The sequence below is a fragment of the Leopardus geoffroyi genome, chromosome B3, assembly GCF_018350155.1.
Source record: "Leopardus geoffroyi isolate Oge1 chromosome B3, O.geoffroyi_Oge1_pat1.0, whole genome shotgun sequence".
Classification (NCBI taxonomy): Eukaryota; Metazoa; Chordata; class Mammalia; order Carnivora; family Felidae; genus Leopardus; species Leopardus geoffroyi.
This window is the reverse complement of record NC_059337.1, coordinates 59,824,230-60,398,627: the sequence shown is the minus strand read 5'-3', so window position 1 is coordinate 60,398,627 and position 574,398 is coordinate 59,824,230. Positions and strand designations below refer to the sequence as shown.

The 574,398-nt window shown below is 41.6% G+C and overlaps 18 protein-coding genes, 2 long non-coding RNA genes, 1 other non-coding gene and 2 pseudogenes across 95 annotated transcripts in view; 8 read left to right on the top strand and 15 right to left on the bottom strand.

Moving 5' to 3' along the window:
* The window catches only part of UBR1 (ubiquitin protein ligase E3 component n-recognin 1), a 137,346-nt gene extending 79,990 nt beyond the window's left edge, over window positions 1-57,356 (bottom strand). For both annotated transcript variants that reach the window (XR_006704079.1, XM_045448006.1), the window contains exons 1-10: window positions 57,131-57,356; window positions 37,036-37,292; window positions 34,119-34,197; window positions 21,179-21,289; window positions 6,512-6,642; window positions 3,462-3,600; window positions 2,444-2,506; window positions 2,073-2,196; window positions 1,197-1,304; window positions 457-545 (exon numbers count right to left, since the gene is read on the bottom strand). Coding sequence is in view for 1 of the 2 variants with exons in the window: in XM_045448006.1 (XP_045303962.1) it covers window positions 457-545; window positions 1,197-1,304; window positions 2,073-2,196; window positions 2,444-2,506; window positions 3,462-3,600; window positions 6,512-6,642; window positions 21,179-21,289; window positions 34,119-34,197; window positions 37,036-37,292; window positions 57,131-57,211 (1,182 nt within the window). In the remaining variant the exon portion in view is untranslated. The remainder of the gene's footprint in view (window positions 1-456; window positions 546-1,196; window positions 1,305-2,072; window positions 2,197-2,443; window positions 2,507-3,461; window positions 3,601-6,511; window positions 6,643-21,178; window positions 21,290-34,118; window positions 34,198-37,035; window positions 37,293-57,130) is intronic.
* On the bottom strand, window positions 26,462-34,111 carry LOC123581908. The gene is made up of 3 exons (XR_006704080.1): window positions 33,938-34,111; window positions 29,556-29,561; window positions 26,462-26,473 (listed from the first exon to the last, which is right to left on the bottom strand). It is a non-coding gene; the product is annotated as an uncharacterized LOC123581908 (long non-coding RNA).
* Window positions 57,357-70,815: 13,459 nt separating the features above from the next.
* TMEM62 (transmembrane protein 62) lies at window positions 70,816-104,807 on the top strand. Of its 4 annotated transcripts, XM_045447993.1 has the most exons (14): window positions 70,816-71,250; window positions 71,512-71,623; window positions 72,765-72,902; window positions 75,662-75,707; window positions 79,843-79,984; window positions 82,999-83,123; window positions 83,269-83,391; window positions 85,756-85,911; window positions 88,620-88,779; window positions 94,220-94,333; window positions 96,199-96,283; window positions 98,035-98,139; window positions 100,113-100,231; window positions 103,968-104,807. In XM_045447993.1, exons 1-14 carry the CDS (start codon window positions 71,071-71,073, stop codon window positions 104,292-104,294), a joined length of 1,932 nt encoding a protein of 643 aa, XP_045303949.1. In that variant the 5' UTR covers window positions 70,816-71,070; the 3' UTR covers window positions 104,295-104,807. The 4 variants fall into 4 exon arrangements, with proteins under 4 accessions (XP_045303949.1, XP_045303950.1, XP_045303952.1 ...); XM_045447994.1 differs by lacking the exon at window positions 88,620-88,779 and having other exon boundaries at window positions 70,823-71,250; window positions 96,258-96,283; XM_045447996.1 differs by lacking the exon at window positions 71,512-71,623 and having other exon boundaries at window positions 70,991-71,250.
* Window positions 104,808-104,981: 174 nt separating this feature from the next.
* CCNDBP1 (cyclin D1 binding protein 1) lies at window positions 104,982-144,068 on the top strand. 10 transcript variants are annotated; one of them, XM_045447997.1, is made up of 14 exons: window positions 104,982-105,180; window positions 105,357-105,416; window positions 105,709-105,788; window positions 108,403-108,484; window positions 109,209-109,305; window positions 109,485-109,558; window positions 110,356-110,432; window positions 110,752-111,032; window positions 112,086-112,146; window positions 113,370-113,416; window positions 113,673-113,783; window positions 114,227-114,313; window positions 120,779-120,936; window positions 126,248-129,110. In XM_045447997.1, exons 1-13 carry the CDS (start codon window positions 105,072-105,074, stop codon window positions 120,933-120,935), a joined length of 1,323 nt encoding a protein of 440 aa, XP_045303953.1. In that variant the 5' UTR covers window positions 104,982-105,071; the 3' UTR covers window position 120,936; window positions 126,248-129,110. The 10 variants fall into 10 exon arrangements, 9 of the variants coding, with proteins under 9 accessions (XP_045303953.1, XP_045303956.1, XP_045303955.1 ...); XM_045448000.1 differs by lacking the exon at window positions 120,779-120,936 and having other exon boundaries at window positions 104,983-105,180; XM_045447999.1 differs by lacking the exon at window positions 126,248-129,110 and having other exon boundaries at window positions 104,983-105,180; window positions 120,793-120,930.
* EPB42 (erythrocyte membrane protein band 4.2) lies at window positions 115,003-138,313 on the bottom strand. 2 transcript variants are annotated; one of them, XM_045447992.1, is made up of 13 exons: window positions 137,591-138,313; window positions 136,047-136,232; window positions 135,202-135,435; window positions 130,935-131,053; window positions 129,002-129,106; window positions 128,215-128,392; window positions 127,689-127,827; window positions 127,297-127,400; window positions 126,272-126,514; window positions 123,285-123,584; window positions 120,205-120,374; window positions 117,823-117,956; window positions 115,003-115,301 (listed from the first exon to the last, which is right to left on the bottom strand). In XM_045447992.1, exons 1-13 carry the CDS (start codon window positions 137,598-137,600, stop codon window positions 115,139-115,141), a joined length of 2,085 nt encoding a protein of 694 aa, XP_045303948.1. In that variant the 5' UTR covers window positions 137,601-138,313; the 3' UTR covers window positions 115,003-115,138. The 2 variants fall into 2 exon arrangements, with proteins under 2 accessions (XP_045303948.1, XP_045303947.1); XM_045447991.1 differs by having other exon boundaries at window positions 136,047-136,235; window positions 137,591-138,308.
* Window positions 144,069-147,374: 3,306 nt separating the features above from the next.
* Window positions 147,375-179,662, bottom strand: TGM5 (transglutaminase 5). 4 transcript variants are annotated; one of them, XM_045447987.1, is made up of 14 exons: window positions 179,044-179,662; window positions 177,999-178,224; window positions 171,969-172,148; window positions 171,603-171,848; window positions 167,928-168,046; window positions 164,843-164,971; window positions 164,082-164,259; window positions 155,119-155,257; window positions 154,370-154,473; window positions 154,025-154,264; window positions 150,371-150,736; window positions 149,658-149,818; window positions 148,075-148,208; window positions 147,375-147,882 (listed from the first exon to the last, which is right to left on the bottom strand). In XM_045447987.1, the coding sequence occupies exons 2-14, from the start codon at window positions 178,006-178,008 to the stop codon at window positions 147,729-147,731; spliced, it is 2,160 nt and encodes a 719-aa protein (XP_045303943.1). In that variant the 5' UTR covers window positions 178,009-178,224; window positions 179,044-179,662; the 3' UTR covers window positions 147,375-147,728. The 4 variants fall into 4 exon arrangements, with proteins under 4 accessions (XP_045303943.1, XP_045303944.1, XP_045303945.1 ...); XM_045447988.1 differs by lacking the exon at window positions 171,603-171,848 and having other exon boundaries at window positions 179,044-179,656; XM_045447989.1 differs by lacking the exons at window positions 177,999-178,224; window positions 179,044-179,662 and having other exon boundaries at window positions 171,736-171,848; window positions 171,969-172,084.
* A 4,299-nt stretch (window positions 179,663-183,961) lies between these two features.
* TGM7 (transglutaminase 7) lies at window positions 183,962-207,597 on the bottom strand. The gene is made up of 14 exons (XM_045450798.1): window positions 207,490-207,597; window positions 204,309-204,375; window positions 201,461-201,643; window positions 200,554-200,799; window positions 199,567-199,685; window positions 197,809-197,937; window positions 197,543-197,720; window positions 194,890-195,028; window positions 189,742-189,845; window positions 189,152-189,394; window positions 187,337-187,663; window positions 186,786-186,946; window positions 184,639-184,772; window positions 183,962-184,408 (listed from the first exon to the last, which is right to left on the bottom strand). The coding sequence occupies exons 1-14, from the start codon at window positions 207,595-207,597 to the stop codon at window positions 184,153-184,155; spliced, it is 2,394 nt and encodes a 797-aa protein (XP_045306754.1). The 3' UTR covers window positions 183,962-184,152.
* A 12,780-nt stretch (window positions 207,598-220,377) lies between these two features.
* LOC123581899 lies at window positions 220,378-223,117 on the top strand (annotated as a pseudogene).
* A 14,323-nt stretch (window positions 223,118-237,440) lies between these two features.
* Window positions 237,441-240,268, bottom strand: LCMT2 (leucine carboxyl methyltransferase 2). Its single transcript, XM_045447984.1, has one exon. It carries the CDS (start codon window positions 240,266-240,268, stop codon window positions 238,211-238,213), a length of 2,058 nt encoding a protein of 685 aa, XP_045303940.1. The 3' UTR covers window positions 237,441-238,210.
* LOC123581898 lies at window positions 237,441-255,900 on the bottom strand. The gene is made up of 3 exons (XR_006704075.1): window positions 255,889-255,900; window positions 250,051-250,056; window positions 237,441-238,070 (listed from the first exon to the last, which is right to left on the bottom strand). It is a non-coding gene; the product is annotated as an uncharacterized LOC123581898 (long non-coding RNA).
* On the bottom strand, window positions 237,699-237,807 carry LOC123584495 (annotated as a pseudogene).
* ADAL (adenosine deaminase like) lies at window positions 240,201-265,794 on the top strand. 2 transcript variants are annotated; one of them, XM_045447986.1, is made up of 11 exons: window positions 240,201-240,307; window positions 246,466-246,695; window positions 246,949-247,079; window positions 247,799-247,859; window positions 252,676-252,763; window positions 255,779-255,860; window positions 258,007-258,133; window positions 259,215-259,295; window positions 261,177-261,315; window positions 263,814-263,914; window positions 264,714-265,794. In XM_045447986.1, exons 2-11 carry the CDS (start codon window positions 246,630-246,632, stop codon window positions 264,906-264,908), a joined length of 1,071 nt encoding a protein of 356 aa, XP_045303942.1. In that variant the 5' UTR covers window positions 240,201-240,307; window positions 246,466-246,629; the 3' UTR covers window positions 264,909-265,794. The 2 variants fall into 2 exon arrangements, with proteins under 2 accessions (XP_045303942.1, XP_045303941.1); XM_045447985.1 differs by lacking the exon at window positions 240,201-240,307 and adding an exon at window positions 240,473-240,645.
* Window positions 265,795-267,937: 2,143 nt separating this feature from the next.
* On the bottom strand, window positions 267,938-280,905 carry ZSCAN29 (zinc finger and SCAN domain containing 29). Of its 8 annotated transcripts, none has more exons than XM_045447979.1 (6): window positions 280,824-280,905; window positions 279,435-279,866; window positions 278,745-278,949; window positions 276,225-276,920; window positions 273,036-273,506; window positions 267,938-270,561 (listed from the first exon to the last, which is right to left on the bottom strand). In XM_045447979.1, exons 2-6 carry the CDS (start codon window positions 279,750-279,752, stop codon window positions 269,693-269,695), a joined length of 2,559 nt encoding a protein of 852 aa, XP_045303935.1. In that variant the 5' UTR covers window positions 279,753-279,866; window positions 280,824-280,905; the 3' UTR covers window positions 267,938-269,692. The 8 variants fall into 8 exon arrangements, with proteins under 8 accessions (XP_045303935.1, XP_045303932.1, XP_045303933.1 ...); XM_045447976.1 differs by having other exon boundaries at window positions 280,179-280,875; XM_045447977.1 differs by having other exon boundaries at window positions 280,364-280,875.
* Window positions 280,906-280,912: 7 nt separating this feature from the next.
* On the top strand, window positions 280,913-318,162 carry TUBGCP4 (tubulin gamma complex associated protein 4). The gene is made up of 18 exons (XM_045447983.1): window positions 280,913-281,266; window positions 287,064-287,192; window positions 290,234-290,356; window positions 290,714-290,767; window positions 291,800-291,856; window positions 294,791-294,870; window positions 297,652-297,853; window positions 300,565-300,730; window positions 300,957-301,081; window positions 307,739-307,789; window positions 308,206-308,311; window positions 309,778-309,885; window positions 310,317-310,455; window positions 313,459-313,636; window positions 314,183-314,317; window positions 315,796-315,912; window positions 316,535-316,674; window positions 317,348-318,162. The coding sequence occupies exons 1-18, from the start codon at window positions 281,189-281,191 to the stop codon at window positions 317,358-317,360; spliced, it is 2,001 nt and encodes a 666-aa protein (XP_045303939.1). The 5' UTR covers window positions 280,913-281,188; the 3' UTR covers window positions 317,361-318,162.
* On the bottom strand, window positions 305,145-305,249 carry LOC123584519. Its single transcript, XR_006705487.1, has one exon. It is a non-coding gene; the product is annotated as a U6 spliceosomal RNA (small nuclear RNA).
* A 713-nt stretch (window positions 318,163-318,875) lies between the features above and the next one.
* Window positions 318,876-413,734, bottom strand: TP53BP1 (tumor protein p53 binding protein 1). Of its 11 annotated transcripts, none has more exons than XM_045447968.1 (29): window positions 413,567-413,662; window positions 387,977-388,166; window positions 387,216-387,400; window positions 386,917-387,010; window positions 386,390-386,474; window positions 378,606-378,739; window positions 377,874-378,032; window positions 377,367-377,496; window positions 375,421-375,587; window positions 373,730-373,856; window positions 372,724-372,818; window positions 369,607-369,815; window positions 358,923-360,246; window positions 352,751-352,870; window positions 351,538-351,741; window positions 348,280-348,337; window positions 347,202-347,294; window positions 341,964-342,447; window positions 338,140-338,292; window positions 332,125-332,396; window positions 331,294-331,443; window positions 330,571-331,001; window positions 327,560-327,751; window positions 326,938-327,156; window positions 325,080-325,295; window positions 321,127-321,221; window positions 320,194-320,393; window positions 319,578-319,723; window positions 318,876-319,229 (listed from the first exon to the last, which is right to left on the bottom strand). In XM_045447968.1, exons 2-29 carry the CDS (start codon window positions 387,981-387,983, stop codon window positions 319,042-319,044), a joined length of 5,937 nt encoding a protein of 1,978 aa, XP_045303924.1. In that variant the 5' UTR covers window positions 387,984-388,166; window positions 413,567-413,662; the 3' UTR covers window positions 318,876-319,041. The 11 variants fall into 11 exon arrangements, 9 of the variants coding, with proteins under 9 accessions (XP_045303924.1, XP_045303922.1, XP_045303923.1 ...); XM_045447966.1 differs by lacking the exon at window positions 413,567-413,662 and adding an exon at window positions 411,927-412,374; XM_045447967.1 differs by lacking the exon at window positions 413,567-413,662 and adding an exon at window positions 412,253-412,367.
* On the top strand, window positions 412,893-433,070 carry MAP1A (microtubule associated protein 1A). Of its 3 annotated transcripts, XM_045447963.1 has the most exons (7): window positions 412,893-413,207; window positions 414,163-414,264; window positions 422,065-422,147; window positions 422,413-422,553; window positions 422,788-430,951; window positions 431,093-431,313; window positions 431,509-433,070. In XM_045447963.1, exons 1-7 carry the CDS (start codon window positions 412,970-412,972, stop codon window positions 431,662-431,664), a joined length of 9,105 nt encoding a protein of 3,034 aa, XP_045303919.1. In that variant the 5' UTR covers window positions 412,893-412,969; the 3' UTR covers window positions 431,665-433,070. The 3 variants fall into 3 exon arrangements, with proteins under 3 accessions (XP_045303919.1, XP_045303920.1, XP_045303921.1); XM_045447964.1 differs by lacking the exon at window positions 431,093-431,313 and having other exon boundaries at window positions 431,509-431,690; XM_045447965.1 differs by lacking the exons at window positions 412,893-413,207; window positions 414,163-414,264 and adding an exon at window positions 418,960-419,066.
* Window positions 433,071-434,257: 1,187 nt separating this feature from the next.
* PPIP5K1 (diphosphoinositol pentakisphosphate kinase 1) lies at window positions 434,258-477,787 on the bottom strand. 25 transcript variants are annotated; one of them, XM_045449946.1, is made up of 33 exons: window positions 477,694-477,786; window positions 473,952-474,047; window positions 473,499-473,673; window positions 472,842-473,037; window positions 472,306-472,396; window positions 471,994-472,079; window positions 471,510-471,664; window positions 471,297-471,398; window positions 470,672-470,833; window positions 470,438-470,559; window positions 468,844-468,945; window positions 468,512-468,598; window positions 468,319-468,394; window positions 468,080-468,189; window positions 467,917-467,999; window positions 467,054-467,185; window positions 466,764-466,885; window positions 466,289-466,471; window positions 463,382-463,523; window positions 462,969-463,192; window positions 462,534-462,661; window positions 462,210-462,324; window positions 461,937-462,044; window positions 461,181-461,297; window positions 460,861-461,025; window positions 458,890-459,039; window positions 458,176-458,266; window positions 455,237-455,362; window positions 454,463-454,525; window positions 450,826-451,008; window positions 449,192-449,329; window positions 440,295-440,408; window positions 434,258-436,275 (listed from the first exon to the last, which is right to left on the bottom strand). In XM_045449946.1, the coding sequence occupies exons 3-33, from the start codon at window positions 473,643-473,645 to the stop codon at window positions 435,329-435,331; spliced, it is 4,767 nt and encodes a 1,588-aa protein (XP_045305902.1). In that variant the 5' UTR covers window positions 473,646-473,673; window positions 473,952-474,047; window positions 477,694-477,786; the 3' UTR covers window positions 434,258-435,328. The 25 variants fall into 25 exon arrangements, with proteins under 25 accessions (XP_045305902.1, XP_045305906.1, XP_045305904.1 ...); XM_045449950.1 differs by having other exon boundaries at window positions 462,558-462,661; XM_045449948.1 differs by lacking the exon at window positions 477,694-477,786 and adding an exon at window positions 477,415-477,605.
* A 2,351-nt stretch (window positions 477,788-480,138) lies between these two features.
* On the top strand, window positions 480,139-486,239 carry LOC123583119 (creatine kinase U-type, mitochondrial). 5 transcript variants are annotated; one of them, XM_045449945.1, is made up of 10 exons: window positions 480,139-480,315; window positions 481,284-481,469; window positions 482,121-482,319; window positions 482,522-482,617; window positions 483,022-483,243; window positions 483,379-483,464; window positions 483,584-483,707; window positions 485,331-485,465; window positions 485,658-485,783; window positions 485,996-486,239. In XM_045449945.1, the coding sequence occupies exons 2-10, from the start codon at window positions 481,321-481,323 to the stop codon at window positions 486,110-486,112; spliced, it is 1,254 nt and encodes a 417-aa protein (XP_045305901.1). In that variant the 5' UTR covers window positions 480,139-480,315; window positions 481,284-481,320; the 3' UTR covers window positions 486,113-486,239. The 5 variants fall into 5 exon arrangements, with proteins under 5 accessions (XP_045305901.1, XP_045305898.1, XP_045305900.1 ...); XM_045449942.1 differs by having other exon boundaries at window positions 481,185-481,469; XM_045449944.1 differs by having other exon boundaries at window positions 480,139-480,408.
* Window positions 486,240-486,430: 191 nt separating this feature from the next.
* Window positions 486,431-503,548, bottom strand: STRC (stereocilin). Of its 6 annotated transcripts, none has more exons than XM_045449935.1 (29): window positions 502,563-503,548; window positions 501,466-502,251; window positions 501,350-501,374; window positions 499,344-500,598; window positions 498,306-498,368; window positions 498,098-498,208; window positions 497,759-497,925; window positions 497,385-497,571; window positions 497,138-497,253; window positions 496,745-496,877; window positions 496,204-496,386; window positions 495,884-495,922; window positions 495,536-495,703; window positions 495,291-495,356; window positions 494,706-494,834; window positions 494,351-494,409; window positions 493,198-493,321; window positions 492,974-493,086; window positions 491,065-491,200; window positions 490,455-490,651; window positions 490,170-490,260; window positions 489,801-489,957; window positions 488,999-489,168; window positions 488,240-488,395; window positions 487,722-487,864; window positions 487,383-487,531; window positions 487,027-487,124; window positions 486,784-486,931; window positions 486,431-486,588 (listed from the first exon to the last, which is right to left on the bottom strand). In XM_045449935.1, the coding sequence occupies exons 1-29, from the start codon at window positions 502,606-502,608 to the stop codon at window positions 486,500-486,502; spliced, it is 5,304 nt and encodes a 1,767-aa protein (XP_045305891.1). In that variant the 5' UTR covers window positions 502,609-503,548; the 3' UTR covers window positions 486,431-486,499. The 6 variants fall into 6 exon arrangements, with proteins under 6 accessions (XP_045305891.1, XP_045305892.1, XP_045305893.1 ...); XM_045449936.1 differs by having other exon boundaries at window positions 494,706-494,831; XM_045449937.1 differs by lacking the exon at window positions 495,536-495,703.
* Window positions 503,549-519,270: 15,722 nt separating this feature from the next.
* On the bottom strand, window positions 519,271-533,928 carry CATSPER2 (cation channel sperm associated 2). 3 transcript variants are annotated; one of them, XM_045449913.1, is made up of 13 exons: window positions 533,815-533,928; window positions 533,196-533,342; window positions 532,517-532,690; window positions 532,257-532,325; window positions 526,956-527,128; window positions 526,292-526,447; window positions 525,890-526,014; window positions 524,228-524,406; window positions 523,914-524,013; window positions 523,538-523,594; window positions 521,086-521,330; window positions 520,559-520,726; window positions 519,271-519,408 (listed from the first exon to the last, which is right to left on the bottom strand). In XM_045449913.1, exons 2-13 carry the CDS (start codon window positions 533,338-533,340, stop codon window positions 519,377-519,379), a joined length of 1,623 nt encoding a protein of 540 aa, XP_045305869.1. In that variant the 5' UTR covers window positions 533,341-533,342; window positions 533,815-533,928; the 3' UTR covers window positions 519,271-519,376. The 3 variants fall into 3 exon arrangements, with proteins under 3 accessions (XP_045305869.1, XP_045305867.1, XP_045305868.1); XM_045449911.1 differs by lacking the exon at window positions 533,815-533,928 and adding an exon at window positions 533,541-533,808; XM_045449912.1 differs by lacking the exons at window positions 532,257-532,325; window positions 532,517-532,690; window positions 533,815-533,928 and adding an exon at window positions 533,541-533,808.
* A 72-nt stretch (window positions 533,929-534,000) lies between these two features.
* Window positions 534,001-559,502, top strand: PDIA3 (protein disulfide isomerase family A member 3). Its single transcript, XM_045449925.1, has 13 exons — window positions 534,001-534,511; window positions 540,296-540,374; window positions 541,846-541,963; window positions 549,755-549,862; window positions 551,300-551,429; window positions 554,858-554,974; window positions 555,265-555,390; window positions 556,000-556,182; window positions 556,969-557,077; window positions 557,900-558,028; window positions 558,569-558,648; window positions 558,966-559,023; window positions 559,233-559,502. The coding sequence occupies exons 1-13, from the start codon at window positions 534,345-534,347 to the stop codon at window positions 559,344-559,346; spliced, it is 1,518 nt and encodes a 505-aa protein (XP_045305881.1). The 5' UTR covers window positions 534,001-534,344; the 3' UTR covers window positions 559,347-559,502.
* A 512-nt stretch (window positions 559,503-560,014) lies between these two features.
* On the bottom strand, window positions 560,015-572,630 carry ELL3 (elongation factor for RNA polymerase II 3). Of its 3 annotated transcripts, XM_045449928.1 has the most exons (12): window positions 564,160-565,925; window positions 563,864-563,899; window positions 563,399-563,508; window positions 563,084-563,285; window positions 562,915-562,994; window positions 562,702-562,777; window positions 562,341-562,521; window positions 562,216-562,258; window positions 561,920-562,091; window positions 561,461-561,505; window positions 561,329-561,362; window positions 560,015-560,303 (listed from the first exon to the last, which is right to left on the bottom strand). In XM_045449928.1, coding segments are annotated over exons 1-12 (1,113 nt in total). In that variant the 5' UTR covers window positions 564,292-565,925; the 3' UTR covers window positions 560,015-560,301. The 3 variants fall into 3 exon arrangements, with proteins under 3 accessions (XP_045305884.1, XP_045305885.1, XP_045305883.1); XM_045449929.1 differs by lacking the exons at window positions 560,015-560,303; window positions 564,160-565,925 and adding an exon at window positions 572,591-572,630 and having other exon boundaries at window positions 560,760-561,362; XM_045449927.1 differs by lacking the exon at window positions 560,015-560,303 and having other exon boundaries at window positions 560,760-561,362.
* Window positions 572,631-574,398: the final 1,768 nt, after the last annotated feature.

Sequence of the window (574,398 nt, the reverse complement as noted above, 5' to 3'; positions counted from 1 at the left end):
CATAAATAAAACAATGTAAGCGATATACAACAGATTAATAAAACAAAAAGCTGTAAGTTTTATCTTTATGTTTTAGCCTCATTAAGTATAACTCTTGCCTGTTTAATTCCCTTTAGCATGCATATCTGTTCCTTTTCGATGCTGTGCCTTTCAGCTAGTCACTTCTTGTTATAATTTTATTTGTTATAAGACAGACAAATGATCAGGAAGAATGAATGCATGTGTAAATGTGGTAACCTCCAAATGCTCTGTCCAGGCAAATAACAGATCTTTTTCTACCTATCTCCTCTTCTAGACTACTGCTTCCATACTATCAAATGTGAAAAAAAAAAATGAGCCTTTGACAAATCACAAAATTAAATTCTAAATTCAAAATTATCCCCTTTGTTTCTACAACTCTCTTTACAAAATGTTTTTCTTTTTCTATTACTGATATGTATTTTAAAGACCAATTACCTTCACAAATTCCATAGCAAAGAATTTTTTGTATTCCATCTCCATAAAAAAACTGCTGAAGATCAATTCATGAAGTATCTTACGGGCACCTGCAGATAATTTTGGGGGGAAGTGTAAGAGAATCACCAAGGCAAAAAAAAAAAAAAAAAATGCCAGCTATACGAGGTGGCAGAATATTATAAAAAATTTAACATACTAATAGACCTAAAGGAATCAAATATGAGTAGTATTTATTACATTAACATTTAATTATATTAATACTTAATACTTAAAATACTTACATATGTGCGTTTTCCCTCTCATTCTGCCCCTCCACTTTACCTTACTTCATTCTATCTCATCCAAACTTTCTCTATTCCTTTTTATTCGATTTCACTCAAAATTACTCTTACTCTGTGTCTTCCCTTCTCTATCCCCTTTAGCCTTCTTTCTCACCTTTTACTTTTTGTTCTACATTTGTATTGTAAAAATAAAAATGAACATAGCGTTAATAATGGCACCACTACATGAATATATACTCTTAAGTCTTCTTTTTTGGCCCTGACTAAACAAAACGGCACTATAATTAAAAGGCAACATCCCCAGGTTTTAACACAGAAGAATACATACTGATTGGTTAACTTTCCTTTAAAATATAATATCTTATCAATCAAGATCACTGATTTAATAAACAAAAAAGATTATAGCTCTACTTTAAGGTCATGCTTCATGGCAAGCAGCATAAGCAAAGACCTACCTACCTTTATAAAGCTTTGCATCCCAAAGCATTAACCTGCTTATGAGACAGGGATTCTCAGAGCCAGGTTCTTCTCTAAGGCATGCTTGGCAAAAGATCTGTCTAAAGTCACCTATAAACGAAAGAAGTCAGGTAACTTTTATTCTCACAATATTTCTCCCACAAGTACATTTCCTACAATAACATGAAAAATATTAACATTACTTTTCCCACAGTCTGATATCAAGAATTCTATCAATATAAAAGAATCGAAAGCTTTACAAAGTATTAGCTATGGCACTTGAAAAGCAATTCTGGGGGCGCCTGGGTGGCTCAGTTGGTTGGGCATCCGACTTCGGCTCAGGTCATGATCTCACAGTTCGTGAGTTCGAGCCCCGTGTTGGGCTCTGTGCGGACAGCTCAGAGCCTGGAGCCTGCTTCCGATTCTGTGCCTCCCTCTCTCTCTGCCCCTCCCCTGCTCATGCTCTGTCTCTCTGTCTCAAAAATAAATAAAACACTTTAAAAAATTAAAAAAAAAAAAAAAAAAAGAAAAGCAATTCTGAAAATTAATCAAAATGTATAAGCCAAAAAAAAATTTTTATTTTATACTCAATGATATTTTTTTAAGCTTATTTATTTATTTTGAGAGAGAGAAAGTGGGAGAGGGGAAGTAGGAGAGAGCGATAGAGGATCCAAATCCATCAGGCTCTGTGCCAACAGCAAAGAGCACGATGCAGGGCTCAAACCCACAAATTGCAAGATGATGACCAGAGCCGAAGTCAGATGCCTAACTGACTGAGCCACCCAGGTGACCCGGTATACTCAAAGACATTTTAAACTTTGTGGCTATTTCAAAAACCAGTAGTTTATGAGAAATAAGAAAAACAGGTAATATGCTTACTTGAATAGCTCATAATTTTGTTCATCCAGGAGCCAAGACGCAAAGCAAATTTCTGGTGAGCCATAACCTCAGAGTGTAATACTTCTACGTGAAGTGGATGTTGAGAGACATTTTCTGAATGACTCTACAAATGAAAAAAGTATTTAAAACAAAACAAAAAACTAGTTTTAGAATTTTTATCTTGTTTTAACGAAGTAATCTATTTTTCAAAAAAAACATGACACTTATAGCTTCAAATCTCTGGGACTAAATGGCCCAATCCTATCTTTACTTAGGATGCCAAACCACTTCAACATTGTAATTGTTCTACTTTGGCTCTTGTAATATGAATTCCTCTTAAAATTCTCCTTCATCCTTATTCAGAAAATTACCTTTATATCTTCCTTTGCTTCCTGACAAGCAGCAAAAGCACCTGCTTTGACAGCCCGACGACCCTAATTATAAACAAACATGAGAATTCAGTAGTAGAATGATAATCCCAATCAATAAGTAATATATAGCCCAAAGGCCTAATGAGCTCTGAATTATTAATTATGTGCCAACTGCCTAAAAGTCGTAAGATGGACAATACTTGGATGATAAACCTAAATGTTTAACACATTTATGAAGCTTCAGAACTTTTGATACTGCTCGTAGAGAATATACTTTAGGATGCTGGATTTTCTCCTTGGCAATAGTATCAGTTCTTTACTTATTATAGTGTATTCCATTCCTATCCAAGAATAACTTAGGTTTTTACTGAACTCCTGCTATGTATTTTAAATACTTTTCATGAATGAACTTACAAGTTCCTTAACATGTGTTCCATAACACACTTATGATCCACTAGTGAGTTACAGGTGTGACCAGGATATTGATTCCTCAAGCCCTAGATCACTTACACTTACTAACGCCACACTGCTTCTTCCACTATATTACACTCCTCTCATGGACAGGGATTAGGTTAATAATACTTTTTTACTTGGAAAGACATTTTACTTTGGAAAGATATTTTTAAAAAGCAGAACCACAGAATCAGTATTACGCTATAAATAGTTGTAATAACATTAAAAAATGTCAAAATTCATACATTCATGCACTCCATAAATTATGGAATGCTATTTCAATAAATTATAGAAACAGACTAAAGCTGACAGTCTTAACTACTTTTTGCCAGAATATTCAATAACTTTCTAATTATTTAGAATGAAAGAGGAAAGGTAATAGTTATCTACAATTATGATACACAGAAAAATCAAGTTTTAACCAATTTACCTAGGACCTAAGAAATAAAGAAAGGGGATGACTGTTCCCAACACAATACTAAAGAGCACTCAGCAAGAGTTCAGTCAACACCTGATTCTCAGGAAGCTGACTTAAGAGAGCACAATTCAAATGAAGCTCACGAACCTCTTTGTCTATGGCAGTGGTGTGCAACTGGGCCTCTGCAAGCTCACAGTCGAGAGCCCTTTGTAGACTGTATATGACATGGTCATATGAATGGTGTTCATCATTGAAAAGGACACAATAGTATCTTTCATTTTTCTCCCTGTTTAAAAAAAAAAAGATATATTCAAAAAAAAAATTTTTTTTACATTTTATTTATTTTTGATAGAGAGAGACAGAGCAGAAGTGGGGGAGGGGCAGAGAGAGAGGGAGACATAGAATCCGAAGCAGGCTCCAGGCTCTGAGCTGTCAGCACAGAGCACAGAGCCCAATGTAGGGCTTGAACTCACAAACCGCGCTATCATGACCTGAGCTGAAGTCAGACGCTCAACCAACTGAGCCACCCAGGCACCCCCAAAAAAGATATGTTCAGATACTGAAACAAATAAAGGAAAATGTGAAAAATAGGCTAAGGTAATATACAACATCTGTAACAAAGCACCACCATGTAGTTTCTTATGTATGAGAAAGTACCACTTTAATAACTGATACAGGAGATTATTTCAAGTGGTACAGGGCCATGAAATTTTTAAAACCCTGATAAAAGCACTACTGTCTCCATTTTTAAAAATTATTTCCAGGTGTGAATGATTACTTTCAGTTTAGTGGGAATATGTCTTTAATACTACTTACTCTTAACTCTTGCTAATCTCCTACTGTGGCAAAGGGAGACAGCCTTGGGCTCAGGACCTTCAAGCAGGCAATGATAAATAGTAAATAACTAATACTTAGTTTTTATTGAATTTATTCTTACTTTTACCTTATATTTAATAAATTAATTCATTTTTTAAAGTTTATTTTTATTTGGCGGGGGGGGGGGTGCACAAAGTGAGGGAGAGAGAGAATCCCAAGCAGGCTCCCTGTTGTCAGCATGCTGACAAGGCCTGAGCTGAAACCAAGAGTCAGATGCTTAACTGACTGAGCCACCCAGGCGTCCCACCTTCTATTTAAGTGATACTGGTTTTATAGAACATTTAACAAAAATGTGAACAAAAAAAAGGTGTATAGATTTAAAGTGCTAGCACTACCATTTGACTGAGGGACCTTAGGTTGCTTAAGCTTTTAATATTGCTGAGATGACAAAGCCTCTTCTATCTTTAAAAGAATATTAACAGGGGAGCCTGGGTGGCTCAATCAGTTAAGTGTCACACTCTTGGTTTTGGCTCAGGTCATGATCTCACAGTTTCAGGAGTTCACGCCCCAAGTTTGGCTCTCCATTGGCAATGTGGGGCCTGCTTGGAATTCTCTCTCCCTCTCTCTCTGCCCCTCCCCTGCTCGTGCTGTCTCTGTCTCTCTCAAAATAAATAAATAAAATTTAAGAAAAGAATTTAAAAAGAGTATAATAACCCATTTACAACAACATGGAAGGAACCAGAATGTATTATGCTAAGCGAAATAAGTCAGAGAAAGACAAATATATGATTTCATTCATGAAATTTAGGAAACAAAACAGATGAAAATAGGGGAAGGGAAGGAAAAATAAGATAAAAACAGAGAGGCAAACCATAAGAAACTCTTAAATAGAACTGAGGGTCGCTGGAGGGGTGTGGGATAGGCTAAATGGGTGATGGGCATTAAGGAGGGCACTTGTTAGGATGACCACTGGGTGTAAGGGATGAATCTCTAAATTCTACTCCTGAAACCATTATTACACTGTATGTTAACTAACTTGGATTTAAATTTAAAAAATAAATTAATTTTAAAGAGACACACATTGCTACTCAAAAAAAAGAAAAATCAGCAACAACAAAAATAAAAATAAAAACAGTATAATATCTGTATTCAAGAATGGTGTAAGGATCTTATAAAAATGTGAAAACACAAATGTCAAATGTTATTATCAGTTTTAAACAGTTTATAATATGCTTTTACCATACACTCAATAGATTCCATAACTCTAAGAGGAAAATTTTCTCAGGCCTCTTAGAGCTCAGGAAACAAGTTCAAAAAGACTTCTCCAGGGGTGCCTGGCTGGATCAGTCAGTAGACTCTTGTCTCAGGGTCATGAGTTCAAGCCCTGAGTGTAGAGCTTACTTTAAAAATAAATAAATAAAAAACTTCTCTATGGTCACAATGCCAATAAAACCATGAGAAGGCCTCAAACTCAGGTCTATGAATCTAAAGTCTGGTGCTACACCATATACATACTAAAAGCTCATGCAACCCTCCCTTTTCAGGCAGGCAGAACACTAGTATTGTTTACCAACACAAAGTTTCTTAAAAGGTTTCACCGACATTATCACCTATCTGAAATTAAAGCCTTTGTGAATGCAATCTCTGATGACCTTTATTTCCCCAAGCATTTTATGGCCCAGCAAGAATCAAAACAATATATGTAATGTCTTTATAAATTAGAATTTTTAGTTCTCTCTCCTCCTAAAATAAAACAAACAAACCCCAATAAACTCAAAGAACAATGGTATTTAAATTTATAATGCAATTTTGTGAAATCCCAGTATTACACAGATAGAAAAATTCCCACAAGGCCCAAACCATATTTTCAATATCAGGTCTGGAATTCTCTTGTGGATTTGTAAGGTAAGAGCTAATATTACTGAGACTGAAAGACTCACCGCTGTTAGAAAGTGCTGGGTTTTAGTTTAAAAATCTTAAATCCTTCTAACTGAAATAATCCTAGGTATCAAAGCACATGGCAAAGAGCTATCTCCTCATTCCTACCACAAACCTCTAGGGAAATCTGGAGGTTGGCCTAGGGCAGGATCAAACTGGGCAATTTACTTCTCAGTTTAACTGGGATGAGAAGCTGCCAGATCATTTAGAATAAGACCCCCAAAATGCTTTTCCTTCTTTTGGTTTAACTTCTGTTTAGTGCTAAAACAGAACATCTCATATAAATGGAAATTTTGGAAGTATTCCCCATAAGATAATTTTCCACAAAATTTTCATAATGCTGATAAGCAGTAAATAACAGCAACAAAAACGTTTTTCTAACATTTATTTTGCAGTATCAATAATCATTGCTAAAACTTCTCCCTTTTGAAAAATGTCCCTACCTTCTCTGGAGTTCAGGAGGCAGTTCTTTCTCCTCTTCCCATATAGTCATTTCTACAATGTATTTTATCACGGAAGGGAATATTTTCCGGGCTTGGGCAATTACCTCTTCATTCAATGGGCAACGTAAACTCTGTAAGAAAGTATTAAAAACAAACAAACAAACAAACAAACAAAAAACCAGAATTACCAACACTGAGAAAATATTATTAATTTAGAAATATTTTAATGATTTCATTACACCATCCTTCAGGAATGAATTCAAGTTGAGCTCAAGAGGGTTGCTATTCACATCAGATTCACTTAATTCCTTGTGGCCAACTTAGTGCTACAGATAGAAAAGGAGGGGGGTGGGATCTTAAAAAAAGAAAAAGAAAAGGAGACAGAACCACAGAGTCCCCTTCTGAGGGATGCTCTCCCTTATGAATGTTCTCTGCCTTTCTGAGTAGCCCAATTATGGTAATATCAAAGAACATTTGGTTATCTCTTAAAGCTCACAAAAAACTTATTTATTTTAACTGAACCTCATAGCCACTCTGTAAGACAGGCAGAGATAGGCATTGAAAGGATAAGGTGGGGCAGGGGGCACCTGGGTGGCCCAGTCGCTTAAGCATCCGATTTCAGCGTAGGTCATGATCTCGTGGTTCGTAGGTTCGAGCCCCACACTGGGCTCTGTGCTGAGCTCTCAGAGCTTGGAGGCTGCTTCATGTGTGTCTCTCTCTCTGCCCCTTCCCCACTCATGCTCTGTCTCTCTGTCTCTCTCTCAAAAATAAACATTAAAAAAAATGTTTAATAAAGGATAAGGAACCCTTCCAAGGTAAAAGAGGCTATAAATAGCAGAAGACTAAAACCTGAGTCTTTGACTCCTAAAAAAAACAATGTTCTTTTTATTACAGACCACCATCTCCTTAACAAAACGCTTGTTGAAACGAATCAGCTAAAAAATGCATTCAGATGCTCTGTATCACAAGCCATCACAGAAATACAAATCAAAACCACAATGAGGGGTGCCTGGGTGGATCAGTTGGTTAAGCATGGACTCCTGATTTAGGCTCAGGTCATGAGGTCATGGTTCGTGAGACTGAGCCCACATCAGGCTCTGGGCTGACAGTGTGGTGCCTGCTTGGGATTCTCTTCTCTCTGTCTCTCTCTCTCAAAATAACTAAATAAACATGAAAAAAAACCCACAATGAGATACTTCTTCACACTGCTACAGTGACAATAATAAAAAAGACAGACAATAACAAGCACTGGCTAGGATGTAGAGGAATTTGAACCCTTACACACTCCTGGAGGGAATGTGAAATGGTACAGTCAATTTGGAAAACAGTCTGACAGATGCTCAAAATATTTAGCATAGTTATATGACCCAGCAATTACATTCTACCTATCTATCCAAGATAAACAAAAATATCTCTGGAATAAAAACGTATACACAAATATTCATAGCATCTTTATTCATAATAGCCAAAAAGTGGAAACAACCCCAATGTCCACCAACCGTTGAATGGATAAATAAAATGTGAATATTTATACAACATAATATAATTTGGCCATGAGAAGGAATGAAGTAAATGGTACAACATGGATGAACCTTTAAAACATTATGCTGGTGAAAAAAGCCAATCACAAAAGAACATATAGTGTATGATCACATTTATATAAAATGTCTACAATAGGCAAATCTATAGAGACAGAAAGTACAACAGTGGTTGCCTAAAGCTCATGAGTGTGGGGGCGCCTGGGTGGCGCAGTCGGTTGAGCGTCCGACTTCAGCCAGGTCACGATCTCGCGGTCCGTGAGTTCAAGCCCCGCGTCGGGCTCTGGGCTGATGGCTCAGAGCCTGGAGCCTGTTTCCGATTCTGTGTCTCCCTCTCTCTCTGCCCCTCCCTCGTTCATGCTCTGTCTCTCTCTGTCCCAAAAATAAATAAACGTTGAAAAAAAAAAATTTAAAAAAAAAAAAAATAAAATAAAGCTCATGAGTGTGGAAGAAATAGAGAGTGACTGCTGATGGGTACAGGGTTTCTTTTGGGGGTGATGAAAAGCTTCTATAATTGAGGTGATGGTTGAACCATCTGTAAATATACCAAAAAGTGCTGAATTGTACACTTTATTTTTATTTGTTGACTTGTACACTTTAAATGGGTGAATCTTTAAATATGGCATGCAATTTTTAAATATGGCAACTCAACAGGCTGTTTAAACAAAAGAGTAAACAGGAAAAAATACAGGAGCTCTTTAAGACTAAAAAAAAAAAATCCCGTAGAAATTCAGGATAAGATTTTAATATTAAATTTTAACCTATCTGCTGCTGACTGTTCTAATGAACTGTATTTTACTCTGTGTTCAGAATAAAATCTTAACCTATGCATTTTTACTCTTTTACACCAATTTTTTCTCACTCCCCAATGCTTTATAATTTCAATTTTTACCTTCTTTTCAATATGTCACCTTCTCTTAGGAGATTTTGCTCAGAATCATTTACCAGAGAGAGAAACAAAGAGAGTCAAAGTACTAAGACCAATATTGGTCCACTACACTCCTCTTTCTTATCTTTTTTTTAGCTCAATATATCCTTTTGAATTCTTAAAAAAAAAACAAAAAAAAAAAACCTAGTCTGAGGTGAACAGTTAAAAGAATCAACTCATGGGGTGCCTTGGTGGCTCGGTCAGTTAAGCGTCCTAGTCTTGATTTTGGCCCAGGTCATGATCTCACAGTTTGTGGATTTGGGCTCCATCTCTGTCAGGCTCTGCACTGATATCACGGAGCCTACCTGGGATTCTCTTGCTCTCCCTCTCTCTAACCCTTCCCTGCTTGCACATGTGCTCTCTCGCTCTCTCTCTCTTTCAAAATAAGCAAATAAATGATATATATTATATAATATATAATAATATGATAATATATTATTTAGTATAATATATAATAATATATTAATATTTTATATATGTATATATTTATATTATATATATGGTTACATATATATGTATAAACAACTCATTATTTCTATACCATATCATTCAGAGTTCTTTAGAAGAGGTCTGGTAAATATATAAGAAACTTTCAATCAAAGCATCTAAAGCTTAGAAAATAAGAAGGTCGGGGGGTGCCTGGGTGGCTCAGTCGGTTGAGCATCCAACTTCGGCTCAGGTCATGAACTCACAGTCTGTGAGTTCAAGCCGTGAGTCAGGCTCTGTGCTGACTACTCAGAGCATGGAGCCTGCTTCAGATTCTCTGTCTCCCTCTCTCCCTGCCCCTCCCTCACTCATGCTCTGTCTCTCTCTCTCTGCCAAAAATAAATAAACATTTTTTTTTTATTTAAAAAAAAAGAAAGAAAATAAGAAGGTCAATGAGAGGAAACAAAAGGGCTGTAATGTAAACAGAAAGAAAAAAAAAAACAACAAACCAACCTTAAGTGCAGGACTTGAGAGAAACTGCTTTCACATATACCAGAAAGCAGCTTCTCTTCAAAAGACATTGCCAAATGCTGGATGACTGACCGATTAGTATCAGCCAGATCTGATTACACTTGGTAAATCCCCACTATGGCTAGCACAATGCAACACACCTGGTAGAGTACGGATTCCGTTCACCAAAGCAGAGATGAAACAAAATGCTATGTACACAGGACTGTCTGGGTTGAGTGAATTGATTAGTTATGTGCTAGTCACAGGTACCTTTCTCTCACCTCCAGATAATGACTTAGTTCCAAAATAACCAAATTTACCTTCAGGATAAGCCTAAATGACCAATCACCTTTTCAATCAAATTCTAAATCCAGAGAAATCCAAGATCAGTTTAGTTCATAACTAAATTCAGTATTCTGAGGCAATACGATTCAAGAAAACCCCAACAGACTGGAAATCCATGAGGCAGAGGAAGGGAAGCTAGTTTTGTAAACTCAGTGAGTCAACTTAACTCCCAAGGATTCTTTGGTATTTAAAAAGCAAAGACAGGAGTGCCTGGGTGGCTCAGTCAGTTAAGCATCCAACTTCAGTTCAGGTCATGATCTGGCAGTTCGTGAGTTCGAGCCTCACATTGGGCTCTGTGCTGACAGCTCAGAGCCTGGAGTCTGCTTCAGATTCTGTGTCTCCTTCTCTCTGCACCTCCCCCACTCATGCTCTGTCTCTCTCTCAAAAATAAATAAAAACATTAAAACAAAACAAAACTTAAGGGGCACCTCTGTGGCTCAGTAAGTTAAGCGTCTGACTTGAGCTCAGGTCATGATCTTGCAGTTCGGGAATTCAAGCCCTGCGTCGGGCTCTGTGCTGACAGCTCAGAGCCTAAACCTGCTTCAGATTCTGTGTCTCCCTCTCTCTCTGTCCCTCCTCCACTCACACTCTGTCTCTTAAAAATAAACATTAGGGGCGCCTGGGTGGCGCAGTCGGTTAAGCGTCCGACTTCAGCCAGGTCACGATCTCGCGGTCCGTGAGTTCGAGCCCCGCGTCGGGCTCTGGGCTGATGGCTCAGAGCCTGGAGCCTGTTTCCGATTCTGTGTCTCCCTCTCTCTCTGCCCCTCCCCCGTTCGTGCTGTCTCTCTCTGTCCCAAAAATAAATAAACGTTGAAAAAAAAAAAATTAAAAAAAAAAAATAAAAATAAACATTAAAAAAATTTTTTTTTAATTTAAAATGCAAAGACAGTTTTTCCAGAATAAAATTACTTTCTGACTTTATTTCAAGACATTTCAGTATTCTTTCAAAAATATTAGAAGAGGAAAGTGAAATAATCAGAATTAAGAATATCTGTTAAGGGGCGCCTGGGTGGCGCAGTCGGTTAAGCGTCCGACTTCAGCCAGGTCACGATCTCGCGGTCTGTGAGCTCGAGCCCCGCGTCGGGCTCTGGGCTGATGGCTCAGAGCCTGGAGCCTGTTTCCGATTCTGTGTCTCCCTCTCTCTCTGCCCCTCCCCCGTTCATGCTCTGTCTCTCTCTGTCCCAAAAATAAATAAACGTTGAAAAAAAAATTTTTTTTAAAAAGAATATCTGTTAAAACAAAAATGAGAATAAATTTGAAAGAGTTAAATGGTATTTCAGGTAATAGACATTTGATAATATTTAATCAAGTAACAGGTACTTGATAAATATTTGTTAAATGAAGGAATGGCCATCTGAGATCAGGGCAAGTAAACGAGTAAGAGAGAAGAGGCGATCTAAACATCAAGTGCTGAATAAATAAAGTAAATGGGGGAAAGTGGTAACAATTGGTGAATGGATATGAATGTCCTTTGTACTCTTTTTATTTTTATAGCTTTTCATAAATTTGAAATTAAATTCAAGGTTTTAAAAACCGTGCTGGATCCCAGAATCTAAAGATCTGAATTTTATGTCCAACTTTGCCACTGGCCAGATCTGCAAACCTGAGCAAGCCACTTAACTTTACTGAGGGTGTGTTTCTCCTTCCATAAAATGGAGCTACTATATAAGTACCTCATAAAGTAGTAATGGAAGATAAAATGATAATAATGCCTGTGAAAGATCTCTGTTAAATCTAAAATATACAAATGTGAGGTATTATTAGTATCAGAAGTAAGAACAGGTAATGGGAAAAGTAGTCAGAGCTGTAATAACACTAATGATGATGATAGCTAACATTTACTGGGCCCTTACAATATGCCAGGCATATTCTAAGGCTAAGCACTTTACCTGTATTATCTCATTTAATCCTCATAACCCTGTGAGGCAGATGGTATTATTTCCCAGTTAGAGATAAACTGAAAGGTAGAAAGGTTGAATAACTCTGCCAAAGTCACAGAGCTAATTAGTCAGGTTATAAAGCAAACCAAGGATACCTGTTCTAGAGCCCTTCACATTGTGCTTTAATGCTTCTACTCAAGAGAAGAGAACACATTTTATTTCTCAAGATATAATTCCATTTCTTTACATTTTGGGTTTCGTAAAATAGGGTATACTACACACGTGAGTGGTCAGATAGCACAAATATACAGAATACCAGGGGTTTCTTACTGATAGATCATTATACTTTATGACATATTGCAGTGTTTTTTCCAGTATATCATTATTTCCTCCTAACAAGTTTATAATTTCTTTTCTAAAAAATATTTTAGGGGTGCCTGGGTGGCTCAACTGGTTAAGCATCTGACTCTTTTTTTAAATTTTTTTTTTTTCAACATTTATTTATTTTTGGGACAGAGAGAAACAGAGCATGAACGGGGGAGGGGCAGAGAGAGAGGGAGACACAGAATCGGAAACAGGCTCCAGGCTCTGAGCCATCAGCCCAGAGCCCGACGCGGGGCTCGAACTCACAGACCGCGAGATCGTGACCTGGCTGAAGTCGGACGCTTAACCGACTGCGCCACCCAGGCGCCCCAAAGCATCTGACTCTTGATTTCGGCTCAGGTCATGATCTCACGAATTGTGAGATCAAGTCCCACGTCAGGCTCTGCACTGGCAGCGCAGGGCCTGCTTGGGATTCTCTCTCCCTCCTGCTCTCTCTGCCCTTCCCCCATACACTTTCATGTGCTCTCTCTCTCGAAAATGAATTGACTTGAAAAAATAAAAATAAAAAATAAAAAAGCTTTTAAAAATCCTGGATAGTTTGGAATTTATCTGATCAAGTTTTTTCTATTTTTTTCCTCAAATGGGTCATCAGTTACGTAGCACCACCAACCAGAAATTCTGTCTATACTACCAATTTGGGTTTATATACTCTTTTCTATTCCATTATCTGCTGTCTGCTCCTATAGCAAGAGTCACATTGTTTGGATTACTAGAGCTCTTTAACACATTTTAAATCTGTTAGACCTATTCACACTCCTAACTCTTCATTTCAGCTTTTCCTGACAAATTTCACAAACTATTTTTCCAGAAGAACTTTTGACTACTTTGTCAAGTTCCAAAAGAGTATTTGGCTGGGGATATATTGACTTTGTGGATTAATTCTAGAAAAAGTTTTATCTTTGTAATATTGAATCTTCCAATCTAAGAATGAAGCTTGTCTTCTGATTTTTTTTTTTCTTTCATGCCTATCAGAGTACAGTTTTCAAGTTTTTTAAAAATACAGCTGGTAGAGGGGTACCTGAGTGGCTCAGTCAGCTGGATGTCTGACTTCAGTTCAGGTCATGACCTCACAGTTAATGGGCTCAAGCCCTGCATGGAGTTCTGTGCTGACAGCTCAGAGCCTGGAGCCTAATTCAGATTCTCTACCTCCATCTCTGTCCCTCCCCCGCTCATACTCTGTCTCTCAAAAATAAATAGACGTTAAAAAAAATACAGCTGGCAGATTTCTTACTTTTTTCCAAGGTATTTTATCTTTTCTCATGCTACAGTGAATGAGATCTTTTCTTCCATTACATTTTTTTTAAAGTGATCTCTATACCCAACGTGGGCTTGAACTCAAAACCCTGAGATGGAGAGTCAGATGCTCTACTGAATGAGCCAGCCAGGCACTCCTTTTCACTACATTTTCTAAAAGCTATTGCTTGTAAGGGCATTTAAGTAATATTTGTCAAATACATTAAATAGAAAAACTAATGGTTTGGTTTTTTTTTTTAACTTTTTTTTAACGTTTATTCACCCTTGAGGCAGAGAGAGACAGACCATGAATGGGAGAGGGTCAGAGAGAGAGGGAGACACAGAATCCGAAACAGGATCCAGGCTCTGAGCGGTCAGCACAGAGCCCGATGCAGGGCGCGAACCCACGGACTGCGAGATCATGACCCGAGCTGAAGTCGGACGCTCAACCGACTGAGCCACCCAGGCACCCCTGAAACTAATGGTTTTTAATATGAGTTCTGTAACCAATAACTTGATCAAGCTCTACTCTAGTTTCCATTTCTTTTCTAGTTAATATTCTTGGGTTTTCCAGGTATACACTCATGAGTATTTTGCCTCCTCTCCAATACTGATATATTTTAGTTCATCCTGTGAGTCTATTTGATTAACTTCCAGGAGGTGTTAAATAACAGTGGCAATAGATTTCCTTCTCTTGTCTCTATAATGGGAATACACTAATGTTTCATCATCAAACATGATTAATGACTTTTGATTTCAGGTCAATAATCCTGGAAGAAACTGAGAATGTTATCAAAGAGCTAAGTTTCCCAGAAAATGCCAGGTGAATTCCAAGAAGAGTTCATTCCAGGAACATAAGTGTGACAGTGTTACGTGATTGTTTTAAACTTGATTTCACCTGCTAATGTTTTATTTAGTATTTCAGCATAACAATTATTAATAAAACTGATCTGTAAATTCTATATTTTGTCAGATCTAAGATCAATATAATGTTAGCTTTATGTAACAAATTTGGAAACTTTCTCTTTTCCCCTTGCTATGCTTAAGAACAGTTTCTATGCTTTTGTTTATCTGGAGTTTACTTGATGATTTTTATTTATTTTTATCAATAAAAAATTTTAAATATAGAAAACGAAGATCAGTATAAGAAACACAACTTTTACCTAAGATTTAGGTAATTTAGGTTATTTTCCATACATGTATTTTTTTGTTCAAGTATTTTAAGGTTTACCCCCAAATACTTTGATATGTATCTATAAAAATTTTTTCCTACATGATCATACCATTATTATATCTAGTAACATTAACAATAATTTTTAAATATCATCTATGTCTTGAGCATATTCAATTTTCCTAATTATTCCCAAAATATCTATAGCATTTGATTATGTCTAAGTCATTTACATCTAAATGAATGTCCCTTCCACACCTCCAGCCTTTTGTTCTTCATGACAGAAACCAGGCCAGATTTCCTATAAAAACTCCTACATTCTAGATTTATCCTGAAATGTCCTACATTTCCCACTTACCTTCCTTGTGGTCTTCTTTATGTTTTTCATGTCTTCCCTGTATTTCCTATAAGCTACAAGTTAGACCTCAAGGTTTCATTAAGTTCAGCTTAAACATTTATTTATTTAATTTTTTTAATGTTTATTTATTTTTGAGCATGAGTGGGAAAGGGACAGACAGACAGGGAGACACAGAATCTGAAGCAGGCTCCATGCTCTGAGATGTCAGCACACAGACTGAGGTGGGGCTCAAATTCATGAACTGCGAGATAATGACCTGAACTGAAGTTGGATGTTTAACCAACTGAGCCACCCAGGCATCCCAGGTTAAACACTTTTATCAAGCATATTTCAGGGGTGCCTGGGTGCCCCAGTCGGTTAAGCAACTGATGTCAGCTCAGGTCATGATCTTGCAGTTCGTGATTTTGAGCCCCGTGTCAGGCTCTATACTGACAGCTCAGAGCCTTGAGCCTGCTTTGGATTCTGTGTCTCCCTCTCTCTGCCTCTCCCCGACTTGTGCTCACTCTCTCTCTTTCTCTCTCAAAAATAAATAAAATGTTAAAAAAAATTTAAAAAAAAGAATATTTCATAAGTGAGGCTCTAGGTACTTCAATTTTTTAACAGCATGAGATGTAATTCACCAACCATACAATGCACTCAAAATATACTATTTAATGGTTTTTAGTATATTTATAAATATTTGTAACTATCACATCACTATGAGATGTTTCATGACCTCAAAAAAACAAAAACAAAAAAACCCTTTAGTGATTTCTTCCTCGCTCACCACATGCCTCATCTCCCTAGACCTAAAAAACCACTAATCTATTTTCTGTCCCTATCAATGTACCTATTCCAGACATTCATTTAAATGTAATCGGCTGCTCTGGAAAACAGTGTGGAGGTTCCTCAAAAAATTAAAAATATATCTACCCTATGACCCAGCAATAGTACTGCTAGGAATTTACCCAAGGGATACAGGAGTGCTGATGCATAGGGGCACTTGTACCCTAATGTTTATAGCAGCACTTTCAACAATAGCCAAATTATGGAAAGAGCCTAAATGTCCATCAACTGATGAATGGATAAAGAAATTGTGGTTTATATATATATATATACACAATGGAATACTATGTGGCAATGAGAAAGAATGAAATATGGCCTTTTGTAGCAACGTGGATGGAACTGGAGAGTGTTACGCTAAGTGAAATAAGTCATGCAGAGAAAGACAGATACCATACATTTTCACTCTTATGTGGATCCTGAGAAACTTAACAGAAGACCATGGGGGAGGGGGGAAAAAAAGAGGTTAGAGAGGGAGGGAGCCAAAGCATAAGAGACTCTTAAAGACTGAGAATAAACTGAGGGTTGATGGGGGGTGGGAGGGAGGGGAGGGTGGGTGATGGGTATTGAGGAGGGCACCTGTTGGGATGAGCACTGGGTGTTGCATGGAAACCAATCTGACAATAAATTTCATATTAAAAATAATAAAATAAAATAAAATAAAATAAATGTAATCATATGTGATCTTTTGTAACTGGCTTCTTTCACTTAGCATAATACTTTTAAGGTTCCTTCAAATTGAAGCATGTTTCATTACCTCTCTTTTATAGCCAAATAATTATATCAATTTACCCATATTTGTTTATCCATTTATCAGCTGATGGGCAGTTGGGTTGTTTCTACCTTTTATTATGAATACTATATTTTATTATGAATACTATAATTTATTATGAATGCTATAATTTATTATAAATACTATATGAATATTACATTATCCTATAATAACACTATTTAATTACAATAATACTAATATATTATGTAAGTTCTAGATATAAGCTCCTTATCAGATAATATGATTTGCAAACATATTTCTCCCATTCTATAGGCTTTTCATTTTCTTGACAGTGTCCTTTGATGAAGTCCAATTATTGTCTGTTCTTTCTTTTATTACTCAGGCTTCTGCAGTCATATCTATCAATCCACTGCCAAATCTGAGGTCATGATGATTTACCCTCTGTTTTCTTCTAAGAGTTTTATAGTTTTAGCTCTCACATTTAGGTCTTTGACCCATTTGAATTAATTTTTGTGTACAGTGTGAGCTAGGGATCCAGACTCATTCTTTTGCATGGGGATATCCAGTTTTTCTGGTACCATTTGATAAAAAACAGTATTCCCTAGTGAATGGCCTTTGTATTCTAGTTGAAAAACAGCTGACCACAGACATGTGGGTTTACTTCCGAGCTCTCAAATCTATTCTCATGATCTCTATGCTTATCATTATGTCATACCACACTGTCTTGATTACTGTTGTTTTGTAGTAGGTTTTGAAATAGGGAAGTGTGAGTCTTCCAAGTCTGTTCTTTTCCAAGGTTGTTTTGGCTATTCTGGGTCTCTTAGAATTCAATATAAATTTTAGAGTAAACCTGTCAATTTAAAAAAAGAGAGAGAAAAAAAAATTCCCAGCTGTAATTCTGATAGCAATTGTGCTGAATCTGTACATCAACTTGGGGAGTATGGCCTTTGATGTGATTTATAGTAAGAAATATATTTGGTCTTCACTGTTTCTGGTTCAGAGCTCCTGAAACTCTTGGAATTTCCAAAGGGATGAGAGGAATTTTTAAAAGTCTTACATTGTGCTACTGAAGTGACTTTTAGAAAGCATCTAAGATGGGGGCTGGGTGACCATGATTTAGTCAACCATGCTCCTATGTAGTGAAACCCAAAAGGACAGAATATGGAGTACTTCTGGGTTGGTGAACACACAGAGATTTGGGAAAGGTGGTACACTCAGAGAGCTGAAAGATCTTAGCCTGTGGGATCTAATGCTTATTGCCAGGCAGACAGTGTCAGGGTTGAGCTAAATTTATGGGACCTAGGTCAGTGTCAACAGAGAACTGAGTTTGATGACTTGATGGTGGTGGGAAAAAAACACCCATTGTACTGCTACATTAACAATTTTAAGTCTTCTAAATACCATCTGATTTCACTCATGCAGAATTTAAGAAACAAAACAAACAAGCAAAGGGGAAAAAAAGAAAGAGAGAGGCAAACCAAGAAACACACTCTTAACTATACAGAACAAACTGATGGTTACCAGAGGGGAGGTGAGGAGGGGGTGGGGACGGGAGAAATAGGTGATGGAGATTAAGGAGTACACTTGTCATGATGAGCACTGGGTAAAGTATGGAAGTGTTGAACCACTATATTGTACACCTGAAACTAACATTATACTGTATGTTAACTAACTGGAATTAAAATAAAAACTTAAAAAAAAAAAACCTGTAAGTCTTCTAATCCAGAAACATAGGATGTTTTTCCATTTATTGAGATCTTTAACTTCTTTCAACAGTGTTCAACAGTTTTCAGAATATAAATTTTATACTGCTTTTGGTATTTCTAAATATTTTATTCTAGTAAATGTGGATTTTTTTCTCAATTTCTTCTTCCAATTTTTCAAAACTGATGTATAAAAATATAAGTAATTTCTGTATAATTATCTTGTATCCTACATTCTTGCTGAACTTATTAGTTCTAATAATTTTTTTGTGTGGATTCCTTAAGATTTTCCATATACAAAGTCATGTTAATCTGCAAAGAGAGCTAGTTTTATTTTTTCCTTTCCAATCTGGATGCCTTTTCTTTTTCTTGCATTACTAATTGCCCTAGCTAGAACCTCCAATAGAGTATTAAATAGATGTGGCAAGAGCAGAATCTTTGTCTTGTTCCTGATCTTAAGGGGAAAGTATCTAATAGCTGTGAGGTTTTCGATATATGTCCTCTATCAGGGTTGAGGAAGTTCCTTATAAGTTTAAGTCTTTTTTATGATGAAAGTGTGCCGGCTTTAGTAAAAGGCTTTTGCTACATCTAGTAAGATGATCTTGTGGTTTGGGTTTTTTTTTTTAATATGGTGTATTATATTAACTGATTTTTAGATGTTAACCTATGGACTTTATTTTATATGCTATGAAGAGACTCATTATGCCATATTGCCCTGCTATTAGTAATGATGCTAATATTGATGACTAGTTTCAGGAGATGACAGTATGATACCTCCATTATAAAGTTTCACTTTTTTCCTTTATGACTAGCAGGTAATCTAGGACATGACAATTTAGAACTATGTGAATACTGTTCCTTATCAACTGATGTCTTAATGGGTTTAGCATCTATTAATGATCCTTGTCTGAATCAAATATTTCCTTAGGGTTTGCAAAGTGTTAATTATTCTAGGGGCACTTGGGTGGCTCAGTTGGTTGAGTGTCCAACTTCGGTTCAGGTCATGATCTCACGGCTTGTGAGTTTGAGCCCCATGTCGGGCTCTATGCTGACGGCTCGGAGCCTGGGGCCTGCTTCAGATTCTGTGTCTCCCTCTCTCTGTGCCCTCCCTCACTCATGCTCTGTCTCTCTCTCTCTCTCAAAAATAAATAAACATTTAAAAAAAAATTTTAAATGATGGGGCGCCTCTGTGGCTCAGTCAGTTGAGCGTCTGACTTCGGCTCGGGTCATGATCTCTCATCTCAGGCTGTGAGTTCGAGCCCCGCATCGGGCTGTGTGCTCTCAGCTCGGAGCCTGAAGCCTGTTTCGGATTCTGTGTCTCCCTCTCTCTCTGCCCCTCCCCCACTCATGCTCTGTCTCTCTTTCTCTCTCTCTCAAAAATAAATAAACATTAAAAACAATTTTTAATAAAAAATGTTAATTATTCTAATTCTACTAAATCTTCTCTATTAGGGAGCTAGCATGCATCTAGAAAGAAGAGCTTTACCTCATATACTGGTAATACTTGTTTACAATGGAATACAATTCCTATCGAAAAAGTAGAATAAATGCTTAGTTCATTCCCTTTACCAATTTTTAGAGTGAAGAAATTATATAATAACCATCACCATAGCAATGAACCAGTGACTTGGCAAAATTATTTTTTTATTTAAGCTCTCTATAAGTTTTATTAGGAATTCATGAATTTTCATGTACTTTGATTCATTCAATTATAGTAGTTACTTATTAGTATTATTATGGTACTCCAATTGCCCAACTCAGATCAGTGACAGCTCTTTCAAGTTAGATCCTAGATTCTTTTGATACAAACCCATCCTCACAAGCTTACCTATTCCCTGATAATGTATTTTCACCTGGTCAGGTATTTTTATAAGCCCTGATTTCTTTTAGTGAGTAATGCTACTTAAAGACATCAAAATCTGGGCGCTAAGGGTCTTCACTGCTATAGGACTACATGGAACAGTTTAAAGACTACTAAAACTAGTTCCTGCAGTTTTGAAAAGGATTACTCTGTGAAACCATTTGAACACAGCATTTTTTAGGGAAGTACTTTCTTGTGACAGACTATATTCTGAATCTCTTCAATGGTTATTAACTGTTTATGTTTTCTCTTTGTTTGAATAAATTATAAAATTGTATATTTGATAAAATGATCCATCTTCAAATGTATTTGCACAGAGTCATATAAAGAGTCTTTTATAATCCTTTCAATTTCTTCTTTGTCTATGGGTCTATAGCTATTTTCCCATTCTCCTTCCTAATTGTCTGTATCTGGGCTTGCCCACTTTTTCTTGATTAGGATATATAATGGATAATCAATTTGTTGACTATTTTTTTCTTTAAGAAAAGCATTATTAAAGTTATGTGTCAATTCTACCATTCCATTTGCTCTTTTAGGCTTATATATTGTTCATTCTTACTTATCAAATTGACTGCTTAACAAATAGAACCAAGAAATTCACTCTTTCTTTAGACAAAGAACACAGAGTGGAATAAAACTCCTTACATTTAAATACTGGAACATAAAACTCAGGATTCTTAATGGAATTGAGTTTAATCCACACACATAACATTTATCTCCATCTAATTGTATCGAGCTTAAAATAATTAGCAATTTTTAAAAATAATATCCTTACCTCTTTTGTGGTACCTGCTCTTCCAGGTTCATGACTTATACAAAAAGGGCCTGTTTTCCATGCCTCTGTGTCTCCACAGTCACAAAATCCCCCTCCAGTAGAAGTATGCATCTGACAAATGAAAAATGAGTTTGTCTTGATTTCAAAACATCTTACAAAGCAAGAAAGGATAAAGATGACTCAATACTCCCCAATACTTAAACCTTACTTGCCTTTAATGAAATAGAAAATATATCCGAAACCATTTTAGTTAACAAGAAAATAATCTAAATACTTAATCATAACAAAAATGAGCCTCCAAAGTGATAAAATTTTGAAACATGCTTTGAAACATCTGATTTTTAAATAACAATTTTTAAAATTGTGTACTAATGGAGAACAGATTGTGAAGTATGAAAAAAAAAACCCACCATACAACACCTAAAATGTTCGAGTAATGAGATTTTTCTGCTTAAACACACTTCTAAAACTCATTATAATAATACCTGTATGTTGAAGAAATGTATACAATATTTACAATTATTTGATGTTCCATTGTACCTAAATTTTTTACAACCCTTTTCCTTTGAAGGTTCCTGCAAACAACAAAAAAATAATGCAGATATGTGAATCCAGATAGAGGATGATGACAATGGCCTAATTTTGAATCTCTCCCCAAATTCCCCCCTCCAAAACATACAATGAACAAGGAAAGCCCTAAAACCACATGAGTCATGTCTGCAGCATTACTGAGAGATGAAAAATAAATGCCACAATCTTCAAATGATTTGTTCCAATAAAGTTCCTGTTGCCTATTACTTCAAGCTTACAAATGCAGACGAGAAAGGAGCTTAAGAGATTCCATGAAAGAGAAGAGATGGGTACAGAGGACTTAGATGAAGCACAGACAAAATCATGCCCAAAATCATGCTGAGGAACAACTATTGAACACAGGTTGAGACTTGAGGGTTCACAGACAAAGAGATCAAAAGTGAGTAGGACCAGCAGTAGCAACCCCAGAGAAGCATTCTTTTGTAGGAAAATGAAATACAGAAAAAAAGATGATAAGCCCTTAAAGATTTGTCAGTAAATGAAAAAAGGAAACAAGAAGGAAAAATTAAGGATCCTACAGAAATGAGAGAAACAACACACGCCAAATGCTCTCATCCCACCTCTACTCTCAACATTATCTATAAAAGAAATTACACAGAAGAGGGCAGAACTGACAGAAAACAAAACTTGTAAACCCTGTCCATGAAATGAAAAAGAAGAAACAGACCATATTCATTCAAAACTATAACTAGGGTGCCTGGGTGGCTCAGTCAGTTAAGTGTCCACCTTCGGCTCAGGTCATGATCTTGTGGTTTGTGGGTTCAAGCCCCATGTTGGGCACTGTGCTGACAGCTGAGAGCCTAGAGCCTGGTTTGGATTCTGTGCCTCCCTCTGTCTCTGCCCCTCCCCCACTCTCTCTCTCTCTCTTTCTCTCTCTCTCTGAAATGCAAACATTAAAAAAAAAATTAAATATATATACAAAACTATTACCAAAAAGAAAGGCAAAAAATGCAATCAGAGCCAAAGTCCAACCACAAAACTGAAGAAAACTGTAATGTAATGCTCTAAACTTAATTACATGCCTCAAACATTTGCTGGATATGAAAGCCTTTAATCAGATTAAAGCACCTTTAATTAGAAATACAGAAACTAAGATCAGACATGGACACAAAAGGAATATGAGACTTGACTGAACTCGGGGAAAAAAATAGCAGAAAACTAGAAAATCCTACTTGAAGTGAATTCTAAATTACAAGGTATCCAAGACAAAAGACTCAAATGAAAAATAAACAGCATGGAAACAAAGCAGGAAAATAATCAACAAATGATAATACAATGAAGCAAAGACATACAGGGTCAGAGAGAAAGTGGTTGCAACAGAAGATAGACATAAAAGAGCCAACCTAAGTATAAATGGAGTCACCAAAGAAGAAAATCTAAACAATGGAATAGAGCTGTTATTTAAAACTATAATCTGGGGTGCCTGGGTGGCTCAGTTGGTTAGGCATCCCACTCTTGATTTCAGCTCAGGTCATTATCTCAGTTGTGAGATGGAGCCCCACATTGGGCTCCTCTGTGTTGGGTGTGGAGCCTGCTTAAGATTCTCTCTCTCCCTCAGCCCTTCCCCGGTTCATGCTCTCTCTCTCAAAACACAAAAACGGAAACCCCCATTGTAATCTAAGGAAACTTCCTGAAAATAAAAGACCTAAATCTAAACATTGAAAGCACTCATGAATAACTAAAACTCAACCCAGTATCATCAACTCTGAAGTATATCCTACTAAAATTGTTAGAATTTATTTATTTTTTAATGTTTATTTTTGAGAGAGAGAGAGAGAGAGAGAGAGAGAGAGAGATAGGGCATGAGCGGGAGAGGGGCAGAGAGAGAGAGAGAGAGACACAGAATCCAAAGCAGGCTCCAGGCTCTGAGCTGTCAGCACACAGCCCGACACGGGGCTTGAACCCACGAACTGCAAAATCATGACCTGAGATGAAGTTGGACAATTAATCAACTGAGTCACCCGGGCGCCCCTAAAATTGCTAGACTTTAAAGATAAATGTCCTGAGGCCTTCTGGCAAAAAGATGAAATAACATAATAGCAAGAAAACTAGACTGGTAACAGGCTTCTCAATAGCAACATGTAAAACAAGACAACAGCAAGGCTCTGTTTTCAAGCAAAGAAAATGCAAACCAAGGATACTGTCTCCAACCAAGCTATAAAAATAGAATTTTGAACATGTCATCACTTAGGGAATACTGTATATATGCACCCTTCCTGAGGAACCTACTTGAAGAGAGTTCGGGAGCTTTATGTATAAAGAAACAGACATGAATATGTGAATATGTTAGGCTTTGCAAGTCATACAGTCTCTGCTGAATTACTCAGTTCTACTGCTGTAGTGCAGAAGTGCCATAGACAACAAATAAATAAATAAGCATTGCTATGTTCCAATAAAACTTTATTTATGGGCACCAGAATTTTATATTTATATAATTTTTATGTACCATGAAATAGGACTTTTAATTTCACATAATTTTCATGTATCACAAAATATTATTTTTCTTATCTTTTTCCCAGCCATCTAGAGATATAAAAACATACTTAGCTTGTAGGCCATACAAAACTGGTAGCAAATCAGATTTAACCCACAAACTTTAGTTCAGCAAACCCTAGAGGATGGGCTTCATCTGACCAAGAGGTGACGAGGAAGACTTTAGAAAAAGGATAGAGTGTGAACATTTTACAAATTTAATTGCAGAGTTAAGAACAAGTCAAAAGTAAAGGCTCAAACTCATGAATAGTGAGATGACCTGCACTGAAACCAAGAGTCAGACGCTCAAATGACTGAGCCACCCAGGCGCCCCCACCCCCATTTATTTTTATAATTAATTGTTAGACATCAGGTCTATGGATCCTTAGTGTTAGTCCTTTGGATCCTAACATTTCAAGAAACATTTGTTGAAAGCATTTATGTCCCAGGTACTACGAAAGACACAAAGGTACAAAGTACATGAGACCTGGGCCTTGTCCTGGAGAGCTTATGGTCAGATGGGGATGAAGGGTACATAAATGTATCATTGCAATTTAGCAAATGAAGATAGAGACATACACAGGAAGGGGACACGGAAAAAGAAGACAGGTAGTGGGCTTTGTTTTCTTCTCCACATTTATTCTAATTGACTCTGGAATGTGTTCAATAAAATGATACTGGTTATAAGCTGGCCTGGTTTGTTATCAGCTTACAAGATACAAAAAGACCCTAGTTAGATGAACTCAGCCACTATTTTGGTTTTATTCGATCAAAGTTACATTATTGTGATCTTTGCTTCTTAGAATTTAATCTACTTATCAAACCAACGACCCTGTCCTTTCAGCAAGGATGGCGGCAAAATAAACAAAGACCTTGTTCCTATTATCCAGGAATATGGCAAAGTTAAGTAGCCACCATTCCAAAATAAACAAAGAGAAACATTAAATTTAAAAAAATACAGTTCAATAAAACTGGGAAAACATTTTTTTAAGCTGGGTTCACTTTGAAAATTTTCTGTTTAAAGGATTAAAGGTTTTTGCAGGTTCTGAAGGTTTCTGTACCACTACTTGTAACACATTCAGTAAAATTCTTTCCTGAAGCAATTAGGCAAAATATACTAAGAACCTTTTTTGTTTTTTACAACAGTTGTACGTCTAAAGAAACATTAAGCAATAAATACCGAGTTCCCATATATTCCTTCTCCCCTGACCACACAGTTTCCCCTACTATTGACAGCTTGCCTTAGAGTGGTACATTTGTTGCAACTGAGAAGTCAAAGTTGACACATTATTTTTTGATACATTATTATTAACTAGAGTCCATAATTCACATTAGGGTTCTCTGTGTTGTACACTTTTTTGGTTCTAACAAATTAATAATGACATGTATATACCACTACGGTATCACACAGAATAAACACCCCCTCTGTGCTCCACCTATTCATTCCTCCATCCCTTCCACCGTCATCTCCCAGGCCCTGGGAATAGCTAATCTTTTTACAGCCTCCACAGTGTTGCCTTTCCCAGAATGTGATACAGCTGGAATCACACAGTATATAGCCTTGCACAGTGGCTTCTTTCACTTTGTAATATGCATTTAAGGTCTTGCCCTCTCTTTTAGTAGCTCATTTCTTTTTATCACTGAAGGATATTCCATTGTATTGGTATACCAAAGTTGGTTTATCCATTCATCTATTATGGACATCTTGGATGCTTCCAAATTTTGGCAAATATGAATAAAGCTGCTATAATCATTCTTGTGCACTTTTTTGTATGGACGTAAGTTTTCAGTTTATTTGGGTAAATATCAAGAAACACAACTCCTGGATTGTATGGTTACAGTATGTTTGTTTATTTATTTATTTGTATTACTTTTTAATGTTTATTTATTTTTGGGAGAGACCAAGTGAGGGAGGGGCAGAGAGAGGGAGACAGAGAATCCGAGGCAGGCCCTGTGAGGTCAGCACAGAGCCCAATGTGGGATGTGAACTCATAAACCGTGAGATCGTGACCTGAGCTGAAATCGAGAGTTGGATGCTTAACTGACTGAGCCACCCAAGTGCTCCTTTTTTTTTTTTTTTTTTTTTAGCTTATCTATTTTGAGAGAGAGAAAGCACACATGTGAGATCAAGGCAGAAGCAGAGAGAGAGAGAGAGAGAGAGAGAGAGAGAGAGAGAATCCCAAGCATGTTCTGCGCTACCAGCACACAGCCCACTGGCAGCCCTACACGAGGCTTGATCCCATGAACCAGGATACAATGACCCAGCTGAAATCAAGAGCTGGATGCTCAACCAACTGAGTCACCCAGGCACCCCAGTATTCTTCTATAAGAAACTGCCAAACTGTCTTCCAAAGTACTATTCTGCATTTTCCTAGCAATGAATAAGAGTTTCTGTTGCTCCCATACTCATCAGCATTTGATGCTGGATTTGGGCCATTCTAATATGTGTGGAGCGGTACTTCATTTTTGTTTTAATTTAATAACATATGATGGTGAGCATTTTTCATGTACTCATTGGCCATTTATATATTTTCTTGGTAAAGTTTGTTTCAGATCTTTTGCCCATTTTTTAAATGTGTTGTTCACCTTCTTATTATTTAATTTTAAGAGTACTTTGTATGTTTTGGATACCACTCCTTTATCACATAAGTGTATTGCAAAGACTTTCATCTAGTCTGTGGCTTTTTTTTTTTTTTCTGAAATGTCTTTATTTTTTAATCCAATAATTCCACTTCTGAGAACTTATCCTAAGAAAATAATCCGACATACAGAAAAGTGATTCACACATAAAGATGTTTATAGCAACAATGCAATGCTTATCATTAAAAAAAGAAACTGAATCCTAATTACATTCCCCCAATAATAGATAAATAGTTCAAATGAATTATGGTTAAATATTATATACACAATATGTTTTAAAAGAAACACCAAAAATCGAATGCATAATTTTATATATTTTGCTTTTTCCATATAAAAGTATACCATGAGAGGGGCTCTTGGGTGTCTCAGTTGGTTGAGCAACCAACTATTGATTTCGGCACACATCATGATCACATGGTTCGTGAGTTCAAGCCCTGTATCAGGCTTCATGTGCACCGACAGTGTGGAGCCTGCTTGGGGTTCTCTCTCTCCCTTTCCCTCTTTCTATCCCTCTCCTACTCACACACATGCTCTCTCTCTCAAAATAAATAAACTTTATACTACACTGTAGTCTATTGTCTAAGTTTTTAAGTGTCATTATGTCTAAAATACGATATACATACCTTAATTTAAAAATACTTTATTGTTAAAAATGCTAACCATCATCTAAACTTTCAGTGAATTGTAATCTTTTTGCAGGTGGAGGGTCTTACCCTGATGTTGATGGCTGCTGACTGATCAGGGTGGTGTCTGCTGAAGAAGGAGTGGCTGTGTCAAGTTCTTAAAATAAGACAACAATGAAGTATGCCACACTGATAGACCCTTTCTTTCATGAACAATTCCTCTGTTCCATGCAATGCTGTTTGATGTTTTATCTACACCAGAACTTCTTTCAAAATTGAAGTCAATCCTCTCAAACCCTGCTACTAAGTTATCAACTAAGTTTATGGGATATTTTGTCATCATTTCAACAATCTTTACCAGGAATAGATTCCATCTCAAGAAACCACTTTCTCTGCTCATTTACCAAAAATCAACTCCTCATCCATTAATTACAGTTTGATCATGAGACTGCAGCAATTCAGTCACATCTTCAGCCTCCACTTCACAGACTAGTTCTCTTGTTATTTCCACATCTGCAGTTAACTTCCTCCACCACAGTCCTGAAATGCTCAAAGTCATCCATGATGGTTGGAATCAACTTTTTCCAAATTCCTGTTCATGTTTCTTGCTCTTCGCATGAAATCATGAATGTTCTTAATGGCATCTAAAGTGATGAATCCTTTGCATAAACTTTTCAATGTACTTTTCCCAGATCCATCAGAGGAATTACCATCTATAACAACAATAGCTTTAGGACTATAGTATTTCTTAAATAGTAAGACTTGCAAGTTGAAATGACTCCTTGATCTATGGGCTGCAGAATGGATGTTGTGTTAGCAGGCATGAAACAACACTCATCTCATTGTACATCTCCATCAGAGCTCTTCATTACCCAGGTGCATTGTCAATGAGCAGTCATATTTTGAAAAGAATCTTTTTCTGAGCAGTAGGTCTCAGCAGTTGGCTTAACATATTCAGTAAACCATTTTGTAAACAGATATACTGTCATCCAGGCTTTGTTGTTCCATTTATAGAGCATAGGCAAACTAGATTTGGTGTAATTCTTAAGGGCTCTAGGATTTTCAGAAGCGTAGGGGTGCCTGGCTGGCTCCATCAGAAGAGCATGTGACTCTTGATCTTGGGGTCATGAGTTTGAGCCCCATGTTGCATGTAGAGATTACTTAAAATAAATAAACAAAATTTTAAAAAATGTAAATGAGCACCGGGTTCAACTTTACGACATCAGTTGCATTAGCCCCTAACAAGAAAGTCAGTATGTCCTTTGAAGTCTTGAAGCCAGGCATTGACTTCTTTCTAGCTATGAAAGTTCTAGATGGCATCTTCTTCCAATACAAGACTATTCTGTCTACATTGCAAATCTGTTGTTGAGTGTAGCCACCTTCATTAATGATCTTAGCTAGATCTTCTGGATAATGTGCTGCAGCTTCTACATTAGCACTTGCTGCTTCACCTTGCACTTTATATTATCCTTTACAGAACTGAACAGAGTTAGGGCCTTGCTCTGGATTGGATTAAGCTTTGGCTTAAGGGAATGCTGTGGCTGATTTGATCTTCTATCCAGAACACTCAGATTTTCTCCATAACAGCAATAAGGCTGTTTGACTTTCTCGGGGCACCTGGATGCCTCAGTAGATTAAGCGCCTGATTTTGGCTCAGGTCATAATCTTGAGATCTGAGTTTGAGCCCCACATCAAGCTCGGTGCTAACAGCTCAGAGCCCGGAGCCTACTTCAGATTCTGTGTTTCCCTTTCTCTCTCCCTTACCCTCTTCTCCGCTCACCCTGTCTCTCTCTCACAAAATAAATAAACATTAAAAAAAAGGCGGGGGGGGGGGCCGCCTGGGTGGCTCAGTCGGTTAAGTGTCTGACTTCAGCTCAGGTCATGATCTCACAGTCCATGAGTTCGAGCCCCGGGTTGGGCTGTGCGCTGACAGCTCAGAGCCCGGAGCATGCTTCGGATTCTGTGTCTCCCTCTCTCTCTCTGCCCCTCTACTGCTCAGGCTCAGTCTCTGTCTCAAAAATAAATAAAAAGATTAAAAAAAAAAATAAAACCTCTTCCTTTGCCTTCATAACTTAGCAAACTAGCACACTTAGCAAATCGGCTTTCAGCTCAACTCAGCTTTAAACATACCTTCTCAACTAAGCTTAATCATTTCTAGCTTTTGATTTAACATGAGAAACATGTGATTATTCCTTTCACTTGAACACTTAGAGGTCATTGCAGGGTTATTAACTGGCATGATTTCAATACATTTGAATCTCAGGGAATAGGTAGGCCTGAGTAGAGTGAGGGAGATGGAGAAATGGCCAGTGAATGGCGCAGTCAGAACACACACACCTGTATCAGTTAAGTTTGCCATTTTACATGGGTGCAGTTCGTGACAGCACCAAACAATTACAACACCAAATATCACTGATCACCATAACAAGTATAATGATAGTGAAAAAGTCTGAAATACTGCAAGAATTACCAAAATGTGACACGGAGACACGGAGCGAGGAAATGCTGTTGGAAAAATGGTACCAATAGACTTATTTGACTCAGGGTTGCCACAAACCTTCAATTGTAAAAAACAGTCTGCAAAGCATAATTAGGTGAAATGCAATAAAATGAGGTATGCCTATATATTGTTTTTTGTAACTCACTTTCCTCATTTTAGATAAAGGAAACATTTATCTACGCTAAAAATAATCTTGGGGTGCCTGGGTGGCTCAGTCAGTTGAGCGTCCGACTTCGGCTCAGGTCATGATCTCACGGTTCGTGGGTTCGAGCCCTGCATTGGGCTCTGATGACAGCTCAGAGCCTGAAGCCTGCTTTGGATTCTGTGTCTCCCTCTCTCTGCCCCTCCCCCACTCACACTCTGTCTCTTTCTCAAAAATAAATACATATTTTAAAAAAAAAAAAAGAACATCTTGGAGGAGATTTAGACAATTGGTGCCAATTTGGAAGTGAATTAATACTGAAAATATTAAAAACTGAGCAAGTCACAAAAATCAGATCACTATTAACCCTTGGAAGGCTAAAAAATAATAATAATCATCTTTAGGGGTGCTCAGTTGGTTGAGCATCTGACTCTTGATTTCTGTGCAGGTCATGGTATCATGGGGCAATATTGAGCCCCATCTTAGGCTCTGTGCTGACAGCACCCAGACTGCTTTGGATTCTTTCTGCCCCTCCCTGGCGAAAGAAAGGAAAGAAAGGAAAGAAAGGAAAGAAAGAAAGAAAGGAAGGAAGGAAGGAAGGAAGGAAGGAAGGAAGGAAGAAAAAGAGAAGAAAAAAGATTTTAGATAATCTTTAACAGTGGGTGCTTTTTTATTTTGAGGAGAAAATGCAGAGATTAGCTTTTAGGTGTTTTTAAAAACCAGTAATGCAGTATGTTCTCTCTTTTTATACACACTTTTTTTGTGTGTGCACATTTAAACGCTACTCTTTTAGCAAATTTCAACTAAAAAATATGGTGTTATCAACTATAATCACCATGTTATATATTACATCCTAAGACCTTATTTATTTACTGTAGGTTTTCTGAAGAGGTAAACTGCAGAGAACCTAGAAATCATGAAGGGTCACATTACACACAGTAGAACAAATAGCTCAAATTTCAACTTTGTTATTTTCTTGTTTTCAGGTTGTTTGGGCTATTCTACCACTAAAGGTTTTTCTTGGTCCTGTCTTCATAGTGTTCAATCTTCAGTCTGTCCCGTCATTACTCTTCTTCCTCTTCTCTGAAGCAACACATATCCTTTCTTATTTCTTCTGATCTTTTTTTTTTAATGGCTTCATTTTTTTTCTTTTATGAAGTGTTTTATTATACAAAAAAGTATACACAGTGTATAGATAAGTTACAAAATATAACAATAAGATGAATACCCATGAACCCAGCACCCAACCCAAAAAAGTATTACTACTGTTGAAGCTGCCTGTGTATAATAATCCAGAGTCCCATCCTCTTACCTGCCCTGGAGGTTACTACTCGCCTGAATTATGTTTATTAGTCATTCCCTTGCTTTTCTTTAAAAATCTCACCAGCTTATTCTCTCATCAAAAGTGTTCTCTTCTCTTCACACTCACTTTTGATGGGTAATATTCTTTAAAGCTTACAGACATAATCTTATATTAGTCAGAAAATAGCCCATCCTTCTGATGACCCAAAGATTCATGAGTAAGCCATGTAAGCACCCTCTGTAAGAAGAGTTCTGAAAGACCTCAAGATAGTAAACCTAAATATACTCCATAAAAGAGTGCTTTGCAGTAGCAATATAAACTGGTTAGCTTTAAAAACTTGAAGGTAGCTTAGTGAAAGGTTCCCAAAATTTAACAAATAGGTTTTTACCAGTCCACAGAAAAACCAGTACAGGAAAAACTGTAATGAGCTCTTTCACAGAGCTACATGTACGCAGCCTTTTGTTTTTTTGTTTTAATTTTTATTTTTAGAGAGAGAGAGTGGCACAAGCAGGGGAGATGGTCAGACTGGGAGAGAGAGAATCCCAAGTAAGGTCAATGCTGTTAGCACAGAGCCCAACATGGGGCCCAATCCCATGACCATGGGGTCAAGACCCAAGCCAAAAGCAAGAGTCAGACACTCAACCAACTGAGCCACCCAGGTGCCCCTACATGTATGCAGTTTAAAGAACTAGTCTTTATACTGGGATTATCCTACTTTCTTGGAATTAAAATATCTTTTCCTTTATAAAATGATATAAGATGATAGATATATTTGGTTGCTGTTCATGTGTCTTTTTTAAAATTAAAATTGAACTTACTTGGCCAAAGAAAAATTTGAAAACCCTATGTCATATCCAATGTTTTTGGAAATTGTACTGACCCACAAACTCCCAAAGCTTAGAAAGCATAGGCTTAGAAGTCTTTAAATCTGAGGAACTGGAAAACTTTGGTCTTGAGCCTTTACTATCTCTCCCCATTAGTCTCCTACAGTAAAAATGGGAAGAAATTAACAACTTCCTCCTGTCTCTACTACTGGCATTCTTTCTTTGGTTCTCCAACATAAGAAATACTATAATTAATGAAGCTGACTAGAAAACACAGAATATAACCAATGCTTGGGGTGCCTGGGAGGCTCAGTCGGTTAAATGTCCAACATTGGCTCAGGTCATGATCTCATGGTTCATGGGTTCGAGCCCCGCATTGGGCTCTGTGCTGACCGCTCAGAGCCTTGAGCCTGCTTGAGATTCTGTGTCTCCCTCTCTTGCTGCTCCTCTCCTGCTCGTGTGTTCTGTCTCTCTCTCAAAAATAAATAAACATTTTTTTTTTAATTAAGAAAAAAAAAGAATTTAACCAATGCTTAACTTTAAAAATCTCATCAGTGATTAGCTTTCCAATCTTGGGAAAACATTTTAACCATACTATATCATAGGTTCCTCAATCCATTTTTTTTTGTGTGTACAATAATACCCATAATCTATGCCTATGGCCCATCACTTCCTGAAATAGAAGTAGTAATGTTAAGGCCAGTCTAATTACCTGAACAGCACTTTGAATTCCTGGAGGGCACAGACCTAACTTTGAGATATTATATACACTTACACAAGACTTTAGGCATGTTTAACAGGATGTTAAAGAAAAACATCAATAACATCAACAACATCTGTCTAAGCCCAGAATATACAACCAATACAATTATTTGAGAAATACATTTCAGCTCAGAATAACAAAGCTGTCTAATGATGTAAGAGGAAAGGAAAAAGTCCTCAACCTCGTTAGTGATTATGAAAATTAAGACCACTATTTGATACTATTATATACCCACTAGATTGGCTAAAATTAAAATGAGTGACAACACCAAATCTTGCAAGTATGTGCAGCAATGGGAACTCTCACATACTGCTGGAGAGCCCATAAATTGGTATGACTACTTTGGATAACAATGTGACGCTATTTATTACAACTAAAGAAGATTCACATACCCTAGAATTCAGCATTCTATTCCAGATATATATCTTAGAGAAACTACTGTACATGTGTACAAAATACACAAATAGGAATGTTCATAGCAAAATTGCTCATGATAGCCCCAAACTGGAAACAATCTACATATCCATATACAGTACAATGAGTAAGGACAACATGGATTATTGAACACCATAAAGGTCAGTGGACAAACTACAGCTATATACATAACACTGGGTGAAAGAAGTTATTCAATAAGAAAAAGATACAGCATGACTCCATCTACATAAAGTTCAAAAACAAAATTATTCAGTGTGATTTGGTGATAAGTTAAAAGAGAAAGATTATCACACAAGAGAGAAGAAAGGAGAAAGGTTATCACAAGGGGGGAGAGAAGGGACAAATGGGAGGCCTTTGAGAGCTGGCAACACCTTATTCTTGACCTAAGCAGTGGTTACGCAGGTGTTTGCTTCGCAGTTGTTTAAGGGGTTCATATGGTTTATACAATCATTTGTATAAAAATGACCGATCTCACAAAAAATTACAAAGGGCTGCATCTTGAGGTGATATTATGTGATATTTAACCAAAGCTAAAGGTTCAGTTATCAGAACTATTATAGCAGGAATTCAAGTACTGGTCAGGTATTTGGACCAGATGGCCACCAGGTTCCTGCTAATCTAGAGATTTTATGGATCTATTTTCATACCTTGTAACGATGATTTTTATGAACACTATTCTGGAAGCAGTCCATACAGAGTACACATGTTGGGTCAATTGCACAGTCCCTGAAAAAGATTGAGAATTAGATTCCAAAATTCAGAAGACGTCAATGATGCTTAAGATATGACTATAATATAATGTGAATGAGTTTCCCGTGTGGTACACGAACTGAATATGAAAATGTCTCAAAAACTGAATTCCAAATAACTTGAGCCATATTTGAATATGTAAGTTTGGATGTTTGGTTTTTGCCTCTTAAATCAACCTCATTATTTTGAGCTTTTAGCTGGTTTCAGACTGTTAAGTTGCAATTCAAGATTAGTTTTGTGAAAAATGATTAGCTTTTTTTCCCATTATCTGTCATCATCTTACCCTACTGCATTTAAAAACATATTTTTACAAACACTGATTGTTCACTGGTAAATGAGGCTTGAATAAAGACACAATTCATTAGAATGCAAGCAGCCTGGGGTGCCTGGATGGCTCTGTCGGTTAAGCATCCAACTTCGGCTCAGGTCATAATCTTGGGGTCTTTGAATTCAAGCCCCGCGTCAGGCTCTGTGCTGACAGCTCAGAGCCTGAAGCCTGCTAAGGATTCTGTGTCTCCCTCTCCATGTGTCCCTCCCCCGTTAGCACTCTCTCTCTCTCAAAAATAAACATTAAAAATTTTTTTAAAAAAAGAAGAAAAAAAATGGAATAGAAGCAGCCTAAGGGCAGGAATGTTTATGACTGTGTTTATGAATGATATGTGCTAAGCACCCAGAATAGTGCCAGGCACATGGTAGGTATTCAATTAATATTTACTGAATGAGTGAAAAAAAAATTCAATCTCTCTTAATCTCTTCCCTAATAACTCCTAAAATGCACATAAATCTTATTTAACATTTTTCAGGGAAACATTAGAAGCAACATAAATTGGTGAAAAGTGCAAAATTAATTTTTAAAATACTGATTTAGAAGAGTGGAAGAGATGGAATTGGAAAGTTTTAAAAATTATATATATATATGTATATATATATATATATATATATATATATATATATACATATATATTTTTTATGTTTATTTTTGAGAAAGAGACAGGGTGAGCAGGGGAGGGGCAGAGAAAGAGGGAGACACAGAATCTCTCAGCACAGAGCCTATGCAGGGCTTGAACTCATGAACCACGAGATCATGACCTGAGCTTCAGTCAGATGCTTAACCAACTGAGCCACGCAGGCACCCCTGTTTTAAAAATCATTTTAAAGGCTAATAGGAAATAAAGATAGCCTAATAATACTCTCGAAAGCATACATTAACTACTGTCCAATTTAGAGCAAATTTTCTCAAACTCAGCAGTACTGACATTCTGAACTGGATAATTATTTGCTGGGAATAGAGGAGACTATCCTGCACACTGCAGGATGCTTAAGTGTCAATCTTGGCCTCTACCCACTAGATGCCGTTACCATTTCCCCAGTTGTGACAATTAAAAATGTTTCCATGACACTTTTGGAGAAATGAGATCTACAAATGTCTACTGTGCTTTAGCTGAAACAGACTAGGCTTCAGCTAAAATTTATGTAAGAAGATAAACCTTACTACCTATGTAGCAAAATAGTACACAAAATATAAAAGCTGACTTTTGTCCTAATTAAAGAATAGGGTAATGATACTATGTTCTAAACAACTATTAACTACACATAAACCAGTCAAACCTAGAATTACAGGAAGTAAAAGCCAATTCTCTGAATTTATGAAGTCTAAAACCTCACTCCTAACCTAAACTACCTCTAGTAAAGGGAAAAAACTCACTAAAACTAAAGTGCAACTAAGATCTAAAAGATGAAAGCTTCAGGCAGGAGCAGGGAGTAAAACCGTTCTCTGTGCTACCATGATTTGTTGTTTTTTTTTTTGTTTGTTTTTTAACGTTTATTTATTTTTGAGACAGTGAGAGACAGAGCATGAACAGGGGAGGGTCAGAGAGAGGGAGACACAGAATCTGAAACAGGCTCCAGGCTCTGAGCTGTCAGCACAGAGCCCGACGCGGGGCTCGAACTCATGGACCATGAGATCATGACCTGAGCTGAAGTCGGACGCTTAACTGAGCCACCCAGGCGCCCCTGTGCTACCATGATTTGTAAGGCAACTGCTCTCACAAAGGGCAAAAACCCTAAGTCTGCTTTCAGTTTCCCTACCACTGGCCTTTTCTACTCAACTTAATTCCAACTGTTGCTATAGGTCCACAATCCCCTGATACCAAGTCTCACTTGGTAGAAAAAAATGACGTGAAATGATGTGAAGACTATACCAATTTGTTGTGAATATTCATAGATTTCTTACAGAAATGCTATGTTTGATGATAGGATCCTGCCCTAACTGCTGGAGAAGAGTTCAGAATTCAGTAATACACTGGCCCCAGGGTTTCATATTAAGAGTATGTGGACTACATTAAAAACAAGACAAAAATCTATCCGTTATATACTTTTAGAGAACAGGAAAGTGAGACAACTATTTAAGTCATACGTTCAAAAACAAGCTGTACAAGCAAAAACCGACCTATAAGTGCGTAATAAAAGGAAGTTAATTAAGTAGGATTAAGTATACTATAAATAGTAATAAATTTAAAAAAAAATTTTTTTTAATATTTATTTTTGAGACAGAGAGAGACAGAGCATGAGCGGGGGAGGGTCAGAGAGAGAGGGAGACACAGAATCCGAAGCAGGCTCCAGGCTCCGAGCTGTCAGCACAGAGCCCGACGCGGGGCTCAAACTCACAGACCGTGAGATCATGACCTGAGCTGAAGTCGGACGCTCAACTGACTGAGCCACCCAGGCACCCCAGTAATAAATTTTTAAAAATACATCATAAGTGCAAAATACCAAGACTGAATTTAACTAATCCTATAAATTTCTAATTCTTACCTACAAGAGTATGTTGTCTCTCCACTTTTGAAAACCTTCCCACAGAGTTGAAATGCTCCACTGTGCTTCAATTTCTCTAAGCAAATATCCGGATCTTCTCCAAATAAGTACCATTCCAGTGGAGTAAATATAGACATTTGTATACTCTCCTCCTGCTTTTCCAAGTCTGGGTCCATTTCAGCAGAATAAATTTCTGGCACCAACTGTGCCAAATGGTGCAAAAAAGTAGTATAAAAGTCAACTTGCTGATCCCACCACTGAAAGAAAACAAAAATTACACTTGGTTACAAGTTTCTTCTTAAAGATGTAGGGGTACAGATAATAGCACAATTCTGAAATTTCAGAGAGGCTGATTTACAATATATTCTTATTTTATCCCTTACCAATACAAAAGGAAAGTGGATTAAAAAAATAGCCTTGGAAATTAAGTGGCTGCTCACATACCACATATATCTGGGGGGAAAAAAAAAGAGCAGCTGCAGTGGATGAGAATTACCCTTCCCTTCTGGACTGGGCAATTCCTGATTTCTGAAGATAATTCTAATACTAGTCAGGGGCTGTACAGACAAAGCATTCCCCACATTCTTAGTTTAAATGTTGTAAGGAATTGTAACATTTACTGAGAGATCAAAATGAATGAGTAGAAAAGAGTTTTTAGAACGCCAAAAGTACTAAACATAAAAGGAAATGGATTAGACTCCTCAAAAGTAAACTTAAACCCTTCTGCTCTTCAAAAGAAACTACTACAGATGGCTTACTTGCCATGTTCATTTGTACATGAAAACATGCTCAACATCATTAGGGAAATGCAAATTAAAATGACAATGAGAAACCCCTACACAACTTATTTGGGCTTAGGTAAAAGAGAATATAAAAAACTGACAATACCAGGTATAAACAAGAATGCAGAAAAGGAAAATGCTAGTAGGAACTGAAACTGGTATAACCACTTTATGAAAGTTTGGCAGTTTTATAGTTAAACATGCACTTACCTTACAACACAGCAATCAAACTTCTAGCTATCTACCTAAGAATTGAAAACTTATGTTCATACAAAAACTTATACATGAATGTTACAAGAGTTTTAAGTTGCCAAAACCCAGAAATAACCCAATTGTCCTTCAACTGGTGAATTATAAACAAACTGTGGTATGGCCAAGCCATGGAATGAATACTGCTCAGGAATAAAAGGAATAAGTTATCAATAAATGCAAAATCAAAATGTATTCTTATAAAACCAGTAAAGTTCAAAAGGCTATGCATTGATTGCCTCTTAGCAGTTAGGGCCATGTTCATAGAGCATCTATGTGAACGGAGCAGAGCTCTCATCTCTGTGCCAAATTCCTGATTCCCGTAATAAGTGGGCTTCACAGACACTATATGCAGGTTTCAATAACACCATCATCTCATTCTTATCTTCAATCAAACAAGATAGCTTTCCAAGCACCAAGAAATTCCGTTAAGAAAGACATTCGGTGATTACTTGCTGGCAATTTGGGCTTAAATATGAGGTATGATTACCCTAAACCATCCAACCAACCCAGCCCAATCAGTTTTTAATGCCACTCAGTAATAGCAAGCTTAAATGAACAGAGGCAAGGGAAACAAAAAGTTGAGTGCACAGCTCTCTACTATCAACCCAATACTGACAATTTAGTTGCAGTTAACATCCTTCTAGTTAAATGAATGTTGCTCATTTGAAATGGGCTGGTTTTCTGGCTTTATTAGTATCTCATGTTTGTCTTACAATTATGTAAAAACTGGCATTTATACATATTTTACACATTTTATACATATTTGTACACACTTAAGCTATATTCTAAAAACTAATTTAAAAATTTCTAAAGGCTGGGGCGCCTGGGTGGCGCAGTCGGTTAAGCGTCCGACTTCAGCCAGGTCACGATCTCGAGGTCCGTGAGTTCGAGCCCCGCGTCGGGCTCTGGGCTGATGGCTCAGAGCCTGGAGCCTGTTTCCGATTCTGTGTCTCCCTCTCTCTCTGCTCCTCCCCCGTTCATGCTCTGTCTCTCTCTGTCCCAAAAATAAATAAACGTTGAAAAAAAAAAATTAAAAAAAAATTTCTAAAGGCTATGTACTTCAAAATCCTATTTATTTATTTATTTATTTATTTATGTATTTATTTATTTATATTTTAGAGAGAGTACAAGTGGGAGAAAGGGGCAAAGGGAGAGAGAGAGAGAAAATCTTAAGCCACCTCCATGCTCAAGGTGGAGCCCAACATAGGCCTCAATCCCACAACCCTGGGATCATGACCTGAGCTGAAATCAAGAGTCAGACGCTCAACTGACTGAGCCATCCAGGCGCCCTATATCACTCCACTTACATGACATTGTGGAAAAGGCAAAACTACTACCAAGGTGGAGGGCAGCACAGTGGTTTGCCAGGGGTTTATACTACAAAGTAGAAATGACAGAATTTTTGAGTGCGATGGGATTACCTGTCTTATGGTGATGGTTACACAAATGTTGGCAAATGTCAAAACTCACAGAACTGTACAATAAAAAGTTATTTATGTAAAATTTAAAAGTGAATTTTAAAGTACATATTTTATAAAACAAAAAGGAAAGCCACAGATTGAGAGAAAATATCTGCAATAATACACTGAACACTTTCTCCCAAAGATAAAGAATAGGCAAGGACATTCTCTCCTTTGTTCTCTCCTATTCAATATTGTTCTGACCGTCTTAGCTAGTGCAGTAAGGCAAGAAAAAGAAACAAATGGAATGATGATTGAAAGGGAAGAAGCACACTGTCTCAGGGTCATGAGTTCAAGCACTGTGTTGGGCTCCACACTGGGAGAGGAGCCTACTAAAAACAAAACAAAAAACAAAAAAAACCCCACCAACTGTACTTCTATATACTACCAACAATTTGAAAATGAAATTTTGAAAAATAGCATTCATAGTAGCATTAAAAATCTTAAAATATTTGGGCATCAATTTAATAAAAGATGTAAGACCTCTACACTACAAACTACAAAACATTGTTGAGCTAAATTTCTAAAGCACCCAAATAAATGAAGAACTATATTATGTTCACTGATTGTAAAATTCAATATTAAGATATCTACACTTGCCAAACTGATCTACAGATTCCACACAATCCCAGCAAACATTTTTGTAGAAATTGACAAGCTGATTCTAAAATGAATATAGAAATATAAAAAATTTAGAAGAGACTCATGCCACCTGATTTCAGGATTCACGTAAATCTATGCTAATTGAGACAGTGTAGCAGAGCCATGAAATAAGACATATTTATCAATGGAACAGAAGAGAGAGTCCAAAAATGAATCCACACATCATCAATTTTTTCATGAAAAGGAACCAACACCATTCAAAGAAGAAAAGATGGTCTTTTCAAAAAAATTACAGAGGCGATTAGATATCCTTATAAAAAAGTAAACTTCAATCTATACTCTATGCCAAACACAAAAATTAATTTGAAATGCATCATACACTTAAATATAAAAGTTAAAACCATAAAACTTTTTTTTTTTTTTTTTTTTTTGCAACTAGTGGCTTTTTTTTTTTTTCAATGTTTATTTATTTTTGGGACAGAGAGAGACAGAGCATGAACGGGGGAGGGGCAGAGAGAGAGGGAGACACAGAATCGGAAACAGGCTCCAGGCTCTGAGCCATCAGCCCAGAGCCCGACGCGGGGCTCGAACTCACGGACCTCGAGATCGTGACCTGGCTGAAGTCGGACGCTTAACCGACTGCGCCACCCAGGCGCCCCAAAACCATAAAACTTCTTAATGAAAACTCTTGCCATCTTGGAGCAGGTCAAGATTTCTGGAACGGGGCACAAAAAGCATTAAGCATTAAAAAAATGGATTTGATAAAAATTAAAACCTTCTGTTCTTCAAAATGAACATGAATAACTAATATCCAATTCTGCTACTCACTATGCATTTTTCAAATCTTTCACACAACCAAATAATTAAGATTAATTTTGGAATGGATATATGTTAAAATGAACATGCCTCTGCTTCTTGAGTCTATTTAGCTATACCTTCTGTGAAATTACACAGAAATAGGAAGCAACAAAGAAGTTTATTTATCACACACTAATCCAACTTGCCAGTAGGGCACAGGACATCCACCCATAAGCTATCTATATAGCTAAGGCCCTGGCCCTCTTGGCACAGGAACACCCTTGTCCCAAGCTGTGAGACTGACTGTTCAGTCCACTAGGAAATGTGATCTAGGCAAAAAAACTCATCAAGAGAATAAAGGAACTCTAGAAAAAGTAACAGGTATGGAAAATTACAACTCTTCAGTCTGTAAGAACAAAGGCTAGATAATGTTTATAAAATCATGAGGAGTTTTGACAAGGTGAACATATAATTGGTCACTATACCTTAAATTAACAGGTGCCCCCTTAAAAGTGTTAAAAACAATTTTCAGGGCAAAGTACAGAAATCAGCATTTTATTTAGCTATGATAAACTCATAAAATTGTCAAAAGAGTTTTATAAAGCTGAAATATACTTAGAATTAAGAATTTACATAAAGTTCTGTACAGGTAACAAAAAAAGTTACAGATATTTGACTATATATAAAGCTTTCTGAGTGTGCTTTCCTGAAGCTCAACATGCCATCCATAAGTAAATTCAACTCATTAAAACTTTATGTAAATTGGATTATTTGGTGTTGTTTTAGAAGTTCTTTATGTATTTTGGATACTAGCTCTTTATTAGATATATCATTTGCAAATATCTTCTCCCATTCTGTGGGTCGCCTTTTAGTTTTGTTGACTGTTTCCTTCACTGTGCAGAAGCTTTTTATTTTGATGTAGTCCCAATACTTTGTTTTTTTGTGTCCCTTGCCTCAGGAGGCCTATGTAGAAAAAAGTTACTGTTTGTGTTCTCTTCTAGGATTTTTATGGTTTAGGTCTTTATCCATTTCAAATTTATTTTTGTGTATGCCTTCATTCTTTTGCGTGCTGCTATCCATGCAAAAGTGTCTTTTTCCCACTGGATATTCTTCCCTGCTTTGTCAAAGATTACGTGGCCATATAAATGGGGGGTTATTTCTGGGTTTTCTATTCTGTCCCATTGATACATGTATCTATTTTTGTGCCAGTACCATACCGTTTTGATTACTACAGCTTTGGAATACAACTTGAAGTCTGGAACTGAAATGCCTCCAGCTTTTTCTTTTTCAAGGCTGCTTTGGCTATTCAGGATCTTTTGTCATTCCATACAAATTTTAGGACTGTTAGTTCTAGCTCTGTGAAAAATGCTGTTGGTATTTTGATAGAGACTGCATTAAATGTGTAGATTGATTTTGGTAGTACAGACATTTTAACAATATTTGTTCTTCCAATCCATGAGTTTGGAATGTCTTTCCATTTTCTTGTGTCATCTTCACTTTCTTTCATCAATGTTTTATAGTTTTCAGAGTACAGGTCTTTCACTTCTTTGGTTAAGGTTATTCCTATGTATCATGTTATTTTTGGTGCAGTTTTAAGTGGGAATGTTTTCTGAATTTCTCTTTCTGCTGCTTCATTGTTGATGTATAGAAATGCAACAGATTTCTGTACATCGATCTTGGATCCTGCGACTTCACTCAATTTGCTTATCAGTTATAGCACTTTTTTTGGTGGAATCTTTCAGGTTTTCTATATACAGTACTGTGTCATCTGCAAAGAGTAAAAATTTTACCTCTTCCTTACCAATTTGGATACCTTTTATTTCTTTTTGTTGTCTGATTGGTGTGGCTAGCACTTCCAATACCATGTTGAATAAAAGTGGTGACAGTGGACATCCTTGTCTTGTGCCTGACCTTAGGGGAAAAGCTCTCAGTTTTTCCCCACTTAAGGTAATGATAGCTGAGGGTTTTTCCTTACATGGCCTTTATTATGTTGAGATATGTTCCCTCTAAACCTACTCTGTGGAGGATTTTTATGAATGTATGTTGTATGCTGTCAAATGGCTTTTTCTGTGCCAATTGCAATGATCGTATAGTTCTTATCCTTTCTCTTATTGATGTGCTGTATCACACTGATAAGATTTGTGAATATTTGACCACTTTTGCAAATCAGGAATAAATCCCACTTAAATGTCGTGAATGATTTTTTTAATGTAACATATTTCTCCAAAGAAGACATACAAATGGCCATCAGAAATATCAAAAGATGCTCAACATCGGGGCATGTGGGTGGCTCAGTCAGTTGAGTGTCCAACTTTGGCTTAGGTCATGATCTCACAGTTTGTGGGTTCAAGGCCCGCAATGGGCTCTGTGCTGACAGCTCAGAGCCTGGAACCTGCTTCAGATTCTGTGTCTCCCTCTCTCTCTGTTCCTCCCCCACTCGTGCTCTGTCTCTGTTTCTCAAAAATAAACACTAAAAAAAAAAAAAAGATGCTCAACATCATTCATCATCAGGGAAGTGCAAATCAAAACTACAATGAGTTATCGTCTCTCACACCTGTCAGAATGACTAAAATCAACAACATAGAAACAACAGGTGTTGGCAAAGATGCGGAGAAAAAGGAACCCTTTCACACTGTTGGTAGGAATGCAAATGGTGCAGCCACTGTGGAAAACAGTATGGAGGTTCTTAAAAAAGCTAAAAATAGATCTACCTTATGATCCAGCAATCATACTACAGGGTATTTATACAAAGAACACAAGAACGTGAAGTTAAAGGGATACATATACCCATGTTTATAGCAGCATTATTTACAGTAGCCAAGATATGGAAGCAGCCCAAGTGTCCATCAATTGATGAATGGGTAAAGAAAATGTGATGTATATATATACAAGAGTATTATTCAGCCATAAAAAAGAATGAAATCTCGCCATTTGCAATGACATGGATGGAGCTAGTCAGTATAATGCTAAGCAAACTAAGTCAAAGACAAATACCATATAGTTTCCCTCATATGTGGGATTTAAGAAACAAACAAGCAAAAGAAAAAAGATGAGAGAGACAAAGAGACAAACCAAGAAACAAACTCTTAACTATAGAGAACGAACTGATGGTTACCAGAGGGGAGAGGAGTCGAGGGGATGGGTAAAATAGGTGATGGGGATTAAGGAGTGCACTTGTTGGGTGCCTGGGTGGCTCAGTAGGTTAAGTGGCCAACTTCAGCTCAGGTCTGATCTCACGTTTCATGAGTTCAAGCCCCACATAGCGCTGTGTGCTGACAACTCAAAGCCTGGAGCCTGCTTCAGACCCTGTATCTCCCTCTTTCTCTGCTCCTCCCCTGCTCGCTCTCTCTCTCTCTCTCTCTCTCTCAAAAATAAGTAAACATTAAAAAAAAAAAAAAAGGAGTGCACTTGTCATGATGAGCAGAGAGTGATGTACGGAAGTGTTGAATCACGATATTACACACCTGAAACTAACATAATGCTGTATGTTAACGGTAATTAAAATAAAAACTTTAAAAAAATTTATGTAAAATACATTATGTTAAAATTAGGTATTATCGTAGGAATTGAAGTAGCCCATCCTCTCTGAAGGGTAATTTTTAGATAATTATTAAATTTTTTTATTTAAAAAAAATGTTTAGGGGCGCCTGGATGGCTCAGTCGGTTAAGCATCTGACTCCGGCTCAGGTCATGATCTCACGGTTTGTGAGTTCGAGCCCCGTGTCAGGCTCTGTGCTGACAGCTAGGAGCCTGGAGCCTGCTTCGGATTCTGTCTCCTTCTCTCTCTGCCCCTCCCCCACTTGTGCTCTATCAAAAATAAATTAAATGTAATAAAAAAAATGTTTAATGTTTTTATTTTATTTAGAGAACGAGAGAGCGAGAGAGAGAGAGACAGAGAGAGTGAGAGCACGTGAGCAGGGGAGGGGCAGAGAGAGAGGTAGAGAGAGAATCTCAAGCAGGGTCCGCATATCAGAATAGAGCCCAACAGGGGGCTCAAACTCACAAACCACGAGATCATGACCTGAGCCAAAATCAAGAGTCAGATGCTTAACAAATAAGCCACCCAGGCACCCCTAAAAAATTTAAATTTAAAAATCCTTTGCCCCAGAATTCCCACTTTTAGAAATTTATTCCTTGGGTAAACTCAAATGTGCAAAAAGAACAAAAATATAAGAAATACAAGTATTTTATTTGCAGCATTATTTATAATAGTAAAAGGCAAGAAACAACCTAAATGTCTCCCAATACAAGTTGAATAGATCATGATATATAAATTCAATGCAGCCAGTATAAAAAGCAGGAGGGCACAGATCTGTATTTCCCGATATGGAACATTCTTCAAGTTACACTGTTAAATAAAAAACAAAAGATATGTAACTGTGCTACCACTTATAAAGGGAGATGGGGAAAAAAACAGAGGAGACATAGTTATGTATGCTTACATTTACACAGAAAATCTCTGAAAGGATTCAAAATAAATTACAGTAGGGAGAGCTCTGAAAAGGATTTATTTTTCCCTAGACAGCCTGTTTTACTATTTTATTTTTTTACTATTTTATTTTTTCAATCTACACATTTTATGTGTGGAAAGTTATTCATAAAAACAGTAAACTAAAAACTTTAACGTCCATTAATAGGGAAATAGCTTAAGAAATTGTACAATCTATCATTTAGCCATATTGCCCAACTGTGCAAAGATATATATACCAGGGTGTTCCTATAATGTCACTTGTGCCTGAAAAAATGAGGCCCACCTAAATGTCTATTTTGTACATCTAAACATACACTTTCCTAAACACAGATAAAGATCTGGAAGGAGAAACACCAAACTGTTAACGTCCGTTACATGGAAAGAAGGAACTAGGGAGACAATCCAGGGATTTTCACATTTTACTTGAAACAATGTTATACTGTTTGACCTTTTTTACACAAGTGTCAATACTTCTGCAATTAAGAAAAAAAAAAACTAAAAAATCTGTAAGATATAATACACCCATTTAAGGTGATGCCGAATAGTCTCAAAATATCTTCCTGAAGACAATAACTACAAAGAAAATATATAATAACTTTAAAGTAGAGAAACCTTGCAGATGCCAATTTGACCAAGTGATTAAGATAAATATCACTAGTAACAAGAATATTGATACCAAGAATCCCTTAATCTGATACACTGAGAAACTTATGGTACCACTTTTGTATTATTTTGCCAAAAATGCATAGCCTCAGGGCGCCTGGGTGGCTCAGCTGGTTAAGCATCCGACTTCGGCTCAGATCATGATCTCACAGTTCATGAGTTTGAGCCCCACGTCATGCTCTGTGCTGACAGCTCAGGGCCTAGAGCCTGCTTCAGATTCTCTGTCTCCCTCTCTCTCTGCCCCTACCCAGCTCACACTCTGTCTCTCTCTCTCAAAAATAAATAAACATTAAAAAAAATTTTTTTTTTTAATTGCACAGCCTCATTCTAATCATGAGAAAACATCAAATCCAAATTGAGGAACATTCTACAAACTAACTTCAATATTCTTAAAAAATGTCAAGGTCATGAAAAACAAGGCAAGATGCGGTGCCTGGGTTGGGTAAGCAGCTGAGTCTTGATCAGGCTCTGCACTCACAATAAGAAGCCTGCTTTGGTTCCTGTCTCCCTCTCTCTGCCCCTCCCCTACATGTGCGCAACGACCACACGCACGCGCTCTCTCCTTCTCTTGCTCTCTCTCTAAAACAAACAAATGTTTAAAAAAAAATTTTTTTTAAAGAAATATAAGGCAAGACCAAGACGCTGCTACAAACCTGAAAAGACTTTGGAGAAATTGAGACACAGTTACAGGCTAGAAGAGATCAAGGAGAAATAATAACTAAATGTAATGTGGGATCCTGGATAGGACCCTGGAACAGAAAATCAATGTTAGTGGGAAAAATAGTGTAATTCAAATAAAGTCTATAGTTTAGTTAGTGTCATTAGTTTCCTGTCCCTGATACATACTGTGGTTATGTAAGATGCCTAACATTAGGGAATGCATGAGTGAAGGATATAAAAGAACTGTGCTGTTTTTGCAAGTTTTCTGTAAGTCTAAAATGAGTTCAAAAGAAAAAGAACCAATACTGAAGATGTTTATTTCTTAATACAGAAAAGCATTAATAATGTATAGTTTAGTAGAGCAAATTACAAAGCAGTATATATAAAACCTTATTTTGGTTAAATATTATATCTATTTATATGAGGGAAAAAATCAAGAGGAATATACACCAAAATGTTAAGAGCAGTGGGTAGTGAGATTTTAACGTATTTTCATGGAATCTGTATGTTTGCTTACAGTATATGAACAATATTCTTAGTGATATTTTCCATACTTGGGGGGATTTTTTCAATTATAAAATTAAAAATATTTTACTAAAACCTTAAAAAAATAAAAAAAACGACACCTTCCATTCCAGTATTCTAACTCCAACTTTTCTAGGGTACTCAACAGACCAACAGCTTGTTTTCTCCAGAAATGTAGCAACAACTGTAACTGTGAAATAGAGAATATCTAATGTTCTATGGTATACCTAAGGTTATTTTCTCCAAACAGTACTCATGAAAAACAAAACAAAACAAAACAAAAAATCCTGAATATTTACTGCTATATACCAAACAAAAAACTTTTCTGTGTTACTTATATGATGGAAGTCATAGAATTAGTTCTTTTCAAGTTTTTGAAGAATTCTTAGAAGAACATGAGAAACTTTACAGTCACCAAAACCAAAGGGATCTTCTGGTTCAGGTCTCTCATTTTATATATGAAAAAACTGAATCACAGGGAGAATTAACTGGCTTTTCCAAGATCATATAGCCAATTAGTATCAGAGCCAGAACAGATCTTAGGCATCCTAACTCCTTCAGTGCTCATTCTACTCAACCAAATATAAGTACACAGTTCTTTTAAATTTACCCTCCAGACTAACAATTTCACTTTAGTAGTAAAACAAAACAAGTAACATAGTTTCACCTTTTTATTTTTTTTTTCTTCCAAGTGAAGTCTCTTCCCTAAAAACTGCCTATTGCATGTCTTAGTCATTGGATGTTTTAGTATGAAGAACTAATATTTTATGATGTTATCTTTATATTGTTGGCTGACTTGGGCAGAATGTCTGGGTGTTGATGCCTTAAATGTCCTCTCCAGTGATCTTACCACTAGCTGTCCACCGTTCCACCCCCATGGAGTGTTATTCCTTAAGGTCCATCTAGCTTAAGGCCCTCCTCTGTGAACGTTTCACTGATCAGCCTAAGAAAATTATTCTCCCCTGTAACTCCAATACAGCACTTGCTGAAGGAGGTACTCATTCAGTACCTATACCTCTGGCAAATAATATTAGTTATCATTGTATGTGTACACTTAGCCTCTTCACCAAAACTATAAATTCCCTGATGGGAGAACCATTGCCTTACAAATCCCTGTATCCCCACAGGCCTACACAAGTACTTAATAAAAGTTCTCAGTCATTGCTGAATCTTATGGACTTCTTGCTAGAGAGAACAAAGCAAATGATGACATTAAGCCTTCTAAAACTATAGAATTCTTATATGAGCTAAAGTATAATTTTACTTTTTCATGAAGACTTTTTCCTAGATGATTGCCACATCTATGGAAAATCTTTTTTGACTAAGATTGTCTTTTTTTCCAGATTAGAAAAACTACACAGGATGTATTTTACTAGGTGACATGTTCAGGGATTACTGGTGGCTGGAGTAGGCCTGATTTTCCTATTTATTTGTTTGGTTGTTTTTAGTGTTTTTACCCATTTGACATAAGAATAAAATTAAGAATTTTTAATTTCAAGGTCAGAAGGAAAAAAATTTTTTTCAACATTTGCAGTTAAGAGAAGGCTTTCCTAACTTGACTCTGCTAAAAACAAGTTCTCACAATATTTAAATTCCCAAACATTCCAAACATTTTCCTCATCCCCACGGAGATTAAAGATATGTTCTCAATTCTGACCCAGGGACTTGGATGCCTGCTTGGAAACATCATTCTGAAAAAGAAACTAACTTTTAATAGGTTACTTTTGTCCAAACCACAGCTTACCCTTCCTTAGACAACTGTTTGGTATCTACCAGGCTTTAAAGGCCCTGTAACTTTTTTTCTAATTCTTCTGTTTTAAAGGAGTAATAAAATCTGGAGGCTCTAGAATTGTTCATGGTAAGTACTGGATTAGTGTAACTGGAATATCCCCAGGCACCAAGAAATCTTTTGGTTACACTAAATTTTCTTGTAATACTCTTTGACAGATTCATAAAACTTAAGAACAAGTAAACAATAACAAAAACCCTAGTTCAACTGCTTACCCCATGAGGAAATTCTACAACACATCTGATAATCAGTTCCCTAAACTTGTCCAAACACTTCCTCTCGGCCAATGTCCATTCTTACAGTTCATAATCAACCCAAAATCTACCTTCCTATAACTTTTACCCTATGCAGTCTGAAATAATCCAATACAATTTTGGGCTCTTTTAACCAACAGCCTTTCAAATAAATGAAGAAAATAACTATTAAGTCTCTCATCAGTCTCTTCATTCTGGGGCTACACTAGAACATAGAAATTAAAGAAATCTGTCCATCCCTAGAAATGGCATTTGGCCATCCCTAATGACATGGTATTCAGACCACTCTCCGTGTTGATTACTTTTATGGAATGTAACCAACATGCCTCCATACAGAGAAGTGGAACTGTTTCTTACCTTCCTTATCCACGGCACTAAATTGCTCTAAAAGATCACGTTCTTTTTTTGGTAGCCATATCTCATTATGACTTACTGAGTTTGCAGACAACCAAAACCTTTAGACTGATCGCATATAAGAGACCTGGTCCTATACACAAATACCGAGTCCTAGGTATAAGGTTATATTTTCACCACAATTAACTTCCATTTTGTCAGTTTTGATGCAATATTCAGCCTAAGGAGATTTCTTTCTGTGTGTGTTCTATGATGTATTTCTTATCCCTGCCAGCTTTGTGTTGTGTGTAAATATGATAAGTAAGTATACTACGTCTTCATGGCCATTGATAAAATAAGCCAGGGTCAAATATAAAGTCATGTGACAAAAAGGCCCCTCTTTTTTCTTTTCTGTTAAGATAATATACAAGCACCCTGTCAGAATTTAGTTTTTGAAGGCATCCAGTCCCTTCTAAGCCATTCTCTCCCTTTTTCTTCTCTGATCACAGGTTCATGCTCCAATTTTCTAAGCTCCCCTTGAAGTCTTTGGATGAATGAAATCTGCTTTCCTAAACTGTGGCATACACATTCTCTTTCTACTCTATTGAATATATATCTGCAAATAAACTAAAATTCTTTCTTAGATGACAAGGTAGAGTATGTGTGTACATAAAAGTAAATGGGGCACCTGAGTGGCTCAGCTGGTTAAACACTGACTCTTGATTTTGGCTGAGGTCATGATTTCACGAGCCCTGCATCAGGCTCCATGCACAGAAGCCTGACTGGGATTCTCTCTCCTCCTCTCTCTGCCACTCCCCGCTCATGCTTTCCCTCTCTCTCAAAATAAATAAACTTAAATAGTGAAATTCTCAAGGCAGAAACTTAAAAAAGGAAGAAAATATGTTAAAAATAAATAAATGGATAAATTCATAGATTTTTCCTTGTGTTCTCAAGTCATTCTGGCTTACTCATAAATACCAAAAGTTCAAAGGCATTTTAAAAGGTAGTCCATAAAGACACAGCAAGTGGTTAAGCCCCACTCCTCCAAACAAGTCAAATAGACTTTGTTCTGAAGAATGGCATTAAATAAACTATTAGAAGGAGAATTATTACATTCAAGTGATTAACAGCAGACGCCATTCTCAACAGGGTCTATATCATTCCCAGACAGCAAGGAGGCACTTAAGGAAGCACAATAACTCTTCCAGAGTCATTCAGTAACATTTATTTAGTACAGCATATTTCCATAAGCACTTAACTTATTATAGGGTACAACTTACCATTTAAAAAACTGCTGCACCAGAGGCACCTGGGTGGCTCAGTTCATTAAGCGTCTGACTCTTGATTTCGGCTAAGGTCATGATCTCACAGTTTGTGAGATGGAGCCCTACATTGGGCTCTGCACTGACAGCATGAAGCCAGCTTGGGATTCTCTCTTCCTCTCTCTCAACCCCTCACACCCCTCAAAAATATATACATACACTTAAAAAAAAAGTATACAAATGCTTTAAAAAAAAAAGAACTCATCAAATAACAATTGTTTCTTCAACAGGAGGCATGTTAATTCAGAATACCTTAAAAGAACACATAGGAGTTCATAGTAAATTACCCAGGACTAAAGAGGTCTTAATATTTTGTCTTAAGTCATCTGAGGCAATGAGTTAAAAGCCTAAAGAAAACTTTCATAGAGCACAGTGTATAATTAACACTTGTAGAAAATGGGTAAAATGATGGCAAGGGAAATATGAAATAATCCCACATGAAGAGAGGATGGGCAGGATACTGCATTGCTTCATCATGCATTACTGATTATACATGTATCTACCCAGTCCTTCTCTGCAGTATTGAGGACAAAACCCTCTTTATTTTGCAGGATGATGTCTGTTATTAAACATAAGCAGTCAATCATCAGCACCAGCTTATCCACACTAAATCATTAGTCTTCTCTAAACTATTACAGGTAGTGGGCCTGTATCTATCACTCTGACCTGCAGTTTTAGGCCTCAGCTTCATGTCTGAGTTCACAGAGTCTGATACCGAAAATCAATTTTCTTTAGCTGCCTGCAATAAGAATTAGGAGATGGTGATAAAAAAAACAACAGGCACTATGCCCTGCTATGATTTGGTGACAAAGTCCTTCAGTCAGAACTCCAGAGACCTTGGTTTTCATCCTAGTTTTCTCCTTCTAAATGTGTCTTAACTACAGCAAGCTATGCTGTGGCCTAAAATGATATAGATATTCCAATTTCTAAGGAATATCGCCACCACTGAAAAGAACATATAACTTCTTATTCCTTCGTCTACTATCTCAGTATTTTATTTATTTTTTAAAGACTTTTCTTTTTTTAATTTTTTTAGTATTCATTTATTTATTTTGGGAAAGTGAGAGTGCAGGGGAAGGGAAGGGCAGAGAGAGGGAGAGAGAATCCCAAGCAGGGTCCATGCTCAGTACAGAGCCTGACTCAGGGCTCAGTCTCACAACTGCAAGATCACCACCTGAGCCGAAACTAAGAGTTGGACGCTTAACCAACTGAGCAACCCAGGCACCCCAAGGTTCTTATTTTCGTAAGTAATCTACCATCCAATCTGGGGCTCAAACTCACAATCCTGAGATCAAGAGTCACATGCTCTTCAGACTGAGCCAGCCAGGCACCCCATCTCAGTATTTTAAAGTCGACTATCAAAAAAAAAAAAAAAAAAAAAAAAAAAGTCATCAATTAAAGATTCAGCACACATTTGAGACTGTGGATAATTTTTTCCTTGATTTTCATACTGATTATTACACAAACATAACAATATTAGATGTAAAAAAAAAAAAAAAAACCAAAAAACTAAAATCCCCCCCATTTGGGGACACTATAATTTTGGGAGTAATGGAAATGTTCTATATCCCAATTTAGTAATAGTTACACATGTGTGTACATTTGTTAAGCCTCATCAACCTAAATGCTTACAATGGAAGCACTTTATTGTACATAAAGGATATCTCAATGTTAATTTAAAAAATTCCCCTTTCAAAAAAAAATTAAAATGAAATAAAAATTTCCCTTTCAATTTTAAACCTTTTAGCCTCATTATCTCTTAACCTCCTCAACTCTTATTATCTCTACCTCTGCTCCACCTCAGTTAATGTCTTCTCATTCATTCATTCATTCATTCATGCATTCATGCATCAATAAAAATTTTGAAGCAATGTGTTAGTACTGGAGATACAGATGTGAACAAGAAACAGTTCATGCTCTCAAGGAGTTTATGGTCTAGAGGGAAACACAGACACTGAACAGGCAATGCTGAGGATAGCCTGAGACATGCTGCATGCAACAGAAGTATGAAAAATGTGCCCTAGGAACACACAGAGGTTCAGCTAACCTGGCTCTACCATCACAAAACCTGATGTACCTCCATGTTCTCAAACTCCAAAACCCCTTACTGAGACAATGTTCAGTTCTTCCACTTATGTCAACATCTTTGTCAACAACTTTGTCAACAACTTTTAATACCTCAAATACCACCAATTCCCCCAGAATTCCTACTTTGGCATTTCTTACGCCCTCTTCTCCCTGCCACATTCAGCCTAAACTTTAACATTAGCTACCACCCCAATATGCCCCCTCATTTCTCTCCCCATCCTCCATTCACAACCTCCCTCCCCAATCACTACCAATCTTGTTAAAACAAATCACTGATGCTGATCCTCAGTTACTCATTAAGAATATGTAAACGTCTGCTATTTCGAGCACATACTGGGATATATCAGTGAACAAGTCAGACATAATCCTTGCCTTCATGGAGCTTACATTCAGATAGGAGTGATAGATATTTAAATAAGTAAATAAAGAAACATACTAATTGCAAATCATAGGAAGTTCAGTAAGGAAATAAACAGGGTGGTTTGAGAGACAAGGGTAAGAGGAACCTATCTTTTAGACTTGGTAAGTATCAAGAAGAAACAGAGGAAAAACACTCCAGGAAAAAAGAACAGTAAGCAACAAAAGCAAAGCACAGGCCCTGAAGCAAGATAGATCTTGTGCTTGATTTAGAAACTAAAAGGCCAGGGAGGCTAATAGTGAATGAGGAGAAATAACAGGAAATGAGGGGAAGATGTAGGGGCCAGATCATACATGATCCTGAAAAACTTGTAATGAGTTCACATTTTATTCCAAATAAAATGGGAAGCCATTGAAGGATTCAGGCAGAATAGTGACATGATTTGATTTAGTCCTAAAAAGATTACTCTGGCTGATCTGTGCAGAATAGACTGGAAGAGGGCAGAAATGGAAGCAAAGAGATCAGTTAAGAGGCCACTGCAGTTGCCTAGGCAACAGATGGTGATAGGACTAGAGAGGTGGAGTGGAGACAGAGAGAGTTGTTTGTGTTCAAGAGCTATTATGAAAGTGTCATGAGACAGGGAGAACAAAATTCTTGATTGGCCTCCCTCCTTTCCCCTCCCCAAACCTGGTCCTTTCTCTCAGAATATGACACAGCCACAGCCATGAATGCTTAAACCAAAAACTGAGGATCCAGACATCATTTGTTTCTTCCCTTTTATCCTCAGGCCTAATATCCATAAGCAAATATTTTTGCTTCTACCATACTTCTAAAGTCTCTCTCAAATCTATCTACTTCTCTTTATCTTCAGCGATCTCTCTCTCTAGTACATGCCACCATCAGCTAAGGCTTGGGTTACAGCAGTAGCTTCATAATTGCTCCCCCTGTCTGAAACACTTATCAGACATCCAAGTGGATATATCAAGTAGGCAGTTAGTTGGGTTTGTGATTCTGGAGCTCAGAAGTGAGATGACCTAGAGATATAAATTTGGGAACTGAACACATACCGATGGTATTTAAAGCCACAGAACTGGACGAAATCACATAGGCTGAGTGTGTAGACAGGGGAAAGAAAAGAGGGTAGTACCATGTTAGAAGACATCTGAGATGGACTTAAGAAAGAAAATCCAGTCAAAGACGACAGAAGGCACAAGTTCTGTCAGACCATCCCACCAACTCTCTGAATTCCCAGTTTTTCACAGTCCTTATCTTCTGAACCCAAAAACCACCCTCTCCTAGAAACTATACCCTATGACACCATGCTACTCTCACCTCCTACCTGCTTGGTTGTTCCCTTTTTACATCTTTCTCTGGTTCTTCCTCCATCTTCTATCCCTGAAATTCAATCATTCCTGTCCCCAGTCCTTTTCCCTCCTTTCCCTCTCTCCCTCCATGTCTGTCTCTGTGTATATGCACAAGTACACACAGACACACACAGACACTTTCCTCTTCAAAGATCTCCATTTCCCACAATCTCAACTGTCAACTCTATACTGACAATCTCCACATGTCTAGCTAAGTCTTACTCAAAGTGTGACTGGCCCACAGACCAGGATTTCAGAATCAGGAGGGTATGCTGTGAAAATTCCCCACCCCAGACCTAAAAAATCAATTCCTTTAATGATTCTTAAGCAATGGCTTTTATAAATGCCCCATAATTCATACCTATTATTTCATCTTAATTGCATGTTAGGTGATATTAGGAATTTGAGAGCTTCCATGCTTTTGATAGCAATAGGACAGAGAAATGATCTGGAGTTTAAGAAGAAAGTTTTGGGGTTTTTTATTGTTGTTTGTTGTTGTTGCTGTCTTTAAAGAAAACAAAGTATAACCAAGGACAAGACTAATGGAGTTGGTAAGATTTCTAAAACCTTATAATTGTCCCATACTTACTATTTTTGTTTTCCTTGCCTCCCAATGGTAGTTTATAATACAAAATGATTCAAATGTTAAAGAATTTCTGGGCTTCTTTCACTTAACAGCAAAGAAATAGTAAACTGGAAGACCAGTATCTCACTCTACTGTCAGAATAAAACGAGGACGGTAGCTTTAAAAAGAAAAGGAAAGGAAAAAGATATCTGGTCTTCATCCAGATATGATGACCCTCTTAGATCACCCTGTCTTGTATTAAAATTCTTTGAACACTTGTCTGATCTGTGTCACTAAACTGTGAGTTCCCTCAGGCTATTACACTTGTCTTGGCATCTCCCTACTCCTTTGCAAAACCCAAAGTCTTGCCCCCAAGAAATCTAGTATTTCTTCAAGTACAGAATTTGCAAAATAACTCTAGCTTGATTCCTGTACTAATCTCCAATTACAAGTAAGTGGAGTCTGGATTGAGGAGGTTTTACTATACCACTGGAAGAATTAGTGTATCAAAGCATTGGCAAAACATTTGGCAATACAAAATTACAGTAACACTTCTGGCCACAGTTTCTGTACTCCTTCTAAGAGGTAAAAAAGCACAAGCTACCATTAAGACCAGATGTTTCAGCTGCTTCTTGATTTTTCCTACCTTCTCATTTCTTATCATCTCAAAGAGATGCTTCCTCCTTCAACACCAGCAGTGAAGTGAGGTTGAACTGCTATTTGAGGTGGAGGATGGTTGCAAGCACTGCTCTAGTTGGTCGCCAAACTCTTATTCCAACTCCCTCCCTACCTGGTTTCTATCTCCCAGCCAGTCACTCCAGTCCTTCCGGTGGATTCTTATTTCTGGAGCTCACTTAATTCTCTCAAACAACAATGCTTAAGTGTCTGCATGATTAAAATAGTCCAAAAAATGTTTTTATTAAAACTACAAACCAAAGAACTTTTAAAGAGGTATATATCCTACACTTTTCTATGTGCAGCAATAAAGACAAAGTGATAAAACTCTTAACATCATGCAGCGATCAATATTTGGTTATTCCCTGTCTAGCTCCCCACTAGATGTTCGGGGACATCCAGAATATTCCCTAATAGTTACCTATCTCCTATCCTCCTCATCTGCTTTCTCCCTGTAGGCAGACTATTAACTCAAATTTGCTCAGAGACAGTGAGGGTAAAATACAAGGGCAAAATATGGATTCCGAAATTAATTAATGGTGTGCTCTGAATTGAAAAGTCTGGAAGTTTCTTCTTCACCTTTAGAAAGAACAGACACATGACGGGTTCCTCCACTGAGGGTTAGGCCTGGGGTTCTCAAGATACTAGAATGAGGGACTACAGTTCCTACACCCCGTACCTTGACATGAGTTGACAGCATTCCCTGCCATTACCAGGCCCCACCCAGCCAGCTGTGAAATATAACATTAGGTGCAGCGTCCTGCATTTCTGTCATCAAGAGAAGGTGGCACTGCGTCCATCGGCAAATGGCTTTTCCTCCAATCCCGTCTTAGCCCCCATACCAGAGCATCTAATAGCATCATCACCAGTTATTTCTACTTCAGGATAGAGACATGCTTGAACTCGTCACGACTAATAAATGACAAAGTCATAATACTCCGTAGACTTGGCCGGCAGGAATGTGGGTAATGACTAACTTTTATTCCATGGCTTCCTTCCAGATCAATCCATACGACTCCCCCTCCCCAGAGCCGCCATAAGGGGCGAAGCCCGACATCCTCCTGAGCGCGGTATGGAGGGACTGGGGGGGGGGGGGGGGGGGGGACAAAAGGAACTTGCCTACAAGGACTTACAGATGCCAGGAGCTGAGGGGTCTGGGGCAACTCCGTGCTGACTTCCATCCTCTCCGCACCCCCAGCCTCCTCGTCCGCCATCTTGAGGGAAACTGACACCCGCAGTTCCAGACCCCCGGCCGAAGACGAGCGGAAACCTGTGGCCGGTCCAAGAAACACGGGGCGAGCGACACTTTTACGACGGCCCCTGAAGTCAGGTTTGACGCAGAATCGAGGCGTGGCTTCCGGTCCGCTTCCCGGAAGCAAGCGTCACGGACCTTAGGGCTGGAGGTTTTTCTTCTCCTAATTTCTTAGTCGTAGTGCCTGGCCTCTGAGTAGTTTTGCATTTGGTTCCGATGCTGGGAACTGTTGCGTCTACGAGGTAAAAAATAAATTCAACGTCCATTTTGAAAGTAAGAAAACTGTGGGGGGGGCTGAGAACCTGTTCTATGTCTCTTTCTACCCAGGTTGTTGGTCTGAGTGTGTTTGTCTCCCTCCGTACCCGCAGTGGCTCCCCAGAACCCACAAAATGAGAAAGTACTCAAAGCTATTCCATGTTTAGGAATGTAGCCCATGGAAACTTGCACATGCGCACAAGAAAGCTAAAGGCGCATCCGCTTTGGGGAGAGGTGGGTGAAGAAATAACGAAAAATTGAAACCTTGTAGTCGTATAGCCATAGAGGGAAGGACAAAATAAACATGGTCATCCGCGTTAGGGAATATCATACGTTGGTGTTAAAAAGAACAAAGTAGATTTTTGTGGAAAGATAAAGATGAGTTAAGTGAAGTGGGGGGAAAAAAACCCAAGTTGCCGTAAACTATATATTTGTGCTTATGTGCGTTTAAATGCAAGGGGAAAAGCCTGAAAGGAAAGAACTAATAATAGCTCTGAGGATAGGAACTTAGTCAAGAGCTACTTTAACTTCATCTGTATTGTTTTAAATTGTTTACAAACTAACGATTTAATATACGGTTTTAACAAAGGGAAAAATAATGATAAAGCTAACATGCTGGAAGGAATTAAAAGCTAACTATTGGGGAAAAGGCTAAGTCATATCTTTACCTCAAATCATATATATCAAAATAATTCTTTTTTTTTTTTCAACGTTTATTTATTTTGGGGACAGAGAGAGACAGAGCATGAACGGGGGAGGGGCAGAGAGAGAGGGAGACACAGAATCAGAAACAGGCTCCAGGCTCTGAGCCATCAGCCCAGAGCCTGACGCGGGTCTCGAACTCCCAGACCGCGAGATAGTGACCTGGCTGAAGTCGGACGCTCAACCGACTGCGCCACCCAGGCGCCCCTCAAAATAATTCTTAATGAATTGAAGTTTACTAAAAAAAAAAAGTAAAAAACAAAACGTAAATATTTGTATATTAGGACAGAGGAGGCTTTTTAAAGCATGACACCAAAGGCAGAAAATATAAAAAGACTGATAGGTAATTTAATCAAAATTTAAAACTTACATATAAAAATAAATTACACAAAGTTAAAAAGTAAACAACAACTGGGAAGAAAAGCCTGCAACATTCATGACAGACGAACAGATAAAATCCCAAAGAAGACTATTTCAATACAAAAATAGGCAAAATACATAAATATGCAACTCACTAATTTTGTATAAAGATGAAAAAACCTAACAAGTAAGCAAATAAATGCAAATTAAACAAAATGGGATTCCATTTATTGGATGTAAAGTTGGTCTGTTTCTGTTTTTTTCTTAAAGATAACCACCATATTGGTAAGCTGGAAGGATACTCGTTACATAAAAAACAAGTGTATTAGTAAGCCTACAGAAAGCAACGTTCAGAAGCCAGTTTTTCTTAAATGCATACTCTTTGGCCCAGTGATTCCATTTTTAAGGCCGTATCCTAAAGATCTAATTCAGGATGCAAGTGAAGTTTAAACTGCATCATTACTGGTAATGGAGAAAAATTAGAAACAACTCAGGTGCTCTTAACAAAGGACATTGGCTAAATAAACTTTGGTCACTCCATACAATGTAATTCTCTGCAGCCATTAAAAGTGTTGTAGAACATTGATTCTCAAAGTGTGGTCTACAGACTCCCTGGGAATTCCCCAAATTTAGGAAGCTGATGGGGTGAAAACTTTTATAGTAATTTCTATAGTAATAACAAAGAAGTTTTGTGCTTCTTTTTTTATAAGCCATGTGATATTTGTACTAACTGATGCAGAAGCAATGGTGGGTGAAACTGTTGGCCTCTTAGCACAAAATAAAAAGCAGTGGCACCAAATTCAAGTCACCAAAGTGATCTAGAAGTAATTTCTTGACTACCATGCTCTTGCAGTAAAAAAAAAAAAAAAAAAAAAAAAAAAAGTGGGGAGGGGAGAATCTGTTTCCCAATGTCCTTGATGGAGCAGTAAAAATGTTACAAAATCTCAACCCTTTTAAGTATTCTGTATGATGAAATGGGAAGCACACATAAACCTTTTCTGTTGTGTTCAAAAGTATGATAGTTGACTTGAGGAGAAGCACTTGAGTTGCTAAGTCAACCAGCCAGTTTTTACAAGGAATACCACATTAACTTAACAAGTAACAGGTACCTGGGTACTTAGATATTTGGCAGGCATTTTCTCAAATATGAATAAGTAAACTTTTCTCTTCAAGGAAAACAATTAGCAATTTTTGTTGTCCATTTTACTAGTAGAGATTTCAAGGGAACATTCTGTGGAAAACATATCTGCCACTGCGAGTTTGACAAAGTCCCAATGAAATTGGTGATATTAACATGCGTGATTTTTTTGACAATGTGTAATGGAATATATTGACATTTGGAAAATCTGTATAACTCATTGAATCAAAATCTTGTAAATATCAAACACAGGGTATTATAAAGAATGGGTGAAAGATCCATTCACATTCCTAAATAGACCAATAGAATTTAATGTTACGGAGTACAAAAATTTAATTGATATGGTTTTACATTCCACATTGAATTGTTGTTTTTTTTAATTTACCATTTTCCCAGTTTTGTGGTTTCAAAGGATATCCACAATTATATGAAAATGCCATTGAAATACTCTTCTCCTTTCCAACTATGCATCTGTGTGAGGCCAGATTTTTTTTCATATACTTCAACCAAAATAATGTATCACAATAGATTGAACACAGAAGCAGCTATGAGAATCCAGCTGCCCTTTATTTTTTTTTTTTTAATTTTTTTTTAACGTTTTATTTATTTTTGAGACAGAGAGAGACAGAGCATGAATGGGGGAGGGTCAGAGAGAGAGGGAGACACAGAATCGGAAGCAGGCTCCAGGCTCTGAGCCATCAGCCCAGAGCCCGATGCGGGGCTCGAACTCACGGACCGCGAGATCGTGACCTGAGCCGAAGTCGGACGCTTAACCGACTGAGCCACCCAGGCGCCCCATCCAGCTGCCCTTTATTAAAGAGACTTTCAAAAATGTAAAACATTGCCATATCTTTCAGTAATTTTTTCTTCTAGAAAACTTCTTTTTCATTAAAAAATATTTATGTTAACATGTATTGGGTTGATAATCGTTATTTTTTTTTAATGTTTATTTTTGAGAATGGGGGAGGGGCAGAGAGGGAGGAGAGAGAATCCCAAGTAGGCTCCTTGCTGTCAGCACAGAGCCCAGCACAGGGTTCAATTCCACGAACAATGAGGTCATGACCTGAATTGAAGAGTCAGACACTTAACTGACTGAGCCATCCAGACACCCCTGGAGTCACCACTTGTAGTGTCTGAGACCACACAATTTAAGAGCCAATGTTGTAAAGGTGGTCTTATGGACTTAGGAAGATATTCACTATATATTGTTGGGTGGAAAAAGCAAGTTACTAAAATAATATGGTTCTACTTTTGTAAGAAAAAATTCTAGATATTTAATGAAGAATACTAATCACCAAAATATTACTCTTGATTATCCTTCGGTTGCAAAAATGTGGACATTTTAATTTTCTACCTATTCCTTAACTGTATTTTCTATTTTTTCTTCCAATAAATATTTAGTACTTATGTAAAACATTTTTATCTGCCTGCTTCTTATGATAGGTAAAATACTAAATACTTGGATGTATGGATGGATGGATGGATGGATGGATGGATGGATGGATGGATGAATAGTCTATTCAGCTCAAAACTACTCCTTGATAATGTCTTCCCTGATCTAGCCAGATATGGTGGGGTTTTTCCCTCCTCTTGGAGGAACTAGTAGCTATAGTTCCTATAGTAGGCTTTAGTAGTACCTATAGTACCTATAATAGGCTAGTTCCTAGCCTGTAGAATCAAACTTTCTGTATTTGAATTTCTTTTTTAGCACTTGCGGGTTGTGTGACCTTGGGCAAATTAATTTCTCTGAGACTTGGTTTCCCCATCTGTAAAATAGATGTAGTAATGAGAGTATTTTCCTTATATAATGGTTATGAAGATTAGTGAGACACTTTACCTAAAGCCCTCAATGACTGGTAGTGTTCAGTACAATGCCTGCTAGTGTTCAGGATGGATGTTTTGTTTTGTTTTCTTTTGTTTTGTTTTTTGTTTTCTGGCTGTCCTGCATCCAGTAGCACTTTCTTTATTTGATGCAGAAGGTCTTTCCATTGTGGGAAGTCTTGTTGGAGGGAACCGTGTCCCCAAACATGTGGTTAGAATTCATTCCTGCCTGGTATCCTAAGATAGCAATGCCCAGACTATCCTTGCCAAAAGACGGTTGTGCCTCCTGCAGTTCCTTGGGTTTCTGCTTTTTTTCTAAGCCTGTTCCTTGCCTCCTGTGGAATCTTTGAGTCCCTGATAACCTTTCAATAATAATAGTCAAAATTTATTAAATTTTTTATAACATAGTGCCTTATGTAGGCAGTTTTTCATGGCCTATTGAATTTCCTCGTCTAATGTTAGTTCCTTGAGTGCAGAAGCCAAGACTCATACATAGAAATGTCAGCTACTTTGTTAAAGACTTTAGGTGCATTTTCAAGTGTAACTCTGAAACAATCCTGTGATGTAGTTCCTATTATCACCACTGCACAGACAAGGAAACTATATCTTGAACAAGTGAGATTGCTTGTTTAAACCTGCAATTACTAAGTGACAAAACCTGGATTCAAAATCAAGGTCTATCTGGCTTCAAAATTTGTGTCCTTAACCGCTTCACTGTTGTACTCCAATTAAAAAACATTTTGAAAAAAAACCTTTTGAGTCTCTTTTACCACTTTATATGTTGTGATTGCAATGCTTATTATTAAATAAACAAAAATATCAGGTATCTGGCACACATTTTACATTCTAGTATACTTATATTAAATATTTTATAGGGATTTTATAAAGTAGATATAAACTTACGAATTATCATTGCTCTTTTCTGATCTAGACCAAGGTATGGCTTGACCTACTTTATAACAGGAGTATGAATTTCTTTGATTCTTCTGCAAATACATATTTCTTTTTAAATTAGCATTGGCATCTAAATAACTTTTGTAAGTTGCAGGGTCATTTTTCAGGTGTCATTTTACTGTTTGAAGTATGATCAACAACTAATATACATTGATTAGCTTTCTCAAAACCCCAGGATGACATAATTAGGACAGCCATACTCAAAACTATGTGTTCCTTAGACTCCTCATTGTGAGTTGTGCTGGAGGTTTTCAACCCTGTTTACACATAAGGATCACCTGGAACTTTTAACAAATTCTAATACTAATTCTAATCACTCTAGTGACTCTGATTTACTTAGGAGTAAGACCTGAGTATTGTTTTTTAAAAAAAACCTCTTCCAAGTGTTCCTAATGAGCAATCAGAGTTGGGAAACCCTCAGTGATTCTATTTTAATGGACTTCTTTCTCTAGGATATTTTCTTATATGGGATGATAGTAGTGACTACATGATTCCTTCTACCTGGTACAAATCCTTAATATTCCTCATCCAGATTAGAGAAGAGCAACCATCCTATCTGATCTCTTTATTTCCACTCTCTTGTTTATATTCATCCCTTGTTTTCCTGCCAGAAATATTTGTAAATATAAACCTGGTCATACGACTCTTTTAAGTAAATTAGATGACTACCCTATAGAATAAAATTTAACCCTTAAGCATGGCATTCACAGCCCTTCTCAATCTGTCTTGAAACACTTTTTTTTTTTTAATTTTTTTTTTTCAACGTTTATTTATTTTTGGGACAGAGAGAGACAGAGCATGAACGGGGGAGGGGCAGAGAGAGAGGGAGACACAGAATCGGAAACAGGCTCCAGGCTCCGAGCCATCAGCCCAGAGCCCGACGCGGGGCTCGAACTCACGGACCGCGAGATCGTGACCTGGCTGAAGTCGGACGCTTAACCGACTGCGCCACCCAGGCGCCCCTTGAAACACTTTTTGCTAGTCTAATCTCCCTTGCCACTTCTTACCTTAAACTATCTACACTGTTATTTCCCATATGCACCGTTTAGTCTCATCGTTGCTTTTGCATCGGTTAGCCCATTGGCCTAGAATGCCCCCTCACCCATCACAACACCTCTTTCTATGAAGGGATTTCTGCTTATTCTTTAGGGATCAGCTTCCTCTGAGAAGTTTTCTGATTCATTTTCCAACAGGCAGAATTGTTCCCTCTGTGCTTTCACTGCCCTTTAAACGAAAGAATACAGGAAGCTGGGATATGACCTTACTAAAATTGCGAAAACAATTTCACAACTTTTACAAAAAAGAAACCTTCAGTTTAACCTATGTGCTTAATATATACACACATTTATGTCAGTTATTCTTTCATTTACATGTTATGGCAATTCTTAGTCTTATTTGTCTAATTCATTGACTGGATTGTCTCAATTAGACCTGGCATGTTCTTTGTCAAGAAATATTTCCTTTTTAACATTAGAGACTATCATTTTCATAATCTTTGGTCTGTTGGAAATGTAGCTATTGAGAAGCCCTCAAGAATGATTTTTATTTATTTTTTTAATATTTGTTTATTTTTGGGAGAGTGCAAGCAGAGAAGGGGCAGACAAAGGGGGACAGAGGATCTGAGGCAGGCTCTGTGCTGACAGGCTGACAGCAACAAGCCCCATGTGGGGCTCGAACTCATGAACCCACTGTGAGATCATGACCTGAGCTGAAGTCGAACACTCAGCCATCTGCGCCACCCAGGTGCCCCTCAAGCATGATTTTTATTTATTTTATTTTTTAATGTTTATTTATTTTTGAGAGAGAAAGAGCATGAGCACTGGAGGGGCAGACAGAGAGGGAGACATAGAAATCGAAGCAGGCTTCAGCCTCCAAGCCGCCAGCACAGATCCCAACGTGGGGCTCGAACTCACAAACCATGAGATTGTGACCTGAGCCAAAGTCGGATGCTGAACTGACTGAGCCACCCAGGCACCCCCGAGCATGATTTTTAAATGGCAGCAACTTGAATGTTGCTGTGTTAGAACATAGGTGTAAAATGAAGCATGTTCAGAGACAATTCAGTATACTTTCTGTAAATTTGAAAAAGCATTTACCGTATGGTGAATGTTTATTGATTAGATTGATGATTGTTTATTTTGGAGTATTTTGGAGGAAAAGTTAACCCAGACCCTTCAGAGAGGAGGGTCTGGGCTACTATCTCATGATTAGTGTAGAAAACAATATAAAGCCAAGATTTTGCACTTACTAAAGGATGTATAAATTTTAAAGAAGCAAGCAACAAAAAAACTATAGAGTGGTACCACTGTCCTCATCTTATGACTTCAAGTTTCTACTCCTACTACTTACAAGGAGCTGTCCCAAGAGTGCTGGTTTCTGAGCTAAGGAAAGGGCCTGGGCTCTCTGGTCCTCTCAGGAAGTCTGTGGACCATGACAACCCCATGTAGGGGGCAGATTATACTTGAAAAAAGAGGCTCCCACATTGAGCTGAGGAGCAGGGGTCATTAGGGTTTTTATGGTCAAAACCAGGATGGAGAGGGGATAGTCTTCGTTAAGACAGAAGTTATCAGTCTTGGACTAAGGTCATTCCTGCAGTTGTGGGGAGATCAGCCCTATTTTAGAAGTGGAATGGGCCTGAGAATGTGATAAAGTAGTCAAGACTGGAGGCTTGAGCATCAGTTTTAGAAAAATTGGTCCTGGGTTCAGAGATTTCATTTTTGGGATTGGCTTGAAGACCTAAGTTTACAGCAGTTAGCTTCATTTTAGAAAGAAGGATGTCCATGCCTGGGGAGTCATTTCTGGGGTAAAACTCAAATTGCTGGTTCAAATTGAGTTGAACCTAGGTTAGGGGTCATAAATAGGCATGGATCTTGGGTTCACCCTCAGCCTTGGATCCATAGGTTTCATTTAAGGGCTCTGCTGGTCAGAGGATCTTGTCTGTTCAGGTGATCAACCACAACAGCATTTTAGCCCTGGTAGAAGGGAGGAAAGTCTGGGAAAAGAGGAATATACAGATAAAGAATTTGTCAAAGGTAGTACAAATAGGAAGAGAATCAGGATGTGGGTCAAGATCCATACAACTCCAGGGAGCATACTGTTCACAGAGGAGCCAGGATATGGAAATGTGCACATGACTGAGAAGGAATGAGACTGAATACTCATGGAAGGAACTTCGTTTAGACATGCAGAAAATGGTTCAACCTACCAGGAGAATAAAATCTGGTTTGGAGAGAGTCAAAGTGGATCCTTCCACCAAGTCTGTGGAAGGAGTTGTATGCCTCAGTTTGCAGCAGACTGCAACAATACTGGGGTTCAAGTGCTTTGCTGAACAGATTAAATAGACAAGAACAAATTTGTCTAGCATCTGAGTAAATTCTGGAAAAAGGACCTAAGCTGGACTCATCATGGTTTGAGCACTTGTCAATACAGCCTAGTAACCATCTGTATATTCTATCCGGGCATCTTCTTATTTTAAAATTATTTTAAAATAAATAATAAATGATAGTAAAAAATAAATATATATATTTAAGCATTGTCTTTCTAGGCACTGTGTTAGGCACTTTAGAGAAAAGTTTAGGCAAAGGTTGCATGCATTAAAGGGTAGATGAGATGAGTATGAGCAATACATGAAATACAGTAGATAACAGCAAAAATAATCCATTTCTAGGCACAGAGTGAAAGCAGATACCAGATACAGCTGTTAAGCTGTGCACCAGACATGGTGATCAACCAGGGTGGCTTAGAAGTCAGAAAGCTCTGGGAGCAGCTGAGTCCGAAAAATAAAAATGACACAATATTTCAAGAGTTTAAAAGTGGCAAGTAGGGGTTTAGACAACTGCTGAAGACTTTAAGGTTGAATTAGTGATAAGAATGTGGAAGACCAAACACATAGAAAAATCAAGATAATTTATCAGTGCAGGAAAATGAGTTGTGCAAGCAAAGAATAGCTGTACTAGGAGTTAGCAGAATATAGCCCCAAATCCACCTGCTGTCTATTTTTATACAGCCTTCAAGCTAAGAATACTTTTAACATTTTTAGATGGTTGAAAAAAGGTCAAAGGAAGAATATTTTATAATACATTTAAAATACATAAACTTGGAGCACCTGTGTGGCTCAGTTGGTTAAGTGTCTAACTCTTGATTTCAGCCCAGGTCATGGTCTCTTAGTTTCATGGGTTTAAGCCCCAAGTCTGGCTCTGTGCTGATGGTGCAGAGACTGCTTGGGATTCTCTCTCTCTCTGCCCTTCCCCCACTCATGTTCTCTGTCTCTCTAAATAGAGAGACATCTCTAATTAGCCCATCTCTAAATACCACTACGTGAAATCAATAAACTTAAAAAAAAAAAAAAAACCTGAGCTAAAATCAAAAGTCAGACACTCAACCGACTGAGCCACCCATACCCTGAGCATTTTTTTTTAAGGCTTATGGATTCATGCCTCATTGCAGGGATGGCAGAGTAGCACTTGTATCCCAGGAATCTGAAAGCTGACAATCTTATGACTGTTTCTCCATCTATGTTATACATTTAAACACATGTGAAGCATAGATTTAAGATCATCCAAACCTGCCGTGATTGCCTCATTCCAAAGTGGCTGTATGGTCATTGTTTCTTTTACCCGACCATAAAATGACTTATAAGTGGTGATCATTTTAATAGTAACCTAAGATCAAGCTTCCCACGTTTATTTTTTAATTTAGTATTTATTTATATTTTTTAAATTGTGGTAAAAGACATGTAACATAAAATTTACCAATTTAGTCATTTTTAAATGCACATTGTGTGTATTTTAGCTGTGTGGTGGCATTAAGTGCATTCGTGTTGTTATGCAACCATCACCACCATCCATCTCCAGAACATTTTCATCTTGCAAAACTGAAAATCTGTACCTATTAAACTTTAACTCCTCATTTCCCCCTCTTTCCAGTCCTTGGCAGCTACCATCCTACTTTCTGCGTCTGTGAATTTGACTACTCTCAGTACCTTACGTAGGTGGAATCATACAGTATGTGTCCTTTGTGACTGGCTTATTTTACTGGCGTAATGTTCTCAAGGCTCATCCATGTTGTAGCATGTGTGAGAATTTCCTTGATCTGTGATTTCTTACTTTTGCAGGAGTTTCAGGTTCCTTATGCAGAGCCTTAACTACCTAGATAAAATTATCCTCAAATTCGTTTTTCTAAAGAGTGAGTGTAGTGTTCCCTAAAAAGCTGAAAAACTGTCTGGTACCTGCTAATGATTATAGGAGCAGCATCCACAATAGCCAAAAGATGGAAATAATCGACATGACCATCGACAGATGAATGAATAAAGAAAATGTGGTATATTCATACAGTGAAATATTATTCAGCTTTAAAAAGGAAGGAAATTCTGACACATGCTATAACATGTATCAAAACATTATATTAAGGGGTGGGGGAGGGAGGATGAAGAGTTAATATTTAATGGGTACTGAAATGAGTTTCAGTTTGGGTAGTGATCTGAAGGTAATTTCAACAACTTATGTTTATGAGAATCACACAGTTCAATTTATGACTATTGATGACAATGTACATTGTTTGTGAAATGACCAAGTGATACATTACCCCTTGACTTTAGTTCTAGGGAAGTTTGCTTTCATGGTGAAATGCTACTTGCTCTGTTTATGAGATAACAAGAAGTCTACCTTTCTCCTTTGACTAACAGGAACTGAGAATCACTTTTTATGATGATGTGTAGTGATTAGCTGTCAAACCAGTATTTCCTTGGACAATCATTAACCATCATTAAATTAATAATTCCTGTTTCTACTCACTTTGAACACTGTGAGTGAAGCAGCTTGGTGACAATTCAGTGTCTGCAATCCAGACTGCTGACCTTTGTGACTTCAAACCAAGTTTCTCAGTCCAAAATGTCTTAACAGCAGGTCTGTTCCTACCATCTATCACATAGCTTCTTGTTGTATTCTATTTCTATAAAATGATTCTCATATATTAAAAAAAATAATGTTTATTGATTTTGAGAGAGAGAGAGAGAGAGAGAGAGAGAAAGCATGAGCAGGGGAGGGGCAGAGAGAGACACACACACACAGAATCTGAAGCTGGCTCCAGGCTCTGAGCTGTCAGTACAGAGCTGACTCGGGGCTTGAACTCACCAACTGTGATATCATGACCTGAGCCGAAGTCAGATGCTTAACCTGCTGAGCCACCCAGGCACCCCTGATTCTCATATTTTTAAGGTTCCTCCAAGGTCTCTTCAAATCCATATTATATGCCACATTGCCTGTGTTTTAAATCAGATCATCTCAATCATATCCTCCAAATTTGGTTTAAAGATATCCATACAGATTTTTTTTTCTAGTGCAGTATTAGACAAAACTAAAACTTTATTCATATGGACAGTGCTGTCCATATATACACCATAGCCCTAGTTCTTTTGTCACTTGGGTTCCAAATTTTGGGCACTAAATTTTAACTATCTCTTTTTCTCTCCTCAAATATCCAATCACCTGTCCAATTCTGTAGCTTCTGTCTTTACAATTATTTTACATCTGATCCTTCTTTTAAAGTGTTTATTTATTTTTGAGAGAGACAGAGGGAAAGTTTGACAGGAGCCGAGAGAGAGGGAGACACACAATCTGAAGCAGGCTCCAGGCTCTACGCTGTCAGCCCAAAGTCTGATGCGGGCCTCTACCTAATGAACCATGAAATCATGACCTGAGCCAAAGGCTGAGAAGGCTGACACTTAACCGACTGAGCCATCCAGGCTTCCTTTCTAATCTCAATGTCACTCTCCCATCTTCTTTCTTCAGGACTTTATAATTATGCAGTACCTGCAATCTTGGTCTATTTGGGCTGCCGAAACAAAATATCACAGAATGGTGGGTTGCAAACAGAAGTTTATTTCTCACAGTTCTGGAAGCTAGATGTCTAAGATCAGGTGCCAGCATGGTTGGATTCTGGTAAAGCTCTCTTCCACGTTGTAGATTGCTGACTTCTCACTATCTCCTCACATGGTGGAAGGGGGGAGGGATCTCTCTAGAGTCTCTTTTATAAGGGCACTAATTCTGTTCACAAGGGCAGATCCTATCTCTAAATACCATCACATTGAGTATTAACATTTCAACATAAAAACTTTGTGAGGACACATTCAGATCATAGCACTAGATTATTCCAATATTCTTCTAACAGGATTGTCTGCCATAGCTCTCCTCTATCCAGTCGGTTCCCTAAGCTGTTGTCAGATCTATCTTCACTCTTAACATTTATACAGGCCTTCTAAAATGTGGCTCAAACTAAAGGTCTGGTCCAATTACTACCATTCCTCTATGCATACCCAAGCCCAGACTGAAGTACTCACTGTCTCCTCAAGCTGTCCTGCATTTTCTCACCTTAATGCTTTGGTTCATGTTAGGTCCTGGTGGAAAGTGCTTCTCCTCATCCCACCCCCAATCTCTGCCACTCAAATACTATCCACCCTCTATATGCCACTTCCTTAATTAAACTCCTCCTGATTCCAAAGATGTGATCTGTACTGGTTTTAACCTTCTCTAGCTTTTTATATCTGGTTGTCTCTTGTGCCAAATGGCATATTGGTCTTATATTAAACTTATTTGTGTATTTTTGTCTCCTACATAAGTTTCTAAGATAAAGAACCATGGTTTTTTAGCCACTTACGTTTCTTTATATTTTCTGCTTATACCAATGTCTTGCTTTCCAAAGGTACACGGGAAAGTATGTAATAAATTGAAATTGGCATAACTCCAATATTGACAACATATCCCCCCAAAAAATAACTTAAAGAGGGGTTAAAAATATGCTATTTGTATAAAAATGTTTATTCAGAACAGCGATATGTTTATTCAAAAATGTTTGTTCAGAACATTCCTAACATAACCAACAATCCAAAAGTTCAACAATAACAGAATGGTTAGATAAATCAAGGGCAGGACCCGAATCTAATTCTTCTCCTGTGCCTGCCCATAGGGAGTATTTACAATTTATCAAATGAGAGGTATAACACTCTAACGGGATATGATATAGCGAAGTGCATATGAAATCAGATTTAGGTAAAAATAACATCACAAAACATACTTATTTCATGTATTGAAAACCTATGGAAGCACGTTGTTAATAATCGTAAGGGCCGAAAGAAAGCCATCTGTCACATTTGTACAGTAATTTAAAAGGCGTCCTCATACATACTTTGATTCTCACAAACCTGTGAAGTACGCACGGGAGGCATTATTAACTCCGTTTTACAGGTAAGGAAACTGACCCACTGGGGTCAGGAATGATTGACTAAGGCGGAGCCCGGACTCTAGTTTCCGCCTCCCGGACCAGGGTCCTTTCCCTGCCACTCCTCGGCAACCCTGATTGGTGCTGGAGGTCTCAGTTTCCTTTTCTTCCCCCGCATTCGGTTTGCAAACCCTGCCCCGAGACGCGGGCGGCTGGCGAGCTGCATTTGCGCTGCGAGGCGCAGGTGCAGCCCCGACAGACAAGCTGAGCCTTAGGCCCCGCGCGACCATAGAGTCCGGAAGTGCGGCCAGAGCAGCTCGCGGGGGCGCCGCACCGGGGGAACCCGGGACCGGGAGGGCAGCGCAGGAGCGGGCGGAATGGCCGCAATGCTGGCCATGAAGGTGGTCACGGGGCTGGCGGCAGCGGCACTGGCGGCAGTGCTCTTGGAGCACTATGGCCTGGCTGGTCAGCCCTCGCCGCTGCCCCAGCCCCGCGCCGCCCGGAGCCCGCACCCTGCTCCGGGCCCCGGAGCCAGCAACATCTTCTGGGGTCTGCAGGTGACTCAGCGGGAGCACGGCGGGGGGTGGGTGCAGAGCCTGCCCGACGGGGTGGGACGCGGGCAGTTCCCGCGGGGGCGTCACTGCCGCGGCCCCAAACTTCTGGCTGGGGACTCTTCTGGCTGTCCTTCCTTGGGAGGGTTCGTTATTGCATTGCATCCTTGCCTTTTCCGTCCGCCTTTAGAGAGCTGCCGGGTCGCCTGCTGTCTGTGCTTCCTCTTCCTGACTCAGATATCTCTGTTTAATACCTGCTTTCGGCAGATATCCGACATTCACCTGAGCAGGTTTCGCGATCCAGGCAGAGCTGTAGACTTAGAGAAGTTCTGTTCAGAAACTATTGGCATCATTCAACCAGCTCTCGTCCTGGCAACAGGTAGGGAGGGTTGCCGTGTGGTCGTGTTGTTCTGTGATCAGAATGGTAGAATGCTAGCCTGGGCTGCAGCTTTTCACTTCGGGGACATTGGGAACACTATAGCCCCAGCCCCCGGTGAGTCCTTCTGTAGAGGAGATGGGACATTGCGGTTACCTTTGCCATGGGTAACTGAGTCAAGATCGAAGTAACTTTGCAGTAGCAAGGTTCCCTCAAAGCAGAAGCAAGGCTCGTGATACCAGTTAGTATGCCGTTTACTATATCTTATATCTGTACCTGTTTGTCGTCGTCGTTGTAGTTCTGGATTTGAGAGAGGATTCGGGAAAGTCCTTTAACCACAAATCAGAAGTTATCTTTTTTTTTTTTTTTAACTAACATTTACAGTTTGTTTGTTTGTTTGTTTGTTTGTTTTACAACGTTAGTCAACCTTATGTTGTCAATTGTTTGTGGCTTAACGTGACTCAGGACACTTTTCTTCACCTCTTGGTACTTCTGTGGCTTGGCTCTCCGGACTAACTGCTCCCAAAATGTGTTGGAGGACAAGCTAAAAAAGCATCTGTCTTGTCTACTGGGGGTTTCATATCCCACCCACCTTACTGAAACACCTCTGCTGACATGATAGAGAATCAGTCCTCATTTTATGGAAAACCTCAATTTCAACTGTACACTTAGTTTTCTGGAAATGTTGGTGTTTCATTGTCCAAACCACATCTTCCAGATTGCTTCTTGCTGTAAAAATAACACTTGGTCAGATTACATACCCTGATTTGGGGTGTGGAAATATGGTTGTCATAGATATCAGGCTTCTGCCCAGAGTGTTGGAATTCTTATAGTTTTCATTTTTATCAGAGTTTCATGATGCATTTTGTATTGCTCTCTTTAAAGATAATTTTTTTTTCAGAACCCATTTCTAATATCACAGGAGGTTAAACAGGCACTTGCTAACCCAGAAGAAACAAAGTCCTTGCTGAGAAAATCTTATTTTAAATGGCTTGCTGTGGACATAGATGGACTCATAAGTTGTTATGTTTATACATGTTGAGTACTTTAAGTGTCTTTGTTCCTTTAGTGTGCACTTAAAAACAATTTTTAACCCCCTGGAGCTTATTTTACTTTGTGATTCAAGTCTTATATAAATCTACAGGAGATCTCACTGATGCCAAAACAGAGGAACAGTTTGGATCCAGGCAGCATGAGGTAGAATGGCAAACTTACCATGGTATTCTGAAGAAGACAAGGGTCTTGGAAAAAACCAAGTGGCTTGATATCAAAGGAAATCATGGTAAGAGTCAAGACCCACATAAAATCAAAACTAGTTTTTTTCCCCCTTCAAGAGCCTACATTCTCCAATTTAGATTATAAAAGTATAAAATGGTAATGTTGTAACATAGGTTTAGATAGACTGAAGGCCACAACTCTGAAATACAACTATATTATGTGATTTAAAAGATCACATGTCACTTTTAGCCTATGAGGGGAAAGTTGGTATGGCCCTTTCTTCTTTACATGAAGAAAAGCTTCTAGCAAAACCTATGCAGGAAGTTGTTTAAAAAATACATACATTTTGGGCACCTGGCTGGTTCAGTCGTAAAGCATTTGACTTGTGATCTCAGGGTATTGAGTTCGAGCTCATTGGGCATATTGAAGTAGCCTCCAAGCCACACTGGGCATGGAGGGTACTTGAAATAAATGAATGAATGCATGAATGAATGAATCAGTCAGTCAAATACATTTTGCTGATTGAAGGAAACTACCACCCATAAGTCTACATACTGTATGATTTCATTTATATGACATTCAAGAAAAAGCAAAACTGTGGAGAACAGATTATGGTTGCCAAGGGTTGGGGTTGGGACAGAGGCTGACTACAAAGAGGCATCATGAGAGAATTTTGGGAGGTGATGGAACTGTTCTCCATTGTGGCGGTAGATACACCTATGCATTTGTCAAAACCCAAAGAACTGTACATCACAGTAAATGAATTTTACTGTGTATACATTAAAAAATTAAATGGCAAATAAATCTCCGTATGCATGAGGAGAGAAATAGATAATCCCTTCCCATTTTTTAGATTGTTACTATAGTGTTAGTAGGGAAATGAACTCTTCTGCAAAGTGTTCTAATGGTAGGTTTGTTTTATAAAGGTTGTCTTCCTTATGGTTAAGTACTTTGCTTCATTTGATTATTAATTGCTATTGTGTACCTAATTATATATATTTTTAAAGCTATCATTTGAAACAGATAATTCTATCTGGTGAAATGCACAGCTATTGGTTTGATCAGAAAATGCCCTCTTTATAAATAGTTCTTACCAAACAACTAGGAATCATTAATTGATGTTGGGATATCTGGCTTACAACTTTCTCTGGTATACCCCATAAGTTTGGCCCCAACTAACCATGGTTCAACTTAAAATGGTTAGACCTATGATTTTCAGACTTTACAATGGTGTGAAAGTGATATACATTCAATAGAAAGTATACTTCAAATTTTGAATATTTATCTTTTCCTGGGCTAGTGATATGCGGTATGATACTCTGGTAATGCTGAACATGATCACCAGGTTAAACAGCCAGTAACCTTATAACCATTCTGTGGCCATGCAACTATTCCATTTTTCACTCTTAGTATTCAATAAGTTACATGAGCTATTCAACACTTTATTATAAATCAGACTTTGTGTTAGATGATTTTGCCGAACTATAGGCTAATGCCTATAAACATTATAATGCCTATAATGCCTATATAATGCCTATAAAATGCCTTTAAACATTCTGAGCATGTTTAAAGTAGGTGAGGATAATCTCTTGTTCAGTAGTTTAGGTGTGTTAAATGCATTTTTTCTTTTTTCTTTTTTTATGTTTTTTTAAAGTTATTTTTGAGAGAGAGAGACAGAGCACGGGCAAGGGAGGGGCGGAGAGAGAGGGAAACACAGAATCTGAAGCAGGCTCCAGGCTCTGAGCTGTCATCACTAGAGCCCCACATGGAGCTCGAACCCACGAACCGTGAGATCACGATGTGAACCAAAGTCAGATACTTAACCAACCGAGCCACCCAGGTGGCTACTTAAATATTTGCAACTTATAGTGGATTTGTCTGTAAATTGAGGAAGATCTGTATTTACATTTCCCTTTTTTCCTAATCCTAATTAGTGGTAGAGATCAAATTCTTTTGCAATAAAAAGCATGCCTGTACATATGTAAAACGTTTTTTCAGGCCAAGCTACTTTATTTCAAGTAATAAATGTCAGACTCTTGTGATTAGATCTTGTGAGCAGAACTTGTCCTTTAGAGTTCATGATAATCTAATTTGACTTGTATAGGCACAAATGCTTATGGTATGTGTTTTTATACATGTTTATATACTGTGTTAAGATAGGAGGAAACTATTTTTTATTAAGATTAACTATAACAGTGTAGTTCTTTTAGTAAGAGGATTACATACACAATAATATTTCTTTTGTCTTAAATTGGACTTAACAACTTATTCTCTAAAGTTATTAGAAATGTAGTAGATTCTTGGAATTCCAAGCCGAGGTAAATAATTTTAGTTATTGCAACCAGGCAGTCGAGCTCTATGAAATCATCATTATTTCCAGATAAGTGTTCTAGGACCACCTTACCCGTTACCATTATATAACTCTTTTCTTACTGAATCGTTTTGAGACTTAAGAAGAGAGGGACTTTGGCCCTGTTATCAAAGTGATCTGCTGTTCAGAAACACTTGGCATGGATCTTTGTATCAGGCATGTTTCACAGGATTAAAACAGCAGCAACAACAGTCCAGTCTTACAACTTGAAATTGATTTATACTGTATAGTACGTAGTATCAAAGTATTTATTATTCTCTAGTATAGTAGGTCTCTTAAATAAGTTTCCAGATAGTATGAATTCTTTTATCAAGATTTAAGAATTATCAAGCTAATTTATTGGCATTCTAGCATTTAAAGGGTTATTGAAAGTATTGCCATTTTGCTTTAGTCCTTAACATATTTGTATCCTTTTTAATATAGATGATGTTTGTTCTTTTCTTTTTAATTAGATGTATTCAACATTGCAAGTCTGGAGAGTGTCGAGAATTATTACAGGTACTGTAATGAACAGAAGACCATGAGGTAGTACAAGGAGGGTGCAGTCAAGTCAATGAATGGGTAAAAACATTTTTTAAGTGACAAAATTTCTATATAAAGACCCTTTGGTAATATAGAATTTTTGTGTATTCAGTGACAGATTAAATTCTTTTTTTTTTTCTCCCAAGCCTTTTTCTTTCTTTAATTCCTTTTATTTCATATACTTTAATGCTTTTTATTGCCTAATAAATACTTTCACTATTTCACAGAAACTTTTTTTGCCATTGATGCATAGCAGAAGTCGTTTTTTTTAATTTTAGATTTTTTTACTTAGGTATGACTGACATATAACATTATATTCATTTCAGGTGTACAACATAAAATTTTGATGTTTGTGTATATTGTGAAATAGTAACCACGATAAGTCTAGTTAACACCCATCACTACGCATAGTTAAAACACTTTTTTTTCTTGTGATAAAAACTTTAAAAATCTACTCTCACCAACTTTCAAATATACAAGAGTGTTTTTGACTCTAGTCACCATGCTATACATCAGAAGTCATTTAGGTTAGAGTTTGTCACTAGAGTACTGTGGATTTTAAGAATACTGAGAAACTGATTCTCTTAGCCTCTAGGAGCATCGTTGGTCACCCTGGCTGCTCTGTCCTTTTGTCCCAGTATGCCATAGAAATATTAGAATTTTCTTTATCTGCTGTGAATGTGAAAAAGACTGTGAATGTGAAAGGCTGTTTAAGTTAGAGACCAGTTCTCTAGTTTCAATGTGTTGGGCTTCTTTTAGTTGTAATTTTACTTTCAGTTCCAGGGTATTTGATAGTTTTATCTTACAATGTCAATCACTCAAGTAGTGAGAATTTATTGACAGCCCATCATTAGTTGGGTAATGTGAAAGATACAAGAACTAATATTAAAAAATGTAGCCTCTACCTTCAAGGAAGTCCAGTTAAGGGAGATAAGAATTGTTTAGGAAACAATTAGAAAAGAACAATGAAGGGATGACTGATGAAATGCTAGATTATTTGGTACACGTGATAATCACTATGAGAAATCTGAAAGAGCAGAAGTCAGCATAGGGCAGACATAGAGGAGACTTCATTTTATTATCGAGATTTAATTGACATATAACACTGTGTAAGTTGAAGATGTACAACATGTTTATGTAATACATTTATATATGGTGGAATGATGACTACCTTAGAGTTAGCTAATAATTTGATTACCAACACATAATTATTTCTTTTTTGTGATAAGAATAATTAAGATCTAGTCTCTTATTGACTTTTTTTTTAAGTTTATGTATTTATTTTGACAGAGAGGCAGAGAGAGAAGGAGAGAGAGAATCCCAAGCAGGCTCTACATTGTCAGCACAGAGCCTGACGTGGGGCTTGATCCCACAAACCCGTGAGATCATGATCTGAGCCGAAATCAAGAGTTGGATACTTAACCGACCGAGCCACCCAGGCGCCCCAAGTCTCTTAGTAACTTCCAAATTTATAATACAGTATTGTGGGTTATAATTACTATGCTGTGCATTAGATCTCCAGAACTTATATATCTACTAGTTGCAAGTTAGAGAAGACATTATAAAAGAAGTAAAAAGTGCATTCAGTCTTAAAAGATAGGTAGCATTTAGGAAGTAAGAAATTTTAAGGGATATATATGTATATGTATGTATACGTATGTGTGTGTAATATATATATATATTTTTTACATTTTTTAAAAAAAGTTTATTTATTTTGAGAGAGAAAGCACACCTGGGAGAGGGGCAGAGAGAGAGGAGAGAGTGAAAATCCCAAGCAAGCTCTGCCCTGGCAGTGCAGAGCCTGATGCAGGGCTTGAACTCACAAACTGTGAGATCATGACCTGAGCCGATGTCAGTTGCTTAACCGACTAAGCCACTTAGGCTCCCCAGGGGGTATATTTTAGGTAAAACCCCAGAGCTTTAAAAGCTAGAATGAGCTTTTAGGGACAGTAGGGAAACTGGCATCACCAGAATAAAGGACCATCTTGAGGACTGGTATGACATTGGGTAGGTAGCTTAGGGCCAATTTATGGAGATTTTAAGTGACAAGTATAGAAATTTAGATGCGTTGAGTAATGATTCATAATTCAGTACAGATTCCTAAGGAGACAAGTCACATAATGAAATAATATTTTATAAAGGGCAATCACACAGCAAAAAAAGAAAAAAGATAGGGATAATAAGGAAAAAAGAGGGAGATTGGAGTTTTATAGAGCAAACAGGAGAGTCCTATAATAGTCCCGTCATGATATGGAAGGGCCTGAAGTGATAGGAGACAAACCTATCTAACAAAGTACATAGATATGATGATTATGACATCAGCTAGAAGGTGGTAGGTCAAAAAGCATTGGTTAACTAACATGTAATTAGAGTCAACATAACTTGGAGAATGAAGTTGTCCTCTTTTGTTAATGTGAGGAAGGAAAAGGTCAGAGATGAAAATTTTCTGTTATCTGTTTGTATCTTTGATGGTGACTATGGAGATGAATTAAGAAACATTTTCAAAGAAGAATTAACAGGACTTAGGGTCTGTTATCGGGAGAGTGAGGATTTTAGTCACTTGAAAGTTTCTTACCTTTATGTTTTTGTTTCTAAACACCTAAACTTTATCTGAATGTTTTTTTTTAACATTTATTTATCTTTGAGAGACAGAGACAGAACATGAGCAGGGGAGGGGCAAAGAGAGAGGGAGACACAGAATCTGAAGCAGCCTCCAAGCTCTGAGCTGTCAGCACAGAGCCTGATGTGGGGCTCACACCCACGAACTATGAGATCATGACCTGACCTGAAGTCGGACACTTAACTGACTTAATCACCCAGGCACCCCAAACTTTATCTGAATTTTTAATAAATGGCATTTTGCCAGAGAAATAGACACTACAGATACATCAACCTGAAGGAAAAAAAAAATCTTAAAGCTAAATCTTGATTTTAAAAATGTCCCAGAGAATGCCAGAATCCAGCATTTAGAAAATGTTAATAGGTATCATATATTTTAACCTCTGCTTTCAAATAGTGGGGTTTATTTTTAGATAGTTGGATTGTAATATGTTAAAAATGGAGGAAATGAAACAACGTATGTGAGATGATAAGAACCTAAAGAGTAACTCTGAAAACAAATTAAGCAGCAAAAATACAAATAAAAATTTTAGTGAGGAAAAAACCCCCAATATAGAAAATTTAAAAATACCAAGAAGAGAGGCAATAGAACTAATTGACTATTAATTATAATATGTATGACAATATATTTATTTTATGATATATTTGATGACTGTTGTGGCTTAAATATAGCTTTCTGATAACACATTGTTTCAGAAGCCTATTTGTATTTTCTATTTGTGCTTTTAGGTAAAGTGTCATATAAGACACTTACCTATTTTCTTATAATATTTTGACATTTGAGTAATATAAATATGTCCCCAATGCAATCTATACCTTCCTTCATGTTTATTCAACAAATCTTAATGAGTTTCTGTTCTCTGTACTTTCCCCCTGCTCTTTACTTTCCAACCTTATGGACACCTGAACACTGTTGATACTTAGGTAGTGAGGACTTTCATTACTGAATGTGTGCCTTGTGTATGTTACCAATACATTTTTAGGAACTGAAAAAGATTTACTGACCCAGACCTAACTAACATTTTTCTCCTGGCTTGATGACTTCATCTTTGCAAGGCTTTATTGTGAGTTAAGCTTCTGTAGTCCTGTTTCAAGATGTAAACACCTTTTGTATCTCATTACACCAAGAATTCTCCTAGGTACTTAGTAGCTTCTTAGTAAATTTTTCAATGATTGGTAAATACCGTTTTGCTGGATTCTAATTGATCTCTTTCTAACTGCCTAAAATAGCTACCTACTTCTCTGCTTTGCTTGATGACCTTTTGTTTGGTTATTGATTAATTAGATTGCTTGAATCTTTGTAGACAATGGGAAAAATTTTTTAATTTCTTTTAATCAGTTTATTGCAGATCTAGTTTAGTGTATTTCTCTGTTGATCAGGAAATTTTCTTTTCAAAGGGAGGCAACATATTGTGTGATACAAGGGAAGGAATTTAAACTCATTCTGTCTTTTTGTGATTGCATTAAAACTTTCCTGTCTTGTATTTTTTAGGAAATATTCTGCCGTACGTAGGGATGGCTCTTTCCATTATGTCCACAGTACTCCCTTTGGCAACTATTCTTTCATCTCTTTGGATGCCACCCAAAATCCAGGGCCCAAGAGACCCTATAATTTCTTTGGAATTTTAGATGAGGTACGGTAAAAATCTCACTTCCCTTTGTAGCTAACCTATTTTTTTTCTTGGATACATGCGGCTCTCTTAAAACTATCCTAGGTAAACAAATTCTAATCAAGAAATTCTTGAAAAAAACATTTACTGTGATTACAAGTATGGCTAGAAGAAATCACTGGCACTTCAGCACTGTCACCGCTATCCTGTTCATTGCTATCCCTATCCCAAAATCTGGCAAAGAGTACCTCACATTTTATATAATTCAGTAGACATTTATTAAATATGTACTAAGAGCAACATGCACTTTGCAAGGTGTAGGGCATACAGCTTTTATACTATATGGTATATTCCTAAATCCCCATAGTTGCCATTTCTAACTAATGGTCTGTATTTTTTTTTAATAGGAGAAGGGCAACCGTTGAAGTAAATAAGTTTCTTTTAAAGTATTTTTTTTTTTGTAAGTTAGATGAAAACTGTTGCTAGATTAAAAGTGTCTGGAAGATCACATGTGAGAAACTCATTATTTCTTTTTTTTTTTTTTAACATTTTATTTATTTTTGAGACAGGGAGAGACAGAGCATGAACAGGGGAGGGTCAGAGAGAGGGAGACACAGAATCCGAAACAGGCTCTAGGCTCTGAGCTGTCAGCACAGAGCCCGATGCGGGGCTCGAACTCATCGATCGCGAGATCATGACCTGAGCCAAAGTCGGCCACTTAACCGACTGAGCCACCCAGGCACCCCTCTCATTATTTCTTAGTACAACAAATGTCTACTCATTAATGAGCACATGCCCACATGCAAGACAAATGTGCTCATATGTAAGAATACAAAAGTGATAAGGTCAAGTCCTTCATCTCAGAATATTTAATCTAGCAGAGGGGCATAAGACTAGTGCAGAAATAACTACAGTAAGGGCAGAATTTGCTAAGTGCTGAAGGAGATTCAGAGTGATATGAGGATTCAGAAGAGCTTGAAATCAAGTGAACAGAATATTATGCAATGCATTGTTTTCTAGTAGGCATTTTATTTAATGAAGGTATATTTTGTTATCTTGCAATTATCAAAGCCTACTCCTTAATGTTTTTTAAGATATTCAAACATCAGGTCTGCATGAAAATCAGTTGGAGTCTTATAAAACGCAGAGACTTATTAATTAGAAACCCTGAAGGTACAGCCCAGGAATTCATTGCTATAAGCACTTTACAGATCATTCACTTATATTTATACATGTACACGTTATATTTGATATAAACTTGATGAGGGATGATTTACATATAATAAAATGCACTCATTTAAAGAGTTTGAAGAATTTTGACAAGTGTATATACTTGTATAACTGTCACCACAATCAAGATAGAACATTTCTGGGGCGCCTGGGTGGCGCAGTCGGTTAAGCGTCCGACTTCAGCCAGGTCACGATCTCGCGGTCCGTGAGTTCGAGCCCCGCGTCGGGCTCTGGGCTGATGGCTCAGAGCCTGGAGCCTGTTTCCGATTCTGTGTCTCCCTCTCTCTCTGCCCCTCCCCCGTTCATGCTCTGTCTCTCTCTGTCCCAAAAATAAATAAATGTTGAAAAAAAAAATTTTTTTTAAAAAAGATAGAACATTTCTATCATCCCAGGAAGTTGTATAGTCAGTCTTCACCCCAATCCTAGGGAACCACTGGTTGGTTTTCTGTCAGTATAGATTAGTTTTGTTTGTTCTAGAATTTATTTTTAATATTCTTAAAAATTTTCTTATGATGTTCATTTTTGAGAGAGAGAGAGAGAGAGAGAGTGCAAGCAGGGGAGGGGCAGAGAGAGAGGGAGACACACAATTTGAAGCAGGCTCCAGGCTCTGAGCTGTCAGCACGGAGCATGATGCAGGCTGAACCCACAAACCATGAGATCATGACCTGAGCGGAAGTCAGATGCTTAACCAACTAAGCCACCCAGGCGCCCCTAGAATTTTATGTAAATGAAATCATACAGTATTACTCTTGTGTCTAGCTTCTTTTGCTCAGTATAATGTTTTTGAGACTCATCCATACTATTATGTGTTCGAATAGTTCTTTTCCTGTTGCTGCATAGCACTGTGTTGTTTGGATATACTGATGGTTTCTAGATTTTGGCTATCCTGAGTAGAACTGTTTTGAACATTTAGGTATAAGGCTTTTTGTGGACATATGTATATCTTATTTTAGAAGTTTAGTTTCAAGATCCTCTTTTTTTTTTTTTTTTAAAGTTTATTGATTTTATTTTTGAGAGAGAGAGAGAGAGAGAGAGAGAGTACAAGCACTCAAGCTGGGGAGGAGCAGAAAGAGTGAGAGAACCCCAATCATGCTCTTCATTGTCAGCATGGAGCCCAACACAGGGCTTTTTCCCACGAACTGTGAGGTTATGACCTGAACCGAAATCAAGAGTCAGACATTCAACCAACTAAGCCACCCAGGTGCCCCCTCAAGATCCTCCTTATTAATTGCAATGTAGTATACAGGGCTGAAAGATTAGAGGTTCTTTTTTATTTCTATAAAGAAATTTATCATAAAAAAGAAAGAAACTTATGTAATTTAAAGATTATTCTTCTCAATTTCCTTATCCATCAAATGGGGATAACACCTGCCCTACGTAGCATAGAGTTATTTTTTTTTTAATGTTTATTTATTTATTTTGAGGGAGAGAGTGCACTCATGTGTGCATGAGAGCAGGGAAGGGGCAGAGAGAGATGGAGAGAGAATCCCAAGCAGGCCTCATGCTGTCAGCATGGGGCCCATGCAGGGCTCAAACTCACAAACCGTGAGATCATGACCTGAGCTGAAATCAAGAGTTGAACCCTTAACTGACTGGGCCACCCAGGCACCCTAGCATAGATGTATTTTTAGGACCAAATGAATTATAATGTATGTGAAAACAGTTTAAAACAGGACCATACAGGTCATTAATTAGTAGGGTTTAAGCCCTAGACATAATATACTTATAAAACTCCAAGGGGGATTCTTAATCTATACATTTCAGCCTGAGCCCTAATTAAAGATCCTTCTGTTTTTCTCCCATTTCAGAAACGGATGGAGGAACTTCTATTACTCGTTAAGGAAAGTAGTCGGAGCAACCACAGTATTTGGTTCGGACACTATACAACATCCACTATCCTTTCTCCATCACCAGGAATTCGGTCAATAATGAGGTGAGGCAGGCTTCCAAAATCAAAATTAATTATTTGTAATTCTTTTACGTTACTCAACCCATCTTGCTTTCCTGAAGAGGTCTTTTTATGAGTTTGGCATCACAAGTTATCTGCTCATTTATTCCATTTATTTTTCATTGGTTAGTTCAGCTACAGCGTATTTGTGTGGGCACCTCCATACACTAGGCGGACTGATGCCTGTTTTGCACACTCGTCACCTCCAGGGCACTTTGGAACTTGAGGTGGGAGACTGGAAGGATAACAGAAGGTAAGGGAACTACCCCACAAAATAAACCTTACACATGTAAGTCTTGATAAAGCAATGATAGGTTTCTTATTGCTATCATGGGTGATCCCAGTTAAGGAAAAACTTGTGATAGTTCTAAGTTTTGTTTTTGTTTTTTTTTTTAATGCTTATTTATTTATTTGGAGAGGGAGAGAGTGCACATGCATGGGGGAGGGGGAGAGAGAGAGAGAGAGAGAGTGAGAGAGAGAGAGAGAGAGAGAGTCAGAATCCCAAGCAGGCTTTGTGCTCTCAGCAACCCACGAACCTTGAGACCATGCCCCGAGCCAAAACCAAGAGCCGGATGCCCAACCCACTGAGCTACCCTGACACCCTGATAGCTCTAAATTTTTAAAGTAATATATATGTTATGTATGTCGATATGCAAAAACCTTGTTGCAACAGTTATGCTTGCCATCACTATGTTACATTGGGTTTTTAAGATGCATCCATTAGGAAATAGTTCTCAAACTCTTGTGTGCTCAAGGATTATGGAGAAGCTTATTAAAAATTAAAAATTTGAGGCCCTATCTGTAGAGAATTTGTGTTGGTCTAGAACTGCAAGAAACTGAATTTTTTTAAAGCCCACCAGGAGCTCTTTGGACCACACTTTGAGAAACACTGGAACTGAAAATGTAGCACTTTTCCTTCTGAGTTTTATATCTACCTTTTCTAGTTATTACTATAAGATGTTAGTGATATAAGTTCTTCAGATACATGATAGTTGGTTTTATAAAGATAAAAGTCTTTCTTTGAGAAAACATAACTTGTTTATCAAAAGCATATAGTAAAGTGTATATAGAAAAGAACTGACTATATATTTTGAGAATAACTAAGTACAATAGTTTAAATATAGATGAATATCATCTCATTGTTTAACTATTATCAGTTACTGTTTAATTTATTCAAACTCAGTTCTCTGAAGATATTAGACACTAAATAAATATTTGTTGAGCTGAATATGTTATCTTTCTATTTTTAACTACTTCCATTAATGAAAAGATAGCTTTACATCTTGGAAGGTACTTATTCATTTCACTTGGCTCCACTAGAAACTGTCTAAGAGCTATGCTTGAAGCCTGTAGTTATTTGGCAACTGTAATTACTGTGAGTTAAGGCCTGTCTATTCATGACTGTGAGGTTGTAGGCTGGGCTGGGATTGCCTCTTACCAGATAGCTTTCCTCACCCTTGATCAGCTTATTTATTTCTTATAAATACTACAGTTACAAGTTAAGTGATATTATGAAACCATTTCCTCTCTTTCTCTTCCCACCTGCTCTCCTGTGTTCCAACCCTGGGGTTTAATCTGGAGTTTTACTAAAGGACCTAACCTATACCTGCCTTATAAACATTTAAGTGTATTAGTACAATAGAAGAGTTTTTAAAAGTATGTTAGTAATATTAGGCTAGGCTTTGTTATGGATACAAATAAATCTAGACAATATCAGTGGCTTTACATAACAACAGATGTTATTTTTTCATTTATGTAAATCTGGTATGAGTCAAGGCATTTCTCTTCCGTGGGGTGACTCAAGGATTCAGACTTCATCTGTCTTATAATGCCACTATCTCAATATCTCAGTTCCAGTGCAGGGAAGAGAACATGGAGAATTCAGACCCACTCTTAAAGTACTTTGGACCAGAAGTGTGATACATGTCACTTCTGTTCACAGCCCATTGACCAGAACTAGTCACATGGTCCCAACCTAATACCAGGGAGACTGGGAAATGCAGGGGAGCACGTGGAGTATTTGGTGAGCACTATTGTTTCTGCCATAGTTAATCATTTCTCTTCTCAGTTTTAAAAGTACAAAATATAAAATTTTGGCTATTCTTTAATGAATATTTATACCTTTCACCATGCATTCAGAAAACTAAAACAACTTCGGTTAAATTTCCTTGAAATTATAGAAATAAAGGTTTAAAAGAAGATTGAAGCGTTTCTAGTTGTGTTTGTGTTAGTATTAGCATTTTTGAAGAGATGAAGAATATCAAGTATTAGCTTATGATGATATCTTAGGTTCAAAACAGTCATAAAGTATAGAAATCAAATAAATTAATTTAACAAGCATTTACTTAAAAATGAAAGAGTGCATGTTATGTACAAGGCATTGTTCTAAGGCACAGTTAAATTCATTTCTTCAATCAGATCCCATTTGTGACTAATACGAAGTATAAAGTGGTCAGGGCAAGGGAAGAAGGACAGAAACACAGTGTTAATTTACTTTGCATTCAAATTCATTGATCTCAAAGTATAGTTTTATATTTTTACATTTGTTTTGTGTATAACCTTCATGCCCTCTTATAATATGAAGTGACTAAATTACTTTTTGTCTTCTGGTCTCTAGGTACCGGATCTTTGCCTTTGATCATGACCTCTTTAGCTTTGCAGATTTGATCTTTGGCGACTGGCCTGTGGTTCTTATCACTAATCCTAAGTCACTCCTATATAGTTGTGCTACACATGAACCACTAGAAAGACTCCTTCATTCAACACACATCAGGTATGTAGCAATTTTTCAGAATTTACTTTCAGTTTGATATTAATGGAGAATAAGTGAGTGCAAGTATAATCCTATGTAAAAGCTCTGAGATGCCCCACTTTATTTTTCTCAGCAATGTAAACATTATATAAAGAAAATGTTTACTGTTTAATTCCCATTCAGTTAAAATATATATAATTTTTGAAGCTGCTGAAAAAAATTTTTTTAAGTTTACTTTTATCTATTTTGAGAGATACAAAGCAAGTGGGAAAGGGGCAGAAAGAGAGAGGGAGACAGAACCCCAGGCAGGCTCCATGCTCTCAGGGCAGAGCCCGATGCGGGGCTTGAACCCATGAACCATGAGATCATGACCTGAGCCAAAATCAAGAGTTGGACCCGTAACCAACCTAGCCACCCAGATGCCCCTAAGCTGCTGAAAGTTTTTAAAAAATCCAGAAACCCACAATCCTACCACTATAATTTTTGTGTATTTCATTTTTGCGTTTTACATTGCTGTAATCATATTTCCCTCCCCTTCCCTCCAAATAGAGCTGTTATTAACATTTCTGAGTTCTTCTCAGGCATGTTCTTCGAGGCATGTTTTTCCATCATTGTAATAGTAGGGCACAGTCTGTTCTAATTCCTACTTTTTTTCTTTCAAGAGAGAGAATGTACCACAATTTATCTAACCATTTTCCTCTCTTATTGGTGAACCTTTATGTTTTTTTCTAATTTGGGAATGAGCATCTGATGTGTGTAGGTTCTTTTCTTCATTTGAATAATTTCTTTTTTTTAATGTTTGTTTATTTTTTTTTAATTTTTATTATTTTTTTAATGTTTATTTATTTCTGAGGCAGAGAGAGACAGAGCATGAGTGGGGGAGGGTCAGAGAGAGAGGGAGACATGGAATCAGAAGCAGGCTCCAGGCTCTGAGCTGGCAGGACAGAGCCCGACGCAGGGCTCGAACTCACAAACCGTGAGATCATGACCTGAGCCGAAGTCAGTCGCTCAACCAACTGAGCCACCCAGGTGCCCCTATTTGTTTATTTTTGAGAGAGAGAGAGAGAGAGAGAACGTGCATGCAAGAAGGCGTGGAAGCAGGGGAGAGGCAGAGAGAGAGAGGGAGAGAGAGAATCCCAAACAGGCTCCATGCTGTCAACACAGACCCCAACACAGGGCTTGAACTCATGAACCATGAGATCATGACCTGAACCGAAATCAAGATTCAGACACTTAACTGAGGCACCCAGGCAACACTCATTTGAATAATTTCTTTAGCTAAAGTTCTAGAAGTGGAATTCTACGTGAAAATATGAATTCCCTTAAGACTATTGATAAACACTATTGAATTACTTTTTTTTTTTTTTTTGGCAACTAAAATCATTCTTTTTAAAAAAATGCAGCAAAATATATGTAACATAAAATTTACCATTTTACTGGTTTTTAGGTATACAGTTCAATGGCATTAAGTACATTGATATTGTACAACTATCACCACCATTCATCATCAGAACTTTTATCTTCCAAAACTGAAACTCTGTACCCATCTAGCAATAACTCCCGATTTCCCCCTTTCCCCAGCTCGTGGAAGTCACCGTTCTACTGTCTGTCTCTATGAATTTGACAACTCTAGGAACCTCACTTAAGGGGACTCATACAGTATTTGTCCTTTTGTGACTGGCTTCTTTAACATAATGCCCTAAGGGTTCCTCCCTCTTGTAGAGTGTGTCAGAATTTTTTTTGCTTTTTAAGGCTAATATTCCATTGTGTGTATATATCACATTTTGTTTATTCATCTGTTGATAGACACTTATGCTTTAACCTTTTGGCTGTTGTGAATAATGCTACTATGAACAGGGTTATACTCTGTCAAATCCCTGCTTTCATTTCTTTTGGGAATATATCTAGACATGGAATTGCTGGATCTCATGGTAATTATATGTTTAATTTTTTGAGGAACCACCATACAGTTTTCCATAGCGGCTGTACCATTTTACATTCCCACCAGCAGTGCATAAGGTACCCAATTACTTTTTAAAACAGATACTAATTTATAATGTTACCAGGCAATATGAGTTCCAGTTTCACAGCATTCTTATCATTTTTGGATATTGTACTTTTAAAAGATGTACTAATTAATCTGGAAAAAATGGTATCAAGCTGATTGATAGATTGATTTTTGGTCAGTAGTGAAGTGAAATCTGTATCTCTCAGTCAGGTTTTTTGGATAGGAGTTGGACATCTGATTTAGACATCATATTCTCTGAAAGGGCCTGGTAGCCTTAGCTCTGTTTATGACATTGTTTCCTTTGGGCAGATAACACTGGGAATCAAATGAGTGGATGTAGGATTAACATTAGATTAACAAATTGAGATGTCTAACCAATATTCTTTTCCTATATGAAAAACCAGGACTTCAAGCAGTTTATTCAGAAAGAACTTGGGATCTACTGCAGATTTATTTGTCAAAAGAAAATTGATTTTCCCTTCTAAAAAATACAAGAATAGTTTCTAGCTTCTCACCAACTCAGGTTTGCTTAGTTATACAACTCCAGGAGCCATGATTCAGAAAGCCACTAGATCTTGGGACTAGTAGTCATACGAATGGTTATACAGTGTGATGGTTCTGCCTACATTTATATAATTTCAGGTTATAATAGGGTTATTCTCCTTTGTAAGTATAGTGATAAGTCTCTAAAACCACATGCTTATGTATTTTCTCATTTTAGAGTCTTGGCCTTTTCCTTATCCTCCATTACTTCTGTCACAGTTAAGATTGATGGAATTCATTTAGGGCAAGCTATTCATTTGTTTGGTCCTATTTTCATACTGAAGTGGAACCCAAGAAACTACAGTAATGGGACACATAACATAGAAGTAATTGTCCAGGTAAGTTAGTAATTTTCAACTTACTATATAAATGATTTGGCTGCAACCACACTAAACTCTGATGTGGGTTTTTTTTTTCCCCCAGTCAATTGATAGAGATGAAACTAAGTTAATTAAAAATTTGAATACACTAGATTTAGTGTATTCTGAAAATGGGCACTCAGGAATAATTCTGTTAGACAAAAAAATGGACTCATCAATGTGCAACTCCTGGCCATAGTCTCCCCATTTCTGAACCACAGGAAACCATTCTTTTCAACTTCGGCCAGAGTCTTTTGGTAATGGGAGCAAATTCCCCAACATGCCCAAAGATAATAGAGTAAGTCAGAAAACACGGATTTATGTATCCATGCATTTGCTTGCTGTCTCCAAGTACAGGAAAATTTGTCACTGTTTTGAAAGCTCTAGGATAGAGGATTTTCAAGGCATCAGAGAATTTTTTTGTTTATTTGGGGAGTATACACTGATAGTATATGTAGTAACAGTCTGCCTATGTCTATTCCAATTCAGCTAGGGGGCATTTAATTCACCAGCACCTGCCAGAGTAGGAAGTGGTCACAATTACCAAAAAAAGATCACTTTCATCAACACTGTGAAATTCTTGAGGGGATAGACTGTGCTTAGGAATTAGTGTCTGAAAAAAAAATCCTACAATTTCATGATTTGATGACAGTTTTTAACTATTTCATCTCTAATGTTAAGTCTTAGTTTGAAGATTACCATGTAATCCTTCAGGAAACACATGTAATTATTTTCATTATCTTTTTTAAAAAATTTTTTAACGTTTACTTATTTTTGAGAGTGGAGCGGCACAGAGAGAGGGAGACACAGAATCTGAAGCAGGCTCTAGGCTCTGAGCTGTCAGCACAGAGCCCGATGCAGGTCTCAAATTCACAAACTGTGAGATCATTGATCTGAGCCGAAATCAGATGCTTAACTGACTGAGCTACCCAGGCTCCCCTTTTCATTATCTTTTGTGTGTGTAGCAGAGAAGGATTTTGAATAGGGAGGAGCTATTTACTGAGCTCTTTTAAGGAGATGCTGGACACTTGGAGTTTTTTACTTAATCCATATAGCAGTCCTATATGGTGGGTAGTTTTATCCCCAATTCATAGAGGAGTAAAACAAGAAAAGGCACTTTGCAATGCCACCCATCTTTGAAGTGTTGTGCTTAGGAGGAAGAAGAAACTCATGGGGAGAATGTAGAAGGGACTGATGGCTGGGATGAACTCTTTTTTTTTTTTTTTTTTAAGTTTTTGAAAAATTTATTTAGAGAGAGAGAGAGAGAGAGCGAGCGAGCGAGCAGGGGAAGGGCAGAGAGAGAAAACCCCAAGCAGGTTCAGCACTGTCAGCATGTAGCTGGGCACAGGGCTCCATCTCACGAATTGTGATATCATGACCTGAGCTGAAATCAAGAGTCAGATGCTTAACTGACTGAGCCATCTAGGTGCTCCTGGGATGAACTCTTAATGTCCTTCCTACTAGAAGTTGGATCATTTAAAGAAAACCTGAAGGTTCAAGTGTACCTAGAATAAATTATTCCCTGTCTTTACAATTAGGCAAGAGAAGTAGGAGTGGCCATAGAAGACCTCAATGTAGGAGTGAAGAATCCCCTAATCCTTGGATTGCCTCAGAACCCCAGCTTCCATAGTTTTTTGAGGAAAAAAAACATAGCTCATGTTCCCTGAAACATTTCTGGCTGCTTAGTTAAATCCTTAGTAAAAATATGAAATTAAATATACATTTTATATCTTTAACATTTCTTATATTATTGAGGTATAATTCATATACAAAAAAACTATATATATTTTTTTAATTTTTTTTTCAACATTTATTTATTTTTGGGACAGAGAGAGACAGAGCATGAACAGGGGAGGGGCAGAGAGAGAGGGAGACACAGAATCGGAAACAGGCTCCAGGCTCTGAGCCATCAGCCCAGAGCCTGACGCGGGGCTCGAACTCACGGACCGCGAGATCGTGACCTGGCTGAAGTCGGACGCTTAACCGACTGCGCCACCCAGGCGCCCCAAAAACTCTATATATTTAAAGAGTATAATTTGGTGACTTCCTTGACCATTACTACAATCAATACAATATATCACCCTCAGAAGTTTTCTTGTGTTCTTTTGCAGCTGTCTTCCTTCTACCCTCATTTCCAGGAAACCGCTGATCTGTTATAGATTAGTTAAAAGATTAGCCTAGTAGCGATTAGACCTTTAGATCACTTCTTAGTGTGGTTCCTGAATTAGTAGCATCAGCACCACCTAGGAACTTGTTAGAAATGTAAACTCCCTGGGCGCCTGGGTGGCTCAGTTGGTTAAGCATCTGACTTCAGCTCAGGTCATGATCTCACGGTTTGTGGGTTCTGCCTGTGTCATGCTCTGTGCTGACAACTCAGAGCTTGGAGCCTGCTTCAGATTCTGTGTCTCCCTCTCTCTCTGCCCCTCCCCTGCTTGCACTCTGTCTATCTGTCTCTTTCTCTCAAAAATAAGTAAATGTGAAAAATTAAACAAAAAAAAAAAAAAAAAGAAAAGAAAAGAAAAAACTCTCATGTCCCATACCAAACCTCTGAATCAAATTCTGGACATGGGACCCAACAATCTGTTTCAACAGTCCATCCAGGTGATTCCAATGTGCACTAAAGTTTGAGGATCAGAAGTTTAGATTATTGTGCCTACTTTGCCAACTGAAAGAATAGACTCCAGAAATCTCTAAATTAAAGAAAACTTGGGCTTTAAAACAACTTATAACTTAAAATAAGAACATTTTGAGCAATAAAAGTTTGATAAACATGAGTGCAAGTTCTTTTTGCTTTTTAAAACTTTTTTATGATGGGAAAATTTTTAAATATATGCAAGAGATAATACTGTAATGAATTCCCATGTATCCATTAGCTGACTTCAACAGTTATCAACTCATGACCAATCTTATTTCATCTCTACCCCACCTACTTTACTCCTCCCTACACCATGATAGTATTCTATCTGTAACATGACAGCATGTGTCCCTAAAAGATAAGAATTATTTTTTAATGTAACCATAATACCATAACACATCTGAAAAATCTATAGTAATTCCTTAATATCAAACTATCCAGCCTGTATTCAGTTTTCCCAATTAATTATATATATGTGAATATATATATTGTATTTGGTTGGTTCAAATCAGAATTTAGACAAGGCTCAAATCCTGAATTTAGCTGATTTGTCTCTTCAGTTCTTTTTTCTTTTTTTTTTTTTTCTTTTTTTTTTTTAATTTTTTTTTTCAACGTTTATTTATTTTGGGGACAGAGAGAGACAGAGCATGAACGGGGGAGGGGCAGAGAGAGAGGGAGACACAGAATCGGAAACAGGCTCCAGGCTCTGAGCCATCAGCCCAGAGCCTGACGCGGGGCTCGAACTCACGGACCGCGAGATCGTGACCTGGCTGAAGTCGGACGCTTAACCGACTGCGCCACCCAGGCGCCCCTTCAGTTCTTTTTTTCATCTACAGGTTCCCCTCTCTTATCTCCTTGTTATTTTTTATTTTTCCTTACAATTTCTTTGCTTTGGAAACTGGATCTTCTATCCTGTAGAGTTTCCTCTATTCTAGATTTTGGCTGTTTACATTCATGTATCGTTCAGCATGTTCCTCCATCCCCTCTAGTTTCTGTAACTGGTAGTTAGATTTAGGGGTTGATCACATTTGAGTCTGTTTTATGGCAGGAATACTTCATTTGGTGTTTTATTCTTTTTTTAAAAAGTTTTTTTTAACGTTTATTTGTTTTTGAGAGAGAGAGAGAAGGTGCACACACGCAAATGGGGGTGGGGCAGAGAGAGGGAGACACAAAATCCAGGGCAGGCTCTAGGCTCTGAGCTGTCAGCACAGAACCCAACACAGGACTCAAACTTGCAGGCCGGGAGATCATGAACTGAGTGGAAGTTGGATGCTTAACCAACAAAGCCACCCAGGCACCCCTGATGTTTTATGCTTTTATCAGAAGCCTATGAGACCTGGTTTCTCTCTTTTAGTATTGTTAAGATTGGCCATTTTATTCAGGTATTGTTAACTTTATCCAGCAACTGGTGTGTTGATAAATAACTAACAACCAGCCTGGGGCAGGTATGAAGGAGGAACCCTGATTTGTAATATTTCTCTGATTTATTCCAATTTCCATAGTATAAATATTTTTACCATAGCTGGTTTTAAGCTACTAACATGTCATCTGGCCTGCAAATTTCCTGAAAATTTAACAGTTGGCTTTTGTGAGCCTGTCAAGCCAGCTTGAGCACACTGCTGGCTTCTCCCTCCACTCATTATGAAGTACCTAATCAGCGTTTCACTGAAGGATTTCTAGCAGCTGTTGATGGCCTTGGTCTAGATGAAATGTAGATCCATTATTTCATTAGAGTTATAAAATGGTGGTATTCAAATTGCCACTCCTTGTAAAATTAGTATTAATTTGAATGGTTCCCTAAAGAAAAGATCTAGAAGTCCATACGGGAAAGGTGGGTTACATTCTAAATTCTTCCCCCCACCCTCCCTTTTCTAAACCAGTTTTAAAGGTAATGAGTTGCTTTTCTAGCATCTTCCAAAGGCAACCAAAAGTATCTTTTACATTCAGCATCATTATGAATTCAAGGTTTAAAAAATATATATATTTATATGTATCTGGTATGTTTCAATCCATTGCATTTATTCTTGCTAATGCTCAAATTATTCCACCTTTGGTTAGTGGGAGCCTCTCCAGGTTGACCACTAAGTCCTTTGATAAAATCCTAGTAGTCTTTGTTAGTTTTCTTACTCTCTGCCATGAAGATATTCTAAACTCTTCCTGTGTATTTCTTGTTTGAGGACTGGAATCAGGAGTGCCTCGTTGGCTCATTCAGTGAAGCATTCCACTCCTGGTTTTGGCTCAGGTCATGATCTCACTGTTTGGCAGTTTGAGCCCTGCATCTGGCTCTATGCTGACAGGGAGGAGCCTGCTTGGGATTCTCTCTCCCTCTCTCTCTCTGCCACTCTCCAGCACTCCCAATGTCACATACACACACACACAATAAGTAAATAAACTTTAAAAATGAAAGAAAAAGAACTGGAATCAACTATTTCCTTGTAGTGAGAAATTTTATTTTTGAGACTACAATCTGGGCACTAACTCAGCTAGATCATTGCTTTGGGGTTGTTACTATTTTTAGGCCTTTTCAGTGAGCAGAGGGAAAATACATATTTTTCTTTAAGAGAAAATACATTGTGAGTACATGCTGATATTCCCAATTTAAATCTAGAATTACAGGCATTAAAATAAGTTATATTTAAAGTGCTTATAGGAAGAAGCAAAAATAAATGAAAAAATGTAGCTTTGTCAGAGATAACTGACAAAAGTTACTGGAAACTTAATCTTGGAACATTATACATATTTAAATGTGCCTAAGAGTCACTTCTCTGCTGTCCTTATAACTAGGATTCTGCTGGGAGAAGTAAGAGTGTTCACCACATATTTTCTCTTCAAGAGGATATTCATCTCAGATTTGATCCCCTGGCATCATTTATTCTCCTTACTGACCATGGCATCGTGGTAAGTAAACTCAGCTTGAGATTAGATTCGGTCCAATCTAGTGGTAGGTCCAAAGTCGTCATATAATCATGTAATGAGAAAGATGGATCAATAAAACTAAGTTGTTTGTCTAGAAGAATAAAATTATTTAAAGTTGATTTGAATTAAAAGAAGCAGAGGCATTGACAACTAATACCTGTTTGGGAACCTGGTTGTAACCACTACCATAAAACCAGGATAACTAAGGGAACTACAGGAACTGCATAAAATTGGATTAAGGATCTTTTAAAAATAATATTTATTTCTACATAAATAATATATGCTTACTGTAGAAAACTTGGAAAATTTAGAAATAAAGTAAAATCAGCCCACATTACTCATCATACTACCTATTATAGCCATTGTATTTGTCATTATGATACTCTATTTTTTTCTCATATAAATTTTGTATATGAGTCTTTAATATAAAAAGGTAATTTCTATTCTCTTTTGCTAATTTTTTTTCCACTAAGGAATTTGTTATGACTATTTTCTGACATCAACTTACATTTTGTAACATGATGTTTTTTGTCATAAATATACCTTTACTTAGCCATTTACCTCTTGTTGGACATTTGGTTCCAATATTTCCCTCTACTATATAAATGCTGCTTGCAACTAAAAACTATATTAGTTTTTTGGGATAAATTCCTAGAAGTGAATTGTTGGATAAAAGAGTGGACACATTACTCTTTATACTTTCTTATATAATTACACAAATTATTTATTAAATTCATCATTTTTCATCTATCTTCCCTCATTAAAATATAATCTCCATGAGGGCAGGGGTCTTTGTCTGTCTGATGCCTAACACAGAGTAGGCCCCCAGATAAATATTCCTTGGATGAATAAAAGGGTATTTTTAAAATAGTCTTAAAGAATTAAAAAAAAATGTTTTTCATATGCACTGTTAAATTATCTTCCAGAGAAGCTTGGCAATGTATCCTCTTTTTCCCTCAGATCTCACCTGTCCCAGGTACTAACAAAAAACACGACAAAAGACACACTCTACAGTGTTGAGAAGAAAATTCAAGCCTCTTTTAATTTCACATTCCAGACATATATAGCTTTACTATATATCTTCACAGACTTACCATGTAAATTTATTATTATTTTAATTTACTTTTATTACTTGTGTGATTAAGCTTTTTAGAAATATGACTAATTAGCATTTGTATCTCATTTTTACAAGTTTTTTGTGTGTCATTTATTTTTCTTTGGGGATCTTTAATAGTCACCTAGATCCAGCTTTGAAAACTTTGATGTACTTCTGAATCACCAGGGAACATGAGTAAGAGACAGGTTCTGATTTAGTAGGGCTGAGATAGTGCCTGAGATTCTGCATTGCCAACAGGCACAGGGGGATCCCAGTGATGATCTGGGGTCCACCATACTTTGAGAAACAAGAACCTAGATTCTGTCTCTTCACTGTGAGTTAATCTCCAAGTGAATGCTGTCTTGTTGGAGAAAGCTAAAGAAACTGCAGTCTCAGATCACTCAGCCTGCAGTGTACTGTGCACTGTTTTTCTTTATTCTTATAAAACATATTGTACTTCTGGTACAGTGAAGGTGGACTGTTTTAATTTGATCACTTCACATAACTATAAAACTGCCATGTTTCAATATGGGTCTAACTATCCAAATTCTGAAAGAGTAATGCTGAGGCAATCTATAATTTTCTTTTTTGATGGATCAGTTGTTCTGATTCTCTTTGGTCGTATATTTTTCTTATATAGTTATTTCTGGTAGTGATGTCATTTCCACTTTTGTTCATGAGGCCATTTTAAAAACCTTAAATGAAGTTGCACCCCTGTATCTGTTTCACATTAACGTTGATTTCTCTGCAGGCCCGGGTCCTTTTTGTGATGATTGTGTTGGTCCAGCTCACCATTCTCATTACTTTTAGGTGTCAAGGATATCCAGAGCATAAAGGTAGTCATGGTTCCTTTTATTCTTAGGAGACTTCATTTTATTTTTTTATTTTTTTATTTCAAAAAAAATTTTTTTAATGTTTATTTATTTTTGAGCCAGAGACAGAGCATGAATGGGGGAGGGTCAGAAAGAGAGGGAGACACAGAATCCGAAGCAGGCTCCAGGCTCTGAGCTGTCAGCACAGAGCCTGACGCGGGGCTCGAACCCACGGACCGTGAGATCATGACCTGAGCTGAAGTGGGACGCTTAACCGACGGAGCCACCCAGGCGCCCCAGGAGACTTCATTTTAAAGTGTCATATAATGTGCTCACCACCACCAATATAAATACCAACATAAATTGTCTTTGCCTGAGCTCTGTGAGGTGCAGTCTTCAAACTTACACGTTTTCCACACTACTTGATCTTTTTTAAAAAATTCAGGTTTTTGGTGCTACATTGCAATAATATGAAGCTCAACCAGAATCGGGGGGGGGGGGCGGGGAGATATCACAATATAGCTCAAAATGAGCACACATCTCTGCCAAATATTGAAGATCCTCCACAGTCAGGTCCTATCTAATTAGCCATATCTTCAACCAGTTACCTATATTTTAGCCTGGATAATTTTTCACTGTTCTCTACACACACCATATTCATTTCTGCTTCTGGGCTTTTGCCTAGGCTATTATCTCTAATTCATTTTTCTAAACTTATCTAAATATTAGCTTCCTTTAGGGCTCACCTCAAACCCTCTTTTTCATACAATTTTCTCCATTCCAGATCCTAATGAACTCTTGTTTCTTTGAATCCCTATCATCCTTCCTGAAAATTAATGCTGTAGTTGGTCAGTCACCTTGCTTATGTAACCACTGCAAATGTATATACACTTTCTCCTCCCTTGAGGATCTGTGGTCCTTTAGTCTGTGGCCACAGAACGGACCTTCTCTGTGTGAAGCCCAAACACTTGGCACTTTTGGCACCATATTTTAAGAGAAGTTAATTTGAAGAGCTTTAGAGATCTCTTTCAAATGGAGTAAGAGGATAGCTGTGAGTTAAGAGCTGTGTCACATATGGGAAAGGAGTATTAGATATTCATACTTAATATTAGACTGGAGAAATTTTGATATTTCTTTGATATACTTTTTTTTTTTTTTAATTTTTTTTTTTTTCAACGTTTATTTATTTTTGGGACAGAGAGAGACAGAGCATGAACGGGGGAGGGGCAGAGAGAGAGGGAGACACAGAATCGGAAACAGGCTCCAGGCTCTGAGCCATCAGCCCAGAGCCTGACGCGGGGCTCGAACTCACGGACCGCGAGATCGTGACCTGGCTGAAGTCGGACGCTTAACCGACTGCGCCACCCAGGCGCCCCTCTTTGATATACTTTTGATATCTTTTCATATATCATTTGGAAGTGTGTACATTTGGATACTAAATCCCACAGAAAACAGAGACTTGTCATACTTTGAGCATAGCACTATATTTCAAACCTACATGTTTAATCATGGAAAAAAGTATGTGCACATGCATATGTGTGCGTGTGTGCACATGTGTGTCTCACAGCTATACCATTGCTTTGAACTTCCTACGTTCTACAATTCTAAGTGAACTGGCTTATCAGAATTCCCGCCAACTTCTGAATTTAAAGTGGCATCATCTGTATAGTTACCATATAGCAAAAGATTTGCTGAATGTATAATAGTCCATGGAAGTCTTCTAGAAAATGAACTGTATGTGTGCTTACTGGGTTTTTCAAATTTATTCTGTTTAGGGTCTCCAGGATTTATAAATTTGGCCTCATTTTCCCTCCACGTCTTGAGCAAACTAAACATCTTCTACTATTCTGTGTTGTTGCTAACCCTATATACAGCACTGGGTAAGTCAATTAGGAAACTTGAGATTGTGGAGAATTCTGCCATATATGGAGAATTTTGACAATAGAGTCATTTAGGCTCTTGAGAACGTAATGAACAGCCATAGTTTCTGTATAAATCATTTCCTGGAACATGGTCTTGGGAAATAAAGTTCTTTCCTAACATGTTTAAAGAACATTTAGTTGACACCGAGTTAACTTAAGCTGAGAAGACCCTTAAGGAATTAGTGTGTAGAGAGCAACCTTCTTTGACTACCTTAAAGTTTTATCCTTTATTTCATCACACTTTTTATTCCCTTTATTATCATCATAATGATAATCATAATGATTATCTTCTGAGTTAATCATCTCTTCTCTCATTAGAATATCCATTGAGGTCTTAATCTGTCTTGTTCAGTGCTCTATGCCCAGTGCTAAGCACAATGTGTTGTATATAGTTCAATGAATATTTAGCAATGTGTGGCTCTTAAACACTCAGCTCAAAAAAGAAAGAAACTGAGATGAGCAGTGAGTTCAGGCATATCCGAGTTCTTCTGTTATATTATTATACCCAATATTTAGTCACTTAGCCACTTAGGGAAACAGAAAACACTGTGAATCTCTTTTTAAAGCTTTTTACTTATGTTCCTTAGTGACTAAAAGTCAATTAGGAGTAGATTAGCCTACTTGTTACTTAGTCTTGTGCTTTTATTCCACCTCAGGACTTTTCTTTGCTCACTGGTAAACTCCCACCAGAGAACAGAAAGTAGTTAAATTAAAAAATATATAACACTTCAGAATTCTGTGTAACAAACTATGGCAGATGGTCCTTTGGAGGTCAGTTTCCTTGTTCTAAGCTAGGTTGAAGCTATTTTAGACACTTGTCTTGCACTAGAAGGTAAAGCAAGTGATTTGGTTCCTGGCTGTAAAAGAAAACATTAAATGGGCTGAATTTTGCTCCATGTTTAAAAGTTGAAACTTGCAGGGAAAACTTTTTTAGACTCTGTATCCATTGGAGGTTAAATAATATACATCTGAGAAAATTACCTATGACTTTTTAAAGCTGAACCCTAATATTAGCAAATGATGGTATTTGCATTTTGAGAACGGAAGTCTTGACTGTCCATTAATCATTCTTGACAATATAGTAGTTCCAGAAACCTACACACTGAGAAGGAGAAGTAAATAATAGGGCAGAGAGAAAAGTCATTCTGACATTCTAAATGAAAAGCAAGTTAAATTTTGTACATGTTAACCTTGAATGTGTAGTTGATGTACAAAGTAATGGCTTGGGTCAGCAAGTAAAGGTCAAAATACATTCATTAATATTAATAAAAAAGAGAAGAAGCGCATTTTAGAAAGATCAAAGTGGTTGAAGTTTATTGCTTAAAGGAGTAAATAGTAGTTACCTAGAAAATTAGTTTCCATATGTCTTTGCTTCTTAAAGGAAATGGTAATGCATTATATTAGGTTACTATTGCAACAGAATCTTCTAAAGTTTCTGAATGTACTCCAATCTGTTTCTGGAATCTATTCAGGTACAGCATGTACTCAGACAAATTTATAATTAGACAATTACGGAGCAAAGGAGCAAATGGTTGGCTAGCTAGGACATAGGGTACAACATAGAGATTAGCAAAGAAAAAAAGCTATGACAGTACAATGCTTCTAAATTTCTTTTTTACATTTATTTACTTATGAGAGACAGAGCACAGTCGGGGAGGGGCAGAGAGAGGAGACACAGAACCCAAAGCAGGCTCCAGTCTCTGAGCTGTCAGCACAGAGCCCAACACGGGGCTCAAACTCACAAACTGTGAGATCATGACCTGAGCCAAAGTCGGATGCTTAACCGACTGAGCCACCCAGGCGCCCCACTAGTACAATGCTTATAGATGACTACTCTCACACTTATTATTCCCATAAATGCACCTTGTGATGTATATAATCATGATCACAGTTATTTAATCTTCTGCATTCCTGTCCATTGCCTCTTTCAGGACCATGGTTTATTGGTGAAATCATTGAAGGCAAGTTGGGTTGCTGCTTTTCCTTTGGGATCTTTGTTGATGGACATTTCCTACAAGGCAGCCTAACATTTATAGTTGGAATTCTGCAGGTAAAAAGTCAGAAATGGAATTTTAAAACATCTTGGCTTTTTGGACTAATTTCATAACATTTTTGAATTAAATCCAGTCTCAAACACTATAGATCATATTTTCAAATTTATTGGCAGGGTAATCTTTAATATTTGTTGTTTTATTTGTTTTTGAGTGCTTCTTAAGCTCGTTGTTCCACTACTCTCTAATGAACATCTAAAATACATTTTGCAGTCAGGGTTTATAAAAAGTGAAATAGATTTTTGTTTTTGTAGTTTGTTTTACTGTGTTTTTCCATTGATAAAAAATGAAATATGGGACTTATAGTAGAATAAATATAAGTAAACCAAAATTGATTATGATAATGAAGAAGGAAAATATTTTAGAGGGAAGAAAGGAAAAATAGAAACACACAAAATGGGTTAATTATGCCGTGGAAGCTGCACTGGGTAAGAACTAGGCCTAGGCTTTTTAGTGATGTCTTAGCAGCATACTTGTTTGGGAAAACACTGATAGGTTAGGTTTACATTTGGATTAAAATTCCTTTAAAGCAAACACACAAATAAAAAAAAAAACTGACCTGTAGCAAATCTCTGTATATAGGTTTGAAAAGTATTTACCTATTTATTTATTTTACTCACCTAATGGGACTAAGGTACTAAAATCTCAAATGATGATCTCATGTTTGGGAAGAGATCCAAAAACATTGTTAAAAATGAGTTAACAGCCTCATAACAGGGCAATAAAGCATAATCAGCAGGATTTTGGACAAAGAGGGAAGACTTCTGCCTAGTAAACATTGACCAAAGACCACAACATTCTTGGTATAGCAGTATTTTATTTTACTTTATTTTATTTTATTTTATTTTATTTTATTTTACTTAATTTTTTTAGGTTGAAGTATTTATTCTTTTTAATATAACTTATTGTCAAATTGGTTTCCATACAACCCCAGTGCTCATCCCAACAAGTGCCCTCCTCAATGCCCATCACCCACTTTCCCCTCTCTCCCACCCCCCATCAACCCTCAGTTCGTTCTCAGTATTTAAGAGTCTCTTATGGTTTGCCTCCCTTCCTGTCTGTAACTTTTTTTCCCCCTTTCCCTCCCCCATGGTCTTCTGTTAAGTTTCTCAAGATCCACATATGAGTGAAAACATATGGTATCTGTCTTTCTCTGACTGACTTATTTCACTTAGCATAATACCCTCCAGTTCCATCCACGTTGCTGCAAATGGCCACATTTCATTCTTTCTCGTTGCCAAGTAGTATTCCATAGTATATATAAACCACACCTTTTTTATCCATTTATCAGTTGATGGACATTTAGGCTCTTTCCATAATTTGGCTATTGTTGAAAGTGCTGCTGGTATAGCAGAATTTTATGTGTGCATAGGTCCCGAGTCTTGTTCAGTTCTCTTTTATGTATTATTACATAAATATGTAAGGAGGCTGTCTCTCAGGAGTACTCTTACAACAAGTAAAACCTGAGCCTTACTAAAAGGTGGTGTTTATATTCATATATTTTTTTTTTTAAACTTTTTTTTTCAACATTTTTATTTATTTTGGGGACAGAGAGAGACAGAGCATGAACGGGGGAGGGGCAGAGAGAGAGGGAGACACAGAATCGGAAACAGGCTCCAGGCTCCGAGCCATCAGCCCAGAGCCCGACGCGGGGCTCGAACTCACGGACCGCGAGATCGTGACCTGGCTGAAGTCGGACGCTTAACCGACTGCGCCACCCAGGCGCCCCTATTCATATTTTAATAAATAGTACACTAATACTGGATTTTATGTATCATCTAGGCCTGTGGCTCCCAAACCTGTTATCCCTACCCTTGACTTGTTCTCTGCACTTCAGGTGCCTATATATCCAACTGCCATTTCACATCTTTCCTTAAATCTCTAGCAGCCATCCTCAATATTACGTGTCTAACAGGAACTTTAGTTTCTACCCCAAACCTGTTCCTCCCTCACTTCTATCCAATTTCAATAAATGGCTCCACCATTTACCTAGTTCTTCTAGAATGTATCCTTAATTTTTCCCTTTCCTTGTAATATGCTGTATTAATTCATTAGCAAGTAATCCCTTGTTTGATCTCCCTCCACTGCATATCTTGAATCCATCAATTCTTTCCATCTCTGTTACCACCACACTAGCCTAACTCATAATTATTTCTTGTCTGGGCTACTGCAGTGACCCTCAGGCTAGTCTTCCCACTGCTGCTTTTGCCTCCCTACTGTCAGTTTGCCACACAGTGTCCACTGCTGTCCTTTCAAAAGCTTAATCAGCTCACTCCTGAGCTTAAAGACCTTTAAGCAGAGTCGTGACATGATCTTGGTCCCGCTGACTGCCCTAATTTCCATCCGGCTCATCATGTTCCATGTTCATGGGCCTTAAATAGGCTAAGACCTCTCCCACCTCAGTGCTTTACATTTGTGTCTTCTGCCTGGAATGCACTTCATTCCCCTGAGTCATTCCTGTTCTTCAGGCCTCAGCAAACCCATCTCTCAGTTACCGTCTTGTGACCCAGTTATTTCCTTCATTGAATTTATCACAATCTATAATGATTATTTTTTTGGTCTCTCTCTCTCTCTCTCTCTCTCTCTCTCTCTCTGTTAGAGTGTAAGCTCTATGATGCATCCTTTCTAAGTTGTTCACCACTGTGTCCTCAGCCTAGAGCCTGTCACAGTGCCTGCCATGTATTGGGAGCACAGTAATTATTTGGTGAATGAATGAATGAATCACACGGCAGCTAAATTTGAATTATAACTTAAATCTTCTGATTCGCATTCCAGTATTCAGCGTGCTACTTCAATTAAAAATACATGGGGCACCTGGGTGGCTCAGTTGCTTAAGCATCCAACTCTTGATTTCAGCTCAGGTCATGATCTCACTGTTCATGAGATTGAGATCCGTGTTGGGCTCTGAGCTGACAGCACAGAACCTGCCTGGGATTCTTTCGCTCCCTCGCTCTTTGCCCCTCCCCACTCATCCCCTCCTCTCTTCCCCCCCCCCCACCCCAAATAAATAAATAAACTTTTAAAATACAGAGATAATGGGGGAACCTGACTGGCTCAGGTGGTGGAGCATGCAACTCTTGATCTTGGGGTCATGAGTTTGAGCACCATGTGTGGTGTAGGGTTTACTTTAAAAAAAAAAAAAAGAATAGGGCTCCTGGGTGGCTCAGTCTGTTAAGTGTCCGACTTAGGCTCAGGTCATGATCTCATGGTTTGTGGGTTCGAGCCTCACGTCAGGCTCTTGCCCACAGCTCAGAGCCTGGAGTCTGCTTCGGATTCTGTGTCTCCCGCTCTCTGCCCCTCCCCCCACTCTCACTTTGTCTTACTCTGTCTCTCAAAAATAAATAAATGTAAAAAAAAATTTTTAAAAAGAATAATAAAATAAGAGATTAAAAAAAATAGTGATGCCTACGTCCCCCCTCACTCTGCTAAAAAGGAGTGTGTGTACGTATGTACATATACTCAGTTCATTTCCAGCTTAAACATTACTGAGGGCTTCAACATAAATGATACCTACTTTTAAGATGAACAAAAGGATACAGGCAAATGTACAACTAACTATAAGTCACCTCTTGCTGAGTGTTATAAGCAACTGTGATTGAAGCATAAACAATCAGAGAATCAACCCCCAAGAAAGAGAGTAACATATTGTTAGGAGCCACCAATAATGTGTTAATGAGACCTGGCCCCCTAAGGTCTTGCTAATAAGATAATACCCTGTTCTGCTTCTCTTTCCAGCTGGCATTTTTTAACATCCCCTTGATGGTTTACCTGTGTTGGAGCTTGTTGCAGCGGTGCTTTGGTCACAACTTTCGGTCCCATCTCCGTCAAGGCAAATATTTGAAGGTTATACCTGTTCACCTACTTATGTTACTGCTGTACATCTGGCAGATTTATTCCTGCTATTTTCTTCATATGACATATGGCACTCTAGCTTTTTTCTTCTCCCCTTTGCGGACCTGGTTGACACTGTTGACACCTGTTATCATTCGTTGTGTGTGGACACTGAACTCTACCAAGCTTGGAACCTTCATAGCGCAGTTAAAAAGCCACTTAAGCTCCTAAAGGCCATGCCTCACCATCTGCCTCTGTAGCCCAGGCCCCTGGCCCAGCAGCAGGTGGAAGGCCAGTGTTGGTGGGCAGGCTTCAGGGAGCTGCTGCACCTTGGACACCTGGGAGTTGGGGAGGATTACCCACTACTGATTCCTGCAGAATGGACTGCAGAAAAATCTCTAAATGATGCCATGATTCCTTCCTTCTCCAAGAAGGCAAAGAGTTGATTTACTTTTGTGAAGAGAAAGTCCTAATCAGGAGATCCACAGGGCAGGGGCTGGGTGTGTGAATGGTTGTATCAGAAGCCCACTGTATTTTTTACGGTTACTTCACGTAAAGTACCTAGCACAGTGTGTGGAACTCCGCAGCTGTGAAGGGTGCCACTTTAGGGGCAGGGAACCAGTGTGAACTTGGGCCCTACCCTGACTACCCTTGAGGTACTAGCTCCCAGTCTTCTTTTCCCTCGAGGTTATGGGCTCTCTGCTTCTTTAGGTGGTTTTTTCTTTTTTTTTTTTTTTTTTTTTTTCCGATCTAATCAAATAAATGAATGATGGGTAAGAACTCCGACTGAGTTTTGTGTGTGTGTGGCCCGGCCTCTGGGCAGGAGGAGGTGTGGCCGGGCCTTGGGGGAGGAGCACAGGTGTGACCCGGCCTCTGGGGGCGGGGTGGGTTGGTTGTTGCCGGAAACGAACCCGGGTCCGTGACTCCCGGAAGTAGAACGCCCACAGCAGAGCGGCTCGGCAGCTTCCGTGGCAGCCTTTGTTTGGAAGTTCCAGGCAATCTTCTGAGATGGCGAACGCAGCCGCGCCTACAGCGGCGGTCCCCACCCTAGCTCCGCCTTTGGAGCAGATCCGGCACTTGGCAGAGGAGCTGCGGTTGCTGATACCTGGAGTGCGGGGTGAGCTGATGCCCTTGGGACAGGCGACGGCAGGGGCGGGCTTGGTTAGGGAACCGGCCGACTGTGGCGCCGGCGGGGGCGGGAACTCGGGCGGAGAAGGTGGGGGTCGGGAGTGGCCTCGCTTATCTCTGCTCTTCCTTTTGCCCCTCGCCGGGCCCGCGTGCCACACCCACTAGTCGGCGAAGCCCTGGAGACCACCAAGGAGTTTCATCCTGAGACGTTTTGGAGGAGACTCAGTGAGTGCCTCTCCTGTTGGGGACTTGCATTTTTCATCCCTTCCTGTGTCCTAGCCCTTTTTCCTTCCCGCTTTTGCCCTGCCGCATCCTCTCGGTGGGGATACCTCATCTTCCTCATCCTGAGCACTTCGGAAGTTGGAATATAAAACATAGATTTGGGGAGGTGTTTTTGAGGCTTCCCAGCCGATAAGGGTTGAGAGGAAACGCATCATCCGCAAAGTCCCAGCTGCAGCTGCAGGCTTATCTTTTTGGCACTAACATATTGGCTCCAGCCTCCTCTGTCACCCCACAGATGAGGCAGCCGTGAACGTGTCAAGGGAAGCTACCACTCTGACCGAAGTCTTCTCTCATCTTCCACTGCCCTCTCCACAGGTGGGCTTTACTTTTTGGAATTTTTGTGCTGCCTCGTTATTCATTAGGAATCCAATCATTTTCTTTCCACCTTTTCCACTCAAGCCAGGGGATTTATTTTCCACACCTGTTAAATAAGATGGCAGTTCTCACCTCACAGGATTGTTGTGAAGACCAAATTGCCAAGTGCCTTCCTTACCTGGACTAGGCAGATCTTCTAAATAGGTATTGGTTCAATCCGAAGTTCATCCTGGTTATTTCCTTTCTGATATATATATTTTTTTAAGCACTTGCTGTTTGCTAGGTGTTTTCACATCCATGATTCCCATCTGACATCCATGATTCCCATCACATCCATGATTCACATCCATGATTCCCATATAAGCAGGCTTATAGGCTCAGGTAAATAAGCAGTGGAGCTAGGATTTAAATTAGGGTCTATCTGATGTCTAAACTACACCTTTTCTGTTATACTACACAATACTCTTTTTATATTGAATTACTTTTTATATTTAATCAGTAACATATTAACAGTATAAATTCAGAAGATGTCAAAGTTAAGTGTGCTAAAAAGTTTATATCCCCCCTCCCCGGTTCCTTTTGTATTGTTCCATATGTATTTGATGCATGTACACACTTACATGTATATGCCTGCTTCTTTTTACACAAATGTTAGGATACCATACACACTTTTCTGGACCTTCCTTTAAAAAAAATTGACATGGCCTGCAAATTGATTTTTTTAAATGTTTATTTATTGATTTTTGAGAGAGAGAGAGAGAGAGAGAGAGCACAACCAGGGGAGGGGCAGAAAGAAAGAGAGAAACACAGACTCCAAAGCAAGCTCCAGACCCTGGGCTATCAGCACAGAGTCTGATGCAGGCTCAAACTCACAAAGCGTGAGATCATGCCGTGGTCGGAAGTTGGACGCTTAACCGACTGAGCTACCCAGGTGCCCTTCACATTGATTCTTAGCAGCACATATAAAGTTGCTCAGTTCTTTGTAATGCTGCATAGTATTCAGTAGAGTTGTTACAACCATAATTTATTTAACTGGTACTTTATGTGAACATCTAAGCTGTTTCCAGCTTAGACTTGTAACTATTATAAACAATGCTGTGGTAAATTGCCTAATACAATCTTTGTGTATGCATGTATATCAGCAAAAACAAAAAAAATCGCAGAAGTGGAATTTCTGGAGCAAGAATTTATACATTTTTAATAACCCCTTATTATAAAACTGATGAAAATAAACATGGTGTTATAACCAGGTGTGCTTTATTGCCAGTTTTTCTAGAATGAGGTATACTTAATTTGGGAATCAGGTTATTTTAAAATGGCATATTCATTACCTTATTTGTTTTTCATAATAGTTTCATTTTCTTTCTCAGTCTATATATCCAGATGTTTCGAAATGAAAAAATATTCCTTTGCTGCACCTACAATGATAAACTCTCCCCCTAAATACCCTAGAGATCTATGATGAGAAAATAAGAAATGAATTATTTGAGAGCATTTTAAAAGCTTTGTGCAAGGAAGTCAGTATTTATTTCAAGGGGAGTATGACTATTACCTTACCTGTTGTCTCTTTCAAATATATTTGGGATTCGCTGCTAATATTCACAGTTGATAGGATACCATGAGGAGGCAGCATGAACTATTTTTCTGTACATGCCTCCGACATTGGTTTCACTTACAGTTAAAAAGTTAGAATTTGGTTTTGTTTGAATTATGTGTGTTTGAATCATGATTGCTTCCTTAGGATCTTAACATGTTAGTCCTACAGAAGTATGGCTTTGTTTTTTATGTGTTTGGATGTTGAAGTAATGTCAATTGCCTCTGGTTACCCACAGGATGAATATAAAGCTTTAAACACTTATTCTCACACATTGTACTTACCCACCATCCCAGACTGATAACAATTCATGGACTGGCCCCAATCAGTGGACCACATTTTATGTAGCACTGGCTTAGAATTTAGCGGAAAAATGAGGACAAGGAAGACAGGAGAAAGCCAGTGACTGCTTAGAAGGAAAATAGTCAACCTTGTAGAGTCCATGCTAATTTCTTTTAGGTGTGTGTGTGTGTGTGTGTGAGAGAGAGAGAGAGATCAGACACCTGGTTAATGGTCTAAGATAGGGTTGGCAGATTTTTCTGTAAAAAGCCAAACAGTAAATATTTTAGGCTTTGCAGGCCAGCTACCTAACTCTGCCCTTGTAATGTGAACACAGTTATAGATAATATGTAAATGAGTGTGGCTGTGTGCCAGTAACACTTTATTTCTAAAAACTGTCAGTGGGCCTAATTTGGCCCGTGGGCCGTAGTTGCCAACTCCTGGTCCAAGATATGGTGAATACTTCACAGCAGATCATGAGTATCTTGGGATGTAGAACATTAGGAATAAGTTTTTCCTGATGTTCCTTAATGTTTTATTGAGTTGTCAGCTCAGTCACGGGGCCAGCTAATTCCTCTCTGCTATGTGCTGAGAATAGTTCAAGGCCTAACTCAGAATAGGACTACAGAAAATGTTTATAGATGATGCTGTACAGATGTCTGCTCTCTTCTACAGCAAATGGACTGATGAATCTAATCCATTTCTTTTTTTTCATTCTGAAATTGATCCATTGCCTCATAGGAAACACAGAGGTTCTGTGAACAAGTCCGTGCTGCCATCAAGGCAATGATTGCAGTATATTATTCACTTCCCAAGAATCAGGGTAAGCCACTGTATACACATAAATGTTTGATTTATAGAGCAGATCTTTGCTAATATGACAGCTTCTGTCCTGAGACTATTACCTTTTCTTCAATTTGAGCATGTAGTGTAACTTGCTCACATAAAATGCCCTCAAAGATAATATAATATCAGTGACCTCCATAAATAATGCTTTATGCTAAGATATGGATGCTGTGTTACCATCTTCCCTGCTTTGCCTGACTCAAAGGTTTTTAGTTTTCACTGGCTCCTCCCCCTCTAACCCATTATAACCACTATAGATGCTGGATCTCCTCCACCCATATGACATCACACGCTGTTTCTGAACTCCTTTACAAGTTAAGTGACCTCCAGCCCTGCCTGTAGGGTAATGCCTTGATTATAACCATGCCAAAATTATAAATGAATGCATGTCTCATGGATCTTTAGGGTTACTCAGAGATAGTTTAAACTTCAAGTGTTTCAGCCACAGTTGCCAAGGGACCATTGACCTTAATGAATGGATACATGCTATCATGGAAGTATTTTGTTCCAGATCTCTTTTGGAGAGCACTACTCAGAAATGGTGGGAGGAGCAAGAAAAAGACATGGGGAAATACATAAGACCTGAGTTTTGTGTTGGTACTCACATTACTTTAAGTTCTGAAGGGCTTAAACTCTCAAGAAAGCAGATGGTGACTTCCAGAAAGGAGACCAGGCTGCTTAGTCTTTGGGTTTGGCTACAGGAATCACTCTGAGAAAGCTGGTACGAAGCACCACTCTGGACATCGTAGATGGCATGGCTCAACTTATGGATGTGCTTGTCATGACTCCAACTCAGAGGTAGTGATGCTACAATTGGGTTTATCAGTTAATGGGGTTCCTTGCTTCAGAGAGCGGAAAAAAAACTCATTTCAACAGCAAAGTTACTAATAGCTAAGAATGATGTCGAGCAAGATCATTCTTTTTTAGGAGAGAGGAACATTGGTTATTGATATATCCTTATTGATTCCTTTCCCCAGCTCAGAGAACAATGACCTTATTTCCTACAACAGTGTCTGGACTGCATGCCAGCAGGTTCCTCAGATTCCAAGAGGTGGGTGAGAGTGGGAAATGGGCTGTTGACTCTGCTGGCCAAAGCAGATAGTTCTCTCATATCTAGTTTGTAGTTTTGTAGCATGTGCATATTTTAACTTACAACTTAGTGGAATGCATATAGTTTATCAGTAACATCAAAAAATAGGTATTAACATTTTTTGCCAGTCTTTTTAGCTCTTATACTTAAAAAAATTTTTTTTAATGTTTATTTATTTTTGCAACAAAAAGGGACTGTGAGCAGGGAAGGAGCAGAGAGATACGGAGACACAGAATCTGAAGCAGGCTACAGGTTCTGAGCTGTCAGCACAGAGCCTGACATGGGGCTCAAACCCACGAACCATGAGATCATGACCTGAGCTAAAGCCAGACACTTAACCAACTAAACCACCCAGGCGACCTAGTTCTCATACGTTTTTAGCCCTCTTTCTGTGGCCGTGTCTTGTTGAACAAATGTGATTTGTTCTCCTGGTCCTGCCCCAGGAGCAGTATTATGGGACACACTGAAGCCCCTATGAGGTAGTGCCAGCTGGGCCAAAAGCAGTATTTGTCAAGAGGACCATGAAGAGGAACATCATGTTACCATTTTATTTCTTCTAGTGGTGAATGATGAAAAGCTTTTTAACTCCTCTGGTTACCCAGAGGATGAATATGAGAAAAATTTTATTAAACCACTGCTCTTGTTGACTATCCTTGGCACTCTTCTCAAATGGGAACACCATTGGTTGCCATTTGCAGACTTCACAGAACTTTTGGGTTTCTCCTCTAATTCTAGTGCTTCTGATTTTTCACTCGTAGATAACAAAGCTGCAGCCCTTTCAATGCTGACGAAGAATGTGGATTTTGTGAAGGATGCGCATGAGGAAATGGAGCAGGTGAGGGGACAACTCCATGATCATAGATGAAACTATAAAGAAAGGAAATGTCCTGAACATTAACTCAATAAGTCCCATCTTCACTCCTGGCTTTCAACTCCCATCTCCTACCCACACCAGTGTGTGATTTAGTACCACTCCCCTCTGTCTACTGCTGGGCAAGGGGAGTGAGAACAGGGTGCTTGAACTCTGTAGCCATTAGTGAAGTAGCTGGCTGAGGTTTGGGGATAACTCAGACATGATGCTGAAAGTGTAAAAGCCTTGGTTTTTTGTTTTTTGGGGTTTTTTTGGCATTCAAATATATCATGGCATGTCTTAGGCCGTGGAAGAATGTGACCCGTACTGTGGCCTCCTGAATGACACTGAGGACAACTCTGATAACCACGGTGATGAAGAGGATGATGGGTTGGGGTATCCAAACAATCGGGACTTATATTGGTCAGAGGAGGATCAAGAGCTCATAATCCCATGCCTTGCACTGGTGAGAGCATCAAAAGCCTGCCTGAAGAAAATCCGGATCTCAGTGGCAGAGAATGGGAAGAAGGATCAGGTGGCCCAACTGGACGACATTGTGGATATCTCTGATGAGATCAGCCCTAGGTAAGCGGAATCCCCACTTGAAACATGTGTGCAGCAGCATGTGACCTCAGCTTGTGTTGTCACCTTAAGCTTTTCCCCCAGTTTTTTATTTCTAACATTTTTGACCTACAGGAAAGTTGATAAAAGTATTGCATTGAACATCCATGTATCCTTCATCTATGTTCACCTGCTCACATTTTTTTCAATATTGGTTTATTTCTCAGTGGATTAGATGTGCCATTTTTCTCCTGAACCATTTGAGAGTAAGTTGCAGACATCAGTGACATTTCACCCCTAAATACTTCAGCACGTATCTCTGAGAACAGACATTATTATTATATCTGCGAAATATAACATTGAATAGAAAATAGTTACTATTCAAATGTCCCCATTTGTCTCTAAAATGTATTGTAAAGCCTTTTTTTTTTTTTTTTTTATCAAGGGGTCTGTCATAGTGTCACAGTGCATTTGGTTGTCATCTCTTGCAGTAGTCTGGTTTGGTTGTAGTCTCTTGCAACCATAACAGTCCCTATCCAAGAATCTAGGTCAGTTGTCTCACAGAATATCCAAAAATCTGGATTCATGTGATTGTCTTTTGTATGATTATAGATTATATTCAAGTTAAATATCTTTTTGGCAAGGAGGTCACATATTTGAGTATTTTGTGCTTCTCATTGTATCATATTGGGCAGGTGCATAATGTTAGTTTGTCCCATTATTAGTGGTACTAAATTGCATCACTTGGGTAAAGTCATGCCCACTTGAGTGACATCCATGGATGAACTCCACAGTTATTAAATTGATGGTTTCACATCCTCCCATTTTTAACTGAATTAATCATGTCCTATCATATAGGCCAAGGGAGTTTTTTTCCCCCAGATTCCTAGGGAAATGGGGTAAGTAGATATTTAGTACATATCAGTTGAATTGATTCTGGTTGTTCAATTTAAGGAATTAATAGGCATTTGTGGGACATTTCTCACATTCTCTCATGCCTTAATTGTGTACTGAAAACCACCCATTTCAGCTTTGGTCCTTTTTTTGTTAATGGTTATTTTTCCTTTCTGTCCTTAGTGTGGATGATTTGGCTCTGAGTATATACCCACCTATGTGCCACTTGACTGTGCGAATCAATGTAAGTACCAACTTGAGGGAATAGCTACTGACCTACGTGGTAGAATTTCCCTAATTACTAATATTTCCTTTAAGCTATAGGAAACATATTTATTTGTTACACTAGGATGCCAGTACAACAATAATGTCACAGTTCTTACATGTATTTCTGCCTGAAAAATATTTATTGAAGTTGAATTATAATAGCCATGAGTTCTGGTACTACTCTCTTCCATAACCTCTTGGGCAGTAACATAGAAAAACCCAAAGACCGTAGAAAATGCTACTTTGAAAAAGAAAGTTTGATTTGCTGCAGTACTTTAGTATCTTCTCAACCTGAAGTTGTAAATATCTGATTTCTGGTGTAGGCAAAACCAAGTGTTCCAGAAACATACTCTGTTCTAATATAAACACATTGGGTGATTTAACTACAAAAGGTCAAGCTCTTTATAAAAATCTGATTTTATTGTATTCTTTCATGTCCTGAGTCCTGTGGTAGAGAGAATTCTATTATTTTTAGAGACTCAGATTATCTCTACAGTTACTGGAAAAAAGAAATAAAACTTCCAAATGGCTTATATCTTATATTCAGAATTTTCAATCCTAAAAATATTTGATAAATTAGATAGTGGAAATTAAATTCATCAAATGTATCTTCACAGTGTGCATATACCTTAAAGTAGAATAGGATCCTTTTGGGCATTAACTTCTTTTTTCACATTCACTTCCCAAGAAATTTGGGAAATTGACTTCCCAAGAAATAAACATCGTTAGCAATATGCCTTGTCAATTACCCCAAATAAAAAAAAAATTAAAAGATGTAGTATATATTGGTGGCATATATATATCCTCATGTTATCTTGTTACCAGTATGCTTAAAATTCTGTACATAGAATTTTTTTAAAAAGGAACTTCAGCTGTTCCTGCTATATATTCAAAGCTATCAGCAGTTGGGACAAATTCAGGTTATATTCTTACTTTTTTCATTTTTTAAAAATTTAAAAGTATTAACATTTTTAAAATTTATAAAATGTTAAAGTAGCAATATTAATAAGATTTTGCTAAATAGAAAAGAATCCTATAATTCTACCACCGTAATGTAACCAGAATTTTTGTTTTTGCACTTTCCTTCCAGTTTTTTTTTTTTTCTTTTTTTTTTTATTACTTGAGTCTTAATATACCTTGGCTTTCCTTTCCTTTTTATAGTAGGGCTCAGGGTGAGTAACTTCTCTGTTTCTTTTCTAGTCTGCAAAACTTGTATCTGTCTTAAAGAAGGCACTTGAAATTACTAAGTGAGTATGAGGACTTATCCCCAAATAGCTTTTTTGAGAATAAACCTATCCAATCATTCTCAGCTCCCAAAGCCCCATTTTAAGAAGTGGAAGAACGTGGGTGTGATGTTTTCTTTCCACTTGAGTTGTGGAGCAGCTAAGTTTCTACAAAGAAACTTGCCTTCTCTTACTATAGTTTCCTCTGTGCTCCTTTTGAGGGTAGGTTTTCCCTTGACAGTATAAATTTAACTTCTCTTTCTCCCCATTCCATTTTCAGAGCGAGTCATGTGACCCCACAGCCAGAAGATAGTTGGATCCCTTTACTCATTAATGCCATTGATCATTGCATGAACAGAATCAAGGAACTCACTCAGAATGAACTTGAACTGTGAGTTTTCAGGCTCATTTGCACTCTCCATTTCCTTATATCACAGGTAGCCTCTGATGTCTGCTTTTAAAATGGGGCTAGAATGCTTTCTGGATCAAAATGGAGTTCCTATCCATCCTTGTCAAGAGACGCTACTACCAAAGATTGTTGGTTAGGCCAGACTGGCAGTTATTTATATACTACATAAGTCTGATATATTTTTCTGTGCTAGATACAAAAGATAATTGCATGAGTTTGCATTTCTGAATCGTGTTTCAGAGATTCCTGCAGAAGCTACCTTATTCCCTATTTGCAATAAAGTGTGTTAATTCATTGTTAAACATACTGATGGTCTTAATAAAATGTTCACCTGCTGGTAATTCAATAAGTAATCTTTCAAAGTTTCTTTCTGTCAGAAATACAGTGGGTTGAGACTAGCACATTGCTTTCATTTGGGTTTATAGGTCTAACGGTCTGATTCTGATCAGAACTGTACTTAGAACAAAAACGCTTGGCTTTACTTCTTTAGAGAAGATGACTTCAAAGCCCCTGTGAGTACTTCAGTGTGTTATATAATATTATTTTTATCATTAAGTCCTTCTGAATATTATTCCATTCCAGTCTCCAAAATTATTTTTTGGTATTGAGCTCATTTGTTAGGTTTGTCCACCTTATTGAACAGATTTAGTTTTCTTATAAATACTTGTATTATTGTTTGGTTATATGTTACATGTGTCTCCAAATGTAAATACAACATTTTTATAAATCAAAAATTTTTAAATGTATAAGAGAGTTTATATAATTTTAAGGGGCTTTCAGTTAGTCCTTTTGCACAACCTTCATTATATTTTTGCATTGGTCTGGACGATCACATACTGGGAAGCAAGGTGTACATCACCTGTAGTGATGTGTATTCTGGTGACCTGACTTGGGCCTTGTGCTTGCGCTATAGGTCTCCACAACCTCTAATGCCAGTTCTTTGCCTTACATAGATGTAACTTACCCGGTCTGCCCTTCTGATGTCCCCGCGGTCTTTTTAGGTATAATCAGCAACAGCAGGCATTCTTCTGAGCCATGAGTGTGTACTTGGGTTGAAATTCCTTATGTCAAATGAGTTTTAATTTACTTTTATGAAGTGCCATTCTATAAGTTTAATAAGAGTTGTGAACAGAAGGAACTAAAATCACACTGAGAGTGTCAAAGCAACGAAACAATGTAAACAAAAAAAATTACAACTATGTACAAAAGGAGTCCAGTTCTTTTATTTTTTCTTCCAGTACTTATTCTCTATATAGTTAATAGTTTTCATATTTCTCCAGTGGGCCAAGTTCATGTTATCAACATCAGACTTTAATCATGGGATACTTAATGGAAGTTTAAGCAGGAAGTTCAGGGGCTTTCACAGTGATATTTCTGTAGTTGGTTTGGTTCTGGAACATATCACAGTCCATTTCCACAGTGAGCCTCTGGGGTCCCACCTGTGTCGGTGTGAACTGGAATTGGGTGTACAAGGTCTTTCTGGGCCACACTGAAGCTAATCTGAAATAAAGGAAAAGGCAGGTGATAGCTCTTTCCCATTGCTTTGCTGGCCCCTGTGACTCTTTCCCTACTTAAAGAGGTGAACTGTGAAGAAATAAACATTTAAGTACCTGCTGTTGAAACAGAAGAGGTTTTCAAGGGATACAGAAGCACTGATGCATAGGGGCACTTGTACCCCAATGTTTATAGCAGCACTCTCAACAATAGCCAAATTATGGAAAGAGCCTAAATGTCCGTCAACTGATGAATGGATAAAGAAATTGTGGTTTATATACACAATGGAGTACTATGTGGCAATGAGAAAGAATGAAATCTGGCCCTTTGTAGCAGCGTGGATGGAACTGGAGAGTGAGATGCTAAGTGAAATAAGCCATACAGAGAAAGACAGATACCATGTATTTTCACTCTTATGTGGATCCTGAGAAACTTAACAGAAACCCATGGGGGAGGGGAAGGGAAAAAAAAAAAAGAGGTTAGAGTGGGAGAGAGCCAAAGCATAAGAGACTCTTAAAAACTGAGAACAAACTGAGGGTTGATGGGGGTGTGAGGGAGGGGACGGTGGGTGATGGGTATTGAGGAGGGCACCTTTTGGGATGAGCACTGGGTGTTGTATGGAAACCAATTTGACAATAAATTTCAAGAAAAAGAAAGGAAAGAAAGAGGAGGGAAGGAAGGAAGGAACGAAGGAACAGAGGAGGTTTTAAGGGAATACAAGACATTAGCCTCCCTATGGTGAACAATTGCATGGTTGAGAACAGAAACATCCTATTCTAAGGGCTTCCAAGCCGCATCTGTTATTTCTTTTATCACCTGTGACTTCAGTCTGGTCCCACTCTTGGTATTACCCAGGGTATGTTTGGGAAAGCTTTGGTTTTGGAACCCTTGTGTTGCTAAGTGCTGTGAGAATACAGTGGACATATACAGAAGATGTCAGTATGACAACAGGTGGTCTTTGGAGCCCTATCAAGAACCTCCTGGCCTTCCTGTGGACCTTCTTACAGTGACTAAGGGCATAGTGCAGATTCCCTGTGAGGAGCTTTCTCCACAGTTGATCAGGGATACCACAAAAATGTAGTTGAATGTTGGCAGTCCCTCCTCTCAACTTATTGGCAAGAGTGATTCATTGAGTTTCATAAGGCTGAGGCACACGCTCAATAACCAGACAACTGTCAGCAATTTCAGGGATGGTAGGAGTATCATGAACTCTAAATTGTATACTGTGTTTTCAACAAAGGATACAGTGACACAGTGAGAGAAGAGGTAATGAAAGAAGATTCATGCAACATACTGAAACCAACAAGGGACTAATGTAGAGAACTCCTACAAATCAACAAGGAGAAAAAGCTGGAACACAAAAGAAAAGTGGGCAAAGAGAACACACCTTTTACAGAGGAGGAAACAGAAAAAGCTAATAAATATATGAAGAGTTGCAAATTAAAACAATGAGGTGATAGAGATATTACCTTCTTTCTATTAGCCCAGAAGAGAAGAGAAAGCAGGGTGTTGCCAAGAGTGGAGGAATGGTAGGAATTCAGAAACTCATGTACTGCTGGGGGGAGTGTAGACTTCTGCAGTCATTCTGCAAACAAATCTGATAGTACCCAGTGAAACTAGGTCATATTCTGTGACCTAGCAATAAGAAGATGCACGAGGATATTCATTGCAATAGTATTTGTGGTGTTTGGGAGTTGGTGGCACTCTGGGTGCCTATCACTGTGGAGCAGAGAGTGGTAGGAAGTCTGGGATGTACACAGTGAAGCATTATGTTGCAGAAGCAATGGATGCAACATATGCAGATGAATCTCAGAAACAGTTCTGAGTGAAAAGTAAGATTAGATATAATGTACATAAGTTAAAAATACAGTCTTATAGGGGCGCCTGGGTGGCTCAGTCAGTTAAGCATCTGACTGGCTCAGGTCATGATCTCACAGTTCGTGGGTTTGAGCCCTGTGTCAGGCTCTGTGCTGACAGCTCAGAGCCTGGAGGCTGCCTGCTTCAGATTCTGTGTCTCCCTCTCTTTCTGTTCCTCCCCTGCCTGTGCTCTCTCTCTCAAAAATAAATAAAGATTAAAAATAAAAAAAATACAGTCTTATAGCACACTTTTTACACATTCTGATGAAAGGATACACACACTTACAAAAGAATGCAAAAGGGGCTGGTGGGAACAGGAATAAAAAGGAATATTTAAACAAAATTTTGTATTATGATTGTCATTAGTAGAATGCAGTTCTCTGGCTGCACCAAGAGGCAGCCTACCCTCCCTGTGATAGTCTCTAGTACTCAGGCCTAACCTCCCTGCCTGCAGAGCAGCGATCAGGGTTATGTGGGTGCCCAAGGGGCACATAGCCTCCCTCACTCCTGTCTCCCAGGATGAGAGAGGCCCTAATTCTTTTAGTTCAACTTGCAGAGGTATTTCCTCTGTCTCGATGGACACGGCAAAAAGGCAGTCGTTAATTTTGGGTCCCTGTCTTTCTGACTAGTTGAGGTGTTTTAGCAGGATGAGACGCTTGTAGTCTCTTACCTGTATCTCTTCTCTCTGTAAATGAGCCCCCTTCCGAAAATGGAGATCACACAGTCCTGCATGGGAACATCTAGGAAGTTATGGATGCTGACTGAAGCCTTAAGAAGTTGATATTGCTCTGTTGTTTCTGGCATCTGTGGGAAGAGGCAAAGCCTGAAGCAGATGTCAAGAGCACAGAGGCACAGTTACTGCTTCCCCTCCTAGGCATCCTCCCTGTACTCTCTTCAGTTACTCTTCTGCCTCTGCCTTCCGGACTCCAAACTCCAAACTTCCTTCCCAAACTCCACAGCTGACTTCTTTACCCCTCTATCTGGTCTTCGTGCATTTATTCTTACCCTTGATTCATTAGTAGCCATCTCTGATGGTGCCTCTCCTCCGCTTAGAAAGGTGAGGGGTAGGAGCACCTGGGGGGCTCAGTAGGTTGAGCGTCCGACTTTGGCTCAGATCATGATCTCACAGTTCATGAGTTCCAGCCCCATGTCAGGCTCTGTGCTGATGGCTCAGAGCCTGGAGCCTGCTTCAGATTCTGTGTCTCCCTCTCTGCCCCTACCTTGCCCCCCCCCCCATCTCTCTGTCTCAAAAATAAATAAACATTTAAAAAAAATGTAAAGAAAAAAAGGTGAGGGGTTTCCCATTGTCTTCAGAATTCATCTTTGGTTGGCATTCAGAGCCCTTCATGGCCTGACCCCAATCTCCTTCGCCAGCCTCACCTGTTCTTCCCTCAACTAAACGACATCCCAGCCACCCTGGGCACTTTCCCATCCCAGCACACCCCTCAGGTTCCCTTCTTTTGGGCCTCTGTGTTGAGTCTTCTGCCTGCAGTAGCCTTCCTCCACCTCTGCACTGAAGCTTACCTATTTTTCAAGGCCCAGCATAAATGCCACCTCTTTCCATTAAGTCTTCCTCAAACCAGCTGGAATTAATCCCCTTACTTCACTTATCCTATAGTGACTTTGTACCTCTATTTAAGCACTTACATAAAAGACCAAACATTATGTCTCCTTTACTTAATTATAATATAACCTCCTTGAGGGCTGGGACCAGATTGCATTCATTTTGGCCAGGTTAGACATGGAAAGAGGATTAGATCAAAAGCCATAAGCCTTTGAAACATCCCATTTTTATGATCATGGGCATGATACTCTCTAGGACTGTTTCCTCATCTGAATAATGGGAATAGTTCCACCTCACAGGGATTTTGTATTAAAAGAAGTTGAAAATACATTGGCCTATGTATAAAGCACTAAATAAACATAGGCTGGTATTATCCTTCTAACTATGAAGGCAGCAACTGGGGAGATCCTCATAAAAATCTTTAACCTGGGAATGCAAGCTGGTGTAGCCACTCTGGAAAACAGTATGGAGGTTCCTCAGAAAGCTAAACATAGAACTACCCTACGACCCAGCAATTGCACTACTAGGCATTTATCCACAGGATACAGGTGTGCTGTTTCGAAGGGACACATGCACCCCCATGTTTATAGCAGCACTATCAACAATAGCCTAAGTATGGAAAGAGTCCAAATGTCCATTGATGGATGAATGGATAAAGAAATGTGGTATGTATATATACAATAGAGTATTACTTGGCGATCAAAAAGAATGAAATCTTGCCATTTGCAACTACATGGATGGAACTAGAGGGTATTATGCTAAGTGAAATTAGAGAAAGACAAAAATCATATGAATTCACTCATAAGGACTTTAAGAGACAAAACAGATGAACATAAGGGAAGGGAAACAAAATATAAAAACAGGGAGGGGGATAAAACATAAACTCTAGATATAGAGATCAGAGGGTTACTGGAGGTGTTGTGAGAGGGGGGATGGGCTAAAATGGGTAAGGGGCACTAAGGAATCTACTCCTGAAATCACTTGCACTATATGCTAACTAATTTGGATGTAAATTTAAAAAAAAAAAAAAAATGAAGACCATGATTGACTCTGTTAAAAAAAAAACAATCTTCTTTTGGGGCGCCTGGGTGGCGCAGTCGGTTAAGCGTCCGACTTCAGCTAGGTCACGATCTCGCGGTCCGTGAATTCGAGCCCCGCGTCAGGCTCTGGGCTGATGGCTCAGAGCCTGGAGCCTGTTTCCGATTCTGTGTCTCCCTCTCTCTCTGCCCCTCCCCTGTTCATGCTCTGTCTCTCTCTGTCCCAAAAATAAATAAACGCTGAAAAAAAAAAAAAATCTTCAACCAAAAAGAGTTGGAAGATGTAAACCTTAATAGCATATGTAAAAAACCATCTCTTTTAAGAGAGATCTGTCAACCTAGCCTTTTCGGGTAATCCTACAACACAGTCATTTGCCCTGAAGCTTGAGGGGCTTTGATTCCTTCTGAAACAGAGCAAAGGATAGCAATTCGGGGAAAGACTGGTGCCTACCTCAATGACTAGGCGTGGTCTACAAATGGCAATGTCTTCCTGAGCAAAGCAGCTGAGGCTGGACTCAGATTGCGTTGCCGTGGCTATGGCGGTGAGTCTGAGGAAGCTGTTCTCTGGTGGGCTTTGCTCAAAACAGGAGAAGGACAGGCTGTTGGTGGTGGTTTCATAAACTGAAACATACGACAGGCAGAGTCAGTGCAAAGGAATGAGTGCATGTGCCCTGGAAAGAAGGAATAGTTACACACAATGCAAAGGAGTCAGTATCTTACTGAAGCCAGCAAGATGCCCCATTTCTCACAGCAATTTCAAACTTAGAACTCACTCAAGACCCCACTCCCACCACCATCACTGCCTCCGCCAGCGCTCTTGGCAGACCTCCTCAGTAGGGTTGTGGAAAGTTCCTGTAAACTAGAATGAGTTAAGCTCTCTGGCCTCAGTTGCCTTGTCTGATAAGAATGCCTACCTGGTGGGATAGCTTGTGTTAAATGAGATACTGAGTGCTTATCTCAGATGCTACCACACAGTCGTTGCTAAATATATGCTTATTTAGTTCCTCCTTATTCTGTTTCTTCAGTTTCCCTTTTGCAGAGAAAATGAAGCCATCCTTCATCCTTGAGGAATCTTCTCAAGCTCGTGTTCCCATTCCCAACCCTGTAGACATAGACCTCTACCCCTGCTGCCACCCAGAAGATGAAGTGTCCGCCCTCCCCAAGTTGAACCTCCACTTTTGAGGTCTGTGTCCCATCCTGAGCCCACTATTGCCTGCTGTGTAACTTTGGGCAAATTATTTAAGCTCTCTGTCTTTGTCTCCTCATCTATAAAGTGGGGATACCAGTGATTGCTACCTCTTAAGGTTGTTGTGAGGGTAAATGATATAATGCATAATGTACACTTAACCCTATGTTTGCCAAAAATAAGCTACAGTTATTCTAGTTGCCCCTCATTTCCCCAAGGGTTGCACCATCAATTTTAACCCATCTTTCCTGAGGCTTCAGTCTTTCCCTCTCTGTTGATTATTTTCCTCAGCACGAAAGCAGATTCTACTCTCTCATCTTAAACAAACAAACAAAAAAAACCCACCCTCTCTCTACCCAGTGTCCCTGGCTGACAGCCACTCATCCTGTTTCCTTTTTCTGTCTGTTCTTCCAGGAAGGACTGGCACACTGTGTCTTGCTTTCTCAACTCTCGATCAGTTTAACCCCTAGGATGCTGTCCTTTGTCATCACTTCTCAGCAAGACCACTCCCTCAGTGTCTACTTTTCAGTCTTGACATTTTGTGGCTACTCTCCTGACCCTGCTGGGTGGTCCTCCTGTCTTTGACTTCTCCATTCACCTTCTGCTCCTTCCCTGCCTTCCCCCTACATGCTGGTGCTGCCTGCCTTCACCCTCTTCTCTTCTCACACCCCTTCTTCTACCCCCATGAGCTCATCGATGCCCTGACTTGGCAGCCCCCTCTGTGCTGGGATTCCTCATCTCGTCTCAAACCAAGGCCTTTATTTTGAATACCAGGTTTAGGTTTCCAGCTGTCTCCTGGCCATCTCTGGATGTCTCGTGGGCTTTGGAACCCAATGGGCCCATACTTATTCTTCCTCATTTTCCCTATTCTGGGGGTTCATCCAAGCTGAAAGCAACCCTCTAACCACCCCCCCATACATATTCACAAGTCCAAATCTATCCCACCTCCTTAATATGTCTTCATTTGAAGTGCTGCTACTCTGATTTCTCCTTCATTCCTTGACTTGGGTATTACAAAACTTTCCAACCTCTGATCCAGTGTTTCTCAACATTACATGCACATTAGAGTCATATAGACAGCTTTATAAAATGATCCCAATGCCAAGCTGCACACCAAATCAATTATATCAGACTCTGGTGGTGAGGCCCAGGCAGCAATATTTTTAAAGTTCCCCAGGTAAGGGGTGCCTGGGTGGCTCAGTTGGTTAAGTGGCCAACTTAGGCTCATGTCATGATCTCATGGTTTGTGAGTTTGAGCCCCATGTCGGACTCTGTGCTGACAGCTGGGAGCTGGAGCCTGCTTCCAATTCTGTGTTTCCCTCTCTCTGCACCCCCCCCCTCCGCTTGCACTCTGTCTCTCTCTCTCTCAAAAATAAATAAACATAAAAAAAATTTTTTTAAGTTCCCCAGGTGATTCAACATGTAGCCAAGATTCAGAACCAGTATTCTAATATGACCCTTTCCATTCCATTCTGCCAAAATGAATTTCTGATCACATTTGCTCCTCTAGTTCAATTTTTCCTAGCTCCCCACTGCCTAGAGAACAAAATTCAAACTCCTTGGCATGATATACAAGTCCCTGCATGATCCAAGTCCCTGCACCCCGCAAAAAGGAAACATGGTGGAGAAACTGGGGGCTGTGTGGGCTGGTTAGGAGACTGTTGCAATAATGTAGACAAGCTGTAGTCCACTGATTGTCTTTTGCCTGCCCATTGGAATCACCCAAAGAATTTAAACAGTTTTTGATGTTTGGGTCAAACCATGGGGTTTCTGATTTAATTGGTCTGGGGTTCAGGCTGAGCATCCAATTTCCCTGGGTGATTCAGATATGCAGCAAGGTTTAAGAACAACTACTCTAGTCCAGGGTAACATAGGGAGCTTTTAAAAAGTACCATTGCCTGGACCCCATCCCAGACCAATTAAGTAGGAATTTGGGGGAGGAGGGAGAACCTGTGTACATGTTGTTCCTTCTGCCTTGAATACTCGTGACTCACTTTTCTGTCTGTCGCTGCTCTTCCTATCATCCTTTCAGACTCGGTGTAGTCTGATGTATCTGGGAGCAGCCTGCTCCAACCTGGGTGACATGATCCCCTGCCATTGTACTCTGTTTACATCATCAAATACTTCTTATACTGCAGTCATGGTCTGTTTACTTATCTGACTGCAGTTGGAATTGTGAGTGCTTTTTTCTATGTGAAGCTCAATAAATATGTGTTGAATGACAGACAGAGGGCACACCAGGGGCTAGAAGCCACCTCTTCAGAACTTCGGGTGTGCCCCATGGCTGTTGCCTACCCAGGGTAGGAGCTGGGGGTTGAGGAGGTCTGGCAAGGCCTTAGAATTACCCATGTTGGCACCAAGCGTGAGGAACAGCTTGTTCTTCCAGAGCTTGGCAGCAAGGATGCCATTGTAGTACATTGCCTGCACCCCAATTGCCAGCTCCACAGCCTTCTCCTCATCAGTGGGGTTAACCAGGATCACTGAGAACTGGGCATTCCCTCCCAGGCATAGGGAGCTGGGTGCTTCCAAGAACAGGTATAGAGGCTCAGCAGTCTTGAGCCTGGGAGGATGGATGCCACTGTCCTTTTCATGTTCCATTCTCTCTTTCTGGACTCTTTCCAGCACTTCTTTTTCTTGAAAAGATCCTGAAGAATGCAGGAAATAAAACAGGCCTCTTATCCAGAGGGTATAGACTCTTCTAATAAAAGTCCAGGATTAAGATTCATTTACCCAATGCTACTCAAATCCCAAAGTCATAAGAGCTTTGCAACCTTCTAAGACCACATTTAGCTTAAAAAAAAAAAAAAAAAAAAAAAAAAAAGTCCGGACATGAGACCAAAACCATAAAAATGCGAAAACACAGGCTGTAACTTCTTTCTAGATATGTCTCCTGAGGGGTGCGTGGGTGGCTTGGTTGGTTAAGCATCTGCCTCTTGATTTTGGTTCAGATCATGATCTCACAGTTTGTGAGATTCAGCCCTGTGTCAGGGTCTGGGCTGACAGCACAGAGCCTGCTTGGGATTCCCTCTCTGCCCCCCACCTCTTTCTCAAAATAAATAACTAAATAAACAATTAAAAAAGATATGCCTCCTGAGGCAAGAGAAAAGCAAAAATAAACTTTTGGGACTACATCAAAATAAAAAGCTGCACAGTGAAGGAAACAAACAGCAAAACTAAAAGGCAACCTATAGAATGGGAGAGAATATTTGCAAATGACATATCCAATAAAGGGTTAACACTCAAAATAAAGAACTTATAAAACTGAACGTGCAAAAAATGAATAATCAAATTTAAAAATGGGCAGAAGACATGAATGGACATTTCTCCAAAGAAGACATACAGTTGATTGACAGCCACATGACAAGATGCTCTACATCGTTTATCATCAGGGAAATGCAAATCAAAACTACAATGAGGTATCACTTCACACATGTCAGAATGGCTAAAATCAACAACATAAGAAATCACCGGTGTTGGTGAGGATGTGGAGAACCCTCTTGCAATGTTGGAATGCGAACTGGTGCAGCCACTCTGGAAAACAGTATGCAGTGTCCTCAAAAAGATAAAAATAGAACTACCCTGCAATCCAGCAATTGCAAGTAGGTATTTACCCAAGGAAGACAAAAATACTAATTCAAAGGAATACATGCACCCCGATGTTTATAGCAGCATTATCTACAATAGTCAAAGTATGGAAGCAGCCTAAGTGTCCATCGACTGATGACATTTGGCATAAAAAAAGATGTGGTATATATATCTATATATATCTATATATATCTATATATATCTATATATCTATATATATATAGATATATATCTTGTCTGTACACGTGTATGTATATATATATACATCTCTTGTACAGACAAGATATGTATACACACACACACACACACACACACACACACACACACAATGGAATATTAGCCATAAAAAGAATGAAATCTTGCCAGAGAAAGACAAATACCATATGATTTCACTCATGTGGGATTTAAAAAAACAAATGAGCAAAGGGGGATAAAAAGAAAAAGGCAAATCAAGAAAGAGATTCATAACTATAGAGAACAAACTGACGGTTATCAGAGGGAAGGTGGGTGGGGGGGATGGGTGATGAGGGTTAAGGAGTGCACTTGTCATCATGAGCACTGGCTGATGTATGGAAGTGTTGAATCACTACACTTGAAACTAATATTACACTGTTAACTAGCTGGAATTTCAATAAAAGCTTAAAATAAAAAGGTCTGGAGCACCTGGGTGGCTCAGTTGGCTGAATGTCCAATTCTTGATTTCAGCTAAGGTCATGATCTTGCAGTTTGTGGGATCAAGCCCCACATCAGGCTCAGCACTGACAGCGAGGAGCCTGCTTGGGATTCTTTCTCTCCCTCTTGCTCTGCCCTGCTCCCTCTCAAAATAAATAAATAAACTTTAAAAAAAAAAACAAAAAAGGTCTTTGTTGGGCAGATCCACTCTAGATACAGCATGTCTTGTCCAACTCATTCAAAGACCAAGTTCTTCAAGTGCTATGCATTTGTCCCTTGAATGGTGGGAGAGCAAGCTTTTGGACAAGTCTTACTGTCTCTGAGGACAGGTCTGTAGGGACTCAGATCTTCCTAAGTGAAGGAGTTGACTTATTCCAAGGGCAGTGGGGACCATGGAATATTCTAGAGCAGGGGAGTAACATAATTATTTTGTGTTTTAGAAAGCTCATTCTAGAAACTGTAAATTGGAAAGGGAACAATAATGGAGAGACTGGATGCCAGGGGTCCATTTAGGAGGCTGTTACAATGCTATAGACAAGAGATGTTGAGGCCTGAATTATCTATAGGCAATGGGGAAGGAGATGAGGAGATGGATGTGAGAGTAATGTGGGGTGATGAAGGAGGAAGAGTTGAGGAGGGTACAAGCCTTCTTGTTTGGACAGATAGGTGATGGTGGTGCCATTAACCAATATGGAGGACAGAACAGATTTGGGATACTGGAAGAGAGGGTGAGAAGAAGAGAGGGAGAACATCTTCTGGCAGCTGGACTTGGTATTAAATGTGTTGTTTTATTTTGTCCCCTGGAGGACATTTAGAAGCACATGGAGAACTTTTTGGTTGTCACTGCCCATGGTGGTGGGGTGCTGGCATCTAGTGAATGCTGATAAGCATCCTATGATGCACAGCCACCCACAACAAAGAGTTATCCGGCCCATAATGTCAAGAGTATCAAATGGGGTTAAAAAATGCATTTTATGGGATATGGAGAAGACTGTAACTCTCTCTGGCCTATATCTTTCTGGCCATCCCTTCCCCTCTGTTGGCATTTCAGGTGCTGAGAAACCCTGCCCAATACCTTCAGGATACTTGTAGTTCTGAGTGATGTCCTCACAGCGGTCACTGCCCACACTCTTGGTGCTGATGTTGTTGCCAACATACTTAGTGTTGGAGTTGGTTAGCTCCAGTGTGTCATCCTCACAACACTTCCAGACCACACACGAGGCATTTACTGAAGCAAAGAGGTCTGATACTGCAGGCGTCAGTCCTAGTATCCCCTCCTTGACTGCTCTGACAGGAACCAGATCACAGGACTCGAGGACTGAGGGAGGAAAAGGCCAGTGAGCAAGAAGAACCATACCTAGACCTCTCCTGAGCCAGAGCTGCATAACCTTAGTCCCCATCCTATGTCCTATTTTCCCTTCCCCGAAATCAAGGTCAGAGGTAGGCACTAGGCAGAGTTTATGAAAGGGCATTGCAGAGGTGAAATTCACAACTATGTAGTGACAATCCTTTTTGTCTGTGGCAGGAGCCCTCTCAGAAACTGGACAGGTAGAACCTCAGAGGACCATAGTACACAGGAGTTGCTTAGCCAGCTCGACTATGGCTATAGTTAGGAATAGTTCACTTTTATTGAGCACTTATTATGTGCCAGGCTCTATTACTATTCTGCTGCTGAGCAAGGAAGAGTGATCCTTTTATGGCTCTTGAAGATTTCTTCTCTGAGCTTGAGCCTATCCTGATACCCTCTTTACCCATATCCAGAACCTCAGAAATCTCACCTACAAGCCCCTAACCCAGCACATCTACCAGTTATCTTAAGACCCTCTACCCTTCATTGGGATTCTCCTTCCTTGCCAGTTGTTCTGAGGTAGGGCTAGTCTCCCCACAGCCTCGGGCCTAAATAGCTAACACCTTTGTTCCTTTCAGCCTACTGGCTTCAGGTCAGCATTCTGCTGGCCACTATCATTCCTTCCTAAAACTCATCCAGTTTTAGGGGATGCAGACCCTCTTGGGACCTCCTACTGCTCATATTTCCTCTCCCACGGACTCCTTCAGCTTGTGCAGCCTAGGATGGTACAGGGGCCTACCCCCAGGCTTTACCTCCACCTCCACTGTGAGCATTTGGGTGCAGAATCTGCCATCCATCATAACCTTGGGGCAAAGCAGGCCGGGTCATCCAGCACTCTGTGGAAGTCTGGAAGATCCTGAAGGCATCAAAGTGAATAATTCAAGTGGGGACAAAAGTAGTTCTGAAAAGCTGAAGACGTTCTAGAAATCACAGAGTCATTATTGTCATAGGACACTGTAAAAGTGGCTGCCATGCTCCCAGGAAGGGGGGATGGTGCATGGCACCACTGACCATTCATGTCCCACGTATAAGAGTCTTGAGGGCCTCCTCTCAATGCGAGGGTCACTCAGGGTGTGGGGGGCTTATACCATGTGGGTTTGGAGCCCTTCCATGTCTGAGACTTCATCCTCTTTGGGCTTCTCACCAGATTCTGCCTCTTTGGCCTTCTCCATTCTGAAGGCCCTCCTCATTGTAGTACTCATCTACGAACAAGCGTCCGCCAGTTCCCTGGGCTGAGGCGAATGTGGTAACGACGCGAGCAGGGATTCCCAGGCACCGCAGCACTGCGTGGAAGGGGCCAGAGAGTCAGGGGGAGCCAGAGAGGCCTGGGTATGTATATAGCTAGTGTTTTCAGTGTCTCTTCTGGGCAGGCACTGTCTTAAATGCCACCTGACATCGTGGAAAGAGGAGGGACACAGGCACCAGGAAGTTAGCACTGACACAGCACAGGATGCATAAAGGCTGAGAAATGAGGTGCAAAAAATTTACACAGCAGGCGGAGTGTACAGCCAGGGCAAGCTTACAGAATATTCACCAGAGCACCGGGGCTTGCTCTACTGGGGCAAAGGGACGGAAAGTTTCAGGGAGAAAGCCGCAGGACAACCCAAGAGGCAGGGCAGACGCTCCATACAGTAGCCAAGGAGGGTGTGGCAGGCAAGCTGGCTCTGTACCTGTGCAAGCAACTGCGGCGAACACCCAGGCCTGGCCGTCGTACACAGGTCGCCCTTGGCCTGTGAGCCACTGCCGCAGGATGGGCACACTGCCCCGGCGCTTGTTCAGCAAGGCCGCTTCCTGGATGGTGTGGGTCTGTGGGGTGGGCAAGACCCTCTCCTCCATGAAAGCACGCAGCTGTTTGTGGAAATGTGTGGATGATACATGGGGCCCAAGACAGAATAGCCTCCAGGGGGTGAATAAAGAGGGCTTAGACCACCTACATGAGAATCACTTGGATATTCGTGGGCTTCACCCTACCCACTGGGTTGTAATCTCTAGGGGTGGGGCCCGGAGAATTCTCCTCTTTGTCAAGTCCTCTGGAAGCCAGGGACTTGTAGACCACATGGCAAACAAGCCTCACATCACAAGAAGAGCAAGAGCGCTGCCTCTCCCTGGGGGCTCTTTTCACTGCTCCTTCACTTGCCCTGGCCCTGGTTCCTTTGAGGGTGTTTGCACCTGGGGCGTCAAGGCCCACTTATCCCAAGCTTCCACCTCCACCTCCTCACGACTTGACCTCATCCCTCTCCACCTCTTCAGAGGGAAGTCCAGAGGCACAAGAGGAAATGGGAAACTCATTACTCCTCTGAAAGGACATTTAGGAACAGCGGGAAGCACCAAAGTACCTGGGAGGAAGGGACCATTTGTGATTTGAAGATTTCCAGGGCTATAAAGATGGGCAGCTCTGGCAGAGAGCTCCCGTCTCATCTCCCCACGCTGGCCTCCTCTCCCTCCCACCTCACTCACCGAGGCGCCCAAAATGTGGGCCACATGCACAGGGTTGCCCCACTCCTCCACCTGCTTGTCCATGCTCAGTAAGTGCAGACTGAGGTCGATGACATCCACCTCAAACTGTGAGGAGCACACAAAACCATGATAAACGGCCTCCAGGTTGGGTACTCACCCCCCACCATCACCTCATCCTTCTTCCAGACTCAGGTTCCACTCCTTCCTGCCATGCCTTCTTGTCTCCCATGGGAGTTCTGGCTTTTCCCTCCCTCCCATTGTGCCCCCTGGTCTGTGTGTATGGGCAGTCTGGTCCTTTGCCTCTTCTGTTGTCTGAGTTTGTCAATAGGATGTGAGCCCTTGACAACCAGGGCTGTATTGTTTCATTTCTATCGTTTTCCATTTAATGTGCTCCTATGGCTCCTGCCAGCACTGCCCCACGTGGGGAGGATACCAAGGCAGCTCTTGCTCTTGAGGAACCTGCAGTTTAGGAGTAGGGAGGGACACAGAGGCACTTAGAATACAATCTCAGCAACATGGTTGGGTTCTAGGACAGATGCCAACCCAGAGCAGAGGGCACAGCAGAGAGAGTCACTCTTACCTTTGGGGCCTGGGAAAAACATCCAGACAGTGTTAAAGGATGGGTAGGGGGGTGCCTGGGTGACTCAGTCGGTTAAGTGTCCGACTTCAGCTTGGGTCATGATCTCACAGTTAATGAGTTCAAGCCCCGTGTAGAGCTCTGTGCTGACAGCTCGGACCATGGAGCCTTCTTCAGATTCTGTGTCTCCCTCACTCTCTGCCCTTCCCTCACTCATGCTCTCTCTCAAAAATGAATAAACATTGAAAAAAAAAGAAAAGATGGGTAGGAATTTTCTGGGGGTGACAAAGGAGGAAAGGTATTCTAGACATATTCAACCTGTCTGTTCAGGGGATGGCTAGAAGCTGGAGCATGGGATGGCCAGCTCTTGAGGAAAGAAAAGTACTGGACTGGCTATGAAGGGCCTTAATGTGTCGAGCCAGGGAATTTAGTTATTATCCTGTAGACAGTGGGGATTTAATAGAGGTTTGATTTGCTGTGGTGTTTAGGAAGTTAACTCTGGAAGCTGTGGAGGATGGTCTGACGTGGCCCTAAGGAAAGAGAGGCACCACATGGCTGAAACTGCCGAAAGAAACAAACTCATTGACACACCAGGGAACAAAGTTGTGAAAAAGGAGGACTTGGTGTGGTGCCACCATTTCTTCCATCTTGGGTCTGGGTGACTTTCACAGACCCAACAGCGTTATGTTGGGACAGAGCATCTGAAGATTCCCAACCTCTGTGGTCCATAAGAGCCACTATGAAGAGAACCCAGGGACGAATTTGCCATTTTTAGTGGAAAACAAGTGGCTGTTACTAATTATGAGGATTATGTACTTTTTGTTTGTTTGTTTGTTTCGAGTAGGCTCCACGCTCAACATGGGGCTTGAACTCATGACCCCAGCATCAAGAGTCAGGTGCTCCACCGACTCAGCTAGCCAGGTACCCCAATGACTATATACTTGGGATCTGAATTTGCTTCATCTTTTTTTATAGTAAGATACTAACTGCTTAAGGAATACAGGTGTTTTAATTAATCCATTAAACAGATGTAAAAAGGAGCTTTTTAAGAGGTGCAGTCTCTTTGAAAACTGGATCAAACTCTTGAATTCAACATACTTGATATGTTTGCAAATAAACTTATGGACTGAATCCTTAAAAAAATAAAAGAAAGAAAGAAAAGAGAAGAGAAGAAAAGAGAAGAGAAGAAAAAAGAAAAGAAAAGAAAAGAAAAGAAAAGAAAAGAAAAGAAAAAAGAAAAGACAAGAAAAGAAATGACCTCATGACTTAAGGGCTTTTGGACATGCCAGCTCTGTCTGGCCTGAACAAGGCTATGTGGCTATCACTGGCCATTGTCTTCCCCAGAGGTCCCTGTACCTGGCCAAAGTCCCAAGGCTCCTCCTGGATGCAGTCAGCTGTACCCAAGTAGATGAGGCCGTTCTGGTTCAGCACATACTCTGTGCGTTGAGACTCCCTCTCCAGGAACACAGCATCCTCTGGTGAAAAACAGGCAGGGATGAGGTTCTGTGGGGTGGTAGGCCTGCCCTCCATATCCAGGCCTCTGCCCTCCTTGCCCAGTCAGGTTTGGCTGTAGGTCTTCCCTTCAGCTCTGGGCCTGATGAAGACTGAGGAGGAACTCCCTCTTTCCACTGACTCTACTGCAACCCAGACTCTTCTCTGGTACAGAGTAGGGAAAGGGGTCAGAGTCCCTTGTCAGCCAAGGTGACCTTCATGGTCAGCCAGATAGATAGTAACAAGCCAACCTTAAAAAGCCTACTGGTTCCCAGAAGACATGTGCAGCCAGAGTGCTTTTGGCCTAAGATAATTAGGCAACAGCTCAGAGAACTTCCCAGTGTGCCTATTACGTCTCTTTCACAAGTTCAATTTTAAAAAATAGTGTTTTAGGGGCACCTGGCTGGTTCAGTCAGTAGAGCATGCAACTCTGGATCTCAGGTTGTGAGTTTGAGCCCCATGTTCGTTGTAGAGATTACTCAACAATAAAATGTTTAGGGGCGCCTGGGTGTCTCAGTCGGTTAAGCGACTGACTTCGGCTCAGGTCATGATCTCACAGTTCATGTGTTCAAGCACCACATTGGGCTCTCTGCTATCAGCACAGAGCCCATTTTGGGTCCTCTGTCCCCCTCTCTCCTTGCCCCATCCCCTGCTTGTGGTCTCTCTCTCTAAAATAAACAAATATTAAAATAAATAAAATGTTTAAAAGAAAATAAATTAAATTTAAAAATGGTGCTTCAGAAAAAAACAATCAAACATAGGTTGACAGGGGTGAGCAGAAAGAAAGAGGAGCATCGGGTAAGACAGGGTCAGAGGGAATAGTGGAGCTGGGTAAAGTAGAAGCCAGAGCATTGGCTTTCTACCCTGGTGACATCCAAGTGGGTCTAAGACTCCCATGGTCTCTCAAGCCTCTCCTGCTGTCTTCCTCAATGGGCTGGGCTGGGGTTCATGAGGAGGATGGTGGTCTTTAAGGAGGATACTCTAGAAAGCCAGAAGCAGCAGGGGGGCGTGCTCTGCTTGCCATGTGTCTCTCTCTGCACCTGTTGCTGGGTGGGAGGGGGGAAATAGGGTGCTTAGGTTGGTTCCTGGGGACTAACAAGAGAAAAGTCTTTGCAGACTATTCCCCCAGACATCTGCTGGGATGAGGGTACTCAAAGAAACAGAAGAATAGGATATTAAATTCAGGAAGCCCTGAAAACTTGGGGCCTAAAATCACAGAACCATGTGCTCAAGGAACCCTTGACTTCTGCCCCTCCATCTTGAGTACTCTCTCTGAAATCACTTCAAACAGGTGTTTGGCCCCAAACTCTGAAGGCTCTGGGAGGTACCTTATCAGAGCATGGGTAACATCACCTTCCCCTTCCCTGATGGGGTGCAGCCCTCTTTTATAAAATTCCCTGCTTATGAAAAGGACTTTCATTATAGCATGTAAAATTTCCCTTTGAATCTGGGAGAATCCCATCTCCAAGAATGCTAAGATGAGACTGAGTCCCAGATAACCTGAAAATTTCTTAATCACCTCCCAGGTAAGCAGAGCCAATAACTCACTCCTGCCCACACAGACATCTCCATTTGGACTCACATGGAAAGGACTTCCCTAGGCAGGTCCCTACAAGCCAAGTGTAGAGGCAAGAAGCCTGGCATGGAGTCAAGACTATGAGTTCCCACTGAACTGAGCACTGTCTCAGAACTATCTTTGCTTTGTCTTTGCTCTGCCTGCCAGGGCCTAGCTCTGGATGTGGGATCTGAGTCAGTGAGACAGATGTACTGGAGCCTCAATTTGGAAGGAAATGGCTTGAGGGTCTTTCTGCCAATATGTTGAGGGCCATGGGTCCTCCCTCAGCTGAAGGGGCCCTGATTCCACATTCACCCACATGGGGATGGGGCACCTAAGTGGACATTTGTTCTCATCTGTTGCTCTACCTGATCACCCCCTTGGATCAGGAAAGAACCTAAACTGAGGATTGGCAGGACTACCTGAAGGAGGGGGTATTGGAGAACGCTTAGCAAAAAAGTGGAGAGAGGGAGCCCACTGGGGGTCAGATGCCACATAGAAAAGGAGTCAGGAACTGGCTGGAGAAAATTGGGAAGATTTCTTCTGCTTCCCTATTTCCTTTTGTCTCCCAGCCCTGCCTTATAATGACGGCCCCTCAGGCTGGCAGTGAAACTTGTGAAAAGAAAAGGCTCTTCACTTGTCATCTGGGGTAGTGAGGACAGGAAGGCTGATCAAAGATGTTTTCCATTTCCCCAAACAACCGTTCAGGGAGCCCCAAGGATTAAGGTGGTGGGTGGCAGATTTAAAAAGTAAAGACAGACTCAACCTTCAGAAGGGGGAGGAAGAGGAGATGCCCTCCTCATGTTTGGGGCATGTCAACCATGTCTGATGATCTTTCTTAGGTGAAATAGCCCCAACAGCCAAGGCTGAGCTTTGCCAGCGGTGGCCACTGGTTGGGTTGCAGAAGGTCACCTGATCTCAGGAAAGCCCACCCTTAGTCTGCTGAGCTATGGAACACTAGCCATTTGTTGCTCTAGTCATATATTTAGACAAGTCAATGTGCAGAGGGCCCAGCAGCCTGTAGTAAGAACAGAACTTACACGTGGAGAGAAGCAGAGACAACCAAACAGGGCAGATTTACCATGGAGCTGATGAAGCTGAAGCTTTGGGCCCCTCACTAACACAGACCCCTTTAGGCCTGAGCAATTCGATATTTTGTATTAGTTTTCTTTTCTTTTCTTCTTTTTTTAAAAAAATATTTATTTATTTTTGAGAGAGAGATAGAGAGAGTGAGCAGGAGAGGGGCAGAGAGAGAGGGAGAGAGAGTCCCAAGCAGGCTCCGTGCTGTCAGTGCAGAGCCTGATGCAGGGCTCCAATTCATGAACTATAAGATCATGACCTGAGCTGAAATCAAGAGTAAGATGCTTAACCAACTGAGCCACCCAGGAGTCCCTCCTCCCCCTCCTCCTCCTCCTCCTCCTCCTCCTCCTCCTCCTTCTCCTTCTCTTCCTTCTTTCTTCTTCCACTTCTTCTCCTTCTTCTTCTTCTTCTTCTTCTTCTTCTTCTTCTTCTTCTTCTTCTTCTTCTTCTTCTTCTTCTTCTTCTTCCTTCTCCTTCTTTCTTCTTCTTCTTCTTCTTCTTCTTCTTCTTCTTCTTCTTCTTCTTCCATCTTTCTCCTCCTCCTCCTCCTCCTTCTTTCTTATGTTTATTTAGATTTGAGAGAGAGAGAGAGAGAGAGAGAGAGAGAGAGAGCACAAGTTGGGGAAGGGCAGAGAGAGTGAGAGAGACACAGAATCCAAGGAAGGCTCCAGGCTCTGAGCTATCAGGGCAGAGCCCGACATGGGGCTCGAACTCAGGAACCGTCTGATAGGAGAGCACAAGTTCTCAGTGCTGATGAACCTACATCTAGAAAAGTTTCACAGTGCATAAAGTGTGTGTAGTAGTGTGCCTTCTTTGTAAGGTGAATGTGATGCTTTAATGAGATATTGCATGTGAAGCGCTTGGCCCAATATCTGACATGTAGTACAAATTCAATAAATAGTAGCAACTAAATGTTATCATAAGCCTAGATTAGATCCATTATACCTAACCCAAAGTCTGATGTCCAGCTGACTGAGCCACCCAGGCACCCCTGTATTGTTTTTCTTAAAGAGGGTCCACGAAGTTATATAAATCTCAGGTCCCACAAAACCTGGATTTGCTCTGGAGACAGACTATAGGAGCCCAGGGAGGAGACAGAGAAGCCCATCACTCAGGTTGTATCCATTCCTGAACCACTTTCCCGTTCTTAGCCCCTGTACTGTCATGACAAAGAGTAGCTCTTCTAGGGTCATCTCAGTGAATCTCAGCTCCTATGGTCAAATAACCTGACCCAGCACCACGGTTTAGTGGTGAGGTAAGACTTTGCTTTCAGTGGGAGGCCCCAGGCTGCTTCTGCCAAGGGTGACACCAAAACAGACCCTGGGTCTGAGAGGCCATTCATCCAGGAAGCAGACGACACAGTAATTGCGTGTTAGTGCTATCCTTAGAGGGAACTTCTCACTGGAGCCTGGGCCTGTCACTCCCTGCCAGAGCTGTGCCCCAACTCCTGTGCCTTGAGTCCCTGGGCAGCCCAGGCTGGTTTGGGTCTAAACTCACCTCGAGCCCAAGGGTTAAAGAGCACTGTGAACCGGCCCAGGGGAAATGACTTCTTGCCCAAGACCTGCAGCAGGAGCGAGTAATGGCCAATGATAGCATCTGTGGGCGTAGTCACAGAGATGTTCCAGGAATGGGCATCTCTGTCTTCCACCACTGCACTCCACCACTTCCGGTCCCCCATACTGGAAATTGGGAATGTGGCTTGGGTCTTCTTGGCCTTGGAAGGCTGCTCTCCTGCAGTCACACAGAGAAGAACTGGTCATAACTGAGAGTAATAAACTCAAGTATCACAAAGTTGGAACAGGTGAAAATTGGTTTTTGGTGAGAATGAAAGCAGCCCATCCAGTAATGGGAGGCAATAAAGGGTGATGGGAGAGCACAAGTTCTCAGTGCTCATGAACCTACATCTAGAAAAGGTTCATAATGCATAAAATGTATGTAGTAGTGTGCCTTCTTTGTAAGGTGAATGTGAGACCTTAATGAGATATTGCATGTGAAGTACTTGGCCCAATGTCTGGCATGTAGTACAAATTCAAGAAACAGTAGCAACTAAATGTTATCATAAGCCTAGATTAGATTCATTCAGGGTTTTATACAAAACTGATCATTATATTTGCAACCAAAAGGAACCCCTTAATGATAATGATGCTCAGCAGCTTCTGAATCATAATAAACACAATTTTTTTAGGCACATTATCTCATCCTCACAACAGCTCTGCCAGGTGGGCAGGACTTCCTCAGACTCAGGGCAGTGTGGCTCATTTGCCCCTTTGTTCCCTGAGAAGATGCTGGAGGAAGAACCCCCCAGTCCTGCCACCAAGAAGGTCTAGGTCTGCCCCACTTACCAGTTTGTGCAATGAGGGCTACCTTCTTCAGAGTAGACAGAAATGTGTGGACTGGAGCCTGGAAGTGCAGGATGATGGTGAAGGGCTTCCCTCTCCTCACAAAGAGGTGCCGGGAGCTGATGGCCTTGGTGTAGTGCTCCTCATTGTTTTTTGCTGCCTGGAAGTCACAGTTCTTGATCCCCAGGGCTACTGTGGAAAACAGAAGTCATGGAGACTAGGTAAATGTGACAACATAAGTTGAGACAAAAGCAGAGACCCTGGAGTCATAAATGAACTGGGGTTCAAATCCTTGGCTCAATTTACCTACTAACTGTGCCACCTAAAGCAAGTGATTTAACCACTCCGAGCCTCATTTTCCTCTTCCTTAGACTAAGGAATCATCCCTCTTTCACGGTTGGGGAAATTAAATGAAGTAGTACATATATAATACACTTAGCACAGTGTAAGACACATAGGAAGTCTCATTAAATGGGACAATTACTATTATTAAAAGAGCAATGCCTGCTCTCATTGTTGACCTCCTTTTCTGGTCCCAATCCGAAAACAATGAATAAAACCCAGAATTTTGTTCCTACTCCTTTCTTCTTCAAACACAAATAATTTTTAGAGCTGGTTTGGAAATCACTGAGCTGATTCTCTTGTTTATAAATGAGAAGAGTGAGGCCCAGACAGTAGAACCAACTCACCTGAGATCATACTTGGCTCTTTCACCTAAAGGCTCACCAAACCCATGGCCCCATGCAGCCCAGAAAAACTCTCCAAGGAGGGGGCCTGAGAGTATTCTGACAGTCTATCAGGCAGTTCTCATCTGACAATGAGCCATGTAAATATACTAAGAGACATGCAGAGGCCCCTGAGCTTTCTGCATCCTGTAGTTCTACCTGTTCCCTTGCTTTATGTTGGCCTCTGCCCCTTGTAGTTGGATTCCCTGACTCCTACCTCCCCTTCTCTGTCACTTAGCTTTTTTTTTTAATGCTTTTATATTTATTTTGAGAGAGATAGAGAGCGAGCAGGAGAGGGGCAGAGAAAGAGGGAGCAGAATCCTAAGCAGGCTCTGCACCGTTAGCACAGAGCCCAATGCAGAGATCAAACTTACAAACAGTGAAATCATGATCTGAGCCGAAACCAAGAGTCAGAACCTTAACCGACTGAGCCATCTTAGGCACCTCTCTCCCACTTAGCTTTGAGGCTGTGACACCCTCATGCTTTTCCAGGATTATCTTCCATATGTATCACAAACTACAGAGGATAATCATGTTGTGATGCCATAAATCCATGTTAAGGGTAAGAACATTAACCCATGTTAGCCACCATCATTGTCATCACAACTATGACCAACGATTTACCACCAATGAGCTACCATGTTGCCACCCATAGCCATACCACTGCCACCACCACCACAGCACCCACTACTACCACCCACTATAGCCCCCCCCCCCCCACCATCACCTCTACCACCATCCTACTTATTGTAATAAAAACACATTATGATGGAGGAGCTACTGAGAGTCAAGTAAGCCCCATGGATAGATGGCTTGGCTCACCCTGTTCCATAGCTGCAGGCTGGTCTTATCCACTCGACCACAGGAAATGCCTGTCTTGAACTGTTGCTCAGTGCTTCCTCTCTGAATCTGTCCCGAGAGAAAATGATGGAGGTATTTTCATTGGTTTAAGAATCTATAAATAGTATAGTTTTCTTCCACTCCTCCTGTGAGGCCCCCACATATTTCTTTTCTCTTGCTCCCTCCCCACTAGTATCTCTTGGACCAGCTGCTGGGAGTTACCCTTTTTCATTTTATCTCTTGTGCCCGACTGGAGCCGTGGGTGGAATGGAGGAAGATCAGCCAGCTAGAGAAGCCAAGAGGAAACTTCTAAGCCTGTCATTTCAGTGGTTTCAAGAGACCCTCAGAGATATTACCTGGACAACAAGAGAAGATTATGGAAGAGATGACTCTAAACAGAAGGCCCACATTCAACTCCAAATTTCAGGCCCTAAACATATCATGGGCTTCAAGTTGCTAGATGTTTGTGGCTATTTTGGTAATAGAGAGAACCTGTATGTCTGGAGATCATCTGTGTGAAGGAGATAAGGAGGTAGAATTTGTTGGTGAAAAACAAATATCCTAAAAGTAGAAGTCAGAGCCCCAGTTCTTCTAAGCCTACCAGATCTGGGACTCTAGCAGAGAAGATGGAAAACTATCTTGGGACTCAAGACCTATATCTTTTTCTATTTCTACTTGTTTGGTCACTGAGGAGACAAGACACAGGAGAGGACCTCCTCTTTGGCCCTCTTTGGTCTTCTAAAGCCCAGCTTTTGCTGGGGCTTCTCCAAGACTGTTAGCACGCTCAGGGGCAGGAATACTGGCCTGCATGCATATGGGATATCTATAGAAGGATATAAAAGAAACTACAAAGAGCATTGGTTGCCTGTGGGGAGGAGAGCTGGACAATGGAATAGGAAGGTGATTTTTCTCCTGTTTACAATTTTATACTTTTAAAACTTTGAACCATTGCCCATTTGAGGAATCTTATTATGTTAAAAAAAAAATGAAGCTTCTGCCTTCTTATTCCTCCAAAAAAATGATTCTTCACAGGAAATGAAGAGGTAAATTTTTTATTATTTGAAGATGAAGTGGCTTTTACCTGGAAACCATGAATGTACTAAAAAATTATTATAAAAGATAATTTAGTATGCTAATCTTAAGTTTAATGCAGTCCCCATAAAAATTTTAACAAGTTTTTTCTCTGAAACTGGAAAAGCTGATTCTAAGGTTCAAAAGGAAGTTTCTAAAAGATATAAAATATAATCTAAAAAGATCTAAAGATATAAAGATGTTTTATATTAAAACATCTAAGATGTGTTTTAATATCTAGTAGGCCTGGTCATGCTACATTTCTAACTCCTTATATAGTATAACCAGGATTCCTAGATACTACAACATAGTATGACATCACTTCACTTGAGAAAGCACATCAACCAAAATGTATGCATTAAGTATGAGCTAAATGTGGCACTTTGAATCATTGGGAAGATAAGGGTTCACTAGTAACTTATTTGGGTACAAAAAGCTTGCAGAATAAAGTTGGTTTCCTACCTTGAACCATATACCAAACTGAATTCCAGATGAATCAAAACTCTAAATGTAAAAAATTAAATCCTAAAAGTACTGAAAGGAAAGATAAGACACTTACTTTTAAGTCAGCCTGGGGAATGCCTTTTAAAATATAACACAAACCCCAGAAGCCATAAAGAAAAAATAGATAAATTTCATTCCTTATAATTTTGTTAGTTGGAAAAACTCATAAACAAATTAGGAGAGCCTGGGTGGCTCATTTGTTTGAACATCTGACTTTTGGTTTTGGCTCAGATCATGATCTCACGGTTTGTGAGTTCGAGCCCTGCGTCAGGCTCCACACTGATAGTGCAGAGTCTGCTTGGAATTCTCTGTTTCCCTCTCTCTCTGTTCCTCCTCCCTTCACTCTCTTTCTATCAAAATAAATAAACTTAAAAAATTAATATAAACGAAGTTAGAATATATGAACAATGACCTGGGAGAACTGGGAGAATGTTAGAACAATGAACTGGGAGAAATGTTTGAAACTTGTACCACAAAGTGTTACTTTCCTTAATGTAAAAGGTACCTGCAAATCAATAAGTCAAGAACAACAAACCAATAGAAAAATGGGTGAAGGATATGATGGACCATTCACAAAAAAGGAAATTCAAATGTCTCTCTTAAATACATAAAAATATGTCCACCCTTATTTAATATAAATAAAAAATAAAACTACCCTGGGATATCATTTCTTTCACCTATCAAATTGGCAAAGATAAAATAGTTTGACAACTTTCTGAGTCAGTGATGGTGTGGGAAAGTGTTATTCTCTTATAATCCTAGTAAGAATGTAAATTGATTCAGCTTTATAGAGGGAAATTAAGTAATATCTACCAAAACCTTAAGTGTCTATATTTTTGAGTCAGCTATTTCACTTCTACATATTCTAATGCAAATAACCAAACATGTAAAATGAAATTTATAGAAATATATTGATTGTACTGGTAGTTACAATAGCAAGATATCAGAAACTATATAAACGTCCATAAATAAGGTACTAGATAAATAAATTATATTCAATAGACAACCATGCAAATGTGAAAAAGAATGAACTGGCTCTACATGAATTAATATGGAACCATCTCCAAGTTATACCATTAAATGCAAAAAGCAAGGTGTGAATAGTATACTAGCTTTGCATAAATGGTGTGGGGGGAGAATATATATGAATTTGTTTGTGTTTATGTAGAATATTTCTGGAAAGCTATTGCTTTGGTGTAGGGCAATTCAGTGCCTGGATGTAAGGCTTTCTGTATACCCTTTAGTGTAAGAAATAAGCCCACTGACCCAGTCAAACGAGGGAGAGGAGATTCGGAGCACAGTGAAGGGAGGCTTTAATCAACATTCTTGCAAGAGGGGTGTCTGATGGACAGGCACACTAGGGGTGGTTACAGCAGGCAATTTATCTCCTACCATGCAAGTCCCTCCCCTGATTCCTCATTGGCTGAGTACAACAGCGGTTACAGCCTTACCAGGAAGTCGCCTATGCCCATGTAAGGCAAAAAGTAGTTTAATGGGAGCAAAGGTACGTTTCTTGAGGTGATGGAGAGACCTCAGTTATTTGGCGCATGCTCATTGCAAAGCCCGTGAAAAATAAGCTCCTGAAATGGAGAGAGTAAGGAGAACCAGGAAGTCAGGTATCTAAGGGTATGGGACTCCAGTGTGTGTGTGTGTGTGTGTGTGTGTGTGTGTGTGTGTGCGCGCGCGCGGGCGCGCGCCAGCCGGAGAAGGAGTGATACATATTTTCAATAGGTTGTAAACCTATTGTTAACTAGACAGCACAGCTTTTATTTGGTATTTCTGAATATGAATCATCTCACTTCTCACATTTAGTATCTTTATACCACAACAATGTATTGTAATTATTTGAAAAATAACAAAAACTTGCAAGAGAAAGAAAAGGCTGTTTTCTTTCCAAAAGACAGACTGAAAGACTGTTTTCACCACAGTGAGTCCTCTGGCTCTGGGAGGGCAATGGGGGAGTCATGGGCTGGTATCCCTTTTTGGATTTGTTTCACTTTTGGTACTAATAGAGATAATCTCTCCTGATACAATTCCCAGGGAACTCCACAAACACCCACTTTCTGGCAGTATTTCAGTTGGGGCATTTTGGGGGAGCCTGTGACATATTGCTATGTTTTGGTTGAGCTGGGGAAAGGAGAATGGGAGATGCGAGGAAGATGGAGGCATGAGTGACCAGAAAGTTCAGTCCTGCTTCCCACTACATCCACACCTTTCAACTTCCCAGCCTCTGGCAGAAAAACAAAGTGGCCAGTGTATACCCAAGAAGGATTCATTTATTCATTCATGATACAAACATTTATTGAACACTATTGTTCATCAGGAACTGTAATAGACACTGGTAATACAGTAATAAATTAGATAGATGTGTCCTTACCAACAAGGAGCTTATATTCCAGCAGGAGGAAACAGTGTTAAGTGCTTATACTGTTAATTATTTGCTTGCCATTGTGATAACTGCTATAATAGAAAAGTTCCAAGTTCTATGACCTAGGTGTGGAGGTCCAGGGAGGTTTCCCTGACAAAGCAAATTTAAGCCAGGAAACAGGAAAGATAGCTAGGCAATGGGGCAAGGGGTGGGACGGTATGGGAGGAAAGAGAACAGCATATGCAAAAGCCCTAAGGGAAGGAGCAATCAAAGGAAGGTTAAGGGACTGGATGGAGCAAAGCCTGTGATGAGAAGTAAGGCAAGGGCTGAATTTTGAAGAGTTGAGTTAAGGATTTTGAATTTTATCCTCAGAGTTCTGGGAAGTTAACAAATGGGACTTTAAGCAATGGAGTAACAATCACATTAGCATTTCTTAAAATACCACTCTGGGGCTCCTAGGTGGCTCAGTCAGTTAAGCTTCCTGACTTCAGCTCAAGTCATTATCTCACAGTTCACAATTTCAAGCCCCTGCTTAAGATTCTGTCTCCCTCTCTTTCTGCCCCTCCCCTGCTTGCACTGTCTCTCTCTCTCTCTCTCAAAAATAAATAAAAGTATTTTTAAAATGGATTTAAAAAATAAAATAAAATACCACGCTGGCTGGGGGCCAAAGTGGAAAAGAGAGGACCAGTAAGAGTCTGCCATAATGATTTAAGTAAGAGATGATGGTGGCCTGGTCAGGGGAGTGATGGTGAACATAGAGGTGGACTGATTTGACAGAAATGCAGGACATGAAATTGGTAAGACACACTAATGGTTGGGTTACAGGGGGCAAGGAAGAAAAGATATTCAACAGGACTTCCACTTTCAAATAAATTAATGATGCTGGTACATTGCTTTACAAAGCATTTTTACATACATTATCTCATATGATTTGAAACTTCAATTGTGTAAACTAAGTAAGAGATCATTATTCCTGTTTTATTGGTGAGGAAACAGGTCCAGGGAGTAAACATATTTATTTTAATGAATGAATTAATGAGTAAATCAATTAACATACTGCCTCCTTCCAGAAAGACTTTAAGATGACTAACAGTGAAACATGATGTTTCAGAAGAGCATATATTGTGGTGCCTGACTGGCTCAGTTGGTAGAACATGTGACTCTTGATCTTAGAGTCGTGAGTTCAAGCCCCACATTGGGCATGAAACTTACTTTAAAAAAAAAAAAGAACTTAGGGGCACTTGCCTGGCTCAACTGGTGGAGCATCTGACTCTCAATCTCAGGGTCATGAGTTTAAGCCCCCATGTTGGCCATGTAGCCTACTTAAAAAAAAGAACATATATTGGGGTACCTGGGTGGCTCAGTCAGTTATACCTCTGACTTTTAAAACACTTTTTAAAAAAGTCTTTATTTATTTACTTTGAGAGACAGAAAGAGTACAAGCTGGGAAGGGGCAGAGAGAGAGGAAGAATCCCAAGCAGGTTCTGTGCTGACAGCATGTAGGCTGCTTAGGATTCTCTTTCTCTCCATCTCTCTCTGCCCCTCCCCTGCTCTCTCCCTCTCTCTTTCTCTCGAATAAATAAACTTTAAAAGAAGAGCATATATTAAAATGATGCAAAAGATGAATAGAGATGGAGATAAAATAGCAAAAATGAGACTAAAAATGCACATTACAATCTATCTGTAAACATGGTGTCCACACACTAGAAGTTTATCTCTGAGCCTCCCAGGATCTGTTTTCCCAAGATTTCGCAGTTTGTGGTAAAGACTGGACTCAAACATAGGTCAGGTCCAACTCAGGTCCCATACATACATTCGACTTCATTATTAGCCTATAATCCAAACTACCACTAGGAAGTTCTCTCTATTCAGGCCTCTTTTATTTTTTTTTATTTTTTTATTTTTTTAAAAATTTTTTTTTTCAACGTTTATTTATTTTTGGGACAGAGAGAGACAGAGCATGAATGGGGGAGGGGCAGAGAGAGAGGGAGACACAGAATTGGAAACAGGCTCCAGGCTCTGAGCCATCAGCCCAGAGCCTGACGCGGGGCTCGAACTCACAGACCGCGAGATCGTGACCTGGCTGAAGTCGGACGCTTAACCGACTGCGCCACCCAGGCGCCCCTTCAGGCCTCTTTTAATACCTCTCAAGGATTTCTGCTTCTAGATAGAGCAAACTAGTTTGATACTATAGCCCCTGTTGATAATAACCAGAAAAACTGAATAAAATATTTCACATATCTGCCTGAAGGCATCAAGGCATCAAGGATTTGAGGGATCAAGATCTCATGGAGAAGAGAAGCACAGAGAGGTAAGCCTGACAGAGTGCCACTTTTCCCTTTAGGACATTTGCTGATTCACAATTGGCGGATGACAGCCTGGGAATCTGAGCAGATCTTCTGGCAATCTCGCAGGGCTGGAGGATATAAATTGGAGTTCCAGGGCCACCAGGATGAAGGGCTTCAATAAATACCCCACGTTTTCAATCAGGACCCCTGAAGGACTCTACTCCAGGAGTAAAGGTAATAGGAAATAGACCAACGCTTACAAAGACTGAAACCCAGTTTTGCTTGTTTGTTTTTAAGCACTCAATTAATGGAGATTTTTATTCCTGCTGACATTGTTATGGATGCTATTATTATTTATCTAATAAAGTTGTAAATGTTGAAACAGTATAGGATGGTTAAAATTTTTTTTATTGTGGTAGACAACGCATACCATAAAATTTATCATCTTAACCATTTTTAAGTATACAATTCAGTAGTGTTAAGTATGTTTACATTGTTGTGAAAGAGATCTCCAAAACCTTTTCATCTTGCAGAATTGAAACTTGAACTCCCTCATACTCCCTCCCCTCAGGCTCTGGTAAGTATCATTCTAGTTTCTATATCATTAATTAGACTAATTTAGATACTTCATGTAAGTGGAATCATACAGTATTTATCCCTTTATGACTGGCTTATTTCACTTAACATAATGTCCTCAAGGTTCATCCATGTTGTAGCATGTGACAGGATTCCCTTCCCTTTTAGGGCTGAATATTCCATTGTATGTATATACCAAATTTTGATTATCCATTCATCCTGTGATGGACATTTGGGTTGCTTCTTCCTCCTGGCTATTGTGAACAGTGCTGTGGATATGGGTGTGCAAGTATCTCTTTGAGACCCTGCATTCAATTCTTTTGAAAATATACCCAAAATGGGATTGCTGGATCATATGGTAGTTCTATTTTAAACTTTTTGAGTAACTGCCATACTGTTTTCCAAAGTGGTTGCATCATTTTACAATCCTACCAACAACTTCTCAATTCCCACCAATACTTGTTATTTTCTGGTTGTTGTTTTTTTTTTTTTTTTTTTTAAATAGCCATCCTAATGGATGTAATGTAATATCTCAATGTAGAGGATTTTTTTGAAAAATAAGAAGTTGACACACATTAGTTTCGGGTGTACAACATAGGGATTAGACAAGTCTTTACATTATGCTATGCTCACCAGAAGTGTAGTTACCCATCTGTCACTATATGACGCTATTACAGTACCATTGACTATATTCCCTACGCTGTGCCTTTTCTTACCATGACTTATTCATTCCATAACTGGAAGCCTGTACCTCCCACTCCCCTTCACCCATTTTACCCACTTCTCCACTCCCTCCCCTCTGGCAACCATCAGTCTGTTTTCTGTGGGTCTGTCTCTTTTGTCTGTTTGTTCTTAGATTCCACATATAAGTGAAATCACATAGAATTTGTCTTTCTCTATATGACTTATTTCACTAAACAAACAAACATAGGGGTTCATATGTTTTTGAACTAGTGTTTTCATTTTCTTTGGTTACATAACCAGTAGTAGACTGGGTTGTGTGGTATTTCTACTTTTAATATCTCAGTGTAGTTTTGATTTGCATTTTTCTCATGATTAGTGATATTGAGCATCTTTTTATGTGCTTTTTTTGGCCATTTGTATAGTGTCTTTGGAGAGACATCTATTCAAATCCTTTGCCTTGTTTGCCTTGTTACTGCTCTATTATTGGGCCTAGAATATTCAACACATAGGTACTCAATAAATGTTAAATGAATAGTTGAAAGACAACCTTGACATTCAAGGAAGGCCTTAGCTCAAAGGAATGCTCTGATGGGAGTTGTAAGCCTCTATGACAGGCCAGGATGGAGAACTATTTGTCCTTTAAGTGCTTCTGAAATCACATGAAGTCTGCTCAGCTCCGCAAAATAGAATCAACTTTAAGCACTGACATTTCAGGCAAAGACCATGATCCAAGACTTAAAGGAAACAGATGCCTGCAGGTGATCGCTGTCCAAACTCCTTAGACTGCCTGCCTGAAGCTCTTCATCCCTTGGCTCTAGACTCATTTTTTCCTGCTACTTGCCACCTCCCACTCTTATCTCTAGCTATCAGAATGACTTGCAGTTCCTGACTGCTTTACTCCATTCCAACCCCTTTGACTCCTTGTCTGTTAGATTTTAGCTTAAATGCCACTCCCCTCCAGGAAGTCTTCCTTGATTCACAATCCCAAGATTGGACAAGTTTCCTCTCCTTATGCACCCATAACACCTTGCACTCACTCCAATGGTGGTTATCACCACTCTGTGTTAGAACCTCCTGTCCATTTTTCATTTTCCACATGCTTAGACTTGAGCTCCTTGAGGGCAGACCCTGGTCCTTCTTGTGTCCTCAGTGCCTAGCTCAGGACCTAGCCCCTATAGAAACTCTGAATATTTGTTGAGTGGAAGAGTTAATGAATGTACTGTTAAAATCAAGATTCCTGAAAGAGTCTGAGGGTGTGGTAGTTGAAAAGTACTTCAGAGGTCACTGTCTCTGTAAGATGTTCCCATCCACAATGTTTTCCTGAAACCATTTTTCATGATTGTTAGGCAACAACTACAGAATGAAATAATTATATGTTACTTCCAGGTCCCTGCTGTTAGGGTTCTCCTGGTTCTCTGCCTACTCTTTAATAGGGCCATCAACCTACTATGCAATTCTCACCACACCCTCTTCTCTCCCTCTGGTCAGTTACACTTACCATTTTGTTTATATATAATAGAAGTATTTATTTAATGTGTGTGCATTTAATATATGCCCAAAACAGCTGTCTTAGTCATGTAGCAGTGCCTGGAGGGCAGGTGCATCATGCCTTTCTCCATCCCAAATTTGGCACGGTGCCATGAGAAAGCAGGTGCATCTGAGAGGAGATAATTATTGGAGTGGCTTTGTGTTCACAAGGAGGATACATACAAGCTATAGCCATTATAAGGGTCTGAGAGTACTTCATTTCCTACCAAAAATCTACTTCACTGCATCATCAGCTGGCATTTTCTCTGGAACCACAGTCATTCCAGGTCCATCCAGCACCACAATGCACTGGCAGATTTTGAGCCAAGAGGCTGGAACTTTTAGGATTGAGGGACATCTTGGATGTGACATGGAAAGGGATTCAAAGGAAGGCCAAATGAGAGATCTCATTTTCCCCCAAGATACAAAGAGGTAGTATGTAGAAACATTTACAGGGGTTGGTTTTCCTAACTAGATCATGACGGACACACTATCTGTAAGTACCTTACTTACCTGTTGACATGTTTGTTTTCTGTAGCCCCACCACAACCAATAGAATGTAAGCTCCATGGGGGCAGAACCTTTGCTTTGTTTACTGTCTTCTCTCCTATACTCGGAACAGCAGCTGGCACATACTAGGCACTCAGAAATTCACCCTTGAATGGGCTCAGGTGTTAAAACAATAGGACACTCCCAGCATCCGGAGAATAGGTAGGGGTTGCTGGAGGGAAAGTGATGACTACATGGGTGCAAAGGACTGAAATTTATTGGGACTAGGACATTAGCCACTGCAGTGACAAAATGACAGTGAGCTGCTCAGTCTTCTGAGGGGGCAGTAAGTCATGGTCAAGTCCAACCACTGCCCTCAGACATTTGAGTGTTATCTCACAACTCTGGATTGGACACCATAGACTCTCTGGTCCTGATAAGACTCCTTGGGAGCTGTGCAAATGGTCCAGGGGACTATCCATTGCTGACATCTCCTCTGTTGCTTACTTCGGAACCCCTACAAAGCTCCTGTTGTGGAGTGGCACAGCTTGCATTTGAACTTGCTCCTTCTCCTGAAGCTTAAAATCTGTGCATCCACTCATTGTTCCAAAATTTATAACCTCAAGTCTACATAGACATTCCTGTAACCCTTGATGTCCTTAAACTTGTTGCTCCTCAGATTAGCTTGGATCTGCCTTTGGCCACTCTTGAAGGGGACAGTCTCCAGAGTGATGCTGGCCCTGTGTTGAGGTTTGAGGACTCCAATGCTGTAGCATAGAAAACAGAATGTTAGAAAATCATACCCAATATGATAACTCCAAAGCTCTTTCCACTCAGCAACCAGGGCTTTTCTTTCATCGTGTTTTCAGAGACTGGCCTTGGCACCTGTCACCAGAAAGAAGGATAGTGATAACCCCAAGACAAGATGGAAGTGAAGGCTGAATACCCCCAGAACTCACAGAACTCTCTGCTGTTTCTTGAAGAGACCACTTCCTTCCACAGTCAGCACACAATCTGCAACATGCTCTGAGAGGGGGTTTGAAAACAGCACCTGTATGGAGAGTGGCTGATTCACAATGGCAGCTCCTAAAACCTAAACAGAGAAATCCAGGGAAGAGGAAGGGAACAGAAAATTAATCTCATTCCCCAATTCACTAAACCCTTGATTGGGCCCACTTCAACAGGAAGATGACTTGTATCTTCAGTGTCTGTTAATGCTTTCTATTATAGTTGCTGGAAATTTTTCCTTGTAGAGTTCTACTGTATGTAAGACTAGGACTTTAAAATCTTTCTTACTGTTTCCTTTCTTTTCCATAATCCCCAATTTATTATGACTGAAATATCATCATACTGGGGAGTTTCTATGCTGATGGCATTTTATAGGTCACTTTTTCTGTTATGAATTCAAGAATGTTAGCTGTGCAATTGTGTAAGCAATTGCTCCTTAGATGTATTTCCTGAAGAGCTGGACTTCTGTGACCCAGGTTTTTCCAACTATGGGTTAAAACCAACTCGATGGATTGTTGTTAATGTTTTTAAAGAATGAAATAGAAGAAAATATTAGTGTATATCACACAAGATATTGTTATGTAAAACTTTGTTTCATTTAAACATGCATAGATGTTTGTACAAAATATTTTACATCCCTCAACCCAGCATATGGAAAAGTCTGATAAATTGGAGTCTCTAGTGATGTTTCCTCTGCTCCAAGGATTTCATCCAAGTGTAAACTAATCAATCTCAAGGATTCTCATGCATAATTTGAGTGGATAGAATCTTCTTTGGCACTTTTTTATTGCACTTCCACTCCATCCCTTTTCTTCTTCTTAACATAAGTGGCTCATTTCTTTTCACACCAGTGTGTGAGTGAAAAGCAATGGGACATTCAAGGCTGTAGACAGATGGAAGCAAACCTGGAAACCCTCCCTAAAACAGACTCCTGTGGCTGGGCTTGCCAGACACACCCCACCATGGGGCCCCACAGGCTCACTTGGCAGGGTCTAGGAGGCTGCTTGGCCTTGGGGAGATAGCACTGGAAGAGATCCATGAAGTCTTCCCACTCAGAGGACCACAGAATGTCACAGCAGGCAGTGTCCTCAGAGGCCAGCTAGTCTAATCCTCTCATTTGACAGTTCAAGAAGCAGAGACCCAGGGCCTTGTCTAAGAATGCACAGCCAGGAAATGGCAAATCACACCTAAGCTGATCTCAGTCAGTGCTTTCCTCCCCACTCAGGTTTCTCCCATCTGAGCTCATAGTTCCTCATGTTGACCCTGGGGAAAGCCATCAGTAGAAGGTGGCACAAGGGAGGCATCTCTCCTTGTCCTTTCCATGAAACCTGCTCAAGGTCCATCCATAACGCCTTTAATGGTGCAAGAGGATGGACATCGTGTCCAATGTTTTCAGATGAATCTCATGTTCTGATAGGGAGGTATTTGGGGACACCAGAAGAGTCAGAGGCAAGAGTCAGAGGCTGCTCTCCTGAACAGACTCTCAGAGGGCTCCCAGCCCAGCCAGATCTCCGGGGGCCCCCAGGCCACTTACATTAATCATGATGCCTGGATAAGCTAAGGTGATGATCTTGTCCACCAGAATCTTTTCCGGACTGTTCTTCTCTTCGCCCAGGGCACTGATGCGGATCAGCTTGTCTGTTGACAGGTACTGGCTATACTGGGAATAGGGAATTCTGCAGGAATGGGTCTTTGCTAGGGAGAAAACAAAAAGATAAGATGAGTGTAGCTGGGAAAATCAGCTAGGCCTTGGATGGATCTGGGGGACCTTTCTTTGGGGAAGTGCTTAATACAAACATGTATTAAGCCCCAGTGAAGCAGGCACTAGGTTTTCAGGTGAGAGGCTGAGGTTAAGAAAGGCAAAATGGTTTCCCCAAGGTCATTCTACTGGTAAATGGATAAGCTGAGGTTCTAACCAAAGTCTGGAGTCTAACCAAAGCTCAGGCTTCCCCTATTAAACCAGGCTCCTTTCCTTGAAGTAGTAAAGGGAAGGGATTGGGTGGAAGAGAAAGGAGAGAAGAAAAAGAAGAAGAGGAGAAGGGAGGGAGGAAAAGAGGGAGAGAGGGGGAGAGAGAGGAAAGGAGGGAAGGAGGGAAGAAGGAATCTGTGCCGAAGGGGACATTAGGAAGACTGGTGTCACAGGGGTGTGTCCCCAGAATCCTTGTTGGCTGGCTTGTCCCCACTGGCATTTCCATAACCCACTCTGTATACACAGACCATCCCTGTGCCCATACCCAGAGCCCATACCTTCTTCAGGAGAAAGTGTGATGAAGGCTGTGTCCTGCCAGAAAGGGGGCAGGGGGCTGCCATCATGCAGCAGGGACTGGGCACTCAGGTTCACTTTGAGGTCCTTGAACTGGAGTGACATGTTGAGGGCCAGCAGGACAAACCTTATGTCCTGGCCCATGTTGGGCGGGTCGAGCAGCTGGAATTTCAAGGAGACCTGGACTATATCACTGGGCCGAAGGGAAGGCATATGCAGGCTCCGAGGGCTGTCCCCGTTCAGTGGCACAGGTGTGGAATGTTGTGAGTCTGCTTTGTGGGGGCCTTCAGACCTTCTAGCCTTCAGCTTCTGAAGAGCTCTCATAAACACCAGCCTCTCCTGGGGGGAACCTGGAAGGACAGAGATGGCACCGGCTGTGGACCAGTCTGACCCAGGGGTGCAAGCCTTGGCTGAACACCGCAGGTGTGTTAAAACCCTCATTTCCAACAATGAACACTGCCTACCTTGCATCAAGAGCTTTCTAAGTGTCAGCTTTGCTGAGCATTTCACACCATTCATCCTCACCTCAACCATGAGAGGGATGTATTGTTATTATTTATTATTATTATTTTTTAGCAGTGCCCATGTGAAAGTGGTGTCCCCAGTAGAGATAAGATGGCCCTTTAGACCTTCTCTTCAGTTCCATGAAAGGCCTAGAACTGTTTTTTCTTAAATCACTAGCACTGTTTTATTTATTTGCTTGTTTACTTACTTACATTTTGACCCCTTTTACCCATTTCTCCCATCCCACCCCCCTTCATCTGGTAACCACCAATCTGTATTCTGTACCTATGAACTTGGTTTTTCCTTGTTTTTTTTTTTTTAGACTCCACACATAAGAGAGAAAATCATACAGTATTTGTCTTTGTCTGACTCATTTCAGTTAGCATAATGCCCTCAAGGTCCATCCGTATTGTGGCAAATGGCAAGATATCTTTTTTTCTTTTTGTGATTGAATAATATTCCATTGTATACATATACTACATTTTGTTTAGCCATTCATCCATCAGTGGACACTTGGGCTGTTTCCATAGCTTGACTATTGTAAATAATGCTACAGTGAACATGAGGGTGCATATATTTTTTCAAGTTGGTGTTTTCATTTTCTTCAGACAAATACCCAATTGTGTGATTGCTGGGTCATATGGTAGTTCTATTTTTAATTTTTTGAGAAACCTCCATACTGTTTCCCACAGTGGCTGTACCAGTTTGCATACCCACAACAGTGCATAAGAGTTCCTTTTTCTCCACATCCTTACCACCATCACCACCACCACCACCACCACCACCACCACCAACATAATCCATATACAGATGAGGAAAATGGGGCTCAGAGAGGTCACATCACTTGTCCAAATTCCACAACTGGCAAATGGCAGAATCCAGGTGGAAACCAAATCTGCCCAGCATGAAAATCTGTGCTCATGACCACTAGACTCTATCCTGCCTTCTTCACGGGAAAGACAAAGGCCCTTTAAGCTTCTTAAAGATAGCAGCACGGTGTGACTTCCTGTTCTAGAACCAATTGATTGCTCAGGTGTAGACTAATTCCTGGAAATGAGAAACTGAGAAGCCACAGTTTAAAAAGAAAAAAAGAAAGAAAAAGAAAGAAGGAAAGGAAAGGAAAAGGAAAGGAAAAGGAAAGGGAAGGAAAGGAAAGGAAAAAAAGAAAAAGAAAAGAAAAATATTTAGGCAGGCTGAGCTCCCAGAGAGGTGTGGCTTTAGTACTGGGGAGGCACTGTAGCCAAGATATGCAGGAATAGTCACCCATGCTTCCCTAATAATCCCCCCACTGCTTTCACTAAGCAATCACTATCCCCAGTGACTGCCCCCACCCCCACCCCAGTGCATCCCCACAATCTCCCCAGGTAGAGGCCACTTTTTTATCCTCTTGCCCTGGGGGTCATTCTAAGCCTCGTTCCAGGCAGAAAAGGATCTCAAGGCATCTGCTTTAGCAAGAGTGGGCCCAGGGAGATGTGAATCAGATTTAGCTCACCTGTGGTTGGCTCTACAGGCTGAGTGGGAGGAGACCAAATACTGCCTGACTAATCAGCACCCTCAGGCCCAAAGGAATATAGCTCCAAACCCCCAAGCTCACAGTGGAACCCCATGGACCTCTAGTGAATGCTGTCACTGCCCACCTACATCCCCTTGGAGCTTCCTAGTTCAATGCCCATGTGCCCTACTTTCAAATTCTAGCACTTTCCACTCTTTGTCTGAGGCTTTGTTTGCCACCAGAGCTGCTTTAGCCGGTGCATGGAACAGGCCAAAAGTGCTAGGGATTTTACACGGCAAGGAGCAGGCTTCAACCCTTGACCAGCCCCTTGCCTCTTGGATGGGATAAATCTGTGGTGCTGTTCTACACTTTACTCTGAATCCCTGATAGGGTTGCCAGATTTAGCAAATAAAAATACAGGGCCATTTAAATCGAGTTTCAGATTAACAACAAAGAATTTGGGACATGGTTAGACTAAAGCATTATTTGTCCTGTATTTTCCCTGGCAACCCCACTCGCAGAGCTCCCCAGCAGCAGCTGAGCTCCAGCTGCCTGTGCTGCTAACCAGCTTGACGAGGTGCCCTGTGTTGGCTTCCTCCCTTCCCCTATCTCCCTTGCTCACTCTCCTTCCTTCCAGGAGTTCCTGGATGGCCTCACAGATAAACCACTTGTCCTTGAATCCTTGCCTCAGGATCTGTTCTGGCACCCAGAACAAGATAGCCCCAGAGTGGATGGAAGGGAAGGGGGTGATGAACAGCATGCTGAGCTGTGTTCATTGCTTGCCTCTCATTGTGTAACCCCTTCCTATGCTCAGACTCTGGAACTTCTCTGTGGGTCCCAAAGGCCCACATAGACAAACCATAGATACCTACTGGCCAGCACTCCTAGCACCTGCTCAGCTAACTGCCGCTCCCCCACTTTCCTGATTCACTCTTGCTTAGCTTTTCCTCCTCACTTAGCTTCTGGCCTTCATGGACTGTGTATTTTTGATTGGCCTCCCAGGGGGTTGGACCTAGTGCTTGGTCTTTCTCAAATTTTGGGAATTAGTTCACACCTGACTACCTTAACTGTCTATTTGTCCCTGCTGACTAGAGTAAGAAGCCCCTGCCAGGTCTCCCACCTCTCAGAACAGTCCTCTGCAGCAGGTGGGGGTGGGAGTAAACATGTGGCCTTGGTGTTGGTTGGTGGTCTGGACTGTCCTCCAAACACTCACTAAAACAAAGTTAATTAATCAATATGTTACATGAAATTAATTAAATTAACTAATATGATAGGGTTTACAGATCCCCTGCCATCTTCAGAAGGAGGGTAACTTTCCAAGAAGGCAGCCATGAGGGATTCACATCCCACACTGGTGGGATGCCTGTTACTGGCCCTACAGGTCCATGTGACCATCTTGTGGAGGCTGCTCACTGGCCTGTGGGATATGGGGTGGCGGTGAGCACAAGGAAGTGAGGCAATGGGAACATCTCAACTGAGACCTTAAAACTGAAGGGCTGAGGAGACAAGGGGACCTGGGTTATATCCCTCAGATGCCTTCTGGTTCCCCAGAGAGCCACCCCAGCTGGCTGGGAGGTTCTCTGGGGTGGGGGGGAAGGAGCCCACAGGACTTGGACTCTGGCAGGGATTGACTCAGTCATACCTTCTATGTATTTGTAGTTCTCTGTGACATCATCTCGCTCATCACTTTGAATGCTCTTGGTGCTGATAAAATTGCCAACAGTATTCGTGTCCCGGTGAATTTTCTGCTCCTTCCCTCCGTAGACAAGCCAGGACATGCAGTCAGCATTGACCATGGAAAAGGCAAAGGCTGTGTCATAGTTCAGATCCACCTCTCCCTCTTTGATGGCTCTGACAGAGGCAGGGCCACAGCAGTAGAGGCCTGAAGGACAACAGAAGAGCCACGATGGGTCATTGCTGCAGGGTCAGGCAGGGGTAAGGGCGGTTTCTGGGGAGTGGGTTCCACCTTTCTTCTGGACAGCCTCACCATTGCTCGTCTCCTGAGGGGTGGCATCCAGCACCTGCCAGCCTCCATATCCGGGAGGGAGGTCCTTTCGGGCCATCCAACACTCATTCCACACATGAAAATTCCTGAAGGAGAAGCCAGAGGAGTCAGTGTCAAATGAAGGCAAGAGAGAGCTTGTAGTGCTTGTGTTCTTTCCAGAGCAAGGCAGGGGCCGATGGGTACATGAACCGCTAAATAGAAAGACAGATTTAATGCACCCTAAGTCTTCAAACTCTATGGGTGAGTAGTGGCAGCTTTTCCTCCTGTGAGCCTTGACTTGCCCAGAAAAGAGCTTTCTTCTGTGAATAGAGAGTATTAACTCTATATTAACTGGAATTAAATGAAGTTAAATATCCCTCACTCTCTCTCTCCCAAAGGTCCTCATGGCCTTTCTTGTGTGTGCTGCTGAGTCACAGGGGCAGACATGGGTGTGTCTGGAGGTGGGGCTTCAGGCCCTCCTGTAGTCAGAGCTATAGGCTGAGTATTAAATGAAGGAGATGGCAAAGAGGGAAATCTCACCCAGGGCAGAAAGCTGTTGTGATGTGAGGATTCTAAACTCAGAATCTTTTTTGTGTTCAGCTATGTCTCAGCCTTCGAGGTAGGGATACAGGGCCCTGGGACTGGTAAAAGTGAGGCGGGTCTGGGAGAATAACAGGCTTGTGGGCACAGTCCTGCCCCACTATCTGCTGGTGGAGTTTGCCTTGGAAAGAGACAGAGAGGTGGTCTCTCACCAGACAGTGTCCTTCTTCTTATTCTCCAAGATCCTGCCTGTGCTGTCATAATACTCATCTATGATCAGGTTTCCATCTGTGTCGTGGCCAGAGTCAAAGTTGGTGATCACACGGGTGGGGATCCCCAGGCACCTCATTACTGCAGAAAGAGCAAAAAAAAAAAAAAAAAAAACCCAAACAAACAAACAAACAAACAAACAAAAACAAAACTCCTGTGGGCTGTGGATTCAGGAATTCTATGGATTCCTGGATGTAGGGCCCTGGGCCCAGGGAAACCATTCTTTGGCACCTGCAGGACTAGTCAGGGGAGCTGTCTGGAGCACTGGGTTGATGATATTGCCAACCTCTTTCCCCACCTTCCTGAACTCCTCTCCAGGGCTCATGGAAGAGACACTGTGCAGAGGCTGGGCTTCCGGTTGCTCAGAGAAGCACTGCCAGGGACCACAGAAACTCCAGCAAGTTGTGAGTCCCTGACTTTGCAAGCAGCACTGGGCAGGCACGACTCCTTTGGCAAGACTACTCAGTGGCCTGACTTGGTCTTGCTCATCTCTTGGCTGTGAATCTCCATCTTCAAACCAAATGCTAGAATTTCAGCTCAGACCATCAGATACTTAGACAAAGGGTCTGTGGCTTGGATTCCCCCTTTTCTATGGGTGTATTGTCTTGGAAGCTTATAAAGGAAAGTGTCACAAAGGAAGGCAGAAAAGGAAGGAAACTGTGTAACAAAAGCTTAGAAAAGTGAGGGTTTGTACCCAGTAGAGAAATTCTAGAAAGGAGGTACTACATTGTTTTTATTCCTGAGAGGGCATCTTTCCCTCTGCCAGCCAACTTTTGTGCTTTGTCCCTTGCCATATTTCCCCCATTCTGCACTCTTTAAGGATAGCAATATCCGCCAGCCCATCCTACTACCGATGTCCTGGGGACCCTGTCCCTTCAAGTCCAGCATTGGCAGCCCACCCCATTTAATAACAATGATGATGATGGTGATGATGATGATGATAATAATAATAATCATAAAATTCAATAATATCAGCCAGGCATATTGCTATATTATCCTCAGGACAACTCTACACAGAAGCTACCATTATTATCCTCATTTTAAAGATTAAGAATCAGGGGCACCTGGGTGGCTCAGTTGGTTGGGCGACTGACTTTGGCTCAGGTCATGATCTTGCAGTCTGTGAGTTCGAGCCCCATGTCAGGCCCTGAGCTGACAGTTCAGAGCCTGGAACCTACTTCGGATTCTGTGTAACCCCCCCCTCTGCCCCTCCCCCACTTGTGCTCTGTCTTGCTGTCTCTCAAAAATAAATGTTAAAAAATTAAAAAAAAAAAAAGAATCAGAGGCTAAGAGGGTCACCTGGGTGGCTCAGTTGGTTAAGGGTCTGGCTCTCGGTTTCTGCTCAAGTCATGATCTCACAAACAGTGAGATCAAGCCCCTCCTTGGGGGCAGTTTCTCTGCCTGCTCAATCTTAAGATTGAGCCTGCTGAAGATTCTCTCTCTCCCTCTCTCTATGCCCCTCCCCACCTCACAGGTGTGCATGCTCTCTCTCTCTCTCAAAACAAATAAATAAACTTTTAAAAAATCAGAGGCTAAGAAAAGTTAGCAACCTTGACTAACGTCAAATGGCCAGGAAGTGGCAGACCTATCACTCAAATCCCGATTTCACTGCTGGGCTCGTACTCAATTCTGAGTCCACCTCCCAGTATTGTGCACACAGTTCAGCATTCTAGTATTTTTCCCTTATTAAACATTTTATGCATTTTCCTATCTTAACAAATATTGGCACAATATTTGCACAAAGCCTCTCCAGGTCAGGGTGAAGAGACATCTCTGGATATAGCTGGGAAAGAGGGAGAGAGGATCCCAAAAGGGAACCTGGAGCTCTCCTTGGCACAGCTCTGTGCAAGGCCAAGGAATGAGGGCAGGGAGTGAGCAGAGCTGACAAGTGAGTTGTAGGTGGAGGTAACACAGGACCGCCTCAGAGGGGAGGGTGAGGTTGGAAAAGCTGCCACTAAAGGAAATGGGACAGGAATAAGGCAAGAGCACTCAGGTGACTCAGGAGCATTGTGTGAGCACATTTGTGCTAAGATTACAGTCAGGAGGGTGGGTAACACTTCTGATAATAAGAGAAGGTGCCAAGGAGGGATGGGCAGGGAAAGCAGGAAACAAGCCTCCATTCTTCACACCAAGTGATGAATTCACAAATAGCCACATGAACTGGCAGTGGTTGTATCAGCTTGTGCTCAACAAGGCTGGATGAACCTTTTCCACCTGAACACGTGGCATTGTGCCCATGGCACTCTGAAGTTCTTTACCTGACTTAGCACATGACTTGTGATGGTTTGTTTATGAGTCTGCCTTCCTGAGAGGGATTGTGTGATATTCGTCGTTATCATTATATGACCATTAACAACACAGAGCCAGGCCTGTTTTGCAGAAAGTTGATGGTGCATCATTGCTAGATGGCTGAATGAGTGGCTCACAAATCTTCTGCCTGTTCTCATAATTTCTGACTTTGCACAGCACTTTCATAATGACTGCGCCCTATGCTTTAGGTATCAAGCTTGACTGTCAGTAGAGCATAAGCTTTGAGTGGTGATGGATTTGCATTGATCCATTCTCACGCTTTTGTCATCATGGAGGACATCAGCCTGTCACCGTAAACCCATGGTGAGGCTAGAATGGTTGCTCACATGGGGAGTGAGTGAGGCCTTGCTTCCATACCACACTAAGAGAGCTAACAGCACTCAGATTTGCGTGAAGTCATACACTGTATTTTTCCCAGGGTCTTGCTCCCTCTGTCCTCCATGCTCTGTCCTCCCACCAATAGCTCATCTTGTCTTGTGGATTCACCTCTTACTTCTGTGCCCACAACTCCTGAACTTGAATCTTGAGCCTCTGTGGAGACCTCACTGCTTCTAGACACATGCCCAACTGAGCTTGTCTTTCAGTCTTCTCCATCTTCTTTGCCGGTTGATGACATCATTATCATCATCATCATAGTGCCAGCCATGGTGCCAAGCATTGCCTGGGCATGATCTCATTTATTCATCTCCCAAACCCTGTGGTTATCCCGACTTTAAAGAGGAGAAACCTGAAGTGTAGAGAGGTTGAGGTCACATGGCAGAAAGAGGAGAGCCAGGGCAGGATTTAAGCCCCTGATTCTCTGATCTCAAAACATCCCCATGCTTCTAGCTACAAGCCACACCACTGCAACTTCACTAGGCATCACAGCACCAACTCATTCTCAATACACCTTCCTCTGTCAAGTTTTCACTGACTACTTCATGCCACACTAACTTCCCTTCTCATGCTCTCACTTAATCCAGTCACCTGTGCTGCATATCTTATCACTGGATGGAGCTCTCTGTGATCTCCTGTATTTGTTTTATCTTGTCAGCCAGATTACAAATCCCCCTAGACTAGGATTTATATCAGATGCTTTTCTTGATATTTCTTTGTTTCCAACACAGTGCTGGGTACAAAGTAGATGCTCATTAAATCTGTGTTGACATGTATTGTCTTTAACCTGTGAATAAGGTTTCTGCAGACTACCAGTCCTAATGACTCACAGATTGACATGAGACTCAGGTGACTCACTAATAATTTTGGGGGAACTGAGTACTACATAAAAGGGAGGTGTGTGTGTTTGTGTGTGTGTACACACATGCACGCAACCCTCACACAGTCATGCTTAGATAAAGGTGGACCAGATATAAGAATCTGGAAAGGCCTGAAGAGTTCCCAAGGTATATTACACCACACCACACTCCCAGCATGAATTACTATGTCTTTTCACTCAGCCATTCAGCACTCATCCAGTGCTCATGTCAAGCCCTTGTGAGTAACCAGGCAATGGGTTAGATGCATACACAAAAATGAAAGACATTCCTGTCCTCAAGGAGTGCAGCTTCACTTTTGACTGGTGATGGACATCATCCTGATGGTGTATTAAACATGGAGTCTGTTTCAGGACTAGCTGTGAAATCTTCTCACCAGTTCGTTTTCCTCCCCCGTCTCCCACCAGCTCCCCATGTGGAAATGTGGCTCCAATTTTAAAAGAGAAATCAGTGGAAAGTTAGAGTTAAATCTGTTGAAATTCGCTTGATCAGCTTTGCTGCCACACTTCTATGGCTTAAACTGAAGAATACAGTCAAACTTCAGCTAATAGAGTTGAAGTGTTTGCATTTAAATATGATGATTTTTAGCATCCTTTAATTTCTCCCCAGAAGCATCAAGCTTCCAAATGGTAAAAGTATCTTCTCCTCCCATGCTTCTAATTGTTCCTTAAACCAAGATGGTTATATTGTCTTGGTTTTTCAGATACGCCTTCACAAGTTCATATTAGAACTGTTCTTGTTTGTCTGCAATGACAATGAATCCTAAAACTGCTTTAAAAAAATAATGTCCACTAAAAAAATTACCAGGCATGCAAAGAAGCAGAAAAATATGACTCATAACCAGGACAAATGTCAATCAATATACTAGATCTAGAAATAACAGAGAGATTGAATTAGCTGACAAGGACCTTAAAATAGCTATTTTAAATATTATAAATATGCTCAAGAGGAGGTAAAGGAAAACATGACCATAAGAAGAGAAATGGAAGATAGAAAGAAGATCCAGTGGAACTTCTAAAGATAAAAAATATAACATATAAATATTGGACAAAATATTGCACTATAACAATATACTTTTTTTTTTTTTTGGTAAGAACACATTCAGAGACAATGTTACATATTAAATACATCAAAGTGTTTCCCTATCATGGAGGAAGGTGAATAGGAATGGGTTGCAAGACAAAAGTGAGGAAAAACTAATTGATTAGTTAATTAATTTTTTAAAAAGGGGCCTGAACCAGACCTATTATAATAAATATCATGAAATGAGAAATATGATTAATTAACCCTAAACACTCCAAGGAACGAAAGAAGGAAATAAAGTAAAAAAGTGAGACAGATGATGGGGAACTGAATTTTGGGGGATGACTAGAAACACCTTGTGAGCAAGATCCAGTCAGACCTCTGGAGCCCAAGAAGCTGAGATTAAAACAGTATCAAGCTAATTATAATAACTAATATTTATGTAAAATTAACTATGTGCCAGGCATTTTTCTAGGTACTGGCCAAATATTAACCCACAACCTGGTAAGGGAACATACCACACAAGCCTTGATGTCTCTTTAATCAATGGAGAACAATAGTAGATTTGTGTTTGAGTGAAAGGTTGAGGCAACAAAATGCACCAGGACTGGGGCTGAGATTCCTTCTTTGAGAGCTAAGGGCTCAGTGAAAACAGTGAGGACAAGAGTTGTATTCAAATGAAGATAATGAGGTACTTTATAGAGGCCACTACACAACTGAGTGAGAAGAAATCTTAGGTGACATGTAGCCCAGGGGTGTTCAAAAAGTTTTAAGCAGAGGACCCTACATGCAAGGCAAAGTGTTAAGTGGGGATCCAATATACAAAATGTACTCATGGGGTAGTTTTGGGTGAAGAGAGGAGGGCCTAGCTCTAAGCAACACAACCTCCTCATCTCCCACACCATTTCCCACCATCCTTCCCCCCATGTCTCCTGGGCCAGCTCTCTACTTTATAGAGCAGGGGATTATGCCCCATAGACCTGTTCACAGTCAATGTTCATGTCTTCCAAGTCACTGCTGACCCTATCCCTACCCGTGCAGCTGTGGGCAGGAACAGACCAGGCATATTCCCAGGATGACTGCCTTAAAAAAAAAAAAAAAAAAAAGGCAAAAACCCAACTTTATTGAGATATAATTCACATACCAGAACCCTTGTAAAGTGTACAATTCAGGAGTTCTGGTCCAAGATGGCAATGTAGGAAGACCCTGAACTCATCTCCTCCACAGACACACCAAATCTACACCTATTTATAGAGCAATTCCTCTTGAAGAAGAACTGAGGGCTGACCGAAAGCTTCTGCACAACAAAAAATAGACCACACAGAGAGTGGCAAGAGAGAGGGGGACTTGGTGACCAAGGGAATCCCCACTCTGACTCTGTAAACTGCAGTGGGAAGGGATAGTACTGAGGGACTGTGAAAAGATTAGTCTGCCCTGGAGCACAGAAAAAAAAGCCACAGTATAAAAGAGCAACTGGAATATAAAAGAACCAGCCCTAGAACCTTGACAAATGGCAGGGGAGCTGCTGGAACTCTCTCCAGGTCCCTTGTAGCAGAGAGTGGATGGCCAGAACAGGAAAAGCCTGATGACTGAGAGCTGTGGGTGGCCAGCCCTAAGTACAGAAAAGGTAGACCAGAGATTTGTCTGAAATTCCCCAAATAACAGCCAACTAATTGAATGTCAAAGAAAAATCCTGTTCAAAATTTGATGCATGCACGTTTTCCTCTTGGTGATTTTTCATTAGGAACTTGACGTCAATATGTTGACATTTAAAAAGGCAATTCTGCGAGGCAGAGCTGCAGGGGGGGAATGCATTTCTGAGTCAGACAAGAGTCACTTGTTCACTGTAAGCCTCAGTTTTCTCATCTGTAAAATAATGGTAATGATATCTACTTTGCAGGCGGTTGTGAGGAAAGAAAGAGTAAAAGTGCCCGGCATATGCCTGAAGTGCAGAGGATGCTGGGTAAGTGGCAGTTGCTAGCAATATGTATGTATTAGTATCTCCTAGTGGTTACAGCATACCAGACCTGGATGTGAGACTGGCTCTACTGCTCCATTTCCCCATCTGCAAAGTGGAGATGATGATGATGATAGAACCTACCCCATATAGTCATTTGAGGGTATCAATTGAGGTGATCCTAGCTGATGCTTACTGAACATTCACTGTAGCCAGGCACTATTAATTCTTAGCACATTCCACATACCTCAGTCCTTCAATAACCCTATTCAGTAGGCACTATTACTTTCTCCCATCATAAGTCTGAGGCACTAGCCCAAGGCTACTCAGCCATTTGATGGTAGTGTTGGTATTTGAAAGCAGTCTACTTCCAGAGTCCACATGCCTCACTATTATTCTAGGTTGTCAAGATTTTAACACAGTGCTCGGCACAAAAGAAGTCCCCAATGCACAGTGCCTGGCACAAAAGAAGTCTGCAATGCACATTAGCTATAGTGATTGTGAAATAAAAACAATATTACTAATAAATGTGCTTTGGTAGCTCTGTTGGGCTAAGGAATTTGATAAATCCTTAACTTTTAGTGGGGGATAGAGGTTGGGTCTTACCTATTTTTGTATCTAAGAATACTTAAAGCACAGTGCCTAGCTTAGAATAAGGACTCAATAAGTGGCTGGATGAATAAATGAGTTTTCAAACAGATATGCTTATTAATATACACCATGGTGGCCCTTTGGGGGAAAGCTGCTGTTGCCTGAGCTATAGTTGGATCAAGCCACATTTGACCCACTTTGCCCAGCCCTTTGCTTCCCAGGTTACAAAGGGGCCATGATTCTCATAAACATTTTAATTGGTCTGCTCTCATTACACAATCTTCATTCACTGGCTCCACCCCTCTCATTGCCCAGTTCCAGACAACCACACCCAAAACCCTGGTCCTCTCCCTCTCTACATGCACACTTGGCCCATTAGTCTTTAGGCTTTTCCACACAAAGGAAGGTTCCCTCTCCAACATGCACAAGACTGATCTGTTCTCTGCCTACCAGTCCTGTGCCTGCTCCCTGGATGACTCAGACATCCCAAGTCACCCATATCTCTGTGGCTCTGGGTATCAATGCTGTTGAATTCCTAGTTTCTTGTCCCTGGGCAATCAGAGCCTCCAACTCAAGATGGGGCCCTGCACTTGAAAAGGAGGAAGAGCTCCTCACCAACCTATTTGAAGTCATCCTCTGTGGGTATTGACAGAAACCTCCTTGTGCCCTTGGACAGAGCCCTGGTGCTCTCTCCTCAGCAGCTCAACAGCCGGGCTGTCTCTAGGCTTCCTCCAAGAGCCCAGAGATGGGCTCAGCACATACAAGCACATAGACTGCACCAGGCTTTGTCATACAGGGAATTTCTACATGAAAGTCCTGAGTCTGCAATAAACATGAAGCTGTGGCAGATCTGGTCTCCCTGGAATGGACTAGAGACTCCTGTGAGTGAAACCTCCTACTGGCCTCTTTCCCTAACTAAGAAGAATAAGAACTTCCTGACTGTGACCCAAGTCAGGTATACAGATATGCATGCCTGGAGGCTGAGAGCAGCCTAGGTATGGGGGTCAGGGTGAGGGTGAGAGCCAATAGCAAGCTGGACCCTGGGTGAAGCAGAAGGCCTCCTCCTGCTGTCTCTATATGTGACTCATTTCTAGGTGTCACTTGCCTCACGATTCACAGCCACCCCTTTCTTCTGCTTGCTCCTCCTGCTATCTGCAAATCAACTTCCATTTGCCTTCTTTTTCCCATACATATTTTTTTTAGCTTTCCTTCTACGAGTGTAGCATCCACTTCCTATCAGAAAAAAGCTGATCTCCTGTTTTCTTCCATCCCCTACCTCTCTGACCTGAGTCAGGCCTCCAGGCCTACTGAGCATGAGACAACTCCAAATTCAAGGTCATTTTATGTCAACTGCCATCTTTCCCTGGCCCCATGGCCCATACCACCACTCCGATATACATTTCCCTCCCATGTCAAGACCACTCTCTGTGCTCAGAAAGGGCACTAATCAGTTTGTAAGCTTTCTAAATACTTGGCTTTCATCTCATTCCTGTCTTGGACCAAACAATTTCCAGCCAGGCTCCTAGGTTGTCCAAACTCAGAGGAAGAGAAAGGACAGGAAAGTGTTTAATTTCTGCCTCAGAACCATCCTCTGAAATAAGTCCAGATACATGAAGCTGGGGTCAGTGAGAAGATATTTTCACAGAGGGGCTTCCTTCCAAACATTTCTCTAGTGGGAACTGTGCAAGTCTGGGACAAGAATGGTTCAGAGGTCTAAGACATGAGCCAGTATGTTACTTGTTCTCTCCATGTCGCCCTTTCCACTCCCTACCTGTGCACATGATGGCAGCAAAGACCCAGCACTGCCCATAGCGCACTGGCTGGCAGCCTGTGGCATGCCACTGTTTCAGGATGGCCACACTGCCGGTCCACTCTGCAGGGTTGATGCCATCTAAATAACTCTCACTCCAGTTTCCATTAAGCACCCCATTGTCATCGTTGCTGTTGATCTGAAGAGAAACCATATATAGAACCATTAGAAGCATTCTTTTGCTCAGCAAGATGCGATGTGTGGGCTGCTTTGCAAGGTCTGTGGGCCTGAGACACAAAGGACTCTTCGAACTGGTTTTACCTGGGAATTTCCAGACCTGCTAGGGAAGTGGTGGGGGTAGGAAACTGGCCATTCTGACTGTTAATTAGTTGATCATTCTATTTCTACTACCCCCTGCAAAGCTAGAGGTTGGCTCCAAGAGCTCTTAAAAATACCTCAGAGCAAAGGAAATTTCGAAAAAAAAAAAAAAAAAAAAAAGATCAGTTCCTAAACCAAAGTTATACTCAGCCTTTCCTGAAACATTAATTTGGAATTAATGAAGGTAATGGCCCACACCCAGCTATTTCAGAATTCAGCTGAGAAATATTACCCATGTTTTTTCATTAGCCTCATCCAAAGTGGCTTTGCCAGAGGGTCCCTGCTCTCGACTCTTCACCCCACCCCCATTGCAGGAGACAACTGTCAGGGGGCACCCCCCAACACACACAGCTTCCTCCCTCCCTAGACATACCCTGGGTGGACAGAGCCAGACCCAATCTCACCATGGCACACACCACTCTGCTGATGTAGACGGGGCTTCCCCGCAGGGCACAGTCTGTAGCTGGATCAATCTGGAAGTTCAGACTCTTGTCTAGTAGCTCCAGGCAGATGTCTATGATATTCTCTTCAAACTATAAGAGAGATGCAGAGAAGAAAGGCTCCCATGATTGGCATATGTAGATATGACAAGAAATTCATGACCCATCCCAGCCAACTCTCCAATGGAGTGCTTTGCGGAATACGATCCCATTTGTAAGGTAACTGTGTCCAGCAGCACAGACATAAACTGCCTCCTAAGCAGGTGCAGGATCTCTGAGCTCTGGTGTCACAACTCACCCAGTTTGTATGTCCTACAAATCAAATCGCTGGGGTTCTTTCCAATGAGTCTGACTGGCTAAAAAGTCAGTTTCTCCCTCTTCTCCTCTCACTCCTGGAGCCTATGGGATGTTCTTGCTAAAACCACGTTGCCTCATCTTCTACCTCCATTTGCTACCCCAACTCACCATTGGCAGCTACTGTTGAGGTACTGGCACGAACTAGCCATGGTACCTGTGACTCAGTCATGCTCTGGAATGACTAATAGTGTGTGAGTTATGGAAGCTTCCCACCCAAAGCAGGCTGACTTGTCCTTCGGGCTTGGTGTGAATGACATTTTATCTGAGGCCTTCCCTGACCCTGAGCCTTTAATGTCAGTTATAATGATGGAGCCAAGCTCTGTCTTGCTTGCCTGAGCATATACTCTGTCTGTCTCCAGCTGTCCTTGTAACTGTATGCCCCAGACCTGGCACAGTGCCCAGCACATAGTAAGGACTCCATGCATCTTGGTTGAATGAGAGTAAATGAATGCATTTATCCCCATGTAATATTCCCACTGGACAATAAACAGGATTTAGGAACTTTCTCTGACCTATCTTCCCCAGGGGAGAGTTTAATCAGTTCACTTTTCTGCTTTAAAATGTTCAGAGGCCTCTAGACCTTCAGAATCAAAACTCTAACCTCCCCTAATAGCCACATAAGACCCTCCCTGATCTGGCCCCTTGTACCTCTCCAGCCTCATGTCTCAATTCCTCCTGCTTCATCAGTTTGCTCCAGCATTACCAGATTCCTTGTAACCCTTGCAGCAGACCAAACTGTTTCTCACCTTTGTGTTTTTGCTCATGCTTCACTCTGCCTGGGGTATTTTCCCCACCTTTCTTCACTTGGATAACTCAGTTCAAGCATCTCCTTTTCTAGGAAGCTTCCCCGATGACTCCATTCCCAACAAAGTGCTCCTCCTCCGGGCTCTCAGAACATCCTGTGCCCATCTCAGTCTTTGCATATCCCACTGCATGGTAAGTAACCTGCTTATGTGACTGAGTCCCCACTATACTATGAGCTCAGGGACAGCATTCAATTCATTTTCATATCCCTAACATCTTGTACTCTGCCTGATATTCAGCAGGCATTCGATGTAAGTTCACTGAATAAGAGACAGGAAGAAAGGGAAGGAGCCAGGGCTCAAAAAAAAGCAATTTCTCACTTCTGTTGCTCACAGATGATGGTAGGTTCCTGTCTACAGGGCCTCTCTGGATCCTCATTTGCCTGTGCTGAGTGAGGGGTTGGGGAGGTCAGTTGGTGCCAGTTGAGGCTGCCACGTCTCATCTTGAAAATAGCCACCTCAGGAGGCCTACGCTGTGCCTGAGACCACATGTGTTGGAGTTCTATTTGGGCAAGTCCAGGAGAGGGACTCATATCAAACAGACACAAGGCTCCACGAAAAGGATTTCCCAGCCAACAGCCATCCGGCAGCCAAGACTAGTCTTCCTCCAACAGTGTTGTGGTGCCAGATCCCAGTCTTAAGAACCCTCTTCCCTGGCCTGGCCCTGGACTTCCTGGAGCACCTGTTGTAGGCTGAGCTTTATGTGGGAGGCAGGCCTTGCAATAAGGCAGGAGTTGCAACACATTCCGATTAATATGATGCCATTTTTACAAATACAATCACGTTTTAGAATATGCAGAAGAAACAAAACATGGAGAAACATACACCACTCTGGTGATGGTGCTTAGCATGTCCTTTGTGTTCTAAGTACCCATTTTTAATTTTTTTTAATGTTTATTTATTTTTGAGACAGAGAGAGACAGAGCATGAGCAAGGAGGGGGCAGAGAGAGAGGGAGACACAGAATCTGAAATAGGCTCTAAGCCCTGAGTTTCAGCACAGAGCTCAACATGAGGCTTGAACCCATGAACCACAAAATCATGAGCTGAGCCGAAGTCAGATACTTAACCAACTGAGCCACATAGATGCCCCTAAGTACCCATTTTTGTAATGTTTCCTTGTAAAGTTTTTAAAACAGCTGTGTATTACTTTTATAATGAAAAGGATATTGAGGCGTCTGGGTGGCCCAGTCGGTTAAGTGTCCGACTTCAGCTCAGGTCACTGTCTCACAGTTTGTGGGTTTGAGCCCCACATCAGGCTCACTGCTGTCAGTGAGGAGCCAGTTTTGGATCCTCTGTCTCCCTCTGTCTCCCCCTCCTCTGCTCATGTGTGCTCACTCTCTCTCAAAAATAAACTTTTTAAAAAATCTTAAAAAAAAAGGAAGAGGTATCTAATCAAAACAAACAAAGATGCGATAGTAACCGGGAAGGAAGTACATCACTGCTCGTTAACATTGCTTTTGGCTGAGATGTTCAGGGACAAGTTTCCTCAGTGTGACGGAACTGATTCTAGGGTCTGTGGTCTAGATAATGAAGATGAAGTGGAAGAGGCAAATGGGGCCCAACTGGAAACAGTTTAACAACCAACCAGGCACTGCCATGGCCATCCTCATTATTGTCCCTTTGTCCCCATCATCATGGTCAATGGAACTCCCTGGTGGGTGCCTTTAGCTGTCCTTCCCCCTTAGATCCTGATGTTCAAATCAGACATGATCAGCAAAGAATATCCTCCGACTCATTTAGCTCCCTGGAGTGTCATCTCACACTTTGATGTTACCATTTGTCCGTTCTGGGTGAGCCCTGCATGAGAAGAACCCTCCCACCTTGCTCCTGCTCCCCACTTCCCACAAGCCCAGGGCCTGGATGGGCTATGAATAGGGCTGAGACTCACCTGTCCATAGTTCCAGGGACACGGGCGGATCCAATTCTTGTTCCCTTGGTAAATGAAGCCGTAATCATTCACGACATACTCCTGCCTCTGGGGCTCACTGTCCAAGTAGACAGAATCCTCTAGGAATCAAAGTGGCAGGACACAAAGCAAAAAAGTTATCGTTCCCTTCCTACCTCATTCCCATCCCCAGAAGGCAAAGTCCTATGGAAACTGAGCTCTGGGGATGGCACTGGGTGTCACCAAAAGGGGCAGAAGAGGAGGTTTCTTGGAGAGACCCACCTTCTACAATCCCTCAGCACAAGCAGCAGGTTCAATACGAACATGAGGTTGAATAGTGAAAATTTACCTTCAGTGGAATTTCTTGGTTTTCAAAGTACATTTACATCCTGACCTAATTAAGGGTGGAGGGAACAGGCTCAGAGTGATAAGTAACTTGTCCAAATCACATGTAAACACAGAGTTAAATTTGAACAGAGTCCATATGTCACCATATTCCATGATTTTTCTGCTACATTCAACTAAACCTGACTGGAAAAGAGCAAACCAGAATTTAGGGGTTGGCATTAACCTCCTCATGCCTTTTATAGGAATTTAACCTAAGGACAGCATTTAGGAAGTACACAGAGATTTGGATGCTAAGCTGTTTATTTGAGTACTGTTTGTAACACTGAAAAGCTGGAAACAACCTAAGTGCCTGGTTCTGGGAGCTTGTTAAATAGCCATGTCCACCACAGAATTCTGTACATACACGATTAATGTAAGATTACAAAATTGTACATATAGGCATCGAAATCTACACGTGATATGTTAAGTTTTAAATGGGTTACATAATAATGTTACAGCATGAATTGACATTTGTTTAGGGGCGCCTGGGTGGCGCAGTCGGTTAAGCCTCCGACTTCAGCCAGGTCACGATCTCGCGGTCCGTGAGTTCAAGCCCCGCGTCAGGCTCTGGGCTGATGGCTCAGAGCCTGGAGCCTGTTTCCGATTCTGTGTCTCCCTCTCTCTCTGCCCCTCCCCCATTCATGCTCTGTCTCTCTCTGTCCCAAAAATAAATAAACGTTGAAAAAAAAAATTAAAAAAAAAAAGACATTTGTTTAAAACATATTTATACCAAGGATTTTGAAGACTATTCTAAAAGATGTTGATGGTAATTTTTTTTTTCTTTTTGCCTGTTGGTATTCTCTAGAGTTTTTTGGAATGAGCACATATTGCTTTCACGATATAAAAAAAAATTTTTTTTAAGCTGAGAATGAACAAATAAAGGCCATGGGAGTAGGTGTCCTCTTTGCAGTGTCCTAGAACAATCTAGAAGGCCCACCTAACTTGTAGGTAAAAGTACTCTCCTCAATTCCTCAGAGGCAGCCTCAGACTCAGCCTGCATGGACTCTGGTAGAGTCAGACTCCTAGAGAAGATCCATTTTAATGAGTTCTTGTACCAGTGTGACCAGATCTGCAGGTTCATGATTGAGACCATACATATTCTCCTCACAGCAGGGGCTAGCAGTGGCCAGCACTGCAGGGTGGGGGTCCCTAGCCAATATCTTGGACATGGTGATGGGGTAGCCACTGATCCTGTCTTCAGGGCCTACCAACCCCTAGCCCCATATTGAGTCTTCTGAGACCTGGATGGGGCACAGCTTTAAAAAAAAAAAAAAAAAAAAAAAAAAAAAGGCCCTACAGTGATTACTTTCCTCCTCACAGTTCAGGAGAGGCCTAAGTATAAGTCTGAAACCCACAGTCTTGGAGGCCAGGACGTGTGTGTGTGTGTGTGTGTGTGTGTATACAAGAGAGAGAGATAGAGACAGATAGACAACTGTCCTCCTTGACCCAGTGGTGGAGCGTTTTCATATGGCTAATGGGTAAGAGCTCTGGGCCACTCAATGACAGGGCAGTAGGAGGTGGTTAGAGATGCTAGATCCCAGCCAGGTTCTGGTATGACTCACCTAGCCCCCTTAGAATAAGGTTGGAGGAGCAGGTAGAATGAGAGGGAGGAAGGAGAGAGGATATCCTCCAACTAGAATAGGACTGTTGAGTCTGGCCTCTGCTCCAAAGCCTACCAGACACATTCTCAACTCTCAGCTCTTCCTGCCCTTCTTCCCACTCTCTCCTCCTGACTTGTCCTTCATTCTGCCCATACCATGTCTGTATGTCCGTATAACTACTCTGCCCTCAGGTGGATTTAGATTACAGGGATCGTAGGACAGGTGGTACTGGGATATTCCATATATCTTTGTCTAAGACAAACACTGGAAACAGCCAAGATACCCATATATAGGAGACTAGTTAAAAACATTTGGTAGTCCAAACAATGGAGTGATTGTAGCCATTAAAAAGAACATATTGATAGGAAAATATATTCAAAGTTGAATTGTTGAGTAAAAAAAGCAAGTTAAAGCATGCTATGTACTATATAATCCCACTTGTGGTACAACTGTATAATCACACACATATGTATATATGCATAAATACATATTTGATTAAGCATGGAACAGTTTTGTAAGACTACACAAGAAAATGCTAACAGAATTTTCCTCTGGAAGACGGAACTTGGAGTTTGGGATAAGGTTTTACTTTTCACTTTATACTTTCCTTCCTCCCTCCCTTCCTCTTTCTTTCATTTTTTCTTTCTCTCCTTCGTTCCTTCCTTTGTTCCTTCGTTCCTTCCTTTCCTTCATTCTTTTTCTTTCTTTCTTCTTTCTTTCCTTTACTTCATTCCACAAATATTCAATGCAATACACTTTTTATTCTTAGAATGAAGACTCAAGTTAATTTAAAAATGTGTGGTAAAGGTAGATGTTAATAGTGGTCAAAGTTAATTATATTAGTCTTCTTTTCAAAAGTTTATTTTATTGGGGTGCCTGGGTGGCTCAGTTGGTTAAGCGTCCAACTTTGGTTCAGGTCATGATCTCATGGTTCATGAGTTCAAGCCCCATGTTGGGCTTTGCACTGACAGCTTTCTGCACTTCCCCTGCTTGTACTCTATCTCTCTCTCAAAAATAAATAAACATTTTTTTTTTTTACTTGAGAGAGAGAGAGAGAGAGAGAGAGAGAGAGAGAGAGAATGAGCAGGGGAGGAGCAGAAAGCGGAGAGAGAGAGAATCCCAAGTGGGCTCTGCACTGATAACATGGGGCTCAAACTCACAAACCGTAAGATAATGACCGAAGCCGAAACCAAGAGTCAGACATTTAACCAACTGAGCCACCCAGGTGTCCCAATAGCTTTCTTTCTTTCTTTTTTTGATGTTACTTATTTTTGAGAAAGACAGAGACAGAGCACGAATGGGGAAGGGCAGAGAGAGAGACACAGAATCTGAAGAAGATTCCAGGCTCCGAGCTGTCAGTACAGAGCCCAAAACAGGGCTTGAACCCATGAACCATGAGATCATGACCTGAGCCGAAGTCAGACACTTAACTGACTGAGCCACTAAGGTGCCCCTCAATAGTTTCTTTTTAAGTAAAGATGACTTTGCTCATGTTTTAAAAATTCTAAATAAGTAAATAGCAAGTTCTTCCTGCCTTGTTTCTGGTGCTTGGAAGTAGATGCTGAGTGCATACAACTGGGAGGTTTCTGGTAGTCAGGGAACAGGGGTCTAGAAATCCTTGAGCCTGGCTCTCTGTGGCACTGACAAAGGGGCAGAGACAAGGGACCCACACACAGACACCCCACCTTACCTGGGCACCAGGGATTGAAGAGCAGGATGAACTCCCCAAGCTGGTAGGCTGTGACAGACTTCTGGAAACAGTCAATATGAACTTTCAAGAGATATCGACCCACGGCTGCCGTGGGAGGGGCACACAGGCTCACCTCCAGGGAGCTGGCCCCATTGGTCTCCAGAGAGGCAATCCATGGGCTGGGACCATGATGACCTGCCAGGCTGAACAGGGCTCTAGTCCCATTGGACAAGTCTGGTAGGGGTCCTGAGAGGGAAGCAGAACTCAGGCTCTCTGCAGTAAACTCTCAACCCTCCAGAATCTTCCTACACACACACACACACACACACACACACACACACACACACAGCCCTCAGGGGTCCTCACCAGTCTCAGCCACAAAGATGATATTGTCCAGGCCTGGCTGGAAGCCCCGCTTCCTGAAGTACAGAGTGATGTTGAAGGCCTGGCCCCGGCGAACCAGGAGTCGGTCAGAGCTGATCTCCTCTGTGTGGTGCCGCACGTTGTTCCAGGAGCTCTGGAGGTCTGTGAGGGCCACCTCCAGCCCTGCAACAGGGCAGCCAGGGGCATATGAAAGAGCAGGGCTGTAGATTCTGGTCCAATCTTGCCCACTACTATTTAGTTGTACAAACTTGAGAAAGAAACTTAGCCTCTCTGAGCCTCAGTTTCCAAGTTAGTAAAACAGAATCCATAATACCAGTGTTACAGCATTGGTATGAGGATTAAATGAGGCTTCATGCCCGCAAGTGCCTCTTTGTTACTTCCTTCTTCCTTCCCTTTCTTGCTTTTATAACCCTCTATCCCCTTCCCCTTTTATGCCCTCCAGAGGTACATGGATTTCTGCCTCTGTCCAACCTCTTTCATAGTCCTGGCCAAGTTTGATTGCTCCCTTCATCCTAGCATTCTCCAGATTCACCCCAGCATCCAGTTTTTAGACTCAAGTTAACAATGTCACCTGCCCCTGTGCCAGCCTCCAGGTCTGGTAGTTAACTACTATGCTTTCAGCAATTTGCTGGCTCCCTGACCACCACTAATGTCACATGCCTAATGCCCTGGGAGCTGGGATGCTGAGGATAGTCAAAGAAAGTCCCGCTCCCAGCCTTCTGGAGCCTCTGATAAAACACAGATTGATCTCACTACTCTCCAAGTGTGTCTCCCCAAGAAGGGCTCCATTTCTGACTTCTCCATGTTTGTCCATGGTCCTACAGTGGTCTCCAGGCACCTGGGCTCACAACCTTTAAGTCACACTTGGCTCACCCATCTCTTTTTTGGTCTTTTTCTATTCGTATGTGGGCACGTCCCTTCATTCCGTGAAAACATCTCTGGTGTCCACTTGACCCTTTCCACATTTGCATAATTCTGACCTCCTCACTTTACCCCTAGTGACCATAACCACTTCCATTAGGTGTCCTGCTTCCTACACCATCCTCTCCTAACACATCACCAGATTATCTTTCCTCAAGACAATTTAATCATGCCATCCTTTTGCTTTAAAAGTTCTGAGATACCCTACAGCCTACCATACAAAAGGCACACTCCTTAACCTGACACTTATGACCCTCCACACCTGGCCTTCACTTACTTGCGTTCTTGCTTCTCAACACTCCAAGCATAGGCCCTCTCCTCCAACTAATCTGTTCCCAAGCAAATGGTAGCCCTACCTGTCCACGTATTTTGATCCTGCTGTAACCCCAACTTAGAGTGCCCTCTCATTCCGTCTGTCCTAACAAAATCTAACCAAATTCTACCTGTCCTCCAAGGCCTGTTGAAGACCCACCTCTTTCATGAAGCCTGCCTGAGCTGACCCACCCTTCTTTCCATCTCCCACTGGCCTAGAGTACTTAACCGCATCACTTATAGTGAAACTTAATTGCTTCATTGAGTTAATATCATGCTCAATTGTTCATTTTTATCAACAAACTTTTACTGGGAGCCAGTAATTTCAGGATCAGCAAGAAATATTCAGATATTTTTGTAGTTACTTTTTCATTTGTCTGCCTTCTACCACAATATGTAAGCCAATGAGGATACAGGCCTAGCTGTTTTGTCTCAGCTGTATTCTAGATTATAAGAAATACAAAACAAAACATTTGACAAAATCCAACATCTTCTCATAATAAAAAACACCCAACAAGTAAATTACCTCTAAGAAAGGAAGTAAACTAGCTGAAACTGATAAAGAGTATCTATGAAAAATCCACAGTCAAAACCATATTTAATAATGAAATACTAGATACTTTTCTCCCTAAGATTAGGAACAAGACTAGGGTATCTTCTCTCTTCAGCATTGTACTAGAGATTCTAGCCAGTACACATTGGAAATAAGTAAAATTGTCTTTATTAATGTATGACATGATCTTGAATATAGCAAATCCTAACAAATCCACACACAAAATTAGAACTAGCAGATAAATTCATCAAGGTTGTAGAATATAATATGTATATACAAAAATTAATTATATTTCTATACACTTGCAATGAATGAAGTTTTAACCCTGCCTTACACCATATACAATAATAAACTCTAAATTAATCTAAGACTTAAATGTAAGAGCTAAAACCATAAAACATTTAGAAGAAAACATAGGGGTAAATTTTCATTATCTTGGACTTGGAAATGGTTTCTTAGATAAGACAAAAAAGCACAAGCAACAAAATAAAAAACCCTATAAATTGGACTTCATCAAAATTAAAAATTTTTTGCTTCAAGGATATCATCAATAAAGTGAAAAGACAACTACAAAATGAGAGAAAGTATTTATAAATCCTATATCTGATAAGGGATTTGTATCAAGAATATATAAAGAATGTGTACAACCCAATGATTAAAAAAATAGCACAAATAAAAAATGGGCAATTGATCTGAATAGACATTTCTCCAAAAAAATATGCAAAGGCCAATAAGCAAATGAAAAAATGTTAAACATCATTAATCATTAGGGAAATGCAAATGAAATACCACTTCACATGCACTAGAATGGCTCTAATAAGAAAGACGGAAAATAACCAGTGTTGGGGAGGATGTGGAGAAATTGGAACGCTTATACATTACTGATAGGATTGTAAAATGGTATGGCCACTTTGGAAAACAGTATGGCAGTTCCTCAAAATGCCAAAAATAGAGTTGCCATATGATCCAGCAACTCCAGTCCTAGGTATGGACCTGAGAATTTGAAAACATTTGTTCACACAAAACCTGTACATGAATGTTGATAGCAGCACTATTCATAATGGCCAAAAGATGGAAACAACCATCTGGTTATTGACCACCATCTGGATATTGGATGAACGAGTGTGGTATATCTGTAAAGTGGAATGTTATTCAGCCACATAAAGGAATGCTGAATACAGTATAATATAGATGAAACTTGAAAATATTATGCTTAGTGTAAGGAGCCAGATACAAAAGGTTACATATTATATGATTCACTTTAAGTTTATTTACTTATTTTGAGAGAGAGAGGAAGAGAGGGAGAGACAGAATCCCAAACAGGTTCTGTGCTGTCAGCACAGAGCCTGATGCAGGTCTCAAACTTAAGGACTGTGAGATCATGACCTGATCAAGAGTCAGATGCTTAACCTATGGAGCCACCCAGTTGCCCTATATAATCCAATTTATATGAAATATTCAGAATGGGTAAACCCATAGAGAAAGATGGTAGATTAGGGTTTGCCAGGGGCTGGAAGTAGGAGAAAATGGGGTATGACTGCTATAGGGTATGGGGGTTCTATTTTTTTTTAATCTTTTAAACATTTATTTATTTTTTGAGCGACAGAGACAGAGCACAAGCAGGGGAGGGGCAGAGAGAGCGGGAGTCACAGATTCTGAAGCAGCCTCCAGCTCTGAGCTGTCAGCCAGAGCCCAATGCAGGGCTCGAACCCACGAACCGCGAGATCATGACCTGAGCAGAAGTCGGATGCTCAACCAAATGAGCCACCCAGGTACCCTGGGTATGGGGTTTCTTATGAAAGAAATATAAGCATAATGATCAGCACATTGTAGGTACCAAAAGATGTTTGCTAGTTTGAATAGAGTTCTCTATCTTTTCCATAATCACTCTGCACTTATTTCAAATTCAACCAACACCTCACTGAAGGCTTGTCTGCTATGTGCTGGGCACCATCCTAGACACTCTATCTCATTGAGTCCTCACCACAATGTTGGAGGGATGAAATGTCATGTCATTCACACTTGGAGATGGGAAACAAGGTTCAAGCATATTAAATGTCTTTTCTAAGGCTGAACCTAGGGTTACTGGCCTAAGTCCCGTGTTCTTTCCATTACTCAACAGTTGCTGCCATTTCTGGTCTTCAGAAAGGAACCAGCCTACTGATAGCTGGGAGAGCACCTGGCTTTCCCCTGGTAGTAGAAAAAGAAGCTCATCCCTTTTGGAGACCAGCTGACTACACAGATCATTTACTGGCTCCAATTCAGGTTGGTCTCATGACTTAGACTCCTCACTAGGTATGGCAACATCTGCCTGACAGCCAGCACTGGGGCCAAATCTCATCCTCTGGATGCATCATGGGTCAAGTTAACTTCTGCATATAATGCTGGGATTATTCTTCACCCCACACACCAGACTTTCAAATAGGAAGTACATTTACTATTGGGCATATTTGTTCTCCTTGATGTGAGGGGATGAAGGGGAGTAAAATGATCAGAGAAATAGAAAGGAAATTATAGGTAGAATCTTCAAAGTAATTGATCTCAGTATCAATCCTAGAGAGACACTCCCACATGAGTACAGAGGCATACATAAGAATGTGCCCTGCAGCATTGCTTATATAACTGGAAAATGGGAAACAACCTAAATGCCCATCAAAATGGGATGGATAAATAAATTACTTACACCCATACTATGGAGTACTATGCAAAGTGGAAATTTTTGAGGTAGATTTAAAGGTACGAATTGTCATGGGTAGAGCTCCAACCACATAGTGTTGAGTGAAAAAAAAAATCAAGTTGTAGAATAATATGTACAATGTGATTATACCATGATATTTATGATATTTATACCAAAAAAGCTAGGCATATATATATATATATATATATATATATATATATATATATATAATTTTACATATGTACTGATCTTATACATACACACACACACACACACACATACGCACACACAAATATAAATATGTAGACAAAAGACTAGTAACCATGATTTCTCTTAGATATGACCACAGTGGCCTCTCTGGAGATGAGGCTGGGGTTGGTGGTGGTGGTCAAGGGACTGTAACTTTATCTGTAATTATTGTCTTATTTTACTTCAACTGCATATCCATATATTTCTTGTGTAGATAAAAATCATTTTTAAATTTTTAAATATTTATTTATTTTTATTTTTAATTTTTTTAACGTTTATTTATTTTTGAGACAGAGAGAGACAGAGCATGAACGGGGAAGGGCCAGAGAGAGAGAGGGAGACACAGAATCTGAAACAGGCTCCAGGCTCTGAGCTGTCAGCACAGAGCCCGATGCGGGGCTTGAACTCACGGACCACGAGATCATGACCTGAGCTGAAGTCGGACGCTCAACCGACTGAGCCACCCAGGCGCCCCAATATTTATTTATTTTTGAGAGAGAGTGAGCAGGGCAGAAAGAGAGAGAGAGAGAGAGAGAGAGAGAGAGGAAGAGAGAGAATCCCAAGCAGGCTCCGTGCTGTCAGCACAGGGCCCTACTCTCAGGGCTGTATCTCACAAACCGTGAGATCATGACTTGAGCCAAAATCAGGAGTCAGATGGTTAAGCAACTGAGCCACCCAAGCACCCCGAAAATTATAAAAATTTAAACAAAAAGAGTAAGTGAAGGTGAATATGTTAAATATGTAGAAATTTGAGCTCATTTTTAGAAATGGTTTTAACTAACGAACTAATCGTCAAAGCAGCTTTCTAGAGAGGAAATATAGACAGAACAGATTAGCTGAAATGAGGAACAGACTTTCTGAAGTGGGGAAAAAGAGAAGGTTTGAAGATGCAAAGAATTTCAGAGCCAGAAGAAAACTTCAAGTTCATCCTGTCCACTCCGCCCCCTCACGTTTCAGGCATGGGGGCTGGGAACTAGAGAAGTGACTTGCTAAATGTTAAGGCATCAGCAAGTGGCAGAGGACAGGCTCCCTGACCCACTAATCCCTGGCCCTGCCCCGTCCCACTGGGCTATGGAAGCAGGCGTGCTGGTACACAGCTGTTTGGCTATGTTTACCAGCCAGCCTCCACCTCGTTTCGTGGGTCTCAGACTATCAACAAATTCTGAAATTTCTGGGTTCTTTCAGCCTCAGTTCTTTATTTACTCCTTTCTTCCTCTGAATCCATTCTCCCCTTGACTTCCTACAGTCTCTCTGTCTTCCTTCTTCCTTAGCTCCTGCAGCCCCAGAGGGCCTCCCCTACCTTGCTCCATGGCCGCTGTCTCTGGTTCCTGGGCCACTCTTCACAGAACAGCTGGGTGGCTTGGAGCTTCAGGAAACTGGTCCTGGTACGTTTGTTCCCCCTTCCATCTTTAAGACTCTAAGAGACACCGAAGGCAGGGTGGCTGCTGCACTGCCACCTGCTTACTGGGCAGATCACAACTGGTTTTCTCACTTGCCCTCAGGTTTTTCTTGGCAGTGTTGCTCAGCTGGGAAGAAGTGTGGAAGCCAATGAACTCTCAGGGCCTTATGCCATGTGAGCATTTGATAGCTCTTGGGCAATGAAGCATTCCATGGCAGGTGTTGTACTATAGTGGGGGAGCCAGGTGGGAGAGGTGAGCTGATGGCCTTTCTGGGGATGCAAGGGGCTGTGCCCCTACAGGAAAGAATACCAGGGTCCCAAGACTACAGCTCACATCTGGGAGAGCCTCTCAAGCCTAGAACTCTGGCTGGCTTTTATCCTGAAGGGCCACTTTCTAGATGTCAAATGCAAAGAGAACCCACTCTGGATCACCCTTGGTATGATTTTTTTGGTATTAGTTTTTGGGGCAGAGCTATTGTGTTGGGTGAGACTGGCCAGGTGAAGGCGAATCTCAAATAAAAGGAGTAGAGGAAATAAACTTGGGAAGATGCATGGAGGAGTTCTGGAAATAAGTAAGAAGGTAGGAATGCCAGTGGATGTCCTTGGTTCTATTAAGAACAAACAGTACAAGTCCTGGGAGTGAGCATGTAGGGAGAAAAGCACAGATGGGAGGAGACAGATGGAAGGAGGGGAAAGGGCTCTTAGCAGGGAGTGGGCAGGACACCGTAAAGGCCCCCGCCCCCACCCCCACCCTGCCTTTCCCTCCTGTGGGAACTTCCACTGAATTCCCTGCTTTCTGGGTCCCTTAACCTCCCTCTTCAGGAACCTCACTCACCACCATCTGCCCTCCTTCCTGTATTTTCTACTCTCCTTGTTCCCAGTCTGCTCTTATAGTATTTGCATCCATTCACATATACAATTCACTACCTCACACACACACACACACCTTCATTCCAGCATTTCTGGTCTTGGCGAGTGAGGACAGTGCCCATCCAGTCACTCTGGGAGAAACCTGGGTGCCACCTCGTATTTCTCTGTCTTCCTGACCTCCCTTAGCCCATCAGCCACTTATTGCTGCCAGTCCAACTCCTGATTATCTCCTAAAATTAGCCTACTCTCCCTGGGCCCTTGGCCCTGCCTTCACTGAAGCACCCCCTGGCCTGGACAACAACTCCTAACCAGTCTCCCACCCGTCCTTTTTCCAAATGAGCCATCACAGTGATGTTTCTGAAGTGCCAATTCAGCCAGGTTGCTCCTGGCTTACAATCCAGCAGTAGGTCGAGTCCAAGCTTCTCAACATTGCCCACAAATCTCTTCAGGATCTTTCCTTCCTGCCTGGAGTCCATTCAGGCCAAATATCTGCCGTTCTCAGATGCAGATCTGCTTTCCTACACCTGTTATTGCACCTGCCAGTCTCTCTATTTCTGAAATGTCCTTCTCTCAGTTCTCACCTTTCTCAGATCCAGGCTCAAGTGCTGCCCCTCCAGGAGGTCTTCCTAACACCCCCTCTCCACCATGCCAGGCATACCAGGCATTTAGGGGCACCCCATTTTCATTCCCTATTAGCCTACTCATACTCCATGTTATAAATACTTAGCCTGTTTCCCCACCAATCCCCCTGGTAGGCATGGCCTATATCTTATTAATCTATCCCCAGTGCTTACTAATGATAATGGCTAATAGTGAAACTACTGGAAGGACTAGCGACATCTTTTCAGTTCCAGTGCATCATCCCACTTAATCTTCATGCCATTCCCCTGAGTTAGGTACTATGATTGTTCCTATATTACAGGTGAGGAAATCGAGCCTTAAAGATACTAAATAGTTTTCCTAAGATCACTAAGAACTAGTGGAACTAGGTTTCGAACACAAAAGTCAGACTCCAAAGTCGTGCATAAATGCTTAATGCAGTATCTGAAGCATGGCCAGTTTTCCAGTTCATATTTGTTGACCGTGCAATTGAATGAATTAAAAGATGATCCATACACGAACAAATGGATAAGTGCCTGAACCCACTGCCGCAGTAGTGGAAATGGGTTAGCTTGGGGAGAAGGAGGAGGCATAGGCAGGAGAGCTTAATTGTGAGGAGAAACAGGAAGGTGAGTGCAGTGAGGGCGGGTGGGTCTGGAGAGGTGAAATAGCCAAAGAGGAAGGTGCCCAGTGGCCATCTGACAACAGCAGCCTATTTCATGGCACTGGGCTAAGGAGCTGGCTTATAGGTTTAGCTTTTCATTTGATTCCAATAAGTCATAGTCAGAAGGTGTGTGTTGTGTGTGTGCTGGGGGAGGGAGGCAACTCTGGTCAGAGCGGCTTGTCTAGGGTAAGGGAGGCAGAGGAGAGCCAGGGAAGCTCAGCAGAGTTGATGGGCACCTTCCTGTTTGGAGGGAAGCAGGGCTGTGACCTGCAGGGGAAGGGCACAGAGCAGATCCTGGGACACTCAAATAGGGAGGTGTGGGCTCACCTGCCATCCCCCTGAACCAGCTCTACCAGGATGCGGGTGGGGTACCTCCAGACCTTTCTAAGACTCAGAGAGACTAGGATGCTAACATTTGGCCCTGCCATGAATTCCCAGTATGCCCTCAGCCATGTTCCAGTTTCCTTGTCTGTAAAATCAGGGTCCATGGGCTCCATGGGAGATTCCCCCCAGACAGTAGCAAAGGGACGCATGAATTGGCAGATCCAGGTGGGTTCCTCTGCCTCCTCCCTTTTCTTTTCTTTTTAATGTTTATTTATTTATTTTTGAGAGAGAGAGAGAGAGCAAGAATGCGAGCAGCTGAGGGGCAGACACGGAGAGAGAGAATCTGAAGCAGGCTCTGCACTGACAGTGCAGAGCCCGAAGCGGGGCTCGAACTCACAAACCGTGATATCATGACCTGAGCTGAAACCAAGAGTCGGATGCTTAACTGCCTGAGCCACCCAGGCACCCCTGCCTCCTTCCTTTTCTATGATCAGAAATGGAGACAGTCACTCAGAAGGGGTGACTAAAACCATCAGGGACCTCTGCACATGAATGTACTTCCCAACTTACAAAGCCCTTTAGAACACACTTTCTCATTTGATCCTCACAGTAACCCTCGGGGGGCTGGCACTGCTACTATTGTCTTGCACCTGAGGGACCTAGAAGTTGGCCCCAGAGCTCTGTGCTTTATATCACACAGTGACACTGAGCAGCATATGGGGAATTGCTGGGGACATGAACATGGCCGGGAATTGTTGGGGAAGACCAGTAATCAGGAGACCTGGGAGATGGTCTGCTTTGTGCCCCCTGCTGCACAGCCAGGACATTTCTTTCAGAGTTTGTCTGTGGGCACCCACTGCCTGGGAGGCCAGCACACCGGGTTTTATGAGACAAGGGGAGGGCGAGGACAGTGAAGGAGGGTTGGCCAGGACCTAATCTGAAGGCGCTCTGCAACAGGGGGCATGAGCCCCAGCATCCTGGGTCCTGAGGGCCTTTGGAGCTGGAAGGGACTTTGAGATTGTCTAGCTTGTCCAGCTGAGGTAGAGAAACGAAGCCAGACAGGCTTGCCTACATGAAAGAAAAAGAAAACACTGCAGAGTACACTTTTTACAGTCAATTTTTGTGTAAGGAGAGTGGAAAATTTGAAAGGTCAACTGGGAAGGTAGAAATGGCTAATGCCCTTATGGAAGGCCCTTGAAGGCCCGGTAGGAAGCCTGTCCACTCTTTCCCTCCAGCGACACAAGTGACACTGCCAGGCCCCCAGGCTGACCTGACAGGAGGGGTAATGACTAAACAAAGGAGGCCCAGGCACTTGGCAGGTGGAGCAAGGTTTCAGATTTCCGCAGGAGCCAGCTCAGTTTCTCCGGCAGGTGGGCAAGGAGCCACCTGGAACGCAGCAGTGACAAAGCAGTGACAGAGCCCCACAGAAATGCCCAATGGCACTCAGTGGGGACGAGAGCAGCCAGCACACAGGGTGGAGGGTGGGTGTGCAGGCTCCTGCCCTTCCTTCACAAAGCAGCCTGCGAAAGCAAAATAAATTTTAAAAAACAGAGAGAGGAGAAGGATGAGAGGGAAGGGGAGGGGGGAGAGGGGAGAGGAGGAGGAGGAGGAGAGGGTGGTGGGATAAGCCAAGTGAACCTGCAGAGCCACTGAGCAGGTGAGCAGTGGCAAGGATAAAGGGCCCACGTCTGAAAACCTGCAAGAGCATGCTCTCCTTTTCTGTGTTTCTGGAATTTCCAAAATTTCCATGATGCAAATATGCCAATTTATAATGATAACTATATTTTAATTTTTTAAATTGAGATATAATTGGCATATACTATTGTGTAAGCTTAAGGTGTACAACCTGTTGATCTGATACATTTGTATGTTGTAATGTTACTACCATAGTGTTACTGATACCTCCATCATGACACAGTTATTTCTTTTTTGCAGTGAGAACATTTAACACCTGGTCTCTTGGTAAATTTGAAGTATAAAATACACTATTATTAACTATAATCACGATGCTGTGCATTAGATCTCCAGAATTTATTTATCTACCAAGTGGAAGTTTCTTCTCTTTGACTAACATCTCCCCAATTCCCTCACCCCCAGCCCCCACTTACCACCAATCTACTCTCTGTTTCTAGGAGTTCAGCTTTTTTAGACTCCACAGATAAGTGATATCATAAAGTACTTGTTGTCCCCTGACTTATCTCTCACTTAGCATAATGCCCTCAAAGTCCATCCATGGTATAGCAAAGGGCAGGATTTCCTTTCTTTTTCATGGTTGAATAATATTTCTCTCTCTCTCTCTCTCTCTCTCTCTCTCTCTGTGTGTGTGTGTGTGTGTGTGTGTGTGTGTGTGTGTGTGTGAACATCTTTGTCCACTCATCCACTGACAGACACTGGGGTTGTTTCCTTATCTTGGCTATTGTCAATAATGCAGCAACAAACACGGGAATGAAGGTTTCTTCTCAGGATAGTGATTTTATTTCATTTGGATAAATACCCAGATGTGGGATTGCTGGGACATATGGTAGTTCTATATTTAACTTTTTGAGGAACCTCCATACTGTTTTCCACAGTGCCTGCACCAGTTTGCGTTCCTACCAACATGCACAAGGATTCCCTCTTCTCCATATCCTCACCAACACTTATTATCTCTTACCTTTTAATGATAGCCAGGTAATGATAACTTTATTTTTTTTTTTTTAGTTTATTTATTTAATTGGAGGGAGGAGGGGCAGAGAGAGATGTAGAGAGAGAATCCCAAGTACGTGCCGTGCTGTCAGCCCGACATGGGGCTTGAACTCACAAACTATGAGATCATGACCTGAACTGAAATCAAGAGTAAGACGCTTTACCAACTGAGCCAGCCAGGCGCCCCTAATGATAACTTAAAAAAGCACAATGAATAGTGGGAGGAAGGCCAGAAAGATATGTGGCAAACTGTTAGCAGAGATTTCTTCTGGGATGAGGAGCTATAGGTGATTTTTCTTTTGTTTCTTTTCACCTTTCTGGTCTTTCCAAATTATCTAGAATGAGCACAAATGATTTTGAGTGGGACTGGCCCAGCCATCCCTGTGCTCTCAGGGGGCAGCAGAGAAGTCCTGCTAGGTATCTCTGGCTGGTCCCCCTGGTGGCACAGTCACTGTCTTCCCAGGCCGCCCTCCCCAGACTTCCCTCCAGCTTCCATCTGCAGGCTAAGACCATATAAGTGGAGAGACCTGGGGTCCTTCATTCCAGAGAGGCTGATTTAAGGGAATCATATTGGCCTTATGTTGTGACTGGGGACTTAAAGCAGGAGAGAGATAAGACAGGAAGAGCAGAGAGGGCCTAGCCAATGCATCTGGCAGCCAGGCCAGGGGACCAGCCAGCAGCAATCAGTAGATTCTTAGCACAGAAGAGAGAACACTGGTGATAAATTAAGAGGTCTTTATTGTCTCTTCCCAAGATGCACAGAGGTTCTAATAGTGCTTCATTCACCCCAAGCAGGCCAGGAACCGGACAGAGAAGGGGAAAAGATAACATTACACCTTCAGGAGCAGAAAAGACCAAGGTGGGGCTGCCAGAGGGCTGGAAGGGTATCAGGAGTGGGGGGTAGGGAAGGGGCTAGGGGATGAGGAGGGGAGCAGTAGGAAGGGTGCTGGGCTCAGGGAGAGACGGGAGGGGGTGGTTGGGAGAGTACAGGGCGGGGCGGGGCGGGGCTGAAGAAACCCTGGCTGCAGCAACAAAGATGTCCTTGTAGCCCTTGATCTCCTTGATCTCATTGCTGCTGATGAGGACTTGCAGCTGGCGTGGTCCAGTTTTGATGGGGTAGAGGTCCAGTTGAATGTGGATGGTGTGTCCAGCCACCAGAGTCCCAATGCTGAAAGTCATAAAGAGCCTGTTAGAGCCTTAAGTAACTGCTGGGATGGGTGATATAGTTTCCCCTCTTGGAGTAAGCACCTCCCACCCCCCAACACCACCAAGGTCAACCTTCCCCAAGGAGGGTGGGAAAGTGGGGGCAAGTAGGCACCATTCAGGAGACAAAGGACCGACCTATGACCCCACAAGTTACCCCTTGTCAGAGACCAGCATGAGACAGACGGTACTTACTTTTTGGATATCTGCCCATCAATGAGGCCACTTCCCTCCAGCACCATCATGCAGTTACTCAGAGCAGTCATTAGGGTATTGGTGAGGGTGATGTGGACTCTCAGTGCCTTGCCCACCTCAGCCCTTTTAGACACCTGTGAGGAGAGAAGACAGGGATATTGTGGGCAACTGGCCTCATTTCCACATTCCAGTTCAGTACCCTCATTCCACTGTCCTTCTCTTCACCACCAGGGACTGCTTCCTTACTGCTAAACCACTGCAATTGGGAGAGAAGAATGTAAGCCGAAGACTATTCAAGGTTAACAAATATCCTGACCTGTCTTAGAAAGTCACAATGCTTCAGGAAGCCATTGCCAGTTGGGAATTGGCACCAAGTTGAAATCTATTTCCCTCCCCACCATCTAGTTCAGGATGGCAATTAGATTTCAACTAACGTGCCAGCTCCAATCTGTTCATCATGGCTAATAGAAATGGCGTGTTGAAAAGGATCCTGAGGACAAATCCAGAGTCAGAGAGTTATGACTGATTAGTAGCGTCTGACAGAGGCATGGGATAAGAAGTGCTATATGCACCATCCATATGCTATCAGTGATATCTTTCTTTTTTTCCGTTTACTTATTTATTTTGAGAGAGAGAGGGACCACAAGCAGGGGAGGGGCAGAGAGAGAGGGAGAAAGAGCATCTCAAGCAGGCTCAGCACCATCAGTGCAGACCCTGATACAGGGCTCAAACTAATGAACCGCTAGATCACAACCTGAGCCCAAACCAAGAGTCAGATGCTTAACTGACGGAACCACCCAGGTACCCCTAGCACTATCCTTCTGAGGCCAATGTCACATGATATGGCAGAGCCAGGACCTGAGCCAGGTGTCCCAGACCCCAGCCAGGATCTTTCCCCCACGTTGTTCTGACAGTAGAAACACTCTTGAGTTTCCCCAGGTGTGTTCTGTGCATCCCACGTGAGGTCTGTGTCATAGGGCAGCATGGCCTTGGCCTGTGAGCGGGAGGCAGGGTCTCTATCCTACTCACTTCTAGAGCCCGGTGCCTAGTGCAGTGCCAACCAGGTGGTGGATATTTGATGAACATATGTTGAACTAAAATGGGTCCTGACCACCCAGATCATACTCAAGGCATGTTCTGCCTCAAAAAGAGAATTAAGAAAAAGTAAGAACCCACCCTGGCTTCTCTAAAATTCAAATGAAAGAAACAAATCCCTTGTCCTCTAATGAGGGCATCAAAGTAGAACAGGCAAAAATGTCTTTGGGATCCTTCATACTCACACAAATCATCCCCAGTTCCCTTAACTGTGGGGACCAATTGATAGTCTACTCTGGTTCTGATGTGTTTGCATTGGATCTTGTTTGTAACCAGGGCTCTGGGTAATGGGGGCAGGGTCCTCGCCTCAGCACCAGGCTGTGATTCTACCCACTGTTTGCCGCACCGTGGCCTGACAACACTCCCAGGTGAAAACTGTCAGGTGGTCACATGGTTTATGATGTGGAGATACTCATTCTGGTTGGGGTGGAGTGTGCCACTAACAAATCCAGCAGGTGCAAAGCCAGGTTGGGATCAGGCAGCGGGCAAGTTCTTTAGAACAGGAGGGGAGATGGAGAAAGGAGGCTTTGAGGGAAGGAAAACCCTGGTAACGGGAGATGGGGAATATTTCTGCCCTCCATTTATCCTTCTTCCACCTGTAATGACCTTGCCAGCCACACAATCTTAGAACTCAAATCTGAGGCTCCTTTCATATGTCCTCCCTCTTCCCTGTCAACCCTGTGTTATCTGCAGTCACCTTTGGAATTTCACTTGTGGTTTTTCTCAAATCCGACTCCTCTACTCAATCTCCCAGCCATGCCTCTCCTGTCTCTCTGCCTCTGCAAAGCTATCTCCCTAAAATGCTTTCATCTCCATCTCATTTCTCTGGACAGTGTCTTCCTATGCATCCTCCACAAAATGTCACTTCCTCTGGGAAGACTTCCACTCTGCCCTGCACTTTGCACAGAGGACAAGACAACACCATACTGTGCTTTAATCATCTATTTGGTGTCTGAAGCAGGGACTGTATCTCATTCACTGCTGTAGCCCCAGCCCCTGGGTCGGGTGAGTCAAAAGGCTTCCGGGCTCCATCTCTGTCCAAAACACCTTACCTCAATAGATAAATTGGGAGGTTCCAGAGAGATATCTTTTAGGACCAGCATGGACCTCCCCATATCCTCCACCTTGGCAATGCCAGACACACGGATCAGCTTCTCATCTGTCAGCTTGTTTCTATAATTGTCGTAGGGTAGCAAGAGCGGCCACTGTATCTCTAAGCACAGACAAAAGACATCTTGAGTCTGGAAACAAAGACACACGCACACACACACACACACACACGGAAATTTGTATGTGTGAGATTCTATGTGTGTGAGTCTGTATGTGTGTGAAAGTATGTTTGCATAACAAAGAGAAAGATACAGTGTACTTAACCTATACTTACTGCCCCCAGAAGTCATTGCTATGTCTCACCTAGTGGGATAGTGTCAGAGGTACAGCACATGGCATATGTGACCCCCTGCCAACAACAGCTTCACTACCTGGCACGTGTGTGTTGGGGTGCAGGGATCTCTGTGTAATCTGGCTGAACCATCCCAGCTTTGTTCATGACCCCACAGCTCCCATCCCTATAGGTGATTTTCCAGGCCTTGTTCATACTCACCCTCCCCAAAGTCCAGGTTCAAGTGCACTGTTTGCCTCCAGAGGGGCTCCCGGGTGCCACCCTGGTGCAGCAGGGCCTGTGCGCAGAAGTGCACCACCAGTCTGATGGGACCCCGGGGGTGGACTCTGTCTGGCACCCTCAGGGCATGCAGCTTCAGCAATAGGTCCTGGCCCCACTCAGGCGTCCTGGCCAGGTGAAGCTGCAGCTGGGCTGGCTGATCCTGAGATCCCCTGGACCCCAGCAGATCCAGGAAGGGTGAGGAGGCCCTTCCTGGGCCCAGCATTTTCTGGGAAGCCTTCATGAACACAGATCGCTCTTCAGGGGATCCTGGCAGAAAGGGGAGCCAGGAAAGACCTCAGTGAGGAGGGGTTGAGAGGACCAGTGGCCTTCTTTGGGAAACAAGCCACCCAGAAACTTCCAGCTCCCTTCCCAAAGGGAAGCTACATAAGGAGACAATACAGCTACATAAGGAGACAATAGCTACACATAAGGAGCCACATAAGGAAACAATACAGCATCGTGGCTGAGAACAGGGGATTGGTATATTGCTTGGTGCTGCATTCAGATCTTGCTCAGCTAGGTGTCCCTTAATCCCTTGGTGCTCAATTCTTTCATTTATAACCCAGATATATGTCCTTGCCTCATAGAGTTGCCAAAAATTTGAGTTAAATGAGTTGCTGAATACCCAGTACTGTTCTTTGTCATCAGTATTGTCACCGTCATCACTGTCATCATCATCATCAAAGCCAAAGGCTTCCCCCCCTCCCCCACCGCATCAACATCCTCACTTCTAAAATACATGCTCAAGAGACTCTTAAAAACTGAGAGCAAACTGAGGGTTGATGGGGGGGTGGGAGGGAGGGGAGGGTGGGTGATGTGTATTGAGGAGAGCACCTTTTGGGATGAGCACTGGGTGTTGTATGGAAACTAATTTGACAATAAATTTCATATATTGAAGAAAAAAATAAAATAAAATAAAAGGTAAAAAAAATAAAATAAATAAAATACATGCTCAAATCTTTTAAGTGGGTCTTCATCTCTTGCTCCTGGGGTCTACTTAACATTCAGGTTGAACTCCAACTCATCCCAAATTGTGGACTTCTCTAGTGAAGTTACTATGCACCAGAGGCATTGCTCCAAGTGCTTTCTCTGTATACTCAGCTGCCCTCACAATAGCCCTCTGAGGTATCATTAACCCATTTTACAGATGAGGAGGTGGAGGCACAGGGATGTTAAGAACACATCCAGGCTTATATACCACTAGAACATAGCAGTACCAACATAGCAGCATTGTTGGTACTCAGGCAGCCTGATGCCACCCTGGCCTTCTCCACAGGGACATCTACTCCCTTCCACAGGCCAGGTGTCCTTCCTTTCCCTCCTTAAGTGTCCACCTCCCTCCTTGCTGCCACCCCCACTGCCATGATGTAAGGAGACCATGATATGACCCTAGGACAGAGTTGCCATAATAATAAAGAACATTCCATTTGAATTTCAGGTAAATTTGAATTTCAGATATATAATAATTTTTGTTTAAGTATATTACATGCTATATTTGGGACACACTTATACTAATGAAATATTTGCTTATCTGACCTGATCTGGAATTCAGATTTAACTGGGCACTCTGTTTTTATTTGCTCAGTCCAGGAGCCCTAGGCCCACATGGCCAGGGTCCAGGAAAGCCCCTGGGAGTTTGCGATGAGGAGGAGGTGATCAGGTGGTGTTGGTTTTAACAGGCATGAACCATTCTCACTGGGAAGAACACAACAGACGTCATGTCCACCCACCCTGAAACCCCAGGGCCCCAAGCACCTTCTGGATACTTGTAGGAGCTGGTAATGTTCTGTCGCTTAGCTGACCCTACCATCTTGGTGCTGATTTCCTTCCCAATGGAACGGGTATTATGGTCCAGGATTTCCTGGGCCTGACCATCTCTGAAGAGCCAAATGACTTCATCAGCATTCACCTCAGCGTACACAAATGGGGTGTCATAGGGCAGGTGAACCTCCCCTTCCCTGATGGCCTTCACAGAAGCAGGACCGCAGCAGAATATCCCTGTGGAAGGAACAGAAGTTGAGGACAGCTGACAGCTGCTAGCATGTGGACTGGGCCGGCTGGTGGTGGCGAGGGCAGGTAAGGGGATGGGATGGAGAAAACCCTCACACACCGAGTGCTCTCAGGTTCCCACAAATTCATCCGATCCTCACAGCCACCTGTGGCATTTATCAGCTTCCCCGCTTTGCAGGTGAGAAAACAAGGTCTTTCGAGTCATCTGGGTCACCCAGCTGAAGGCAATGAAGTGAGAAAAAATACTACCCCTTTCTGGCCTCCTGCTCATGTGATCAGTCCCTCTGCTCAGCCCCCCACGGAGCCCAGATCCTTCCACAGTGGCCCTCACTCACCGCTGCTGGTTTGCTGGGGAGTGGGGTCCAGAACTTGCCACCCATTGTATCCTGGTGGGAGATCTTTCCGGATCATCCAGCACTCATTCCAGACATGGAAATTCCTGCAGAGAAGAGTAAGGAAATGAAGATTCACATTTTCCTGGATTTGTCAGGTATCAGACACTACATTGAGTGCTTTATATTATTGTTTTTAAAATTTAAAATGTAATTGACATACTATATTGTATTATTTTCAGGTGTGCAACATAGTGATTTAACATTTGTATAAATTATGAAGTGATCACCCATGAAAAATCTAGGTACTATATGGCACTGTACAAAGTTGTTATGTACTAATTATATCCCCCCCTTTTTTTACTCTTTATTTGGAAGTAATTTCAAGCTTACAGTAAAGTTGCAAGAATAGTACAAAAAATACCCAGGGGTGCCTGGGTGGCTCAATCAGTTAAGCGTCAGACTTCAGCGCAGGTCATGATCTCACAGTTCATAAGTTCAAGCCCCGCACTGAGCTCTGTGCTGACAGCTCAGAGCCTGGAGTCTGCTTTGGATTCCGGGTCTCCCTCTCTCTCTGCTCCCCCCTCCCCCGCCCCGCTCATGTCTCTGTCTCTCTTTCAAAAATAAATAAACATTTTTAAAAATTACAAAAAATACCCATATACCCAAGTTATCTATCGTTAACATTTCGCTTCATTTGCTTTATCATTGGCTTTCTTTCAGTATGGATTTGAAGATTATCAATACATTTTTTCTTTTGTTTTTTACTTCAGTGTGTATTTTCTAAGAATAGAGATCTTCCCTTACAGTTATCAACCCCACGCATTTCTTATTGATATAATATTTTTATCTAATTTACTGTCTATATTTCAATTTTATCAATCGACCAAATATTGTCCTATTTATTTTTTTTAATTTACATCCAAGTTAGTATATAGTGCAACAATGATTTCAAGAATAATGCACCTCACCCATTTAGCCCATTCCACCTCCCACAACCCTTCCAGCAACCCTCTGTTTGTTCTACATATTTAATAGTCTCTTATGTTTTGTCCCCCTCCCTGTTTTTATATTATTTTTCCTTCCCTTCTCCTATATTCATCTGTTTTGTATCTTAAAGTCCTCATATGAGTGAAGTCATATGATATTTGTCTTTCTCTAATTCCGCTTAGCATAATACTTCTAGTTCCATCCACGTAGTTGCAAATGGCAAGATTTCATTCTTTTTCATTGCCGAGTAATACTCCATTATGTATATATCTACCACATCTTCTTTTTTTTTATTTTTTAGCTTTTAATTTACATCCAAATTAGTTAGCATATAGTGCAACAATGATTTCAGGAGCAGATTCCTAATTCCCATTACCCATTTAGCCCATCCCCCCTCCCACAACCCCTTCAGTAACCCTGTTTATTCTCCATATTTAAGAGTCTCTTATGTTTTGTCCCCCTCCCTGTTTTTATATTATTTTTGTTTCCCTTTCCTTATGTTCATATGTTTTGTATCTTAAAGTCCTCATATGAGTGAAGTCATATGATATTTGTCTTTCTCTGACTAATTTCACTTAGCATAATACCCTCCAGTTCCATCCACATAGTTGCAAATGGAAATATTTCATTCTTTTTGATTGCTGAGTAATACTCCATTGTATATATATACCACATCTGCTTTATCCATTCATCCATCGATGGACATTTGGGCTCTTTCCATACTTTAGCTATTGTTGATAGTGCTGCTATAAACATTGGGGTGCATTTGCCCCTTCAAAACAGCATACCTGTACCCTTTGGATAAATACCTAGTGGTGCAATTGCTGGGTCGTAGAGTAGTTCTATTTTTAATTTTTTGAGGAATCTCCATACTGTTTTCCAGAATGGCTGCACCAGTTTGCATTCCCACCAGGAGTGCAAAAGAGATCCTCTCTCTCTGCATCCTTGCCAACATCTGTTGTTGCCTGAGTTGTTAACGTTAGCCATTCTGACAGGTGTGAGGTGGTATCTCATTGTGCTTTTGATTTGTATTTCCCTGATGATGAGTGATGTTGAACATTTTTTCATGTGTTGGTTGGCCATCTGGATGTCGAACTTCTTTGGAGAAGTGTCTATTCATGTCTTTTGCCCATCTCTTCACTGGATTATTTGTTTTATGGGTGTTGAGTTTGATAAGTTCTCTATAGATTTTGGATACTAACCCTTTATCTGATATGTCATTTGCAAATATCTTCTCCCATTCCGTTGGTTGCCTTTTAGTTTTGCTGATTGTTTCCTTTCTGTGCAGAAGCTTTTTATTTTGATGAGGTCCCAACAGTTCATTTTTGCTTTTGTTTCCCTTGCCTCTGGAGACACGTTGAGTAAAAATTTGCTGCAACCAAGGTCAAAGAGTTTCTTGCCTGCTTTCTCCTTGAGGATTTTGATGGCTTCCTGTCTTATGTTTAGGTCTTTCATCCATTTTGAGTTTATTTTTGTGTATGGTGTAAGAAAGTGGTCCAGGTTCATTTTTCTGCATGTCACTGTCCAGTTTTCCCAACATCACTTGCTGAAGAGACTGTTTTTATTCCATTGGATATTCTTTCCTGCTTTGTCAAAGATTAGTTGGCCATACATTTGTGGGTCCATATCTGGGTTCCCTATTGTGTTCCATTGATCTGAGTGTCTGTTTTTGTGTCAGTACCATACTGTCTTGATGATTATGGCTTTGTAATGCAGCTTGAAGTCCGGGATTGTGATGCCTCTAGCTTTGGTTTTCTTTTTCAAGATTGCTTTGGCTGTTTGGGGTCTTTTCTGGTTCCATACAAATTTTAGGATTGTTTGTTTTAGCTCTGTGAAGAATGCTGGTATTTTGATAGGGATTGCATTGAATATGTAGATTGCTTTGGGTAGTATTGACATTTTAAAAATATTTGTTCTTCCTATCCAGGAGCATGGAATCTTTTTCCTTTTGTGTGTGTGTGTGTGTGTGTGTGTGTGTGTGTGTGTGTGTGTGTGTGTCTTCAATTTCTTTCATGAGCTTTCTATAGTTTTCAGTGTATAGATTTTTCACCTCTTTGGTTAGGTTTATTCCTAGGTATTTTATAGGTTTGGGTGCAATTTTAAATGGGATCAATTCCTTGATTTCTCCTTCTGTTGCTTCATTGTTGGTGTATGGGAATGCAACCAATTTCTGTGCATTGATTTTATATCCTGTGACTTTGCTGAATTCATGGATCAGTTCTAGCAGGATTTTGGTGGAATTTTTTTGATTTTCCATATAGAGTATCATGTCATCTGCAAAGAGTGAAAGTTTGACCTCTTCCTGACTGATTTGGATGCCTTTTATTCCTTTGTGTTGTCTGATTGCTGAGGCTAGGACTTCCAATATTATGTTGAATAATAGTGGTGAGAGTGGACATCCCTGTCTTGTTCCTGACCTTAGAGGGAAAGCTCTCAGTTTTTCCCCATTGAGGATGGTATTAGCATTGGGTCTTTCATATATGGATTTTATGATCTTGAGGTATGATCCTTCTATCCCTACTTTCTTGAGGGTTTTTATCCAGAAAGGATGCTGTATTTTGTCAAATGCTTTCTCTGCATCTATTGAGAGGATCATGTGGTTCTTGTCCTTTTTTTTTTTTTTTTAACGTTTATTTTTGAGACAGAGAGAGACAGAGCATGAACGGGGGAGGGTCAGACAGAGGGAGACACAGAATCTGAAACAGGCTCCAGGCTCCGAGCTGTCAGCACAGAGCCCGACGCGGGGCTTGAACTCACGGACCGCGAGATCATGACCTCAGCCAAAGTCGGCCACTCAACCGACTGAGCCACCCAGGCGCCCCTCTTGTCCTTTCTTTTATTGATGTGATGAATCACATTGATTGTTTTGTGGATATTGAACCAACCCTGCATCCCAGGTATAAATCCCACTTGGTCGTGGTAAATAATTTTTTTCATGTATTGCTGGATCCAGTTGGCTAGTATCTTGTTGAGGATTTTTGTGTCCATGTTCATTAGGGAAATTGGTCTATAGTTCTCCTTTTTAGTTAGGTCTTTGTCTGGTTTTGGAATCAAGGTAATGCTGGCTTCATAGAAAGAGTTTGGAAGTTTTCCTTCCATTTCTATTTTTTGGAACAGCTTCAAGAGAATAGGCATTAACTCTTTAAATGTTTGGTAGAATTTGAATAGTGTCCTTTATTACATTCTTTACTACCCAGTCTAGGATCACACATTGCATTTAGCTGTCCTGTCTCCTTTGTCTACCTTGATCTGGAGCAGTTTCTCAGCCTTTGTTTTATTACATTGAAATTTTGAATTCAGTATTTATTTGCCAGAGCTATATTCATTTTGAGCTTATCTGAGGCTTTCTCATGATTAGATTCAGGTTATGCATTCACACACCAAACGCTACATAAGTGATATAGCCTTCTCAGATACACCACTGCTGATTGAATCGGGGGTTCTTCAGCCCTTTAGGAACTCAGAGCAGGAGGGGCTCCAAGGATTGCCACTAGCTCTCACACAACCCAAAGATCTGACCTGGAACCTGGCTGGAAAAGGAAAAAGATGACACCAGATTTACAGTACAGCAGAGGAGAAGGGAGCCAGGGGAAGAGATCAGAGATCCAGAAATGAAGGCACATACACACACACACACACATACATACAGAGAGGGAGTGAGGTGGATAGAGGAGGAAACAGGAGCCAGGGGAAGAGATCAGAGATCCAGAAATGAAGGCACATACACACACACACACACACACATACAGAGAGGGAGTGAGGTGGATAGAGGAGGAAACAGGAGAGACTGAGGAAGTGGACAAAAGCAGCAAGTGCAGGCTTTGCCCAAGGAGAAACAGAGAATGGCACAAACAGATGGCTCAAAGAAGGAAGAGTCATCTGTAAGATGCATAAAGATTTTGAAGTTAGTGTTCACAGAACACAAAATCAATTTTTTTGGTTGTGGGCTTCAGAATGTTATCCCATAGTCTTATATTTCTGAAGGGAGTTTAGTGTGATGATGTAATTAGCCAGAACAGTCTCCTAGGTTAGGGAATTGCTCTCTGGGCACCAGCAACAAGATAAAGGATGATATTGCCTCAAAACTAGAGAGAACCAGGTCAGAGCTTCCTTACCCTTCCTGACATGGAGCAGAGATGTGTTTGAGATGGTGTCCCTTACCATATTTTGTCTCGCTTCTGAGTAGGCAGCATCTCTGCATTTTGGTCATAGTAGGTGTCGACGGTCAAGTTCCTGTCCATGTTGTGTGCAGAATGAAAATTGGAAACCACACGGGTTAGAACACCTAAACATCTCATTACTAAAGAGAAAGAAAACATGGAGAATCACTGAGTTCATTTCAAGCAGAATCGTTAGCTCCCCATGAATGCTTTCTAACTTTTAAGCTGGAGGAGAGAAAGAAGGTCAAGATTCTTGCAGATCCATACCTGTAAGTCCTTTATTCTCAAAGCACTAAACCCAGGCCCAGAACCCTGCTGCCTACCTGTCCCATTGATGGTCTCCATCCCACTAGGAAGAAAAAAAATCGTTTGAAGGTTACTTAAAACAACAATAAGCAACTCAATTTATTATTTAGCGCTTTTTCCATTCAGCAGCTTTCCAGATTAAAAACAGAGAACCTAAAACATTTGCTAATTTGAAAGAAAATAAAAAACTTCAGGCCTTGTGGCCTGTTTTAGAAGAGAAGCTGTGTGGCTTAACTTCTCTGGGACTTAGTCTCCTTGTGTGTAACAAAATAAGGAATTGAAACAGATGATTTTCAATTCTGAAATTCTGAATCTGTAATTCTACTGAAATACAAGGATTTGGAGGAGGTAAGAAAGAAATCAGGGAAAGGATAGAAGGGCAAGATACACATAGAAGTAATTGGAAGACATCAGAGACAGAGGGAACTTGCTTGTACAATGAGGCAATAGCCATCTTTGATGAGGCAACAGCATCCTCTTGTGGCATCTCAGGATAGTACTACAAAGGCTTTTTAAAGCTGAGTAAAGATCTTTTTCTTTTTTTTTAAATGTTTTATTTATCTTTGAGAGAGCTCAAGCTGGGGAGGGGCAGAGAGAGAGGGAGACAGGATCTGAAGCGGGCTCTGTGCTGATAGCAGCAAACCCAATGCAAGGCTTGAACTCATGAACCTTGAGATCATGCCCTGAGAGCCGAAGTTGGACGCTCAACCTACTGAGCCACCCAGGTGCCCCCAAAACTGAGTTAAGATCTTAAGATTTCACTTAAGTAGTTAAGATCTACTCACACAAAGCAGATATTACACCACCTACACCACCACCACACCCAAGCGTAAGCGTGTATACACACACACACACACACACACACACACACACACACACATACATCTTCCCAAGGCCAAGTAAAATCAAGCCAAGAGCCAGATGTGACCTTTGGAACATAGGTCTCCACCTCAGCCAGCAAGGTGAGGAGTTCAGACAAGTTTATCCTATCCCTCTCCAGCTCAGGACCAGCAGTGGGTGCCTCCTGAGGCTGCTGGGAGGATTATAGTGCTTTGAAAAGTAAGAGGACTATTGAGATTGACCAATCTTTTTGTTACAATTGATTCAAGAGTCCCACAGGGAGCCAGCCATGTGCTCACAGTCACTTCTCTACTCCCAGCCCATCTCCTGAGCTTTTAATAACCTCTCTGCAGGGGTGACAGCTAGACCAGGACTGCAAGTGGCCAGAGGCTGTGTGGTGGGAGCAGCTGTCCCCTTCCTCAATGGCCCCAGAACTTTAGGGCCTGGGAGTGGGGAGAGGCTTCAAGACGGAGTAAGGATGCAGACCTAGACCTTCTCCCTCTCATCCCAGGGCCTAAGGGCCCAAGCTCTCCTCTACAACACCTGCCTAACTAGGGACTTCCCAGCCCAAGACAAATGTGGCCGTATTAAATGCTGGTGCTGTGCTGAGCATTTTCCAGGGAAAATGAATGAGCAAAGTGAGGTCACTCTGTTTGAATACTCAGATTTAAACATCTCGTCTATCTGTAGCACCTGTACATATCTGCCAAGCTGTGCTGCCCCTCTCAGAAAAATCTAGAACTTTGTCTTTGGCCCCTGTCTCTGTCTTCTCTGTTCTTTGCTCCCTCATCCTCCAATTCAGAGTCAGCCCATTCACTCAGCAAACACTGAGCATCACAACACAACAGGTAGCATGTGTAAGGTACTCCTGCCTTGCATGGGGCAGGACAGGCAGACACCTCAGTATTCTGTCTTTCTCTCATCCTCACAGATAATCCGATCAACACCTTTGCACTAAATCATAAATAAATGGTAATGCAAAAAACACTGATGCTCCATGTGGGTAGTTAGCAAAGTAGCAAATCTCCTATTGTAACTCCTCAAGAAACTCTCCAAGAAGTATTTGGGAGCCGCCAGCTCTGCCTACACGTGGGATCAGACTTTCCCAGACCATTTGCTTGTACTTCAAGCTTCCCTCAGCTGTCCCTGACTCCAGGCTCACCAGGAGCTGAGAAACCTGAGCAGTGGCAGAGAGAAGCTGCCTTTGCTTCCACTTTGGGGCCACACTCTTCTTTATCCAAGTGACCATTTTAGTAGTCTAACTGCCATCAAGGAGACTGCGGAGTGATTGTGACGGGTCAACCTCCCTCCTAGGAAAATATGCAGGAGTCCCCAAGAGTATGGAGTGTGCTGGGTGAGAGTCCCTGTGTGCACCATCTCTTAGCTGTGGGGCTATGGTCAGGCCACAGTTAACTTATGTGAAAATGGAGATAACCAGAGCCCGACTTCAAAGGGTCATCCCAAAAATTAAACGAATGCTTCTGCATCCCCATCTCTCCCTCACTCACCTGTGCACATCACAGCTGCAAAGACCCAGCACTGTCCATACTTCACAGGCTGCCTGCCCCTGGCTAACCACTGCCGCAGGATGGCTACGCTGCCATTCCACTCCAGCGGGCTGACCCCCCTGGAGTAGTCCTCTCCCCAGTTTCCCTGCAGCACACCGTTGTCATCGTTGCTGTTGATCTGCAAAGGACAGACAGGCGGGTCCCCACAGTGCCCTAGGGAAGCTCAGATTGTCCTCAGACAGGGCCGGGAGAGCTTCTGTGCTTACCATGGCGCTCACCACCCTGCAGACGTACACAGGGTCATTCCGCTGGGAGTAGTCTTTGGATGGGTTCTCTAAGAAGTACAGGCTCTTGTTCAAGATCTCAAAGCAGATATCTATGATGTCCTCTTCAAACTTCCAAGTGATTTCAAGGGAGAGAAAAGAGAAGAGCGTCCTAAAACTTCAAGTCAATAACACAGGCTTTGAGGGATGGTGTATATGTGCTGGAGATGAGGATGGGGTAAAATATAAGACAAGGTCCTGCCTTCAAAGAGCTTATAAGTCAAATTGGGAGTGTATGAGATTCAGAATTCTGGAAAATGAACCTGAGTGGCTCTAATGGAAAATGCAAACAGAATTTGGAGGTGAGGGATCCCTGTTGACAAGAGATCAGAGAAGGCCATTAGCACCAGTAGGCTTGGAAGGGCCAGGTAGACAGGAAGAGAACAGGATGGGGACGTTCACCTGAGGTCTTTGAGTATGGTGCTGCCCAGGACAGGGGCTTAGAGGTTCTCATTTCTGGAGGACATGAGGGAGTAGGAAAGACCAGATGGATAAAAACAGGGCAGCTGTGAGAGGTGAGGGAGAAGAGTATGGGAGCCTTGAAATCAAGTAGAGGAGTTCAGCTGTAGCTGGGAACCCAGGAGAAGCCAGTGTAGGTTCATGACATAAGTTTATAACATATACTTGATACATATGCCTATGTGAAGTATGGAGAATGCTGGCTCTTTGCAGCTGTGATGTGCACAGGGGAGTGAGGGAGAGGTGGGGATGCAGACATATGTCTCCGTTTCAAAAAATCACACAAATTGTCACAGTTGGAGCACACAGGCTCCCCACTCCCTCCCCACCACCCTCCTGGTGAGTGTGGATGGGGCTGAGATGTCACTGGGAGGGAGGCAGAAAGTACACCAGTCATATTTGCTGGTTGAAAGTGGAAAAGTTGCCCAGAGCCAAAGGTCCTGCCGTTTGTACACTGACGGGATGTTTGATGTTATTAAAGAATTGTCGTTTATTTTTTCAGTTATGATAATGTTCACTTTTTCAGGAAGAATTGTTATCTTTTAGAGCTATAATCAAAGTATTACTCTATTAAATGATATGGTATCTATAAATTCCTTTCAAAACTTCCAGTGATGAGATTGGAGGGATGGGGACAGTACAGACTAGGGACAGGCAAACTTTTTCTGTAAAGGACCAGATAGTAAGTATTTTAGCTTTTGCAGGCTGTGGGGTCTCTGTCTCAGCTACACAACTCTACCACTGTAGCATTAACACAGCCACAGGTGATACTTAAGTGAATGAGCATGGCTGTGTCCCCGTAAAATGTCATTTATGGACACCACAGCTTGAACTTCATATAATTTGCATATCACAAAAAAATTTTTAGTTCTTTTTCAACAACTTAAAAACACGAAAACCATTTTAACTCATGAACCACACAAGAACAGTCAGTGGACTCTAGTTTGCAAACCCCCGGTATAGATGGAATAAGATTCACCATAAATTGCTCGTTACTGGAGCTGAGAGACAGGTTCATTTTAGTATCCTGTCTACTTGGAAAATGTTTTAAGTTTTTTATATAAAATATTAAAAACTTGAAAGATATCTCCCCTTCCTTCCTTTCCCCTCTTACTGGTTGGGAAATTGGCCCCGCACCACACACTGTGACATTTGTTAGTGGCCTTTTGTGAGCTAATAGAGTTGATTAAGAACCAGCGAAAGGAGACCTGCCCCAGGCCCCGTTTCTGGTGACAGTATTACCTGCCCATAGTTCCAGGGCCAGGAGGTGATGAATCTTTCATGACCCTTGTAAACAAAGCCATAGTCCATCATGATATACTCCTGCAATAGTATTTCACTTGGCAGGTAGACATCATCCTCTGAGTGGTTAAGAGTAGGAGAGGGGGCAAAAGACAAACAGAGAAATTAAAAATAAAATAAAATAAAATAAAATAAAATAAAATAAAATAAAATAAAATACAGTAATGACAGTGTCTTGCTGGATAATAGGGGAAGGAATGGGTTGGTGGCAATAGAAATCGAAACTGGACCCCTTAAAAGTCTATAATGGGGGCGCCTGGGTGGCGCAGTCGGTTAAGCGTCCGACTTCAGCCAGGTCACGATCTTGCGGTCCGTGAGTTTGAGCCCCGCGTCGGGCTCTGGGCTGATGGCTCAGAGCCTGGAGCCTGTTTCCGATTCTGTGTCTCCCTCTCTCTCTGCCCCTCCCCTGTTCATGCTCTGTCTCTCTCTGTCCCAAAAATAAATAAACGTTGAAAAAAAAAAATTTAATAAAAAAAAAAAAAAAGTCTATAATGCTCTTCTAGAGGCCAGTGATATAATCTGTACCTTAAAACATAATGATTATCATTTCCTGATTGTAAAAGTGGAAAGCCTATTGTAGAGATTTGGAAAATATGGATGACGGAATGCAGATAATGAAAATCACTCATTCCCACTACTCACAGACACCCACCACTACAGTTTGGTATATTCCTGCCACTCTTTCTGTCCACGTACATGTAATACAATTAAGATCACACTGTGTTCCGTTTCCTAATCTCTTTCACTGCACATCACACCACAAGCATTTTCATCATGCCATTAAAATTCTTTTTTTAAAGATGCTTTTCAGTGAGCATGTGGTATGGCATAGATAAGCAGCTTTTATCTTCTGGGCTTTCTCAGAAGAACCTCCCTGAGCCTTCCTAGTGGATCAGGTTGTCATTACAGCCTGCGAAGCAGTTGTACCTGCATTCCAAGGGTTAAAAAGCAGGATGAAAGTTCCCAATGGGTGAGTCACACTGTGACCCTGGCCCTGAGAGATCTCTATCTTCAGAGTGTAGGGACCAATGACTGCATTGGATGGTGTAAAAAGGGAGACAAAGAGTGAGTTGGTGTCAATGGTGAAGTCAGAAGCACTCCAGACATTCCCTTGTCGAGCCTGGGTAAGGGAGAAGGTGGCTCGGGTTCCCAGCAACTCCGTGGGCGCTGGTCCTGTGTGAGAGACAAATGACCCCTCAGTGAGGTTTAAAATCTATGTGACATGATTCCAGGGGGCTAGGAGGACCCTCACCTTCTTCCACCACTTGCTAATCCTTTTGGTTTAAGGCTTTTATTGCCACTGGATGTCTTTGGGCAAGCCACTGAAGATCTGTGGGCCTCAGATATTTTTATCTGTAAAATGGGATCATCATAGTACCTGAAAGCTAAAACTCCTGTCATGGGGATTAAATTATATAATATATATGAAGTTTCAGCACAGTGCCTATTGTGCATTTAAAAATTGGCTGTTATCAGGGTGCCTGGGTGGCCCAGTTGGATAAACGTCTGACTCTTGATCTCAGCTCAGGTCATGATCTCACAGAGCCCCACATCAGGCTCTGCACAGAGCCTACTTGGGATTCTGTCTCTCCTTCTCTCTGCCCCTCACCAGCTTGTGTTCTCTATCAAAGTAAATAAATAAACTTTAAAAAAATTGGCTGTCATCATCACAGTTTCAATTTGTTGAGCTGGCCAAATCTTTCTTTAATGTCACTTATCAGGAGAGCACTTAGAGAGTCCTGGGGATCCCAGGAAGAGGGAGGGGAGGGAGCACTCAAGAAGGGGAGGTGGGAGCCCTACAGGTGAATTTTGCCTTAGGGCAGGGTGAACTCACCCGTCTCAGCCACAAAGGTGAGGTAGTCTGTCCCAAAGTGGAAGGGTCGGCTGAAATGTAGTTGGAGCAGAAAGGACTGGCCCCGGCGTACAACAAGCCGCTTCAGGCCCATCTCCTGCGTGTGATGCTCCTGGTTGTTTCTTGGGCTCTGCAGGTCCACAGACCTGAACTTCAAGGCTGCCACTGGAGGGGTATTGGGAGAGGAGACAGGTCACTGCCCAGCTGTGGCTCCCCAGGTTCAACATCCCCCAACACTTCTCAATCATTTCTGCAGCACCTGGCTCTGACTTCGGTAGGATTACTGTCTACACCTGAGCCCTTCTGCCACCCCTGCCTGCTAGTTTCACAACTTAGCCTTGGCAGTTTAGCAGGCCCCAACCCTGGAGTGGGAAGATTGTGATCCTGGTGACTCTGCACCTGGACCCAGAGCTATAGGGCTCAAAAATGAGGGCCCCAGGGGGCACCTGGGTGGCCCATTAGGTTAAGCGTCCGACTTCAGCTCAGGTCATACTCTCAACATTTGTGAGTTCAAGTCCTGCATCAGGCTCTGTGCTGACTAGCTCAGAGCCTAGAGCCTGCTTCAGATTCTGTGTCTCCCTCCCTCTCTGCCCCTCCCTCACTGGCACTCTGTCTCTCATCCTCTCAAAAATAACTAAACATTAAAAAAAAAAATTAGGGTCCCAGGAAGAGAAAGGTTTCCAGATAATTGACACTTAATCCATGAAGTGCCACCACATACTATTGACCACTTTTGTTGACAGTCTTTCCAAAAGTTACTCTATTATCATGCTGATAGAAGAAAGAACATATTAGAATTTTGTATGAATTAAGTCAGTGAGCTGACTAGAGGCTGTGACCTCAGCTACAGGCAAGTCCCTGCTTAAGATGCTGGGTAGGTAGCTTCTTTCTCACCTCTCAGCCATGCTCTGGGTGAATGAGGGCACGGACTCTTCCCAGGATGCTACTGTGTGTGTACCTAGCGTACAGTTTAAAGACTCTCATAGCACAACTGGCCAGAGTGTGGGCTGTCACTACCTTAGCTCTGAGACCTTGAGCGAGTCACTTAATATCCAGAGACATCAGTGTCCTCAGCTGCAAAATAGAGACAGTGGTATTCCTACCCCATAGGGTCCATGTGAGCATTGAGTGAAGATTCACAGGTAAAGGACTTGTGGTAGTGGCAGGTACGGAGTAAGCACTCAGTAATCATTAATTGCTCTTAGTGCTAGTAATGACACAGCCTCAGATTGTATTTGCTTTGTTACTTAAAAAAATTTTTTTTAATGTTTATTTATTTTTGAGAGAGACAGAGACAGAATGCGAGTGGGTTGGGACAGAGAGAGAGGGAGACGAATCTGAAACAGGCTCCAGGCTCTGAGCTGTCAGCACAGAGCCCAACGCAGGGCTCGAACTCACGAGCTGCGAGATCATGACCTGAGCTGAAGTCGGACGCTCAACCGACTGAGCCACCCAGGTGCCCCGCTTTGTTATTTTTTTTAAAAATTTAATGTTTATTTATTTTTACTTTTGAGAGAGAGAGAATGAGAGAGAGAGAGAGACAGCATGCAAGTGGGGGAGGGGCAGAGAGAGAGGGAGATGCAGAATCCAAAGCAGGCTTCTGAGCTGTCAGTATAGAGTCCGACGCGGGGCTTGAACCCACGAACTGGGAGATCGTGACCTTAGCCAAAGTTGGACACTTAACCAACTGAGCCACCCAGGCGTCCCTGAGTCATTTTTGCTGGTGATATTTACTGCGCTTACTGTAAACAAAAATCCATTTGGTCTTTTTCCCTAGTAGCACATCAGTTTATCTCAGTGGTTCTCCAGTGGAGAAATTCTGTCCCCTGAAGGACATGTAGCAATGTCTGGATACATTTTTGGTTGTCACAACTTGGGGTAGAGGCCGGGGATGCTGCCAAACAGCATCCTAGAGGAAACACAAATTTTAGCACCTACCAGTTTTTGTGCCGTTCACATTCTGAACTTCCACACTGATGCTGTATGTTTTTGCTAAATTAGTTCACTTTGATAGTTTTGGCCCATCTTTCCTACCTGGCTCGAATTCTTAAATCCTTGTTCTTTCACCCAAATGCTTTACGTTGCCATCTGGGGACTGCCTAAACTGTTTTCCAGGTCTTCATCCAAGACATTGCTAATAAGATGGTTCTAAGCATTAGGGCTTAAGTCAGACACCAATGGAGTATCATGTTGGAGTTTTCTTCCAGGTTAATGCTAAGTTATTAGGAAATACTCTTTAAGTATAGTTGTGCAACTAGCTGTGACTAACATCTGATACTTCATCTGAGGAAATGGGATTAAGTGCTTAAAATTTTCCTTCACAGCCTAAAATCAAATCCAACTTTCATATTTGTATCTTTCCCACAACCTTGTTAAACATTTGACTAAAAACAGAATGTGGGTGATGGTCCCTTGATCCCCCTTCTTGTAACCATCTTTCGTTGAGGCAGATTCAAAGATGAATCACTGGATCAAATAGTACAAAGTTTTTAAACCTCTTATTGTAACTTAGGCACTTAAATAATTATATTATTGCAACCAGAGAAGTCAGGACGAGATCTAACACGGATGCCTTTGAGTTACTTAGCAGCATTTTTTAAACATCAGGTCCAATCCATTAGTAGTTTGCAAAATCAATTCAGAGAAATGTGACCAATATTTTTTTAAATAGAAAATATCACAATGTAGCACACATAAGGAGAGGAAGAATAATTTTGTGTGTAACTGGGTCACGATGTAAACTGTGGGTCAGAGTCAAAAAGTTTGAAAGCAACTGGCCTAGATACTGATTGTATCTTATCTTTTCCTGAGGGACCTGACATTTTCATACCAGGAACTACGGAGCCTCCAAAGGAAGCTTCTCCACCCCATGTGTAACATCCAGTGGCCGTTCCACCCTGAAAGATCAGATACCCAAAAGAGGCAGTGAAGAGCCCACAGAAGTGCTTACGTCACTTCCACAAGAGAGAACAGGACTGGGGGCAGCCTTTTCTGGGCTGCTGTCCACAGCTAGAAGCATACTTCTAAGGGCAGATCAATTCTCCCTTTACTCAGGCTGGGGTGGTTTGGGAAGGAAAGGGGAGGAGGAAGAAGGAAGATGCCTTCCTCTCCATGCCTAAGATTGCAGTGCGCAGAGAAAACTTGTTGTCCGTTGGAGACTCAGGTTTTCTTATTTATGCCACTTAACACCATTATGCATTTGGCTCACTGAAGGCCTTTTCATGTCAGGAAGACAGTGACTTCAGAGAACAAGAGGGAGGTCCTTCAAGGGAGCAGGAAAAAAATTCAAAAACCAAAAGGATCAGGAAGAGGTTTAACAAAGCAGGAAATCAAGCAGAAGCAATTAGTAAAAACATGTCAACTCCCACAAGGCCTTCTTGCCTTGGCCATTGGCCCACCAGAGTTAATGACTTGAGCAAGAGGAGAGGAAGCCTTGGCCACATGATTCCCGGTGCTTGACTAATATAAAGACAAGGAAGGATCAAAATATACCCCCAGGTATTATCATCCTGAAAATGTGTGGGGGCAGATGGGCAGTCATCTGCCTATTATGAGTTCTGAAGCTCCTGCCACCTGAGACCAAAACCTGAGGCAGCCTTACTCTCACAGATGACTCCATCTCTCCACTTGGGTCTTAGCTCAGAGGCACCTGCTGCACAGGGGCTTTCTTCAGCCACTGAATGTGATGCCCCACCTCCCACCCTATCGCTCACCATCACAACACCCTTTTTTTTTTTTTTTTTAATTTTGTTTTTGACGTTTATTTATTTTTGAGACGGAGAGAGACACAGCATGAACGGGGGAGGGGCAGAGAGAGAGGGAAACACAGAATCGGAAGCAGGCTCCAGGCTCTGAGCCATCAGCCCAGAGCCCGACGTGGGGCTCGAACTCGCGGACCATGAGATCGTGACCTGAGCCAAAGTCGGACGCTCAACCGACTGAGCTCAACACAACACCCTTTTTATTCTCTGCTGGGCCCTTAATAGTATCTGGGTTTTTTCCACGGAAGTAGAGACCTTGGCCATCTTCTCACTCCTGGATCCCCCACACCTAGGATGGAGCATGGTTCCTAATTGCTGCTGATAATGGTCGCTAATGTTCACTGAATACCTACTACCTTCCAAGTACCATCCGAAACATTTTATGTGTCTGAAATCATTTATGTTCTCACAACCACACTGTGATTGAGGTGTTAATAGTGTTGCCCACATGCAGGAAGGTACAGGGTAGAGCTGCGATTTGAACCCAGGTAGGTTGGCTCCAGAGCCTTCCCTCTTAATCTTCAAGGTCTCCTGCCTTCCCTAGGGAATGCTCTGAGATGTTTGCTGGTACAATGTGGGCAGCATGGGTAAAGTACTAGGAGACTAGCCTCACAGGACAGCAGTGGGGCTGTGGTGGAAAAGAAGGAGAAAACCCTCTGTGGGCAGCAGGGCCAGGATGGGGAGGGGGGGGGCTTGAATCAAGGCCAAGATGCTGCTGTTTAATCCACTACTAATGGGTATACCTACCCACAGTGGGAGGATAAAATGGTATACCTTTCTGAGGGCAACTCATCAATATTTATTATAAAAGAAAAGAGGGGCGCCTGGGTGGCTCAGTCGGTTGAGCGTCCAACTTCAGCTCAGGTCATGACCTCACAGTTCACAAGTTCGAGTCCCACATCGGGCTCTGTGCTGATGGCTCAGAGCCTGAAGCCTGCTTCTGATTCTTTGTGTGTCTCTCTCTCTGTCCCTTCCCCGCTCACACTCTGTCTCTCTCTCTCTCAAAAATAAATAAACATTTAAAAGAAAAGAAAGCCTTAAAACATAAATACATTTGAGGCACAAATTCCTCTTCTGCGAATTTTTCCTAAAAAAAAAATCATAATTTATGTACAAAAATGTAAACATAAGGATGTTCAGTGCAACCTAAATATCCTATAGTAAGTGTTGGATACATAAACTTTATTCCTCTGATGTCAACATAACAAACAAAAAGAACAAAGAATATGGGGAAATAATTCATGAGGTATTAAAAAGTAACATAAAAAGACTAAAACCCAGTATGTTACAGATTATCTGTAGGTGGTGATATTATGGGAAATTTTTCTTTCCTTTGAGTTTTTTGGTATTGTCACACTTTTGCTTTGAACATGTATTCCTTTTGTATCAAGGAAAAGTGTTACTTTGATTAGAGGCGGGTTTCTGAGCAGGAGTGGCACCATCAAAGCTGTAGTTGAGGATTAATCCAGCTATGGTATGTAGCACAGACAGAGGGAAAAAAGTCTAGGGAGGGAAGGGCAGTGAGACTCTGTCGCAATAACCCAGGTAAAAAAAAAAACTAAGAGGACCTAAACGAAAGTGTTGGCAAGAAGAAAAGAGGGACCGCCCTGTGTGTGCGAGGGACTGAAGCTCACGGTCATGTGGCAGGCTAATAAACACTTGAAATACCTTGACTTCCAGTGCTTCGCAAAGCTAGTTTGGGTGAAGACTGGGGCAGGTTAAAACAATCCACAGCCAGCAACATCCTAGGCAATCAGGCTACTGGCAAAGGACTGGAAAGCTCCAGACAGAGATGGCGAAGGGTAAATTATCCCAGGCACAGCCAGCAGTGAGAGCCAGCACCTGCCAGCAAATGTCAGGTGCACTTTGGCTCCTTCTCTTCTCCTGCTCTTATCCCTGCACTTAGTCTAGCTTCTCTGTCAGTGTCTTTTCTTTTCCCACTTCTCGTTATTGTCGGTTTGGGACTTTGATAAATACTTCATTCTTTTTCATTTCTTCCCTTTTAAAAAATGTAAAAGAATACATCTTTGTGAGAGCCCATGAAGATTCCTAAGCGATGAGATTACTGCAGAGTGTTTCTATGTTCCTTAGAATGTGCAAGAAGAAAAATATCTTATTATTTGAAGGTTCAAGTACAAATTTCTTCGTGAAGTGTTCACTGTCCTCCACAGTGTGGTCTCAACTTATCTATCCAATTTTATCTCACGGTAGCCCATAAACTCTGCTTCATTCATGTTGTGGCCTCCAAACCTCTGGCTGTAGGGATTGAGGAAGGACCCCAATCTCTACATCCCCACTGTCTCGATTTTTCCAGTAAAACTCAACATCCACCTTCTCCACGAAATCCTCCCCAAGCATTTTGGAACATGGAGATATCCTAGCACCAGTAGCAATAGTTTTATAGCTGGGTAATATTTACTAAGTGTTTATAAGCCCCAGGCTTTATATACATTGTGTCCTTCTATCCCTATAACTACCCAACAAGATGTTATTAACTCCATATTATAGGTGAGCTGACAGAGGATCAGTGAGATTAAGTTAACTAGGTAGGTGTCACCTATAAGTGGCAAAATTGTCGTTCAAACATAGGCAGTTTGAATTCAGAGCCTAGCTTTTAACCTCTGGCTTGTGGTGACGGTCTGGAGGTTTTCACTTTTTTTTTTTTTTCCCCCTCATAAGTGAATATCCTGCTCTAGTCAAATGAATAAAGCTCCTAAGAGGAGCTGCTCTGGTGAAAGAGGTGGGGGAGGAGTCCCTCTGGCTTCTCTGTAGAGCCCTACCTGTCTAAAGAACACGGTGAAAACCACATATTCATCCCAACCTCCTCATCCTAAAATGTCAGCAGGTGAGATCAGAACCGGTTTCAGGGCCCACCTGTGTCTCTCTCTTCTCTGCAATTTCTCAGACTCTGAACCCTTATTTGTCAGTTAATTATGTACCACTAAGTCCTTTCTTTGAAACATTATTTTCCTTTAATGATATCTACATGAGTAGCTGTGTTGGGTGATTGTTAACAGCTAGTACTCAGCAATTCAAATAGCTGCTGGCAAAGGAGAAGTGTTCCCAGAATGGCTACCCAGGTTAAATCATTAGGTCTTTTGCAGCAAATGTAACAAAGGATTAATATCCATAATATGTAAAAGTTGCTATAAATATTAAGAAGTCTTCAGAGAAATGCAAACTATAACAATAATGAGATCTTATCTTTGATCCATTCAAAAATATTTAAAAGAATAATAATAGTGTATTCTGTGAAATTATATATGGAAGTGGACAGTCTCATACATTGATGGTGGGAATGTAAATTCATATAGACTTTTTGGAGGAAATTGATTGATACTAAAGAGTAGAAGAAAATGCCATCCCCAAATATGCCACTTTGGCATAGAGATTATTTTGAGCTGAAGGCACTTGAGAGGCAGATATAAGAAAAGCTTTCAGCACTTTCCCTATTTGCTTAAAAGCAGGACATAAATTTATAAATGTGTCCCTCCTGGCTGTCTACCATAAAGGGCAGAAGTTCATCACCAGAGACAGCTCTAGACCCTCATCAGCCCAGAGATGGCACCAGAGAAATCTACACAAGAAACTATTAACTGGCCTTTCTCTTCCACTAATTTCCCCCTATGTTTACCCTCCTACAATTTGCTGCCCTCGTGACTCAAAATGCATTTCCTTTGTCTTGTCACTTCTCTGTAACATGTGCACGTGTAAGTGCAATGCACATGTTAATATACTTTTGCTTGTTTTCTGTTTCTTTTATCAGTCTAATTATAGGTCCTCAGCCAATGAACCTAACTGGTAGAAGGAAAAAAAGTTAAGTTTTCCCTCCCCTACAAGATCAACCAAAAACTTAGAGTGGCTATTGTCTTTGATCTAACAGTTCTTTTAGAAATCTTTCATATAGGGGTGTCTGGGTGGCTCCATTGGTTGAGCATCTGCCCCTTGATTTCAGCTCAGGTCACGATCCCACATTTCGTGAGATCAAGCCCCGTGTTGGGCTCGGGCTGACAACACGGAGTCTTCTTGGGATTCTCTCTCTCTGCCCCTCCTCCATCTGCATGTGTGCTCTCTCTCTGTCTCTCTTTCAAAATAAATAAATAAACTTAAAAAAAAATCTTTCATGTAAAACATACTGGCACACATACGCCAAGTTACATCAGCAGGGATGTTCATTGCAGCATTATTCATAAGAACAAAACACTGGAAACAAGCTAAATGTCCACGAATAAGGCATAGTAACAAATTAAACAAATCAATAAATTTATTAAATAAGTTGCATTTATATGCTGTGAATGGAAAATTACAATTTGTTTGAAATTTTTGATTGACCAATATGCACTGGCATGCAAAGATTTCCAAGATATACGAATAAGTTTTTAAGAAAGCAAGTCATTGGATAATACGTATCATATAATCTCACTAGAATAAAACAAAGAATTCTATATAATCTAGTATAATTTGGAAGCAGTTAGCCACATTGTTAACAGTTCTCTCCTGTGAGGAAGGAGCAGGATTGGGAGTACATACGGGGGACTTGGCCTTTTTTTTTTTTTTAATTCTAATATCTGAACATTCTTCAACAAGTGTATATTTTTTGTGTATTGTTTTATTAAAGTATACTTTAAAAAAAGATAATATAACATTTAGGCTTAGGTTGGGGGTAACCGGGGGGAAAAAATACCCTAGACTCTGGCACAAAAACACCCTGGAATCTAGCATACAAACAAGTGTCTTGACACTTCTGTATTAAACTCTGGCTTGTGTTAAAATACCATGTACGTCTATAATCTTTAGTAGTTTCCGTGATATATAATTTTGGACACAATTTTAAGAAGTACGTAATCCATGTTTGGTGTCCTCTCCCAGCAGGCCCTGAGTGTCTGCCAGACTGGAGTGTTGTTTTCACTAAGGGGACCCAAAGAGGAGCCTGAGCTAAGAGGGTAGCAGCAGCAGCAGCTCTCCAAGGGGAGCCGAGAGCCACAGGAGAAGCCAGTCCAGGAGAAAGGTCTAGGATCTAAGAGGTGGTCCTCCCACAGCTGCAGGATTAGCCAAGAAATGGCTTCCCAAGCAGCAAGGGCCTCTGGTGGTAAAGGTCAAGGTCTTTCTGGGCTTCCTCAGACTTCCCAAGCCCATTCTAGTCACAAGATGTTAAAGAAAAGATTGTCTACGGTGTCAGGGTTAAGCTGAATCCCTTCATAAGAAAAGGAATGGTTCTACGATTTGTGTCCCACTGTCCAAATGAAGGTGGGGAAATGGGAGGAAGGAGCCAGATAACAAAATGAACTATCACCTTCAATTTAGGTTCTCCTGTCTCTTCCATTCATCCACCAAGCCCTCCCCCCCCCCCGACCTTCTCCAAATGTCTCCCCTCTCTTAATTCAGCACCTCTGAAAAGTCAGATTCCCAGTACTCACTCTGATCCATCTCCCTCCTTCTTCTGTCTTCCAAGGCCCTCCAACTAATCAGTATTCAGATTCCAGATCTAATTGCATCTCTGAGCATTTACAGACATCCTCCTAGAATCTTTTCTCCCATCCTGAGTCGGTAGGGTGGGGCTGCCATTTCCTCCTCCTCCTAGGACTCCTCCTGCTCTTAATTTCCCCGTTGTTCCGGGTGCATCTTCACATAAGGAAAAGAGCTTCTGCCCTAAGCCTTTTTAAAAATTGCTGAGGGATTTGTTTCCGTGGCCTCCTTTTTAAGCTGAGAAGACTCAAGTGATATGGAAGGCAAAGTTTGGTTTGGATCTGTCCCTTTGCACCTCTGTCACTTCAAGTCTTGGGACCCAATTCACTCTAAGCCTACTCAGTCTGGTGTCAGGCACCGCCAGATAGTCAGTGTCCAGATGGGGATGGGTAAGGAACAGAGCTGCCTGCAGAAAGGTCATTCACCAATGGTCACGAAAACGGGTTTGAACAGTCCGTTAGGACCCAGAGAACTTCACATCTTAAAAAACGAAGCATAATGACATGGTGAACTACTACAATGCCATTGATTAAAACTGAAGTTGATAAAGTTTCCAGTGACAAAGGGAAATGCCTGTAATACAGTGTTAACTGGGGGGGAGAGGGCAGGGTTGGAAAGGAGGGTAGAAAAACAGAGCAGCTTATCTCAATGGTGTAAAAAATGTTATTTATACAGATAGAACCATTTTTATATTTGTTTATTATTTTTTAATGTTGATTTTTGAGAGAGAGAGAGAAAGAGAGACAGCGAGCGCAAGTGGGGGAGGGGCAGAGAGAGAGGGAGACACAGAATTCGAAGCGGGCTCCAGGCTCTGAACTCTCAGCACAGAGCTGGATGCAGGGCTTGAACCCACAAACCACAAGATCATGACCTGAACCAAAGTTGGATGCTTAACTACCCGAGCCACCCAGGTGCCCCGAGATGGACCCATTTTTAAAAGATGGAAGAAAATATAAACTGTGATGGTTCGAAAGCAGTGAGATCGTGAATGATTGTGATTTCCTTATTTATACTTTTCTGAATTAAAAAAAAAAAAAAAAAACAACTTCATGATTGGAGGGTAAGATGTTTTTCATCAAAAGGAAAAAAACATTTTTAAGAGAAGGTGAGCAAAGGGGTAGGAGGACCATGACTAGAAATCTGGACAAGTATATTTTACCAGATGCACAGTGTAAAGAGAGAAGCATAAGTATTCAGTCAACACTCCTGAAGGAATAATTTGGTTTGGTGAAAGAATAGTGATGCAGAGAAAACATAAAGCTATTTACTCATTCACGGATCACTGTCAAAGGTATGTAAGAGGTGCCTAATTCCCTGGGTTAATCTGTATGATTCATCAAAAATTCCCACACCTACTGTAACCAAAGCTTTCTGTCACATCCTCTGCTTTTTTAAATGTGTTGAATGTGTTTAGGAAATGGTTCACAATTGGATGCATCAAACTTGCTCATTACCAAGTGTTTACTGAATATCCCAGGGACTTTATTTTCTCAAAAAACCCCACAAAACTTTGGTTACTGGTGCAAGAATCTCTTGTATTAGAAATACATGCTCTTTTGAGGAAGGCAGAATTAAAAAAAAAATTGTGCAATAAAAGTCCTAATTCATATTGAAGCTATTTTGAAAATAGATTTTTTTAGTGGGGGAGGGTAGTATACATTTTGATAAATTTCCTTCCTGTTATTTTATCTATGCTGAAGTGGGGTTCTTTCCATAGTAGTAATCACACTGTATATTGAAGACAGGATCTGTTTAACGTGAGAATTTCCATAAAAAAACAGTTTGCCATCCTATTTGAAACTGTAGCTTTAACAATGCAATGACTTTGGCCTTACAAAAATAGGCTTTTACATCTCACGTTTTATTTACTTACTTACTTACTTACTCACTCACTCAGTCACTCACTCACTTATTTGGGGGCTTAGATGAGAAGAGAGGTTTCTCCAAAAATAATCATAATATTACTGTCCAGGTTAACCAAACAAATTTCACTTGGTCAGCCTAAGAGCCTCATTATAACTGAATGTCCCAGTTTTCACTGTTACTTTGATGCCTTCCCTCCTTCACTTTACAAGTAGTGAGTGACTGGAATACTGATGGCACCATATGGGAAGTTTTGAGGTACACAGAGGTTAGAAGATGGTCTTTAACCCAAAGGAGCTTAGAATCGATTGGAGAAGACAAAACACACCCACAAATATCCTCTACAAAGGAAACTGCTCTTTGTAGGCTCAAAACAGTGGAGATCTTCTAGGGAGGAGTTCTAGAAAGGCTTTGTGATCTGTGAACAGCCACAGACAGATGAAGGGATTTTAGGGAGAAAGATGATATGGGAAAGGGACTCCAGGCCAAAGTCACAGCATGAGCAAAAGGGGCAGGTGGGGAAAGCCAGGGCTTCTAAAACAGGCAATGGAATTGCCTGCTGCAAACCAAACTCGCTTTGTAAAGCAATTGTTTTTAGTAAGGAAAAAACAAAAGAGAGGCTTGAGAGTTTCAAAATTGTAAATAACAAAGCTGTTTTCCTGCACTGCTTTAGAAAATATAGTTTTATAGCTTCAAAAGATTAGTTTTAAAAACTAAACATCTCTGATCAAATTGAGCTTTTGATTTTTCCCTAGCTTTTTTCATACCATCACCTACATCGGCTTCTTATACATGATTGTCATACCCACCTGGAATCTAGCTAAGCAGCTACATTGGGCAACTAATTTTTCAATTATGTTAGAATCAGTTGATTAAGTTAACAATATTCATCATGGTTTTGCAAATTGTGTTCGTTGACTGATTATATATTATATTCTGTGTATAGATTTTTCCCTAAAAGGCAAATACCCAATATAGTCAAGTTTTTTTTTTTTTAATTTTTTTTTTTAACATTTATTTATTTTTGAGACAGAGAGAGACAGAGCATGAACGGGGGAGGGTCAGAGAGAGAGACACACAGAATCCGAAACAGGCTCCAGGCTCTGAGCTGTCAGCACAGAGCCCGACGCGGGGCTCGAACTCACGGACCGCGAGATCATGACCTGAGCTGAAGTCGGCCGCTTAACCGACTGAGCCACCCAGGCGCCCCGATATAGTCAAGTTTTAAATTTGGTTTATGATCCTTTAGAATGTGAGAGTCACGCTGAATGAAGGAATGTGTCAAGATGTGCTAAGCTCCCCAAAGAGTCATTCATGACATGGAGAATTTGCCGTAGCCTAGTCTAGCTCATTCTCACTCAGCCTTGTCATTGCTCCTGGCTTGATTAATCTCAGGGGGATTGAAAACATCATATATGACCTGAACTGATTAGGTTATACCCCTGCTTCCAACTCACCTATGGCTTGCATTGCTCCAGAGTCCAAAGTCTTAACATCCTTCACATGTTCTGCTGCCACATTCTACCTCACCACATCTCCAACAGCATTGCCCCCGATTCTTCCTCTCATTTGCCTGCTGATCTTTTCTTGGCTTAATCAATTCTTCAATTCCCAAATTGAAGTCGCTCCTCAAGCCATGTCCTTCCTGGTCACACTTTATACCCCCTCTCTAGACCTCAGCTGAAATGTCACTTTACCACAGAAGCTTTTTCTAACTAACTGAGACCCCATGTTTACTCTCTTGGAACAATTAGCTTCTCCTTTTCAGCACTCATCACACTTAAAATAATCACATGTATACTTTTTCTTCCCCTCTAGGCTCCCAGTCTCCGATGTGTCACTTGGATTATTCTATCTGAACACAGGCTGAGTCATCTGCAAAATAAATCTCATTTTCTATGATATCTCAATCACAACAACACCAATCCTTCCCCTGTGAAATCAGCTGGAAGTCAAGTAATTCCTGGGATCCAATCCCTAGAAGTACTAGGTCTCCTCCCCCCGGAAGTCCCCAGGGTTTCTTGCTTTTGTTCACAAATCGGCCCTGCTCTCTTGACAGCTGGTGCCTGCTTGGAGAATGGGAACTCAGCTGCAGGCTTTCAAGGGTGGGTTGACTGGCTCTGCCAGGCTAGAGAATCTTGACCAACTCCACAAGCCAGGGAGAATTGCAGAGGCATTTAACTATACAGCTGGAAGGGTGTGGTAGGAGGGGGTAATAAAATCAGCCACAACCACTGCCTGGTCAGCTCTGGAGCCCCTGCTGTAGAGTCTTGGGTTCTCGTCCAGACAGCCCCTTCCTGGTGGTGAGTTACACTCATCTTGGCCCTGCCTACCTGTCTGACCTAGTCTGGACCACCCAGGCCATCAAACTTGTTTTAATGAATAAACATCCAAAGGGAAATCTCATGGTTGGTCTCCTAATACCTTTTTTCCCAGGATATTCCTCTGCCCCTTGAAAATGATGGAGTAAGGGGTACCTGGGTGGTTCAGTTGGTTAAGTGTCTGACTCTTGCTTTTGGCTCAGGTCAAGATCTCATGGTGTGTGAGTGCAAGCCCCACGTTGGGCTCTGTGCTGATAGCACGAAGCCTGCTTGGGATTCTGTCTCTCCTTCTCTCTCTGCCCCTTCTCTGCCTGGGCACTCTCTCTCTCTTTCAAAATAAATAAGAAAAGAAAAGAAAATGACAGAAGAAGAGTAATGGAGGAATTTTGCCTAAACATCTAAAACCTAGGGTGGAGGCAATGCCATTCTGCTACCAACAACAAGCCCCATGAGCTTGTCTGGCCAGAAATATTTTTGTTCTTTTTTAGATGTGTTAATCCTGTCAATTATGCTACAACCAAATTTAGTTACTTCTTCAGGCTGAACTTAATCTAATTTCCTCCATTTCTTTTTATTCTGACCCCACCCACCACTAGGCCAGTTCACTATCACCTCTCCTGGACCACTCCACTTCCGAACTGGCCTCCCTTTGCCTTGTTTTGAACCCACATGACCCCTACACCACCCAACAGCTAGAGTAATCTTTCAGAAAAGCAAAGATTACCAGGTCAGATCCTTGCTTAAATTCTTTTGTACCTTCTTATTCCTCTTAGAGTAAGATCCAAAAGACATAAAATGGTCTTGCATGTTCCAACTCTGCTTTTCTTTTCCTCGTTCTCTCTCTACTGCAGCCATTCATTTAACAAATATTTGCCAAGCATCTGTTGGAGGAAAAGGGCAGCCAATATGAGAGGGGTGAGGTTGGTGGGGGGAAGACTAGAGGGAGGGTCAGAGAAGAAGGAGGTGCCAAGCCCCACTGGCCATGTAAACTATGATTAGGAGTTTGGGATTTCCTCTGAGGTTCCCTGCTTCCTTGGGCACATCTGTTTTCTCCCTGCCCAACACCTCACATGCGTCTTCCTGGAATATTCTCCCCTCTTCTGTTCTCTTAGCCAACTCTTCCTCTTTCTTCAGAACTCTAGCTTAAACATTCCTTTCTTCTGGATGACTTCCTTGATAATTACTCCTATAGTTTGCATGCATTTCATTTGTTCATCCACAAAGATTTATTGAGCACCTGTCACCAGCCAGGCACTGTTCTAGGCTCTGTGGAGACAATTAAACAGACTTCCATCAAATTAGAAATGTGCATTTGGGATGATATGACAGGAAATGTGGTTTACATGGTATACCCAGAATCTATGTTAGGGAATTCCCTTGGAGAGCAACTCAAAGCGACAGATAGCCATTTTTTCAGAGCAACAGAGGTTCAGTGAGTGTCTCTGGGCTTTGGACTGAAAGAGATGCATCTTATGAAGACATAGTAGGCCTGAGAAAGTAGCAATTTTAAATTAATTACAGGCACTGATTTGGGACCTAGCTGCTTCTCAAATAAGCAGCACTATGAATTCCAAAGTTTACTTAGAAACAGTAGTGATTTTCCTAACTAAACACAGGGAGAACATATGGTTGTTAATCCCAAGAGGAGACATATGTTTACTAGTGAAGAGTGTTTGTATCCAAGTCTGTATCCACTGGAGACTCAAGCAACAAATTGCTAGGAGCTGCTGCTATTTCCCAGGTGGAATTCTGTGACTCTAAGTAGTATCTGGAGTGACTCCTTTCAGGATGAGCCTCTAAAAGTTTAGACAAAGAAAGTCTTTTATGGATTCATTCAACAAAAATTTTTATTGAGAGCTTCCATGAGCATGGCTCTCAACTAGATTCTGAAGGTGGAATAGTAAATAACAGACATGGTTCCTGTAATCATGGAGTTTATATTCTACCAAGGGAGACAGACATGTCATAACTAATTACTTAGCTCCAACTGACCAAGTAAAGACTGTTCTAAAACCATATTTCAAGAGGGCCTGGTCAGTTTGGGGAAGGGTGAATGGTGGGGACAGGAAGGCTCCTGTGGGGAAAGATCTTTGACTTTGTTTTATAATTTAACTGGAAATTCTAAGTGTGAGAAGATGATGCTGAATGGTAAGAAGTGTTGCTTGCAAAGGGAACAACCATATAAACACCCTGAGGTGGGAAGAAGCAGGTATGAGTCCCCTAATATTTCTGAGAGAAGGTCAGTGTGACTGAAGTACCTTGAGCTAAGGGGAACATAGTATGAAATGAAGGCCAGAGATTTTGTTTTGGGATTATGGCAATGGGAAACCATTAAGGGTTTTAAGTAGGGTATTAAAATGTCATATTTGTGTTTAAAAAGATCTTTCTGGGGGCGCCTGGGTGGCTCAGTTGGTTAAGCGGCCGACTTCGGTTCAGGTCATGATCTCGCGGTCCGTGGGTTCGAGCCCCGCGTCGGGCTCTGTGCTGACAGCTCAGAGCCTGGAGCCTGTTTCGGATTCTGTGTCTCCCTCTCTCTGACCCTCCCCCATTCATGCTCTGTCTCTCTCTGTCTCAAAAATAAATAAATGTTAAAAAAAAATTAAAAAGATCTTTCTGACTTTAGGGTGGAGGTGCAATGGCAGAGGTGAGCAAAGTGGATGGGAGGAGACCCATTAGGAGACGGCTGATGTGATAGGAGAGAAATGATGGAGACCTGGACCAGAGTTGTGACATTAAAGATGTTCTCAGCGGAAGACACTAAAGGTGTTAGAAGGTAAAATTGACAGGCCACAATCAACAATAGCCAACTTATGGAAAGAGCCCAAATGTCCATTGACTGACAAGTGGAAAAAGAAAATGTGTGTATGTATGTGTGTGTGTGTGTGTGTGTGTGTGTGTGTGTACACACACACACACACACACATACTGAAACATTAGTTGGCGATCAAAAAGAATGAAATCTTGCCATTTGCAACAACGATGATGAAACTAGAGTGTATCATGCTAAGCGAAATAAGTCAGTCTGAGACAAATAAATATACAATTTCACTCATATGTGGAATTTAAGAAACGAAACAGATGAACATTGGGGAAGGGAAGGAAAAATAAGATGAAAAGAGAGAGGGAGAAAAACCATAAAAGACTCTTAAATATATAGAACAAACTAAGGTTTGATGGGGGTGGAGAAAATGTGTGATGGGCATTAAGGAGGGCACTTGTTGGGATGAGCACTGGGTATTACATGTAAATGATGAATCACTAAATTCTACTCCTGGATATCATTATTACACTGTATGTTAGCTAACTTGAATTTGAATAAAATTTAAAAATAAAATAAAATTGACAGGCTATGTGATTGATTAGATTTGTGGAGTGAGGGAGAAGGAGATATGAGTCCAAAGGTTCTGGCTTCATGCTTCTGGGTAGGTAGTGGTGCTGTTCTTCAAATAGGAAACACTGGATGAGGACCAAGTTTGCAGGGTCAGAATAGGGGTCAGGCTCAGGATTTGTGATTGAGTTTGAGATGCTCTTTAGACATTTAACAGAGAGGCTAATTAGGCTGTTGAACAGATGAATTTGGAGCTTTGAGGAGAAGTCTGGATGTGAGACATAAGAAAACAGTCATTGGAGCTGAGGGTTTGGATGTGTGCACGTGGGAAAGATTGTAGAGTGAGAAGAGCACCTAGAATGAATCTTTGAGGAACACCATCATTTAAAGGGTGGGTAGAGGAGGAAGATGCCCATGGAGGCTGAACAGCAGCCAGAGAGGTAACAGGAAAAGCAGGAAGTGGTTATCCCAAGAAGCCAAAGAGAAAGGGTGTCTCAAGAAAAAGGAAATGCTTACCAGTATGCAGTGCTGCTAAGCCATCAAGTAACATGAAGTCTGAAAAGTGTCCATCAGCTTGTGGTATGGAGACAATTGGACCTTCAGGAGAAAGATTTTGACAGTGAGATGGTAAAAGAAGAGAAGATATTGGAGAGAGCAGAGGACTGCCTGGCAGGCGAGGAAATGGATCCAGTGAATGTGGACAGAGTTGGGATGGACTTCCCTTGTGCCAGGTTTCCTTTTCATTCTTTTCTTTTCTTTTCTTTTCTTTCTTTCTTTTTAAGTAGGCTCCACAGCCATCATGGAGCCCAACATGGGGCTCGAACTCACAACTAAGGTCAAGACCTGAGCTGAGATCAAGGTCTTTGGTGGCGTAACCAACAAAGCCACCCAGGCATTCCTTTCATTCTTTTAAAAATATCCAGTGAAGAGAGAATTTCAGAACAACAAGAATCAGAGGCCAGTTGAAAATTTTTTCACTGTTCCTTTATTTTTTACTCAAAACAATATTCAGTAACATTTAAGTATTACCCACCTTTGTTCCAACCCTCTGTGAATGAGATGGAAGGATTCGCTTTTTTTCTCTCTCTCTCTCTTTTCTTTTCAAAATATGCAAGTCAATCCGGATCTCTCATTTTATGGGAGAAAAGACACAGGGTTTCTCATACTGGGTGATTTTTTCAGAGAGACAATGGAAGCAGAAATTATTTGTAGATATAACATTGAATCTAAACCTATTCCCCCACTTGAGCCCATGTCAGTGGGCAGGTCTTTCACTATTTATAATTTTAACATAAGAGAACAAGTTGGTATGATTTGGGTAAAAATGTCTTATCAAAATTCTGAAACAGTGTTATATGTTCCATTGGGGGCAACATGAAAAATTTGCCATCTGAGAAAGACGCAGTTATCTTGGTATAACTTGCTTTTGTTTTTTGGTTTTTTTCCCCGAAGAAATAGAAAAAACGTCTTACCTATATAGTGAGTATCAGGAGAACTTTGAGCTAATAAGGGGGAATTTGACCAGGGGGTCCCCAAATAACAACTCTTTTAAGAAGTTTGGTTGTGAGGGAAGGGTAGCATCTGGAGAGGCCAAAGGAGAGCTTTTCCTTAACAGAGGGGAACTGAGGGAGATTAGGTGTTGATAGGAAAGAATGAGTAGGAGGGGATTGGCTAAAAGATGTAGGAAAGAGGAGGAATAATCCAGAGACTTCAGACTCAAATATCCAGGGGCCTCAGTAAGTAACCTAAATGCTTGAGGCAGTGGGATATAGGAAATAGAGTGGCAGGAACTGCAGAGAATGGAGAGTACAGGCTCCTTCTGAATATTTGCCTGAGGCACAGAGGAGTTGGAGGAGGGGGGTGAGGGCAGTGTTCTTGATTGTGATGCTAGTATGCACACAAATGTAGGTGTTGGTCAAAACTTGTGGAATTATACACTAAAAAGGATGGATTTTTATCTTTCATTTTTCCTTATAGTAAGTACATTTTTCTTCAAAAGGGAAAAAAGTCTATATGAGCCAAACACAGGATCCATCCATGGGCCACAAATATTGTTTTATGGTTTCTGGGTTAACTGAAAGAATAACTTTTGAAAAGATATGGGGAGTGGGACCCAGATCCCAAATGGAGAGACTTGCCTCATCTGGAGGAGGGAAATTACATTTTCGTGTGTGGAGTCATCAGACACTGAAATCTGATGTTTTGTTGGGAACTGCTGCATTAGATATCTTTGAAACCTTAAAGTCAAACAACATGAAACTTGAGAAAGTAGTTGTGACTTTACAGCTTGTAGGTTACAAAGAGCCAACAGAGACAATAGGAGACTTGTCAGTTTGTCTTGATGGGCTGCAGTTAGAGTCTGAAGTTGTTACCAATGGTGAAACTACATGTTCAGAATGTGTTTCACAGACTAATGATGTCTCCAGACCCAAGGATGAAGCAAAAACACATCCAAATGGATCAGATGAACCTGAGGATTCAGGGACTGGTGAAAATAGGAAGGTCAATGGGAATAATTCTCCATCACTCTCAAATGGCGGTTTTAAACCTTCTAGGCCTCCCAGACCTTCACGACCACCTCCACTTACCCCATGTAGACCACTATCTGTCAATGGTTCACCATCTGCCACTTCTGAAAATGATGGATCCAGTATGGGCTCTCTGCCACCAACAAATATAAATTGAAATACATCTGAAGGAGCAACATCTGGATTAATAATTCCTCTTAATATATCTGGAGGCTCAGGCCCTAGGCCATTAAATCCTGTACCTTAAGATCCCCTACCATCTGGCTGGGAGCAGAGAGTGGACCAGCATGGGAGAGTTTACTACATAGATCTTATTGAAAGAAGAACAATGTGGAATAGACCAGAACCTCTACCTCCTGGCTGGGAACAGTGGGTTGACAACATGGGACATATTTATTATGTTGACAATTTCACAAGAACAACAACATGGCAGAGGCCAACATTGGAATCCATCCGGAACTGTGAACATTGGCAGCTCCAGTGTAGTCAGCTTCAAGGAGCAATGCAGCAGTTTAACCAGAGATTCATTTATGGGAATCAGGATTTGTTTACTACATCGCAAAATAAAGAATTTGATCCCCTTCTTTCCCTGCCTCCTGGATGGGAGAAGAGAACAGACGGCAATGGTAGAGTATATTTCGTCAACCACAACTCTTGTATTACACAATGGGAGGACCCCAGAAGTCAAGGTAAATTAAATGAAAAGCTCTTACCTGAAGGCTGGGAAATGAGATTCACAGTAGATGGAATTCCATATTTTGTGGACCACAATAGAAGAACAACCACCTATATTGACCCCCGCACTGGAAAATCTGCTCTAGACAATAGACCACCGATAGCCTATGTACGGGTCTTCAAGGCAAATGTTCAGTATTTCTGGTTCTGGTGTCAGCAACCTGCGATGCCACAGCACATAAAGATTACAGGGACAAGAAAAACGTTTGAAGATTCCTTTCAGCAGATAATGAGCTTCAATCCCCAAGATCTGTGAAGACGTTTGTGGGTGATTTTTCCAGGAAAAGAAGGTTTAGATTATGGAGGTGTAGCAAGAGAGAGGTTCTTTGTTTTGTCAGACAAGGTGTTGAACCCCATGTATTGCCCGTTTGAATATGCAGGGAAGGATAACTACTGCTTGCAGATTAATCCTGCTTCTTACATCAATCCAGATCACCTGAAATATTTTTGTTTCATTGACAGGCTTATTGCCATGGCTTTGTTCCATGGGAAATTCATAGACACAGGTTTTTAGTGTTTTTTTTTTTCCATTCTATAAGCATATATTGAACAAACCACTTGAACTCAAGGATTTAGAATCTATTGCTCCAGAATTTTACAATTCTCTCATCTGGGTTAAAGAAAACAATATTGAGGAACGTGGTTTGGAAATGTACTTCTCTGTTGATAAAGAAATTTTAGGTGAAATCAAGAGTCATGATTTGAAACCTAATGGTGGTAATATTCTTGTGACGGAAGAAAATGAAGAGGAATATATCAGAATGGTAGCTGAATGGAAGTTGTCTCAAGGAATTGAAGAACAGACACAAGCTTTCTCTGAGGGCTTTAATGAAATTCTTCCCAGAAATATTTGCAATACTTTGATGCAAAGGAATTAGAGGTCCTTTTACGTGGAATGCAAGAGATTCATTTGAATGACTGGTGAAGACATGCCATCTACCATCATTACACTAGGACAAGCAAACAAATTATGTGTTTTGGGCAGTTTGTTAAAGAAATTGATAATGAGAAGAGAATGAGACTTCTGCAGTTTGTTACTGGAATCTGCTGATTGCCAGTTGGAGGATTTGCTGACCTCATGGGGAGCAATGACCACAGAAATTCTGCACTGAAAAAGTTGGGAAAGAAAACTGGTTACCCAGAAGTCATACCTGTTTTAACCACCTGGACCTGCCACCCTACAAGAGCTATGAGCAACTGAAAGAAAAGTTGTTATTTGCTATTGAAGAAACAGAAGGATTTGGATGAGAGTAACTTCCGAGAACTTGTGCCACCAAAGGACAAGAACTTATTTGCAATATTTGTCCTTTTCTTTCTCTGCTTGTTGCACATCTTGTTGTAAAATTGGGCTGTGACTGTTTAGAGAGTTATTTGAGTGTAAGTAAATTAATGTTATCATTGAGATTTATCTCCCAATGATTCTGGATTTCTACTCCATGTTTTCAGAAATCAGATTGCAAATGACTAGTCAAAACTTACTTAACATGAGACTTAACACAGCAATGAAATCTGCCTTGTCTTATTCCACTAGACTGTTACCTTAACAACAGTTTTGTATACATGTGTCGAAAATCAAAAAAAAGAAACTCCATACTTATTAAGGAAGCCATCACTCTCCACTCCTCCCTAACCCAACTCCTGGCAACCACTCATCTATTTTCTCTATGAAGCTACCTATTCTGGAGATTTCATGTAAATGGAACCACATAATATGTACCCTTTCCTAGCTGGATTATTTTACTTAGCATATATTCTTGAGATTCATGCATGTTGAAGCATGGATCAATACTTCTTTTTATGCCTGAATAATATTCCATTGTATGGATATACCACATTTTGTTTATCTGTTCATCAGTTGGTGGACATTTCAGTTGTTTCCACATTTTGCTATTGTGAATAGTGCTGGTACGAATGATAATACATTGTTTTTTAAAAGTTTATTTCTTTTGAGAGAGAGTGCACAAGAGGGGGAGGGATGGAGACAGAGGAGAGAGAGAATCCCAAGAAGGATCCACACTGTCAGCACTGAGCCTGATGCAGGGTTCCAACTGACAAACTGCGAGATTATGACCTGAGCCAAAATCAAGAGTCAGACACTTAACAGACTGAGCCACTCAGGTGTCCCCCACTTTTTTTTAAAGTTTATTTATTTGTTTTTAGAAAGAAAGAGAGAAAGGATAACCCATTTTTATATTTGCTTTTCCTCCTTCCTGGTCAGTGTGGGAGACAGAATGGTGTGGCAAGAACCTGGAAGCCATGAGGCCACTGCAATAGTCCAGGGGAAAGGGGGAACCTTGGAGATCTGGACTAAGACAGGGATAGACAGAAGAGGCTATATATGAGAGACATGCAGAATTGGTGACAGTATGAGAGAGACAGGGCCATGGTGGACAGGGGAGGGAAAAGAGGATGATACCAGAGCTTTAACTTAAAAGCAGTGTTTTAAATTGGTGCCCTTTCTAGGGCTCAAACATTTGAGAATTTTTATAGCTACCATATGAATAATTACTATGTTAATAAATCCCATGTAAGTCCAGCCACTTGTGGGGACAAGTATTTCCAGGTTCCTAAAATCAGGGCCATACTTAAACTTTGCAAAGCCCATGGGCAAATATTTTTTGCAGGGCCCCTGTCTAAATATAAATTGGAATCACCTGAAATCAGCATGTTAACACTACTCTGGCAGCTCAGTCTTTCAGGAGGCCTCCTTGACCAACTGGAATAATCTGTTCACCAGGCCATTTCCAGGAAGCTGATCCTGGTCACATTGCCCAGGGACAAACCCATAGATATGAGTTCTAGAGTTCCTCAGGGCATCTGGTTAATCCCATGTCAGGAAGGGGTGGCTATGGAGAGTCAGAGTGCCTCAAAGAGGTAAAAACAGAGATTGGGGCTCTGTGGAACCAAGTCCAAGCTGGACAGCACTGCCAGCAACCACCAGGGAGGGATTTAGAAAACTCTGAGGAAGATACCTCTGAGGACCTCAGAGAGCCTTACTTGTCCAGGTCTGAGGGTGGTAGAACCCAGAATGATCTGGGATTAATGTGAGCTTTGGGGCAGGGGAATAAGAGGTGGAAACCAGCATTTGTTTTGGGTGTGTCCTACTTTCCAAGCACCATGCAAGACACCTGCTTCATTAGATCTTTATAAGCACCTTGTGAGATAGGTACTATCAAACCCATTTTACAGGTGAGGAAACTGTGTCCCAGAGAGATTATGTGACTTCCCTCAGGTCATCCAATGGTGAATCCAGGTTCCAAAATGTGTTCCCTTTCTCTACTCCATGTGACTGCCCAGAAAGGATCTTGCCTTTTCCATTTCCACTAGAAGGGCATGTACTATTTCTCTACAAACAGTATGTATGTCACTCTGATCTTTTCTCTAGTTGCTGGACCTTCTCTAGCTGACTGAGTACATTCCACACTGAGTTTCTGTGACTGGGTTTTAGCCATGGCCCAAAGCCCCCTCTGATGTCTTGACAAAGGAGTAAGGTTTGCATCAAATAATTTCTTGGCTCCTAAACCCCTGTTGCAGGACCTAGGACTCCACCTGTGCCTGGCAATCCCCTGTCCGTCTGGGAAGGTTCAGCTCACGTGTGGAATGGACTCAAGAAACTCCCTAAAAAACAATTTAAGCCAGAGGAAGAGTCATCAGGCTAGGTGATAGAAGGTTTATTCAGAACCTGACAGGAAATCAGCTAAGATCATTCTGCATAGTCTGTGGTGACATTAATGATTATTCTAGTTTGGCTTGTCATTGGCTAGGACAGTCTTTGGGCAAAAATCATTAAGGCAAGGTGTGGCTGTTCTCTATGGCTGACGAAATCCTGCACCTAGGCAAGGGGCCAGGCAGGAATTTAAGGACAGCTACATGGCTTACCCATTGTTTGAACACTTTCACCAGAAGCCCTGAATGAGAGATGGCTTCATCTCTTGAGAAGTGTTGGCTTGGGTCAGGTAAGAGCTTCACTGTTTTACAGGCATCTTGGTCTCCTTTGTGTGAGCCTCCATCTTTTTTTCTGAACCCATTATTTATGATCCCATAAGTAACTACAAATGAATCAATAAAATGGAGTTGCTGTGAAGGCATAAATTCAAGATTTACGTTAGAGGGAGGAGAATGTGAAGTCCCATTTCCTTATAAATGTAGCATCCTGAAAGAGAACATTTGGACAGTTTTTGAGAATCAGAAAATGTGTCCTATGACTTGAACGAAACCTCAGGACTAGGGCAGTTGAGGTACTGAGTGTAACTGAGTGTAACATCAGCCCTCAGCCAGAAAATTACTCACAGTCCCCTGAAAATGACACTTATGATCTTGAGAAGGGGTAAGGAAGATACCTCCCAGAGGGGTTTAACATCAGGACAGACTCGTTTCTTCTTTGGGGGTAGTTAGCCCAGGATCTGAAAGTCAATGCCCACTCTCAACTTTTGACCTATAGCAAATAAGGTTATAGATATGAAAACCAGGAGCTAAAAGGAGTCTGGTTTCTAAGGAACTTGATAGAACAGTAGCAACACTTCTGGATGAGAATGACTTCCAGGTTAACTGACTCCCTAACACTAGTCCCAAAACCTGGCCATCCAAGTTACAATATATGGACAGGGCATCTGGGGTGGATAACTTTATTACATCAGCCCTAGGAAATACCACACATTTCCATCATAGTTTCATGCTTGGTTGGTTAATCTGGATAAAAGGACAATGGTTTCCCTTGTTGGCTTGTGTTCAGCTGCTGCAACAGAAACCAAGCCTGGGTTATTTGACTTCATCGTGGCATGAAATCATGGGCCTGTAAAAGGAGTAGAGATGATGAAGTGTTATGTAAGGTTTAGGTCTCAAAGTCAACAGAAATGGGTTTCAGGTTTCTGGGCTGACAATGCAAACAAGGGAGTTTTGGCATTCCAGGGGCAGGGTTGATGCTACCTGTATGGCCAGTCCGACCAGCAGCACGTTCTCGGAGGTACTTCCCTAGTGCCAACTCAACTATTCCAGTTTGGGTCTGTAAAATGTCACAGGCATTTTGTCACGGTGGTGGTTCTTACAAGGCAGATTAGTGCAGTGGTATGGGATTCAGTCCAAGCCTTGGAGCTATCTTGAGACTGGATTACTACAGGATTCTCAAACCTGAGTTTGAATCCTGTCCCTATGATTAGCCTGTGTCCATGAACAAATTACATCCCTTCTCTAGGCTTCAATTTCCTCATCTTCAAAGGGGACACGATAATAGTACCTCTTGACAGGGTTGTGAGGATTATAGGAGATAATTCTTGAAAGCTCTTGGCTCATTGCTGGGCACAGAGTCAGCTCTCAATAAACAGAAGCAATTATGACTATTTAAAAAGCATATGTCTGCTCAAGTGGGGTGCTTCTCTTTCCTTTCCTTCCTTGTTTTTGCTGAAGAAGCCCCTGGCCAGGTCTACAGAAATTGACCAGTCAGTAATGTACTTACACAATAGCCCATTTCATTCCACTTCTGGGTAGTTTGGCCACTGTCCAAATGTAGTTATCTGTGGTAATCACTTCATCAATTGACTCAGGTTTTTTGGTAATGAAGAAGGCAGGACTATTTGATATAATAAATAAGGAACAGTGAAGTTGTTTGTTGAATAACCACAAGGCTGGGTTCAGCATCTGGAAACAGCTGAGCCTTGCAAGGCACTCAAGTTACCCCGCAAAGTTTTTTGCTGAATGCAAAACAGTGATGATAACTTCTGTTCTCTAGTATTTGTTTTTATCTTAGAGAGAGAGGGAGAGCATGTGAGTGGGGCAGAGGGGTAGAGGGAGCAAGAGAGAATCCCAAGCAGGCTCCACACCCAGCGTGGAGCCCAACAAGGGGCTTGATCCCACAACCTTGGGATCATGGCTTGAGTCAAAGTCAAGAGTTGGACGCTCAAACTACTAAGCCACCCAGGTGCCCCCCATGTTCTCTAGTTTTTTAAATTCACCTGTCACTTGACTGAGTGAATGTCCCTGATGTCAGGGAGAAAAAATATGTTGTTTGTTTTTTAATATGTTAGTGTTTAAAAATTATCAGGGGCACCTGGGTGGCTCAGTGGTTGAACATCTATCTGACTCTTGATTTTGGCTCAGGTCATGATTTCATGGTTTGAGAATTTGAGCCCCTCATTGGGCTCTGAGCTGGCAGTGCAGAGCTTGCTTGGAATTCTCTCTCTCCCTCTCTCTCTAGCCTTCCCGCATGCTCTCTTTCTCTTTCTCTCAAAATAAATAAATAAACTTTAAAAAATAATTTATAGTGTAAATGCAATAGGGAGGATTCAAGTTAACAAAAATAATGTGTGTCTTTAAATTTACAGATTGGCTTTACTATCTTCTCCCCCATTAACTAACAGCTTAAATTTACAGATTGCACTTAAAAGCCACTTGTATGCCATTAAATCCCATTGTGGCCCTCAGGAAAATTATCTGTGTATGCCATGTTGACATATTCAACACATCTCAAACTAAATTCATTTTTCTCTTTAACTTTCTCTCCTTCCCAACTACACATTTCTTTCAATAGTGTTACCATTTTAATCTCCAAACGTAGATGTCTTGATGTGATCTCTGATTCTTCCACCACCTTTCCTGTCATCAGGAACCACCTGGTCATGATCTCACAGTTCGTGGGTTTGAGCCCCATGTCTGCTCTGGGCTAACAGCTCAGAGCCTGGAGCCTGCTTCAGATTCTGTCTCCCTCTCTCTCTGCCCCACCCCTGTTTGCACTCTGTCTCTCTCTCTCTCTCTCTCCAAAATTAGTAAACATTAAAAAACATTTCTTTAATTCTTAATTATCTCATCAACTTATGATGTGAGTACCATTATTTTTTTTCAATATATGAAATTTATTGTCAAATTGGTTTCCGTACAACACCCAGTGCTCATCCCAAAAGGTGCCCTCCTCAATACCCATCCCCCACCCTCCCCTCTCTCCCACCCCCAATCAACCCTCAGTTTGTTCTCAGTTTTTAAGAGTCTCTTATGCTTTGGCTCTCTCCCACTCTAACCTCTTTTGTGAGTACCATTATTATACCCATTTTATAGATATGGGAACTGAGGTTTAAAGAAGTTAAATAATTATCTAAGATCACATGATAGTAAGGAGCAAAATCAGAATTCAAACCCAAGTCTATCTGACTCCAATCCCACAAGCTTAAACTATACAACTGCCTTTGGTCAGTTGTCCGGCATGAACTTTTGTCACAGTTCTGCCTGGTTTGTTCTTCAGGATGAGTGAACATTAATTCAGGTTGCCAATGACTACACATTTGCTGTCCTCCTTGAGTTTATATTTTACTTCTCTTCTACCCTGAGTAGCAGAACTTTGGCTCTTCACTTGCATGCTATTTTTCCCTCAGGTCTTCCCAGATCTTATTTTTCAGACCATATTTCTTGTGGAAAAAAAAAAAAAAAGGTAGGAATAATACCATGTGGGGCACCTGGCTGGCTCAGTTGGTGGAACATGCAACTCTTGATCTCAGAGTCCCTAGTTCAAGCTCCACATAGGGCACAGAGCTTACTTTAAAAAAAAAAAAAATTAGTTTTATAATCTTAGTAACTTTAGGGACTTGAAGTTACTCTTATCAACTGTAGGCCATAGAAGGCAATCACTTATCAAAGAGGAATTCATCAATGAGAAATTGTCATGTATACATCAGCTGAACAAGACATGTGCAAGAATTATCAACAACTTGATTTTAACCTTGATTTCATCAAAGTTAACTTTCTTTGTGGTAGTGAAAAGAATTTTTATTCAGAACTTGTAAGAAGGCAAACAGGGCAACCCCGGCATGGTTAGAAAGTCATAAAAAATGTTTAAATGTTTAAAATAGCAGATTTTGCTTTTTAAAATATTTCTGTAATGAGCACATATGTCTTATATAATAAATGACAATAAGTGTCTTAAATTTCTTTTAACGTTTATTTATTTTTGAGACAGAGAGAGACAGAGCATGAATGGGCAAGGGTCAGAGAGAGAGGGAGACACAGAATCGGAAACAGGATCCAGGCTCTGAGCTGTCAGCACAGAGCCCAACACGGGGCTTGAACTCATAAACTGAGAGATCATGACCTGAGCTGAAGCTGGACACTTAACCAACTGAGCCACTCAGGGACCCTGACAGTAAGTGTTTTAAAATGAACTCTTGGGGGCGCCTGGGTGGCGCAGTCGGTTAGGCGTCCGACTTCAGCCAGGTCACGATCTCGCGGTCCGTGAGTTCGAGCCCCGCGTCCGGCTCTGGGCTGATGGCTCAGAGCCTGGAGCGTTTCCGATTCTGTGTCTCCCTCTCTCTCTGCCCCTCCCCCGTTCATGCTCTGTCTCTCTCTGTCCCCCCCAAAAAATAAATAAACGTTGAAAAAAAAAAAGAACTCTTGGCTAACTCATGGCGGGATACAGAAACCTCAAGTTACTCTGTGTTCCAGCTGAATTGACACTAGTATGAGTCTAGTGATTGACTCAAACCAAAAGTGGCTCACCTAGGTGAGTCTTAAACCAAACCAAAAAATTCAAAGGTAATTGGGCTAGAGGGGTAAGTTGCAGGTTCAAGTCACTCTAATTGAATCATCTTACTAGTTAAAATGTGGTTAATATACTGATCTTCTACAAAATAGTACAAAAAATTCACTATCTCTGCAATTACTTAACTCTGTTACTATCCACCAGATGTCTGACTGGGAGATCAAGGAAGCAGTAGGACTAAAAATGGGGTTCCTGAAAGTAGATGTATATAATCACAGCTGTGTTCTAAAGGTTCTGGATGATTCTTTCTGAGTTTATGACCAACGGCACAGGCTTGCATGAGAGCGCCTAGTGTTTTTTTGGGTGTCATTGTATTATTCTTCACTGATGCTTCTTTATTCTCCCCCAGGAAGCCAGTGGCATTAGATTTATTATATTGAAATGGTATGAGAAAGGACTGGCTTCAAAAAGTTAAACAGCCACAGTGAGAGATACTTGTTCAGTTCTAGTGTTTATGGTGTCAGGTGCTGAGAATACAAAGATGAATAAGATACTATCCCTACCCTCAAGAAGCTAAAATCTGGAATGAGAAGACAGACTAGAAAATAGATTATAACATAATATAGTAAGTGCAATATGGAGGATATTTACAAGGTGCTATTGCAATACAGAAGGGTAACCCATCCCAGCCTGAAAGAGAAGGGGTATTAGAATCATGGAATGCTTTTCAAAGACAAGCTTTGAAAGCCAAGTAGGAGTTGCATAAACAAAGTTGAGATGGTGTGCGAGTAAGGTAAGAAGAGCAGTATCGAGAATCCCACAGGGAGAACACTGTAACTAAAGGAATGGAGGCATGAAACAGTATCACATACTTGGAGATCTAGGTGTAGTTCCATATAACTGGGATGTCAAGTAAGAGGAGGAGATATGGCAGGGGATGAGGCTTGTGACATAAGGAGTGTCAAATTCTGGCTTTATGAAAAAGCTACAAATGTAGAATGACACAGTATGCATGATAAATATTAATAGAGAAAGAAGTTAAAATAAAATAAATAAACAAGACAGTGGATCTGAATGGAAGTGGCTCTGAGAAGGGCTCTAGGAGCCAGGAGCAGTCAGCGTGGGCTGTCTCACAGAGGAATTGTCCCTCTTATTGTTCAAGCTACAATTTGTGTTTCCAATTCAGCCATCTTTATTTGCCAGTCTCATTCCTATGTTTGGTCTGGTTATTTACAGAAGGCAAAGAAAAAAGTGAATGAGGAGGATAAGGAAAGAAGTTATAAAATAGATATTTGAGTAAGTGGTTCCTCATTTGGATGTCTAACTGAAATCACAAAGTTAACATATCCAACCTGAACTGTTGATCTACCGCCCCCCAAGACACACACACACACACACACACACACACACACACACACACACAAATTTGCACCACCTGTAGTCTCCTTTATCTCAGTTGATGGCAACTCCAACTTTCCAGTTCTTTAGGACTAAAGTCTTGGAGCCCATCCTTCACTCTTCCCTCTTCCTCATATCCATACCCAGTCCATTAAGAAATTTTGTTGGCTCTTCCTTCAGAATATACCCCTAATCCCACCATTTTCACCATTTCCAGCTCAATCGACATCATCTTTCATCTTGATTACCGCAACAGCCTTCCGACAAGTCTCCCTGCTTTTACTTTTGACCTCCTACAATCTGTTCTCCCTGCGATGTCCAAAGGGATCCTTTAAAACTGTGAATCAAGTAGCATCACCCAAAACCCTAAACAACTCCCTTTTTTACTCAGATTAAAGCCAAAGTTCTTAGAATGAATTTCTTTAGGAGCTTTGCTCTGGCTAGTCCCCCTTCCTGAAATACTCTTTCTCCAGTAATCTACTTAGCCAACTCTCTTACCTTTTCAAATTTCACAGCTCCATGAGAGTGACCTTGTCCACCCTTTTTAGTTTTTGTAACCTGTTACCCTTAATCCCATGCACTCCTAACCCCCATTATCCTATATGCTTTTCTTTTTCTCACAGTCCTTATCACTTCTAATATAATATGTAATGTATTTATTATCTTTATTATTTAGTTTCTTGTCTCCCCCTGCTAGGCTGCAACTTCCACAAGGGATTATTTGATTCACTGGTCTACCCAGCTTAGAACACTAAATGTTGAATGGATGAATGAATGAATGAATGAGTTATTATAGTCAATTGAAAGCTTCACTTTACATTATCCAAATTTCCTATTGTTAACCTAAACAGAAGAATGAGTCACAGGCATCTTAATTGTAGGGACTGAATGAAAAAGGAAAACAAAAGTTTCCCTATGGTCTGACCCTGGGGAGAGGGAAGAAGCCACTAATCTTTTAACATTTTAATGTATTTTCTTATTGTCCTGAAGTTTTAAATGAATTATCAGATTTTTTTTAATTAATTTTTTATTTATTTTGAGAGAGAGAGCAAGGGTTGGAGCAGAGATAGAGACAGAGAGAATCCGAAGAATCTGACAGTGCAGAGCCCAACATGGGGCTCAACTCATGAACCATGAGATCATGACGAGCTGAAATCAAGAGTCAGACGTTTAACCGACTGAGCCACCTAGGCACCCCAAGTTATCAGATTTTTAAAAATTTGTTTATAGGTATGTGTCCTTTCAGGCCTTTTCTATCACAAAGATTATAAACATATTCTTTATACTTGTTCTCACACTTAAATAACTTAGTTTCACTTTATTTTTTAAGTTTAAATAAGGTCTTTAACCCATCTGGAATTTATGCTTGTGATTCGTGAGAAGTAGGGAGCTGACATCACTTCTCGCAAATGATTAGCCAATTGATCCCAAATCATACATATACAAAAGAATCCAGCCATTCATCACTGGTCTGAATGTCACCTTACTATAAAGTCTATTCTTGAATTTTTTGTTCCTTCAATCTATTTGTCTATTCTGGCACCAATATCAAACTAATCACTGTGACTTTACATTATTTTGATTATCTGGGTGTTATCTCTGATCTTAACATTACAAGTCACTATTTATTACTATTTTTAGCCTGAATCAAACACATTTCCATTCATGTGACATTTTTGAATATTTACTATGTGTTGTGCACTGAAAATAAAAATATGTTGGCTGGACTCAATTGTGCAAATTTAAATTCAGTGGATTGTAGTCTAAACTCTGCTTTTTCAGTTGAGTTTTTTTGGGGGGGAAGGGAAGATGATGGCAAAGTTGTTTTTTTCCTCTTAAGTATTGCTTAAGTTGCTGATGTATCCATACATAAGAAAGATTGGTTTTGCTAACTTTTTCTGAAATAGTAAGTCTATATATGAATCAGATGTTGAGAGGTTCTAATGAAAAGCCTAAAAATGTGGACAAAGGATAGGGAATGAGAAAAACAAGATGTAGTGTAATATCCTAAATTTATAGTTTGTTTTCTAGCCTTAGACTGCCATTTAGGTGACAAGTGACTTCATGAATAAATATTAGGGCAAGGTTTTTCCTCTCCCTCTATTAAACTTTGAGAGTTACACACCAAGTCATGCCCAGCGAAGCATCACCACATCCTAGCAAGATCCTGAGTGTATGTGCTCATGAGCACATTTAATTGCATGTTCCCACATCCTCAGATTAACCTTTTGGCAAAGTTAGCTCACTTCATTTGCAAAGGATATGGGATAACCATGGTCCATTGTTGAGCAAAAGAGGATGAAGATCAGCTGGAAATTGCAATCAGGGAGAAGGTTTGGGTGTATTCTATAAAGCTAGGAGTAACACCAGGAAGTCTACCACATTTAACACAGGTTAAAAGAGTTGAATTTTAAAAACTCTTAAAGAGAAGGTCTTTAAAACTTTAATACTCCCCTACCACACATTAAGTAAATGAATTTTGACATACATTTGTGCATGGTATACACAATAGTAATATTCGAATATAATTTATTTGAGTGTCATATCGGACCTTCATCTGGTGAGTATTTATTAAGCATTTACTATGTTGGGGATAGCGAGGTGAACTAGACAGACACAATTCCTTCCCTCAGCCAAGGAAGTGCCCCTTCCCAACCAAGTGTGTTATGTCATTGACCAAGAACGGTAAGTGAACAGTCTTTAAACTGTGGAATGACAGAAATGTTTTGTTTAATTACATAATTATCGACATCCAAGGAAGTCTGTCTACTCTAAAGCTGATTATAAGTTTCATAACTTCTCTTTGTATTCGCCCTCTTTAATTTTTTTAATGTTTATTTATTTTTGAGAGAGAGACAGAGCACGAGCAGGGGAAGGGCAGAGAGAGAGAGAGACACAGAATTTGAAGTAGGCTCCAGGCTCTGAGCTGTCAGCACAGAACCTGATGCAGGGCTCAAACCCACAAACTGCAAGATCATGACCTGAGCTGAAGTCGGACACCTAATCAACTGAGCCACTCAGGCACCCTTTTTAAATATCAAATCCAAACATGATTAGCCAGGACTCATGACCTACTTTGCCAGCCTAATACTATTTTATGTCCCTTTCATTACTGCAGTCAAAAAGCTGAGTTTAATGTCACACTAGACATTATTAGATGCTCCCTATGATTAAGAACTCACCTCAGTGATTAGTTTTCTTATTCACCAGATTCTCCAAAGAGCATAGTCTTCTCTCCCATAGGGAAAGAGTGGTTGGCTACATTTGGGGCTGCCATATGAGAGTGTTTTCTAAAATATGTCATATGGGATGGGTCCCAGAGTAGGCATGGGTTGTTCAAGGCTGGGTTTGGGATCACAAATGCATATAGAATAAACCAGGACTTCGAGGTCTGAGATCACAGAAAGAGAAGAAGAAAGCAATGTCTGGGCACTGAAATATATCTGTTACATGTCAACTTCCTAACATCATTAAGGAGGATTAAATCTGCAGAAAGATGAAAAATGGGCAGTCAGTGGTAAAATCCAGAAAGCACACAAAGAAGTGACAGCACTGGCCTTTGAAGAACATATCCTAGAAGAGTTGTTCTTAACCTTGTTTTCATATCCTCACTGGTATGATACACTGTTTTTGAGATCCTGGTAGAGATTGAAATTGTTGGGGCACCCAGGTGACTCAGTCGGTTAAGCATCCGACTTCGGCTCATGTCATGATATCCTGGTTCATGATTTCGAGCCCTGCATAGGCTCTGTGCTGACAGCTCAGAGCCTGGAGCCTGCTTAGGATTCTGTGTCTCCCTCACTCTCTACCCCTTGCCCACTCACACTGTGTCTCTCTCTCTTTCTCTCAAAAATAAACATTAAGAAAATAAAAATAAAAATAAAAATAAAGAAAATAAGAAATTGTCTTCCTTCCTTAACTGGTTTTTCTAGTTAAAAGTTTAAAAAGTACTTGTGTGCCTGGGTGGCTCAGTTGGTTAAACATCTGACCCTTGATTTTGGCTCATGTCATGGTCTCACAGTTCATGGGTTCAAGGCCTCGCACTGGGTTCTGTGCTGACAGGGTGGAGCCTGCTACGGATTCTGTCTCCCTCTCTCTCTGCCCCTCCACCACTGTACTCTCTAAATAAACAAACAAGTAAGTAAGTAAGTAAGTAAGTACAATCACTAAATGAAGAAAAAGGCTTTCATTAACTTTCATGACTACACCAGGCTCCATACCAGAATTTTAGAACACAAATATTCAGAGCTGAGTTGGAGAAGCAAAAATCACTCTCCAACTTCAGTTCTCAATCTGGCCCACATCTCTAACTGCTGCAGATTACTGTTATGAAACTGGGAATCCAGCACTAGTCCATACTGAGTGCTGCTCCAGAGGTACAGGGTAAATGTTGCTGACAAAACTTCTAAGTGTTCTAATGAGGAGAGCTTGAGAAGTGAATAATTCCTTAACTGAGTATGATGCATTTATAGGGTTAAAGGTGGAGGGCATGCTTAATCTGGTAATCGCTTATAGAAAATGTGGGTAATTTCTCTGGGGAGAACAACCCCAATTACTCATAATGCACCATACTGGGCAGTGCTCAATAGGTGCCACTGCACTACAAATTTAGGTCTGGCATACATTCTCTTGATAATACACTCCCACCTCCTCTACTCCCCCCCCAAAAGTAATGAAATAATAATGGTTGATGGCACCATCTGAGAGGTAGCATAATGGAAGGTGTTACCTGGGCTTTGGAATCATTTCTAGGTTAGAATTCTAGAACTAACTACTACATAGCTGAGAACACTTATTTCACCAATGTTCTGCTTTGATCTGCTCCTGAAAGTTGGGGAGAGCCTGTGGTGAACTTAGAAACAAGAAATACAGAGCAACCTTTTCTCCTTCTGATCATATTCCTCCCAGTTATCTAGTATCTGGCCCACCCATAGCTTTGCCAGATGCCTAGTTTTAAGCCCTTTGTTTCCCAGGGTTCACTCATGCCTATACCTGATAATGTCCCCAGAAAGGGCTCTTGTAGTTTCAGGGAAGGTTGCCTCTCTTCTCCTAGATCCAACATCTTTGCACCTAGATTTGTGTTTACTACTCAGGTTTTTTTTTTTTTTAATATTAAAAACCATTCACTTTCATTTATATGCAAACTTGTTAATAAAAATATTTAGGGAGAAGGGATTCTCTGTCATACTAAGTCCAGCAAGATGCTAACATTGATAGTACTTCTAAAATTTAGGTACTTATAGAATCTAAAGATATTAAGGTTTCAAGGATTGAGGACTAACAAGAAATACTAAAGTGGTACTTTCGTATCAACAAAGCCAATACCTTATATGAATTTCACAAGGTATACACAATTCAGATAATGAATCAAGGCTCAAATCTCAAGGGTGAATACCTAAAACATTTCATTAACTTCACAAAGCTCAACAGGAAAAATGGCCCATTTAAAGAGGATAATTGAGAAGAATTTAATGAAGATACTAATTAAAAAAGGGTGAGCAGGATTAAGGGAAACCAAATCAGGATGGTGAAATACCTCAGAAATGTCCCAATCTTTCTGCAATGATGGTAATGTTAGACATCTACATTGCCTAATAACCACAGATATTAGCCTCATGAGGCTGGCTATTGAGCACTTAAAATTGATTAATGCAACTAAGCCACAGAATTCATTTTACTTAATCTCAATTAATTAAAGTTTAAATAGCCACATGTGACTAATGGTTGCTATACTGGACAGTGCAGCTAAGGTCTAACAAAGAACCATTACAATTCTTAGGCCTAGAGAGGTAAGAAGGCACAATTACTGGAACCTGGAGTAATGCAGAATTAGAGCTTATAGAAGAGAACTACATGATAGTAGTCATGTGGCCTTTGACAGAAGAATGCAGCCACTGATAACTTGCAGACTGGCAGAGGAAACTGAGAATACCCTGACTCATTCTTCCTGCCCAACCATCCCCCTCTGATGCTTCTGACTGGTAGAGCTCACCAGAAACTAGAGGAACAAGAAAACTTTTATATAGTCCATAAGAGCACAGAACATAGTGAAGGATGGAGACTAGATCTGGAGTAAAACATTATCATACTATGTACAAAATGACTTGAGGCATAAAATGTCTGGTTTATTAGTATTAATAAATCTTAAAAAATGGAACAAGTGGCAAAAAAAATTAAAAGCATATTTTTCAATAAAGTCCTACAAATGTCTTATTAAAAGCTATCCCAGAGTTCTCTGTTGCACTAAATGGCACAATGCTTTAATCCACCTGTAAGTGGGTTCACTTCCGATTTTATACATGAAGAATGAAATCAAACCATGTCCCTTCGGTGACATTCAACCTTGTATTTTTTTTAAGGTAGCATCATAAAAACAAGGCCTCAAAAATTGGGTAAAAACTCATTTCTGTACTTCTCCATGGAAATCTTTAGGAAAAGGCAAAAGATTTATGTAATCTGAAACCAGAGTATCAACCTTGTATTTTTACCAAGAATCTGTGTTAAACTTTTTCAAAATAGCATTTCAAATCACAAAGCCTGAGTGGGACATTTTTCACTTGACTTAGGCTGAAGGTCATTGTAACTCAATAAATGGATAAACTTAGATGAGGAAAACCAATCAACTAGACACATAGGGATCCAAAGGCTCCCCAATTCCTATTCTAGGACTGTATGGTCACTCTCTTTGGACAGGCCTACTTATGTTTTATTTTTGTACCATCTCTCTGAATTTTCTGCACTGGATAGTAGTGCTAAAGAGAAGAAAATGATGGGGAAGGAAAGAGTTGTAGTATGTATAGCCACAGTCAAATCCTGTTTGTGGAAACCTTTATTGTGTACTTCAGTGATTCTTGAATATTCCAAAAGTCCAGTCCTACTGTCCAGCACTTAAGGAAGAAAGGTCTAATGTCACTGCATGGGGGTTGAAGTAGGTGCCAAAAGAAAAGCAGTTCCCACCACCTCCAAGGAGCAGGAGCTGTTGTTCTTCAGGAAGCAGGATGCTGGTATGATTGTGTAACATTAATGGCCGTGGCACACATGTTGTGTCAATTTGATACTCAGAGCTCAACCCTGTAGTCAAATCAATTATAGTCACCCCAGGAATTGAGGAGGAATGAATCCAAACCCCACCAACCAGTAGAAGCTTCCCATTGAGCACATGAGCTGTGTGTGAATACCTTGGAGTAATGGGGGGCTGGATGACTATTGATTCCCACAGGAATCCACAAGAAATTGGTTTTAAAAAGAGTACAGAGCTCAGTGGCTCCTCAGAAGCACCAAGACCTCCAGCAATAAGGGCTCCCCCTTGCCAGCTGCAGGCACTATGTGAATGCCGACCTTCAGGTGCTTCCCCCTTCACTGGGATACTGACCCAGGCCATTGTCCCCATATGTAGGAAATGCCAGTCACTTAGAACAGGTTCCACCACACTTCGACCCCCATACACAAACAAATACTTCTGATTCTTACAGGACACTTCTGTTGTTGAATGCCGCCAACATGACAACGTGGAATCTTCTGGGCCAGCCTTTGTTACTGTTACATTTAGGTCCCCAGTGCTATTATCCTCACTCTTACAGACACCAAGTTGTAGAATCCCCAAGGCTGGAGTTACTGGGGACAGTCTCCCTCCCAGAACCAGAACCTGAGTATCTGAAAGTCTTGTCATGGTGTGATAAAGGCGTCCATCCCACTGGGCTCCAGTCCCACAACTGCGTATTTGGTTGCCTTTCCATTCAAAGTCACAATGTCTTGACAGCAAGTGAAACTTGCTCACTCGGCAATGCCGCCCCTCTTGTTCTCCAAATCCTCCTGCACTAAGAATAATGCTTGGGCTCAAAAGGACAGAAGCGTGCCCATATCTCCTAAGGTTTGGGCCCTGGTTGTCACTGGTGACTACACTGGCAGGCAAGACTCCTGATGGAGAATCAGGATCTACTCGAGGAAACGCCTCTGAGGGTGGAAACACCAGAGTTTGGGTGAGAGCATCTCCTCTAGAAGCGGCCAAAATGAAATAGTGGGCGCACTTCAGATGCCACTCCTCAAACTCATCAAAAGGTTCAAGATTTTCCACTCGCTGGCATTCTTCTGGGGGGAGAAAGCAGCGATAGAATTTATTCATGTCCATGGCACTGCAGGCAGTCCAGCCAGCCTGAAGGAAGCGATGCTGCTGGGCCTGCACGTCGGGAAAGCGGTCCAGGCCATGAAGGGGAGAATTAAGCTGCCGAAAATGCTGCTGCATGAACTGGCCAAACGCATCGTGCGGTCTCATCTGCTCGTAGATCACGAAAAGGGCATCAGGAAAACGTTGGGCTGCCCAGGCGATGAGGGCCGCGGCCTCGTCCGGGTCGAGGTAGGTCAGCACTGCCTCTGCTAGGAGCAGAGTGGGCGCGGCTGCGTGGAGGCCCGCGGCGGCCAGGGCCTGATCCAATCGCGGGAGCTGTCGCAGGTCCAGGCCCAGGAGGCGGTAGTCCAAACTCTCAAAGCACAGTGCTGACGCGGGGTCCCCGTTCTGGAAAGGCCCAGTTAACGCGCACAGTTCCGGCGTATCTCGAATCCTTTCCGCTTTGCGCCAGGCCACGTCCGGAAAGTCTACCTCCCAGACTGCAGCCTCGGCCAGGCGGCCCTCACTTTTCAGGCGAAAATACAGAGAATCGGAGCCAGCTCCCAACGACACTATCTGTGCCCGAGGCGCGCCGGGGGCCGCGCACGTCCGTTCCAGGAAGGCGCGCACGCAGTGCCCCACGGCGCGTGCGCGGACGTAGTAGCCGCGGTGGATAAGCGGCGCGCGGCGTGCGGTCCCTGGAACGAGCAACGCTGCAAAGGGGTCGTGCACGTACCCGTGCGTGGCCAGGGAACTCTTGCTGAGGGCGCTGCTGTCGTTAGTGCTCTGTACTGCCCCCGCCCGACGCTCGCGGCTCCGCGGGCCCATGGCCAAGAAGAGGATGAGGAGCAGCGCTCCGTCACGGTGGTGAGCTGCTCTTTCGTTCTGTTAATACCCACTGCGGGGACTTCTGTCCGGAGAGAGCTTTTCCGTGACTCCCCTTCCGCGTGTGTGCGCGTCACTTCCGTGAAGAACGCACCGCACCAATCAGAATTGAGGAGGGCGTCGCTTGTGCTAAAATTCGACTGTCTGATTTTTTTACGGATTTTCTGCGTCTGCATTTTTGGGGAAGGCTTACCGCTATGGCTGATTGTAGGCATGTGGACTGTGTCCGGAAAGCGCTTTTCTACAAGCCTTTACGTCTGAGGGGGAAATTTAGCTAAGTCCTCATAGCTGTCTCAACTGTTGACAAGAATCTTTAAGGGGTGAGTCTGTGAGGACTGACAACCAGACCTCCTTGGTTGGCAGGGTCAGCATTGAGTAATCTGGTAGGGGCACAGCAGGGTTAGGACCTCTGACCTTGGGGGGCAAGGAGAAGGGGTCGTTTCTCAGATGCTAACTGCTAGTACTTACTAATTTATTTAATGCTTTAATAGTTTAAAAACAGATCCCATTTAAATCTGAAAACAAGTCAGTGAGGCCAGGCGCGAAATGAAAAATTTTTTACAGAGGTTGTGATTCAGCTAATAAATGTTTCCCCACAGACATATACTGTTAATTCCCCTGTATTCCCGGCTCTGTGCAAAGCTGACAATAAGTAAGCCACTCAGCCTCTGTTTCTCAGTTATAAAGTTTTGTTTTTTGTTTTTTTTTTTTTATGTTTATTTACTTTTGAGAGAGACAGAGGCAGAGGGTGAGCAGGGGAGGGGCAGAGAGAGGGGGACAGTCTGAAACAGGCATCAGGCTCTTAGCGGCCAGCACAGAGCCTGATGCGGGGCTCGAACCCGTGGACAGTGATCATGACTTGAGCCGAGTAGGGCGCCCAACCGACTAAGCCACCTAAGCGCCCCTCTGTTCTCAGTTATAAAATTACATTCCCCTCCACTTCTGAAAGTCTCTGATTCTAGGGTGGTGTTGAATATATCCACAGGAGAGGGAATCACAGAAGAGAGGTGATTATTCTCTCTGAAATGGTCTGAGTCTTGTTGGGTGTTTAAAATAACCATGGAAGGAGTGCCTGGGTGGCCCAGTCGGTTGAGTGTCGGACTTAGGCTCCGGTGGTGATCTCATGGTTCATGGGTTCCAGCCCCGCTTCAGGCGGAGCCTAGAGCCTGCTTCGGATTCTGTGTCCTCCCCTGCTCGCGCTCGCTCTCTCAAAAATAAATAAACATTAAAAATTAAAAAAAAAAAAAACAAACATCGAGTTTCTAAGTTGGGTGTTTGGAAGTCATCACCAGTAGGAAACTGCTTCCAGAGATATTTGGGAGATTTATAATTTCTTAATTGGGATTTGGTGACTGACTGCAGGGGCTGAGGGGAGAAGGAAATCAGGATTACTGTCACTGTGGTGACCTTGAAGCAATGTGGCAGGATGATTAAGAGCAAGAGTTTAGGAGTTCAGCTGATTTGGATTTGGATACTGGAACTCAGAAGTTTGAGTCAGGATAAAGGTTCGGTCATTGGAAAGTGTCTTTCGATTTGGTGTTGAAGAGCTTCTAATGACTGTAGGGAGAGCAATTTCTGTGGAGCAGAAAGGGCAGAATTTATGTTTCAGTGAATGGTAGATAAGAAAATGGAGGCAGCCAGTCTAAATTATGCTTTATTATGCCAATATGCTAATAACATGCTATAATTATGCTAAATTATGCTTTATTATGCTAATATGCTAATAATATGCTATAATTATGCTTTCAAGGACCTTAGCTTAGAATGAAAGGAAAGACAAGGCAGTAAAGAGGGATATGGGATGAAAGAACGGTTTTGTTTGCCTGTTTCTTATGTGGAAGCAAATAATGTACCTGCGTGTTGGTTCCCTGAGGGAAATTAGCCAGTGGAGAGAGAGGTTGGAGGAACAGAAAAGTGAGATTAACTGGTGGAGTAATGACTTGAAATAGCTAGGAGGGAATGGGATTTAGGGCACAAATTGATGTTGAGGACAGAAGAATGAATCCTTTATCTCTGACTTAAGAGAGAGGAAAGTGCGCAGATAAGCATAGGTGTAGGTGAAGGCAGAGAGAGATAGAAGGAATCCATACCTGATGGCTTCTGTTATCTCTCTAAAGCTGGCAGCTGGGTTGTTAGTTCAGTGTGAGAGGATTGGCCGGGGGGGGGGGGGGGGGGGGGGGGGGGGGGTCGCTTCAAGTGTTTGGAATTGCCTCTGATGGGAATGGGAGCTCCCCTGAGCTTGCTGGGCTGTGGGAGCCTCATCTCTAAAATAAGAAGAGTAGGGGCGCTCAGTGGGTTAAGCAGCCAACTTAGGTTCAGGTCATGAACTCAGGTTCGTGAGTTCGAGCCCCGCGTCGGGCTCTGTGCTGACAGCTCGGAGCCTGGAGCCTGTTTCAGATTCAGTGTCTCCCTCTTTCTGACCCTCCCCTGTTCATGCTCTGTCTCTCCCTGTCTCAAAAATAAATAAACGTTAAAAAAAAAATTTTTTTTTTTAAATAAAATAAAATAAGAAGAGTAAGTGCTGCTTTCTGAGTTGTCTCAGATTTGATTGAGGGCCAAAGAGAAAAAAAAAAAAGAATTGTGGTACTTTAAAATATGTATACAGTACTGTAGAAGTATATTGTTACGATAAGTTAGTAAAATATATGTGATATGTTAGAAATAGTGCTTTTTTGATAAAGAACAGATCAAGAAAAGTGATTCAGGAAGAAAGAGAATGCAGCCAAATTTGTGATTTGTGTACCTTACAATTGTTTTCCGGTTATTATTTTTTAATCTGTTTATTCTCATGTAAAATGAGGATGATAATATCTCACGGATTGTTGTGAGGATTAAGTAAAATAACTACCTAAGAAACTTAGCACAGTGTTTGGCTCATGATAAGTACTTAATAAATAGTAACAAATGTCTTTATTATTATGAGTTCCCTTTTTTTTTATTTTTTATTTTTTTGGTGTGAAAAATATTCTCTGGGAGACAGGAGACTTGGTTCTGATCTTGGCAACTTGATGAAATGTAATACAAATGTAGAAAGATCTTAACTCAATGTGTTGCCTTTTGGCTACCCACTCCCATCCCAGCTTCTTCTGGCCCATGCCACACCGAGCCCAGAAAGGTAGAATGTGACAGGGCATGGTATTGTTGACGGCAGTATCTTAGGCATGGATCAGTGAAACAGGTTTTTTATTTTATTTTTTTAAGTTTATTTTTTTTAGTAATCCCTATTCCCAATGTGGGGCTTAAATTCACAACCCCAAAATCAAGAGTTTCATGCTTCTCAGACTGAGCCAGCTAGGCACCTGAAAACAATATTTTAAATGTGTAAAGATTGTGCTTTTTGGTGGCTTTCACATTTCCTCAGGTTAACATTGTAGCCAGTGGGTCAGTAAATTTACAATGAGTTAAAGCTCAATCTGGAGGGTGGCTTGAATGTAGCACAAAATAAAATCAGGGTCCTAGAGCCAATCCTAGAGGATTGACCAGTCAATAAAATCAATCCTAGAGGATTAAAAATGTATATGAAAGGCTAGCCACCTGTCATATTATCAGCCCGCTGTGAAAAATGTCCTAAGTGCTTTTTTAGGTTGTTGTTCTGTTGTCTAAACATAAAAGTTCTTCCCTCTCACAATTTATAATAATAAAATTGTTTTGCAAGTTTTAAAAATTATTTATTTTATAATTACTTAAAATTAATTTATTAACTATTTAATTTTTTAAATTATTAGTAAGTAAATTATCTAATTTGTTATTCAAATTTTTCATTTATTAAAATTATTTTAGAAAGCAATCAAGTATTACATGCTTGTTGTGGAACCTTCAAATTGAACAAAACTGTGTATGGTAAATAAAAGTGAAATTGTCTCCCTTGACGTTTGCCATTTCCAACCCACTTTCTTAAGACTTCTATGTATCCTTTCCACCCAGGTATATGTATGGTTTATCTCCCTCTCTGTTTTTATATTATTTTTGCTTCCCTCCCCTTATGTTCATCTGTTTTGTATCTTAAATTCCACTTAAGAGTGAAATAATGTGATACTTGCCTTTCTCAGACTTATTTCACTTAGCATAATACACTGTAGTTCTATCCATGTTGTTGTAAATGGCAAGATTTCATTCTTTTTGATCACCAAGAAATATTCCATTGTGTGTGTGTGTGTGTGTGTGTGTGTGTGTGTGTGTGTGTGTGTGTGTATACACACACCACATCTTCTTTATCCATCAGTCGATGGACATTTGGGCTCTTTCCATACTTTGGCTATTGTTAATTGACCATTTTAATTAATATTGTGGTAACTTATTTAACACCTCTCAGTATCAACTTGATTTGTAATGTGGCAAATTTATTTTGCAAGGTTATTGGGAAAATTAAAAGTAATAGTAAAAGCACTTGCTATTTACCTGGTAGGGTCTGAATGGAAACTATTCATCTTATCAATATCATCATCATTAAGATGTGAGAACCCAGAGGGTCAGGGTGTCTATTCTGAAAATCACTAAATTTCATTTGAAATTTTAATTTATAAGCCACCTTCAGAGGTGAAGGGAAATGAAGATTTATTTATCATCTACAGTGTGCTAAGCATTGTCCTAGGTGCTAGGGAGGTAAAATAAGCTATAGTCCTGTTTCTTCTGAAGTTCATAATCTGGTGAGAAAGAAAGACAAGTAAGTCAGTGATTGAGATACAATGTGACAAAGTGCTGATTTAAAGGTAGTCAATGGATTATATGGGACAGTAGTAGAGGGAAAGTAGATTACTTTATTAATCCTTAGAGCTACTCTGCATTTGTATCCTATTTTTACAAATAAGAAAACTGAAACTAAGTAATGAAGGCCATACAGCTACTAGATGGCAGAACTATAAGAATTAATCTAGGTACATGTGACTCCAGTTCCTCTGCTCTTCCTTTTATTTTATGTTATGTTATGTTACGTTATTTTTGAGAGAGAGACAGCATGAGTGAGGGAGTGGCAAGGAGAGAGAGAGAGAGAAAGAGGAGGGGGGGAGAGAGAGAGAATGAATGAGAATATCCCAAGTAGGCTCCTCACTGTCAGCACAGAGCCCAATGCAGGGCTCAAACTCAGGAAACCATGAGATCATGACCTGAGCTGAAACCAAGAGTTGGATGCTTAACCAACTGAGCCACCCACGTGCCCCTCTTCCTTTATATTTTTTAAGCAGCTCAAAAACATAAACTTTTACCCAAAATAGGCTTTATAAATTTCTACTTTTAGAAGTAGTTTCATAGAAGGTTCTAATAGGTAAGGAATACTCAATACCTTACTAAATTCCTTTATTTTTTTATTTTTTTATTTTGAGAGAGAGAGCAAGCAGGAGAGGGGCAGAGAGAAGGAGAGAGAATCCCAGGCAGGCTCTGCACCATCAGCGTGGAGCCCAAACCCATGAACTGTGAGATCATGACCCAAACCAAAATCAAGAGTCTGACGCCTAACCGACTGAGCCACCCAGGCACCCCACCTTAGTAAATTTCAGATTAAAAAAAATTTTTTTTTCAACGTTTATTTATTTTTGGGACAGAGAGAGACAGAGCATGAACGGGGGAGGGGCAGAGAGAGAGGGAGACACAGAATCGGAAACAGGCTCCAGGCTCTGAGCCATCAGCCCAGAGCCTGACGCGGGGCTCGAACTCACGGACCGCGAGATCGTGACCTGGCTGAAGTCGGACGCTTAACTGACTGCGCCACCCAGGCGCCCCAGTAAATTTCAGATTTTAATTCACCTCTACCAGTTTGAGGCATTTTCTTATTTCTAGTTCAGATTGTTAGTTTGCTTAAATTAGCATTGAAGGGGTTTTCATTTTTTTAAAAAAAATTTTTTAATGTTTATTTCATTTTTGAGAGAGAGAGAGGCAGAGCACAAGCAAGGGAGGGGCAGAGAGAGAGAGAGAGAGAGAGAGACAGAATTTGAAGCAGGCTCCAGGCCCTGAGCTGTCAGCACAGAGCCTGATGTGGAGCTCAGACCCACCAAATGCAAGATCATGACCTGAGCTGAAGTTGGACACTTAACTGACTGAGCCACCCACGCGCCCCGGGGTTTTCATCTTTTAAGGAATAAAGTGGCAAAATTCTGTTTCTTTGCTTTTATGTCAACACCTGAAAATGTTCACATTTGTTTACATAGGTGAAGCTGAGCCCAGAGCTACATATACAGTTTATCTTATCAAAATGTATGGACATAAAACAATCTGAAGGAATTCAAGACCACAGAACTTACTGACAAAAGTACATGGTACTGTTTATAACAAGAACAAGAGTATTTGGAGAAAGATCTTTTTCTACTACGTCATGATGGAAGCAGAAGAACACCAGCAACCATGGAAGACAGCTTTTTATTCAGAATTACCTAAAGTGGTGAGAATTCAGCCACAGAATTCTGGAGTGGTTACTAATTATACGGACATCTGTGTTGTTGTTGTTGTTGTTTTCACAAAGAGAAGTAAATTTTATAGGTAGAATTTAAACTTTGTTAACTATAAGAGTCATGTAGCTACATCTGGTAGGTAGTTTACCTGGTACAGAATACAAACATCAAGTACCTGGTATGATGCTATGAATCTAGTTGATACTTGAGAAGTTTTTACTGATTGTATTCTCTTGTTTTTAGGAACTTCATGCCCACTTGAATGGATCCATTAGTTCTAATACCATGAAGAAATTGATAGCCAAGAAGCCAGATCTTAAAATCCACGATCAGATGACTATGATTGACAAGGGAAAGAAAAGAACTTTAGAAGAGTGAGTTTGGGGAGGTTGTGGACATACTTCTTTTTTTTTCTCTTTTATTGTTTTGAGATTGTAAGTAGTATGTAAGAATCCAGATTTTTGTAGTTTAGAAATGTGTAGTCATTTCGTATGGAGGGTATAACTTGACATACAGCATTTTTTTCCAGCTGTCAGGCTGTTGACAGTATTTTTAGTGATAGGTTGTTTGTAAAGTTGTACTATATTGAAATATTCTTTCTTTCTTTTTTTAAAGCTTATTTATTTTGAGAGAGAGAGAGCGGGGGAGGAGCAGAGAGAGAGAGAGAGAGAGAGACAGAGAATCCCAAGCAGGCTCCACATGATGGGGGGCTCAGTCTCATGAACCATGAGATCATAACCTGAGCCGAAATCAAGAGTCAGACACTTAATTGACCGAGCCACTCAGGTGCCCCTGGAATATTCTTTAGACTTAAAAATATAGGCTTATTGACTTGTCTCCCTGTTTGCTGTTATCAGCAGAGGGTAGGAGGTGTGGCGAAGGGAAGCTACTGTTGTCCGCTTAAAAATAATGTTTTATTTTTAGTCATTTGATTATCCTTCCAGATCAGTGTAATTTTTGAAAAACTTAGTCTGTAATTCTTTATAGATGTATAATTAGTATTAGCCTAAAACATATTAATTCAACGTAATGGGTTTGTCTTGAGTGACAAGTTTTTGATGACTAGAGTATGTTAAAACTTTTCATGTTGCAGATGTTTCCAGATGTTTCAAATTATTCATCAGCTTACTACTAGCCCTGAAGATATTCTAATGGTGAGAAATGAAGCGATTTTTAGAGTGGTTTAAAAACTTAAGTAATTTGTGCACTTCTGGTGCTTTGATCAAGAATCAAATGAGAAATACTTTCTGCTTTTTTATGGCAACTGTTTTCAAAACCAACATCTGACGTTTGCCGAGAACTAATATCAAAAGACTACATTCGGGGCGCCTGGGTAGCGCAGTTGGTTAAGCGTCCGACTTCAGCCAGGTCACGATCTCCCGGTCCGGGAGTTCGAGCCCCGCGTCAGGCTCTGGGCTGATGGCTCAGAGCCTGGAGCCTGTTTCCGATTCTGTGTCTCCCTCTCTGTCTGCCCCTCCCCCGTTCATGCTCTGTCTCTCTCTGTCCCAAAAATAAATAAACGTTGAAAAAAAAAATTTATAAAAAAAAAGACTACATTCATTGAAAAAGATAAAAGAACCAAGATCATCATTTTCTGTTACATACCAGATAAAATGGAGGATAAGATCCTGTCCTGTTTTCCATATATTACTTACCATATGAAATATTTGACCATATCTGGCCATTTTCTTGATAAGGCTTTATCTGTATTGCTTGAGATACTTTTAACTGCCTAGGTGCACAGTATAGACAGTAAAGTTCAAGAAGTACTTAGAGATTGAATGACTGATTAATCCCTAGGGAAAGTGTGCCTTCCCTCTGGGGATGAAGGACTAGAGGACACCATTGTGTTCTCTTATCTGAAGCTCTGTGATATTAGAGCCTGATACAGAAGACCGGCTTTTGTATCATTGTCTGACCAGGATGGCATTTTATTTTTTTTTATTTTTATTTTTATTTTTTTTATAAAAAATTTTTATTAAAAAAATTTTTATAAAAAATTTTTTATAAAAATAAAATAAATTTTATTTATTTTTGAGACAGGAAGAGACAGAGTATGAACAGAGGAGGGTCAGAGAGAGGGAGACACAGAATCTGAAACAGGCTCCAGGCTCTGAGCTGTCAGCACAGAGCCCCACGCAGGGCTCGAACTCACCGATGGCGAGATCATGACCTGAGCCAAAGTCGGCCGCTCAACCGACTGAGCCACCCAGGCGCCCCCAGGATGGCATTTTAAAATGTACACTTTGTAAATGGAGAAAAGTAAATCCTACCAGTGTTATTAACCATTAGAAAAAAAATTGCAGATTAAGAAGTATAACCTGTGTTTTTGGAGAACTAACTTCTGACTGGTCAAGAAAGAATTTTCCTTGGCTGAGACTGCTCCTCATGATAACTATAAGTAATCATCTTTTGAAGGAGAGTTAACTCTAAAAGTTTAGCTCAACAGAAGTTGATTGAGTGTCCGCAATGTTCTAGGCACTCTGCGAAAGACTGGGGGGTATGAAGATAGATGGACATGGTTCCTGCCCGTGAGGAATTTATATTTAGGTTGGAGAGACAGACCCATAAGTAGATAAATCCAATATAATGAGGTAAGCTGTGTGTTAGAGATATACACAGGGATTTATAGGAACCCAAAGGAGCATTGTCTGATCAGCCACTCAATAGCATTGAATACTGCTGGGAGTGTTTCACTTTCTGTTGTTGATTGTAACAGAGCAAAACTCATGAAATTTTGGATTTGAAGAGCTTAATATTCTGGCTATAATAATCCCATGCTCATTATTTAATTCCTTTCAAAGTTGTAAAAAGCTTTCTTAAAATGAGATAAGGCCAAAGGATACAAAAATACAGATTTGAAGGGGTACATGCACCCCAGTGTTTTTGGCAACTTTATCAACAGTAGCCAAACTATAGAAAGAGCCCAAATGTCCATCGACTGATGAATGGATTAAAGAAGATATGGTATATATACACAATGGAATATTTCACAGCCATCAAAAAAAAATGAAATCTTGCCATTTGCAACAATGTGGATGGAGGTAGAGAATATTATGCTAAGCGAAATAAGTCAGAGAAAAACAAATACCATATGATTTCATTCATGTGTGCAAATTAAGAAACAAAACAGGTGAACATATGGAGGGAAAAAGGAAAAAAAAGAGAGAGGGAAACTAACCTTAACTTTTAGAAATAGAGAACAAACTGAGTATTGATGAAGGGAGGGAGGTGGGGGGTGGGTTAGGTGGGGAATGGATACTAAGGAGTGCACTTGTTATGATGAGCACTGGGTGTTGTATGTAAGTGATAAATCACTGAATTCTCCTGAAACCAATATTGCACTGTATGCTAACTAGAATTTAAATAAAATTTGAAATGGAAAAAAAAAGCAAGGTGAGGAATTAAGATTCTATGATTTGACTTAGTGGTACTAGAATGAATAACTTTAGGTGGTTCCGAAGGAGGACGCCGAGAGTGAAATTAGTAACATTTACATATAATAAATGAATGCTGTACGGGAGTACGTGGAGAGATTGTTTGTAAATGTGGGATCAAGTGTGTGGGATCACTTAACAGTCCAGGCAAGGTAACCTGGGTGTAATCTCAAAGAGAAAAAGGATTGGAACGTGATTGATGTGCCAGACACTACATCCAAGACTACTTTCTGAGGTAGGTATTTTTACTGTTCCCTTTTTTGCAGGTGGAAAAAAAACAAAAAACAAAAAAAAACCTTGAGGCTTAAGTAGGTTAAAGGTAACTTGTTCAAGGTCACTCACAAAATAAGTGGAGGAATTGACTGTCTGGTTCCAGAGCCTATGTTCTTTTTTTTTTTTTTTAATGTTTTAATGTTTATTTATTTTTGAGAGAGAGAGTGAGAGACAGCGTCAGTGGGAGAGGGGCAAAGAGAGAGGGAGGCACAGAACTCCAAGCGGGCTCCAGGCTCCGCACTGTCAGTACGGAGCCTGACGCGGGACTCGAACTCACAAACTGAGATCAGGACCTGAGCTAAAGTCAGATGGTTAACCGACTAAGCCACCCAGGCGCACCTAGAACCCATATTCTTTCTCATTCAAGAGATGCAGTCTTACACCATCCTTAGTGTAAGCAGAAACTTAACTGCGTTGTGTCGTATCTGAAGAAGGAGCTTGAAAAAGACTTGTCCTCAGTACCTGTTGCTGCATGGAGCAGAAAGGCCTGAATCTGGCAGACACAGTTGTGGACTCCAAGGAAGTACTATTGAACATGAGTAGGGATGATTCCACAGGCCTCAACATGGCCTAGATAAATCATTTCATTGCTCTCATTCCGTGCTTGTCAGTGTCCTTCTGTTTTAGTTAGTTTCACAGGTACCTCAAGAAACCAAGAAAGAGTACTTGGATAGTAGATGTGGTCTCGTCGGTCAGTGAGGACCACCACTTCATACCCTCACCTCCACCCTCATTGTCAATGCATACATTAGCAAGTAGGCTTCTGCATTAGCTACATGTGAGCTGGGATAGAGTGGGTTGGCCTCTGTGGGTCTGTTCGGTTCTGGAGCCACTGACAAGATGCAAGCTCCTTGGTCTGTGTAGATGAGGCCCACATTCTGGTAGTGGCATTGGCAGCAACATGGAGTTTTGGGGGCAGCAGTGCCATGGGGTCCAGTACCTGTGATGATCATACAGAAGCTACAGGGTCATGCTTAGTGGTGGAAGAAGCAATGGTATCTTGCTTGGTCTAGGAGTGTCACGTGATTTTGAATGCTTTTTGAGGCTGATTTTCCAGACATGCTGAATCTGAGCTTTGTATATTTATATTGTAATAAATTCCTTTTTGGCTTTAAATACACACGCGCAAAACCAGATGAAGCCCAGACCTTGGATCACAGTGAATCTACCAAAGTAGTGCCACCTTGTTAGGCGCCAACCTTTATTCCTTTGCCAGGACACTGCCCTTGCATGCCTATGTGCTTGTAGTTGAAGCGGTTTAAGATTAGGGTGCCAACTGCAAGGACTAACTAGAGCTGGTTGTCACAGCATTTCCAACCTGGTCCTTTTTTCTTCTAGATTTGGTATTTTTAGGATTGATGGCAGAGAAGGAAAAAATGAGTTTATCCTTTTGATATCATTTACCCTGGTCATTTAACCATTTTTGGATTGTTGAAATTTGTGCTAACGTGGATACCATTTTACTCATATTTATCACCCATTTTCTTTGCCAAAGAGGAATTTTTCTTAGTACTTTTGGGGCAAATTTAACCCTGCCTGAAGAAATTCTTGAAAAGTACAACTTATTCCTAAATAACTTGAATAAGAACATTAAGCCATGGCTTTAAATGGTGAGTCAGTAATACCTAATCGTTTTAGCCACTTCTTTCTTTTTTTTTAAATGTTTATCTTTGAGAGAGAGAAAGAGAGCACAAACAGGGAAGGGGAAGAGAGAGAGAGGGAGACACAGAATCCGAAGTAGGCTCCAGGCTCTGAGCTGTCAGCACAGAGCCTGACACAGAGCTCTAACTCATGAACCACAAGATCATGACCTGAGCCAAAGTTGGATGCTCAACTGACTGAGCCACCCAGGTGCCCTGCCATTTATTTACATATGTACCTCCCTAGTACTATGCACTCATAGGTAGTTTTAGTTTTGCCTCATTTCTCTGTTTTATCAACTGCTGTTGTGAACACTAGGAAATGGAGAAATGCTAAAGAGAAAAGAGCAGAAAGGTGTGCATGATGTGTATATTTGGATTTAATGTGAGAATGAGTGCTGTGAGGGGAGCTGTTGGAAGTGTTACAGTTTGGTCAGTCTCCCGCAAGGGTATGACAAAGCAGGTCATCTTGACTGCATGAGAGACTTCCAACATTTTTTGCAAATCAAGTTTAATGCATGAGATAAAGCTGTAGCATGTGTTGGAACATTACACCAACGTTTTTATTGGGACCCTTACACTAACGTTATCAATATTGTGTCCATTGCCTTAATTATCAGGTCACAAAAGATGTCATTAAAGAATTTGCAAATGATGGTGTCAAGTACCTGGAACTAAGGAGCACACCCAGAAGAGAAGATGCTACAGGTAGAATTGAATTACTTCCTGGCAAATGTACTTTTTTTTTTCCTGCATGCTTTGATGATTCAAGTGTTTGTAAGTTTGGGAATATGAAGCATTTACTTTTACACTGTTAAGGAGTTAACAGTCCAAATCTTATGATGTACATTATTAATGAGTGAGGTATTAAGTTAAAATCAGATCAGGGATTATCTGTTTAAGGGAAATAAGAAAACCTGCAAAAAATTTGTTTGTTCTTATTTGTTTTTCTCACTCTGAGAAAAGGATACTTGCTCCTTATAGTTACATTGTTTTAAAGAGAGGCTAATTCTCAGTCCTTGCATCAAGGGCACTTGAGACAGTGCCACTTGAGTCGATGCAGACTCATGTTTTATGACGGTCCCAGAAATGAAGATTTTTCAGTCACTTCTCGGACACTGATAGGCCAGGAGCCAGCAGCAATAAGGTGGTAAAACCTCTTTTCGTGGAGATGAGTGGATCTGAATGTGGTGTGGTCTGAATTCCCTGGGACCCTCTTTTCATAAGGACAACATTGAGAGATATTATGTAGTGTCATTGGGTCCCTCATAATATGTTGTGTGTGACCTGAAAAGGCCCTGTCAGGTCATCTTGTGCACTGACATGTGTAGCCCGATCACTCAGAGGGTAAACATTTTAAAACTACATAATGTAAATATTGAGGTGCGACAAGCAGAAAATTCTTACCTTGCATTTTTAAATTGCAGGATCAGTTCCAAGTTATGCTGGTGAGGATAGTGGAAGGGAAGGAGAGAAGAAACCTGCCACTTATTAGAGCTAGTTTGCTCTTTGAACGGAGATTCAAAACGGGATGTTAGCCTAAAATACAATAGTGGGGAATGGGTAAATAAGGGTTAATGGAATATTAGACAACCATTAAAAATATTTGCAAGGATACTTTAAAGACTTGGGGCTAAGCTCAGAATAGTGTTAAACAACTGAACTGGATACACATATACCTAGTAGCATCTCATCTATTAAAAAAAAACATGTATGTATACTTAGAAAAACAAAGACAGTGGTTATCTCTGAGTGGTGGGATTACAGGTTAACTCTTACTTTTTTTCTTTATAATTTTCTGTGCTTTATTAGAGATTTTCCGGGGTGTCTGTGTGGCTCAGTTAGTTGGGCGTCTGACTCAGTATTTCCCCAGGCCATGATCTCAGATCTCAGGGTCGTAAGAACGAGCCCCTCATTGAGCCCTGCAGTGGGCTCTACACTGACAACATGGAGCCTACTTGGGACTCTCTCTGTCCCTCTCTCTCTGCCCCTCTCAACAATAAATAAACTTAAAAAAATTTATTAGTGGGGCGCCTGGGTGGCTCAGTCGGTTAAGTGTCCGACTTCAGCTCAGGTCATGATCTCTCGGTCCTCGAGTTCGAGCCCCGCGTCGGGCTCTGGGCTCTGGGCTGATGGCTCAGAGCCTGGAGCCTGCTTCCGATTCTGTGTTTCCCTCTCTCTCTGCCCCTCCCCCATTCATGCTGTGTCTCTCTCTGTCTCAAAAATAAACGTTAAAAAAAAGATTAAAAAAAATTTATTAGAGATTTTTCATCAAAAATAAGTATTTTATGATTGGGGTATGAGAGTATTTTAGAGGAAGTTGTTCTGGAGAGTGTTCTTTCAGAGCCCCTCAGAAGAGGAGGGCTTTTGCACCCAAAACTGGAAGAACTGCTCTAGTGCCTAGACTGGAAACATCGAGCCTGACCAGGATTGAGGTGAGAGCCCAAGAGGGGATTTTTTTCTGGACCAGCAGGAAAACATTCTGCTAATAGAGAAAAATGGTTTTGTTATTTTAAGGACAGGCCTTTAGAAAGGGCTTGTTCTTGTGTTTGTAGAACAACACTTCAAATTTTCATAGCAATTTGTGAGAGTAGTTGTTTGTTTATTTAAAAAAAAATTTTTTTTTTAATTTTTAAGAGAGAGAGAAAGTAGGGGAGGGGCAGAGAGAGAGAGAACCCCAAGCAGGCTCCACACCAACAGTGCTGAGCTTGATGCTGGACTCACACCCATGAAACTGTGAGATCATGACCTGAGCTGAAACCAAGAGGTGGATGCTTAACCGACTGAGCCACCCAGGTGCCCCTGTTTAAATTTTTTTTAAGTAGCTCCATGCCCAACATGGGGCTTGAACTCATGACCCTCAGATCAAGAGTCTCATGCTCTACCCACTAAGCCAGCCAAGTGCCTCTGTGAGAGTAGTTTTATGTCTGTTGAATCTAAGAAAATTTTTATTTATTTTATTTTAGCATTTATTTATTTTTATTCTAAGAAAATTTTTAAAGAGCTTTATTTTGTATGTCTTTTTTTTTTTTTCATTTCAGTTTTTTTAGTACTTCATTTAAAAAATTTTTATTAAGGGTCGTCGGCTGGGCGGCTCAGTCAGTTAAGCATCCAACTCCTGGTTTCCGCTCAGGTCATGATCTCACGGTGTGTGGGTTTGAGCCCTGCATCAGGCTCTACACTGGCAGTGCAGAGGCTGCTTGGGATTCTCTGTTTCCCTCTCTCTTTCCCCCTCCCCTACTCTGGCTCTCTCTCTCTCTCAAAATAAACGAACATCGGGGCGCCTGGGTGGCTCAGTCGGTTAAGCGGCCGACTTTGGCCCAGGTCATGATCTCGCGGTCCGTGAGTTTGAGTCCCGTGTCGGGCTCTGTGCTGACAGCTCAGAGCCTGGAGCCTGTTTCAGATTCTGTGTCTCTCTCTCTCTGACCCTCCCCCGTTCATGCTTTGTCTCTCTCTGTCTCAAAAATAAATAAACGCTAAAAAAAAAAAATAAAATAAAATAAAAATAAATAAATAAATAAATAAATAAATAAATAAACATTTAAGAAGCATAATTAGTATTTACAAAAAAAAGTACCTGTAAGGGCCATGTTTTAACTCATCTTTAATCATACCCTGTCACAACATAAAGTAAAAATGTAATTATTCTTAGAGGGATGCTAATGTTGAAGGATGAAATAGTTGATGATCTCTTTACAAATATATTCTTTATGTCCTCTCCAGGAATGACTAAAAAGACTTATGTGGAATCTGTACTTGAGGGTATTAAACAGTCCAAACAAGAAAACATAGACATTGATGTTAGGTAAGCAGCACTGTACCTTAGTGATCACTGTTTTAAAAACTAGAATGTGAAAATGTTGTTATTTTGATCATGAGCGTAACAGATTTTTATATATCAAACGGTAACTGATTTTACCTTAGAAAAAAAGAGTCAAGAACTCTATTGCTCAAAGTTGAGAATGCAACTCTAATTTATTCATGTGGCAGTAAAATTCTGAGTACTGTTGCTCTAGAGAAGTATGGCTTCCTATTGCCTCCACTAAAATCAGAATTCTTATTGTGGCCAATAAGGTCCCATGTGATCCGGTTGCCTCTCTTCAACAGCCTTATCAGGACCACTGGTTATTACATGCTGGTTTGCTGTCTGTTCCTCAGATAGGCCAAGACTATCCCACCTCAACACCTTTGTACTAGAACACACTTCTGCCATATCCTTGCATGGCTGGCTTTTCATTATTCACTTCTCCTTTTGGTTGTCACTTGCTCAGAGGGGTCTTCCTTGACCACATTATCTAAAGTGCCCCCCAAATCCTCTAGTAACCCCATTTATTTCCTTTCTGCCATTCTTCTTAACAGGATCAGAAATTATCTTGTTTTATTTGTATATGTGCTGCTGAAGCAAGCACTGTCTTATTTTATTTGTACATATATACCCACTAGAGTGTAAATTCATGAAGCTAGGAATCTTTTCTTTTGATTCTCCACTACCCCTCCAGTACTTAGAACAGAGGTAACATAATCAGGGCTCAATAAATCCTTGAAGGAAGAAAGCTACCTGTATAGTTTCTGGCTACAAAATCTCTCCAAATTAACCTTAACTAGGCTAACACCATCCCCTCCCCTCCAAAAAAAAAAGCGGGTAAAAGACAAGAGAATTCAGAAAAGAAGACTTACAAATGGCCAGTAAATGTATAGGGAACTGTTTAATTTCACTAATCAGACAGTTTTAAAAAGAAATATTACAATGCCATTTCAGTAGGCCCTCCCCCAAAAGGGTAATAACCAATTGTGAACTTACACACTGCTAGTGAGCATATGTAATAAATAAAACTTCTTTAAAGAGCAATATGTATTCAGATGTATAAAAATCTTTCCCTCTGATCCAGTATCCCACTTCTAGAGATGTTTTCCTAAGGAAATAAATTGATTTATATGTAAGATTCTTTATTATAGTGTTATTTATAACAAAAAGTGGGAAAAATCCTTAAACATTCAGCAATCAGAAGACAGTTATATTTTGTTATGTTCATATGATTTATGTTGTTTTCTAACATTATTTAATGGCAGGAGAAATCGTTAAGTTAAAAAAAAAAGGACTGCATTTTATATATAGTTGACCCAAATTTTGTAAATAAATAAATGCTGGAGGAATTTATTTTTGTATGTGTGTAAAAAATTGATAAATCAATAAATGCTGGAGGAAAATTATGCAATATTAACAGGGGTTCTTTGGGTGTTAGATGCCAGCTAACATACGAAGAATGCATTTGTATCAGCTTTTGAATATGTGTTAGAATTAGAATATTACTATTTTTGTAACACTTAATGAAATAATGGATCTAAGCCTCCTGATGAAGGAACATGCCACCACCTATGAAATACTCTTGCCAAAAAATTGAATCTGATCAAGCCTGTAGACTAGATTTAATTTTCAATTTATAGGAAATATAAGAGACAGGAGAACAGGTTAGCAACACAGGAATTCATTCATCAAAATACATATTGTGGGAAGCTTTATAGGACAAAGCACCTGGTTTCTTCAACAAATAAATTCAAAAAAAGAGGTGGTGTGGGGGGTATGGAGAAGGGGTAAGGTGGGGCGTGAAGGGAGTGCCTCTAGATTAAAAGAGTCTTGGGATACATTGACCAACATAATACTTGGACTTTTGTTGAATTCTGAATCAAAAAAACTAAAAAACAAATACATGAACAACAGCAACAACAAAAACATGAGACATTTAGAAATATGAATACTAACTAGGTGTTTGGTGCTATTTAGGAATTTATGTCTCTTGCCTTCTGGCAAAGTAAGCTGTCCTGTCAGTCAGGCTATACCTTTCCTAGTAACTAACTTTAACATGTAGCCTGCTATACCTCCCTGGCTATACTCAGAGTTGTCTTTTTTATGTGTACCATATTTATTTTCAACTTTTTTTCTTATATTAAAGGTATTTGATAGCAATCGACAGAAGAGGTGGCCCTTCAGTGGCCAAGGAGACTGTTAAACTTGCTGAAGAGTTCTGGCTCTCTACTGAGGATACAGTTCTTGGCCTTGACCTCAGTGGAGACCCTACTGTAAGCTACTTTTCCTAAATACATTTTATTTCTGGAAGGTAGAATCAGTTTGTGGGGTAAGGATTAGCTTGGAGCATCCTGCATTTTCCAGAGGTCCAGCAGACTCTCAGTGTGGATGAAGACCTATTCTGCCCTGGATGACCATAATGTCTGTAGCAATTGTTCTCAACGAGGACTCTGGGAAAGAATTAGGCCTCTAAAACAGAAAAAAGAAAATGATTAGCATGGCAATATGATTATTTTCTCCATTCTTCTAAAGATGCTACCCAGTATCTTTCTATATGCATAGGAGAGAAGTTAATTTATTACATACAATGCATGTTTAATGCTTAATTAATACTTCATTATGACTAGGGCTTAATTATCTCATAGAACCCCCAGTTGAGAGAGGCTGGCCTACAGCTTCTTGAATGTCAGATTCAAGAACAGTGTCTAACCTGTGGCACTATTGACATTCTGGGCCAAATAATTCTTTGTCCTGGGAGGATGTCTGTGTATTGCAGGGTGTTTAGTAGCATCCCTGGTCTCTCTATCCACTAGATACCAAAAGCACCTTCCTAGTTGTGACAACCAGAAATGTTTCTAAATATTGCCAAATGTCCCCTGTGGTGGCAGAATTGCCTGTAACTAAAACCATTGAATTTAGGGAGTCCCAGGAAACTGGTTCTTATGGCTTTGTCTAAACCTGGATTATTCTGCTCTTGTTTCATTCATCTATTTGGTAGAAGCTTTCTTTGCTCTAATCATCCAGGTTTCTGAATCAGGTGAGTTCTCCTCCTTAGTGCTAGATATCTAGATTTCCTTTCAGAAATAAAATTTGGTGACCTCCATACCTAGCTTGGCTGACTGACCTTGGGTTCACGAGACTTAACATTCTTGAGGGCAGGGATTGTGTCTTTGCCAGCTTTGTATTCCCTAAGGTGTCTAGCACATTATAGGTGCTTTATAAATGAAATTTTCAAATGAATCTGCCATTTTTTCTTGCCATTATTTTTATTCCTTTGTTTACTGAGACAGAGTACCCATTTCTTTAGTTTGCCTAAAATGTTAATGAATCTTTGTTTTAACTTTTATCTTCAAGGTAGGACAAGCAAAAGACTTCTTGGAACCTCTTTTAGAAGCTAAAAAAGCAGGTCTGAAGTTGGCATTGCATCTTTCAGAGGTAAATAATATTGTAAAATTAGTCTGAGAAGGTAGATTACAATGAAAATAATAATCATTTGTAAATGGCTAAAAGTAAACCTGCCTTGGAAAAACATTTTTTTAGAGGAGGAACGTAGAAATGTTTTAAAATGTAAATTATAATGGTAAAGGCATGACTTTCTTTAGTCCCTCATGTTACTGTTTTTATGTCTTTGTGGTTCCTGGGGGTGGCTGTTGACTTGCACTAGAGCTGTGTTATTAAAGCAGCTTAATGACATCTTACTAGAGAAAATGCATAAATTTTCATCATCAGGCTTGTCATTGGCCAGCTGACACTGAGAAAAGCACCAGTTCATCTCACTTGTCTTTGTAGGATAAGGGATCTGAATGTATGACATACACTAGTAAGAAAGGAAGTAACTCATCATTATTTTATAAGGCTTATCAGAAGATCAGGTGCCCTTCATTGGGCCTCAGCTCCTTGGCAACATGAGCACAATGACAGACAATGCACAGATAATGGTGGGAGAACAGTCACTTTCGTAAGCACATCCCTGTGAGGCAAAGAAGGGTGTCTACTACACTATCCCCCATTTTACAGATGGATTTACTTTGTACCTCAGCACTTCTACCAATTTTTTTTCCTTCCTTCCTTCCTTCCTTCCTTCCTTCCTTCCTTCCTTCCTTCCTTCCTTCCTTTTCTTTCTTTCTTTCTTTCTTTCTTTCTTTCTTTCTTTCTTTCTGCATACAAAAGCTGTACATAATTATTGTATACAACTTGATGAGTTTGGGGTTTATTGTCTTGAGTGCAGGAAATTATACTTAAGCTACTTATCTCACAAGTTTATTGTATTAGATGCAGTAATATATAAAGGTTGAATAGCATCATGATTTGAGGCAAAAATTAGAGCTTCTTGTCAATACTGATGTTTTTCATTTCTACAAGCAAAGAGTCAGTAATCTAGTGGAAGAACTTAAAATCTAGGATCTGTGTTTCCACAGTCTAATCAAAAACCTCTCTCACTCATACGTTAGCCTCTAGCTGACCTAACTGATGTCTGATTTTTAGCTATAGGTCAGTATAATGGAACAGCCAGCATGTTTTACTGTGACTGGTTATCTCTGGTTTTGGGCAACTGCATCAGAACCTTCTCTTTACCTTAGTCTCTATTGCTTTTCTTGTTTGATCCATAAAACATTTCATTTCAAAAAAAATTTTTTTAATAAAAAAATAAAACATTTCAACATGTTATGGTCATTTGTATTTTAGGCTATCCAGCAGATAAAGAGCACAGCTAGACCTTTTCATGGTAGTTGGGGAATGTCTAGCTTTGTCAAAATAAAACATGCACATCTGAGCCCTGAAGTCAGAGCTCCATGACCTTAGACCAAGACAAAAAACAAAACAACAAGCTTTATGTTTTGACTGCAAAAGTTAGGTGTATCTGCAGAAAATCCAAGTATAGAGAAGTATAATGTAGAAGGAAAAAAATAAAAAATGGAGGGTCCGCTTTCCCGTTTCAGTTCTGCTCCCACATTGATCCTATTACTTTCTCTGAACTTTAATTTCTTCATCTTAATACTTTGTAAGATTCTTGTGAGGTTTAAAGGAGAATTTATGTGAAAAGGCGCAGAGCAGGGCTGTGTTTGTTGTTATTATTACCTTTGCTGTTAACCATATTATTGTCATTGAAGTGAATCTAGAAGAATATTGGGAAATGAAAGATAAAGGCAAAGAAGATCGCTGGGAAGGTATAAGTAGTTCAGCTTTCCAGAGTGTCAGCATTATCTTCTTTGAGGGACAGAGTAGCTGGCTGTAGAAAAAAAAGTACTTTGGAGAACCACTGGAAAGGTTATTCATTCTCTCTCTCTCTCTCTCTCTCTCTCTCTCTTTTTTGAGATTCCAAACCAAAAAAAAGAAACACAATTACTTCTGGATCTACTTCCTGACAGAATTGGGCATGGGACATTTCTCAACTCCTCTGAGGGAGGATCGCTGGAACTGGTAGATTTTGTGAGGCAACACCAGATACCACTGGGTAAGGCTTGGGGCTTTAAGTCCTCCAGACAACACTGTGTGCCTTTGTCGCCAGCCACCAGGTTGCATGCAACCCAAATGTAGAGGAGTACTGTTCTAAATATGTAAGTGTCATTTAGAAATAAAAAGTTGCATGGTGCATGTGCTTCCTGAGCCTCATTTAAATAACAGAAAGTTTTACTACCTTCCATTAGAATATAAGCTCCATGAAAGCAGGGCCTTCGTCTTGTTCACTGCTACATTCCCTAGTTCCGGAAACTCAGTATTATATTGAAGGAATAAGGGTCATCTAGTATTTTTAAATGACTTTAACCAAATTAATATGTGTTATGAAAATATGTGACATTTATTTAAAAATTAAGAATTAAAGGGGTGCCTGGGTGGCTCAGTCAGTTATGCATCCGACTTCAGCTCAGGTCATGATCTCATGGTCTGTGAGTTCAAGCCCCGCGTCAGGCTCTGTGCTGATAGCTCAGAGCCTGGAGCCTGCTTCAGATTCTGTGTCTCCCTCTCTCTCTGACCCTCCCCCATTCATGCTCTGTCTCTTTCTGTCTGAAAAATAAATAAACATTAAAAAAAATAAAAAATAAATAAAAATTAAGAATTATGGATGATTCCAAGTCCTATTTTTATATGTGTGTTGACTATTACATACTTGTTTGTCTACATCTGTATCCCTAGAGTTGCTTTTATTTAACAACAAGTATTTATGAAGTGCCTACTCTTTTCTAGTCACTGTTCAAATTGCTGGGAAGAGAGCAGTAAACAATACAGGCAAGATTTCTTTCTCAAGGAACTTATATTCTAGCATAGGTAAGAGAGGCAGTAAACAGTTACACAAGAAAATGTCAGTGTTAAGTTCTTTGAAGAAAGTTAAACAGTATGATATAATAGTGATGAGATAACCACTTTCAATTGGATGGCCAGGAAAGGCCTTTTCTCTAGAGGGAAAAAAGCAGTTGGCTGAAAACTATTTTACTAACTTATCAACTTGCTAAATTTGCAAATTGATCAATTGGCAAAAACGTGTGGGTGTGTGTTTTTTAATTACTGATAGAGTTTTCAGTAATTAATAAGTTTTGTTTTTTTTTTTACTAAGGACATTAAAAAATTTTTTTTAATCTTTATTTATTTTGAGAGAGCAAGAGAGAGACAGAGCGTGAGCAGGGGAGGGGCAGAGAGAGGAGACACAGAATCCGAAACAGACTCTAGGCTTAGAGCTGTCAGCACAGAGACCAGAGCAGGGCTTGAACCCATGAACCGTAAGATCATGACCTGAGCTGAACTCAGACCCTTAATCAACTGAGCCACCCAGGCGCCCCATAAGGACATTTTTAAACATCCATAAAAGTAGAGAAAATGGAAACCACTTGCATAGTGATCTTAGTGTGGTGGCCCAGCTCTGCACCCAGCAGAGTGAGGGAGCAAGTGGCTATCCCTTGGACTGAGTGGGAGGCTGCCTTACCCTACTCAGCAATCACCATCAGTCAAGTCAGTGAAGTATTTCTGCTCTGGCTGGGGTAGCTGGGTACAGTGTGTCAAGGCAGGAATTTGCTAATAATAGAAGTCATTTTTTTTTTTTTTTAATGTTTGTTTATTTTAGAGAGAGAGCACAAGCAGGGATGCAGAGAGATAGGGAGACACAGAATCTGAGGCAGCCTCCAGGCTCTGAGCTGATAGCACAGAACCCGATTTGGGGCTTGAACCCACAAAGCGTGAGATCATGACCTGAGCCAAAGTCGGCGCTCAACCCACAGAGCCACCCAGGCACCTCTAGGTGTCATTCTTAAGATGGACTTACTTGCAGCCGACAGTGAATAGACAGTTGTCTGAATAAAGAAGCTTAGGGATTTTCTTGAAGTTCATTTCTGCTCTTGGCTTTTTTAATGCTATAGCCCTCAAGCAGTGCTACCATTTTGTCTTAGCCTCTACTGTAAGATGAGGAAGAAGTGCAGCAACCCTTCAAAAATTCCTTCATCAGGGGCGCCTGAGTGGCTCAGTCAGTTGTGTCAAAGATTTCAGGTCAGGTCATGAGCTCACAGTTTGTGAGTTTGAGCCCCACATCTGGCTCTGTGCTGACAGCGTAGAGCCTTCTTGGGATTCTTTCTCTTAGTCCCCCTCTCTCTACCTGTCCCCTGGTTGCACTCTCTCTCTCTCTCTCTCTCTCTCTCAAAATAAATAAATAAACTTAAAAAAAAAAAAAAAGAAGAACAGTTCCTTCATTCTACTTCCCTGCTTTCTCCAAGGTGACTGACTGCCTTTTACTTTCCTCTTTCTACTCCATTTCCACATGGCTGTGGAGGGGTAGGAGTTCCCTGCCTGCTACAGTTGCTGCCATAAGTTGCAGCATATATTTACACACAACTACACTGTTTGAACTACGAGTTTTCACACATAAGGTCAATTTTGTAAACTCATGAACTACTGAAAATTAGCATACTTTGGAAAGTATACTACTAATCTGCTTTTAATAAGAGACTTTTTTCTCCTTTCATCTAGAACTCTGTTTGACCTCAAACATCAAAAGTCAGACGGTTCCGTCTTATGACCAGCATCATTTTGGATTCTGGTACAGCATTGCCCATCCTTCTGTGATCTGTGTAAGGTTATTTTGTTTGAAGTACTTTGCTCCATTTTAGTTCCAGCGGTGCATTAGGTCAGACATTCACCCCTAGCTGAATGCCTTGCATGCCTGAGGGTAGCACCCAAGTAGAAGAGTAAGAGGGGATCAGGGCAGGAGGGGCTGCAGAGGGCCAAGGGAACTCAGGTTTGGCTCTATGGGAAAGGGCCCTGGATAGTACCCAAGGGAACATAAAAAAATACTGATGCCCAATACCATCCCTTGAGATTCTGTTTTATTTGATCTGGGGTGAGTCCTGTACACAGATACATTTTAAAAGCTTCCTAGGTGATTTTTAAATATGCAGCCATGGTTGAGAGCCACTACTCTGGTGTTTTTAGTTTTTTGTTTTTTGTTTTTTTTAATTTTTTTTTTTCAACGTTTATTTATTTATTTTTGGGACAGAGAGAGTCAGAGCATGAACGGGGGAGGGGCAGAGAGAGAGGGAGACACAGAATCGGAAACAGGCTCCAGGCTCTGAGCCATCAGCCCAGAGCCCGACACGGGGCTCGAACTCACGGACCGCGAGATCGTGACCTGGCTGAAGTCGGACGCTTAACCGACTGCGCCACCCAGGCGCCCCTAGTTTTTATTTTAAAAAGGACAAATAAGCCTATTTCATTATAGACATGCATGAACACATTTATAGGCCTATTTAGGCTCTTAAAAGAAGCATGGTAAATATTAGGAAAATAGAGTGTAAACAAAAGTTTTTTCAAAAATTATTTTCTTGTTCATTTTAAAACTTCTTGGTTTTGTTTTGTTTTGTTTTTTGGCAGACCGATGATAAGGGTGTTTTTGCAACACACCTTTCTCAAGAGTACCAGCTGGCTGCTGAAACATTTAATTTGACCCAGTCTCAAGTGTGGGATCTGTCTTATGAATCCATCAACTACATCTTTGCTTCTGACAGCACCAGGTCTGAACTGAGGAGGAAGTGGAATCATCTGAAACCCAGAGTGTTACATTTTTAAGCTGCAGCGAGATAAACTACTTTTGACTATGTGCTGCAACCAGGATCTTCCTGCCATATCCCACTTAGTAAACCGTCCACTGCTCCCTTTGAAGCACAGCAGCCAGTTACCATAGGTTCCATCACCAGCACCATATTTGTGGTTGGTGCTCAGTAAACATGTCTTAAACTGACTGCAGACTCTGAGGTCTTACACAGCTTACCTCTAAGCTGCTTACTGGAAGGGACTTGAAAGTGGCTGCTAACTAAACTCCCCATTCCACCAGTTCCTTTCCATTAGTGATCATAAAACTTAAGGAAAATCAAAGAAATTTCTCATCAGGAAGAATTTTGGAGTTACTAATCTAAGTAAGATGAGGAGAGGGGAAAACAGATTGCCACCAAAACCTTTAAGCCTTGTAGCTTGTGGCAACAGCTCTCTGTATTTTGTTGTGCTTATTTTAATCAGACTCCCTTCATTTAAGTATTCCCCGAAACCCCAGGCTATACTACATACCATGGATTTTTGTGAATATCCAGTAGTCAGGGTTAATCTACTTTGAATGACCCTAGTGACAGATAAAGCTAGCTTCTGAGATCTGACTTTGCCCTTCTAATGATTAATTCCCATGGAATCAAGGTGGTGGTTCTTTAAAATGTTCCTACCTTACCCTTCTCTTATTTTGACCATAATGGAGCTATGCCAGCCAGATATTTCTTGAACTGTAAGGTACTTTGGGCTTCAATCCAGCCTGTAATCTGACTTCCAGTTGTTCCAGAATTTTGTTTCTGAAAGAGCCCCACGGTGGGTGTAGGAGAAATTTAAGGTCCTAATGAAAATATTTCCATATTAACATCTGTTATTATTTAAGCACTGTGATATCAGAGAATATATGTGAAAACTTTGAGATACGCATCTCCCTGGATAGTTATTTGAGTATATAGGAGTAGATTTCATTTTAGATTTTGAATTGAATAATGGAAGAATTGAGTGTTCACATCTCATCTTCCCTTTCCTTTTTAAAAAAAAAAAACTTTGGGGGTGGGCACCTGGGTGGCTCAGTCAGTTAAGCGTCTGACTTCGGCTCAGGTCATGGTCTTGCGGTCTGTGAGTTCAAGCCCCGCGTCGGGCTCTGTGCTGACAGCTCGGAGCCTGGAGCCTGCTTGAGATTCTGTCTCCCTCTCTCTGCCCCGCCCCCCCCCCCCCCCCCCCCCCCCCCCCGCTCATGCTCTGTCTCTATCTCTCTGTCAAAAATAAATAAACATGGGGCGCCTGGGTGGCGCAGTCGGTTAAGCGTCCGACTTCAGCCACGTCACGATCTCGCGGTCCGCGAGTTCGAGCCCCGTGTCAGGCTCTGGGCTGATGGCTCAGAGCCTGGAGCCTGTTTCCGATTCTGTGTCTCCCTCTCTCTCTGCCCCTCCCCCGTTCATGCTCTGTCTCTCTCTGTCCCAAAAATAAATAAACGTTGAAAAAAAAAATTAAAAAAAAAAAAATAAAATAAATAAACATTTTTAAAAAATTAAAAAAAAATTTTATGTTTATTTTTGAGAGAGAGGGAGAGCATGAGAGGGAGAGCATTTTTATGTTTATTTTTGAGAGAGAGAGAGAGGGAGAATGAGAGAGAGAGAGTGAAAGAGAGAATCTGAAGTGGGCTCTGTGCTGACAGCACAGAGCCCAGGGGCTCGAACTCACAAACAATGAGATCATGACCTGAGCCAAAGCCACACGTCCAGCCCACTGAGACACCCAGGCGCCCCCCCCCCCCCGCCTTTTTTTTTAAAAGAGTTTATTTTTAAGCAATCTCTACACCCAATATGGGGCTCAAACTCACGACCCCGAGATCAAGAGTCACATGCTCTACTGACTGAGCCAGCCAAGTGCCCCTCTCTTATTGTCCCTTTCCTAATTGGTTCTCTACAGAGTTGATAAGACTCAGCCTCCCTACTCTGATTATAGTAAAAGAGAAATGGCAACACAGAGAAAACCTATGTTATTAAGTTCTGTGGCACTGGCCATAGCAAGCAATCAAAAGAAGAATGACAGGTGCCTGGCTGGCTCAGTCATTAGAGCATACAAATCTTGATCTTGGGGTCATGAGTTTGAGCCCCACGTTGGGGGTAGAGTTTATTTTTAAAAAAAATTATAGCATGGGAAAAATGAAGAAAAAGAAATAATAGCACTAGGGAAACAACTGAGGAGGATAGGACTATCTAGCTCCTGGTAATACATTCTTGCTTCCTTTGTACACATGCCGCTCTGTCTCCACAAAGGTTTTCTTAAGAGTATTAAAAGGGCAGGTAGGCTGGGTGGCTCAGTAGGTTAAGCGTCCGACTTCAGCTCAGGTCATGATCTCACGGTTCATGAGTTTGGGCCCCACATCGGGTTCTGTGGTGACAGCTCAGAGCCTGGAGCCTGCTTCAGATTCTGTGTCCCCCTCTCTCACTGCTCCTCCCTCACTCATGCTCTGTCTCTTGGTCTCTCAAAAATAAATATAAAAAAATGAAAAAAAAATAAAAGGGCAGGTTAGGGTGCACAGATCCTCTTGCTCCACCTACAGTAGCCTTGGTTTCTCTCTTAGAATGTGTAAAGACTGTTATTTCTTGCTTCATGCCTCAGGAGTGGCAGATTGGGTAGCAGAAAATGGTTTGTAAGCTAGTTTGAGATGAAATAGGTATTTCCCAGTAAGAGTTTGCCTTTGCCCTATTCCTTTTGTACATTCTCTTCATCTGTAGGTTGGAGGGCTGGTCCTGGGTGTTTTAAAATAAGATTTACTCTCCATGCCCAGTTATGACACAGGCCCTAATGGACTGTCCCAATGAATAAGAGATACAGATACCAACGAATGATTTTTATTCTAATTTCTCTTTTACCACTTCCTAATTTGTTTCTCAGTCTAGAACATGAAGATTCAAACAGGCATATTTCTAGTATGCCCACATAGGGAGCTTTAAAAAAGCAGGTAAAAACATATCTTTTCCTCGCAGCAACAACTTAATAACTTGCACATGTACATTTGGGGGGGGGGGGGAGCACCAGAAAGAAACACTGGGTACTTTATAGACATAATTTTTTATTAACATGGTATCCCTGAGAGGCAGATTAAGGTGTAAACGTTATTCTGATTTACAGAAAGGGAGTTGGATACAAACAGGTTGACTTACACACAAGACATCTGGAACCAGAATTCATATCTGCTGATACACCAACTGATGCTTTTTACACACAACTACACATAAATATACTAAAGACAGTAATCTCTCATTTTCAGAAACATTCTAGCACACTTACTAAACCATCTCAGATCCTGAGGCACTGCTTTAGACTGGTGTTTCTTCTATCATAATACTTTGTTCCCCAATTTTCCCATTTCTCACCCACTCAGAACTCAGTTTTGTGATTTATTTTGGAAAGTTTATCCCACTCTAATTTACCTAGTAACCCTCCTTCCTTTAAACACTTGCTGTTTCATGAAGCCTTCCTGAATAAAGAGAAAAAAATACCTCCCAGATTTTTCTTATAGAAAACTAATGCATTAGATCTTAGCATTTATGCATAATGTTACTATATTTCTAGATTTCTCTAAAACTGTTGCAGCTCTACATGTGCATTTATTGTTTGTCCATGTCAGTGTCATCTGTTTTAGACTGTAAGGACAAGGACAGAGTCTGTTTACCTTGTGCTCTACTATGAATATATGGGCAATTAATTCAATACTATTTGGTTATACATAGATCAGAATTATAGTTGTGTTTGAGAGCTTCTAAAAATAGGTGTGTACAGTTGAATGTGTGCGTGTGCATGTGTGCAAGTATTGGCAACTCCAATGACCAAAAATAATCTGTCCTCCCTGCCATTAGGCTAGAGTTGTTGGCACCAAGTGGTCTGTTTCCTAATCCATGGGAACATGGCAGTGGCTTCTGCTCAGTGCAGGTTAGTATTAAGTGCCCATGGGGTACATAACACTAAACTAGGTGTCTGGAGTGTGTGGAACACAGCCAATTCCCTACTGGCAGCTTTAACTGCTTTCTCTCTCAACATATCCAGCTGGCTTGCTCTTTGCACGTCTGGACAAGAGATAGATGAAATTCAGATGAGATGGAAGAAGAAAAAAAGATCAAACTAGATGCTCTAAATATTACTCTATTCGAGAACATCTAAGACTTGGAAGAAACTAAGAAATTCAGGGTTCATAACTCAATATTTATACAAGGTTTACAATGTTTCCCCATATAGACACCTAGGCTTTTGACAAATTCTTTAATAGGTCAGAGTCAAGGTGGACATTAAACTCTCGTGTAAGGTAAATGAAGTGTGCATGACAAATGTCATTCTGAGCACAGGCTTACATGAACACGAAGAGCCATTCTTACTTGCATTTCCTTTACTATATAAAGAGCTAGACCCACTCTATTAGAAAAGTCTCACAACTTCTCCCTGAAATGGTGCTGTGATAAGTTTTTCCAGTTGAAATACAGCTGAATAACAGGATGAATAAATAAGGGTATATATCAAAACTATAGGATCTACTACCTAGTCCTATTAAGGGAACAACATAGGCACTGAGAGGTAAAGGTGTCATCTGTCATTTCAAATACAGGCAAGGAGAGGGACTGAAATCATCCTCTCATTCTTAAGATGACTGCCTTGGGAATTCATAGATCCAGGAAAAACATAGGAACAAAGGGTGGGGTAAATCCTAGAGTGTTTCCTAAGCTAGTTGGGCAGAGAATAGGAGATGGATCTCACTATTGGCAGACTTTTTCCAACCATTTTGATATATTTCTTTTCTTTAAATTCTCAGGAGCTTACTTAGGTGCTGACTGTGACAGAAGTTTTTCTCGTGTATGGATTTCTCGGTGCTTATTAAGAGCAGAGCTTTTACTAAAGCACTTGCCACAATCACGACACCCATAGGGCTTCTCTCCTGTGTGGGTTCTATGATGTGCACGTAAGTCAGAACTCTTACTGAAACTCTTTCCACAGTCAGGACATACATGGGGTCTCTCTCCTGTATGTATCCTCCGATGTGCACTGAAATGAGAACTGTTGTTGAAGCTTTTTCCACACTCTTCACATTGATAGGGCTTTTCTCCTGTGTGGGTTCGCTGGTGAATTATAAGGCTTGAGCTCTGATTGAAGCGTTTCCCACACTCACCACATTGATACGGTTTCTCTCCTGTGTGGATTCTTCTATGGGTGATGAAATTTGAACTGTCACGGAAACTTTTCCCACAGTCAAGACATTTATAAGGTTTCTCTCCAGTGTGGATTCTCCGGTGTCTAATGAGGCGTGCACTCCTACTGAAGCTTTTCCCACAGTCAGCACATTTATATGGATTTTCCACTTGATGGGATATCTGATGCATGAGCTGGGAGTTCGGACCAAAGCTTTTGCTGTGTCTGAGATATTTATAGGGTCTCTCTCCCAAATAAGGTTTCTGATGATTTAGAACTTTACCTAAACTCCTTTCTGGGAGTGTTGATTTTCCTCTTCTCTCCCCTGGGGTCTTTTCCCACTGTCGTTCTGATCTACATTCAGTGTCACTGCCTTTACCTTGATTAAGATGCCAGGGAACTTTCCTTTCTGACCTTGCAAGTAATGTCCTATGTAGTTGTACTTCCTCAGAAATATCTCGTTTTACATTCTCTTCGTTATCAAATCCAGCCTCAAAACCTGATATGAAAATAGAATTTTAGAAGTTATCCATTTCTTCAATATTACGTGCCAGGGTTTAGGCAAGTATCACATTAGATTATTAAAGGTAAAAATTAGGAAGGACTAGATCCCAAATGACTACTATCAATTAAAATTCCAATTTTTTACTCCTCTAGTTAGTAACCTATCACATGCTTCTCATCTATTACAGGGACTGATTAATATATTCTTTTAACTCTCCTTGGATACCCACGATCTTCAGAAAATCCTCTCAGTATAACAAGTAAAACTTACCAGCTTTAAGATATGTCCATAAATGCCCAGGAAAACCCTGAGAAACTCCTATATCCAAAAGAGCTACATTGAGTCCCCTTCCCTCAAATTCCTTTATGTTGAGAATAAAAACAGAGTAGAAAAATATTTGGTGTCTTTCAAAGAACAGAAGGCTTTCTGAGAGAGAAATTTTGCTAGAGAGAAATTTGTTTCCCTAAAACATTCTCTTTTCCCATGGAAAAATAATCATGTAATGTTCCAAAAGCATTACTCTAATGTCCAAGCTAAGCTTTTAATACATTTTTAAAATTTTTTAAATTGTTTTTAATGTTTATTTTTGAGAGAGAGAGAGCACAAGTGAGAGAGGGGCAGAGACAGAGGGAAACACAGAATCCAAAGCAGGCTCCGGGCTCTGTGCTGACAGCTCAGAGGGGCTCAAACTCAATGAGCTGTGAGATCATGACCTGAGCCAAAGTTGGATGCTTAACTGACTGAGCCACCCAGACACCCCTTTAATATTCTTCTAGGAACCAAACACCAGGCTTCCCAGGCCCAGGTTATGTGAATTTGTAGATACTTGCAGATTTTCAGTTTGTGAATGGACTTTGAATTTTCAGATGTTTCAGATAAATTCTGGATCCCAAATTCTCTGAGCTAAATCTGAGAGCAAAGAAATACTGAGTGTCAGCCTGCTTATGTACCCCTGAAAGACAGTATTTCTACCCAGGAGCCCAGTCTTATGAGATGCCCCATGAGATAGAGATTTGTTAGATTCAGTTTAATCTCAAAACCTTAAATATGTGAGTATGTACTGTGAGCCTCCAAGGAGAGTAATCGAGCATTTCCTAAACGTAGAAGGCATTTTTTAGTGGAACATACTAATATCCCCATGGACATAATGCTCCACAGAACACCCTTGAGGAATGCAGATCTAAAGAACTTTTGGAAAAGAAAATTATTACTTATTAAATACTTACTATGTGCCTAAGCACTGTGCTAGGTGCTTCACCATAGTACCTCGTTTATGTCAATCTTAATAAGGTAGGTCTTAATATATAAGCAAACTTACAGGGTTAAATAACTCGCTCTGAGTCACTCGGCTGACTAATGGACATGAGAATGCAGATTCACGTACATGTATGACTCCAAAATCAGAATTATTCTTCCCACAAGGAGGGAAGCCATAGTGAAATATTTCTTTTTCTGACACAGCAGTTAAGATTCAAAGGGTCGGGGCGCCTGGGTGGCGCAGTCGGTTAGGCGTCCGACTTGAGCCAGGTCACGATCTCGCGGTCCGTGAGTTCGAGCCCCGCGTCAGGCTCTGGGCTGATGGCTCAGAGCCTGGAGCCTGTTTCCGATTCTGTGTCTCCCTCTCTCTCTGCCCCTCCCCCGTTCATGCTCTGTCTCTCTCTGTCCCAAAAATAAATAAACGTTGGAAAAAAAAAAAAAAAGATTCAAAGGGTCAATTCCCTCAGGAATCATAGACTTTTGCCCAGCTGTATCTGAAGAAAGAGGTTATCGGGTTTTCATATGTGTGAATAAAACAGATATATAACTGGTAATACACAGTGGAACTAGAGGAAAAAGCATTAATAAGAATGAACTTTAAAATCAACTTCATCGCACTATGAGTATACAGCATGCTATTTGGGAGATGTTAGCTTTCATATACCCTGCTAGGTAAATTGTCTAACAGCTCAGATGTAGACAGCAAATTTATAAAGTCTGCAGCCATCAGATTGATGCTGTAGTATGAGAAGGCAAGTCAGGTGAATCATTTATATACCCTCTGAGCTGTTTTAATAAGAAGGAAACATGGAGAAGAGATAAAGTGGTCACAAGAAGAATTCATGAGAGCTGGGTATAGAGGCCAGTCTTCTGGTTTTCAGTTTGTGGATTTTTCTCCTAAATCCCACTGCCTCCCCTTTGCTACTTAAATCTTAAGAAGTAAAAGGATTGGGGCACCTGGGTGGCTCAGTCAGTTGGGTGTCCAACTTCAGCTCAGGTCATGATCTCACGGTTTGTGAGTTTGAGCCCCACGTCAGGCTCTGCTGACAGCTCAGAGCCTGGAGCCTGCTTCAAATTCTGTGTCTCCCTCTCTGTCTGTCTCTCTGCCCCTACCCCGCTCACGCTCTGTCTCTGTCTCTCTCTCTCTCTCAAAAATAAATGAACACTAAAAAAAAAAAATTAAAAGAAAAAAAAAAGTAAAAGGATCTTACCACTGGGACTCTGGAATAAGACTGGAGCACGGGTCATGACAACCTCTAAGGGTACCTCAGTATCCTCTTCATCATCCTCAGAATCTTCTTCTATGGTCTCTTCTGCCACCTCAGCTTGCTTCTCAGCTTCAGTCTCATTGACCTCCTGGATGGGGCAAGAGGCTGTCTCCTCTTCCTGGCCATCACTGGATGGGGCAACAACCCTGGCACTCACCAAAGCATCCATTTCTTCAAAGAATGGACAGGTCTCTGGTGCTTGGCCATTCTTGACTTTCCGATAGCTGGTTTGTAGGCTTTTAAATTTGGTCCGACACTGCTCTGGTGTCCTAAGGAATCCATATTCCCATAACCGCTCAGCCACTGCTCCATACAACTGGCTGTTGCGGTGACAGTTCTGGAGGGCTTCGTAGAACTGAGTCTCACTAAGAATTGCAAGGTAAGTCTTCGTCTCTTCATAACCCCAGTGTACACCTGCCACCAGAAAAGAAATTTCAGCACCACTTAATGTAGGCTTTATAGCCTTAATTCCTCAGCCCTATCAAGTGCATGATGAAAAATCACCTAAGCTTGGGCTTCTAGGTGAAAAAATAAAAACACTTCATGTTTCCCAAATCTATACAAACTCATTATAGAATGTTTTGCTTCTCTATATTGTATAGCAATTTCATAGGGACCTTTATTCCTACATTCTGTTTAGCCATTAAAAAAGGAGGATGCAGGGGCGCCTGGGTGGCGCAGTCGGTTAAGCGTCCGACTTCAGCCAGGTCACGATCTCGCGGTCCGTGAGTTCGAGCCCCGCGTCGGGCTCTGGGCTGATGGCTCAGAGCCTGGAGCCTGTTTCCGATTCTGTGTCTCCTTCTCTCTCTGCCCCTCCCCCGTTCATGCTCTGTCTCTCTCTGTCCCAAAAATAAAATAAACGTTGAAAAAAAAAAAAAACTTTAAAATAAAAAAAAAAAAAAAAAAAAAAAAAAAAGGAGGATGCCGGGGCGCCTGGGTGGCGTAGTTGGTTAAGTGTCCGACTTCAGCCAGGTCACGATCTCGCGGTCTGTGAGTTCGAGCCCCGCGTCGGGCTCTGGGCTGATGGCTCAGAGCCTGGAGCCTGTTTCCGATTCTGTGTCTCCCTCTCTCTCTGCCCCTCCCCCGTTCATGCTCTGTCTCTCTCTGTCCCAAAAATAAATAAACGTTGAAAAAAAAAAATTAAAAAAAAAAAAAAAAAGGAGGATGCCTGGGTGGCTCAGTCAGTTAAGCACCCGACTACAGTTCAGGTCATGATCTTATGGTTTGTGAGCTTGAGCCCTGCTTCCCACTCTGCACTGTCAGCATGGGATTCATTCTTTCTCTCTCTCTCTCTCTCTCTCTCTCTCTCTCTCTCTCTCTCACTCACTCACACTTGCACCCTCTCTGTTAAACAAACAAACCTTTCCACCAGATCACTGAAACAGTCATTACATACACTGAGTCAAGAGTACAGGATGCCTTTGGGGATTCTCTGGAATTCTGATCCTAACTAGAAAATAACTGGTCAAAGGAATAAGACCCAGTCAATCACTGTCATGAGTCATCCCTAACTTCTCAGATCATTCTTTTTCCACCAGCTCTACTTCCTTATGAATTAAGTTTTCCAAAGAATGACTCAAGACCCCAAAGAACAGTCTCTTTCACACTTTCACACTTGCCTAATCCCTATTAGGACCCTTCTTCATTTGCCACGGTCTCAAAAATGCAAGCCCAGTAATAGCAAAGACCTGAAGGGTACAAGAGAAGACCTGATAGTAATGCACCTTATTATCCTTAGGACTGAAGGACTGGTTGGAAGCCAGAAAGAAGGAAGCAGCGCAGACAGCATCTCCTGTCCTGAACATTTACTAGTGCTGCAGGCCAACCCCCCCCCCCCCCGCCTTGGGGTAATATTACTTCAGTGTGATTACAGACTCTGCTCCCTGAAGGTCCCCATGGTAGAGGGAAAGGAGATTCACAGAGTCTTCCTCCCACTGGCCAGCCAACTGGAGAGGACATTGCTTCCATTATTCTCCGCTTACCGCAGGTAAAGGAGTGGGGGAAAGAATTGAAAAACAGAAAAAGCAGTGGAAAAAGATGAAAAGAACAAAGATAATGAAAATAGCAGCTGGCACATGTGCCACATCTGTGGTTTACCCTGCACTTACTCCAGTGACAAAAAGAATGAAAGATCTTGAGAAAGGAAAAAATGGAAGATAGGAAGACAAGAAGAGTAGAACACAAAGTAACAACACATATAGTAAAAAAATGAAAGGAAAAAAATCACTTCACGGTGAAACTGCAATTTTACAGATGTAGTCCTGCTGCCATGCCCCATTTTACATGTGAGGTAACAAACTTTGAAATGGTCAGATAACTAAGGTCGCCTAGGTGATGAGTGGTCAAGATTAGAAACAAGGCCTCCTGACTCATATTTCGGTGCTCTTTCCATAACAACATAGTTATACAACTTATATCAACAGTAATAAATAACACTTTAAAACAGTTCCATAGGCAAACAATATTTCAACAAAGTGTTAAAACAAGATTTCTTACTATGTGTGTTGCAAATCTCATAGAGGAGTCTTAGAAAACGTTTCTAACTTTGGGCAGTCCTTCTCTAGGCTAGGCTATGTAGAAAGGAACACATAATAAATTGACATTGAGAAGTGGGGAAATAAAAGATAAAACACCAGTTTGTATAAGGTGCTCAGTAAATATTCTCCTTAAAGCTAACATAGTTCTGGGTTTTTCTCAGCAGTAAATGATTTTATAATCAGGAAAAAAAAATACATTTTAATATGGAAATGGAAGAAATGATACTTTTTTTTTTTTTTTTTTTTTTTTAAGTAGGCTCCATGCCCAACGTGGGGCTTGAACTCATGACCCCAAGATGAAGAGTCCACATGTGCCACTGACTGAGCCAGCCAGGGGCCCCAGGAATGATATTCTTTTTAAGAGCTCTCTAGAATTTTCTAAGTGTACTTCTTTAAAATATCTAAAATTATTCCCTACTTACTATTATCTAATTTTCCCACAAAAGAGAACGAAATACAGATAGAACTGAGAAGGTACCTCTTTGTTCTGTTTAAGTGACAAAGCCGACAGGTGACATTAAACTTGCTGACTGCACATTCAGTCCCATAACTCCTCAGATCTAACCACAGAACCCCCAAAAGGAAAACTTCTTACCACTTGGGCTTCGAAAAAGAACAGGTGCAGTCAAGTTGTCGGGGTCTTGGGGGGTGGCTTCCTGGACCATTTCATCACTGTCAGACTCTTCAGCCATGGCCTCTTCTGCTCCCTCATGCTGCCAACCCCCCTGCCCTGGCTCCTCAGTCTCAGCATCACTGCCCACCAGGCCAGAGTAACAGGCTCTCTCTTCCAAGCCATTACTGGGCAAGGCAATAACCTGGGCACTCATCAGGGCTTCCATCTCTTCAAAGAAGGGGCATGTCTCAGGTGGGTGACCACTCTTGACTTTCCTGTAACTCTTCTGGAGACCTTTGAACTTGGTCCGACATTGTTCGAGGGTCCGAAGGAAGCCAAACTCCCGGAGCCGCTCAGCCACAGCTCCATACACTTGGCTGTTTCGGTGACAGTTTCGGAGAGCCTCATAAAACTCAGTCTGACTGAGAATTGCAAGGAGAGTTCTGGTCTCTTCATAGCCCCAGTGCACACCTGCTACCTTCTCATCCTCAAAGCCCCAGTGATCCTGTTCCACCCAGGTCCTTCTCTCTCTCTTGGATGATAACAGATCAGCATGCATTTGTCTATCTCCTGTGTGACTGCCTCTTGAGAGTTCCTTCTCCTTGGAGCCCAGAGCAGGGACCAATGGCTCTCCTTGCTCCAATCTGGAGACCACACCGGATTTAGGAAATGGAAATCCTGCTTGCAGGGAAGCAAACAAAGGATATCATAATTTGGATTGATCATAAAAACACCTCTGAGTTCAGATCTGCCTTTTTTTTTTTTTTAATCCAAGAGGCTTTTATAAAGAAAGTTTCTAAGTAAGTGTTTTCAGAAAGTTCAGTGGGTTGGAGAAAGTACACAAAACCTCAAATAACGAGAATATTTTCCAGTGCAGGGTGACAAGAGAGGAAAAGGTTCTGTTTGCGTGTTCAGAGCAAACAGTTATGCTCCATGTTGCTCCCTAGCCTTCCTCACCACTTACAGGCAGGTCTTGGTACTGCTGGGAACAGGCACCTCCTGTCTCCTGTAAGTTCTCTGCTTGGGGCTAGAAAACTAAACTCAAGAGTGATTTCAAGAGAGAGAGGAGCAGGCGTGAGGGGGGGTGGGCGGGACTTCAACTCATCATTTCCTTCACACTATCACCAAGTTCTAAAAGTTTTTCACTTTAGTATGTCCTCTGTTCCTCTGGCCACCATCCAAGTCTAGACTCCTTATCCTCTCACACCCAGATAACTGCAACAGTCACTGTCCTGCCTGACTCCAGGTTCTTGCTTCCTCAGTTCAAACACTATACTGTTGAACCTTAACCTGAATGCCTACCACGCACTATCCATTCATATCAGACTCCCCTCCAGAATGCAGCATACATTTATTCATCACTTTGTGCCTTTCCTTTAAGTCCCTCCTATCCAAATGGAACCCATTCTATGAGAAGCTATATTTGCCAAAGCCCCCCATGAGCCTTCCCTACTGCCCTTCCTCATCACCCACTCTGCCAAACCCCTACTGTACTCACACAACTTGAGTAACAAGTCATTGTTTGGCATGGTTTCAATACAGTTAAGTTGAACACATATTTGCTTTCAATCACACCATAAGCTCTTTGAGAATAGGCACCTTTGCTTATTGCAGAGTACCTTGCAAGGCATTAGAATACATGTAGGTGTTCAATAACTGATTAATTCTGCAAGTCTCTATGTAGAATTGCATCTGAATTACTAAACAGGCCCTTACAAACTGCTGAGAAGGCTAGCATCTTAGACGATAAGATCAGAATTCAAAACAACCTCAAGTTAAATGGTTAAAAAAACAAAAAACAAAAAAAATGGAGTTCAACCAAGTACAAAGAAGAAAAACGAGTTCTACAAAATCAGGTACAACAATAAGCACTAGCCACAAAGACAATGGGAAAGCTGTAAGAGTCCTGGGAGTTACCAAGTAAACAATGATCACCAAATAATTAGTTGAGCTATACTGAAAGAGAACATAGTGAAATTCAAAAGTAAAATTCCTATTCTGCCTGTACCTACCAGGCCCCTCCCTGGAATAATATAATTTAGTTCTCCACAATTAACATAATATTTGGAAGATTTAAAGGTTCCAAGGGAGAATAACAAAAACTTAGTAAGTTTAAAGAACAGCACTTCTGGGGAAGAGCTTAAGGAAATAAAATACAGTTTAATTTGGAGAAGGAAAATGACTGAAAGGAGGCTGTGCCTTCAAGTATAGAAAAGAATTTTTATCTAGAAAATACTGACCTAGTATCATCATTGCCAAGAGGAAATAAAATAGTTCCAATTCTGAAAAAAATTGGGGAGCCATCCTCTGGCAGACTCGTCAAGAAGAAATATGAGAATACTATAACAGAGGGCTAAACTACATACCTTCAGGAGGTCTCCAACAACTGCATACTCTACAATTTCAACTCAATTCCTAAAATCCCTTTCCCACTCACTATTCCCAACCCTACTTCCCAATTTAGAATGGCATCCTATCCTCCCATATGAATCTACTCCTCACCGCTCCTTTGAAAAGGTCTGAGCTTCTCCTTTGGATTCATCTGCTCCTGTGGTCTCAGGTCTGGGCTTCTTGCCCTCTCTTTCTTGGTTACACCCCTGGGCTGGGGTTCCACTGACTCCTGCCGAACACTTAATAACTCTCGTGATGATTTCAGGGGTGTCATCTTCTCCAAGCGCACTTCCTGCCCCTTCACAGAGACTGTGACCTAGAAACAACCCCCATTAATTGTCACTGCAAGGTTATAATGAGGGGCACTCCCAGAGGAGATTATTTAATACCCCAAAAGAGCTCATCCTCTTGGGACATGGCTAGGGTTGGGGGGAAGGGGAGAGGGTTTAACAGTGAACAAGGGTCTTTCTTACTCCATGAGCTTAGAGCAGCTGGAACTCCAGAAGGAAAAGATCAAATTAGTAAACCCAACTACAAGCTAAAAAATACTTCCCCTTTCTTCCCTCGTAAGTAAAAACACCGTTAAACCATGAATAACTCATTGTGACAGGGTAGCAAAGGTACACCCAGGTAGCATCTCCAGACAAGCTCTATCTGAAAAAGTTACCTGTTCCAAGACCAGAAGAATGAGCATCACCAAAGGAGATTGTGCCCCTCTTTAAACCTGCCTATATCTTAATTGGGCCCTTTATCCTTGCCCCTTCCCAGTCACACACTTTAGAATTCCCCCTCCCTTCTCACCGAACTTCCAGGTCTTCCAGGCTCTCTTTCTAAATCTTCCACCAGAGCCACTGCCTCCTCTCCACTTTCTGGACATTGCTCCTGTACCCAATCCTGGATCTCCCCAGGTAAGATGGTCAGGAACTGCTCTAGCACCAACAATTCTACAATCTGCTCCTTGGTGCGCACCTCCGGCCTTAGCCAACGACAGCAAAGTTCCCAGAGTTGGCTGAAAGCCTCCCGGGGCCCAGCTACCTCCTGGTAGTGAAATCTCCTGAAGCGCTGTCGGAAGGTCTCAGAGTTAGGGCCATTCCCTCTCAGAGTGGGTTTGGCCATCATTCACAGCAGAAAGCAGCTCCCCTCCACTTAAGGGTTCGAGGGCTTACACCTATTTTCCCATGTCCTTGGAGAATCACCTGCAGATGAGTCTCTCACTGTAAGAAGAGTTTCTTCCTAGGGTAGAGAGAGATGGCACTATCAGAAGAAATACACTCATAGGTCTAAAGTCTCGCCAAGAGCTGGCCTGCTTTCCCATATACTCCACATGGCCATCTGAGGTAGCACCAACTTCAGGATAGCAAGCCAAAACTGAACATGAAGGAAAGAGACCTTTCAAAGGCTGCATTTCTGGGTGACTTCCACAGCAGCCCCGGGAAGCAGCAGAGAATAAAGTACTGTCTGCTCTTCTTCCACCTCCCCCCAAATCTGATCCCATTTAGCTCCCCTGACCAATGTTGCAAACTGAGTTTGAACCATATGGGAAACCTGGAGCTTGAGAGGATCTAAAGGCAAGTCACCATCCTGCTGAAGGCAACAAAAAGCCTCTGTCCAGCGGGTCGCAGCTGATCTCTCCCAGTACCTCTGCAAGTCCTTCCAGAGGCCCTTTACATCCTCCCCGCCCCCTCAGACTCCACAACTACCAGTTCCCACCCAGGACAAAAATCAAGTACTGAATACTGGTCTTTGTTTTCCCTCACAGCAGAAGTAAACGATCAGCAACTGTTCGGGAATTATTGACGGGAAACCTCGCGCATTGGGAGGACTGGTTTTGGTTCCTGAAGAAGGGCCGGTGGGCGTAGGGAGTCACACACAGTTGGTGGAGAGAGGGAGTCCGAGAGGGCAGTAGTAATGGGTCTTCTGATGACGAGTTCGGTTGCTGGCCAGGGGCTCGGAGGGCTGCGAGGTTCGCGGGAGTGGGGCTCAGCTCAAAGAGCGGCGGGTGCGGGATTCCGGCCTCTTTGTCTTCGCTCTCTCCGGCCAGGTCACTCTCGGAGCTGTCGTACAGTCCCTCCAGAGGCCTCCGACCAGGCCAAGGCGCCCTGAGAGCACCCTCCGACTACCCGTGAGAGCGTCTCCCTCTCGGGGCTGACCCTCAACCCACTTGCATTTCTGCCCCCGGGCCTGCCTCACCCTCTTAGGGTCGGGCCCCAACCCGGCTCTGCAGCCTCCCAGTCCAGCTCTCAAACCGGAAGTCCGAACGGGCGCCTCGGGCGCATGCGCAAGGGCAACTACGGAGACTCCTCCAACAGAGCCCCTGCAGCAGCGAGCGTGTGAGCCCAGCCGAGCGCGGCACACTTCCGGGACGCGGCGCGCCTATCCCGTACCCTTTCCCTTCCACTCTTCCCGCAGTTGTCCTGCCACTTGGGATTCAGGACGAACAGCCTGTCCCAGGGGCCTGGGCGCTTGCACAGAACGCAGCATTCGCCTCCGTGTTCCTTTGGAGGGGCGCTGCAGGAGGTGGCGACGGATATAAGGACTCGAGATCCGCCGCGGGAATGATCCACGAACTACTCTTGGCTCTGAGCGGATACCCAGGGTCCATTTTCACGTGGAACAAGCGGAGTGGCCTCCAGGTACGTTCGGACTCAGAGCGCGGGAACTCGCGAGCGCATAATGGGCGTACCCAAGCCCGTGCCCGGGGGAGGAGTTTGCGAGGGCGGGGGGTGGGGCTTGCAGAGGCTGAGGCGATTCGGAGGCGTGTCCCTAGACTGGTCACGGGGGAAGTGCGGGAGGGGGCCTTTGCGCGCGGTACGGCATCTGGAGAGGGCTGGGCCCAGGCTGGGGGATGGAAGGCCGGTGCCGGAGGGCCCCGCCTTCGGGACGAGGAGGGAGCTCGCGACCGGGCGTAAGGTTGAGGTGTCTGAGCGCGTGTTGCTGGGGAACTGGATGTAAGGCGAGTTTCACCCATTTTCACGCACCCATTTGCAGTGCTTTAAAGTGAGTTTTGAAAGCTCGTCCAAATACGTAGCGCCTAACATAATAAGAGGTCAGCTACTTTTGTTGTCTGAAAAATGAATGAGAGTGTTTCCCTCATTACTCCTTTCGCTGGAAATTTCTGCACTAGGAGAATTTGGAAGGGAGGCTTTCACGTAACCAGAAATGTTTAAGGAGGAAGGGCTAGGTACTGTATGCATTATCTCATTAAATCTGCAGGATCACCTGTCTCCATTTCACAGATCAACTTCCTGTATCTGGTAGCTAGTAATTAGCGAGCTTGGTCTTGAACCTCAGGCCTGCTTGGCTATGGTGTCTGAACCACTCTTTTCTGCTTTTTTTTTATTATCCAGTCCTCTCAATAACTTAGTAACTTAGGTATTGTTAGCCCTTATTTACAAAAAAGCAAACTGAAGCTCAGAGAACTTGTGGCGGCTAGTCCTGGTAATGGCAAGATTTGAGTCTAACTCTGTCATATCACAGTCGTGCCTATTCCAAACCAAGCAACAGATTCTGAACTATGGAGAACAAAATGATAGTTACCAGAGGGAAGAGAAGTGGGGAGATGGGCTAAATAGGTGATGGGGATTATGGAGTGCCCTTGTGATGAGCACTGAGTGTCTTTATATTGTACACCTGAAACTAGTATTACACTTTATGTTAACTAACTGGAATTTAAATAAAAACTTTAAAAAAAAGTCATGCCTATTCCTGTAAGAATTGCCAGTATAGGCTGCAGAAGAGCAGAAAAATTCTTTATAAAACCTATAAATCAGATTCCTCTTGTTATTTATTTTCCCCTATAAAACTAACAATGGCAGGCATAAAGGAAGAAACTGTATAGGATGTATTTGTGGGTGCTTGACTGAAGTAAAAAGATAAAGTATAGGAAGGATAGTTGCCTTTCTTTTTTATAAAGTCTCAAGTCTCCATTTTCCTTATTAAAAAAAATTTTTTTTAAATATTTATTTTTGAGAGAGAGAGAAAGAGAGAGAGAGAGAGTGGGGAGGGTCAGAGAGAGAGGGAGACACAAAATCTGAAGCAGGCTCCAGGCTCTGAGCTGTCAGCACAGAGCTCGATGCAGGGCTAAAACTCATGAACCGTAGGTAAGAGCCTGAGCTGAAGTCGGATGCTTAACAGATTGAGCCACCCAGGTGCCCCTGGATATTTTCCTTCTTAAGGTGTCAGCTTCAAAGTCACCCCAGAAAAATGTTCTCTGACCATCTCTTTAAGTATCCTCCCCTTATGCCATTATTCTCCATTACAACAACTTATTTCCCTTATAGGACTTATCACAGTTTATATTAGTTTTTACCTGTGTATAGTCTTTCTCCCACATAGGTTGCCCATAGCAGCGAAGACTACAGTGGTTTTCTTCATCTATGTAGCCAGCACAGTTTCTGCCACTTGGTAGGTGTTCAGATATTTGTGGAAGAAAAGAAGACTACTAAAAACAGAAAATATTGATACATTCTGCAGTGTTTTCACATTTGAATAAAGGGAAAAATTGTCATGAATGCCTAATGTTGACAAAATTCATTTTATTGTAATACTGAATATGCGTACACCTTAACCTAAGTATAAGCTCAAATTTATTTGAGTGTAAGCTCAATTTATTGCTCTTAAAAAAAAACCTGTAAAACCAAATATTTTTACGAAGTAAACAAAACTACCAAATGGATGCATTCAAAATGATGTTAATCTAATGCATGGTTTCTCAGCCTGGTTTCTTTCTCATTGTTGACATTTCGGGCTGGATAATTCTTTGTTGGGGGTTGTGTCCTGCCTGTGCATTATAGGGTGTTAAGCAGCATTCATGGCCTCCACCCACTAGATGCCAGTAGTACCCCTTGAGTTGTAGCAATAAAAAATATCTGCAGGTATTTACCAAATGGGGCAAAATTGCCTCTGAGAACCAGTCATCTAATGTGACATAACTATTGTTGTGCTGAAACTAAATCCCCAACATTGAGTTTAATAATAGTATGACAGCTGCAGATGTGGCTGCATATTCTGTTTTGACTTCAGTAAGTCTAGTATGGAGAATGCCTGTTCATGTAAGTAGGTTGCACCAGATGGTACCAATAAATTCAAGGTATTGTTTGCTGTTTCAGAATAGCTAGACCTTGAACTTTTGTAAAACTCTGCCACCAAAGCACTGCTTAGAATTCCGGTTTTAATGGGAGCATCACTTGATAACTGGGTAGATCTGTGTTAATAATAAAAAATTACTGGGGCACCTGGATGGATCAGTTGGTTAAGCGTCTGACTTTGGCTCAGGTCATGATATCGCGGTCTGTGAGTTCACTGTGAGTTCGAGCTCCTCATCAGGCTCTGTGCTGACAACTCCGAGCCTGGAGCCTGCTTCAAGTTCTGTGTCTCCCTCTCTCTCTGCTCCTCCCCCACTCATGCTGTGTGTGTCTCTCTCTCTCTCTCAAAAATAAAAATAAACATAAAAATATTTTTTAAAAAGTAATAGTAAAAAATTGCTACGTGTATCAAGCATTTGCTATGTGCATGGCTTTACATGCATTAACATTTAACCTTCACAATTGTTATCTCCATGTTATGGGTATGAAAACTGAGGCACAGGCAGGTATTATAACTTGCCTAAGATTTCAAGCAAGTTAAGAGGCAACTCATGGTGGCTTCTTTTTTTTTTTTTTTTTCTTCGAAAGGCACAGGCAAGGCTTTACTGGGGGCTATAGATCCAGCCTGAAGGGACACATAGCACTAACAGAGTACTTAGACTGGCCTCCCAAAGACATTGTAAATTTTTTTTAATCTTTTTTTTTTTTTTTTTTTTTTTTTTTTGAGAGAGAGACAGAGTGAGAGCAGAGGAGGAGCAGAGAGAGAGGAAGACACAGAATCTGAAACAAGCTCAGGACTCTGAGCTGTCAGCACAGAGCCTGATGTGGGGCTCGAACTCACAAACCTTGAGATCATGACCTGAACCCAAGTAGGGCACTTAGCTGACTGAGCCACCCAGGCACCCTCCAAAGACAGATTCTTAAGCATTTAAGTCATGTTACCTCATAAGTTATTAACTGGAAGATATGGTTAGCAGTGATATTAAAATCTGTGTTAAGTGGATTCCTAAACAAATTATTGTGGATTCAGTAACAGAAAAATTCTTCTTTGCCTATTTATTACTGCTTTTATTGTTATGTACAGATGGCATCCACGGGCGCACCTGGCTGGCTCAGTTAGAAGAGCATGTTACCCTTGATCTCGGGGTTGTTACTTAGAGCCCCACGTGGGGTATAGAGATTACCTAAATAAATACAACTTTAAAAAAAGATGGCATCCACAAAATACAGTACTCGCAATATAAATATGCAGTATGTTAAGTTCTTTGGGGATAGTAACTACTTCTGATTTTGTTCCCTATTTAAACTAGATATGTTAACACTGTGCCTTGGATAAGTATGTGTTCATTAAAAGTTGGTCGAAGCTCCAGGGAAGATACACAGTGGCCAATAAACAAATGAAAAGATTATCAATATAGCTGATCATTAGGGAAATGAAAATCAAAAGCACAATGCGATACTACTTCTTACCCATTAGAATGACTTTTATCAAAAAAACAGAAAATAGCAAGTGTTGGTGAGGTTGTGGAGAAATTAGAACCCTTGTATATTACTGGTGGGAATGTAAAATGGTTCAGGCCTGTGGAAGACGATGTGGTAACTCCTCAAAAAAATTAAACACAGAGTTACCAGATGATCCAACAACAATTTCACTTCTAGGTATACACTCAGAAGAAGTTAAAGAAGGGACTTAAACAAATATTTGTATACCCATGTTTATAGTATTAGTATTCACAAGAGCCAAGGTAAAAATACAAGGGTAAAAGCAACTCACATGTCCCTTGACAGATGATTTGGATAAACAAAATGTGGCACAAACATACAGTGCAATATTTTTCAGTCTTAAAAAGGAAGGAAATTCTCTTACTTGCTATAACATGGATGAAACTTGGAGACACTATGCTAAGTGAAAAAGCCAGTAATAAAAAGACAGATATTCTATTTCCAATGTTTTAAAGTACTTAGATTGGTCAGAAGTATAGAAACAAGAAATAGAAGGGTGGTTGCAAGGGGTTGGGGAAGGGGGAGGAATAATGGCTACAGAGTTTCAGTTTGGGAAAGTAAACTGGGGGTGGATGGTGGTGATAGATGCACAAGGTGTAAATAAATGCACTTAATGCCACAAAACTGTACATCTAAAGATGGCTAAATGGTAAGTTTTATGGTATGGATATTTCACAGTTTGTGAAAAATTGGGGTTGAGGGGTGCCTGGGTGTCTCAGTTAAGCATCCAACTCTTGATTTCGTCTCAGATCATGATCTCACTGTTCTTGACATTGAGCCTTGTGTCAGGCTCTATGCTGACAGTGCAGAGCCTGCTTGGGATTCTCTGTCTCCTCTCTCTGCTCCTGCCCCACTCACATTCTCTCTCTCCTCTCAAAATAAAGAAGTAAACTTAAAAAAAAATGGGTTGAATAAATTCATTCTCCTACAACTTTTTTTTCTATTTTTGAAATGCTGTGAAACTTTATATAGCATAGTAGGTTATATTATGGCCTTAAATTAAAAATACCCAGTGAAATGAAATACCAAATATAAGTGAAAATATGAACACTACCTTTATATGTCCAGTTATGAGGTGTTTTTATAGATAATAGCACGTTACATTAATTTTACATTTTAATTGAAATGAAAATAAAATTTAAAATTTTATAGAGATGGATACCTGGGTGGCTCAGTCGGTTATGTGTCTGACTTCAGCTCAGGTCATGATCTCACACTTCATGAGTTCAAGCCGTGCATCAGGCTCTGTGCTGTTAGCTCTCAGCCTGCAGCCTGCTTCGGATTCTGTCTCCCTCTCTCTGCCCCTTCCCTGCTCATCCTCTGCCTCTCCCTCTCAAAAATAAGTAAACATTAAAAAGAATTAAAAAAAATTTATAGAGAATTTGCAGATCTTAAGAATATGAGAAACCCCTGAAGTCTGCAGATCCCAATTTGAGCAGTATCACTGGAGACCATTGAAATCACGTCCAAAACTCCAAATCCTGATAGGCCATGCCTAGAAGATTGCATGAGAAACAAATAATAGTAGCTGCTGGTGGGGAGGTTGACCTGAGCCCAAATCAAGAATTGGACACTTTAACCAACTGAGCCACCCAAGTGCCCCGACTGACTTATTTGTAATGTACAACATTTGATAGTGTTTGAATTCTTTACCGTGTGTTACTACCTATTTCAGTCATCGACTAATTAGGTCAGGATGGGGAACAACACCTTTGTAGCAGTTTGGAATTTACCAAGCTTAAATGGGCATCTTGAGAAGGGAAATAAAAAATAGTATTAAGTATTTGAAGCACCTCAAAGATATGCAGGCATCAATGTTTTTAGACTGTTCCTCTTCCTGCAGGTGTCACAGGACTTCCCATTTCTCCATCCCAGTGAAACCAGCGTCCTGAATCGACTCTGCCGGCTGGGCACAGACTATATTCGCTTCACCGAGTTCATTGAACAGTACACGGGCCATGTGCAGCAGCAGGTAGGCTGCTGTTGTCAGGGAATGGACACCTCCAGAGGTCAGGAGCTATGTCAAGTTTTCAGTGAATCCAAACTTTGATGTGAAATAAGTCTCAAGATGTTATGAATGTCTCATCATTGGAATTATTCAAGTGAAGGCTAGGTAACTAGCTCAAACAAGGGAGAAAATATACACAGGGACCAATTTAGGCAGATCAGTATAAGAGGAAATATGCTTTGCCTGTGTTTTAGGAGACCTGAATTAAATCAGTTTGAGCTGGACCAGAGTTCCAGTTCCACAGGTGAGATCATAAAGCATCGTTTCAGATCTGTTTCCTCTTTTGCTTCTACCTACCTTAGTCGCACGGAGGCGATCAACTAAAATCTTTGTGTTTCATTTTTGTCATTTGTAAATAAAAGAGTTAAATCAGAGAAGGTGCTTGGCACATAGCAAGCACTTAATATATATTACCCATTAATTGGTGGGTTAATTGTAATTAATGGTGTAGAGGTCAAGGATTTGTGTCCTGCTGTATCACTGACTGGCCATAGTCTGCCTGGTGGTAACCTAATGCTCAGAAACTAGAGCTCAGTTACTTACCTATCAAATAGGGATAATAGTGCCTATCTCACAGTGTCAGAAAAAATAAATAAGGTAATTCATGCAAAGTGTTAGCACTCATATTTTTTTAAAGAGAGATTTTAAAGTTCCCTTTTGTTTTTAACTGTCTGTAATTCTGTCCGTGGTAAGTAAAAAGATTGCTGAATTGTGTGACTCATTCAGTGACGACTATTCCCCACTTAAAACCATGATTCTGGTTGAGGAGGAAGGCAGGGACTTCTAGAAAGGAAAAGGAAAGGTTTCTGAAATAAGGTCAGTACCCTCTGTTATATAAGTTGGTTGTCAGGCCTTTGGTGGCCATCTGTAGGGCACAGGAGTTGGAGAATAATGCCTTGTATTTTCATCTCTGGGACAGGGATTTTGATTCTCTCAAATTGGTTTTTCCAAACATAAGCTAAATGTGAGGTGAAAATCTAATCAATGCTATAAAATCAATATTAAAGAGGGCACATGAATTATCAGAGTTGGAACCTATACACACACACATGCACACACATATTATGAAAAGGCCTCATTTTAATTTTTTGTATATAACATTTAATAGAAAAAAAAATCTGCCCTGTATTCGTGTGACTGTATGGATTTTATATAATATGTGAATTCTTACTTTCCTGCATTCTTTTTTTTTTTTTTAATTTTTTTTTTCAACGTTTTATTTTATTTTTGGGACAGAGAGAGACAGAGCATGAACGGGGGAGGGGCAGAGAGAGAGGGAGACACAGAATCGGAAACAGGCTCCAGGCTCTGAGCCATCAGCCCAGAGCCCGACACGGGGCTCAAACTCACGGACCGCGAGATCATGACCTGGCTGAAGTCGGACGCTTAACCGACTGCGCCACCCAGGCGCCCCACTTTCCTGAATTCTAAAGATAGCTGTAGTGCCTCTTTTTTTGGAACAGTAAAAAGAATACTTAATTTCTCTTTCATTTAGTGATAAATGAAGACATTCAGTTCTCTGGAATGCCATAAGATCAAAATAAAATTGGCTACTTGTAAGCCAATCTGTTCCATTTCATCCCATGCCCATGCTGGTCTTATTATAGCTGTGAACCTTTATCTTCAGGAACTGCTAGTATCCTTTGTGGCATCCCCTGACTACACTGTGCCTTTTAACCCCTGAGTCCAAGCTTCCTACCCCATTTGTTGTGGAATTCTGCTATTGTGTCTACTGTCACCAGACCCTGATCACCCAAATCAGTATGCAGCCAGAGAGGCCAATCATCGTGGTCTCTAGTCCACTCCCTCTGCAGTTGCCCCGGTAAAACTACAAGAGGCTCTTAGAAAAAATTGCAGGTTTCCTGAAAGACAAGCCATATTTGTAAATTGGCTCTTAGTCAGAGTCTTATCACTCCCCATGTTGACTATCAGATTCATGCTCCTGATGAATTACCAGGCCAGGCAGAAGGGATTTTAGAAGGAGGATTGAGGTGATTTTATTTATTCACTAAATATTTACCTTGTGTTCAAAGAATTGTGCTAGGAGCTGAAATACAAAGATGAATAAAGTGTGGGTCCTGCCTTCATGAAGTTCTTGGTCATGAGAGGAGGGCATATAAACAAAAGAACAATTCAATCACTACATAGAGATGTTATGAAATCAACAAAGAGGGAGCGATTCGTTTCCTAGGGAGAGTTAGGAAGGGCTTTGAGAGAAGAGATGCTTGAGTTGGGTCCTGTAGGAAGAGTAGGCATTTGTCACAAAGATGAGTACAAGGTTATAAGTGGAACACATCCACATTCGTGGGGGTGAGAAATAGAAGCAAGGCACATTTGGTGAGCTGTGGGTAGTTTGGAAATGAGAATGCGAAGTTGGAAGCAGTAAAAGATAATTTTAGAGAGAGAGTTAAGGGCCCGAATGTAGAAATCATTGTATGCCACGTAGGGGAGTGGAGATGTTATTCTGGGGCAGTGGGAAGCCACCAAAGGGATTTCAGCTGGAAGTGATAAGGTTAGTTGTAGAAAACCTTCACTGACAATATGAGGTTCTTTTTTTTTTTTTTTTTTTAACATTTATTTTTTGAGAGACAGAGACATAGCATGAGTTGGAGAGGGGCAGAGAAAGAGGGAGTCACGGAATCCAAAGCAGGTTCCAGGCTCTGAGCTGTCAGCACAGAGCCTGATGCGGGGCTCAAACCCACAAACTGTGATATCATGACCTGAGCCAAAGTTGGATATTTAACCGACTGAGCTACCCAGGTGCCCCAATATGAGGTTCTACCTGGTTGTTTGTAACATGTAGGATGCTTGGGAAATTAAAATGTTATCACATCTTAAAAGGTCAGAACTCAAAATCGGCCTCTCTAGTCAGGCTTTCCTCTCACCGAAGCACTGCTTTGATGTGGAATTATTTAAGCAAAAACAATAATACTATTAAGGGATAATGTCTTCCTCAGGTTTTAGAGTCTGAGCTGTGAGGTTTAATTCTCTTTGTTTGATTTCAGGATCACCATCCATCTCAGCAGGGCCAAGGTGGGTTACATGGAATCTACCTAAGGGCCTTCTGCACAGGACTGGATTCAGTTTTGCAGCCTTATCGCCAAGCACTGCTTGATTTGGAACAAGAGGTGAGAGAGGGAACAACGTCTCTGGGAGAGCAGATTAGGGCACATTCCTGAATTTGAAATACCCTTGGATGTGGTCAGATAGCTAAGAGAGAGCTGTTTTCTTCGTGGCTAGGGGGTAGAGTGTACTCTGTGATTGCCCAAGCCGTGATCAAAGTGGTGTGCAGATCATGGCAAAGGTATCAGAGCCCTTGTTTTTTTCTCACCTGAAAAATCAGAATTAATAATCCATAAACTACCGATTCTCCATAGCCTAAAATTAACACTGAGCCTATTCTCAGATTCCCACCTAGTTTTCAGAGATCAAATAGATTCGAGATGTCTCATATGGAGCCTTAATCACAGTGTTTTTTGTTGCAGTTCCTGGCTGACCCCCATCTGTCCATATCACATGTCAATTACTCCTTGGATCAGGTATGCTGTCCAAATAACAAAATGCCGGGGCGCCTGGGTGGCTTGGTCGGTTAAGCATCCGACTCCGGCTCAGGTCATGATCTCACGGTCCGTGAGTTCGAGCCCCGCGTCGGGCTCTGTGCTGACAGCTCAGAGCCTGGAGCCTGTTTCAGATTCTGTGTCTCCCTCTCTCTCTGCCCCTCCCCTGTTCATGCTCTGTGTCTCTCTGTCTCAAAAATAAATAAATGTTAAAAAAAAAAAAACAAAACAAATAACAAAATGCCTTGAAATCTGTTGATATTGTTAGAATAATCTAACTTACAGGATTCATGGCTGGCTCATTCAGTGGAACAAGTGACTCTTGATCTTGGGGTTGTGAGTGTGAGCCCCATATTGGGCAGAGGGATTATTTAACCATAAAAAAAAATCTTAAAGAAAAAATGAGGAATTAAAAAAATAATCTAACTTGGGGCTCCTGGGTAGCTCAGTCAGTTAAACATCCGGCTCTTGGTTTTGGCTCAGGTCATGATCTCACGGTTTGTGAGTTTGAGCCCTGTATCAGGCTCTGTGCTGACAATGCAGAGCCTGTTTGAGATTCTCTCTCTCTCTCTCTCTCCCTCTCTCTCTCTCTCTGCCCCTCCCCTGCTCTCTCTCTGTCTCTCTCTCAAAAATAGATAAATAAAAACTTAAAAAATCTAACTTAAGACATTAAGACATTCCTTCTGGATTCAGAGCTACGCATTTTATATGTTGTATGCTTTCCTAGATCAGAGCTGTTTGGAAAGCTCCAAATTTAGTTAAAATCTAATATCTGATATTAACACTCTATGTTGACTTCAATATTAACAATTATGTTAGCCTCAGAAATAGAAACTGCTTCTATCTGCCATTCTCCCTTTGTAGCCAACCCCCATATCAGCTTGCCCTCAGATACTGAATCTTGGCTGTTCTGTGCTATTGCCATCTTTATGTGATGTGGGACTATTTAGAAACAAAAGCATTTCCTGAGCCAGTTCTCATTAATTATTCTCCTAATTATTCTCCACTTTGCAGTTCCAGCTCCTTTTCCCCTCTGTCATGGTTGTGGTAGAACAAATTAAAAGTCAAAAGGTAAGAACTTTCCTTTTTTATCTTTGCTGTGGGAAGTGCCAGGGATATAGTCATAATTAATTTCACCTTACATTCTTTTTTGAAGACCATAATTTTTAGTAGTTTTTATTTATTTATTGTTTTTTTTTTAATAATGTCTGCTTGGGTATCATGCTAAATGCAAAAAATAAGTTGTCGCTCTGCCCTTAAGCACCTCCTGATCCAGAGGGTGGGGGTGATGTTAATAGATGTACCCTGGTAAGAGAATTCTGTCTGGTAAGAGAAAAATGCTAGGGGTGATATTTGAAAGTGAGAGCATTTTGCATTAAGGATTTGGGATTGTTGGATGTGGATCTTAAGAAGCAGAAAGTTAATCTTCAGAAAGAATAATACATTTAGGTTAGGGTGCTAATTCTTTTCTAAGAATTAGATCATTGGGTAAAACCCAGATGTTTCTTTTATTAAATACGCCTATTACCACAAGTTTTTATTACATGCACTGAAAAGTCAGGGTCCCCAACACCAGAAGAATGTCTTTTCTGAGTGGAGTTAATAATTGAGGGATAAATGCTTTGAGATTTCACATTAGAAGAAGAATCTGCAAGTCCATAATTGGATGAGAAAAGACAAATGGATTAAATTTGTTTAACCCTGTTTTGTTTTTAAACTGTTGTAATTGTGCCTTAGCTTATTAGGAGTCTTCACCTTGATAAATGTAACTAGCTAACTACTTAATTTGCCAGGTTGCCACTTCATTTTTTTGCTTTATAAGTGTAGAAGTTTTCACTGTGCTGTGTTCATTAGGAGCCAGCAAAGCCAGTGAGGGAGGTGCTGTTTGGCTCTTCAAAGCTGATTACCCTCATCAATTAATATTCAGCTTTTATTGTGCACTTACTGTACACCAGGCACTATGCTAAGTGTTTCACGTACTTCATCACATTCAGTTTTCTAAGGGGTCAGGTAGGTTAGGGAATGTGCTTAGGGTCACATGGATGGTAGGAAATAGTAGAGCTGGGATCTAAACCCGGCTCTGACTCGAAAGACTATGCTCTTAACCACTCCACTAAACTGTCCCCCCACCCTCCACCCCCACCCCCACCCCCTGGGTTGGAGAGGACCTTCTCGGTACGTGGAGGTAGTGTAAGGGTTGCATGCTTAGCTGCACATCTCAGTTGACTTTCAGATTCCACTGACCACAGGAAGGAGAGTATAAACTGAGTAGGGGGGTTGGAGATGGGCAAACCTTCCTTCTTGCCAGGGTGGTGGTAGAGAAGCCAGTGTGTTCTGCCTCTACAGAGTTCAAACATGAGGTGGTCAAGAACATGGGCCGGGTGAGAACTGGGATGATAGCAAACAGACACAAAGGGATTCTTTTAGAGTGATGGAAATGTTATAAAACTAGATTACGGCGATGGTTGTACACACTGTAAAATTTACTAAAAGTTGTTGAACGGTACACTTAATTCTGGGTGTATTTTATGGTATATAAATTATACCTCAATAAAGGAGTTTTAAAAAGAGAGACAGAAGGACATAGAAAGAAGCAGCAGAGTTTTTTGAAAACTATATACCTTAGAGCATGAGTTAGGCCTTAATCTGAAATAAAGAGCTTTCTTCTTAGCTTGGAATTTTAACTCTGAATGATTCTGGTTTCTCTAGTGCAGTACTTTTCAAACTTCATTTTACGTTAGAATCACCTGGAATAGATGGTTAAAACCACGTGGCTGGGCCCTACCACAGGGATTCTGATTCAGTAAGCCTGGAGTTGGTCCCAAGAATTTCCATTTCTTACAAACTCCCAGGTGCTGCTGCTGCTGCTGCTGGGGGCATATGGATGGGGTGGGGAAGAGTAAGTAGAGTGGAGGTCCATATTTTATAGAATAACTGTTGTGATACTGTGATCTATAATAAATATAGGGTGGCCCCTGGGTGGCTCAGTGGTTAAGTGTCAGACTCTTGATTTCCACTCAGGTCATGGTCTCACAGTCGTGAGACTCTCCCTCTGCCCCTCCCCTGCTAGTGCTCTTTCTCAAAAAAAAAAAAAAAAAAATTATATATATTTCATCTTCATCCCCTTTCTGGCACTTAGCTTCTAAAACCTTTGGCATTTCCTAAGTGATAAGAATGATAAAGATGTCTTGGTATTCATAATTAGCCACACCTGAGTCTATGGTAATTAAGTGACTTTTGGAAAGCACCTAAGGATTGGCTGGTTGCCAGGGGAAACAAGCATTTGATTGGAGGATTGGGACCTTCATACCCCTGACCTCTGCGGAGAGGAAAGGGGCTGGAGGTTGAGTTCAGTCACTAGCAGTCAGTGATTTAATCAATTGTGCCCATGAAGTGAAGCCTCCATAAAAATCTGAAAGGGCTGGTTTCAGAGAACTTGTAGGTCGCTGAACCAGAACACTTCTGGCTACAATGCTGGGCCCACGCTCTACGGGGACAGAAGCTCCTTTGTTTGGAACCTCACACTATGCATCTCTTCATCTGGCTGTTGATTCATATCTTTAGTATGCTTTTTAATAAACAGGTAATCTAGTGAGTAAACATTTTCTGAGTTCTGTGGGCCGCTCTAGCAAGCTAATGGAATCCAAGGAAAGGGTTGTGGGAACCTCTGATTTATCAGCCAGTCAGCCTTGGGCTTGAGATGTTAGAAGTGGAGGGGAGGTCTTGTGGGACTGACCCCTTCACCTGTGGAATTTGATGATGTTCTGGTAGTGTCAGAATTTAGTTGAATTGTAGGACACCCAGCCGGTGTTAAAGAATTGCTTTGTGGTGTTGGGAAAATCGCCCCTGCACACGTTGGAATTAGAGTCAAAATTAGAATTCTCTGTAGCTCTTTAGCCTCATTATCTGCTGGATTGTGCTCTCTGGATTGAATACTGAATATGAGTTTGTCCTATTCGAGCTGTTAAAATGGAATCCAGTTTGACAAGGTTGTATTTTGCACAGATCCATGGTTGTCAAATCCTGGAAACGGTATACAAACACAGCTGCGGAGGTTTGCCCCCTGTTCGAAGTGCACTAGAAAAGTAAGTCATGGCTTAATTGGGGGCAGGGGTGGGTGATCAAGTGACTTGACTTTGCACTTGTTTCATTTTCAGGTCATCTTAGGTTTCCCTCTGGGAAAAGTTAAGACCAGGATAGAAAAGACCCATGTATGATGGCTCAGAAACTGCAAAAAGAATGTTAGGAAGTGTTGAGGATCAAAGCTAGGATCTAGTCACCTAGATGACCTTGAAGCAGTGCTCTTTAATTTGGGGATATCATTATCCTTGGAGAATTTCCATTACATGTGTCAGATAATGTAGCTATACCTAAACTGTGTGTGTTTTGAGTAGCTGGCATTTTATATCAAGATCCTTAAAAATGTTTATAATCCTGGGGCGCCTGGGTGGCGCAGTCGGTTGGGCGTCCGACTTCAGCCAGGTCACGATCTCGCGGTCCGTGAGTTCGAGCCCCGCGTCAGGCTCTGGGCTGATGGCTCAGAGCCTGGAGCCTGTTTCCGATTCTGTGTCTCCCTCTCTCTCTGCCCCTCCCCCGTTCATGCTCTGTCTCTCTCTGTCCCAAAAATAAATAAACGTTGAAAAAAAAAAAAATTTTAAAAAAATGTTTATAATCCCATTATGCCATTCTTAGGAATTTTATCCTAACACCTATTCAAAAGAAGAAAATAACCATATGCAGAAACATTCACTGGAATGTTGTCTGTTTTATCAGGACATTAGGGAACTACCAGCAGCAGAAGAAAGCTAAATAAAAGTATATTCACTTGATGGTCTATAAAGGTAAAATTAAAATTAAAAATACTATAAATATAAACACTGTCAAAATCTGCAAAAGGAAACTTCCCAGAACATGCTTCAGGGACTTAATTCTCTATTATTGGGCCTTTTTTTTTTTTCCTAATAAAAGAATTGTATTTTGATTGTAGAAAATACAGACCTGTAAAGAGAAGAAATAGATTTTCTAATCTTTGAGATACCCAATATAACTTTCACTGTATATTCTCTATGGTTTCTCTATACATATACATAGTTTTATGCATGGAATATAAAATCTTACATAGATCCTGTGATTAAGTGCATGTTTGTTATATATTTGCAGGACCAAATTTTATAGACCAAGTACTCGAATGTACTAAATGTAAATTTTGATTTTTTAACTATTTTTTTTAATGTTTATTTATTTTTGAGAGACAGAGACAAGCATGAGCGGGGGAGTGGCAGAGAGAGAAGGAGACACAGAATCCAAGGCAGGCTTCAGGCTCTGAGCTGTCAGCACAGAGCCTGATGTGGGGCTCGAACTCAGGAACTGTGAGATCATGACCTGAGCCAAAGTAGGAAGCTTAACTGACTGAGCCACCCAGGCACCCCCTCCACCTGATTTGATTTTTTAACGATAGCTTCCATTCAGTTAGCTTATTATAAATATCAGACTCAAGCTCTTCTCATTTCTCCCCAAGTTATTTTGAAATTTTTCAGATCTACAAACATTTGAAAGAACAGCATAGTAAACACTGTATATCCTTCAGTTTCACCAGTTGTTAACATTTGGCCACATTTGATTTCTTTTTCTTTTTCCCCTCTGTATGGACTGTGAAATATATATATGTAAATATATATAAACATACACACATGCACACCATGTGTGCTAAATCATTTGAGAGTAATCACAGATACAATGCTTAACTTGTAAATACTTCAGCTTGTATCTCTTTAGAAAAAAGGCTTATATAACTTCAATTGGTTTATATAACCTCAATACCATATTATAGCCAAAAAAGTTAATGTTAATTCAACAATATATTATCCAGAAATAAATCTGAATTTCTCCAGTTGTCACCCAAAAGTCTTTTACCCTTGTTCTTTTTTGCACTCCCGGATGGAGTCTGCCTTTTCCTGTGGCTTTTTGCAGCCACCTCTTTTTAGTCCCCTTTAATTTGGAACAGTGCCCTTCCTTGCCTTTTTAATCTTTTGATGACATTGACATTTTAAGAGTCCTAACCAGTCCATTTTAGAGGCACATTTTCAGGGTGCCTGGGTGGCTCATTCAGTTAAGCGTCCAACTTCAGCTCAGGTCATGATCTCACAGCTTATGAGTTCAAGCCCTGCATCGGGCCCTCTGCTGATGGTGCAGAGCCTGCTTTGGATTCTCAGTCTCCCTCTTTACTTCTCTGTCCCTCCCCCATTCACACACTCTCGCTCACTCTTTCTCTCAAAAATAAGTAAACATTAAAAAAAAAAAAAACACAGGCACATTTTCCTCTTTGTAACTAAGATGTTATCTGGGGAGTGATCCTTTAAGACCATGAGAATGTCCCATTCTCCAACAACCTTTCTGCATCTTGAAGGATTATAGGATTGTAGGAGATATACCTAGGAGATATACCTGCCTCTCGCATAGTGCATCTACTCTCCATATGTGACTCCAACAAAAATAAAACAAATTTAATACTGTGTTAGCCAGACTCTTATAAGCACATTTAATTTTAACAAGAATCCTTAGTTTTGGAACTCCTCCACACAAAAGGAGGAAAGAAAATGTGCCTCTTCTAAAAACCCAGCAGAACACTTACTGAACATTCAGACTTCAGCATGTAGGCTACAAGTGTGGAAATTTAATCGCTGAGTTCATCCACAAACATTTAAATTAAAATAGCACAATTATTTTTAGCCTAATTGGTCATTTCCCTTCTGAGTCATCAGACCTCTGTTTGTCCTGTCGCAGTTTAGAGCATGGTCTCCGTGCAGATGTAGGCTTCAGTGTCTGCAAAGTGGACTTCTAAGGCTCCTGCTTTTCTCTCCACTCAGGATCCTGGCCGTGTGTCATGGGGTCATGTATAAGCAGCTCTCAGCCTGGATGCTCCATGGACTCCTCCTGGACCAGCACGAAGAGTTCTTTATCAAACAGGGTCCTTCTTCTGGGAATGTCAGTGCCCAGCCAGAAGAGGATGAGGAGGATCTGGGCATTGGGGGACTGACAGGAAAACAGTTGAGAGAACTCCAGGACTTGGTGAGAACATGGCAAGAAGTCTGGCGTACTCCTGCCTGAGTCAGAGAAGTTGTCAGCTAGATGACCTTTTGGTGATTTCTACCCTTGTCCCCAGCTCATCAGAGTCGAAGCACCTTTCAGAAATTCTTTACACATAAACACTTGAACTTGGCTTTATCTTAACTGCATTCTTAATACCTAACTTAATGGGAGACTACAAAATAGAAAATACATTTGTGAGATTCCTTTGTTTCCCCTTGTCCCAGTATATGCATTTATGAGGTTAATGAGTCTTTTCAGGTAGTAGTGTGGTTACCCTACAGCGTTTAAGTGCACTTAGAGTTTCCATTAGAGTACCAAAAGTCCTATATTGTCTTTATTGATCCATCGATCTATTTATTCATTCGTTTATCCTGCTACAGCATTTTATTGAATGCCTGTTGTAGGCCAGCCACTGTTCTAGGAGAGTTACTGGGTGTTTAACTGAGTAGATGAATAAAAGGTAGCAGACCCTATACTGAAGGAGCTTATTGTTTAGTGGAAGACCTAGAAAAATAAACAGTGACATTAAAGTGTACAAAGTGCTCTGGAAAGAGCAAGTATGGGTATTCTCAGAACTTAGAGTAGCTAGAGAAGGCTTTTCAGTGGAATGTATGTCTAAATTGCAAAGAGTTTGGAAGGAGAGGTTAAGAAACGTTCTAGGCAGAGGGAAGGATGTGTACAAAGTACAGAGACCATGAAAGACCTGGCGTATTTGAGGAACCAGTAGTAATACAATTGAAATGGTCAAGTAAAGGCTGAAATACAAAATACAAGGGACAATTGAGGGCAGGGGGAAGTAGTAATCGATGAAACTGTTGAGGTAAGATCATGAAAGCCCTTGTCATCAATGGGAAAGTATTTAGACTTCAACCTCAAAAGAGCTTGGAGCCAGTGAAGAATTTTCAGCAAGAGGTCAACACAATGAGACTTTATGATAGATGACTCTGGACACTGTGTGGGGAAATTGTTTTTTAAAAAATCAAGGGTCACCTGGGTGGCTCAGTCCTTTGAGCGTCCAACTCTTGATCTCAGCTCAGGTCATAATCTCATGGTTTATGAAATCAAGCCCTGCATCAGGGTCTGTGCTGATCATGCAGAGCCTGCTTGGGATTCTCTCCCTCCCTCTCTCTCTGCCCCTCCCCTGCTCATGCTCTTTCTCTCTCACTCTCTCTCTCTTTCTGTGTAAATAAATAAACATTAAAAAAAATGAAGACTAGCAGCAGGGAGGTCAGTTAGAAGAATGTTGGGGACACTCAAGTGAAAGATAATAGTGGCCTAAACTGAGGGTAGTAACAGTAAATATGGAAAAGAATAGAGAGGCTTGAGAGAGACTTAGCAGGTGGAATGGGTAGGCTTTAGTGTTTGGGTAGGAGTCCAGAAGGAAGAGTCAAGAATGATACCTAAGTTTCTGCCTTCAGTGGCTAGGCAGGCAGAGATGATAAGGAATGTATATGGCAAATACCGGGGGAAAGAAGATGGTTCCAGTATTGGACATGTTGAGTTTGAGGTACTTGCAGGAAATGTTCAGTGAGCTGAGCCTGGAGCTCATGAGAACAGTCTAGCTTGAAGATAAAGATTAAGGAGTCATCAGCATATAGACGTTTTTAACCTGGGGCCCCTGGGTGGCTTCAGGAGGTTCTGTGAAATGTATGTTTGTATAACTGTCTCGAAGTTCCATAGCGTTTATAATGCAGAGTCCTAGGATGTAAAAAGACTAGAAATACCTGTTATAATGATCAATTCAGTGACAGAAGAAGATGTGATTGTCTAAGAAGACTGAGGAGAAGAAGAGGAAAAGAGAGTCTGGGCAGTCCCCTGAGGACTGCCAGCACTGGAGCACAAACCAGAAAGGGTAAACAGCAGAGCTCAAAGTCAGGATTGTGGAGCCCAGAGTTCCTGCTGGGAGCTGGAGGATAAGGATCAAATCCAAAGCAAGTCTGTGTATGTCAGAGTTAGCTGGAGAGCTTATTAAAACACTGATGGATGTCTAGGCCTCATCTGCCAGGCTGTCCTAGATCTGGGGAGGGGCTTGAAAATTTGCATTTCTAACAGAGTTTCCAAGTAACAAGTTTCCAGCTGATGCTGCTGGACCACGAGCTACAGTTGGAGAACCACTTGGCTAAATGACTTGGGTTACATACTAGTAAAGAGCTGAGGGGTGCCTGAGTGGCTCAGTCTGTTAAGCATCCGACTTTGGCTCAGGTCATGATTTCACGGTTCATGTGTTCGACTCCCATGTTGGGCTCTGTGCTGACAGCTCAGAGCCTGGAGCCTGCTTCAGATTCTGTGTCTTCCTCTCTCTCTCTGTCCCTCACCCCCCTCTCTCTGTCAAAAATAAACATTAAAAAAAAAAAAAAAAGAGGTGGGCAGAGCAAGCATATGTACAAGACGATAAAGTCCCTACAGGTAAGGAAGCAGAATTCCTGACCTACTGCACAGGGTTTTACATAGTAAAGGCAGAGTGAGGACTAAAATCCTAATGTTAAAAACAACCACAGTGATTTCCACCATGTTCTCTCACTATCTGAAAATGGAAATGTATTCGTCTCTCTAGTGGTAATTTAGGCATTCAGACTTCATTTTAAAGTCCTTCTAGAAAATATAAGTCATGGGTTGGGAGAATTAGTGATGTTTTCTTGCTTTCCTCTTCTTCATACATCATGTCTGCTACGGATTATTTCCTGGAGTAGCGCCTGATAGAGGAAGAGAACATGCTGGCACCATCTCTAAAACAGTTTTCCCTACGAGTGGAGATTTTGCCATCCTACATTCCAGTGAGGGTTGCTGAAAAAATCCTGTTTGTTGGAGAGTCTGTCCAGATGTTTGAGAACCAAAATGTAAACCTGACTAGGAAAGGTAAGACTCTCATTGGCCAAGATTGGCCAACCGTCTTCAAAGGCCCTTTTTTATATTGCGTGGCCCCAAAGAATGCTCGGTCAGAGTGAGTGGCTGGTAAAGTTTAGGTACCGAGTTTGCAGCACAGCCATTATAGGCTTACTTGAGAAGCGTCTGACCGGATTGTAAATCCTTGCCTGTCCCGCTGCTCTCTGCCTTCCTTTGAAGGTGCCTTCCTGTTTTGCAGGATCCATTTTGAAGAACCAGGAGGACACCTTTGCTGCAGAACTTCATCGGCTCAAGCAGCAGCCACTCTTCAGCCTGGTGGACTTCGAGCAGGTGGTGGATCGTATTCGTAGTACTGTGGCCGAGGTTTGTATTTCACAGTATATTTGCTTAGCGAGAAAACAGACTAGTTCCCCACAAACTGAGTACTTTCGTTGCTTCTTGATGTGATTAGAACTCAGCTTGGAGGGAATTGTTTGAGAGAGTTGAAGGGCAAGAAGTTGTTTTTTTGTTTTTTTTTTTTTAATGTTTGTTTATTTTTTTAGAGAGAGACACAGAGCATGAGTGGGGGAGGGGCAGAGAGAGAGGGAGACACAGAATCTGAAGCAGGCTCCAGGCTCTGAGCTGTCAGCACAGAGCCCAACACGGGGCTTGAACTCAGGAACTGTGAGATCATGACCTGAACCGAAGTTGGACACTTAACCAACTGAGCCACCTGGGCACCCCAAGAAGTTTTTAATAATAGAGGCAGAGGGGCGCCTGGGTGGCGCAGTCGGTTAAGCGTCCGACTTCAGCCAGGTCACGATCTCGCGGTCCGTGAGTTCGAGCCCCGTGTCAGGCTCTGGGCTGATGGCTCAGAGCCTGGAGCCTGTTTCTGATTCTGTGTCTCCCTCTCTCTCTGCCCCTCCCCCGTTCATGCTCTGTCTCTCTCTGTCCCAAAAATAAATAAACGTTGAAAAAAAAAATTTTTTTTTTAAATTAAAAAAAAAAAAAAAAAATGATAGAGGCAGAGCTTCTTTAGTCTTTTCACACCCAACAGGAGTTCGCTAGTTAGCTACTTAAATTGAATAAAGAGAGGGCTCGCTTTCAATTTCAGACAGTTAGCATTTGGAATCTGTCAATATAGTTGGCAGGAACTGCAAAGAATCAAATGATTCTGGGTAAATTTAGCATCTCACTTACATTTTAGATGGCTTTACTGCTAACTCTTTCATTTATGGATATAATGATCTTATGAGGAACACAGAACAAGTATTATTTTTCCATTTTTATAAGCAAATGAACTAGAAAGCTAACTTGTCCAGTGTTGCACATTAAGTAACAAAGGTGACATCAGAAACAGGTCTTGTGACTCCTATTCAGTGTTCTTTTTTTTTGTTGTTTATTTTTGAGAGCGAGAGAGAGCATGAGTCGGGGAGGGACAGAGAGAGGGAGACACAAAATCTGAAGTAGGCTCCAGGCTCTGAGCTGCCAGCACAGAGCTCAATGCAGAGCTTGAACTCACGGATTGCAAGATCATGACCTGAGCTAAAGTCGGCCACTTAACTGATGGAGCCACCCAGGCATCCCCTACTTCAGGGTTCTTAAGTAAATTGTGCTTCATCCACCATCTTAAATTGTGACCAATGATTTTTCAAATGGGCATCTGTTCTGTGGCTTAAAATAAAATTTGGCTCCCAGGTGTGTGATAATGTGAAATGAGATCTTTAGTCAGACAACTGTTTTGTTTGCTATATTAGTGGTTTTCAAGTTTGGCTGTGCATAGAACTGCTTTGGAAAATCTTAAAACATGGATCTGTATCAAATCCTCACCTCCAGAGCTGCTGACTTAGAGATCTACATCGAGAGGGAGGGAGTAGGTAATAGTATCAATACCATCCAACTAGACAGCCAACCAGCAAACCACTGCAGGTGATTGTGAAATGTACCCAGTGCGCTATGGTATCTAGAACTGCTAAGAAGTTTAGCATCAGATATCCTCACATTGGAAACATAGTAATCAATCATGAATATGATTTCCTTTTCCAGTCACTATCTCAAAAATTCTGGGCATGGGAGACAGAGCTGTGATGTAGACGGAATATTAGATCTTAAGATATCCCTTCATTTGATTCTTTGTGGGCAACTAAAGATCTACATGCTTCTGTCCCTTCATAATTTCAAGGTATTGCCCCTCCTCAGTCTGTAACTAGAGCAGCTCTAGTCTAAGGGACACTTTATTTTATTAAATCTATTTCTGTTCTCTTATTATTCTTGTGATAACTCTGGAATTAATTCATGAAGGAAAGTAAAACAATAATACAAGATTTCAAAAATGGTTTTTTCTTGTGAAGGTCTGAAATGCAGATACTGCTAGACATTACATTTCCAGTTTGTAAAAAATGATAGACAACTGAAGTTCAGACTCTTTGAAGTCTTTTAGAATTGTAGCTAATAGGCTTTTTTGTAAGGTATTACCTTAATAATAACAGTTTATAGTAATGAAAATAGTTTCCTTTTTAGAAGGAAAAAGGAGGGAATGTCTCACAAATACATATCATACTCGTCCCTTTTTTGTTTTCTTTCCTTCTTGATTTTTTTAGAAAGTATACACACTATATGAATTTATTTATATAAAGTTCAAAAACAGTTAATACAAAGTTTAATATAAATGTTCAAGTGCAGAACTAATCTGTTGTTAGATGTCAGGATCATATCTGACCTTGATCAATGGGAAGGGTAGGAATAGGGTTCTCAGGGTGCTGCTTCTACAGATGTGTTCAGTTTGTGAAAATTCTCTGAGCTGTAAACTTCTGATTTGTGTGCTTTTCTGTATTTAGTTTTAGTACTTCAGTGAAAAGATTTTTAAAATTAATTCCTACATATGTAATGGTTTGTTATTTTAATTTTTTAGTTAGCTACAGTTTTTATGTAGAGAAGTGGCAGTATTGATTTTTGTGCATGGATCTTCTGCCTGACCTCTTAAGGTCTTTTTTTAGTTCTCATAGTTTGTTGATTTTTCTGAGTAATGATTGTATCATTTGCAAGTAAGATTTACTTCCAATTTTAGGCTTTTTCTTTTGTTTTTTTTCTTACAGTCTTGGATTTCTAATACTACATTAAACAGCTGGAGTGGTAGTTGATACAAACTGTGTGGAGGCAATGCTAGTAAGAGGCGATGATGAGCATTTTCGATATGTTGGCTCTTAAAGGTCATGTACCTACAATTTCTGTGTTACTCCAGTGTTTGCTGAGGGCCTTTGGCACATAAGTTTATCATGTTAAAAAAAAAAAAAACTTTTTTCTTCCTAGTTTGCTATGAGTTTTTATCATAAATAGATGATGAATTTTATCAACTGCATTTTCTATGTCAATTATGGTGGTTTCTTGCTCGGAGTTCTTTTTCTCCTTTAGGCTACTCATATAGTAAATTGTGGATTAGGTTTTCAGATGTTGAATCTTCCTGAGATAAACTGTACTTGAACATTTTGTTTTTTTAATACACTGTTGGATTTGGTTAGCCAGTATAGTACTTGGAATTTTTGCATCTATGTTTACTAGTGAAATTAGACTATTCCTGTTTTGTTCTCATGTAGTTGTGGAATAAAGACTAGAAACCTCATGAAATGAGCGAGGCGTCTATCACTCTTTTCTATTTTCTAGAACAATTAATAGAAGACAGGAGTTATTACCGAAAGTTGGATTGAATTTACCTGAAAGATTATCTAAGCTAGTTGTTCAAGGGGAAATCTTTACCAATTCAGTGTATTTAAATCTATGTTAATCTGTTCAAGATCATTATTTGTCATACTAATCTTGGTATTTTCTACTTTTCTAGGAAGACCCATTTCATCTAGATTTAATTTTTTAGAAAATCTGTGTTTAACTATGTGTTTTATTTTGTATTTTCTTTTAGTCTTTTACTGTTGAGTCCTGCTAATCTTTTCGAAGAACCAGCTTGTGTTTTTATTACCTTCTTTTCCCTTCTGTTTCATTGATATCTGCCTTTATTTTTTTTTCTTGGTTTTTTGTTTTTGTTTTTGTTTTCTGTTACTCACTACCAATTTCCAGGGTTGAAAACTTGACTTTTCTATTTGTAACCCTTATATCCTAGGTAATCTATATAAAGCTTTCCATATTGCTTTGACTGTGTCTCACAACTTTTTTGCATGGAGTATGTACATTAACATCCTTTTCTAAATAATTTTTTTAAAAATTTTTTTAATGTTTATTTTTGAAAGAGAAAGAGACACAGACAAAGCATGAACGAGGGAAGGGCAGAGAGGGAGAAACAGAACTTGAAGCAGGCTCCAGGATCTGAGCTGTCAGCACAGAGCCCGATGTGGGGTTTGAACCCACGAACTGCAAGATCATGACCTGAGCTGAAGTCGGACGCTTAACCGACTGAGCCACACAGGCTCCCCTAAATAATTGTTTCATTTATTTTGAGAATAATATGGAATGCTTCACGAATTTGTGTGTCATCCTTGCACAGGGGCCATGCTAATCTTCTCTATCATTCCGATTTTAGTGTATGTGCTGCTGAAGCGAGGACTCTTCAGTAATTTCTGATTTTCTTTTTAACCCTAGGAATTTATTAAGCTTTGATTTTTATTGCAGTACAGTTGGAAAACATAGTCTATAGATTGGTCCTTCAGAGTTAAATGAGGCTTCCTTTATGGATTGACGTAGGGCCTGTTTTTTGTTTTTAGGTTTTAGTTCTGCATGTGCTCAGCGAGTGTATAGTCTGTGAGTCTAGAGTTCTCTGCATGTTCTAATGCCTCATTTCCAGGCTATATGTTAGGTGTGTGCCTATTTCTGATGAATATATATTTATTTATTGTTTTTCCTTTTATGTATAGATTATGTACTCTTTATCGCTTATGATATATATTTATATATACTAAGTATATATATATGTATGTTTTGGTTTTTTTTTTGAAGTAGGTGCCACGCCTAGTGTGGGAGACCAACTCATGGCCCTGAGGTGCCAAGACCTGAAAATCAAGAATTAGGAGCTTAACCGACTGAGCCACCCAGGCTCCCCTTAAATATATATTTTTTTACCTAAATTCTATTCTATTAGTTAAGATCATTACCCAGCTTTCATTAGTTACCTCATATATTCTTCCATCCTTTATTTTCAACACTTTTTACCTTCCTTGCTCCCAAGCAGCCACTGAACTACTTTCTGTCACTATAGATTAGTTTGCATTTTCTAGAATTTATAAAAGTGGAGTCAAACAATAGGTACTCTTTTGGGGGAAGAGGTGGGTCAGGCTGCTTTTCTCGTGATTATTTTGAGATTAATCCATGTTGCATGTATCACTAGTTTCATTCCTTTTTTTTTGCTTTTTTTTTTTTTTTGCTTTTTTATTTTTTTATTTTTTTTTATTATATGAAATTTATTGTCAAATTGGTTTCCATACAACACCCAGTGCTCATCCCAAAATGTGCCCTCCTCAATACCCATCACCCACCCTCTCCTCCCTCCCACCCCCCACCAACCCTCAGTTTGTTCTCAGTTTTTAACAGTCTCTTATGCTTTGGCTCTCTCCCACTCTAACCTCTTTTTTTTTTTTTTTTTTCTTTTTTCCTCCCCCTCCCCCATGGGTTCCTGTGAAGTTTCTCAGGATCCACATAAGAGTGAAACTATATGGTATCTGTCTTTCTCTGTATGGCTTATTTCACTTAGCATCACACTCTCCAGTTCCATCCACGTTGCTACAAAAGGCCATATTTCATTTTTTCTCATTGCCACGTAGTATTCCATTGTGTATATAAACCACAATTTCTTTATCCATTCATCAGTTGATGGACATTTAGGCTCTTTCCATAATTTGGCTATTGTTGAGAGTGCTGCTATGAACATTGGGGTACAAGTGCCCCTATGCATCGCTACTCCTGTATCCCTTGGATAAATTCCTAGCAGTGCTATTGCTGGGTCATAGGGTAGGTCTATTTTTAATTTTCTGAGGAACCTCCACACTGTTTTCCAGAGCGGCTGCACCAATTTGCATTCCCACCAACAGTGCAAGAGGGTTCCCGTTTCTCCACATCCTCTCCAGCATCTATAGTCTCCTGATTTGTTCATTTTGGCCACTCTGACTGGCGTGAGGTGATACCTGAGTGTGGTTTTGATTTGTATTTCCCTGATAAGGAGCGACGCTGAACATCTTTTCAAGTGCCTGTTGGCCATCTGGATGTCTTCTTTAGAGAAGTGTCTATTCATGTTTTCTGCCCATTTCTTCACTGGGTTATTTGTTTTTCGGGTGTGGAGTTTGGTGAGCTCTTTATAGATTTTGGATACTAGCCCTTTGTCCGATATGTCATTTGCAAATATCTTTTCCCATTCCGTTGGTTGCCTTTTAGTTTTGTTGGTTGTTTCCTTTGCTGTGCAGAAGCGTTTTATCTTCATAAGCTCCCAGTAATTCACTTTTGCTTTTAATTCCCTTGCCTTTGGGGATGTGTCGAGTAAGAGATTGCTACGGCTGAGGTCAGAGAGGTCTTTTCCTGCTTTCTCCTCTAAGGTTTTGATGGTTTCCTGTCTCACGTTCAGGTCCTTTATCCATTTTGAGTTTATTTTTGTGAATGGTGTGAGAAAGTGGTCTAGTTTCAACCTTCTGCATGTTGCTGTCCAGTTCTCCCAGCACCATTTGTTAAAGAGGCTGTCTTTTTTCCATTGGATGTTCTTTCCTGCTTTGTCAAAGATGAGTTGGCCATACGTTTGTGGATCTAGTTCTGGGGTTTCTATTCTATTCCATTGGTCTATATGTCTGTTTTTGTGCCATCCTTTTTTTTTTTCAATGTTTATTTGTTTTGAGAGACAATGTGTGTGACCGAGTCGGGGAAGGACAGAGAGAGAGAGAGAGAATCCCAAGTCAGGGCTTGAACGCACAAACCTGGAGTTCATGACCTGAGCCGAATTCAAGAGTTGGGCACTTAACCAACTGAGACACCTAGGTGCCCTTGTACAAAATCATTCTTTTTAGAAGCTTTCATTGGAATGGAATTTTATCCCTGTTATATATATTTTTTTCACAGCATCTCTGGAAGCTGATGGTGGAAGAGTCAGATTTACTGGGTCAGCTGAAGGTAATAGCTTAGCTGTCTTTTAACTCTTGAAATGATGCTGGTGGGCAGTGACTCATTCTTTAGGCTATCTGACGAGCACTAGTGGCCTGTACCTAGACTTCCTGAGTGGCCTCACATGTTCTCATCCAAGAACACAAACTCTACCTAATTTTACAAATGTCTAGAGTATAAAGGTTTGGGTGTTTTATTTTCTTCTGGCATAATATTGTGTTATCATTGAATAAATGATACCGAAGACACACCCATTGTCCTGCCTTGAGGAATTGCTACGTATGCCCCTTTGACATGTCAACAGCCTGTATCCTTTTTAGGTTGGGCTTAACTGATGAGATTGGAAATTTTCTGTGTAATTAGGCTAGTGAGGAGCTCCTGGCCATGCTGCATTACTGGATTGTAAATTGAAATTCTTTCCACAGATCATCAAAGACTTTTACCTTCTGGGACGCGGAGAACTGTTTCAGGCCTTCATTGACACAGCTCAACACATGTTAAAAACACCACCCACTGCAGTAACTGAACATGGTGATTGCCCTGTGGGCCTGAGAATGACCACTGTACTGAAATTGCTGCTAAACTGTTTAGTTTGTTCCACATAAGAGCAGCCTGGCGAGTTACAGAGCCATGTTTCCAAAGACGGAAGGCCTTTCAGGTGGGCTGTACATGGAGGTCATTGGGAGTAGCCTCTTGACCCTTCCTGGAAGAGTGGGTACAAATCAGGTATTTTATCAGATTATAGTCCTACCTTCCTTATGGGGCATATCAGGACTTAATGCCACATATATTAGAAATCTTTAGGTTGTGAATGATGGAAACTTAAACTGAACTAACCCAGGTAGAAAAGAGAAATGTATTTGCTATTATATTTGTAACTCCAGTGGGATAGGAGTATAGCTGGGCCTCAGAACAATTGAGGGACTAAAACTAGGGACTTGAATACTGCTAGAATTCTCTTTACTATATCTTGTCTGTGCCTCTTTCATGCCGTTTGATGGCCTTCCAGTCCCCTTTGGAAACATGGCAACAGTTCCCAGGAACTACCTCAGTGTCTACTGGAGGAACCAAATCCAGTCTTTGTGGAGCAAATTGTAAGATTCCAGGAAAGGGTTTTGATTAGCCTAGTCCAGATCATATACATACCCCTGCATCAAAGATGGCAGACATTAAGATACGCCTCCTTCAGTGAAGTGTTCACCCTGGACTAATGGGAATGCTCACCGTTCCCATTCAAACTACATGAGGAGAGTCAGGTAAGGATCAGAATCAAAAAAAGAAAATAGGAAACCGACAGGGTTACCATTTTTCTAACTGTAAAACAAGAGATGTCCACTCTATTCATATCAGACTTTTTTCATCACAGATATCAGAAAACCCAATTCAAATTCATGTAAAGGGGAAGGAAAATTTATTGACTTTCATAAATGAGAAGGTCAGAGTATGATGGCTTTAGGCAAAGTCCAATCCAGTGGCTTACACGATGCCTTCAGGACTTGGTGTCATTCTGTCTTTCACTTCTGTCTTTTTTCTCAGACAGGCTTGCTCCATATGGTAGCAAGATGGCCTCCAGCCAAGCTCACATCCTGCTAAGGCCTTGTTTATCTCAAAACAAAAACAAAAAAACCTCTTTCAATCTGAATAGAAACTCTGCATTGGCCTGGCTTGAGTCATGTTCACATCCCTAAACAAAATAGTATAACAAGGTAGAGAATTACATTCCATTTGATCATGCCTGCATCACCTGTTTACCCTAGAATCAGGTATTGTCAGCCCCACTGAACTACATGGATGATGCTGGGAGGGGTGATTCTCTAAGGAAAATTGGGTGCTGCTAGCAGCAGCAGGAGGAGGAATGCATGCTTAGTGACGCTAAAGCAACCCGTTTCCACTGCATCCTGCTGTGTCAGGCAGGCTAGAGGAGACGTGGAAAGCCGGTGGCATCTGGGTCTGTCACATAGCCTAGCATTCTCATCAGCCCATGTGCTCTCTTTCAGATGTGAATGTGGCCTTCCAGCAGTCTGCACATAAGGTATTGCTGGATGATGACAACCTTCTCCCTCTGTTGCACTTGACGATTGAGTATCATGGAAAGGACCATAAAGGTTTGCTGCTCTTTCTTAGATCTTTCTGCTCTTACTGGTCATTGTCTGTTCTCTGATCTCTGCTTCCATCCACCTCCACAGAAACCATATCATTTCTGACCTTAGAAGTCACCTTGTCTGGTGCCCTGTTTCATATGGGAGAAAAAGGAAGTCCAGAGAGGCTAAGTGGGACGCCCAGGCCATGATTTTCTTTTCATTTTCGTCCCACTGCTGGAAAGCTCTATTTATTTCCAGCCACCAGACTTTAAAAGAATCTAAAAGTCCTCCTAGAGAATCTCCCACAGAATTTTCTTGCCTTCTGCAAGTCCCTTTTTATCCACTTTATGCTTCTGACATTGCAGGCTCAAGTGAGCGCTCACTTCATGAATGTGACTCACCTTGCGGAAGCTGTGGTTCCAGGTTAGCAAAGCTGTCTTTTTTCTTCTTAACAGATGCTGCTCAGGCGAGAGAAGGGCCTTCTCGGGAAACTTCTCCCCGGGAAGCCCCTGCATCTGGCTGGGCAGCCCTAGGTCTCTCCTACAAAGTGCAATGGCCACTGCACATTCTCTTCACCCCTGCTGTTCTGGAAAAGTGAGTACTTAGGAACTTCTCACAGGTAGATATTACCTACCTTACTTCCAAGGGTGGAAATGATCAGGAATAGAATTGGTGGGAGCAAGATAACCACCCAGCTGGTGGTTGTAAACAATTTGTAAATCGGGGGTTGCAAACTGAGACGCCTTCATGGACTGGACAGAAGACAGTAGGGAGTAGTAGGGACAGGGATGAACGAGAGGGTCAAACCCTTCAAACCATCAGTATGGTAGTGGTGGTGGTGGTGTTTGTTTTTAAGATTTTATTTTTTAAGTAATCTCTATACCCAACTTGCGGCTTGAACTTAAAACCCTGAGATCAAGAGTTGCGTACTCTACCGACTGAAACAGGTCACCTCTGCTTTTTAAAAAAATTTTTATTCTTTATTTAAAGTTTATTTATTTTGAGAGATGGCATACACAATGTGGGGAGGAGGAAAGGAGAGAGGGAGAGGGACAGAGAGAGGGAAGAGAGAATCCCAAGCAGGCTCCTCACTGTCCATGTAGAGCCCAATTTCAGGCTCAAACTCAGGAACCCTGAGATCATGACCTGAGCGGAAATCAAGAGTCGGACGCTTAACCTACTGAGCCATCCGGGCACCCCTGCTGCTGTCTTGTAAGTTCCAAGATAAGCAGTTTACAGGCTGCCAGTTTGTGACCCGGGAAGATGCAATCTTGGGTACCACATGGAGAATCTGGGCCTCATTAATTCCATCAGACTAGCAAGTTGCCTCCCTAACTTTTGTAATACTTCATTGATCTTCTTGGGAAGAGTTTCCAAGTCCAAGTGTTTGCTGCAGACTTGAGCCACGTCCGTAACCCCGCTGGAGAGGCAGTGGGGACAGCTAAGCTGAGGGGTAGAATGAAGAAGCTGGACCAAGGTGATGAGAGACTTTTGGATCAGCTCTGTTCTTTATCCTGAGAGCTTGCCACGTGCTATTGCTCTACTCTGTCAGGACCTCATGTCTCCAAGCCAGGGAACGAGAGCTCTAGGGGAAGGGAGGTGGGAGAAGCATGCTTGGCTGGTGGTGGCCTCTGAAATCCGCCCCCACAGCATTTTAGGAATTTCTCAAATCCTATTACGGGATAGGGCACTGGCCCCTGCCCTGGTTGGAGGATGGAGGCCATTGTCCTCGGGCTAGATGAATGGAGAAAAGGAAATAAATGAAGAAAAGGGCCTCACTTCATCTTTCTGCTCCTGTTCACAACCCTGTCTACTTTTTGGGGTAAAGAAGCTTGCAGTGTGGAGAACAGGTATGAACTGGAAAAGACAAGGCTGGTTGAGGGAGATTTCTGTGGCAGGTTCAGAGCCCCAGCACACCTAAGTAAGCTGCATGGACCTTGTCCAAAGAGCCTCCACAGCTCCCAGTGTCCCACAGGCAAACAGTCCATTTACCTCCTCACATATCAGGCTGTGAACACCATTGAAGAAATCAATCTCCAATGTATTTTTAAAAACTTTTAATTATGAAAATTTCCAAATGTATACAAAAGTATGGACTATAATCGCTCATGTATACCTTATCAAGCTTCAGTAACCATCAACATTATGCTATTTGTTTTATCTTTTTTTCCCGTTAGAGGCTTTATAAAGCAAATCCCAGACATGTCATTTCACTCCCATCACTCTGCAATTCAGAAAAGGCATGTTTTGAATGTAACGACAATGCACTTATCACACCCAGTAAAATTAACAGTAAGTCCTTATCTGATATCTGGTCCACATGGAAATTTTCACAGTTATCCACAAATGTCTCTTTTTTTTTTTTTTCTTACAAATGTCTTTTTATGTTTGGGTTTGTTCAAATCAGAATCCAAACAAGGTATACTATTTTTACTATGTTCCATTAGAAATAGATGATTTTAAGTGTTTACTTATTTTTGAGAGAGAAAGCGTGAGCTGGGGAGGGGCAGAGAGAGAGGGAGACACAATCTGAATCAGGTTCCAGGTTCTGAGCTATCAGCAGAGCCCGACGTGGGGCTCAAACTCGTGAACCATGAAATCATGACCTGAGCTGAAGTCAGATGCTTAACTAAGCCATCCACATGCCCCAGGAATAGATGATTTTAAAAACCAAATCAGATTGGTATCTGCAAGCCTTCCTACGAACAAGTAAATTTATCTGGTTCTGCTAGGAATTAGCTGTCTTTCTCATGTGTCTTCTTGTGCAAGGCAACTAGCCCCTGAGCTTGCTGTGAGGCAGGAGATAGAGCTCAGTGAGGGAGCCTTCGATTGTGTTCTCTCTTCTTTGGGACAAGAGAGTCAGATAACTAAAATCCTTGTTTCCACCATATTTTTATTATTGGTCCATATAAGACCCTCCTTCCTTTTTATACATAACCATAAAACCACTTCCCAGCACCAAAGCTGGAACACTGATAGTAACGTCCTTCTGCCTCTGTGGTCTTTCTCAGTCCTACTCCCTTGGCTCCCCGAGTCCAAGGTGACCCCTCTCCTACATTCACGTTTTCTATCCTGTTTATATTTAGTTTTATAACGTCTATATATATATTCCCCCAAAGTATGCTTTTTTTCTACTTGGTTGTTTTAAGCATTAATAAAAAAGTATATCGGGGCGCCTGGATGGCTCAGTTAAGCATCAGACTCTTGATTTCTGCTCAGGTCATGATCCCGCAGTTCCTAGATTTGAGCCCCATGTTGGGCTCCGTGTTGACAGTGCAGAGCCTGCTTGGGATCTCTCTCTCTCCCTCAAAAATAAACATTTTAAAAAGGGTATCAGGCTATATGTAATCTGAGATTTAGCTTTTTTATTCAAAAATCACATTGCTAGGGGTGTTCTTGAGTTGTACAGCTGAAGCACATTACTCTGACAACTCTGTAATGTTCCATCGTAGAAATTAAAGCACAGTTAGTTCATCCCCACCCCCCAGCCATTCTCATTTCCTTCCTGCCCCGTGGGGGAGGGGTGGCCAGCAGGTGCAGGTGAGGTGGGGAGTGAAGCCCCTCTCTGGAACAGCTGGCGGGACGGGTCTGCCCCAGGTACAACGTCGTCTTCAAGTACCTGCTGAGCGTCCGCCGGGTGCAGGCAGAGCTGCAGCACTGCTGGGCCCTGCAGATGCAGCGCAAGCACCTCAAGTCCAACCAGACCGACGCGGTCAAGTGGCGCCTGAGAAACCACATGGCATTCTTGGTGGACAATCTGCAGTACTATCTCCAGGTCTGTGCCGAGGGATGAAGAGAAGGAAGAGGTGGGAACAGAAGCCCGGGAGGTTGACGGCAGTTCCTGAAGTGGGACTGCCATCCTGCACGGGATGAAATCTGGTGTTGAGAGAATTCGTACGTTCTGTCTCTGGGTTGGGAGGGGTTCTTGGCGGCATTTTAGAGGAAAGTGGGAATAAATGGAGGAAGGATAAGGAATTTAGGGTTCTTACCAGCAGTGCAGGATTTAACTTGTGTTGACTTGACCCTTTTTATAGTTTGCTAGAACGTCTGGAAGGACTTAACTAAAGGGAGCAGGTGGAAGGGATGTGGCAGGAGGCGGGAGGGATCTGTCAGAACTTTGGAGGCCATGAGGTATTAAGCAGATAAAGTTCTATAAAGCCAGGCAACATCAGGGGGTCTTTGGTCAGTCTTAAAGTGGTCTGAATAGGAGAAAGAGGAGTGGGGGCAAAGAATTTCTAGTTCAAACCATCAGCATCTTAGTGTCCCTGAGTGCTTAGCATATGCAAAGTACTGACAGTATTTGTGTTTAACTGTCCATCAGGTAGATGTGCTGGAGTCTCAGTTCTCACAGCTGCTGCATCAAATCAACTCCACCCGAGACTTTGAAAGCATCCGATTGGCTCACGACCACTTCCTTAGCAACTTGCTGGCTCAGTCCTTTATCTTGTTGAAACCTGTAAGTAGGGCTGTTGGTTTCCTCAGACTGCTTCTAGCCCGACTGTTCCCTTAGATCCTGAGTTGCCAGGATGCGGAGCTATCATTAAGCAATTGTTCGATCTACATTTTTAACAAGTTAAAGCAAAACTAAAAGGGAATTTTAAAAGGGAACTTAAATGTCTTTGAATCTCTGAAATATTATATCCCGGGATGTGGTGAGCAGCTATAGAAGAATATGTGCTCAACCCTCAAAAGGAAGGATTTAGAGGAATTTAAGAAACGTTTCTGTGACACCACAGAAAGGCTAACAAAAAGCATAGAGTACTCAGAAATCTTTCTCAGTTCTCAGAAATCTTTAGGGTCAGGATTGACCAACTGAGAGTTGTTTTCACATACAGCTGGAGTAGTGTCTCCCCCTCTGAGTACGTATGTGTGTATATACATATGTTCATCTCCTTCAGGGTATTTATTCTCAACCTTGGCCACACATGGGAATCACCTGGAAGCTTTAAAAAATCTAGGACCCAGAGCACTTAGAGTCTCTGGAGTGAAACCCAGACACCAGTATTTTTTAAAGCTCACAAGTAGATTCTAATTCCAGAATAAAAAGCGGAAAGACTGAAAGGACCCCTCAGTTTCTATGGTTATTTAGGTTACACAGATTGCACTTCATCTGTGATGTCAGCCAGTTTTATCCCTCAATTGTGCCACACCACAAACACTACTTGTCTTTTGTTTTGCTATTTGGAGCTATTTTTGCTGCACTAAGGGAGAGTGAGTTACATGGATGCCACTCCCAAGGGTTCTTTCTGTGAACTGACAACACCAGGAACCACTGTCACCAGTAGACTGTCCTCGTCTGGCATGCGTGCATCCTTGGGAAAAGCAGAATTTCAGAGCAGGTGGTCACCATTAGATATTTATTGAGTGCTTACTTTATGCAAGGCACTGGGGATACAAAGAGGTATAAGTCATGGCTCTGCCCTTAAGGAGCTCACAATCTAGTTGGAGAAACAGAACATACATAGATACACAGATCAGTAACAACACAGGTGGCCTCAACAAGAGAGCAGTACACATAATATAAAGAGAGAAGCAGGGGGTCACTAAAGGGTACATGGGGAAGGGAGTGCTCTGCTGAGAAGGTAGAACTTGAACTGTATTAAGGAGAGTATCCCGGGCACAGGGAACAACACTGAAAGCAAAGCTCAGGGCAGGAGCACACTTGGTGGGTGCAAGAAACGATGACAAGTTCACTGTGGCTAGAATGGAGGTTTTGTGCAGGAGTGACTAAGAGAATGACAGCATCTTTGCCAGGAAGGGAAGAGTTTGTTTTACACATGTTGCATTTTGAGGGGCTGGCAGGACTTGCATGTGACATTGTCTCTCCTGAGGTCAAAGAATGGGAGTAAGGTAGCTCTTAGATTGTTTTCCCAAATCTTTAATTTCATGGATGCATCTACCTCTTTTTCCTAATACCAGCTCTTTCCTGGGTAGGTGTTTCACTGCCTGAATGAAATCCTAGATCTCTGTCACAGCTTTTGCTCGCTGGTCAGTCAGAACCTGGGCCCACTGGATGAACGTGGGGCTGCCCAGCTGAGCATCCTGGTGAAGGTGAGTCTGCTGCCACTTGGCGGTGTGCAGCCCTGTCCACAGGATAGAGGTTGTTTTGCCAATGGGGAATCACGATCTTTCCCTCTGAGTCAATAAGGCATATTCCCAATAATTACATACACACAGAAATAACAAGATACAGAGATAAAAATGTTGCTGTCAGTTCACTTTAAAGCAGCTAATTTGCCATCTCAACATTCAAAAATAGCTCAGCCCTGAATCTTTTCTTCAGCCCACAAACACACATGGCTTTGTTTTCACATTCTACCCAACCTCCTTACTTCCTTGAACTAACTCCGTTTCACTGAGATTGTGGTTATCCGACGGGAACAAAACCACGCAGCTCTCCCCACCCCCACTGTACCACAGAACATATTAACTTGAAAGCAGATGCTAACTTCCTCCTGAGAATGAGCGTGTACTTTCACAGAAAGTCATGCGATCTATGGGTTCTGTATGAAGAAGAGTTTTAGGAGCTAACAGAGGTGAGGATGTGGGAAGGCAAGCTGGTGCTGTAGACTTTTGGGCAAGACTCTTTCAGGGAACCGCCCTCCCTGCCTCACTCCACAGGGACAGTTGGTGAGTCTGAGAGGAATGGCAGCGTGGGTCCTTCTCTCTGCAGGGCTTTAGCCGCCAGTCGTCACTCCTATTTAAGATTCTCTCCAGCGTTCGCAATCATCAGATCAACTCAGATTTGGCTCAACTACTCTTGCGACTAGATTATAACAAATACTACACCCAGGCTGGTGGAACTCTGGGCAGGTAGGAGCAAGCCCTGGGGAACTCGGTGGACTGTGTGTGTGTGTGTGTGTGTGTGTGTGTGTGTGTGTGTAGCTTTTTAACGAGTTGTAATTCCAGAGCTAGGAGGCTCTAGCCACGGTCTCATCCAAATAGCCTCATTTTATAAACAAACTAAGGCTCAGAGAGAAAAAGGGCTACATCTGATCATCTTTGATAATTTTAATGAAGCTTATTTTCCAGTAAAAGCCATCATCATAGTAACATACTAAAACCCCTGATGCGGAGATGGGTGTTTAGGTTTTGGCTGGGCTGATGCCCTGCTGGGAAGCAGTGTGGCTGTGGTTCCCAGTTCTGACATGAACTAGCTGTGCAGCCGCAGACCCCTGCCTGCCTCACCGGCCCCCAGCTTCCAAGTCTGGGAAAGGTAACTGCCCCTTCTAATTCTTTTCTTTTCAGTTGAATAGATTTTGTGGTGGTTAGCTTTTCTCAGAGGCCTATCCTATTCAAAAACATGTTATTGTTCTCCTTTTTCTCTTTCTCATATGTCCTCAAGCAGACTTTTCCTAAGCGATTTTAGAAGAGTTAAACTTAAGTTTTAAGATGACATTATGTAGATCACAGGTTGCCCTGATTCATATTTCTTTGAAGAAAAGCTCAGGAAAGCATATTTGATGAGGCTCTTTTTTTCTTTCAGTTTTGGGATGTGAAAACATCTGGTTCACAACCAGGCCCATCATGTTCCCAAATCTGTGACAGAAGATTCAAAACACTCCAGCCTTTCAACAAATGCCTGCAGACTACTGCGGGCTCTTTTTCTGCTAGAAGCAATACTACTGAACACCCGTGGGCACAAATGCTTCCCATGTGGAAGGGTCTGCTCTTAGGGGAGTTCGTCACTCACCCACCATGGAAGACATGTGGTGTCAGCTCTCCCTCTGCCGGCCTTGCCAGATCCAGTCCACGGAGAACATCCGTGGGGCCCATCCATGCATTGAGCACCTGCTATGCGCCTAGGTACTGTTCAAGCTGCGAGACCCAGCAGTAAGAACTCCCACTTATCTCACGCTGGTAAAAGGGCAATCCTAGCTATTGACAATGTATTAAAGTAGTATTCTAACAAAGAAAAAAGGGTCCTTAAGAAAACTGAGGTCAAATTCTTAAGATTTCAAGTACTGAAAATTACAGGTCTAATTATCCCCTCTTAGAAGAACCATAGGAGTTGAGGTTCTCCTAACCCGGCCCAACCATTACTGGTAATTATTAATGTTCATACTGGTGTGAACCAAAATACTCATTGAACAACTCCCTCCATACTGAACAAGAATGCAGCAATCCAGCCTCAGTCTGTAGCTACTGAATCTGGTTCTTATCTCTGCATCTTCTACCACATACTACGTCCTATTTCCTACAGTTGTGTGCTGAGGATGACCCCTTCCACTGCTGCCTGTGGAGAAGTTAGCAAACCATGGCCTGCCACCTGTTGGTGTAAATAAAGTTTTATCGGAACCCAGCCACGCTCATTTGTTTACCTATTGTCTGTGATCGCTTTCGTGCTATCATGGCACAGGTGAGTACTTGTGACACATCAAATAGCCCAAGAAGCCTAAAATACTTCCTAACTGGCAGGAAAAAGTTTTTAACCCCTGCTTTAGAGAATGAGAGGACAGCAGCAGGGCTGATGCTAGAGGTAGGGAAGGAATAGCTTCTAGTAACTGTGACAGGAATAACAGTTACAAAATGTTGGACCTCTGACTAGAACTTCTGCCATTTCCAAATGTTGTCACTGTGTTTCTCCTGTTGATCCTTGCACAAAGTCATCCCATCAAGCTTATAGTCACTGCCCTTTCAGAGCAACTGGTGCTTTTTCCTTTTTAGGAAAAAGTACAGTATACCCACAAGTCAGCTGTCAGGTCAATTTTAAATAGAGATTTTTTTAATTGCCAGGAAACTTAAGAGCTATGCTCAATTCCATTCAGCTTTAACTACACCTATTGATCTGGACCTACTGTAAAATTAGGTTTTGGGAAGCATCTAATTTTAAACAGCCCAGGATAACCTTTCGACAATGATGGCACAGAAAAATTTTAAATTCACTTGTTATTTTCCTTGGCAAGCTGTCCTCCGCTACGAACAAACCTATTGAAAACCACAGAGAAGGTACCACGTTTGTCTTGCTATTTGTTCTGCGATTAAGTTCAAAGAAATGGATGAAGAAATCCCAGTTACTACAACCAAAGAGATTCAACATTTATTTTATCATAAAAGTCCAGCAAATAAAACTATATACAAGATCCATGCAAGGAATCCAGTTACACACAAGACACATTTAAAACCTGGTTAAAACACAATCTCCACAACAGGGAATAAAATCGGTTAAGACCAATATCCTTAGTGAGAAACATAATCGTGTTTATATTTTGGATGCTGCTTGAATCCAATTCTCTCCCCAACAATGAGGCACTGGATCACCCACTCTTGTGACACCACAGGCAGCTGCAATGCTTCAGCACACTTCAGCACCGAGGCTGGGCATGAGGGATCCGTCACCACCACATCAAATACCCCTAAAGCAATATCTGCAGGAAGCAGGGGAAGATGAGGAAAGGAGACTCAATTTAGCCTTCCATTAAAGATATGCCAGTATGTTGCACTGTGCCCAAACTCCAGCCCTTTATATCAGTGTTACTGATCACAACCCAAAGAGAAAAGCTGTAATCACTGTATGCTAACCTTGTAGAATTATTTATAAATACACCACTGGACACCAGCAGAAGCATAGAGCCTCGCCCCTAGTGGCTCCTGAAGGTGGTGCCTTTCTAAGAGAAGAAACACGGATATGATCAACCTAACAGACCACAGGGCCTAACACTTATGGGTTGAAGGACATCCTTGGAGCAGTAACACCACATACACTTTCCAGGTACCTTTGTTATGGGCACTTGAATGGTGCTGCTTCACGGAGGCTGCCCCCCCAGTCATGAGGATCTCAGACCAGAGCTCGAGGAAGTTCTGCTGTTGGTCTGACACCAAGAGTACCTTCAGATTGTGGAAAGGGTTTTCACGGGGTTGCCTACAAAGGAGTCAGAGACACAGTACCTTGGAATTAGAGAAGACCCTAACGTGACAGGTTACATCCAACAACGTGTGAATATTTTCAAAAGCCCTGTATTACGGTACCACTCCCCTTCTCTTCTCCTATGAATCGTGTATTCGCTGGGATCCTAGCCTTCTAATACATCCCTTCTGCTGTCCAGGTTTGTCCTGGGGCTAAGAATAAAATGCCTTGCTTGAAATTCAGTCCCCTAACCTTAGAGGTCAAGAACACTGAACCTACATGGAAATCCTCACACATCTTCAGAAGGTCCTTAACCAGGGTACCCTATGGACATAAACTGGATGAACTAAAATAAACTCACTCAAGTTCTCTAATTTATCCTATGATCATTCTAATTTCTAGAAACACTCTCACCTTGATTCTCCTCACTCCAAGAACTTGCTGTCTTCCTGCCTACCATTCTAGATAGGCTCTCAAATACTCACCAATCCAGAATTCTCTGCTCCTCAAGGCTATACCCAGCAGGCAGCAAATAATTGCGGTAATTCTGGAGCTGGTTGGCATGGCAACTATCATGGACCCAGACATGAGACACACAAGGAATCCCACTGGCAAGGCACAAGAAATACTTCCGGGTTCGACAATGCTGATCTGCAATTAGGAGACACTGGTAGGCTGTGTTACACTGGAAGAAAAGGAACAGAAGCAATGGGTCTGGTTACTTCTACAGAAAGCCCCTGAATAGCAGCCCTTAATCACAGAGAATAGATCTGAACACTTCTAAAATACTACCCAAAATGTGATTTTTTTTTTTTTTTTAAGAGCACATGTGCAAACTAGAGAGGAGCAGAGACAGAGAGAGAGAGAGAGAGACAATCTTAAGCAGACTTCATGCTCAATGCAGAGTCCGCGGTGGGGCTCAATCCCATGACCCTGGGATCAATACCTGAGCCAAAATCAAGCTCAACCAACTGAGCCACCCAGATGTCCCTGAACCTATCCTTCTACCCAAGGTCGCCTTTCTCAATGAAAGGCCCACAGGCTTCCTTAGATGTTCTCCCTGCCTCACCTGCAGGTTTCTGGGGGCCTAAACCCTCAAGGGACCACCCAATCCCAGATATTCAACCTTGTAGGCTGAGAATCAGCAACACTCTAATAGGGATTTCTATTAAACAAATTTTAACCTACTTTTGTCCCAAGAATAGAACCACAGCCTTTAACAAGAAGGGGTCTAACTTCTCTTCATTACAACCTTCTCTTCATTACACCCACGTAAAAATTCTAGTTGATGCAACAACTTTGTGGCAGTTTCCCAGTTCCTCAACTGTCTACCTGGTGTACCCAACCTCTCCATCCCCTCCCCCTCAGACTCTTCTCATTACTGCCCTTCTGGGAAGCTACACAAAGAAACTCCTCACCTGGGCTTCATTGAAGTCTTCAAGAATATAGCCAGCTCCTGCTCGAAGCTGGGATTCTGTATACTGCTTGTTGAAAGGAGGAATTTCTAAAAATTCTATTTAAAAAAATAACCAAGATAATAATTACTAGTTAGTTTTGTATTTACTACTTTAAGCCTGCCTCTTACTGCCTCCTTTGACACTCCCAGCTAGCTCCATAGCACTATATCCTAAAGACAGGTCAAGAGCTTTCCCATGGGTCAGAAAGAGATCGGTCATGAGCACTATAAAATGCTGCCAAAAGCAGGGACAAGAGCAGAAAGGGTGGGAAAGATGAGAAATGGGGGTAGGTCCTAAACCCAAAAACATCAAAGGTTTCTGTACCCAGTCATGGGACTGTTAACAGGGATGGACACACAACCAGTTCCCATGGTAATGTACTCCAATTTGAATAACGCTTACCATCAGGAAGTTGTTCCTTAGGACTACCCTAAATGTCTCCTGCAAACTAAGCCCATTTCCTCTAATTCTGCCTGTTGTGGAGATGAAGAATAGCTGATTAGCACTTTTTGTAACAAAGCCTTCAAATTCCCCCTTCATCAGGATTTTTTACCCCTTGTACACTAAAACTCTGAAGAACCAGAATACTCAAAGAAAGTAGGGTTTCCACAATGTAGCTGATTAAGTGAAGGCTAGCCAGAGAAATCCTATTTCAACCTTTTTATTGAAAACTATCTACCTTTGATGATCTTGAAGTACCTCAGGACACTGAACATCAATGACTGCTTTACAGTCTTGAGGGTGAAGTAGAAGTTATGAGAGATGAGGCTGAAGCTGTAATGACCCTAGGCAATTAGAAATTGCTTCTTTTGACCAAATATCTGCTCCTCTCATATATAAATAACACATTAAAAAAGAAAAGACAAAAAAAAAAAAAAAAAAAGCAAGACATTAGAGATTTTAGTTAATTAGGAGTTCTGAGAAATTAAGTTCTAATGAACTTATCACAAATAAAAAACCCAACCAAATTCATAAGAGTTCAGTGCCAAGACCATTCCCTTCCCCCTCACGCCCAGTGGTAACTGACAGAACAGAACCTGTGCAGACAGGCCAGGCCTGTGGTGCCCTCCTTACTGATGGAGCCACCCACAAGCGCTGACGCCCCACACTCAGTCCTCTACACCTCTAGTGAGGACTGGCCAGCCTATTCATGTCCATTGCTCTGTCCTTGACTACACATTCTCATGTTCCTCTTAAAATGAAAACTAGAAACTTTACATGGTTATAAAACACTCAGATGAGAGCAGGACTATTTCTGTTTCATCACTGTATCCTTTTGATCCATCTCAATACACATTTGTCACAATTCTCAGTACCAACACTACTGCTGAGTCGCTCCCGGGGCCTCTCATGGCCCTTTATTTTCCCCAAGACTTCTATTTTATGTCTGCTTAATCCAGGTCTGTTTCCAGTCTTAACCTAGATTTTAATCCCCAATTATATTTCCTTGCACCTGTGTAATCAAATATTACCCTGTCTAGGCAGCAGTCCATTCCTCTACTTTTTCTCATTTTGGATTTCATTTTATTTGTGATTTATGAGTGGCCCTGCCTGACCTGAGGTTAAAATGAACAGGTTTTTAATTCCATCATCTAAAATCAAGGATGAAGATACTAAATAAACCCAACTCTAGAGTCAATCCCTATGGCTGATAGGTCCCCGATAGTGTACCTCCTAACAATACCAGGTGCCATATTCTTAACTCATTAATAAATATGTCTCATTAAATGGATTTAAGCATTCTATGAGCTCCTGATATAAACTAGCATCTAAGATTCCCATTTATCTATTAGTCATGTCACATAGTTTCTTTTAAACTATAAATATTCTTTTTTTTTTTTTTAAGTTTATTTGAGAGAGAGAGACAGAGAGAATCTCAAGCAAGCTCTGCACTGTCAGCACGAAGCCCAATGCAGGGCTTGAACCCGCGAATTGTGAGATCACGACCTGAGCCGAAGTCAGACGCTTAACCAACTGAGCCACCCAGGAGCCCCAAAACTGTTAATATTCTGTAGGTTGTTTTAGTACAAATGTCTCCAGGCTTCTTGAGACTGAGGTACCTGTCAACATTCTCACATGCCAAAAACATCAAGGAGTTTTGGTACTTCTGGGCAGTGTCCGATGATAAAGCAGACATGTTCACTACAATCACATTTTCCATGAGAAACCTGGCAATCTTTTAAAAATGTCCAATTTCTCCTCCTCATTTAGATAAGGCCTACCTCCTTTCGCACATGGTTGCAAAGTTGGGATTATAAACATTTGATATATCAGCCATCAGTGGAGGGAATTTTTAGGAGTTGAGTTTATTAATCTCACACAGGCTCACAGATGTTGGACAGTCTACATCTTATACCAAAGTTGTTTTTTTTTTTAATGTTTGGTTATTTTTTTGAGAGAGAGGGAGTGCACATGCAGGAGGGACAAAGAGAGACAGGGAATCCCAAGCAGGCTCCCTGCTGTCAGCACAGAGCCTGACATGGGGCTAGATCTCATGAACTATGAGATCATGACCTGAACCAAATATCAAGAGTTGGATGCTTAACCAACTGAGCCACCCGGGCACACCCCCAAAGCTGCCTTTCTTGACTATGCTATACCACAGATAAAACATTATAGAGTTGCCTTGTGAAGTCCTGGTCTATGGAAGGGCTAGGAGCGTCTTGGAGAATAAAGTCCAGAGTCTAGCAATACTGTGAAAGCAAAAGAAAACAAGACCACAAACACTGTTTTGATGCCACATCCTGCAGAATCCTCAAGGGACTCCCATTATAATCAAACTAAACTACACTCTTAGCTAGGAAACTCTTCATACACCTTATCGCCAATGATACCTATCTGAATTCTGTCTGGCAAACAAAGCTGGGCACACACTTAACCTTGAAACCCCACACATGCCACACCTGCTCCCACACCCTAGAGTCGCTCTACTGATGGCTGTTTATGCACCTTCCAAATAGCATAAACCCTAATTTCAACTCTCTGATCACCCTTCCCATAGCCCTGTACAGATTTCCACATGGCTATGGTTGGTTTTGGTTAATTAGGGGAAGAGTTGTCTACACACCTGAAATGCCTACCATCGCAGATTTGCAGTGGTGCTATTTTATAAAACCATGTTCCCCAATTCGATTCCCTTGTGTAAGATATAGTAACTCTAACCTGCAGAACATCACTCCATCTGCACCTTTACCGTTCACAGACATATGTGGATGCTGCTGTGAGTCACTTACAGTGTATACGTTTGTATCCACCTATTTTCTCTCCTAGATCACATACTCTTTAGACAGTTCAAACGATTTTTACCTGTCCCCACTACAGCCTTCACTCAAACCCTAAGTCATAGACCACACAGAAATACAATATATAGATTTAGGTTAAGGTTGAACAGAGATACAAGAGTTGAAAAGCCTTAGAAGCTGTTTCTCTGATATCACCCTGGGGCCCCGGGCACCCTACATTCTCTGTCTTATGCACAGACCTCACGAGAATCAACTTCGCCCCCAGGTGGGTTTTCTCTAGCAACTGCCCCTAGAACACAGATGGGAAAGATGGCAGGGCATTCAGAAACCTGACTTGGAGGACTGTCATAGGATAGAATGAACACTGGGTTCTAGTCCCAAATCTACCATTACTGCAGACAAAAAGCACGGTTTTAACCTCTCTAAGCTTGTTTCCTCATCTGTAAAATGGACGGTAAGATCTATGTCCCATGTGCCTCACAGGATTGTTTTGAGGAGCCACTAAGAGGAATTTTGTGAAAACCGTCTATAAATTAAGAAGGAGAGTTCATTAACTTTCCTGACCAAGATCTCAGACACCACATGCACTGCTTACTTTATAGGCTCATAAGTGAATGGAAAGGAAGAAAGTGCTCATGTTGTCAGAGCCCCCAGGGCTTCCTAGGGACTTACCCTCCTCTTCCTCACTGCTTCCTGTAGGGCCATCTGGCAGTTTGGAGCGGCTGGCCAACTTGTCACTTGTTGTGGCCATGGTGAGAAGAAAGGCATAGCCCAGAAACAAGGTTTTGTTAAGGGGCAAAGGCCCTCTCTGCTCTTCCAAGGCAGAGGGTTCACCCATGTTGTCTCCACTCTCACAGGGGCTCACAAACTCTCCTGCCCCCACTGCACCTGGAAGGGATGGAGACACAATTACTAGAAGGATACAGACCACTGCCTGGGCATGACAGGATGGGTAGGCAATGTCCTAACCAGGTTTTTTGAGCTACTGACCAAAGACCATTCCTATGGACCCCTATTGGGTCCCAGGACCCAATTTACAATGCAGAGAAATTTTACGTATTTAAGTTTTATACAGTCATGACGATTTATAAATGAATATCAACTAGTATTGTTTTTATACAGCCAAACTAAATACTTCTGGGATCTGAAGAAAGTAGTGGTTCTAATACAAACAAAGTTTAGGTAAGAGTGAAAAATACTTAGAAATCTTCAGCCCACTTTCTCTTGCTCAGTGCTCTGATTTCCCCAGGATATGTGATATTTTGAAACAGCCCTTAAAAACAAAAAAAACAACAACAAAAAACCCATTTTTTTTGTTACCAAGAAGTGTACCCAGCAGATACTCCCACCCTATGCCTAACCATCACCAGAACGGTGCACAGAATACTTGGTAATAAAGTGTTCTTACTCACTGATGGAGCTACAGCAAAACAGCCTGCTTCAATTATCCCAGTTTCCAACCCCTGGGGGTAAGTGCACCGGCCAGCCCAGGACTCCCAGAACACCCATGCTACGAGTGCCCCAATAAGTCCTCAAGAAGAAAACAAATACCTGATTTGAAGAAGCGGAATCATAGCCTCATTAGGAGGCTAAGATGACAGACAGGTCATGCCTCCCTAAAACAAAACCAGCAGGAGGAGAACAGTCTGATGTAGTATGTATAAGCCTGGACTTCAAAGTCAAACTGCCTGAGTTTGAATTCTGGATTACTAGGTCACCTTGGTAAAGTTAGCCAACTTTTCTGTACCTCAAACTCTTCAACTAGAAAATGAATTCTAGCATCTAAACCTCATTGGGACTATTTGAAGTAATGTCGAAGGACTTAGTTCCATGCCTCACATACCCTGAACACAACAGAGGTGCTGGACACATATGGAGATGACACAACGCAAATATACAGGAAACCAAAGGAACTCTGGTGCTAGGACAGCGCAACAACCGATGAACCCGCTCAGTCTGCTGCACTGAGAGAGCTCCCTCAGGGCAGACACTGAGGACTTTACACCTGTGTCTCCAGAACCCACAATGGCTGGGGCTGGATATTAGAGACTCCGTGAACAATAGACGGATGAATTCCTGTTAATATGAAACATGAATGCGTGGAAAGGAGGTGTTTGAGGAACAGTACAAGGAGATGCAGACTGAGGTACTAGCTTTCAGTAGGAAGTCTGGGAGAGCCAGAGGGCCCTGAGCGCAAAAAGACTCAGGAAGCAGAGCTTCCTGAGGTAGAAGAAGGTGCCAGATAAAGGAATCTGCTTAAAATTCACTGCTTCTTTCCCTCCTGGAACTTACACAGAACTCAATGAATGTTTCCAATCAAGACCTAGTGTCCTATCTATCTCCACTGGACTCTGCTGGGAGATGTCTAAAGGTGGATGCAGTAAGCTGAGTACTACCTGTGCTTGTGCAGGATCCCAACTTTGTAGCAGGACAGAGCGGCCATTGCCACTTATCAGGCTCCTTCTCTCCAGCAGCTGGCCCTGCATTCCACAGGGGTCTGAGGGAGGATGAGGCAAAAGGGAGTACTCACCAGGTTTCACAGTGGCAGACTTCCGGCCTCGCTTGGCAGGGGACCGTTCTTCTTCAGAAGTGATCAGTTTTCTTTTGCCTGAGAGAACTCCCGAGGAGGCACGAGGGCTGTCTGTAATCTTGCGGGTAGGGGTTGTGCTGCTGCTGCTGCTGGAGGCAGTAGGGGTAGCTGGGGAGCTGATGTTGCTGCGCCGTTTCCGTTTCCCTTCCACCAAATTGTCTATGATAGGATAAGTCAAAGGTTGGTCAACTCCCATGGTCTGAGGCCCTGGACTCCAAGAAGCTGGGCAGAGCCTGATTTAGATATCACCACACCCTCTCCTCCACCTCCTATGAGAACAGGAAACCTCTTTTAAAGCTGCCATTCTGTTTCAGTCTCAGCCATGACTGAAATGTATCTGGTCCCCTGAAGAACTGGGGAGACCAGAAGAATCTGAGGATTTAGCATGTGGTCCTGGGAAGGAAACAGAGATAGGTGGTGGCTCCAGAAAATGGCAGCTCATTAGCATCTCATAAACCACACAGGACTTGTAAGATTTAGCGAAGCATCCTGATTGCTCTAGAAACCGCTCTTCCCACCACAAACAGGACAGGGGCCCGGAGCTAGGAAACAAAGGTCTTACCTAAGCTGATATCTGCTGCCTTGGTAAGGGGTGTTACTGCCTCATATGGGCCAAGGCCATACTGCTCTCGCAGTCTATTTCCTTGCTCCAAGGACAGGATGACGGCCATTCGCTTGTACCACTTCCTTTGGCCTTCTTTTTCAATGCTATAGTAGAGCTCTCCAGACTCCTTCCTATGCCCTTTCACCACTCCTGGGTGGGAAAAACATAAGAGCAGCCTGCTATTGTTTTAGGTTGCTTGGCAGCCACTCACAGTGGGTCTGCACAACAGGTTGTGTCAGGGCATCAGGAAGTCCGACAGTGGACTGAAGTTAGTACTGAAATCCCAGCTGTCAATCTCAGATACCACCACCACTTAAGAATATATGTAGCTACAACCCTGAGATTGGGACATGGAAAGATTCTCAACAGAAGGAATCCTTTGGTTATAAAATAAAGCCTCCTAAAAGCCAGCATTTATGAGTTATTAGAGGTTCAATTATTTCTTGAAATGACATGTGGTTTCTTAATAATCCCATTATAAATTACTAAACCTTTCTTTCTTGGTTTCTTTGGAAACAGTGATAATTCTTGAGCTAAGCTGTAGGTGAAAGATGACTTAACTCGAAGAGAGTAAGACAGAGCATGTGTCTGTGTGGCTAAATCAAAATAGAGATACAGAGCAAAGAAAGGAAAAAAACACATAAATTCTGCCTCCCCTGACTAATCTTCCCTATTATCTACTTTCTTGCTCTTGCTCTGCTTCAGAACCTAAAGGCCTTTAGGTTACAAGGAACACAATGTGGAATATAAAAGGGAACAGGGCTAGAATTTAGGAGACCTGAGCCTAGGCCTAATTCTGCTACCACCAAACTGTGTGATCTTGGGCAAGACCCATTTCCAAACCTGTAAAAAGATGATACTCCTCCTCCTCTATCCATCAATAAACAACTTATATACCTGCTATACACACACACACACACACACACACACATACACACACACACACACTATGTATATAACATAAAAACAAGGCATTTTCATGAACACCTCTTCATTCTTATAAAAGAAGAGTCCGTTTGTTCTCTCCCACTGGTCTGTGCTTGAATGAAGGGCTAAAAGAAACCCAGAGCATATGCCACCAAGGAAAGAAATACAGACGTGAAAGCAGGCCTTGGTTCTCTATTTATGCCACAGAATCACTCCCCTTCCCCTTGCTGCTTCATCGTCTGGCTTCAATCTCTACCAGCAAACTAAGTCACAAAGACCCCTTTCAAGAGTACAATGAAGCCCAAGGCCAAGAATATACTTCACACTGATGAAGAGCTACGTAACTCGAAGCAGTCTAGTGATGATGTTAGTAGACAGCCTTGATAAATGAGACACAAGAGACACCCCACCCACCCCTTGATGCCATAATTCACACTGGATACAGAACTGTCTCTTGGTCTTAAGAGGACCTCCAAGACAGGCTTTAAACCTAATGGATACATTTGATACAATGGATATATTTGATACAAACTATGTAAGCCAAGGGTCATAAAAGACCTACATCCACATGCTACTAAATGATGCCACCTAAAGCTAAGTGTTACCCAGGACTAGAAGGTAAAGATTAACAATGAAATAAAGGGGCAAAAAATTACTCAGGAGTCCAAATCACAAGAAAGTCTGAGGAGACTTCACCAGAGGCATTTTTGCCCATTATATCCCAATTTATGTTCCAAAAAATCTCCAGACAGGATGTTTTTAAATGACAAACTCAACACATTTATCTCCAAATTAGCTCAAAAAGAGGGAACATATTCAAAGAACTGGCACATGCAACAGTCATAATACAAATATCTCATTATCAGAGGAACTGGCTACTTAAAAATTTTTAATTTTTTCAAACCAGACAGTAAATGGTTGCTGTGCAGACATAAAAATATAGTACTAACGACGTCTTCCTAAGCAAAAATATCTCAATATATCTGCTACACTCACCTACTAGATTCCTAGCAAGGCAGGTACTAAGTTTAAGTCAGTGGTGAAAGAGCAGATAAATCGAAAGGGAAAAACACTAACTTTACAGTGGAGAAATCGGGCAAATACTTTAAGTAAGTGATAAAGGTTAACGTGACTAGTGATGTCCTGTGGATGTCATAGGCCTCAATCCTCCGTGACATAATGAAAAGGGCACTTTACCTCCATAGCATTCTTTTCAAAACCTATAACTCCAATATAAAACAAAAGGTGAGACAGACCAGAACTGAGGGACAAATATCTGACCATATGCTCCTTAAAACTGTCAAGGCCATGAAAAACAAGAAAAGATTCAGAAACTGTCACAGATCAAAGGACACATGAAGACTAATGGATTGGATCCTGGAATAGAAGAAGGATATATAAAACCTGATAAAATGCAAATAAAGTCTGGAATTTAGTTAGTTAGTAAGGAATCAAGGTTGGTTTCTTAGTTTTGACAAATGTACCATGCTATCATAAGATGTTAACAAGAGTGGAAGCTGGCTGAGGGGTAGTTGAGAACTTCTCACATTATCACAGTATTTTGTACTTTACACAGCAGTCTGTACATTTTCTGTAAATATATTATTCCAAAGTAAGTTCAGGGGTACCTGGGTGGCTCAGTCAGTTAAGCGTCTGACTTTGGCTTAGGTCACAATCTCACAGTTTGGTCCGTGAGTTTGAGCCCCACATCGGGCTCTGTGCTGACAGCTCAGAGCCTGGAGCCTACTTCAATTCTGTATCTCCCTCTCTCTGCCCGTCGCCGACTTGTACTTTGTCTCTCTCTCTCTCTCAAAAATAAATATTAAAAAAAAAATTCTTTTAAGTTAATTCAAAAATAAGCAACAAATGAAAACAAAAAGCCAGTGTGAAAGTACCTCACATAGTAGGAATGGAATTTGTAGCTTTGGAGACCCCTGAAGAAGAGTAGTTGGGCTGAAGAGAATGCCCTTGGTAATTACTGACTGGAGAGAGGACTGGCCCAGGCACACTAAATCTCTTACAGACACCACTCCCTTTATTACCTGCACTGAAATACTCATCCTCCGAGAGGGCTGTCACTTCCGTATCCAGTGGGATGGGGTCACACAGCAGAATGTCTTTGCCCAACACATCACACTCGTACCCATCATCAAAGAGCAATTTATACTTCCCAGCTCCGACATCACGAGTGATTTTCCCAGAGTAAAAATAGCCATTGGACGACCACTTGGCTACAACACGGAGTCCCACAAAGCTATTTCCTGGAGAGGAGGCATCTAAGCCATCAGAATGGCCAGTAGCAGCCTGGAAAGGAATCTCTGGAGAGTCACTTCGACGCAAAGCACCGGCACCCGTGTCTGCTCGCCTGGTGGAGTCCGGCACTCGGGGCACAATACGAGTGAAGGATTTATCATCTGGTGACATGCTGGGTGATATGTCCTCTATGCCCAAGGGGCCAGGAACAGCTGTTTCTCTAAACAAAGATAAGAGATAGGAGAAGGCAGTTAAAATAAGAAAAGTTTCTAACTGCCAATTTTCCCACTCCTTTGTCCATGGGTCTTCCTCAGCCCATTCTTGGAGGACCCCATCACAGGCCTAAGCCTGGTTTCTCGGTGGCCTCTCTGATCCCTGCCCGCTCCCAAGTCAATGTGGACCCCTCGTGTCCCTCCTGACACCCCACATACTCTCTACTCCCCTCTCTTCTCTCTACTCCCTTTTTTTCTGCATAAGTCATAGACTAAGTATATCTCACACTACCCGGGTACCTGGTTCCAGTGGTCCGAGAAGGCGGGCGGCCCCTTCGCCCGCGCCCACGAGGCGTGACTGGAGCCTTCCCTCCCTGTCTGATGCCAAGGCCTGCATCACCATCCTCCTCACACACTGGCGCCCCTGTCTGACTGACCCCTTTTCTAGGACTAGAGAATGAAGACAGGTTAGTCTGACAGCACCTGCTACTGGATCCTTTCTCCACAAAGTCTCCCCGTGGCCCTTAAACCACATGCCAGGCCAACATGTATTAGACCTCCAACACAGCAGGAAGCTGGCCTGCACACCCACCACCAAAATATCAGCCAGGGAGTAGGAGTGTAGGATAACGAGTAAAGGACATCCTCCTCTATGGAAGTCTATTCCCTCCTGACAAAGCTTCCTACTGTTGCCCTCAAAAATAGCACACCCATTTCTTCCCTGCCTTCTCTTCTACTACAGGCTCTAGACACCTGCAGAGGATAACAAAAAGCTAAGGATGTATCAGGTTGAGGGTACTACCCTAAACTTTTTGCACTCCCAGTCAAAACACTACAGGCTACAGAAAATGGGGGTGGCAGCAGCATGTGCCAGCATTCTCAAAGTCCCCTCACCTGTTTTTCTACATTTTCTTAGGAGTCTAGCTCTCAAAGGGCTCCACCCTTTCTCCCATGCAAACCCAAACAGGAGAGGAACAAAAGGGGAGGAAGAATATTTGAATTTTCCTAGTTGGAGGATGGTGGGGGGGGGGAGGGGGGATTTCCCATTACTCCCCTTTTCCTGTGATATTAAAATGTCAGCAACCCTGCCCCTGCTGTAGCTCTCTCTCTCTCTGGAGACCCTGTCTGCACCTCAGTTTTCCTGGGCCTCCTCGGGAGCTGGGCAAGGCAAAATCTGCGGGTTCTGTCCCGCTGGTTTTCCCTTTGAGTGGTCCGGCTCCTCTCCCTGAGCTGCCACTGCTGTGCATGGCTGAGAGACTCGTCCCACTTGACGTGCGGTGTAAGCTGGATGCCTTGGAGGAGAAGGAGCTGATATCCCCCAGGTCACCTGAGGAGCCCCCCGTCTGTGAAGGGGAAACTTCGGTTTCACATTCCTGACACTCTACAATTGGCTCTTCAGTCTCCTGCAAGGAAGAAATGGATACAAAAGCTAAAAGAAGCCACAACAACATCATGCTCATGTGGTGGCTAAAAAATCCTAGAGATGGCAAAAAATTTCAATTCAGAAATGTGGGCATCAGGAGGAGACTTTCTGGATTAATGGAAATGTTCTGGATCTTATTCTGAGCAGTGGTTACACACAATTAATTGTTGAGAGCCACTGAACATTTAAGACCTGAGCATTCTACAGGGAATATATTATATCCCAATAAAATATAAATAAAGGTTGCACTGGATTGGAAACAAAGAGATCTCTATTATGAGCTAAGTTATCTTTTTACTGGACAAGTTCACAATCTTTGCCTACTGAGAAGACAGCAAGAATTGTAACCCAGACATTTTCTGTCTGGGAGAAGAGAGGTAAGGAGGAAGGAAGGTTAGATAAGGAAAACAAATGGTTAGGAGCCGTTCTGGGTATTTCATCAGCAGTGGGTAGCATGACATGTTTTTTGAAATCAGGTTATTTTACATTACTTTTCAGTAAATGATACAGGAAATAGAAAATTATAGGCAAAAATAGGCTAAAAATAGTATTGTTTATAAAAATGAAAAACAGAATGGTAATAATCAAAATGTACAAGGTTGCAGTATCTATAGAAGACAGGAATATCAAACTGACTTTATGTCTCATGCTCACTTTGATGGATTGGTAAGTGGTTAACTGGAGCTCAGTTTTAAACAGCCTTTGGAAGCTAATTCCCAGGCTTATGGGAAAAGGTTCTGGGGCCAAACAACAATGTCCTCTCTGGACACAGTATTGAGAAATTACAGCACACTTGCTTTCCTGTTCTAGACTATTCATGCATCACCATGCATATCATCAGAGAAGATATGGAGAAGTGTAAGACCCTCCCCTCAGAGTTTATAGCTTCTCTGGGCAGACAGTATGCAATGCACACACACTCAAATAATGCTGTAAGATAATTAAATGATTATTTTTTTTTTTTTAATGTTTATTTATGAGAGAGAGACAGAGTATGAGCAGGGGAGGGGCAGAGAGAGAGGGAGACACAGAATCCGAAGCAGGCTCCAGGCTCTAAACTGTCAGCACAGAACCTAACATGGGGCTCAAACTCATGAACCATCAGATGGTGACCAAAGCCAAAGTCGGACAATTAACTGACTGAGTCACCCAGGTATCCCCTAAATGATTAATTTTCACCACTCCCTTCTTGAAAATATCTCCTCCTTTGGAATCTACAAAGTCACTTTTACTTTCATTCCACCTCTTTTTTTTTTTTTTTTTTCATTCCACCTCTTTAAGGGCTACTTCGATATGTGCTTGTTTTCAGGTTCCTCTTTCTTCATCTGTTCCCTTAGACACAGTATTGTGCAGGACTCTGTTCTTCCTTTTCTTACTCTTCCGTGCTTTCCCTGGACAATCTCACCAGACTCATCCCTACCTATCTACCAACAATATAAGAATGACTCGGCTCCAAACTCACAAATAACTAAAAAACCCTTCCCTTTGGATATACTAAGGACACTGAAATTTAACCCAACCAAAACGCAGTGTCATCCTCTCTCCATTTCCTTGCCTTCAACGAATAAATCCTGGATATGACCGGTGCATCTCACAATCCCTAGAGCTCTATCAGAGACTGTTTTTTTTTCTCCACCAAACCCCAATTCAAGAGTTTGGAGATATGAGATGCCTGCGTGGCTCAGTTGATTTAGCGCCCGACTCTTATTTCAGCTCAGGTCACAATTCCAGGGTCGTGGGATTGTGCCTCACTCCACATTGAGTGTGGAGTCTGCTTAAGATTCTCTCCCTCTCCCCCATTCTGCCCCTCTCCCCCACTCACGGGCTCTTTCTCTAAAATAAATGAAATAAATTAAATTAAAAAAAAAAAGACTTTGGAGGTAAGAGGCAACTTTGCTCCCTATTGCCATCAACAGACCATTTCTATCTCCCACCTCTCGCTCCTACTAAACCACTATTTGCCATTTTGTTAAACTTTGCTCTCCCCTTCCGTTACTCACCAACATCCTCCCACCCACTCACTCTCATGGATGAAAACCTTAACCTCTGGCTCACAACCTCCCTTTTCTCCCCGTCCCTATTTCTGTCACTATTCTCTGTGGCTTACATCCATCAGATGACCCATCCAGCAACTCTCAAGTTCCTGATATAATTACCACCATTAACCATTTTCTCTGCCTCAGCCATCTATCCTCAGGGTCATTACCAGAAAGTGTACCACCTCCAAAAGGTATCAGTGATAAACATGACTTTCTCAAATCTCTGTCTCCTATCACCAACTTGCCTGCTATAGCCAGATTCAAGTCTATCTACTGAGATCCTTTGACTAAAGGAGGTGTTGTGAGCCCAGAACTGAAGTCAATCCTTTCACTTGAATATAGCAAACGTGTAGGGGCATGGCCAGCCTAAAAGGCTGGGATTCCAGGCTGTGTCTCTGTTGGAGAATATGCCCCAGGAACAGTAGCCAGCTACAACTGCCTTTGCAACTGTCCCACAGTTAAAGCCATCACTATTGTAATGACAGATCCAGGCTTGAAGGTGGCCTGTTATCATCTTTTTAACGTATTTGCTTACTTATCTTCCTGTGTGTCTTATACACTAGACTACAGAGACCCTATTAAGACAGCAATTGTAACCATCTTCTTTCCTGGGTATATCCTCCAAATCCAGCACAGTGCATGCCACAAGAGACCCTCAGTAAGTATTTACTGAATAATCTCTCTCAAATCAGTGTCCTATTTACATTCTCTGTCTCAGCATATGGTACCACTCTCTATCTCACTGCACAGGAAAAAGCCCACGTACCATGTTAAATTCCTCCCTCTCCCTGTATCCCCATTTAGGAATTCACCAGTCTATCAATTTCACCTTCTATGTACTTAATGCATCTGTCTCTCCTCTCAACCCCTACTGCCACTGTCCTAATGCAACACTCATTACCTCTTGTCTGAACTATGCCTCAACCCACACCAGTCCACTGTTAAACCGCTGCCAATCCGAACTTCCCAACATGCAAATCTGAGCATGTCACTCTTTTCTCCAAAATTCTTTAAAGGCATCTATCACACCAAAGATAAAAATCTAAATTCTTTTCTGTGGTATACAAAGCCCTCATACTTTGGGCCTTTACCAAACTCAACAGCATCCTTTCCTACCATTCGCTACCCTACTGTTTGTGTCATATTGAGCTTCTAAATATTCATTAAGCATGCCACATTGTCTACATAACTTTTCATTCTGCCTATGATGTCCTTCTTCCCCATGCCTCAATGTTATCTGCCACACTCTGGGAGCTACATATTCTGTGAGGTCTTTTAGCTACCTTCAGGTAAGCTGGTAGGCTCAGTCTCCTCTTTCTAACACATCTTGCCACCCTCTACAACAGCAACCAACAAGTTCTGGATTTGTTGCATGTCTATATAAGCTCCTAGAAAACAGGGACAGTGTCTTTTTATCTTCTTAGTTCCAGGGCCTGCCACAGTGCTAGGAACATAGTAAAAAAAAAAAAAAAAAAAAAAAAAAAAAAAAAAAGTTGCAGGTAAATAAATTAATAAAACTTCTAAAAGATAATAAGCAAAGAATACAAGCTATGAGGGAAGGTGTTCCTAGAGTCTTCTCAGGTCAAAAGACTAAAAACTAAACTAAACGTTTCATACCTGTGTGCTCTTTACTTTCTGTCTCTGTGCCTTTACTCACCAAACTTTCTGTATGGAATGCCTTTTCCCCTTATCTCCCAACATCTAAAACCTTCAGGGTCCAACTCAAATGCTTTTTGGACCTCATCCAGACAAACTAGTAAAATTCCCTTCAGAGGAGTTTCATCCTCATGTGAACTACCATATGCATCTTCCTTCTTGCACACATCACTTCACTCTTGAGAAGCAGCATAATGTAGTGGTTAGGAATGCAGGCTCTGGATCTAGACTGCCTGGAATTAGTTCTAGTTCCTCTGTTTATTAGCTATGTAACCTTATGCAAGTTATTTTAACTTAATCCTCAGTTTCTTCATGTGGAAAATGTGATAACAGTATCTAACCCACAGCTTAGTTGTGAGGATTGAATAAGTTCCATCACTAAAGTCCGTACAGTAGTGCCTTACATATAGTTAGTACTACAGAAATGTTAGTTGCTATTATTACTGTATTTAATTATGGTAATATTTCCCAAACTATATTCCAAAGGGGTATAATAAGTATTATCTTTAAAAATGTTCAGTTGATGCGGTGCCTGGGTGGCTAGGTCAGTTAAGCATCTGACTTTGGCTCAGGTCATGATCTCAGTTTGTGAGTTCGAGCCCCGTGTCAGGCTCTGTGCTGACAGCTCAGAGCCTGGAGTCTGCTTCAGATTCTATGTCTCATCCTCTCTCTGCCCCTCCCCCACTTGTCCTCTGTCTCTCTCAGTCTCTCAAAAATAAATAAATGTAAAAAAATAAATAAGTAATAAAAAAGTTCAGTTGTCAAGTTTGGTAACTTCTATGTTAAACAATAAAATAGACATCTTTAATAAAGGACTTCTTAGAGCCTTTAACATAATAGGCACTGTGAATTTCCATGGGGGAAGGGAAGTTTTACAGCATTTGGTATTTCTCAAACTTATTACCATGGAACTTTTTCCCCCCTCAGAGTATCTAAAAGGCCTGTTTCCAGAAATATACTTTTGAGAGCACCACATCAAATAATATAGTAACATGTATAACATTTTAAACTACAAGAGTTACAAAAACTGTTCATGAAATCAAACTGTTTTTCTAAAGCTGCTAATCTCCTGATTTTTCTAAAATAGTAGCAATATTGAAAAAATTCCACAAACATAAAAATTGAAGATGAATTAACATCTGGGATTTTGGTGTACAATAAAATACACAAGAAAATTTCTCAAACTAAAGTCAAATGCTTTCTGACATGAGGGCCACAATGGCCCATTAGTGAACAACTGCAATAATGTGTTCCATTTAATAAGACTATATACATATCAGAGTTTAATTCTCCCTGGTCTCAACTTCCCATATGGCTATCTGGCAAATTTTTTAAGATGTGCCTAAGTATGGCAACAAGGCCTAAGGAAGGAAGGAAGTACCTGTGCCTCTCATCAATTAATAAAATGGGTTCCCAGAAATTAACATATGTACCAAGATAGTGCCACATCTTTAATTCTTGAAAATCTGATTTCAGCCAGTATTGAGATATAAACAGTCAGCATATGATGCCGTCCAATCTAACAGTGAATAAATGCTGATATTTTCCAACACTGGGAATGAGTCCATAATGAATCCTACTAAGACATAAAGGTGCATCTCCTACAAACAGGTCTATAACCACACATGGATGGAGACCAAGAAAGGACACCATGAGCAAACGTGACAACAAGTGAGAAAACATGGAGCAAAGCAAGGAGTTCTAAACCTCTTTAGTTTCCAAGAATTAAAAATAATAGATAAAATGTAGTTATAACATAACAGAGATTTATCAATCTGTTCTTTACGAAACAGAAACCATGATGGGACTGGTTAAATAAGTGGCCAGAGGTTAAACAGTAAACTCGTGGTTGGGAAAAACACAGAATTCAAGACTCTCCTCTCTTACCAGATTCTTAAATCTTTCTCACAAGATGAAGGAAAACAAAGAAGCTAGTTGCACAAGAAAGGCGGGAAGGGGTGGAAGTGGAGAGCCAGGGAATTTTTTCTACTGAAAGAAATTTGCCACATAGACCTAAGTATGCATTACCTCAGTTACTTTTCTTTCTACTTCTGTTCCATCCACATAATACACATCTGTGATGACACGGGTGACAAGTGTGCGAACCTCACGGATTGTCCTCATGTGGCGATGCAAGACATGGCCATGTGGAGGCTGAGGCATATCAAACTCTTCCTCGCCCTGTGGCAGAAAAAATAGAACACAAGCATAGGTATCACTGCAAAGTGGCAGAATCAAAAATCAACTGCTTCATGATAGGCAGTGTTCAGAGGTTCCATGAATCTAGTGTGATGGAATTTTCCAGTTGCTTTATTTTTGTATTCACCTATAGATAAGAACAGGGATGGACCAGCTATATAGCCAGAGGCTAGGAAGAGTTTGTATCAGTTATCACTTAAAATAACCTATTTCTGTCTCAATCAAAATTGTAACATCTAGCACTTATATCTAGGATATTTAAGTGAAACTCTGACCTCCCCCCCACAAAAGTACATTTACATTATAATCCTTCTGATTTTGAGGCTGACTTATCAATCAGTATATAAACTTATACTTGCAACATCTCTTTAAAAAAAGGCAGGCATATTTTTAAAACTTTATATAAAAACAAGAGTATCTGTTAATCTCAGTGCAGTCTGTTTTTCCTGCTTTAGTAAATCAGAACTATAGTTTCTTTATGCCTAGAACAAGATACACAGATTTTTCTCAGGATTAAATATGGAATATTTAATCTCTTCCAAATAACAGATTGTAACTTAAGAGCCAAGCTAGTCCCCGTAAAAGGATTCTGTATTTACTTGTATCATAAAGGATTAATTTAACAGCTTAAATAAATAGCTTAAATAAGCCCTGCATTTTTGTTTACATGACAACTGCTATCCACATGTTTTCTCATAACACATATACCACATTTAACAGCATCCACACCCTCCCCTCAACCCCACCGGTAATTCTGAGGAGAAAATGCACACTTTTTTTCTCCCACCTTATTTCCCCATAGCAGACTGATTTTTTCTTTCAGCATTGTCAAGGTATTCAAGTCTTTGAAAAGAACTATATATATTACTGCAATGACGATGATCCTGGGTTTTCACTGACCAATGTGGTAGTGATAGTAATTTACCTAAAGCTTTCAATAATTTACCTGAATAATTCCCACTCCAACTCCATCTTGGGGGTAAAATATCCACTAAAATGGAAATGTAAATTATGTGAATAAATATAAATAAAAAGCATGGAAACTTAGATCCACTAATTCCTTAAAATACTTCTATATATATAATTCTGGCTAATGAATGGCCAGAGCACTGGTCTGTTACATCTCAATCATCAGGGTGCCCCTGCATCAGAACCATGACAGCTGGACCTCCTGCCCTCACACACAGACAGGCAGGTCCAGGATCACACATGTCTAAAAGGTTTCAGGGATACATAAAGCACTCCTTGTATTCAGGCTTCTCAAGAAGTCTTCCTGTATTTTTCCACTACAACAGCCAGACAAATGATCATTTCAAGACAGACACTTAAATATGACTGATAGAATAAGAAAGGAAAGAAGGAAAAGGGGGCAGATAAAAAGAAATCTATGCTTACTCTCTCTTCAAATAGTCTTCTGAAAAGAGGTCTCTGTAAAGATAAATAACTTGAAGATCTTGTCATCATAAAAGGAAGATAAGAAAATGAAAACAAAACCATACTTTCCTTCATTAAAAGCCTAGCTCCAGGCCCACTGGATAAAGAAGTCAAACTTTAAGCAATGTCAAAGGTAGGCTGCCTATGCTTTTCTCCCCACTGGCCTCAGTCCTACCCAGAATGCAGGGGATACAAAAGCACTGACACCTGGAAAACCTCCAGAAAGCATTCCTCATTTTCCAACCATTCTTCAAAAGACAGCACACCAATCTATATTTTCTGTTACCGCGCCCACCCCATCTCTGTTTTTTCATTGTAGTATAATACACGTAACATGTAATTTACCATTTTAACCATTTTTAAGTAGACAGTTTGTGACATTAAGTACATTCACATTGTTGTGCAAACATCACCATATCCACCTCCAGAACTTTTCATCTTTCCCAAGTCAAACTGTACCTATTCACCTAGATTTTTCTAGCACCTTTCTTAACAGGAGCAACTAGCTCTTTAAAAAGTTATTTCACTCCATATGACACAATAGTAGTACAGTATCAGCAGTGGCTTTGTTGGTGGTAACAGCAGTATTTAAAATAATAATAATCAGTAGGTAGCAGCAGCAGCAGCCCATATATATTGAACATTTACTATGTGCCAGATCCAGTGTGGAGAACTTTATCTAATTTAATCCTCGCATATTCCAGATAAAGTGGTCTGACTCCAAAGCCTAGGCCTAACTGCTCTGGCTCACCGGTTCCTGCTTTCATCAACATGAGATAGGGGCAGGGATTATTTCCCTACTTTACAGAGGAAAAATGTTAAGTAAGGAAAATATAATCTAGTGGCTTCAACGAGATTGCTATCTTTAGGATCAAGTTTAATTCTTTTTATAAAGGCAGAAAAGTTATTTATAGCAGAATGCCAACACTTTAAGGGTAAAAACAAGTGCAAAATAGGGTCTGATCTACTGTAACCCCTATATTCAAAAGGCTATTCTATCTTCAATCTGTACAAACTGATAAAGTCTTAGGTCTCAGAGACCATGTTATCAAAAAGGCTAATAACATAAACAGAATTTCTGGAGTTCCTGGAGAGGCATGGATAAACAGAACAAGACTACACAGGCCATGATTATCAAATAGAAAAGCAACATAGCATAATGAAAAGAATACCGATTCTGAAGTCAGATATGCTGAGTTCAAATTCCAGTTCTGCCACCTACTGATGGCAAAATCTTGGGCAAGTTACTTAACCTCTCTTCAGCTTGATTTCTTTACCTGTGAAATGGGAATAATAATACCAACCTCATGGGTTGTCTTGAGCACAATGCTGATACACTGTAGGTGTTCAATAAAGAGGAACTATATTATTTTTATAAAACAAACAAGTTGGAAAATTAGAATGAGACGCACATCACTAATGAAGCTTTCCTAGGCAGATTCCAAGTGAAGACGATCTACCACAGCAACTAAAAAGGCAGTTTAACCCCTATTAGTAATTTCCAAATTTTCCCTACCATGGAACCCACTGCCACCTGACGAAATTGAACTTCCTCTTATTTCTTAACAAGTACATTTCTACCACCACCTCTTAATTCGATTGTTACTACTACCTACTCCCTTACTCTATTCCCAAGAACCTGTTGCTCCTCCAGCCTCACTTCCACCACCCCTGATCCTTTTCCTCCCGTTATGTCTAGCTGCAGCCTGTGCAGTCCTCACCGCCTGAGGACACCCCCTTCCTCTATTTCTCTTACTGTTCTTGGTTTCCAATACTGTGCTACACTATCCTTCATGTTTCTTCTATCTCTTCTCCTCTGCTTCCTACTCCTTTAGTTCCTGGGAACTTTGGTGAAATAGACTTGGGAGAGAAGCAATTAGCTCCAATGTTTTTAAGGGAGGATGCAAACTGACAGCAGAAGGAAAAGATTAAATGTAGAAGAATATATCAGGGCCCAGTCTATATTTTTTGGCTTTTTCATCCAGTAAAGACCTACTTGATAAACTCTAGCACTATTTCATTTTCCTTAAGAGACTATCTATTGGATATAGCTACCCATAATTTTCACGACCCTATCTATCTTGGAAAAATTGTTTTTAATGACTGGTCTGCACAAAAGTGTTAAGAATTATCATTAGGTAGAAGTATCACAACTTAAATTCTCTGGGAATCCATAAAGTCAAAACAGGGCCCCTGAGATACCCTAGACGTTCTCTCACCTGGCTATGGAGCGACTCTGTATCATCCCCAGGAGCACTGACTGGTTTCTCACCACTCCCCCTGTCAGTCTGAACCATGGCATCTTGTTTTCCAGAGTTCTGGTCCACCGTACTGGTCCCCTGTTCACACACATTCTTTACAGTCTGAGTTGCTGCTGAAACAGTTTCTGGGACCCACAGAGAATGCTCTATGGTCTGGATTCCTATGTTATTTTGGCTGGGCCTTTCAATCAAGGCATTACTAGGTTTTTCCTGATTGGTATTTCGTCCTTCTTTCTGGCCTTCTAGCACATCTGTCTTCAATGCTTCCCCTTGAGGACTGGATGACCCCTGTGTAGCCACCTGCCGAGAGGCAGGAGATGGAGGGTCTTTGATAGGACAACTGGGCTGCATGGGCTGTTGACTCTGCCTGGTCCTTTGGTCACCTTCCAATCTTTCCTTTCCTTCTTCATCTTGAGTACTTGGAAAACTGAGCGAGTTCCCTCTGAAAATCAACCATATAAAGAAACCATGTCAAGTAAACAAGTGTGAGTTTGTGTGTGTACTAGCAAGGGAACCATAATTTGACAATATGAAAAATGTGGGAAAGGGAGAAAATATGGCGACCCAGCGTATCACCTTTCTCAACGTAATTTCACTCTTGAGAAAATAATGGTACATAGGACTCTATCACCATGATGATACGGTAGTCATAAAATTTAATCCCATCACTAGCTATGAACTCTGAAACTTGACACAGGAAAATAAGGTAAACAAAAAAATTTTAAGTCATTACTGAAGTCATAGTCAATGAAGGCTGTTTAGGGATCTACTTCATAAGAGATCAATTAGGTCAACATGTCTCATTTGGTTTTTATTGGTTCGAACATTCCTTAAATGACTGCTAGAATTTTAGATTCTCTTCTTCACCTCCACCCACGAACAACAAGCAAAAATTTTAGGAAAAGAAACTTCATCTATACAGGATAGAGTTATAGGTGAGGTTCGAGCTTTGCCAGATAAACTGGCATATCTTACAACTAACAATTCAGAATGACTTGATTCCTCTAAGAGAGTTCTCAAGATATAGCCTACTTCTTTTCATTTGGCTACACCAGGGATTTATTTATTTATCCCACAACCATTTGATTAATGTCTCCTATAAAACAGATACTATGAAGTCCTGAGGAGCCTAAGGGCTTTCTTATATGTCTTTAACCAGAACAAAAAGGCCCAGATTAACTCCAAGTGAGCAGGTAACATACATAGAAACTTGAAATTCATGTCTTAGGAGCACCTGGGTGGATCAATCAGTTGGAGCATCCGACTCTCGATTTCAGCTCAGGCCATGATCTTGTGGTTTGTGAGTTCAAGCCCTGCATCAGGCTCTCCACTGACAGACTGAAGAATCTCTATCTCCCTCTCTCTCGCTGCCTCCCCAACTCTCTCTAAATAAACTTAAAAAAAAATCGTGTCTTATTTATTCATCTCTACTTAAAACATCTAACAGGGCTTAATATACAGTAAGTGCTTAATAAATGTACTCTAGACATTTATTGATATTCTCTCCATTGAGTAGCTGCAAAAATCTACTCTCAGATTAAGTAAACTAATTGTATAAGTAGCAAATTCATGTAGAAAATGCGTATAAACTTTTAACTTTTTGGTAAATTACAAATTCAATGAATCCGTGCACTACAAACAAAACAAGAAACTAACACATTTTAGGCTCCATTAAATGCATAGTAGCCAGAATAAAGATAAAAGGAATCCATTCTGAACTGACCACAGTAAGACCACAACTGGATCTGTTTCAGTTTGGAGTATCCTATTTTATAAGGCATAAACCCACAGAAGATAACATTCAGGATGACCAAGGATCTAGAAACCATGTCATATATTGCTGTATTCTTTGCCCAGAGAAAGACTAGTTACCACTGAGACAGAGAAAGCTGTCTCCAATCTGGGAGAAGCTCTCACCCCTTAAGAACTGAGCTGACATGGGTAGGCCGAAAAAAGGAAACATGAAGAGCTCTTTAAGAAATGCTCTACCCCGATCTTGAGTAGAAAGACAAAAGGAGAAGTTTCTGAGATTTCTATCTTATTTACATCAGTTTACCAGAACAGGAGATTAAAGAGAGATTTAGAATAGAGTTCTAGCCAAAGAGAGCCTGGTAAAAATTTGGTAGTCATAGCTTGAGTCCTGTCAGGAACCTCAAGTGAATAAGAATATATAATACAATAAAGATAAGGCAAGAATAAGACCACCAAGAGTAACACTTACTGTGATGAGGTTGTAAGTAACCATATATAAAAATTACTCCACTCAGGGCTAGGTACACAGCAGATGTTCAATCAATACTAGTTGTGTAAAACAAAGCAATTAAGACTCACTTCATGTTTTCTACGAACTTAATACTCATGTGTGACTCTTTTAGACAGCTAACACATTAACAGCTGAGCAATGAAAGTTAGTCAAAAGCTACAATAACAGGATTAGCCATTTGAAGAATTCAATTACCATTGTTTCCCACCCTTAAACAAGCCTACCACATTTTACAGAAGCTATTTAGGGTAGAACCTCTGAATAGAATTTCACTTCCAAAGCAAAGTTTTGTTTTATTTTGGACTTTTTAAAAAAATGTTTATTTATTTTTGAAGGCTCTCGAGAGAGAGTGGAGGAGGGGCGGGGGGTGCGGTGGGGGCGAGACAGAATCTGAAGCAGGCTCTAGGCTCTGAGCTGTCAGCACAGAGCCCAATGGGGGGCTCCAACTCACTGGCTGTGAGACAGTGACCTGAGCTTAAGTCGGATACTTAACTGACTGAGACACCCAGGTGCCCCAACACTTTTTTTTAATCTTAATTGACAAGTATTAAGTTGCTTTTTTTCCCCAAAGAGTTAATCAGAACAACTCTCTTCTCTCTAAAGACCAAAGAAGTCTCATTTCAACAATAGCAATATTCAGCAGATTGCTATCAAATAGCAGGTATGAATATCCTATGATTTTGGTATTTATCATTCTCATGTTAGCCTCAGTCAAATGAGTGACATTACAATCACAGTCATTTCCCCCCACATTCATATATTTTCATACATATATACAGAACAGCAGGTAAAAGGCAAAGCCTTAATTGCAACACATACTGCAGGAAAGTGTTGCTCCACTCTTACTAAGTTTATAAATCCTCAAACATAAATAAAACTGAGAAATACCTACTGTAAAGATGTATGTTAATGTCCCAATAAACAATAAAGAAGGAATCTTTAGCACTAGAAAAGAGCTTTAGAAGACAAGAGAAATCCAGTCAACTCTAAGAAGGGCCACACCTCTCTTTATTCATTTGTTCCAGCTACACAACCCTACCTTGGTCACTATATGCCAGATTTGGAAACTGATGCTAAGAAAGCAAATTTTAGCAGGAAAAGTCCAAATAAAATTAACCCAAAGTGAAAAAGGGAAGAATAAATCTCTATACTTAACAAACTTCTAACCTTTATATTCTGAGTGTAGGTCTGTCTGTGGAGCAACTGAAATCAAATCCAGCTGGATTCTCAGGCCTGTGTTCTACTAAGATTAAACAAAATCACCAGCACTTTGGCCTAAGATATTCTAGTAAAATGGGAAGGCAGTAGAATGCCTCAGTAAATTTAGTTAATTGCGAGGCCATTACTGTATCACTTTTTGAATCACACAAAGTAGCGTTTCACCTAATAAGCTTCTTGATACAATAAAGGATATGACCTGGGCTATTTGATTCTCAAGAATACCAACAAGCTCACATTTAATAATCAGAATGCCGGGGCGCCTGGGTGGCGCAGTCGGTTAAGCGTCCGACTTCAGCCAGGTCACGATCTCGCGGCCCGTGAGTTCGAGCCCCGCGTCAGGCTCTGGGCTGATGGCTCAGAGCCTGGAGCCTGTTTCCGATTCTGTGTCTCCCTCTCTCTCTGCCCCTCCCCCGTTCATGCTCTGTCTCTCTCTGTCCCAAAAATAAATAAACGTTGAAAAAAAAAAAAAAAAAAAAAAAAAAAAAGAATGCCACTAAAAGCACTGATATGTTTCTTTTCAATATTTATGTTAATAAAGACTATAAAAATTATGCTGCAAATAACACTATTAGGAATATACCTGCTGACAAAATATTATCACATTCTCTAACTACAAAAATCACTAAACGTCATAATGAAAATACAAGTTTATTTCCATTGCCATTACTTATTTCCCTATACTAAATACAAGAATTGTACATATCAAATAAGATACTCTCATTATTTAAATAAAGAAAAAGAGGTGCCCGGGTGGCTCAGTCGGTTAAGCATCCGACATCAGCTCAGGTCATGACCTCACAGTTCGTGGGTTCGATCCCTGCATCAAGCTCTGTGCTGACAGCTCAGAGCCTGGAGCCTGCTTCAGATTCTGTGTCTCCCTCTCTCTCTGCCCCTCCCCCACTCATGTTCTGTCTCTCAAAAATAAATACATGTCAAAAAAAATTTTTTAATTGAGAAAAAATACTTTGTAACTCAATTTTATTACTTTTTTTTTGTTTTAGAGCTGTTCTAAAAGATTATGGAGTAAAGAAATCATAATTCCATCCATAATTCCATAATTCCAAATCTTAATTCTATCAAGTATGACAAACTTTAAATTTGGAGTGTTGAACATCTCAGTTTTGCCCTATGGGAAACTGAAGAAAAATTAAAAGTCTTGTTAAAAATAAACATTTCTGGGGCGCCTGGGTGGCGCAGTCGGTTAAGCATCCGACTTCAGCCAGGTCACGATCTCGCGGTCCGTGAGTTCGAGCCCCGCGTTGGGCTCTGGGCTGATGGCTCAGAGGCCTGGAGCCTGTTTCCGATTCTGTGTCTCCCTCTCTCTCTGCCCCTCCCCTGTTCATGCTCTGTCTCTCTCTGTCCCAAAAATAAATAAACATTGAAAAAAAAAAAATTTAAATTAAAAAAAAAAACATTTCTAAAACTAAGAAAAAATAATCTTAAAAATATAGAATGATATAGGTTCATAAATTTATGAAGACTGAATCATTTCAAATTGACAGAACAAGAAGATCAAAACAAAAAACTTTATAAAATATTAAATAAAACTTCTCTTGACATCTCACTTATAAATCTGTCTAGAATATATCACAGTCCATCAGATAAAAATGTAAGCTCAAGTTCACAAAATGGTAGCAATACATTCTAGATTTTGGAACCAACCGTTTTGCAAATAAATACAGCTCAAAAGAGGCTATGAAAATAATGCTCACTTGATGGGTGCAGAGGGAGGATCCCGATTTCGAGCCTCAGGATCTTGTTGTGCTTCACAGACACAGCTAAACAAAGACATGGTCTTCTGGGGACTAAGATAACAAGTTAAAGCAACATACTGTGTTAGTTTCGAAAGGAAAAGTACCTCTGGAGATTATCTTTTTTAGGCACAGAAGGAATAAAATCCTTGCTCTGCGTCCCAAACCCCACACCTTATGTCAAAATGCCATTCTTCATACTTGTTTCCAATTAGCACAATAAAAAAGCTCTTAAAGAAGATTCACAGGAAATAAGATGGACAGAGAACTATAACCAACAGCAACTGACAAAACTAAGTTTTCTTTCTTGCATGGTAATAACGGGCTGGAGCTGAACAGGGGCACGTGTTCAAACAGGACACACATTCAGTTGGCCATAATCCTTAATACCTTGTGCTCTTGCACCTAGCCTGCTATACCTATTTACTGCACCTGCCAAGCCTGATTTAAGAATCCTCACCTATACTTCACCAACTGCCGCTAGTACGTTCACACTGGATGACTCATGCCATGAACCAATGAAACAATTCTACTCTCACAGCCACCAGATGGCAAAGCTTACCACTAAAGCCTCAGGATGGGGTCAAACACATCCCCAAAGCATTACAGCATTCATGACAAAGCAAAAATAACAGTTCAACACAACAGTTAATTTGGCAGGGAGAAGAGAAAATGGCCTGAGGTTGCGGCGGAGTCAGGAATCCTTGAAGGAACAAGGTCTAAGGCTGTTTTTCTTTAAACCCTTTATTGCCTTACCAACAGCAGGAATAATCTCAGTCTCCTCAAAAGAAACAAAGAAAAGGGTATACTCACATGAACAAAAGAGAGAAAGGGAAACACCTTTAAATATCTTAGTTCTAAGTATAGCAAAAGCTGAAAGTATTAATAAGACAGCCTACTGTTAGATTCAATACATGGCTAAATCCTTTATGCTGAGTTTCATTTTAAGATTTTTCCTTTATTGATAAATCATCTTCCTCTTATTAACAGAGTGGCTTTGTATATTAAACTCCTCTAAATAGCAACCAGCTCAGGTTACCTGGCAACAGCCTCAGCAACTGCAGTAGATCCATTTTTTCTTTCACCAATTGCAGGCTCTGAATAAAAACAAAAGCAAAAGGAGAAAAGAGAAAGAAACAATTCAGTTAGTATCACACCTAAACACCTCCTCTGAAAACCTGCTCTAATAATTGCAACAAGTAACAAAAAGGAGTAAGAATAATAAGTGAACATAAAAAGACTTACACTTAAACAGTACAAGTTTTTCCTCACTTGCACCAATTTTCTTTCAAATTTCCTACAGAAGACTAATCAGTTTGTCCAGAAATATAATGAATTACTCAACACTAGCATGTAAAAATGAAAATTAAAACTTCTCCTCAACCAATTCATCTCTCTTCTCATACAGGATGTAAAAAATTTACATAGTAAGAAAATACTAAACTTTAATAAAGAAAAAAACTTTAGTAAAATAAATTATATAAGAAAATGTTTTCAATTGATACAAATTTTCAATAGTGTGCAGTTTGGTTGTTTTTGTTTCTTTTAAACAGTGCAGTTTTAAGAGAACCCATACACAGAAGGTACTCAAGTTCTTCCCAAAGTGCCTTTGGGACAAATATTTGAAAAACAAAACTTATTTTCAAGAAAGAATCTGTAGCAAAGAATTAAGAGCGATACTGAAAAGAATCCCATATTCTCAAAGCAGTGTCACTAATGCCAAAGGATTAAAATGTGTTCCTTTAGAAATTTATTCCAGCCTTAGAGAAAATAACACATATTTTTAAACATTTCTAAAATATTCATGACCCAACATAATCTTCTTAACAGTCCATCAAGGGGGCAGAAGTTTAGTGGTTAGAGCCCTGGCTATGAAACAGGCCCTGGCTCCAGCATTAGTAGTCCAACTTGGAGTAAACCCCATCTTCTGAGTCACTTTCCTCATCTATAAGATAGAGATAAACCAGAACCAACCTCACAGGTTTGTTGTGAAGATGAAATGAGTAAAACTCTGAGTCCAGTGACTGCCAGATAGTGTACTCCTACTATCAGGAAAGGTAGTAATACCGTCCATTATGTTAGCTCCACTTAAGGTCTTCCCAATTTTAACTTCAAATCTAAAGATTCAAGGCTACCATATACTCTCTTGATAAGCCCCACTTGATTTCAGAGAGAATAAAAATGGAAACATGTAATACTTTAATTTCTACTGAGGTTCTATTATTCAAATTAATAAGCATGGAAAAAGTAGAAGAGCGCTATAATTCAGACCCAGACTGCTGGTTCTTGAAACTACTTTTTTTAAGTTTATTTTTTTCAGTAATCTCTACACCCAACATGGGGCTTAAACTCACAACCCTCAGATCAAGAGTCGCATGGTCTTCCAACTGAGCCAGCCAGGTGCGCCCCTGGGTTCTTAGTTGGGGTGCCTGGGTGGCTCAGTCAGTTAAGTGTCTGACCTTGGCTCAGGTCATGCATGATCTCGCAGTTCATGGGTTCGAGTCCTGCGTCGGGCTCTGTGCTGACAGCTCGGAGCCTGGAGCCTGCTTCAGATTTGATGTCTCCCTCACTGCCTCTCCCCCACTCATGCTCCCATTCTCTCTCTCTCTCTCTCTCTCTCTCTCTCAAAAATAAACATTAAAAAATATTAAACAAAAAAACCACTTTAAATTCAGGCTACCCCATCTACTAGCCGTTTGACTCTAGGAAAAGCACTCAATCTTCCTGTGCCTCAGTTTCTTCACCTATAAAATGAGGATAGTAACAGGACTTACTTCACAGGTTTGTTGTGAGATTCAATGAGCTATACTTGTAAAATGCCTGGAATATCATAAGTACTCAAAGCATATTAGCTAAAATTTCTTTGGTCTCCAGAGAATGAGAGGCCCTTCTTATTCAAGTCCACCCATTCTGCTATAGTCTTTTGAAAGCTTCCTCTCCCAACTCCCTCAGGGTTTTGATCCATTAACTGTTTCCCCTATTCCCTCATTTTTAACCCATCTCTCTTTTGGAGACTTTCTCTCAGCCTATAAAATGCTTAGGCCTCTCTATGCTTAGGCATAAAAATGAAAAAAATCTCCAATCCTAAATCTCTCTAACGTGGCGTATTTTTTCCTTTCTCATATAAACTTCTCAAAAGTAGAATATGTTTGCTGCCTCTTCTTCCCATCACTCCTCAATTAACTTCAGTATAGCTCCCACCCAAAGCACCACACTGGAACAGTTCTTGCTAGAGTCACCAAATGGATCCGAATGGCCAAATCCAATGTACATTTTCAGATATGCCTTATTAGACATTCACTTTTGCATCTGACATTATCTTCTTGTAATTCTCCTCCCCATAAGCTTCCTTTCCCATCTCTTTTGTAAGACTTCTTCCTGTTCTAACTCCATTAAACAGCATTTACAAACTACCTAGTGGAAAAATTATAAACTTTTGTGTCAGACAGATCTGACTGAAACTCTAACATTATCTCTTAGCAATTATTGTGACCTTAAGCATATAACTTTAAAACCTCTGTTTCTGGAAATAAGGATATCTACTTTGGAGTGCTATCATGAAAACTAAATTCAGATGTAGATTCATTCTGTATTTTTCCCCCGTCCCTCTAACTTCCATATTCAACCGGTCCCAAGGTTCTCTCAATTCTACTATTCACCTCTCTGACTGATCCTCTCATCTCCATCTCCACTACTAATAACCTTACTTCCTGGTTAAACAAAGTTTGAGTTTTCCAGGCAGGAGAATAGGAAATGGGAAGGGAAGGCAAGGCAAGGAATAAAGCACAAAGGCATGAAGTTTTTAATACTCAACTGGTACTTTTAAAAAAGCTAATCTGATATTATTCTCTTGCCTACAATTCTTCAGTGTCTCAGCATCATGTAAAAGGCCTTTCCAAATCTGGATCTTTGCAACCTCCCTTGTTTGTACCTTCTCTATATTCTAGCCATAACCATTAACATGCAAGTAATGGAGAAATAGTCAATACAAGCCTAGAGTGTGAATCCACAATCCTGTATTTTCTACCCTCCTCTGAACTGTTTCTGAACATGAAAACCAATTACTTTATATATGCAGGTTTAATACAGAGAAACAAGCAGCACCAGAGATTATAAAATGAAGCATCTTCAGTAACATGACAGTGCCCAGCTGAAAGCAAAGACTTAAGTCTGTGAGACTTAAGACTTTAGAAATACAATTATAAAAGTATTAATCATTGTAACTAGGAGAAAGATAATACTTCTCATATGATCTGCAGCTACTAATTACCCAAGATTGACATAAAATAAAACTTACTTTCCAAACTAAACTGCAAAGACTCTTCACTTGTCTCAGTCTCAGGAGTGACCAGTTTCATTCTTAGACACAATTTATCATCCACTTCTGGGGCAGCCCCAGGATTTCCTTTTTCATTCCCAAGTATGGGATCATTGGTCTCCACCATGCTTTCAGACATGACATCACTGGTTACTATGGTGCTTTCTGGATAGTTGCTAATACCTGAAAGAGGGAGGCAGGAGGAAGAAAGGAAAAACACTAAAATACAAACATGAAAAACTACAATTTGAGGTCACCAATTTGCCTGTTTGGCTCCACAGCTCTGCAGGATTGAAGGGGGGTTTCCTAGGATAGATCCTGTCACAGTATCAACAACTACGCACTAGTATTGACACCTGGTCTTAAGAGGAGCAACAGGATTCAGTTCCACTTCTGCATCTGGACAAAGGATGCTGCATGAGCCCTCAGCCAACCCACATCTGCCAGCATCAGGCATAGGTAGCAGGAGACTCCAGACGGCATGACTGTTACCTCCCAGCACTGACTAGAGAAAACAAATAGGTTAATGCAGAAGACTGCTGGCTGTTTCAGGGAAGGAGGATCTAAGTTTCCCTGCCCTGTCAAGTAGCAGACTGATAGCCGGGGTACTGAATAAACAGTACTTCTACCCTATTTGCTGTCCCTTCCTTATAAAAATAGCTCTGTATCATTACTTCGCACTCAGATTCTATTGCCCTGCAAGTAAGAGAATAAAAATCTGTGTATTCTCTTCCTTCCTTCCTCCCACCCTTTCTTTCTTCTCATTACCACTCAGTATCTTCTAGGAGCAAATTCACAGAATCAAACATCACAGCTTATTCTCTAAGACAAAACCAACCTTACCAGGCAGGCCCAACTCCTCAAATCTAAAAGAATCACTTGCATAAAGAATGGTATCTCAGGGGGCGCCTGGGTGGCGCAGTCGGTTGAGCGTCCGACTTCAGCCAGGTCACGATCTCGCGGTCCGTGAGTTCGAGCCCCGCGTCAGGCTCTGGGCTGATGGCTCAGAGCCTGGAGCCTGTTTCCGATTCTGTGTCTCCCTCTCTCTCTGCCCCTCCCCCATTCATGCTCTGTCTCTCTCTGTCCCCCAAAAAATAAATAAACGTTGAAAAAAAAAAAAATTAAAAAAAAAAAAAAAAGAATGGTATCTCAGGAATTCTGCTTTAAATATTATTACATTTTAGTCGCTCACCAATAGGAGTACTGTGTCTCTTGGGCTCCAGTTTCAGGTGACCAATAAGAGGTGGAGTTGCACCAGTCAATGGTGGGATAATATCACCTTCCTTAGGCAACGTGAAATGAAATGGAGTTTCTGGAGGGAGTAAAAAAAATAATAATAATAATAATTAAAAATTAATAAATAAAAAAGAAACCAAAACAGAAGTATAAGAAGAAAATAAAAGTAAAAGTGAGAAGAACTGCAAGAAGTATTTCAATTATTCTTTTCCCTTGCTCCCCAAATCAGCCACATTCCCAACCCGCCTCACCAGGCCTCCCAACCAATTTCCTATTATTTTCTGTGCTCTGGTTACAGCCAACAATAGGTCTGACACAAAGCAGACAACCAGAAAACAGACAAAACGGAGGAAGCCCAAAGTTTAGAGGCCCTGAGGAACATGAGTTCAAAAGGAACATGAACTGACCACATTCCTTCTAGGCCATAATACTAATATTCATATGTAAATGTCTGCACAATAGTAAATCCCACATATATGAGCATTCCCAGTGCACCCATTTTGGTTAGTCATCAATAAATTAATATAAACATAACAATTTGTCAAGATATAAACCTTTATTTTTAACTAGGTCTTGGTTCCAAAGTTTTTACTAATCAGAATTAGCAAACTGCCAAAATGACATTTTCTGGGGGCATCTGGGTGGCTCAGTCGGTTAAGCGTCCAACTCTTGGTTTTGGCATAGGTCATTTGTCAGGCTCTGCGCTGACAGCACGGAGCCTGCTTGGGATTCTCTTTTCCCCAATCTCTGCCACTCCGCAGCTTCTGTATACACACACACACACACACACACACACACACACACACACACACACACATTCTCTCTCACAAAATAAACATTAAAAAAAAAAATCACATTTTCTGATTTCTTGTTTATCTCTTTTAATAAAGTGACTAGGTTTGGGAGAAAAAAAAAAAAAAAAAACAACTGCTAGACTGCTCCTCTTAAACCTAACATCTGAAAATTTGTACTTACTTTCCTGTGATGGCTCAAAATACCTATAATCTGCCATACCCAGACTCTACTCCTTCGCAAGCATTTTGCCGAATGTGTATCCCAACACCACCAAGCAATTATCTGATTCTCAGCAGCAAATGACTGGTATCTTTCACTTTTGACACAGAAATCTACCTGGAGATGGCATCAGTCCCACAAGACTGCCCCCACTTCAGATAACAATCACTAGGCCAGGTTGTTATCTGTGTTTCTCACCAAATGGCTATACTTTGAGGATCCCACAACCTCCTCCCTCAGGTTTGACTAACTTACAAGAGCTGCTCACAATACTCAGAGACTCACTTACACTTACCAATTTATTATAAAGGACACAGATGAACAGCCAAATGAAGCCGTACACAGGGTAAGGTCCAGAAGGGTTCTGATAGCAGGAGCTTCAGTCCCCGTGCAACTGGGATGAGATACCTAGCTCTGGCTCATTACAACTTGGGGCAGAACCTTATTAAATCTTGTTTCTCCAGCCATTTCATTGAGCTTTAATCTCCAGCCCTTCCTTCCAGGAGGAGGGTGGGTAGGGCTGAAAGTTTCAACCCTCTATTCACTTGGTCTTCCCAGAGAACAGCCTGGGTCCTGAGGCTATGTAGGGATTCCACCCTAAATCACTGCATTAGCATAAACTCAGAGGTGTTTGAAAGGGTTTGTTATGAATAGCAAAGGATATTCCTAGCACTTAGGAAATTACAAGGATTTTTGGAGCTCAGTGTCAGGCACTGGATGAAAACCAAGTTAATTTCTCACAATACCACACTTTTCTCTTTTCATCTTTTTCCACTCCACTTCTACCTTTTATTATCTTTCATATGAAGCGCTTTGATACTTTTTTCTTCAGTCACAAAACAACAAAAAACATCTCTTACATCTACATGTGAGAGAAAATGAATTAGTAACCTCAAGGGATGAAGAGAGAAAATGAAATAAACTTTAGAAATAAAGGGTGAGGGGCGCCTGGGTGGCCCAGTGGGCTCAGGTCATGATCTCACGGCTTGTGGGTTCGAGCCCAGCGTCCGGCTCTGTGCTGACAGCTCGGAGCCTGGAGCCTGCTTTGGATTCTGGGTCTCCCTCTCTCTCTGCCCCTCCCTGGCTCCCACTCTTGTCTCTCTCTCTCTCTCTCAAAATAAATAAACATAAAAGAAAAAAAGAAATAAAGAGTGAAAAGTATATATGCTCAGCTAAGGGAACTGTTAAGAGTATGAGAAAGACTATCAGATTCGCATCTTATATGGCAAAGAATTCCACCATAGTAATAAAAAAGAGAAATAGGTCAGGTATATAAGGATTCTTTCTCTGGCAATTACTTAAAAAGCAAGTCCTTTAGGTTAATAAAGAAGAACTTAGAAGAGATACAAAAACTAAAAAGTAAAAAAATATCTCACAAAATATCAAACATTGCAAAGATATATTTTACAGAATTTTGGTTCCTGGAATAATCACCTGCACTGCACTGCTCTCTTGACAGGAACCATCCCTCCTATTATGACTGACCAAGCAGACTTTTGAAAATCTCTGTGGGGGTGCCCGGGTGGCTCAGTAGGTAAACATCTGACTCTTGATTTCAGCTCAGGTCATGACCTCATGGTCAGTGGGATCAAGCCCCACATGGGGCTCTGCGCTGTTGGCGTGGAGCCTACTGGGGATTCTCCCTCTCCCTCTCTCTCTGCCTCTCCTCTGCTCGTGTGCACACGCACCCTCTCTCTTTCTCTCTTCCAAAAATAAACTTAAGAAAGAAAATCTATATATGAAATCTTTAAGTACTTCCTTTTATGTCATACCGTAACACGCAAATGTAATATGCAAGCATTAATTACTGAACATTATTTCCCCATAACAGGGTTTCCTTTGCACAGTACTAGATAATACTTAAGAACAATTATTTGTACACCAATGACCCAGCTGCATTACTACAACCAAACAGAAAAATGAATCTACTTTTATAAGCAACACTGCACTCCTTATCTGGTCCTTCAGTGATTCATTCATGGATTATTACGACAGCCTATCAATTATTTTCTCTGCCAGAAGTCTCCCCTCTTCCCCAACCCCCAATTCGTTCTGTATACCACAACCAAAGCAACATTCCTATAAAACATTAGAATATGTTAGCCTCCTGTCAAAATGCCAAGGTTTCCACTAGAAGATAAATTCCTAACTCTTTAATCAGCATTCAATTAACTAGTAGCAGCCTATATTTCTAGTCTTTAATTATTCATATTCAGAAAGCCTCTATTCAATGTCCTCCAAATGCTTTCCCATTTCTCTGCTTTTGTTCAACTCACATGAAAGACCCCACTAATCAAGTTATCACCATCCTGCAAAATAATATTTTACCCTTCAATACTGGAATTTTCCACATATTTAATTCTTTTTCTGACACTTATCACACATATTGTTTAATTTATCAAATCCCTTCCTGCAATCCCAGATTATCACGGGCTATCCTATTGTTTGCCAGCATACCAACCTATGAAGAAAGCAATGAACAAAAGGAAACTTAGTATCAATCACCAAACCAGCTGAGTGGGGGTGTTTGTCTTTATTACTAAGGACTTTAGAAAAGTCATTAGTCCAATGCAATATTTAAAAAACCTTTAAAGTCAGGAAGGTGTCCCTTACTTCTAACTTTTTGTTACAATCTATATCTCATTTAATCTTCTTTTGTGCTCAAAAGAAGAACCAGTTATTTCTTACAACTGATTAAAAGCCACCTACTTAAAAATATGAGAATTTCTATACTAGATAACTTCATGCATAAACACTTTACCCTACAAGTCTGCCTCTGACATTAACATCTAATTAGGATGATATTCATAAAGTAAGACGGTAGAGGTTAGAGCTAGAGCACAAAACATACCTAGCTTCCCTGATCATTATTAACCCATCATAGACTACCTCTTATGGATTTAAGTAAAGACTTATTGAACTTGTCACAATTTTTCCTATAATCAACCTATCAAAATCATATTATATATTGAATAAGGCTTGGTTTCCAAGTACCATCTTTCTAAATTTGCTTTTTCAAATTTCAAGAGGTTTCCATAAACAGATGTCTGAAGACGTCTCATGTCTCCAAGTTATCTATATACACAGGCACTTAACAGTGATTCTCTCCTTTTCTCTCCCAACTCCCTCTCTCCTCTTCCCTGTACTGTTCGAACTTTTACAACTAAGCACGTATACTTTTTTTTAATCAATAAAGCTATTAACAAAAACAAAAGTAACCCTTCTAACTTTACTATACAGGAATCTAATGAACAAATCTGGGACTCAACCAATTCGTATCTTTCATTTTGTCTTTCCAAACTAAAGAACCATTAACTTTTTAGGCTACTCTCATTTAAATTAGTTTCTCTTAAACTTTAGCAATTAAACAACTGTATTTTAAGTACAGAATAATTTTCTCTTGTCTAGCAATGCTCTTCTGAATGATTTATTTTACTTCAGACTAATTTTCTAACAGTCCAACCACTGTCTTCACTGTTTTTAGTTGTTTGGCTCAAAAACTAAAATCTTTAAGCAGAAAACAACTTAATAGTATTTTCAACAATCTACACAAAAGATTAGTAAAGTAAGTTTTTACTATCACAGTGTCTACTATAAAAAAGAGCTGGCCCGGGCAGTTAATGATGTAAGCAAGAATTCATGGAGCAAGAATTCATGTTAAAGTGATACAACTAATATCCCAATGTTTTAGAAGCTTCTTTTGCATTCAAGTGCTAAGACAATTAAAAAATACTCCTAAGCAACCATATTAAAACAACTTATAGGCCCTAATGCTTTCTTAGCCTAGGTCAGTAACAGTATTTAGATATAAAACAATTTTTAAAAATATTCAACAATACAAGATATTAGATCATTCAGATAGTTCTTTGCCATAATTTGTCAGATTCAGAGAAACTATATTACATAGTCTTATAGGAGTAAAAAGCATAGAGTTCAGAATCAGCAGACCTAGGTTCTAGTTCCACCTCAATTATTAACTAGCTATGACTTTAGAAAGAAGAGAACAAACCCATAACTCTTTTAACTTCCTTCCGGTTATAACAATTTCTTGTTCTAAAAAAGAAAAAAAAAAAAAGAATCCTGAATATAAAACCTAATGATAGGGGCAATTTTGAAAGTAAAAAAAAAAGTACTAATAATAATCACACCTAGACAAGAAGTATAAACTGGGACTGTTCCAGGAACATCAAAAGGTCTGATCACCTATACTAATAGCTATGAGGCTGCCCAAATACTGTTTCTCACTTCGATATACTTGGAGACTTGTTTTCTTAAATTTGTATTTTGTTTTCATTTTTCTGTTTTTAAGAGATTGTTTTGTTTTCAAATTATACTAAATCTGGTCATTCAGAAAGTATTCTCATTCTGGTCTTAGGTAAAATAGCTAAAGAACATAGACTAATTATCTTTTCTGGTTTAAGGGTTTTTTTTGTTTTTGTTTTTTAATATCTACTTATCTGGGGGAGAATGCAAACAGGGGAGGGGCAGACAGAGGGGGACAGAGGATCTGAAGCAGGCTCTGCACTGACAAACTGACAGCAGTGAGCCCGATGTGGGGCTTGAACTCACAAACCATGAGATCATGACCTGAGCCAAAGTCAGACACTCAACCGTCTGAGCCACCCAGGTGCCCCTTCAAATTTAAGGTTAAGATGTATATATGTTGAACCAACTTTAGAAACTTTACCTAATGCCCATAAAAAGAAAAAACAAAACAAAACAATAACAGTACACTCATTAACAAAATTCTAAATATTTTACTATGTAGGGTAATCAAAAAAAATCCTTTTATTTCAAGGTAACTGTCAAAATATAAAAATATGAGCAAGGTTGGGACCCAAGTAGAAAACACCAGACTGTTACAATTTCTAAATGCCTAGAAAATTCATGCTGATTATTCCTGAGTTATAAAGCTGATAAACCTCGGATGATTCCACAAGTACAGCTACAAAAGAAATACATGATGCAATTTCTTTATTTCCCCAACTATGACTGGCTCTTCATAAACATAATTCCAAGTTAATTTTCACCCCTGACATAAGCACGGTACTCTCCTACCTTCTATTCCAAATCATACTTTGATTGGAAACAGAACAATTTATAAGCACACTCACCACTAGAGCTTTCACAGAAGCTTTGTGAAGCATGGGCAGAGGCCTTCTCCAGCTGCTGGGTTTCTACGCCTGAACCCAGCTGCTTTGCATTAGCTATTTCTGAGTCTTTTGGTAATGAGTTACCAGTTTTCTCTTGAGGTTCAGCTTGCTGCATCTCCTGGTCAGGTCTCAGAGCATCATCTGCTCTCACTAAAGTCAAGGGAGGCTGTGGAGAGTGCACCTCTATAGGTTCCTTTTCGGCAGTCACTGATTTCACATCTCCTTCATATTCTGCACTCTTTTCTTCCTGGGTGTCAACTCTATTCTCAGCACATGGTTCTATTTCTGGAGCATCATCCTCCCACGACTGGGAATCTGAGCATTTCTCCACTCCCTCTAAAGGTTCAGAAGAAACATCAACTCTGGGAGATGGTTCCTTCACATCTACAATGACAACACTTGAATCCTCTGAAGTAGCTTCTTCCCAAGCCTCCTGATCCTTATGTTCCAATTCGTGGTCAAGAACTGGAATCTTCTGGGGGGAATCAATACTAATCACACTGGTTTCAACTTCCATAGCTTCCTGGCATTCTTGTTTTGGGATTTCCTTTGGAAGACACAATCCTTGGGACTGAGTTTCAGTCAGAGAAAGGTGCAATGGGACACTCTCCATATTTTCTTCTTTGGGCTCCTCTCCTTGACTTTCACAAGGAGTCTCCGGGATTTCTTCCACCTCAGACCCTGAAGACCCCTCCTCTGGATGATGTTCTTTAATTTCCATAGCTTCCTCCTGATCTAAAACACTAGAGAGTGCCTCAGATCGAGTAGCTGGAGAAGGAACTGCCTGACTTCCCGAATCACAAGTGAGATCAATACAAACATCTTCTGCTACAGTCTCTTCTCTGCCTTTGCAATCAGTGGCTAAAATACTTACGTCATCTCTGGTTTCTGTGTCATCCCCCTTTGTTTTATCCTTCTGATTCAGTTCTACTTGGCCATCTTGTGATGGATTCATCAGGATATTATCATTTTCAGCAGGAACAAGTTTAGAATTAAGAACTGGAGACATGGGTTCAGTATCCTCAATCTGTGTGTTTTCCCCATCTTCACCAATCCTGTGAGAACTCAAGCTCTCCACCTTCGGGGACTGACTATACTCACTTGTAGAAAGCATCAACTTACAAGAATCCCCTGTCAAAGATAGCCCAATATCCTCAGTGGAATTCTTTGGTTCAATCTCTGAAGTTTTAGAACACTCAACAGTCAAAGATGAACTGTGCAAATCTCCACCTTTCTTCCCATCATTTGATCGTTCTTCCAAACTTGGGGATGGAATGAAAATGTCCTAAGGAGGAACAAAAAGAAATAAATCATTTCTTCATAATCCTATTTCTTTTATATCTAATCCTTGAATTCATCTAAAATTTCTAAAGCTATTATTCAAGAATTATAGAACTCTAGGGCCATAATCTCAGAAATACAAAATTCCTAAGTCACCAGTCTTTTCTACAACCTAAGCCACTCATTTAATCCTTTTCCTATGAATCACTCATCTAGATAATACAATCAGAAACATTAAAGTATTAACTTATCCTTCTAAGGGTAGGAAGACACTTAAATTTAACTGTACATCACCAAGCTACAAAAATCTTGTCACATTGATGGGCCCTCAATCACACAGTAATCATTTAAACACATGCTTACACGGCCCACTTCATTTCTCACAAAGGAATATACACTTATTTTACTTCCCACCATCTCAAAATATGCTAGTATTCATAAAATAGAGGTTAAAATCCAAAGCTTTCAATATCATCAGTCAACAGACACCAGTACATACCAACAGGGACGGCTGAAATTAAAACGACTACATCCTGTTGGTGAGGATATCAAACAACTGTAACTCTCATACACTGCTGGTGGGAATGCAAAAGAGAATGACAGTATCTTCTAAGGTTAAACATACATTACCATATGACCCAGAAATTCCACTTGTTAAGTATTTACCCAAGAGAAATAAAACCCTATGTCCGCTCCAAGATGTGGATGCAAATGCTTATAGCAGTGTTACTCATAACAGTTCAAAACTGGAAGCAACTCAAGTGTTCATCAACTAGCGAATAAACAAATTGTGGGTATCTATATTATGGGATACTACTCAACAATGAAAAGGAATCGGATGTTATTACATGCAATAATATGAATGAACCTCAAAAAATGCTAAGCTAAAGAACTCAAACAAAAGACCATATACACTTTATGATCCCAACTATATGAAATTCTCAAAAAAAACCCAAAACTATAGTGACAGAAGGCAAACAAGTGGTTACCTAAAGTAGAATAGGGGGTCAGGAGATGGGGAGGATGAATCAACTGCAAAGGATTATGAAGAAACTTCTTAGGGTGAGGAAACTGTTCTGCACTTTGATGAACGTGGTGGTGGTGGTGTCTACACATTTGGACACAACAACCAAAATTCACCAAACTCCCCACTTAAGATGGTATTTTATTTTAAATACCACCTTAATATAAAAAAAGAGAAAATAACCCAAAGCTTAGATATGTTTTTATGTAAGAATTTACATTTAATATGTTATTTTACCTGACATAAATGCTATAAAACTCTAAACTTAGATGATAAGGCATTAATTTCCTATGATTTTTAAGGGAAAGAGAAAATCAAAATTAAGTTGCCAAAAATTCTGTATACTCCATAAATGCTGTTATTCCAATGTCTCCTGTTATCGTTTACCCTTTCAGATTATAAAAAGTCATAAATTTAAGACTGCTCATATTCTCAGGTGTGACAAAGTAAGGATAAATTGGTTCAACATTTCTAAATGGCACTACAACAATAAATAGCCTTGAAACTTCATATACTCTCTCACCCAAGAATTCCGATTCTGGGAAATGATTTGATTGAAGTACACTGCTACTTAGCTACAATACTGTTCAGTGCAAATGTATTATTTAGAATAGGAAACAATATAAAATACCTTATAAGAGAAGATTCACTTAAAAATTATGATACAGGGGTGCCTGGGTGGCTCAGTCAGTTAAGCGTCTGACTTCAGCTCAGGTCATGATTTCATAGTCTGTGAGTTTGAGCCCTGCATCGGGCTTTGTGCTGTCATCACAGCTGAGCCCAGAGCCTGCTTCAGATTCTGTGTCTCCCTCTCTTTCTGCCTCTCCCCTGCTTGCATGCACGCTTTCTCTCTCTCTCTCAAGAAATAAATGTTAAATAGTAAAAATAAAATAAAAATTAGGATACAAAGTATTCTATCATGTGAGTGTTATCTACATAAAATTATAGATGAATATTAAAAGAGAAAAACATTCAGGCTATGCATTAAATAGAAGCAGTTTCTATTTTAGTAAAAAAAAAAAAAAAGTATGTGAACATATATTTTACTGTAGACTTTTTATACATTTTTCTATGATTTTCATGAATTCTTAAACACACACAAAAAGGTGAAAAGTGGCTATTTCTTTTTTTTAAATTTTTTTAAATGTTTATTTTTTTAGGGAAAGAGACAGCATGAGCAGGGGAGGAGCACAGAGAGAGGGAGACACAGAATCTGAAGCAGGCTCCAGGCTCTAAGTTGTCAGCACAGAGCCCAACACAGGGCTCGAACTCACAAACCATGCAATCATGATCTGAGCTAAAGTTGTATGCTTAACCGACTGAGTCACCCAGGGGCCCCAAAAGTCTATTTCTGAGACAGAATAATTAACGATCTTATTTTCATTTATCTCTATATTAGACATCCTCTATAAAAAATTTTTATTACAAAATAAGTCATTTTACAAAAGCTCATATATAAGACATTACTAATCAACTTTTTTAATGTTTATTTATTTTTGAGAGAGCGAGAGAGAGCACAAGCAGGTGAGGGGCAGAGAGAGAGGGAGACACAGAATCTGAAGCAGGCTCCAGGCTCTGAGCTGTCAGCACGAGCCCAACAAAGGACTCAAACCCACGAACCACAAGATCATGACCTAAGCCAAAGTCAGACACTTAACCAACTAAGCCAACCAGGTGCCCCTAAGAAAATTTTTTTAACGTTTATTCATTTTTGAGAGAGACAAAATGCAAGCAGGGGAGGAGCAGAGAGAGAGGGAGACACAGAATCCAACCGATGAGGGCTTGAACTCATGACCTGAGGCAAAGTCTGAGGCTTAACAGACTGAGCCACCCAGGCGCCCCATAAACTATGAGTATCTCTTAAGTGAAATTCGCATAACATAAAATTAACCACTCTGGAGTAAACACTTACTTACAATGTAGTGTAACCATTACCACCTCTATCTAGTTAAACAATTTTTCATCACTCCAAAAAGAAACCACATATCCATTAAGTAGTCCCCAATTATGAATACCTTTTAAGCATTATCAGAGTAAATACTGGTATAATTTTATATTTTTACAGGATTTGTATTCAATATATGTAGAACTTCAGTCAGAGTAAAATTTCAGGGGCTAACCAGCCCATCAATAAGCTACTATTTCTTTTTTTTTTTTTTTTAATTTTTGTTTTAAGTTTATTTATTTTGAGAGAGAGCAAAAGAGCACAAGTGGTGAAGGAACAGACAGAGAGGTTAAAAGAAAATCCCAAGCAGGCTCTGCACTGTCCGCACAGAGCCCGATGTGGGGTTCAAACTCAGGAACAATGAGATTATGACATGAGCCAAAATCAAGAGTCAGATGCTTAACCGACTGAGCCACCCAGGGACCCCAACAAGCTATTATTTATAAAGACTGCCTGATCCTAGCTAGCCTCTGAGTGTCTGACCCAAAATAATCCACACTACTGAGACTCCCTGAAGACCTGGTCAGAAAAACTGAGCTAAGTGAAGAGAATCCCCTCAGGGGTCTGGATAAAGACTGACAGAGAACTGTCAGGACTATGCTCAGTGTGAGTCAATCTTTAAGTCTAGATTCATTACAAACCTAAATCCACATTATCCAGCGAATCAAAATCTGGTCTCACATATACGGAGTTTAAGAGCTATTCATATAATCATCTATAATCTGATTTTTCATTCCCAAAATTATTATGTATATCAAAACTGAGAAAAGCATCAAGTACTGAAGTTTTACTAATCCTCTCATCATCCCTTACATCCTAGTCAAGGGTCAAAAAGGCTATATAATTAACAAATACATTAAAAAAGATAGGGGTGCCTGGGCAGCTCAGTCAGTTAAGCTTCCCAGTCTTGATTTCAGTTCAGTTTGTGACCTCGAGGTTCATGGGATCAAGCCCTGAATCAGATCTGCACTGATACCACAGAGCCTGCTTGGGATTCTTTCTTTCTCTTTCTCTCTCTCTCTCTCTCACTCCCTCCCTCCCTCCCTCCCTCCCTCCCTCCCTCTCCCTCTCTCTCTGCTCCTCCCCCACACGCATGAGTATGTGCACGGACATGCACACACTCTCAAAATAACTACTAAAAAGAAAGAAAAAATACACAAAATTACCTTTATCTCAATTACCTTTTCATCAGTAATTATTTGACAAATATTTAGATCTTACAACATCAAAATTAGACTGACTTGGACTCCAGTAACCATGGTACAGACAAAATAACAGATATGCAAAAGTTACCCATTAAGAATAAAATGTAAGAAGTTTAATATATAGGGGCAAAAATGTATACAACTTCTAAATTATGATGGTGGATTTAATACACACACTTAACTCTTCTCCAAAACCCCACTAAGCAACAGTAAAGGAAAAAATTTTTTAAACATGATTTTTCAAGGGAAAAAAAAAAAAAAAAAAAAAACAGAAGAAAAGATAACAGCAACAGAAGTTTGGAAGAATGATCATCTATTTCACAGACTAGTGGAAGCTGAATTCTAAGCCAGCAGTAGAGAAAGCCAAGAAGCAACCCAAATTACACCCCAGAACCACCATGCCCAAAAAAGATTCAGGACTTGGCAACAGCATCAGGTGAGTCTGGAAGTGGTGAGGGTGGAGCTAAAAACAGGAGGAGGACTGGTTGCAAAGCTATTTAAGAAGCAGTTCAGGGGCGCCTGACTGGCTCAGTCAGTAGAGCATGTGACTCTTGATCTCTGGAGTCGTGATTTCGAGCCCCACGCTGGGTATAGCGATTACAAAAAATAAATAAACTGAAAAAAAAAAAAAAAAAAAAAAAAAAAAGGAGCAGTTCAGCTCTCAGATCCTCTCTCCCTGACCCTCCTCTGCCCTGGAGTAAAACAGAGCATCCCTGAAGAAAAAGAAGAATAATTATCAGAAAGTACCATACTGAAAACAGGGAGATTAAGTGAAAATTTACCTATTGAATGGAACCTAAACCTGACTCTCAACACCCCCAGCCCTCTTCTATCAACAGACTTCTAGAACAATGGCAGCCAGCAGACAGGAAATTAGACATTTTTCTGGGGAACCTGACCAAGCTGAGATAAATCAAAATACTAATACTAGCAGACACCCCAAATGGCCCAGCAGATCACAATCGCAGTGAATCCCAGAAATAAGCACCCACCACCAGTTCAGAACGTCTAATGTTCAGAACTTCTAATCAGACTGTCTTTGAGCAAACAATCAAGGATTATCAGACACTTGAAGGAACCATTCAATTCGAAAATGAAACATCTAAGGGTGCCTGGGTGCCTCAGTCAGTTAAGCGTCTGACTTCAGCTCAGGTCATGTTCTCACGGTTTGTGGGTTTGAGCTCCACATCAGGCTCTGTGCTGACAGCTCAGAGCCTGGAGCCTGCTAAGGATTCTGTGTCTCCCTCTCTCTCTCTGCCCCCTCCCCACTTGCACTCTTTCTCTCTCTCAAACATTAAAAAGAAATTTTTTTAAATGAAGCATCAAAACTAACTAAAATCTATTTGAAGAAGCATGACTATTCCAGGGAGTAGAAAACGTCTCAAAAAAACTACGATTAATAGGGGCACCTGGGTGGCTCAGTTGGTTAAACATCTGACTCTTGATTTCGGCTCAAGTCATGATTTCATGGTCATGGGATGGAGCCCCACGTCGGGCTCCGCACTGAGCATGAAGTCTGCCTGGGTTTCTCTCTCTCCCTGTTCCCCTCTCTCTCTCTGCCCATCCCCACGCATGTGCTCTCTCTCTAAATAAATCAGTATCTTTTAAAAAACTGTTACTAATAACCTTAGGGAGACAAGATACTATATCCATAACACAAGACAAAATATTATTTTTTTAATAAAAAGAAAGCACAGTCAGAGAAAAATAGCCCCAAAGTAGAGGGGTGCCTGGGTGGCTCAGTCAGTTAAGTGTCTGACTTCAGCTCAGGTCATGATCTCACAGTTTGTGGGTTTGAGCCCTATGTCATCGGGCTCTGTGCTGACAGCTCAGAGCCTGGAGCCTGCTTCAGATCCTGTGTCTCCCTCTCTGTGCCCTCCCCAACTTATGCTCTGTCTCTGTCTCTCACAAATAAATGAAACATTTAAAAATTTTTTTTAAATAAATAAAAACCCATAAGTAGAAATAACTCAGAGAAAGGTCAAAAGAAGGCTGAACCTGGCAAATGCACTCCTAGGCATATATACAAGAGAAATAAAAACACATGTCCACATAAAAACTTGTGCGTGAATGTACACAGTAGCATTATTCACAATAAGCAAAAAATGGAAAACAACCCAAATGTCCATCGACTGATGAGTGAATAAAATATAGTATTATTCAAAATAAGAAAGGAATGGAGTTCTGATACATGCCACAATGTGAATGAATTGTGAAAACATGCTAAATTAAAGAAACCAATCATAAAAGACTACATAATGTATAATTCCACTTATGAAATGTCCAGAACAGGCAAATCTAGAGAGAGACAGAGATTAGTGGTTGACTAGGGCTGAAGATAGGAGAAACAGGAGTGACTACTAAAGGGGATGGGATATTTTGAAGGGAAGAAGAGAGATGAAAATGTTCTAAAATTAGATTGTGCACTAACTGCACAACTCTGTGAATATACTAAAACCCATTGGAGGGGCACCTGGGTGGCTCAGTCGGTTAAGCATCCGACTTCAGCTCAGGTGATGATCTCGCAGTTTGTGAGTTTGAGCCCCACATTGGGCTCTGTGCTGACAACTCAGAGCCTGGAGCCTGCTTTGGATTCTGTGTCTCCATATCATTCTGTCCTTCCCCCACTCATGCCATGTCTGTCTCTCTCTCTCAAAAATAAACATTAAAAAAATTTTTTTTTCATGGGAACGCAAGCTGGTGCAGCCACTCTGGAAAACAGTATGGAGATTCCTCAAAAAACTAAAAATAGGGGGCGCCTGGGTGGCTCAGTCGGGTAAGTGTCCGAGTTCAGCTCAGGTCATGATCTCGCGGTCCGTGAGTTCGAGCCCCACGTCAGGCTCTGTGCTGACAGCTCAGAGCCTGGAGCCTGTTTTGGATTCTGTGTCTCCCTCTCTCTCTGCCCCTCCCCTGTTCATGCTCTGTCTCAAAAATAAATAAATGTTAAAAAAAAAAAAAAAATTTTTTTTTTTAAAAACTAAAATTAGAACTATACTATGAGCCAGCAATTGCACTACTAGGTATTTATTTATCCAAGGGATGCAGGTGTGCTGTTTCAAAAGGACACATGCACCCCAATGTTTATAGCAGCACTATCAACAATAGCCAAAGTATGGAAAAAGCCCAATGTCATCGATGGGTGAATGGATAAAGAATATGTGGTATATATATACAATGGAGTATTAGCAATCAAAAAGAATGAAATCTTGCCATTTGCAACTACATGGATGGAACTGGGGGTTTTACACTAAGTGAAATTACTCAGAGAAAGACAAGTATCATATGACTTCATTCACATGAGGATTTTAAGAGACAAAACAGATGAACATAAGGGAAGGGAAACAAAAGTAATATAAAAACAGGGAGAGGAGACAAAGCGTAAGAGACTCATAAATATGGAGAACAAAGGGAGGGTTAGTAGAGGGGGGATGGGAGGGGGGATGGGCTAAATGGGTAAGGGGCATTAAGGGATCTACTCCTGAAATCGTTGTTGCACTATATGCTAATTTGTATGTACATTTAAAAAAATAAAACTAAAAAAAAAAAACTTTTTAATAAAAAAATAAAAAAAGCTAAAAAAGGTGAACAACACTGTATGTGAATTATATCTCAATTATCTCAATAAGGCTATTTTTTTAAATGTTTATTTATTTTGAAAAAGAGAGTGTGTGCAAGTGACAGACAGAGAAGGAGAAAGAGAATCCCAAGGAGGCTCTGTACTCACAGTGCAACATGGGGCTCAATCTCACAAACCATGAGATCATGACCTGAGCCAAAATCAAGACTCAAACACTTAACCAATTAAGCCACCCAGGTGCCCCAAAAATTGGTTTTGGGTTTTTTTGTTTTTTTTTTTTTTTTTTTTTTGAGAGATAGAGAGGCTCAAGTGAGCAAGGGTGGAGAGAGAGAGAATCCCCTGAGGGGCAAGAGAGAGAGTGAGAGAGAGAGAGAGAAGGGGGTCTCACTAGAAACGGGACTCATGTTCACCTAAAGCAAGCTTCGAGCTCACCCGAAGAAGCAGGGCTCAAGCTCATGAGTTGTGAGATCATGAATTGAGCCAAAGTCAGATACTTAACTGACTGAGCCACCCAGTGCCCCCAAAACTACTTTTTTTTTTTTTTAAAGATAGTTGAGGAAATCCCCCAGAAAATTAAAAAGAGAGAGACAACAAAACAAGAAAATTACAAAACTAATTATTTCAACATCCGAACAATAAGTATTCTATTATAGGAAAAATTTCAAATAAGAACAACCTCCAAGGACTACAGTGAAAAGGAGGTGAGTGATGCACCAGGCACAAAAGGCAACAACACAGATTAGAAATTTGGAGTCTCCAAAAGAGGTTTCTTCAAAGAGATAAAGTTTGAGGGCCTCAAACATCTTGAGGAGATTATGACAACTGGTGGAGAGCCTAGGATTGATGGAAGAAAATTGTAGAAATCTAAACAAATGAAACAGACAATTATCAATTCCAGAATAAAAACAAGAAGCAATGTAAACATGAAAAATAATAATCCACAGATTCTGCTCTGAATGGTGTTTATAATAATAGTGCTTGCGGTCAGCACAGAGCCCGCCTGGGATTCTCTCTCTGTCTCTCTGCCTCTCCTCCGCTTTGTTTCTAAAAATAAATAAACTTTCAAAAAACATTTATAAAAAAAGAAAGAAAAGAAAACTAAAAACCATCTTGATACCCTCAGTACAGGAATGTACTGAGGGAATTCGCTTATGGTACATCCACTCAGAGAAATATCATACAAGTTTTCAAAAGACAGTATAAGGACTATGTAACACTGAAAAACCATTATGGTGCAATGTTAACTGGAAAAAGAAGATGAAGGTTGTATGTTCACTATAAATAACTTTATTTTAAAAAAAGCAGGCGTGTGGAAAGACAAAAATGTTAGTAGCAGTTGTGTTAAAATAGAATAATGATTAATACCCCTTTCAATTTTACACTAACATTTTCAAAAATTTAAAGACCTAGTATAAAATTTAAACATAAGTAACTCTGGAAATGTTCTAAGACTAGATCGTGATGACAGCTGCACAACTCTGTAAATGTACTAAATATTGCTAAATTATATACTTGGAATCAGTAAATTTTATGTTTATACATGATACCTCAAAAATTGTTTAAAAAAAAAAAAAAAGACATTCAGAGGAAAACACTTTTTCTATAATACTCACATGAGAAAATTCAGGCTGGGATGGGATAGGCAGTGACCCAGGAGTGAAGACTGGTGTGCTCTGAGACACTGGTGTTGAGGCTTGAGGTGATATAGTGGGCTCAGGTGGGAGAGGGGGGTGTTCTATCTCCAATGGTTCTTCATCTTGTAGTTTCTTCTCAAAACACTCTCCTTTTCCTTCTGATAACATGGACATGTCCATTGGCTCATCTGGTTTAAAACAGGAAAAACAAATTGAGAAATAAGCACTCATCAATATTACTCATGTTCCAATACCACTAGTAACAAGTGTATCACAGCAATTTCCATTCCTAAAAAAATAATGATTTAATTTTCAGAAAAGCTGACAGATTAATAGTAGACTGAGTCTAAGAAATCTAGCAATGCTTTCTTCCCCTGGGAGGAGGAAGGTCCACACTCTCCAAATCCTCAGATATGGATTTCATTGGGGTGGGGGGGTGGGCATTCATCTGGGGATACCCACTCATCCCCCTTGAAATGTTAAATTAACTCAGCTCCTCTGAACCCCTTTCCCTACCATTACTCAGTTTTTCCACATTTTGTATGGGAACACCCACGTTAATGTCACCTAATTTAACCATCGTATATTCTGCCACAGGCCTTGAGAGGCAGCGAATTTATTCACCACTCCAATATCTACTTATTTATGAACTCATTACATTTGCATTAACAATTGCTAAGCACAGAGAAACGAATGCCAGGAAAATACAGAAGAAGAAAAAATCTGTCAGTGCCAATCAGCAGTGATTTATCAAAGAACTAAGTGTAAGCCACTAATCCTGAGATAAATTGCTCAGGAGTGAAACACAAACACACACCACCACCACCTCCCCAATGCTTTCCCATAGTACACTACCCACCTGTAGGCTAACAGGTTCTTCCTCAGAGCCAGCCTAGCTAGCTAGATCTTGATTCATCAACCCTTTTTCCCCTATTTTACAACTTGACCCCAAACAGGCTTCCTTCCAGACCACATTCACAAATTATCTATATATACCACTAAGTTTTTCCCTGCCATCTACATTCATGCTACTGACTATACCTCACCTTGGTGCCTACCATTGCTGCTTTGCTTGATTTAACCTCACATTCCAGTCTAATGCTAGGTTCCAGATCTGGTGCTGCAGGCCTTGAGCATGCTAGCACAGCTGTGTTAAGTATTTTCATTATACCGTTTCAGTTTCATTTTCATCTCTCTCGCCATGACAAAGTACTTATTAAGGATCTACTGTTCTAAGCACTACATATAAAAAGGTTAATAATTTTAGAAAGAAAGAAAAGAAAGGAAGGAAGCAAGCATATATAGAGCCACAAACAGTTATGCACATGTTAAGCAAACACATTAAATCCAAAATACAATTGACAGGAGAAAATACAGTATGTTATATGAAAGAATAAAAAAGAACGCTGAATCATATATATAACATAATCCCAAGTCTGTAAAATACTTCTTTATGCATAGAAAATACTCTGAAAGGAAATATATCCAAGTACTAATTATGTCTGGATTGTGGTAGCCAGGTGACTTTTATTTTCTTATTACTTTCCTATGGGCTTTCCAAACTTTCTACAGTGAGTATTAATTATGTTTACAATCAGGGAGAAAGTATTTTTAGTATATTCATGTGATATTCAATTTTCACACTATAAATAGAAAAAATGGTTTTAAGTACAAACCAAACTTAACTTGCATTAGGATTTTTGCAGAATGGATTGACTTTTATTTTTTACTAAAGATATTATTAATCATGCTATGCTTAATATGATACCAGTCTATTTGGCTACCTACAATTGACTTCAAGACAAACAACAAGACCCAAATTTAATGGCAAAAGAAAGTTAAGATTACATTTTGTCATGGGTAAATTAAACCTGAAAAACAGTTAAACATATTTCTATATTTATATCACTCAAAAGTAGAGACAGCAGGATATCATAGGAGGCATATAAACAGATGAGACCACAGGACCTGGAGGCAGCTGCCAGAGTTCAAATTCTGCCTCTATGACTTAGTTGTGAAATCTCTCTGTGACTCCATTTCCTCATCTGTAAAATGGAGATAAAACATCTACCTCGGGTTGCCTGGGTGGCTCAGTCGGTTAAACATCTGACTCTTGATTTTGCCTCAGGTCATGATCTCACAGTTCCGGAAATCAAGCCCCACAGTGGGCTCTGCACTGACAGCACGGAGCCTGCTTGGGATTCTCTCTCACCCTTTCTCTCTCTGCCCCTCCCCTGCTCTCTCTCAAAACAAATAAATATTTTTTAAAATTAAAAAAAAAAAAAAAAAGTAACACCTATTTCTTAGTATTGTTGCGAGGGTTCAATTAAAAAAAAACAAAAACAAAAACAAAGAAAAGCACCTAGAGCCAAAGAGAAGCACACCAAACAGTGCCTGGCATACCATAAGTGCTTAATAAATATTAACCATTATACCATCATTGGTATGTGAAAGAATTAAAAGGAGAAAATCATGAAATTTATTGGAAGAGACTTCGTAAAAGTAGTAGGAACTTAGAAATACCTTGAGTGGATAGAAGACTAAGAGAGAGTAAAAGAGATATAGATAACGAGATAAATTAAGTAAAAAGGAAATCTTTCTTGTGAATAAAGTAATGTAAAATCACTAGGTCCTCAAAGGAGGAAGTGAATGAAATCAAAATTTCTACGACCTGCTCCTAGCCATTTTTTGACTAAAACTGCTTGATGATAACAAAAATAACAGTTAAATAGCAAAAGAAACAATTTTTGGTTCCCTTTCCCCAGCAGCATGTCAACATGTTGCTGGAAACTTCTGGGTTATTAGTAATAAAGCCAGTTCTTCACTAATAAACTAATATAACATACTATTCTGAGTTCTATCTTAACAAATTTTACTCTACAGATCTTTTTAAAAATTAAGTCAAAAATACAGAATTCTCATAAGAATGAGCCCCTTATACTAGGCCACATCCCTGAAGGGGAGATAGACATGAGTCCTACTGAATAGTTTAGGTCACAGTGTCTGAACATATAAAGAAACAGTACGTTCCGCAAGGCAGAAGAAGTATTGCTGCTCGTCTAATCTGAGAGCAACAGACAGATCACGAGAGCTCACCTTTTCTCCCTTCTTGCTCTGTGGGACTGCTAGGAACGATAAAAGGGGTAGATCGGAAAGCATCAGGGGAAGGAGCAACAAGATCTGAGGAATTCCTTTATATAAAGAGAGAATCACAGGTTATTGTACCACAGCCACAGTTGTGCATTTGTTTTTTACTTTCTGATAGCAAAAATATCTAAGTCATCCAAACAAATCTTATTAGCAATCTCTCAAACATCTACCTGAGGCTGATGGAAGAGCCATGAATGATACTTAACTATTTCTCACACCAGACATATCCAAAATTAGAATTAAAAAAAAAAATAAATAAGGATAAAGCCATATGATTATAAGAGAAATAAACAATCAAACACAAGGACATCATGATTGCAAAGCAAGATGACAAAGAGCTAAAAAATAAATTCACGTGCAAAACTGAGATAAAAATACTCCAAATTTTACCTAATATTGGAAAGATCATGCACATTTTTATTTCAAAAAAAAAAAAAGCAAATCTCTTTGCCATAACAGCGAGATAAAGAACTCCAACTAAGGTCAACTATAGTACAATCTATTCTCCACCCCTATGCGGTTAAATGGAAAGAACTGTTGGTCAAATAGAAGAGCAGTATGCTTGTTTTGATCGTATAACAGAATATAACTGGGCAGTTTCTGTCTAGTGAAACAATTGGGCTACTATTATAAACTTCCAAATGGGGGAATGCCTGGCTGGCTCAGTCAGAAGAGCATGCGACTCTTGATCTCAGGGTTCTGAGTTCGAGCCCCAAGTCGACTGTAAAAATTACTTAAATAAATAAAACTAAAAAAAAAAACCTCCATATGGGAAAGCAGAGCTACCTGCCTTCAATAGGTCCACTAAGCTCTTAACCCCAAAATTCTAAAGCCTAGAGTTTGCTTTTTGATTTTAAAAAGAATTCTAGACCAGCAATTTCAGCTCTTTCAACCTTAGCCTAAGACCCTCAGATACATGTTTCTTTGGCAGAGCTATTTTAGGCTTACTTACGTGGAAAGACTCTCCTGAGCAAGGGACCTCTGACCAGAGAGCTGCAGGAGGTGCAGAGTGGTGGCAGGTGTGGAAGCCAGAGAACATCCACCTTCTTCCCTTGAAGGAGTAGAGCAACCATCAGAAGCTATTTTAAAAGAGAGAGAGAGAGAGAGAGAGAGAGAAAATCCAGTTTCATTTGCTTCTCAAATTGACAATCCTGAGTTTAAAAAAAAAAAAGGAAGAGGAGGAAGAAGAAAGCAAGCAAGCAAGCCACTCAGTACTGCAAAGAGTAATATCAATGTTTCCAACCATCTTCCAAGAGAGCAGAACTGTTTTCTAATAGTAGTACAATCAATGGAATGCCATGCTAACACAAATTCTAAGTGACCACTAAATACCATCCTCCCTAAATTACGGGTTTCTTTAATATAGAATGACAAAACATATTCCTTAGTCCGTTCCACCATGATTAAACCTTGGGAGGAAAAAGGCAGAATCTTTATCCCTCTGCTTGGCTGCTCTGCTTCTTGTGAAGCTTCTATTTTAAAACAGCAAGTAAGCCTTTTATTCCAAGGTCTACCTATGGTGAAGTAAAGCTCATGCCATGAAACAGATGGCAGAAGTAAAACAATGTGCATCACACCTGATGATGTGAATGCAGTTTTCATGATTAGAACCTGGGCCTCCTCAGAGGAGACAGAAAATACGAATGCATTAATAAAAGCATATAAGAGCAGTCATTATTGACTTATATTATGAACAATCTCTTGTTGGTCACTTCTCAGCAACAGACAGGGGTATTAGCTGCATTAATCCCAAGTATAAAGGAATTTCTTTCTGCTAGGCCATAACTTCCTATTTCTGATAGATGAACTAACTAATAAATAGATGAGTAGGCAGACTATTGCCCAGGTGATTATGAAAAACTTACACTTAATTATCATGATATTAAGATCTGAAGACCTATGATGACTCTAATAGCTATTCTGTCCTTAATATTAAATTTACTATATTGGGGCACCTGGGTGGCTCAGTTGGTTAAGCGGCTGACTTCGGCTCAGGTCATTATCTAGCAGTCCGTGAGTTCGAGCCCCATGTCGGGCTCTGTGCTGACAGCTCAGAGCCTGGAGCCTGTTTCAGATTCTGTGTCTCCCTCTCTCTGACCCTCCCCCATTCGTGCTCTCTCTCTGTCTCAAAAATAAACGTTAAAAAAAAAAAAAATTTAAAAAAATAAATTTACTATATTATTCCTCAAAATCTCCATTTCCAACACAGAGAGAAAACTATGTTAAAATGTAAAACAGGGGCACGTGGGTGGCTCAGTTCGTGGGGCATCTGACTTCGGCTCAGGTGGTGATCTCACTGTTCATGAGTTCGAGCCCCGTGTTAGGTTCTGTGCTGACAGCTCGGAGCCTGGAGCCTACTTCGGATTCTGTGTCTCCCTCTCTCTCTGTTCCTCCCTGCTTGTGCTCTGTCTCTCAAAAATAAATAAAGATTAAAAAAAAATTTTTTTTAAATGTAAAACAGCAATCATTCCCAAAAAGCCTTTCTCATTAATCAGTTAGAAATGTATTTTCCTTCCATACTACAAACAAGTCTGCATACCTTTTATAAAGTGCCTTCTAATTCAAACAGTAGGCTCAGAACAATAGTAATAAAGTTTAGATCTTTGGAGAAGAGGAGCTACAGCAACTAATCACTCTTTATACCTGTTTTATTGCTCTGGTCAAACAAGTCTTCCTGAGTTGACAAAACCTCCGGCTCTGGGGACTTCTGAATCTGCAGTCCACCTTCCAAAAGTTCTTGAGCAGATACTTGTTCTTTTGTTTCCACAGCAGCAAGAGATACTTTGCGACAAGGAGGCATGTCCTCTGACCTAGGAAATTCAAACCACCAGGAGAAAAAGTTGCTATACATTCAAATGCTTTCACCTTTGAATTAAGATTTTCCTGGGGCACATGAGTGGCTCAGTCTGTTGAGCAAGTGACTTTTGATTTCAGCTCAGGTCATGATCTCATGGGCGTGAGGATGGGCTCCACACTCGGCATGGAGACTGCTTAAGATTCTTTCTCTCCCTCTGCCTCTTCCTCTCTCTCAAAAAAAAAAAAAAAGAAAGAAAAGAAAAGAAAAAAGAAATAGAAGAAGCCTTTCCTGTTTTGTGTTCTCCTTTAATAATTTCAAAACTTCCAGGGGCTCTATTTATTCAAAGTTGAAACAAGCTACTTTTTATAATGACATGTAGACCTCAGCCCATTTAAAATCTTGTCTCAGTCTCTCACACAGCAATTTTCCAACTTTGCTCACAGCTGTGCAGCATGCTGTCCATGATTTCTCATGAGTGATTCAAGGATTTTTGTTACATATACTGTTACCTACGTGAGCATGAAGGATTCTAAACCAAACCACAACAATGCCAGTCCTAATGAGGACCTTCCACAAAGTTTAGATGTGAATTATCCTCTGTGCTATTGCCACACACATTATCTGCTGCTGACCTTTTCCATTTGTTCTGCTCAACCTAACCCCCAAATCAAGAATCCTTCATACCAATACCACTCACACATGTAAAACTCTCATTGCTGGCCCCTTTCCAGAGACTTGGGAGGTTCGCCTATTAAAAAGTTAGCAAAACTAGCTACAGGGAAACTTCCTAAAGAAAAGCCTAAAATGTCAGCCCATGTGAGGGTGAGTGTTTTGTATTAGAAAGACAACTTCTCTTGGGGTGCCTGGGTGGCTCAGTCAGTTAAGCCTCCGACTTTGGCTCAGGTCATGATCTCATGGTTCGTGGGTTCAAGTCCTGCATCAGACTCTGTGCTGACAGCTCGAGCCTGCTTCAGATTCTTTGTTTCCTCTCTCTCTGCTCTTCCCCTTCCCCTGCTCGTGCTCTGTCTCTCTCCCTCAAAAATAAACAAACATTAAAAAATTAAAAGAAAAAAAAAGACAAAACAACTTCTCTTGATAGTCAACTTGTTCAGGACTCCATTCCCCACCATTTGTATTGAAGGATGTTATAAGAAAATACTGAATGCTTATTCATCACCTCTCCCAAACTGGAAGCATCCCACTTTTCCTCTGCCATATCCAAACGTGAGCTGTTGACCAGAGGCAATGCAGTTTGGGACATAATAATCACCAGAGGCACAGCAGAAGGATAAGCCCAATTCCTACCAATTCCACTATAGGACTTGGGAAAAGAATACGTCCATAGCTATACCATAAACTATTAGATGTAGGATACATGAGGACTCAAAGCAATCTAGGTGTTCCTCAATTATAAGAACAGTAAATTTTCAAATATAATATTCATGTGATTCCTCATAACACTAGAGATAGAGAAGATAGGAACTCCTCCCACAGAGACAGTGTCTCTGTAGACAAAAGATCAGAGAGGAATGACAACCCAAGATTAAGGAGTCATGCTTACAATTACGGCAACAATAAAATGGCTTTGTAATATGCCTAAAGATAAGGACACGGTTAAGAATTCATAAATAGTTTCCACTGGACCAGCAATATGCACAGTACAAGGGGGGGAGGAAAATCAATAATTTCTAAAAATGCTTCCATCTAGCCAAGTAAAACAAGTATGAAACTTAAAAATACTTTCTAGAAACTATAAAGTACTATAACAGAAACCTAAAAGAGCAGAGTTTACCTTGCAGGTGGTGAACTTTGCTCATCTACCACATGTACATCCTTACTGGGCTGTGCTACCACAGGGACATCCTTGCTGGGCTGTTCTGCCATGGGCATATCTTCATTGGACTGTTCTTCATGCTTAATTGCTTGAAGTTTTAGAAGACAGGAAGGAGATACTTAATTTTCCAAAGTACTAGAAGCAGTCCCAGATGCTTTTTTAAAGGCAAAGATTTAACAAAAGAAGTCCAATTTGAAAATATAAACAGACATCAATGCAAAAAGAAAATAACCAGTAACCTTAATCAAAACTAACCAAACCAAACTAAAACAAACCTTACCAAAACTCTTAATCTGCAACCCATCAACTAACAAGTATTTGCCAGACAACTCTGCAACCTTACTATACTAACTTGATTATATTAACCTAGTAGTTATAAACTGTATTAAGGAATGAATAACTAGCTCTAGCTTAGGAGGAAAACGCTTATAAACAATTCCAAATGCCAAAAAACATGTTTCATACCAATATTAGCATCCACATCAGACAGCCCAGTGTAACTAGAGTTGGTAGTTACTGACAGTACAGGCTCTTTGTCTACTTCATATGTCACAGTATGTTCTTCAACATCCTGGCTCTGGGAGAGTTCCAGAACTCCAAAGCCCAACTGTGATGAGGCAGGATCTAGAAACAAAACCCCAAGAAGTTAGGTAGCATCCCACAATATTATGCACTGTGTAAGGTCCTGTCCCTTAGCAAAACAAAAAGGTCATTTTAAGTCCTTCACAAGAAAGCCCTGCCTCCAAAGTTTTTCAAAATAAACTCAAGAATAAAGGCACTAAAAGTGAAAGGGAAAAATACATAACAAAACAAAAATTACATATTCTAAAACCTTCTGAGCACCTAACATATAGGTAGACTATGTCTACTTTCTGAAGATATACATAAACCATACCCACACACACAGTAATTCAGATTATACTTCCACCCACAAAACATACATTCCCAAAATATTTGAAAACCAAATGTAACAAGACAAAGAGTCAATATGCAGAAAGAGAGCTATCCAATGAGCATCAAATTCCTGAAAATCAAATTAGAGGGAATATCTTAGACAAATGCGACTTTCTTAATGACTATCCTCATTTTAATGATGAGAAATCTATAACCTGACAACAAAGAGAAATTTGGATATCTTCATGCTTATGTTAAAGGGACTTAGAACAATCTACTATCTAGATAAAGGCATAAAGCTACCTTCAGCACCAAGGGAGCGTGTGGTAGTATCATCTCTAATATCTTCTTCCTTTTCCTCCTTCTCCTTCTCTTCTACCTCTTCTTCTTTCTCTTCTCCCACAGGAGGAGCAGATTCCACTGACATTCCCAAAACACTACATGGAAAGACACAATCGTGTGTTCTCAGATAGGTTGGGACACTTTGCTCAAAGCACTCTTCTAAATTTATTGTAGCAGCCCACACACCAACCACCTCTTACGCAAATTTGAAAAAAGTAAAAAGCCTCGCCCCCATCAGTGCTTCTTTCTACAGAAAGCACCTGAAAGGGTAACAACTCAAAACGCTGCACTGAATTAAAGAACACAAATATTTAACAGGAGAAAGGAATAAACACATTTGAGTTTTCACTTTCTCCGAAAAAATATACACAGGGAGAGAAAAACCTTACTCTCAAGAGAATAACTGACAAGTGACACAGTAAGATATGCATTGGATATGCAGTGAAGGGACTCAAAGATACATCAGCTGAACCAGACACAGTTCACCAAAATATTTAAGAAAATTTTTTAATGTTTATTTATTTTTGAGAGAGAGAGAGAGAGTGAGTGCGGGGGAGGGTCAGAGAGAGAGAGGGACACAGAATCCGAAGCAGGCTCCAGGCTCCAAGCTGTGAGCACAGAGCCTGACCCGGGGCTCGAACTCATGGACCACGAGATCATGGCCTGACCCAAAGTCAGAAGCTTAGCCGACTAAACCACCCAGGGTCCCTACACAAAAATATGTTAGTATAAAAATCTTAGACTACATACATAGAACCAGAATGTCTGAATAAAATTCTGGTAAAAGGCCTGTATATTTAGAAGAAGTTAAGATTACAGGTCAAAAAACATAAAAGTAAAAGACAACAATCAGGAAAAAATACTACAACAAATAGAACAAAATAACAGTCTCCCTAAAATAGAAGGAATTCACATGAAGAACCCCAAGACATAGGTGAACAGACAGACAACTCATAAAAAAGGAATACAAGTATCTTAAACATGTAGGAAAATACAGAAAACAACTGTTGCCCATCAAATTGGGAAAAAAAAATTGTCAATACTATACTACTATTCAGTGCTACCCAAACCTGAGATAAGCACTATCATATACTGTTTACGAGACTCAACCATTGAGTTTACTATAAACTAATAGAATGTTTCTGCAGAACATTTGGAACATTTGGAAAAATGTTTCTAAAAAAACCTCCAAAACAATGTATACACCTAATAATTTCAATAATTTCAATTTTAAGAAATAATTTGAAATGTAGAAAAATCCTTGTGCAAACTTATTTCTCAATGTTTACTGTAATTAAGAAATACCTAGGGGCGCCTGGGTGGCTTAGTCAGTTAAGTGGCCAACTTCAGCTCAGGTCATGATCTCATGGTTCATGAGTTTGAGCCCCTCTTTGGGCTCTGTGCTGACAGTTCAGAGACTAGAGCCTGCTTTGGATTCCGTGTCTCCCTCTTTCTCTGCCCCTCACCCACTCACCCTCTGTGTCTCTCTCATAAATAAACATTAAAAAAAATTTTTGAAACTTTCAAAAGATAAAAACTTAGGTAAACTTATTAAGAGTTTTAACTGTCGGGGCACCCAGGTGGCTCAGTCGGTTAAGCAGCCAACTTTGGCTCAGGTCATGATCTCACAGTTCATGAGTTCAAGCTCTACATCAGGCTCTGTGCTGACAACTCAGAGCCTGGAGCCTGCTTCAGATTCTGTGTCTCCCTCTGTCTCTGCTCCTCCCCCACTCATGCTCTGTCTCTCTCTCTCTCTCTCTCTCTCAAAAAAGAATAAACGTTAAAAAAATTAAAAAAAAAAAAAGTCTTAACTGTCATGGGAAAAACTCCATGTTGTTAAGCAAAAAAGTCAGCAAACACAAAATTTTACTCTACACATGTCAGCTATCAAGTGTGCACACAAAAAAAGAAGGAAAATATGTCAAAATGTTTACAGCAATTAGCCTCTGGGTGGCAGAATTATAGATAACATTTTTTGCTTCCTTGAAGCTTTCTACACATTTAATTATTTCATATAAAGACTACTAAGCAGAACTATAATGAGCATAAAGAGGTGAAAACATAAATTTGCAAAGTTAGGGGACCATGATCCAAGGAAAAGGGACTAGTAAAGATTTTCACACACACAAAATAGAACATTACCTATGTAACCAGGAAGACTAGTTACATAACCTCAGGAAATATAGCCCCAAGTTGAGTTTCTTGGGAAACAAAGTCCAAGAGCAAACATGACAAAATGTAGAAGAGCAATGAAAGCACAAATCACATACTTCGGCTCTTCTTCAGTCTCCTTTAGTGGTTTTCCTTCATGTCCCTCCCTGACCTCTAAGTTCAGTGAGTCCTTGGAGCTCTTCTCCATCTTTACTCACCTCCTTAATGATCTTACCCAGGCTCATGGCTTTGAATATCATCCACATGCTTATGACTTTGCAATTTAAATCTCCAGCTTAAGACATTCCCCCTGAGCTCCATCCAGACTTGCACATCATCAAGTGTCTCCAATTGTTTATTGAAAAGGCAGCTCAACTTCAACATGTCTAAACCTGACCTCCTCTTGCAGTCTTTTTCCATCTCATCTAGCAGCAACCCCATTCTTCTAATACTCAAACCAAAAATGCAGAATCATTGTTACCTCCTTCCTCTCATACTCCACCATCCAATCAGCCTTTGAATCCTATTTTCAAAAAACCCAGAATCTCACCACTCCTCATCTACTTCTACTCTGGTGTAGCCACAGTCATTTTGCCTAAATTATTTCAATAGTCTCCTATTTGGTTTTCTTGCCTCTGCCCTTGCTCCTCCTTCAGTCCATTCTCCTTTTTAATTTAAATGGATTTTAAATTTTTTCTCCAGCTTTATCAAGGTACAATCAACAAATAAAAATTGTACCCTCTTCTGTCTACTCTTGATCCAGCAGCCACAGTGATCCTATTAAAATCTAAGTCAGATCATGTCATTCCTCTGTTCAAAACCCTTAAATGCCTTCCTATCTCAACAAGAGTAACAGCTGACTTCCTCACAGTAACCCATAAGGCCTTACATATTCTGGTTCCCCTTACTTTTCTGACCTCTTCTCCCAATTCTCTCCATCACTCTACTCCAGCCGTGCTAAACTCCTTGCCATTTCTCAAATATTCCAGGCACACTCCTAACTCAAGGCCTTTGCACTTGGTTGTTCTCTATGCAATGATTGCACTTACCCCAAATAACAGCAGAGATCACTTACTTAAGAACTTTCTTTTTTTTTTTTTTTTTTTAATGTTTTTATTTATTTTTGAGACAAAGAGAGACAGAGCATGAGCAGGGGAGGGGCAGAGACAGAGGGAGACACAGAATCCAAAGCAGGCTCCAGGCTCTGAGCTGTTAGCACAGAGCCTGACGCGGGGCTCGAACTCACAGACCGTGAGATCATGACCTGAGCTGAAGTCGGACGCTTAACCGACTGAGCCACCCAGGCGTCCCCTTAAGAACTTTCTTAATGTTTTTTTTTTTATTTTTGAGAGACAGAGCACAAGCAGGGGAGGGGCAAAGAGAGAAGGAGACACAGAATCCAAAGCAGGCTCCAGGCTCTGAGCTGTGAGCACAGAGCCCTATGCGGGGCTTGAACTCATAGACCTTGAGATCATGACCTGAGCCAAAGGTGGACACTTAACTGACTGAGACACCCAGGCACCCCACTCAAGAACTTTTAATCAAATGTCTTATCAGCCAAGCATTCCCTAAGTCACCCTATCTAAACTTGCAACTCCTTTGATGTTTCCTATCCCCTTCTCTGCTATATTTTTCTCTTCAGCCCTTATCAGTTTCTAACGTACTATTTACTTATTGATCATGTATTGCTATATCCCATACAAGAATGTAAGCTATATTAAGGTCTACGATTTTTTTTTCTGATCCTCTGCATCTCCAAAATTCAACAATGCTTGGCATATAGGAAATATCCAATAAATATTTGTAAAATGATCAGGTGAATCCAAACAGGCTTGAAATAAATCAGATTATAGGCAAAAAAACCCAGTCCTAATGGTTAAACTTTTCTCCACTGTCTAAAGCTAATGGAAAAGAAAACAAAGGTTTAAATACATTATTTAGAAGTACAAAAGTAGCTGACATAAGAACTAAAATAATTATCGATAATTGGGAGCATATGGAGTTAAATCCTCATCTTTCATTATGGAATTCAATTGTCTTAATTTGATAAAATAAGAAATGGCAGTATTAGTTTTACAATATTGTAAAATATTAGTTTTACAACAGTATTGAGCACCAGGAAGATAACCTCTCCAAGAAGTTAAAACACACTTACAGCGTAGCCTCTGTGAAAGGACACCAAGGGTGGGAAAGGATTCTGCTTTTAATTATGTTATTTTTAAAATAATGTATTTATATTACTCTGTTAAAAATATTTGATAGATCTCACTAAAATTAAAAAACCGCTCTGTGAAAAACCTTCTGAAGAGGATGAAAAGATAAACTAGAGTGAGAGAAAATATGTGCAAACCAGATAGCCTACAAAGGACTAATAACTAGAATATATAAAGAACTCTAAAAACACAATTTTTAAAAATCCAATTAGAAAATGGACAGAAGACATGAACAAACATTTCCTTGAAAAGGATGTACAGATGGCAAATAAGCACATCAAAAGATTTTCAACATCATTTGCCACTAGGGAAATGCAAATTAAAATAATGTGATATCACTACACATTTATCAGAACGGTCATAAGAAATTGTGACAACACCAAATGCTGGTAAAAATGGAGAGAGACTGGATCTCTTACACTGCTAGTGAAACTATATAATGGTATAGTTACTCCAGAAAGAGTTTGGCAATTTCTTAAAAAACTAAATATACAACTACCAAACAGCCCAGCAATTTCCCAATGGCCATTTATCCCAGAGATAGAAAGATTATGTTCACTTAAAAACTAGCACACAAAAGGTCAGAGCAACTTTATTTGCAATAGCCAAAACCCAGATCAATCCAGCTCTCCTGCAACAGGTAAACGGTTAAATTGTGGTATATCCATACCAGGGAACAACTACTGGGCAATAAAAAGTAATGAACCACTAATATATGCCACAATTTGGACAGATCTCCCAGGAGTTATGCTGACTGGGGGTGGGGGGGAAGCAGGGAGGGAAGCCAATCCCAAAAGGTTAATGTATGATCCCATTTACATAACATTTCGAAATGACAAAATATTACAAAGGACAGTCTTAATTAGCGATTGCCAGGAGTTCAGGTAAGACAAAGAGGTGAACATGGTTATAAAAAGGCAGATACAGAGGTAACTAGACTTTATAAAAATTCACATACATGAATACAAGTAAAAGTGGGGAAACTTAAATCATTCAGTAGATTTTATCAATACAGATATCCTGGTTAATATACTATAGTTTTGCAAAACGTCACCATTTGGGCAAAGTTTATAAAGGATCTCTACATACTATTTCTTACAACTGCATGTGAATCTATAATTATCTCAATTTTTTAAAATGTTTAACAGAGAAGGGCACCTGGCTGGCTCAGTCAGTGGAGCATGCAACTCTTGATCTTGGGGTTGTGAGTTAGAATCCCATGCTGGATGTAAAGAATACTTAAAAATAAAATCTTTAAAACAATAAAATAAAATGTTTAACAGGGAAATAAAACAATCTATATTTCTTTAGTATATTTTAGGATGCTCCATGTTTAGGACCATCAGCTTAGATCAACCGAACACTAGGTAAGAGAGGAAGATTTTTTTGGAATTTTATGCAAAAAGTTCACAAGCAGCTTTTTAAAAAATACTTGCATTAATGAATAAATACATACAAACGGAGATCAATATACCTGTGTTTTGAAGAACTTTCATTCTCTTGGAATCAACCCCAAATCCTTTCTAGATTCATGGCCTTTGCACTTGCAGTTCCCTCTGGAAAGCTCCTCCTCCCACCAGCCACTCTTCTCCCCAGCTCTTCAAACATGTCTAACAAATTCATATTTATAGTTTAGATCACATTCCTCAAAGAGGCTTACCCCTATCACACAGATTAGGTCATATTTTCTTTCTTTCCTCCCTCTTTGAAATAACAATTGTAACTTAATAGCTGTTTATGTAATGATTTAACACCTTTCTCCCTGTTAAATTATAAGTTCCATGATGGCAAAGCCCCTTTAAAACACCTTACCACAGTGCCTGCACATTTCCTGAATGCAAAGGTTCAAGGTTTTTTGGTTTTCGTTTTGTTTTGTTTTTTTAGGGAAAGGGCAACACATCAATGCAAAAAGGGAAAAGTGATAGTATGGGACTTCTCTAACAGCACTGCTTCACTTATGAGGGGTATACATACTTCCTACCCCCACTGGTTCAAACCAAGGTGCTGGGCCACAAAAACACAAATAACTTTGGCACGTGTTCACTTTAAAGTATCATAAATTTAAATGCCTACAGAAAGCAAAACAAGGGAACAAAAAGGGGTGAAGTGGCTAAGAACAAAAGCAAAAGTACTGCAATAAAAGATGAATAATTAACTTCAGTGTCCATGTACAATAGTGAATTGTAGGGACTATGACAGACCAGAGCACTCATGCTCACCTATGCAGAGGTTAGCTGCTACTCACAGCTCCAGGCAAATATTACCAATAATACAAAAGTTGCATTACCTCTGGACTAGTAATGCCAGAAGCTGAAAATCCAAGTTTTATGTAAAATTTCCCCATTTAAAATTCTATCAATTATTTCAAATATATTTTACAACCATGTGTGGGCCAAAGACAAGCCACCTGCAGGTCAAAATAAGCCCACCAATTTGTAGATTGTTCCAAAGCACCAACTAATAATTTGGGAGAAAAAACTTATGTGCAAACAGAGTATTAAATAGAAGGCAAAAAAAAAGGGGGTGGGAGGGCATTTATTTTTTAGATAAAACCATAGTCTTTCACTACCTCAACCTGACATTCTCCTCTTTGACTAGCTCCCTTTTCCTACTCAGCCACCACAAGGCTCCTGAAGTTATCTAAGTTCTCTTTTGATTTTAGTAATTTCAGGCAGAAGACTAAGAAGCACTGAATAGTAAAAAAGAAAGAGAAGGCACTGGAGTCAGGAGGGCTCAGAGCTCAGTTGCCACTTATAAGCAATATATTCTAGAACAAGTTATCTAACATCTTCACCCATCAGTTTCCCCCTCTATGTAATGGAAAGAATATAATGTCTTCACTATACAGCTGCTCTAAGGATGAAATTAAATGGGAATATGTATCAAACATCCAATCCTGACAGAGGATCCTATCCTAACAGAGGATAAACTCAAAACATGGACAATGTAAAACTACCCATAAGACAAAGTAAAAATTGAATACTGTTTAGGGTATGAATTAATAAACATCCTGGGTCTAAAACTGGTAATTTAGCTGGTAGATGGAAAGCATGCCTAATAGTTTTGATAATATGCCTAAAAATTTTTTGATTATTTTTTCCATTAAGTCATATCTATGCGAAGAATGAAGAATGATTATTTATTTTACGTGTACAATACAAATCACAATTTGAATAATACAAGTGTAAAAAATGTCATTACCTTCACAAAAGAGGTTCTGGCTATCAGTACTAATGTACCAGTGAATATGATCCTCAACTCCCACTATCTAATTCACAAAAATAAGATTAATCCCTTTATCGTTGGGATGAGGCAATAGGTACAGATAAAAGAAATGATCCATTAATAAATTTAAATAAATTCCTTCCAACACTAGTATACCTGGTTGTCCTGTTTGGCTGAGGTAACTGTTCAATGACCTGACTGATGGTACCACCTGTGTCCAAATGAGAAGAATCCATAGGGTCTGAAAAAAAAGAGTGGACATTAGTACAAAAGGCATTTACTACCGAACTTTAATACCAAACTTTAATACAAATTCAGAAATGTAGACAATATCAATCTAATCATCTACATTAAAAAAATCCACTTTCTGGGGCACCTGGATGGCTCAATCAGTTAAGCATCCAACTTCAGCTCAAGTTGTGAGTTCAAGCCCTGCATCAGGCTCTCTACTGTCAGCACAGAGCCGGCTTTGGATCTTCTGTCCCCCTCTCCTTCTCCCTCTCTGCCCCTTCCCCTCTGGGTCTCTCTGTCTCTCAAAATAAATAAGTAAGCTTAAAAAAAAAAAAAAAAAAAAACTTTCTGAGTGCCTTATACGCATTCACCACAACCACATAATGTTTAGATCCACCCAGTTACAAAAAGAGCACTCTTGCAAAAGGGACTATTAGCTTTAAACATCTCACCTGCAGCTTTGTTTTCTTTCAGATGCTCATTGAACCCACTATTACTATCTCCTTGTTCTTCTCCAGCTGTTTGTTCAGGATTGGACACAACATCCTAAAAAACATACATACATAATATCCCTACTACATATGAAATAATCCAAAATAAGGCATACTTTTGTGAATGTGCTGATTTCGTTTTTCCAACCAATTTTATCCAAAAGATAGAGATCTCCTAAGTACTTAGATTTGCTAATTGTTCTTGATTAGATAAAAAAATAATTTTTCCTCAATCCTTTCCAAACAAGATTATCACTCACCAACACAGGGTTCTCTTTGTGTGTCTGTAGATTAGGAAGGTGTCGAGATAGCAGACTAAAGCGAGAACCAGAATCATCTTCTAGAACCTGGCTTTCAGGCTGAGAATCTTCAATTATCAGGCAAGGAGTGTCTTGCTGAGAGAAATCTGAATCCAACTGACTTCCAGTAGGGTCCATCTGCTCCCCTGGTATGGAATAACAAAAGATCAGTTCTGTGTGACCTACTAGCTTTCCTCTCGCAGTCTGAGCTTAAATAATGGGGCGGAGGTGCAAGAACTAGGAAAAGGGACCAGTCTAGGACTCCAATTAGATTATATTTATAATCGCTGCAAACACTTTCCTATCAAACCTCCCAAGGCCTTATTTCCTCGTTATTTACTATCAGTCTGCCAATCCTTCTCTTCCTCTTCTTTTCCATCACCTTCCCGTAGACACCCTTTCCCCTCCTTCCTAACCTCTTCTCTCCCCGCCTCTTTTTCCATCCCCCACAACTCTCCCTACGTCTTTCTGGCGCCTCTACCGCCCCCCAAAAGGCTGCTTTGTAATCTCTGTTCGCCAGAACACTCACAGCCCTTCACGTTTACTCAAGACCACCCAGCCTTCTTAGCTACTGCTTCCCCACCCCCTCCTCAGGGCCCTCCAACCCTTTCCCCGTCACCGCCGCCATGCTTGCCACCCCGCCCCCTCCGGTCAGCCATCCCTTCAGACCCGAAACCCAAGCCTTCAGAGCTCACTGCGCCCCCACTTTCTGCAAACGGTACCAGGCATCCCGGCGGGAGATCACTCGCGCTCGAGCTAGAGGTCTCTGCACACTCCCCAGCTCCCTCCAGCTCGATCCCCAGGTCGCCGCTGTAGCCACCGCCGCCACCGGCCGCGAACTCCCCCTTTTCCCGTCGCGTCACGCAGTACCGGCTCGCCCATTCGCTGCTGCTGCCCGCCACTCAATAAGCCCTGTGGATGATTCGAGGTTGAGGCAGAGTGCCCCGCCCCACGTAAGAAAAAGGAACACCGCGGCGTGTTTCCATGGTAGCATGGACGTTGCAGGCCCTCCCCCTAGTACAGCCAGAGAATGACAGTATCCTTGAACCGAAGGGACCTTGAGAGGGCGTGAAATATATTCCCCTGCCTCCAGGACAATTGTGTGTACCACTACTCAGATATAAGAGAAGAGACTTCTTTTCTATCGTTCATGCACTTTGAGGCCCCTTCTCTTACCTTCTTCCGTAGAAAAGCAGAGGGTTCCCCAATTTCTAATAAAAGGGCAAAGACGAGGATCCAGGATGGCTAGTACTTCAGAGCTGGTGAAACTGAAGACAGACAGGATGCTTGGGGTTTTACCTGTGTCACTTAGAATCCCTTTCGTGGGCCTCTGAGTTCGAGGGCCTCACATTATGCCTCTGACAGTTTAGGTTTGGTTTGGGTTTTTTTTTTTTTTTTTTTCTTTACATTGTCTGAGGTCCCCAATAAAGCATATTTTTTCCCATTGCCCTCTGCAGTCTGGAACGTAGGTCAAGCTTCACATTCGCTTATCATTGCCCTCTCTTTTATGAGATTGAAACCTAAGGAGACTATAGCCCCAGACATTTTTTTGCACTTCCCATTGAATTAAGCAGGGTGATTCTCAGACTCCGTGGAGAAGAGAACAGCTGCCGCCCCTTTAACTACATGACCTTAAAAATCCCTCCCAAGCCTTGAGAGTCTATTATCCTAATTATGGTGCCATGGTCTTATAGAAGGTGTGGCAGCTGGGACTTGTTTTAATGAACTAGACACCATAAGGAATATATGCTTTGTTTTATTTAAGTGGTGGTTGGATCTAGAATGGAATTCTAGCTAAAGCAGCTGTCAGTGGGGAAAGTACCTAGCACACCGCCAAGCACATACACAGCTAGCATTCAGTAGGAGGTAGTTTTCTGTCTCTACCCCAGGTTCAGAATGACTTAGGTATAGCCCAATCATGATTTTCCAATATTCTAAATGCCCAATTTAGTACCTTATATAAACTAAGAGAAAGTGGAGCTTCCTATAAACCAGTCTTCTCCCTGCTTTTATAAATTACAGTGATCACATTTTTTCAAACAAAAATCAAAGCATATCATGTGAATATATGCTACTTATGGAAACAAAAGGACAGAACCTTTGAAATAAAACTGTCCTGAAAAACCTAGAATCTGTTGTTGCTGTAACTAGAATACAATTAGGGTCCCTGGAATGTTTTAATAGTGGAACAAAAATAGAATAGCACACACAGAGACACATCCCACTTCTTTATCTTGAAATCATTTATAATTGATTCCTCCTTTCCTCCACTCCTAATGCTGCAGAAGACCAGTGACCAAATAAATTTAATCCTGAAAGCACCAGGGCAGGTCGATATTAAAAACACTAGGTAGACAAAGTAAATTCATCTGCTCCATTTGTGAGGGCTCAAACAACCAGTTCCTATTGTGGGCAAATCTTGATCTCAATTCCCATAAAAATACCCCAAAAGTCACTACACTTTTGCTCTTTTCTGTCCTGCTATTGCATTTCCCCTCCCCAAGTAAGACATAAATAAATAGGCCTTCTTGATTATTTGAAAAGCAAATTGCATGTGTTTGTTAAAACTCACAAAACTCTACGCCAAAAAGGGTAAATTGAACCTCAATAAACATGACTAAAACTAAATAGATAAGTAAATAAGACTGAGCCATTCCCATTACCAAATAAAACTGTGAAGAAAAACGGTGAATTCCTTGTTAAGCAGTATAACAATTAAATTAATCATTACATTACCCAGAAAGATTAGAAAATGCAGGCAGGATGGTTACCCACTGAGACTGACTGATTGTGGTTAGATGAGCAAAAGGCCTTTGTTGACTCCTAGGCTGCAAAGGACATCAGCACCGCTACCCACCTGCATGTACATCTTTAGCTAAGCCACCTCAGTAGAGAGAAATCTAATCTACCTCTAAAGACAAGAAAATCCTATCAGACTTTATGTTAACTCACTTTAAAATTTAATAAACCTCATTGTCAGAAATTTTTATTCCAATCATCTAACCTAAATCCTTTGTTCTAGAGTTTAAAGCCATTTCCTCTCATATTGCCTTTAATTGACAATTCATTTTAAAACCTGGATAAATTTTTGTATGGCTGGAATCATTTCACCTGGTCCAATAATTCCATAATATATTTCAACCAATGAAACAATAAATAGAAGTGTTATAAATCTAATTTGTTAGTCTTTTTCTGAGGTCTTCTCACAGACTTCTCGAAGCAAAAGAACCCCAGGTGGCTTAAATCTACCACACAGACACTATTTACCAACCTTTAAATTTGCTTCATTATTTTCGTCTGGAAACTCAGTTTGGGAGTTCAGTGGCAGAGAACCTTACTGATGATACGACAAGTACTGAATTTAATGAAAAATTATTACATACCCCTTTTAAGCAGCAATACTCAAGTATTACATTCTGACTTATATTTATATATAATTGATTTCAACCCCTAAGATGCCTTCTGTTGTACCTGGACCTATACAATCATGTCCAGTCATATACCAATGATATAATTAATAACATGTATCATATTTTCACTATATGGCAGGCATTGTGGTCTGTTTTACATTCATTACCTCACCTAAAAGCCTCATAACTCTCTGAGGGTTACAGATGAGGGCACTAAGGTTTAGAGATGAGATAATTTGTGTAATGTGTTAGAGCTAGCAAGGGAGAGGGTCAGAATTTAAACACAATCCCTAGTGTTCTAGGAATTCATAAGAATAAATTAAAATAATATGAAGAAAACAGAGGAGAAATTGAAAAGTTGTCAACTCCACATCCTTATGTAGAAGTTAAGTCAACAAAGAGGTGATGATATAATTAAAATGTGAAAGCAAATTGCTTAAGGTACTCAAAAATTGCCTATGATACTATATTATCTTCCTAACAATAGGCTGATAGACCTGGTACCTGCAACGCCTGTAGTGGAAGCAATCCCACTGGTCTGTATCTTATCTCTACAGAACTTCCTCCTGTTAATTTTAAGTAAACTTTTTATTTTGAAAAAAATTTCAGAGCAACAGAAAAGTTGCAAAAATAGTATAATTAAAAAATAGTATAATGATCTCTTTCATAAACCATTTCACCTAGATTCACACATTGTTAACATTTTGCCACATTACTCCTACTCAGTTTTTTTTTTGTAATGTTAAAATACATATAACATAACATTTATTGTTTTAACCATTTTTAAGTGTACAGTGCAATGGAAATAAGAGCATTCATGGTTATGCAACCATTACCACCATCCATCTCCAGAATTTTTTCATCTTCCCAAACTAAAACTCTGTACCCATTAAGCACTTACTCCCCATTCCTCCTTCCCTCCAGCCCCAGGCAACCACCACGCTACTTTCTGTCCCCATGAATTTAACAACTGTAGGTACCTCATATAAATGGAACCATACAATATTTGTCCTTTTGTGTCTGGCTTAGTTCCTTTAGCATAACGTCCTTGAGATTCATCCATGTTGTAATCTTAAAAGCATGTGTCAGAATTTCCTTCCTTTTTAAGGCTGAATAATAGTCCACTGTATGCATATATCACATTTTTAAAAAATATTTTACTGTTAAGTAATCTCTCCACCCAACATGGGGCTCGAACTCATGATCAAGAGTCACATGCTCTACCAACAGAGCCAGCCAGGTGCCCCTGTATAAATCATATTTTGTTTCTCATCCTCGTTCATTGTAACCCACTTTTCTAATCTCTCCAGAGCCCCAATTTTGCCACACCCAAGTATCTATGAAACCTTGGAAGCACATTAGCAGAGCACACTGCCCCTTACATCTAGCGGCATTTTCTAGCCAGCCAATCAGCAATAGGCCTTATCAGCTTGAGTCTTCCTCAAACAGACAATACCAAGCATAATTGTGACAGTAGTATTAGCTGCAGTTTTCTCCCTCCCACCTTTTCAAACGTCTAACCTAAACAATTGAACTCAGAAAACAAAAACAAACAAACAAACAAAAAAAGGCTGGGGTTCAACTCCACCAGGAGCCACTTGCCACTTACCTGGAAATAGAAACGAAACGTTATGGTATGGAGGAGGTGGGTGTTGGACGGAATCTTTGCCCATATGAATACTGATGGAGACTACCATCCTCTCTTTGGTTTATTCCTCTTTTTCTAGCAGTACTCAAATCTCCATATCCTGGTAGCATCTTTCCTCCATTTTACTCTCCTATCAAGCTCTTGGACTTTCTGTTTCCTTCCCCTCCAAATTCCATTTTCTCCACACACACCAGTAACTCTATAATCCTTTGCAATCTGGCTCCAACCTCCATAAACCTGGTGCCTAGCACAATTCCAGGCACAAAGCAGTTACTCTAAAAATCTTTGTTAATAACCAATTCTGAAAATTTCCTGTCAAATCACCTCATTAGCTTTGACTTTTATAGTATATGATGGTGTTCCTGATTCCATCCTCCTTAAAATTCTCATTCTGTGACTCCAGAGTTCCTGGCTTTCCTCCCTCTCAGCTTTCTTTCCAATCCATAACTTCCTGGAATCCAGTACTACAGGACGAGAATTAAGAATTAAGAGTGGTATCAACATGCTACAACATGGATGGAACTTGAAAACATTATGCTAAGTAAAATAAGCCAGACACAAATGGACAAATATTGTATGATTCCATTTATATTATGTACATAGAATAGGCAAATTCATAGAGACATAAAGGAGAATGGCGGGGGGGAGGGAGGAAAAGGGAAGTTACTGTTTAAGGGGTACAGAGTTGTAGTTTGGGAAGATGAAAAAGTTCTGGAGATGGATGGTAGTGATGGTTGCAGAATGTGAATGTACTTAATGCAACTGCACTGTACACTTAAACATGTTTAAATTGGTAAAGTTTATGTTATATGTGTTGTACTACAATTTAAAAAGTTTTTGAATGAGACAAAACTAAATTTCAGTATTTAAAGATACACACCTAAGTCATAAATAATAATAATGATAATAATAATAATAATAATAATAATAAAGAAACTATATGATTAACAATAAAAGTCAGAACTAGTGGTTAATTTTAGAGGAGCTAAAGAGGTTTTAATTCTTTTTTTTTTAAGGGGTTTTAATTCTTTAAGAGGCAAGGGTGGTGATTGGAAATGTTTTAATTTTATTACCAGGAGCATTAACAGGTATACTATGTATAATTCATACCTTTGCACATTTATATTTTATTCATTTTTATGTGGGTTACATTTCATAATAAAGATGATTTAAAATAGGGGCACCTGAGTGGCTCAGTTGGTTAAGCGTCCAACTCTTGGTTTTGGCTCAGGTAATGATCTCATAGTTCCTGAGACTAAGCCCCGCTTGGCATTCACTCTCTCCTCTCTCTCTCTCACTCTCCCAAAATAAATAAACTTTTTTAAAAAAAGGTGATTTAAAATAAATAAATGTCACTGATGCCAAAACTAGTAATGTGGTGGAAAAGAGGGTACTTACAAAGTCTCAAAGTATCTCCCTAAAATGTATTAAATTATTACAAACAGAAAGTAGTACATTTGCAGTGAAAAAAAATTCATGTTCACCAACGTAACCAAATGATTCCAGTTAACATCACTAGTAATGGGACAAAATACCATCATGTGTCACTTGATATGATGCACCGAGAAGGAAATAACATCACTTTAATTGTATTCCTGCCAAAAATTTATTACCTGAATCTGACTATGAGGAGACATCACATAAACCTAAATTGACGGATGCTGTACAAATAACTAGCCAATATTCTTCAGAGGGAGACATTGGAAACAAAGAGAGAGAGAGAAGAAGAGAAAAACATGCCAAGATCAACAATGACAAAGAAAGACTGAGGAACTGATTCAGATTTGAGCAGACCTAGGAGATAAGACCCAAGACCATCAAATGCAACATGTAATCCGGAACTGAACCCCAGACAAGAACTCGGTTTTCCTTCTGCTACAAAGAACTCTAATATTAGCACTGATGATATCTGAATAAGGTATGTAGATTATATAATAGTATTGAATCAATGTTATCTTCCTGATCTTGTAGTTGAAAGAGAAAGAAAGAAAGAAAGAAAGAAAGAAAAGAAAGGTAGGATAAAGAGAGTGGTACCAAATTATCTGAGATTGGAGCTGAGCAGGGGTGACATTAAGCAAAACTACAAGAAAAGTTTACTGCACCTAACATAGGAATGGGATGAAAGTAAGAAAAGGAATATTCTTAGAGCCTTTGGAAACAGAAAGGCCAGAAATCAGAACCAGGATGGTAGAAGATGAGAAAAGTCATCTTGTAGATTAACACAAAAACAGGGGTGCCTGGCTCAATCGGTTGAGCATCCGACTCTTGATTTTGGCTCAGGTCTTAATCCCATGGTTGTGGAATTGAGCCCCCGCATAGGGCTCCGTGCTGAGTGTGGAACCTGTTTGGGATTCTCTCCCTCTTTCTCTACCCCTCCCCACCTCGCATGCACATGCTACATTCTCTTCCTCAAAATAAATAAACATTAAAAAAAAACAAAAACAGTTATTCCTGAACTCTTAAGTCCCAATGGGGAGAATGTTCTGGGCCTGAGAAATATAAGAAGAAAATAAAACACTTCAGTGGGAAAGGACACCATGCTGGTTCCTACTCATGCATGTGGCTAAACCATGAAATGTTTACTCATCCTCTGAGGTAAGTGTGTGTATACATAAAATCATGTACACAGCGCCAATTTTATATTGTACTCCCCATATTACTATGTCATATTCATATTCTCCTTCATTCCCCTCTAGGTCACTTTAGTCATCTCTCCTCTGTATTTTTTAAAACTATTTTAATTCTAGTATGGTTAACATACAATGTTATAATAGTTTCAAGTGTACAATACAGTGATTCAACAATTCTATGCATTACTCAGTGCTCATCAAGATAAGTGTACTCTTAATCCCCTTCACCTATTTCACCCATCCCCCCATCTACCTCTCTTCTGGTAAACCTCAGTTTGTTCTCTATAGCTAAGAATCTGTTTTTGAGGTTTCTCTCTTTTTTAGTTTGTTCTTTTGACTCTTAAATTCTACATGAGTGAAATTCATATGGTATTTGTTCTTTTCTGACTTATTTCACTTAGCATTAAACTCTCTAGCTCGATCTATGTTGTTGCAAATGGCAAGATTTCATTTGTTTTTATGGCTGAGTAATATTCCATTGGGTATATATGCCACATCTTTTTTTTTTAATTTTTTTAATGTTTATTTATTTTTGAGATATATAGAGAGAGACAGAGTGCAAGCAGGGGAAAGTAGAGGGAGGGAGAGACACAGAATCCAAAGCAGGCTCCAGGCTCTGAGCTGTCAGCACAGAGCCCAACATGGGGCTTGAACTCACCACCCGTGAGATCATTACCTGAGCTGAAGTTGGACGCTTAACCCACTGAGCCACCCAGGCGCCCCATACCACTTCTTCTTTATCCATTCATCTATTGATGGACACTTGGGTGCTCCCATAATTTGGCTATTGCAAATAATGTTGCAATAAACATAGGTGTGCATATATCTTTTCAAATTAGTGTTTCATATTCTTTAGGTAAATTCCTAGTAGTGGAATTACTGGATCATATGGTAATTCTATTTTTAGTTTTTTAAGAAAACTCCATATTGTTTTCTACAGTGGCTGCACCAGTTTGCATTCCCACCAACACTGCATGAGGGTTCCTTTTTGTCTACTTCCTCATCAACACTTGTTGTTTCTTGTGTTTTTTTATTTTAGCCATCTTTTGTTTTTTAACGTTTATTTATTTTTGAGAGAAAGAGACAGAGTGTAAGCAGGAGAGGGGCAGAGAGAGAGGGAGACACAGAATCTGAAGCAAGCTCCAGGCTCTGAGCTGTAATCACAGGGCCCGATGTGGTGCTCAAACCCACGAGCGGTGAGATCATGACCTGAGCTGAAGTCTGATACTTAACCAACTGAACCACCCAGACGCCCCATATTTTAGCTATCTTGACGGGTATAAGGTGATATCTCATTGTGGTTTTGATTTGCATTTTCCTGATGATGAGTGATGTTGAGCATTTGCATGTGTCTGTTGGCCAACTGTATGCCTTCTTTATAGAAATATCTGTTCATGTCTTCTGCCCATTTTTAAATTGGATTATTTGGGTTTTTTTGGTGTTGAACTGTATCATTTATATATTCTGGATATTAACCTTTTATTGGATAGGTCATTTGCAAATATCTTCTATTCAGTAGGTTGTCTTTTTGTTTTGTTGATGGTTTCTTTGTTGTGAAAAAGCTTTTTATTTTAATATAGTCCCAATAGTTTATTTTTGCTTTTGTTTCCCTTGCCTCAGAAGATATATCTAGAAAACTGTTGCTACAGTCAATGTCAGAGACATTACTGCCTGTGTTCTCTTCTAGGATTTTCATGGTTTCAGGTCTCACATTTAGGTCCTTAATCTATTTTGAGTTTATTTTTGTGTATGGTGTCAGAAAATGGCAATTTTTTTTTTTTTTTTTTTTTTTTTTTTTTTTTTGCATGTAGCCTTCCAGTTTTCCCTACACCATTTGTTGTGGAGAATTTTTCCCATTGCATATTCTTGCCTCTTTTATCAAACATTAATTGACCATATAATCATGGGTTTATTTCTCTGTGCTATCTTAGATAGGGTTGGATCCTAAAGGCTGGTCTATTATTCTGTGTGAAGACCACCTATTCAAGAAATAGGCTAGTCACTCCTCAGGCCACTCATGGCTGGTTTGATGCTCTTTGCTCCAGACTTAACTCCTGAGCTAAGAAGCTCCTTCGTTACACGTGGAGAATGGCTCTTCTGAGGACTTCTAGAACCGACTCCCCCAGGCTCCAGGAGTGGGGGCATAGGGAGTCACCAGGGAGAAGCTCTGGGGTCCTCTGCTCTGTCCACACACCCAGGCACCTGGTAGAGTGAACAAAACTTTGTTTCTTTCCGGAAAACAGTCTCACCTGCCAGAGCTGCTGACAGGCATGAAGGTGAAGAGAAAAGGTCTCATGAAGAGGTAATCCTTCTGTGTCAGACTTATTCCATGATCACTAATGTTTCAGTTTTGTTTCACAATTGCACATTGCTGGGGACTTTACAAGCTGTTGGTTGCATTCTCAAATATGGGGATTTGAAAACGTCTTTTAGTAGGCACCCTCCACAAGTATCAAGGGACCTCTCGACTATAATTTTCAGCTCTTTTCTTTCTTCGGACATCATCTCTCTGAGTCTCAGATTTTATGAAATGCAGAGAAGGACCTTGCACACAGGGTTGTGAAGAACAAAACAGATCAAAGCTCTTAGACCAGGGCCTGATGTATACAGCAAGTGGCCAATAAACGCTGGCTCTTATCATTGTTATTGCAAAAAAATAAAAAAAATAAAAAATAAAGGCTGAACTAGGCAATACAGAGTCAGTGTGCTAACTAGTTAGCAAGAACTACAGTAACACACTTTGGCCCTGCTCAAATATAAGACCATCAACATAGGGAGTCTCATGAACCTGAAGCCAGAATATCCATAGCCCTGACCAGAAATTTCTCAGAAATACTAGTTCATTTATTAATTTCAATTCACTTATGTGAAAGACACCATTCTGGCTCCATGGTAGTAGTGGAAGGAAAGCAATGTATAAAGATGATTAAGATATAGTTCCCACACTCAGGGAACTTATAATTTTTAAAGAGGATAAGGCATGTATACAAATAACTATAATACAAGATACAATAAAAGTGCTGTAGGAGTTCAGAGGAGAAAGAAGTCAAAAGAAATAATTTTAATCATGTTTATAATAAATATTTATTTGGCTACCTGGGTAGCTCAACGAGTTGAGCGTCAACTCTTGATTTTGGCTCAGGTCATGATTCCAGGATCTGGAAGCAAGCCCCATGTTGGGCTCTGCACTGAACATGGAGCCTGCTTAAGGTTCTCTCTCTCTCTCCCTCTGCCCCCTACCCCACTCACGTGCATGCTTTCTCTCTCTCTCTCCCTAAAATAAAATTTAAAAAACATTTTTTAAATGTTTATTTATTTTTGAGAGAGACAGAGCGCGAGTGGGGGAAGCACAGAGAGAGAGGGAGACACAGAATCTGAAGCAGGCTCCAGGCTCTGAGTTATCAGCACAGAGCCTGAAGTGGGGCTCAAACTTGCAAACCGTGAGATCATGACCTGAGCTGAAGTCGGATGCTTAACCAACTGAGCCACCCAGGCACCCCTAAATTTTTTTTAAAAATAATAAATGTAATGAATATTAATGACCACTTACTATGTTTACTCTTGCTCTTTTTTTTTTTTAATCTCATCGGGCCTCATTGCTATAAATGTCATCTATATGTTAATGACTCCCAACTTTATATCTCCAGCCCAGACCTCTGTTCCAAATCCAAAACTTGTGTATCTAACTGCCTATTCAGTATCTCTGTTTGGATGTTCAACTGACACCTCAAATTCAATATGCTTAAAATTTAACTCATCTTTTCTGCAAAACCTGCTCCACTTGCAGCCTTCCCCATCTCAGGTGATGAAAACTTCATCCTTCCTGTTGATTATAACAAAAAGCTTGGAGACACTCTTTTCTTATTTTAGTGGAAAAGGAAAAAAAAAAAATAACCCATGTACTTATCAGTAAACTTCAACAATTATCAACAAATATTCAAACTTGTTCCATTGATATTCCCACTCCTTTCCCAACTGATTATTTCTAAGCAAATCCCAGACATCATATAATTTCACCCATAAATACTTGTATTTGTGTCTGAAATATAGAGAATCTTTTGAAAACATCAACACATACAGGGGCATCTGGGTGGCTTAGTCAGTTAAGTGTCTGCCTTCAGCTCAGGTCATGATTTCATGGTTCGGTTTGTGGGCTCAAGCCCCACATGGGGCTCTGCACTGACAGTGCGGAGCCTGCTTCCAATCCTTTGTCTCCCTCTCTCTCTGCCCCTCCCCCATGCTCTCTCTCAAAAAAAAAAAAATAAAACATTTTTTAAAAGTTTAAAAAATAAAAAAAATCAACACATACAAAGAAAATTGACAGCAATTTCTTAATGCAATCAAATATGTAGTGTTCAAATTTCTCAATTGTCCCCCTCTCTTTTTTTTTTTTTTTTTTACAATTCCAAAACATGGTTTACACACTGCCTTTGGATGATTCTTTTCTTAGCTATCTTTTAATCTGTAAGTTCTCTTTCATTTTTATTTCCTGCAATTTATAAATTTGTTGATGAAACTAGGTCATTTGTTCTATAAAATTTCCAGAACTGTGTGGATTTTTTTTTATTGCATCCCTGCGGTATCATCTGACATATTTGTCCCTTCTTATTTTCTATAAATGGGCAATTAGATATATTTGTTATGATTTATGCTTCGTTTTTTCTTTTTGGCAAGAATACTTCATAAGTGATATCATTTACTTCCTATTGCATCTTATCAGGAGACATATAACATCTGGTTGAATGTATTTTTGTTTTGTTACAATTGATAAATAGGTCCAAATGTTACTATCTTTTTACTTGATAGTTTAGTAGTCATTGGTAATCATTACCTAGCTGCATTATTTCACTAAGAGCTGCAAAATAGTGATATTCTATAATTTTTTTTTTAATGTTTATTTATTTTTGAGACAGAGACAGAGCACGAATAGGGGAGGGGCAGAGAGAGGGAGACACAGAATCTGAAGCAGGCTCCAGGCTCTGAGCTGTCAGCACAGAGCCCAACATGGGGCTTGAACTACGGACCATGAGATCATGACCTGAGCCGAGGTCAGATGCTTAACCAACTGAGCCACCCAGGAACCCCAAAATAGTGATATTCTAATTTTAACATACTGTATTCATTTATTAGCTGGAATTCTTTCATAAATAAGAACTTTTTCTTCATCAAATATTTGATTACCTAAGGAAAGGCAGAATTAATCCTTGATTCTTTCTTTTGACTTGCTAGTTTTCAAAACAATGATTTAAGGTTCTCCATATAATAGAGAATATTTGTCCAAATGATAAGGCTCTTTAGCATACTCCAAAAATGACCAAGGAAATTTTTGTTTTTAGTATCACTATGAACTCATGGATTTTTAACACCTGGTGTATTCAATCAACTGCAATTATTGTTCACTTTGAAATGCATATTGTTAGATCTTAGGACTGTTGGACATCACTTCCTTCAGATTAGCTCCAGAGTCCTTTTGACATGATTGCAGGGGTCTTTGATAGCTTCCTTCCTTTCTGTTATAATAAGATGTTCCAGGTTCATCCTGTTCATTTCCTGCCCCAGATCTGGAATCAGCGGTTTCCCTAAGAAGCCTTGGTTCATTTTAGTAGTAAATGGCACTTAGAGACTGTAATGTGGATGGCTGGAAAGCTTATTGCTAACATTGGATTGGTCATTGTTTTTGCTTTTTCCAATTAAGTTTAGGATTTCAGGGATTTTACCCAAGTTTCTTGATTTTATATTTGTATCTCTCTTATGATCAACATCTTTGTTGTTGACAACATTAACATAATTTGCTTTATTCTATTTTCTATGTATATATACAATCATTTCACACACAAAAAATACCACTATTGTATATAATACAACGGAGTATTACTCGGCAATCAAAAAGAATGAAATCTTGCCATTTGCAACTACATGGATGGAACTGTAGGGTATTATGCTAAGTGAAATTAGTCAGTCAGAGAAAGACAAAAATCATATGACTTCACTCATATGAGGACTTTAATAGACAAAACAGATGAACATAAGGGAAGGGAAACAAAAATAATATAAAAACAGGGGCACCTGGGTGGCTCAGTCAGTTGGGCGGCCGACTTCGGCTCAGGTCATGATCTCGCGGTCCGTGAGTTCAAGCCCCGCGTTGGGCTCTGTGCTGACAGCTCAGAGCCTGGAGCGTGTTTCAGATTCTGTGTCTCCCTCTCTCTGACCCTCCCCTGTTCATGCTCTGTCTCTCCCTCTCTCAAAAATAAATAAAACGTTAAAAAAAATTAAAAAAATAATATAAAAACAGGGAGGGGACAAGACAGAAGAGACTCAAAAATATGTAGAACAAACAGAGGGTTACTGGAGGGGTGGGGGGGATGGGCTAAATGGGTAAGGGGCATTAAGGAATCTACTCCTGAAACCATTGTTGCACTATACGCTAATTTGGATGTAAATTTTACAAAATTAAATTTAAAAAATTTTAAAAAAGAAAAAAATACCACTGTTACTATTAATGAGATGACTAGCAAAAACTGTTTAACATTTCTTTGCAGTTGCTTTTTCCCTAGGGTACATCTCATTAAAAATGTACAATTAAGACCTATGCTACAACATGGACAAATCTTGAAGACATTATGTTAAGTGAAATAAGTCAACCATAAAAAGACAAATATTGTATGATTCCACTTATATGAGCTACTTAGAGTAGTCAAAATCATAGAGGCAGAAAGTAGAATGGTGGTTGCCACAATCTGGGGGGAAGAGGAATGGGGAGTTATTGTTTAATGGGTATAGAGTTTTTGTTTTACAAGATAAAAAGAAGTATAGAGATGGATGATGGTGATGGTTGCACCACATTATAAATGTATTTAATATTACTGAACCATATGCTTAAAATTGGCTATAATTGTAAATTTTATGTGTATTTTACAATAAAATTTTTTTGAAAAAAGACTGTTAAATTATTGTATTTTAGAGTCATTTGAAATAATTCTACCAATTTAATACAGAGAGGTTAATTTATTTCATTTTTTAATTTTTAGTGACTATTTTTATATTTTTGTTAGGATAACATTTAAATACAATGAAATGTATTTAAGCTCTTAAATTTAAATAACATTTAAATTTAAATAACGTTTAAATACAATGAAATGTATACAGCTCTTAGTTGTATAATGTCATGAGTTTTGACAAATGTATACATCTCTGAAACTTACATACCAATCAAGAAACAAAACATTTTCTTGGGGTGTCTTGGTGGCTCAGTTGGTTAAGCGTCCGACTTTTGGTTGATCTCAAGGTTTACTGAATTCGAGCCGCACCAGAATCAGCCTCCTTGAGGAATCTGCTTGGGATTCTCTCTCCCTCTCACTCTCTGCTCATCCCCCACTCATTCTCTCTCTCTCTCTCAAATAAACAGCAAAAAAAATTTTTTTTTCTTCACTCCAGAGAATTTTTCATGGCAACCATATTCTAATTTCTACCATCATAGATTTTTTTTCCTGTTCAACAATATTAATGTAAGTGGTATCATTTAGTATGTAGTCTTTTATATTCAGCTTCTTTTAGTCAACAGTAACACTTTTGAGATTCACCCATGTTGCATGCACCAGTAGTTCATTCTTTTTTTATTGCTCAGTAGTATTCTATTGTATATATGTTCCACATTTTGTTTATCAGTTCTCCTAATGATGAATATTTGGGTTATGTTAAGACCAGTATAAATAAAGCAGTTATAAACATTCATAGATAGGTATTTTGTGAGCATATGTTTTCATTTCTCTTGCATAAAATATCTAAGGGTGGAACAGCTGGGTCATAGGATAGGTATTTGCTTAACTTTGTAAGAAACTGCCAAACAGTTTTCCAAAATAGCTGTATAATTTTATACGCCCACTAACAAACATATGAGAGTTTCAGGTGCTGCACATCTCGCTAACATTTGGTATTTCCATTGTAAAGGAGTATTTCATTGTGTTTTTAAAGTAAACTTTATATATAATTTATGTACAATAAAATGTGCCTATTTTAAATGTAGCATTTGATGAGTTCAACAAGTGTGTGTGTATGTGTGTATGTGTAGCCACCATCACAATCACATAGAGAACATTTTCACCACTCCAAAGTTCCCTTGCAATCAGTTCTCACACCCTCCCCAACCCCAAGCAACCACTTACTTGCTTTCTATCACTATAGATTAGTTTTATGCATTCAGGAATTTCATGTAAACTTATCCATGCAGTAACTACGGGTGGCGACCATGAAAATGCACCACTGAAATCTGGTTTCAAGGAGCATAACTGACTGATGACACTACCTGCTGCCGCTCTGGATCTATCACCACATTTGGACCAAAGCCACACTTTCCACAGACTGATCCCAGCCAATGAGAGAACACAGCAGGGCTACAAAAACAGGCCTAATGCTGTGATATACACAATGCCTCCAACAGGTGCCTTTGATTTGAAAACTTTTTTTTAAGATAAAAAATTTATTGAAAACTTTTTTCCTGCCAGGATCTATTCTTCAGGCCCATTTTAATACTCATTAGGTCTTAGGTTAATGGGTACATTAAACTAATAGATTTGCTCACAATTTTTAAGGTAAAATGGGTATGTATATTGGTTTCAGGTGTATAATTTGAATAATTTGATATTTGTATACATCACAAAGTGATAACCACAATAAGCCTAGTTACCTTCGATCACCATTCAATTGACCCCCTTCACCCATTTTGCCCACCCCTCTGACTTAAAGGTTTTTCATCAGCCTCACCAAACCTTCTTGGAATTATGCTGTAGGACAAAGCTCTTCCATTCAAAGATTTATTCCTTTCTTCTCTCCTTCCACAGATGTCAGACCTGTATCTTGATCTGAAGGCTCTCTTTGCTTTCCCCTAGTCCCTCCCTGTGGTGGTTTAAAATAAATCCACTAATTCATTGACACTCCCTTCAAAAGTAGAGCTAATTTCCCTCCTTGCGAGAGGGAAGTCACTAGACTTAGTGATGTGCTTCTAATAAATAGAATAGGATAGAAATAATGGTGTGTAACTCCCACACTATGTCATAAAAAGGCATAGTGGCTCCCTCCTTCTTCTCTCTTGGCTCACATGCTCTGAGAGAAGCCAGCTGCCATGTTATGAGGGTACTCAAGTAGACCTATGGAGGGGCCTACATGGCGAGGAACTGAGGCTTCCTGCTAATAGCCATGTGAGTGATCCACATTGGAAGCAGATATCCAGCCTCAGTCAAGCCTTCAGATTACTGTAAACTCAATCAACAACTTGACTACAACCTTATGAGAAACCCTAAGCCAAAACAACTCAACTCGTTTGCTCCTGAGTTTCAGATCCTTTTTTTTTTTTAACGTTTATTTATTTTTGGGACAGAGAGAGACAGAGCATGAACGGGGGAGGGGCAGAGAGAGAGGGAGACACAGAATCGGAAACAGGCTCCAGGCTCTGAGCCATCAGCCCAGAGCCTGACGCGGGGCTCGAACTCACGGACCGGGAGATCGTGACCTGGCTGAAGTCGGACGCTTAACCGACTGCGCCACCCAGGCGCCCCGAGTTTCAGATCCTTAAAAACCACGTGAGATAGGAGTGCGTGGGTGGCTCAGTCAGTTAAGCATCCCACTCTTGATTTTGGCTCAGGTCATGATCTTGGGGTTCATGGGACTGAGCCCTGCATTGGGCCACAGACACAGCAAGGGGTCTGCTTGGGATTTTCTCTCTCCCTCTCTCTCTCTGCCACTCCCCACTCACACACACTCTCTCTCAAAATAAAAAATGTTAAAAAAAAAAAACACTATAAGATATAAATATTTGCTATTTTAAGCTTTCAAGTTTGGGGTTAACTTGTTTCAAATTGATAACCAATATACTTCCCCAACAAATCTCTTTGCACATCTAATTATGTGTTGGCATTAGTTCCCCAGGAAACCAACTAACATAATATTCTTTTATGTTTTGTTTCTTTTGTTCAGCATGATGTTTTTTATTTTCATCTATGTTACATAAATTTGTAGTTTCTTTTTATCACTGAGCAGTAGTATATTGCATGAAGATATCACAATTTGTTTATCCATTCTCCTATTGATGGACATTTGGGTTGTTTCCAGTTTTTGGCTATTATGAATAAAGTTTCTATGAACAGACCCCACAAGTCTTTTTGTGGATATATGTGTTTTTATTGAGAAAATGTCCAGGAGTGGAACCACTAGGTCACAGGATAGGTGTTTGTTTAATTTTACAAGAAACTTACAAATACTCTTCGAAAGTGATTATAACATTTTATACAAGTATTAGCAGTAAATGAGAGTTCTATTTGTTCCACAATCTTGCTAACATTTGGTATTATTGCTCTTTTAATTTTTGCTATTTTGTGGATGTTAAGTGATAGTGCACTGTGGTTTTAATGTGCATTTCTCTAGACTAATGATGAATGCTTTTTCCTGTACTTACTAGCCATTTGTACATCTTGTGGCAATCCACTTAAATTGTTCACTTTATAATTGGGTTGTCTTTTTTTATTCATTTGTAGATTTAAAAAATATACTCTGATTCAAGTTATTTGTCAGATTAGCCATTTTGACTTAATTTTGATTTATACGTATGTAAAACATTTATATAATTCCAAAGTCAAATTTACAAAATAAGTTAAATTTTTAAAAGTCTACTTCCCATCCCTGGCTGCCTCACAATTACTTCTTCTCTCCTCCAGTGGGTAACTTTTTTTCTTTTTAAGTTTTTGGTTTATCTTTGGAGTCATTATTCATTCTCTTTCTCTTTCATTCTTCATTTGATCAGACAGAAAATCAGGTTGGCCCTACCTTTAAAATACTGTGTATCTAGAATTCCACTGATTGTCACTATCTCCACTGACATCAGTCTAATCTGAATTACATCATTGCTCACCCAGATTACTGCAAGATCCCTGACTGGCTTCCCCCTTCACTCCTTATATCCTCCATGATCCATTCTCAACAGTGACCAAAGTGATCCTGTAAAAATCTAAATCAAACCACATCACCTCTCTGTTCAAAAGCTTGCATATGTTCCCCATTTCACTCAGAATAAAAACCAAACTCCAACATACCTACAATCTCCTGTGTGATCTGGTCTCTAGTATCTCCCTGATCTCATCTCCTATTCTTTCTCTCACTCCTCCACTCCAGCCACAATGGGCTCCAGCTAGTCTTTGGATGTACCAGGCATTAGCTACCATAGGAACTCTGTACTGGCCATCCTCTCTTTCTACGAGACTCTTCTGCCAGATACCCAAGTGGCTATCTCCCTCACTTCCTTCAAGTCTGCTCAGGTCTCATATTCTCTCTAGGCCTACCCTGACCAGCCCATTCAAACCTGCAACCTTTCGGGGTGCCTGGGTGGCTCAGTTGGGTTAAGTGTCCGACTTCAGCTCAGGTCATGGTCTCGTGGTCTGTGAGTTTGAGCACCATGTCTAGCTCTGAGCTCATAACTCAGAGCCTGGAACTTGCTTTGGATTCTGTGTCTCCCTCTCTCTCTGCCCCTCCCCACTCACACTCTGTCTCTCCCCCCTCTCAAAAATAAACATTACAATAATAAAAAATAAAACAGCAACCTTTACTGTCCCTCCCCTCTACTTCCCCAACACCAGAGCACCCACCAGTGTTCTCAGTCACCCTTACCCTATCTTCTTTTTTGCCACAGCACTTACCACTTTCTCACATACTATATGTTGCCTCTTTATTATTTATCTGTCTCCTCCACTAGAATGTAAGCTCCACAAAAGCAGGAATCTTTGTGTACTGGGTGTGCTCGCACACAGTAAGTGCTCAATAAATATTATTAAATGAATAAGTAAATGAAATCTGGACATTGTTGTAAGCATATTTAAGAGATTGTCCCATTTAATTTTCAAAATAACACTACAAGGTGGGATGCAATTATTACAACTTTATAGAAAAGGAAACTAAAGCACAGAGAGGATAAGTACCTTGTACAGTTGGCAAGTGGGGAAGTCAGTTTCATAGAAGCAGCTGTGTTTGAGTTGGGTCACAATCCTTAAATCCTTTGTGGAATGAAATGGAACCTTATTTCACAAACAAAATAAATCAAAAGGGTAAAGTAAATAAATTCCTAAATGAGAATTAAGGTGAACAAAGCATCTAAGGAAAAAGAGACAGCCTGAACAGAAAGTATAAGAATGACTGAGGGAGTGGTGCCTGGGTGGCTCAGATGGTTGAGGGTCCAGCTCTTGATTTCAGCTCAGGTCATGATCCCAGGGTCATGGAATCAAGCCCCATGTCAGGCTCCATGCTGAATTGGAACCTGCTTAAGACTCTCTCTCTCTCTCTGCTCCTTTCCTCCACTCATACTCTCTCTCTCTCTAAATAGATATATACTAAAAAAAAAAAAAGAAAGAAAAAAAAAAAAGAATGACTGAGGGAAAGGCAAGTGGCTCAGATTGACTGAATAAGGGTTAATGTAAAGTATTCGCAGGAAGTAATGTTAGAAAGGGAAGTTAGGGCATATTATGAAGGATCTTCAGGAAAGTATTAAGAAGGGGGCACCTGGGTGGTTTGGTCTGTTAAGTGTGCGACTTCAGCTCAGGTCATGTTCTCATGGTTCATGAGTTCAAGCCCTGCTTCGGACTCTGTGCTGACAGCTCTGAGCCTGGAGCCTGCTTCAGATTCTGTGCCTCATCCGCTTATATTCTGTCTCTTTCTCTCTCTCAAAAATAAATAAACATTAAAAATTGTCTTTAAAAAAGAAAGAGCTAGGGGCGCCTGGGTGGCGCAGTCGGTTAAGCGTCCGACTTCAGCCAGGTCACGATCTCGCGGTCCGTGGGTTCGAGCCCCGCGTCAGGCTCTGGGCTGATGGCTCAGAGCCTGGAGCCTGTTTCCGATTCTGTGTCTCCCTCTCTCTCTGCCCCTCCCCCGTTCATGCTCTGTCTCTCTCTGTCCCAAAAATAAATAAACGTTGAAAAAAAAAAAAAATTTTTTTTAAAAAAATAAATAAAAAAAAAAAAAAAAAAGAAAGAGCTGGGGCGCCTGGGTGGCACAGTCGGTTAAGCGTCCGACTTCAGCCAGGTCACGATCTCACGGTCCGTGAGTTCGGGCCCCGCGTCGGGCTCTAGGCTGATGGCTCAGAGCCTGGAGCCTGTTTCCGATTCTGTGTCTCTCTCTCTCTCTGCCCCTCCCCCGTTCATGCTCTGTCTCTCTCTGTCCCAAAAATAAAAAAAAAATAAACTTAAAAAAAAAAAAAAAAAAAGAAAGAGCTAAGAAGGAAGGGGAAAGGTATTTGTGACTTTGTGATAGTGTAAAGGGAACAATATTTCTTTAACCCAAGCATTCCTTCCTGAAAAATAACTCTATTCTACAAATACCTTTAAAAAATGATGTAAAATTTGATTCACACAAAGGCATGGCCTCAAAACTAAGTTTACACACCTAGATTTAGACTACCTTTACCACTATCATCTTCACCACCACAAGAAAATCCTTAGAGGTCCCTGCAGTAAGAGGTAGCTTTGCTCAGAAGGCTTAGGCCACAGCCAAACACTAACTTCCATCTCACAGGCTAATAGAATGGATAAGGGTAAATAGTATCTATAAATGTTTTTCACTTTTGGGACTTACTTTCTTTAAAATTTTTTTTGATGTTTATTTTTTTTTTCTGAGATAGACAGAGCAGGAATGGGGGAGGAGACAGAGAGAGGGGGAGACACAGAATCTGAAGCAGGTTCCAGGCTTCCAGCTGTCAGCACAGAGCCCCACGTGGGGCTCAAACCCATGAACCATGAGATCATGACATGAGCTGGAGTCTGATGATTGACTGAACCACCCAGGCACCCCTTGGGAATTACTTTCTTAAATAAAAGAATGTGGGGAGTGAGGAAGGAAAAGGGGTAAATGTCTTTATTGTCCTTTTGCAATGCTCTGCAGGGAGAGGGTAAACCCAGTGTCTGTGCTTTTCCCGTTACTTAATGTGAACAAATACTTAGGAAAATTATCCAACAAATAATTACTGTGGGCCTCCTCTGTGTGCCAGACATAGCAACAAATGCAGATTTCTCCCCTACCTAGACCTGTTTTAGAGATTATTTTACTCAATGCCTCTGCAGACAAACCAGCTGTTCATACTAAGAGGTGACCCTATGGCTGCCAGTATGCATTATGATCATAGTATTTTCCCCAAAAGCCAAGGATAAACCTCTGACACAGCAATCCTGTAATCAAACACGACTCTCTCTGTGTAAAGAATGCTTTATAGGCAGAACCGAGGGCAGTATGGGAATCTGAGCTGCATGCAGTTCCTTTTGGATATTTTAGTTGATAAGACCATGCAATCCAGCAGAACAAGCTGGAATGCTGCCAAATGAGCTCAGATCTAGGGCGCCTGGGTGGCTCAGTTGGTTAAGCATCCAACTCTTGGTTTCAGCTCAGGTCATGATCTCACGGTTTGTGGTATCAAGCCTCACATCAGGCTCTTTGCTTATAGCATGGAGCTTGCTTGGGATTCTCTCTCTCCCTCTCTCTCTGTCCCTGTCCTGCTCTCTCTGTCTCTCAAAAATAAATAAACTTTAAAGAAATAAAATAAACTTGGGGCACCTGGATGGCTCAGTTGGTTAAGCGTCTGACTTTGGCTCGGGTCATGATCTTGCAGTTGGTGAGTTCGAGCCCCACGTCAGGCTCTATGCTGACAGCTCAGAGCCTGGAGCCTGCTTCAGATTCTGTGTCTCCCTCTCTTTCTGCCCCTCCCCTGCTCATGGTCTGTCTCTCTCTGTCTCTCAACAATAAATAAATGTTAAAAAAAATTTTTTTTAAAGAAATAAAATAAATATTAAAAAATGAATTTGTTCACATCCTCAGAAAAACTAATGACATTCATCAGGCCAGAAGTAAGGGAGGAGTTATTGTCTTTTTTTATGAATTATTAGAGCTGGCTTAATTCCTGTGGACATCCCTAAGCATTGAAAACTTTATGGTGCCCTCCTCTCCCATATATACATAATTCAAGATGAGAACAATTAATTCTAATAAAATTCTGCTTTTCTTGTGAGGACAACTAAGATTTTAAATTTAATTCAAATTTAAGTGCCAAATATAAAATTATTTCCAGAAAAAATTTAGAGATGCCCCTCCTACCTTGTTAAATATGTGCATAACTTACCTATTTGCTAATTTATCACTATATATTATGAACTGGCAAAGGTCTGAGAATCCTTTCACTGGCTTACACTTAGCCAAGGCTACAGTTACCTTTCATAGTATTTGAGATTTATACTGTTTTCTGCCTTGTGCCCACTGAAGTGCACATCCAAGGGAAGAGCCTATAATAGCGTCTTCCTTTTGCATCTCCTCTAACCTTGCCTTCAGTGGTAAATCCCTAGTGACCTCTTCTACAATTCAAGGGTGCTTCATCACAAATAGTTTGAAAAGCATTGGTTGTAAGCACTGTATCTGCCAATGCTGCATGACAGGGGTGTGGAAGAAACAAGGAGTTCCCAAAAGATCATATGTGGTCATTCCAGTGGTCAATAGTTAAATGAAACACTGCAGTGGGCTCTAAACCACCACACACTACTGCATGTGCCTCATAATCATGTGTATCAGAGGTGCCCAATAATCCCTTTGGACAGGTCTTTCTTTGAAGGACATCTTTTTACTACTAGTTTCCTGCCATGGCACACTCTTCCTAAACACAAAATAGGTTTTTATATACTTTGCAAATCATGTATGTATTTCTTTAATATTTTTAATCAGCTTTCCATGCCTCACATACATGCATCAGTGTTTTCTGTATTCAGTTTTAAAATTCTGGAACCTATGCTAAACTCCATAATTTTCTTTATGCAGCATTTTGCACATTGTGCTGTCTGCCATTTGATACTTGAAAATATTTTCTGATAATATGATGACGATACTGGGATCATCACCTAATGTTCGGGATACTGTTAACCCAGGAAAGAGTGGGGTCTTTAAGAGATACCGGGAGTCAATCTTTGACATTTTCTGCCTTTTAAAGAACAGCCCGCTGAATGCTCATCCAGCTTATATGTGCAATTGTAGTATTATCATAGTCTGCCATTGTAGCTGTAATTAACAAAACCTAATTCTAGCACGGTCTGAGATCACAGACCTGAGTTTGTGCCCTTACCATCTGATCAGTGTGTCGTCCTTCCCTATACCATTCAGATCTATTGTCTAACCTCTTTGTCAGACCTGATGAAAGCAGAGTGTGTGGTTAACTGCTGCTGAACCTTATACTGAAGCCCTGTGCTAGTTAAAGGCCTCATCTCTACAGTTGCTATGGAAACTGTCCCCTTCTCCCTACAGCCTATTCTGGCTTTCTGCCTCCACGTGGCACTCTTGTCTGATTGCAGAAGAGGAGGCCTGCACATCTCTCCAAGCTTTGCCAGATTCAGATTTGCAAATGGCGGGGCAGAGATGTAGCAGAATATTGTTTTAGTGGCATGTAGGGTGAGGCACCACCACCATCTGATATTTCTCCTTCTCTGCTACAAAAAGGATTTTCAGGGCCATGTCCATTCTTTTAAATTGAGATATAACTGACATATGATATTACATTAATTTCGGGTAGGACCATATCCAAATTGACTGCAGAGTGGACTGGCTATTTTACTATCACACATGCTCCACGATAAGGACTAGGACTGCAGTGAGGCACTTAATATGCAGGCCCTGTCCAATCCTCCTCAGGGTCTCCAGAGAGGAGGTGGAACAGAGTCAGGAACTGTGCTCCTTTCTACCGTGTACCATCCTGAAAGTGTAAGGCAAATGAGACCAAAAGAAAACAACAACAACAACAACAACAACAACAACAACAACAACAACAACAAAACAGTGCTGATAGAGACAGGTTCTCTATCGGATACATACATGTACAGAATGATTCAGAATCTTGGGTAAAAGAAGATGCCGGAGTACAGAATAGGTGATGGGGACACACTGAAGAACAGGGGAGAGTAGACTTAACAGCACACACCATACTTACAATAACGTTCTAGTCAGTCATAAAACAGTGCCAGCCTCTTCAGTCCTCTTTCGCATCCCCTGGTTTTTTGTTTTTTGTTTTTGGACAGGTCATCATCTACTTCGGTTCAAACATTGCCCCTTCTGTTTTGGGAATTCCCTGGGGGAAATAATGCCACTGTCTCCCAAGGTTACCCAACTCACTGTGTCACATTACTTGTCGTTGGGAAGGTCTTTCCTGGGTTTTACTCGAATCCCCCTTGCTGCAGTCTGAGCTCATTGCACTGGAGTCCTGCACTCAGCAGAGATGGAGACTAGCCAACCACTATCTTCGGAATAACAACTCACCAGGGACTCTGGGCTGGAAGGTCATTCTGTCCCTCCAGTACTGCGCAGCCTTCCTGAGCATTCCCAGGGCCTGGGGCAATGAGGACAAGAAAACCGAGGATGGAATCTAGGACCCTGGCAGGCAGTGACAAAAAAAAAAAAAGAAATTAAGAAAGAAAGAAAAAAAGAAAAGAAAGAAAGAAAGAAAGAAGGAAAGAAGAGAAAAGAAAAGAAAAGAAAAGAAAAGAAAAGAAAAGAAAAGAAAAGAAAAAGGGGGGAAAAAAACCACACCAGATAATGATAATACAGCGGCACAGATGGAGACAACGCTATAAACTGGGAGGCAGGGAGGGACAATATGGCTCCCCTCAGTTTGGGCCAGGCTGCGGAATTGCCAGACAGTACTTATCCGGGAAACATCCTAACTAGAAGCTTCTTCCGGCGCCAAGGCAATCGACTCGCCCCTCCACCCGGTCCCTCAGAGCCCCACCCCTGCCCAAGTCGGAGTGGGCGCTCCCCGTGGAAAACGAGCGGGGGCTGACGCGGGCGGCCACCACCCCAAGACCAAGGGAGTCCGCAGGGCCGAAGCGTCGCTGCCCCAACCCTGCCCCTGCGGCGCCAGAGCTCCACCCCCTGACAGGCAGCAGCCAATGAACGGTTCTTGCCGCCGGCCTTTAAGAACGGCGCACACTCTGCCTGCAGCGGACGCTGCCGGCCTAGCACTCCAACGGAGTTTCCATGGAGACCGAGGCTGGGCCCGGGCGGCCTAGCGGCGTTGCCATGGAGACAAGTCCCGGGCTGGGGCTCCGAAGCCCCGGCGCTCCGCTAGCTCAGAACCCCGCGGAGCCGCTGTGCGAGGCCGGAGCCGCAGTGGCGGCAGCACGCTGGGACCTGCGGAAACACTCTTTGCTCATCGTGATCGGCGATATTGGTACAGAGAGTCAGCTGAGGGCCGTGCGGGCCCACCTTGAACAAGGTGAGCCGCTGTCCTGGCTGTGCTCGGGGCATCCTCCATCCCGTGCTTTTCCGCCATCTGTGTGTACGTCTGCATTCTCCATCCGTAGGTTGCACTTCCTGAGATCTGCCCTCCCTTGTTAATCTGAATCATCAGTGCATGTCACCTGCATCTTCCATGTCGTGCATAGCCTCTCTAGCTACTAACATCTCTCTTTCCCCATCCCTCCCGTACACCCCAAGGCGTTCCGCAATCTCCCTGAGGCAGGGGAGCTCTATACAGTCCCTGGGGCCACTCTGGTCACACCCCTCCCACCCGCAGTGTCTCGGGTCGGATGTCTTGAAAGTCCTTACCATCCCCTGGAGAGTCTATGTTCCTACCTTAGTTTCTTCTTTAGGTCCCTGAACAGGAACAGTGTGCTTTCTGAACGTCCCAGACAAATCTTAAATCTCTCAGTGCCAGCGGTAAACCTGAGAGAGTGACCTTCGTGACCACTATCTCCTCAGCCCTCACTTCCCTCTCCAGTTGCCTGCCTGTGGCGCAGTGCTGCGGAGCCACCTGCGGGTGGAAGCAAGCCGCGGAGGGGTGGAGGCAAAGAGGGGGCATAGAAGGAGAGACTAGAATACTATTTAGCTGTAAAGACCAAGAAGGCAGCCCCCAGTATCTGGGAACTGGCCCTTGAGTGTCACTTCTATCACAATTGGGCAATTCTGCAAGAAAATTACTACATACAGACTCATTAATGACCAAGTTTAGCCTAACCTCTGCCCTTCTTTCTCTGACTCAGGCAAAGCTCAAGAAGGACACAGGATGGGAAATAGACATAGGCACTAGCCACCTTAAAGACGTCACTGAGGCTGATCATGGCAATCCTTATCCTCTCCCTGTCCTCATGAGCTTGGAAGTATTCCCCTAAGTCCATCCCCATTGACCTTATCTAGAGCCCTCTCTTTTTTTTTTTCTCTCTCTCTCACAGGGATTCTCTCCTGGAACATTGACTTATCATCCTTTGACTTGAACCAACAATTGAGACTCTTCATTACCCGGCACCTAGCTCACTTCTCCTCAGAGGTCAAAGGTTAGGACTAGTGTCATTTGTCTCAAGTTCTTGGGGTGAGGGGCTGGTTACAGAATGTCAGAGGTCCAGTCTCCCTGGCAGAGCTGGCTTTGTGGGAGGTTTGGGTCAGGCAGAAGGGAGGGACTACTGAGGGGAAAGTTGGAAAGCTAGGAGGCTATCCTCTGCATACCCAGGACTCTTTGCATACACATGGTATGATGGTGGAGGGAGCCTGGAGAACAGAATTTCTACCTGACGAGAGAGTGGTTTATGGACAGCTGTTGACATGCACTAAGGGAATGAGGTACTTCTCTTGAGTGATTAATCATCTCCCATGCAAAAATCCACTCTTTTTTTTGTGTGTGTTCCTCTTTCTGTATATCCTAGCCTCCTTGCTTCCCTTTATAGAGACCTGTGAGTGCCCCAGTTACCTTCCCAGATCTTTGCTTAGCACCTTTCCCTCAGTCTACACAGCCCCACCCTCCAGGTTTCAGGATTCCTTGTTCCTCCTTTGGGTCATCCAACAGCTCTTGAGAACAGAGCAGAATCCTGGTCCTAAAAGCTGATGAGCACCATGAAATCCAGGGTTGAAGCAGGGTCTCCTGGATTGCCGCTACAAGAGATAGTCACACTCTGAGGTTTGGCTCCGAAATCCAAGTCCACAGGATTCAATTTCCCATTCTGCTGACTGGGAGAAATGAGTTAGGAATTTGAGAAAATATTTCAGGCAATGTCATTTCATGGCAGTGTCTGTGGGGAGACTGCAGAAGGGCTATATCCCACTATAAAAGTGTTGGGCATCTGGTCATGCTATCGGTAAATGCTGACACACCAATCCATGTGCCAGTGCCTTTATGGAAAATAAAATCCATCCAACTCAACAGTCACTGCCACCAAATGACTGAATTCTTATCTTATACAGATAAGTCTCAATTATCCAGTGTAGTGGGTAATCACCAACCCTTCTCTTCCTATTCCTCCTGCTAACTGCCACATTTTTAGTCATTTCCCTGATCACTGACTCTTCTAGAGACGTTCCTAGAGAGAGGAGATGAGAGGGTTAATATGACCGATGTTCCATTATCTTAGGAATATGTGCAGCATTTTAAAAAATGTGAAGCTGGCATCTCTTTGATGTGACTGGCTTCCTGTGAAGCTAGCCACTCACTGTTTTGAGACTGCCTTCTGTTTAGAATTATTCATGTCATGGCTTCCTCCATTAGCACTGATGATTGAAAATCGACAGTTTTGCCATTTATTACTCCTACCATCTCTGGTGCAAGCTGGATAAGGGGATGACAGTGGATAAAATTAATGACTGAATTGAAGTTTGGTGGGTATGTGCTGATGTTAACAATTCACACTGAATTATCTAATTTTGTCCTTTGGGCCACAGAAACTTAAGAGTAGGCCGCGTTCTGGAATGGTGTAAGAATGAAGAAAACTTAAAGCAAAATGCTTAGCCATTCTTCAGATTAACATTCAGGGATGCTTGGAAAGATGCTTACAGAGAGATGCATAGTTACGCTCAGGCATTTCTCAGAAATAACCACTAATATATAAACACCTACTTGATCTTTATAATCAGTTTCGCCATGGCGTCCTTCAGGGGCCTAGGACCATACTCCTAAGATCAGGGCTCACTTTAGTCTACTGGATTTTTTTTTTTTTTTTTTTTTTAAGGTTTGGACATTTTCATGGTGGCCTATGTCCCTGGAGAACAGTGGAGAATTTCCTGGAAAAACCCACATGGCTCAAGACAGCCACAGCCCCACCCCTGCTGGCTCTTCTTTCAGCTGTCCCCACAAACAACAGTCAGCCCAAAGCAGCTGCAGACACTGCCCCTCCCTTCAGCCTCCCATTTGCCAAGTAGCAAAGGGAACCAGGCTGCTGTGATGGGTTCAAGGGGATATGGTATGGCTTAATCCTTTCTGCCCAATCCACAGGCTAGGCAACCATCCCTCTCACCTCTCCTCAACCCTGGGACAAAAGGCTGAGAAAGGGGACAAATACGTATCCTACAGTGTCAGGGCAAGTGCAATCATTCCTATCCACTCTCCACTCTTCACTCAAACACAGAAAAGGAAGGACCCACTGATGGAGTGTCAGTGGCCCAGCTCCTTCTAGTGGTCAAATCTGGTAAAGCTTTCCAAGGTGAATTTTGAGCCAGGTAGTCTCCAGTGGTGACTTGGAGCCTAACTTTCTAATCCTGCAGAAAATCTGGAGCTTCCAAGCATTATGAAACAGACCCAGAAACTATTAGGACAGTTTAAACAACACTCTGATACTTTTATTATTGAGCACCTATAGGAAAGGGAGAGACTTTTCCTAATTTATAATTGATGATTGATATTCTAAGACTCTAAGAAACATACACTGAAGGATCAGTTTGTAGGCCTTCTGTGTGAGTCTCCACTAACATTAATGTGCTCTAAAAGTGGTATTTCTGTTCCTTCTGCAAACATGAAAGCCGTTGTGAATTAATACAGTAGTTCATTGGCCCCTACAACTCGGGGTTCTGCCTTGCTGTCTGAACCGGGAAAGCAGCGAACATGAAAGTACTTAACTTCCTACAGGCACCTCCAGCTTTGGGTTTACCTGGGAGCTGGGGGTACTCTAGAGTTGGTCTGGTCTGAGATTCTGGTTTTAATCTCAATTTGATTCTGATCATAAGTCTACACAAAGGAGACAAAATTCCAGTGACATTTGTGCGCTGCAGGGTTAGGATTCTAGGAATGAAGCGCTTTTTCATCTTTTATGCCATTCATTCCTCACTGCATTATTAGATGGTGGTATTAATACTATACTCATTTTATAGTTCAGGAAGCAAGCTTTCAGAGAGGTTAAGTGGCTTGTTTAATGGCATGACTGATAAATTGGTAGTCAGGTCTCAAATCCAGGACTTCTAGTCGCGTTTTATGTCTGAGCTCAGGCCTCTCTTTGGCACCTCACCATTTCATTGCAGCAGAGCCTAGGAACACAGCAGGTGGAGGGGCAGTTGTGGTAGGTGGCTGTTCGGAGGGTGAGGGTTGAAGGAAAACTCCAGTGTGAGTTGGAACAATGCCCAGGGTGTGGCCCTTAGGGGTAGCAGCTGAGAATAAGGGGGGCTCTGCATTGGCTGGGAAATGTTATTTTGTTCTCTAGCCAAATGTCTACTCAAGTTTCCCTCTTAGCACACTTCAGAGAGCCCTAGAAAGCAGATAGGAGATAGAAGATTTGAAGTGGGAAGAAATACAAAATATGAAGTTGCCAAAGGGAAGTATTTTCCTTTTGTGATGCTCAGAACTCAGCCTGGTTTGTGTTGTGTATCTCTGCAGATGGCCTCCTCAATCCAAATGGGGCTGTTGCCATGTTGCTGCTTTGCATCTCCGGATCTGAGCAAAGATTCCTCCTCCTCTGTTCCTCCCTGCCCCCCCTCCAGTCCTGGTGACTCAGCTCCTCCTCTCCTCTGGCTACAGTTAAGGGGGGGAGGGGGGATGCTGAGAGCAGAGACTATTTTGGCTTCTCTGACCTTCAAAAGCAGTTTTTGGCAGTCTGGGGCAGGGGTGGGGCTGGTGCTGGGGTTTGAGTGGGTGGATGTCAATGTGTGGAAGGCATTAGGAGTTGGCCAGAACTGGGGAGGTTGATGGAAGAGAAGAGGGCAGGGAAGGACTCTATGGGAGCATGAGCATCACTGGGTTGGAACTGTATGCTAGAGTTCTCAAGATCGTCCCTTTGAGTCTTTTGAGTGCTGAAACAGAGGTAGAGACTAAGGGAAACAGCCAACAATGGAAGGATTAAGTTAGTGTAAGAGACATCAGAGAGAGAAATAGAAAAGTGCAGAGAAAAGGAGAGCACAGGGACCCAATACCCTACAAAGTCATAAGATTTTTTTTTTTGATCCAAAGAGTACTTTATGTTGCACTTAATAATTGGCCTATAGTTAAAAAAAAAAAAAAAAAATCTCACTTGGGCCTGGGGCCCTGGTGATCCTCCTTGGTCATTTTTAACTCTCTCACTGAAAAGCAGAAAGCGCCCAGCCTCTTCAGATCTAAAGACCCAAGAATTCCAAGTATCAGTGCTAGTGTGGTTACTGTGCTGTGTTGCACTGACACAGAACTACATGCAGCTTCCAGAGTCCCTGTGCCCCACCCAGAAGCGCTAGGGACCATGTGTCTACTCCAGAATATCAACCTACACTGCAACCTAAAATGAGACTTCTACCCTCTCTGGTTCCTGCAGATGTGGCTCAAAAGCCCACAGTGCTCACCACCCCATCCCCAGCCTTCATCTCAAGCAGTCCCCTCACTTTTATTCCATTCTTTCAGGTCCCCAACCCCTTTGTCTCCTGCTCCTCCAGGGATTGAAGGTCATTCCCTGGGTCTCAGGGGAGAGGCGGCAGATGGTTCCTGAGGGAAGGGGGAGGGCCCAGGCAGCCCACACCTCCTGTATCCCTGCAGTGTGTCATAGCACAGGACTTTGGTCTTTTGGCTGATGCTAAAAGGGCATTTCTTGATGAAGCAGTGTTGAGGGGAGAAGGGCCTTATGGGCCATTGTAGACCACCGTGGCTCTTTGACTTACTAGACAACTCCTCAGCCCCTCCCCCCCCCCCCCCCCCCCCAGCCAAGCAGAAGCATCAGAGCACTGACACTGTGAAGGCAAATAAACAGTTAAGTCTCCAGTGCCTCGTCATGGACCAGCCCCTCTTCCCCGCCCAGGCGCCGCCCTCCCCATCAAGCCCCCCCCCCCCACTCCCACCCCAAGTGCGGCAGACTCTTCCCTGAAGCTGCCGGCTGAGGCCGGAGCTACAGCCTCCATGAGGGGCTCCCGCCCACACCCCAGGGTAAGAACCAAACCAAAGGGCTTTGCATGGGGATGGGGGAATGCTGTGGTAGGGGTAGCGGGAAAGGAGTTGATACCTAATCTTGTGTGTTTGGAATTTGCCCAGCAGGGTGGGCAGACTGGGGGGACAGAGAGAAAAGATGAACATTACTGGCTGTGGGGTCAGCTTGGACCCAGGACCAGGCAGAGGCCAGTGGGGCCGGGACTGTGACAGTCCACCTCTCAGGCTGGGCTGGGTTGGGAGACATCAGCTTAGGGGCAGTAGCAGAGGGTGGTGTCTCTGGTTCTGCCTGGTAGCCCGGGGTGCTGGAGGACTTTGGGGGCTATGTCTTTGGGCAGAGGCAGAAGAATCTGAAGGAAAGGCGGATGTTATGGGAATGCGCCTAATGGGAGGGTCTCTGGTGTCAGCTGCTGGATTGCTCAGCTGCTCCAATGCTGGGGGTGAGCGGGATAGCGAGTTTTTGCCAAGTAAGGCAAGGTGGGGGACACTGTGGAAAAAAAGGGAAGAAAGGGTCACTAAGATGTGGCATGCGCCTCTTCATAGACCAACCTATTTGCAGCGGCACCCCCCACCCCCCATTCCCTGTAAAAGGCTTGAGACTGGGACTCTAAGCCCCCGCTTCTGGCTCCCTCTGGAGATTGAGAGGCCACTCGGGAGACTGAGAGCACTCCCTCCCCGGCAGCTGCCCCGCATTCCCAGTCCTGTCAAACCCACAGGTTCCAAGTCTCAACCCCACCCCCACCCCATCGCCGCTTCTCTTCCCAAGATGGGGGCTCTGGAACAGAGGCGCCAGTTTCTTCTCCCTCTCTTGTGTCCCCCCCCCCTCCTCACCCCCCATGCAGAGGCAGCCAAGAAAATGACTTGTCATGCTGGGGTGGGGGGTGGGGGCGGAGCTGGAGCCTGAGCTCAGCGCGCACACTCACACACACTCACACACTGCGGCAAACTGCAGCTGCCCAAGCGGCCCCCCCCTCCCCTTCTGCCTCACTGCGGAGACACCTGCCCTCCTGCCTGCTCAGCGTTGGCGGCCCAGGCCACCCCCACAGCATCACTGGCCAAGGGGAAGTGTCCCTGCCTCATATGAAAGAAAAAGGAAAAACAAGTCAATTCCCTTCAGTGGGATTGCTGGGGGAGCAGAAAAGAGAAATAGGGCTTTCTCCTAGGCCTCAAAAGGGTGCATGATATAGACCATGTAGTTGCCAGTCAGAACTGGAGAGCACATGGGTGAAGAACAAGGTCTTTCACCAAGACGTTAACTGGAATCAGAGAAGTCTAGTAGTTATACACAAGGGACTGTGAGGAATGGTCAACTGGTGGAGGAAGAGTGGTAAATAGAAAACAAATCAGTCTGTACCACAGATTTCTTCTTTCAGACCATTCTAGCTCGAATGTGTGACCTTGTGTGTATATGTCGGGGGTAGAGTAGGATTTGCCCTTTTAAATCTGAACTACTTACGACTAGCCTAGGGCTAGCCTGGCCCTTCCCTGAACCTTGATACCCCTCATCTGCCCAAGAGCTGCCCCAGCCTGTCTCTAAGGTGGTTCTCATCCTCTGAACTGACCTCAAAGCTTCCCACAGTTCCCAAATTAATAGAAGAGAACCCTTGAACTCTTCTTGGGCTCCACCCACCCACTATGAGGTTTGTTCTTCGGACACATCTACAGTTCATTTCCCCTGCAGCTGCAAGTGCAGCCCTCTGCTGCCAGATTTGCCTGATCCTGGCACTGTGATTCTTCCTCTTAACAAAGGCCCTGGCCCCAGGCTCCTCATGCCTAAGCCCCAGAAAGAGGAAAGAGCTGGATCACAGAAGAGGGTCTAGGGGACAGATTATGAGCACTCCCACCAATATCTTTCAGACAGCTCACTCCCAGGCCATCTGTTCAACTCTTTCTGCAAGGTAACGCCGCTGTGTGCAGCAGTTAGGAAGGGCAGGAGCAGGGGATGGCAGCATCCTCCATTATCTTGTAACCTGCCACTTTCTTTCTTTGCTGCATTGCTCGGTGTTTCATGTGAGTCTGCAAGAGGGAAGCAGACAGGGCATTTGAGGCTGTTTTGTCTTTCTCCATGGCCTGGGGAACACTCTGAATCTCTCCTTCCTTATTTGTGTCTTGTTTGTGGACCCCTAACTCCCATCTCCATCGCAGAGGGCTCATAGGAGAGGGGCAAGGATGAGAGAAGAAACTGTTCACAAGGGATGGGTTGTGGGGCAGTGTACCAGGCCTCTCTTGTGCCTGGGGACATGGAGGTGAGGTGGGAGAGGGAGCTGTAACCTTTGGTGGTGGGAACAGCATGATTGTGTGCATGCTTGTGAGCTCAGGATTGGCTTCTGAAGAACTAGAGAACAGAACGAGAAATTATACTCCTATTTCTGATCTTTGAATTGTAAAAGCCCAAGGATTCAGATAAATAGAAACAGTCTTTTGGAAAATGGGAATTCTGGCCTTGGATGGGGAATGGAAAGGAGGATGGGGAGTCTGTAGACACTGCAAAGTGCCCATCTCCATGTTTCCAGGCACTCTACTGGCATGAAAGCCCAGGGCAGAGGCAGGCTAGTGAGGAGAGAGCTGAGTAAGCATCACAACCCCAGGAGCCCTCCCTCCAGCTGAGCCCCCCATCCCCAGGCAGCACCAGGAGCTTAGTGCTCTAGAAGGACAAAAGCTTCTTGTCAATAGGGCAGCCTGAGGCAGGAGTTTCAAGCGGAGGGGGTGGGGGTACCAGACTGAGCAGGCAGAGGGTGTGGCAGATGAAGGGAGGAGAGAAGACAGTCAGTGTGGGTGAAGGGAGGAGGAAACCCTGACAGGGAAGGGCTGGAGGAGCCAGTTCCTAGACCTTACTCAGCAGTATCCAAAGTGGCAGGATCTAAGGATTGCTAGCCTCCTCTTTCCCCTCAGCTCCATTTTCTGACTGTACATTCTTTTCTCTCCTTTCCCACACAATGCCTCTTCCCTTTTACTATACCCACTCTCTTCAATACAAAATCCTGCATCTCTCCCTCAGGCCAGAGGACCCTCTGCCACCAGAGTGAGATCCTTGAGACCGTCATCCTGGTAAACCCCAGTGCCGACAGCATCAGCTCTGAGGTAAGGCCAGGGCCTGTGCCTTGCCACAAGGGCTTGTTGGAAGTGCTGTAACTCACCCCTGCCAGTACTACTGCTGAAAGGCCAAGAATTCCCAGACTTGGCTTTGAACCATCTAGGCTGCTTTATCATCCCCAGCCTTACACTGGAGGTGTTGTGGGCCTACTAGTGGGGATCATGGCTTTGCAGTACTAAGGGGAACCAGGAACATCCAATGCCCTTCCCTGAGTTTCCCACATCCATGACCACTCTTGTCCTTCCATTATAGGTTCACCATCTCCTTAGTAGTCAATCAGCTCACAAACTACTGATCTTGAGTGGGCAAAGTTTAGAGCCCGGGGGAGACCTTATCCTACAGAGTGGCACCTATTCTTATCAGAACTTTGCCCAGGTCCTTCACAACCCAGAGGTAAGTGCCGTGTCTGAGTCTGGGAGGAATGAAAACTGGGGTAGGACTGGGGCTGTGGGGAGGGATCCAAGGATGGGAAATCTCATGTTGCTTGAAGGTTGGGAACTCTGGCAGAAAAATAGGAGGCGATCACCTCGCAAAGAGGTGGAGACTAGCAGATTGAATCTGAGTTGGGTTAAGGCAACCCCAGCTGTTTACCTGACCTGATCAGCCTTTCATCTCCCATTCCTCTAGATTGCCCAATTGCTCAGCAATAGAGACCCTGGAATCCAGGCCTTCCTCACCGTTTCCTGCTTAGGGGAGGGAGACTGGAGCCACCTGGGACTATCCAGTTCCCAAGAGACCCTGCACCTCCGACTAAACCCTGAGCCCACACTGCCCACCATGGATGGTGTGGCTGAATTCTCTGAGTACGTCTCTGAGACTGTGGATGTGCCATCTCCCTTTGACCTGCTAGAGCCCCCCACCTCAGGGGGCTTCCTCAAACTCTCTAAGCCTTGCTGCTATATCTTCCCGGGTGGCCGTGGAGACTCTGCCCTCTTTGCCGTTAATGGTTTCAACATCTTGGTGGATGGTGGCTCTGATCGCAAGTCCTGCTTCTGGAAGCTGGTGCGGCACCTGGACCGCATTGACTCAGTGCTGCTCACACACATTGGGGCAGATAACCTGCCAGGCATCAATGGACTCCTGCAGCGCAAAGTGGCAGAACTGGAGGAGGAGCAGTCCCAGGGCTCCAGCAGCTACAGTGACTGGGTGAAGAACCTCATCTCCCCTGAGCTTGGAGTTGTCTTCTTCAATGTGCCTGATAAGCTGCGGCTGCCTGATGCCTCCCGGAAAGCCAAGCGCAGCATTGAGGAGGCCTGCCTCACTCTTCAACACCTAAACCGCCTGGGCATCCAGGCCGAACCTCTGTACCGTGTGGTCAGCAACACCATTGAGCCACTGACCCTCTTCCACAAGATGGGTGTAGGACGGCTGGACATGTATGTCCTCAACCCTGTCAAGGACAGCAAAGAGATGCAGTTCCTCATGCAAAAGTGGGCAGGCAATAGTAAAGCTAAGACAGGCATTGTGTTGGCTAATGGGAAGGAGGCTGAGATCTCAGTGCCCTACTTGACTTCTATCACGGCTCTGGTTGTCTGGCTACCAGCCAATCCCACTGAGAAGATTGTACGTGTGCTTTTTCCAGGGAACGCACCCCAGAACAAGATCCTGGAGGGCCTGGAAAAGCTTCGGCACCTGGACTTCCTGCGGTACCCTGTGGCTACACAGAAAGACTTGGCCTCTGGGGCTGTGCCTGCCAACCTCAAACCCAGCAAAATCAAACAGCGGGCTGACAGCAAGGAGAGCCTCAAGGCCACTGCCAAGACAGCTGTAAGCAAGCTGGCCAAACGGGAGGAGGTGGCTGAAGAGGGAGCCAAGGAGGCCCGCTCAGAACTAGCCAAGGAGTTAGCCAAGACAGAGAAAAAAGTAAAAGAGTCATCTGAGAAGCCCCCAGAGAAGCCTACCAAGCCTGAAAGGGTGAGGACAGAGTCGAGTGAGGCACTGAAGGCAGAGAAGCGAAAGCTGATAAAAGACAAGGTAGGGAAGAAGCACCTAAAAGAAAAGATCTCAAAGCTGGAAGAGAAAAAAGACAAAGAGAAAAAAGAGATCAAGAAGGAGAGGAAGGAGCTCAAGAAGGATGAAGGAAGGAAGGAGGAGAAGAAGGATGCCAAGAAAGAGGAGAAGAGGAAGGATACCAAACCTGAGGTCAAGAAAATTTCCAAGCCAGACCTGAAGCCCTTTACCCCTGAGGTACGTAAGACCCTCTACAAAGCCAAGGCCCCTAGCAGGGCCAAAGTGGACAAGAGTCGGGCTGCCCGTGGGGAGAAGGAGCTGTCCTCTGAGCCCCGGACACCCCCAGCCCAGAAGGGGGCTGTACCACCCCCAACAGTCAGTGGGCACAGGGAGCTGGCTCTGTCTTCACCAGAGGATCTCACACAGGACTTTGAGGAGATGAAGCGTGAGGAGAGAGGGTTGCTGGCTGAACAAAGGGACCTAGGACTAGGAGAGAAACCACTCCCTCCAGACACTGCAGAGGAGGGACCCCCAAGCACAACCGGCCAGGAGATACCACCCTCTGTTCCACGGCTGGAACAAGAAGAGCCTATGATGAAGGAGAAAGAGATTGTCCCAGACATCCCTGAAGAACAAGGTAGCAAGGATAGAGGCCCAGACTCTGGGGCTGAAACAGAGGAAGAGAAAGATACCTGGGAGGAAAAGAAGCAGAAGGAAGCAGAGAGGCTCCCTGATAAAATAGAAGCCAGAGAGGAAAGTGAACCTGAGGTAAAGGAGGATGTGATAGAGAAGGCTGAGTTAGAAGAAATGGAGGAGGTGCACCCTTCAGATGAGGAGGAAGAGGAAGAGACAAAGGCTGAAGGTTTTTACCAAAAACATATGCAGGAAGCCTTGAAGGCAACTCCAAGGATCAGGGAGGCCCTCGGGGGCCGGGAAGTAGGACTCCAGGGCAAAGCTCCTGAGAAGGAAACCTCATCATTCCTAAGCAGCCTGGCCACACCTGCAGGAGCCACTGAGCATGTCTCTTACATCCAGGATGAGACAATTCCTGGCTACTCAGAGACAGAGCAAACCATCTCAGATGAGGAGATTCATGATGAGCCGGAGGAACGTCCAGCTCCACCTAGATTTCCTACAAGTACCTATGACCTCCCTGAGCCTGAGGGTCCTGGCCCCTTTGAGGCTAGCCAGCCTACAGACAGTGTTGTTCCTGTCACCTCCAGCAAAGGCTATGGAGCAGCAGAGACTGAACTCACCTACCCCCCCAACATGGTGGCCGCCCCTCTGGCTGAAGAGGAACACGTGTCCTCGGCCACCTCAATCACTGAATGCGACAAGCTTTCTTCCTTTGCCACATCCGTGGCTGAGGACCAATCTGTGGCTTCACTCACAGCTCCCCAAACAGAAGAGACAGGCAAGAGCTCCCTGCTGCTCGACACAGTTACAAGCATCCCCTCATCCCGCACTGAAGCCACTCAGGGCTTGGACTATGTGCCGTCGGCTGGTACCATCTCACCTACCTCTTCACTGGAAGAAGACAAGGGCTTCAAATCACCACCCTGTGAGGATTTCTCTGTGACTGGTGAGTCAGAGAAGAAAGGAGAGATTGTAGGGAGAGGCTTGCCTGGAGAGAGAGCCGTGGAAGAGGAAGAGGAGGAGATCACAAATGTAGAGATATCTGAGAAACTTCCCAGTCAGTTTGGAACCCCGGTGTTTGGTGTCCCTGGGCATACCCTACATCAAGGGGAACCAGTCCTTGGAGAAGTGGAGGAGCGCTGCCTTAGCCCAGATGACAGCACAGTGAAGATGGCCTCTCCTCCACCATCTGGCCCACCCAGTGCCACCCACACACCCTTTCATCAGTCCCCAGTGGAAGAAAAGTCTGAGCCCCAAGACTTTCAGGAAGCAGGCTCCTGGGGAGGAACTAGGAGTACACCAGGTATGGGCAAGGAAGATGCAGCAGAGGAGATAGTTAAGACAGGGCCTGAAGAGGTCACATTGGAGGAGGGAAAGGTGCCTCCTCCCAGGAGCCCCCATGCCCAGGAAGCACCTGTCAGCATCGTTGGAGAACATACAGGCTGCACTATCCAGCTGTTGCCAGAACAGGACAAAGCAATAGTCTTTGAGACTGTGGAGGCAGGAGAGCCCACAGGCCCAATTCTGGGAACAGAAGCTCTTTCCAGAGATTTGAGAACGTCACTCCAAGAATCTAGTGAAACTCAGAAAGATGGGGTGCTCCAGTTTCCTGACCAAAGCCTCTCCCCTGAAGATGCAGAGTCCGTATCTATACTCAGTGTGGTCTCACCAGACACAGCCAACCAAGAAGCCATCCCCAGGTCTCCCTGTGGCCTGACAGAGCAGCACCTACACAAAGACCTTTGGCCAGAGGTATCTCCAGAAAACACCCAGTCACTTTCTCTCTCAGAAGAGAGTCCCAGCAAGGAGACCTCTCTGGATATCTCTTCTAAGCAGCTCTCTCCAGAAAGCCTTGGCACCCTCCAGTTTGGGGAACTAAGTCTTGGAAAGGAAGAAAAGGGGCCTCTGATACAGGCTGAGGACACCTCTCAGCACCTAGTGCATACATCTATTCCAGAACCCTGTGCAGCCACACTGTCACCTCCCACAGATGGGACCACTGGTTACTCTGTACTGGCAGACATCACAGATAAGAGCCCTGATGGAAAGTTACCTACCAGCTCCTTCTCTCACTCTACATTGTTGGGAGATGAGAAGCACTCACCTGGTGTGATCATAAGCCCTGGTGAACACATTCTGACACCTGACAGCTCCCTCACCAAGAGTCCTGAGTCTTTGCCAAGCCCTGCCATGGAGAGCATTGCCATGGAGTGGGAAGGTAAAGTTCCAGAGTTGAAAGACAGAACCCCAGAGCAGAGGGACAAGGGACCTGAACCAAAAGATGAAGTCTTACAGCAGGACAAAATTCTGGAGCAGAAGGATGACATTGTACAGCAAAAGGATACAGCCATTGGCCAGAAAGATAAGGCTCTGGAAGAGAAGACTAAGGCTGTAGAGCAGCAGGATAAAGCTTTAGAACAAAAAGGCAGAGACTTAGAACAAAGGGACATAGCCCTGGAACAGAGGGACAAGGCCCTGGAATCAAAAGACAAAGACTTAGAACAAAAAGACAAGGTTCTGGAACAGGAGGACAAGATCCCAGAAGAAAAAGGTGAAACCTTAGAACAAAAAGCCAGAGACGTTGAGCATAAAGACAGGGCTCCAGAGGACAAGGTCCCTGAACTGAAGGGCAAGGCCTTAGGACAGACAGACGAAGTCCCTGAGCAGAAGGACAAGGCCCATGGACAGAAGGATAAGGCCTTAGAACAAAAAGACATAGACTCAGAACAAAAAGGCAAGGCCCAAGAACAGAAGGAGGAGGCCTTGGAAAAGAAGGATGAGGCCTTAGAACAAAAGTACTGGGCCTTAGGACAGAAGGATGAAGCCCTGGAACAAAGCAATAAGGCCACTGAACAGAAAGATAAGGCTCTGGAAGAGAAGGACAAAACTCAGGAGCAGGAGAGCCCAGTGCAGGAGGATAAAACCATGAAACCAAAGGAGAAGATCCTAGAGGAAAAATCTCCAGAAAAAGTTAAGGCTGTGCAACAGGAAGAAGAAGCTCTGCCGGAGAAGACCAAAGTTCTGGGGCTGGAAGAGAGCCCAGTGCATGAGGACAAGGCCCCGGATCAGGGAGAGAAGTACTGGAAGGAGCAGGATGTGGTACAGGAGTGGCAAGAAACATCTCCCTCCAGAGATGAGCCAGTTGGAGAACAGAAAGAGCCTGCCCGGACATGGGAGGACACATCTCCTGAGCAGGAGGACAGGTACTGGAGGGGCAGAGAGGATGTGGCCCTGGAACAGGACACATACTGGAGGGAGCTGAGCTGTGAGCGTAAGGTCTGGTTCCCTCATGAGCTGGATGGCCAGGGGGCCCGGCCACGGTACACAGAAGAGCGGGAGAGCACTTTCCTTGATGAGGGGCCAGATGATGAACAAGAAGTGCCCCCACTGGAGCACACGCCTCAGAGCCCCTGGGCCTCAGACTTCAAGGGTTTTCAGGAGCCCTCACCACAGAAGGGACTGGAGGTGGAGCGCTGGCTTGCTGAGTCACCAGTTGGGCTGCCTCCAGAGGAAGAAGACAAGCTGACCCGTTCCCCTTTTGAAATCATCTCTCCTCCAGCCTCCCCACCTGAGGTGGTTGGACAGAGGGTTCCTCCAGCTCCTGGACAAGAAAGCCCTATCCCAGAGCCTGAGCCCATGCTACCCATGAGGAACGAACCCACCACCCCCTCATGGCTGGCTGACATCCCACCATGGGTGCCCAAGGACAGACCCCTGCCCCCTGCACCCCTCTCCCCAGCTCCAGCTCCCCCCACGCCTGCCCCAGAACCACACACTCCTGCACCCTTCTCCTGGGGCACCACTGAGTATGACAGTGTGGTGGCTGCAGCACAGGAGGCAGCAGCTGAGTTGGAAGGTGGGCCATACTCTCCCTTGGGGAAGGACTACCGCAAGGCCGAAGGGCAGACAGAAGAAGAAGGTGGGGCTGGGGCTCCTGGCAGCAGCCCTCAAAGCTCAAAGGTTCCAGAGGCCAGTGAAAGCCATCCCACCAAGGAGCCCGAAGAGATAGAACCTGAGCAGAGAGAGCCCACACCCTATCCTGATGAGAGAAGTTTCCAGTACGCAGACATCTATGAGCAGATGATGCTTACTGGGCTTGGCCCTGCATGCCCCACTAGAGAGCCTCCGCTTGGGGCAGCTGGGGACTGGCCCCCACGCATCTCAGCCAAGGAGGAGGCTGCTGGCCGAAACCCATCTGCAGAGAAGGAGCTTTCATCTCCTGTCTCACCCAAGAGCCTCCAATCTGACACTCCAACCTTTAGCTATGCAGCCCTGGCGGGACCCACTTTACCCCCTAGGCAAGAGCCTGAGCCGGGTCCGGGTATGGAGCCCAGCCTCACCCCACCTGCAGTGCCCCCCCGTGTTCCTATCCCCCTGAGCAAAGGCCCAAGCCCCTCTCTTAATGGTAATATCCTGAGCTGTAGCCCAGATAGGAGAACCCCATCACCCAAGGAATCAGGCCAGGGTCACTGGGATGACAGCACTAGTGACTCAGAGCTGGAGAAGGGAGCACGGGAACAGCCAGAGAAAGAGGCCGAGTCCCCGAGTCCCCCTCACCCTATCCCTGCAGGGCCCCCTACGTTGTGGCCTGAAAGTGAGGCACATACCAGCCCTCCCTCGGACTCACACCTGGGCCCTGCCCGACCCAGCCTGGACTTCCCTGCTTCAGCCTTTGGCTTCTCCTCATTGCAGCCAGCTCCTCCACAGCTGCCCTCTCCTGCTGAACCCCGCTCAGCACCCTGTGGCTCCCTTGCCTTCTCTGGGGACCGAGCTCTGGCTCTGGCTCCGGGTCCCCCCACCAGAGCCCGGCATGATGAGTACCTCGAAGTGACCAAGGCCCCCAGCCTGGACTCCTCACTGCCCCAGCTCCCATCACCCAGCTCTCCTGGGGCTCCTCTCCTCTCCAGTCTGCCAAGACCTGCTTCACCAGCCCTGTCTGAAGGCTCCTCCTCTGAGGCCACCACACCTGTGATTTCAAGTGTGGCTGAGCGCTTCCCTCCTGGCCTGGAGGCTGCAGAACGGGGGTCTGGAGAGCTGGTCTCGGGAATGGAACCAGCTGCCCAAAGTCTCTGGGACCTCACTCCTCTGAGCCCAGCACCCCCAGCTTCACTGGACTTGGTCCCAGCTCCAGCTCCAAGCTTACCTGGAGACATGGATGACAGCACTCTGCCCTGCCACCTGGAATGCACAGGAGCTCCTACCAAGAAGCCAAGCCCATTCCAGAGTCCCTCTGGGGATTGTGCCACCAATGGCCCAACTGAAACCAGCCCCAACCCCCCAGGCCCTGCCCTGGCCAAGGCTGAGAAAGAAGCAGCTGAGACTTGCCCTGCCTGGGAACGTGGGGCCTGGCCTGAGGGAGCCGAGAGGAGTTCCCGACCTGACACACTTCTTTCCCCAGAGCAGCCACTGTGCCCTGGAGGGGCTTCTGGAGGCCAACCCAGAAGTGTCTCCCCTGAGGTTGAGGCTGGGCCCCAGGGATGTGCTGCTGAGCTCCGGCCCCACCGAGGGGAACTCTCCCCATCTTTTCTGAACCCACCTCTGCCCCAATCCACAGATGAAGGTGACCTCTCAACTGAAGATGCTCGGCTAGTAGGGAGGGGAGGGCGGCGCCGGGCAGGGGGCCCAGGGGCCACAGGGGGCCCGTGCCCTGTGGCTGATGAGACACCCCCAACATCAGCCAGTGACTCAGGCTCCTCACAATCAGATTCTGATGTTCCACCAGAAACTGAGGAGTGTCCATCCATCACAGCTGAGGCAGCTCTTGACTCAGATGAAGATGGGGACTTCCTGCCTGTGGACAAAGCTGGAGGGGTCAGTGGGACTCACCATCCCAGGCCTGGCCATGACCCACCCCCTATCCCTCAGCCAGACCCCCGCCCATCCCCTCCTCGCCCTGATGTGTGCATGGCTGACCCTGAGGGGCTCAGCTCAGAATCTGGAAGGGTAGAAAAACTACGTGAGAAGGAGAAAGCACAGGGGAGAGTAGGGCGCAGGGCCCCAGGCAGGGGCAAGCCAGCATCTCCTGCCCGGCGTCTGGATCTTCGGGGAAAACGCTCACCCACCCCTGGTAAAGGGCCTGCAGATCGAGCATCCCGGGTCCCACCCCGACCACGCAGCACTCCAAGCCAAGTCACCCCAGCAGAGGAAAAGGATGGACACAGCCCCATGTCCAAAGGCCTAGTCAATGGACTCAAGGCAGGATCATGTAAGTATAACATGAAAAGTTAGAGATTGTGGGTTGGGGTTGGGTGTGGCTGGTCAAAGACTCCAGGAGTAGGAGAAACTGTGGAAGATTGCTAAAAGTGTCTACTTTACCTCTCCAATGAGTCCTGGCTTGTCTCTACAGCGGCCTTGGGTTCCAAGGGCAGCTCTGGCTCCCCTGTATACGTGGATCTCGCCTATATCCCGAATCATTGCAGTGGCAAGACTGCTGACCTTGACTTCTTCCGTCGAGTGCGTGCATCCTACTATGTGGTCAGTGGGAATGACCCTGTCAATGGCGAGCCGAGCCGGGCTGTGCTGGATGCCCTGCTGGAGGGCAAGGCCCAATGGGGGGAGAATCTTCAGGTGAGTGGCAAGGGATGCCAAGGAGGAGGTCTGGTCAAAGCTTACTCAGTGGAACACAGTCTCTATTCATAAAAGAACTGAACCCTTTCTATGGGCAGTGGGACTACTTCCTAGACCATCAGGTGTGATGCCCCATCCCCCTCACTTACCTTCCCTTCATAATGTCACATCAGGCATGTCTTGTCTCCCTCCTAGGTGACTCTAATCCCTACCCATGACACAGAGGTGACTCGTGAATGGTACCAGCAGACTCATGAGCAGCAGCAACAACTGAATGTTCTGGTCCTGGCTAGCAGCAGCACCGTGGTCATGCAAGATGAGTCCTTTCCAGCCTGCAAGATTGAGTTCTGAAAGAATCACACTCCTTTCCCCAGGAATCTGCTTCCCCAGCTCCCTTAGAGAATGGCTATTGCTGAGTCCGTTGGGGTTGAGGGACACGGGAGCTGGGGTGGGGGAGACAGGGCGGGATGTCTTGTTGTGGGAATTTGGGCTGGGCTAAATGGGAGAGGTTGTCCCTCCCCCTCATCCATACCCAACGGGATTTTCAAAACCAAAGGCAACAGGGATTGGATAGAGGGAGGGCACAAAATTAGGATAGGAGGTCATCTGATGCCTGAGAACTCTGGAGTGACACCCTCTCCTAACACTACCAAATGTTCATATTGGGTGGGAAGGAAGGATGGGTCTCAGCAACCTCCTCCCTCATGGAGGGAGATCATATATCCCCAAGCCCAGGGACCTCTTTATCTCTATTTAGCAACCCAAGGAAGAATTTCCAGTAATAATTTATGTGACCTGGGGCAGGATTCTGTCAGTAAGGTACCCAGAGCTGCGCCCCTTCCTCCATCTCCCATTCCCTTACCCACCGGGGTCTGGGTTCCAGCAGGGGTCTAGGGGTAAACCACTGCTATACTGTCCCACTGCCCCCCACCATATCTGAATGTCTCAATACAAAACTTGAAGCTCTTTTGACCAACAGACTGGTGAGAGAAGAAAGTTGCTTATCCTCCCAGCCCCTGCTTCATACCATTCACATCCCAGAGCTGTGCCCAGACCAGGCCTATTGGGCAGCACAAGAGGGGCAAGGAGAGCCCAGCCCCAATCCCAGAATTCCTCCAAGCTCCCTGACCTTTTGACGTTTTCACCTACCCATTCCAATTATCCTCATCCCTTTTCATCCCCTGCTTGGCTTCTCTGCATGTGGTCATCTGCTGTGGCCTGGTGTGTAATGGGTTAAAAATAAGCCACTGCCTGACATCCCAACATTTGACACCCCAGCAATGTGTGACTCCCCCCAACATTCCACTATGCCATCCTGCAGCTGAAATGGGAACACTGGCTGCCTTTCCAGCCCTAAACTCTTGGACAGAGGATCTGGGAGGTAGAGGCTATGCCAGAGAACTTGGGGAAAATGAGAGGAAGGGAAGAGGGAGACAAAGCTGAGCTAAAGCTGAACTCCTACTGAGTAAGATGAAAACAGGCTGAAGAAACCACCCCAGGAGAGGACCTCTCCCCAAGCAAGCCAATGAGCAGCCCTGCCAGACTATCGCTGGACTGAGAAATCCAGACACTCGTCAGGGCTCGGCTTCTCTGCCAAATGACTGTGTGGAAAATAATATGAGCCGGCCTGTGTTCTTCCTAGCTCCCACCCTCCCTTTGCTGCTGTGCTCTGCTCCTCCCCACACTTCCCTGCTATAGTTCCCAGCTGCTGTAATGGAGCCGCCTCCAACTCTAACAATAAAATCAAGTTCATTACAGATGCTGTCGTGAGGCTTAGGCTTTTTCTGACTCTACACATTGCTTAGTTGCTGGACCTTGGCTTCTACCTCTCTGCTTCTCCTGGCACTGTCATTGATTTTGATGTCTTTGATAACTGGAAGCAGCTCCAGGACCCAGGGAAGCCAGAGAACATCGGGTAGATAAAGGTAGAAAAGATATGGGGAGCCAGCATAATTTCTGAAAATGAGAATGCCAGAGTATGAGGAATAGGGGCCTAAGGTGGGGAGATACATTTGGTTTGGGGGAGGGAAGAGAGGGGCAGGGTGTCTGGGAAGGGGATCTGCATACTCTTGACTTGGGGTCAAGAGCTGAGGACTGAATAGCATCAGATACCCTGGATAAGGGAACACCAAAGAGTCAAAGAGTTGAGAAGCCCTAAGAGATCCAGAGCCTATTGAGGTTGTCATGAGCACTCACCTGTGCATTTAGAATTTCCATGAAGTTAATGCTGGATTTTTCCCTTGCAGTGAAACCCTTTATAGTCGTAGGTATGTCAGGAGAGGCCAGGTTGTTAATGTAAATATATGGGGAAGGGGATATTCCAGCCCTCCCAGTGTGCTGGGCTTTCTTCAGTGTAAATGTCAAGGAGGTAAAGAAAGACCATAACCCCTTTATATCAACTCCTCCTTGACACTCACCCCAAATCATCAGAGTGGAAAATTAAGAGGGTGAATCTAAAGATCTGGTGAGAAGGCAAGTACCCACTGCTGCTTCGCAGAAATAGAAACTCTGTCCCCGACAACACTACTCATTTTAAGACATTTTAGGATGGTGGGCTGACTGCCATAGGGCCCTCCTGGGATGCCTGATCTCTTTTAATGTTTTAAAATGTTTATTTATTTTTGAGTGAGAGAGAGGCAGATTACAAGCAGGGGAGGGGCAGAGAGAGAGGGAGACACAGAATCAGAAGCGGGCTCCAGGCTCTGAGCTGTCAGCACAGAGCCTGACACGGGGCTCTAACCCACGAACTGTGAGATCAGGACCTGAGCCAAAGTCGGTCACTTAACCAAATGAACCACCCAGGCACCCCCCTGATCTCTTTATTTTATAGTTCCTTCCCACTCAACAATAGCAGCTTTTGACGGGTTCAAATTAATTCAGTCACACATGATTGATTTATAGTCATATTCATACTTGAATTCACAAGGACATCATCACCACCATCAACATTTTTATTATTTCATATTTATTGAGCACTCATAATGTTCTGGCCACCCCACTGCAATGACTGCATTATTCCTCCTACCCATGCCCATTCCCATCCCCATATCTTTGGGAAAAGCTTCATAATCACACCTGACCCTAAAGACATAACGATAAAACGAAAAACCTCTTGGGGACCCTGGAGTGTTTGGTCTTTGGCCAGTCTGTCCCTGGCACTACTACAGAAATATATATAATCTTTCCTCATGTCTGTACAATATTGATCTCTGCTGATTGCTTAAAATAGAACCTGATTTTCTCTGCTACAGCATCTCTTAAGCCAAGTAGCCCCACAACAAAAGGAGACCCAGCTTCACAGATTGGCCAAGAACCCCCAGGGCATTTTAAGTAGTTACTCTTAAAATTTTCACAGCAATCTAATACCTATTTTTCCCTAGAGCTATTGCCCAGAGGAACACTACTGGGGCAGAGGGGGAACTTGCGATGTTATATAAAACACCCATAAACCCAATCTAAAGATTAATGGCCACAATGGATGTTTGTTTGGGAAAGGGACTCTCTTTCCGCCCCCCTCCCCAGACATTTCAGACAGCCATCCTAGGCCCACCTGAGGAGTGCTAGCAAAGACAAAAATTTTCCTGAATGCACATATGGTCTAAGGGTACCTTGAGAAGTTGTGAATATTTCCCCAGAAAGCGGAGACCCGGGAGTCCCCTTTTGCACTTGATGTCCCCGGATGGTGTCTTCAGCAGTTAAGTGGCATTTCCTTTAACAATCTGGAATTTCTTGGGATGCTCAGAGGATGTTGGGTAATGATACTTCAGCCCACCCCTTTATGGAAATCCTATTCAAGTCTAATGGCCATATGAGGAGTCATTGGTTGCTTTGAACATGAAATTGGCTCCCCTCCAAGCCCAGCTCGGGCACAGTTCTTGGCTTCATGCCAAGAGGACTGCTTCCTCAGACACCTCTGGTGAGATCCAAGGTCTTACACTGGTAGGTGAGTTAGCCAACAGAAAAAGTTGCTAGCTCAAATAGCTGGTATAGTGTGACACCACTAATGAGAACACGATTAATCACATGTTGCTGGTGGAAGGGGTGAGTGCTGGTTACAGGCTAGAGACTGGCTCTGAGGGTTTGGATCACTAGATTGATACTGGGCTTGGGGAATATCCTCTCCAGGCAGCTGGTCAGTCACCTCAGGGACCACCCAGGACTGCTGATTAACCTCAGGGACCTCCTGTACCTGCAGATCATCCTCCCCAGGAAACTCTTGAGATGGTTTATCTACCTCAGGAATGTCCTGAGACAACAGATTGATTGCAGAAGCCTCTTGGATTAGCCTGCCAACCTCTACAAAGAACTGGCATGACTCGCTGAGCTCCTCAGGGATCTCTTGGGCTGGCTTGCCAACTTCTACACCAATTTCCTGGACCAGGCCACCAACCCCTACAGGGAACCCATGGGCCAGCCTGCCAACCTCCACAGAGACCTCCTGGCATGGCCGGCTGACCTCCTCAGGGTTCTCCTGGCAAAGATGGCAAGCTTCCTCAGAGATTTTCTGGCACAGTTGGCTCGCCTTCTGGCATGGCTGGTGGATTTGAGGGACCTCCTGGCATATCTGGTTAACATTATCATGATCCTTCTGGCATGGCTGGCTGATGACAGGGACCTCCTGGCATGGCTGGCTGAACTCTTCAGGGATGTCTTGGCATGGCTGGCTGATGTCAGGGACCTCCTGGCATGGCTGACTGATCTCCTCAGAAACTTCCTGGCATGGCTGGCTGGTTTCCACAGGTGGTTCCTGTGAAGACTGGCTTGGTTCAATAGGCTCTTGCATCCCTTCAATAGGGAACTCTTGTTCTCCATTCCCAGGGAGCATCCCAAGGCCTTGATGTTCTTCAATCATGTGTGAACTTACAGAAGGTTGATCACTGAAGCCAAAATGGCAGTTACCATCCACTGCAGTAGGGGAGGAAGGACCAGCACTGGACACAGTACTGGAAGGACCACTGCTGTCTGTAAAGCAAAGTCAGGAAACCAAGTCAGGCAAGCTGGAAGAGTAGGTTAAATTCTATGTATGTAGTCCAAATACCAGAATATACGGCCTATGTTAGTCATGTGTTGAGAAAAGAGGGTCTGATTCTTCCTAAGTTATGCAGAGGCTCCTAAATTAGCCCAGCTCAGGAACTGTTGGTCTGGCATAATGTATACTACAGGAGTATACAGGAGCACTAAGGTATATCTAAGACTTCAGAAGAGAGTGCTAAGGCCTACTTCACCCAGTTCTTTCACAAATGTAACCCCACCCTAACTCCAAATTCCCATTGTCCCTCATTCTTACTTTGGAAGCATATCAACGCTGTATTCCAGTGGTTCATAATCAGGGGTATGTACCAAAACTATGGAATATTTAAAAAAATTAAAATTTCCAGGTTTCATCTCCAGAAATTCTAATTCTGTAGGTTTAGGGTAAACGTGTGGGGTAGAGGGGGAAAAAGGCAATATATTTTATTGAAACACTCCCCATTAAACCTGATGTACATCTTTTGTTAAGAATCATTTTTTTAAGACAATCAGCTTATTTCTGCGGCAAAGGTAATCATTTTTTATAGCCCAAGAGATAAGTAAGCAGCAGAATGTAGCAAAATCTTGTGAATCAGAACAGCAGGAAGGAAAATTACCTGAAGATGGAAGACTGCCATGGAATCTAAATGGCAGAGGTTCTTAATTAACCCTTCTAGGGGTCACTGAACTCTTTGAAACTTTAATGAAAGTCACAGACTATCTTCTTAGAAAAATGTACAGAAAGGTATGCATATGGATATTCATACTATCTTAACAAATAATTCTTGGGGCTCAAAGACTTTACCCTGAAATCCATCCTGGATCCAAGGTTAAGACTTCTAAGTCTTGGAACACATACAGGTTTATGGATGTTATAGACATATACAACAACAACAACAAAAAACTAATTAGCTAGATACTGACAGTAATAAAATGAAGGTCTTAGAGTCTTCAATTACACTGTAGGACAATTCCTACCCCAATCTCTACTTCATTGACCTCTAGTAGCGGACTAATCTACTTTTTCTTTTGTAAATGTACTTATTGATAGTATTGTAATTTCATATATAAAACACTGTGATACCAATAATGATAGATTTTGGAAACAGGAAACCTGAATATCCTGTCATCAAGGAGAACCTGGGAAAGTTGGCAAGCCTGAGACTGCAAAGGCTGAATCAGTCATTGAGTTTAGGGTATGCCAGTTCTCTCTTTTCTGTACAGGACCACAGGAAGCATGCTTCAAGCAGGAAAGAAAGAGGAACATGGTTTGGGCCACCAAAGCCTATTTAGGGCAGACAACCCCTAAAGAAAATATTTACCAATGAGGCTACACATCTCATACTGAGTCCAAAGTCTGATGGTAGATTAAAAACAAGAAAAAAAAAGTTTACCCAAGGATAGAAGTAGCTTTAATATTCAGCTAGTGGTCTGATTCGGGCAAATCAAAGAGGATAGACAGAAACAGAAGCAGGAGAAAAATAAGGTTTCCAGAGGCAGCCAAAGCAATCTTGAGAAAGAACAAAGCTGGAGGTATCACAATTCCAGATTTCAAGATATACTATAAAGCTGTAGTAATCAAAACAGTACTGACACAAAAATAGATTCATAGATCAATGGAACAGAATAAAGACCCATGCTTATATGGTCAATTAATCTGTGACAAAGGAAGCAAGAATATACAATGGGGAAAAACATTCTCTTCAATAAATGGTGTTGAAAAAACTGGAAGGCTACCTGCAAAAGAAGGAAACTGGACCACTTTCTGACACCATACACATAAAACAAACTCAAAATGGATTAAGGACCTGAAGCCATAAAAATCCTAGAAGACAGTACAGGCAGTAATCTCTCTGACATTGGCCAAAGCGACATTTTTCTAGATATGTGTTCTGAGGCAAGGGAAACAAAAACAGAAATAAACTATTGGGACTATACCCAGATGAAAAGCTTTTGCACAACAAAGGAAACCATCAACAAAACAAAAAGGCAACCTACAAAATGGGAGAAGATATTTGCAAATGATAGATCCAGTAAAGGGTTAGTATCTAAAATACATAAAGAACCTCTACAACTTAACACCAAAACCCCCCAGATAATCCAATTTAAAAATGGGCAGAAGATCTGAATAGACATTTTTCCAAAGAAGACATACAGATGGTCAACAGGCACACACAAAGATGCTCAACATCACTAATCATCAGGGAAATGCAGATCAAAATCACAATGAGATATCACCTAACACCTGTCAGAATGGCTAGAATAAAAAAGACAAGGAATAACATATAATGCTGTATGTTAACTAACTGGAATTAAAATTAAAACTTAAAAAAAAAACAAGAAATAACAAGTGCTGGGAGGATATGGAAGAAAAGGAATCCCTGTACACTACTGATGAGAATGTAAATTGGTAGGGTCACTGCAGAAAATAGTATGGAGGCTCCTCAAAAAATTAAAAATAGAAATGCCATATAACCCAATAATTCCACCACTGAGTATTTACCCAAAGAAAATGAAAATGCTAACTGGAAAGGACATATGCATCCCTATGTTTATTGCAGCATTATTTACAATAGCCAAGATATGGAAACAGCCCAAGTGTCCATCAATAGATGAATGGATAAAGAAGATGTATATATACGCAACGGAATACTACTCAACCATTAAAAGTATGCAATCTTACCATTTGTGACAATATGGATGAACCTAGAGGGTATTACGCTAAGTGAAATAAGTCAGACAGAAAGACAAATATCACTGATTTCACATATGTGTGGAATCTAAGAAAAAAATAAACAAATAAAAAACAGAATCAGACCTAAAATACAGAAAACAAACTGATGGTTGCCAGAGGGGAGGGAGCTGGGGGGATGGGCAAAATGGGTGAAGGGGAGTAGAGAATATAGGCTTCCAGTTTAAGTCACAGGAATAAAAAGTACAGCAAAGGGAATATAGTCAGTGGCACTGTAACAGGGTTGTATGGTGACAGATGGTAGCTACACTGGTGATCATAGCATAACGTATAGACTTGTTGAACCACTGTTTTATAACATTGCATTATCCACTGTACTCAAAATAATAATAATAATATTTAAAAAAAGATTTCCAGGGGCACAAAACCCATAAATACTCCAGGAGAGAGGTAAAAGGAGCAACGGCAAGGTGAATATAAGAGAATCTGAAATTCAGGGGAAGAACCCTTGGTGTCAGCAAGGGATGTTTCTTCTACATACAGAGTGCCAATTCAGCATTTAACCCAATGCTGAAATATGAATCTTTGCTTCAGTCCTATCCAAATAAAATAATAAAAGCCATGTTTGATTTTCATTATTTCCTGGAGGCAGGCTGAATAAGGAAAGGATTTTTCCATCACTGGTGTCTGGGGTCCTTATACTCCCTCTGATTGTCACCAGTATCTCCCCTTCCCTGCAATTACCCTAAGAACTCCTTGTGACTCCACTGTTCACACTGTTGCCAAGGAAAATTAGTGATAGGCTAGATATTATAAAGAAGAGATGGGAAAAAGCAGTTCCTCAACTTGAACTAACAGCCGAGAACAGACAACTTTCGAGAAAGGATATGTAGAAAGTAATACAAGATACTAGTTTATTTCTGCCAACTTTTCTATATATCCAGGTTTCCTCCCAAGTCATCTATAGTTCAGAAAGCTGTAGAGACAAAATGGGAATCTGAGGAGAATGAAGTTTCCATCCTTTCTTCCCCAAAGGACCTTCTGGGACACTATCTTTTAGGAGTCTCTCTAATGAAATAGAGGGGCATGGAGCACGGAGATAATGAGATAAAGAGATCCTCCCTTCACCTTGGAAACAACAGAGGACACTGCTTCCCCTACTGGTTATTCCTGGTCTTTCAACCTTCATCTTCGTTTCTCTCATGACACAGATGTCTCATTCATCAATCCCTCCATCCCTCTTGGCCTTTGTCCAGGCAGTTCCAAAAGGATTACTTACACCAAGGGGGCTTCTCAGAGCGCTGCCGGAGTTGTAGGGTAGGTGAATGCAGAGTACGGGGTGGGGAAAATGGGCTATCTGAGGCCTGGTTGCTGTGCATAGAGTCAAAGAGGGCTGGATAGAGTGGGGAGAGAGAAGGAAGGAAAAAATGAGTTTGAGGAAGAATCCAAGAACCACAGGTTCTCAACATAAGCCAAAACAAACTTACGCTTTCTCAGGCTGAAAAGTAGTGTTTCCTAGGGACGCTTCACACAAACCATTTTTAATATTTTAAACTTTATATTATGAATATTTTCATTTTCTGTTCCACCCTATCTCCCCATTTTTAAAAAAAGTTGTTGAAAGACTAGTACAATCCATACTGATACATTCATCTCCTATATTTACCACATCAATGTGTTAACATTTTGCCATACTTGTTTCACCCATTTCTTCACGCTGAAGTTCTTTTTTAAAAATGAGAGACATGAAACATTTCAGCTCTAAATTCATCAATATTCATCTCTAAAATACAAGGAATTTTTCCTACATAGCCACACACCATTAACAAACCTAATAAAATTTAATAGTAATACCCTAATATCATCTAATACCCAATTCATATTCAAATCTCCCTCAATTATTCCAAAAATGTCTTCTTTAGTAATATCCAAACATGAACCATGCATTACATTTTATTATGTCTCCAAAGTCTCTTTTGATCTGGAATATTATCCTCCCCCGCTCCCCTGCCACACACACCATTTATTTTCCTCACAGTGATTTTTTTTAAAAAAACAGGTCAGTTGTCTCACAGAAATATTGTTTCCCAGATTCTGGATTTGTCTGATTGCTCCCTCATAGAATTGTTTAACTTGTTTCACTATTGCTTGTATTTCCTATAAACTGGAAGTTAGATATAAAAGGCTTGATTAGATTATTCAGTTTAAATAACTTTGGTAAGAATATTTTAAGAGGTGATCCGATGTACTTTATATCACATCATATTAGAGGCACATAATATCTCACTGTCCCACTAAGTAAAGCTAAGTTTACTAACTGGGTTTAAGTGGTAGCCACAAGATCTCACCATTGAAAAGTTTTCTTGTTCTGATTAGAGGTAATCCTTGGGCACCATGCAACTCAATCAACATTTCACTTAATTGTGTTAGTATCCATTAATGATCCTTAATTATTTAAATGGTGATTTTCTAGTTCTATCTATCCTCCAACATTTATTAGCTGGCATATTTTCTGTAAAGAAGAGCTTTCCCTGGGGCTATTTGATTACACTGAACTGCAGTTCTAACTGAAAAGGTAAAATAAGAGTTTATTTACTTCCAATTAGTTTTCAGAGAAAAGAGGTAGTGAAAGTATTCTCCAATTGTGGCAGATGAGAATTATTTTATTTTTGCCCTCTTTTTAGTAGAATTACTTATTATTTATTATGAGCTTGTAGATTTTTATATATTCAGTGTACTTTAAATTATTTTTAAAAGCTAAAATGTGGGGTGTCTGGGTGGCTCAGTCGGTTAAGCACCCAACTTTGGCTCGGGTCATGATCTCTAGGTTCATGGGTTCAAGCCCCGCATCAGGCTCTGTGCTGACAGCTCAGAGCCTGGAGCCTACTTTGGATTCTGTGTCTCCCTCTCTCTCTGCCTGCCCTTTGTCTCTCTCTCTCTCAAAAATAAATAAACATTAAAAATTTTTTTAAATGCTAAAATGTTCTGATTCTGGTCAGTGGGAGCCTCTTCAGGGCTTGATCACTTCCTTGCTTTTGTTATAACATGACTCAGGACCACCTTGTAATTTCCTTGTTCTAGACCATGCATTCTCAACAAAATTGGTTCTGGTGAGGGTGAAAAAAATCTTAGCTATTCTGCTGGTCTGTGGTCCATCACATGGTCACAGACCATAAACACATATGTATTGTATATTTGTGGTATTAAAATTCCATGTGGTGGGGGCTACAAGGGGAAAAACTAAAAGACTCTGGGGATGGAGTATGAACATTGGATATCTTTTCACTTATTTAGGTCTTCTTTAATTTATTCAGCAATGTTTTGTAGTCTACCATGCAGAAGTCTTTAAACTTCTTGGTTAAATTTGCTCCCAGGTATTTTATTCTTTCAGATGTTATTATAACTGGTATTGTTTTCTTAATTTCCTTTTTGGATTGTTCATTGCTGTTTACAGAAACACAATAAATTTCTGTGAGTTTATCTTGTACCCTGCAACTGGGCTGAATTTGTTCATTAGTTTTGGAAGGTTTTTTTTGAGGATTCTTTGCTTTTTTTCTATATAGGGCCATATCCTCTGCAAATAGGTTTAATTTCTCCCTTTCCAATTTCAATTCCTTTTTTTTTTTCTTGCCTAATTACTCTGCCTAAAATTTTCAGGACAATGTTGAACAGTGGTGAATGTGGGCATCTTTGTCTTATTCTTGAATGTAGGGGAAAAACTTTTAGTCTTTTGCCATTGAGTATGATGTGTGTTATTGGTTGTTCATAAAGGCCCTTTATCATGTTTAGGAAGTTTCCTTCCATTCCTAGTTTGCTGAGTGTTTTTTTCATGAAAGGGTATTGGATTTTATCAAACGCTTTTCTATGTCAATGGAGATGATTGTGAGTTTTTCCCTTTGTTCTTTTATTTTTTATTTTTTAAAAGATTTAATTTTTTACCTTGTAAAAATGATAGAACAATTTTTTAAGTTTATTTATTTATTTTGAGAGAAAGCATGCACACACATGGGGAAGGGGCAGAGAGAGAGAGAGAGAGAGAGAGAAAATCCCAAGCAGGCTCTGCTCAGTATGGAGCCTGACTTGGGCTCAATCACATGACCGTGAGATCATGACCTGAGCAGATATCAAGAGTTTGATGCTTAACTGACTGAGCCACCCAGGTGCCCCTTTTAATTTTTAAATATTTTTATTTTTATTTTAGAGAGAGAGACAGTGCATGCAAGCAGGGGAGAGGGGCAAGTTGGGGGGGGGGGGAGGGTGGAGACAGAATGAGAAAGAGAGAGAGAGAGAGAGAGAGACTCTATGCTCAGCACAGAGCCCAAAGCAGGGCTCAATCCCATGACCCTGGGATCATGACATGAGCTGAAATCAAGAGAGGAACACTCAACCAACTAAGCCACCCAGGTGCCCCTCTTTTTGTTCTTTTAATGTAGTGTATTACATTACACTGATTTTCTTATGTTGAATCATACTTGCATTTTTTTTTTCACTCTTGCATTCTTGAGGTAAATCTCACTTAGCCAACTTGCTGTTGGATTTGGTTTGCTAGTATTTGGTTGAGAATTTTTGCTTCTCTATTTATTTATTTATTTATTATTATTTTTTTTTTTTCAACGTTTATTTATTTTTGGGACAGAGAGAGACAGAGCATGAACGGGGGAGGGGCACAGAGAGAGGGAGACACAGAATCGGAAACAGGCTCCAGGCTCTGAGCCATCAGCCCAGAGCCCGACGCGGGGCTCAAACTTGCGGACCGCGAGATCGTGACCTGGCTGAAGTCGGACACTCAACCGACTGCGCCACCCAGGCGCCCCATTTGCTTCTCTATTTATAAGGGATATTGGTCTGTAGTTTAATTTTCTTATGGTGTCTTTATCTGGCTTTGGTATCAAGGTAATGACGGCTTCATAGAAAGTATTTTCTCCTATTCTATTTTTTGGAAGAGTGTGAAAAGTATTAGAGTTAATTCTTATTAACTATTTGGTAGATTTCACCAGTGTAGCTATCTTGTCTTGGACTTTTCTTTCTTGAAAAGTTTTTCTACTGATTCAGTCTTTTTCTCTCTTACAGGTTATGTTCAGATTTTCCATTTCTTCTTGGGTCAGTTTTTATAGTTTCTGTGTTTCTAGGAATTTGTTCATTTCATCTAGGCTATCTAACTCATTGGCATATAATTATTCATAGTGCTCTCTTATAATCCTTTTTATTTCTGTAAAGTCAGCAGCCATGTCCCCAGTTTTATTCCTGAATTTGGTTATTTCCATTGACACTTGATTTTTCTTAGTCTAGTTAAAAGTTTGTCAATTATGTTAATTTTTTTCAAAGATCCAACTTTTGGTTTTGTTGATTCTTTCTGTTTTCTATTCCTTCCTTCTTTTGTCTTTGTTCTAATCTTCACTATTTCTTTTCTTCTACTAGCCTTGAGTTTAGTTCCTTAAAGTATAAAGTTAGGTTTTTGGTTTACCATCTTTCTTGTGTTCAAATGTAGGTGTTTACAGGTATAAATTTCACTCCTAGTACTGATTTTGCTGCATTCCATAATTTCTGGAATGCTGCATTTTCACTTTTATTCATCTCAAAGTATATTCTAACTTCCCTTGTGATTTCTTCTTTGACGCATAGGTTAAGAATATGTTTAATTTCAGGGTGCCTGCGTGGCTCAGTCATGATCTTGAGGTTTGTGAGTTTGAGCCCCCATCAGGCTCTGTACTGACAGCTCAGAGCCTGGAGCCTGCTTCAATTCTGTGTGTCCCTCTCTCTGAGCCTCCCCCCACCCTTTCTCTCTCTCTGTAAAAAATAAACACTAAAAAAACCAAATGTTTAATTTCTCCATATTTGTGAATTTTCCAGTTTTCTTTCTATTAATGATTTCTAGCACCATTCCAGTGTTGTTAGGATATTTGGTATGATTTCAATTTTTTAGAATTTATTTTTTTGTGTCCTAGCATATGGTCTATCCTGTAGAATATTCCATGCGCACTTAAGAAGAATCTCTATTTGTTGGTGATGGAATGTTCTATATGTCTGTTAAGTTTAGCTGGTTTATAGCATTATTGAAGCTGTTTCCCTACTGATCTTCTGTCTGGTTGTTTTATCTATTATTAAAGGTGAGATATTACACTATTATCATAGAACTATCTCTCCCTTCAATTCTGTCAATGTTTGCTTCATATATTTGGGGACTCTGTTGTTTGGTGAGTATATGTTTATACTTTTTGTTGTGTTCTTGATGAACTGACCTTTTTATCAACATAGAGTGACCTTCTCTGTCTCTTATAACAATTTTTTATTGAGAGACCATTTTGTCTGACATTGGTATAGCTACCCTGGCTCTCATTTCGTTATTATTTGCATGGGATATCTTTTTCTATTCTTTCACTTTCAACCTATTTGCATCTTTAGATCTAAAGTGAATTTTGTGTAGATAGCATATAGTTGAATGACTTTCTAAAAAACCCATTTTGTTAATCTCTGCCTTTTAATTGGAGAGTTTTATTCATTTACATTTAAAGTAATTACTGATAAGGAAGAGCTTAATTCTGCCATTTCACTATTTGTTTCTATACAGCTTATACTTTATTTTTTTCCTCCTTTGCTCCATTACTATCATCTTTGGGTTTAATTGATTTTATGTAGTGTACCATTTTGATTCCCTTCTCATTTCCTTTTCTGTATATTTTCTAGATATTTTCTTAGTGATCACCGAGGAGCTTACAATTAACATTCTAAATTTATAACAATCTTGTTTGAATTGATGACAATTTAGCTTCAATAACATACAAAAACTCTGCTCCTATAAAGCTCAGCCCTCACCTTATGTTGTTACATAAGGTGTTGTAACAACTTCATTTATGTTAAGTTATATATGACACAAAAAGAGAAGTTACAAACCAAAAATACAGTAATGCTGACTTTTATATTTGCCAATGTAGTTACCTTTATTTTGGTATGGTATCAAGTCACTATCTAGTGTCCTTTTATGTCAGCCTCAAAGGCTACTTTTAGCATTTCTCAGAAGGTCTTAATTTCTCTTTCATTTCTGAACAGTTTTGCTAGATAAATAATTATTGGTTGACATTTTTTTTTTCTTTTAGCACTTTAAATATGTCATTCTACTGCTTTCTGGCCTCTGTGATTTCTGATGAGAAATTGGTTGTTAATCTTAATAAAGATCCCTTGTATGTGACAAGTTGCTTTTTTCTTACTACTTTCAAGATGTTCTGTGTCTTTTGACAATTTGATTATAATGTATCTCAGTGGATTTTTTTTATGTTTATTTTTGAGAGAGAGAGACAGAGGTGAATGGGAGAGGGGCAGAGAGAGAAAGAGGCACAGAATCCAAAGCAGGCTCCAGACTCTGAGCCGTCAGCACAGAGCCCAATGCAGGGCTCAAACCCACGAACCATGAGATAATGACTTGAACCAAAGTAGAGCGCTTAATTGACTCAGGTCAATTGACCCAGGTGCCCCTAAGTGTGGATATCTTTGAATTTATCCTTCGTGGTGTCTGAATTATTCGGATGTATAGATTTGTGTCTTTATCACATTTGAGAAGTCTTCAGAGCCATTATTCAAATATTTTTTCTGCCTCTCTCTCTTTCTGGGACTCCCACTATGAATATGTTGGTATCCTTGATGGTATCCCACAAATATCTTTGGCTCTGTTAATTTTTTTCATTCTTTTTTCTTTCTCCTTCTCAAAATGGACACTTTCAAATGACTTATCTTTATTTTGCTGACTCTTTCTTCTGCATGCTCATATCTTCTAAGAAAACCTCTAGTGAGTTTTGCGTTTGTTATACTTTTCAGTTCCAGAATTTCTGCTTGGTTCCTTTTTATATTTTCTATCTCTTTAATGATATTCTGTATTTGCTGAGATATTCTCCTGATGTCCTTTAGTTCTTTGTCCATGGTTTCCCTTAGCTCATTAACCATATTTAAGATAGCTGATTTAAAATATTTGTCCTGGGGCGCCTGGGTGGCGCAGTCGGTTAAGCGTCCGACTTCAGCCAGGTCACGATCTCGCGGTCAGTGAGTTCGAGCCCCGCGTCAGGCTCTGGGCTGATGGCTCAGAGCCTGGAGCCTGTTTCCGATTCTGTGTCTCCCTCTCTCTCTGCCCCTCCCCCGTTCATGCTCTGTCTCTCTCTGTCCCAAAAAAAAAAATAAATAAATAAACGTTGAAAAAAAAAAAAATAAAATAAAAAAAAATAAATAAAATAAAATATTTGTCCTAGTGAGTGCTTCCTCAGGGACTGTTTCCATTAATTTCTACTGTGAATGGATCATATTGTCTTGTATCTTTGCATAGTGTATAATGTTTTGTTGAAAACTAGACATTTTGAATGATGCATTAACTCTGAATATCAGATTATTCCCCCTCCTTAAGGTTTGTTTTCATTGTTTGCTGTAGGCTGTGGCTGTTTAGTGATTTTTCTAAACTCTTCTTGTGAAGTCTGTCTTCTTTATCATATGTAGTCTCTGAAGTCTCTGTTCCTTTAGCTTGTTTCACAACTAGTGTTCTGACAAGGATTTCCTTGAATGCCAAGAACCAAAAGAAGGGGAGGGGAAGATGGGGGGAAAGGAGAAGGGAGGGAAGGGGAGTTCTCTCAGCCTTTACAGATTGGTTCTGTGTTGAGGTATTCCTTCAACAGTTAGCACAACTGTTTAAACTCCCCCTTGGTCTTCACTTCTTGCTTGTGCCAAGTACAGAGTTCAACCAGAGGTAAAATCTTAGGGTCATCTTGTGTGTTTTCTGCACATGCGTCCCTCCCTAGGCATGCAAATGGCTTCTAAATTCCCCAGCATATGTGGGTGCCTTTGAATGCTTTAATTTTCCAAAAAAATTCTCTCCCTAAGTCTTTACCCCAGGCTTTCAGTACACTTATTGTTTGCCTCAATTATAATTTTTGCCCCAGGAAGCAGCATGTTATTCATATGCCTTACACTGTTTTCAAGGAACACTCTCCGCTACTTTACTGCCCTGATTCAAGTCCAAGTTAAGTGAAACAAAGGTAAGTACCCTGTGACAGTTCTTTAGGTTAGACAAGTTAGAATAGATAAATTAGAATAGACAAACACAATTCTTTGAGAATAAAGTCTGTTCTCTCTTTGGAACCAGGGACCAGAGCCCCACACTGAGAACATGGCCTGCCGTCTTTTCTAAAAAAAAATTTTTTTTAATGTTTATTTATTTTTGAGACAGAGAGAGTATGAATGGGGGAGGGGCAGAGAGAGAGGGAGACACAGAATCGGAAGCAGGCTCCAGGCTCTGAGCCATCAGCCCAGAGCCCGACGCGGGGCTCGAACTCACGAACCGTGAGATCGTGACCTGAGCTGAAGTCGGACGCTCAACCGACTGAGCCACCCAGGCGCCCCATGGCCTGCCGTCTTTAAGACTGATGCCAAAGTTGGGGAGAGGGTGGGATAAGAGACAGTAAAATGATGGGAAGCTTTCTCCCATTCTTAGGTTGCCTCTTTCTCAATTGACCATTTTCCTGGTTGCTGCAAACTTTTGATTATTTTCCAGAGTTCTGACAAAGCTGATTCTGATAGTTTTTGCTTGATTTTTTGGTGCTTCTATGAAAAGACAAGCCCTTGGAACAACCTATTAATTAATTTTTACATTTAGATTTCTGAACCAGGAGTACATATACAGCATGAAGTATGGATTCAATTTTAATTTTTGTCAAATGACTACTCAGTTGTGCTGACTTCATTTATTAAAATGTCTATCTTTCCCCCAGTATTTTGAAATACTAACTTCATCTGTTTGTATATTTTCTATTCTGTTGATTGGTCTCTCTGTCCATTCACGTACAATACAACAGTGTTTTCATAATAGAAGTTTTATAGAATGTTGTGAAATCTGATAGGGCTAGTAACTTTTCACTACTTTTCGAGGTTTTCTTTGGCTACTCTTGCTTATTTTTCAATGACAACTTCAGAATCAATTTGTCTGACTTTAGAAAAACAGCAGCATTTTTATTGGAATTATGTTAAATTTATAAATTAACTTGGGAAGTTATGATGTTGAATTGGCCTATGCAATTAAGCAATTTTTCAAGTCTACTTTTGTGTCTTTTTAGAGTGCCTATATTTTTCATTTATTATTCATGTTCTAGGAAGCACAGGGGCAGAGACAGAGACAGACGTACAAGGTAAGAGTATTCTCCATACCTGCAGATGCCTGTGCTTGGGCATCAGTGTGGCGCTGGCAGACGCTACTCAGGAATTCACTCACTTGACGCAGGGAAAGGGCATTATGCAGTGTTTCCAGAGGGTATATGGTAGGCACCATGGAACACCCTTCAAATCCTGTTAGAAAAGAGATGGGCAAAGTCAATGTTATTCCTGCCAGATATACCCCAATTGTCCAAGGAAGCATGGAGAGTCCCTGAGAGCCATCAGGAGAGTCCGTGGCTTTTGGAGATGGGGTATCCAAGATTCTCAAGAGTGGGAACTCTTTAGAGCCCATAAAGGAGTCTGTTTCTCACTTCCAGATTTCCTAAAAAGTCTACCTGCTAAGACCTCCAAGTGAATCGCATCATCTCTGATCCTACCTATGGAGAGCCTGCAATGACCCATGGAAAAATCAACAGAATTCCAATAGGGTAAGTACCTACATTGCTCCTGCTCTTTCTAGGGGAATAAAACAAAAGTCCAGAGGTAATGGTGAAATTGTAGGTCTAAATGAGGTAGGGAGGTCATGGAGCTGGGAAGAAATAGCAGGTTTCAGGGATCATGTAAAGAGAACTGGATTAAAGAGGAGGGCATGGAATCTGAGGAAGGGTTCATGCAGATTTAGGATATGGGTAGAAAGACTAGCTGAAAGCTAGTCTGGAAGCAAGCTGGAGTGCATGCAATACACATGAAGCTCAGCCCAGGAAAACCACATGCATGAACAGGCTGGGGGATGGAAGTTCTTTCTTGGTCATTTCCATCACATCAAAGCTTCTCCCTTCTGCTCTCACTGGAAAGCCCCAGAAGACTTGCTAGAATTTCTCTAGTCCATCAGGAAAATGAGGCAAACCCCTAGGAAAAAGAATAAATACTGATTCTCTGTGCTGAAACCCAACAATTCCAAGGTAAGTTCCCCAGTCTGGATTGGGTGAAGTGTAAACCTAAATTTGGAACCTTAATCCCAGGGCCTCTTGATGAAAAAAAAAAAAAAAGTCCCCATTAGAGGATCAAGAACACACATCCCAAGTACTTTTCTCAGCCCCCAATCTTTCCTATGTCTCTTTACAATTCCTTAAAGAAACTAAGAGTAGGCACAACAACAATACCTATGTAAGACATAGCCTCTTGTTCCCTAATGACTAAAATCTGTAACTCAAAAAGATTACACCTGACCATCTTCTAAGCTCTGGCCCTTGTATGCTTCAAAGATTCGATTAAGACATTTGTGCCTCATTTTCCCCTGTACTCTAGTGGCAGGAGCGTAGAAGTATATAGTCTTTAGCTCCTCAGAGTGGCTAGAAAAATATTTAGATTTGAAGATGGTGGTAGCTGAGGGTTATAGACACAAGAGCAGATTCCAGGGCAAGAGACTATTCCTATACTGAATAGAGTTGGGAATGGGTAACATTAGGAGGCAGTGAGAAAGGAGAACAGGAAGGGGATGAGCAGCCAATGCTACAGCTACCAGGCAGTCTGGCCCCAATCCCATCCAAGCAACTAAATGCAAGTCACGTAACCTTAGGGTAAACAGGAGAAAGGAAGAGGTGGACTCTCCTGCCAGAAGTGCAATAAGCAAAGCAGTCAGTCCCAGCCAGGGTAACGGCAGCAGCTAGCTTGGTGGCAGGGGGTACCGTAGAGGCACTCGGGGTCATCCTGGCCTGAGCGCAGCCAGTTCCGGAAGAGGCGCAGGTGGTAGGAGCACTGGTGCAGGTGATGCGCCAGCGTGGCATCCAAGGAGACTGGCCGGCCCCCTGGACAGTCAGAGGAAAAACTGCGCAGCAACCGGACCACAGGGTGCTGGTCATCCAGCAGCTCTGGAGGGGATGGGGGGGACCACGGCAGGAAGCACAAAGATAAAGAAAGAGAAGAGGGAGAGACAATGAGGGGGGCACTGAATGGCACAAGCATTACTAGGAAGTGGGACCACTCAACTCCAAGGTGAGCTAAGAGAGAAGGAGAGATGGTCAGAACCACTGGGTATCTCTTGCAGGGAAGAAGAGTCGGCATCACATGGAATCTAAAAGAAGGGGCTAGTGAAACCTCATCATACAGCAAGGCCCTCCCCTCTCTCACTGAGGATAAATTAAGTCAGTGCTTACAGAGAGCAGTCACATCATTCTAGATGGGGTAAGCTGGCAGTTTTGTGGCTGGAAGTCTTGATTAGAGCTCCAGTGTCCCTGGTCATCCCTGAACAGATGATCCCTGAACATCCCTACTTAGGGCCTGCTTCACAGACAAATGTATTTATAAAGTTGGTATAGAGATGCAACGATTCAAAGTCACTTAGAGAAGAGTATCAAAAATGGTAGAGGGAATCAAGATAGAGTTTGAAGCTAAAAAGGCTCAGGCCAGGCCTCTGGACCAGACTCTAAAATAGCCACAAACAGGGAAGGTATTAGATAGGTGGCTAAGGAGATTGGCAGAACACCAGGTATAGAGGTCCTTTTAAACAGAGTATGTAAAAAACAGAATCCGTAAGTGAAAATGATGATATTGACTAATCAGCCTTTACTCTTACCCAAATATGCAGATATTTAAGAAATAATTGCATAAATCTCAGGATTCAGGAGACACTGTATCTATTACATAAGCCAAAAAAAAGTTAGATAATTTTATATTTTCTTCCCACTGCTGTCTAACTTTGGTCAGCTGGTGAGTGGAAAAGCTTCAATCCTGAACCACTTACAATTTTAGCTGCGTGGCAAACTTTGTAGATATACGCAATTCAAATGCAAAAGGTTGAAGGCAGTGAAAGGCATGTGGAAGGGGGCATAGGAGGAGCAATAAGGAAAGGATCCTAGGAGAAAGGTATGCTATCTTAAGACCTGATGGTATAGACAAGTTATGTTAGGGTAGCTAAAGAACTCCCAGACCAGAAGTGGTTCCACAGAGTGATCTTATGAGACTATGGTTTCCAGAGACATTATTATGGATGTCAGGGGAGGTTTCAGCTCTATCCAGGCACTAAGTGTATCCTACAAGAAATGGGCTTGGTAAATCCAATGGGTACACTCTAACATTCTGGATAAGGGTAAACTAGTCTCTTTCCCACTATATTAGTTTACTTTAGTGAGTTCAGCATGCAGTTTAGTAATGGGCCATACTTGTATACTCAACGTAGTCACAGGATGTGACAGAAGCATATCAGGAACAGAGGCAGGGATAGGCTGACAGATGTTCTCCTGCTAAAGTGAGATACTGCCTTGCCTCCTTGCCAAAGCTAGGTCAGGTTTTCCAGCTGCTATTTCAAAGACAGACCTCATGGCAAGGAAATGGTGATGATGGGACAGTAGGCTGGCATATTGTTGTGACTAATCTGCATAAACAATTGTAGACAGAGCATCCACTCTGTAATTGCTGGGTCAGTGACGCAAGATTTGACCATGGGGTAGAGCCCTCATGTTGTCCAGAGGGACAACTTAAATTTAGATCATCTTCAGCAAGAGATGTAATAGCTCCAAATTTCTCCAACAGGTAGATCCCAGATTCTGGTATCTGAGGCACTTTAGCCTCCAAACTCAAGTACAAGAAGAGGGCCAGAAGGTCTCTGAGGAAGTGTGCAGGGTGTCAAAGGAGATCCTGAATTTTCTCTCCTGCACCATATCTGAATTGTCCAGGTCTTTCTTCTGCTCTTCCTTCAGAATTAATTCTTCTCTTCTTCAACTGGTGAGGCTGCTAACAAAGGCTTCAGGGAACTAGAGATATATAGGTTTGAGGATCTGTTTTATGAATTTGGATCTTTTCTCATAAAGCCTAAGAACTAGGCTAAATCAGTGATTTAGCTCTGATTTCAGGGGCCCAATTTCCTGGTACTATATTCTATACTCTAAGTAATACATCTCATAAGTCCAAGTCCCAAGTTGTGGGGTTGGGTTGGTGCATGAAGTTCTACTCTGGAGATGATTGTGACACATGAAGGCCAGAAGAATTTGGAGCTAAATGTGAAGGCACAGCGATGCCACTCTAAAAGGGGAGCTCCTGTCACAGGCACAAATGGGAGCCAGGGTGGGGGTGGGGTTATAAACCGAGCAAGTATAGGCTAGTCAACCTAGGGAGATTTCAGCAGTGCCTAGTGGAGAAGTATGGCCTAACTGGGCTAAAATCTAGCAGCTGCCACTGGCTATGGAGGTTTTTCCAGCCAGGAAGCCAGGCTAATTTTGCCTCCTTTGCAGAGTCTTAGTTCTCGGACAGAAGAAAATCATATATAAAGAAACCGGATTTACCTTGAAAACAAGGTACAAGGCAGAGAGAAACGAGGAATATGAAGGATAAAACAGGGAGTAAGTCCTGGGTTTCCCTGCCATGCCCTACAAAGAGACCACAGCTCTTCAATTTTTGGTTTACACAGATCTCTAAACTCTCCCACCTTAGTATGACCAGACCAGTTCTTCAATATTCTTGAAGTATTATTCCTTCCTAAGTCCCCCAGAATTCCCAGGTGACATCTCAACCTTCACTTCAAGCTTATCTGAGATAGCAGTGTCTTAGGCTGGGGCTAAAGGGAAACTGTGTAGTAACTCGTGTTATATAACCCAAGGTACAATCCCTTTTCCTTTACCTACTACCTCCTACTCCTTTCTCTCTTTATCCCAAATCGGTCTGGGCTCCTGTTTTCTAGGCCAACGCCCTAGGTTAGTAGTAACATAAAGCAAATGTCAGGAGCACAAGAGCCACATAAAGTACACACAATGATAGGAGATAGGAATATGGTGATGGAAAACTGTAAACTCAAGACCTTTTGGGTATGCTTGGGAGCTGGGAACTGCAGCAACATTGCTCCAAAAGGGAAACAAATTAGTCATTCACTCCAACAAAGAGTTGGAGAAAAAAACAGGAAGACCAAAGTTATAAGCTGAGGAGTAGGGGGAAAAAAAAGAGATGGGGATAATACAGGAAATACTATTCTCTTCCTAAGAAGGAGAACCATTGTCATGTTTGTACAAAGCCCAGCAGTCATGTGATGGGAAAGGGAGAGGTTTAATTAATGTTTTGGTGATGATGCTGAAAAAAGTGACAGAACAGTGATGATGGTGACCATGGATGTAAATCCCTGAGTTGCCACACGGATAGAGCAGCCAGGCTGCAGCCAAGAGTAAAGTTTGTCACAACAAGGAGTATGTCCCAAGAGGGACACTGGTGAGTGGTTCAGAGACACCAGGTTGTCAACACAGTGGAAGACAGAGGCAGAGTCAGTGTCAGAACTCAGAGGTTAAGTGTCTGGAGGTGACATGATGAGGGGGAATGACATTGAGTCAGAAGCAAACGTACCGTTAGTCGGATGCTTTGCAAACGACACAGAAAATCGTTTTACGGCCGGGACAAACAAGAGCTCTGGGGAGAAAAGACATCATGGGGATTATACCCACCCCTGCCCCCACCCTCTGCTCTGGAATTTGCCCACAATATACTCTGTTCTTTACAGTTAGTATATGATCTGTTCCCACCCCACCCCCTAGATTCCTGACTACTACCTTTTGATCTTCTCCTTTGGTATAATCTCCTTGTAGGAATCTGTGTGTCATTTCTACCACAGTACGACCCCACAAACAACCCTAATTTCACCACAACATTCTCTTTCTGGTCATTTGGAAATAAAATCTGTGTAAAAACTTTCCTCCCTTCCCCCAATCTCTTTCCATATCATCTTTCCTGCCTTGACTGAGCAATTTCCCCATCCCTGATTTCCTAGATTTTAATTAAGATTCCACTGCATTCTTCCTGACCACGGATCATCCTCCTTGGTCCTTGCTCCTATAGGCCAGAATCCAGGAAAGAATATAAAGGTGGAATAAATTGATGTAGCAGGGCTGTATGTGGGAGATTATGAAGGGATAAGCATAAATAAGTAGTATTTGTATGGTGAGAGGGAATGCAAATGGAGGGGTGCATGGGGTCTTGGTTCCTTCTCCCCTCTATAATTGATGAAGAAAACTTGCTATAAGGCCAGAGTCAGTGCCACTTTAAGTATGAATAGCTCTTGAGCTGTGTCTGCGCTGGGGGACAAGTGAAAAAAAGAGTTGCCCCCCAAACCCACCCACATACCATCTCGGTGCTTGAGACTGGCAGGTGGTAGCTTTTTGCCATGGCTGCGGGCGTAGTCCTGAAGATTCGGAGCGCTGGAGGAGCCACCCAGCACTGTGGTGCTGAACAGCCCTGTGCACTGTGAGCCTGCAAGGCCGGGAGTGCATTAGTAGCCACACAAAGCTGCAATTACCACACAGAAGTACACATAACTTCACATGACAACATCAAGACACATACATATAGCTACTCAGAGCCACCACCATGTGGCCACTTCTCATAACCACAAACAGATTTCACTATTGCCCATAGTCGCACTGGGCAAGCAAGGTAGGGAATCTGCCAAAGATCTATATACTAGATACAAGAGGCCACTACAAATACAATGTTAGTCATATTAGGGGACTCAAAGCTACTGAAAGGCATAGACTGTTTTCCAGGTGCCTCTTAGGAATGCTAAAAGAATAGGTAGATCTCTCTAGATCTCCCTAGATTTAATTCAGTGCTCCTTACCCTGGATATAGAGTTTGAAGAATTGAGAAATATAATACTTTATAGACTTACAAGGAAAGAACTTTGATTGAAACTAGAGACTAGGTTTTGAGCACTCAGCCCAAATTTCAAGTTCATGTAAGTTTCAATCCCTCCTAAGTTTTTCATCCAACATTCCCTTCCTTCTATCTCTCTTCAGGCCTTTTTTACGTTTCCCAAGAAAAGAAGTACGAGACTCACTGAATTTTTAAAGCTGGAAGGGACTTAAAGATTATCCAGTACAATCTCTTCATGTTAGAGGTGAAGAAACTGAGAGTCAAAAGGGATCTCATTTACTCAAGGTCATATAGTTTGTTAGGAGCTAAGCTAGACTAGAGTCCAGGTCTCCTGATTCTGAAGATCAGTTGTGTTCAGTTAGAAAAGACATAATTATTTTTTTCATCAAGAAGAAACAGAGCATTGTTTCTGAAGTGAAGATGGACACAAATTAAAGGCATGTGAAGAGTCAGGTGACTGCATGCAGAACATGCCTACTGTGTGCTGAGGACCCTATTAAGAACGAGGACCTGATAAACACGAAACAATGAAAAAGCCATGTTTTTCTGCTCTCAAACATTTATTGTCTCATAAGCCCTATCTCAAAGCCAGATGCCTACACACATAAGTTCAAAGAAAGCAAAGGGAACTCTACTGCCAGAGGAGTAAATAAAACTTAAAAAATCTCTGAAGCAAACAATGTTCCAGATATTATTGACAGTAGGGTTGAGACTCCAAAGTCCCCTCTCCTACTGTAGCTCACAAGGACAGAGTGGGAGGAAAGAGACAAGATTGACACCTAAGTTTCAGGAGTTGCATCTCTCCTTCCAAATCCATCTTAGCCAAGGCCTTGGCTTTGGCTTGGGAACTTAATATAGCAGAGATGGATAGAATGGAAAGGAGGTCAGCTTCCTTTGAGCCCACAAAGAAGGTGTCATGGTTTCAGGGGTCCCAGCATTTCAAAGCTACCATAAAAATCAAGAAGCTTAGACGGCTAATAATCTCTGTCCTGGAATTCAAGATTGCTGCTCTATGCAGCACCTTCTCCTACTTTTCATGTGTAAACAGGCTCTAGAATGGGGCTCAAATAAAGCTTGTTAAATATGTCTACTTTTCTTCAAGAAGCTGAAACTAGCAGACTTTATCCCAGACCACCCAAGCTTTATTCTATATTTACATCCTCCCCTAATAATTTTCTGGTGCCGTCCTGCCAATCTTGCCCTGTCCAGTCCTTGGATCATCTCAGAGGGTAGTGTCTAGGTTACCACCACCCTTGTTCTTGACAGCACTCCTACTCAACTGGGCCTGACACACCTATCCTCATTTTCAGCCTACTTGAAACCTATTCGTTACTGAAACTTCTAGGAAGAGAAGTCTGTGTCACAGATCCATCAATTTGCCATTTATTTTCCAGGCCCCAAACCATCTACCTCATCTCAGGGATCTAGAAGGCAACCTACTTCCATAAAACTAGCCAGGAAAGTTACCAAAACCTTTCTCCCCCTTGCTGGTCCAAATGCTGATTATGTTTAGGCCAAGAAATTGCCAAGGACAAAATTAACAGAAAAATGAAAGGAGCTAAATGCAGTGAATAATAGGACAAGATAGAAAGAGCCCAAGAACCAAGTCCAGACGCCACACAATTGTCTCTAACTACCAGTTTACTTACTGGCTCACAAGACACTGTATTCAAAGATAGCCCCTCCCAAGGACCACTCCCCGCTCCCAAAGAATACAATACCCTCTGAGGCTTGGTCCTTCCTGCAGTCTGTGTTCTTAGGAAAGGTTGAATGATGTTCTCCACCCCTCTCCAGGAATCAAAAAAATCAAGAGACATTCCCTCAAAGTCCTGAGAGAAGCCTCTGCCACTACACCAGTCTCAGATTTGTCCCTCAATTTTCAGGAAGGAAGGAAAAAAAATTACAGGATTAGGAGAGGATGAAAGAGCCATGGAGGTAGGAGGGGCCTGAGCAGGGATACAATAAACATAGGTCTCAGAGGAAGACATGGCACAAGTTGTCCAAATGAGGAACATGACACTTATGAGGAGGTCACAAGTACATCTATTTATAGTTTTGTCTCTGGTAACTCTGAAGTATCAGAGTCTCCATGGCCCCTTAAGGTTGGGGCTAGACTGGGAGGACAGATAAGGAATGAGAGGGGAAGCCAGAAAAAAGTCCTTCAGCCAGAGAAGTGGGAGTTGGTATAAAAAAACAAAAGACAAACACCTTCCTGGAATGGAAACAATCATCTGGGTTCAAAGTTCACACCTAAACATGGCTTCTCCCAATTCATCCTCCCTAGCCCCACCAACAATTCCACAGACTGAAATGACCCCAACACCCATGACTAAGGTTTCCCACAATAAAACCCTGAGGAACAGACAGACACACCTCCCCAACAACAACAGGTGAGATGCTGGAAGACCATACCTAGGCCACTCTGCTTCATCTCCGTTGGTGGCCGTGCAGATGAAAACAGCCGGTAGCCACCAGGCCTCGAGGATGAAGTCTCAGAAAGCACCTGGAGAAAAAGGACTCTGTATTACCATTTTGGCACCTCAACCAAGAAGTCTAAAACCCTGGTCCTGAATTCCTGCCCCTATAAAGCCAAGCAATGTCAGAAAGTCTGGAAGAATCAAAAGATTTTTATGGGGGAAGAAGAATGAAAAGGGAATGAAGAATGTACTTCGCAGAGGGAACTGTACAGGGAATCCCATACCAGAAGGCACTTGTATTTCCAAGATGCCTGTCCCCATTGCCCTTCTATCCCAAATCTGAGAAATCATTATTCAACTATTTTCAGTTCTCAGCAGAGCAGTATTCCTTAATCTTATCTATCCCTCCATGGGACTCAGAAAGCCAATCACAATAGCTGAGTAACAATAAGAAGTAAAGTCTGGCTACCCTCTCTTCTTTCCATGGGACAACTGTGGTTATGGCAACCACACTCAGTCTCTTATCTGAACCAAGAGGCCCTCCCCTCCATGTCTGGAGACGTGAAACAGATTTCTAAAAAGGCTACGAGGGCCTAATCACACAAACCCCAACATACACACCCTCCAACCCCCAGATAATGTTCTGAGTCCCTAGGTCCCAAAAGGCAAAGATAGAGGCAGGAAAGGAAGATGAAGTAGGGAGGGACACCTGTGTGCAGGATGCCAGGTGAGTGGTGGACACAGCCCGGGGCTGTAGGCCGATGGCTGGGGAAGGCCGGGGGAGGTCTCCTGACCTCCTGCGGCGCCGTCCCCGCAAGGGGATCAGGTCCAGGTTCCCCGTGCACTGCATGTTCATGACCTGCAATCAGACCGGGTGGAAAGCCGGTCACGGCTCCTTTAACTCCCAGGCTCCCAAAAGCCCCAGTGAGGCAGAGCTAGTTATAGACCTGGAGAGGATCATTACCTAGGGCACAGCTGCTATGAAGGTCACAGATCTATATTCTAAAACTGTCCAAAAATATGAGATGACAAGAGCAGAAGAAGGGATGGGGGAAGGGTTGTAGTCAATAAGGATAAAACTACCAATGCCTATACCTATAGAATAAGGAGAGGAAATATTAATATTAAAAGGCTGTGTGACCAAGGAGTAAAGAGACGATTTTCTTGCAAAACTGAGGAACATATCTTGGGCTACCATCATCCTGGATAAGCCATGGTATAAGTAACACTAGGAACTAAAAGGAAGGAATGTGGTTACAACAGGAAGCTTCCCTATAGTCCTGAAAGAAAAAAGCCAACTCCTCAAGTCTAAGAGATGATACACAGAGGGCTCTGCTTTGCCCATGTCTCTTGACTGCTTAAACCAGAAAAGTGGGGGTTAAGCACAACAGTGCCAGAGAGACTGGCAGACGATGTGAATGGGGAAGACATTCAGATGTGGAAAAGCATTTTATTGATGGAAGATTATACATCATTCTGTCCATTTGATCTAGTCACATGAGTCTGCAGGGTACTAGTATATTATGGATACTAAGTTAACTTATACATCAAAGGGAAAATGATGCATACCACACTTAAAGAAGCTCTGAGTAGTCACAACATCAAATCTATCTTAAAATAATCAGGAAGAAAAAATAAGCCCAAAACAGAGTGCAGTTTATCTTTTCAACTTTCTCCAAAATCTGAACTGTAAACCTCTGGCTGAACCTATGTAAGCTAGTTGCAAATTCTTCTGAGCTAGTCCTAAAATGAAGGATCAATTCCTTTAAGACAGAGAGCTGGTGCAAAGCCAGGTGAACAGATTTGTCTGTCAAAGCAGGACCCAAATCAGACAGTCAGAGTCACTGAGACAGGGATAAATCATGGGGTCAAAAAGAGTGTCATTGGGCCCAAGAGGAAAAGACTGCAGGAAAAAACCAGGAACAAAAACTCCAGCACAGTTAGCTGGATACAAGGTAACATTTACAACAGTTCCTTCCTCTAGGCTAGAGAATTGGAACCAGGCCTAGAGGCAGACACAGGCCCAGGTCCGTAGATCTCCTCATCAGAACAGAGGGTAAGACAGAGAGACCTTCATACTTTATTTCCTTTCTGGAATGAATACCGATTACTCTAAAGGAATGAAATTAGAGCGCTATATAATTGCTCCTGTTTGAGCTATAGTTTTTAACCCAAGGGAACAAAGAGATGGAGACAGCCTGGCCTTTAATATCAATTGTTATTATTATAGCTACTGTTTACTGAGCATCTATATGGTGGATATTGCTTGTGTTTCATAGACAAAAAAAACTTGAGGCTTGGAGAAGTTACCTGTCCAAGGTCACACAGCTTCTAAATATCAGCCTGGGAGTTTAGCCCAGAGTTCATGCTATTTCTACTATATTTCCTTTTAAAGAACAGCCTTTTCGAATTCATCCAAAGGCCTCCTCCTCATTATCATCTCTTAAAATCCTATCTCTCGGCACCTCTCACTGATATGTCCTTAATCTCAGAGGTAGCAACCAACTTAAAGGAGCTTTATTGGGAGACCAGCTATGAAACGGAGATTAAAACATATCCATCAGGGGCTGAAGGACTCTGCTTAAGGTGCCAAGAATCCCCCCAAGGGGATTCAGAGGATTCATGGATATTGTCCTATGAGCAATTCCACCACTTCTTTCTCCCAAGCCCCTCCTATTACCTCCATGGAGCCGGCTTTTCGGTTACGAATGAGGGGTGATCTCCTTGGGAGGCCAGGGCCCTCAGGGGGCTGAGGTGAAGTCTGCAATGCCCGGTCTGGCTCATCCGATGCCTTCCCTGGGCACAGGTTCTCCATGCTGCCTTGGTCTGCTTTCATCTCTTCATTCTACCCAACAACAAGCACAGATTCAAGAGGAGTTAAATGGCCTCCAGCCTCCTAATCCTAGACCCCCAACCCTCTTACCTCCTTGTACTGTTTTCAAGTTTCCCACCACTTGGTTCCTAAATCCTCTAATCTAAAACCCCAGCACTCCAACCCACCTCAGAAGAAGCTGGACGGAATCCATAGCCAGTTGGGGCGTTGCCTTCTTCCTCAACACCTTTCACTCCAGGGCTGAAGTGTAGCTCCACATGGAACCGCTCCTCTGATAAGGGATCCTATGGGGCATCAACAGATGAAGGGGCAGTTGGAAAAGCTGAATATGGTGGTGGAAGACCAGGCAGGGACAACAGAGAAGAACTCAAGAGGATATATCCTCCCAGGGATGAGGTTCCAGTATCTTACTCCACTTTGGGGCTGATCTATCGTAAGCTTCCCCTTAACTATAGTCTAGTGTTAAAGGTTCCTCATTACCTCACTTCTACCATTTGTGATCCACCACCCCACACAACTTTCTAGCCTCCAGTTCTACAACTCTTTCCATCCATCTCTCACAGTAATTCAGTTTTGCTACAGTACATACAGCAGCACAGTTAAAGATACCTTTGTGAAGCCAGATGAAAAACGTATAATAATGTTTGAGTGAAAAAGACTCATTATAACATCATCCCAAACTCTATACCCTCCCTAATGCAGAGCTATGTTGTCTGATATCTCTCTGGCTCAACACCATCCCAAAACACTTTTTTGTTCCAGTAGGAATCTCCTGCATGCTCTGTGACATGCTGTCCTTGGGTGTCACACCTAGCTGAATTCTACAAATTATAAGGATATGAAAGTTTCTAAGATGAGAAGGAGGAGAAAGAAGGGGCACCCTCCTTACCCGCCCCCTCCCGCCGTTGGGTAATGCTCCTCACCCGTGTGTTGTCCTCATAAAGCATGATGACAATCTGGGTCATATAGTTGAGCTCTGAAATGGCACTAAGATAAGCCAAAGCTCGCTGCCATTGTGCATCCTGGGTCTCCTAACGAACAAAAGAAGATGAAAGTCAATGACCAAGGACCAGGAAGTCAGGGAAGGGGCAGGGAGACAAAGAGAATACAGAAGGCTTGTAATAAAAAGCAGGAAGAGGAGAGTAAAAGAATGTTTGGAATAAATGTTCATACGTTGAAGGAAGGAGGATCCTTACATCAAGAAGTCCCCCATAACGGAATACACTGAGTAGGGAATGGACATGGCTTTCACTGGTGAAATAGAGACGTGTTCGAACATGGCGACCTGGGGAGAGCACCCCTCGAGAGTACCTAAGATAAGAGCTAAGTCATTCACACTGTCAGATAATTTTCTTCCCACCCTTCCACAAACTCTTTCCTCCCAACTCAAAGACTGCTTTCCTTTCTATCCCAGGATTCCTTCTATTCTTGGTTCCCCAAGCTGTACCAGCCTGGATTCCCCCCAGGGCTCCCTGATATGCCCCTCCCTCCATCCAGCACCCCTCCCAGCCCTCCCTCACAGGGGATGCAGCTTGTTGACAGACTCATCCTCGTGGGTTCTCTGCAGGTCAAGTAGTATCTTCCGCAACAGTGGAAGACAGAAGCCCACAGCAATTTCCAGTTTCTCCTCCCGACTGATCCCGTATTCCTAGGGGCCACAGGCCAGGAATGAGTACGTCGATGAATCTTGTTTCCCTCTTGCCTCATACTCCCAGGCCCAAGATGATGCTTGTCTTCACCTCAGGTCTAGAGTTTCTTTCATATCTACCACATTCCCCCTCTCCAGGTGTCTCCTCAGTTAGCCTCTTGCACTTACTCAGAGCCAGAGTGAACCCTGACAAATATAGCAACTCAACTAATTCTTTCTCTAAGTTTTCTTTCCCTGGTTCCCACACCATCCCTCCTTTCTGCTTTTCTCCCCTTCCTTTCCCAGTGCCCCAGGCTATGAGACACACCTGGGGAATGACCACATCAGCCAGGGCCTTAGAGAGACGTAGTAACTCTGCTGTGCCTTGAAGTCCCAGACTTCCATTGTGCTGCACATCATACTTGACACAGTCATAGATGTCAGGGATCTTACTGATATCATAGCGCCCACTCTTCTGTCGAAAGTCACGCTCCAGCTTGCTCCAACGCTGTAGCATGAGCTCTAGAGTCTCACTGTGGTAGAGTTGCAGGTCTGGAAGGAAGACAGACAGTCAGAAAGAACCAAAGATTTTACCTTCAACAAAAGACCCTAAAAAATCTGCAGTAGAATCAGAGAGATGAGGATGCCTTGTTTCAGACACTTAGAAGAGGGCACAGGAGTGCCTGAGTAACCCATCCATACCTGAAACCTTGAAGGGAAGATAGTACTATTCATACCCACCTACAGACTTGGGGTCCTGCATCCTTTCCCGGATCTGATGAGTGAGGTTTTCAATCAGGGCAAATACCTGATCACAGACCTTTACAGGATTCTGGATAATAGCCATGGAGTTGAGGAGGGAAGTGCTTCCAGTGGGAGCGAGCTATGAACAACAGAGAGATGAAAAGCAAGATAGGCTCTGTGCTGATTGTGCAGAATCCTGTGAGCCTATTACAGAAACTGTCTGCCAGTAAGATCTGTTTGCAGGCTCACTCTAATGAGGATTCTTGGGCTACAGGGCAGACCACCAGTTCCAAGATGAGAGGATTGCTCAAACACACAGTCATCTAAGGAGGGTTGAGGGTAAAAGCCTTAGAATCCAGAGGAAATAAAATAAACCTAGGTTCTTTTATTGGTGGTTCTAAAATATACATGGAAAATACTGAGGAATAAAGATTAAACCAACCCCTCCCAATCCCTACACAAGGTTTTCATGAGTGGGTAACAGAGATAACAAAATCTTATTCCTCTAAACAAAATGTTAGCTTGAACCTACAGCAGAGGTCTTGCCTCAGAACTAGATTCCAGCTCAAGCTTTCAGGACAGTGACAGTCAATGAAGAATGGGGAAGTGAAAAGAGGATTATGGGTGGAATACACATATTCAACCTAGGTCCTCACAAGTCCCATTTTTGCTAGCAAAAAGGAGCAAGAGAGAAAGAAAAAGTGCTTTAGCTTTTGAATTTGACACTGATTGGAAAATAAGAGAGCAAGGTCCTGTCCTTATTAAGTCCTGCTCAGAGAAAAACACAAAAAATGCCATTCTCCAGACAATGTGCTCAGCTACTTAGCTCATTGAAGAACCCATCAGAAATGGTTACACCATATTGTGAATAGACTTAACTGAATATACTTAATACACTGAACTATACACTTTAAAATGATTCAAGTGGGGGGCACCTGGCTGGCTGAGTCGGTAGAGCAGTCAACTCTTGATCTTGAGGTTGTGAGTTTGAACCCCATGCTGAGTGTACAGATAACTCAAAAAAAAAATCTTAAAAAAAAGATTCAAGGGGTACTACAGCTTCTATAAAAATATACTTTCTTTAAAAAACAAATCCATCAGAAATGAGGAGCTATCAGTGGGAGGATAGTACAAAATCACTGTCTGGCATATGATTCCCAGTCAATCAAGGTCTGGATACACAGGAAAAAAAGATGACATTGGGTAATGGCATCCACTGTGATTACTACCGTGAGACAGTACACTATAGTGGTGAACAGTCCAGGCTCTCAGGTTAGACTCTTTGGTTTAATACTAATTAGGTGACCTTGGAAAGGTTGCTTAAGTTTTTCTGAGGTTAGGTTTTCTCATTTTTAAAATGGGGGAAAAGTAGTACAAGTCCAGAGTTCTTATGGTGGATTAAATATGGTCATTAACTTTTTGTCACCTTCTCCTTGCCTACAATCTACACTGTGTACTGGCCCTGTGACTGCTTAACCAAAATAAAATAAAATAAAACAAAACCAAAGAGCAAAGTTACATTTTACTAATTAAGTCTGGACATATACTTTAAAAGAGCTCGGGGGGGTGCCTGGGTAGCTCATTCGGTTGAGCATCCGATTCTTGATTTTGGTTCAGGTCATAATCTCAGGGTCATGGGATCGAGCCCCATGTTATTAGGCTCTGTGCTGAGCATGGAGCCTGCTTAAGATTCTCTCTTTTGCTCCTCTCCCCTGCTTGAATGCACTCTCTCTCTAAATTAAAAAACTGAAAATAAAAAATAAAAGAGCTTGGAAGGAGGCACCTAGATGGCTCAATCAGTAGAGTGTTTGGCTCTTGACCTCAGGGTTGTGAGTTTGAGCCCCATGTTGGGTGTAGAGGTTACTTAAAAATAAAATATTTTTTAAAAATATAAAAGAGCTTGGAAGCTTCTGCTTTTGGGATGTCCTAAGCTACCGTTTAAGAAGTCTGGCTACCATGCTAGAGAAACCACATGGAGAAAACATGTGGAGAGGAGAGGCTCTAAGACTATAGGTAGAGCATAAAGTGGGACAGAACCCAGTTATCTTAGCAACCCAGTCAAGCCTTCAGATGGTTTCAGCCCCAACACATGGACAACATCTGGGCAGTTTTAGGAGAGACCCCAAGGAAGACCAGGTGAACTTAGAACTATGAGTAAGATAAAATGGATATTGTTTTAAGTTACTGAGTTTTGGGGTAGTTTTTTCAGTAGCAATAAATAACTGAAACATTGTTTCATTCAAAATCTTTGGGACTGACTGTTTTAGAACTGAGAATTTTTCAGACTTTAGAGTTAATATAGCACATAGTCATATGTTATATAATACCTCTAGCAGGACTGAGAGCATAACTAAACACATTTATGTTTCTGCAGCACAATGTATGACTATTTACACTAAACAAAATAAATAGGAATTAGTAATAGTCTTTTTTTTTTAAGTTTATTTATTTATTTTGGGAGACAGTGCAAGCAGGGGAAGGACAGAGAGAGAGAGAGAGAGAGAGAGACAGACAGACAGATAGACAAACAGAATCCCAAGCAGATTTTGCACTGTCCATGTGGAGCTGGATGCGGGGCTTGAACCCATAGATTATGACCTGAGCTGAAATCAAGAGTCGGAGGCTAAACTGACTGAGCCACCTAGGAGCCCCAAGAATTAGAAATAGTCTTATCATGTCAGGTTTTGCTACCAAATGAATCTTGGTGCCTGATCTTTTTTATTTTTGAAATTATGAGTAAGAGATTATAGACCCATACTTAACTCAAAGGGTAAAGATTGAATGAGAAAATGTATGGAAACCAGTGTCTACCATGTAGTAAGTACCATTATTGATCACTATTACTTAGAATTCTAGGAATCTGGGATGGCGGTACATTGGGCACAAAAATAGGGAGAGCCTGACCTGATCATAATCCTCAGGACCAAAGGGTGCATCCTGTTGCAAAATATGGTGCAGTCGAGCCTTCACCCGGTGCTGGCAACTGCTCAAGGAATCGCCATCGCTGTCCAGTAGCCCATTCATGTTGGCACTCTTCACCATTTGTACCAAAATGGGTGTTAGCTCCCCTTCTAGAGCCAGAAGGCCCTGGAGGGGAAGCACAAAATCTATTAGTTTTCCTTCCAGTCTACTTCCCCTAAGCCTAAATGGTCTCGGAGATCAAATGAGAGCTGGTGTGGAGGCGAGGAGTACAGGTCAAGGTGCCTACGCCCACTTAATTATTCTCAGTTCATTCTCAGTGGTACAGAATGGGTCAGACACAAGCAGAAACTTCTCTGAGTCAGCACATAAACACCCTGACATTTCCCAACTAGTTCTCCAAACTCTTAGCTTCTCTATCTAATGGAAGCTGGGACTGTGAAAGAACTATAGTGTGCACCTTAGCAAAGGCAGCAGCAGTCATCTGGACACGGCCCTCATCAGAGGCATAGATCTTGAGATCATGGCGGAAAGTGCTATGGAGACGAAGCAGCCCACAACCAGGGAAGCCAGCATAGTCACCTGGGGGAGAAGGGGGAGGACCAAGAATGGACTGCTATACATACCCACATGGAAGAAAGAATGCTCCTTTCCCCCTTTAACTTTCCCATTGCCTCTGTCTCTTCATTCCCCCAGTTTATTCTCTAATCATCTCATCCAAGCCCTGTTATTTGCCTCCCAGACACTCACCCTGTCCTCCAGGGTACATGCAGCGAAAAGCTCTTCCCAGCTCCTCAGCCTGAACACGGCCATCAGGAGTCAGTTCTCCACCCCACTTCAGTACCAGCAACAGAGAAGGGGATAGGGCCTCCCGCTGTGGATCTGCAGGAATAAGAGGAAGTGAATAGGTCTAGATCTAAGAAAAATAGCTGGGAGGGGGGGCAGCTGGGTGGCTCAGTCAGTTAAATGTCCAACTTCGGCTCAGGTCATGATCTTAAGATCTATGAGTTCAAGTGGCTTTGGGCTCTCTGCTGTCAGCACAGAGCCCGCTTTGGATCCTCTGTCCCCTCTCTCTACCCGCCCCTCCTCCCCCCCAAAATAAATAAACATTAAAAAAAAAAAAAGAAAAGAAAAAAAAAGGAAAGTAGTGGGGACATCTAAATGTCAGGTCTTCTGAGGAGCCCAGAATGGTGATCTGGTGTAGAGGTCATCTAAAGGTTTTGCTTTTTATTATTTATTTCTATATTTTAATTTACAACCAAGTTAGTTAGCATATAGTACAATAATGTTTTCAGGTGTAGAATCCAGTGATTCATCTCCTACGTATAACACCCAGGGCTCATCCCAAGGGTTTTGTTTATTTTTTTAAGTTTATTTATTTTGAGAGAGAGAGAGAGGCAAGAGCGCAAGTGGGAGAGGTGCAGAGAGAGAGGGAGAGAGAGAATCCCAAGCAGGCTCCACATTGTCAGTGCAGAGCCTGATGTGGGGCTTGAACCCACGAACCGTGAAATCACGACTTGAGCTGAAATCAAGAGTCAGAGCACCCTCAGGTCATCTAAAGGTTTAAGAATAAGAGACTTGAGTGGTAATGGGAAGGGAGTATTATATCTTACCTTGCCCCTCATTAGTAGCTTTTACTCCATGAGGGTAGTAAGTCAACTGCACCTTCCGGTTGATGCCTGAGAAATGACCATACCTGCAGGATAAACTCAGTTTACTTTCTACCCCAGCACCTAGTTACTGTCATTGGCTCCCCTCTCCTATCCCCTTTCTCACATCTCCAGCACAGACTTCAGCTGCTCTAGTTTCCCAGTCTTCTCCTCGATCTCACCACCTGGTTCTTTCTCCAGTTCAGCCAGTAACAGCCTTGTGATGTCCAGCACCTCCTGGAGGAAATAATAGGGTATCCATGAAGGAGACCAAGTCCTGGGCAGTTACCCTTTCATCCTGGTCTCTCATTGAGGCCGCTAATCCCATACCCACCTCGCTCCTCCCAGCCCAATTCACCACCTTACCTGTAGCTGCTCAGGCCGCTTCAGTTTTAATTTCCCTGTCTTGTAGCCACCATGTTTTTCAAACAGACTGAAAAATCTGAAGAAATAAGGAAAAGCTTCAGTATGGGGTGAGACTGTCAAAGCCTTTGGGAACTTCCCCATCCCCATCTCTCTCACAAAAACCTATTTGTCTAAACCAGGACATTCATCCTACCTTGGATGTGTCACCTCCATCTTCATTTTCTGCTTGGGAGTACGATCTCCATGACGGATAATTGCAATGACACAACGGAGTTCCATCCTAAGATAGGGAATGTCGTTAGAGCCTTTCCTTCAACCCACCCCACACCACCTCCCATCATTTCATCCTACATGACATGTCAAAGAGCAGAGGAAAAACTGAGATTAAGAATATAGGCAGGGTTAAGGAAATTGCCTAGAAGATACCCAGCCTCCACTAGTCATATGGTATAGGGTCAGAAAGTAACCACTGGTCTGATTCAGGTGCCTTAAGTAGGTTACTCCAGATTTTATATTTTTGCTCACATAGTGCCAGATGTGGTAGGGACAATGGGAATGTCCTCAGCCTCTGTGGGGATGGACCATGGGATCTGGAACTGTGGAGCAAGCTCCCGCATGATGGTGTTCCTAGAAGGAAAAACATGAAGAAATGTATGAAAATGAATGAACCACAACTACACATATGAATAAAGCTCACAGAAATTAGCAAGTTGTAGAATATATTATATAAACTCTAAAAACATGCCCCGCAAAAAAGCCCCCATAGATGTATTAAAATATTAATAAATGCATGGGAATGACAAACACCAAATTAAGGATTGTGGTTACCTCTGGGTAGAAAGGGAAGAGATGTAATTAGCAAGGAGTATTCTTAATATTTTATTCAAGCCTGAGTGGCTCTGTCAGTTAAGTGTCTGACTTCTCCTCAGGTCATGATATCACAATTCATGAGTTCGAACCTCACATCAGGCTCTCTGCTGTCAGCACAGGGCCCACTTCAAAAAAATTTTTTTAATGTTTATTTATCTTTGAGAGGCAGAGAGAGACAGAGAACCAGCAGGGGAAGAACAGAGAGAGAAGGAGACACAGAATCCGAAGCAGGCTCCAGGCTCTGAGCTGTCAGCACAGAGCCTGACGTGGGGCTCGAACCCACGAACTGCGAGATCATGACCTGAGCTGAAGTCAGTTGCTTAACCGACTGAGCCACCCAGGTGTCCCAGGGCCCACTTCAGATCCTCTGTCCCCCTCTCTTCTTGCCCCTCCCCTGCTTGCACTCTATCAAAATAAATAAACCTCAAAGAAAGATTTTAGTGTAAGCAGGGGAGGGGCAGAGAGAGGGAGACACAGAATTCCAAGCAGGCTCCAGGCTCTGAGCTGTCAGCACAGAGCCTGATGCGGGGCGCAAACTCTAGGACTGAGATCATGACCTGAGCTGAAGTTGGACACTTAACCCACTGAGCTACCCAGGTACCCCAGAAAGATTTTATATATGAAGATTTATGGTGAATACATGAATACTCACTATGTTCATTATTCCTTATACATTTTTATTTTTTTAACTTTTCAAAAATTCATGTATTTATTTTGAGAGAGAGAAAGAACTCACGCATGTGCACGAATGAACAGAGGAGGAGCAGACAGAGCAGAGAGAGAAAGAGAGAGAGAGGGAGAGACAGAGAATCCCAAGCAAGCTCTGTGCTGTGAGTGTGGAGCCCAATGTGGTCCTTGATCTCATAAACCTTGAGATCATGACCTGAGCGAAAATCAAGAACTGGACATTTAACTGACAGAGCCACCCAGGTACCCCTCCTCATACATTTTTAAATATTACATGGTAAATTTACTTTAAAATCAAGTTTTAAAACAGTATTACAGTATGAACACATTTAGTACTATAAATAGTTTGTTTATACATGGTAGAAAAAGACATATATGTAAAACTGCTAACAGTTTTAACTGGGGAGTACAGTGTTAGGAAGGCAAGAGGGCTAAGAAGCCCTTTTTTTACTTTCCTTTTTTCATTTTTTAATCCTTTTTATAATATTTAAAATAAAGCAAAAAGCTTTCTAACTCTCTTCTCTAAGCCCATTCTCCCCAGTCCAGACCACTGTGTCCTTACCCCAGGATCTTGGCACAGTCATCATAGTATTTCATCGAATTCTTGACAAAACTGAAGCCATTGACATCACACACAAAGGAGTGACCATTGGCACGAAGAAGGTCAAAACCACAAACTGTTTGCTGCAGTGGAAAGAAGCAAGATGAAAACAAGAGAGCCACTCTTTCTTCCAGACCCCTGCTCCTGTCCCTTTCCCTCACTCCACAGCACCATCCCCCAAGGGCCTTTCACTACCTTAAAAGCTACACAGACTTTCCTGGCCACCAGCTTTTCCATGGCAGTCAGCATGACTGGATATCGAATCTCTTTCCCCTCACTGTCTCGTTCGACCTTCCCATCGAGAGCTGGAGATTTTCTGGCTTCAGCATGGGCATAATCTGGCCCCACTGTATATACCTGCAGGTACATAGCATCACTGAGTATGCCCACCGCTCATCCTGCATATGAGAAGACAACATGAGCACTAGGTCTGTAAACTAGTTTCGGAAACAAAACAAAACAAAACAAAACAAAAAAACCCTGAGTATTAAGAACAAGGAGACTGACATTTTCCTTACTGGGCCCCACCAAAGTATCCTTATGAAGGTTTCTCCTTGGGACCCCAGCACCATTTATTACCTAGTCCTCATTAAGAAATAACTTACGATATTATACCATTTTCCATGTTACCCTTGCCCTTGCTCTGATAGTAACAATGTAAATGTCTACTTCTCTCATTCATTATTTTCACCTGAATGTAAAAGCAAATCACATTCACTTTATTTTCTGTGACTTTCTCCATACACTTCCACTTGCTTCCCAAGCACCCCATCCCAACCCAGACATTTATCACTTCTTAAATCCCTGTATCCACCATAACCTTGACATCTGTGCCATCTGTTGGCATAAACTCCTCATAGATGTATGATCCTGTCTTTCGGACGCTGCTCTCAGGAGAGTAAACACTGCTTCGGCTGCCAATCTTCAGGAGGAAAAAGAAGAAAAAAATGTTGCCTTCACGTTGTCCCCAAATTCTCCAGCTCTTGTCCTTCCACCTATCTGACTTCCCCAAATGCTCAAATGTCTCCCATACCTTTCGGAAGAGGCGCTGACTTCCTCCTCCGGCTGAACTGGGGTAGTAGATGTAAACATTATGGTCCTCTGCACTCACTGGCTTCTCCACAAAGGGCTTGGGAAAGACAGCTCCATTTACCTCTACCTGGTCTTCACCTTCTATCAGGTTGCACTCTGAAGTAAAAGTATGTGGTCATTCCCAGGGTCGAGGATTGTAGAATACTTCCAACTCCCATTTCTCTGAGTTTTAATCTTCATAACCCTCAAATCTCTATGACCATATCTTAGTAATAGATATGGTAATATATGCTATATAAATATGATAATATCTACATAAGAGGTCTAAGTCTCTGTTTAAGGACCCATGGTTCTGACTCTACCCATTGCCCAATAACCAAAGCCTCACTTGGATAAGTAATACATGGAGATGTCCAGAAGATGGACAGCTGGGCTATGTTACAGAAAGCAAGGTGGGGCAAGACTGGACAAAGCGAGGTACTCACCCTCAGGCCGGGCAGGGTCACGATTGAGCACAGCATATCGAGGCAGATCAATACCTTCCTCCTGCAGGATCCGGTACACCTCCCTCCTGTCACCCCCAAATAAATTAGCTGGGGGAGGTGGGGAATGGTGAACAAGGGAAGAGGCTAGGGATTTCATTTGCTTAGGAATTGGGAGATACCAGGGTATAGAACTCGGGAAGGTATGATACAAAAATTAGGCATGTTTGTTTGACTCTGCCCCTCCCAGAGTGGGCTCTCTAAACAGGCATGATCTCAGGACTGCCCACCCCACCAATCAACAGAAGGCTATACCTATCCTGGATGTAATACTGCATAGCCAAGTCATTGATAAGAAAGGGGTTTCGCAGCTTGGAGTAAGCAACAGCTTTGTCCAGAGGAAATCCTGGGATAGAAAAAGGAAAATAGATCAAAAAAAAGAAAGTGAAAGAGACAGAGTGAGAAAACAGCAAGAGAAATAGAGGTATTAAAGCTAAAGTTGTCACTAAGCTCCTCTACCCATCCAACCCGTAACATCCTTCTGCCCAATTTCCCAAGTCTATAATATCCATCAGGAAAAAGTTAAAAAGATGTTATTTCTAGGGTCCTTCTAGAGACACACAACTCTGTCAGAGACCCTAACAGCTTTAGAACTGTCCTTAGGTTCAAATATGGGCTTTAAACTACCGCCAGCAACTCTTCCACAATACAGGGAAAGGAAACCCCTTTGCACTGTTCGCCAGTGTGTCAGGAAGAGCTGATGACCACTGTACTATTCGACAGTAAGAACCTCATTTCCCAGGCCAGCATTCCCAACACCATTCCTCCCACTTTCCTTCACAGACTCCAACCTTTGGAGTGGAAAGAGATGAGGCAGTGGCAAGATGGCCAGTTTTCCACAGGTTCGTTGAGGATCACGTCTTCTCCCAGGATGATAACAGTTAGGTAGTCAAATCTGCAAAGTCGCTCTAGGATTTGGGTCATTGGCTTGGACTTGGATTTCTTGGTCATGGCACAGATGCCAACAATGATCTGAGGTTCAGGAGGCTATAGAGAGGAAGTACTGTCAGGAACTTAGGAACTTCCCACCTAGATCATCCCTATTTAGGGAACACTGTCTCGTTTCCTTAGGGCATAGAGTTTCTTGCCAGGCTTTGGAACTATGGGGCAAATGCTGTCTCCCAACTTAGGTCTAGATTGGGGTGCCTGTAGGGATTCCTACTGCCTAAAGAATAGGAAGCTTTCCACAGTAGGAAATGTGTGCTCAGGTAGGAGAGCTAGAGAACCAATAACCAGGACACAACAGGAGGAAAGCATAAAGGCAAGGGATTCAAAGATAGGTAATCTAACCAATCTCTACTGCCTCTCCTCTTAATCAAGATAGGGCCTGTTTATGACAGGGAGTCTACGCATTTGGAAAGGGCAGAGAAGTATCTCCAGCCAATGGAATCTCAACTCTCTATGACAGGGGTCCCAACACCAAGTTACGTCATTTTCCTTAGTCTTACCACTTCATCCTCCTCATCCTCAAGGAGCTCGCTGTCACTCTCTTCTGTCCTCATGCCTATTCCACGGGTGCCCAGCCCCTCATCTCCAGCTCCAAGGAAGAAGTGGGCCGTGGCACTCTCGCCCTCACTGGCCGGCAACGACCACATCCCCGCCGGAGCACCCACTCATCCCGCTCTGCAATGGAGGGTATCCCATTAGCTCAGAATCCAAACCCGCATAGCAATGGGTGGGGACGGGGCATAGGGAATGACAAAATAAGAGGGAACCACAAGGAGACTAGGGGGAACAGGAAACAAAGCTATGGTAAAAAGGAACAACAGGAAAGGAGGCACGTGGGCTATGACTTGACATGACTAAAGATCCCTAAGAGAAAAGTAAGGTCTTCCTTTTCCTCCCTGCTCACTCCACCCCAACCATGAGACTGGTAAGAGGATCAGTAGGTTAACCCTTACAGTGCTGGCATGTCCCTGATTCTGCCAGCAGGAAACACCATTAACTCCAGCAGCAAGTGGAAAAGGCAGTTCCTCATGGAAGGCTGCTGTTGATTCCTACCAGAAGAGAAAGTTAGAGAGACATTTCCAACTTTGGATTCATTCCTAAACATTATACCTTCACCACCTCCCCACAGTAGTGTTGAACTCAGGGATTTAATTCAAGGGCAGAGGTAATGAGAGAGCACAGCTGCCTTTGACCTTAACCCTCATCTTCATTCCTACCAAGGATTAACTCAAAAAGAATTTATTGAGGGCACTCTATGTTCTAAGCATTATATCAAAACATTAAAATCCTCTATGTTCCCTGTTTCTCTTCCATGTGCTCCACTTTAAAAGACAGATGCCCAAGTCTAGAAAATCTGTCAAGGAAAGAGGTTTAGTGCTAACTGGGAGGTTGAGGATACAGGCATCCATACAACAGCCTCCAACCCATTCTCAAAATAAAGTTTCAGTTTTCTCTCTACCATCTCCTGGTACTACAGACCCAAGTCGGGTCTAGGCCAAGGTGTCAGTAGGAAAAAATTCTGCCTAGAGCCATAATTAGTGAAAATATCTTTTTTTTAAATGTTTATTTATGTTTGAGAATGAGAGAGACAGAGCATGAGTGGGGGAGGGGCAGGGAGAAAGGGAGACAATCGAAGCAGGTTCCAGGCTCTGAGCTGTCAGCACAGAGCCCAACTCGGGGCTCAAACTCACAAACTGCAAGATCATGACATGAGCCGAAGTCAGGTGCTCAACCAACCAAGCCACCCAGGCACCCTAATCAGTGAGAATATCTTAAGACTTACGCTTGGATTAGAATAATCCAGCAGTTCCATTTCTACATATACACATGTACAATAGTGGTTCTTAACCAATTGTGATTCTGCTGGCCAGGAGACATTTGGTAGGAAGCACTTTTGGTCGTCACAACTGGGAAGGTGCTATTGGTGTCTAATGAGTAGAGGCCAAGGATGCTGCTTAATAGTTTCGAATGCATAGGATGTTCCCCCACAATGAAGAATTATCCAGTACAAAATATCAGTAGTGCCGAGGATGAGAATCTCTGCTGTAAAGAAACTCTCCCACATAACGTGCAACTATGTTCATAAACTCACTGTTGGTAATGGGAAAAACTGAAAACTCAGAGGTCACAAGTAGAATGGATAAATACAGGGTAGAATATACAAATGATAGACTAACAGCAGTTTTAAAAAATGAATCAGGGGCAACTGCGTGAGTCGGTCAGTTAAGTGTCTGAGTCTTGGATGTGGCTCAGGTCATGATCTCACAATTCATGAGTTTAAGCCCTACGTCGGGCTCTGTGTTGACAGCATGGAGCCTGCTTGGGGTTCTCTCTCCTTCTCTCTGCCCCTCCCCATCTCATGCTCACTCTTTCAAAAAAAGAAAAGATGTCTGTAATAATATGGACAGCTTCCAAATGCAAACTGCAAAAATACACGCATTGCAGTACAATTCAGTTTGCATAAATAAAAAATATTACATATATTTATGACTGTATACATAATTAGTAGAGGTCTAAAAATATGGACTGAAAAGAAAAGCATCAAATTCATAATACTGGTTACCTCTGAGGACAGGGTAAAAAGGAACTGAGAAGGATTTGAGTGTAACTTTACAACCTTATCTGTAATGTTTATTTCAATTTTTTAAAAATCTGAAACAAATACACAAAAGGTTAACATTTGTTAATACCAAATTGTGAGGATACATATACTATTTGTTTCCAAAAATAAAATTGAGTCACCCAGCAGCAATTTTTCACATTCTCCAAAAGTTCTCAGAAATACTAATGACTCTAATGAACACCACATTCTAAGTAAATGGATCATCTTAACAGACTTATAAAATAGCCTTCAACAATTACATTTTGTATTTTATTTTAAACCCTTACCATTCCCAGTGGGATTTGCAGCTTTGATTAGAAAATTATTGCTAACCTTTGTATAGACCTTGACCTCCCCAGTCTTTACCATCTGCTTGTCTCCACAGGCCGGTCACAACATTCTCCTTAAGACTTAACATTTCCAGTTGTGTACTGCAGGTCTTATACATATGCTTTATCTTTGAACCCCTTTTTAGTGACCTGACCCAATTTTCACGACCTGTATAGTTTAAGCAGGCAGAATTTTGTTGCACCCTTTATCCTTTATCTGAAGCAGGGGCTTTCCCTCATGTCTAAGATTCCTAACCCTTCACCTTTTTTTCCACTAAGTCCTTCCTGATTTTCTACTGAATGTATAATAGTCATTTTTCCTGAAAATCTTTTACAACTCTATAACAGGGGATGGTAACAGAATGGGGAAGAAGAGTCTGTTCACAGATCCTTTAAGGGGCTAAAGAGATATATAAAGGCCTAAATTTATAGTTAACAAAGCAAAAATAGAAGCCTGACAAAAACAGCTATGAAATAAGACAGGATTTATTTAAATGTACCTTTGAGAGAAGCTGGGATTTAATATGGTATTCCAAGAGCCATTCCCCTGTTTTCCAGGCCCTTCTTCCCATCCGCCTTTCCTTCAATACTTTGTTGCAAAAGAAAACTTCACACTCTACACTAGGCTAAAGCAATCTCACTCCCAAGGCCGAATCAATGCAAATGACGGAAAAAAGGGAGGATGGGAGGAGGGGAGAAGATAAGTAGGTGAGAAGAGAGGGTGGGGCAGAAGAGAGGGTAAACTGTGTAACTTCTTGGTCCCTTAGAATTTAGGGCTGTTTGCAGTAGTCCTCTAATTTCCTTAAACACCATGCACTTAATGGAGGGCACCATTAGTGGTGAAGGGGACACATCAATACAGAGTCCAGGCAGGAATATTTTCAACACAGTAAAACTCCTCAGGCAACCAACACTAGCTTCTTCTCACCCTCCACAGTGGACCCCTAAATTCTTTCTGAATGCAGCGTTTAATCCTTCACACAGACCCTTATTCTGACACGGATGAATTGGGCTGAAGCCCTTGTTCTACCAACTCACTCATACTCCCTTCTTTCCCTAATTTGCAACAATGACTCTCCATGGACCCTCCCCCAACCACTCAAGACACTGCTGCCCCCTCCCCCATCACTGATGAACGAAGCCAATTAATAATTCAAGTAATCCTCTCACTCAGTGATTCTCCAACATTAAACTGCCCTCCAAACCCGCAAATGAGTCACCACACTTGGTAACAATTTATATGGAACACTCAATGATCTCCCACAAAGACTGCCTTAGATCAATTCCGTCCTCACATTAGCTCTCTCCAGGGTACCCTCCTCTCTGTAACAACGCCTGCCTGCAGCTGATCCTCTCCAGAGTCGACTCCATTCCACCCCTCCTCACACAGACCTCCCCACCCTGACCCTCTCTCGGGCTGACTCCGCTCCTCACGCAGGACTCCCTCTTCCGCAAATCCTCACACCCCTCTGTTCTCTTGCTGACCCCCTCCGGTGTGTCTCCGGTGTGTCTCCTCACACAGCTCCCGGTCACGAATACTGCCCTCCGATGCGACTCCACCAGCCTTCGCCCTCCCCCGCCTACTCCGCCTTACTCTCCCTACGCAGACATTGAGGCCTCATCGAGGGCCTCCTCCCGAAGCCGCCCCCAGCCAGTACTAACCATGGCCCTCAGCACCTAGCAAGCCCACTCTATTCAGCCCACCCCCTCAGATACCGCCCCCAGCCCCCAGCCACTCCCCCACCGCCCCCGGCCCTCGCTCACCCGCCTCCCTGCGCTCGCGCAGCCGAACCTGCCGGCAGCGACACCTGACAGCAGCCCAATCAAAGCGCGGCTTCCCTGCGGTGTCACCAATCAGCGGAAGGCGCGCACCGGCAACAAAGTCAGGCTGCGTTGGCCCGCACTTCTGCGTGGAGGAGGGTGGCCCCTAGTGGCTGTGGGGAGGGAATGCAACCTGATGCTCGCCTTCCTCTGATTTCTGTGTCGCCACAGCCCAGAGGCTTGGTCTAGACAGAGACTTTCCAGTGAGACGAAGAGCAGAGAAGAAGCAAGATGCAGAAAAGAGGCACAATTTGTGCCATTGCACGTCCTGAGACAAACCAGGTTTTCTGTTTGATTTTTATTTTTTATTTTTTTATTTTTAAAAATTTCTTAATGTTTATTTTTTGACAGATAGAGACAGAGCGCGAGCGGGGCGTGGGGGGGGGGGGTGGTGGGAAAGAGAGAGAGAGAGAGGGAGACACGGAATGTGAAGCAGGCTCCAGGCTCTGAGCTGTCGGCACAGAGCCCAACGCAAGGCTTGAACCCAGGAACAGGGGAGATCATGACCTGAGCCAAAGTCGGATGCTTAACACCCTGAGCCACTCATGCGCCCCTCTTGTTTGATTTTTAAAACATAAGAGGTATGATATACTTAGAGAGCCAATAAATGTTGGTTGAAACGTTAACAGATGTAGAGGAGTGATAGGTAGACTGGAGACAAAAAGAGACCGAGAGAAACAAATCAGAAAGTTAAGGGAAAGAACAAAGACTTATTTATGGAGAAGACAAGAAAATGGATGTACATGGAACACTGGGCAATATGATTTCCATATCCACACTGGTTTGTTCTTTACCCCTCCAGCCTTGGAACCAGACAAACCTAGATTTGCGTCCTGGTCTTACCTTTAATAGCTGTGCAGCTTTGGGCAAGTCACTGAACTTCCCTCAGCCTCCATTCCCTCAGCTGTAAGAGAGTGTTTTAAAAATCTAATCATATGGTACTGGTTATATGAAAGCATTTTGTATATGTTTCCATTTTTATTATTATCTTTTCATCCTTACTTAGGTTTCCCTAGTCAAGACAATCCCAATTGCCCTGTTTCTTCTCTGCAACCTTAAGGAGCTTACCATTTTTTCAGTCAGGTGCCTCATTATACTAACCCTGAATGAGATAGGGATGATTCTAAGGGTTGTCCCTAAGGGAAATAGATACTTCCCTAGTTCATGCTCAGGCTCATGTCCTCTCCACCACTCCAGCCCTTCAAACAAGTTATTAAAACATCATCTAGGTAATTAACTTATCTTCACGCCCCCCAGAAAAATGTAGACTCAGTCCCTGGTCAACCATTGGAACAATCCAATTAAATGAAATAACACATACAAGAGTTTCTTATAATTATAAAGTGCTTTATAAATGTTAGTCTTGGTTATTATTATCATTAAATAAATAAAATACATATACATATCAATTACTTCCTGTATGCCATAGGATAATTTTATAAAATGAGCATTAATACATTATGTGGCTGTCAGTGACTCACAGGGAATAAGAAAAGTACACAAATACTCATCTTTTCTCCGAGGAGCTATTACTCAAATTTGGACAACTAGTCTCCAAACTTGAGTGATTTCTCAGGCTGTCTTATTTTTCCTTCTCTAATTCTCTCTTCTTGTTCCCTACCTCTTTAATCTTAGTAACCACCCTCTCAATCAAATAACAACTCTCCTTCATTGGAAGATTATCTCCCTTCTTTATCTGGGTAAATATACACCATTGCAAGTAATTATATTTGCTTATTCATAACTACTCCTTAACCTAGACAATGAGCCCCCACAACACAGGTAACATTTTCCATCTCTCCAAAAGTGACTCTAAGTACAGAATTCTATCAATTCTCTGATAATTGCTCTCTTGCCAGAAGAAGGAATTAAGTGATGGACACAGAAGAGAGGTGGATAGCTTCTAAGGATACAAATGAAGAAGGGAGGAAAAGGAACACAAAGGAAGCCTGAGAGTAATGAAGGGAACGAGAGTATAGGAGTAGAATGGTACCTCATCAGTGGGGCCGGAGGACAATATGAAGGGAATTTCTCTTTCTCAAATAAGATTTCCAAGTATCTTACTATCACCAAGATGGCTCAGAGAAGGGACTAACACCACCATGTGTACCCAAGCTTAAATGACATTCCATATGAAGCCACCGCATCTCTATTTTGGCTCTAGCATTCATTCTCTACTGCCAGGACAAAGGTCAAGTCACACCTAAGTCACACTTTGAGCTGTGGGAACACACCCTCTCAAATCTGAATACATATCTTGGGAGGGTAAAGGACAGAAGACCAGTAGGAATATACAGATTCCCTGGCCTTGAACACCACTCCCCTTTACACTCTGGAATAAACAGCATTAGGGAGCCAAGAGAGGAAACACTTGTGGTGGTTGGAAACCTGTGCCTGCCTGTTCTGTTCCTATCCGCCGTCATCTTACCACACCCTTCACCTCACCTTACACTCCCCTCCAGCCCAGGAACTGGAAACTACAAAGAGGGGAGAGAAGGGAGAGGAGGAAGAGGAAACTAACAATTCCCTGCCCAGTCCCAGGTCTACACCCAGTACAACCAACAGGTAGGCAAGCTTGCAGAGAATACTCAGAGGGAGTCCTGTGAGCAGAAAATAGTCCCGAACCTGGATAAAACACGAGGAAGTAAAAGATCAAAGGTGAAGTAGAAAATGGGGAGGAGGGTGGAGGTGAAAAAAGTTGGGGATCATGAGAAGCGGGGGCAGGACATAGCAGGGCTATGTGGGAGCCGATCGGGAGCAGGGAACACAGCATAAATGGGATAAGAGTTAATGTTCCCCTGGTTGGTCTCAGGGAATCCTTCCACAACCTTGTAAGAATAGCACAGGTGTGGCCGGAGGGCACCTTGGTCCTCTTCCTGGTTCTAAAGCAAAGGTGACCTTGAGCCACCGGGTGTCTTTTCCAGTGTATGCCTCTGTGTGATTTCTCCATTTCTTTCTCTGTTATCTGTATTTATGCCACGGTTTCTCCCGCTGCCGCCTCCCCTGGGAATATGGAGAGGTTGCTGGGGAAGGCCGAAAACTAGAGAGAGGTTGGGCAATGTCACCCTTTCACACCCACACAGAGTGACGAATCGGGTTTCCGATTAAACCGAGAGGCTTGGGGGAAGGGTGTTAGGCTTTGCGGGTCCCGTCGGGTGCTGTCCTCCACGTGGTGCTGAAATCTGGGCGACCTCAACCCAGGTGGGCCGGCATCCCCGGCCAAAGGTTGCGAAGCTCGGGTCCCCTAATCTACCTGGCGGTGCTTCCCACCTCTGCCCCCGCATACCTAGCGCGGTGGCAGGCGGAAAGGCGGGGCCTGCGTGAGCCCCACCCCTGGAGACTGCGGCTGGGACCTCCCTCCTCCGCCAGCCAGCCGCTACCTCATTGCGCCTCTCCTGCAGTCTGGTTGCTACCGTCTTCCTCTCCTGCTCCAGCTTCCAATCCGGCCCCCATTTCGGCTCCAGCCTCGCATCCAGTTCCAGTCCTCAGTCCTTCTGGTTGCATCCTCCCTCCCTGTTCCTGCCCTGCGCCAGCTCCCACCCCGGGATTCCACAGCCGGACCCTCAAGCCATGGCTGGTCCCTTCTCTCGTCTGCTGTCCGCCCGCCCGGGGCTCAGGCTCCTGGCTTTGGCTGGAGCTGGGTCACTAGCCGCTGGGTTTCTGCTCCGCCCGGAACCTATAAGGGCCGCCAGTGAACGACGGAGGCTGTATCCCCCGAGGTATCAGTGTCTGAGGCACAGGGGTGGGGGGGGGGGGGAGGTGGTGACGGGAACGAAAATGGGGATGGAGATGAGGACCTGGGCAAAAGAGAAGGGTTATAATCACGAAGGCTCTGGAGTGGAGTGCTGTACAATCTGGAGACCACAGTGGGTTGGGAATGGAAGCCAAAACCATAAGGCTAACGCATTTCTGGAGACCTGTAACCCGCAGTCCCCGCCCCCAAGACCCGCTCTGGCCCTGTGAGTTCTGGCTGCACCCACTCTGCCCAAAGCCCTAACTGAGAAACCAGGAACTATCCTTTTCGCTCACCTCCATCTCGTTTCCTGCTGTCCGCCCCCCCCCCCCCCATTTCCTGAATTCCCCTCCTTAGTCTTCCCCTCCCCCATCCCTAATGTTGTGCTAATGGTAGGAAATAACTGAGCAAATCTGGGGAAATTGTGCCCGCCAGCCAGAGGAAACTAGACCTGTTGAGAAAGAATAGACCCTGAAAGTCCCTAAAGAGATTACTAAGTAAGGTTTAGCCTCCCCCTAATCTCCCCTCCTCCCAAGGAGCAAAGGCAGACATGGCTAACTGGATAGCTCCCAGCTGACTGCACTGGGTCTAGGCCCCCTGTGCTCTCCTCCATGGTTACTGGGTACCCCCTCCCTAGCGCTGAGTACCCAGACCTCCGAAAGCACAACAACTGCATGGCCAGTCACCTGACCCCAGCAGTCTATGCCCGGCTCTGCGACAAGACCACACCCACTGGTTGGACGCTAGATCAGTGTATCCAGACTGGCGTGGACAACCCCGGCCACCCCTTCATCAAGACTGTGGGCATGGTAGCTGGAGATGAGGAGACCTATGAGGTAGGGGGCCCCCAGAGTTTCCCTGGTGACCCAACTCATCTTCCCAGTAATCCCAGCTCCTTCCCCCTAAAGACCCTTCACTTTCCCTTAAGGCTGGACCTTCCATACTCATGTTTTCTGACCCAGTGAAATCAATCCACAACTAAGGCCTGGAAAGGGATTCTCTTCCTTAACCACCCACTCCCTCTTAATTCCCCATTAGGTATTTGCTGAGCTGTTTGATCCTGTGATACAAGAGCGACACAATGGATATGACCCTCGAACAATGAAACATACCACTGATCTGGATGCCAGCAAGGTAGGACAGATATTGCGCTTCTGATTTGCATTGCCTTATATATAGCATTCTGTTTCTCCAATCCTTTCACCTTAATTATTCCTGACTCAGAGTCATTATACTGCTGAGCTTTTAGTTTTGGTTTCTTTGGTTAGATTCTTTGGGGGAAGAATTGTATCTTAAGGAGCTGCAGATATGGAAGGGAGAGGAGAGGAGAGGGTGGGTGAGAATGACTGTACCCCAAAGTGGGCAGTTTGAGGGAGGATTCATAATGCCCTCTTCTGTTGGAGTGCTTGCCCAATGAACTTCTCCTTCCAATGCAAGTAGTGAGGACCCCTACAGTCTTTAAGGTCTCTCCTTCCCCAAGGCTCTCTGTTCCCACCCCTGTGTTTCTGTGAGTTATATTAATTTCTCTTATTCCCTAGATCCGTTCTGGCTACTTTGATGAGAGGTATGTATTGTCCTCAAGAGTCAGAACTGGCCGAAGTATCCGGGGACTCAGCCTTCCTCCAGCCTGTACTCGGGCAGAGCGACGAGAGGTGGAACGTGTTGTAGTGGATGCACTGAGTGGCCTGAAGGGTGACCTCGCTGGACGTTACTATCGGCTCAGTGAGATGACAGAGGCTGAACAGCAGCAGCTTATTGATGTGAGGGGCCTTGAGAGGAAGCTGGGTTGAGGAAGCAAATGGAAAGAAGAGTCAGAGGGGAGGGTGGGTCAGATGAGATAGAGGCCCAGGAGCTACTGTGAAGATTCTTAACTCAAGTCCTTTTACTCCCCTCAGGACCACTTCCTATTTGATAAGCCCGTGTCCCCACTGCTGACTGCGGCAGGAATGGCTCGAGACTGGCCAGATGCTCGTGGAATCTGGTATGAGGCTTACCTTACCTCTTTTTCCCCCATGATCTGTAAATGTCTTTTATTCCTATATCTCTCCCAGTTCTCGCCCTGTCTCTTGATCCCCGTCTTTCCGTCTTTACTGCTCTCAGGCACAACAATGAGAAGAGCTTCTTGATCTGGGTGAATGAAGAGGATCATACACGGGTCATCTCCATGGAGAAGGGTGGCAACATGAAGAAAGTGTTTGAAAGATTCTGTCGAGGCCTCAAAGAGGTTGGAGAAGAATGTATAAGGGAACTAGGTGGGAGGACATAAGGAAAAGCCAAGGACTAGACCGTATAATTTATCAATCAACCCATGATACTTTTGGTAGCAAAAGGGATCACCATCAGTCAGTCCAGGACAATATATCAGGACTGTCCAGAGAAAACCAGGATATATGGTCACCTAAGAATAGAAAGAGAAAGAATGTCCTGAATCTAAGGTAGTAAATAAAGTAGTTGTCGGATAAGACAAAGATGGAATAATTGAGCTGGTGTGTCAATGCCTGAGGTGTGTGGAGTGTGCAGATAAGGAAAAGTTTGAGCCTGGATCAACGTAGGAAGTGAAAGATTGGTGTGTTCATGATTCCAGTGTAACCATCCAGTTCTGAACCAAGGTATTCCGTCATTCTCACTGAAGTATCATGTCTAGGTTTTAAGCTGAGAGCAGGAGGGAGACTAGGGGAAATGGAAGATGGAATGGCTTAAGTCCCAGAATGTGTGGCTGTACTGAATCCTCAATCATATATGGATTAGGACTCCATATTCTATTCTAGGTTAGAAATCCCCATAAACCCAGTTTTTATTGTATGTTCTCATATATACAGTTGTATTTTGGACTTGGAAAGACAGCTTCTCTTTTTTTAGATTCTAGCTGGGAAGTTTTTATTGTTTTTGGCTAATAACAGATAACATATTCTGATGGTAAGTGGGTAGGGAAGTACTTTTCAAATGATATGCCTCAGGTTTCTCACCTGTAAAATTGGGATAATACGGCTTCCTACATTTTAGGTTGTTGGGGATTAAATGAGATAATGTATGTAAAATACCTGGTGCATAATAAATGTTCAATAAGTGTTAGCTCCTATTATTTTTCTAGATGGAAAGGTTTCCCCTTGTTCAGCATGTAAGATGACCCCCTATGCCGTGTTTTTTTTTTTTTCTCTGAACTATAAACAGGGTTCTCTTTACTCATATGAGGTAGTCTTCGCATCCATCCTCTGGCACATCCCCTGTCTCTTGAACTCTAATAGTCATTTCCATCATTAGGAAGCTCTAGTGAAACAAAACACTCTACCCACACTCCCTTCCCCACCCCCTCACGTATACACATAACTATGAGTCCGGCTCTTCTGGGCTGTTTTCACCTTTCTCTCTGCCTTCTCACATGTGCTCTTTCCACAGCTAACAGAAGGCTTTCTTGCCTCTTCCTGTTGCAAAGCCTACACCCTCATTTTATGTGTGAAAGAACCCTTCCAAACTCTAGGCTCATTAGCAAAGCAAAGATAATCCATGCATGCTGAGCTCATTGAATAATCATTCCTTTCTCAGTTCAGTTTACCACCTCCACTCATTTCCCTAGATCATCCTTAGTGTCTTATTCTCTCAAGTGTCTCTTCTTCCACACACAAGATATTTTTCTGTAATCTCACCATTATGGGCTTGCAACATCAAAATTACCTTGTACACATGATAATAACAAACCATTCCCCACCCAACCCCCCCCCCACACACACAAACAGCAGTGTCATTCTTTCATAGTCCAAATTCCTCATTCTAGACATATTTCTAGAGTTCTTGTAGGTCTGGCTAAGTGAGACCTGACTTTTCACTAACAGAGCCTTTGTGGACTCAGGTGGAACGGCTGATCCAGGAGCGTGGCTGGGAGTTCATGTGGAATGAGCGTTTGGGATACATCTTGACCTGTCCGTCTAACCTGGGCACTGGACTTCGGGCAGGAGTACACATCAAACTGCCCCTGCTAAGCAAAGTAAATGAGTTGTGGGGTTAGAGAGGGGTATGAATAAGGAAGGTGGTCATGTGTGGATGGGAGGGTATGGGCATTTTGGAAAGGAGTCAGACACATTGTGGGTAGAGTATCAGGGGAAAGGGACCAGTCTCAAATAGGACCAGTCTCTGCCCCTAATGGCCCGGCCCCCAATCCCTATCTTCTCTCCTCTAGGATAGCCGCTTCCCAAAGATCCTGGAGAACTTAAGACTCCAAAAGCGTGGCACCGGTGGAGTGGACACAGCTGCCACAGGCAGTGTCTTTGACATCTCTAATTTGGACCGACTGGGCAAGTCAGAGGTGAGATCCTTAGGGATTACAGTGAGGAGAGGTATAGGTCTGTGGGGGTGGAGATAGGACAGTGAGTGGGCCCCAGGAATGTAATAGAATCTGAAATGAAATTCAGGTTGAGTGGGGAGACAATTGGAAATGAGTTCCTAGAGAAGGCAAATCAGTGTTCAAGAAGGAAACTCAAGGGTGGGAAGCAGAGATCAAGGATTAGTGTCCTTCAGGTGGAGCTGGTGCAGCTGGTCATCGATGGAGTAAACTATTTGATTGATTGTGAACGGCGTCTGGAGAGAGGCCAGGATATCCGCATCCCTCCACCTCTCATCCACAATAAGCATTAATTCCCCATCCTCAGGAGATGACTCAAGATCCCCAGGACTTCTCCCATTCTAATGTGGCCCATTCTACTTGCCCTGGATGCCCCTCCAACTCCCTTCTGTCCTAGTAAAGACTCCTTGCTATGCTCTAGCTGTCTGTGTTATTTCTAATGGTTGGGATGAGGAGGGACTAGCTTTCAGGAAAGGAAAAGAAGCAGTGGGGTTATTTATGATGGAAAGAAGACTCCAGATATGGCATGCCAGGAACACTGATTCTCAGGTGGGTGGAAAGCATTAGCATTTTACCCATATTCCTCATCGGCTTCCTGAGGATAATTAGAATGCATTTCCATTTGCACTTTATTAAAGTTTCTTTCCCAACAATCTTTCTCTTTAACTGTGGAGACAAGTTCAAAGCAGGTTGCCAAGGAAGCAGATGGTCAATGCCATGGCCCAGGAGGGTTGTGACCAGTCCTGAAGGCCCCAGGCTGTGCTTCGACCTATAATGAGACAGAGAATGGGAGGAATATCAAAACTCTGTTCCCCAAGAACCACTGATACATGGAAACTGTCTGCCTAGATCCCTTTGCTTCAGGGGTCTCCCTGAATGGGTTCTATGAACCAGATAGCATCAAGTTTGGGGTCAGATTCTGGGTCAGGAGTTAGTGGGGCAAGCTGTGCATTTGGGAACTCACCCTGCTGTTCTGGGCTGTCCTTCCCCTCATGCTGGGCCCATGCAACTGCTCGTCGCTGCTCAGGACTCAGAAAGGCCATTTGTTCAGGAGTGACAGCCACAGCCTGAACACTCGTGAGACTAGATAGCTGGGTGGGACTGAACACCACCTGGGGGTGGGAGCAGAAATTAGTACATCCAATATAGCCCCCATTGGGCCCTGGCTCTGTGTGGTCACCTCAGACCCCAGTTCTTGAATACTTACAGCAAATTTAGGAGCAGGGATGACAGAAATAGCAAGAGGGGTAAGGCCCTGGATCTGTTCCTGCAGCAGTGCTGAAAGAGCCAGGTCTGGGATCCCTGCTGTTGAAGCAAGTGGGATGGGCATCCAAACATTGTTTTATACTGGCCTTCCCCCTTCAAACCTATAGACTATAGACTTCTCTAACCCCTCCCCAAATACCCAACCATACACCTTTCCCAACACATCTCCAACCTCTTACCTAAATGCCTTCTCAGACTCCCACCTTAAGAATTCCAGAGCAGTCCTCCACCCAGTCCATCCATGGTAGGGAAACCAACCTCTAACAGCTAGCACCAGCAGTGGCCCAGCCTCCCTACCTGCTATTGTGCCGATTTCAGTGAAGATCTCAGGCCCCCAGTTACTGACTGGACCAAAACCACCGGGCAGCACAAGGAGCTGGGCCAGAACTTCCAGTTGCTCCTCAGAACACTGGAGATGCAGATTGCCCAGGAAGAGAGCTGCTTGGCTGTGGAAGAGTGGAAAGAAAGAAAATATATTCAGCCACAGTGATAGGGTCCATGGTTATGAGATGGGAGTATAGATGGCTTCAGGTGAGGTCCCTTCCTCCATGGGACCACTCCACCATGAGTCTTCCATCCCCAGTGAGTCCACCTTTACATGAGCACCACCACCCACACATCCCCTCCACAGATGACCTAAATTCCCAACTGCTGATATGCTGTAGCTCCTCTGGCCGAAGTCCACAGAGTGTATAACCCAGTGCAGTCAGATGAAGGAAGTCCAGGTGGCTCACATGCCGGCCACTCTGCCGCAAGAAACTGGAGACCACAACCCGGAGCTGGGATTTAGATGGAGGGCACAGAATAAGGAGATAAATCACAAGGAATTCATGGATGAATTCATGGTTGGGGAAGAGACAAGTGCTACTGGATTATATACTTGTATTATTAAGAACTGATGATCCAATAGCCATGAGGAAGATTGAGGATCCAAAAAAGAGAAGGCCTCAGGGAAGACAGTCAGGAGGGAGTTTTATGTGTCCAGACCTCAAAGTGAATAAATCACAGAGTTCCTAAGGCCACAAGTAGGGGGTATTCTATTTTAATAGAATGGCCAAGCAGGGTAACAAAAAAAATTCTTTAGGTATTAGGTGACCTAAAGGCCTAGATCTGTGGGATAGAAGTTTGGGAGGTAGGAAAAGGGAAGATGTTACCTGGATGGAGCTCCAGCCATCTATCTGCCCCAGGGTGCTCAGCACTCCCCAGTCCACTAGGATCAGCTCCTGTAGTTCCCGCTCTCCTAAACCTATTAAGAGCCGACCTAGCTGCAGGATCTGCTCAGGACGGAATCCCCGGGGAGGACCCCACAACTAGGAGAAAGAGGAACAATGTGAGTGGAAAAGCACTGGACTAGGAGTCAGAATGCTTGGTCTCAGTCATGCCTCTGACCTTAGCTGTGAACTCTAGGCAAATCACTTGCCTCTCTGGGTCTTTAGTTTCCTCAACTGTAAAATGAGAGGGTTGGATTAAGGTTCTGACTAAGGTGTTACTGAAAGATGCCAGAGTCTCAGTATAGAAGAATAGCAGATCGTAGTCCATGGATTCTAAACCTTATGTGCACCAGACTCACTGGGAGTGCCTGTTGAAATGCTGATCCCCCAGAGCCCTCAGAAGATTCTTCTCCCAAAAAAAGATTCTTCAGTGAGTCTAGCATAGGACCCTGGCACCAGCATTTTAAAAACCTGCTCCCTGGATAATTTTGATACACCCTAAAGTTTGGTAACCACTGCCTTCTTCCCTCTGCCCATTGCACTAGCTTCCTTTTCTCCGTATTCATCCTCTCTGACTTCCTACTCAGGATCCACTCTCATTCTTTCATCTCCTATTTCCTCCACTTTTCCCCAGCTATCCACTCCCTTGTGTCTCATACCACACCCAACCAGCTTCCTCATGTTGGCCCCTCCATCCCTAACCTGTTTTGCCTTGCCCATAGCTGCCCGTAGTTCCTCAGGCCCAAGTCCTGGGTCTCCTGCGAATAATTCCAGGCAGTCCTCAAAGTCTGAGAGCTCCATCCCTGCAATCTGGGTTGCTGACCAGGCTGCTGGGAATGTCCCTCGTATATCTGCACAATTTGGCACAGGTTCTGAAGGGGGAAGGTAGGCACAGGGGGTCAGTGTAGAATTAAACTATGCCCACAGAAATATCTATAGGTGGAATGACCCCTCCAACCTTTGGAGGATAGGGTAACATAGACAGTATGGGCCAAAGGATTACTATAGTATGAGAATTACAGGACTCAAGGGATATTAGAACAAGTGACTAAAGAGGATAAGTCCCTCATTGTATAAATGGAAGGCTGAAGGGGTTGCCTAGGGATTTAATGGCAGGTCTAGATCAGAACTCCGGTCTCACTAGCATCTCCCTCCTACATCCTAAGCATCTTCCCAGCAGACAGCTCCATACTCTAGCATAGAGCCAAGCTTAGAGTGGGTCAGCTGCTAATATGGATAAGAGAACAGGAAAAGGTAAGTCCTGGGCTAATAATGTAATGGGTTATAAATTTCCAGAGCTATAGAACCCTAGAACCAGAAAAGACCTTGAAAATTATCCCTCTAACCACTGTGGTTTATAGATGAGAAAACCCAAGCTCAGAGAGCAGAAAGTGTGCAAATCTGCTCAAAGGGCACAGCATACCTAGAGCCCCGACTTCTGTCTACATTTCTGGATACTCTTTCCTATACACCCTGATAGACATGAATATTTGGGTAGTTTCACCTGGGAGATCTTCTGCAGTGGGCCGTACAACCCCAGCTACCAAGGCAGCTTTCTTGGAAGCAAGCTGTGGTCTTCCACATAGCTGTCCAACTCTGCTCTGCTCCCAACTCTGCTGCTTCTCTAGGAGCCGCTCCAGAGTCTCTTGGCCCAAGGCCTCCTGTGTGAGACAGTAGATAGAGGGTGGGGAGACCTGGGCAGGTCAGGGCCAGCTGCTGCAGCTATAATTTTAAAGTCCTATCTCTTTTTAGCAGTTTCCCCCAGATTCAGGCTTCACATCCCTTGCCCTCAGTCTCCTTGCCCTTAGCTCCCCAAAGCCAGCTCACCAGTCCCCTCTCTGCTCTTACTCCCTCCCTTGTTCCTTCACCTCACCCTGGGGATCAAGGAAATAGCTTCAGTAGACAGAGTGAGTACTAGGCGTCCAGCTTGCTCTACTTCACCCTGGCTCCACAACTCTGGCTTCCTGGGGGACAGGAAGAAGATCAGGGGCTGGGATGCTGAGACAACTGTGAGGGAAAGGAAGGGGAAAAGAGGACATGGGGACTCAGGGCTCCAAGGGACCTTGTGTATATTTATTCAATGATCTGCCACTGATCATGGTGGTTAAGAGGGTGGGTATAGGATGAGTCAGAATTAGAAGTTCCCGAAGGTTCATACCCAAGAGCAGTCTCCTGTGACAAGAGCCATCCCAGCTCTGTGGCAAATGGCTCTCCTAGGCAGAAGCCCTGCAGCTGATTGAGTTGGCCCAGCAGGATCGGTAGGGGGATCCGTCGTGTACTCTCTATCCCCAGGAATCCAACCAAGGGGCCCAATGTCTCCAGCACTTCCCTTGAGACTGTTGTCTCCTTTGGAGCCTGGAGGGGGCATCAGGCCTTGGGACAATGCATCTCTGACTCAGAGGACCAGATTCTTTGATCAAGACACCAAAACCTTTGATTTTCCCTCCCTCCAGCTCCCAACTCAAGACCCTATGATGTTCACTGCCATTGTTTACTTTCTTAAATAATGAGCCCAGATAGGAACAGGCAGAAAGGCTAGGAGTTGGAATCCAAGGGATTTCTTGGACTCTAAGGAATGTGGACAAAAAATATGAACCTAGAGATAGGTTGGGATGGAACCTAGAGATAGATCTAGGGGCTAGGGCCTTCTGGACAAGAACCTTTTTGGCAACAAAAGTGTGGGGCTAGGCCTAGAAGATAGAGAGCATTGTCTGAGAGGTAAAAATTGTCCAGGCAGCAGTTCCGAGTCTGGTAGGTTGGACTCTTACCAAGTTTTGTAGTGCCCTCTCTGCCAGGGCCACCCGGTGGAGTGGGGTCAGTGCCAGCAGCTGCTCTGGAGCTCCTCGTACCAGCCCCACCACCAACATAATAGATTCATTGGACAGTCTATCCATCAACCGGACCCTATAGCAATTTGACAACAGGGGCATTCAAAAATGAGTCCTGTTGAGAAGGGATAACAGAATGCCACATTGCCCAGACAAGAGGTAACATCAGACCAAACCCTATGGCCCTGGACAGGATCTGATATTAAACTGCCCCAGATGCAATTCCCTTCATAGTGTTTAAAAGGAGAGAACAAAAGGAGTGCCATATTTCTAGTCTTCCTCAGGAGAAATGACAAATGACCCTACCTTATCTAATGGAATCAAAAGTCCCAAATATTAAATATCTTTAAAATTTCTCCCCATTTGGGGCACCTGGGTGGTTCAGTTGGTTAAGCGTCTGACTCTTGAATTCAGCTCACATCATGATATCATGGTCTATGAGTTCGAGCCCCTCATTAGGCTCTATGCTAACAGTGTGGAGCCTGCTTGGGATTCTGTCTCCCTCTCTCTCTTCCCCTCCCCCACTTGCTCTCTATCTCTCTCTCAAAACAAATAAAAATAAACTTAAAAAAAATTCCCCCCCCCCCATGTTATAGATTAGAAAACCAGCTCACAGAGATGGTGGGATCTTACTCCCAAGTCCTTTTTTCCACAGGGTCACCCTTCCTCTACTTTTTGTGGGGAAGTCCTCTCTCATTTGCATAGTGCTGCACAATTTACCAAGCCCTTTTATAGTATTCTCTTATTTGAACCTTATGACAAAACTTTGGGGTAAGACAGGTACTCTTCTTATTCTTCTTTCATAGATGGGGAACTCAGGTTTTCCAACTCATGGTCTAGAAACTTATCTAGGTCCTTGGGATTCTAAATTATCTCCAAGAACCAATAAATTTAAATAGATTTCAATGGCTTTTTTAAAAGCCCTTTTGTCCAGGTTTCAGAAGTGTATTCTATCTAGGGCTGCCAATTCTGGAACTGGAACTAGGCTGCATAGCACAAAAGCCAAAATCTGTGGAAAGGCCTATAAAAATGTAAGGATGGAATCAACTGCTTTACCATCACCTCATCCCTAGGAAGACTAATACTAGCCTTTTCCTACTCTAACTTACAGTTCAGATGGCAATGGGGTAGGGATGGGGGCAAAATGAGAAAGGAAGCCTGGGAGAGAGATACTCATAAAACTCCTAGAGTCTCTGTGTTAAGAGGACCCTTACATTCATGAATTTTCTCTCCCCACAACCCTTATCCATACTTAAATGTGCTCTACAACATTCCTGCAATGAGACCATTCGGCCCAGGCTTGAATAGCTCTGATGTTGGGAATTTGCTACATCAGTTTTCCTTGTATTTTTCAAATCTGATTTTTACTCACTGGTCATTGTGATGCCCAATGGAGCCATTCAGAAACATGCTAATCTATTTTCTATTTGATAGCCTTAGGAGTATTTAAAGGCATTTATTATGTTTCATACACGGTCTTTCTGTACTCCACTGAACACACTGACAACATGGTGGCTTAAGCAGACTATAATCTTCTAGGGTGAGTTGGACCATTGACTCCCTCAGTTCAGATACTCTATCTCTATTAATGTGGCCTCGGTTATACTATGATTGTTTGGCAGCCCACATCATAGTGTTGCCCACCATTAGCTGTCCTATGTTGGGGTCATGTTCTGGGAGCCAGTCAAAACATAGAGCAACTTTGAGTAGAATCCTCTGCTTTGGGCTATAACTGATGGCAGAGAACCACCAGACAGAAAACTGCCACCTTAGCGCATTTCCTAAGGGCAGACCTTCTACCCCAGGTTGAGACGTCTAGGGATCCAGTGTCTCCAGTTGTAGCACTTACGGTAAATCCAAGAGTAGCCTGGTGTCTAGCCCACTCAGTTCTGGCCCCATGGTTGCCAGCTCTGGCTCTGGCATTGTCATCCTCCGCTGTAGCTCCACCCAGATACAGGCTCTCTGTAGGATAGGATGGGGAAACAGGTCAGGATAGAGCTAAGCATAGGGGCTGGATTCGGTACCCAGGATCCCTGCCTCCCTGCTCCACTAATGTTTAAGCACCCCTCTCACCAAACTCCCTCGTACTCCAGTGGGCAGCTGATAGATCATGTGCACTACTTCAAGGAAGTTTGCCATTGAGTTGATCTGCTGCAGAAACTCACACGACATGCCCCCTGCCAGGGTGCCCAGAGCCCTGTAGGTGTGTGAGTGGGTAGATGCTCATTCAACACATGCTGTGGTCTGTCTGCTCCTTGATACTGATTCTCTCAACACAAGTACAGAATTCATTTATGGTAATTTACAGTTTGAGAAATGGCTTTCCATAGAAAACCACAACATCATCACTGTTTATCAGAGAGGAAAATAAACATTCACAGACGTCAAGGGATGTTCCGAACATCATTCTATTAAAAATATGGTAAACTTGGGGCGCCTGGGTGGCGCAGTCGGTTAAGCGTCCGACTTCAGCCAGGTCACGATCTCGCGGTCCGGGAGTTCGAGCCCCGTGTCGGGCTCTGAGCTGATAGCTCAGAGCCTGGAGCCTGTTTCCGATTCTGTGTCTCCCTCTCTCTCTGCCCCTCCCCTGTTCCTGCTCTGTCTCTCTCTGTCCCAAAAATAAATAAACGTTGAAAAAAAAAAAATTAAAAAAAAAAAAAAATATGGTAAACTGAGCGTAGAGCTATATCTTTAGATTCTGAAGCCCATGATTCCTTTACTGTGGGTGAAAAGAAAGTGATACTTACTTGTTCCTGTTTATTGCTGCATGGCCAGTAGCTCTGAGGTCACCTTGGATTAAACTAACAACAGCAAATATCTATTGGGAGATTTCACTGGGCTAGGAACTATATTAAGTACGTTATATGCCTTACCTCATGTAATCTTCACAACCACATCCTATGAGGTAGGTACTATTGTCATTTTCGTTCCACAGAAGAAAAAAACTGAAGCTTAGAGGATTAAATGACTTGCTCAAGGCCATGAATAGGTTTCAGAGCTGGAACCTGAATCCAGGTGTTCTGAATCCCTTAAACTAGTCAGGATAGGTGTGGCGCTATGGGAAGGCAAGAGAGTAAAGGGAGGAGGAGCCAAGAGAAGGCCCACACACTGGGACTATGCATCATCCATCCTCACATGTCCCATTGCATATCATATGGGGCCTGGCACATGGCAAGTCTCAAAAAATGTTAGTTGAATTAAACTCTGTTCAACACAAGTTACTCACTGCAGATTCCTGAGTGTCAGGTTGGTGGGCACCTGCATCTTCTTCCAGAGAAACTGAGCCTACAAGAGAAAGAAAGAGGAGCAGCCCCCTAGCAGAGATATTGCCCAAGGACCTAAGATGCTTTGGACCTAGCCCTCCTTCCCCACCCTGTGGATCCACCAGCCTCCTACTCTCCCAAATGTACACTCCTCTCTTGGAGATGGAGGGCGGGGGGAGAAATAAGGGGGAGGGAGAAGGAATAAAGCAAAGCAAGTCACATTATAAAGGATGCTGGGGATAACGTGACCAATCTAGGGCTGACAGGTAAAAGAGGTGGAACACAGAGGATAGTTCTGGAGTAAGTGAGGAGAATTACCTGCTGCTCAGACCAGGGCAGCTCCCGGTAACGCCTTCGGTTAGCCAGAAGAGCCGCAGAGTCCAGCTGTAGCAGCTTTAGTGGGAGCAGCGGAAGCAGGCAGTCTGGCCAGGTGGTGGGGATGGGCTGCTGGTGGGGATGTGTGTAGCAGAGTAATGATAGGTAAGAGGGGCATCATGGGAGTGGGAGGGGACCAAAGCTAGGGGAAGGGTGGATGGCATGTGCCACTATAGCAACACACACCAGAGAGCCCTCACAATGAAGGTGGATGTGGTCAAGTATTGCTGCTATTCAGGCACCTGATGAACTGATCTCCCTTAGACTCTCTGAGCTTTGCTCTCTTTATCTGAAAGCAGGTTTGTTGGCCTGGAAGATTTCTCAGACCCTTCTGGTTTTGACATTATAGGACAGTGTGGGTCATGCTATCATGTAACTGGAACTGGGGAGAGCTGCTAATGTCTTGGTGGAAACAGAGTCAACCTGGATGCTCAGGGCCACTGCAGGGAGAGTATAGGAGGCAGCACCAGTCATATGAAACTACCCGGGGACATGGAGAAGAGCTTAGTTGGGAGATCCCACACGTACCTGACCAGGGATACACACAGCTGCACTGGCACCTGTTGTACCTGTGTTTTTAACGCCGTCTTTCACCTGCATGAGAATCAGCAGTGTGTGTGTGCGTGTGTGTGTGTGTGTGTGTGTGTGTGTGTGTGTGTGTGTGTAAGGAAGTGGGGAGGTATGGTAGGCCTTCCCTGGCCACAGGGAAGATGCCCTCCTCTTAACCAGAGCCCACATCCCTGAATGTCTCATCCTCCCTGCTACTCTCATACCCGAAAGGTCTGCAGCAATGCTGCAGTCTGGCAAGCTGAGAGGCGTGACAGTTCAGGGGCCAGGCAGGAACAGGCCCCAACCAGAACTCGCCTAGGGATGGCCTGGAGTGTCTGGGAGCTGAGGCCTGGCAGCAGAGGGTGCAAGGAGCAGAGTTCCTCCAGGGACAGCTGGGGAGCAAGAGAGACAAGAGTCCTGAAGAAGAGAAGCAGGGTGGTTGGGAAGACAACAATCACAGTACAGCAAGGCAGCAGGTCTGAGGAACTGAGAGGGAATAAGGGGCAGATGTGAGAGCCAAGGAAAGGGGGACAGGGACCTCTGAGGGACATTGAGAAGTTGTTGCTACTCACATCATGCCTAGGGAGGAGCCGTCCAAGCAGTAAGACAGCCTAAGGTGGGATGGGATGAAACAACAGCTCTCAAGTCCTGGTAGCCAGGTTTTCCAGGTCCCTAGGACCTACCCTTTAAAACTTCTAGTTTCCTTGATACCACCCCCAGTGACTAGCCTGGCTCTGGGCTCTTCTTGATCTGAAGAAGGGGGATGAGGGAGTCCTCCTTGGGACAGAGAAAAAGGAGGCTCCAGAGAAGCTGGTGGTATCCCTGAATGTCATTCCCTTGAGTGGGGTTCCTGGGGTTGGAAGGTGGATGTTAGAGAGTGAGACAGGCCCACCTGGGCTGGTGTGACACTGGTGCCCTGCAGGGCAGGAAGCATGGCTCTAAGCTGGGGCTCTGACAGCTCCTGCAGGAAGCGGAGGCCCAGCTGAGGGAAGAGAGGGGCCCAGACCCGCAGCTCCCGGGGGCTCAGCACAGCTCCTCCAGATGAGCGCAATACCCCCAGAAGTTCATATGCCACCTGTAACCAAAGAAGGTTTGGGACTGGGGAGAAAAGACAAGTGAACCTTAAACTTCCTCTCTAATCCCACATCTGGATTTCCCAGGGCCTGGGCTGGGGCTTAGAACCAAAGATGGGACACGAACAGATAGGGTTTAAGATGTCAAAGGGTATGTTTGGGGTGTCATAGACCAAACGGCATTGGGTCAGGAAGAGGTGGTAACAGATAAGGATGACCACGAAATAAGGAACAGAGATAGTAGAGGTCAGGGGAGGGCTGGCACTGTTGTGCTCAAGCTTGGTTGAGATGACTGAGCATGACATCCACACAGACTCAAGGAAAGCCTGGACTCTTGTAGGCCTGTGCCAAGGGGCTCACCCGTCCTTGTGGGCTGAGGGTCCCGTTGGCTGCACATTCCAGCAGCCCCCGTTCTACTGGCCCCAGTGGATCACTCAAGGGTACCAGGCTCTGCAGCTCCTCAGGGCTCAGGAAACAGGCGAGGGACCCCAGCCTGAGAAGGGCATGAAGCTGGCCTTCATGTGGTCACTGAAGCTGGCACTAAGGTAGGGATCGTGTAGGTATATGGAGTAGGCACTCTGCTAAACTAGAAAATATGGGTACCATAGATAGGCCTCTGTCCTTGACTCCTATACTGCCTGCGGCCGCTGCCTACCTTTTTGACCCTTCCTTCCTAGGCCCCCAACCCACCATGGCAGCTATATTAGCCTCTCTCCCAATTTGGCTTTGATCACTGATCCCACAACTGCTCACCTGCGCACCTGCTCTTCTCCGTCCTGGACACTCTGGTTCACCAGGCTTCGTAGCACATGCCGGGCATGCCCTGGCCCAAGACCTGCTGCTGGCCAACTATCCTCCAGGGCCTGGATCTGAGGTGAGGAGGGTCAGCTCATGTTGGGTCACTGTGGGACACTTGTGGGGAGAAGCTCACCAGGAGACATACTACTGACTCCTGTCCCACCTAGGAGAAGATGGGCTAGTCAAGAAAATCATGTCATACCTGGTGAGGGCTGAGCTGCAGAAAGTTCTCCAGAGGGAGGTGGGGGAGCAGGGGCAACACTGCCCACAGTAGCTCCTGGGACCAGGCGGGCACTTCCCCAAACAGGTCAGGGGCCAGCAGTCGCTTTGCAAGAGCTTCCTTCTGTTCAGGCCTCATTCCTGGGCTGTAATCTCGGATGGCAGCCAGTCTGGGGAGAGCAATGGGTATTAACCTTTGGCCCCTGTTGTCCCCCTCACACTCTGAAGCCCTACTGTCATGGACAAGAAGGAGACTCTCCCTGATTTTAACAGAGAGGATTTCAAGAAGGGGCTGCTATAGGCTGATGGGGTTGGCTGACCCTGACAGGATCAGGAGGAGTGGTGTGGGGTCCTTACACACTGTCATTGGCCAACAAGGATGGTGGGAAGCGCATCAGGTCAGAGACAGCCAAGAAGGGGATGAGCGGTGACAGGTCAATGAAGAGCTGGGAGGTGAGGCGCGGGTACTGCTGGAGCAACAAGGCTGTCAGGCGACCCAGGGCTTCCTCCTCAGATGGTGGCACCTGTGAGGGCATAGGAATGGATGCTGGCTCTAGAGATGCTCAGTATTAATGCCATCTCCTTTTGAGCTTCTCCTTCCACTGGGCAAGCCCTCTGCACACCAGGTTCCAGGTGCTCTTGTTTCCCAGATGTCTCCCTCCATCCCCCCCCACCCCACCTGCCCTCTATACCCACCTGAAGCTGAGCCCAGGAACGGTGCATGAGCGTCAGGAAGCCCTGAGCAGCCTCCCTCTCTGCTGAAAGCACCAGCTGCTGGAGATTTTCTGGTGGCATGTGCAGGTATGCCTGGGAGTAGGAGGTTAAAGTGGGCATGGCCTCACTGGGCAGAGACCTCGTGCCACAGTTGTTACCCATTCCATCCATGTACCCCTCCATCTGTTACCTGCACTAGAATCTTCAGGGCCCAAACACTCTTCTCCCTCTGGAGCAGATCCCATAGCACAGGCTGGTGGGGAGACAGACAAGATACCAAGAGCTGTCTCCTCTGTCCTCCTGAAGGTTCCCCAGGCACTCCAAGTCCACTTGCTAGATGCTTGTCCTTCATCTGAAGCTAGTATGTGTGTCTCATCAGATACTAAACTCCATTAAACCAGGATGATGTCTCAAACTTCTCCTGTACCCTTTTCCATGCTAGGTCCATTGTTGGCTCAATAAATACTTGTAGATCCAAACCAAAACTATGAATCTGTATAATACCATTTCACTGGACACAGGACTTGAGAAAGGTGGGCCCTAACATGGAGTAAGGAATATTTACGTATGCCACATAACCTGGCAAAGTGCCTTACATATAACGGGGCACCCAATGAATGAATTATGGTATTTATATATTCTAGCCCCTTCACTCTACAGACAAGAAACAGAAGCCCAGAAAATCTGAGTTAAATTATTTTCCTATTACCACACTAATGTGTGACATAGTTGAACCCAGAACTCAAGTCTTCTGATTTGTAGTTGCCCTGAACTATTCTCATTTCTGTCTTATCTTCCTATATTTGCCAGCCTCTCACTCTCTAGGGACAGAGTCAGATCCCTCCAACTTGATACCTTTCCTTTCTGGAGCAGAAAGGGGGAGAGTCAAAGAGTTAGAAAGAATAATGAGATAACGTTTAGTGCACGTTTATGTGTCATGCTATATACATAAGCCCACAGCATGTATAATCTTATGTAATCCTTACAGGTACCCTAAAAAAGTGGCACTGTTACTCTCCCTCATTTATAAGTGAAAAAAATGTTGCTCAGGGAGGTTAAATAACTTGTCCAAGGTTGATCACAGAACTAAGATGTGAACTCAGGCCTGTCTGACTCCAGAGCTGTGTGCTTAAACCACTATACTATACTACTACCTCTCAGTATTAGAGAATTTGTTTGGTGGCCCTTCCCTCTGTTCCAGGGGCTTTAACCTTGGCAGATTACTCACACTGAAGCAGGACAGCAGCTCCATCTTGTTTATACCAGAGCTGGGGCTGGCAGTGGGTTCAAAGCCCAGCGGGGTCCACTGCTCCTCCTGTTCCAGGTACTCCCCAACTGTCCGCAGCACACTGCGCCGGCCCTCTGGGCGGAAGGCATCCCAGAAGGAGCAGTTGTCTGGGAGACTGGAGAGCATCAGGGCCTGACCCAGCATCCCCTGGGCCTCAGTCCCCCCAGCCCCTGGACCCAGAAGAAAGGTCAGCAGGCGCAGGAGATAGTGTAGGCGTGTGGAGTGGGCAAGGGCTGGTACAGAGGACTGACAACGTGGCAACTGGGATAGCATGCCAAGCAGGAAGGGGGCTGGGGCCAGACACAGTGGGGATGGTCCCAGTGGTGGCAGAGAGGGCAGAAGAGGGCCCAGTAGCCCCTCTAGGAAGCAAGTGTCATTGCCCCCACGACTTATCCTGCACTGGCCTGCTAGCCAAGGCCAGAAGGGCACAAGCGCTTCATACATGGTATCATTGGCACAGACCATCATCAGGAAGCTGCCCCCATCTGGGCAGCGTTCCCCACAAGGTCCAATGTGGCAGGGTGGGAAGGCAGTGGCATCTGGGGTAGGGCCCTGGCACACATGCTGAACCCAAGCCTGATTGCTGGGGGGCACAGCCTGCAGACCCGCCTCTCCACACAGCCGCTCAGCCCACAGGGTCTCATTCTCCAAGAAGCAGCCCCAGAAGATCTCTGGGGTGAGGGGAACAGAAGGCAGTCCTTCAGGACAGCTGGTGGGGGGTGGGAGAAGACCAGCACAGAGCCGCTTTACCAGACGGCGATTGGGGCCAGACAAGGCTGAAAAGGAGAGGTTGCTACATATCGCCTCCAGGAACTGATCAGGAAACTGGTCATGGCAGGCCTGTAGCCAGCCTTGGGCACCTGGTGCCCATGAGACTGCATACCACACAGCTGTCTGGCAGATGGCAATGGTGCTGGGAGGGGGCTGCGGGGTGGCAGGCTTGGCGTGCTGGCAGAGCAAGTGGATGGAGAAGTTGGAAATGCTGTAGGGTGGTGCTGGACCTGAGTGGTTCTCGCAGAGGGCCTCCACAGAGATGGCTCGCTGTTGGCGAGGGCTGATGTGGGCTGAGAGCTGGGAAGCCCTGGGCAGAGGCACACCTGTGCTCAGACAGTGGAGGAGGGCGGGGGGTGGGGGTGGCAATCCAGACAGAAAGCCCAGCGCCTGGACATCCCAGGAAAGGTTGTGCCGGATGCCCCTGGGTGTAGAGGGAGGAGCAGGCATCACCTTGTCAGTTTACATTTCCTCTAGTTGAACATTCTGACCCTGGCCTAGAGCCCTGCATGGGGGGATGGCAAGCATAGGCTTTTCCAAAAGGTCCCTGAGAGTATAGGTGTTACTGGTTTAAATACTGGGATGGTGGGAGCGGGAGAAAGATCTGTCCTGCCAAGGCACAAAATCATCTAGGAGCAGCCCAGCTGGAGTCCCTTCTGTCCACCTGGCTCCCTTCTTTCTCCTTTCTTCATATACTTTTAGGTAGCTTAAATACAACCTTTGGTTGACCTCACATCAGGAAATCTGCCCTGCAAGTGAATAAGTCTAACAGTGCTCTGACATTGTTGTACTGAAACAGTAAAGATGGAGGAATCCAGTCTTATCCTTTCTTTCCATACCCCATCTTTATTAGGTAACATTATTAAGCACTATGTGCAAGACAGTTCTGAGTGGCTTGCACATAGAGCATCAACCCATTCAATCCCTTTCAACAACTCTGTGGTTGTTAATATTATCTATATTTTATAAGAAGGGAAACTGAGGCATGAGAATGAGAATGTAACTACCCCAAGGTCACTTGGCTAGGTAAACAGAGCTAGGACACCAACCCAGACAGTCATGCTCGAAAACCACTAAACAATGCCCTCCCATCAGTCTCCTCCTCCATTCTGCAGGCTGACAACTTTCCAGGCCCACTCCCTCAGAACTCCTCTCCTGGTAAGAGAGTTACTTACCATAAAAGCAGCTGTTGAAGGTTGCCTAGGAGGGAAAAGAGTAAGGAAGAGGACTACCACAATCTCCCCCCTTCTTCGTCCTGCCACAGCCCAGCCCCGAACCCAGCAGCACTCACCTCCCTGGCACTGCCCATTGGCATCAGGCTCTGGTTGCCCCAGAATGGAAAAGACCTCATCCTGTAGGGAGTCAGTGACACGGAGAAGCCCCTCCTGGAAGGCAGCGTAGAGGGGGGCCCCCACTGTGCGCAGCAGACCTCCCCAAAGAGCCTCCTCAGAGCCTGGCTCCCCTACTGGGGTGAGCAAACCCAACAGACCCTGTAAAAAGTGGGGGGCTGGCTCCCTCCCATTGAGGCCTGTGGCATTTGTGGGGTCCACACTGGACTGCACCTGTACCAGGGCCTGCCATCGTGTACCCTCTAACAAGAGCAGCAGCGAAGGCAACCAGTCAGCCACCAGGACACAGTCAGAGGGCCCATCACGGGTGCATGGGGGCCGGGTAGGGGTTGGGGGCCCCACAGGAACTAAGGCTCCTAGCAACACCTCTGCGAGTCCACCCAGCACACCTGCCTGGTGCCCCAGGAAGTCCCGGGGGGTCTGCTCCTGTCCCAGCAGTGCCAGCACATCCCCTAGTAGACCTAGCATTGGCTCCCAGTCTGGGCTGCCTCTCAGTGTCACTAGGAAGTCGTGGAGCCGGAGGGCAGGGGGCTGGAGAGGTGGGGGCTCCCCCACAGGTCCCTCCCCCATTCTCCCAGGCCCAAAGGAAGAAGAAATGTTGGCCAGGAATGCAGAGAACTGTGAGCGGCTGAGGGACCCCTGAGGAGCTTGGTCCATTGTGGAGAGCAATGACTTCAGGAGGGAGAGACCAGGGTCCAGGGACTGAATCCCAGTAGGGACCAGAATCACTGTAAGAGAAACCAGAGGTCACTAAAGGGGAAGAGCCTAGAACCCAATTTGGTACTGCCCATAGCCCAGTCCTAGCTTGGATCTAAAGATGAGGCGACAGGGATAGCAAGCTGAGTCCCTTTACTGAATAGTACTGAATACTTACTATCGTAAGTCTTGGCCTGCTTTCTTAACCCTCATTTTCTCCCTTAGCTCCAGTCTCTGACCATTTTCCTTTATCTTTTATAGAAACCGGTTAATCTCTGCATTCTTAAGTCTCTTTTCAGCAACCATCCCCTTCATCCCCAGCCCTGCTCACTGTTCGTCTCACCTGCACAGGACAGCGGCAGCAGCAGGGCCCAGAGGCTCAGAGCCATGTTTCCAGGTGAGCACTGGTAAAAGGTGAATTCTGGTTATTCTCACCTTGTATGCAATAGCCAGGTGAGGGCAGAGCACTGCAGGCAGCCTGAGTTGCCACTGACACTGTAGTGTGGTCTTTCAGGGAACAATATCTGTAACCTGACAGCAGGTTTGTCACCTGAGCCACTGAATACCTGATCCTTTGGCTTTGGAGAAAGGTGTGCTTCTGTGAGAGGGACCAGTGATAGGGGATCCCAGGGGGGGCCCTCGGAGGAGCCCAGGGAAATAACTTCAGTTAAGAGCCAGGATGCAGATAGCAGTGGGCAGAAATAGAGGTGGAGACCTGGAGACCAGGGTATAATGTGGTAGGGAGGGGGGCTGCAGAAAAATGTAAGAAAGCATAGAGGGTACAAAGGAGTTAAAAGCAAGTAGGATTTGAAGGAATCAAGGAACAAAGGGGGCCCAGAGAAAGGAACTGAGCAGCCAGGTATGAACAGAGAAGAGAAATGAAGACAAATGTCTGGTCCAATGACAGAGCATTCAGGAAGAGGAGAGCCACTTTTGACTCAGTACCTAGAACCACAAAATGCTAAGAATGGGAGAGGACTTCAGAGGTTACAGAGACCAAACCTCTCATTTTATGGATGAACAACTTGCTCATTGGGCCATTCAAATATTTGTGTTTGCCCTGTGGTCCTCTTCCTGTGGCCTAGGTGAGTGCTCTGTAGAAAATTCTGAGCTGAGAAAAGAGATAAGCCAGATTAAATCACTGTGCAAGGGGGCTACTTCCCACATGGACACACACACGCATGCCCACATGTGCATGTATTCATGCATATACAAAGAGAGAAAGAGAGTACTGCTCACAGATCAGAGAGATCCCATAAAAAATACTCTGGTCTGGTCAAGGTGAGAAGTATTTTCTGTCCTCCATTTATATATCCCCAAAGGCCTTTACCTGACACCAGCTCTAAATAGTAATTCAACACTGGCTCCACTCAAACTATTATTCTGTCCCTCTTTCCTTAAAATCCTCCTCTATTCTATCCCCTCAAACCCACACATTCAAATCTATTATTAATGAGCTTCTGCCCCAGAAAGTTCACTTAGGATCATAGAATTTTAGAACTGGAAGAGACCTGAGGAATCCTGTGGAAAGGAAACTTCTCATTTTATAAATGAGGAAATAGAGGTCCCCCAAAATGGAATGACTTGGCCAGGCCACCAAAGTTGAGGACACTGCTGGGATTTTCCAAGGCAAATCAGAAGTTGGGATCAGTGAAATGATCTACTGCATCCCTTTGCCAATATTTTCCCTTTGCCTATCACAGTTACCACATCTAGTCTGAAAAGCAGAGAGGAGAATCAAAGGAAGAGTATGGCCTGTATTCCCAATAGTTTTCTATCTCCTGGTTCCAGCCCATCCTGCAATCCATTTGAATTTCTTCCCTTGGTTCTGTAACAACCCTCTTATAATAAATTATCCTTTTTGGCTAATAGTGTACAAAAAAAAATGAGATGGCTTGGGTTCAAATCCTGGCTCCAATGCTTACTAGCTGGGCATCTTGGGCAGTTTCTAAACCATTTTGTGTCACAATGTTCTTTTTTATAAAAAGGAGAAATACTAGTATAGAGTTATTTTGAGGATTAAATTAGATAATGCACTAAAAGTACTTAGCACAGTGTGGCATTCATCCAACAGAGTAAGTACCTATCATGTGCCAGGCACTGCTACAAAATAAACTTTCACTAAATATTACTACTATTGTTATTAGACTCAATACGAGTTATTTATTTGAAACTAAAGAGTCCTTTAGTATTGAGTTATTTAGCTCAATATGAATTATTTATTTGAAACTAAAGAGTCCTAATTAATACAGAAATTTTTACCAAGAAGTAGTGTCTTGAGTGAAAGATCTTTAGAACAAGTTTGAAACTAGTAGACTCAAACAGAGAGGGAAACAATGAGTACTCCCTCAACCCAGGCTAGGAAATTCTTGGCAGTACATATGATGATGGAGCAAGCAGTTGGTTAAGCAATCCTGTTGCCACCAAGGCTTCAGAGTATGTGCCAACTAAGGGTAAAGTGTTTAGGGTTTATAGCTAATATATCAATCTATCTGATATAAGCAGGTTACTGCTTATACAGTTGACCCTTGAACAATGCAGGTGATTAGGGGCACCACCCTCCACCCCCAACCTCCACTGCACAGTCAAAAATCTTAACTACCCCAAAATTAACTAAGAGCCTTTGTTAACTAGAAACCTTACCAACAACATAAGCCATCAATTAATGCATATGTTGTATATTATATGTATTATATACTGTATTCTTCCAATAAAGTAAGCTAGAACAAAGAAAATATTATTAACAAAATCATAAGGAAGAGAAAATACATTTTCAGTGCTGTATTTAGCCAAAAAAAAAAATAAGTAAATAACCGTGTGTAGGTGCATCCGCACAGTTCAAACCCATGGTGTTCAAGGCTCAACTGCAGTTTGGTAAAGTCCAACAAAAATGAGAAGAGTTTCAATCCATGAGTGATCAAATAGAAAGAGAAAAACAGAAACAACAGACAAATTACAGGAGTACAGAATAAGAAATTAATCATGTGTCTTGCTAAAGTGAAATGGAGGGTTGGTGGGATGACCAGAATGCTCTGTAATCTGGCAATTTAAAGGGAAATACCTAGGAGGGGCTGAAGAAGTTGAGAAATCTGAAACATCCTCACTGCCTCAAACCTGTCAGACGGGTACTCCTTCTGACAAGAACACATTCCTCCCTTGTAAATTACAATTATTTTTCTCCCTTTTTCCCTTTTTGATTTGCCTTTTGTTACTGAAATATGTATTGCTCACTAGATATCCAAGAAATCCCCACATTTTCCATATCTTTTTCAGCTAGGTAGGGGCAAGTGATTAGTTCTAACCAATGAATAGTAAGTGACCAAGAATTTAAGAGCTAGTGAATGATGCTCCAGTAATGTCTTCTCTGTTGAAGTAACCTAGAAACCACAAGCTGATACTGTTGGTGGGAATGCAAACTGGTGCAACCATGTTGGAAAACAACATGGAGTTTCCTCAGAAAGTTAAAAGAACTAACCTATGATCCAGCAATTGTACTAGTAGGTATTTACCCAAAGGATACAAAAGTACAGTTTCAAAGGGGTACATGTACTCTAATGTTTATAGCAGCACTATCAACAATAGCCAAACTATGGAAAGAGCCCAAATGTCCATCGACTGATGAGTGGATAAAGAAGATATGGTATACATATACAACGGAATATTATTCAGCCATCAAAAGGAACGAAATCTTGGGGAGCCTGGGTGGCTCTGCGTTAAGCGTCTGACTCTTGCTTTCAGCTCAGGTCATGATCTCACGGTTGTGAGATTGAGCCCACACTGGGCTTTGTGCTGAGTGTGGAGCCTGCTTAAGATTCTCTCTCTCTTGGGGTTCCTGGGTGGCTCGGTCAGTTAAGCATCTGACTTCAGCTCAGGTCATGATCTTGGAGTTCATGAGTTCGAGCCTGGCATCAGGCTCTGTGCTGACAGCTCAGAGCCTGGAGCCTGTTTCACATTCTGTGTATCCCCTTCTCTGCCTCTGCCCCTCCCCCACTTGCATGCATGCACACACACTGTCTTGAAAAATAAAATAAAAGGAATTAAATTTGGGGCGCCTGGGTGGCGCAGTCAGTTAAGCGTCCGACTTCAGCCAGGTCACGATCTCGTGGTCCGTGAGTTCGAGCCCCGCGTCGGGCTCTGGGCTGATGGCTCAGAGCCTGGAGCCTGTTTCCGATTCTGTGTCTCCCTCTCTCTCTGCCCCTCCCCCGTTCATGCTCTGTCTCTCTCTGTCCCAAAAATAAATAAACGTTGGAAAAAAAAATTTAAAAAAAAAAAAAAAGGAATTAAATTTTGCTATTTACACCAATGTGGATGGAGCTAGAGTATATTATGGTTAGTGAAATATGTCAGGCAGAGAAAGACAAATACCACGATTACACTCTTATGTGGGATTTAAGAAACAAAGCAGATGAACATATAGGAAGGGGGAAAATAGAGAGAGGGAAATAAACGATAAGAGACTCCTTACAATAGAGAACAAACTGAGGGTTGATGGAGGGAGGTGGGCAGGGGATAGGCTAGATGGGTGATGGGTATTAAGGAAGGTACTTGTTGTGTTGAGCCCTGAGTGTTATATGTAAGTGATGAATCACTAAATTCTACTCCTGAAAACAATATTACACTATTTGTTAACTAAGAAGAATTTAAATAAAATTTTGTAAAGAAAAAAAAAGGACCAAGTAGGTCCTCTTACAGGTTTAAGGCACAAATTCATGCTACCTATGTGTCCTTAGGTACCTGAAAGAAAAAAAAAATGTAAGTCCATTCTGGAGGAATCCAACTTAAAATACGGACTTCAGGGGTGCCTGGGTGGCTCAGTCAGTTAAGCATCCAACTCTTGATCTCAGCTCAGGTCATGATCTCATGGGTAGTGAGTTCAAACCCTGCATGAGTCTCTGTGCTGTCAGATTGGGATTCTCTCTATCCCTCTCTCTTTGCCCCTACCTCCCTCAGAAATAAATATAGAAAAAATCTTTTAAAAAAAACCACATGGACTTCAAAGAATAACAAGAGAAATTTACAACAAGTAACTCACAATCAGAAAATACAAAACATGTGAGAAAACAAGCTATCATTAATGAGAGTTAGCAGAAATAATAAATAACATAATCAGACTTGAAAGACTAAAAGTGTTTAATTTTTCAGATTTAGAATGTAAAATAAGTAAAGTTAATTTGCATGAATAAATAAAAAAGGGTATCAGATGTATGACTAAGAAACAGGAAGTTCAATTATTGAGAATAGTCAAATTGCTTAATTCAGTGAATTACTTAATTGTACCTAGGTATTGTACTTTAACTCTTGCTTTAAATTGTATTATTCCTACAAATCAAAACCACAATGAGATACCACCTCACACCTGTCAGAATGGCTAACATTAACAACTCAGGCAACAACAGATGTTGGCGAGGATGCAGAGAGAGAGGATCTCTTTTGCACTGCTGGTGGGAATGCAAACTGGTGCAGCCAATCTGGAAAACAGTATGGAGGTTCCTCAAAAAATTAAAAATAGAACTACCCTACAACCCAGCAATTGCACTACCAGCTATTTATCCAAATACCTATATATACTAGTTATTTATACAAAAATGCTAATTTGAAGGGGCACATGCACCCCAATGTTTATAGCAGCACTATCAACAATAGCCAAATTATGGAAAGAGTCCAAATGTCCATTGACTGACAAATGGATAAAGAAGATGTGGTGTGTGTCCATGTATATCTATCTATCTATCTACACACACATATACATACAATGGAATATTACTTGACAGTCAAAAAGAATGAAATTTTGCCATTTGCATTGTATTATGCTAAGCTAAATAAGTCAGTCAAAGAAAGATAAATATCATATGATTTCACTCATGTGTGGAATTTAAGAAACAAAACAGAGGAACATAGGAGAAGGGAAGGAAAAATAAGACAAAAACACAGAGGGAGGCAAACCATAAGAGACTCTTAAATACAGAGAACAAACTGAGGGTTGCTGGAGGGGTATTGGGTGGGAGGATGAGCTGAATGGGTGATGATCATTAAGGAGGGCACTTGTTAGGAGAACACTGGGTATTATATATAAGTGATGAATCACTAAATTCTACTCCTGAAATCATTATTACACTATATGTTAACTAATTTTGATTTAAGTAAAATTAAAACATATTATACAAGAAGCAAAAATAAATAAATAAATAAATAAATAAATAAATAAATAAATTGTATTATTCCTTAAAATGTAAAATAAATTAGTATAAAAAGAAAAAAAGTGTGCCTGGGTGGCTCCGTTGGTTAAGTATCCAACTCTTAATTCCGGCTCAGGTCATGATCTCACAGTTTGTGAGTTCAAGCCCGCATCTGGCTCTGCACTAACAGCACGGAGCCTGCTTGGGATTCCTGGTCTCCCTCTCTCTCTGCACCCCCCACTTGCTCTCTCTCTTTCTCTCTGTCTCTCTCTTTCAAAAATAAATAAACTTGAAAAAGAAAAGAATAAAAGGGCACCTGAGTGGCTCAGTTGGTTAAGTGTCCAACTCAATTTTGCCTCAGGTCATGATATCAAGGTTTGTGAGACTGACCCCATATCATGCTCTGGGCTCATAATGAGGAGCCTGCTTGGGATTCTCTCTCTCCCTCTCTTTCTGACTCTCCCTCCAGTCATGTTTGTGTTCACTCTCTCAAAAGAAAGAAAGAAAGAAAGAAAGAAAGAAAGAAAGAAAGAAAGAAAGAAAAAAAAAAAAAAAAAAAGAATGCAGCTTCTCTGGAAAACAGTGTGGCAGTTCCTCAAAAAATTAAAGATAGAACTACTCTATGACCCAGCAATAGCACAGTTAGGAATTTACCCAAGGGATACAGGAATGGTGATGCATAGGGGCACATGTACCCCAATGTTTATAGCAGCGCTTTCAACAAGAGCCAAATTGTGGAAAGAGCCTAAATGTCCATCACCTGATGAATGGATAAAGAAGGTGTGGTTTATATATACAATGGAATACTACTTGTCAATGAGAAAGAATAAAATCATGCCATTTGCAGCAACCTGGATGGAACTGGAGGCTTTTATGCTAAGTGAAATAAGTCAGTCAGAGAAAGATATCATATGCTTTCACTCATATATGGATCTTGAGAAACTTAACAGAAGACCATGGGGGAAGGGAAGGGGAAAAAAAACAGTTACAAACAGAGAGGGAGGGAAGAAAACCATAAGAGACTCTTTTTTTTTTTAATTTTTTTTTCAACGTTTATTTATTTTTGGGACAGAGAGAGACAGAGCATGAACGGGGGAGGGGCAGAGAGAGAGGGAGACACAGAATCGGAAACAGGCTCCAGGCTCTGAGCCATCAGCCCAGAGCCCGACGCGGGGCTCGAACTCACGGACCGCGAGATCGTGACCTGGCTGAAGTCGGACGCTTAACCGACTGCGCCACCCAGGCGCCCCTTGAGAATCTTTTTTTCTTAAATTTTTTAACATTTATTTATTATTGAGAGACAGAGAGAGGCAGAGCATGGGCATGGGAGGGGCCAAGAGATGGGGAGACACAGAATCCGAAGCAGGCTCCAGGCTCTGAGCGGTCAGCACAGAGCCCGATGCGGGGCTCCAACTCACGAACCCCAAAATCATGACCTGGGCGGAAGTCGGACACTTAACCGATTGAGCCACCCAGGTGGCTCCACCCAGGTTCACCACCGAGCATGGGCGGAGCTTGATCTCACAACCATGAAATCATGAGGTGAGCCAAAATCAAGAGCCAGACACATAACCAAATAAGCCACCCAGACGCCCCTATACTTGTTGTTTTTTCATAATCACTCACAGGCATATGCAGAGTGGTGAAAAATTTGAGTCACCTGGTGTCTATGTTGTCTACATTGCCTTAAACAAGGCAATATTTCACTGCCTTCTCATAATATAAATTTGTGTCCTTTTCATGATCTATTTAGTGCCAAAAGTTTAACATTTTTGTTCTTTTTGTTCATGATTTTGCTATTTAAAGTGGCCCTCATGCTTAGTGCTAAAGTTCCTTCTAGTGTTCCTAAGCACAGGAAGGCTATGATGTGCCTTAGAGAGAAAATATGCGTTAGATAAACTTTATTTAGGCATGAGTTGTAGTGCTGTTGACAGAGAGGCCACTGCTAATAAATCAACAACATATATTAAATAAGGAGTCTTCAAACAGAAATAACTTACATAAAACAAAATGCATAAAACAAGGTTTTGTAACCACCTGTTGTGACTAGAGGCTAACCCCATACTTCCCCTAGGAGCAATGGTTTAATACTTGCTAATTCAGTGTTTTTGAATCTCTCTTTTTTTAGCTTTTTAAATGTTTATTTATTTATCTTTTGAGAGAGAGAGGGAGGGAGAGAAAGAGTGAGCTAGGGAGGGCAAAGAGACAGGGAGAGAGAAACCCCAAAGTGCAGAGCCCAATGCAGAGCTCAAACTCATGAACTGTGAGATCATGACCTGAGCTGAAACCAAGAGTTGGACATTTAACCAACTCAGCCACTCAGGCACCCCAAGAAGTAGTGTTTTAAGTGAAAGGTTTTCAGAAAAAAACATGGAACTAGTTGAGTAAAGTAGGGAGGGGATCATTGAGGACTCCCCCAATCTAGGGAAATTGCTTGGCAGCCCTTATTGGGACTAGAAGAGGAAGAACAGGTTTGAAGGAATGGTAATAATTCAGTTTTGGACATATTAGAAATGAAGTACCTAAGAATAGACAAATGAAATTCCTGAGGATAGACAACTAAATATTTTTCTTGGAGTTTCTGGGAGAGGTCTGGATTGAAAATGGAATTGGAAGTCATGAGCATACAAATAGTAGTTGAAACCATAAAAGTGGACAAAACTAGTTAGTGAGAGTTTGTAAAGAATGAAGCAACAATGGCTGCTAGTGATTGCTACAAACAGGATCTACTGATGAATGTTAAAATTAGTAGAGAAAAGTTTAAGAAGAACCAAGGTATTTGCATAAGCTTTCAGTATCTCCTTCCAAGTATTTATTAACTATAAAGGGGGAAAATAGTTAGCTTCACAGCAGAGAAACCTAGTTGACATCACCTTAACTAAGGGATCAAAGTTAACATCACCAGTTATAACATATATCACTATGGTATTCCTCCTGATACGATGTGCTAAGAAGGGCACTTCAACTCTGTGGTATTTTTCTGAAAATGCATAACCTCAATATAATCATGAGAAAACATCAGATAAGCCCAAACTGAAGGACATTCTGCAAAATACCTGAGCAGAACTCCTCAAATATATCAAGATCTTGAAAGATAGGGAGAGGCTAAGGCAACTGTTACAACCAGAGGAGATTAAGTAAGAAGATATGAACGCTGAATGCAATGTTGAATATTGGTCTGGAAACTGAAAGAGAAAAAAAGGACATTAGTGGAAAAACTGGTGAAATTCTAGTAAAGCCTATACCTAAATTAATAGCATATTACCAGTGTTAATTTATTGATTTGGTCATTATATCCTGGTTATGTGGGATGCTAATATTAGAGAAAGCTGGGTGGTAGGTACATAGGAACTACTTTTGCATATCTTCTGTGAGTCTCGAATTACTTTAAAATGTTGAAAATGTTCATCCCACCCTAAGTCACTGAATAGGAAAAATACAAATATAAACATGAAGATTTCTGCTTGTCATGGTAAAAAAACAGAAACCTCTCTAAAAGTGGTATTTAAAAAGGCTTGCAGGGGCGCCTGGGTGGCTCAATCGGTTGAGCGACCAACTTCGGCTCGGGTCATGATCTCACGGCCTGTGGGTTCGAGCCCCGCGTCGGGCTCTGTGCTGACAGCTCAGAGCCTGGAGCCTGCTTCTGATTCTGTGTCTCTCTATCTCTTTGCCCCTAACCCACTTGCATTCTGTCTCTGTCTCTCACAAAAATAAATAAACATTAAAAAATTTTTTTAAATAAATAAAAAGGCTTGCATTCATACACTGAACAGTTTTTCTATCCTCAAAACTGAACAGCATGGCTGGGATATAAAAGGCATCAATACTTTTGTTGAAAGAAGAAATGAACCCCTTTTTGAACATTAGGAGTCTGACCAACTACCTCAAAGTCTCAAGAAATGAGATGGATTGAGACCTACCAATTCTCTGAGGTTTTAAACCTTTGGAAGTATAATAAGTTTTTTTAAATATGAAATTTATTGTCAAATTGCTTTCCATACAACACCCAGTGCTCATCCCAACAAGTGCCCTCTTCAATGACCATCACCCACTTTCCCCTCCCTCCCACCCCCCATCAACCCTCAGTTTATTCTCAGTTTTTGAGAGTCTCTTATGGTTTGCCTCCCTCCCTCTCTAACTTTTTTTTCCCTTCCCCTCCCCCATGGTCTTCTGTTAAGTTTCTTAGCATCCACATAAGAGTGAAAACATATGGTATCTGTCTTTCTCTGTATGACTTATTTCACTTAGCATAACACTCTCCAGTTCCACCCACATTGCTACAAAAGGCCATATTTCATTCTTTCTTATTGCCAAGTAGTATTCCACTGTATATATAAACCACAACTTCTTTATCCATTTAGGCTTTTTCCATAATTTGGCTCTTGTTGAAAGTGCTGCTATAAACATTGGGGTACAGGTGCCCCTATGTATCAGCACTCCTGTATCCCTTGGATAAATTCCTAGCAGTGCTATTGCTGGGTCATAGGGTAGATCTATTTTTTATGTTTTGAGGAACCTCCACACTGCTTTCCAGAGTGGCTGCACCAGTTTGCATTCCCACCAAAAGTGCAAGAGGGTTCCCGTTTCTCCACATCCTCTCCAGCATCTATAGTCTCCTGATTTGTTCATTTTAGCCACTCTGACTGGCACGAGGTGATATCTCACTGTGGTTTTGATTTGTATTTCCCTGATGAGGAGTGACGTTGGGCATCTTTTCATGTGCCTGTTGGCCATCTGGATGTCTTCTTTAGAGAAGTGTCTATGGAAGTATAAGTTTTTTAAAAATTTAAAACTTTTATATTAAGTTCGAGACACAGTGACAATATATGGAAAAATTATAAGGCAAAAATAGTATAGATTCATAACCAACAATCCATGTTGAACATTAAAAAAATAAAAATTAGGGGCACCTGGGTGGCTCAGTCAGTTAAGTGTCCGACTTCGGCTCAGGTCATGATCTCACAGTTCGTGGTTTCGAGCCCTGCATCAAGCTCTGTGCTGACAGCTCAGAGCCTGGAGTCTGCTTCAGATTCTGTGTCTCCCTCTCTCTCTGACCCTCTCCCACTTGTGCTCTGTCTCTCTGTCTCTAAAATAAACATTAAAATTAAAAAAAATAAAAAAATTAAAAGTTACTATAATACAGTAAGTAGAAGCTATACTGTTATTATAAAATGTTTCTTTCATTCTTATCTTTTACATACACTGTGCTATAATAAAACAGATATAAAATTTTCTGCTTCCAAGTGGGAACACATTGGTTTACGTTCCAGTATGATATTTGACGATGTAAGTAATAACTGGAGATCAAAGGGGGAAACTATGTTCCAAAATAAAAGCTCAACACAAACCATATATGAAAAAATTTTAAGTTTGTTATATCACAATAATATCTAAGTGATAATTTCACTTCCAAAATGTTCCTGAAGAACCCTCACCATTACCTGGCATAGAGTTTAATCTCTTCCTTATGAATAGCGAGGTATCCCTATGGGGTACCCTATGGTATCCTATGGTATCCCTATGGGGATACTCAGGGCAAGGATAAGAAGGAAGGAAGAGGAGTAATAGATTAATTGCCAGTGGGGCTTGATTTTTCAACCTTAGAATATTTGTGTTTAGTCAGAAAAGGTTTTGCTTGCTTTTGTTTTTGAAAAGTTGTTATTATATGACTCTAGGCTGCTAGAAGGATAATTCAGGGGGAAAATGGAGGAGGTAAAATCAGCCTTCATGGAAAAGATCATTTCTTATTTGGTGATCTTATGAAGAACTAGTTAGGATGGAGCAAGGATTTCTGTCCTGTTCATTCACTGATGTATCCTAATGCCTAGAATGGTGTCTGGAACATAGAACTCAACAAATATTTGGTGAATAAACTTCTGTTTCAATAGAATTGAAATCAGATCATTTTCATTAAGGAGTTAAAGAATGAGGTGACCTGCATAGATCACTCATTTGAAAAAGCTATAGAAAGCCAAGAGATCATTCATCAAATACCTATAAAACAGTGCTTTTGAAACTTTAACGTGCATATGTAACACCTGATTCACTAGGTGCTGAGGATGGGACCCGTGATTCTACACTTCCAACAAGTTACCAGGTGAAGCTAATTCTACTGGTCCTCAGACCCAATTTGAGCAAAGCTACACAAAGATGCTGTTTTCTTAAATAATATTTCCTTACTCCCTTTTATTAGGCTTATTAAATTCTGACTGCCAGGCTCAATGGATGCTCCGATTGGGATCTGACTGCACCATTCCTTTCTTCAAATTCTATGTTGGCTCTAAGGACTTTACTCTGGAATGATTATCCTTCTGTCTCTTCATCTCTTCCCTCCCAGGCTCCTTTCTGACTTCTCTTCCTCCTTCTATCCCTTATATGTTCCTGTTTCCCAGGTTTCTGTCTCAAACCCTCTTCTGTTTGTACCTAATGGAAATCCTTTGTTATCTCTAATTCTAGTTGATAGTTTTAGGGTTTCTAGGTATATAGTGGTGTCTAAAAATAGTGTTTTTAGTTTTTCTTTCCAAATATATTTTTGTTTTTTTATAATTGTTGCTTTATATTTTTGGGTTTTTTGGTTCAAGTATAATAAACATACAGTGTTATATTAGTTCAGGTGTACAGTATATGATTCAACTTCTATACATTACTCAGTGTGCATCATGATAAGTGTACTCTTAATCTCCTTCACTTCTTTTACCCATCCCTCTCTTCTTTCCAAATATTTATGCCCTAGTTCTTTTAAAAAATTTTTTTAAATAAAAAAATATTTTATTATTTTTTAAGTTATTTTTTTAATGTTTATTTTTGACACAGAGAGAGACAGAGCATGAGCGGGGCAGGGGCAGAGAGAGATGGAGACACGGAATCCAAAGCAGGCTCCAGGCTCTGAGCTGTCAGCACAGAGCCCAACATGGGGCTCGAACTCACAGACCGCAAGATCATGACCTGAGCTGAAGTAGGACGCTCAACCAACTGAGCCACCCAAGCACCCCTATTTTATTATTTTTTAAATTTATTTATTATTATTATTATTTTTTTTTTTTTTTTGAGAGAGAGTGTGCAAGCAGGGGAGGGGCAGAGGGAGAGGAAGGAAGAGAATTTCAAGCAGGCTCAGTGCAGAGCCTGATGCAGGACTCAATCTCAGGTGAGATCATGGCCTGAGCGGAGATCAAGAGTCAGACACTTAACTGATTAAGCCACCCAGTGCCCCCAAAATGTTAAGATAAATTTCAATATATAATATTGTAATAAAATTCCTATCATAAGAAATAGGGCATGGGGTGCCTGGATGGCTCAGTCAGTTAAGCGTCTGACTCTTGATCTCTGCTCAGGCCATGAACTCATGGTTTGTGAGTTTGAGCCTGCATTGGGCTGTCTGCTGTCAGCAGCTCACTTTGGATTTTCTGTCCCCGTCTCTCTCTGCCCCTCCTTACTCATGCATTCTCTCTCCAAAATAAATAAACGTTTAAAAAAATGAGGTCTAATCCACATAAAATTCATCATTTTAAAGTGTACAAGTCAGTGTTTATGTATAAATATATATCCTCATACATGTTAAACACTCAATAAGTGATAGAATTTTTAGTAACAAACATTTCTGAAGGCTTAAGTCATCCTACAGTGGCATGGGATTCCTTCTAGATAATAAATCCCCAATAACTAGAAACATTAAGCATCAGTTGGATATCCCCCTTTCAGTGATGTTCTAAATAGTGTTCCTGCTTTGGGGCACCTGGGTGGCTCAGTAGTGGCTGAGTGTCTGACTTTGGCTCAGGTCATGATCTCACGGTTCATGAGTTTGAGCCCGCATGGGCTCTCTGCTGTCAGCACAGAGCCTGGTTTGGAACCTCTCTCTGTCTCCGTCTCACTCTGCCCCTCCCATGCTCACACTTTCTCTGTCAAAAATAAATAAAACATAAAAAAAAAAAAAGAAAAGAAAAGGTGTTCCTGCTTTGATGGAACATAAATTACTTGTGAGGTCTCTTCTAACACAAAAAACCTACGGGACACTTAGTGGAGTGGAATCACTGCCCGGAGCAATGGCAAGGAAATAGAATGACATGGAATAAAAGGACCCCCTTTTGGCTCAGAAACAGGTGAAAATGATGTTTGATTAAAATTAATGGTGCAACAACCCCTATCAAAATAACACCATCATCCTTCACAGAGCTAGAACAAACAATCCTAAAACTTGTATGGAACCAGAAAAGACCTCGAATAGCCAAAGCTATTTGCTTTCTTAAAAAGAAGACCAAAGCTGGAAGCGGCACAATTCCAGACTTCAAGATGTGTTATAAAGCTTTAATCATCAAGACAGTATGGTACTGGCACAAGAACAGACACATAGATCAATGAACAGAATAGACAACCCAGAAATGGACCCACAAACATATGGCCAACTAATCTTTGACAAAGCAGGAAAGAATATCCAATAGAAAAAGAAAAGTCTCTTCAGCAAATGGTGCTGGGAAAACTGGACTGTGACCTGCAGAAGAATGAACCTGGACCACTTTCTTATACCATACACAAAAATAAACTCAAAATGGATGAAAGACATAAACCTAAGACAGGAAGCCATCAAAATCTTAGAGAAAATAGGCAACAACTTCTTTGAACTTGGCCACAGCAAATTCTTACTTGACATGTCTCCAGAGGCAAGGGAAACAAAAGCAAAAATGAATTAGTGAGACCTCATCAAGATAAAAAGCTTCTGCACAGCAAAGGAAACAATCAACAAAACTAAAAGGCAACCAACGGAATGGGAGATTTTTGCAAATGATGTATCAAATAAAGGGTTAGTATACAAAACTTATAAAGAACTTATCAAACTCAACACCCAAAAAACAAATAATCCAGTGAAGAAACGGGCAAAATACATGAATAGACACTTCTCCAAAGAAGACATCCAGATGGCCAATAGACACATGAAAAAATGCTCAACATGATTCATTATCAGGAAAATACAAATCAAAACCACAACGAGACACCACCTCACACCTGTCAGAGTGGCTAAAATTAACAACTCAGGCAACAACAGATGTTGGTGAGGATGTGGAGTAAGAGGAATCCTTTTGCACTGCTGGTGGAAACACCACTCTGGTGGAAAAGCCACTCTGGAAAACAGTATGGAGGTTCCTCAAAAAATTAAAAATAGAGGGGCGCCTAGGTGGCTCAGGAGGTTAAGTGTCCAACTCTTGGTTTTGGCTCAGGTCATGACTTCACAGTTTATGGGTTCAAGCCCCACATTGGGCTCTATGCTTGTGGCACAGAGCCTGCTTGGGAGCCTCTTTGTCTCCTTCTCTCTCTGTCCCTCCTCCAATCACCCTGTCTCTCTCAAAATAAATAAACTTAAAATACTAAAAATACTTTTAAAAAATTAAAAATAGAACTACCCTATGACCCAGCAATTGCACTACTAGGTATTTATCCAAAGGATAGAGAAATGCTGATTCAAAGGGGCACATGCATCCCAATGTTTATAGCATCACTATTGACCATAGCCAAAGTATGGAAAGAGCCCAAATATTCATCAGCAGATGAATGGATCACGTACATATATATCTGTATATTTTGTGTGTGTATATATATATATATATATAATATATAAATATATAAATATATATATATATATAATGGAATATTACTTAGCAGTCGAAAAGAATGAAATCTTGCCATTTGCAGCAACATGGATGGAACTAGAGGATATTATGCTAAGCGAAATAAGTCAGAAAAAGACAAATATCATATGATTTCATTCATATGTGGAATTTAAGATATAAAACATGAATATGAGGAAAGGCAAGCAAAAATAGTACAGAGAGGGAGACAATCCATAGGAAACTCTTAAATACAGAGAACCAACTGAGGGTTGCTGGCAGGGTGTTGGGTGCAGGGAAAGACTAAAGAGGTAAGGGGCATTAAAGAGGACACTTGTTGGAATGAGCACTGGAATCATCACATGTAAGTGATGAATCACTAAATTCTATTCCTGAAATTATTATTACACTATATGTTAACTAACTTGGATTTAAATTTTAAAAAGGGGGGTGGTCTAGGTCAGTTGAGCATCTTATTTCGTCTCAGGCCATGATCTCATGGTTCATGAGTTCAAGCCCTGTGTTGAGTTCTGTGCTGACAGTTCAGAACCTGGATCCTGCTTCAGATTCTGTGTCTCCCCATCTCCCTGCCCCTCCCCTGCTTGCACTCTGCCTCTCTCTCTCTCTCTCTCACACACACAAAAATAAATAAACATTAAAAAAATTAGAGAACTATTTCAAAAAATTTTAATGTTGCATAGGAGAAGCAATGTTCATAGAACAGGCAATGAAAAAATAGTTCTCAGTTACACTACAGCTTCTGGGATCTCTTTACCCTCCTACTCCCAGAGGCCTGTACACATTAGGGAGGGAGAGGGTAAAATTAGGACTCTATCAGGAAGTAAAGGTTGCAGGAACGGTGTGGGCTGCAATGACAAAGTAAAAAAAAAAAAAAAAAAAAAGTGAGATCGAGGTGCCTAGTGGCTCAGTTGGTTAAGTGTCCAACTGTTGATTTTGGCTCAGGTCATGATCTCCCAGTTCATGACATCAAGCCCCATGTGGGACTCTGCTGACAGGGTGGAGCCTGCTTGGGATTCTCTCTCTGCCCCTCTCCTGCTCACACATGCACCCATGTGCATGTGTATTTTCTCTCTCTCTCTCTCTCTGTCTCTCTTGTTCTCAAAATACTCATTTATAATTTTTTAAATTTAATTTTAAAAAGAAAAGGAAAAACATGAGATTCAGGGAGCTATGGAACGAGTAAAAAGCCAAGGACCATGGGCCCCACCTAACTTTATACCTTTCAGTATCCCCAATGTCTCAGAGACAGACCACTAAGCAGTTATCAACAGTATTTATTAGACATTTATACTCAGAATTCTCCATTCCCAACTATTTCTTTCATTAACTTTTGCCAAAGAAATCGAAGCCATCCATTGTCAGCTTTATTTGTCTTCAAAGTTCATCAGTGCCTGCACTGTAAAGAAAGAGACTGTGAGGCTGAAAACCTAAAAATATTCAGGACATGCAAATGTTTGAAGACCCTGCTTTTCCCACACAAATCTTCACTGATCTTTACTTATAGTAAGCCCTATGAGTCTGTACTCTTTGCCATAGATGAATTAACCCAGATTAAAGAAGCTACCTTGCTCCTTCTTCTCCTTTTCCCAGAGAACAAGAGAACAAGTGGGAAGGCAGGGCTGAGGACAACTCGAAAGAGCAGGATTAACCTTAGGCAACATTTTGAACTAGGCAAAGCCTGTCTTTGACATCCTGCTCTAAATTCCATGTTCCAATGTAATAAATTCCTCTTATTGCCCTTGTGTACCCACCACAAACCCATTCCTCTTCCCTCATTGTTATTTTCACATTGAGTTGATTTCAACTCAATGGTATGAGGAAGACACCACTAATCCATATCAAACGGTAAAAAATGGCCCCTAACTCTTCCAGTTTTTGTATTTTTAGAAGGAGAATTTATTAACTCAAAATTCATCTCTATGTGGTAAAATTGCAAGGGAGAAATTTAGGGAAAATAATTTTGAGCAAGCAATTTTCTGCTTAAATTAATTCTGCTGTTTAAATAACATACATACTCCTCTCTGCCTGGGCTGACACTAGAACAAGCTGAAAGGAAAAGCCTGTAATTCATAAACCTCTTTTGGGGGTTGGGGAGAGTGGGGTACTTGTGAGCTTTCTGCTCTCTAATCCCCACAACTATCCAACTTGAGCCTGAGGCCCTACTGCTTAGGTCTGAAACATGCCCTTCAAAGAGAAGAAATGCTTGCAAAAAGGAGTGGACTGCACAAATCGAGCAAGAGCCCACCTCCTCCTAATACCCAACAACTGCATTTAGACACGTTCCTCTTGGGAAACAAGCTGTCAGACCTTATAGGATTTAGATTTTCCTTACTGGTGAAGCAGAGCTCTCAGGTTCTCTCTGGATTCTAAGAAATAAGGACATAAGGATGTGACACTCCAAACCAAGGATTTGCCTTTTTAAGTCTGAGGTGGAAATTCAGAGGCTGAAATGCCAAAATAGTGCACACCCTCCTCCTTCTCCCCAGTTATATATGCTACTCCAATGTACTTAACCCCTGGTCCTCATGACTGCCCTAAATCCATACCTGCAAACTCCTGCAACCGTTTACGCTCCTCTAGGTTGTACTGAAGTTTTTCTAGCAACTCAAAATATCGGAAGAGTGAATCTCTAGGCCAAACAACACAATCATCCTGATCCATTTCCATTAACCCAGGCAGATTCTGGTGCACGTGAGTCTCCCAGTCCAACTGACCTAGAGGGAGGAATGGTTCTTAAAAACAAATATAGGTCTGTGGAAGTTGGGTAAGAGCTAAAAGATCCTATGGTGTGGGGGAAAACACAGGGATGAAAGAGTAAACAGGAAGCAAAGAGGGAAAAGAGTACATCCCTAAGAGACCACTTTTTACAATAAGCAAAGACAGCCACAGTCACACTTATCCAAAGTGAAGCAGAAGTACAGGGGAAATGAAAGAAAGCACAAAGAAAGCAATTAAGACCACAAAGTCAGACTGGTGGAGAAAACTGGGAAGTAGATATAGTGGGAGAGGTCCTATTAAGAATGGCATGTCTCTGGAGAAGTCTGAATTCAAATGGAAGAAACCCTCTGCTTACCAATGGAGTCTAAATATCTGGAGTCAGAAGAAGAGGAGGAATCAAAGGAAGATGAAGACGAGGAGGAAGAATAAGAGGAGGAGGAGGAGGAAGATGAGGAAGAAGAGGCAGACTTTTTCATTTTTGACAAGGACTCTTTTGTTTTCGATACAGATGCCCTTGAACCCTCTTCATCAGCACTGTGTTTAGACTCTTCTTCAAAAGCTGTTGATAACTCCAAAGATTCCCTTTGTTGACTGGCATCTCTATAAGTGAAAGGAGAAATTTTATTGCTTTAAATACCTTTATGAGATACAGCAAGTTGAATCATTATTCTGGCCTTGGACCTTGCCATCCCCTAAAGGTGGGATTTAAGGCAATGAAGGCCAAATTGCTCCCAAAATTTGAGCTTGTAAGCACTTCCAACTTCAATTATTCCATGTGGTATATCCCTATTACTGCCCCTCACCACATAGCTTCTGTGCTCCATTTTACTCAGGTTTCTACATTTCACGTCCCACCTTATTTTGCCACATTTTAGCTCCTCACTCTATAGTTCTATGCCTGTTACACCACAACTATAGCTTTGCCCCCTCAATTCTATCTCTTGAGAGGTCCCGAGGTTCAGCTCTTGGCCTTTTTATCTTCCTCATCTACAGTCACTCCTTTAGTGCCCTCTTCTCCTGAGTTTAAATGTCTTCTAAATGTGAATTTAAACCTCTAGTCCAGACTTCACTCCTTGATCCAGACTTGTATGTACAACTTTTACTCACATACCATCACTTGCAAGTCTAACAGACATCTCAAGTTCAACCCAAACTGAACTCTTTGCCCATCAAACCTCTTCCACTCACAGCCTTCCTCATCTCAGCTAATCCATCATTCTGGCTGCTCTGGCCAAAACTTTGGAGTCTTTCTTAACACTTCTCTTATACCCCATCCAATCCATCAAGAAATCCTGTTGATTCTACCTTAAAAATATATCTTTTCTCATTGGTAGCACTCTGGTCTGAGCCATCATCACCTCTTGCCTGGATAGCTTCACAGCCTTCTAACTTGTCACTGCTCCTTCCCTTGTTCTCCTATAGCACATCATCAACACAGCAACCAGAATGATCCTTCTTAAATGTCATTTCATGTCATGGCTCTGCTCCCCATTTCACTTAGAGTCAAAGCCTAAGTCCCTGCAATGGCCCTCACAGCCCTACAGGATCAGGTCTCCGTGATCTCTCTGACCTCATAATCTATCAATATCCCCCCTGGTCACAGTGGTTTCTTTGCTGTTTCTCAAACACACTGGGAATGCTTCTGGCTTAGGGCCTTTGTACTAGCTGTTCTTTCTGCCTATAACATTCTTTCCATAGATATCCACACAGTAATCCCGTCTCCAAGTCTTTGTTCAGTCATTACTTTTTCAATGAGGCCATCATGACTACCTTGTTTAAAATTATAACCCATATGCAACCTCCACTCTATATTCCAATCTCCCTTAACCTATTCTAATTTTATTTTTATTTTTTCACAATGCTTATATTTTAATATAGTAGTCTACTTCTTTTATATATTCATTGTTTATTATCTCTTTCCCCCTGCTCATATGTAAGCTCCATGAGAACAGGCATTATTGTCTATTTTGTTCACTGATATATCCCAAACACCTAATAAATATTCAATAATTATTTCTTGGGGCACCTGGCTGGCTCAGTCAGTAGAGCCCATGGCTCTTGATATCGGGGTTGTGAGTTCAAGACACATGTTGGATTCAGAGATTACTTAATAAAACAAATGTTTACATCAATAATTATGTCTTGAATGGATGAATGAGTTTCTTATTTCTCCTTCTGCTCTCTTGTCCACTGCTGAACACTCACAGTCTAGAATAAGATCTGTTTCACAGAAGGTACTTGTGTAAGTTTCCTATGGCTGCTGCAACAAATTACTACAAACTTGGTAGCTTAAAATAACAGACATGTATTCTCTCACAATTCTGGAAGCCAGAAGTCTGAAATTAAGGTGTCTGCAGGGCCATACTCCCTCTGGAAGCTCTAGGGGAGAAGGCTCATTGCTTGCTCTAGCTTCTGGCAGTTGCCTGGCATTCACTGGCTTCCTTTGGCTTGTGTTGCATCACTCTGATTTCCACCTCCATCTTCACATCTCCTTCTCCTCTTCTCTTCTGTCTCTTATAAGGGCACTTGTCACTGCATTTAGGGCCTACCTGGATAATCCAGGATGATCACATCTCAAGATCCTTAACTTAACTGCATCTGCAAAGACCCTTTTTCCAAATAAAGTCATGTTCACAGGTTCCAGGGGGTTAGGCCATAAGGAATTTCTTTTTGGGGACTACCATTCAACTCACTACAATAAGTAGTTATTGAATAAATGGATTATCTCTCAAAGTCAATCTTTATCTTTGATTTTCTACCCTCTCCCTGCTTGTGTGTCCATCTCAGTTCACACAAACTCTCCTAACCTGGAATCCATTTTGCTAAGGCTTGACCTCAGTGCCTCAGGGGACAGGTTTTGTCTCCTGCAGAGCAAAAAACACAGAACAGTGAAGAGAATTATACTGGTGCAGGAGCATAGTATGGAAAAAAGAAAAGAATTCAGATCATAAAGTGAAGAAAACAGTGAGGAGAACAGATTGTAGTAAAAAGGTAAAAATGAATGGGGAAGTCCCAATGGTGAATAAAGAATCAGGCAATGTTCTAGAGGCGGGGAATTCTAACCCTGGGGTAAATCTTCTGTCACAAAGGGGAAAATGGGGTCAAAGCCAAGGAGTAGAAACAGGGAATGAGGTCAGGATACTCTTCAGAACTAAACTTGGGTTTGAAAATGGGAAAGCAGACCTCTGGATAATCTGCCGCTTGAATATGTCAGCTTTATGTTGAACCTCCAAATGTGTCATCTCCTCGTTCAGCTCACTCCTGATATTCTGAAAGTTAGTAACTGCCCGAAAGGGCCATTAGGAGTTGGGAGACAGTGGTGAATAGACCTGAGGAGAGGGCTTGGGTGGGGAGAAACCAAGTGAAATATCCATTCCAGGCCCCAAGCCTTCCTGCTACCTCAGGTTCTCTCTATACATAATTTACCAATTCTAGTTTTCACCCTAATTTATTCCCAACTACCCCTCTCAACCAAGTTTCACCTCTTTTGTGCTTACCCATCATGGCTACTATGATATTTCGAAAGATAATGGAACCAAGTAACAACCAAAGGATGACATAGATGCTGCTGAAGGTACGGCTGACTTCAGGCACCTTCCAGGTATCCTGAAGCAATGCATACCAATGGTCCATGGTGAAGAGGATGAATACTGTCACCAGGGAATTCAGAAGGTCCCTAAAGAAAAAGGAGTTGTGGGTACAGACAGAACAGAGATCTAAATCTCTCAGATATGGTATCTTTCCTACTCTTAAAGCAACATAAGAACATTTCTTTGTAGTTTGCTCTGACTTCAGCTTCTTTTCTATCAATTTTTAAGCTAATCATTCTTCAGTCAGGGTTGTTTTATTAGGTTTTCCTTTATCATGAATAATCCAAGAATATCTCTCACTATTCCATTAGTGCCTACAACATAGTAGGTGCTCAATAAATAGGTACTGGCTGAATTTTAAAAAATTGAATAAATCACCAACTACATATCTCTTTTGTAACATCGTTTTTCACTGTTCTATGGCCTTCACCTAAAAGATCACTTCAAAATTTGGCAAACATCATTCCTATTTAGTTCTCTGGTATGAAGTGATTCTTAGGTAAACGGACAGATATGTGACATAAACACGTGATCCCAAATAATTAATAATAATGAATATGTCATAAAAGGTCTCAGGAAGGTATATAAATTTTCCTTCTTTCCTTCCTAGTTCTCCATAATACAACTTATTGAAAATATCAGGGCCTAAATAGGATGAATATTTAGGACTTCCCTAACTTAATACTCTTACAAAGCTACCTATTAGCCTGAGACCTAAGAGGTGCTGGCAAGATTGGATTCCGGTTCATACGTAACTATCTCATCTAAATCCAGTTGATTTTCTACTAGCAGTTGGTGTTCTCTAGACAAAGATCTTGTCAGGAATTTCCTTTTGAATGTGTATAGGTGTGTGCATGTGCAATGCCCATACTGAGACTTTGGGGTAAAACCAGTGACGTGTTTGAGAGTCATAGTAACAGGTGTTGATCATTTATTGTGTTAAAATCCATTCTAAGTGCAAAGATGCATTACTTTTATCCCTCAGTCTTATGCTATAAGGTAGTGCTACAATTATTCTCATTTTTCTTTTTTTGAAAAAATTTTTTTTTCAATGTTTATTTATTTTTGGGACAGAGAGAGACAGAGCATGAACGGGGGAGGGGCAGAGAGAGAGGGAGACACAGAATCGGAAACGGGCTCCAGGCTCTGAGCTGTCAGCACAGAGCCCGATGCGGGGCTCGAACTCCCGGACCGCGAGATCGTGACCTGGCTGAAGTCGGACGCTTAACCGACTGCGCCACCCAGGCGCCCCTCTCATTTTTCAGAAGAGGTAACTGAGGCATAGAAACCAGAGCTTAATCACTAAAATATACTGCTATTTAAAGATGGCTGATGAGGGTATGTTTAAATTTCAAAACCCAGAGCAAACCTGGAACTAGTCACCCTATCCTCAAAATCAGAGCTAATACCACTCACTATTCTTTTGCTGTCTCTTTCCTTCTCCTTACTATGATCTATTCCAGTTTCTTAAAATAGACTATATTTTTTGTATTACTTACTTTGGACTAGGTTCCCAGTTTCTTGCCCAAATTCTCTCCCCCCACCCGGGATTCCCCCAGTCCTGCCTACGAGAAGAACATGTGGTACTCCAGGTCCTGGCGAGTTGAACGGGTGTAGTCCTCAAAGAAGTAGACACCAGTCACAGCAAAAATGTAGAAGAAGATGAGCAGCAACATCAAGAGGAAGGTCATACTCTAGAGGCCATGACCTCAAGTCAGCACTGAGCCAGACTAGGCTGATTCTACCTACAGCAGAGTCAAGCCCACCCTGGCAAACTCCCACCAAAACCCTCACTTCCACTCCCAAGCCCAGTTATCTCTAGCCCACAGCAGCTTTCCCCAGCCCTTTCTCATTCAATGGTATTTCATAGGATCTTTCATTGCCTTCTCTGACACACCCAGACTTGTTTTATGTTAAACTCCCATGTTTACCCACCCTGCCCACTTGGTTTAGCTGCAACACTCAAATCACCTTGAGGGCCCTCAACAGGGCCAAAATAATGACTCGAATTTGACGGAATCGTGCAAAGAGTTTGAGAGATCTTAGCACCCGGCATATCCTTAGCAACTGGAGCCACACAGACTGGCCTGTTACCCCTACCAGCACCACAACCTCAGGAAGCAGGGACTGTAGGAAATACATAGATTATGAGTACAATATACCCCAAAGCACCCATGCACAGTTACCCCTTCTTTATCTCATCTTCTTCACAGTTCCTTGGGCATTATCCCTTGAATAGCATTTTCTGGGAACTGTTTCCTATTCAGCCTTCTTGTACTAAATTACTTAAACTCTCCACTTCAATTTGCTCAAACATAAAAAGGGGATTAATATAATGTTTATCTCATTGGGTTGCTGTGGAGCTCAACTGAGAAAATACATGTAAAACACAACAGTGCCTGGCACTTGATAAGTGCTTAGTAACAGGCAGATGTTATTGTTGGGGTTAATGTTGCGGTTTGATTCTGTCTTGCTTCTAATACCAACAACTCCCGCAATGACTGACTTTAGTTTTAGAAAAAAAATCAAAATAATGAAATTCGTCTTGTGATCTAATTAACTTTTCTTGTCATTTTGATTGACCTAGGCTTATTCCTCAACCCACCACACTATTCCTCAGGATACCTATCCTTACCAATATGGTGACAACAAAGTCAAACACATTCCAAACATTCTTCCAGAAGAGGAAAAAGCTGGATAACCACATAAGAAGGATCTCCAAGATGAAAATAAGCAAGATGAACCAAGCTGCCACCTCCAGACTCAGCTTCAGTGACCACAGTTTGGTATTTGAGGATTCAAGCAATTCTGTGAGAGTAGAGTGAAAGACAAATAAAGGTTAAGGAACTGGGAGGCTGAATAATATAGAATGATCAGATCAGAAACTATTATAAACTACAGTTGTGCCCACTGCTGTTTTATTTTTCATTTTTCTTTTTTCAGAGAGAGTGTGCAGGTGAGGGAGAAGGGCAGGGTAAGAGAGAGAATCGTAAGCAGGCTCCACACCTCCACACTCAGTGCAGAGGCTGACACAGGGCTCAGTCCCATGACTCTGGGATCATGACATGAGCCAAAATCAAAAGTTGGACACTAAACCAACTGAGCCACTTTGTTTCTCTTCTTAACACCAGTATTTTTCAACCTGTGAAATATAGGGGAGGTCAGAATTGACCGTGAAAAATAGCTACAACTCATCTCCTGCTGGTATTGATATGTCTAACAGCTGCAAGTCACTACCTTCCCACTCTGGGGTCACAGAGACACCAAGGGATTACTTTTTTCACTACCACCAACACTGTCTGCTGTACTGATACCCCGGTCCCAAACTTCACAAAGAAGCAATGGGTCTTGAGAATAGAATGAAAATGTAGGGCCATGATATGTAAAGTGCTTGGTAAGGGAAGTAGAAACAAGAAGCCAGATCCATAGGACATAGTGAGTTATAATAAAAAAAATATTTGAGGGGCACCTGGGTGGCTCAGTTGGTTAAGTGTCTGACTCTTGGTTTCTGCTCAGGTCATGATCTTGAAGTTCATTAGATCAAGTCCCACATTGGGCTCTGTGCTGGCAGCTCAGAGGCTGCTTGGGATTCTCACTCTCTCTGCCTTTCCCCCACTCACTCACTCACTCACTCTCTCTCTCAAAATAGATAAACATTAAAAAATACTTTATAATAAGAAAAGTTTTGGTTCTATATTTGTTAGCTTTTAAAACTTTCCCATTCTTCTCTAAAACTGATTTTGTTCAGCAAAGCAAATTAAATCCTATACTTTCTCTCTAGAATCCTGTTTGCTAATTGCTATACTTCAACATCACCTTTATCTTTCAGCCTCTTTATTTTTTTTATGTATTTAATAGATGTATACCATGCTGTAGGAAAAAAAAAAAAACACAATGAAATAAAAATAGGCTTAAAAGCTAAATAATAATTTGGGAGGCGCATGGGTGGCTCAGTTGGTTAAGTGTCTGACTCTGATTTTGGCCTAGGTCATGATCTCATGGTTCATGAGTTCGAGCCCTACATTGGGCTCTGCAATGACAGTGGGGAGCCTGCTTGGGAGTCTCTCTCTCACTTTCTCTCTCTGCCCCTCCCCCACTTGCGTGCACATGCTCTCTCCCTCTCAAAATAATAAACTTAAAAAAAACCTAAATAATAATTTGATACATTTCCCTTTGAAATGGAACAATCTAAGAGCCTCCAAATGCACTATGACTGATATCATGGCTGTTAATGGAGATTAGAAGAACATACTTAGTCACTCTGAACAACATAAACTGCTGTGTAGATTTTGACACTTAAACAATTTGAAATTGCTACTGTTTTTTTGTCTGGTTATATCCATATTATTAAATTTAAAAACATATAATACATAAAATATATTTCATTCCCATGCCAAAATAACTGATATGGCTTAGTCAGTTAAGCATCCAACTTCAACTTTGGCTCAGGTCATGATCTCATGGTTTGGGAATTTTAGCCCCCCATCAGGCTCTCTGCTATCAGCACAGAGTCTGCTTCAGACACCCTGTCCCCCTCTCTCCACCTCACCCCTGCTCACTCTCTTGCTTTCAAAAATAAATACAAACATTAAACATTTTTAAAAATAACTAAATGAATTCATTTGTGGACAAATCATGTGTTTTATTAAAAATTTTTAAAAAATGTTTACTTATTTTGAGAAGGAGAGAGAGAGAGAGAGAGCACAAGTTGGGGAGGAGCAGAAAAAGAGGAAGAGAGAGAAAATTCCAAGCAGGCTCCACACTGTCAGCAAAGAGCCCAATGAGGGGCTCGAGCTCATGAACACATGAGATCATGACCTGACCTGAAACCACGAGTCAGATGCTTAACCAACTGAGACACCCAGGGGCCCCTTATATATTTTCTTTAAAAAATGATGGGGGCAGGAAAGAAAGAAGATTTGGCTCATTATATCCACAATGAAGCAAGGAACACTAATGCTATATAAAGTTTTTGATCAGATGAATGCAGTTTATAGAAACTGATGAAGATCATGTTGAGATAAACTTGCAGAATTATTCTTATATATAGTACAAGATATCTCTAGAACTTCAAACTCAATGTAAAACATTATAATGACATTATACACAAATTTTTTTTTGTTAGAAATAGACTATTCACACTTGCAATGTGTTATTTTCAGAAAACGGATTGCAAATGAGTCAAATCTTACTTTTCTCCCTCTCATCATTTGGAAACAAAATGTGAAAATTAAAAAAATAAGCCAAATTGATGTTTAAAATGAAAAGTAGAATTACCAATATCACTGTGAAAGTAGATTTTTTTCTAATTTTTACACCCTAATTTGTAATTAAATTTACACCTATACCTTAACATGTACTTAACATATAATACATAATTATTATTATGCAATTAATATAATGAAATACATCAAGTATATCTCAATTTTTAAAAAGGAACAAAAAATTACATTTAAAAACATAATACGTAAAATAAACATATTTGATTCAGGACCAACAATATATAATGGCCTTTAAAAATTCATTTATGAAGAAATCATACATTTACTTTAAAAACAGCACGAATCACTTATAAAATGGCAAAAATGAAAATAAGCTAACATAATTTTTTACATTATATAATATACATTAAAATACAATATTGAATAATATGCTAGTCTAAAGCATTATTTTTACTTCAACTTCCTTTTTTTTTAAGTTTTTACTTTTTTTTTTTTTTTTTTTACTTTTTTTTTTTTTTCTTCAACGTTTATTTATTTTTGGGACAGAGAGAGACAGAGCATGAACGGGGGAGGGGCAGAGAGAGAGGGAGACACAGAATCGGAAACAGGCTCCAGGCTCTGAGCCATCAGCCCAGAGCCTGACGCGGGGCTCGAACTCACGGACCGCGAGATCGTGACCTGGCTGAAGTCGGACGCTTAACCGACTGCGCCACCCAGGCGCCCCTTAAGTTTTTACTTTTGAGAGCTTAAGCACATAAGCTGGAGAGTGGCAGACACAGAATCCAAAACAGGCTCCAGGCCCCAAGCAGTCAGCACAGAGCCAAACACGGGGCTCAAACTCATGAACCATGAGACAATGACCTGAGCTGAAGTCAGATGCTTAACCAACTGACTGAGCCACCCAGGTGCCCCAATTTGCGTGTGATAAAAGAAGCAAGTTGAGGGGCGCCTGGGTGGCTCAGTCGGTTAGGCGTCTGACTTCAGCTCAGGTCATCTCACGGTTTGTGAGTTTGCTCACGGTTCTTGAGTTTGAGCCCTGGGTCAGGCTCTGTGCTGACAGCTTGGAGCCTGGAGCCTGTTTCAGATTCTGTGTCTCCCTCTCTCTCTGCCCCTCCCTCGCTCATGATTTCAAAAATAAGAAATAAATATTAAAAAATTTTTTTACATCACATACAAATAATGGAATGATTACAAGTCCTAGGGAGATTTTCAAGTTTAGAGCTAACTGGGAGACAAAATCACAAGACAAAAAAGATTGGGGAGGTTTCATCTAGAGAACTGCTTGTTAATTATGATTTTTTCCCCCATCTGTAACAACATTCTCTGTGATCTGGAAAAAAATTTTTTAAAGCCTAAACAGTCTTAACGTTTATCATATGAATTAGCCTGTTCAAAGAAATCTGTTAGTCACAAATTCTTTCCCTTTGCAAAATCCCTCCTGCTTTTCTACCATGAGAACGTACTTAATACAATTTTCCTGAACTTGTCAGGTAATTCCCACTCAGGCAACCTACCTATCCTATGGCACAGTGATCATGTTTCATATCCAGCTGTTTTACCAACTAGAGGGGTATTCTATTTTGATTTGTCCATTAGATCTAGGAAATCCTGTACATTTATTGCTGTTTACTTTATTCCAAGGCTTAAGACTACATCCCTAACCCCTCAAGGCAAATACATGCCAGTTATCGTAAAACAAATTGGAAATGTGGGTGACTTAGTTCAAAATCCTTACCACAATGGGGAGAAAATAAAATGCTTCAAAGTATACAAAGTATACTGTAGTGGATCAATGACATCAAGTATTGTATATTTAAATATCTTTGACCTGATTGCATTAAAATACTTAAAAAATTTTTTTAAATTTTTTTTTTTTTTTTTTTTTCGAGAGAGCAAGAGACACAAAGCATGAGCAGCAGAGGAGCACAGAGAGGGAGGAGACAGAATCAGAAGCAGGCTCCAGGCTCTGAGCTGTCAGCATAGAGCCTGATGTAGGGCTCAAACTCACTAACCTCAAGATCATGACCTGAGCTGAAGTTGGATGCTCAACCGACTGAGCCACCCAGGTGCCCCTACATTAAAGGATTTTTAAATGGGAAAGTTCCTCAAAACAGTGAGGATGAAACAAGGAAGTAAGTACTGTCCTTTTCATTTCTGAGCAATCTGTTTGAGGTGATAATCAAATGAGCTGATTTTCCAGATGTTCTTTTACTTCTAATACATTTCATATAATTTAGGACTGATTTTAGAGTCATTTACTCTTAAGTCATGTTTCGGCTCATCCAATATTTTAGTTGTGTCTAACTTTACACACTTTGTGAGCTTTCTTATTTGTACTTAATATTTGACATACTTGTAAAAAATGTAAATGTGATATCAGTTACTGACAGGCACCAACCAATACCTCTAATACAAAAGGCTAATTCAAACAAATATTAAACTAAACTGACACAAGAAATATAACTGGTCTTCCCATCTTCAGTTTAGTGTAACTCTATTATATTCTTCAGTGTATAGCTTGCTTTGTATCTACCATACACTTTGAAAGCCCTCCAAATGTTTCCAGGTCTTAACAGTTGCACAAATCATACTCCAGGAGACTCAATATAGGTGTCCTTATCACAATTCAAGTAACATTGAGAAATGAAAAATGATCAATTTATAGGAAAAATGACTCATAGCCACTTCCTCTTTCATTTAATGTCAGTTCTCACCTATTTCAACCATCAGTACGATTGTATTCAAAAAGATGAGAAAGATGATGAAGTTTGTGAAGAGAGGGCCTGTTTTCTCTTAAGGAAACATCCAGAGTGGAATTCTTTTTTATACCGGTGAAATAATAAGGGTAAGAATAGAACCAGTGAGGATGAGAAGAAAATGGAGTTTGGAAAAGGGAAAGTCAGTCATCGAGCAGATGATGAGGCAAGAGAGACAGTAAAGGCATGGGATAAAAGTGAGGGGCATGAAAGGATACACTCAAGGACCCATCCAGCCCACAAGGAAAGAGGTGGCCTCTGACTGTAGCGCACATGAAGCCTGCTCATCAGTCTCCGGCCACGTGTAATACGTTCTACATGTCGAGGCTTTATGGAGAAGCGCACAAGCTGGTGTTGATCTCCCAACATAAGCTTCTTCTGACTGGAAGGATCTATACCAGAAAATAAAGGGCACAGTGCATAAACATAAAGAGAAGTCTCTGGGTGATATGGAGAGCAGGTAGGACCAGGGCAGGAATACTGGTTACATAACGGGTCCTATAATGCAGGGGATTGCCTTGCTGTTCTTACAGCAACTGACATTAGTTTGAAGTAAGAGCTAATACATTGCTTATGACCAACACTGTCAATGCTCAAGAGAAAAGGCACAGATTCAACCCTCAAAGTTTTCAGGGTCTTTGGTAGAAACTTCCGAATCAGCCAGAGCTAATAGTTATCCTAGGCCTAAAAGTGAGCAACATGGGTCCCATCTCCTGGGTTCAAAGAGCTTTACTTATAACGCCCTTAATTCATCAAGTTTGGTATCATTTACAAACTAGCAACCAAACCAATCGTCCCTGAATTTTTCATCCTTAAAACTGTCTTTCTGCTTCCTACTCTTTTGAGGGTGTGAAGGGGAGTTTTAAATTTATGCTAGTTAAGAAACAGAATGCTGACCAAGTATCTCTCGGATAGTGTGTCGTGGCACAGCTTGGCTCAAGCCTTGCAGATGCTCGATGAGAGAGAAAGTATCAATGAGACGTGAACGTATGGCATCAGCTCGGGGCAGTTGCACGTGTCCTGCTGGGTGACTGGTGGCCATGTCTGTTAAAATAAAGGAAAAACCAAGAGTTATTTCATTATTGGAGTTGCAGCAAAGATTAGAAGTTTCCTTCCCCTTCTCCCACCTTCTTTGCCCTTAAGAAGTCAAACACATTGTACCAAGACTCAAGGTTTTTTTTAAACAAAAGGAGCTGAGAGTCCTAATAGAGACATTGCACGGTAGACCAAGTGGCCAGGCACCTTTAGTGGTGTCACATCGTTTCTCATTAAGAGTAGCAGCCACAGGGAAGGAGTCCCAGGGCTGGACAAAGAGGAAATCGGAGCACCACCCGGACCTGAGGTAATCAGGCAATGCAATGTGGTGAGGCAGTGAGGGACTCAGGGCTGCCTCCGAAAGACAAACCAAGAGGAATTGGACAAGTTGCAGCAGCCTGACATTACGAAAATGTGTTCCGTCCCAAGTGTGTTCCTCGGATGCCAGCTCCATCTGTCAATACCCGCTTCTGGGCCTCACCTCAGCCCAGGCTCTTTTCCGCCCACTCAGCCCTGACTTCACGTCTCCGCCTCCCGCGCCCTCTGAACTCGGCTCTCCCCACGCAAGACGAGCTCAGGGTCGGTTCCCAGCCCTGCAGCGCCCCATTTCCAGCTCGGCCCTGCCCCGCCCCACTCTACCCCACTTGCTCCCTAAGGTCTGGCTCGCCGCGGGCCCAACCCCAGGCCCAGGCCCAGCCCCCGGACCCCGGCCCCCAGCCCAGGCCCCCGGCCAGCCCGGTCAGCCCGGGAACCCGCCGCCTCAGCCCCGCCCCGCGCTCCGGCCACTCGGCGGTTACCAGCTGGTCCCGCCCGCCCGACGCAGGCGCCACGCAGCCAATCGGAGGCTGCCACACTGCGGCCCGAGCCGGGCTGGGGGGTTGGGACCTCCGGCTGCAGGTCCGCCTGGGCCAGACGCGCGAGCGCAAGCAGAGGGTGCGTGGTCGCGGCCGGCCTTTGCAGTCCCCGCCGAGCCCCGACCCTCCCGGCCGCCCCCAACCTCACCTCGTCGCCATGCGCCCCCGCTGCCGAGCCCTGTTCCCGGGCGTGGCGCTGCTATTCGCCGCGGCCCGTCTCGCCGCCGCCTCCGACGTGCTGGAACTCACTGACGACAACTTCGAGAGTCGCATCTCGGACACGGGTTCTGCGGGCCTCATGCTCGTCGAGTTCTTCGCCCCTTGGTGAGGCCACTAAGCCGGGGCGTGGATGGGAGGGAGAGCCGGGCTGGGCCGGGGGCGAAGGCGCGGGAACGGTTGGGCCTACGCAGCGCCGGCGCCCTCTCACCATTCCAGCAGGCCTCGCTGCAGCCGGCAAATTTCCCACCCTCGGGGGGCCGCGCTGCCTTGCCGAGAGAGAAGTCGGTGCTGATCGCCTGGGAGCAAGATCCGGGAAGGAAACCCGAAGGCCCCATTCACGCAGGGCCACATCCTTACCTCCGTGCTCTTGCGGCACTTCCTATTTGCAGAAGGTTTAACCACCTCCTACCCCGCTTAGATTGGTATCTTTACAGTTTCTGGGTGAGTCAGTGTTAATGCTCTGCGTCCTACAAATGAGGCATCCCAAGGCCTTATGCTGGAAGCGAACGTTTCACCAAGTGCAGAGGCCCTGGGCCCCCAGAGCACTTCCTTTCTTCTTGCCCCACGCCCCGCAGCCATTGGTTTCTAGCCAAGGTCACTCAGTGGCTGCAGAATGGTCATAAGTGCTTTCTTGAGGCAGGCAGTTATTTTGTCCCATCGCATGGTGCACACTTTCTTCATTAAGCTGATCACATCTCAGCACCAGCAGAATCCCATCCAAAAAAAAAAAGTAGGTAAAAAGAATCATTTCATCAGAATCTGTCTGAAGTGTTAATTTTAATTAGAATTTCTGAAAAATGCCGTGAAAGACTCCAGTGAGAAAGTAACCACTGTGGGGAGAAATAGTCCACTTGCAGGTGATATAACTGAACAAGGGTGTAAATTCCTTAGGATACAACTAACTCAAAAAGTTGGGGGTAGGGAGAGACAGCAAATAGGATTTCTGGCCAAGTAGACCAGAATGTTTCGTTTGTTTTTAAACTCCCAGATCTTTCCCACAGAGAGCCATGATTAATTTAAAACTTGGGATGGCTCAATATATCCATACTAATTACAGTACTTGATTTTTTATCTCCTCCTGTGACAATACCATTAGTTAAAAACGAATTGTATTCAAAAGTGTCAGTAAAACAAAGTTGGTGTGTAACTTCTGACTGGTTCTTCACTCAGCAAGGACTCGGCTGACCTGCTGAGGGTAAAGTCCTGTAATGAAGACCACCTGATTTTGTGGTCCAGGAAAATCTGTGGCAACAGATTTTGTGTCCAGGCCATCCGTGTGGTTAACTGGTAGTACTGATTACAAATCATATGTGCTCTTTATACATCTCCAGAAGTCACATTCTCCCTTAGAAACAGCTCTTCACAATCAGTTAACCATGTGGTTAACTTTGAAGGGGTGTAACTGTACTTAGAGTGACAGGATGGGGTTGTAATCAGAACTGGGTGGTGCTTCTGTGACTACAGGGGTCAACACAGAGTGAATTACTGCAGAATAGTGGGCTATGAGACTAGTTTAAAGCAGATTTTGTTTTTTTTTTTTTTTTTTGATTGAAGGTATTCTTTCCTAATTTAAATTGTTGTATCTGCTTCCCTAAAAACTGCATATCCTGTCATGCACTAAACTATCCCCCAAATTGGGTGGATCTCTGCTGTGGTGTTTGCTTTTAATTGGTCTAGAAGGTAAGGTCATCCTCCACAATGCTGGCAGGAAGGATCAGTTTTCTGAATGACTAATTTGGAATCAAGGAAGTCTCGTGTTGATCATGTCCTTATTTCTTCACATTCAACTTTTTATTTATTAATACTTCAGCTGGAAATATTTTCTGACTGCTGTATTCCTGTGTACAGATCAAGAGAGCTAGCTCACAAGTTAGATAGGAACAGTTAAAGAATCCTTATTGAAACTAAATTGACCTATTTTGAGCAAGTTTTTCATCTCCTTTGTTTTTGGATATTTTTTGCACTTTCATTTTGTAGTGAAAGTGAAAGATTTCTTTGCGGTTGAGTTTATAGACTGATATTTCCATTATGGAGTTAATTGTAGTTTGTAAGAATGGGAGTATCCAGATTTCTCTGGGGAAATAAATAGCACTATTTAAATGTGATAATATCTGAAAATTTATTGATGATTTCTGAAAACTTACTGATTAGCATTAAGTTTTAAGTGCTCAACATCTACTTATGTTGTAGATTTGTGCCTTGCCATCTAGGATGGTAGCATTCAATGATATTTGATATACAGCATTTCTGGAGTACATACAGAAAAAGACCATATGGATAGCATAAAATGGAATATTTTTTTGTACATGCCGATTACTTTATTTGGAATTCCTGGTATACCTGCCCACCCCAAATTGGTCTCTTCAAAAAGATTTAGCTCATGGGGCGCCTGGGTGGCGCAGTCGGTTAAGCGTCCGACTTCAGCCAGGTCATGATCTCGCGGTCCGTGAGTTCGAGCCCCGCGTCAGGCTCTGGGCTGATGGCTCAGAACCTGGAGCCTGTTTCTGATTCTGTGTCTCCCTCTCTCTGCCCCTCCCCCGTTCATGCTCTGTCTCTCTCTGTCCCAAAAATAAATAAACGTTGAAGAAAAAAAAAAAAAAATTAAAAAAAAAAAAAAAAGATTTAGCTCAAAAGTTACTTTTTCCTTGAACAACTAACTGGTTGCTCCTGCCTTTCTCTTGGGACCTAATAATACACCTAATATCACCCCTTCCAGACAGGGAAAGGACTACATCAGTTTTTCTGTCAGAGACCTTTATCAAATGAAGTAATGATTGCTGAGTGAATATATGTGGGGATTTATTATTAACTGCTAGATACCATCCCTGAAGGTGATGGAATTGTTTGTGTTTTAATACTGTCTACGGTTGGGTGAAAGAAGTAGTGGTTAATCTTGATGTTCACCTTCAAACTCCACCTGAATTCCATTCCTCGTGAATTTGAAGAAGGCAATCTCCTCCAGTCTCTTTGGAATTCGTTAAACAGGTCCTTCCTTGGGGGCATTTGATGACCTTATGGATGCAGCCAATGCTAAGGGCAGTGGGTTTCAGTTGCAGCCTTGCCACTTACATACCTCCCCATACCCCTGGTTTCCTCCCAGATTGCTGGAGGAATCATTCAGTTGAGTCCCAGGGTGGGGCCCAAGCATACAATTTTTCTAATGCACCCCCCATGGATATTTTTTATATGCATCTGTGTTCGTGAGTTTGTGTGTTGAGACCCACCAGTCTGGTCTAGTTATTTCATGCTATTTTTTCTCTTCAAATGTTTTCAGATGGTTGAGGTGAAACTATTCCTAAATCTGTTGCCTCAGCCTTCTTGATAATTGCATATTCAACAGAAATCTCTCTTCTCTTTTTTATATTCTCATTGCTGTCACTCTGGTCCAAGTTTCAGTGTCTGCCATGTGAAATATATTATCTTCTAGGTGGCTTTTATTCTTATCTGTACTTTCCCCCTTTCTTTCTATATATTGCTGACTGATGTATTCTTAATACAAATAACACATTATCTCTTAACAACAACAAAAAAACCCTTGCAGTTCTCTAAATGTATCATTTTCACTAGTAGTTTTACCTTTGCTCTACTATTCCCCTTACCTAAAATACCCCAGGACAGGTCCTAGCTGAAGCATTAAATCCTTAAAGACCCAGATCCAATTCTCGCTCCCTTTAACAATTTCTTTTCCCATCTTGGAACTCTTACTATGTTCCCAAAAGCCTGAATTTCTCAGATAAATTGTTTATTTTATTAGATTAGTTAGAATTTATATATTTTCATTACAGTCCAGGTACGTGAATTATGCAATATAAAAGGAATACAGAGGAGCGCCTGGGTGGCTCAGTAGGTTGACCATCCGACTTCAGCTCAGGTCATGATTTCACAGTTCGTGAGTTCGAGCCCTGCGTCGGGCTCTGTGCTGACAGCTCAGAGCCTGGAGCCTGCTTTGGATTCTGTGTCTCCCTCTCTCTGCCCCTTTCCCGCTCATGCTCTGTCTGTCTCTCCAAAAATGAATAAATGTTAAAAAAATTTTTTTTTAATAAATAAAAGGAATACAGAAAATGTAATGAGTAATACCATATTTCAGACACATCTAAGATGCCACTGATTGTGAGAGGAATCTTTATTTTATGTCTCACAAAGAAGGAAATGCTACCATTGAAATTATGACAATGATTGCAGGGCACATGCCAATTTCAGATACAGTAAAATATGCATCCATGAAATATAGGGAATACCATTTATTCACCACCCGGTCTAAAAATTAAAGCCAGTATAGTCAAAGCCTCTGGTACATCCCTTCCCCATCTTATGTACTCCCTTATCCTAAATTTGGTGTTTATCATTTATCATACTTTTAGTAAATATGTGACACTAAGCAACATCTAATATTACAGTCTTTTTTTTTCTTTTAAGTTTATTTATTTTTAAGAGCGAGAGAAGGAGAGAGAGAATCCCAAGCACTGGCAGTACAGAGCCCAATGCAGGGCTTGAACCCATGAACCATGAGCTCATGACCTGAGCTAAAGTCAGATGTTTTAAACAAGTTTTAGGGTTAAAATGCTTCCAAGTTATTTATCCATTGATTAATAAAATAAATTTTGAGAGTATTGGCTCTGAAATCTATCAGGTTAAGTGTTTTCCACGTTTCCTTCTGTTTTCTAATTCTGTTTTTGCTCTCTATGGGGAGGTTACAGAACTACTGTACCTTCTCAAAGGGCCTGTGCAGCCCACTGGGTTTTGAAGAGATGATTTATAGTTGGTACTAGCTACACCCTGAGGAGAAATGTCTCCCTCTCCCCCTGTTGCATATACAGTGTGCCCGAGGGACTGTTAGGACTTCCCAGGCATAGGAGCAGGTGTTTCTGATGGCCCTCTGAGAAAATATTCTGACAGTGCTTTATCCTCATCAGTTCTTACAGTCAGATGAATTGTGTAGCTGTAAAAACGGGACTTGGCATCTTAAGTATGTCATTCTAATGCTGTGTTGAAACTTAGTTGATAAGAAAAAGAGGCTCCCCAACAGCTGCTGAAGTATCTATTTATAGAAAATGAGTGCCTTTTGGGCCTCATTCTGCTACCCCCTCAAACTGGGTTTCTGGACAAAGGGATTCCTGTTGAAGGAATGGAGAAAAAGTACTTGATGGTGATTCTTAAAGAGTTAATACCATACTTGAAACCTTATATACAAGTTTTCAATCACTCTATTTTTAAGAACCACTGTGCTGATTTCCCAAGGGGGAAAAAAATGTGCCTTCCTTTGGGAAATACTACCAGGGATGGAATTGCTCATGTCTTGCCCATCATTTTATCTTCATTAATTACTTTGAAAGGCTTGAGCCCTTTCTTTCCCTCTTTAATGTGGGTTGTAATTCTGACTGTAGTTTTCAGGGCTCTCTTTTTTTTTTCTTTTTTTCTTTTTTATAAAGAGAGAGCACACATGAGCAGGGGAGAGGGGCAGACGGAGAGAGAGAATGTTAAGCAGGCAAGCAGGCTCCGTGCTCAGTGTGGAGCCCAATGCATGGCTCAATCCCATGACCCTGGGATCATGACCTAAGCCAGAATAAAGAGTCGGATACTTAACTGACTGAGCCACCCAGGTGCCCCTCAGTTATACTTTTAATTGAGAAGAAAATAGATGGCTGCTCTGAACTGAGCCAGTCCTACAGAGTCAAACTCAGGTTAGGGATCGTACCTTTACCTTGTGAGAACTCTGGTTACTCTATCAGTAATGAATGTTGTTCAGGTGATATTTTCCCTTTTGGAAGCAGCTACTAGTTCAAAAATAGTATTATAGTTTGAGATTTTTCCTAGAGAAATGTTGACAATCTTGAAGGATTAAACTAAGAATTTGGGTTTTTGTTTTGTTTTTTTGTTATATTTATATAGGTGTGGACACTGCAAGAGGCTTGCCCCTGAGTATGAAGCTGCAGCAACCAGATTAAAAGGAATAGTCCCATTAGCAAAGGTGAGTATAGACAGATTCTTCATTAAAGAAAATTAATTATTTTAAATAATAGTTTATAAAATTAACATTCATTTTCTTTACTCTTAGGTGCTAAGAAGAGAGAACACTAGTTTCTGGGCAAATACACAACTATTGTATTAATTTTGGTTTTAAAAGATTAAAAGTAGTGAAACTAAGGGAATTACTGGCATAAGAAGTAAAATATATGGTAAATAAGACTTAAGGGGCAAATATAGAAAGTAAAATATAGTAGTCAAGGTTACAGAAAAATTATTAAATAAATGAGTTCCCTAAACTACCTTATGATATTCAGTGACTGGAATAGGAAAATGACAAGGTGCTATAAGTATGTAACTAACTGGTCAGCTATAAACTCGGTATTTGCTTTTGCAATCAAAATAATGCTTCTAGAGTTTGGCCATTATTACAGCAAACCCATAGTTGCTCCACTGTAAAAGCTCACATCTTGGCCAGTCTTAAATAAATAGTTCATGCATATGTACAACTGTTTCTGGAAATTGCTTTTGATCCTGATGTTTCTATGGCGATTTGCCATAGGGGAAAAAAGTTGAGTCATGATTTAATTCCTGTCTTGTGTGGCTATAGCCTGTGTTACTATGGACACATTACTTTTAAACCTCAGTTTATGTTATTGGGACCATACCTCAGGTCTTGTGAAGAGTAAATGAAATAACATGTGCAAAGTGCCTAATGCATAACCTACTCTAGAGTAAGTGGTTAAATAGATAGGAGTTGTTTTCCTTCTTCTTAATAGGCCTCACTAGATCTGTCTTGTTATAGGTCAGCCCATATTCAAACTAGCATATTAAGTATTGACACCTTTGCTAAAACTCTAGATGATTTGCCAAATTAAATTATACTCCACCCCCCCCACCAAAGGGTACATCCATACATCCCCTTGATAATCATCATTATCAAGGTAAGATGCTATTAGTAATTTAAGTGATTTATCCCACAAGTATTTTTTTTTTTTTAATGATTACCTATTTTTGAGACAGTGCAGTCAGGGGAGGGGCAGAGAGAGGGGGACAGAAGATCTGAAGCAGGCTTTGCACTGACAGCAGTGAGCCTGATGTGGTGCTTGAAATCATGAATCACAAGATCATGACTTGAGCTGAAGTCGGATGCTCAGCTGACAGGCGCTCCCTCTAAGGCAGAAAAAAGGCCGAGACCACTGCTATAAACAATAGAGACTTTGAAGTCAGATTTTAAATAGTCATTTGTGCATTTTGTAGGAAGTCCAGCAATCTAAATTTTAATGAATTCTTTACGTGGTTCTGATCCAGCTAGCCCAGCACCAGTCTGCCCTTAAAATCTAATACTCCGTGGCATGTGTGCGAAGAATTGCTTGATCCTTTTATGATTTGACCAGTCTTAGTATTGGGGGAATATAGGAGGAGCCTGCAACAGGCATCTGGATAACAGATGGTTCATGTATTTTAATCTTAAGGTTGATTGTACTGCTAACACGAACACCTGTAATAAGTATGGAGTCAGTGGATATCCAACCCTGAAGATATTTAGAGATGGTGAAGAAGCTGGTGCTTATGATGGGCCCAGGACTGCCGGTAAGAATTTTGGATTACATTCTGGAAACTGAATTTGTTAAGTGCTCTGTTTTTTGTAGTGGGAACATGATATTTTTCTATATAACATAACTTTCAGTCTTAAAAAATCCTCCTAAGAGGTCAGTTTGGTATCTAAAAAAGACTTCTCTAAATGAACATTATATAAGTAATATAGGAAATACTTGAACTTGGGGGCGCCTGGGTAGCTCAGTCAGTTAAGTGTCTGACTCCAGCTCAGTCATGATCTCGCAGTTCGTGAGTTCGAGTCCCACGTTGGACTCTGTGCTGACAGCTCGAAGCTTGGAGCCTGCTTCGGATTCTGTCTCCATCTCTCTCTCTACCCCTCCCCCACTCACACACTGTCTCTCTCTCTCTCTCTCTCTCTCTCTCTCAAAAATAAACATTAAAAAAAAAAAAGAAAGTACTTGAGCTTGAGTTAGGAGGTCTACTATGCAGTTTCTCATTTGACATATTTTTTGAATACTTCCTCGGTGCCAGATATTCTAGGTATAGTAGGTGCTCTGTATTTGTTGATAAACAAAACAGACAAGGTTCCTACTCTAATGGTGCTTACATTCTGGGAAATGAAGAGAAAAGGGCAACAAACAAGTTTAAAAATATATAGAGATAACTACTTCACATCCGTTAGGATGGCTACTATCAAAAACACACACACAGAGGGGCGCCTGGGTGACTCAGTAGGTTAAGCGTCCGACTTCGGCTCAGGTCATGATCTCACGGTTCGTGAGTTCGAGCCCCGCGTTGGGCTCTGTGCTGACAGCTCAGAGCCTGGAGCCTGCTTCGGATTCTGTGTCTCCCTCTCTCTCTGCCCCTCCCTGTTCATGCTCTGTCTCTCTCTGTCTCAAAAATAAATAAAACATTAAAAAAAAAATTAAAAAAAAACACACACACAGAGAAAATAACAAGTGTCAATGAAGATGCAAAGATATTGGAACCATTGCGTACTGTTAGTATGAATATAAAATGCTATAGCTGCTATGGAAAACAATATGAAAATTCCTGAAAAAAATAGAATTACTGTGTGATCTAACAATTCTACTTCTGGATATATACCCAAAAGAATTAAGAGCAGGGTCTTGAAAGTACATATGTGCACCTGTGTTTAGAGCTGCATTATTCATGATAGCAAAAAGGTGGAAGCAACCCAAGTGTGGCATCACTGGATGACTCAACCTAAAAAATGTGGTATATTAATAATAATTATATACAAAGCATGTATAATATAAAGCATTATATAATAAGCATATATAATACAGTGGAATATTATTCAGCCTCAGAAAATGAAGTTCTGATGTGCTGTAACACGGATGAACCTTGAAGACATGCTCGGTGAGATAAACCAATCACTGAAAGACAAATACCATGACATGCCAACTTATATGAAGTTCCTAGTATAGTAAAATTCGTAGGGACAGAAAATAGAATAGTTCTCAAGGACTGTGGGGTGAACAAAATGTAGAGGTTTTTTTTTTTTTAATGAGTAGAGTTTTACTTTTGCAAGATAACAAGAGTACTGGAGAGTGGTTGTACAACGATGTGAATATACTTAATGCCACAGAACTGTACACTTAAAAATGGCTAAGATGGGGCACCTGGGTGGCACAGTTGGTTAAGCATCTGACTCTTGATTTTGGTTCAGGTCATGAGCCCAGGTTCCTGGTATTGAGCCCCACGTCGGGCTCCATGCTCAGTGCAGAGATTATCTCCCTCTCCTGCCCCTCCCCCGCTCACACACATACTCTCTTTTTTAAAAAATGAATTAAAAATGTTATTATGTATATTTTATCACATTGAAAAATAATGTCAATGTATATGGATAAGATAAATTAAATTTGTGATAAGAGCATTAAAGGGGAAAATTAGGGGCACCTGGGTGACCCAGTCGGTTAAGTGTCCAACTTTGGCTCAGGTCATGATCATGATACATGAATTCTAGCCCCACATCCGGCTCTCTGTTGTCAACACAGATCCTGCTTTGGGTTCTCTGTTCCCCTCTCTCTGCCCCTCCACCACTGACATGTGCCTGTGCTTCCCCTCCCCCCCATCAAAGATTTAAAAAAAAACATTGGGGCGCCTGGGTGCCTTAGTTGGTTAAGTGTCTGACTTCGCCTCAGGTCATGATCTTGCAGTTCATGAGTATGAGCCCCACGTCAGGCTCTGTGCTGACAGCTCAGAGCCTGGAGCCCGTTTCAGATTCTGTGTCTCCCCCTCTCTCCCTGATCCTCCCCCGTTCATGCTCTGTCTCTCTCTGTCTCAAAAATAAATAAACGTTAAAAAGAAATTAGAAAAAAACATTAAATTTTTTTTTAAAAAGGAGAAAAATAAAACCATATGATAGTGATTGGGTTTGGGAGTACCACATCATCAGAGTTATCAGATGTAACTTTTGAGCTGAGACATGAATGATAGGAATGAGCTAGCCTTGAGATCTGGGCCAGAGCCTTCCAAGCAGAGGGAAGACTCTAAGGTATACAAAAAGGCCCTAAGGTATAACTGAGCTTGATGTGTTCAAGGGACAGAAAAGACCATGTGGCTGGAGTATAATTAGCATAGATGACAAATGAAGTTTGAAAGGCAAATAGGGACTGGATCCTATAGAGCCTATTATTTTTTATTTTTTTATGGTTGTTCCTACAATATTCTTTTATTTTTATTTAATTTATTTTTAAAATTTACATCCAAGTTAGCATATAGTGCAACACTGATTTCAGGAGTAGATTCCTTAATGCCCCTTACCCGTTTAGCCCATCCCCCACTCCCACAACCCCTCCAGTAACACTTTGTTCTCCATATTTAAGAGTCTCTTATGTTTTGTCTCCCTCCCTGTTTTTATATTATTTTTGCTTCTCTTCTCTTCTGTTCATCTGTTCTGTGTCTTAAAGTCCTCATATGAAGTCATATGATACTTGTCTTTCTCTGACTTATTTCTCTTAGGTAGTTCCAAATGGCAAGATTTCATTCTTTTTGATTACCGAGTAATACTCCATTGTATATATATACCACATCTTTTTATTTTTTTTAATTTTTTTTTAACATTTATTTTTTGAGAGACACAGACAGAGAACAAGTTGGGGAGGGGCAGAGAGAGAAGGAGACACAGAATCTGAAGCAGGCTTCAGGCTCCAAGCTGTCAGCACAGAGCCTGACACAGGGCTCAAACTCACAAACCGTGAGATCATGACCTGAGCCGAAGTCGGACGCTTAACCGACTGAGCCACCCAGGCGTCCCAGTATACCACATCTTCTTTATTCATTCATCTGTCGATGGACATTGGGCTCTTTCCATACTTTGGCTATTGTTTATAGTGCTGCTATAAACATTGGGGTGCATGTGTCCCTTTGAAACAGCATACCTGTATTCCTCAGATAAATACCTAGTAGTGCAATTGCCAGGTCATAGGGTAGTTCTATTTTTAATTTTTTGAGGAACCTCCATACTGTTTTCCAGAGTGGCTGCACCAGTTTGCATTCCCACCAGCAGTGCAAAAGGGTTCCCCTTTCTCCCCATCCTCGTCAACATCTGTTGTTGCCTGAGTTGTTAATGTTAGCCATTCTGACAGGTGTGAGGTGGTGTCTCGTTGTGGTTCTGATTTGTATTTCCCTGATGATGAGTGATGTTGAGCATTTTTTCATGTGTCAGTTGGCCATCTGGATGTTTTCTTTGGAGAAGTGTCCATTCATGTCTTTTGCTCATTTGTTCACTGGATTATTTGTTTTTTGGGTGTTGAATTTGGTAAGTTCTTTATAGATTTTGGATACTAACCCTTTATCTGATAGGTCATTTGCAAATATCTTCTCCCATTCTGTCAGTTGCCTTTTAGTTTTGCTGATTGTTTCCTTTGCTGTGCAGAAGTTTTTTATTTTGATGAGGTCCCATTAGTTCATTTTTGCTTTTGTTTCCCTCCGGAGACCTGTTCAATAAGAAGTTGCTGCGGCCAAGGTTAAAGAGGTTTTTGCCTGCTTTCTCCTCAAGGATTTTGATGGCTTCCTGTCTTACATTTAGGTCTTTCATCCATTTTGAGTTTATTTTTATGTATGCTGTAAGACAGTGGTCCACGTTCATTTTTCTGCATGTCGCTGTCCAGTTTTCCCAGCACCACTTGCTGAAGAGACTGTCTTTATTCCATTGGATATTCTTTCCTGCTTTGTCAAAGATGAGTTGGCCATACGTTTGTGGGTCCATTTCTGGGTTCTCTGTTCTGTTCCATTGATCTGAGTGTCTGTTCTTGTGTCAGTAACATACTGTCTTGATGATTATAACTTTGTAATACAGCTTGAAGTCCGGTATAGGGCCTATAATTGATGATGAAAAAATATTTTGGACAGTTTTGTCTTTGTCTATCAAATAAACATGCAAATTTTACCTTTTCATGATGGAAAGCTAAGAGAAAAAAGGGATTCAGTTGGGTATTTTAGGGAGATGGAATTTCTTCAGTATGCATGATGGTTACTTATATACAAAGCTCTACATAACATGGCTGCTGCCTAACTCTCCTATCATCTCAAGATTGTTTCACCTTATTAGGACCTTTGCGCTGGTTTTGTTCACAACCCAAAATGATCTTCTGCTATGTTTGCATGGCTTGCTCCTTTTTGTCATGGAGATCCTGGCTTGAATTTCACCTCCCAGAGGCTTTCCCAAGCCACCAGACCTAAGGTAGCCACGCAGTCATTTTCTTAAGACATCAACTTCTTAATTCTCTATATAGTGCCAGTTATTATATTTTTAATTGTTTATTTGGAGATTTTACTTATTATTTGGTGACTTACTTGGAGATGTACTTACACTGTAAGCTCTAGGAAAGCAGAGACCTTTGTTTATTTACTACTTTGTCTTCAGCACCTAAGTTTTCTCACATCTAGTAGATACTCAGTAACTCTTTGTTGAATGCATGAGTAAATATTTCAGCTCAACTGAGGTCATTTTTTAATTTTTTTTTTTAATGTTTATTTACTTTTGAGACAGAGAGACAGAGCATGAATGGGGGAGGGTCAGAGAGAGAGGGAGACACAGAATCTGAAGCAGGCTCCAGGCTCTGAGCTGTCAGCACAGAGCCTGACGCAGGGCTCGAACTCACGGACCGTGAGATCATGACCTGAGCCGAAGTCGGACGCTTAACCGGCTGAGCCACCCAGGCGCCCCTCAACTGAGGTCATTTAGCTAACACTTAAAATTTGGTCTAAGCACAGAAGGAAACAAAAATTTTTTCCTGAGGTAAAAAGTGTTAACAAAGAATCCATGCTACCTTTCAGATTTTATTCACTTAATTTAGGGTAGAATTTGCAGTTAGAAATATTGAAATGTTTTTGTGAACTTGAACAGGTCCTAACTAAGTTATAAGTGAACCCAATTAGACTGCCACTGGTCAGCTATTCTCATTTGGGCTATAACCTAGATTTCTTAAATTTGAGAATTTCTCAGGATCTGACTAGGAGGTCAGATGTTTGGTACTTAGAATTTATTACTTGTTCATATACTCCTCTACAAATTATGCTCTTTGCTCTCCTGCTTAATGTGGTTGCTACGTACTCCCATTTTACCTTCTAAAGAATTTTAAATTCTTAGGAGAAAAGTAACATTTCTCATCATAGCCCCAGGTTAATGTTCTTTATAATTTATATCATGATGTAGTAATAATGATCCTCTTGAAGGCTAAATAAATATATTCAATTTCAATTAATCTTTTGATGCATCCCCCTCCTATGTGAGTTGAGGAAAACATTTAAAAGGGACAAAAAAGTCCGTGACTGGAAAGAGAAGGAAAAAACATTAGAAAAAATACAGACTATTTTGTATTGAAAGGGTTAAACAGTGTAGTGTCTCAGTACTTAGAAGAGAGTACTTAGAAGAGAAAGGGGGTGAGGGGTGCCTGGGTGGCTCAGTGGTTGAGCGTCCGACTTAGGCTCAGGTCATGATCTCACAGTTCATGAGTTCTATCCCCGCATCAGGCTCTGTGCTGACAGCTCAGAGCCTGGAGCCTGCTTCGGATACTGTGTCTCCCTCTCTCTGCCCCTAACCCACTCACATTCTGTCCCTGTCTCTCTCGAAAATAAATAAACATTAAAAAAATTAGAAAAAAAAAAAGGGAAGAAGAGAAAGGAGGTGCAAGAGGTAGAATATTATGGAGGAGGAGCACTGCCTGTTTAGCCTCTGGGCATTGTGAGCCTATGAATGGTTTTAATGGACCCCAGAAGAAAGTAGATTAATGGTCTGTCAACTAGGCTTAAGGGATAAGACGATTTTTTTTGTGTTTTCTAAACTGTTTTACTTATCTAGCCCATTTCACCTCAGTTAGGGAAGTGTGGTGTGGGTGGATCCTATACATGGCATAATTTCACCTATATATAGTTAAACTCTTACACAGGCTAGCCAAGTCACTGCATCTTCTGCTTGGTTTTTGTTTTGTTTTTGTTTTTTTGCATTTTCTGCCTTTAAAATGTAAGGCTACAAGTGACTCTGCTACTTAAGAATAAGAGATATTTGCTTACTTTATTTGCAAAGTGGATGTTTCTCAGACTTAACTGCTAAGTTATCCTAGAGCTAGGTATATATCACTGAGCAAAACAGACAAGCATCCTTATGCATTGGGAATTTACTTTGTAGTGGGGAGAGATAGATGAAAATAATAAGGACAGAGTATTAATTAGATGGGTAAAAGGTGCTGTAGAGAAATATAAAGCCAGGGACAGGAGTTTAGGAGTGTTGGAGGTTGAATAGGTTTTAGTTTACAATGGGATGATCAGGGAGAGCTTCATTGAGAAGATGACATTTGAGTAAAGACCTAAAGGAGATGAGAAAGGGAGCCAGGAGGATATCTGGGGAAAGAATGTTCTAGGCAGAGTGAATAACATCGACAAAGGCAACGTTAGATTTACTGTTATAAAACACTAATACATCCAATACATCCTGGGTAGGGGTTATAAATACGTACAGTCTCTTTGAGGGGGTAGTTTAACCATTATAAATTCATGTACTCTTTGATCCAGTGAATCTGCTTCTAGGAATTTAACCTACAGATCTATTCAATCATGTGCAAAGTGACATTAATACAAGGTTGTTTATTGCAGGATCATTTATAACAGCAAGAAACTGGAAACAAATGTCTATCATTTGTGTCTAGTAAAATAAATTATAGTACATCCATGCAGTGAAACTCTACACAGCTATAAAAAAGACTGAGGTAGCTAGCTTTTTATGTATTTTGGCATAAATTATCTTTATATTAAATGACAAGAAAATACAAAAGAGCCTATGCATATGCTGCCATTTGGGGAGAAAAGAAAGAAAAAATATGTAATTGCTTGTTTATGCATAATATATAGACAAAAAACTGAAACATCCTATAGGGAGGAAACTGGGTAACTAAAGACAAAGGAAGAAAACTTTTCATTGTGTATCCTTTTGAACTTTTTTTTAAGATTTTATCTTTTTATTAAAATATTTTTTTAATTTATTTTTTTGAATGTTTTACTTATTTTGAGAGAGAGAGTGCAAGCAGGGGTGGCAGGGGAACAGAGAATCCGAAGTGGGCTTTGCACTGACAGCAGTGAGCCCAACGTGGGGCTCAAACTCATGAACCGTGAGATCATGACCTGAGCTGAAGTTGGACACTCAACTGACTGAGCGACCCAGGTGCCCCAAGCCCTGAGGTCAAGAATCGCATGCTTCTCTGGCCAGGCTCCCTCTTTTTGAACTTTGAATATGTGAATGATTGCCTTCTCAAAAATTAGAAATTTGTGTTGGTATAATCTTTCATCTTATCTTTTAAGATGGAATTGTCAGCCACCTGAAGAAGCAGGCTGGACCAGCTTCCGTTCCTCTCAGGACTGAGGAAGAATTTGAGAAGTTCATTAGTGATAAAGATGCTTCTGTGGTGGGTAAGTAGCAAATATTTGATTATACAACAAAATCATCAACTCGGTTTCAAAAACCCTCTAATATCTGAGTAAACGACAAAGTTAAAACAGTTTAGGAAACCTCAAGGGCACTTGAAAAAACACCTCATAGATTTAGGTCAGCATCACTATAATGTGGAAAAAATTGGTTTTATTTGAATGGCTTTGTGTTCTTACAAATAAAGATTTAATTTCAATTAAACACCCAAAATAGGAAAACACCTTTTTCTATAACATCTCAAATTCTGAGATTTAAACTCAATAGAGTAGTTAAGATTGAAAATAATGTTTTAAGGTGGGAGGACACTAGTAAATAATAAACCTGTTTTCACAGTAGTAGGGGATTTAGTTCTTGAGATTAAATTGCTAGGATCTGTGTATATTTATACAGCAACCTTTGCTTTCTCAGGTGTTGTGGTATCTCATTTTATCCTTAAAACAACTTGAATGAACTAAACACATTCTACATCTGGAGTGTTCTTTGTTTTGTTTTAAATTAATGTGTAATACATTTGACTTAAAAAATGAATTTAAACATATAACTGTGCTTCTCTCAGTCTTATTATAATAAAACTTAACTTTCTGGCAGTAGAAGATGGTTTATAATTTAAATTTGATTAAAAGCTACTTCTTACCGTCTGGATATTACTGATTCTGTATATTTTCAAAGCGTTAACTATAAGCAGACATTTAAGAAACAGGTAGGTTTTTTGGGGTGCCTGGGTGCTTAGTCGGTTGAGCATCTGACTTCAGCTCAGGTCATGATATCACAGTTCATGGGTTCGAGCCCCACATCGGGCTCTGTGCTGACAGCTCAGAGCCTGCGGCCTGCTTCGGCTTCTGTCTCCTTCTCTCTGCCCCTCCTCTGTTTGTGCTCTGTCTCTCTCAGAAATAAACATTAAAAAATAATAATAATAAGACCTGAACTCTGACAAATTCTCTCCCTTGACTCCCTTGGACAAAAATTTTTTAAAGGGTAGGGGGAAAATTCTCTTAAGTTATTTTGTCAAATATCCTAGGTAGTCATGGCAAAGCAGGCCTAGTCCTCTTGTCTATCTCACTTGGCTTATTTGTAAATAGAACTAAGGTTATGAAAAAAAATTTTTAAGTTTGAATATGTTTTGGGGCGCCTGGGTGGCGCAGTCGGTTAAGCGTCTGACTTCAGCTAGGTCACGATCTCGCGGTCCGTGAGTTCGAGCCCCGCGTCGGGCTCTGTGCTGATGGCTCAGAGCCTGGAGCCTGTTTCCGATTGTGTCTCCCTCTCTCTCTGCCCCTCCCCCGTTCATGCTCTGTCTCTCTCTGTCCCAAAAATAAATAAACGTTGAAAAAAAATTTTTTTTTTAAATAAAAAAAAAAAAAAAAAAAGAATGAATATGTTTCAATACTGTTTCTTCCTGGTGTTTCACACTTTTTGTACAGGTTTTTTCAAGGATTTATTCAGTGATGCTCACTCTGAGTTTCTAAAAGCAGCCAGCAACTTGAGGGATAACTACCGATTTGCACACACCAATGTGGAGTCTCTGGTGAACAAATATGATGATAATGGAGAGTAAGTGACTGAGTTGACTATCTTTGTAGATTTCTGTACCAAATACTAATTGTGTGAACTGGTGATTTTTAGGGCCAAAAGATTTACTGAACACTTGCTAGGCATTAAGCCAACTGCTGGAAACTATTGCTGCCTTTGAGGTCCATCTAGTAGAGGGAGACAGTGAATATGTAAAAAATGTAAGTGTCAAGTGGGCAAGTCTCAAGTGTTATAGACATATTCAGGGCATGTGGGAAGAACAGAGGGAGTGATTTTTTTTCTTTGATCGTGGGGAGTAGTATCAGAAAAAACTTCTGGGGAACCTGAGTGGCTCAGTTGGTTAAGCATCTTGCTCTTGATTTCAGCTCAGGTCATGATCTCACAGTTCGTGAGACTGAGCCCTGGGTTGGGCTCTGCACTGATAGTGTGGATACTGCTTGGGATTCTCTCTCTCCCTCTCTCTGTCCTTTCCCATTCCCTTTCACCTCTCCTTCTCCCTCTCTAAATAAATGAATGAATGAATGAATGAATGAATGAACAAACTTTAAAAAAAAAGGAAAAGAAAAAACTTCATAGAGGACATAATTCTTGAGGTATATTTTGAAAGATAAGTTTTGGCAGTTGGAATAAAAATTATTCTAGATTTAAAGAAAAATTTATACCAGATAGAGCAGCAGGAGTGAAGGCCCCAGGTAATGAAATAATTTAGGAATGTTGAGATCTGTAGTACTGCTGGAGTATCGTTTGTAAATGATGTCATAGTGAAAGATCAGAAACCAAATTATAGAAGACTTTGGAAATGCATACAAAAGAATTAAAAACAATTTTTTTTACTGTTTATTTTTTATTTTTGAGAGAGGCAGAATGCAAGCAGGGGAGGGGCAGAGAGAGAGGGAGACACAGAATCTGAAGCAGGCTCCAGGCTCTGAGCTGTCAGCACAGAGCCTGATGCGGGGCTCAAACTCAAGAACTGCAGGATCATGACCTGAGCCGAAGTTGAATGCTTAACCAACTGGGCCACCCATGTGCCCCAAGTACACACAAAAGAATTTTGATTTTATCTTTTAGACATTTCAGAGCCATTAAAGGCTTTGAGCTGGTGAGTAATGTGATTTTGTATTTCAGAAGAAAAGTTGCTGGAACCCATGTGATGATGGTTTGAAGGGGGAGAAATGGCAAGGAAGTTAGAGTCTAAACTAAGTGTGATCTCTAAGAGACTAAATTAAGGCAGCATTAGGGTCATGGAGAAGAAGGAGAGGGTATAGAAAATATAAACAATAGGATTTAGTCCCTAGCCATGTGTGAAAAGAGGAAAATCTAGAGTGAGTCTAGGTTTTTAAAAACTTGGATGACTGGGTCAACCATAGTTATCATCGAGCTAGGAAAGATGAATAGTAACAAATTTAAGTATGAAGGGAATGATGATGAGTTCCTTTTGGCACAGTGAGTGTGAAGTTTTTGAGACAACCATGTAGTGAAGATCCAGTAGACAATTGGATGATTGAGACTAGAATTCAGGAAAGGTTCTGAACTAGAGATAAACATTTATGGATCAAGCACACATAAATAATTACTGAAACCATGAGACTAGAAGATATCACTCAGGGTGAGCATATAAAGAAGAAAGGTGTGCCAAGAGCTAGTGTTATTGATTTATATTTAACAAACTATGTAGTGTTTACTATGTGCCATTTACTGTTAACTCACTTAATCTTCCTAACAACTGGTGAGACACATCTGTTATTATCCTCATTTTATAGAGGAGAAAGTATTCAAAGAGGTTAATTTCCCTAGCTTCACAGTAGGTAATTGTCAGAACTAGGATTTGAACCTAGAAAGTCTAGATGCAAAGTTGTAAGCTTGACTGACTTCTAGATTAAGACATACCAGGTCTGTAAATGAATGTGGAGTCACCTGTGGGTCATTAAGCACTTCATCCATTAGTCTGTTAACCATAGATGTATTTATTGTGGCTGCCTTTAAAGTGGCCTATCAGCTTCTGATTAGAAGTCTTACTGAGAAGACCTTACATGAAAGGGGTCTTAAGGTCATCACGTGTACACCAAGGTCATAACATCATTAAAGAGTGTATTTGGAACTGTTGGTTTTCTATTTTGGGGGGAATAACTGCTCTGAAGTTTGTAACTACACTTAAAAAAAACAAATCTTAGCCCTGTTCACATTTTTGTTTGCCCAGCATGTTTGTATTAGGTTCCCTTTTGTTATGTAGTTTCCTGTGTGCTATAAAATGCCTGTGTTTTAATTAACATAAAGTCTGTGGTTAATACTGGAAGAGTGAGAGTGGGATATAAGGAATTAAAGGTGCTGACACCTAGGGGTGCCTGGGTGGCTTAGTTAGTTAAGTATCTGACCGGTTCAGGTCATGATCTTGTGGTTTGTGAGTTCGAGCCTTGTGTTGGGCTCTGTGCTGACAGCTCACAGCTTGGAGCCTGCTTCAGATTCTGTGTCTCCCTCTCTCTGCCCCTACCCTGCTTGCACTCTGTCTCTCTCTCTCTCTCTCTCTCTCTCTCAAAAATAAACATTAAAAAAAAAAAAAATTCTAATAAAGGTGCTGACACCTAGCCAAAAACAAGTGATAAAATTCTGTGTGGGTGTATGTGCAGTGTGGAGAGGAGGAATGAATGACGGTGAACCTAGAGGTGAGAGATTAGTAGTTAAAATAGTGGTATTTTCTGGGAAAGGTGATACTTGATATAAACCTGTGACTCAGACCAAATTGGGGTTTAGTTTTAGCTGAACAAGTTTAGAAATTAAAGAAGGAATTTGTTTCAAGTGTTAAGTGGAGTGAGGAAAGCTGGTTTAGGTAGAGGGGCAAAATAGTACCAGCAAGAAAAAAATTGGTAAAACTTGGTTTATTGGGATAGAGAAGTCTAGGACAGGATGAACTCAAGCTAAATATTACTTATAATTGTATACCCACCTTTGGAATTTTTCAGCTGGAAGGAATCTTAAAGGTATTTTCTGTAGTGAAATAATTCTCTATGTGGGAAAGCAGGGCAAGTTACCTTCCAGTAAGAGCAAGCTCTGCTTTATTGTGCATCTTGGAATTTGGGGGTAAGTTGGGTTCTGTTACTATTTTTAAAGGTTTGGAAATTAATCCTCTACTCTAACCCCCTTAAATCCCTTTTTGCATTGATGGAAAAACTGAAGCCCAAAAGGATTCCATTGATCGTGGTGGGGCTAGAATTAGAACCACAGTCTCCTAACTTTCCAACTCAAGGTTTATTAAACTATATCCAATTATTGCACTTGAGATTAAGGTGGTTAGCCAAGTCTGTGGTCATGTTGCCAAGTCTGTGGTCCCAGAAAAGAGTCCTTATGTGCTTAAATGGTGACAGTAAAAGCAGCAAGAGTAGATGGTCTGAGCTTTAAATAAAAGATTGAAGACTGTTCTCCTGCTGCCTACCTACTAATACCTTCTTTTTAAGGGGTATCACCTTGTTCCGTCCTTCACATCTGATGAACAAATTTGAGGACAAGACTGTGGCATATGTAGAACAGAAAATGACCAGTGGCAAGATTAAAAAATTTATCCAAGAAAACATGTGAGTACCTTGGTTGGGATTTCTTGGCTTCATTTTAGTTTGCTTACCTCACTTATTAAGCAGACCCACGTTTTGGATTAAATAGCCTCATTCAAAGGATTGAACAATAATAGTTGAAGTTTATATTAAAGCAGTAATGTGTGGAACCTAGAACTCTTAGAGGGTATATTGTTCTGTACTTTTCTTTACGTTGAATTTTCTTTTGCTTTTCTAAGTGCTATCAGTTACTTTGTGATAATTCCATAACCTAGCTGAACCTGCCAGATTTGATAATGGATTATTTATTTCAGTTTTGGTATCTGCCCTCACATGACAGAAGACAATAAAGATTTGATGCAGGGGAAGGACTTACTTGTGGCTTACTATGATGTGGACTATGAAAAGAATGCCAAAGGTTCCAACTACTGGAGAAACAGGTAATAAGGATAATTTTTCCCTTTCATAAACAAGTTTGCCTAATATGTAAACACTTTCTTCTAAATATCCTCTTACAGTGTATGATGTCACAGCCAGTTAGAATGGGAACAGTGGGCTCCCAAAAACCACATTTGAAGCTGTTAAGGACAAATAACATAAACTATTTACATAATCTGTTGGGCATATCTTCCATAGGTATTCCTTTGCCTGTGACATAGTTGATTCCTAACCTGCCAGTAAAAATGCAAATGTGATCTAGAATTTGTTTAAAATATTGTGCCTATTTGCCCATCAAGATTCTTAGAGCATTTTACCCTTATAAATTTTCTTTTCAGATCAGTCGTTATGCCTGCAATATTTTAGTTACATTACAGTATAACAAGATTCATTGGGAATGGACTATTTGGTACCACCAGTTTGGCAGTGAAATTCAGTAAGACCTAACAGTGTACCATGATTCTGTGTCAGTGGCCAAGAATGTAGTTTAGACTAATTCCAGAGGGCTGGTGGACTGTAAAATTTAGTCTTTGGTTTCTAGCTTCTTGATTTCAGAAGTGGTTTACCACCATGGTATAAATCTTGGTGTAAATATGTCTTATTTCCCACAGAGTGATGATGGTAGCAAAGAAATTCCTAGATGCTGGAAACAAACTCAGCTTTGCTGTAGCTAGCCGCAAAACCTTTAGCCATGAACTTTCTGATTTTGGCTTGGAAAGCACTGCTGGAGATATTCCTGTTGTTGCTATCAGAACTGCAAAAGGAGAGAAGTTTGTCATGCAGGAGGAGTTCTCGTGAGTTACAAGTTAATGTGGGTTTGGGGGTGGATTCTGCAAAGAAATGTAAAGCCTTTTACGCTACTGAGAATTTATAAAGAAGAACGTTAGAATGTGAAGGTAGGTCTTCTAGCCAAGACGTATGATTGTCATTTTTCTTAGTTAATTTTAGGGACTTTAAGGATCACAATCCTTAATAAATTCTGAAAATTAGCAAAAGGATGGCAGCTTGGAATACTTACATGATTGTTTCTACCTTGCCATTAAAAATGGTACATCGAGAACATTGAATGGTCTCTTTGAGATTGATGTAATTTCAAACCATTGCAACCCCCTCTCATCCCTGTAAAATGTCTTTTCTTCTTTGAATACTTACTGGCCTAAAGTGAACTCAGGGAATGGAAATAACTTAAAACCCCAGAAAATTAGGACTTTTCACTTTCTGAGACTTGGAGAGAAAAGTCTTCCTTGTGAGGAGATCAGTAAAACAAGATACTGTAAATAGGTGGTATTTTTCAGAGCAAAAAAGACCTGACCTGGTTCTTCTGCAGAAGCGACTTTCCAGAAAACCAGTGTTTTCTTCCATCTCTGACCTTTCTGATTCACAAAGAATATGCTACAAATATAGGAGGTGGTTGGGTTTTTTGTTCATTCAGTAGATCTGCATATTGAGAGATAAGGACCTCCTGTTTTTAACTTCCAGTTTCTAACCTTGAAACTGGAGCTAGAATATGAAACTAAAAAATTGCTTTTACTTCTCTCAATAGAAGATTAACAAACCTGACCCTTGTCTTTCAATTGCAGACGTGATGGCAAGGCTCTTGAAAGATTCCTGCAGGATTATTTTGATGGCAACCTGAAGAGATACCTGAAGTCTGAGCCCATCCCAGAGAGCAATGACGGGCCAGTAAAGGTGAGGTGCCCGTAGCTTCACCAAGGCTCTAAGCAGCTGCCTCTCCTCATTGTCCCCCGATCTTAGTTTTATTGAGATATAATTGACTCTCCTCATTTCTTAACCGACTGAGCCATCCAGGTGCCCCTTCTTCTCGTTTCTCAGATTCCAAAAATGCTTCGTCTAAGTGAAGACCTTGTTGGCTGTCATGTTTTTGGTTTTGTTTGTCCTCCTCTCCCTGAGTCATAAAATAAGCATTGGCAGAGCTCATGATGCTCAAGGGGCAAGAGTATAAAATCTTCATAGAATTTATTTTGAGAGAGAATGTGCACAAGTGGGGAAGGGGCAGAGAGAGAAAGGGAGAGAGAGAATCCCAAGCTCCACTGAGCATGGAGCCCAATGTGAGCCCATGAGATCATGACCTGAGCTGATATCCAGAGTCAGACACTTAACCGACTGAGTCACCCAGGTGCCGGCTTCATAGAATTTTTGTTAGTATTTATATTAGAACTAAGTTACTCTTCAGGGTAGAGCAAGCTAACCTCTAAGAATAGTTTTGAGATTGTTGCTTTGAGATTAAGGAAGGGTTGGGTAGCACTTATTTCCTATGACTTACTGAACAAAGTTTGACAGGTGACAGACCTGGGAATGAGTTTGTTTCTGGAAAATGGTCAGAAACATCTTTAATATAGTCTGTAGATGCTATTTGGGTTTCAATGACATATTTTCAGGGACAACACAGCACATTTTGATAGGGTTTAGGTGCAGAAACAAATACAGCATGTGGTGAATTTTTATTCTTCATCTTGCCTTACCAACTAGAGAATCTTTGGTGTATTCCAGGTAGTGGTAGCAGAGAATTTTGATGAAATAGTGAATGATGAAAATAAAGATGTGCTGATTGAATTTTACGCTCCTTGGTGTGGTCACTGTAAGAATCTGGAGCCTAAGTATAAAGAACTGGGAGAGAAGGTAAGTCTGAACCATATTCTGAAGATAAATTTTGAGTTGGGAAGTTGACACATAATTCAGCATTGGCTAGTTACCCTAATTAATTCAGTACCTGTGTCCTGGTAGATTTTTTTTTTTTTCAGCTGTCTACTCTGTATTTTCTTCTGGCTGACCCGCTAGTGTCTCTAGCCTGTGCAGTGCCTCAGATACCTGTTTTTGATATTCCACTCCTCAGACTCAATCTAGATTGTGGTTAAAAGTATCCAGGCTTCTGAATTTTGGTAATGGCGTGTATGAATCCATTATGTTTCCCTTGTAATGTCTTATGGAAGTCAGGTAATTTTGAAGGTAGCTATAAACAGAGTCTTAATATGTAGAAACCAAGAGAGAAAAGGGATGCCTTGGGAAAGCTAGATAATATGTAAAGTGTCACTACACTTCCTACTGGAGCAGAACTTATCCAGGTGTTTAAAAATGAGGTTATTTTAAGTGTTGATTTGACTAAGTGTCAAATCCCTTGGTCACCAGAAACTTTAAAGGTTTAACCTTTTTTATTAACAGCTCAGAAAAGACCCAAATATTATCATAGCCAAGATGGATGCTACAGCCAATGATGTGCCTTCTCCATATGAAGTCAGAGGGTAAGTAGATTAAAAGCTAATAAAAGTGTCTAGGCAATTGATAGGAAAAAGTAAGCTTGCAAACCATTTATTGGGCATAGTTTAGGGAGTGGATCCCTCACTGCACTTGAACATGGAACCAGATGCCTTTTTGGCTTAGAGTTCTGCTGCAAGGGTCCACATGACTGCCACAGATTTGTGAGCACTGATAGAGAGTGGTATCTGGTCAGAAATAGAAATCATGAAGAGAAGTTATTCCCAGAAAGTTACTGGGGAAGTATATGTTGGACTTACCCTGGAATCTGAAAATGAGTTCACTTTTTTTTTTTTTTACCCAGTTTTCCTACCATCTACTTCTCTCCAGCCAACAAGAAGCTAAACCCAAAGAAATACGAAGTAAGTGCGTTGTCTCATCTCCCCACAGATATACACATACACATACATATTCAGTTCTTTAAATTTTACTTAACTGGAAACTTCAGTTTCATAGTCAATGTATGTGGTTGCTAACGTGCATTTATAAACTCAAAAGTCTTCCTATTGGGGAAAAAAAATCCAGGGTTCTTTAAAAGGTTAAATTTTCAGAGTAATCTTTCTGTTTTCAGGGTGGCCGTGAATTAAGTGATTTTATTAGCTATCTACAGCGAGAGGCAACAAACCCCCCTATAATTCAAGAAGAAAAAGCCAAGAAGAAGAAGAAGGCACAGGAGGATCTCTAAAGCAGCAGCCAAACATGCCACTTTGTAAAAGGACTCTTCCACCAGAGATGGGAAAACCATTGGGGAGGACTGGGACCCATATGGGATTATTACTCTCAGGGCAGAGAGGACAGAATGGATATAATCTGAATCCCGTTAAATTTTCTCTAAACTGTTTCTTAGCTGCACTGTTTATGGAAATACCAGGACCAGTTGACGTTTGTGGTTTTGGGAAAAATTATTTGTGTTGGGGGTAATGTTGTGGGGGTAGGGGGGATTGAGTTGGGGGGTTATTTTCTAATTTTTTTTGTACATTTGGAACAGTGACAATAAATGAGCCCCCTTTAAACTGTCTTTTTTCCAGGAGATAGGGAACCAAAGATTTTCTAGATCAGCACTGTCCAATAGAATTTTCTGGAATCTTGGCAATGTTCCATAATTTTCATTGTCTAACACAGGTAGTTACTTAACATTTGAAATGTAACTAAGAACTACATTTTAAAATTTCATTGATTTCAATATTCACACCTAGAGCTACTGGCTTACCATATTGGTCAGTGCTGCTATAGACCAGCTAACTAGGTCCATAGTCATCACCTATAAATCCATTCTACCTTTCGTCATTTTCTGTCTTTACATGTTTATTGCCCAGGCCCCTGGCCTGATGACTACAACAGGTGAGGGACTTTTTTTGTTGGGTCTGTTTCAGGCCCTGCCCATACCCTAAGGATGGGTTACTGTTTACCCTTGTCATGCAACTGAGCATGTTTATACCTCCCAAGGCTAGTCTCTGCCCAAAAATGCCCTGTATGGGTGTGGCATCAGGTTGGGGTTCCATCCAAGTTGTTTCAGGAATTGCTGACACTGCTGGGTGCACCTCTCTCCCCCACAGCCCAGGTGTGGCCCATTAACTTCCTTCTCCAGTGGAACTGGGAAAGGCATATCATTCCTGGTTGTGAATGAAGCATCCACTTTCTTCTGCAACAGTGGGGAACAAAAAGGATAGGGCTGACATGATCTTTTGTTCAAATGAATTTCCCTGTTTTCTGGGTAAATCCAAATCCTATCTGTATTTAAAGTTTTTAGTAATAGATAATTCCAGATAGGAGCCCTATTTGTAGATGATCCTCAACCTCTATGGTTTGAAAAAGAGAACTTTATTCCTGTTGTAATCTCTAGCTGCCAATTATAAGATGGATTTGATAGAGCCTTAATAGCAAAATATATAGCAAGATCATCCTTAGTGCTTTGAAAAAGTAAAGATGCCTAACCATAACCTTGAAGATTCTAATACATAAGACCTGGGCTGGGATCTGGAGATCTAATTTTTCAGAGCACCCAAGAAATGGTACAAATAGATAGTCGTGGGTAATAACTATTGCCTTGAAGAGTTTAAGGAAAGCATACAAACTTATACAGAGGACACAGAAGCAATCAGTTTTCATTTTTTGGCCATGTTTGTAAAAGAATTCACTTTTAGTACATGGGGAACAACTAAGCCCTTTCCCATTATATCCAGGTGTATTACAAGTTCTTTTAGCTCTGTTACCAAAAGTTCTCTCTACTGTTGCTTTAGGGAGGCTACCAGGCTAAATTCTAATGTTCTCAAGGTATCTTGTCCTGGGAATGGTGTCATTTCTCAGGATTTGAAAATAACTTGGCTGAACTAAAGATGAAGAAGCCAAGCCTCTGCTACTCTTCCTAGTCTCCTGGGCACAGTTGTGGAATCTTGGCACTGTGCCCACATCCTAAAAAGTAAAATGCGACAACAATGAAAGTGAAATAAAAGAGAATAGAAGAGCTCTCGTACTTGCCACCATGGACTCAGCAATAAGAAGAGCAGACAATTGCACTCTGCAGTTTATAGTTGCTTTGTTCCTTCATATCTCACTGAGCAGAGAGAGGGTAAAGAGCCTTCTGATAGCTTCAGCTGCCCCTGTTTTTTTCCTCAAACTCCAGGATGAGACCTTTAATGTGGGACAATTTCTGATGCAGGTACTCACAGCGACGCTTTTCTTCCCTGTAACCTGGATACCGCTGCAAAGAAAAAGCATCCACATCAAAAAAAAAAAAAAAAAAAAAAAAAAAATCTACCATTTCTACTTTCTTGCTACCATTCCCAGACCTTATCTTACCTTCCTGAACTTCTTATATTCCTGGACTATTTTTTCTTCCAGCACCTGAAACAAAGAAAATGCTAGCACCAAGTTGAACCTTGAGAAAAAACTTTTCTTTCTTTTCTTTTTTTAAGCTTACTTATTTTGAGAGAGAAAGTGGGAGAGCGGCAGAGAGAGAATCCCAAGCAGGCTCTGCACTATCTGTACAGAGCCTGAGGAGGGACTCAAACCCAAAAACTATGAGATCGTGACCTGAGCTGAAGTTGGACACTTAAGTGACTGAGCCGCCCAGATGCCCCAAGAACTCCAGTTTTCTGAAGGGAGAGCAATAACTTCCCATCTCATTCTATCAAATGATAGAGATTACTTTTCTCAAAACAGACTTGGCTTGCCACTTTGGTTACCAGTCTTCTGAGCAAATTAGCAGGGAGTTTATGGCCAGTAAGGCTAGAAAGTCAGCTTGGGTCCAGTCCTTACCTTATGTTCTGGAGTTCCTTGCTGAACTCTCTTGATCTCCGCTCCCAGCTCTCTGAACCTTTGGCTTGCAGCCCCAACACGAGCATGGAGGATGCGGTATTCAGTATAATCCATCTCAAAGTCCTGCTCATAAGCATGTTGCTGCTCTGCACTGTGGATGGCTGTGTATTGCCTGCCAGGAGCAGAATTGTCACCTTTAATTTCATTGCCCCTAAAAGCTTCTAGGTCACAGGAAGTTTATCTTAATATCTCCTATGTACAAGGCTTGATAAAATTGGAAGTAGCAGGGGACTCACAGGAGATAATCTGGTACTTCTTCAGGGCTTGGGGATTCAGAATCTAGGAAGGAAGCAAAAGGACAGAAAAGTGATTAGGTGTTTTTCCAACTAGAGCAGTTTTGCCCTTCTCTCATTTAACTCACCTGCTTGAACTGAGGGACTGTGTTCCAGCCTGGAGCCCATGTCTTCATCTTTATCTTCTTGCTCCCAATCTCCCTCTTGCAGGTCCTCACTGGGCAGTGCTTGTAGGGGACTTGGAGCTAAAGGCAGGGTTCTGAGCCTCTTTTCTTTTAGTTTTCTAGTGGTTGCAGGTGCTGGACGCTTCTATTGGGGAAAATGTCACATAAACAGTAAGCCAGAGGTGTATTCTGCACTTCTCTTGAAAATTAATTTCATAGAATGAACTCTGGGAGCATCAGAATAAAGGCTCCTAATTTTAAAATTTAGCCTGATCGAACAAAGATCTCTTGGAAAATCCGCTGCTAAAATCCCTGGACAACTCACCTTGTCTGAATGTTTCTGGCTAGCTGAGGAAGGCAGTGCCTGATCAGGTTCTCTGTTTGGAAGATGGGTCTGGTTTCTAGGATATTTGAAGAGGGAATGAGAGAGATGAAGGCCAAGGTAGGGCTAGATCTCTTAGTAAAGCATTTAGAGTGGAGATTAGAAAGAAAGGCAATTCCAGAGATTCCCAGGTTAGTCCCACCCTGCCCCAGGTACCTCACTTCCCACTGTGCCATGTGTTCCTCTGAGGATCCTGGGAGTGACTGTCTTTGGCTGCTTGCCAGGGGATCTGGCACCTGGCAGGGAAAGTGGCAGGGGCACTTGGCTCTCTGGGCTTCAGGCTGTGCCCCACCTTATTCCAGCTACCTGCAGTTTGTGGCCTCACCTCTTTTAGTACCATTTGTGGCTGTGAAACTGTGTCTTCCTCAGAATAGTCTCCTATGTTCTGCCAACTCTCAGGATCTCTGGCACTGTCAGTTAGATTGTGTCTCTGAACTGAAGATGGGGCAGGGATGGAATCCATGGCTGCCCAAATAGTGAGGCGTTCCCTGAGTGGGCCCAGGCAGTGGAGGTGGTTAGGCCCAGATCTGGAAAGGGGTGGTGGAAAAAAATCCCAGGAGGGTGAACTTTTAAGTACCTCTGGAATCAGCCTCCCCAACTTTCCACAAACCCTTTTTACCTGCTACCGGTTCCCCCTTACCTGCCTAAGCGTTGGTACACAAGGTCCAAGCCACCAGGGCCCTCTTGGCCACACTGGGACACTATGAAGGAGTAGAGGCAGGACCAGCCAGGTCCTGGGAACCTTAGATACTAGAGGCAAAAGGAGAACCATAAGCCCCATGAAGTCAGCCCCTCCCCCTCCTTCCATTGCCATTCTTCCCTTAGCCAGCCCTAAGATTGAAGATGGGTCCCACGGGGCTCGTTAGTACACCAGGTGCAGCTGGGCTTGAGTCCCCCAGGAGAATGAGACGACACAGTCTCCTCAACCGCAGCCTCCTGGGACCACAACCCCAGCAGCCCCCTCCGCCCCACTCGGAGTTCAGTTCTCGGAACTTCCTCAGGCGGTGACTGCTGTCAGCCTTCCCGCCTTGGCCGCACCTGCCCAAAGCCTACTTCTGTTCTCCCCGCACCCCACCTCTTTCACACAACCTAGGTCCTTACTTACCCCTCGGTTGCCTTGGAAAGCGATCACTGGCCGAACCTGCGGGGAGAGCAGATGCGAGCTGAGCGCAGGTGAAGTGGCATTCCCAGGATCCGGCGTCAGGTGCCCGGGGTGGAGGTGGGGGGTGGGGGGATAGACATCTGCCTCTCGGGCTTCACTTGGAGAGGTGGGGAGATCAGAACCTACGGATGCCACTCCCCAAACCCCAGGTCCCTTCGCCAGGGTCGCCGGCTGAGGCCCGAGATCCCGAGAGGTAGAGAGAGAGGCTAGGAAAGATGGGGCCCTGGGGTCCGCCGCACCTGTTGCCGCCGACACTCTTGCAGCGCCCGCAACGCCGCGTCGTTCAGCCTGAGCATCAGGAGGCTGGTCCCGGCAGCGGGGGTGAAGCAGAGTTGGAGCTTCCCACTCAGAAGCTCCTGGGGTGCCTCCATGGCTGCGAGGTCGAGCGCAAGCAGAACAAGAACCAAGGGCAAAGGCGACTACCACCACCTCTGCTGTACAGGGCTAGGCTGGCACTCCTGGTAGTCCAGGTCGGCCCCGCCCTCCGCCAGGACCCACCCCTGGCCCCACCTCCAGCCAGCGCCACCCCTGAGGTTTCCCAGCCGCTTGGGCGGTGCTTCGCTATCCCCCAGATGTCTGCGCAAACCGGCCCACTGGTTTCTTAGATCTGCACGCACCACACTGGGCTTTCGATAGGGGTTATCGCAGTTACAGGAGTAAAGTCTGCGGCCAACTTTAGACCCCTCACCTAAAATCCCCAGTCGTGCCTCAGTTTCCCTAGCCAACCTGAAGTCGGAGTTGCTGTCTCTAAGTGAAGCTGAACCTGCAACCCCTAGAATATTTCAGAAGCTGAGGAGGCGGGAGCGGACCTGGTTGCTGGGCTGGCTCAGTAGATCGCACCTCAGAGGCCAAGAGCTCCCAGGGACCAGAGAATGGCAGACCCAAAGGAGTATTTCTGATGCCAACACCTGGCGCGGCCCTTTTGCTTTTTCCGGCCTGCGGTGCTGCCGAGGACTCGAAGACGATTTCTAACTGAGGCTGGAGAGAAAATCAGACCCGGTGGGTGTCTGGCAGCGGTGAAAATTGGCTGTCGTGGTCTGGAACGGACCCCTCCCATCCCCACCGGTAGGCGAGGATGAGGGGTGTGGGTATTGGCAGGAGAGTTGCAGAGCAGAGAAGGAGGGCTCAGTCACAGGTCACCGCTCCTGGCATATACACGTGAGACTGGTGTGAAAGGCAGCTGGCCCACTCCCTCAGGAGGGCCAAGAGGTGCCACGAAGTTGTGAGACATTCTGGAGGTTCAGATCCTGGTGCATAGAGACCCCAGGAACAATTTCAGGTTGGCCCTGGTGTCTCCACTTGTCTCTGTTTGAGTATGTTTTCCAAGAGTCTTGATGTTCTCTTCCCTGGCCAGGATCCCTCTGTTAAACCCCTGGACCTACATAACCCCAGGTGACCTTAATGCCCTCCATCCCAAATTAGATTACCTATATACATTTGTCAAAACTCATCAAACAGTACACATAAAATATGTATATTTTAATGCATGTAAATTAGTCCTCAATAAAGGTAATTTTAAAAAATGGTGTAATAAATCTCCAACTCCAATAACAAAAACATTTATCTTTCCATCTCTTTGGGTCTTTCTGCTTCTCTGTGTGACAGTTTCTTAATTTGATAAACAGTGTGGCAGTGGGTAAAGCTGGTGTCCCAGTGTTCCTTTTCTTCTCAGATGACATCTGTGGACTTTTGTTGGATTTTCCTGGATTTAAACTCAAAGGAGAGCCCAGAATTGTCAAATTTTTCAGAGAAGAGGGAAGGAACAGTGCTATAAGAGGAGGCAAGTGGGGGGGCGCCTGGGTGGCGCAGTCGGTTAAGCGTCCGACTTCAGCCAGGTCACGATCTCGCGGTCCGTGAGTTCGAGCCCCGCGTCGGGCTCTGGGCTGATGGCTCAGAGCCTGGAGCCTGTTTCCGATTCTGTGTCTCCCTCTCTCTCTGCCCCTCCCCCGTTCATGCTCTGTCTCTCTCTGTCCCAAAAATAAATAAACGTTGAAAAAAAAAATTAAAAAAAAAAAAAAAAAGAGGAGGCAAGTGGGAAAGATATTTGGGGAAGGGAGAAGGGAGGTAGCAATCTAACATGCTGGATGTCCATTGTGTGTCAAGATCTTTGCATTTAATTTAATCCCTAAAATAATTTTAGAGTAGGTACTATCACCCACATTTTTCATTCACTCATTCAACACGTAATTATTGTACCAGACATTGTACTATATCCTTGGATACATCAATGAATGGATTTCTTGCTTTGGAGAACTTATTCCAGAGGGGAAGAAGGCACTATAGACAAAGCTAAGAAATAAACATAAGAAATAACACTGTATGTTAAAAGGTGCTATAGATAAAAGAAAACATAGAGCAAGGTAAGTGGGTTTGGAAGTAGAGGAGGAGGAAGTCAAGAGGGGTGGAGAGGGTTGACTGTATATTAAGTAAGGCGATAAGAGATGGCCTTAGGGAGAAGATGAAATTGGAACATTGCCCTAAAGGAGGTGAGGGGATTGGCCAAACCAAATCCCCAAACCGTACAGTTGGAGGAAATGCTTTCTAGTCAGAGGGACTGGCCAGCGCAAACTCTGTAAATGAGTGAGAAGTGTGCCTGGAGTGTTTGAGGAAAAGTTGAGGCCTATGTAACTGCATTAAAGTAAGGGTGAGAGTAAAGAAGTGAAATCAAGAAGGTAAGGAGCAAGGGCAGATCAGGTCCTGGAGGGCCTTGTGGACTACTATAAGAACTTTGGATTTTACTCTGGGGAGTCACTGCAAGGTTTTGAGCAGAGGAGTAACAAGAAGTCACCTCTATTTTCAAAGGATCACTGTAGTTGCTGTATTAAGACTAGACTGTAGAGGGACAAGGATTAAAAGCAATATGACCTGTTAGGAGGCTGCTGCAGTAATTCAAGCTAGAAATGGTGACAGCTCACACCAGGGGGTAGGAGAGGAGGTGGGAGAAGGGGTAGGGTTCTGAATGTATACAGCCGACAGAATTTGGTAACGGATTGAATGTGGTATGTGAGAGAGAAATGGCATCAAGGATGACTCTAAGATTTTTGGCCAGAACAACTAGAAGGATGAAATTGTCATCAGCTGAGGTAGGGAAGACTCCAGGTGTAACAGGGTTAGTTTTGAACATGTTGAGTTATCTATTACAATCCACATGGGGATGTGGAGCAGACAGTTACATACACAAACTTAGAGATGGTGAAAGATGTCTGGGATAGAGATGTAAACTTGATAGTACTAAATATATAGATGGTATTTAAAGTCATGAAACTAGATGAGATCACCCAGGAGGATAATAAAGAGTTTAAAAGATCACACCCTGGAGCACTGCAATCTCTAGAAGGAAGTCATGGGGGAAGAAAAGCAAAACCAAATGAAAGGAGATGACCAGTGAGGAAGGAGAAACACCAAGAGAGTGTGATGTCCTGAAAGCCAAGTGAAAAAATGTGTCAAGAAGACAGGGATTGGTCAACTATGTCAAAAGCTATTGATAGGCCAAGTAAAATGAAGATTAAGAATTGACCACTGTGAAGGGCACCTGGGTGGTGCAGGCCATTGAGCTTCCGATGAGCTTCTCAGCCTAGGTCTGATCTCATGCTGTGTGAGTTCAAGCCCCACATTGGGCTATGTGCTGATGGTGTGGAGCCTGCTTGGGATTCTGTCTCTCCTCTCTGCCCCTTCCCAGTTTGTGCTGTCTCCCTCTCTCTTTCAAAAATAAATAAACTTAAAAATTTTTTTTTAAATCTTAAAAAAAAAAAAAAAATTGACCTCTGTGATGAATGTTCTAAAACCGACAGAGGTGATGGTTGCACATATCTGTAGATACACTAAGTGTCTATTCATATCCTCTACCTATTTTAAGTTGTTTGGTTCTTGTTGTTGTGTTTTTTGAGTTGTTTGCATTCTTTATATATTTTGGATGTTAATCCCTGGTCTATGATTTTCAAAAATCGTCTCCCACTCAATTGGTTGCCTTTTCATTTTGATGATGTTTTCTTTCAATGTGCAGAAGCATTGTAAAGTAATCCTCTTTGTTTATTTTTGCTTTGGTTCCCCTTGCCTTTGAAGTCTGGTCCACAAAATTATCAGTAAGACCAAAGTTGGGGAGCTTACTGCCTATGTTTTCTTCTAGGAATTTTATGGTTTCAGGTATAACATTCAAGTCTTTAATCCATTTTGAGTTAGTTTTTGTGTATGGTGTAAGATAGTGATCCAGTTTTTCCAATACCATATATTGAAAAGACAATCCTTTCTCTGTTGTATGTTCTTGGCTCCTTTGTCATGCATTAATCATCCATATGTGGGTTTAACTGTGGGCTCTCAATTTTGTTCCATTGCTCTGTGTGTCTGTGTTTTTGATAACCATAGCTTTGTAGTTTGAAATCAGAGAGCTGATACCTCCACTTTGTTCTCTTTCTCAACACTGCGTTGGCTGTTTGGGATCTTTTGTTGTTCTATACACATTTTAGAATTATTTCTAAAACTGTTCTGTGAAAAATGCCATGGGAATTCTGATAGGGATTGCATTGAATCTGTAGATTGCTTTGGGTAGTATGGACATTTTAACAATATAATTCTTCCGATCCATGAGCCGAGCATAGAGTATCTTTCCATTTATTTGTCTTTTTCAATTTTTTTTCATGAATGTCTTATAGTTTTCAATGCACAGGTCTTTCATCTTCTTGGTTAAATTTTGTGCCTATATTTTATTCTTTTTTTTAAGATTAAAAAAAAGTTTTATTTGAGAGAGAGGCAGAGCGCGAGTGGGGCAGGGGCAGAGAGAGACACACACACACAGAATCCAAAGCAGGCTCCAGGATCTGAGCTGTCAGCACAGAGCCTGATGCGGGGCTGGAACCCACAAACCACAAGATCATGACCTGACCTGAAGTCAGACACTTAACTGACTGAGCCATTTGAGCCACCCAGGGACCCCTATTTTATTATTTTTGATGCAATTGTAAATGGGACTGTTTTCTTAATTTCTTTCTGATAATTCACTATTAGCATATAGAAACACTATGGATTTTTGCTTGTTGATTTTGTATCCTGTTACTTAAGTCATTTATCCTAACACTTTATTGGTGGAATCTTTTGGGTATTTAAAATTTTTTTTTTCAACGTTTATTTATTTTTGGGACAGAGAGAGACAGAGGATGAACGAGGGAGGGGCAGAGAGAGAGGGAGACACAGAATCGGAAACAGGCTCCAGGCTCTGAGCCATCAGCCCAGAGCCTGACGCGGGGCTCGAACTCCCGGACCGCGAGATCGTGACCTGGCTGAAGTCGGACGCTTAACCGACTGCGCCACCCAGGTGCCCCACTTTTGGGTATTTTATATATGACTCATGTCATCTGTAAGTAATGATAGTTTTACTACTTCCTTTCTCATTTGGATGCCTTTTATTTCTTGTTCTTGCCTAATTACTGTGTCTAGGACTTCCAATACTATGTTGAATAAAAGTGGCAAGAGTGTACATCCTTGCCTTGTTCCTGTTCTTAGAGGAAAAGCTTTCAGCTTTCCAACATATTAACTGTTGACTTGTCATGTATGACCTTTATTATGTTTACACACACTCCCTCTAAACTGTCTTTGTGGAGGGTTATTATAAATGGATGCTGGATTTTTCAAATAACTTTTCTGCACCTATTGAGATGATCATATGATTTTTATCCTTCATTTTGTTAATGTGATGTATCATGTTGATTGATTTGTGGATGTTGAACTATCTTTGCATCCCTGGAATAAATTCCACTTGATCATGGTATATGATCCTTTTAATCTATTGTTGAATTCAGTTTGCTAATATTTTGTTGAGAATTTTTATATCTGTGTTCACCAATGATATTGGCCTCTAATGTGTGTGTGGGGTGGGGGTGCTTGTCTGATTTTGGTATCAAGGTAATGCTTCCCTCATAAAATTAGTTTGGAAATGTTCCCTCCTCTTTGGTTTCTTTGGAGGAGGCTGAGAAGGACAGTTATTACATTTTTCTTGTTTGGTAGAATTCGCCAATGAAGGGGTGCCTGGGTGGCTCAGTCGGTTGGGCGGCCGACTTCCGCTCGGGTCATGATCTTGCGGTCCGTGAGTTCGGGCGCGTCGGGCTCTGTGCTGACAGCTCGGAGCCTGGAGCCTGTTTCAGATTCTGTGTCTCCCTCTCTCTGACCCTCCCCCGTTCATGCTCTGTCTCTCTCTGTCTCAAAAATAAATAAACATTAAAAAAAACAAAAAAAAGAATTCACCAATGAAGCCATCTGGTCCTGGACTTTTTTTATTTGTTGGGAGGTTTTTGATTACTGATTCAATCTCTTTATTAGTAATCAGTCTATTCAGATTTCCTATTTCTTCATGGATCAGTTTAGGAAGAATGTATATTCTAGGAATTTATCCATTTTTTCTGTTGTTCCATTTGCTGGCATATAGTTGTTCATGTGATCCTCTGTATTTGTTTTGTCAGTTGTAACCTCTCTTTAGTTTCTGATTTTTAAATTTTTATTTATTTGTTTTAAAGTTTTTAAGTTTATTTTTTTTGAGAGAGAGAGAGAGAGAGCCCACATGTGAGTTGGGGGGGGGGCAGAGAGAGGGAAAGAGAGAGAATTCCAAACAGGTCCTGCACTGTCAATGCAGAGCCCCGCTGCATTGAGAGAGAGTGTGAGCATGGACAAGAGGGGTAGAGACAGAGGGAGAGAGAGAATCCCAAGCAGTCTCCACACTGTCAGTGCAGAGCCTGATGTGGGGCTTGAACCCATGAATCGTGAGATCATAACTCAAGCTGAAATCAAGAGTCAGATGCCTAACAGATTGAGCCACTCAGGCAACCCTCTTTAATTTTATTAGAGCTCTTTTTTCTCCATTAGCCTAGCTAAAGATTTGTCAACTATATTTATCTTTTCAGAGCTCTTAGTTTCATTGATCTTTTCTTTCTTCATCTTTTTTTAGTCTTTACTTCCACCCTGATCTTCAATATTTCCTTCCTTCTACTGACATTGGGCTTCCTTTATTCTTTTTCTGTCTCCTTTAGGTATAAAGTTAAATTGTTTATTTGGTATTTTTCTTATTTCTTGAAGTAGACCTGTACTGCTATGATCTTCCCTCTTAGAATAGTTTTGCTACACCCCCCAAATTTTGACGTGTTGTATTTCTGTTTTCATTTGTCTCTAGGTATTTTTTAATTTCTTCTTTGATTTTGTTAATGACCCATTGGTTGTTCATTAGCATGTTGTTTAATCTCCACATTTTAATGGTTTTTCCAGTTTCCTCCTGGTAATTGATTTCTAATTTCATACTATTGTAGTCAGAGAAGATGCTTGATAGGATTTCAGTCTTCTTGAATTTTGTGGCCTAACGTGATATATCCTGTAGATTGTTCCATGTTCACTTAAGAATGTGTATTCTGTGCTTTTGGATGGAATGTTGTGTGTCTATCTATTAAATCCAACTGGTCTAGTGTGTTGCTTAGGGCCAATGTTTTCTTATTAATTTTCTGCTTGGATAATCTATCCATTGATGTAAGTGGGGTGGTAAAGTCCCTTATGTTATTGTATTACTGTCAATTTTTCCCTTTAGGTCCATTAATATTTGCTTTATATATCTTGGTTCTTCTATGTTGGGTACATATACATTTATAAATGTATGTCTTCTTGTTGGATTGACACCTTTATCATTATGTAATGTCTTTCTTTGTCTATAATTGCAGTCTTTGTTTTAAGGTCTATTTTGTCTGCTATGAGTATTGCTACCCTGGCTTTATTTTTTTTCCCCACTTCCATTTACATGGGACATCTTTCTCCATATCTTCATTTTCAGTCTATATCCTTAATTCTGAAGTGAGTCTCTTGTAGACAGCATACACTTGGATTTTGTTTTTTTTTTTTTATCGATTCATCTACTTTAATTTTGAACACATTTCCAAACTACATTTTCTTTGTCCCTTCACCCCACATTTTATATTTTTGATGTCACATTTTACATCTTTTTATTTTATGCATCTCTTAACTAAGTAATATAGTTTTAAATTTATTGTTTTTGTCTTTTTAACATCATACTTGCTTTATAAGTGATTGATCCACTACTTTTACTATATATCTACCTTTTCCAGGGATTTTTACTTTTGCATATTGTCTAATTATTGATTAGTGCCATTTCTTTTCAGTTCGAGAAGTCTCTTTAACATTTCTTGTAAGAACAGTTTAGTGGTGATGTATCCCTTTAGCTTTTGCTTACTGGAAAACTCTTAATCTTTCCTTCAATTCTCAATGATAACCTTGATAGGTAGAGAATTGTTGGTTGGAAGTTTTATCCTTGTAGTATTTTGAATATGCCATGCCATTCTCTTCTGGCTTGTGAAGTTTCTGCTGAAAAATCTGCTGATAGCTTTATGGAGTTTCCTTTGTATGTAATAAGTTGTTTTCCTCTTGCTGTTTTTACGATTCTCTGTTTAACTTTTGCCATTTTAATTATAATATATCTTGGTGTAGATATCTCTGGGTTTATCTTTGTTGGGACTCTCTGGGTTTCCTGGACTTGTATGTCTGTTTCCTTCACCAGATTAGGTAAATTTTCAGCGATTATCTTTTCAAATAAGTTTATAGGCTTTTTTTCTTTCTCTTCTTCTTCTGGGACCCCTATTATGCAAATGTCATTCTGCTTGATGTTGTCTGAAAATTTCCTTAACTTACCTTCATTTTGGGGGCACCTGGGTGGCTCAGTTGCTCACCCTGCTGATAGCTCAGGGCCTGGAGTCTGCTTCAGATTCTGTATCCTGCTCTCTCTCTGCCCCTCCCCTGCTCATGCTCTCTCTCTGAAAAAGGAATAAACATTAAAAAAAATAATAATTGGACAAAAGGACTAGTGGTAGAATAGGAGAGGAAAAAAATAAAATTAGAGAATCTATTTGGGAGGTCCAACATCTGAATTATACGTTTCAGAATGAGAAGTAAAACAAAAATGAAGGGGACTCACTGAATGCCCAGTACAAAGAACAAGAACAGATCTACACCACCACATATTGGAACACTAGAGTTAAAAAGAAAATCCTAAAGACTTCTAAGACACAACATAGATCACACAGAAAGGATGAAGAATAAGATTGACTTCAGACTTGTCAGCAGAAACACTGGAAGCCAGAAGACAATGGAGCAGTGTTACCAAATATTTGAAGAAAAATAACAACATAGATTTTTTCACCCAGCCAAGCTATCAACTAAGTATAAGACTAGAATAAAGACAGAGTCTAAAAATACTTATATACCATGCACCCTTTTCAGCAAGATATTGAAGACATACTCTACCAAAATGAGGAGTAAACCAAGAAAAAAAGTCATAGGATCCAGGAAAAGAATATCCAACAGAGATAAGTGAAGGGAATCTTCAGACTGTTAGTGAAGGGAGATTCCAGGAAGATTTCTTTGCAACAGCTTAGAGAGCAATGAAAGGCTCTGGAGGCATATATATAAGAAAAAAAATGGAAACTGATAAATTATCTGATTGTTTTTAAATATATTGAGAGATTTCTACTTCTAGAAGACAGTATGAAAATTGATAATAAGTACATAAACAAGTAAAAATATAAAGATTATTAATTTTGAGGGGAAGAACACAAGAAAGGAAATGTTAACAGTATACTGTAAATATACAGTATACAGTATGCTGTATATATACTGCATACTGTATACAGTATACTGTAACAGCCTGTAAATAACATTTACTCATAAAATGTAAACATTCAATTTTGACCTAACTAAAATAACACTACATTAGGAGGATAGAGAGAGAAAGTTTACATGCATATTTATGCAAAGGATGAGAGAGTTAAGTCTTCATTTTTAAAATAGACATCAGGGGACGCCTGGGTGGCTCAGTCAGTTAAATATCTGACTTTGGCTCAGGTGGTGATCTCACAGTTTTTGAGTTTGAGTCCCATATCTGGTGAGCTCAAGCCCTACATCAGGTGAGCTAGAGTCTCTCATCGGGTGAGCACAAACCCTGCTTCGGGTGATCCCCACTTCTTTTTCCCTCTCTTCCTCTCTCTCTCTGTTCCTCATTCACTTGTGCCCCGCACTCTCAATAAATAAATAAATAAATAAATAAATAAATAAGTAAATAAATATTAAATAGAAGTCAGCAGCTAATATTGGAAAGTTAAAAATCCAGAAATGGCATGATATTTAGAAAAAGCAACAAATGACAGAAGAAACAGCTAAATGAGTTGTAATCTCCTTTAAGCTGCCGGAAAATGAGTGGGATAACAGTTCTATTCTTCATTATGTCTTGTATAGAACTTGCATGTTCATGTATAACTTCCATAAAAACAAATAAATACTATGTTAAAAAAAGCCCAACCATGGTTTCAAATGAAATAGCCTAGGAGGAGAGAGGAGAAGGAGTCTAGGTACTGATCTCTTTGGAACTCTTCATTTACATGTCACTAACTGTCAGAAGGGCATCTCCCCGACCTGTGTCCCCTCCCAGTGAGCAATAAGTCTGG

Coding starts and splice junctions, on each gene's coding strand:
- TMEM62 (XM_045447993.1), top strand. CDS start 71,071: ATGGCCGCAATGCTGGCCATGAAGGTGGTCACGGGGCTGGCGGCAGCG. Junction 96,284..98,034: donor AGGATATCCAGAGCATAAAG/GTAGTCATGGTT, acceptor TATTCTGTTTAG/GGTCTCCAGGATTTATAAAT. Junction 98,140..100,112: donor AACCCTATATACAGCACTGG/GTAAGTCAATTA, acceptor TGCCTCTTTCAG/GACCATGGTTTATTGGTGAA.
- CCNDBP1 (XM_045447997.1), top strand. CDS start 105,072: ATGGCGAACGCAGCCGCGCCTACAGCGGCGGTCCCCACCCTAGCTCCG. Junction 105,181..105,356: donor GCTGATACCTGGAGTGCGGG/GTGAGCTGATGC, acceptor CACACCCACTAG/TCGGCGAAGCCCTGGAGACC. Junction 113,784..114,226: donor ACTCAGAATGAACTTGAACT/GTGAGTTTTCAG, acceptor TTGGGTTTATAG/GTCTAACGGTCTGATTCTGA.
- EPB42 (XM_045447991.1), bottom strand. Junction 135,436..136,046: donor AGCCCTCATTGCACAAACTG/GTAAGTGGGGCA, acceptor GTGTGACTGCAG/GAGAGCAGCCTTCCAAGGCC. Junction 128,393..129,001: donor CCCACATTTTGGGCGCCTCG/GTGAGTGAGGTG, acceptor TTCCACAAACAG/CTGCGTGCTTTCATGGAGGA.
- TGM5 (XM_045447987.1), bottom strand. Junction 164,972..167,927: donor GTCCCTGGAACTATGGACAG/GTGAGTCTCAGC, acceptor TCTCTCTTATAG/TTTGAAGAGAATATCATAGA. Junction 148,209..149,657: donor ATCCAGGCATCATGATTAAT/GTAAGTGGCCTG, acceptor TTCTCTGTTTAG/GTTTTAGGAGCTGCCATTGT.
- TGM7 (XM_045450798.1), bottom strand. CDS start 207,597: ATGCTTGGGGAGGATTTCGTGGAGAAGGTGGATGTTGAGTTTTACTGG. Junction 186,947..187,336: donor GAACCTGGACTTTGGGGAGG/GTGAGTATGAAC, acceptor GTCTGTGCTTAG/AGATACAGTGGCCGCTCTTG. Junction 184,773..186,785: donor CTCCCAATTTATCTATTGAG/GTAAGGTGTTTT, acceptor CTCTCCTCACAG/GTGTCTAAAAGGGCTGAGGT.
- LCMT2 (XM_045447984.1), bottom strand. CDS start 240,268: ATGGGCCCGCGGAGCCGCGAGCGTCGGGCGGGGGCAGTACAGAGCACT.
- ADAL (XM_045447986.1), top strand. CDS start 246,630: ATGATGGAAGCAGAAGAACACCAGCAACCATGGAAGACAGCTTTTTAT. Junction 258,134..259,214: donor ACCTCAGTGGAGACCCTACT/GTAAGCTACTTT, acceptor TTTATCTTCAAG/GTAGGACAAGCAAAAGACTT. Junction 261,316..263,813: donor GCAACACCAGATACCACTGG/GTAAGGCTTGGG, acceptor CCTTTCATCTAG/AACTCTGTTTGACCTCAAAC.
- ZSCAN29 (XM_045447979.1), bottom strand. CDS start 279,752: ATGATGGCCAAACCCACTCTGAGAGGGAATGGCCCTAACTCTGAGACC. Junction 276,921..278,744: donor CAGACCTTTTCAAAGGAGCG/GTGAGGAGTAGA, acceptor CCCTGCAAGCAG/GATTTCCATTTCCTAAATCC. Junction 273,507..276,224: donor TCTTTTTCGAAGCCCAAGTG/GTAAGAAGTTTT, acceptor TTCTGGTGGCAG/GTGTACACTGGGGTTATGAA.
- TUBGCP4 (XM_045447983.1), top strand. CDS start 281,189: ATGATCCACGAACTACTCTTGGCTCTGAGCGGATACCCAGGGTCCATT. Junction 290,357..290,713: donor TGCTTGATTTGGAACAAGAG/GTGAGAGAGGGA, acceptor TTTTTGTTGCAG/TTCCTGGCTGACCCCCATCT. Junction 294,871..297,651: donor GTTCGAAGTGCACTAGAAAA/GTAAGTCATGGC, acceptor CTCTCCACTCAG/GATCCTGGCCGTGTGTCATG.
- TP53BP1 (XM_045447968.1), bottom strand. Junction 331,444..332,124: donor GGAGGCCCAGGAAAACTGAG/GTGCAGACAGGG, acceptor TTCATTCTCTAG/TCCTAGAAAAGGGGTCAGTC. Junction 325,296..326,937: donor GTCTGCCACTGTGAAACCTG/GTGAGTACTCCC, acceptor CATCCCTTCCAG/GTGCAGTGGGGGCAGGAGAG.
- MAP1A (XM_045447963.1), top strand. CDS start 412,970: ATGGAGACCGAGGCTGGGCCCGGGCGGCCTAGCGGCGTTGCCATGGAG. Junction 414,265..422,064: donor CTTCTCCTCAGAGGTCAAAG/GTTAGGACTAGT, acceptor TCTCTCCCTCAG/GCCAGAGGACCCTCTGCCAC. Junction 431,314..431,508: donor AATGGGGGGAGAATCTTCAG/GTGAGTGGCAAG, acceptor TCTCCCTCCTAG/GTGACTCTAATCCCTACCCA.
- PPIP5K1 (XM_045449946.1), bottom strand. CDS start 473,645: ATGTGGTCGTTGCCGGCCAGTGAGGGCGAGAGTGCCACGGCCCACTTC. Junction 466,886..467,053: donor CATGTACCCTGGAGGACAGG/GTGAGTGTCTGG, acceptor CTTCTCCCCCAG/GTGACTATGCTGGCTTCCCT. Junction 455,363..458,175: donor GATGAAGCAGAGTGGCCTAG/GTATGGTCTTCC, acceptor CCGGCCTTGCAG/GCTCACAGTGCACAGGGCTG.
- LOC123583119 (XM_045449945.1), top strand. CDS start 481,321: ATGGCTGGTCCCTTCTCTCGTCTGCTGTCCGCCCGCCCGGGGCTCAGG. Junction 485,466..485,657: donor AACTGCCCCTGCTAAGCAAA/GTAAATGAGTTG, acceptor TCTCTCCTCTAG/GATAGCCGCTTCCCAAAGAT. Junction 485,784..485,995: donor ACCGACTGGGCAAGTCAGAG/GTGAGATCCTTA, acceptor AGTGTCCTTCAG/GTGGAGCTGGTGCAGCTGGT.
- STRC (XM_045449935.1), bottom strand. CDS start 502,608: ATGGCTCTGAGCCTCTGGGCCCTGCTGCTGCCGCTGTCCTGTGCAG. Junction 502,252..502,562: donor GCTGCCGCTGTCCTGTGCAG/GTGAGACGAACA, acceptor TTTCTCTTACAG/TGATTCTGGTCCCTACTGGG. Junction 493,322..494,350: donor CTGACACTCAGGAATCTGCA/GTGAGTAACTTG, acceptor ACACACCTACAG/GGCTCTGGGCACCCTGGCAG.
- CATSPER2 (XM_045449911.1), bottom strand. CDS start 533,787: ATGGAGCTGGCATCCGAGGAACACACTTGGGACGGAACACATTTTCGT. Junction 532,326..532,516: donor GGCTGGATGGGTCCTTGAGT/GTATCCTTTCAT, acceptor AAGAGAAAACAG/GCCCTCTCTTCACAAACTTC. Junction 521,331..523,537: donor CTTAGCAAAATGGATTCCAG/GTTAGGAGAGTT, acceptor TTTCACTTATAG/AGATGCCAGTCAACAAAGGG.
- PDIA3 (XM_045449925.1), top strand. CDS start 534,345: ATGCGCCCCCGCTGCCGAGCCCTGTTCCCGGGCGTGGCGCTGCTATTC. Junction 534,512..540,295: donor GTCGAGTTCTTCGCCCCTTG/GTGAGGCCACTA, acceptor ATATTTATATAG/GTGTGGACACTGCAAGAGGC. Junction 555,391..555,999: donor TCCAACTACTGGAGAAACAG/GTAATAAGGATA, acceptor TATTTCCCACAG/AGTGATGATGGTAGCAAAGA.
- ELL3 (XM_045449927.1), bottom strand. CDS start 564,291: ATGGAGGCACCCCAGGAGCTTCTGAGTGGGAAGCTCCAACTCTGCTTC. Junction 563,286..563,398: donor GTGTACCAACGCTTAGGCAG/GTAAGGGGGAAC, acceptor ACCCCTTTCCAG/ATCTGGGCCTAACCACCTCC. Junction 561,506..561,919: donor AAGGAACTCCAGAACATAAG/GTAAGGACTGGA, acceptor TCTTTGTTTCAG/GTGCTGGAAGAAAAAATAGT.